General features: G+C 40.7%; 1 protein-coding gene across 1 annotated transcript; it reads right to left on the bottom strand.

Moving 5' to 3' along the window:
- Positions 1–163,917: 163,917 nt before the first annotated feature.
- LOC136861791 (glutamate receptor 1-like) lies at positions 163,918–536,930 on the bottom strand. Its single transcript, XM_067138845.2, has 18 exons — positions 536,816–536,930; positions 514,181–514,308; positions 451,058–451,187; positions 364,940–365,072; positions 356,345–356,465; positions 348,449–348,613; positions 345,835–346,041; positions 322,585–322,692; positions 318,528–318,635; positions 315,262–315,382; positions 298,025–298,119; positions 288,272–288,660; positions 284,775–284,973; positions 269,047–269,291; positions 246,029–246,137; positions 184,570–184,707; positions 173,642–173,716; positions 163,918–163,992 (listed from the first exon to the last, which is right to left on the bottom strand). The coding sequence occupies exons 1-18, from the start codon at positions 536,913–536,915 to the stop codon at positions 163,918–163,920; spliced, it is 2,646 nt and encodes an 881-aa protein (XP_066994946.2). The 5' UTR covers positions 536,916–536,930.
- Between the last annotated feature and the right edge of the window lie 39,786 nt (positions 536,931–576,716).

Below are 576,716 nucleotides of genomic sequence, written 5' to 3'. Positions count from 1 at the left end.
AGGAAACTCCTTAACTATAATATGTCTGGAAGTAGGAAAGGGGGCCTGCCATTGTAACGAAAACTTCCCAGATCGATTGTGACCACGCATTAGGCAATGGTGTCTGCCATAATAATATAAACTTACCAACTCGATTGCGAATGGCAGTAGGTAAGTGAGCCTGCCGTTATCATCACAACCCACCAACTCACATTTTACATTGGAAACAACGTATGGTGACCTCCTCATGCTGTTTCTCGGATAACGCAAAGAGACATGCAACTTAAAAAAATCTTATTCACTGCATGTACAGTATATCCGTATATAATGTAGAATACCGTAGTGAAGCACGGGTACATTTGCTCGTCTTCTATACGCGTATATGTAAAATCGTAACGACCGTGTGTCTGTACATTGACTATTTTTGCGAAATTTTCGTACAGTTATCCGTTTCAGGTGTAATAATGACCGTCTTTATATTTATTAGCTTTAGTTTCCTGAAAGTCCTCATTTTAACCGCCCTCTACCCAAAGCACGATAGAGGCACAATCTGACAGACGAGCTAGAATGTTAGGATTTGGCAAAATTATTTGTCTTAGCCTGTACCCAAAGGAAAGCGTTCAAGATCTTTAAATATTTCACTTTTTATCCCCGAAATATATCGAAATATTAGGGCAATTTTAATGTCTTTACAGACCTTCGTTTCGAGGTATTTCGAAGCTAAATGGTAATTCTTGTCACACAAATAGAATCATCTCATTCTACACGAACATTGGTCCACCCAGTATTCATATGTGAGCCAAATTCTATGTTTGTAGCTGTATCCAAAAGTAATGCACTGTGAGAAAACCTTACCCAAATTTCACCGTATTCAACGTTTCTAATTCAATCTTACCTATAAATAGATGATATAGGAGAAAATCATAAGAGCCGTTTAGACCGCTAAATGAGGCGTCTTTTAGAATAATCTGTTTGGCGATATGATGCATTGTTTAGCAGCAGTTAATATGCCAAAGAAGGTTTGCAATAAACATGCATATACTTCGTATATCGATCTATATATATTCACTGAAGTCGTTTTCTAGCGATGCAATAAGGATGTGTCAGCCATTATAAGTAACTAGCTGATATACCCGTGCTTCGCTACGGAATTTTATATTGTATACAGAATTCTAGGTTAGGTAGTGTACGCGTTGTGAGCAAGATTGTATTAAATTGCATAGCTCTTAACATTAGCCTAGAAATGTGACGGGGAAGTCACCAAACGTCTTTTCTCACATGAAGACTGAGTTAAAGAATTTTCATTGTAATGGTAGGCCCGCTTGCCTACCATCAGTCACAATAAGGTTGGGGAGTTTTCGTTATAATGGTAGACACTCACTCTCCACTTGCATTTTTCACATCCTTAGAAAGACTGCCTTAGTGGTTTTCCCAACTGAAATGAACATACGTCATTACAATGACGTCAGTAGGAACGGCACGATTAAGTGCATTGCTTTCATATGAAATACTAGATCAAATGAAAAACCACACATTTTCTCATTTAACGAACAGGACTACGCTGCCGATCTAACAGTCCAACCTGGAATGATAAAAGCCGCAAATAGCCGTGATCCGTGAACAGTCTTCGTCTTTTTTCGGCGGGGAGGGCGTCGAATAGTGGAGACTCCCAGGGCAAAAACCATGCCCTTTTACTAATCTGTTTCCCAGGAGTACCCGATGAGTCGGAGAATCTTAGTACACTACACTGGCGGCGGCAAATTTTTCCTCCAAGTCAGAGGTGAAACCCCCTCTTCACTGCTAATTTGGAATAAAATGAATGTAGAATTTTAAAAAAAGTCAAGAGGAAGAAGCTTTTCTGAAGAAACTGCTCTTTTCAGGGTTGAATTTTGAGTTGTTTAGTGAATTGTGGTGCTATAATTTGGAATCGGCCTAAATTGTAATTCTAGACCAGGCCATACTACTACTACTACTACTACTACTACTACTACGTGAGCCTCTGCCTAAGTGTGCACACTGCACATTCAAAACAGCGCGTCAGAGTAGGGATCGAATAGCTGGAATACTATGATGAACCAGGGTGTTACGTACCAGCTGTATCAGAAAATGTATGAACCAGAGGAATGGCATGCTAAAGAAGAAAGGTTTCTAACCCCCCAGCTATTTCCCGCCAGCCCGCCAGTATTCAGTCGGACTGTTATACTCGGTACGCAACAGAAATCCCATCTATCGGAGTTGAGAGACAGCATAAGAGACAAAGAACATCGCAACAAACAATGGTCAATGTAATGTTATTGTTGATCAATGTTATGCGCTTTCGATATTGTAGACCTTCACATTTAGTTTTCTTCCGCCTCTGAAATACCACTCTTACCATAGTCGGTACGGTAAAACTGAATAAAACATAAATGATCGGAAATTGCTTTCTCTATAACTTTTGTTATGTAATACTTTTCGATAAGACCAATAAGATAGGTATTTAAAGACTACATTTTAAGTGCCTTCCCCTAAACTACAATTCCATCCAGGGTGAAAAAAATTGTTTCTAGTTTAGACTGTTGTTTCTTATTCCCCGACCCTGTATACCGATTTTCATTAAATTCTGTTAACCCATTTTCTCGTGACTCGACGTTGATATGGACTTAGCAACAAAATTACAAATTCATCAATATCCGTGTTATCATAGCCGGTACGGTAAAAATGAATAAGACATAAATGGTCGGAAATTTAATTCTATATAACATTGGTTATGCAGTATTTATCGATACGACCACTAATAATATAAATATTTGAGAATTAAATTTAAGGCCTTCCCCTAAACTGCCATTTTGCTTAGGGTGAATACAATTATTTATAGCCTAGATTGTAGTGGTTCATTCTCCGACTGTGCATACCAATTTTCATTGAGATAGGACCAGTAATAACGTAAATATTTAATTAAATTTTTGTCTTTCCCCTAAACTACCATCTCACTCAGCGCGAATAAAATTATTTATAGCTTATATTATGGCGAGATATTCACCGATTTTGCATACCATTTTTCATTAAGATAGGACCGCTAATAAGATAAATATTTGAAAATTTAAGTTTTAGGCCTTCCCCTAAACTACCATTTTTACTAGCGTGAATAAAATTATTTATGGCCTAGATTGTAGCTAATTATTCCCCGACTTTGCATACTGATTTTCATTAAATTCTCTTTAGCCGTTTTCTAGTGATGCGTGTACAGACAGACAGACAGACAGACAGACAGACAGACAGACAGACAGACAGACAGACAGAAATTACGGAAAAGTAAACAGTGCATTTCCTTGTTACTGGGGACTTGACCGATACAGAAATACCATTCTTTTTAAATTCTGCGCAATGTACAGACAAAACTCTTATTTTATATATATATTTTACAAATCTATTGTGAGTCTCAGCAGAAGGGCCTCTGATATTGTAAACATTACTCTCCACATCGACTTTGGCTGGTAGTAGGAATGGGATCCTTCCCTAACTCCTGTGTAAACTGCATTAGTAAGAAAGGACTGCCATTGTAATGAATACTTCCCTTCACGATTTGACTGGCAGAAGTGAAGGAAGCATACAATTTTTTTCAAGACTCCCCTAACCGATTTTGTTTGGCTGTAGGCAAGTGTGCCCTCCATTATGAACAAATTTACCCATCTAAAATGTGACTGGCATTAGTTATACTATAGTGGCCTGCTATTATGACCGAAATTCACCAACTCGGTGTGACTGACATTAGGAAAAGGTGCCTGTCATTTTAATGATAACAGCACAACTCAATTTTGACTGGCAGTGGGGAAGGTGCCTGCCATTGTAACGGAAACTTCCCAAATAGTTTGTGGCCGCGCAGTAGGTAATGTGTCCTGGCATTATAATGGAAACTTCCCTACTTCATAGTGAATGGCAGTACGCATTTGAGTCTATCGTTATCATCACAACTCCGCAACTCGCACTTTAATTGGAAACAATGTATGGGAACCACCCCTGCTGTCTCTGGTTAACGCAAAGAGACATGCAATGTTAAAAAAATCTTATTCACTGCATGTGTAGTAATTTACTTCGATATACAATGTAGAATACTGTAGCGAAGCACGGGTGCATTTGCTAGTCATGTAATAAAATGGGTGATGCGTTGTTCCCTAGCAACAGTACCTTGGAAGCTGCGCAAGCGGTAGACCTGTATGGCATGATCATCACATCAAAGCCTGCACGGTTGCTGGCTAACATCGTGTCAGACATTTTATTGACAGAAGACAGTATTTATCATAAATTTCGCTTTAGAAAAGTCAAATTTATAAATTTTTAAAACCTTTGTACTCTTTATTTATACCTTTATTATGAGTATAGCTCAAAGTCAAACCACCACGGCTTCATCATCACCACAATCCCCAACAAGCTGATCAAGAAGGATGATGATAATAATAATAATAATAATAATAATAATAATAATAATAATAATAATAATAATAATAATAATAATAATGTTATTTGCTTTACGTCCCACTAACTACTTTTTAAGGTCTTCGGAGACGCCGAGGTGCCGGAATCTAGTCCCGCAGGAGTTCTTTTTCGTGCCAGTAAATCTACCGACACGGGGCTGTCGTATTTGAGCACCTTCAAATACCACCGGACTGAGCCAGGATCGAATCTGCCAAGTTGGGGTTAGAAGGCCAGCGCCTTAACCGTCTGAGCCACTCAGCCCGGTGATGATAATAATAAGGTGGTGATGATCTACTTTATTTCAAACAAGTTAGCCTATTCAATTCTTCAAAGATAATTTAATCATTGTAACACTTGAAATTAACCAGCTGTAAGTTGTCAACATATTCAGGAAGAGACAGGACTACTTCTTCTTCTTCTACTACCCATCCCTGTGGCATCGTGGGTGCGAACTGTGTCACAAATAACAAATAGGTCCTGTTTTACGGCCGGATGCCCTTCCTGACTTGAACCCTATATGGAGGTACAGTATGTAATCACTATTGAGTGTTTCTGTGTTGGCTTGTAGTGTAGTGTAGTGTGTGGTCTGAATGTGAAGATGAAAGTGTTGGAATTCCCTTTACTTCTGATACGTATCCGACTGTGTTATAGCTCTCATGTAAGTGAGGGATATATGGGCAGTAGATGGCTCATGGCTCCCTTTTTATCTTTTAATCACCAATGCCTGCTCCGAGTTGACCCCAAAGCGTATGGTGGGGTCCAACAGGAGACATTTCATTTCTTTTCTTTGTTGTTGATAGCAATAATATCCGCTTGCCTGGTCAATCCATATTCTGAAAAGCAGTGCACCCCCCGTAAACCTCCCACTTTGCCTTCCTCAGAGTCGTCGCAATGAATGAACTGACCTTGTGATGGCGCATGTTCCCCTGTAAATCTCCTTTGAAGCAGTAACCCAACACATGGCCCAGGGTCTCAGTTTCTTCACATCCTGGGTGGCGACATCGAGTGGTATCAATCAGTCATCAATGATCTGCATTTAGGGCTGTGGCCCAGCTGGCAGATTCCCTTTCAGTTATTTACCTAGCTTTTCCTTAAATATTTTCAAAGAACTTAGGCATTTATCGAACATTTCCCTTGATAATATTTTCGAATTCCATGCTCCTCGTCCTATAACTCAATATTTTCCCCAATTTGTCCTCTTGAATTCCATCTTTATCTTCATATTATGATCCTTCCTACTCCGCCGAGACTTTCACGTTTGTCCACTCTGACGATGAAAGCTATTCCCATCACTCATCCACGGTGTGTTCTCGATAAAGAAGATGACACCAATTTTCAAACGATAGCTGAGAAGCTCATTCCGGGTAGTCTGACTGAAAGAGCTCAATCTTTTATTTTAAATTCCTATGTCTCATTAAAGTAGGCCCCACGGTGTAGGGGTAGCATGCCTGCCTTTTACCCGGAGGACCCGGGTTCGAGTCTCGGCCAGATCCGGGAATTTTACCTGCATCTGAGGGCTGGTTTGGGGTCCACTCATCCTACGTGATTACAGTTGAGGAGCTATCTGACGGTGAGATGGCCGCCCCGGTCTAGAAAGCCAAGAATAACGGCCGAGAGGATTCGTCGTGCCGACCACACGACACGTCGTAATCTGCAGATCTTCGGGCTGAGCAGAGGTCGCTTGGTATGACATGGCCCTTCGGGGCTGTTGCGCCATGGGGTTTGGTTGGTTTGGTATGTCTCATTAAACATAATATGGTTTGAAATCATTGTAGACCGAGCTTGACAGCTGCAGTCGCTTAAGTGCGGCCAGTATCCAGTAATCGGGAGATAGTGGGTTCGAGCCCCACTGTCGGCAGCCCTGAAGATGGTTTTCCGTGGTTTCCCGTTTTCACACCAGGCAAATGCCGGGGCTGTACCTTAATTAAGGCCACAGCCACTTCCTTCCACTTCCTAGGCCTTTCCTCTCCCATCGTCGCAGTAAGACTTATCTGTGTCGGTGCGACGTAAAGCAAGTAGCAAAAAAAAAAAAAAAAAAAATCTTTGTAGCTAAGAATATGGTATTTTATGTTGGCGCATGAAAAAAGATTCATTGTAATTAATTAATTAAATTAATTCAAATTCAAAATTTATGTTCTCTCTTTCAGCGCACAATTTGTAACATTCATGATATCTTAACTGAGACCTATACTGTATTTCTTCCACTACTTTTTATCCCTCTGTCCGCAAAGTACTGGGTTTGAATCTGACTGGTGTTACCGAATTTGAGGGAGTTCAAGTGCGACTACTGCGTCGTTTTCCTCACGTAAACAATCACTTTGTCCGCCTGTATGGTGTAATGGTCAGTGTGTTTATCTGCCACCCCCGCAGATCCGGTTTCGATTCCCAGCTCTACCACGACATATCAAAAGTGGTACAAGGACTGGAACGAGGTTCACTCAGCCTTGGGAAGCCAAGTGAGTATAAGGGGGTTCGATTCTTACCTCATCCATCCTCGAAGTGACTTTTCGCGGTTTCTGTCTTTTACTCCAGGAAAATGTCGGGATGCTATCTAATTTAAAGTCACGCCCAGTTCCTTTCCTCTTCCTTGTTTATCCCTTCCGACCTTTTCATCCCAGCACAAGGCCCCTGTTCAGCATAGCAGGTGAGGCCATCTGGGCGAGATATTTGTTCTCCTCCACATTAGTATCCCCGACCCATAAGCCTCACGCTCCAGAACACTGTCCCTGAGGCGGTTGGGATGGGATCTCTCGCTGATTCCAAGAGAAAAACCAACCCTGGAGGGTAAAGGGATTAATAAGGAAAAAAATAAAAAAAAAAGAATCATTGTGGGCCAAAATTATTACGTCTTTTAAAATCTGCAGGAATTGAAAGGATGAAAAAAATTAAATTATTAGCAAATCCAAAGCGAGGTGAACCACAAGTTGTCTCTGCCTTCCACTTCCTAGGCCTTTCCTCTCCCATCGTCGCAGTAAGACTTATCTGTGTCGGTGCGACGTAAAGCAAGTAGCATAAAAAAAAAAAAATCATTGTAGCTAAGAATATGGTATTTTATGTTGGCGCATGAAAAAAGATTCATTGTAATTAATTAATTAAATTAATTAATTCAAATTCAAAATTTATGTTCTCTCTTTCAGCGCACAATTTGTAACATTCATGATATCTTAACTGAGACCTATACTGTATTTCTTCCACTACTTTTTATCCCTCTGTCCGCAAAGTACTGGGTTTGAATCTGACTGGTGTTACCGAATTTGAGGGAGTTCAAGTGCGACTACTGCGTCGTTTTCCTCACGTAAACAATCACTTTGTCCGCCTGTATGGTGTAATGGTCAGTGTGTTTATCTGCCACCCCCGCAGATCCGGTTTCGATTCCCAGCTCTACCACGACATTTCAAAAGTGGTACAAGGACTGGAACGAGGTTCACTCAGCCTTGGGAAGCCAAGTGAGTATAAGGGGGTTCGATTCTTACCTCATCCATCCTCGAAGTGACTTTTCGCGGTTTCTGTCTTTTACTCCAGGAAAATGTCGGGATGCTATCTAATTTAAAGTCACGCCCAGTTCCTTTCCTCTTCCTTGTTTATCCCTTCCGACCTTTTCATCCCAGCACAAGGCCCCTGTTCAGCATAGCAGGTGAGGCCATCTGGGCGAGATATTTGTTCTCCTCCACATTAGTATCCCCGACCCATAAGCCTCACGCTCCAGAACACTGTCCCTGAGGCGGTTGGGATGGGATCTCTCGCTGATTCCAAGAGAAAAACCAACCCTGGAGGGTAAAGGGATTAATAAGGAAATAAATAAAAAAAAGAATCATTGTGGGCCAAAATTATTACGTCTTTTAAAATCTGCAGGAATTGAAAGGATGAAAAAAATTAAATTATTAGCAAATCCAAAGCGATGTGAACCACAAGTTGTCTCTGCGTTGGTATTATATTAAACTACCACTAAAGAGAACTGAAGTGGTTGTAGCGACTCCAGGTATTACTACGATTTATTCCTCCTCGTAATAGCCACTGGAAAGTCAAGTTTGCCTTAGATTGGGTTTTTCATTGACATTCGAAGTGTTCATTACCTACGTTCCTTATCACTATTTATTATCTTCGGTGCAGACTTAATCTTAGGTGTCCGACCATTTCGAGATAGACTTTTATAGCTTTTATAGTGCTCTGGAATAAGTCGTACTGCTCCTACGAAACAGTATTTCCATATCATTACGAGCACTGAAACGTTTTATGGTGCCGTCTATTTAGTTTTATACGCTAAGCACCGTTCTACTTATCCCAAGGCTATGACATGATATAGCGACTTTCTAGCATGTTCAGTTGGTAGACGAAGGTGGTTGTATTACAGGGAACATGAATTTCATATTAACCTGCATATAGCTGCACAGCGAAATGTGGTTGTATAGTTTGTGTCACAGTTCAGGTCAAGAATAGTTAAACTAGAACAATTCGCTGATATATCGATATGAAAATCTGTCCTTCATTCGCACTACGGGAGTTGTCCGTCTCTATGACTAAATGATCAGCGTGCTGGCCTTTGGTCACAAGGGTCCCGGGTGCGATTCCCGGCAGGGTCGGGAATTTTAAGCATAATTGGTTAATTCCGTTGGCACGGGGGCTGAGTGTTTGTGTCGTCTTCATCATCATTTCATACTCATTACGACGCGCAGGTCGCCTCCGGTCAACTCAAAAGACCTGCCTGTGGCGAGTCGAACTTGTCCTCGGACACTCCCGGCACTAAAAGCCATGCGTCATTTTTTATTGTTTTACTACGGGAGATTTGGTATAAGAACCGTGTACTAATTTGTAAAGTTTACTTTAGAAATATGTAACTTTGATATTTATCAATCAGTGCATAACAAGTTCTTCCTTCTGTACTTTTTGAATAGCAACCTTGTAGGCTATTTGCTTTTAATAGAGACTGCCTGGCCGAGGCAGTAACGGTGTGTTCGGTTCACCTGAAAGAACGTGGGTTCGATTCCCCGTCAGGAAGTCGAACAATTTAAGAAACGAGATTTCTAATTCCGGAGATTCATATGGCCCTGAGGTTCACTCAGCCTACACCATAAATGAGCACCAGATTAAATCGTGTGGGCAAATGCGGCCGGGTATAGAGCTGACCAATCTACCCCATGAAATCCCGAGGTTACGGATGGTGGAAGCCTATACCTTCCACCCCTACAAGGGTCTTCATGATCTGTACGGAGACTGCTTTGCTCACTTGGTTGTAATACCATACAGAGCAAACCGTCGTTGTCGGGACAAAACCTCCTATGTGATAATATTTTTGGAGATATACTGACCCGCAGCACTTACATGATGAAGAGCGAGAATGCCTTGACATTGTTCACACAATATTGCACCTTAGATGACAGAACCTTACCGGTCAAATTTCTAAGCTAAATTATTTCACATAGGAGGTTTTGTCCCGAGCCGGCCCCGTGATGTAGGGGTAGCGTGCCTGCCTCTCCCCCGGAGGCCCCGGGTTCGATTCCCAGCCAGATCAGGGATTTTTACCTGGACCTGAGGGTTGGTTCGAGGTCCACTCAGCCTACGTGATTAGAATTGAGGATTTATCTGACCGTGAGATAGTGGCCCCGGTCTAGAAAGCCAAGAATAACGGCCGAGAGGATTCGTTGTGCTGACCACACGACACCTCGTAAACTGCAGGCCTTCCGGCTGAGCAGTGGTCGCTTGGTAGGCCAAGGCCCTTCAAGAGATGTAGTGCCATGGGGTTAGGTTTGGTTAGGTTTTGTCTCGGCAGCGACGAAATACGGTAACAGCCGTTTTGATGTTGGGTTCACTTTAATTTTTTCCTGTTTGTATATCTGTTTATTTGTTTGTTCCTTTGTTTAACACATTAAAGGTTTTCGCCGTCTTAGGGGTGGAAAAGTGGTAGGATTGGAAAGATAACTGCCATGGCCTTAATTAAGCAACAACCATGCACCTGTCTGGTGTGAAATTTGGAAACAACGGACAATCATATCCAGTGCCCTTGACGAATCATCCAATCCAATCACCACTGATCTACAGTCGTCCAGGGGGCAGATTACCTATGAGTTGTTTCCCTAGTCTTTTCTTAAATAGTTTCAAAGAATTTGGATATTTATCGAACATTTCCCTTGGTAAATTATTCCAATCCCTTACTTCCGGTTAGCGTCACACATCTGTGAGTTTGCATTCGGGGGATGGTGGGTTCGAATCCCTGGCACTTAATATGAAGGAAATATGATTTATATATTAATTTTATTCCAGTGTTAATATGAAACAACACAAGTGTAACTTCCCATTTAAAGTACCTTCTTGACACAAAATATACAGTATGGCAAAAGGTTTTTAAAATGCGCGAACTGCTTAAAATACAAAAATGTCACAATTTTATTGAATAACGTTTTTTGTCCGCCTATGTGGTGTTGCGGCTAGTGTGATTAGCTTCCAGCCCCGGGTTCGATTTCCGGTTCTGCCACTAAATTTGAAAAGTGGTACGAGGACTGGAAAGGGGTCCACTCAGCCCCCGGAAGTTAACTCAGTATAGGAGGGTTCGATTTCTGCCTCAGCTATTCTCGAAGTGGTTTTCCATGGTTTCCCACTACTTCTTAAGGCAAATGCCGGGATGGTACCTAAATTACGTCCATGGCCGCTTCCTTCCCTCTTCCTTGCTTATGCCTTCCAATCTTCCTATTCCCCACAAGGCCCCTGCTGAGCATAGAAGGTGAGGTCACCTGGGCGAGATACTGGTCCTTCTTCCCGGTGTATCCCTGACCCAATACCTCTCGTTCCACGACGCTATCCTTGAAGCACTAAAGGTGGGATCCCTCGCTGAATCCGAGGGAAAAACCAACCCAGGAGGTTTTTTCTAGTTGCTTTACGTCGCACCGACACAGATAGGTCTTATGGCGACGATGGAACAGGGAAGCCTAGGAATGGGAAGGAAGCGGCCGTGGCCTTAATTAAGGTACAGCCCCAGCATTTGCCTGGTGTAAAAATGGGAAACACGGAAAACCATCTTCAGGGCTGCCGACAGTGGGATTAGAACCCACTATCTCCCGGATGCGAGCTCACAGCTGCACGCTCCTAACCACACGGCCAACCCGCCCGGTAATTTATTTAAATTAAAATGATAGAAAGAAAGAGAGAAAAGGAAAACAAAAATCTAAATAAACTTCTAGAGAAGATGGAATATTTGTCTTATAATTTGCGAACAGAAGTCATTAGAACCTTACTGAATATGACATAGTTGCCGCCAACGGTTAATGCTATTAGCTGCCGTCCGCGGTTGTCTGGGTTCGATTACCGGTACTGCCAGAAATTTAAGAATGGCTGGTATACGGTCAGACTGGTAGCTCGCCTCCATTGGGCATGTGCCTGAAAAAAGCGGTGCACCATCTCAGTATGAGGACACGAGTTTATTTTACGTCACATATATAGATAAAGAGAAAAAATGTTATCATTGGAAAAGTAATGCTGTCCGTGTATCACTTGTCACCACGTATGTCGTCGGGTATAAACGTATTCTACGCTAAAAATCTTCCAGTCAGTCACGTTATGCACTTACAAGCTTGACAATGGAGGTAAACCCATTACTTCAAAATTATTCTGTAGGAGGAAAACTGTCTTGTGCTGTATTATCTTGCACCGTGTGACCTTTCAAGTCATTGTACTGTGCTAACAATTACATCTATAAAGTGTTCTATTCTTGGTACAAGATTTGTGAGAGCGATTAGAGAGGAACATATTGTTATTGCATTAAGAGGAGAGTTCCTCCCAGTAGTAGTCATGTTCGCGTACCGCAGTGCAGTACAAACACTCGGGGGAATTCGCAGATTAATTACTCAAAACTGAGTTCAGAAACACTGGCCCCTTCTTTACTTGCTAGTAATAAGCTAAGCTGTAAGATAATAAACATAAACGATCGTCGCCATAAGACCTATCTGTGTCGGTGCGACGTAAAGCCCCTAGCAAAAAAAAAAAAAAAAAAAAAAAAACATAAACGTAGTCTAAATAAGTTTTTCTTTATTATTACCGGTATTCTAATTTATTAATCGTCTCTTCCCATCATACATTTTTCAATACTGACCTGAGAATAGGACAATAAATCAGAGACTAGATGTTTTGAATGTTAAAATAATTTCTTAGCACACGTGGTAGGGGTCCTTATACTACGAAAAAAAGTAAAATTAAGCAAGTTCCACAATTGTACCGAAAGTTGAAGGGCTAAAGGGCCAGGGAGGTTTCAAAATGTGAGTCTTGGATAGCTCTATTGAACTAAGAAAACAATTTTCGAAAATCCTTCCCGCCTAAGTTCAGTTCTGGAAAAGCAGTCTAAAATCGCTTGATTCTTCAATCATTTTTTTTTCAAATCCTATCCAAATTAACATTTACATAAATCTTTCTGAAATATATTCCTCGGTTAAATGTCCTCAGGCATTTTTAATTTATTTTGAAAGATGTCCACACTTCAAATGGCTTAAGCGAAACTATGTATTGACTCACATTAGCGCTCATAGTGGTGCTTAAGTGAAACAATGCATTGACTCTCATTAGCGCTTGTTGTGGTAGAAAAAAGGCAAACTGCTAATCTATTCGACAGGATAACGATGACTAAGAAAAGGATTTTAATTTTTAGGAATAAATAAAGAATATATTCTCATGCTTTATTATATTTTATTTTCCTAAAATTCTTAGTTCATAAAGCTAGGATTTCAACATTGGGTTTTCTGCCTGAAGGGCTAGAACACTGTGTTTTCTTAATTCTTTTGAGGGCTATTTTCCAGGTAAATAGGTCATTCTCAACTGCGCAACTTGTCGGGGATTTGTATCATCTTTTGTGTTATCTTGTTAACGCTTATTCCACTTTGCTTAGGCAGTCGCCACTTTTGTCGATCAAGAGCCTCAGGGGACAGACATTGCGTGTCGCATGGCTTCCTTCAGTCGTTCAAGCCACAGGTCTCCCACAGGGCCTATGTCCATCTGGGTTAAAACACAGGGTATTATTCTTGTTGAAAGATTGCCCGTCACTGAGTACAAAATGACCATACTAGCGTAAACAATTCTCCCATTCTCCGTAATGGGCTCCAGAAATCGCTCGGACATTACAGTTCAAGTCGCGAAAGCCGAACGCGCATCCAAAAATGTGCATCACCATGACGCGTACAACTCATTTGTGTTCGACAGATGCTAGACAGCATTTTGTGAGGCCGAGTGGGCGCACGATGCTTTTTTTATACCTTGGCTTTCAGGTCAGGGGCTGCCTGGGTGAGGCGGTGAAGGCGTGCTCGGTTCACGCGGAATGACGTTGGTTCGATTCCCCGTTCGGAATTCGAAAATTGGAGAAACGAGACTTCCACTTTCGGAGGCGCACATGACCCTGAGATTCACTCAATCTGCAACAACAATGAGTACTAGGTTAATTCCTGGGAGCAGTGGCGGCCAGATGAAGACCTAAACACTCTACCCCATCCCAAAGATAGTGGAAGCCTTTACGTTCCACACCACCCAGGGCCTTCATAACCTGTAAAGAGAGCGCTTTGCTTTGTTATTGGCTTTCAGGCGAATGGGAATCTGCTGATTGCGCTGACACGAGCGTAGGCATCAGGTAATGTGCCATCACGTGGACAGATCAGGGGCACAAGGTATCTAGTTACTGAAGTTTCTTACCCACATGGATAGTCACAGGTGTTTACGGTTATACCCTCTGTATTCGGTGTTCGTGGTGTTCCCGGTCTTAACCTTAGTCCAGCATGGTGCTCCACTCCTCCACGTTCTCTTTAAGAGTATGAGGTTTTTCTGCGGCCAAAAGGACATAACCAACATCTAGGAGTGTCCGTGGATGTGGAATATGAATACCAGCAGTCGTCGTACCTATACACAGTATGAAGGGCAGGGGCGAGAGGGCAGAACATTGGAGGACACTGACACGATTAGGGAAAGAAGTTGGGATCTCTGCAGGACATCGCGGCACGCGCTACATACAACAGCTGCATCGAAGAGAAGTAAAGATAAGAACACCATGCGATCAGAGGTTCATACCATATCAGTTCGTGAGGAACTCGATCAAACACTTTCTTCAACTGTAAGGAGGCCACGGTGCCTTTCTGTGAGCATTCTGGTGCTTTGTACGACATATGCTGTCCCACGTCTCTCCACAAAGTCACACTGATTGAATATGATCTCGACAATTTTGCGGAGTTGACTGTCAAAAATACGTTCAAATATTTTGAAAGTCTTGCCGCGCACACTCGCTAACCAAACACTTCCCTTTCTATATGGCAACTGTAGTTCTGATGGTCCAGCTCGCTTCCTTTCAAAATGCGATTGAACATACGGGTGCATATCAAAAGTTCAGTGCCACACTGGCCAAGCATCTTCCACATTTCGTGTGGTATGTCATCAGGAGCAGATTCCTTGATGAGTGGAGCTGGTTCATGGAGACTTCAAACTGGTGGCTGGGGGAAATCTGTGTTGCTGATCTTTGAGACGCATATTTTCCTCGATTCAATATTGCGACGGGATCTCGGAAGGCTTAGTGATATTCATTTTTTAAATACTCATGACATGCGCACTGCCTGGAAATGGGGAGACGGATTGTCGTGTTTGCTCTCTCGTGCTTGTCCAGTTGTTCATATTACTAATACAGTTCCGCGTAGGGCTGGACCTGGGTTAATACAAATGCTCGTTAAGCTGCTGACTTGAGAGTCTTGTGTTGCTGCTTGTTGCTGATTGTCCTCTGCGGATTCTCATTCCATCACCAGATACTTTTGCCGATGCTTTTCCTCCTAGACTTGGTTTTCCTCACAGTTTCAACAACAGCGGCAAAAAAACGTATCCAAGTGTTGGAATCTTTCCTTACATCAACACGCAGGTCTTACAGTAATCCCCATGAGAAACGTTCACACCAACAACGCCATAATTAAAACTGAGGGAACGTTTCTTCTTTGTAAATGTTAAAACCCGACGTTTTACCCCGTTTACCATCATACCAGTGCCTGATGTCCATCTCACATTCTCGAGGTCGTTTAAGGCCGCTCACAATTCTTCTTCTTCTACCGCCTTTTCCTACACTCTTGAGGTCGTGGTTGCAAACGATGTCAAACATGAGAATTCGGCCGTGTTTTAGGGTCAGATCTATGGTAATCACCCCAAGGACTTTACCAATGTTAGTGGTGATTGACTGATCACTGACCCACATATAACACCATAAGATGGCGTAAAGTCCGCCTCTGTGGTGTGGTGGTTAGTGTGATTAGCTGTCACCCCCAGAGGTCCGGGTTCGATTCCCGGCTCTGCCATGAAATTTGAAAAATGGTACGAGAACTGGAACGATGTCCACTCAGCCTCTGGAAGTCAACTGAGTAGAGGGAGGTTCGATTCTCACCTCAGTCATCCCACTTCTTCTCCAGGCAAATGCCACGATGGTACCTAAATTAAGGCCACGGCCGCTTCTGCCCCTTTTCCTTGTTTATCCTTTCCATTCTTTCCATCCCTCACGAGGCCTCTGTTCACCATAGCAGGTGAGGCCATCTGGGCGAGGTACTGGTTCTTCTTCGAAGTTTATCCCTCCGACCCAAAGTCTCAAATTCCAGGACACTGCCTTTCAGGCGGTAGAGGTGGTAACCCTCGCTGTGTCCGAGGAGAAACAAACCCTGGAGGGTAAACGGATTAAGAAGGAAATAAGAAGAAACAAGATGGCATACAATGATCTAAGTCCCTTAAATTTATGAACACTATGCTCATTGACTATTATTGTTACTTTAATGTGATTTGTCTCTCTAGCAGATACTCATCTCTAATAGATGGCATTCCTGTTAAAGTTACACAGTAGAGGGAGTTCGATTCTTATCTCAGCCAACCTCGAATTGGTTTCCCGTGGTTTCTCACTTCTCCTCCAGGAAAATGTTGCGATGGTACCTTACTTAAGGTTCTTCAACGGCAGATACGAGAGTTTGTTTCTCCATAAGAAAATAATGGCATCTCCCTGTCGTTCTGACATCATGTTTAAACCAATCGGTGGAATTTCATGACCATTTGCACAGAAATTCTCCAACGGAACACTCATGTGGCTAGGATATAGACTATTTCAAAATGTTGATATACAATTTATATTAATTTTGAAATGATTATTTAAAATAAAATTGCCTAATAAATTAAAATGAGTTGGTATCAAATTTTTATCACTTAAACTACTGGATCAATTTCTCAGGAATTTGGTTATCAGATATATTCACGCAAAATAATTCGTGTCTTCGACCCGAGGTGGTGCAGTTCCTTTCAGGCACACCCCCAATGGAGGAAACCTGTACGTACCACTTCAACACACACAGTACTTGCCGCCCTTGGTTGGTTTGGTTTGGTTTGGTTTGGTTTGGTTTGGTTTGGTTTGGTTTGGTTTGGTTTGTTTGTTATCAGCAACAGCATAACGCCGATATTACAATGATCCGAGCTATGTGCAATATATATTAATCTAAAGTGAAAGGTATATAAATATTTACAAAGGACTCAAATATACACAATAAAACTGTACAATAATATATAATACATATTTACATAAACAAAGGCATTAACAAAAGAAAATATATTAACAGTAAATGCAGGAGCAGTACAAGAAAGAACACGAAGGAAAATTAAGGTATATGAGAAATATCATGACGGAAGGAAGGACACGTTACGAAGATGTCTAAGTTCTTGTTGATAGATAATGTATTAAACATTGCTGGAATACGTGGGTTAGAGAAAGCGGGAGTAAGGAATATGGAATAGGATCTTCATTCTGGTACTACGGGCTGGGACGTGGAGGGGGAATAAGGAAACTAAATCTGGAGACCTAAATAGACCATTAACTGCTTTGTATAGCAGCTTTAGGTCGGCTACTTTCCTCCGAGCAGACAGTCTTGAGTTTCAGTTTCCCAAGCACTTGGATAGTGCTTTAGTTGCGACATGCAGGGATCCTGGCTCTGACGATAACACAGAAGAAAGATTGTACACGGTCAAGGTGGCTGAGATTAGAAGAAGCAGAAATGAACCAGACTGGAGAGGCGTATTCAACAATAGGTAAGATACAGGAAATGTAGATTCCTTTGAGGGCAATTACATCTGTGATGTCAGAAAACCTGTAAAGTAAACCAGGGAGTGACATAGCTCGTGAGGTGACCCTGTTTATGTGCGAGACAAATTGACGCCATTAATATGTATTTACAATGTTTGGATGTGTTTTACCTGCTAAAATAAAAATACTAGGCAAATGGTTCATCCTATCACAAACTGGTAAAAAATCCAAAGAAAAGCAGCTCGATTTGTTCTGGGTGATTTCTGACAAAAGAGTAGCGTTACAAATTTGTTGCAAAGTTAGGGCTCGAAAGACTTCTGAGAAAGGAGACGAGCAGTTCGACTAAGCAGTATGTTCCAAACTGTCAGCGGAGAGATGGCGTGGAACGACTTTAGTAGACGAATAAGTTTGAGTGGTGTCTTTAAAAGTAGGAAAGATCACAATACGAAGATAAAGCTGGAATTAAAGAGGACAAATTGGGGAAGATATTCGTTTATAGGAAGGGGGATCATGGATTGGAATAACTTACAAAGGGAGATGTTCAATAAATTTCAAATTTCTTTGAAATCATTTAAGAAAAGTCTAGGAAAACAACAATTAGGGAATCTGCCACCTGGGCGACTGCCCTAAATGCAGATCAGTAGTGATTTGATTTTGATTCAGATTTGAAAATGAATTTCTGCATGTGGGCTTAAAATTCAATTTTATTAAAAACACTTTAAATGCAGAGTTTTACCGGGAAATTACACTTTTACATGTTAAACCACACGTTTACGTTAGATGGCACTGTCGCTGCATGTGCTCAAAAACTAACTTGTCAAAGTACGTTAGTTATGAATAAAATTGATGTTTGTACATACATTCGATTCCTTACATAACCTTGGTATAATCGTTTACTTATTCTTTCATGTATTTGATATATAATACAGTAAAGACAATTTTCCGAATTAGAATCGTTCATAACATCGCACTTAAATGTTTTTCTTAACGCCATCTTCCGCTTCTGAGTTACGAAAGAGCCTAAACAGTCGGTTGGATAGATACTTTGAACTACTTCGTCAACGAAAATGCTATCTGTAGAATCTTCAGATCTTGTTTGTGTTTCAAAATAAGTCTGTCATCACTTTTACTATAAAATGCAAATCCACAGCCTGTTTACAGTCATTCGACCGGGTCAGGAATGGAATGAATGAAGCCCCCATCTATTGGAGAGAGGAATTGTGCCGGCTGCCGAAGCCTGTCGCACTCCTGTGGGGCGATGATTAATGAATGACAGATGAAATGAAATGATATTGGAGAGTGTTGCTGAAGTGAAATATGACAGGGGTACCGGAGTATCCGAAGAAAAATCTGTCCCTCCTCTGCTTTGTCCAGCACAAATCTCACATGGAGCGACCGGGATTTGAAGCACGGAACCCAGTGGTGAGAGGCCGGCGCGCTGCCGCCTGAACCACGGAGGCTCTCGCCTTTATTAGAGACTAGCAAATGTACCCGTGCTTCGCTACGGTATTCTACATTGTATGCGGATATCGACGTAAATACTGTGCGTGCAGCAAATGAGATTGTTTTAAAATTGCATGTCTCTTAGCCTTATCCGAGAAATAGCATGGGGAGGTCCACATACGTTGTTTCCAATGTAAAGTGAGGGTTGCGGAGTTGTGATGATAACGCCAGGCTCACTTGCCTACTGCCATTCACAATCGAGTTGGCAAGTTTACATTATAATTGCAGGCCCCAATGCCTACTGCGCGGTCACAATCGATTTGGGGAGTTTTAGTTACAATGGCAGACCCATTTCCTACTTTCAGACAGGTTACAGTTGAGGAGTTTTTATTATAATACCAGGCAACTTCCCTACCACCAGTCAAAATTGAGTTGTGCAGTTATCATTATAATGACAGTCCCTTTTTACTGCTGCTAGCCAGCTTACTGCCAGTCACACAGAATTAGTGAGTTTCCATGAAAATAGCAGGCCACAATGCCTAATGCTAGTCAAATTTTAGATTGGAACATTTGTTTATAATGGCGGGCACCCTGGCCTAGAGCCAAACACAATAGAGTAGGGGACTTTCGAACAAAACTGCATGATCCCTTGCCTTCTGCAAGACAAATCGAAAAGTGAATTATTCATTAAAATGGTAGGCCCTCCTTACTAATGCCAGTTACACCGGAGTTGGAGAAGGACCCCATTCCTACTGCCAGCAGTCAAAGTCGGTGTAGGGAGTACTGATTACAATAGCAGACACATCTATGAATATATATACAGATGGACATACGAAAGTATATGAATGTTTACAATATTGCAGACCTTCATTTACAGATTAACTGCTGCTAAACGGTACGTCATATCGACAAAGGATTGTACCGTAAGGCGCAGTATTTAGCGATCTAAATGGCTGGTCCTATGATATTTTCTCGCATCTAATCTATTCATGGGTCAGATTGAATCAAAAACGTTGAATAGGTTGAAATTTGTGTAAGAATATCTTACATTTCCATTACTTTTCGGATAATTATGTGGCATAGCATTTGGCTCACATATGGGTACTGGGTGGGCCAATGTTCGTGTAGAGTTTGATCATACTATCTTTCCTGTAAGTGATTGAAATTATGCACATGAGAAGAAAAGGTTTAGAAATTAATTTCCATTAAGGCAGGTAGATTTCCATAAAGTTTGGTTGTGTGTATTTAGAGGGAGTGCAAAATCACGGTTTCGGTTTCGTATAAACCCCCAATTAGTTCAGGGATTTAGAAACAATATTTGCCCTAAAACCTCCCCAAAGGACAGGTGGATTCTAAATATGAAGTTTGGTGGAAATATATCCAGTAGTTTTCAAGTTAGAGAAAGACAAACAGACCAACAAACAAAGAAACAAACAAACAAACTAACTAACTAACTAACTAACAGACACCAAGGAAACCTACCCCTGGACAGATGGATGCTATATATAAAATTTGGTTCAAATATCTTGTTAGTTTTCAAGTTGTAAGAAGTACGCTTTACACGCACCCGCTGGGATTTGTACCGAAAAACGGTCCGTTAATGATATATCCCTTACTAAATCCTGTTATCGAAATGATGCACATGAGAAAAAAAGGTTTAGAAATGCATTTTCATTAAGGCAGGTTGATTTCCATTAAGTTCGGTTGTGTATACTTTGAGGGAGTGCAAAATCACGGTTTCGGTTTCGTAAAAATCCCCACTCAGTTCAGGGATTTAGAAACGATATTTGAGCTAAAACCTACCCAAGGAGAGGTGGATTCTAAATATGAAGTTTGGTGGAAACATATCCAGTAGTTTTCAAGTTATAGAAGGACAGACAAACAGACAAACAGACAAACAGACAAACAGACAGACACCAAAGATAAAAATGATGCAGATGGTCATTATTACACCTGAAACGGATAACTGTACGGAAATTTCGCCAAAATCAATGTACAGACACACGGTCGTTACGCTTTTATTTTTTGCGCTAAAACCTACCCAAGGACAGGTGGATTCTAAATATGAAGTTTGGTGGAAATATATCCAGTAGTTTTCAAGTTATAGAAGGACAGACAAACAGACAAACAGACAAACAAACAGACAAACGGACACCAAAGCTAAAAATGATGCAGATGGTCATAATTACAGGTGAAACGGATAACTGTACGGAAATTTCGCCAAAATAATCAATATACAGACACACGGTCGTTACGATTTAATTTATATAGATGACGGATAAGCATGAGCACGTTGAAAAGTGCAGACTTCCACTTCGAGATTCATATCTCCTAAACGGTTTATGATATTAAGAAACGGTTTGCGCCATCAGACGCCTCATTTATCGCTCTACATGTTTGTTTCTAAACCATTTCCTCGTATCTCCCATATTAAGGGGGTAAATTGAGATCAAATTTTGAATAGGGTGAAATTTGGGTGCATTTTTAACATTTTACATTACTTTTTGCCTACTTATGTATAAGCTAGAATCATGAAATTTGGTACACATATGTCCCTTAATCGTGCCAATGTGCGCACACAACGTGATGATCCTATCATTCTTATAAGTGTGTCAACCAATGAAATATACTTGTAAAAATCACCAAATTTACGAACAATCCAGAAATACGGCCAAATTTAACGTATAAGGGAGAGAGATACGACAAAATGTCACAGGACCAAAGATGTAGATCACTCCGAATTGAAGCAACATTGTGCCATCCGTTTTGTGATACGACTTACCGTTTAGCCAAAAAATAGCTCAAAAGGAATGTCTGCACAGTCATTAAAATTGCCTATATATTTCGATATCTTAGGGGGGTAAAAAGTGAAAAATTTGAACATCTTGGAATTTTCCCGTCGGTTAGGGACCAAAAGCTATAATTTCACCAAATTTCAATTGTCCACTTCGTCTGGCAGGTTGTGCCGCCATTTTGATTTGGGGGGATAGGGGATAAAAATGAGGAAATTCTCGAAAATTTTTAAGCCCACGAAACCTATAGGTTATCGTTTTGGATATACTATACGACTGTGTTCTTATGCTGAGCCCAAAATTTGAGCCCCCCAGCGTGCCCCCTTCAGGGAATTTTGAGAATTTCCGATTTTTCTAGGGATCCTGGGGTCATAAGTTTCCTCCGTACCAAGTTTCAAATTTCCGAGATTTCTGCAAGTGCCTCATTAATTCACGTCTTTTTTCATTTTTAAATATTTATATATACATCGCTCCAGCCCGACTTGCTTTTATATATATAGATAGATGACAGATAAGCATGAGCACGTTGAAAAGTGCAGACTTCCACTTCGAGATTCATATCTCCTAAACGGTTTATGATATTAAGAAACGGTTTGCGCCATCAGACGCCTCATTTATCGCTCTACATGTTTGTTTCTAAACCATTTAATTGTATCTCCCATATTAAGGGGGTAAATTGAGATCAAATTTTGAATAGGGTGAAATTTGGGTGCATTTTTAACATTTTACATTACTTTTTGCCTACTTATGTATAAGCTAGAATCATGAAATTTGGTACACATATGTCCCTTAATCGTGCCAATGTGCGCACACAACGTGATGATCCTATCATTCTTATAAGTGTGTCAAACAATGAAATATACTTGTAAAAATCACCAAATTTACGAACAATCCAGAAATACGGCCAAATTTAACGTATTAGGGTGAGAGATACGACAAAATGTCACAGGACCAAAGTTGTAGATCACTCCGAATTGAAGGGACATTGTGCCATCCGTTTTGTGATACGACTTACCGTTTAGCCAAAAAATAGCTCAAAAGGAATGTCTGCACAGTCATTAAAATTGCCTCCATATTTCGATATCTTAGGGGGGTAAAAAGTGAAAAATTTGAACATCTTGGAATTTTCCCATCGGTTAGGGACCAAAAGCTATAATTTCACCAAATTTCAATTGTCTACTTCGTCTGGCAGGTTGTGCCGCCATTTTGATTTGGGGGGATAGGGGATAAAAATGAGGAAATTCTCGAAAATTTTTAAGCCCACGAAACCTATAGGTTATCGGTTTGGATATACTATACGACTGTGTTCTTATGCTGAGCCCAAAATTTGAGCCCCCCCAGCGTGCCCCCTTCAGGGAATTTTGAGAATTTCCGATTTTTCTAGGGATCCTGGGGTCATCAGTTTCCTCCGTACCAAGTTTCAAATTTCTGAGATTTCTGGAAGTGCCTCATTAATTCACGTCTTTTTTCATTTTTAAATATTTATATATACATCGCTCCAGCCCGACTTGCTTTTATATATATAGATGACAGATAAGCATGAGCACGTTGAAAAGTGCAGACTTCCACTTCGAGATTCATATCTCCTAAACGGTTTATGATATTAAGAAACGGTTTGCGCCATCAGACGCCTCATTTATCGCTCTACATGTTTGTTTCTAAACCATTTCCTCGTATCTCCCATATTAAGGGGGTAAATTGAGATCAAATTTTGAATAGGGTGAAATTTGGGTGCATTTTTAACATTTTACATTACTTTTTGCCTACTTATGTATAAGCTAGAATCATGAAATTTGGTACACATATGTCCCTTAATCGTGCCAATGTGCGCACACAACGTGATGATCCTATCATTCTTATAAGTGTGTCAAACAATGAAATATACTTGTAAAAATCACCAAATTTACGAACAATCCAGAAATACGGCCAAATTTAACGTATTAGGGTGAGAGATACGACAAAATGTCACAGGACCAAAGTTGTAGATCACTCCGAATTGAAGGGACATTGTGCCATCCGTTTTGTGATACGACTTACCGTTTAGCCAAAAAATAGCTCAAAAGGAATGTCTGCACAGTCATTAAAATTGCCTCCATATTTCGATATCTTTGGGGGGTAAAAAGTGAAAAATTTGAACATCTTGGAATTTTCCCGTCGGTTAGGGACCAAAAGCTATAATTTCACCAAATTTCAATTGTCTACTTCGTCTGGCAGGTTGTGCCGCCATTTTGATTTGGGGGGATAGGGGATAAAAATGAGGAAATTCTCGAAAATTTTTAAGCCCACGAAACCTATAGGTTATCGTTTTGGATATACTATACGACTGTGTTCTTATGCTGAGCCCAAAATTTGAGCCCCCCCAGCGTGCCCCCTTCAGGGAATTTTGAGAATTTCCGATTTTTCTAGGGATCCTGGGGTCATCAGTTTCCTCCGTACCAAGTTTCAAATTTCTGAGATTTCTGGAAGTGCCTCATTAATTCACGTCTTTTTTCATTTTTAAATATTTATATATACATCGCTCCAGCCCGACTTGCTTTTATATATATAGATGGGAATCATTGATTTTATATTTTGTAATGACATTGCTACATTTCAGTGTCTGTGATTTTTAATTGTGATATGATCATAGTCATTTCAGCCACACAGTACTTGGCGCCCTGCCAATCTTAAATCTCTGGTAGTACCAGGAATCGAACCCGTGCCTCTGAGTATGGCAGCTAATAGCACTAACTGTTACACCGAGCGCGATAGCTGCAGTCGCTTAAGTGCGGCCAGTATCCAGTAATCGGGAGATAGTGGGTTCGAGCCCCATTGTCGGCAGCCCTGAAGATGGTTTTCCGTGGTTTCCCATTTTCACATCAGGCAAATACCGGGACTGTACCTTAATTAAGGCCACGGCCGCTTCCTTCCACTTCCTAGCCCTTTCCTATCCCATCGTCGCCATAAGACCTATCTGTGTCGGTGCGACGTAAAGCAAATAGCAAAAAAAAAAAAAACTGTCACACCAATGAGATTCTTTGAAATACTTCGTCAACGATGGTGCTACCTGGAGCTCCTTCAGATTTTCTATGTGTATAAAAACCAAAAATCTTAATCTAGCTGATTTGGCTTCAATGAAATTTGGTCCCATCACTTCATGTGTTGTTAAGCTATCATCCTCACAATAGAAAAACATTCTTCATGAGAAGAGAACATGATTTTTATCACTTCCAGACGCCCGGTTGGTTGAATACTTTTTTTTCCTATGATTTAATAGTACACTGAATGACAATGGAAATTTACAAGTAACAGTATTTCAGTATTTTCCGTTTTAGGTCTAGTTCTAGTTTTAGTTCTACTATTTCACCTACCATGCCCCGTAGGATACTTTCACTACCTTCGTCCAGCCTGGATTTCGCTGTCCAACCTGGATTTCGATGCAGGAGCCTATCAAACTTTTCCGTTACGGCGTATAACTTTCTCTTAAATTCTCCCACAATCCTGTTCGACTCCACAAGGGGCATGGCACTCCTCTCCACCACAGTGTATCCATATTCCTCTTATGTCCCCGTAGCCACCTTTACAACCACCACCTCCACTTTCATGATACAGCCGGCTGACGAGATGGCCACCATCTCTTGCCAGCCCAAATGTCTTCTCGTGTGGATACGAACTATCAAGTCCACCATCTCCCAGTGTCACTGGCCCAGCAGTGGGAAAGAACAGGAATTGAATACTACACTCACCAGCGGAAGACGCCCAAGTTTTCAGGCGACTGATGGCAGATCCCAACAGATCATCACGCAACAAACACCTTATCCCACAGTATCTGAAAATCTGCATATTCTCACCAACATTCTCACAATCCAACATATTACTGTATCAGGCACACATAATACAATCCAGATACTCCCCGCTCACTTCATCCCATCCCAGTTGGAATTCAAACCATTTTTCTATTAAACCCGTTGCCCGAATTTCGATCCTCTCATTCAAATTAACCGCGTAAGACATTTTCAACATTTGCCGTAAAGAAATTACCACCGTTCGGAAAACATTTGACATCATCATTAAAGTATACGGGAATGCAACAGCTCAGACGTTTATTAATTCCATTAGGTCAGGCCTGTTTGGATTTAACACCTCTTGCCAACTATTTGTCCCATCGCATGATACTATATCACCTCTACCACTCAAACACAACGTATCCATTTGTGTGATCATGGGCTAGACCTGTCCACCACTGAAACCACTATCTTCTCGGAACTAAATGCGGACGGTGTACCAGCTTGAAAAGCCTTCCGCCTCAAGAACTCGACAGGACCTACGGATAGGTACTGGCTAGTAGCGTTGCAATTCACCGATATCGCTATAAACTGGAATCATCACGTCCGCACCCCCCTCATAAAGCAACTGATGTGAGTTGTGTCTCACGTATTATCTTTCGACAACCCTCTGCAAAACTGAGACACTAAAATCTGGCCACTGCGCACAAAGCCACCCTATCACCAATGTGTCCAAACACAAAACAACTACCTCGTTGTAATACCTTCGTGGAGCATTGCCCTATTTACACACGCCGCTGCAAAGCACGCCCCACCCCACCTCCCAGAAAAGCAGATCTTGTGGCACTTGTAAGGGCAATTGATATCTCCAACACTCCAACTCGCTCTCTGTTCCCACCGCCACCGGTGGAGGGTATGATTCGGTTCATTATAATAACGTTATATAACATACAGTAGATCCCTAGAATCGCCCATACGTGTTTGCCCACCTCCAAGCCGCGGCAAATATAACACTCAATTTGCATTTTCTGAAAATAGCACGTGTTAATTTTATCATCATCATCATCATCATCATCATCATCATCATCTGTTTACCCTCCAGGTTCGGCTTTTCCCTCGGACTCAGCGAGGGATCCCACCTCTACCGCCTCAAGGGCAGTGTCCTGGAGCTTCAGACTCTTGGTCGGGGGATACAACTGGGGAGTATGACCAGTACCTCGCCCAGGCGGCCTCACCTGCTATGGCGAACAGGGGCCTTGTAGGGGGATGGGAAGATTGGAAGGGATAGACAAGGAAGAGGGAAGGAAGCGGCCGTGGCCTTAAGTTAGGTACCATCCCGGCATTCGCCTGGAGGTGAAGTGGGAAACCACGGAAAACCACTTCGAGGATGGCTGAGGTGGGAATCGAACCCACCTCTACTCAGTTGACCTCCCGAGGCTGAGTGGACCCCGTTCCAGCCCTCGTACCACTTTTCAAATTTCGTGGCAGAGCCGGGAATCGAACCCGGACCTCCGGGGGTGGGAGCTAATCACGCTAACCACTACACCACAGAGGTGGCTGTTAATTTTATACCCCGTGAAACTTCAGCTTAAATCCGCACATAATCCCACACAACCCCTCCCCATCATTATTACCATCATTATCTTCAAAGCCTCATACATGTAGCCGATTTCCAAATGGTTAACCCGGATGGGTAGGTGAGGAAAACCGTCTACGGGCTTCATCTCAGTTAGTGGAGTGTACGGGTTGCTGAATGGGAGGAATAAAATATCCCTCATACATCCGTCACTCATCATCTAGTTTGATACCGTACCCTCATAGCCCATATCTAACCACTGCACTATATTTTTATATACCGGGTGATTCACCAGCCTCTCATATTTTCGTAGTCAGTGTATGTTACTCCACCGTCTCTGCGACACGGGTGACGGGTGGAACTCAGCGAGTGCGGGCCGAATCTATGGTCGGATAAGTGCATTTCGAGTGTTCGGTTCCAGCGGAGTTGGAACTTTATTATTTTCTTCAAGTGCCATGTTAGGACTAACGCGTATATCATAGTCATCCGAAAAAAACATTAAAACCTCCTTCTATATAGCCTTAGAATACCAATACAGTTAGTATAATGCTCGAGAATCTGGTAGAAATCATAAACGGCAGTGTTTGTTCTATTACTTAAACTATAATGAATGTGGAAAACGATTCCAGCTGCGAATAATACAATCCTACGTTTGGACAGGAAGCGTCTATAAGGACTACAACGTGCGAGCAAGGAACTGTGGCTCGCGGTAGTTAAGGTGGCTAAGCCGCGCATCGCTGCTGATCTATCAGCCAAGCTATGTGGTAGTAGGTTCGAATCACAGGGTGGTAAATTTTTTATTATTTAGATTAACGCCGTTTACAGTGACGGTAATATGGCCGCATATATTCCTGTTCCAAAGAGTGAAGATTTATTTGATCCTGGAAAGGACCGTTTTTATCCGATGTTACGTAACCAGGTTGGACTACGACGTGATGATCTGTAGGTAGGACGTAGAGTACCCTGCATATTTACAGTAACACTTGTTTGAAATGTTTACCACTGTACAGTGTTCATTTTACTCTTTACCATTACGGAGCACGTGGCATACATGTTAATTCGACCGTACTTTCTTTATAAATTAAAAACAGTGCAACGTACCCTTTATAGGAATACATCGTCAGGAAATAAGTAAGTGCTATGATGTGACCTGGTAGGTGCGGATTATAAATGCGGTACGGCCTTAGGGAAGAAATTATAAATCTATATATAAATGGCGGGACGAGTTTGACTGTGGTGAAGCTAGACAATAAAATTGTTCATGCATAAATGGTGATAGGCTCAACTTCAGGAAGACCGCAAGAGATTTGGAAATTTGACGTACCATTAAGCGGAGGCAAATTCCTCTGTAACAAGCAACAACCATTGGGACCTACTTTACAAAACTTTACATAGATTTGGGATGAATATCCCACTCCAATGTTTACCCAAGGACAAGCAAAGCAAAGTCATCTCCGTACAGGTCGTGCAGGCTCCTGGAGGGGTGGAAGGTAAGGGCTTCCACTATCCGTAACCTCGGCACCTGGTGGGCTCTACGCCCGGCCGGCTTTGCCCCCAGGAATTAAACTGGTAGTCATTTTTGTTTACCCATGGCTTATGGAGCAACTCAAGAGTTATTCTTCTCCTTTACATGTTTACCCTCCAGGGTCGGCTTTTGCCTCGGACTCATCGAGGGATACCACCTCTACCACCTCAGGGGCAGTTTGCTGGAGCTTCAGACTCTGGGTCGGGGGATACAACTGGGGAGGAGGACAAGTACTTCGCCCAGGCGGCCTCACCTGCTATACTGAACAGAGGACTTGTGAGAGATGGGAAGATTGAAAGGGATAGAATAGGAAGAGGGAAGGAAGCGGCCGTGGCCTTTCGTTATGTACCATCCCGGCATTTGCCTGGAGGAGAAGTTGGAAATCACGGAAAACCACTTCCAGGATAGCTGAGGTGGGAATCGAACCCACCTCTACTCAGTTGACCTCCCGAAGCTGAGTGGACCCCGTTCCAGCCCTCGTACCACTTTTTAAATTTCGTGGCAGAGCCGGGAATCGAACCCGGGCCTCCGGGTGTGGTAGATAATCACACTAACTACTAAACCACAGAGGCGGACGACCCAGGAGTTCCCAGTTTCATAAAAGTCAAAGTAAAACTCCCACCTGCAACTACATAAAATTTGTTTCATGAGGAAATTTCATAATTCTTGTTACGATTCTAGACAATATTGACAGGTAGGTAAAATGGTACGTGTAACTTTCGTTCATTTCAAATTTCAAATTACTTTTTGCATAGGGTCTAATAATTTTTACTGTCCAAGACAGGCTTACAGTACATACTAGTGACTAAATAAATACGTTGATAACGATGAACAGATCTTCAACAGCACTCCAAAGATTAAATAGTTATATGTGCTACTGATTATTCCTTGTATCTAAAGGACTTTAAAATAAGTTGTCACACAAACTTTGTCGAAGAAAGCACCAGGTTTGCAGCTGTAAGAATGTATTTAATTTATCGACTATGATGTTCTCTACCATAAGGAAATATCTTCATTGAAGTAATCACATAAATGGGATTGTAAATAAAGGGTACAGATCTCTGCACATGGTTATGTGGGTTTTTAGGGGTTTTAGTAAGGATGTAAACGAGAGGGCATATAAGTCTCTGGTAAGACCCCAACTAGAGTATCGTTCCAGTGTATGGGACCGTCACCAGGATTACCTGATTCAAGAACCGGAAAAAATCCAAAGAAATGCAGCTCAATTTGGTCTGCGTGATTTTCGACAAAACAGTAACGTTACAAAAATGTTGCAAAGTTTGGGCTGGAAAGACTTGGAAGAAAGGAGACGAGCTGCTCGATTAAGTGGTATGTTCCGAGCTGTCAGCGGAGAGATGGCGTGGAATGACATTAGTAGACGAATAAGTTTGAGTGGCGTCTTTAAAAGTAGGAAAGATCACAACATGAAGATAAAGTTGGAATTCAAGATGACAAATTGGGGCAAATATTCATTCATAGGAAGGGGAGTTAGGGTTTGGAATAACTTCCCAAGGGAGATATGTTCAATACATTTCCAATTTCTTTGAAATCATTCAAGAAAAGGCTAGGAAAACAACAGATGGGGAATCTGCCACTTAGGCGACTGCCCTAAATGCAGATCAGGATTGATTGATTGATTGATTGATTGATTGATTGATTGATTGATTGATGGATCTGTGAAGAGCACATGCCTCCATTCATTCATGGTCCAGCTTCGATGTTGACGGCTCCACAGTAAACGGGCCCGTCTCTGTGCTGGAGTGAGCGGGGTGCACACCGCTGGACGTCGGGCAAAGAGCCCTGCTGTTCCGAGCCTCCGGTACACAGTTTGCTGGGAAACGGCAACCCCTGTGACGGCTGCAAGTTCCGCCGACAATTATCTTGCAGGTGCACTCCGATTTCGTCGGGCGGTTAAGGCCAGATATCGGTCCTGTTGTGGGGTGGTTATCCTTGGTCGACCTGGTACTGGCCTACAACTAACTTCTCCTGCGTCTCGAAATCGTCTCAAAAGTCTGGAAATGACACTTTGTAGCACATTCAAGGATAAGGTGACTTCAGTCTGTGACTGGCCTTCTTCCAAGCGGCCGAGTATTCTACCCTGCAAAACGGGGTCCAAATGGCGTCGTTTTACCGTTATGTTATCACGTCCACTACGACGCTACACTCCGCACACTATAACGGGGCAAACACGACTGAGGGAATATGGGGCGCAAGCTCTGGCTGTTTACCTTGCGGTTACGCCGCTAGTCAAAGCAGGGAACACTCCTTTCCTATACAGAGCGAACACGTAAGGTTGGTAGGTGCATATGTCGTGCGATTTGCGGTGTGCTTACTCGTAACTTATGCTTAACTTTTGGACACTAGTGTAGCTCTATACATATTTAAATCGTTAGAAACGGAGCCTAACCATCGTCGACTTGGTCTCCCTCTACTTATCTTAGCCTCCATAACAGAGACTTTTATTTTCCTAGGTAACCTACCCTCCTCACATGACTCCACCACCGAAGCCCGTTTATGCGGACAAGTTCATTCCTAACTTAGCCTTTATCTCCTCATTCCGAGTACCCTCCTCCGACAGTTCCCACCTACTTTTACCAGCAATCATTCTCGTTATTTTCAGGTCTGTTACTTCTAACTTATGAATAAAATATCGTGGGTCCACTCAGCTTTCATTCCCGAAAAGCAAAGATGGTCTGAAAATAGAACGACGTAGATATAGTTTCGTCCGGAAGCTGACTTGCTTCCTGCAGAATATTGTTGATCGCAACTGCGAGCTGACTGCATTAGTTTTACTGCACCTTGATTCAATCTCGCTTCGAGCACTACCATCTTGGGAGAACACACAACCTAAATACTTGAAATGATCTACCTATTTCAACTTTGTATCACCAATCTGACATTCAGTTCTCTTGGATTTCTTACCTACTGACATCAACTTAGTCTTAGAAAAGCTAATTTTCATACCATACTCACTGCACCTATTTTCAATTTACAAGATATTAGATGCAGGCTTTCGGCATAATCTGCAATTAAGACCAAGTCGTCAGCATAGACCAGGCTGCTTACTACATTTCCCCTGCCTGAATCCCTCCCTGCCACTTTATACATTTCAGCAGATGATCCATGTAAACTACGAACAGCAAAGGTGAAAGATTACAGCCTTGTCTAACCCCTGTAAGTACCCTGAATCAAGAACTCATTCTACCATCAATTATTCTCACTGCAGCCCAATTGTCAACATAAATGCCTTTGAATGATTTTAGTAACGTACCCTTAATCCCGTAGTCCCCCAGTATGGCGAACCACTTTTTCCTCGGTACCCTGTAATATGCTTTCTCTAGATCCACGAAACATAAACATAGCTGTCGATTCCTCTCGTAGCATTCTTCAATTACCTGGTGCATACTGAAGATCTGATCCTGACAGCACCTCCGTGGCCTGAAACCACACTGGTTTCGTTAATTTCATGTCTGTTATTTCTAACTTATGAATAAGATATCGTGAGTCCACCCACTCAACCACTGATCGCACCCTCCCTTCCAAGATGCCAGCGAATACTTTAACTGGCGTACTAATCAATGATATACCTCGATAATTTTTGCAATCCTTCCAGTTCCCTTGCTTACAGATATGTGAAATTACTGCTTTTGTCCAATTTGAAGGTACCTCATCAACACTCCAGGTTAACAATGTTATTCTATGAAGCCATTTCATCCCTGCCTTCCAAATATACTTCACGATTTCAGGACTAATTTAATCTATTCCTGATATTTTATGACTATGGAGTTTATTCACCATCCTTTCGAATTCCTCAAAAGTAATTTTACCAACCTCATTTTCCTCCTCTCAATGAGCTCCGTTGTTCGCGACCTCACCAGGAAGATTATCTTTTACGTTGAGAAGATTTTCAAAATATTCCTTCCACCTGCCCAGCGATTCCCTGGGATCTATTATGAGTTCACCTGAGTTACCCAGAACACTATTCATTTCGTTCTCCCTTCCCTTCCTAAGATTCTTTTTTATTGTTCAGAAAGGTTTCCCTGGTGCCTGACCTAGCCTTTCCAGGTTATTGCAACATCTTCCAAAGTTGTTTCACTCTGTTTCTTTCATCTTCGTACAATTAACTGCTAGCTTTAGCCCTTGTTTGGAGCCATTTCTGATACGCCTACCTTTTATGTTTACAAGCTTCTCTCACTTCATCATTCCACTAAGATGTTCGCTTTTTCCTATCTTTATATACAGTTGTTCTTAGGCATCCCCTTCCTGTTTCTTATACAGCATCCCTGTATACCACCCATTCACTTTCTATACACTGAACCTGCTTACTGTCCAATGTTTGGAACTTCTCACTAATCATATCCATGTATTTCTGTCTAATTTACTCGTACTGGGAATTTTCTAGACTTATTCGTTTGCAGACAGATTTCATTTTCTCTATCCTAGGCCTAGAGATACTTAGTTTACTACAGATCAGATAGTGATCCCTATCATCGAAAAATCCCCGGAAAACCCGTACAGACTTCTTGAATTCGAAGTCGGTTATGATTTAGTCTATTATGGATCTGGTACCCCTACCCTCCCATGTGTAGTGGTGAATAGCCCTACGCTTAAAGAATGTATTAGTAACTGCAAAATCCATGCTAGCGCACAAGTCCAGCAACGCTTCCATATGTTACCCGCATTTAACAATCACCCTTTCGTATCCTTCAGTTCTATTTCCAAACGCTCGTATTGAAATCGCCCATTAGTACTGTCCGTTCCTTGCTGCTGACCCTTATTACGACGTCACACAATGCTTCATAAAACTTGTCAACTTCAACCTTATCTGCACCCTCACATAGTGAATGCAGTGAGACAATTCTCGTCCTAATTCCTACAACTATCAAATCTACACACATCATTCGCTCATTTACGTGCGTAACAAAACCTATGTTGCACGCAATGGTATTCCTGATAAACAGCCCTACCACATACTCTGTCCTTCCCCTTTTAACGCCCGTCAAGTGCACTTTATAATCTCCTATCTCTTCCTTGTTATCGCCCCTTATCCGAATATCACTTACTCCTACCAAATCCAGATGCATCCTCTTCGCTGACTCAGTTCTACTTTCGTTCTTCCATAAGCCCCATTAATATTTATATCTTCCCATCGAATTCCATTTCATTCTCCAAGTTGTTTTTTAAGGAGTCCCTCGCCTGTCAAATGAGAGTGGGACTCAGTTACTCCCATAGGTCCGACGCTTTAGAGACCACCGGTGGATTATATAGTCGTAGGAGGGACGCGACTCAGGCTATGTCCGAGATGCCCACTCCCATTCCGTAGAAACTTGTATCCCGACTTTCAGGACCACTTACAAGGCCTCTCAGCCATTGCCTATGGTTCAATAACTAAGACGTGACTACAGCAATCCACACCATGAACCATCAAATAAACCATCAAATAGGGATTTGAAGAGGACAAGTGAGAGTAGCTGGTAACCATTTTTCTAAACAAAGAGGATGGCACAACTGCAGAAAAATGCTCATCGTAGTAAAGCGAAGATCCTTTTTTCTGGATCCTGTTGAAGATCGAAGTACGGAATATGAACTATATCCTTCCTTGATCTGTTTTTAAAAAATGGGGGGAAAATAATCTCCTATTTCTCTCTTTTCATCGTTTACATAAACGCGTGTACAGATAAATAAAATGGGCTGATTTTTTTTCTCTTCTGTTTTGAGACCAATGCGATGGAGGCGGCTTTCTCGGTGGCGATAAAAAGTCCCGTTCCCAGGAGAGGCTCTGGAGATGATTGGGTAGACATTGCCCGCCATTTAGACTGTTATTACTACGCCAGTTGTTTTGTTTAAAGCGGTCGAAACGTATCACACGCATTTGGAAAGTTCTAGAAGACACCGGCGGACTATCAGACGAAAGGAACATACCATCGTCCGACGTCGGGCTCCATGGCTAAATGGTTAGCGTTTTGGCCTTTGATCACAGGGGTCCCGGGTTCGATTCCAGGCAGGGTCAGGAATTTTAACCATCATTGGTTAATTTCGCTGGCACTGGGGCCGGGTGTAAGTGTCGTCTTCAATATAATTTCATCCTCATCACGACGCGCAGGTCGCCTACGGGAGTCAAATCAAAAGATCAGAACCTGGCGTGCCAAACCTGTCCTCGGATACTTCCGGCACAAAGAGCCATGCCACGTCCATTTTTTCATCGTCCGACAAACTCTTCCCCATCCAAAGACATGTCAGGTCATCTCGAATGATTTTGTGGCAATTATTACGATACATATGCCAGCCCCGCGGTGTAGGGGTAGCGTGCCTGCCTTTTACCCGGAGTCCTCAGGTTCGATTCACGTCCATGTCAGGGATTTTTACCTATCTGAAGGCTGGTTCTAGGTCCACTCAGTCTAAATGATTAAAATTAAGCCGCTACCTAACGGTGAGACAGCGATCCCGGTCTAGAAAGCCAAGAGGATTCCCCGTACCGATCTCACGACACCTCGTTGTCTGCAGGCCTTCGGGCTAATCTGCGGGGACACGTCGGACAAAGACGAGTGTATTCTTCTCTGACCGAGCTCGATACCTGCAGTCGCTTAAGTGCGACCAGTATCCAGTATTCGGGAGATAGTAGGTTCGAACCTCACTGTCGGCAGCCCTGAAAATGGTTTTCCGTGGTTTCCCGTTTTCACACCAGGCTGTACCTTAATTAAGGCCACGGCCGCTTCCTTCCCACTTCTAGCCCTTTCCTGTCCCATCGTCGCCGTAAGACCTATCTGTGTCGGTGTACCCGACCCTGCCTAATATTAACCTCGTACCATTAGGTTGCATGTGATACACGTTATTATTGTAATTTCACAGTGTGTATATCGAAATTCCCCCTAGTGTTAGTGTGGATTCAACCCACAAACTTCCACGTGCTGGTTATAACGCACCTCTGTACAATGAAGTATAGGTCTAGAAGTTTTGCCTCTATAAGAGATGGGCCATTACTTATTTCTAGTATCGTACACTGAAACACATGTTTTTTCTTGAGGTCTTAATTAGATATTTATGTCCTCATTCCCTATGCCAGTGCCCAGTTTCATTCCGGTTCCTTCATTTTAAACATGTATGCGTATCGGCTTGTTTTATTTTGAGATTGAGGTCACTTCAAAGCCCATACACGGAATATCAAAATTAGATATCTGTAGAGATAGCAGAGAAGTGGAAGTAGAGTAGACGGTAAGCCATGTGAATATAGCAAGCTGCGTGGTGCTGGAAAGGAATGAACGTTGATACTTAATTTTTTTCATTCTTTTCTACTGCGTTCAACTTCAGAAAAATGTTTTCAAACACAGAATTTATATCTGTGTAAGACATTCTGTGCTATAAAGTTTGTACTGTACGCCGTAATCTAACATTATCTATCTATCGACCACATGAGTCGGCTACACGATTTGCGTCACGTACCTGCCAGGTTCCGTTCGAGAGGTAGTGGTTTCAAACCCCACTGCCGACAGCTCTAAAGATGGTTTTTCGCGGTTTCTCATTTTCACACCAGGAAAATGCTGGGATGAACCTCAATTAACGCTACGATCACTTCCTTCCCAGGTAGGTTTGTCTCTCAAATATTAATGTCCTTTGCTGTCATATTTGTTGGTGCATGGGTCAGGTAAGGAGAACTAAAGCTAGCCCAAGGGTTGTTGGGCTCAAATACTTGTCCAATTATTTTCTATGTTGTTATGAAAGGAAGGAAACGAACACGGTTATGTGCCATGTATAATGCTTACACGAATAAGTCAGCTTGGGGAGAGGTGGACAGTCGACTAGAAAAGCTCTGTTACATAAGTAGGACAGATCATCAGCATGAGTAAAAGGTAGACCGCAGAAAACTATGGTAAATATTCATTCATAAATTGGGGAATTGATGTGTTGAATGTATTACCTGCTGCTAAGAGCCTTTTCCCAAAAATGTAAGAATCTCCAAGAATAGGCTCCAGCATTCTGTACATTGAGTGTAAATTCGTGTGTGATGGTGTCGTATTGTAGTATTAAGGCATTTGAATTATTTGAGGTATATGTGAATTTGTATATGACGATGTTGTAATGTTAAGCTAGTTGTAAGCTCAACCTGTAGCATTGTAAGCCACAGTATTAAGCATGGGGAATACTTAAGTTGTATGTGAATGTGTATATGATGATGGATTTAGAATGTTAAACTAGTAGTAGGCCTATTCCTTGTAATATTTTCTTTCCAGGGAATTGCTTGTTGTACTCTTGTTTTTGTTGTTGTTGTTGTTGTTGTTGTTGTTGTTGTTGTTGTGTAATTATTTTTAACTTTACTTTATTACCAAAACAAAGCAAAGCAAAGTCACTTCCGTACAGGCCATGAAGGCCCTTGGAGGAGTGGAAGGTAAAGGCTTCCACCATTGTTAACCTCGGCACATGATGGGGAGAGTGGTTAGCTCTACGCCCGGCCGCATTTGCTCCCAGGAATTAACCTGGTACTCATTTTGTTTTTTTTTGTGTAGGCTGAGTGAACCTCAGGGCCATATGCACCTCCGGAAGTGGAAATCTCGTTACGACTTCCTGACGGGGATTCGAACCCACGTCCTTCCGTGAGAACCGAGCACCCCTTTACTTTATTATCACACTACCGAAAGTGATCATTGCCACTAGCGATGAATTTATTAATGATGTTAATATTATCTAAGTCCGCCTCTGTGGTGTAGTGGTTAGTATGATTAGCTGTCACCCCGGCTCTTCCACGAAATTTGAAAAGTGATACGAGGGCTGGACGGGGTCCACTCAGCCTCGGGAGGTCAACTGAGTAGAGGTGGGTTCGATTCCCACCTCAGCCATCCTGGAAGTGGTTTCCCGTACTTTCCCACTTCTCCTCCAGGCAAATACCGGGATGGTACCTAACTTAAGGCCACGGCCACTTCCTTCCCTCTTCCTTGTCTATCCATTCCAATCTTCCATTCTCCTCCAAGGCCCCTCTTCAGTATAGCAGGTGAGGCCGCCTGGGCGAGGCACTGGTCATCCTCCACAGTTGTATCCTCCCACCCAGTGTCTGAAACTCTACGACACTGCCCTTGAGGCGGTAGAGGTGGGATTCCTCGCTGGGTCCTAGGGAAAAACCGATCCTGGAGTGTAAACAGATAAAGAAGCAGAAAAAAAAATATTATCTAAGAATAAAAACGGCTGTAAGACAGCAATCACATTGCCTGTAACGGTACTAACATTCTTAAAGGAAGGAGTAGTGTTCGACCTACGCGCACACGTTGGAGAAAGACGAGTACATTCACCTCTTTTCTAACTCATTGTAGCCATAAGACCTGTCTGTGTCGGTGCGACGCTAAATAACAAGCGTATATATAATATCTCTATTTATCTATCCACGGTGAAAGAACAACTCACTACCTTACAAACCATCACAGACACAATATGTTGAACAGTTTAATGCATCGTTCTGTACATGGTTGACGTTTGGCCATAAAACTGCGGGATAGTTGGCAGAGAAAGAAATATGTGCCGAGGAAGTTCTAGTTTCGGATCGCACTTGTGTCTGCTTGGCTACTTTATTCCGTACTTAAAATACCTCTTTGATATGCACTGTATGTACTGAATACGACCTAATATGTTGAAAGTATCCTTCTTATTATTAGTTTTCGGTCTTAAACCCCAAAAGAATGACGGCCAAGAGGATTCGTCATGCTCACCACATGACACCTCGGGAATCTGCCACCTGGGCGACTGCCCTAAATGCAGATCAGTATTGATTGATTGATTGATTGATTGATTGATTGATTGATTGATTGATTGATTGATTGATTGATTGATTGGTTGGTTGGGCAGCGATTTCTTGGTAAGCCCTTCGGGGCTGTTGCACCATAGGGATTGGTTGTTATGATTATAATAATAATAATAATAATAATAATAATAATAATAATAATAATAATCGTACGGCCTCAGCTACCGTTTGCAGACATTTCGATTTGACGCCATCTGGCTGTCTGCTCGTCAATTTCGACGTTCCGGCTTACTCTGTCTGCCATCTAGCGGACCTAGAGTAAACCGGATCTCTCTTGGGCGTCTATAGCTGAGATTTAATTAATTTTGTCGGGTAAATACCAAATGTATCACCAGAGATCTTTTACATGCCGACATCGTACGACATGGAGTGTCGAATGGACTTTTTTCCGCCCTTCAAAAATCCGACTACCTCTGTCGGGTTTGAACCCGCTATCTTGGGATCCGGAGGCCGACACTCTACCACGGATCAACATCAAATACATTCAATTCTGGAGATATCCTGGTAAGAATATCTGTTTACAGCCTTAGACCGTCGTATAAAACGGTACACTCCAGCTCACACAACGAGTAACTTCAAAACAATACATTCTATACCTCAAATAAACGGAAATGTAATTTTACAAAAAATCACATAAGATCGAAAAGATACATGGAAACAAACAATGCATGAACAAAAGCAGATTTTTACCATGTTAACGTCAAAATGTTTACTTTTATCAGAAACTGCCGCATCCACTAGTACAACATCCACAACATCCAAATTAGATATACCGAGCTCGATAGCTGCAGTCACTTAAGTGCGGCCAGTATCCAGTATTCGGGAGATAGTAGGTTCGAACCCCACTGTCGGCAGCCCTGAATATGGTTTTCCGTGGTTTCTGATTTTCACACCAGGCGAATGCTCGGGCTGTACCTTAATTAAGGCCACGACCGCTTCCTTCCCACTCCTAGCCCTTTCCTATCCCATCGTCGCCATAAGACCTATCTGTGTTGGTGCGACGTAAAACCACTGGCAATATTCTAGTAAATAAATATTAAACAGAGTGGTTCCTGTCGCATAGCTGTTGTCAGAAACATGAATTTGTTAGTGATTATGAAATCTCGTATATATAGGCAATGATGTGTTCTGTCTTAAATGTTGGAATTATTAGCTCGAGCTTCGGAACGGGTCAAAGTTTATTGAATTGCATTAGGTCTACACGTTTTATTAAACACTCAGCCTGTATTAAAAGGTGATATGGCGCAGATGAAAGTAATTGTGACAACGCAGCGTACTTAGTAGTTATTACTTTCGCCACTCAAATGTCAGACTTCAAATCTCGTGGCCCAACTATAGGTACAGAGATTAATTTCAAAATGCATTCATTTATTCATTTACTTAGTCCAATTCCTTGGCTGACTGATCAACATTGTGGCCTTCGGTTCAGAGGATCCCGGGTTCGATTCCCGGCTGGGTCGGGGATTTTAATCACGTGTGATTAATTCTTATGACTCGGGAACTGGTTGTTTGTGTTTGCCCCAACACTCTCCCCTTCATAGCCACACAACACAACACAACACACAACCAACCCCCACAGTAACACTGAATAATGATTGCATCCCTCCACATGAGGTTGGCGTCAGGAAGGGCATTCAGCCGTAACACAGGGCCAAATCCACATGTACGACAGAGTTCGCACCCACGACTCCAGAAGGTGTGGGAAGAGCGGTAGAAGAAAAAGTGTTTATGTATGTAGGGCCTATGTATGTATGCATTTATTTATTTATTTAATTTATTTATTTAGTTATTAAATACAGCCTATGGAGGGCCATTGTACACTATAATAATAATAATAATAATAATAATAATAATAATAATAATACTGTAAATACGCATAAAAAATAACAATCATTATAAACAAGAATATTAAGTATCAACAGCAAATTACTAACAATAACAATGTGACAACAATGGCGGCGATAACTGGCAAAGGTCGGTTACGGGGTTAAGAAGAATAAAGTTCGTGGGTTTGAAGAGGCCTAGTTGCTTTACGTCGCACCGACACAGATAGGTCTTATGGCGACGATGGGGCAGGAAGGGGCTAGGAGTGGGAAGGAAGCGGCCGTGGCCTCAATTAAGGTACAGCCCCAGCATTTGCCTGCTGTGAAAATGGGAAACCACGGAAAACCATTTTCAGGACTGCCGACAGTGGAGTTCGAACCTACTATCTCCCGAATACTGGATACTGCCCGCACTTAAGTGACTGCAGCTATCGAGCTCGGTGATGGACGGAAGAAAATGGAAGGAGGATCTTTTAATTTAATAATAATAATGTTATTTGTTTTACGTCCCACTAACTACTTTTTAAGGTCTTCGGAGACGCCGAGGTGCCGGAATTTAGTCCCGCAGGAGTTCTTTTACGTGCCAGTAAATCTACCGACACGGGGCTGTCGTATTTGAGCACCTTCAAATACCACCGGACTGAGCCAGGATCGAACCTGCCAAGTTGGGGTTAGAAGGCCAGCGCCTTAACCGTCTGAGCCACTCAGCCCGGCGATCTTTTAATTTACGATACCATGGTCATTGAACAACGCACGAGCATTGGTATTCCTGTTACACATATACTGGTTATACTATACTTCTCCTTATCACATACCTGTTAAAATTACTGTATTTTCTGTCTTAGTTGTCGTTACCCTCTAGAGAATATTCAATCAAACATGCGTTCATTCCCTTTTCTATTTTAGATTTCTATTTCAGTTTCTATGAGTCTCTGCATTGAGATACAATTGCACATGAACACTATCTCGAAATGCAGTGATGAATACACATTAACTAATGAGGATCATAAGTGAAAGGTGCTTAATGAGGAGAAAACAAAAACACATCGAGAAAAACGAACCTTACCACTTCGCCTCGTGTACGCACCTGAGCGGTGATGATGCAGGAACTTCGCACAGAAACAGGATAATTATTTTGACTGAGCCATCACATTATGACGTCAATGTGTGGAATAAAAGTATTATACTCCCTGAAATTTTATTCTTGGGATCTTTTATTACATTGACTCTGCTCGTTACAAAGAGGCACTAGCATCTGGTCTTTAGTATTGAACGTACACAGTTCGAATTTATTGTCTGTTTTAGATAATTTAATGGACCTAAGCCCATTCTCGGTCACTTGCAAGGACTGATATATTTTGCCTTCCCACATAATGATACACCTACAAGGAATGAGATAACCTAATGAAGCGTGGTTTGCACTAATAAAATGAAGCGAAAAGGCACGCTTCTAATTTACTTCGCTGTTCATCTCGTGATTATAGCCATCTGTAGTCCAGTTCCACATGTTTTGTATTAAATCGAAGTATCATAAGTTCAGAATTAGAAAATCTTGGCAGTCCACATAGTCACTGTTGGAATGTTAAAGATCTCAGTGTCACCCGGAAAAATAAAATTAACTCAGCCATAGTGCCGGTTGTAGCGGAATTCCGCTTTTGTTGCTAGATAGCAGCACAATCACAATGTAGAAATTGGTTGACAGAGCCTTAGATGGCGCCATTTCACATGGTCTGCATCACGGTAACTGAAGCCATAATTATAACTGCACAAGCTATTCTTCATGCCGAAACATTATTTAAATATTGAGAATTATAATTTGAGTAATTCTGAGTGGACTAGACTCTTGTACCTCATCATATTTTATGGACTTTAGTAATTTTCTTACTCATTAAGGTACGAAAAAATATAAATTGAGATTTTTGATGTATGTGGTCATTTATAATGTACAGTAGAGGAAACAAATACGTTGGAAACATTTCATTATTAAGAAAAACAAGTATTTAAGGAGACTTAAGTAACGAAGGTGCTCTTTCGAAGGACACTTTTACAGAGTTTTACATTTCAACATATACTCTTACTTTTGAAATTATTAGAGACAGCTATCTGAACTCACTTCCGTTTTACTCAGTAAAGGGAAATCTTTATGCTGGTAATTATGAAAAGTTGTGATATCGTTTGATTGTGTCAACAAAATCTTATTGTTATTGTGGCGTTGTGATGTGTTTTCCTAACATAGAATGGCTCGATTGAAATTAATGAAAATTTCGCCGTGAGCTTAGTTGGGTGAACATGTGAATGATTTAAATGTGATGGAGGTTAGTGTCGCAGAAAACACCAGCACATGTTGAACCTGAGGCAAGTATTGAAGCTACATCAAGTCTTTCAAAGAAAATGTTTAATTCTCAGCAACGCTCTGAATGTATGGGGAAACGTGAGAAATCGAAAATATGTGAAACTCTTAAGTGAACTCATATGGCCCTGAGGTTCACTCAGCCTACACCAAAAATGAGTACCAGGTTAATTCCTGGGTGCAAAGGCGGCCGGGCGTAGAGCTAACCACTCTATCCCATCAAGAGTCGAGGTTACGGATAGTGGAAGCCTTTACCTTCCACCCCTCCAAGGGCCATCATGGCCTGTACGGAGATGACTCTGTTTTGCTTTTGCTTAAGTGAGCTCACCGAGATCTTAAAAACATCAATACATGGAAAAGCTCTGAATACTGACGAATCATCCACAAATGTTCTGTGGCCCAAATTTTAAAAACAAATGCTTGTAGTTCTTCTATACTTCTGATACTGTGGTACCATGACGGTAATGCTGGCAGATCTAGAGTGTTCAGCCAGGATACGATATTGTGAGTACATTGAAAGAATTGGATGGAATTTTCTTGATGAAAGCAGACTTGGTGATGGAAGATGTAACAAACACAGCCAAAAGAAGGAAGAAGAACCTAAAAGTAACCAAGGAAGACAACAAGGAATCCATCATTGAGGCAATGACAAAAGTATTGATATTAGGAGAAACACTACCCAGAGTGCTTCTGGAAGTGACACGAGTACAAAAACTGTTAGTCTGGAAATGTACAAATTAGGCTCCTACTTGTACATTATGAAAAAGATCATCACGAAATCAGCCACAATTACCAGTCAACCAGTTTACCATGATGACTGAACATCATTTACAAGTGAACAATGGTCGCCTTTGATGGATTTGAATGAATGAATACTAACTTTATTACCTGAAATGTTGATGGACTTTTGTAATAAAATATATTTGTTAACATTTCCGCTATCATAGTTTGTACAGAAACAATAACTCAGCCATAAAATACAGAAATTACATTTTCTACATTACTAATGTAGAATTATATAGGGAAGTGGTATTGACAGAGGTATTAAGCTCACCGGACGAAACAATGGTCATCCGTGGAGAAATCATTACAAGCTTAATTTAAAACCATGTAACTCCGTCTCGGGACTTGAAAACCGCCTGGATTCGGTTAGGAAATGAGTCCCGAAGGTTATGCGGGTATGTCGCTTCCGGATTTAACCACTCGCTGAGGACTTGATCGCGCAATTCCACCAAATTACGGTGATGCTAATGTCGGCGTTTTACCCGCTGTTTCAACATGTCCCACAGATTCAAGTCAGGTGATTTTGCAGGCCAATTGAGATGAAGTGTTCATGAAACCCGTCACGCATGCGTCCATCCAGATACATTTTGCTGTTGTCATCCTGAAAAATCTGGGTATCAATAGTATACCGGTACTCATCATGCAGATGTTGACTGAAACGCAACACCTGATCATCCAGAATGTTGAAATAAACATGCTGGTTCATGTTAGCGGCCACGTTCGTGAGTGGACCCAATCCATGATACGAAAAACACCCCGAAAACACCACAGACCGACCTCCGGCTTGAACTTGACCTTACACACACCCAGGATGACACGCTTCATTTGGCACTCGGTGCACTCGACGACGTGCATCATTGGAATACAAACAAAAACGTGATTCGTCAGACCACCAGTCAGGTACTGTCCACGGTCTAGCCCACTGAAGGCGCGATGCTTGATGTACCTGTGTGGGCAATGCCCTCTTGCGAGTTGACCGACTCAAAATGTTTATTGCATGCAATTCCTATCGCAATGTTTCTCGCTAACAGGTTGGAATGGACGGTGATTCACTGACTGCAGCAATTCCTTTCAGGTTTGGAAGCAATTTTGATTCTCAAGCCGTGAAACGTGTCTCTGGTCCTCCTCAGTCAGAATCGTTTTCCGACCAAAATTCTGACATCGTGTTTCCTGGCCTCGTGTAGTACACAACTGCTTTTGGATACGTTGAACATTCCGCTGCGAACCATCAGCAAATGTAGCAACGTCATGGCCATGGGCACAGACCTATTTGCCACTCTGTCAAATCCTTACACTGTCCGCTCGAAACATCAATGTTTCATTGTTCGCTGCTACCTTATGATCGCGTGTTCATCTTTGTCGTGCGATAACAGTGTATAAGACCCATAGTATCCCAAACTACATTATTTCAATACAACTAATATTAACGGAAATATGTCCGACTCGTTGGTTGACTGGTCAGCGTACTGGCCTTCGGTTCAGAGGGTCCCGGGTTCGATTCCCGGCCGGTTCAGGGATTTTAACCCTCATTGGTTAATTCCAATGGCCCGGGGGCTGGGTATTTTTGCTGTCCCCAACATCCCTGCAACTCATACACCACACATAACACTATCCTCCATCACAGTAACACGCAGTTACCTACACATGGCAGATGCCGCCCACCCTCATCGGAGGGTCTGCCTTACAAAGGCTGCACTCGGCTAGAAATAGCCACACGAAATTAAATTAAAATTAAATTAACGGAAATATTTTACAGTTTATATTTTGACACCTCCCCCTTCCCACACCAATTATTGCTACGCCACAACAACGTATCTTGAACAAACAATATGCAGCCTACTTTACAATCCGGTTTTTCCTCAACTTATATACAGAATTTTGAGAGACACTGTCATGCCATTTTCCCATGATATCTTAACAAGCAAACAAACAAGTAAGCATTAAGTAATAAACGAACACACGAACAAATAAGGGAACAAACAAGCGGATAGACAAAAATTTAGTCGGACTTCAGACAAAAGTGTAAAGAGTTAAGAACATCTGAGGCCAAGGGAATTCTTCATTATTCCTACCCTCGTCCTTTAATATCCTCCTTCCCTACTTTTTAATGAACCTTTCTCTCTCATTCTTCAAATAATCAGTCTTTCACATTTTTCCTCACGTTTCGATAGTCATTTTCATTAGCTTCCTAATCAAGGGTTTTATCATAGCACATATAGTCTAACTATAATATGACTGTCTGACTCCTTGAATGAATAGGCAATGTAGCGGCCTCCTTTTAGAGGGCTCCGGCTTCGATTAAAGGCCGGGTCGTGGATTTTAATCTTGATTGGTTAATTTCCATGGTTTAGTATCCGGGTATTTGTGCTATCCCTAGCATCCCAGCACCTTATACGCCACACAAAACACCATCTTTCACAACAATAACAGTAGATGCCACCCTCAGTCGTGCTGCACCGGGCTAACAATAGCCACACGAAATTATTATAACATGATTCTAAAGATTTGCTATCGAATTAAAAAAATATTTTACTGAATCACGATACGTTGCTCGTATTGACGAAAATTGTGTGTCATTGTGATTTTATTTTCATTACAATTTATCACCTCAATCTACTGTTGTGCGTTGAATTGATTGCCTGTATAGCTCACTCTGTCGATCAGTGGTGGTGTCTCGATCTCCGCATCTCAAGTTATCGGGTTCAAACCCGGCTGAGGTAGTCGTATTTCTTAGGGGCGGAAATAAAAAGCAATTCGACACTCCACGTTGTACGATGTCGGCATGCAAAAGATAATATTTGTTTGGTATTTAAGGGGACAAATTTAATAAATATTCAGCCAGAGACAACCGAAAGCAAATTCGGTCCACTCTGCCATCTAGTAGGCCTAGAGTAAAACGGAGCGTTGAGATTGACGAGCAAGGAACTAGATACCGTCAAATTAATATGTTTACAGACGGTAGGTGAGGCCATATAATTTTTATTATCTTTCTTTCTTTCTTAATCTGTTTACCTGCTGCCGCTTCAGGGGCTGTGTACTGAAGCGTGAAACTTTAGGTCAGGGGATACAATTGGGAAGGAGGACCAGTACCTTGTCTAGTTTTTCTCACCTGCTATGATGAACAGTGGCCTAGTGGGTGTGGGATGATCGCAAGGGACACACAAGGAAAAGGGAACGGAGCGGCCATGGCGTCTAGTTAGGTACAATCCCGGCATTTGCCTGGAGGAGAAATTTGAAACCACGGAAAACCACTTCGAGGATGGCTGAGGTGGGAAACGAACGCCCCTCTACTCATTTGACCTCGCGAGGGTGAGTGGACCCCATTCCTTCCCTCGTACCACTTTTCAAATTTCGTGGCGGAATCGTGAATCGAACTCGGGTCTCCGGGAGGTGATAGCTAGTCACACTAACCACTACACCACAGAGGTGTGCATTATTATTATCATTATCATTATTATCATTATTATTATTATTATTAATCTGTTTACCCTCCAGGGTTGGCTTTTCCCTCGAATTCAGCGAGGGATCCCACCTCTACCGCCTCAAGAGCAGTGTACTGGAGCGTGAGGCATTGTGTCGGGGATACAACTGGGGAGGATGACCAGTACCTCGCCCGAGTGGCCTCACCTGCTATGCTGAACAGGGGCCTTGGTGGTGGATGGGAGGTTTTGGAAGGGACAGGCAAGGAAGTGGGAAGGAATCGGCCGTGGCCTTAAGTTAGGTTGCATCCCGGCATTTTCCTGGTGGAGAAGTGGGAAACCACGGAAAACCACTTCCAGGATGGCTGAGGTGGGAATCTGCTACTTGTTGTTTTAAGGGGCCTAACATCGAATATCATCGGCCCTACAAGGTGGGAATCGAACCCACCTCTACTCAGTTGACCTTCCGAGGCTGAGTGCACCCCGTTCCAACCCTCATACCACTTTTCGAATTTCGTGGCAGAGCCGGGAATCGAACACCGGGTCTCCGGGTGGCAGCTAATCACACTAACCACTACACCACAGAGGCGGACCTTATTATTCTTATCATCCTAGAAAAAATTTTCAACACTTTCAGTCAGTCCGACGTACTGTTGGATAGTAGTCCTGTTCATGTCATGAGTTCCAGCACTAGTAGCGCCGAGGTGCTGAATTGGGAAGAACGTGGTTTCAAATCTTATTTGCATTCGGTAGATGGTGCGTTCGAACTTTTAGCAGTCCTGAAGATAGGTTTGCGTTGTTTCGCAATTTCACACCATGTAAATGCTGCGGATGAACCTTAATTTAAGCAAAGGCCGATTACTTCCCACTCCTAGCCCTTTCCTATCCAGTTGTCGCTATAAGACATACCTGTGTCTGTGCAACTTGAAGTAAATTGTAAAAAAGGAAAAAAAAAAAGAAGTGTACTTTCTTTATAATTATATTGAAGGCAGGCGGGGGGGGGGGGGGTGATTAGCTCAATGGCTTAGCTGTTGGCTTCCCACTCGGAAGGTTTAGGTTCGAATCTCGGTCGATTCTAGGATGAGATTTTTACCTCAAAACTCACGTGGGGTCAGGAGGGGCATACGGGCCCAAACCTCCGGCCAAAATCAAAACGAGCCGGAGTGGCTCCAGGGATGCCAGAAATAACTGGGAGAAGGTGAAGATGTCCGCCTCTGTGGTGTAGTGGTTAGTGTGATTAGCTGCCACCGGCGGAGGCCCGGGTTCGATTCCCGGCTCTACCACGAAAATTTGAAAAGTGGTACGAGGGTTAGAGTGGGGACCACTCAGCCTCGGGAGTTCAACTGAGTAGAGGGGGGTTCGATTCCCACATCAGCCATCCTCGAAGTGGTTTTCCACTTCTCCTCCAGGCAAATGCCGGAATGGTACCTAAGTTAAGGCCACGGCCACTTCCTTCTCTCTTCCTTGTCTATCCATTTCAAACTTCCCATCCTCCCACAAGGTCCCTGTTCAGCATAGCAGGCGAGGCCGCCTGGGCGACGTACTGGTCATCCTCCCCAGTTATATCCCCCGACCCAGAGTCTGAAGTTCCAGGACACTGCCCTTGAGGCGGTAGAGGTGGGATCTCTCGCTGAGTCCAAGGGAAAAACCAATCCTGGAGGGTAAATAGATTAAGAAGAAGAAGAAGGAAAAGGTGAAAAAAGTAAAATTATTACATTTATAGGAAATTGTTCAAACCAGCATCATTAGGTCAATGAGTCCTAGAAGTCTTTCTTCTTCTTCTTGACTTTTGGATCTCCTTCCTGTCGTTTAATAATAATAATAATAATAATAATAATAATAATAATAATAATAATAATAATAATAATAATGGCGTTAGTCCCTCTAACCATTTTTGCGGTTTTCGGAGAGAATGAGGTGCCAGAATTTAGTCCCGCAAGAGTTCTTTAACGTGCCAGTAAATCTACCGACACGGGGCTGCCGTGTTTGAGCACCTTCAAATACCATCTGAGTGAGCCAGAATCGAACCTGCCAACTTGGAGTCAGAAGGCCAGCGCCTCAAACGTCTGAGCCACTGAGCCCGGCCTTCCTGACTTTTCGTACGTAATTTAATTCTTTAAGGGATCGGCAGTTCCCAAGTTAATGACACGAGGTGCTAATAATAACGTTGTTTTATCGCTTAACATTTCTCCCTGTGGGTTAGTAATGGAGTGTTGGCCTGGATAGCTGATCGAGGGTTCAAACCTAACCGAAGAAGTCAGATTTTTGAAGGGTGACGTAGCTGTGAGCTTGCATTTGGGAGGTGGTGGATTCGAATCCCATCATCGGCAGCTCCGAATGCGGTTTACCGTGATTTCCAAATTTCACACCATCTAAATGCTGGAGCAGTACCTTAATTTAGGAACGGTCAGTACCTTCCCAATCGTAGCCCTTCCCATCCTTGCGTTCGATTTAACCATGATGTAGTGCATGGTTGAATTTTTGCGATCTAGCTCGATAGTCGCTTAAGGGCGGCCAGTATCCAGTATTCGGGAGATAGTGGGTTCGAACCTCACTGTCGACTGCCCTGAAGATGGTTTTCCGTGGTTTCCGCATTTTCACACCAGGCGAATGCTGGGGCTGTACCTTAATTAAGGCCACGGACGCTTCCTTCCCACTCCTATCCCATCGTCGCCTTAAGACCAATCTGTGTTGATGCAACGTAAAGCAGCTTGCAAAAAGATGTATTTTTGCGAAAAACTAGAGACCCCATGGTCATGATCACACCAAGAGCTACGTGAAACTACAAGATTGTTTGCTTCCATATTCAGAAAGTTCGTATTATTAACGAGAAACTTGGCCTCATTGACTACAGTTCGTTGTTTATGAATTGTCTTATATATTACATTCTTAATGCGCAGTCATTTTTCCTTCATGCTTGGGAGCGAAAAGGTCGTCACGTAGGAAACGGACAGTTAACTATCAGCCCATCATTCTCATACCAAACTTCTCATTTAATTTCCTTTTATAGTAATTGAAATGCAAATTTTATATATTGTGATGATACTGTGAGAAAACGACGTGAGTGAGTGTGTGAGGTGAGTGAGTGAATGAGTGAGTGATCTGCTACCCAACTCGATAGCTGCAGTCGCTTAAGTGCGGCCAGTATCCAGTAATCGAGAGATAGTGGTTTCGAGCCACACTGTCGGCAGCCTTGAAGATGGTTTTCCGTGGTTTCCTATTTTCACACCAGGCAAATGCCGGGGCTGTACCTTAATTTATGCCACGGCCGTTTCCTTCCAATTCCTAAGCCTTTCCTATCACATCGTCGCCGTAAGACATATCTGTGTCGGTGCGACGTAAAGCAAATAGCAAAAAAAAAAAAAAAAAATGGATCTGCTACAAGTGGCTTACATCCGGTGGCAGCATAAATGCACAATACAAAAAGTACACAATGAATTGAATGAAGTACACTCTACTGATCCTGGATGTCAAGCGAAGATAAAAGTAATAATGTTGATGACCCCTTATATGATGCCGTGCTGAGTGGTTCAGACGGTTTGGGACGCTGGCCTTCTGACCCCAACTTATCAGGTTTGATCCTGACTCAGTCCGGTGGTACTTGAAGGTGCGCAAGTACGTCAAATTTGTGTCGGAAGATTTACTGGTGCATAAAAGAACTCTTGGAGGACTAAAGTGCGGCACCACGGCATCTCCGTAAACCGTAAAATTACTTAGTGGGACGTAAAGCAAATAACAATAAATCTTATATGAAACTGATATTAAAAATATTTCGAATAATACTTTTGCTAACGACAGATATATACATCAATATAAACCTATTAACCTGAGAAGGAAGGGAAGGGCAAGGAACGGGGAAAGAAACGGCTGTGGCCTTAAGCCTGGTATCACCCCGCAAACTCGTGAGCAATATGGTTCTCCAAACTCCAGCAAACTTCTTTCGTCAACTCCTGTACGCCGACGGTATCAGACTTGTAAAGCCTAGGGAGTCTTTCATTTTCATGCCCTTCGTGGCTATTCCCGTTCTTTTTTCCGAATTCTTCCAAGTGTCGGACCTCTTCCATGTTAATAGAGGATGGTCCGGTTGTACTTCGTGTTAAAACAATAATCATCTCCACCACAACAATCCTCAGAATTTGCTTGTTGTCTAATTGGGAAATGACTGGAAGCCATCTTAGAGACTGCCAACACTGAGGTTAGAAACTTACAACCTTTGAATGAAACTCATAGCTACGTGTCCCAAAACCATGTAGCCACTTCGCTCAGTACCGTACTCGAATTTGGCTGAGGACGTCATTATTCTGATCCAATCCATTGTCATGAGGCCATTTAATTGGACAACTGTCGCCGTGGCAGGTCAAATCCATTAATGGGCTGTATATGCCCCAAGAAAATCTTCGTTAACTATTAAAGAACAAATATTTCAACTCCGATTTTAAAGTAGGCTTCTGTTAAATATAATTTTAATCTACAGGTTATATCCGTGAGGATGTTACAGACTATCAGCGTTGATGGGGGACGGCAAATGGATCTATTTGACACAAGGAACCATATTCTGGAAACGATCATTCAAAAGTTAAGCAAAATTCTACTCATTTAAGTCCGTTTACCTGCACAAGTTTCACAAGCTGCTTCATTTACAACAAATATTATAAATGGCATCCCCCCGCATCAATGCAGACATGCCATCGTCGCACAAAGATCTGTCGTACCTGTTCGAATATCCCCGGTGTCGTTAGAACAGCGTCGCAGGCAGCGAGAATTCTTGCTAAGAGATCTTCTTCAGCATCGACAAGGGTTTAAACCTGGCTCCACAAGAAAATATCAAGTGGGGTGAGATCAGGTGAACGAGCGGGCCACGAAAAAGGACCTCCTCTTCCAATCAACTTTGCAGTGAAGTTAACGGGTTGAAACCCGACTGAGGTCGGTGGCTTTTAAGAGTGTCTAAATGTAACAACTACATGTTGTTGGCTTCGGGCGGGTTATAGAACTACAGCGGGACGAAATTCCATCACCCCGACGTCTGTTGAGAACGCACGGACGTTAAACAACTTGGATTATCAATAATTTTTGATTCGAACGTTTCCGGACTACGGTTGCTTATTTCAAATTGATCTATTTGCCGTCCTCTATCATCGCTGAACGTTTACAACATCATCACGGATACATCCTGTATGATAATAAAAGGAAATGTTTGTCTGTCTTTGTTTGTACGTATGCGTGATGCCGAGCCAAACCTACAGCACGAAGAGATCTGAAACTTTTAACATAGGTGAATGGAAGGGGGTCCAAATACACCTCGAAGCCGGATTTTACATTTTCGAGTTCGTTGGGGGATATGAACGAAAACCCGGCGAAAAACATATGAGATATGACAACCCAGTGTGCTGGCATCGGGGTGAAATGTATAGATTCACTGTCGCTAAGCAACGTACATAAGATAGGTAATACAAGTCAAGGAAGTGTTTGCCTGTGTGAATGTTTGCGATTCCCAGCCAAATCAATGGCGTATAGATATCTCAACATTTTAACATACGTGGGCACAACATTTTATTTTTGCTAGGGGCTTTACGTCGCACCGACACAGATAGGTCTTATGGCGACGATGGGATAGGTCTAGGAGTTGGAAGGAAGCGGTCGTGGTCTTAATTAAGGTACAGCCCCAGCATTTGCCTGGTGTGAAAATGGGAAACCACGGAAAACCATTTTCAGGGCTGCCGATAGTGGGATTCGAACCTACTATCTCCCGGATGCAAGCTCACAGCCGCGCGGCTCTACACGCACGGCCAACTCGCCCGGTGCACAACATTTCACCGATCATCCATGACTGTGAATAAGAGCATTTCTTTCCCCCTAGAAATGAAGCTGTAAGCTGTTCGTGAGTTGTTCATGAGCTGAAAAGAAAAAGCACCAAACATCTTAGCTCCAGATGGAAGGATACTAAACAGGAGGTCCTGTTTCGTGGCCCGCTCGTTCACTTGATCTCACCCCACTTGATTTTTTCTTGTGGAGCCATGTTTAAACCCTTGTCGAAGGTGTGTAAGAAAAAAATAAGTAAGTAAGTAAGATCCTCTGGGGCAATGATTAATGGATGACAGATGAAGTGAAATGATATTGGAGTGTGTTGCTGGAATGAAAAATGACAGAGAAATCCCGAGTGCCTCGAGAGACACCTATCCCTCCTCCGTTTCTCCAGCACAAATCTCACACGGAATGACCGGGGTTTGAACAGCGGAACGCAACGGTGAGAGGCCGGCACGCTGCTCCCTGAGCCACGGAGGCTTTTATGTTGTTATACTGTAATACTTGTACTATCCAACAATATAACTGTCCGACTCCATGGCTAAGTGGTTAGCGTGCTGGCCTTTGGTCACAGGAGTCCCGGATTCGTTTCCCGGCAGAGTCGGGGACTCGAATCGTAATTGGTTAATTTCCCTGGCACGGGGGCTGGGTGTATGTGTCGTCTTCATCATCATTTCATCCTCATCATGATGCGCAGGTCGCTTACGATCGACCAGTGAAAAGACCTGCACCTGGTGAGCCAAACATGTCCTCGGACACTCCCGGCACTAAACGCCATACGTAATTTTTTAACGACATAAAAAAATAAAATAATACAATTTATGAAATCTTTGTAAAAACGATGTGTGTTAATAAAAATTAATGTTCTGTTCTTTGCTTTAAACAAATGGTTTAAAAGCATATAATGGTTGAATTAATAAACGCGGGCGAAGTCGCAGGTACATACCAATCGTTCTAATAAAACCATTGAAACAGACTGTTCTTAATTATTATTCTACTTAATATACCAGGCGACTTGGCCGTGCGGTTAGGAGCTTGCATCCGGGAGATACTGGGGTTGAATCCCACTGTTGGCAGCCCTGAAGATGGTTTTCCGTGGTTTCCCATTTTCACACCAGGCAAATGCTGCGGCTGTACCTTAATTAAGGCCACGGCCGCTTCCTTCCATCTCCTAGCCCTTTACTATCCCGTCGTCGCCATAAGACCTATCTGTGTCGGTGCGACGTAAAACCACTGGGAATATTCTAGTTAATAAATATTAAACAGATTGGTTCCTGTCGCATAGCTGTGAGATTCGAATCGAGAGACAGTGGTTTCGAATTCCTCCATCAGTAGCCCTAAATAAGGTTAGCTCTACGTCACCGAAAACCTTCGATGTATTATTTCAACGTTGAAACTGGACCACGATAAATAGCAAATATATAAATAGAAACTGTAATGTTATTTCGGTAATACTACTACTACTATTGGAAATAAAGGAAAGAGATTCATAGGAAGCAACCGAAATGTGGATTTGGAGGGAAATGACGAGGGCATGCTGGACTGAAAAGAAGACGAATTGAGATATTCTAAAGGAAATCAACGGAGACTGATACAGGATATGGAAAAAAAGGAAGATAAAACTTGACGGTCATATCCTGAGACATGACTTCCTATTAAACGTCTTTGAAGGAAAATTACTAAGAAAAGAAAAGAAGAGAAAGACCGACGAAGACATTCTGCGAGGATGTGAGGAAAATGAAAGGATTTAAAAACTGCAAGGAATTGAAGAGAACAGCAGGAGTGAGAGGAGAATGGTTGCAGCCTTTAGTGTATGATGGTGATGATGATGAAACATTAAGCTTGCCACCACAGGTATATTACAGTACTTACCAATATCGTAATACATAGAGTGGTGAACAAATTCTATACCCCACAATAATCCGACTAAATCTACCGAGATTTGAAACCGCGATCTTGTGGTGTGGAGTCAGACATTCTCCTCCTGATCCGCTGACGGATCAGTTATGAGTAAATATTATCCTTAACAAAATTATTCTATTTTTTAAATATAAACTGAATGCTAAATTATTAAAACAGGCTATTACTGTTTATTTTTTAAATTATTCTAAAAATACAGTAATTCATAAATAATATTGTTCTTATTACATGCAAATAAAAATTCACAGCCTGTTTTCAGTCATTCGACAGGGTAAGAAATTGAATGGATGATGCCCCCATCTAGCGGCGAGAATAGGAACTGTGTTGGCTGCCGAAGCCTGCCGCAATATTTTATAGCAATGATTATTAACTGACGGATAAAGTGCAATAATATTGGAGAGTGCTGCTTGAATGTAAAAGGACAGAGAAAAACCTATTGCCCCGAGAAAAACCTGTCCCGCCTCCGTTTGTCCAGCACAAATCTCACCTGAAGTGACCGGGGTTTGAACCACAGAACGCAGCGGTGAGAGGCCGGCACACTGCCGCCTGAGTCACGAAGGCTCTTTCTGTTCTTAGTCTAATAATTGTTTCGTTTCTCACCGACATGAACCAAAAGGACTCACTTTTCTTGGATTCGTTGTTGGGCAATGTAAGTTTAACCCGCTACTTTATATTCCATTTCGCATTGTGTTTTGTTTGGTCGTTATTTTGTCTTATTTGACAATAGGACGGATCTATTTTATAAGAAGGGTCTCGTGCTGTTGTAGTAGAAGCTGAAGATGTGTGTAGTTGCAGGTGGCAGGGCGTGCCGCTCAGGGTCAGCTGCAGTTGACTATAGCTTCACCTCACTCATTATATTCTCGCACTTGGCTGCGCCGCGTCACTGCCGACGTCACAGGAATCAATGCGCCCTGAGCCGAGCGTCCTCGTGACCTTTTAGAGCGCGCCGTGCGCCCAAGCGGCCCATACAACAATGCGAATTAGGAAAACCAAATGATAACGTACCAGCCTGGTCATTCCTTATTCTACCTTTATTGGGTACGGAAATAAGCACCCACTGCGCAACACGAGTATTCGCCTGGTGATGCTGCACACCTGCTATACAGCTGAGGCAGAGAAGTTGCCGAGATTACCGCAATGAAGAGTACAACAGAGTCAGCTGTTCACACCGCTTATGCAATATATTTATAACGTACGCTCATCCTTTCGCTGTTTTCAAGTAACTCCTTCAGTCGTTCAACGTCAGTACGTATAGGTCTTTCGATAAGGGACTAATCTTAAAAAATCACACCTCTAGCCCTTCAGGCAAGCAACTCAATGTTTAAAACATGCTAGGGATATGAGCTACGAATTTTAGGTAAATAAAATATAATAAAGTATGAGAATATATTCCTAAAATTTACAATCTTTTTCTTAAGCATTTTTACCCGGTCAGTTAGATTTGCAGTTTGCCTTTTCTTATCACTACGAGCGCTAATGTGAGTCAATGCATTGTTTCACTTAAGTCCTTATAACTACATTTCGGTGTGGGCATTTCTCAAAAAAGAACGCCTGAGGGTATTGAACCAAGGAACGCATTACAGGTAGTTTAAGTAAATAAGTTAATTTGGCTAGGATTTGAATGAAAAGAAAACGAGTAAAGAAACAAGCGACCTTTTTTTGCTGGTTGCTTTACGTCGCACCGACATAGATAGGTCTTATGGCGACGGTGGGACAGGAAAGGCTTAGGAATGGGAAGGAAGCGGCCGTGGCCTTAAGGTACAGCCCCAGCATTTGACTGGTGTAAAAATGGGAGAGCACGGAAGACCATCTTTAGGGCTGCCGACTGTGGGATTCGAGCCCACTATATCCCGGATTCACGCTCCTAACCGCACGGCCAACTCGCCCGCTCCAAGCAATTTTAGGCTTTTTTCTGGAACTGAATTTAGGCCGGAAGTGATATTCGAAATGTGTTTTTTTTAAATTTTGATAGAGCTATCCAATACTCGTAATTTGAAACCTTTCAGGGCCATTTAGCCCTTCAACTTCGAGCCCATTTGATGAAATTGATTAATTTTATGTTTTTTCATAACATGGGGACCTCTAATTTGTCTGTGAAGAAGTGTTTTCAACACTAAAATATTTCCGCACCAAAATCTTACAAACCATTCCTGGAATGTTCGATCAGTTACAGCATCTTCTCCATAAAGTGCACAGATCTTCTTCTGAGTTTCTACAGCGATAGTAAAATAGTATACGCTTCGTAACCTGCTCTTTTAATCTTTTCACATTGACACACATTAAACTAGCCAGAGTACATTAGATGATTGAGGTATCTCAGTTATAAACCGAAGGAACAACCGACTCCGTTACTGTACCGTTGGTTGTTTTGATCTCGGTAACGTATCTGCCACTTCTATATAGCGGGCTTGCACCTTCATCAGATGAATATTCCGGGTTGTGCGGAATGAACGTATTTTCCCAGCCAATAGTTGTTAATTTTTTAATAATTTGCTCCGCTGAACGCACAATCAAAGTTGTGCAGTTGAGACATTGTAAGTAAATCCATTTCAAGGGCTACAATAGACGTTCTTTCCTGGTATAGAAATTGTGGATAATTTATATCATGAACTACGTATGTTTATCATATTTTCAAATGTTTTTATTTATTTAAACCACATGTTCGGACAGAATGCTTCGAAATTTAGATAAAATACTGCCCCACTACAAAATATATTAGTATCATCCGTTGATTACTCGCTTGATAGGAATTTAATATCCAGTGCTTGCCTATTGGAATAGATCGAAATAAATGTGTGCAATTATCAGTTCTCGTAAATCAAATTTTAATTGCCCTAGTTAACCTCTTCAGTCCGTATGTAGAATATGCTCTACATGTGGTTTTTTCTACTTACAATAAAACAAAGTAATTTAAGGAAAAAATTAATAATGGTAGGAAAGTCAACTCTGAGTCCTGATGTAGCATATATGCTACACGAATAAAACAACTTAGTGAAACACACTGATTTTCTATGGTGAATATTTTAAAATTATTTGAGCAAAATATAACACATCGAATGCATCAACAGGCCCGGGACTGAAGAGGATAATTAGAACAATGGTAACCCAACAGGCAGGTCAGAAACTTACTATGAAATGGACCAGGGAAAAGTCTAGTTTAAGATACGACTTGAAAGTTGTCCTTCCAGGTGAATTTGAATAGATTTAGCCAACTGCTAGAATGAACAGCGGAGGCATTTCATCTGTGGATAGGATATCTATGGCAAATAGAATGATATAGGTTTATTGCCGGTCCCACTGCCCACTGCAGAAGTCGAAAATGGAGGAAACTATGGTCTTTACATACACAGAAATTATTAAATTTTGAATGTACCAGGTACATTATTTTAGACGTGAAGCTTCCACGGTGTGAAGAATTATTTGGTTTATTTTCCGTGTTGAACCGTGTTGTTGTTGTTGTCTGAACATCATGTACAGTTTTCCGAAGTTTCGAATACATTGCAGTATTCTTTGTCAAGGCGACTGAAATACCCATACTCGATACGAGGTAATCAGTCTCCCAGGCAGAAGTCAGATACATTATTATTGTTTATTGGGTCATCAGTCCGTATACTGATTCGATGCAGTCCTCCATCTCCATATGTAGTAAATTCATCATCTCTACGAAACTATCGCATACTACGTCCGGCTCCATGGCTAAATGATTAGCGTGCTGGTCTTTGGTCACAGGGGTCCCGGGTTCGATTCCCGGCAGGGTCGGGAATTTTAACTTTAATTGGTTAATTTCGCCGGCACGGGGCTGGGTGTATGTGTCGTCTTCATCATCATTTCATCCTCATCATGACGCGCAGGTCGCCTACGGGTGTCAAATCAAAAGACCTGCCCCTGGAGAGCCGAACTTGTCCTCGGACACTCCCGGCACTAAAAGCCATACGCCATTTCATTTTTTTTCATCGCATACTACATCAATCCCTTCATCATACATTAAAGTGTTTGTCTCCTCAAAACCCCACTATAAATGTATGGTTCTCAATGTATGCCTGCTTGTAGTTTTTTCAGATCGCTATAGTTTCACCACAGTCATATGTCACTTTCTCCCTCTCCTTTCTTTTCTTTTTTGCTGGTAGTTTAACGCCACACTAACTGAGAGAGGTTTACTGCGATAATGGCATAGGGAAAGGTAGCAGTCGTGGTCTTAAATTAATTTCCATTCTGGGTATTTTCTTGGTGTGAAAATCACGGAAAACCACTTTCAGAGCTGTCAATGGTGGGGTCCGAACCAACCATTTCCCAAACGAAGCTCACAGCCACACTGTCCATACAACACAGGCAGCTCGTTCAGTTAAGTCTCTCGCCATCTGTGAGCCAATCTACCATCTCAACCTCAACATTATTCTCTGGCAAGGCATTTCAATGCCTTTCTCTTTACAAGTTGCCTTGCATCGCACCGACACAGGTCTTATGGCGACGATGGGACAGGAAAAGGCTAGGAGTGGGAAGAAAGCGACCGTGGCTTTCCGACAGCCTCAGCATTTGCCTGGTGTGAAAATGGGAAACGACGGAAAACCATCTTTAGGGCCGCCGATACTGGGGTTCGAACCCACTATCTCCCGAATATTGGATACTGTTGAGCTCGATTCGTTTCTATTTCACTCTGTATCCACTATTGTTCAGGTTTCGCTATTACACAGCGCCGTACGAATTTCTTCATAAACATCTTCCAAATATGCATATTACTATGTTTGAGGCTAGGAAATTCCTTTCATTAATATTTTACTTTAAATAATAAACTAGAGTATCAGTATGTACTGGTTATGTGTGAGACAGAGACGATAATTGTTCCTAACTTTCACAGGTAAAGTAAAGTAAATGCATTGGACAGAATTTGAATTACGGATGCGTTGGTGAGAATTTAAATGAATAGAGAAGATGATATCACGCATGTGAATCTATAGGACCTACGGAGCTTCCCTCTTCCTTCTTATAACTCGTTCTTTTGAATAATAGCGCATATGCAGTACTTTCACCAAACGTACGTGACAAAAGACAATTAGGAAGACCTGTAACTCTTCTCAATATTGTTAACCCTTGATACTAACTGTTACCGAGGTTTGGTGGATCGGCAGAGGTGAAAGAAGGTGCCGGGGTGAATGGGTCTAACTACAAAGCCGACATATGAATTAAAATTGCATTAAAGGTTATATTTTCTAAAATAGCAAAATTTAACAATTCTCACAAAGACTTTCAAAATTTAACAAATGACAACAAGTGAACAAATAACCGACAATCAGGTACAAGACCAGTAAAGCCAAGATTTAGGGACAAATTAACAATCTGGGCTTCAAGCCCCACTTTTTACAATTTCTGAGCTCTCCGCTCAACTTTACCAAGGCATATTTTCGTTCAAAGGGCAGAAAACCCCTTCATTCACGGAGCCTTTGCTCCAAAAACCATATCAGGCCTCCTAGAGGCACTTTTACCACATATAAAAGAGCTGAACCGCTCTCAATTTTCTGGGCCTATCAAAGGCCACAACAGCCTTTACCATTAACTGTCCTCAAGGCACATTTACAAAGAAACAGGGGTATCTTGTACCCAACCTACTGGGCCTTAGTAGAAAAATGACAGGTTAAATTAATGGCCCAAAATGCAAAATGAATGGAGGCGTGAATTTGCACTCCTACATGAAACTTCTTAAAACCTAAGAGGCACTCGGCCGGTGAAACAGGGGTTATTCCCAAACTAGGGAGGTAACTCGTATACAGAATAAATTTAACACATTAAGGAACTAGAAGAATATCGGTTAAAAAATGTAGTCACCTCAAAACAAAATGAAGGGGAGCTCGAGAGGGTAAAGCACTCTCTATCCCCGATTTACTGTTAAAGATAAATGAAGTTTTTACATAAACAAGAAGAAATTTACATTTTTAAGAGATAGGTTACATGGTAAAAGTTTCGGACCTTCCTCGCGGGTTAAACTGCTGAGCTAGCAAGAAATAATGATGTTAAGCGGCTATTACCTTACTGAAGAACTGCTGCCTGAAGAAAGAGGCGCTTCCTGCCTTCTGCTACATGTCCATACACTAAGTTAAATGTTGATGATGTGGCCGAGACAAGAAAATCATCAGTTTTTATACCCTCGGGGAAGATTAGAGACCTTTCATGAATAATTAAGACACACCCACAGGCGTTTATTGGCTAAAGTACACAGTCACACACAAAATCGAAGAAAAAAGACACGATTGGTCAAAAATTAATTACAGAAATAATTGATTGGCTAACTTCAAATTGGCGGAAAGAAAAGATCAATATTGCCAACCCACAAATGAAAGAACGAAATTTAGTAAAGAGAAAACTTATGAATACAAAATTTCTTCAAAAAAGTTCCTTCACTTCGCACCAGGGTGCATGATCATAGTTTTTTTTGGTAGAGACATCTATAAGAGAATGTCCACACTTCTTGATCAAATGGAAAGCAAAACAAGTTGAAATCCACACAGTATTGACAACTTCGTAATCACAAAATTTACGGTAGTGACATCTTCTGAGAAACTTATGTGTTGATCCAGTTTTTAAATTTCAGAGTTTCTCCTGTAGAGGAGGACTTTAAGGCGGAAAATTCAAATGTGTGGCGTAGAGGTGTACCAGCCGGTACACTAACTTCATACACCCTTAAGATATCACGGCCATGGAGTTCAGAAACCGATGATCCTAGATGTTCCGACAGTGTTGCATTTATTTGTCGCCTGAGATTTACGTTGACATTGAACTACGAATCAACATTCCGCAACCCCTTGTTTTTCTAAACTTCACGTAGCCTTCATCAATGCAGTGTTTAGAGTTCTTCATTTATACTTATTTTTCTTCGTTAACATCGTTATCATTATTATTGAATCGTAATGTACATTTAGGATACAGGAATATGATAAAATGAAATGGCGTATGACTTTTGGTGCCGGGAGTGTCCGACGACAGTGGTGTGGAAATTTATTACTGGAGCAGAAGTAACAGGAAACCAGAGATTTCTTAGGTTACTCAACACCAATTTATGCATAGAATATTTTACATGCATTCATGGAGATTTGAATGCAAGGTAAAGGGTGAAGAATCATTTAGAGCAAAGAGACATCTATCACTCCCATTTCACGTATGTGCAAGGGCATTTGGGATACCCTGTGGTACTAATTCTCAGTACTGAATCTCTGCAATTGCATCTACGATTTTCATGAGATTAGATCTATAGCAATGTTGAAGGTCACAGATGAGATGAGGTAAGATGCGCCAGATATTTCTGACAACGTCAATGATTTTAATCAAGTCGACAGTGTGTTATAGCGGTTTACACATTCGCCTGATATGAGCAGTTGCGGGATTGATGCCGAGTGCGTCAAATGGCATTTAAAAGGCTGCGTAAATGTGAAATATATTTATCACTGGATAGAATAGAAAGCTGCAACACAAATGTTCTATCGAACTATTCTCTGTACTCTTCGTATCATAAGAACAGGCTTATTTAGAATAAATATTGAGTGTAAATACTAATTATTTATTATTAATATTATTCAGGCTTTCTTGTGTTTCCTTTCTTTTCAATTGCATTAAACGTGATAACTATTCAAACTTAGTGAGACACTATTGATCTTCTGATTTTTTCATTAATAGGTTCTTTATATTCAAATTTGGTACTTTCCTCATAATTCTGCAGGTTTGTAAAACCACTATCTTTTTCATCTCATTGTATATATTGTGGTAAGCTTTGATCTGGTGAAGTGCAACGTACAGAAATTTTACCTGCTGGTATTACGACGACACTATTCTTTTGACAAATCTCTCATATTTCATTGGGCAAAGGCAGGTACTTGTGGATGATTTACATGGCCTTCTCTTGGATGCTCTCAGGAGCTGAGATTGACACGCAGAACAGGTATGGGACTTTTGTGGCCTTGCTTGCCAATGCAATATCTAGTTAGTTGCGACTCTCTGTTCTGTCTGTCTGTGCATTCCTATTCCAGTATATTTTTCACTCTAGATTCTCGTAAACCACTTTGTGAATGAGGTCTAAAGTAGGGTGTGTGATCGTGGTAAGACCATTGTCCAAATTAATCCACTGACAACTTTGGCAACGTTACCATGTTGTGGGAATGGTATTATTGGGGGTTAGCTCAGCTAATGGTTTGTGACGTAGCATAAGATTCAAGTAGGCAGAATTCAGATATCTTATTATCTTGGTACGATATTTTATAATAGTGGTAAAATAAGCAATAATAATAATAAAAAGAAAAATAACCAAGAATCAGAATCCGGCAAGGGAGTAAAAACCCAAAGGATTCAAAATTAGGATGAACTACTACTACTACTACTACTACTACTACTACTACTACTACTAATACTTAAATGTTTTAATTTCTCCCCTGAAGGGGGAGGCGGGCCTCTTAGACGGTAACGCGGTCTCTCAGACCGGGAGTTTTGTTACGGCGAATGAGATGCGCGAAGGGGGTTGGCGGCCGTGGTCTATACTAGGAACTTTCCCGTTATTTGCTTTAGTTCAGGATAATGGAAAACCACGGAAAACCTTTCTCGGGACAGCCGACGGATGGGACCAGCCATGAGGTCCAGCCCTGTCCCGTCTCCCGAATGCAGAGGCGTAGAGCCACGATAGAGACGTGGCCACTCCTCTTCTGCTCGGTCGGCCGGTCAGAGTGCAGAGCTGTTGGACCACGGACCACCCGTGGCTACTTGTGGGCCGAGCCCCGCTCTGCATCTACCGACAAGGATGTGAAAAGAATCGATAACAAGATCAATGGCAAACAACAAGGAAGAGGACCGATGTACTAGCATAGCGATAAGAACCTCCATTAAGATTTGAATTAGCCACAAAACATTGATTACAATATAGACAAAAATGAGATACCCAAGTACAATTGCACAATGTAAGGCACCTAGAGAGAAGAACCCTATACTGGGGAAGGAAAACGGAATCACAGTCAGGGATGGGAAACGGGACCTCGCCGAGCAAAGTAAAAATACCGAATATTTGGAAAAGTATCACTACATAAAGAAAGAGTCTGTGAGGCATTGGCGGAGAATATTGCACTTACTGTAATGTTGCAACAGTCAGACATCGTGATGCTTCAATTCCAAAACTAGCTATATGAACTAATCAAGCATAGCACTCGCACCGAATGCACAAAGTTACTAGAATATATGATGGCTTGAATAGAGGCGAGAAGCGCCAGATCCAGAAAGGAAAATGAATCCCAATAAATATTAAAATTTATTTGCTCACCAAGTGTCTTCAAATAAAAAGTCGTGACTAGCACGCGGCACGGCAAGATGATGGGCCTTCTACACACACACCACAGTCAAGAATGGACTGAGGAAGGGGCGAAAAGTCTAATATATATAGAGTTTTTGGAAGGTTCTCGAGCCATACAAAAGTATTCGAGAAAGTTGGCAGAAAATGACGCATCGTGACACGACGATGACACGTTGAGCGAAGAGACAGAGTCATGCGGCGTTCAGTAGTATTACAAGCAGCGGTGTGAGGCATTGGTAGTATGGCGGCGATGCAGAAGTCGACGACAAAGGTAAATTAAGTAGCATGTAGACTCTTGGGGGAATGATTTTTTTTAATTTGCTTTACGTCGCACCGACACAGATATGTCTTATGGCGACGATGGGATGGGAAAGGCCTAGGAAGTGGAAGGAAGCGGCCGTGGCCTTAATTAAGGTACAGCCCCGGCATTTGCCTGGTGTGAAAATGGGAAACCACGGAAAACCATCTTCAGGGCTGCCGACAGTGGGGCTCGAACCAACGATCTCCCGATTACTGGATACTGGCCGCACTTAAGCGACTGCAGCTATCGAGTTCGGTGGGGGGAATGTTACAATATCGCCGGGTGTATTCAACAGGGTCTGGTATCGATCAACCACTTACAATATGGTCTATATTTTCTCTGCCCACATTACATATTCTAAAGGGTTCGTTTGGTAAATACTGGTCTTTGAGATACTTTCGGCAGTACTTTGTGGCTACAACATGGTCTTGTATGACCAACATGAATCCTTCTCTTTCACAAAAATGTTACTCACAGGTAACGATTTGAAAGCTAGAAGTAAACATCTACCTCGTTTAAGGAGGCCTGGATCTGTTTACTTCCCTACCTTTTCTGTAGTGCAGTGCCGTCGTCCATCTTCTTAATAATAATAATAATAATAATAATAATAATAATAATAATAATAATAGTGGGGATTTACCAGTTACCTCCATCGGGCGCGTCCCATTGGAATTGGGGAAGCTCGCTGGCTCTGCGGCCAGCAGAGTCATAGGGTAGTAGGGAAATAAAATACCACCGTGAAAAATCTGGTCCCTTGCCAGGGTTACGGCGAAGACTGGTAAATGACCAGAAGCCAGAAAACATCTTGAGGCAACCTCTAGGGCTAACAACTCTAGTTGTAAAAGGATGGGTACCCCTCCAAAACAAAGTCAAGTCAAGAAGCATGATGGCACAACATTTCAAGAAATATACCCCAGGGGGTAAGTCTTCGGATAAATCCCTCGTCGTGAACGCCACGGCGCACGAGTCTCGTTCGGATTCTGGGGGAGACTCGACATCATGCTACAGACGAGTCAGAGCGTCTCGGTGTACACCAAAGTGTCAAAAACTCAGGCCATAATCCAAAACCTTTCTAGCAATTTTCAATATAAATTCACTTATACAAACTGGCAAGCGGAAAACCCTCACCAAATCTCTTCACGAAAATCAGATATCCATAATGGCCCTACAGGAAACAAGGTACCCAGATGAAAAGATTTTTGAATCTGAAGGCTACAGATTTTTCAAGAGCAAAGCGCAAAAAGGAATCCTCAATGGAGCTGTGATGCTTGGAACTGCGATTGCTGTTAGAACCAAGATTCTTAAATCGGTTGCAAATTTCTAACCTGTGAATGACAGATTGTCTATACCAACAATTAAATGCGCGAACAAAACCTACGCCCTAGTTAACGCACATGCTCCTCCAAACGATAAGAACAAGTCTGATCCAGACGAAGTAGATAATTTCTGGGACCTACTGGATGAAAAATTAAACGAAATTCCCAAACACCATGTCAAGCTTCCTTTGGGTGACTTAAATGCGCAACTAGGTCGCGAACAGAAGTACAAAAAAGTGTAGGAAATTACACTGCTCACAAAAGAACCATTTGCGAAAATCACAACCTGCAGTTCATGTCAACCCACTTTCGCCATCTACTCAGAAAACAAATGACTTGGCGTTCTCCCGTTCAAACTCTCGGAGAGTTCCAAATTGAACAAGCGGCAATCTCCAGGAGAAACAGCCCTGAGATTATGAATGTCAAAGTAAAGAAAAGCATCAGTGTGGCCTCAGATCACTATATATTTCTGATCAAATTCAAACCAATTCCTGCAAACACAAGGAAGACAACCAAACAGATCACACGATTCGACAACGATACACTTCGGAAAGGGGTCGAAGAGTTCCAGGAGAAGGCTAGACCAAATGACTGTGACTTTAACAACACCAAAAGTCTCCTTTTTGAGGCCGCCAAAGACATTGCAGAAATCAAGAGAAGCAAAAAGCATGTCTGGTGGAACAGTACCTGCGAATCAGTCCTCCAAGAAAGACTCAATGCGTAGAAACAGTACTACTCTACGAAATCAGAAACTGATTGGGAATCCTACAAAACCCAACGTGCCCAAGCAGCTAGGGTGTTCAGAACTGAGAAACGTAAATACGAAAAATCTCTCATTGATAAGACAGAACAAAACTTTAGGAAGAATGAAAGCAGAGTGTATTACAGAGCCTTCAAACGCAAGCACACTGGCTATGAACCACCATCTCTATGAATTGAGCGAAAGGACGACACACTGGCGACGTCAGATGTAGAAAATAGTAGCATTCTGACAGACTACTTCAAGAATTTACTCAATTGCCCTAAACCGCAAAGCGCCATTGAGACCAAGGAACCCTTACTCAGGTACCCAGATTCCAGACCACACGAAAAAGATGAATTCAAGCGCCACATTGCCCTTCTCAAAAATAACAAAGCGCCGCGGGAGGACTCAGTAGTAGCAGAACTATTGAAATATGCCCCAGAGGAATCACTTGATATCTTGCAAAAGGAAATAGAACTAATTTGAAGCAAGGAATCCCAACCCGGAGATTGGAAAATAGCTTTGATCCATCCATTACACATGAAAGGCAGCATGAATAACATCAACAGCTGCAGTGGAATATCCTTGCCATCCGTTACTTACAAAATTCTATCACTTGCCATCCTGGATCGTTTGGAAGCACAAGTCGAACATCAAATAGGTGAATACCAAGGAGGGTTCAGAAAAAGTCGCTCAATAGCCGAACAGATCCTAAATCTCAAAACGATCATCAGATATTGTACACTAAGTTTCAAGTTGTATGTGTCTGTCTTTGTGGACTTCAAGAAAGCGTAGGACTCCATTGACCGGGAAGTCCTGCTAAACATCTTAAATTAATTTGGAGTTGATTTGAAACTGTTGTCATTAATTAGAGCCACCCTGACCGATACAAAATCCAAGGTGACGTTCCACGGATATATCTCGCATTCCTCTGACATCAAAACAGGAGTCCGACAAAGTGATGGGCTATCCCCGATACTCTTCAACTGCGTTCTTGAAAAGATCATCAGAACCTGGCGGGCGAGATTACAGGAAACCAACTACAGTCCACTAAGAATAGAAACCAAATCCAAGGGGATCACAACAGACTGCTTAGCATTTGCCGATGATAATGCCGTTCTCTCAAACGACGTAGAAACCGCTAGAGCTGAAGTTGTTAAGGAAATTGCCGAACAAACTGGTGTGCAGATATCGTTTGAAAAAACAGAAATAATGACTAACATCAAACAGGCCCCACCAAAACTTCATACAAAATACGAGAACATCACCCGAGTAGACAAATTCAAATACCTGGGTGAGATCATCATGAAAAATGGACTGGACAAAGAAGCACATCAGGAGCGAGTACGCAAACTGGAAATAGCCTACCAAACATCCCGCGCAATCTACAACAAAAATGCCTTTCCCAAAACACCAAGATACGTCACTATGAAACAGTTCTGAGCCAGTAGTTTTATATGCAGCCGAAACCCTGTCTCTAAATGCTAACAAAAGACTCCTTGAAGTCCTGGAGAAAAAAGAGCGCAAAATTATGAGAGGAATGTTGGGATCAAAGTACAGAAATGGAATCCATCAAAAGAGATCCAACGAAGAAGTCTAGAGCAAAATAGAGAAAATTACTGACACAATCCGAAAAAGGCGGGCACGATTTTACGGTCATCTGAAAAGAATGGGCGGAAGAAAGTTAACTAAAGAGATCTTTCTCTTTTTTTATTCAAATCCCAAAACCACAATTCCCTGGTTTAGAAATACCAAAGAAGATCTGCAAATGCTACATATCTCAGCAGAAGAAGCCCTTAACAGAGATCGCTTCCGCAAGAAAATATTGACGAACGGGCTAACCCAAGACGAGCAACCGAAGAGAGGACACGGTGCCCCTTGGACAGAGGAGCGTAAGCGGGCCCACTCACAAAGAATGAGGGAAATTTGGGCTCTAAAGAAGGCCAAGTTCAGTGTCAAATGCAAGAAGACTTAACGTGGTCCTTGATGGCCCCAGCGAATTATACAATAATAATAATAATAATAATAATAATAATAATAATAATAATAATAATAATAATAATAAATGTTACTGGGGTACCCGTGGAATGCAGAGGTGAAAGAAGGTGCGGACTGGAATGGGCCTAACTACAAAGTTGAGATATGAATTAAAATTGCATTAAAGGTTATATTTTCGAAAATAGCAAAACTTAACAATTTTCACATAAAATTTCAAACTTTAACACATAACAACAAGTCAAATCCGGTACAAGACCAGGAAAGCCACGATTTAGAGATAATTTAACAATCCGGGCTTGAAGCCCCAATTTTTACAATTTCTGAGCTCTCAGCTCAAAACCACCTATTTACCAAAGGACAGAAAACCCCTAATAACATGTAGCGCTTGCTCGAATCTTTGAATACTAAGCCTCTTTGAGGCACTTTTACCACATGTAAAAGAGCTGACACGCTCTCAATTTTCTGAGCCTATCAAAGGCCACAACAGACTTTACCATTAACTGCCCTCAAAGCACACTTACAAAGAAACAGGGCTATCTTGTAGCCAACCTACTGGGCCTTAGTAGAAAAATAACAGGTTAAGTTAATGGCCCAAAATGCAAAATGAATGGAGGCGTGAATTTGCACTCCAATATGAAACTTCTTAAAACCTAAGAAGCACTCGGCCGATGAAACTTGGGCTATTCCCAAACTATGGAGGTGACTCGTATACAGAATAAATTTAACACATTAAGGACTAAAAGAAAATCGGTTACAAAAACGTAGTCACCTCAAATCAAAATGAATGGGAGCTCGAGGGGGTAAAGCACTCTCTATCCCCGATTTACAGTTAAAGATATATGAAGTTTTTACATAAACAAGAAGAAATTTACATTTTTAAGAGATAGGTTACATGGTAAAAGTTTCGGACCTTCCCCGCGGGTTAAATGCTGAGCTAGCAAGAAATAAAGATATTAAGCGGCAATTAACTTGTTGAAGAGCAGCTGCCTGATGAAAAGGGGCGCTTCCCGCCTCCTACTACATGTCCATACACTAAGCTAAATGTTGATGATGTGGCCGAGAGACAAGAAAATCAGCAGTTTTTATACCCTCGAGGAAAATTCGAAACCTTTCATGAATAAAACCGCCACACCCACAGGCTTTTATTGGCTGGCTAAAAGTTACACATCAAAATTGAAGAAGAGAGGCACGATTGGTCAAAAATTAATTACAGAAATAATTGATTGGCTAACTTCAAAACTGGCGGAAATAAAATATTAATATTGCCAACCCACAAATGAAAGAACGAAATTTAGTTATAGGAAAACTTATGGGTACAAAATATCTTCAAGAAAAGTTCCTTCACTTCCCACCAGGGAGCATGATCATAGTTTTCTTTTTTTTTAGTAGAGACATCTATAAGAGAATGTCCACACTTCTTGATCAATGGAAAACAAAACAAGTTGAAATCCACACAGTATTGACAACTTCGTAATCACAAAATTTACGCGTGGTTTCCCATTTTCACACCAGGCAAATGCCGGGGCTGTACCTTAATTAAGGCCACGGCCGCTTCTTTCCACTTCCTAGGCCTTTCCCATCCCATCGTCGCCATAAGACATATCTGTGTCGGTGCGACGTAAAACAAATAGCAAAAAAAAAAAAAAAAAAAAAAATTACGGTAGTGACATCTTCTGAGAAACTAATGAGTTGATACAGTTTTTAAAGTTCAGAGTTTCTCCTGTAGAGGAGTACTTTAAGGCGGATAATTCAAATGTGCGGCGTAGAGGTGTACCAGCCGGTACAATAATAATAATAATAATAATAATAATAATAATAATAATAATAATAATAATAATAATAATAATAATAATAATAATAATATATTATATTATATTATATTATATTATATTATATTATATTATATTAATAATATGTTATTATTATTATTATTATTATTATTATTATTATTATTATTATTATTATTATTATCATAGCGTAGTAGTATCATTATTATATTGTAATTGTTGAAAATATATGTAAGATACTTGGGGAAATTATGATCAACAGCCTAGTACTCTTTATATTATGTGGAATATGCTGGCTATCGTATAGTTGTGACGTCAGAACTGGTGGTTGTAATCAATTGGCGATATCATTTGTAATCAAGCGGCTATTGGCAATACATTAGGTACTATAAATTAGGTACTACCGTGGCATTCCCTAAATATTGAAAACGAACTTCACTTCTTGATGACAATGTAACGAGACGTACTAGGCAGGATGAGGAGTGGAGTAGTTTGTCGTCGCTTTCCTTGATGGGGCAGAACGTGCTATTGTAGTACATCTAAACCCTACGAGCGTTCAAACTCACCAGACGTGCTCTGGTCGGCATGGTACCACTCACACCTCAGCAGCTACCATACTGCTATAATTATATATCAGACTGAGATTTCTATGGACGCCATATTTTGTTATAATCTGCATCTATCAAGAAATACACAGTGCTTGTGGTTAAAGGTTAAATAAAAGAACAAAATCATCGAAGGAGCGATGATAAATCCATAACTTGTTTCTAGTCATTCGATCGGGTCAGGAATGGAATGAATGAAGCCCCCGTCTAGCGGCGAGGATAGGAATTGCGCTGGCTCCCCAAGCCTGTCGCACTCCTCTGGGGGAATGATTATTGACTGACAGTTGAAATGAAATGATGTTGCAGAGTGTTGCTTGAATGAAAGATAAGCCTACAGGGAATACCAGAGTACCCGGAGACAAACCTGTCCTGCTTCTGCTTTATCCATTACAAATCCCGCATGGAGTGATCGAGATTTGAACCACGGAACCCAGCGGAGAGAGGTTGGTGCGCTGCAACCTGAGCTACGGAGGCTCTTCGAATCAACAATACAAACTCATTTGTCCCCGGGGTATCAGTAGCCCGATGGTCTGTTCATAAACTCATCGGTCTTTACTGATCAGTAAGACGACTGCAATGGTCTAATATTGTCAGATCTAAAACAACATGCCTGTGTGCCAAATATCTAAGTCGTAAAGCATCCTAGTGTAAATAGTATGCTAATGTCCTTCTCAATTCGTACTCGTCACGCAATGCTTCGTGCAGATAAAGTGAAAGTTAATGTATAACCTTGACTTAAAAGGAATTTCGATTCAAGTTCGGACCACGACTTCTAGTAAGGCTTGAAATGTTTTAACTCATTCTATTTGTGTTCACCTGTCCTTGGCTGTGTAGTACTCCATAAACTCATTCGTATTTTCTCAAATAATATACTTGTTACAGTTCACACAATTTCAATCCTTTTGTTTATATTTATACCGCAAGGAATGAACCTATTTTTCTAAATTTTATCTTCTGAAATTACTCAAATTTTGTTGTATATTCTTTGTTGTTCTCATTTTCTTAGATGTAGAAATATTGCGATGACAATGATACCATGTTCTGTTCCTCTCTGCAGAGGTAAAAAAATGCAATTATTGATATATTGGCTTTATATCTGATGATCTGGCTAGATAGAAGGAAGGATCTAATGGGTTCAATATGCAGGTATATTTTGCTGGTTGTTCAGCGTCGTATTAACACGTCGAAGGTTTTCGGCGACGCAAGGAAGAGAAAGGGCTAGAATTTGGAGAGTAGCGGTCATGGCCCTAATTAATGTACATCCCCAGCACTTGACTGGTTTGAAAATGGTAAACTATGGAAAACCGTCTTCAGGGCTGCCTACGATGGGATTCGAACCCACCTCCTCCCAAATGCAAGCTCACAGGTAAGTGACCCTGATCGCCCGGCCGTCTTACTCGGTGTGGATTCAATCTAGGTAGGAAAACAAAAAATCAAAGAATATTTCTGCACAGGACATGAAGGCCGCTGTAGGGACAGAGTGGTTAGCTTTACGGTCGGTCGCCTTTGCCATGGTACTGAGTATCTCAGGGCCACGTGCACCTTTGGAGGTGGACATCTCGTTTATTACATTATTCGGTTTCCTGACAGTGATTCGAACCTACGCTCTTCCAAGTGAGACGAGTGTGCCTTTAGCATCTACACCTGGCAGCCGCTTGAATCTAATCAAGATACATTAAACAGTTTGATCTAACAGTCCAAAGTTGACATCTTAAATACCCCTTCAGATCTCATTTTGTCACCAATAGTTTATTTCCTAAATAAATATAAGTGCCCTGATGTTTCTTCAAGTATGACCTCCTGTAGGATTTTTTTGTTAGTGGCTTTACGTCGCACCGACACAGATGGGTCTTATGGCGACGATGGGATAAAAAAATCCCAGGAGTTGGAAGGAAGCGGCCGTGACCTTAATTAAGATACAGTCCCAGCATTTGCCTGGTGTGAAAATAAGAAATCACGGAAAGCCATCTTCAGGGCTGCCGACAGTGGAATTCGAACCCACTATCTCCCGGATGCATGTTCACAGCCGCGCGCCCCTAACCGCACGGCCAACGTAGGATGGTTTGTTGGTCATTGTGATATTATAAATAATTTAACTCCAAGATTTCCTGTAACTGACTTGCTGGTTCAGATCATGCATTGTTCTTCCACTGGATTATCCACATTGTTGGGACTATTTCTCGTGGCCTGCATCCCTTATTCTTGGACTGGATAATCAGATTTCTACATTATCTGTTCCTCTCCTAATTACATGGCCAGTGAAAGTTGACGGAGCAGAATCTGGCCCGAGAGCCTCCTTTCAGTTCTAAATTATTTTTGGGGTGTTTGGTTCATGGAACTCTGAACATCCTTTTGCAGAAACGTCCTCTGGATTTCCTTCATACAGCGATACAATATTTGTACATCATAAAAAATGGTTATTACCTTCACTGCTAAAAGGCACCTTGTTCACAGTGCTGATGGTTTATTGAACAGTACACAGTCTATAACAGCACAGTTTATAAAATATTCAAACAGTAAGTGACTTTCGAAATCCTTGTTCCATCCTCGGTGAATATTAAGATTACTTTAAAAAACGTACAATTCACATGATTGTGTCCTACAAATATTAAAACTTAATGACTTGAAGTTGAGACTTGCGCAAATGATCCTTCTTCAACTGCCACCTGCTTACCTGCTTCCATAAGTGACATCACCAGTTTTTAATATATGGATGACACAATCATGCGGATTTTAGGTTCTTAATCACGCCTCTAACGAAAAAAATATTGTAGAGAGCAAACTCTAAAAGAGAACTGCTGATGAACATCAAGTGCAGGGAAATTGCATACTTTGTATTAGTATTTGCATTTATTATTGAACATAACAGGCGTTCAGCCCCAAATACATGTTCACAATAAAGAAACCACTTACAAAAACAGGAAAAAGGAGCAAACAAAAACAACAACACGAGACTCTTAGGGCATGTCATGAGGTCCATCAGATATTCAGGAAACGTGACCCTCCCTAGGTAGGATCGCCACAGCAGTCATCCTCAGTCCCTACATGCCACGTACATCAACCCCGCTGGATATAAAATAAATAAAATAAATAAACAAATAGCCAAAAAATTAAAACTATCGTTCTACTACTACTGCTTTCCGGCCATGTCATCATCCCTGGTGAGAAAAAGACCGCCCTCCCAATGATGACACGACCAGCCCTATCCTGGGCCCGTAAGACGCCTCGAACCATCCCTACCAGATGACAGCGCAGATTTCTCACCATTACATTAGCGGTCGACCTTGTGAGGCTCTAACCGCTCTCCTACTGTACCCCGCCACTCTCCTCCTCATTCAGCATATATCTCTCTTTTATTTCTAAGGGGTGGGCCCGTCCTACCCCCCTCCTCTTTCGGGAATGTCCTGCTCTCCGTTGCCAACTACTCCTTACTATCACTTACTGTACATAAATCGTGAGAAAACTAAATTGCGTACTTGATGCATGAGTAACGTGGTGAAAGATATGCATTATTACACCTCATATTAAAGGGCAAAATCGAAGGACAGCGAGGAGTAGACAGAAAAAGAACGTCATGTCTAAAAACATTCAAGACTGGACTGGAATACGAACCGTCGCACAACTCTACCGCGCTGCTGGAGATCGAGGAACACTATCCATACTGATCATCAACGTCCGAGAGACTGGGCAAGGCATACAGAAGGAGGAGTCACTTTAACATCCAATGTGAATTGAACAAAGGTTCTGAAAGCCTGTCATAGATTAATTATATTTTGTTAAACTGACATAGACTCTGAAGTGTTCAATAAATTGTTTTCAGGTTAAGTCGAGGACCAATACTGATTACAATCACCCTGTCTGGTACATTGACAGAACTAGATATTAATTCGTTTAAGAGATACGATGATAACTTCTTTGCTGAGTGGGTAAAAGCTTCAGAGGTCCATAAAGTCAGTTATATTATTTCAGTGTGTACAGTGCTATCAGTATAAAGAATTATTTGAATTCTTATTTTCCCTAGAATTTTTGGCGCTGGTACTTTGTAATTTTAGCCAAGTTTTATGACCAGGTGATTTACCTGATGCCAACCCTTCATGGAGGGGTATAACGTGTGATTTTATACGCTGTATCCATGGTGTTAGGGTAGCGTGCCTGCCCCTTACCCGGAGGACCTGGGATCGATTCCCGGCCAGGTCAGGGATATTTATCTGGATATGAATGTGGGGTCAAGATTCGAGGTCCACTCATCCAACGTGATTAGGCTACAATTGACAAGTCATCTGAATGTGAGATAGAGAGCCCGGTTTAAAAAGCCAAAAATAACGGCCGATATGATTCGTCGTGTCGACCACACGACACTTTATAATCTGCAGGACTTCGGGCTGAGCAGCGGCCACTTGGTAGGCCAAGGCCCTCCGGGTCTTTTGTGCCATGGGATTTGGTTTTTGTGTTTCTGTGGTGATGTTTACTGTGATCTTGTATGCATTTATAGTATTAAGACGAACGAAAACCGCCCACGTCCGAGTTAGAGGAATTAGCCAGACGCGGTTAAAATCCCCGACCTGGCCGGGAATCAAACCCGTACCCTCTAAAAAGAAGCCCACTACACTGATCATTAAGCCAAGGATAAAGAGTTATTTGTATGTCAATGTGTAAATTGACTAACCAGGTGATGATACATTTGCCTATTTCTATGTAATCTATGTATCGCGTGCTGCAAACTACCCCAAATTATCCAGGAATTATCTTCATTATTGCAATACAAGTGTACTTCTGTCCACAATCAACTTACAGTTTTTGAAGCCACAGGTACAACAAAACAAAAACAAACCGATATTTTCGATCAAATAATTGTCTACATGAAAAAATACTACGGCAGAGTTTAATGCTCATGGCAATAGTTATCATTAAAACCCAAAATAGTATATAAGATTATAATGAAACAGTTTTGAAAGTAGTAGTAGTAGTAGTAGTTGTGTGGATCATCAGTCGAAAGACTGGTTTGATGCAGCCCTCCATGTCACCCTATCCCATGTTAACTTTTGATTTCTACGTAAGTATTATATCCTATATCTACTCTAATCTGTTTTTCATATTCATATATTTTTCAACCCCTGCCTTTTTTACTGCCTACACTTCCCTCAGACTGCATGAGTTGGCCGTGCGGTTAGAGGCGCGCGGCTGTGAACTTGCTTCCGGGAGATAATGGGTTCGAATCCCACTGTCGGTGGCGCTGAAGATGGTTTTCCGTGGTTTCCCATTTTCACACCAGGCAAATCCTGGGTCTGTACCTTAATTAAGGCCACGGCCGGTTCCTTCCAACTCCTAGGCCTTTCCTCTCCTAACGTCGCCATAAGACCTATCTGTGTCGGTGCGACGTAAAGCCACTAGCAAAAATAAATTCCCTCAGAGACAAATTGAACAATTTCTGGGTGCCCTATCATTATATCGCTTCTTCTGGTCAAATTTCGCCAAATCGTTCTCCTGTCACCAATTCAATTGAGTATCTCTTGATTTGATCTACCCAACTCGCATTCAGCATTATTCTGTAACACCACATTTCAAAAGCTTCTACTCTCTTTCCTCCTGAGATAGTCATCGTCCAAGTTTCACTGCCATACAATGCCACGCACCAGACGAATGTTTTCAAAAATACCAGGCGACTTACGAGTGCCATACTTTCTACTTATAAATGTCCCTCATGCACAAATGATGAATGGGATGTCTACTAATTGACTTTCACAGGGGCACTACTACCATCAGGCAGGTCACGTTAGAATATGAAGAGATAACAACCGGACAGTCGCTCGCAGCATGTTCCGCGGCGCTACCCGTCTAATGAAACACTTTGGATTAGTAAACCTCGTTTACGGCCGCATAGTACTAGGCTGGCGTCCGTACTAATGTACAGCAGCACTACATTTGCTGTCTGCATAACGAGAAACGACTAGTGTGTTCAGCAACAACGAATACACAGACATCATTTTAATCTGTGGAGAATCTGCTGAGAATGCAGCCGAAGCTCCAAATAGACATCTGCCTTCTACACATGTATTTCGCCAAACAGTATTAGTTTTTGTTTCATAGAATGTCTACATGTGTATAAATTAATGAATATCCACAGCCTGTTTCCAATCATTCGACCGGGCCAGGAATGGAATGAATGAAGCCGCCATCTATCGGCGAGGATAGGAAATGTGCCGGCTGCCGAAGCCTGTCGCACTCCTTCGCGGCAATGATAAATGACTGATAGATGAAATGAAATGTTAATGGAGAGTGTTGCTGGAATGAAATATGACAGGGAAAACCGGAGTACCCGGAGAAAAAATGTCTTGCCTCCGCTTTGTCCAGCACAAATCTGACATGAAATGACCGGGATTTGAACCACTGTATCCAGCGGTGAGAGGCCAGCGCGCTGCTGCCTGAGCCACAGAGGCTTCTTGTATAAATTAACAAGTTATTAATTTTTCTTTTCTGCACCTTCGGCGTGTTTACAAATGAAACCTGTTATGGAACGTGTGCAGTAAAATGACTTCTATTCACAACATCCACAATACAGCACGTTGTAGTACTCCTTCGAAAACAAGTTATTAGGCATCCCACGCATCACTAGTGCATGCGGGACACTTGTAAGTAGAAAGTACGGCGCTCGCGAACCGCCTGGTATATTTCCAATTCCTATATCAATGTTCGAACTGAGTAAATTTCATTGCTTAGAAAAGGCTCATGCTAGTCTGCATGGTATGTCCTCCTAACTTCCGCATCATTAGTTATGTAAGTACCCAAGTAACAATATACACCTACTTCGTTGAAGGCTTCATTCCTAATCTAATATTTCCTGCATCACCTGAGTTCATTCCAGTGCACTCCATTATTTTTGTTTTGGATTTCTTTACTTTCACCTTGTACTCCTTCTTCAATAATGTACCCAGACCACTCAGCAATTTATCCAGATCTGCTCCCGATTTAAAAAAGTACAATTTACATTACGTCGCACATGGTGACGATGGTATGGGAAAGTGTTAGGAGCGGGAAGGAAGCGGCCGTAGTCTTAAATAAGGCACAGCTCCAGCATTTGCTTGTTGTGAAAACAGGGGATTTCGGAAAATTATATTCAGGGCTCCTAACAGTGGGGTTCGAACGCGGTATATTCGAATACAAGTTTCGTTACGCTAACCGCGCAGCCGCTTGTTATTTATTTATTCATTTAAGTGATGATTTGCTATAGACGGTTTATATGCTGAGGTACATACTTTGTATGATGTAGTGCGAAGCTTCACAAATGCTGGAAGTTGCACGTGTGCAAACCGCCGCGTAACGGTGCAATGCGCAGCACATCAGGGCTCCACCCGGTACGGAGTACAGCTGTCACGCTGCCTGGCGCTGTCGGCTCGATACGGTGTGTCTCTTGAATGGATCATTCATAAAAAAAAAAAAAAAAAAAAAAGAACGAAGGTAAGCTGATGTTACATTTAAAAATGAATAGAATCTTATGTATTTTTGTAGTGCACGGCACTAACACAATATGTTAAATTAGAAAAAGCATGATCAAGTGCATAAGAAAGTCTTGCGGGGCTGAGTGGCTGAGACGGCTGAGGCTCTGGCCTTCTGACCACAACTTGGCAAGTTTGATCCTGAATCAGTCCCGTGGTATTTAAAGGTGCTCAAATACGTCAGCCTTGCGTCAGTAGATTTAATTGCACGTAAAAGAACTCCTGCGGGATTGAATTTCCGGCATCTCGGCGTCTCCGATATCCGTAAAAAAGTAGTTAGTGGGACGTAAAGCCAATATCATTATTAAGAGAGTCTTCAATCAAAAATATAATATATACCGGGCGAGTTGGCCCTGCGGATAGGGGTGCACAGCTGTGAGTTTGCATCTGGGAGATAGTGGGTTTGAACCCCACTGCCGGCGAATGGTTTTCCGTGGTTTCCCATTTTCACACCAGGAAAATACTTGGGCTGTATCTTAACTGAGGCCACGGCCGCTCCCTCTCCTAGGTCTTTCTTATCTCATCGTCACCATAAGACCTAGGACTATGTGTATCGGTGCAACGTAAAGCCAATTTAAATAAAAGTATATAAATATTAAAATACATTTCACAAGGAACACTAAAAGACTCAAATAGAAAACGACAGGGCAGCAAAATTAAATGGAATTAAACTGGCGAGAGCGTGAGATGAAAGAGATAAGCATCGCTAGTGCGCCTGAGGATAAATCAATCAATCAATCAATCAATCAATCAATCAATCAATCAATCAATCAATCAATCAATCAATCAATCAATCAATCAATCAATCAATCAATCAATCAATCAATCAATCAATCAATCAATCAATCAATCAATCCTGATCTGCATTTAGGGCAGTTGCCCAGGTGGTAGATTCTCTATCTGTTGATTTCCTAGCCTTTTCTTAAATGATTATTTGCCCAAATTTGTGCTCTTGAATTCCAACATTACCTTCATATTGTGATCTTTCCTACTTTTAAAGACGCCACCCAAACTTATTCGTCTACTAATGTCATTCTACGCCATTTCTCCGCTGACAGCTCGGAACATACCACTTAGTCGAGCAGCTCATCTTCTTTCTCCCAGTTCTTGCCAGCCCAAACTTTGCAACAAATCGAGCTGCTTTGGGTCAACCTCACTATAGTTTTCTTATGCACTTGTAAGGTGCATCTAATGGCACAACGCTTCCTGTGAAGCTCTACTGTGGGGCTATTAGTGCACTCTGTCTTCTGGAATGGGCTAGATCATGTTTATTACTTTCATTTATCTGTCTCTACGTCATCTCTAGCTTTGACAATCTTTAAGTAAAGCTAGTAACGCTATTCTGCAGTCACTGTTTGTGCTGTATAGTGTGACGGTATCACTCACAGGGTGTCCGGACATCTGCGGTCATTGAGATATACTTGTGGCTACTCACAGAAATTCACCAACAGTCAGAGGAGATTTTCGCTCAGTGCATCAGGGGCGGGCCCCATTAAATTAATCTCGGGATATCCCCGATAACCTGCCTGGGGTCCTGCTCGCTGGCTTTGAACACAAAATTTTTCTATCGGGCACACTATTTAGAGACTGATTACCTTCAGCCATCATTTTTCACATGACGATGGTTATATATAAAGTAATATATAGGGAGAATCAACATGGAATCGTCATCTGGGTGTGTCTGAACGACAAGAACAAGTCATCTCATGATTTTGGAAACATACAATTCTGCAATTTATAAACAAAGTATAAAGCATCCCAATGTATGTTGTGTTGAAAGTTGGATTAGCTCAATGACGGATGTTTGAGTAACAATATTTTAAAACTGACGCATGGTTGAAAGACATTCAAAAATGCATACCTTTTGCGCTCCACCTGCGATAAACGATATTAATAAAATTACAAATTGAAGGGAGAAAAATAACGTCATTCGATTTATGTAGGCCTATTGGTTATTTAATGAACAACCTCCAAACCCGAGTACATATAATAATTTGGTCGACAGTAAATTATATGTTTTGAAATGCTGATTACCATCACACTTTATCGAGAATGTTGATCTGTAACGATCGAGCAGGAGCCCAGACAGGTTAACGGGGATATCCCAAGATTAAGCTAATGAGGTCCACGCGCTGCTGCAGTGACCGGAAATTTTCTGTGAGTGCTGGGGAATTTCTGTGAGTGGGCACAAGTACATTTCTGTGACCGCAAATGTCCGTGACAGCAAATATCCGAAAACCACTCACAGGGATAGCTGTTGTATGTGGAAGACGGTTAGGTAACATCAACAGCTGGTTGGGTGAGGAAAACAACGGAAAACCACCCCTATCCTCATTTCCCTTGTACGTCTTTTCAGTGGCTCCTAGACAATAAGTTACACATGACGGTTTTTCTGTTAGAGATACAACCAGACTTCATGCTAAAACATACATACTGTAGAGAAGTCAATGAGCTTGACCATGCCAGAAATTAACACGTACCGACCACCTCTGGAACTGTCCTCATTTCATACAAAATGAGGACAGCAAGTCTGCCGTGGTGTGGTCGCGTGGTTACAAAATACGCTAAAACTGTTGCCAGACGGGCACTCCTACTCAGATGAGATGGAAGAATACCTCTAATATCGAACGATGAAGCAGAGCATCGACTACTTACGAAGAAGACGTGTGGGCAGTAAACATTTTCTTCTTATGGTGTAGATCAGAGGAAGTGGTGGGTGGGGGGTAGAAAAGAATAAGGTGTATCTTGATGCGCACAACGTCAGAAAGATGATGATGGTGGTGGCTAGTACATCGTGATTACAAAGATCAAGTGAATATAAAATAGGCTACTATATTAAAAGATAGTGCTCATGCGTAAAGGAACCTGAAGAGAAAATAATAGATTCCGAGAAAAGCGCGTTCAAAATAGTTTTTTTACAATTAGCCTTGCCTCGCACCGACACAGATAGGCCTTATGGCGACGATGAGAGAGGAAAGGGCTGGTGAGAAGGAAGCGGCGAGGTCTTAATTGAGGTACAGTGCCAACATGTTTCTGGTGTGAAAATGAGAAACCACAGAAAACCAGGGCTCGAAAGAGTGGGGTTTGAACCCACTATCTTCCGAATGCAAGCTCATAGCTGCGTGCCCGTAACCGCACGGCTAACTCGCTCGGTCAAAGTAGATCAACCTGGAACTTCCAATTTTCTAGTAGTCACTCAGAAGATCAATAAAAATAACACAACCTGTGGGCGATATAAACCATCAAAGCACACCGTACGTCCATGTAAATAAAAACATTAGTTCAACGTGTGTACTTGATAAGAGTCAGTTGAAACTGAGATGCGTGATAAAATAATTAATATAAAGTGAATGTTCACTATAATAATGTTCTGTTTAGACCAAAATAAATTTGAAAGTGCAGCTATTGTAAATCACCATAAAACCCGTTTCCTATACAATTTTCGCGTGAATACTAACAAATACATAAATGTAAGAGTGCATACTGTATGTTTCAGTATAATGTCGAAATCGCAAACCATTTTGACTTCCTCATCAGCTGCAATCAGAAAATTAAACTTGCGGTGTCTTCTCACTGTAGACCTTTGCATTACAGACCAACCTGTTTGCCTGTCAGCTTCACCGGCCGCTTTTTGGTGACGGCAATTTGTTCCACTTGAGGGAGGAGTCTGTACACCTGCCGTGGTTAGTGCATATGCTGTCAAGATCGAAAGTAAACGGTTTATTCATGGCGCAGTGTCTACTTCTGTAATTAAAAGGCAGGTGTCTTACCAGGTATGGGGTGGGTTCCATTGAAGCCTGCCCCTATTAACTCTCCAACGTCCATTACCAGTGGATGACTAGATAGCAGTCAGCTTCTTCCCATATCGCTGTGTTGGGGAAGTTAAGGACTGTCTGCTATTTATTTGTAATTCTTTAGGAAATCTGGAGTTGTTTCCTGAAACTTTTCAACAGCAGTCATCTCTGGGGATTTACAAAATATCCATTATTTAGGAGCAATTTCCATATGGACACTCGCAGTTTTAGTCCAGGAATAAGCAATGTTCGATCTACAGTATAAAATTAAGTTCAATAGTAGGCCTAATGTGGTAATAAAACAAACGGTGTAGTGTATTTAAATATGTAGAATGAACTGAAACTATATTTTAAAAAGGTAGGACAGTTTTCTCTTTACTTTTAAAGAAAAATGGTTCCAAAGTATTGTGAAGCACATTGAAATTTATATCCAAATATATTGTAAGTCCTACTGTAGCCTCTGTAGATCGGGCAGCAGAGCGCCGGCCTCAATAGTTCAAATTCTGGTCACTCCATGTGAGATTTCCCTGTTATCTATCCATCAATCAATCAATGCTGATCTGCATTTAGGGCAGTCAGCCAGGTGGCAGATTCTCTATCTGTTGTTTTCTAGCCTTTTAGTAATTGACATCCCCCTTGGTACGTTATTCCAATCTCTAATTCCCCTTCCTATGAACGAATATTTAACCAAATTTGTCCTCTTGAATTCCAACTATATCTTCATACTGTAATCTTTCCTACCATTAAAGACACAACTCAAACTTATTCGTCTATTAATGTCATTCCACGCCATCTCTCCACTGACAGCTCGGAACATACCACTTAGTCGAGCAACTCGGCTCCTTTCTCCAAAGACTTCCAAGCCCAAACGTCGCAAACTTTAGCCTATGTAACGCTACTCTTTTGTCGGAAATCACCCAGAACAAATCGAGCTGCTTTCCTGTGGATTTTTTCCATTTCATGAATCAAGTAATCCTGGTGATGGTCCTATACACAGAAACCATACTCTAGTTGGGGTCTTACCAGAGACTTATATGCCCTCTCTTTTACATCCTTACTCCAACCCCTAAACACCCTCATAACCATGTGCAAAGATCTGTACCCTTTATTTACAATCCAATTTAAGTGCTTACCGCAATAAAGATCTTTCCTTATATTAACACCTAGATACATACAGTGATCCCCATAAGGAACTTTCACCCAATCAACGCAGCAATTAAAACTGAGAGGACTTTTCCTATTTGTGTAACTCGCAACCTGACTTTTAACCATGTTTATCATCATACCATTGCCTGCTGTCCATCTCACAACATTATCGAAGTGTTTTTGCAGTTGCTCACAATCTTCTAACTTATTTATTACTCCATAGAGAATAACATCTTCCGCAAAATGCCTTATCTCTGATTCCAATGTTTTACTCATATCATTTATACATGCATACATACATACATACATACATACATACATACATACATACATACATACATACATACATTATCATTATAGACTGTTATGTCTTTCAGCGTTCAGTCTGCAAGCCTCTCTGAATTTACTAAACGACGCCACATTCCTCGACTTGCAACTAGTGTTGTGGCCTCATTTAGTTCCATACCTCTTATCTTTAAATCGTTAGAAACTGAATCTAACCATCGTCGTCTTGGTCTCCCTCTACTTCTCTTACCCTCCATAACAAAGTCCATTATTCTCCTAGGTAACCTATCCTCCTCCATTCGCCTCACATGACCCCACCACCGAAGCCGGTTTATGCATACAGCTTCATCCATCGAGTTCATTCCTAAGTTAGCCTTCATCTCCTCATTCCGAGTGCCTTCCTGCCATTGTTCCCACCTGTTTGTACCAGTAATCATTCTTGCTACTTTCATGACTGTTACTTCTAACTTATGAATAAGATATCCTGAGTCCACCCAGCTTTCGCTCCCATAAAGCAAAGTTGGTCTGTAAACAGACCGATGTAAATATAGTTTCGTCTGGGACCTGACTTCCTTCTTACAGAATACTGTTGATCGCAACTGCGAGCTCACTGCATTAGCTTTACGGTACCTTGATTCAATCTCAGTTACTATATTACCATCCTGGGAGAACCCACAACCTAAATACTTGGAATTATCGACCTGTTCTAGTTTTGTATCACCCGCTATAATAAAATATAAAGGTCCAATAATACTGCCTTGAAGAATTCCCCTCTTAATGAGTACATTGTCAGATAAAGCCTCGCCTACTCTACTTCTCTGAGATCTATTTTCTAGAAATATAGCAACCCAATCAATCACTCTTTTCACTAGTCCAATTGCACTCATTTTTGCCAGTAGTCTTATATGATCCACCCTATCAAATTCCTTAGGCAGGTCAATCGCGATACAGTCCATTTGACCTCCTGAATCCATGACAGCTGCTATATCTTGCTGGAATCCTACAAGTTGAGCCCAAACTGCCTTCTATCGAACCAGTTATTAATTTCCTAAACTTGTCTAATATAATGAGAAAGAATGCCTTCCCAAAGCTTACATGCAAAGCATGTCAAACTTACTGGTATGTAATTTTCAGCTTTATGTTTATCACCTTTTCCTTTATACACAGGGACTACTATAGAAACTCTCCATTCATTTGGTACAGCTCGTTCATGCAAACAATAATCAATTAAGTACTTCAGATATGGTACTATATCCCAACCCATTGTCTTTAGTATATCCCCAGAAATTTTATCAATTCCAGCTGATTTTCTAGTTTTAAACTTTTGTATCTTATTGTAATTGTCATTGTTATCATAATGTAAATTTTAATACTTATATAGCATTAGTCACCTCCTCTATTTGGACATTATCCTTGCAACCAACAATCTTTACATACTACTGACTGAGTACTTCTGCCTTTTGAAGGTCCTCACATATACAATACCCTTGTTCATTAATGATTCCTGGAATTTGCTTCTTGGAACCTTTTTCTGCCTTGAAGTACCTACACATACCCCTCCTTTTTTCACTAACATTTGTATGATCGCCCATTATGCTTGCCATCATTTTATCCTTAGCTGACTTCTTTGCTAAATTCTGTTTCCTAGTAATTTCCTTCAATTTCTCCTTACTTCCACAGCCATTTCTAACTCTATTTCTTTCCAATCTGCACCTCCTTCTTAGTCTCTTTATTTCTCTATTGTAATAAGGTGGTGTTTACCATTCCTTACCACCTTTAAAGGTACAAAACTATTTTCATATTCCTTAACAATTGCTTTTAAACCATCCTGGAGTCTTTTTACATTTTTATTTACCGTTTTCCACCGAACATAGTTACTTTTTAAAATCTCCCTCATGCCTGTTTGATCAGCCATATGGGACTGCCTAATAGTCCTACTTTTAAGGCCTTTCTTTCTATCACATTCATTTTAACTAGGACAAAAACAGCTTCATGGTCACTAATACCATCTATTAATTTGGTTTCTCTATAGAGCTCATCTGGTTTTTCCAGCACCACATCCAAAATATTCTTCCCTCTAGTTGGTTCCATCACGTTCTGAATCAGCTTTCCTTCCAATATTAACTTATTTTCCATTTGTTGGTCATGTTTCATGTCGTTCGCATTACATTTTGCAGTTGATATTTGGTAAATTCAGATTTCCCACTTCAGATCTCCGTAATATTGAAAACATTATTTAATTTGTGTAGTTGTGTAGTCATCCGTTATGTCCCCGCTATTGCAGACGAAATGTTTCCATGTATTTCTGTCAAGGAATTAATTATTACCCGTTATTTGGAAGCTTTTGGAAATATCTGCAATTCAGAGGTGTCCGCTAGGAGCCCTTTCACTCTTTATGGCTTAGGAAAGACAGCAAATAGGTGGGAGTTGCTATAATACCTCTACGTAGTGGCGTTTCACATCATAATGGCCAGCTACATGTTTTTTCTCGTATGCACGCTTTTCAGTCACAGAGGAATAAGGTAGGGGGTTTATATTTCGTTCTCTGGGTAGATTTTGAATTGCAGAAATTCAGCAATATACTATTATGGACATGGCTAGGAAATGATTATATATATATATATATGGATATGTTCCCCACTTACGGGCAAGTTACAATGAAACAGTTAAAACGTAAGGCAGTCAATATTTGACATCAACATAAAAACTACAATAATTAACTACAAAAATGTGTCCGTAATTTCGTCCCCCAACCAAATTTATTAACAGTGTAAATAATTGTAATATGTTTTTTTTTCTATCCTTACCAAACGCTTTCCCTATAACGAATTATTCTTTTTAACATAGATTTTCATCTTTGCGCGTGGGATGTTAAACGCTTACTTGCACGTTTGTAACCCACTATCTTGTCTCTCACTGCCTTATAGCCTTTTTCATAGCATTCTTATCCCACTGCGTTTACCCATCTGAAAATAATAAACCTCACAAATAACAAATAAAATGAAGGGAGACGAAATTACAAATTTTCTCTGATTTATTATAACGTGCGCTACAGTAACTCATGCCACCGTGCAAGTTGACCGTGCAGTTAGGGCCGCGCAGCTGTGAGGTTGCATCAGGGAGATAGTAAGTTCGGACCTCAGTGTCAGCAGCCCTGAAAATGGTTTTCTGTGGTTTCCTATTTTCACTCCAAGCAAATGCTGGACTGTACCTTAATTAAGGCTACCGCCGCTTCCTTCCCACTCCTAGGCCTTTCCTATCTCATCGTCGCCATAAGACCTATCTGTGTCGGTGCGACGTAAAACAAATTGTAAAATAAAATAAAAAAAGTAACTCATGCCAACCATCTCACTGCAGCGCCATGAACTACACTACACGACTGAAATGCAGTCCAGTATTTCATACACATATCAGTGCTCACTCTTAATTTGAATGCTGCACTAACTCAGCTCAGTACGAAAAATATATTCTCCTTGTATACAGAAACTAAACTTGGTACACATAACAAACTCTCACAACAAGACAGCGGGAAGGGGATACGCGTGTGCGCGTGGCTAAACAATAGCTACCAATCATTCGAACTGAAATTCCCTAGGGGGAAGAAATTTGTTCTGGGGACGGAATTTGGCCCCCCTGCTGTTCTACGCACTATTCCAAGCAATGAAACGCGCATTGTGTCGGTGGAGGAGCTCCACATTGAGTCACATAACTTATGAAAGTTATTTCTTGCCCTTAGTTTCGCCGCAGTATTTTCAATGAGCCTTTGTTGTTTTTGTCGGAGAACGTCCTAATCTAAGGTATTTCTGATAGTTGTTATACTTTGGTTGATAACCTTCGAAATAAACGGAAGTTGAAAGTGGAAGTGTTGGCCTTGAATTCACGGTAATTCCAATCCGTTCCTGATTTGCAACTAAACTTGGACGATTTCACTTCTATCTACTCAGTGAACTGACTACGCGGCAGGAGTGGCTTATAATTTTCAAAAAAATGTGTAAACTATGACAAAAAGAAAGCATAGCCTGTAGTAGCAGAATTATAACCGAAAAAACCTTGTGTTGCGTCAGAGTCATCAGTCCATAGACTGGTTTGATGCAGATCTCCATGCCACCCTATCCTGTGCTAACCTATTAATTTCTACGTAACTACTACATCCTGCATCTGCTATAAGCTGCTTGTCATATTCATACCTTGGTCTGCCTCTACCGTTCTTACCACCCACACTTCCCTCAAACTCTAACTGAACAATTCCTGGGTATCTTAAGATTTGTCCTATCATTCTATCTCTTTTTCGGGTCAAACTTAGCCGAATCGATCTCTTCTCATCAATTTGATTCAATATCTCTTCATTCGTGATCCGATCTATCCATCCCACCTTCACCATTCTTCTGTAACATCACATTTCGAAAGCTTGTATTCTCCTTCTTTCTGAAATAGTTATCGCGCATGTTTAACTTCCTTACCGTGCTACGCTCTAGACCAGGGCCTCTCAAACGCCCAAAATCTCACGCGTGCAGATCGAGGCGCAAGAGCTCCGTGCACAGTGCATCGGTGCCGCTCGACTTGGCTTGGACCAACGCTTCGCCTATGGGCTACTCGGCTAAGCTCGGCTCTACTCGGCTTAACTCGGCTCGGCTACGGAGCAAGAGCGTGAGAGGGAGACAGGAGGAGCGAGCGAGACAGGCGTGAGGAAAGAGCGAGTAAGCGCTATTGCTCCAAATCGAGGAGTGGGGGTTCTGCACTCTGTTCAACCAAGCGAAGTCGTCCTTTGCACCGTGCACAGTGCATGCACCACGCGCATGTGCCCTGAGAGGCCCTGCTCTAGACGAAAGTCCGCAAAAATAACTTTCTAATTTCTACACGACGTATTTCCCAGCCAGCACCCAGACGAGGCTGTGACGTCAGCCCGCCTGGTGTATATAGTCATATTAAGATTGTAAAATGATATAACCTTCTGCTGGAATTCTCTCATTATCAACTTAGGCAGTCAATTATAGGGATATTGAATTGCATTGTGTTCTGGCAACGAGAAACGTATTCTACACTTTGGGTTAGATTCGTATATGTGTATTATTTTTCCAAGAAATGCTCAAGCTTATTCAGTTTACGGATTTAATGTACATTCAGCAGTAGTAGAATTTAGACAAAATTTTATTTTGTAGAGAGTAAAAACGATTCAACAATAAGCATTTTATATGTGTTGTACAAATCTGCTTCTTTGTATACAACACCTTTGTATTATTCTTTAGCCAATAACATCCTGCTGATGTGATGAAGTACTCCAGGATTGCAAGTAGAACAACAGAGGGAAGATGAGGAACAGGGAACGTTTGCTAAAAAGTGCGGAAGTAGGAGGAAGGAAAAAGGTAGGAAAGGGAAATGTAGAGTACAGGATAGGAAAAGACAGGTGGAACAGGGTCATAGGAGGGACAAAAGGGAGGAGAAAGTAGCTTCCGCAGCTATCAGGAAAGATAGTGCTGACCTGGAGGGGAGGGGATCAAATGAGGTGGGTAGGGTAGAGGCTCTGGTCATGGGGCATACCATTGTTAGACATGTGGGTAAAGTGTGTGGAGGAAAAGGAACCAGGGTAGAGTGTTATCCAGGAATTAGGTTGAGCCAGATGTTGAGTAAAGTAGAAGAGAAGGTGGAGGGAAAAGAGACAGTGGTAGTCTTTCACGTTGGTAACAACAACGTAAGGCAAGCATGTATAAGTACCAAAATAGTTGGGTATGTATGGGATCTGGTAAATGCAGCACGGGTGGAGTTTAAAGAAATGGAGATTGTTATCGGCCGAATAGTGTGCAGGAGTGGTACTGACTGGAAGAAGATTGGGGATTTAAATGAGGCTGTGGAGTGGGTATGTGGGAAACTGGAAGTGAGATTTCTACATCCTAATGGGTGGGTAGGAGATAGGAATCTGCGCTCAGATGGCCTGCACTTAAACCGCAGTAGTACGTATAAGTTAGGAAATTTATTTAGAAGGGTTATAGGGAGGTACATTCAGGGAAACGAGGTGGTCGAAGGAGCGGTGATAAAGGTTCAGGGATCTGGAAGTCAAATAGGGATGACATAAAAATGTTAGTGTAGAACTGTAGAAGTATTGTAAAGAAAGGAATAGAATTAAGTAATTTAACACACACACACATATATATACTTACCAGATACTGTAATAGGAATTGAATCATAGCTGAGAAATGACATAATGGACGCAGAAATTTTCTCACGGAACTGTAGTGTGTATCGTAGAGATAAGATAGAAATGGTAGGAGGGGGAATATTCATTCCGGTGAAAGAAGAATTTATAATCTACAAAAAAGTTAAACATGACAAACATGAAATTCTAGGTTTAAGGCTCATTTCTAAAGATAATAGGTAACCTGATATCTTTGGAGCGTACAGACCGGAAAAGGGTAGCGCTAACGCTGATTCAGAATTATTTGATAAGATAAACATTTTTTTTCAAGTTGCTTTAAGTCGCACCGACACAGGTAAGTCTTATGGTGATGATTGGACAGGAAAGCGGTAAGAATGGGAGAGAAGTGGCCGTGGCCTTAGTTATGGTACAGCCCCAACATTTGCTTGGTGTGAAAATGGGAAACCGCGGAAATCCATCTTCAGGTCTGCCGACAGTGGGGTTCGAACCCACTATCTCCCGAATACTGGATACTGGCCGCACTTAAGCGACTGAAGCTGTCGAGCTCGGTGGTAAGATAATCAGCTATGTGGGAAACGACATAGAAAGGAATGTGATTGTAGCGGAAGAACTCAGTTTACCAAATGCCAGTTGGGAAGGTAATGCGAACGACCGGAAGCATGACCAATAAATGGAAAATAAGTTAATACGGGAAAGACAGCTGATTCAGAAAGTGATGGAACCAAGTAGAGAGAAGAATAATCTGTATGTTGTGCTGCTAAAACTAGATAAGCTCTATAGAGAAACCGAAGTAATAGATGGTATTAGTGATCAGGAAGCTGTTTTTGTCGTAGTTAAAAATAAATGTGATAGAATATTAAACAGTACTAAATGACTGATTAAGCAGACATGAGGAAGTTTAAAGAAAGTAACTATGATCGATGAAAACGGTAAATAAAAATGTAAAAGAACTCTGGGATAGGTCTAAAGCTATTGTTGAGGAAAACAGTTTTTTACCATCAAAGGTGGGAAGGAATGCTAAAGACCCTCTTTATTATAACAGAGATATAAAGAGGCAATGAAGAAGATGCAGACTGGCTGTAGAAATAAGGGAAAATTGAAGGAAATTAATAGGAAATTGAATCTAGCAAAGAATTCAGCTAAGGATAACATGATGGCAAGCATAATTGGGAATAATACACATTTTAGTGAAAAATGGAAGGTAGAAAGGGGTTCCAAGAAGGACATTTCAAGAAGCATTAATGAACAAGGGGAGTGTGTATGTGAGGATCTTCAAAAGGCAGAACTGTTCAGTCATCAGTATGTAAAGATTGTTGGTTACAATGATAATGTGCAGATAGAGGAGGTGGTTAACGCTAAAGAATTATTAAAATTTACCTATGATAATAATGACATTTACAATAATATACAAAATTTGAAAACTAGAAAAGCGGATGGAATTGGTAAGATTTCTGGGTATATACTAAAGATAATGGGTTGAGATACATGGCCTAGTATCATATCTGAAGTACTTATTAGATTATTTTTGTATGAACGAGCTATACCAAATGAATGGAGAGTTGCTATAGTAGCCCCTGTGTATAAAGGAACGGGTGAAAGACACAAAGATAAAAATTATAGACCAGTAAGTTTGACATGCATTGCATGTACTCTTTGGGAAGGCATTCTTTCTGAATATATTACTGTAGATATGTTTTCCAAATTAATAACTGTTTCGATAGAAGGCAGTTCGGGCCTAGGAAAGGTTGTTCCACTGAAGCTCAACTTGTAGGATTCCAGCAAGATATATCAGATATCTTGGATTCAGGAGCTCAAATGGACTGTATCGTGATTGACCTGTCTAAGGAATTTGATTCGGTGGATCATGGAAGACTACTGGCAAAAATTAATATAATTTGACTAGATAAAAGTGTGACTGAATGGGTGGCTATATTTTTAGAAAACGGAAGTCAGAGAATTAGAGTGGGAGAAGCTTTATCTGACCACGTAATAACTGAGAAGGGAATTCGTCAAGGCAGTATTATTGGACCTTTATATTTTCTTATGTAAGTTATATAAATGATATGATTAAAGATGTGGAATCAGAGATAAGGCTTTTCGCGGATGATGTTATTCTGTATAGAGTAATAAATAAGTTACAAGATTGTGAGCAACTGGAAAATGACCTCGATAATGTTGTGAGATGGACAGCAGGCAATGGTGTGTTGATAAATGTGGTTAAAAGTCAGGTTGTGAGTTTCACAAATTGGAAAAATCCTCTCAATTTTAATTACTGCGTTGATGGGGTGAAAGTTCCTTATGGGAATCATTATAAGTACCTAGGTGTTTAAATAAGTAAAGATCTTCATTGCGATAATCACATAAATGAGATTGTAAATAAATGGTACAGATCTCTGCACATGGTTATGATGGTGTTTAAGGGTTGTAGTAAGGATGTAAAGGAAAAGTCATACAAGTCTCCGGTAAGGCCCCAAAGAGAGAATGGTTCCAGTATATGGGACTCTCACCAGGATTAATTGAATCAAGAACTAGAAAAAATCCAAAGAAACAGAGCTGGATTTGTTCTGAGTGATTTCTGACAGAAGAGTAGCGTTACAAAAATGTTACACAGCGTGGGGTGGGAAGACTTGGGTGAAAGGAGATGAACTGCTCGACTAAGTGGTATGTTGCGATCTGTCAGTGGAGAGATGGTGTGGAATGTCATTAGTAGACGAATATGTTTGAGTGATGTCTTTAAAAGTAAGAAAGATCACAATATGAAGATAAAGTTGGAATTCAAGAGGTCAAATTGGGGAAAATATTCGTTTATAGAAAGGGGAGTTAGGAATTAGAATAACTTACAAAGGGATATGTTCAATACATTTTCAATTTCTTTGAAAAGGCTAGGAAAAGAACAGGTAGGGAATCTGCTACACGGCGAATGCGCTAAATGCAGATTAGTAGTATTTATTTATTTATTTATTTATTTATTTATTTATTTATTTATTTATTTATTTATTTATTTATTTATTTATTTATTTATTTATTTATTTATTTATTTATTTATTTATTTATTCTCATTTGAGTGTCATGATTTCTAGTGCTACTAGATGCGTCAGTACTCTTAGGAAACAATTTAAATTACAGGGAACTGTGTTGAGTAGCTCAGGCGGTAGAGCGCTGGCCTTCTCGGACCAACTTGGTACGTTCGATCCTGGTTCAGTCCAGTAGTATTTGAAGGGGCTCAAATACGTCAGCTTCTTGTCGGCAGATTTAATGACACGTAAAAGAACTCCTGCGGGGCAAATTTTCGGCATACTGGCGTCTCCGAAAATCATAATTACGTTGTTAGTGGGACATAAAACCAATAACATTTTAATTATTAAATTACAGGGTGTACGTCCGTCTACATAGCTAAATGGTTAGCTTGCTGTCCTGTGGTCACAGGGCTCCCGGGTTCTATTCTCAGCAGGTTCGGGAATTTTAATCTTCATTGGTTAATTCCACTGGCCTAGTGGCTTGTTTTATGTGTAGTCTTCATCACCATTTCATCTTCGTCACGACGCGCAGGTTGCCTACGGGTGTCAAATCAAACGACCTTCACCTGCGGAGCCGAACATGTCCTCGGACACTCCCGGCTCTAAAAGCCATACGCCATTTCATTACAGGGAGAAAATTTGACAGTAAATGTTTTCATACGAACGCAAACACCAAGCCGCAGAACTAGAGGATTTAAGCAGACGTGGTTATGATCCCAGGCTCAGCTGAGAATCGAACCAGGGACCCCTCAACCGAAGACAATTACGCTGATCAAGGAGCCAGACTTACGCGAGCGAATATATATATTATTTTCTAGTTGTTTTACGTCGCACCGACGCAGATAGGTCTTACGGTGACGCTGGGTACAGCTTTTGCCTTGTGTGAAAATGGAAAACCACGGAAAACTATCTTCATAGCTGCCGACAGCGCGGTTCGAACCACTATCTGCCAAATACTGGATACTGGCCGCACTTAAGCAATTACAGCTATCGAACTCGGTCTCGAACGAATCTAACCAGCAAAAATATGTAGCTCTACAGGTGATATTCAAGCAAATCCCACTAAGCACTTCGACGACCTTAGACCGATAACTTAGATGTCACATCCCTTATAGTACTGTAATTGTGATCATCATCATAAGTTACCTGAATACCCGGAGATATTCAGTGCGTACGCTACACTTCAGACTAATCGCTGAATAGCTCCTAATAGTTCAATGTGAATCTATCATGACAATATGTTCAACATGGCTAATTGACCATTTGTCTAGCTACAGTACATGACTCACGAGGCTAATACACTGTACATGTAGTCGCTGAACCCCTCTATCAAGTCAAGGTAATTCATTATTTAATTTAAATTCTTGATTGTAAGTGTTAACAGCTGATGGTAATGTATGTGACTTGGCGTCACCTGGGTGTATTGCACGACTTTCAGGTCAGACAATTGTATCCAAATTATTGTTTTCGTTGCTGCATGTGCGTGGTTTACAATATACAGTCAATTCTATCTGCGTGACTACGGCGTCTTCACGGAAGTGTATTTGTAATTATTTGTGACTAGGTCTGGACTTTGACTCCATATATCAGACATGAAGAATTTGATCGAATCAGGAAATTAATAACCTTTCCAACCATAATAATCATAGTAATAATAAGAATAATAATGATAATAATGTGTATCAGGGTTGACATTCTTCGTTACGTTCGGAAATCCTCGAGGATGGATGCTTAAGTTCTCTGTGCTGTCCACGGAATGCCAAGCATACATCGCTAGAACCACACCTCAAATATCTCAATGCGGTGACGGTCAGTGGTACTTAAAGCCTGTGTCTCTGATTCGTAGAACACAACAGGAAACACAAGGATGCTGACAAGACTGATTTTTGTTACATGGGTTATCGAAATATCCCGCCATACTTTTGTCAGCTGCATCATAGCATTGCAAGAATGGATTTTAGTGTCATAGTTGATTGCATCGTGGTTGATAGTGTGCTAATCATACAGCCAAGAATGAGGAAATTCTCACTTAACAATTATGACTTACACGAGTCACAAATGGGACAAAATGTTTGAGAAGAATAATTCTTATAAAGCTTCTTCATCAATCAATCAATCAATCAATCAATCAATCAATCAATCAATCAATCAATCAATCAATCTATCTATCTATCTATCTATCTATCTATCTATCTATCTATCTATCTATCTATCTATCTATCTATCTATCTATCTATCTATCTATCTATCTATCTATCTATCGTAATTGATCTGTACTTAGGGCTGTCACCCGGGTGTCATTTTCCTTGTCAAATGTTCATGTAATATTTTCTTTACTTTGTTTAATGATTTCAAAGAAGATGGTAACTTCTTCTCCTTCTTCTTCTTCTTCTTCTTCTTTATCTGTTTACCCCGCAGGGTCGGTTTTTCCCTCGGACTCAGCGAGGAATCCCACCTCTACCGCCTCAAGGGCAGTGTCCTGGAGCTTCAGACTCTGGATCGGGATACAACTGGGGAGGATGACCAGTACCTCGCCCAAGCGGCCTCACCTGCTATGTTGAACAGGGGCTTGCTGGGGGATGGGAAGATTGGAAGGGATAGACAAGGAAGAGGGAAGGAAGCGGCCGTGGCCTTAAGTTAGGTACCATCCAGGCATTTGCCTGGAGGAGAAGTGGGGAAACCACGGAAAACCACTTCCAGGATGGCTGAGGTGGGAATCGAAACCACCTCTACTCAGTTGACCTCTCAAGGCTGAGTGGACCCCGTTCCAGCCCTCGTACCACTTTTCAAATTTGGTGGCAGAGCCAGGAATCGAACCCGGGCCTCCGGAGATGGCAGCTGCTCACACTAACCAGTACCACAGAGGCGGACCAAGTTGGTAACTTATCCCATAAAAAATTATACCACTCGCTAATTCTTCTTCCTGTAAATGAAGGTTTGATCCAATTTGTGTTCTTGAGTTCAACTTTATCTTTATTTTTTTTTATATATCTACCTTTAAGAACTCCACTCAAGCACATTCTTCAACTAGTATCATTTCACGCCATGTCTCCGCTGACAGCTCGGAAAATACCTTCAGTAGATCGACTCGTTTCTTTAGTTCCAAGTACTCACAGTACGAAATTTGCAATTTTTAGTAACAATACTCTTTTGTCGAGAATCATCTAGAACAAATCGTGCTGTTTTCCTTTGGACCTTTTCCAGTCAAATATTCCTAATTTGTGTCCCATACTCTGGAACCATAATCTAACTGGGGTCTAACCAGAGACTTAAACGCCTTCTTCTTTACATCCTTGCTACAACCCCTAAATGTCCTCATAGACATGTGAAGAGATCTGCACATTTTTTGTTACAACCTCGTTAATGTGATTTCCCGAATGATCATTCCTTATATCAACACCTAAGTCCCGTATTCACAACGACAATTACTTTTGCTTAGATTTCTGAAACTCGGATAATGTCATTATTTCCGTTAACGCTCACTTCTTTATTCACCACTAAGTTTTAGTGTCACTCTGAATTTGAAACTTAAATTTTTTATACTGATTCATGAATATTAAAAATAAAATAATAATAATAATAATCATAATAATAAAAATAATAATAATAACAACAACAACAATTGCATGGCCTAAGCTACCGTGTGCAGACTTTTCGATCTGACGACATATGACTGCCTGCTCATCAATTTCGACGTTCTGTTCTACTCTAGGCCCACTAGATGGCAGACCGAGTAAACCGAAACTCTCTTGGGCGTCTACGGCTGAGATTTAATAAATTTTCTCGGTTAAACACCAAAAGTATCACCAGAGATCTGTTACATGCCGACATGGTACGACATGTCCGGCTCCATGGCTAAATGGTTAGCGTGCTGGCCATTGGTCGCAGGGGTCCCGGGTTCGATTCCCGGCAGAGTCGGGAATTTTAACCGTACTTGGTTAATTTCGCTGGCACGGGAGCTGGGTGTATATGTCGTCTTCATCATCATTTCATCCTCATCACGAAGCGCAGGTCGCCTACGGATGTCAAATCAAAAAGACCTGCATCTGGCTAGCCGAAATTGTCCTAGGACATTCCCGACACTGAAAGCCATACGCCATTTCATTTCATTTCATCATATGTCATGGAGTGTAGAATGGACTTTTTTCCGCCCTTCAAGTATCCGACTACCTCTGCCGGGTTTGAACCCGCTATCTTGGGATCCGGAGGCTGACACTCCACCAGTGATCCGGGGAGGCAGCATGATGCATCCAAAACAAATGCCTACGTGCTGGCACCATTATTGAAAAGTAAGCAAGTTTTAATTATATTCTGTGTTTTGGACTTAATTTGTGATAAATTACGTCCGCTATTGACTAGAATCGAAGAAAGAAACTTAATATTACACTGAATGAAATCGTGCATAATTTGTTACGATACACTACCCGTGAACCTTTTTTTTTTGCTAGTTGCTTTACGACGCACCGACACAGATAGATGTCTTATGGCGACCGTGAATATTTTAGAAACAGGGTGAGTTGACCGTGCGGTTAAGGGCGCGCAGCGTGAGCTTGCATCCGGGAGATAGTGGGTTCGAGCTCTACTATCGACAGCCTTGAAGATGGTTTTCTGTGGCCTCCCATTTTCACGCCAAGAAAATGCAGGGGCTGTACCTTAATTAAGGCCACGGCCACTTCCTTCCTACTCCTAGGCCTTTCCCATCCCATCGACATCATAAGACCTATCTGTGTCGGCGGGACGTAAAACAAATGGCGAAAGAAATAAAACATTTTTCACTAATCTGTTCGTGAGAATTTGCGGGCACTGTCATAACAAACACTCAGATAATTCTGACTCTGGACCAGGCTGATTTTAGCTGCTGAGTGAACATTGTGTCGTACCTTGTACTCAGTTCCTGAAAATTGACTTTTTCCACACGTCTGGCCCGTTATCTCTTGAAGTATACAAGCTAAGGCGATCATTTTTTTTTTTTCAGAGAGTTCTTTTTTGCCTTTATGCAGCTCGTTCGTTCGTTCGTAATCTGTTTACTCTCCAGGGTTGGTTTTTCCCTCGGACTCAGCGAGGGCTCCTACCTCTACCGCCTCAAGGGCAGTGACCTGGAGCGTCAGACTCTGGGTCGGGGGATACAATTGGGGAGGATGACCATTACCTCGCCCAGGCGGCCTCACGTACTATGCTGAACAAGGGCCTTGTGGGGGGGATGGCAAGTTTGGAAGGGATAGACAAGGAAGAGGGAAGGAAGCGGCCGTGGCCTTAAGTTAAGTACTATCCCGGCCTTTGCCTGGAGGAGAAGTGGGAAACCACGGAAAACCACTTCCAGGATGGCTGAAGAGGGAATCAAACCCCCTCTACTCAGTTGACCTCCCTAGGCTGTGTGGACCCCGTTCCAGCCCTCGTACCACTTTTCAAATTTCGTGGCAGAGTCGGGAATCGAACCCGGGCCTCTGGGGGTGGCAGCTAATCACACTAACCACTACACCACAGAGGCGGACCTTAATGCAGCTACTGAAGTATAAACAAGTAGTTGTCTTAATTGGTTTCTATCTTGGAGCAATTTTTAAATAACTTTTTGCTAAAATATGGATTATTAAAAAATTAATAAATGTACAGCTGTTTCTCAATCCACTTCACTCTAGGATGATTTTGTAATTATCAGTAGTAAAAATTTCAAAACTTTAACCTTAATAGTTCCTCCGAGATTGGGATATCTTTTCTGTCCAATCAACATTGTCAAGATAGCGCGTTTCTACTCCCGTTAACATAATAGAGGATAATAATACAAACTATGGCCTACACATTGTATATTTCACTAAAAAATTGCAATATCATATTCCTTTAACATATCATACCCAATCGTGTAGCATACAAGATCAAGGGCGCCCATGCCCGGGGGCAAGGGGGGGGGCCCGAGGCCCCCCTCTAGGTCTCAGATAAGGAAAAAATCTAATGTAATCAGGTGTTTCTTGTTTCAAGAAAATGATTTAGAAGTCGGTATTACTAGAAGTGGTAGTACCGCCCCCACCAATAGGCAGGGAATACCGCCTACTGCGGAATACAAGTCACCATTCGTCTTCCAAAATATTAAAAATCCTACATACCCCCAGGTCTAGGCCCCTCCCTACAGACTGTCATATCAATCAATCAATCAATCAATACTGATCTGCATTTAGGGCAGTCGCCCAGGTGGCAGATTCCCTATCTGTTGCTTTCCTAGCCTTTTCCGAAATGATTTCAAAGAAATTGGAAATTTATTGAACATCTCCCTTGGTAAGTTATTCCAATCCCTAACTCCCCTTCCTATAAATGAATATTTGCCCCAGTTTGTCCTCTTGAATTCCAACTTTATCTTCATATTGTGATCTTTCCTACTTTTATAGACGCCATTCAAACCTATTCGTCTACTAATGTCATTCCACGCCATCTCTCCGCTGACAGCTCGGAACATACCACGTAGTCGAGCAGCTCGTCTTCTTTCTCTCAATTCTTCCCAACCCAAACATTGCAACATTTTTGTAACGCTACTCTTTTGTCGGAAATCACCCAGAACAAATCGAGCTGCTTTTCTTTGGATTTTTTCCAGTTCTTGAATCAGGTAATCCTGGTGAGGGTCCCATACACTGGAACCATACTCTAGTTGGGGTCTTACCAGAGACTTATATGCACTCTCCTTTACATCCTTACTACAACCCCTAAACACCCTCATAACCATGTGCAGAGATCGGTACCCTTTATTTACAATCCCATTTATGTGATTACCCCAGTGAAGATCTTTCCTTATATTAACACCTAGGTACTTACAATGATCCCCGAAAGGAACTTTCACCCCATCAACGCAGTAATTAAAAATGAGAGGACTTTTCCTATTTGTGAAACTCACAACCTGACTTTTAGCCCCGTTTATCAACATACCATTGTCTGCTGTCCATCTCACAATATTTTCGAGGTCACGTTGCAGTTGCTCACAATCTTGTAACTTATTTATCACTCTATAGAGAATAACATCATCCGCAAAAAGCCTTACATCCGATTCCACTCCTTTACTCATATCATTTATATATATAAGAAAACATAAAGGTCCGATAACACTGCCCTGAGGAACTCCCCTCTCAACTATTACAGGGTCAGACAAAGCTTCACCTACTCTAACTCTCTGAGATCTATTTTCTAGAAATATAGCAACCCATTCAGTCACTCTTTTGTCTAGTCCAATTGCACTCATTTTTGCCAGTAGTCTCCCATGATCCACCCTATCAAATGCTTTAGACATGTCAATCGCGATACAGTCCATTTGACCTCCTGAATCCAAGATATCTGCTATATCTTGCTGGAATCCTACAAGTTGAGCTTCAGTGGAATAACCTTTCCTAAAACCGAATTGCCTTCTATCGAACCAGTTATTAATTTCACAAACATGTCTAATATAATCAGAAAGAATGCCTTCCCAAAGCTTACATACAATGCATGTCAAACTTACTGGCCTGTAATTTTCAGCTTTATGTCTATCACCCTTTCCTTTATACACAGGGGCTACTATAGCAACTCTCCATTCATCTGGCATAGCTCCTTCGGCCAAACAATAATCAAATAAGTACTTCAGATATGGTACTATATCCCAACCCATTGTCTTTAGTATATCCCCAGAAATCTGATCAATTCCAGCCGCTTTTCTAGTTTTTAACTTCTGTATCTTATTGTAAATGTCATTGTTATCATACGTAAATTTTATTACTTCTTTGGCCTTAGGGGGGCGCCCATGTACAAGATATAAGCTATAACCGAGAATTCACCTTGGTCTTACGTGTGTTGGGATTTCCAGATTATGTTCGATCATCGTGGACACTGACGGTGCCGAAGCTTTAGTTAACCTAAAATGTATGCCAAACCCAGTATCATCGTAGTCCTCAAAGTATATAGCGCATTCTTTTTGTCCACCTAGGACATTTTATTTCACAATCTTGGTCTTATTCTTCGTCGCGGTGATTTTCTATTTCAGTTATATATTCCAGTCATCTACGAGCTATTATTTCAGATTTCCTACTTTACCGGCCAAGTTCTTCGATAAAATTTTAAAATGAGATAATACCTATTACAGTTTGCTTTACGTCGCACCGACACAGATAGGTCTATGACGACTATGGGATAGGAAAAGCCCATGAATGGGAAGGAAGCGGACGTGGCCTTAATTAAGGTGCAGACCCAGCATTAGCTAGTGTGAAAATGGGTAACCACAGAAAACCATTTTCAGCACTGACGACAGTGGGGTTCGAACGCACTATCTCCCGGATGTAAGTTCACAGCTGCGCCCCCTAACCGCACGTCCAACTCACTTGGTTTTTAAAATGTTCACAGGTAGTGTATCATAACAAATTAAGCACCATTTCATTCAGTAGAGAACTTGTCTTCGGACACTCCCGGAAACTAAAAGCCACACGCCATTTCATTATTTTCATTCAAAATGTTATTGATAAGTAATACAAACGTATTCAAAACTTAAACCATGGAACTATAACAACCGATTGTTGAGTGACTACCACATTGTTGCGGACACTTTCGGGATTTGAGCAATAATACGCTATATCAACATTTTTATGGTAACTGTATGAAAGGGAAGTATTGATCTCATTTTAAGAGGACACTTCATTTGTTCAAAAAAGGAGCAGTAAAGTCTTTATGTCTCAAGGGAGATACGATATTAAAATTCTCACATTTTTTGGATATTCTTAATTTTTTCCTTTTTTCCCACGGTTCCATAACCACGTCCATTTTTCCCTCTTTCGTGGGAAATTTCCCTCAATTTGGCAACACTGTTACCATCATACTATTGTCTGCTGTCCATCTCGCAACATTGTCAAAGTATTTCTGTAGTTCCTCACAATCGTGCAATTTATTTACTACCGGTACTGTATATAAAATCATCCGCTGAAACCCATTTCTGTGATTCCATTTCTTTACTCGTATCATGTATATATTATGGCAACCTCTTCCCTATGTCATCAGGGAGATAGTGGGTTCGAATTCCACTGTCGGCAGCCCTGAAGATGGTTTTCCGTGGTTTTCCATTTTCACATCAGGCAAATGCTGTGGCTGTACCTTAATTAAGACCACGGCCGCTTTCTTCCAACTCCTAGGCCTTTCCTATCCCATCGTCGCCATAAGATCTAACTGTGTCGGTGCGACGTAAAGCAACTAGCTAGCTTCCCTATGTTGAGGATAAGCTGTTTATAACAGAATTTATAAGCTATATTATTACTATTATGTACTTATCGTTTCACGGCTAATAAAATCATTAACATAAAGTAGGTAGCTGACGGGAGATGGCGCCGATAAGAGCGCTCTCAAGTGAAGAGCTCTCACTAACTCTTCAAACTTCGCTCACCCTATACAGATGTTTATCACCTCGCTAGATCTTGGATTGATAATACGCGCTGCTGAATATAAGGGTGGAAGTCTGAGAAAAATCGTTCTTCCTTAAGTACGAAGCCTACCCAAGCGAAAATATTTAAGATTCCTTATTCCATTTCGTTAGTCGATTTGTATCTGCGAGAACGGGAACTTCTTTGATGGAACATATCTCAAAGAGAGCTTCTATTGCGAATGCTGGACGTAACATATACTTCTCTATTGTAAAAGAACCTCTCGTAGCGTTCACTGCTTTAACTCAGTACAGTTTGTAGCGGTCTTTTTAACTAAAGGGGGTGATAATTTACACTCACTCTAGCCTTTTGGCTACACTTTTCTGTGACATATCTTACTTTTTTTTTTTTTTACAAGATGCTTTACGTCGCACCGACACAGATGGGTCTTATGGCGACGATGCGACAGGAAAAGGCTGGTAGTGGGAAGGAAGCGTCCGTGGCCTTAATAAGGTACAGCCCCAGCATTTGCCTGGGGTTCCAACCCGCTATCTCCCGAATACTGGATACTGGCCGCACTCAAGCGGCTGCAGCTATCGAGCTCCATTCATATCTTACTAAAAAAAATGAAATGGCGTATGGCTTTTAGTGCCGGGAGTGTCCGAGGACAAGTTCGACTCGCCAGTTGCAGGTCTTTTGATTTGACTCCCGTAGGCGACCTGCGCGTCGTGATGAGGATGGAATGATGATGAAGACGACACATACACCCAGTCCCTGTGCCAGGGGAATTAACCAATTATGGTTAAAATTCCCGACCCTGCCGGGAATCGAACCCGGGTCCCCTGTGACCAAAGGCCAGCACGCTAACCATTTAGCCATGGAGCCGGACTCATATCTCACTAATACAAGTAGTGTCTATCCAGATTACCACTGTCTGATTCCAGCCTGTTTTGTCTGTATGTTCTGTCACCGTGGTTAACCGGTTCGAGTCCCGTTGGTCGAGAAAAAGTTTCACCATCAGAATGTCGACCGGCAGGGTAGGAGAGGTGGTGTACAATTTCTAATACCGGGAGAGTTGGCCGTGCGGTTAGAGGCGCGCAGCCGTGAGCTTGTATCCGGGAGACAGTGGGTTCGAATCCCACTGCCGACATCCCTGAAGATGGTTTTCCGTGGTTTCCCATTTTCACACCGAGCTCGGTAGCTGCAGTCGCTTAAGTGCGGCCAGTATCCAGTATTCGGGAGATAGTGGGTTCGAATCCCATTGTCGACAGCCCTCAAGATGGTTTTCCGTGGTTTCCCATTTTCACACCAGGCTGTACCTTAATTAAAGCCACAGCCGCTTCCTTTCCTCTCTTAGCCCTTTTCTATCCTATCCTGGCCATAAGACCTATCTGTGTCGTTGCGATGTAAAGCTAATAAAATAATTATAAAATATACAATTTATAATCACTAGATTGCGTTTCAAACGCCTGGATTCAATTCTAAACCTCTCCACAGTGTTCATATGGAGTGAGGGCATATGGCGCTGTTGATGATAAAAAAATAATGTCGTATGGCTTATACTGCCGGGATATCCCAGGACGGTTTCGGCTCGCCAGGTGCAGGTCTTTCAATTTGACGCCTGTAGGCGACCTGCGTGTCGTGATGAGGATGAAATGTTGATGAAGACAACACATACACCCAGCCCCCGGGTCATTGAAATTAACCAATTATGGTTAAAATCCCCGACCCGACCGGGTATCGAACCCGGGGCCCTGTGAACCGAAGGCCAGTACGCTGACCGTTCAGCCAACGAGTCGGACGCTGTTGATGATGATTCGTCCGTTTGCAGTTTGCAACATTTTCGTAACACTACCCTTTTGTCGGGGAAATCACCCAGAACAAATCGTGCTGCTGCTTTCCTTTGGATCTTTTCCAGTCCTCTTACAAACCCTATTGCTAGTAAGAAACCAAGAGTGAATCTGGACGAGATACCGAAGGCCCGTGAGGGAAGTCGCTGACTGATTGTTCGCTTCTCTCTCGGTATTTCTCTTCTCCAGGTTAATATATTGAGCTACAAATAAGGGTAAGGATTTTTTTATGTCTCTTCCTTAATAATGACAAATTTCATGAAAAACAGAATTGTAGTGTTGCGTTTTTGCAATCCAAATCGAATGACACGCAGAAAATATTTGAAGGATAATGGATATCGCCAGTGTATTCTGTATACTGCCCGGCTCCTTAGCTGAATGGTCAGCGCATTGGCCTTTGGTTCCGAGAACCCTGGATTCGATTCCCGGCAGACACGAGGATTTTAGCCACGTACGGTTAATACTTGTCTCGGGGACTGGGTTTCTATGGTGTCCCCAACATTCATGCAACATTATCCTCCATCACAACAACACACAGTTTCTTATGCAGACGCCGCCCACCCCATATTGGAGGCTCCTCCACATGCTCAACACGCGAAGGTTTGTCTGGGCGCTTTAACTCATGCACAACAGTAAATTCGTAAGGATACAGATGCAGGTCCTTTGTGATAATGTTTAGACACGACGATCTCTTCATTCCCACTTGAACAGATAAACGGCGCTGAGATTTCGTCGGGCTTTCCTTCACTCGAAAACATGTTTTCTGGTGTTCGAACACTTTTCGGACAGTTGCGGTTTATATTCGCAACGGAGTCCGTTTCGCACCATTTTCCCACTACGTCTTACATTGCAGACTTTATTGGAGGTTGTATCAAAACACTTCCAGTCTTAAACTCTTGCGCAAACAGTTCCGCAATGGTTGTCCACGAATCGTGCCGCCTTCCATAACACTCGACAATGAACACGCGCTGTTTTATCGTGAGCATCATTTTGAGTTCATTCAACTGGTCATTAAGCACGTCTGCTCCTCTCACTCCCTCACACGTAATTTCACAACGACGTAGACATGTGACAGCAACTGTTTGCTGCATCGAAATCACGGTCTCCAGCATTTCCTGTCATGGGCAGTTCATTAACAAGGGCCAATTAAGCGTCAGTCTCGTGAATTATTTCCGGACCAGCTTCATTTTTCTCATACCGTATATAGAAAAAGAGAATAGAGTATGAAAACATGCGTCCTCAAGTGCATAATTAAGGAGTTATCCCACCGTTCGTGTAATCCATCACTCACCGTACTGTTCACCTATCAGATGAAATGTTTAAAGTGACTTCCTCCTGCCTGTGCCGATCACGATCAGAAACTCCTGGTGTAGTGCATATTGTCCGACAGGCACGCACGGAGGGTTGGTTCATCATCAACAGCAGTTGAATACACAACAGACTTCAAGTGTCCCCAAAGATAAAAGTCCAAGTCTGGAGAGTGAGGTGGCCAAGCATTAGGCCCGAAAACTCTGCAGTTAGGCATTTGCGAACCTATTTTGCTGTTTTTCTATTTGTATAAAGAATCCCTTCCTGAAATTTTGCCGTCGAGTTTGGCACACCTTGGCCCTGAAAATTAATTTCTACGCATGTGAAACCACTGTCAAAAACTAGTATTGAATAAGAACATACGGTATTGTTCATAGGGTATTGGGTTCAAAATCTTGGCCGGGTCGAGAATTTCAGCTGCGTCTGGCTAATTTCCCTGGCTTGGTAAGTGGGTGTTTGTGTTTGTCTTAATACACATCCCTTCATCTGCACACAACACACGGTACAATGAACCACAACAGAAGCACGCAATAGTGAGTACATTCCTCCATATAGCGTTGGCGTCAAGAAGATCGTCCAGCCATAGAACAGGACAAAGTTCGCATGTGTGATATACTATGTACCCGCGATCCTGCCGGTCTGCACGAAAAGAGGAAGAGGGAGAAGAAGAAGAAGAAGAAGAAAAAGAAGATTTTTTCTAGTGGCTTTACGTCGCACCGACACAGATAGGTTTTATTGCGACGATGGGATAGGAAAGGCCTAGGAGTTGGAAGGAAGTGGCTTTGGACTGAATTAAGATACAGCCCCAGCATTTGCCTGGTGTGAAAATGGGAAGCCACGGAAAGCCATCGTCAGGGCTGTCGACAGTAGGACTCGAACCCACTATCTCCCGGATACAAGGTCACAGCCGCGCACCCGTAACCGCACGGCCAACTCACCCGGTAAGAAGAAATATATAAGTTAACATTATTGTAAATGCGAAGAAAACAACGAACTTATTGTTGACGTTCCAGAAATATAGGGGATACCTAGTCGACGTACTAGGTTCTCTCTTGATGACGTGGTTCGATTTCCAATCAGGAAGCTGAAAATTTAGGAACGATATTTCCACTTCTGGTGAAACGAACCAGCCATGAAGATGGTTTTCCGTACTTTCATATTCCAACACTTTCAAATCGTAGGGCTTTATCATAATGAACGTCTTGTTCGCTGCTTTCCCAGTCCTAGCCCTTTCCTATCCATTGCGTTCCCTAAAACTTCCTATGTGCTAGTGCGGCGTTAAACCACTAGCAAAAACAACAACATCAACAACAACAACAAAATCTTAGTTACGGCCCTGAGATCCACTCATCGTATATCAGAAATGAATTGTAGGTCGATTCCCAGTGACGAAGGAAGCCATGCAAACAACTGATATTTTACATTCTTCTCTCAATGCCTTGGGTTTTGTTTATTACTACTACTACTGTAAATAAATTTGCACAGACAGAATGAAACTTAAAATAAAATGTTTAGTCAACCTCAGCGGCATTACGCAACAGACTTCATGTATCTCCAAAGATAAAAGTCCAAGTCTGGAGAGTGAGGTGGCCAAGCAATAGGCCCGATAACTCTGCAATTATGTATTTGGGAACCCATGTTCCTTTTTTCTCTCTGTATGAAGAATCCTTTCACGAAGTTCCAAAGGTAGCATGTTCGATCCCAGCTGAGATCAAAAGAATTTGACCATACATCAATACAGCTCTCCACCTTTGTCTTTCTGCACGTGGAAGAACTCCTTTCTGAAAGAAATCTGTACATTTTGTTGTTCACAGCCGACCACACGGCACCTCGTAATCTCCAGGCGTTCGGATTGAGCAACGGTCACATGGTAGGCCATGGTCCTTCGTGGCTGTTGCACCATGGGGTTTTGGTTATATACCCGTCACACGTAAAGCCGATTTTTTGGTTTTGGCTTGCAAAGACACCTGCTGCCCACACAGATGGCATGACGATATTGGAATATCATTTTTTCAGCCTGTTGGCATTCTCAGCATATTACTAGGCTATGATGACCTAGTACACTGTCTCGCTTGTCAGACAGCCTCTCGTATGGTCTCTAGATGCCGACTGAACCCTGTTCCAGCCATTAGTTCTGAATTACAACACGTGAATTGCTCGGTAATCCAACCCGGGGTTTTCTAAGTAAGAGGCAGACGCCTATCTTTATACTTTTAGTTTAACAACAAGTTCTAGTGTGTATACAAGGAGTTCTACAGTTCTTTGGATACATTATGGTTCATGGGAAAGGGAACATTCCTGGGGAAGTAGCATGATAAAGGACGCACTGCAATATTATTATGAATATAACTGTGTTGAACCTCTTTGGAGCACCACATCTGGCCGAGGACAACAACAGGTGGGAAAACTGAACAGTTTTCTGCTCGGAGATCACGATCCTGAGAACTGACAGAATATCAGGATAGAGGGAGCATGTCCGGCTCCCTAGCTGAATGATCAGCATATCGACGTTCGGTTCACACGTCCCCGGATTCCATTCCTGGCCAGGACGAGGATTATAACTGGATTAGGAACTGGGTGCTTACGTTCGTGTTAATACACTTCTTTTCTTATACGCACGACATACCACAACTCCTACCACCAGAGAAACGCTCAATAGTGAATACATACATAAGGTTGGCGTCAGGAAGGGCATCCGGCCGTGAAAATCGACTGAAGCTACGTCAAGTGCCAGCCCAAATAAATTTAGCAAAAGGACAGGAAGAAGAATATGGGGTAGGGAAACACGTAATATTAAGTAAATAAAACAACAGGCCACTGTCACTATGCATAGTGTGAAATATTGTTCATCATTGCAATCTACCTTTGTTGTCTTTCTCCCCGGATAAATGGCCAGCGTAGTGGTCTTCGGTTAACAGGGACCTAAGTTCGATTCCCGGACGGGTCGTGGATTTTAACTTCGTGTTGTTCATTCCTTTAACTCGGGGACTGGGAATTTGTATTTGTCTTAATACACATTTTCATCTACACACAACAGAATACACTATTAATAACCACAGAAACAACCCCCCTGTGGGTGGAGGCGGTGGAATAACACCCACGGTAACCCCTGCCTGTCGTAAGAGGCGACTAAAAGGGGTCCCAGGGGCTCTGAACTTTGGAGCGTGAGTTGGCGACCACGGGGTCCTCAGCTGGGTCCTGGCATTGCTTCCACTTACTTGTGCCAGGCTCCTCACTTTCATCTATCCTATCCGACCTCCCTTGGTCAACTCTTGTTCTTTTCCGACCCCGAAGCTATTAGGTTTGCGAGAGCTAGGGAGTCTTTCATTTTCACGCCCATCGTGGCCCTTGTCTTTCTGTACCGATATCTTTAGTTTTTGAAGTGTCGGATCCCTTCCACTTTTCCCTCTGATTTGTGTTATATAGAGGATGGTTGCCTAGTTGTACTTCCTCTTAAAACAATAATCACCACCACCACCACCACCACCACAGAAACAAGCAATAGTAAATACAACAGATCCCTTGACATAGGGTTAGTGTCAAGAAGGGATTCCGGACTTAAAACTAGGCCATAATCACACAAAATACCGACCTCTAGAAATTGGGAAAAACGACAAGAAGAAAAAATGATAAAAGTACCTTTGTTATCCCATGACTTGCGTTGTGGAGGTGATTATTGAAAACCATCCCCTGGTGTCCGTATTGATGTAATATCTTTATTTTAGGCATGGAATTATGAAGTATTTATTGTGGATAGAGAGAAAAGCATAAAATATTAAACCACACACAACGATTTATACCAACTCCAACGGAGAGTTCAATCTCTCTATCAATGCTAATCTTTCAGAAACGTCGTATGAAATTGTACATACCACTCTGAAGTGCTCTGTCGTTTTTCAACTAATGTTTGACCAAGTGAAGTGATATTCTCATTGGACTTCTTCAATAAACACTCGTCGTACCAGAATGGGTAATGTAGGAAATTAAACCAAAGCACAAAAACCTATTTGTATGTCTTGTTGAATATGAGACAGGTGTATTCTGATACTACATCACTGTCACTGACAGATGACGTTGACTCACACACTGGTGCAGGGTGGGGAGCTATTCTGTCAAGAATTAGATAGCAAACTCATCGTAGGGAAGGGAATGAAACATCAAATAACGTTTAGGAAACGCTGATGGAATTCGTGGGAACAAGTCAGTCGCATCGCATTCTTGCATATTTCACTATGCAGTTCATAGTGTGTAGCGCACCAAATAGATTTACATTTAAGATTCTATAAAACTCAGTGTGGTGCTTTTTTAAAGTACTCTGAGACTTCTAGATTACAGAAAATACAATGTGGTGGTGGTGGTTATTGTTTTAAGAGGAAGTACAAATGAGCAAACATCCTCCATGGTTGTATAGTTAACAGCAAATCGGGTAGTATGGTACACAGTTAAACAATTTTTTTAAATAATATTATACAGAAACACATGTAACATAAATCTCAACTGGACAGAGGCCATTATTATTCTGCAATAATTTTGTCATATATGATAAATAATATGATAACAAATTTCCCCAGAGGAGTGCGACAGGTATCGGCAGCCGGCACAATCCATATCCTCGCCGCAAGTTGGGGCTTCATTCATCCCATCGCTGACCCGGTCATTGAATGGAAAACAGGTTGTACGTTTTCAATATGATAATAAATATTTTCTGGCGAAAAATATCGGTAACTGATGATGTTCACGCAACTGTTACTCGGTGATTTTTAAATTTCTGACGACGATGATTGACGATTGTTGTTTTAAGAGATCTACGTCTGTTCATCGGCCCTTTAATTTCTGATGGTGTAGAATGTCTAAATTACCACCATGTGCTGTTGAAAGTATCGCATTGCAGATTTTACATTGAATTTCAGAATTTTTTTTGTTCCTTCTGAAGAAAAGGAAAACTTTCCTCTTAAGGAACCTTGCAATAGCAGCCTTGTAATTAGACGCGTTTTGTTAGACGTTTATGGCCGTAAGAGACCTCAATAAACAACATTTACACATTTTTAGAAGCTTTCATTGCACCGCAGTATCATTGCATTCTCTCTCTCTGGCAGCCTGTGCCCTTTCTGATTTCCACCCGCTGTTCTCCTGCTCTTCTTCACGAAAGCCCTTAAAGTTATTGACCTGGAGTCGGTACTTGGTTCAGTTAACAATGTCTTCACGATTTAGTCCACATTTTTTAGATCCTTCCAGACCTCGCTGAACCACTTAACCCTCTTCAGGACTACCGACGGTCGGGTTCGAACCCATTATCTCTCGAATGCAATCTCGCAGCTGCGCGAACCTAAACGCACGGCCACTTGGTCAGTGCGGAATTATTTGATAAGTTCATCAGTAATATGGGAAAGTCCAAATCAAAAGTTATGTAGTGGAGTCGAACGAAGTTAGGTGATGCAGATAATATTAGAATATTAAATGAAGCCTTAAAGAAAGTAGATGAATGTATTTACTTGGGTAGTAGCATAAATAATGGTGACAGAAGTAAGGAGGACATAAAATGCAGACTGAAACAAGCAAGGAAGGCCTTTATTAAGAAAAGAAATGTGCTTACTTCCAGCATTGACATAGCAATTAGAAAGATGTTTTGAAGACCTTCGTCTGGAGCGTGGCACTGTATGGAAGTGAAATATGGACGATAAATAACTCAGAAAGAAAGAGAATATAAGCCTTAGACATGTGGGGTTAAAGAATAATGGTGATGGTGAGATGGACAGATCGAAGCACGAATGAAGAGATACTGAATCGAATTGGTGAGAGGAGATCGATTTCACTAAATTTGACCAGAAGAACAGTTAGAATGATAGGATACATCTTAAGTCACCCAGGACTTGCACAGAAGGTTTTTGAGGGAAGTTTAGGTGGTATGAACTGCAGGGTCAGGCCAAGGTACGAATGTGACAAGCAGATTAGAGCAGATGTAGAATGTGGTAGTTATGAAGAAATGAAAAGATTAGCACAGGAAAGAGTGTTATGGAGAACTGGATCAAACCAGTCTATGAACTGATGACTTAAACAACAATATGGGAAGTGACACAGAATGGAACGTGATTTTAGCAGTTGATCACATTTTGCCTAATGTTAAGACGGAAAGTAATGCGAATGATGGAAAACACGACCAACAAATGGGAAAGAAGGTAATCGGACAAGGACAACAGAATCAGAAACTGATGGAACGAACTAAACGGTAGAATATTCCAGACGGGGTGCCAATAAAACTATACGAACTGTACAGTTTTTTACACGAAACTGTTTTAGTAGTTAAAAGTAAGTGTGACAGAAAGGAACTTCTAAGCACTGCCGCATGACTCATAAACAAGGAATGATGGATCGCTTAAAAAGCAGTTATTATCAGAGGAAAATGGTAAATAAAAATGTAAACAGCCTACGGGATGGGTTTAAAGTAATTGTGGTGGAATGTGGAAACAGGTGTGTATAGTTGGGGACAAAACAAGACGGCCTCAGTTCCTAGAAGCGAGCTGGAAGCTAGTAGTCAATCACACCCTGCACCCTGCTAAGTTAACGAGTTCTAAGTGATCCTTGTTTGTTTTTGAGAGGTTGCCAAACCACTTTCTTCCTTACTATCTGTAGTATTTACCCTTTCTTCGTGTAGAGTGCAGTAGCCGATTTGGCAACTCTGGCTGCAGTAGAGGTAGTAAATCCTACAAGTCGCTAATAGACACCGAGCTGTCGCTGAAAAGTAGTGGTGTGAGGCGAGGTCCTCATGATTTGTTCCGAACTATAATACACCCATGTACATAAAAACCGGGACACCTTGAAAGACTAGAGATAGGAAGCTCATATTCACAGAACATACGCATTAGTACGTTCTGAAGAAATGATTAGCATTTGGACCATGTCGGCCCTCAGGTTCAAGGTCCACATTGATATCGCGGCGCACCACCAGCGACTGGTAAAATGTGCCTGCTGCTCTCGTTGTCGCTAAAAACCGAACGGAACAGATCAATGTGACTTGAGCAGACGTACAGGATGCCTCGCAGACGTATGCGAGAACTGTACCGTCAAATGAGTGAGTTTGAAAGAGAGCACATTATTGGCATGAAAGAATGTGATGAATCCATCTGGAAAATTGCTGCTCGTGTGGGACGAAGTGTGTTGGTTGTACAACGAGTGTGTACAGAAAAGTTCACAGAAGGCCGTAGAACACGACGTGATGGGACTGGTCGCACCACCCAGACTACCACCCGAGAAGATCGATACCTCACCCGAATGGAATTGCAGGAGAGATCTGCGTCCTCCTGGGATCTGGCGCAACGGTGGAACAGCGCAACATCAGGAGTGACAGTCTATCACCGTTTATTATGGACTGGGTTACCGTCACGTCGTCCACTTCTCCGCCTGCCTTTGACTCATGTGCATGAACATACTAGACCGCAATGGTGTATGGAACGACGTCACTGGGGACCGGAATGGCAGCAGACTGTTTCCGGACGAATCCATGTTCTGTTCGTTTGAAAATAATGGCCATATTTTCGTTCGCCGCAGACAGGGGGAGAAGCAGGACACTGACTGCATTCGCACAAGACATACAGTGCCAACTCAAGGTTGTATGGTGTTGGATGCTATTGGGTACAACCACAAATCATAGCTGGTGCTTGTCCGGGGCACTGTGACCAATTTGACCTACGTGAATGACATCCTGCGACCCGTAGCCAGACCCTTTCTGCACGAAACCCCAGACGCCATATTTCAGCGGGACAATGCGCGACCACATGTTGCTGCACGAAACGTGCCTCCTTGTTGTAACAGGATGTTAGATTGTTGTCCTGTCACGCCCGATCACCGGGCTTGTCGCCAATCGAAAATGTATGGATATGGTGAAACGACGGGTGCAGCGCTGTGACCCAGTGCCAACCACGAAATATGAACTATGGAACAAGGTGAATACAGCATGGATGGCTATACACCAGAACGACATTCGCGTCGATGACATCACACATGGAACAAGTTATCTATGTCCATGCAGAACTCAGTGCCTAGTAGGCAACAGGACACATGCTGAATCCAGGTGACTGAAATGCTAATCGATGTTGCAGAACATACTAATGAACATGTCCTCTGAACATGAAATTCCTATCTCGAGTCTTTCAAGGTGTTCTGTTTTTAATGAACATGAGTGTACATTTTCTTCCCCTACGTGTGAGAAGTGTGTCCCGAAAATTTGCCTGGACCTTATTGTTAGGCCTTGTATCTATATAAATAAAATCGTAACGACCGTGTGTCTGTACATTGACTATTTTGGAAAAATTTCCATACAGTCATCCGTTTCAGGTGTAACAATGACCAACTGCATATTTTTTAGCTTTGGCGTCTGTTTGTTTTTGTTTGTTTGTTTGTTTGTTTGTTTGTCTGTTTGTCTGTCTTTCTATAACTTGAAAACTACTGGATATATTTCCACCAAACTTCATATTTAGAATCCACCTGTCCTTGGGTAGGTTTTAGGGCAAATATTGTTTCTAAATCCCTGAACTGACTGGGGGTTTATACGAAACCGAAACCATGATTTTGCACTGCCTCAAAATATACACAGCCAAACTTAATGAAAATGTACCTGCCTTCATGGAAATTAATTTCTTAACCTTTTTCCTCATGTGCACCATTTCCATACCAGGCTTAATAAGGGAGATATTAACGGACCGTTTTTCGATACAAGTCCCACCGGACTTAACTCAAGGGCGGGTGCGTGTAAAGCTTATTTCTTACAACTTGAAAACTACTGAAGATATTTGAATCAAACTTTATATTTAGCATCCACCTGTCCAAGGGTAGGTTTTAAGGTCAATACCATTTCAAATTCCAGGAATGGACTGGGGTTTTCGACAGGGAGATTAATAAGGGAAATATCATGAAAGGTCGGTTTCTCAGTCCAGCGGACATAACCCAAAAGGTGTTGTACGTGGAGCAGATTCCTTATCTATCTATATAAATCAAATCGTAACGATCGTGTGCTTGTGCATTGACTATTTTTGCGAAATTTCCGTACAGCTTTCCGTTTAAGGGGTAATAATGATCATCTACATATTTTTAGCTATAGTTTCCTAAAATTCCTAAATTTTACCCCCTCGCCCAAAATCGAGATTGCCTCACAATCTACCACATGAGCTGGAAAATTGAAATTATGCAAAACTGTACATTTTAGCCGGTAACCAACGGAAAACTTCCAAGATATTTAAATTTTTCATTTTATATGCCGAAGAATATCGAAATATGGAGTCAATTTAATGACGGTACAGAACTTACTTTCGAGGTATTTCGCGGCAAAAATTTTTCTAACCCAAAAAGGATGGCACAATCTCAGTTCAATTTGGAGTGATCTACAACTTTGACCCTGTGACATTTTGTCGTCTCTCTTTCTCCCTTATAGCGTATATTTCGATTGTTCGTAAATTTTTGTGCTTTTGACACGTATTTTACATAGTTTGACACACTTAAAAGAAAGATAAAGTCATCGAAACTGGCACGCACATTGACACGACCAATGGGTATATGCGAACCAAATATCATGATTAAGTATGTGAAGAATAATGTAAAATGTTAAAAATGGACCCACATTTTACCCCATTCAAATATCGTAACTCAATCGAACCCATAAATATGGGAGATACGAGAAAGTGTTTTAGTACCAAACATGTAGAGCGATAAAAGGGACGTCTGAGGGTGCAAACCGTTTGTCGAGATGATCTACCGTTTGAGTGCAGTAAATCTCGAAATGAAGGTTTGCACTTACAAACGTGCCCATATATATCTATCATCTATATAAATGTAATCGTAACGACCGTGTGTCTGTTCATTGACTATTTTGGCAAAATTTCCGTACAGTTATCCGTTTCAGGTGTAATAATGACCATCTGCATATTTCTTAGCTTTGGTGTCTGTTTGTCTGCTTGATTGTATGAGTTCTTATAACTTGAAAACCACTGAATATATTTCTACCATACTTGATATTTACAAACCACCTGTCCTTGAGTAGGTTTTAGGGCCAATATTATTTCTGAATACCTAAATTTACTTGGGGTTATCCACAACCGAAACCATGATTTTGCACTCCCTCAAAATATGCACATCACAAATTAATTGAATCTACAATCCTTAATGGAAATCCATTCCTAAAACTATTTTTTCTCATGTGCATTGTTTCGACAGGAGGATTAATAAGTGAGATATCATGAACGGTCGGTTTTGCAGGTTAAGTCCAGCGGACATAGCCATAAAGGTGTTGTACGTGGAGCAGATTTCTTATCTATTTATATAAATAAAATCGTAACGACTGTGTGTGTCTGTATATTGACTATTTTGTTGAATTTTTTGTACAGCTACCAGTTTAAGGGATAATAATGACCATTTACATATTTTTTGGTTTAGATTCCTGAAAGTCCTAATTTTTACACTCCTCACCCAAAATCCAGATGGCGGCATACTCTGCCAGACGAGTAAGAAAATGGAAATTTAGCAAAATATACGATTTAGCCTGTAACGGACGGATAATTTCCAAGATATGTAAATTTTTCAGTTTTTATCCCCGAAGAATATCGGAATATGGAGGCAATTTTTATGATGGTGCAGACAATAGTTTTGAGGTATTTTGTGGTAAAAATGGGAACTCCTATCACATAACGGATGGCGCAATCACCGTTCAATCTGGAGTGATTTTCAACCTTGGTCTTATGCCTTTTTGTCGTATCTGTATCCATTATACGTTAGATTTGTCTCTATTTCCCGAGTTTAAGTAAATTTGGACTTTTTACATGCATAATTCATGCATTCAATCACTTACAAGAAAGATAGAATCATCAAACTCTACACGAACAATGGCTCACTCAGTACCCACACGTAAGCCAAATGCTATGTTACATAATTATCTGAAAAGTAATGCAATGTAAGATAATCTTACACAAATGTCACCCTATTCGACGTTTATAACTCAATCTGACCAATAATTATATGATATGTGAGAAAATGTCATAGGACCAGCCATTTAGGCCGCTATATACTGCGTCTTATGGTACAATCCTTTGTCGATATGACGTGCCGTTTAGCAGCAGTTAATATGTAATTGGAGGTCTGCAATATTGTAAACATGCATATACTTTCTTGTATGTCGATCTATATATATTCATTGGTGTCGATTTGTAGCGATCGAGAAAGGGTGTGTCTGCTATTGTAACCAGTACTCCCCACACCGACTTTGAATGGCTGTAGGAATGGGGTCCTTCTCCAACTCTTGTGTAACTGGCATTAGTAAGGAGGGCCTACCCTTGTAATGAATAATTCCTTTCTCGATTTGACTTGCAGAAGGAAAGGGAGCATGCAATTTTGTTCAAAACTCCCCTACCCGATTTTATTTGGCTGTAGGCCAGGGTGCCCGCCAATATAAACAAATGTACCCATCTAAAATGTGACTAGTATTAGGCATAATGGCCTGCTATTTTCACAGAAACTCACCAACTCTGTGTAACTGGCTGTAAGCGAGCTGGCAGCAGGAAAAAGGGCTTGTCATTATTATGATAACTGCACAACTTAATTTTGTCTGGTAGTAGGGAATTTGCCTACCAGTATAATAAAAACTCAACTGTAATCTGTCTGGAAGTAGAAAAGGGGGCCTGCCATTGTAACGAAAACTCCTCAAATCGATTGTGACTACGCAGTAAGCAATGGGGCCTGCAATTATAATGTAAACTTCCCAACTCGATTGTGAATGGCAGTAGGCAAGTGAGCCTGTCGATATCATCATAACTCCCCAACCCGCACTTTACATTGGAAACAACGTATGGGGACCTCCCCAGGCTATTTCTCGGATAACGCTTAGAGACATGCTATTTTAAAGCAATCTTATTTACTGCACGTACAGTATTTACTTCGATATCCGTATACAATGTAGAATACCGTAGCGAGGCACGGGTACATTTGCTAGTATGTATTAAAATTGTTGTGAAAGGAAAATCACCAATTTCCTTTACTTGAAATACTAACCAACACCCGTTCCCTCCCCCCCCCCCTCTCATGACACTACAGACCCTGTTGTTCGACATAGAACTTCGCAGGGGAAGCAGCAATCTTTCTCAACGACGATATCCTGTAAACTTAAATGGTCATTCGAACACACTGATTCCTTGAACAGGGCTGTTCTCAAAGCACGTGTGTCAAGACTGGTCTGATTTTTTCTTGGAACCACGTGGTCTTTCTGTTCCCAGTATAGGCTTCATTGATGTTCACTTTGGCTACTGCCATGCGCTGCACTTCAAACGTCGTTCCGCTAGTGAAAACCGCATTGTGACAATATCGTCGGTGAAATACTTACCCGCAACACATATATCATTAAGAAAGATAATTTTGTTTATATCAGTTGCACGGGGTTGAATCGTAGGTGACAGCACCGTACCAGGCTAAGTTCTAAGCTGATATATTTTATGTTGTGGTTTTCGCATATGCAACGACGGAATGCTTTGAGGTTGTTGTCTAATTGAAAAGTTACAATTTATTTTATTCAGACTTAAGGCACGAATCTTTGTGTAATTGTTCAGCTATTTAGTTCTACTTTTACTGACGAGAGAGTTAGCTGAACGGTTCGTACTATGTACAGTAGCTGTGGGCTTGAATTCGGGAAATCGTGGCTTCCAACTCCATTGTCGGCACCCCTGCAGATAGGGTCTCGTGGTTTCCCATTTTTATACAAGCCAAATGCTGGGGATCTAAATTAAGGCCTTCGTCGAATTATATCCATTCTTTAGCCCTGTCCTGTCCCATCGTCGGTATAAAATTGCCGGAGTCATCGCGATGTAAAAAAAAGAGAAGAAAAAAAAAACATATTTATTTAGTTACGTAGTGACAGCTAAGTGGACGGAAAATATATTTAGAAAAATTATCACTACTCGCAATAGAAAATCACTAAACCTTTGATTACTAGCTGAAATTCAGTAGGAAGATAGTAAAGAATAATATTTTTTCAGGAATGTGTGAGAATAATTAAACATGTGATAATAATAATAATAATAATAATAATAATAATAATAATAATAATAATAATAATAATAATAATAATAATAATAATAATAATATTTCAAGTGACATCTATCTTAAAAACACTTGTGGATGCCAAAATTTTGCACAAGAAATAAATACCTAACGAGCCAGGAATTCTTCTGACACGAATGATGATCTGAATCAGTGAGCCGATTTACCTGTTCTAAATTTGAATACCATTTATCGGATGAACATGTAAAGAGGTTTAAATATAGTGTTGCGAACTCTGTTTGAAGTGCAATATACTCTGGAATACCAAACGACTGTATTGCGAAAAGACTGTGAAAACCTTGAGCACAGAAGACGAATGGCTAACCGACTGCACTACCATGCTGTCCAAGAAATGATTTATGAACTGAAGCATGGATCGTAAAATAATTAGAATAATCTCAGAGAAAATATATATTATAAGAACCTGACAATCAGTTTAACAAAATTCAACATTTACTACGTTGTATATAATTTGTATATGAGATAAATTAATTAAATTCAGTATACTCATTCTTAAGTTCTCGTATTAAAATATTAATCATGTAAGTTTTTTTTTCAAAATATATTTCTTGGTTTATGAACATTTAATTTCAGAATGTCTGAGAAGTGAGGTGACAAGAATCACTCAATTGTATTGTGACGCAAGTAATGTGTAATCACGATGTATCCTTTGAATCTAAACCATGTTTATCTTCAGTGAATACGAGTATATGTCGAATTATTGGACTGATTTAGATACACTAAATGTTCATACCATTGATATTTATTTCGTATTAAGCATATCTGATATTTGTTTAGGTTTTATGCTACTTATAAGAGAATTAAATAACATTCCTGTAAATTATTCATGACGAGAATTGTCTTAAAGTTCCTTGAAGTAGGAGCTTTGAATCTTGCCAACTCTAGTGCTGACCACAAAGAGCTGTTTCTATGGCTACTACTGTACTCGGCATTCGAATGATGATCTGAATCAGTGAGCCGATTTACCTGTTCTAAATTTGAATACCATTTATCGGATGAACATGTAAAGAGGTTTAAATATAGTGTTGCGAACTCTGTTTGAAGTGCAACTTTCGTTTGAATGCGCACATCCTGGCGTACAGTTCATGACAAAAGTTCGATAAACACCTCTTCACTGGAAGGGAGAGGAAGTTAGATAAACTTTCATATTCAACAGTGCAGCGTCCCACATGTTTCGTTTCTGACCTCGGAAACACATTAAACAGGAAAAGATGCTATATTTTTCACAACTCCACCGTACTTCAGTGTCTCAATAGGCTGTTTGAGGGATGATTTATGTATGCCATGATACTTTGTTCTTTGTTTCTTTCTTGTAAACAGATTACATGGATAATCATATTTTAAATTCATTGGAAAATTCTTTAAAATATCCTTCCGAATTTAAAGTTTTAGATTGCAAATATTGAATGTTTTAATAAGATGCACGTGTTACCCGTGAATAATGGAAGTTTGATGGGAATATGATAAATTTGTGGTAGTTTAAAGCAAACCAAAGCAAAGTCACCTCCGTACAGACCATGAAGGCCTTTGGAGGAGTGGAAGGTAAAGGCTTCCACCATTGTTAACCTCGGCACGTGATGGGCTAGAGTGGTTAGCTCTACGCCCGGCCGCCTTTGCCCCCATGAATTAACCCGGTGCTCATTTTTGGTGTAGGCTGAGTGAACCTCAGGACCATATGCACCTCCGGAAGTGGAAATCTCGTTTCTTAAATTTTACGATTTCCTGACGGGGATTCGAACCCACGTCCTTCTGGGCGGATCGAGCACGCCTTTACCGTCTCGGCCAGGCAGCCCCTGGTAGTGTAATATCCGAAATTATTCAATTGAAACAGGAGTTGCCATAGTAGGTACAGCACAGTGTGCTATATAGATATTTCTCAGTTTTGTATGTATATGGTAGTTTTGAATACATTTTTAACATTGATAATAATGCCACCTGTTGCTTTTTTTTCTACGCGTGTAGTATTTTTGCATCAGTATCGTACAAGTCATAGCGAAACATAGCTTCTGCCGAAATCTCAGTCTCATTTACGATTAAATTAAGGTCACGGCCGCTTCCTTCCCATTCCTAAGCCTTTCCTATCCCATCGTCGCCATAAGATCTATCTGTGTCGGTGCGACGTAAAGTGTAGTATTTACAATTGCCAGTTTGGAAGCTGCTGAAGTGCTGAGTGTTGCACCTGAGCGCTGTAAAACATGCCACTCCTAGGGTCACTTGTGCTGATGTGACACTTTCTGACTCACTGAGGAAGTAATGTTAAACTACCTCACTCCTCATTTTCGCACCGACATTGGTTTTAATGGTTTCCTTTTAACTGCTTCACCTTTAGTGATGCTATATCTGGCCGAGCTGAGTGGCTCAGACAGTAGAGGCGCTGGCCTTTTGAACCTTCTGATGACCTTAGATGTTAGGCCTCTTTAAACAACAACCATCATCATCATCATCAACAACAACAACGAGAACAACTTGGCAGGTTCTTCCTGGCTCAGCCCGATGGTAATTGAAGGTGCTCATATACGTCAGCCTCGTGTCGGCAGATTTCCTGGCATGTAAAAGAACTCCTGTTGGACTAAATTCCGGCACCTCGGCGTCTCCGAAAACCGTAAAAGTAGTCAGTGGGACGTAAAGCCAATAACATTATTATTAGTGATGCTGTATGTGGATCCAAACATCCTACAGACTGATATCTTGACAGACAGACAGATAATAATAATAATAATAATAATAATAATAATAATAATAATAATAATAATAATAATAATAATAATAATAAATTGACCTTACGATGAAGACCCTGCGATGAAGATGGGTGTTTTCTGCTGTCTGTAAGAAATTACGTATTAATATCAATTTTTGGTTCCTAGGGATTTACCTTCACTCTAACAGCTGCAACGTGTTCGACGAGGTTAGGATTGGGATGGAAGAGGCCATAGCCATTTAGGTAAAGCCTCAGAATTTGCCTGGTGTGAAAATGGGAAACCACGGAAAATCTCCTTTAGGGCTGTCTCCTGAATGCATTATGACAGCTACATGACTAGAACTACGCAGCCAAGTTTATCAGTGGTGAAGGATAGGTTTACGCGTTGTGTGTGAGTTGCAAGAATTTTAGAGGGAACAAAAAAATACCGGCCCTGACCGAATGACCGACGTGAAATTGGGAGGTTGTTGGTTCGGACACCAACTGGTGACCAGTTCGCCATTTTTGTTCTGTTCTTATCATCTCTTCAACACGTATTATATGTACGGAACACGACCTCATAGGTTGAGAGTTTATTTGGATCCTTGAGTGTTCTTTCCTCATGTAATCCTACTTTTGGCTACATATTTTTGTTAAACTTCGTCTCGCAAGCCAACCATGGAATGAAGAAATCATTGAGATAATAAAAGGAAAAAGTCACATGTGCAGAAATATTTTCGATTAGTTCCTGAGCCACTACAAGCTATATACTTCCGTAAAACATCTGGACGAAATGTTTAATAAATTGAGCAAATATGGTTCCAGGAGATCTGGTGACTCATATTGCTTTCTGGGTGGATAGATCACATGATCCAAATAATATTTGGACACAACATTTGTTTTCCATTCAATCAGCCAGTACAATGGAATGTGTGCCAACGTTTCAAGATAACATTAAATCACTGAAACTCATTCACCTAGAATGATAAAACTTCATTGCGCGGCGTTAGTGTCAAAATAATCCACGAGCATTAACGTTCTATTATTTGTTTCTGGCATATTTGTATGGGCATTTTATTATTTTAATTCCGTTTTAATTCAATTAATTTAGAGTTATTACGAGGATATTAAATAAAATATCCCATATGCGATACTGTTGAATTATTTAATAATAAGTTGATGCATACGTCCGTAGCTTATTTTCGTAAGTTTATTAAACACATCTTTCTTTCTTTCTTTCTTTCTTTCTTTCTTTCTTTCTTTCTTTCTTTCTTTCTTAATATGTTTACTTTCCAGGGTTGTTTCTTTTTCTTCGGAATCAGAGAGGGATCTCACCTTTACCACGTCAAGGGCAGTGTCCTGGAGCGTAAGACTTTGAATCTGGGTATACGACTGGAGAGGAGAACCAGTACGTCACCCAGGCGGCCACACCTGCTATGCTGAACAGGGGCCTCGTAGGGGGATTGGGAAGATTAGAAGAGACAGATAAAGAAGAGGGAAGGAAACTGCCGTGATCTTAAGTTAGGCACCGTCCCGGCATTTGCCTCGAGGAGAGGTGGGAAACCACGGAAAACCACTTCGACGATGGCTGAGATGCGAGTCGAACCCACCTCTAATTAGTTGACCTCCGAAGGCTGTGTGTACCCCGTTCCAGCCCTCGTATCACTTTTCAAATTCCGTGGCAGAACCGGGAAGCGAACCCGGGCCTCCGGTGGGGGGCAGCTACTCACGCTAACCACTACACCACAGAGACGGACTTATTAAACACATAATATATATATATAAAATATAAGTTAATCATCACCAGTGCATTCTCCTTCACTATCTACAATAGTCTGCCAATGTTGGAATAGTTTTTCAATTCCACGCCTGTAGAAATCTTGTGGTTTTGAGTTTTTAAAAGTCGTCAAGCCATGCACGGTGAGCACTTTCATTCGGAAAGAAAGTTAATTTAACGGTTGTTCGATAGAGAACGGAAAAGATTAAAATCTGAGAGTGCAAGGTCAGGTGAATAAGGTGGGTGTGAAATTACTTCCGAACCCAAATCCTGGATAGTGTTTTTTATCAGGTTAGCATAGTGTGGGCGAGCGTTATCGTGTAATATCATCAGTTCACGGGGTCTCGTTGGTCGTTCGTCTTTGGTTATGTCTGCAAGACGTCTCAGTTGGCAGCAATAAATGTCGGGAATGATGGTTACACCTCGAGAAAGTAATTCGTAGTACAGCACACACTCTTTGTCCCACCGGGTGCATACAATTGTATTTTGTGTGTGCGCATTGGCCTTTGTGAAAGGAGTTGTTTTTCTAGGGCTCAGCTATTCCTCTTAAACGTAGCCTGACGTTCCTCGAAAACATTCATTCATTCATTCATTCATTCATTCATTCATTCATTCATTCATTCATTCATTCATTCATTCATTCATTCATTATTTATTTATTTACCGTAAACCTTTACAGTATCTATGCAAGACCAGGGGAAAATGACAAGCCCTCCTACACGTAGTGCCCCCTGACATGGAAACAAATTAAGATACTTTTAGGCCGAAATTATTTAACTTAAGATTGTGTTTACTGCCTCAGAAGTTTTTCATTATATTGTCCACTCCGTGGCTAAATGGTTAGCTTGCTGGTCTTTGGTCACAGGTGTATCGGGTTCGATTCCCGGCAGGGTCGGGAATTTTGACGATCAATGGTTAATTTCGCTGGCACGAGGACAGGGTGTATGTGTCGTCTTCATCATTTCATCCTCATCACGACACGCAGGTCGCCTACGGACGTCAAATAAAAAACCTGCACCTGACGAGCCGAACATGTCCTTGGACACTCCCGGCACTAAAAGCCATACGCCATTCATTCATTCATTCATTCATTCATTCATTATACTGTATCTTTCTTTCTTAATCTGTTTTTCCTCCAGGGTTGGTTTTTCCCTCGAGGAATCCCACCTCTACCGTCTCAAGGTCAGTGTTCCGGAGCGTGAGACATTGGGTCGGGGATGAAACTGGGGAGAATGACCAGTACCTCACCCAGGCGGCCTCACCTGCTATGCTGAACAGGGGCCTTGGTGGGGAATGGGAAGACTGGAAGGGATAGAGAAGGAAGAGTAAGGGAAGCGGCAGTGGCCTTAAGTTAGGTACTATCCCGGTATTTGCCTGGAGGAGAAGTGGAAAACCACGGAAAACCACTTCCAGGATGGCTGAGGTGGAAATCGAACCCACCTCTACTCAGTTGACATTCCGAGGCTGAGAGGACCCCGTTCCAGCCCTCGTACAACTTTTCAAATTTCGTGGCGGAGCCGGGAATCGAACGCAGACCTCCGGGGGTGGCAGCTAATCACACTAACCACTACACCACAGAGGCGGATCATTCATTATATTAATACTTGTAAATTTATTTTTTGTCATTACTGGTTAATATTTCATTAATCTCTCTTTCACTGACAAGTTTACTCAACGAAAACAATATTTTACATGTATAAGCACCGGGCGAGTTGGCCGTGCGCGTAGAGGCGCGCGGCTGTGAGCTTGCATCCGTGAGATAGTAGGTTCGAGTCCCGCTATCGGCAGCCCTGAAAATGGTTTTCCGTGGTTTCCCATTTTCACACCAGGCAAATGCTGGGGCTGTACCTTAATTAAGGCCACGGCCGCTTCCTTCCAACTCCTAGGCCTTTCCTATCCCATCGTCGCCATAAGACCTATCTGTGTCGGTGCGACGTAAAGCCCCTAGCAAAAAAAAATGTATAAGCATGTTTTAAGTGATTTGATAGAATCTGAGGATGTCCTTGTAGAACAAAACGTGTCATTCTTTGTATAATAGTGTGTATTTTACAGGTATGTTTATAGTGATATGATTTATATTGTAATTGGAGTGTGTCTGACAGACAAAAAATATTTTGTTACATTTAATGAAGTCGTCACTGAAAAGTATGGCTTCATTCCTAACAAATCAATTGACAGAGCAAAGAGGTGGCTTCCTTTTGCAAAACAAGATTGAAAATCCAAAACGTAGTGCTCATGAAATGACGCTTCAAATCATAGCAAAATTTGTGGTAAAGTATGCGACGTCACACGCATTCTCTGTTACAAGATGGCGCTATGTTGATTCGCGCACTGATTTGGAGGTTGGTTTGCTCTAACATCACTTTAATTTGAATGTTGTGCCAAGCAACTATCCCAGAACATTAGAGAAATTCATTTATTGATCTTACTTTTATTCGTATACTCCGGAACTCTTAAATTATGTCTCTCATTTCTCACAGCACAGACCCGTAATACACCGAGTTATTACCCACATTCCAAGCACCACGTTCTCCTGAAACAAACGTATTATCCACATAATATTTGTCTTTTATTTCTGATAAGTACGTCTACAAAACATTCAAAACCTCGCGGTCGTTACAATGAAATGAAATGTCGTATGGCTTTTAGTGCCGGGATATCCCAGGACGGGTTCGGCTCGCCAGGTGCAGGTCTTCCTATGTGACTCCCGTAGGCGACCTGCGCGTCGTGATGAGGTTGAAATGATGATGAAACAACACATACACTCAGCCCCCGTGCCATTGGAATTAACCAATTAAGGTTAAAATCCCCGACCCGGCCGGGAATCGAACCTGGGACCCTCTGAACCGAAGGCCAGTACACCGACCGTTCAGCCAACGAGTCGGACATCGTTACAATAATGACAGCCTACCACCACCTTGTTTCTCTTAGGTTACAATAAAGCCACCATTTCTTGTCACCAGTAACGATATTGGATAGGACGGATCGACATTGTTCACGAGCCAATCGATGACGCACATATGGCACCCGCTGATTTTTGTGGTTTTGGTTTAGTGCCTGCTCTACATACACCTGATTTTTGAATCTTGTCCATTGAATTAAAACTTCCCACCATGATCAAATAGTCACAGTTCATCACATATGCCAATTCTCGACTACACCGACATGGATCATTGTGGATTAACGTTTTCAAATGGTCTTTATCAAACCGCGAAAATCTTCCCAACGTAGAGTGTCACTCATGTCTAGGGCCCGTATATTTACGATATGTCATAATTTTTCTTTGTATTCTTTCCCTGGAAAATACAATATTGTCTACGGTGGCTAAATTTGTGAAATTATCATGGGTCATACCAGGTGTATGCGTAAGTTTTTGCCGGTTTCTGTGGTAAATAAAACACGTAATTTCCAAGGGAAATTCATTTGTTGTTTATTCAAAATACGTATTGACCATCGGCTTCTACACACTTCGTTCAACTTTCAGGTAAGTTATGAACACCAATGCCAGGAAAACTGCTTGCCTTTTGTGGCAAACCATTCGTCAAGCTATTTTCGAACATCCTGGAAATTTCTGCAGTGCTGCTCTGCGAGCGCGTGCCCCATTGATGTGAAGAAGTGATAGTCGGCGCCAGGTTGGGGCAGTTCGGTGGGTGCGGAAAGTTGTCCCATCCAAGCGATTCAAGGTGTGTTGCATTGGTTTTGCTGTGTGAGACGGCGCATTGTCGTGTAACAAAATCACTTTGCCATGTCCTTTGTCCCATTCCGGTCGTCTTTTGATCAATGTGCAACCACACGCTCTTGGAATTCCCTTCCGGCTGTAATTAGAGACATACATAGTAGAAATGTATTAAAAAAAACATGTTATAAATGGTACATAGACTTAAGAAATTAGTATTTTTTTAAGTGACTCTCAGAAATTTACCTTTTGTTTATAACTACTATTTAAGTTTATAATTAATTATATGTAACTTATTATATGTAACTAATTATATGTAACTAGAAATCCTCTGTAGTTTGTACAATGTAGTACATATGAGATGGTTTGGCATAACAGCAGGCTTCATAACCTGAGCCACGCCACAAGTCAATAAATAAATAAATAAATAAATAAATAAATAAATAAATAAATAAATAAATAAAATAAATAAATAAATTAATAATTTGTTGGCGATAGCGTTGTGCATTAGCGGTCATCATCCAGTAACGTCTGCAAATTGCTCGTCTTCGCACTTTTGTAGTCTAGCTGGGCGCGCACTGCCTTTCACATTGAAATCATCACGTTTAAATTGTCGAAATCATGTATCACATGTTCTCATCGTTGGAGAGTGTTCACCATATGTTTCCATCAGCAAACGATGAATTTCCAAAGCCTTTTTCTTTTGATTAAATAAGAAAAGCCATGCGTGCCGCAAATGTTCCTTTTCAGGCACAAACGTCGACACGATCACTGAACGATACAACACAGACGCTAGTATTTGGTGGACTCAACTTGTGTGTGATGGTAGGTTAATGTCAGACAAACTAACTGACGTATATGTCAAATTCATACGCTGCGTACTGTGCGCTGGCGCAGTCTCTTACTGAAACCGGGCACGTCGTGAATGCTCGTATTTTTGTCATGTTTTTATCGTTTTTACTCCATTCTCGCATACCTGCTAGCTGTTGTCTCAAAGACGGATTTTTCACATCTCCTAATTTTTGTCTGTAATTTCGTACAATTATCTTTCTTAGAAATACATATTTATGTGAATCAGGAGAGTAAACTGTACAGAAAGAGACGGATGCGTAGAAAGGGACGTCTAATGATTTGACGTATTGTAAATATCCCCAAGAAAAGTCCACATTAAAAGTCAATGTACCGAGCTCGATAGCTGCAATCGCTTAAGTGCGGCCAGTATCCAGTATTCGGGAGATAGTAAGTTCGAACCCCACTGTCGGCAGCCCTGAAAATGGTTTTCCGTAGTTTCCCATTTTCACACCAGGCAAATGCTGGGGCTGTACCTTAATTAAGGCCACGGCCGCCTCCTTCCCACTCCTAGCCCTTTCCTGTCCCATCATCGCCATAAGACCTATCTGTGTTGGTGCGACGTAAAGCAACTAGCAAAAAAAAAAAAAAAAAAAGTCAATGTAGCGTGAAAATAGAAGGTCGTTCCTATTTGGAAACTTTAAAATGTATGTAATTTGCTATCGTAATTCTTTCTGACCGCCCATCAAAATGTGACATTTATTTCATTCTCTGCAGAGTCGAGTTTTACCTCTGGATTGATTAATTAAATACATTCAAAATACCGGAAAATAATAATTAATATTGGAGCCTCCGTGGCTCAGACGGCAACGCGTCGGCCTCTCACCGCTGGATACCGTGGTTCAAATCCCGGTCACTCTATGTGAGATTTGTGCTGGACAAAGCGGAGGCGGGACAGGTTTTTCTCCGGTTTTCCCTGTCATGTTTCATTCCAGCAACACTCTCCATTCTCATTTCATAGCATCTATCAGTCATTAATATGCATCACTTTGAGAGTGGCGACCCCATCGTACTAAAAGCCTATATATGAATCATTCATTACATCCCTGACCCGGTCTAAGACTGGAAAACAGGTTGTAGGTTTTCATTTCATTCAATAATTAATATTATTACTTAGTCCTGTTTAATATTATTGAATGTGTTAGATTTTGAAAGTAAAATTTCAATGTAATGTTAATTTAAACGGCGGATAGATTTTGAAGATTTCAAAAATGTTACCAAAATTTTTTGAATTCACATTTATTGACATATTTTAATACTTTTTAGATGTCATGTTTAGGTCATAAACATGCCGTCCCCTCATATCAAAGCGATCCTCTTTAAAACGAGAAAAACTTTTTCTTGCCTTGCACTTTCCAATGGCATTACCCCATACACAGCACAAATTTTTCTCGTCGCCCCCACTGCCTTCTCCTCTCTGAACTCAAAGATTGTTCCACTTTATCCACTGGACTCTCCATTTTCTAACGTGCACAGTAACACTCACTGTCTGCAAAAATGAAAAATTCAATACGTAACCTGAAGCAGAACACTTTCACTTCTAAACACAAATAACAATCGATAAATAAACCCATAGCAACTGGAGTACCAACACTCAAAACAAATACACTACGGGCTTATGCATCAACCTGCATCCAACCAGAAGATTTTATGACAAATCGTTAATATCCATTGCTCTCTCTATTTCTTTCAAAATGATCTATTAACCTGAAGGTATTTAGATATTTTCTCCCATTCATAAACTTCGTTATTCCAGATTCATTGGAGAAGAACACTGTGCTGAAAATTTGGAATGTAATATCTTGCAGCCTGAGAGGAGGTACAACGGGTATAATTTGAAAATTTGAATTCCTAAGACTCAAGCGATGTTCATCGTTATGTATTATAGGGAGAGCCATGTCCTCCCTGCTCATCTCTACACTTCCTTATGGTCCTTGTACTTCATCTTCAGATGATTCAGCAGGGAAAAACCTTACAGAATTGCGTATAAGCCAGGAAGTACTGTAAAAATCCGGAAAGATAAAGCATTTCGAGCATTTTGGACGTACGTTGTTCCATAGTGGTAGTACTGTATAGTAAAATGCAGCAAAATTAATTCAGTGGACTCGTTGTTGCGGTGTCAACGGTATTGTGTACGAAATAAATCAGTTCTCGGACGGAACTATATCTGTACGGAAGTGAAAACTGGGTTGACTCACGATATCTAATTCATGAGTTAGAAGTTACAGACATGAAATTAGCGAAAATGATTGCTAATAAAAGTATGTAAGAACAATGGTAGGAGTATACAAGGAATGAGGGGATAAAGTCTAAGTTAGGAATAAAATCGATGGATGTACACATAAATCGACTTCGGTGGTGGTGTCATATGAGACGAATGGAGGAAGTTAGGTTATCTGGGGGAAAAATGAACTTGGTCATAGAGGGTAAGAGAAACAGAGGGAGATAAAGGTGACGATGGTTAGACTCAATTTTATTTAATTTAATTTTTCGAAGTGTGAAACAAAACGAGCCAACGGAGGTTGCTGCAAATAAAGAAATGAGACGATGCGTAGTAAATTCACTGAGGGTTGCAGACTAATCACTGAAATACATTAGAGATGAAGAAAGGCTCTGTCTCACACCTTAACTTTCAGTGTCTTCTTGTTGTAGTTGCTCAATAGCCTTAGGGTTTTACGATATCTTGAATCATCACCGCTGCTAAGTTGTGTGTGTCGAAAAGTATCGTATACCTCACAACATTGTAGTGGCTGTAGTGCCAGTATGCACTAGGAACAGGATTTGGTAAGGTTTCCTAGGATTTGTAATAATGTACTATCCCAGAATTATCCCGAAAAGTGTCAAATACCCTTGGAGAAAACCGTGCTTAGTATATCCAACATTATGAAATATTGTTTATCATCATCATCATCATCATCATCATCTGTTTACCCTCCAGGTTCGGCTTTTTCCTCGGACTCAGCGAGGGATCCCACCTCTACCGCCTCAAGGGCAGTGTCCTGGAGCTTCAGACTCTTGGTCGGGGGATACAACTGGGGAGTATGACCAGTACCTCGCCCAGGCGGCCTCACCTGCTATGATGAACAGGGGCCTTGTAGGGGGATGGGAAGATTGGATGGGACAGGCAAGGAAGAGGGAAGGAAGCGGCCGTGGCCTTAAGTTAGGTACCATCCCGGCATTTGCCTGGAGGAGAAGTGGGAAACCACGGAAAACCACTTCCAGGATGGCTGAGGTGGGAATCGAACCCACCTCTACTCAGTTGACCTCCCGAGGCTGAGTGGACCCCGTTCCAGCCCTCGTACCACTTTTCAAATTTCGTGGCAGAGCCGGGAATCGAACCCGGACCTCCGGGGGTGGCAGCTAATCACGCTAACCACTACACCACAGAGGAATATTGTTTATTCCGTGTTATATCGATTTTATATTTTCATGTTCTTTAAAATATTGTGGAAATTGGAATTTTACAATGGTGTAGTTTCTTATGGCAATCAACTTCAACCAATAATAATAATAATAATAATAATTGTACCGGGCGGTACACCTCTACACCGTTTATTTAAAAGTTGCGCCAGTTGAAACTCCTCTTCTGGAGGAAGGTTGAACTTTATCTATTCTATTAATTCTCTACTTTCTCAGAAGATGTCACCACGTGGAAAATTTTGAGTTTTGAACTGTGTCACTTTTGATGTGTTTTTGTCTCGCTTGAAGTAAGAAGTGTGAACTTTCTCTTCTAGAGGACACTACTGAAGAATTACAATAGTGCAACCTAGTGCGGAGTCAAAGAACTATTTTGTTGGAGAAAATTTAATTTCAGGAGTTTGTTCTTTGTTAAATTTCTTTCTATCATTGTTTAAGTTGGCAATATTTACCCCTTTCTTCCCCTTGCTTTGAATGTATCCAATCACGAATTTCTTCAATGAATTTCTGGCCAATCAGGGGTATCTTCCCCCAACTTGTATCTGTTGCGGGGTCCTACCCAATAAAATTTTTGTGGGAGGGTGTTTTATTTCCCCTAACGCCTAGAATCTTCCGCGAGAGGATATAAACTGCTGATTTTGGGGTCTCCGGGCCACTTCTGTTCCATCTTTCAGTGTATTAAGTACATAGCAGGAGGCGGGAAGCGCCTCTTTCTTCTTCAGCCGTTCAACACCAGGTAATGGCCTACTAATAACTTCTTTTCTTGCTAGGTCGGCAGTTTAACACTCGCGGCGGGTTCGAAGCATTTCCATCATGTAACCTTTTCCTAAAATGTAATTACTCTTTTCATCTTTTTCTTGTAAAGCTACATATTGGGATAGAGAGTGCTAACCCTCTCGAGCTCCCACTCACATTTGTTTTGAGGTGAACTTATTTTCTCAAACTATTCCTCGTTTATGTAATGTAAAGTGTTCTTCTCTAAGTCACCTCTGTAGTATGGGATTAGCCCTTGCGTTAGCGGCCCAGAGCCAGATTAGGTTTTAAAAACAAAGTGTATCAGGAGTGCGGTTAGCCTCCTCTCAAATTGTTATTTTAGAGGTCATGTAATCAACTTTCTTTTTCATTCAATAGACCTCAGTAGGTTGGGTATTTTACCCCTGTGAATACGTCCTTAGAGGACAGCTTGAAGGTAGAGTTTGGTGTGGCCTTTGAGAGGCTTAAATTTTGAGAGCGGATCGCTCTTTTGAAATTGAGTGTCATATGCCTCGTGGAGGCTTTTCTGTGTAATTCGGAGCCAGGGGCTCCTAGGGATGAATGGGGCTTTCTGCCCCTCTGTTAAAACTCGTGTTTGTGGTAAAACTGAGCTGATCGCTGAAGTCAGGGCGTGAAGCCCAAAACCTGTAAATTTTGTAACTCACCTTGTTTTGCTACATTGTACCTGCCATGTCTGTTATTGCTTTGTTTTTGAAAAGGAAATATAACCTTGTTAAATTTTAAATTGATTTTACATGCACTATAATTTCGTAGCTTGAAACCCATTCACGCCCGCACCTTCTTACGCCTCTACCTACCACGGATATCTCCGTAACAAGTGGTAGCAGAGCGTGGTTGAATGGGTCTCAATTTAGCCCCTTTTGACGGCTAAACATTGCTTGAATTCGAACTCTAACAATTTTCTCAGTTGCTGGAATTTTTTGAGTTTTTCAAAATTGTTCTGTCATCATGCCCGGCCCTCGCGATGTTCTCCTCCTTAACTACTTGCGCAAAGAGGAGTTGATATATGAGTTAACTATCAGAAACGTTCAATCTGGAGGCACGGTTGCAATAGATACTAACAAGCTTAGAGAGTCCCTTGATTTGCCCATTTCCATCCCCAATTTGGGAGAGAAAGAAATTGATGACTCTCTTTCCACGATTGTCGAGAATATTACTGGGCTAGCATCGGTAGTCAGCTTTTTTGATGAAAACGATCCATCTCCTAATCAAATTAAGCGTGTGCAAGGCAGGCTATATCACTTTTCAAATAGAGTTAATGATCTGTTGTCTCTGAAGGTGAATGACGTTCAGAGGAAGGAAGCTAATACGCTCCTTGAAACTATTTCTGAATTGTCTAGTAAAGTCACTCAATTGTTAACTGGGGAAATTCCTCCCAAATCTGATCAACCCACCGTAGTGAATGTAGGTAGTGAGGAAGAGTCTCCTAAGGGAGAAGTAAATAGGAAAACCCCCACTGCTCAAACTATCTCTGCCCCATTGGACAACGAGTCTGTACGCCGTGCATCGTTGGGTAACATCCGTTCTGAATTAACTTCTTTGCCATTGAAACCTTTACCTACTATGTCACCAGGGTTTAGTAGCTTGCCTCATCCATTGGCAATGTTGCTAAGAGGTATCTCTAAGTTTTCTGTCAACACCACCAGTGAAGTAATTTCATTTTTAAGATTTCTAGTGGAATTTCAGGATCACGCCCTTGTGTTTTCTCTTTCCCCTTGTCAGATTTTGCAAATTATCTATCCGTATGCTATTGGTGTTCTCTCAGATAAAATAGTAAGAGCCATTGCTGAACAGTCATCTATTGAAGATTTTCACGCACACTTGCTTGCAAATTTCATTCCTGCCCGCGCGAGGTCATCTCTGATTCAGAAATACTATTATCGAGTACAGAGGTTGGATGAAAACTTGGCTGATTTCATACAGGACATTAAGTTTTATACTAGGGTGTTTGCCCTTCATTTTCCTGAAGATCAGATTGTACAGGCTATTGTAGAGGGAATTTCACCTCCCTATAGGTCATATTTGTGTTTCGCGGCGTGCCCGCAAACTTTCTCTGAACTTGAAGCATTGGCCGTTTCAGCGGAAGGAGTTAGATACGCCGATTCTTTGCGTGTCGCGAAAGAACCCCCGCCTTCCTTTAGTAACACTCGGCCTCCACCTCGCCGACCAGTCAATCCCCGTAAATGTTATGCTTGCGGGTCGCCTGACCATCTGCGGAATAAGTGTCCTCTGATTAAGTCAAGTGGGACAAGGAATGGAGCAGGGTCATCGCAAGGCTGTTTTAAGTGTGGGGGCTTCTCACATATCGCCAAGAATTGCCCAAACTCAAATAGCACCCCCTCCTGCTCAACTTCTGGTGCAAATTCCAGCTATGCTAATAATAAAAAGTGACTAGTGGCTTCGGCTGAGTCGACTAATCCATCTTCCCGAGACTCAGCCCCTAGTAAACATGTTGTAAATGCAGAGAACGATCAGCCTTCAAATTCATCTATTGAATGCCCTAAAGAATGTCTTAGGATTGCGGCGGATACCCCCGCACCTGTTCCTTTTCTTAAGATTGAGTTAAATAACGAGCCTATAACAGCTCTATTAGATTCAGGCAGTGTTTGTTCCATTATTTCGGCTGTATGGTACTCGAAATTGAAATCTGTTTGTAAACTACCTGTCTATGACTCTTCTCGTATTCAATATGTTTCGGCTAATTCATCTCCATTAGAAATTCTAGGTTCCGTACTGGTCAAAATTCGTGTTTTTAAGTTTACATGGAAAGTTAAATTGTTTGTGGCCAAGCAATTGTCTTGCCCCATTATCTTGGGAGCTGACTTTATTTCTCACACTGGTCTTGTGCTCGATCTCCAGTCTAGGTCGTGCACATTCAAATTTGCTTCTAGTTGTAAAATACCACTATTAAAGTGTAATTCTGTGTCATGTTCTTCTATTTCGCCTACCCAGGATGAGATGTTGTTAGACCTTAGACATCTACCTGAGGAGCAGGCTGATAGTATTCGCAAACTGTGTCAGTCGTTTCCCGAGGTGTTCTCTGATTCTCTTGGTGTTACTGACCTTATTGAATACAAAATTGAGGTCACGGATTCGATTCCTGTTCGTTTTCCACCGTATAGGCTATCTCCACCTAAAATGAAGGCTCTGAAAGAAATTATCGATCAGATGTTGAAGGATGGTATTATTAGGCCCTCTAAATCGGCGTATTCATCGCCTATTTTTCTAGTCCCGAAACCCCAAGGAGGCTTCAGGCCTGTCATTGATTACAGGGCTCTCAATCGGAAGGTGGTGTTGCAATCTGTGCCCCTTCCCGACCTTCATTCTTGCTTTTCATGGTTTCGTAAGGCCAAGTTCTTCACTATCTTGGACTTGAATCAGGCCTATAATCAAATTCCCCTTGCCGAAGAGTCTAAACACCTTACAGCGTTTGCCACGGACTGGAATTTATATGAATACAACCGCGTGCCGTTCGGGCTCCCCACGGGAGCAGCTGTACTCACTAGGCTACTAGATAGGGTCTTCTCCGACATCAAATTTGAGTACTTATATCACTACTTGGATGATGTCGTCGTATTTTCAGAGACTTTTGAAGAACATCTAGATCATCTGCGAGAAGTTCTGAATCGCCTTCGTAAGGCTGGGTTAACTGTCAAGTTGTCCAAGGTCGCTTTTGCTAAGCCCTCTATGTCATTCCTAGGGCATATTGTGTCACCTGACGGTGTAGCAGTCGATCATTCTAGAACACAGGCCATCCGTGATTTTAAACCTCCCAAGGACATTAAAGGTATCGCCAGGTTCATTGGTATGGTGAATTTCTTCAGAAAGTTCATTCCTAACTTTGCTAATAGAGCGGCGCCATTGAACCTTCTTCGTAGGAAAGGCATCAAATTCGAGTGGGGACCTTCTCAACAAGCCGCTTTTGAAGATCTGAAATTAGCTCTCTGTAATGCCCCTGTCCTTGCTATGCCTGATTTCTCAAAGAAATTCATCGTCCAAACGGACGCGTCGTCGTCGGCGGTAGCGGCAGTCCTTCTTCAAGAGACTGAACTAGGGAGGCGACCCATCGCCTATGCATCTAGGACTCTATCGGCTCAAGAAGCCAAGTATTCCATCTATGAGCTCGAAGGTTTGGCAGTCTTATTTGCCTTAGAAAAGTTCCGTCTCTATCTGGAACATGTCAAATTCGACCTGGAGACAGATAATCAAGCATTAAGCTGGGTCTTAGGTAGGCCGCGTCGTACTGGTCGTATAGCCCGTTGGGCCATCCGTATTTCTGCCTTCCAATTCAATGTCAGGCATATCCGAGGTACCGAAAATGTTGTCGCTGATGGACTCAGCCGTATGTTTTCAGACGACGTTGAGAACCATGAACAGGTCGACAGTCCATCACCTCCCGAGTCCATGCTATCTGAGGTTAATGCCATCCTAACAGATGTTCCCATGCTGTTTAGGGATATCCAGAAATACCAACGTGAAGATCCGACGCTGGCTCCGATAATGGAAACCCTTTCTTCTGGGGAACATGTTGTCCCTTATGTTCTGAGGAATGGAGTTCTATGTTGCCCTTCGAGGCATGATAAGATGATGAAAGTTGTTGTTCCAGCGGTTCTTGTACCTATGATCTTCAAGTATTATCATGAGACCCCATTAGGAGGGCATCTTGGTATCTTTAAAACTCGTGAAAAGATTCGTGATATGTTCATCTGGAAAGGTATGGACGGTGAAATCCGTGAATTAGTAAAGGCATGTAAATCCTGTTTGCTTAGTAAACCAACCATGTCCACTAAGGTAGGCCTTTTGTCTTCTCATCAAGCATCGCGCCCCATGGAACGCCTGTATATTGATTATGTAGGACCCTTCCCCCAGTCGAAGGGAAATGCCAACAAATTTATCTTTGTATGTGTAGATGGTTTTACTAGATTTTCCTGGTTATTTCCGACTAAGCTGGCTACCGCTCAGTCCACCATTACCTGCTTAAATTCTATTTTTGCTTCTTTTGGTCCGTGTCAATATATTGTATCTGATAATGCTAAGGCTTTTACATCTAATTTATTTCGTAAATTCTGTTTTGACTTATCAATATCTCATGTAACTACTTCTGCTTATTACCCGCAACCATCTCTGGCTGAACGGGTTAACCGTAATCTCAGGTCCGCACTCATTGCCTATCATCATGAAGATCCTTCCAGGTGGGACACGTCCCTGCATTGGATAGCTTTTGCTTTGAATTCGGCGGTTCATGAATCTCACAAGTTTACTCCAGCTTCCTTGATGTTCAAGTTTGTTCCCAACTCGCCGCTCTCTAACCTCTGGTCTTTGAATGACATTCTACCCGAGACAATAGATCCGGATAACATTAAAGATCTTTGGAAGAAGGCTAAAGCCAATCTTAAAGTGTCTCATGAAAAGGTTAGGGAAAGGTATGATCGTGGACGGAGACCCACCACTTTGAAGGTAGGTGACCAGGTTATGGTCAAAAATTTTGTTCCCGCGGGCAAGCTTGCCCCCAGATTTCATGGACCGTGTATCATTCTCGATTTTCTTACGCCGGTTACCTTATTGCTAAGTAATCCAGCCACCGAGAGGATATTTAGAGTTCACCTGTCCCAGGTGAAACCGGTGTAATTTCTGTGTTAACTTGCTTCATAGTATTTTGAAAGGATATGAAGGTTATATTTTTTTTTGAGTTTCACTTTTAAGGCATTCTGCCCCTTCGGTAATATTTTGGTTTTAGATGTAAGCCTGCCCCGACCCGTTAAACTGCCATCCTGTTCTCGCCACGGCCATTACCACGCTCCCGTCTCCTGCTCCACCTTACACTGTGGCTTCATAATAGTAAATGCCATGGATATCTACACGCCGCTGGCCCCTCAACCTCTCCACAAGCCTGTACCCTCAAAGAAGATGATTGTCCAACACAATTCTGCCGCCTAGCTTTAATGTTTCAGCGCCCCCGCAGCCGCGCAGCGCCGTGCAGCGACTGGGGAGGGGGATGGGCCCCCTCCTCTCCAGCGAGGACGACATGTGCACGGCGAGCCGGAACTCTCCTCCCGGCCAAGGCTGATGTGCGGCGCACGACCTGCTACATGCCCGCAGCCTGTATCTGTTCACCGCGGGCGCGGCGTACTTCAACACCTCTGCTCCCCTCATAGTGCGGGCGAGCGGTATCTCAGGGTACTTGAGGGGTCCGAGCGGCATCCGTTGGACGCAAGCTGCAACGGCCGGTCCGGCCATTCGACTCAATCTACATCAACTACATGGACAGTCACCATAAGCAATAACTACACTCGGGAATTCAACAACAATAATTGGTGGACATTGCCAAAGTTTTCATCACTTTCAAGTATTAAAAGTTTATCTTCAGAAATTCAAATTCTACAAACATAAAGACTTTCATTCACCTGCAACAACAATATTTTGAAACTGAATTAAGAAATCTTGTAAATGCTTCTGCTATCTATCTTCGTATCAACATCATTACTTGGACTTTGTTTCAAACTGATTTCATGTGTCACCCCTGGAGGAACTTTTGGGGGGGGAGGTCTGTACCGGGCGGTACACCTCTACACCGTTTATTTAAAAGTTGCGCCAGTTGAAACTCCTCTTCTGGAGGAAGGTTGAACTTTATCTATTCTATTAATTCTCTACTTTCTCAGAAGATGTCACCACGTGGAAAATTTTGAGTTTTGAACTGTGTCACTTTTGATGTGTTTTTGTCTCGCTTGAAGTAAGAAGTGTGAACTTTCTCTTCTAGAGGACACTACTGAAGAATTACAATAGTGCAACCTAGTGCGGAGTCAAAGAACTATTTTGTTGGAGAAAATTTAATTTCAGGAGTTTGTTCTTTGTTAAATTTCTTTCTATCATTGTTTAAGTTGGCAATATTTACCCCTTTCTTCCCCTTGCTTTGAATGTATCCAATCACGAATTTCTTCAATGAATTTCTGGCCAATCAGGGGTATCTTCCCCCAACTTGTATCTGTTGCGGGGTCCTACCCAATAAAATTTTTGTGGGAGGGTGTTTTATTTCCCCTAACGCCTAGAATCTTCCGCGAGAGGATATAAACTGCTGATTTTGGGGTCTCCGGGCCACTTCTGTTCCATCTTTCAGTGTATTAAGTACATAGCAGGAGGCGGGAAGCGCCTCTTTCTTCTTCAGCCGTTCAACACCAGGTAATGGCCTACTAATAACTTCTTTTCTTGCTAGGTCGGCAGTTTAACACTCGCGGCGGGTTCGAAGCATTTCCATCATGTAACCTTTTCCTAAAATGTAATTACTCTTTTCATCTTTTTCTTGTAAAGCTACATATTGGGATAGAGAGTGCTAACCCTCTCGAGCTCCCACTCACGTTTGTTTTGAGGTGAACTTATTTTCTCAAACTATTCCTCGTTTATGTAATGTAAAGTGTTCTTCTCTAAGTCACCTCTGTAGTATGGGATTAGCCCTTGCGTTAGCGGCCCAGAGCCAGATTAGGTTTTAAAAACAAAGTGTATCAGGAGTGCGGTTAGCCTCCTCTCAAATTGTTATTTTAGAGGTCATGTAATCAACTTTCTTTTTCATTCAATAGACCTCAGTAGGTTGGGTATTTTACCCCTGTGAATACGTCCTTAGAGGACAGCTTGAAGGTAGAGTTTGGTGTGGCCTTTGAGAGGCTTAAATTTTGAGAGCGGATCGCTCTTTTGAAATTGAGTGTCATATGCCTCGTGGAGGCTTTTCTGTGTAATTCGGAGCCAGGGGCTCCTAGGGATGAATGGGGCTTTCTGCCCCTCTGTTAAAACTCGTGTTTGTGGTAAAACTGAGCTGATCGCTGAAGTCAGGGCGTGAAGCCCAAAACCTGTAAATTTTGTAACTCACCTTGTTTTGCTACATTGTACCTGCCATGTCTGTTATTGCTTTGTTTTTGAAAAGGAAATATAACCTTGTTAAATTTTAAATTGATTTTACATGCACTATAATTTCGTAGCTTGAAACCCATTCACGCCCGCACCTTCTTACGCCTCTACCTACCACGGATATCTCCGTAACAATAATAATAATAATAATAATAATAATAATAATAATAATGTGAGAGGGAGATTGTCCACCGGATAGCCGTCCCTGTTCGCGAATCGAAAGATCGGCCTAGTAATCAGTTCATTTGAACAATATTTGTTTTAAATGATGTTTGGATTAGCAGGGCTTGAGTCACAATCTCAAGATTAAAATTGCCAATCATCATGGGAATTATCTCTTTCAGATATTATTTGAAAAAGAAAATACAATACATGGTACTTCGAGTCAGGGAGTACAGATGGTGTCTAACAATCGCAAATGAATTTTTCAACGCAGAATCCGCTATGATCTGAATAATGGTATCCGAGATTTTGTTTATTCCTAAGAAGTTCAGCGTCTCCTTAGGAATGTCCCTCTTGCGCCAATCATAAGGCCAAACTTCCCTTTTTTAAATTCAGTTTTTGAGATCTTAAGTGCGTGGTTCATATGTGGCCTTTTCCTCCTCACACACTAATCGAGGCTACTGTTCATGTTCCTTGAATCTTACAGTGGGGTCAGTCACCATACCCGTACCTTTCGCCCAGTCGATATCTACAATATCAGCTCGTCTTGTAGATCCTTTTCTTAGGGAATATAATAATAATAATAATAATAATAATAATAATAATAATAATAATAATAATAATAATAATGCCCGCCTCTGTGATGTAGTGGTTAGTGTGATTGGCTGCCACGCCAGGAGACCCGGGCTCGTTTCCCGGCTCTATCACGAAATTTCAAAAGTGGTACGAGGGCTGGAACGGGGTCCACTCAGCCTCGGGAGGTCAATTGAGTAGGGTGGGGTTCTGTTCCCTCCTCAGCCATCCTCAAAGTGGTTTTCCGTGGTTTCCCACTTCTCCTCCAAGCAAATGCCAGAATGGTACCCAACTTAAGGCCACGGCCGCTTCTTCCCCTCTTCCTTTTATAACCCTTCCGATCTTCCCATCCCCTCACAAGACTCCTGTTCAGAATAGCAGGTGTGGCCACCTGGGCGAGGTACTGGCCCTCCTCTCCAGTTGTATCCCCCGACCCAAAGTCTTCCGCTTCAGGACACTGCCCTTGAAGCGGTAGATGTGGGATCCTTCGCTGAGTCCGAGGGAAAAACCAACCCTGGAGGGTGAATGGCTTAAGAAAGAAAGGAAGAAATAAATTAATAATATTAATAATAATTACAATAATAATAATCGCATTGCCTCAGTTATCGTGTGCACCTTTTTTTGATTTGATACTATCTAGGCTGCCTGCGTTTCATTTTGAAGTTCCAGTGTACTCTACCAGATGATGCAGTGATCTCTCTTGTTATTTCTATGGCTGAGTTACAATTAGTTGTGTTGGGTAAATTTCAAATGTCACCAGAGATATTTCACATACCGACATCGTACAACATCGAGTGCTGAATGGAATTTTCCTTCCCTTGAAAAATCCGATTACGACTGCCGGGTTTGAATTCACTGTCTTGACATCCCAAGATCGATACTGCACCACTGATCTACCAGAACTATTCCACAATATAAATACTCATGCTTCATGTTTTTTTGCTATTTGCTACACGTCGCACCGACACAGATAGGTCTTATGGCGACGATGGGACAGGAAAGGCCTAGGAATGGGAAGGAAGCAGCCGTGGCCTTAATTAAGGTACAGCCCCAGAATTTGCATCGTGTGAAAATGGGAAACCACGCAAAACCATCTTCAGGTTTGCCGACAGTGGGATTCGAACCCACTATATCCCGGATGCAAGCTCACAGCTGTGCGCCCCTAACTTCAAGGCCAACTCGCCCGGTCATAGCGTTTTTATTTTTTTTATTTTTGCTAGTTGCTTTACGTCGCACCGACCCAGATAGGTCTTATGGCGACGATGGGACGGGAAAGGGCTAGGAGTTGGAAGGAAGCGGCCGTGGCCTTAATTAAGGTACAGCCCCAGCATTTGCCTGGTATGAAAATGGGAAACCACGGAAAACCATTTTCAGGGCTGCCGACAGTGGGGTTCGAACCTACTATCTCCCGAATACTGGATACTGGCCGCACTTAAGCGACTGCAGCTCTCGAGCTTGGTCATAGCGGTTTTAGCAGCCGCTTTGACGATATTCATTATTCTATAAAGACTAATTACAAAATAAAAGCACGAAATGAGATCGAACTTGCCTTACTGTAATTTCAGAATGTCTAATAAATCATAATATTTCGAAGATGTATAAAAACAGGCAAGTCGACATAAGACCTATCTGTGTCGGTGCGACGTGTCTGTTGTCTGTTGGGTATTCAGCCCGAAGGCTGGTTTGATCCTCCACAGTTCCACCGAAAGCTATCAATAGATAGTCTAGGCGTCACTGAAGAGGCGTACTAGGGAAATGAGGAGTGAGGTAGCTTCCCGTTGCTTTCCTCACCGAGCCAGTAGTTGTTATTGCATATCAGCCTGATACCTCGGTCACTTCCATATTGTCAAAGCCAAGGATGAGACTGAGACAGGTCAATGAAAGTAACAAATTGCTCTAGTCCATACCTGAAGACACAGTGTACTGTAAGCACTACATCTCTCGAGCAGGCGTAAAGCCAGCAACAGAAAAAAAACCATGCATTTAATTTTGAGCATTACGGATATATTAGGTCATATAGTATTAACCTTAGGGAGCCTCCGTGGCTCAGACGGCAGCGCGTCGGCCTCTCACCTCTGGATACCATGGTTCAAATCCCAGTCGCTCAATGTGAGATTTGTTCTGAACAAAGCGGAGGCGGGACAGGTTTTTCTCCGGGTACTCCGGTTTTCCCTGTCATCTTTCATTCCAGCAACAATCTGCATTCTCATTTCTTAGCATCTATCAGTCATTAATAAATCACTTTGGGAGTGGTGACCCCATCGTACTAATAGCCTGTATCTGCTTCATTCATTACACCCGGTCAATGACTGGAAAACAGGTTGTAGGTTTTCATTTCTAGTATTATCCTCGATTAAGGACTAAGCCATTCTACGGAGAATTGATATGGGGTTGATTAAAATCACTTTACTCTCCGTGAAAATAAAGAAACCGTCTCTGTTGTGGCTAGCGTGATTAGCTGGCAACCCTGGAGGACCGGGTTCGATTCCAGGCTCTGCCACGAAATTTGAAAAGATACGAGGGCTGGAACGAGGTCCACCCAGCTTCGAGAGGTCAATTGAGTAGACGTGGTTTCGATTCCCACCTCAGCCATCCTCGAAGTGGTTTTTCAGTCGTTTCCCACTTCTCCAGGCGAATGTTGGGATGGTACATAACTTCGGGCCAAGGACGCTTACTTCCTTCTTCTTGGTCTATACCTTCGAATCTTCCATCCCCAGCACAAGACCCCTGTTAAGTATAGAAAGTAAGGCCGTCTCGTCCTCTTCTCCAGTTATATCGTCCAACCCAATATCTCACGCTCCAGGACACTGTCCTTGAGGCGATAGAGGCGGGATTCCTCAATGAGTCCGAGGGAGAAACCAATCCTGAAGGGTAAACCGGTTACAAAAGAAAGAAAGGAAGAAAATAACAAATATCCGAATAGGAAATCAGTCATAAATCTTCTCTTCCGGAGCTGTCGTCATCAAACCTTTAACTGATTACATCATGATATGGAGAATAAAATATAGACTATGTATTAAAATAGGTAGGTGTAGGCTGTAGGTGTGTCCAAGTTGTGCGTTGTTGTTTGAATTACCGTTCTCAATATTCTCCTCTGAAGCTTTTAGCTAATTCATTGGGCAATTAAAACCAAAATCAGTATGAAAATCGCCATGTTATCGCAACCGTTTTTAAAAGTTTCAGAATATTATAGTTTCTATCTCGTATCTGAATTGCAAAACTAAGCTAACAAAAAGCAGAGTTTGTAGAGAAAATGGGGAAACTTATTAAATGATCACTGTTGTGCCACGGAAGTTCGAAATTTTGCACAGTAGCTGAAATCACTGCCCTGAAGCAGTGTTTGATGTACAGTTCTCTATGGATGACTACCCGTAAAGTTTTGTCATCTATCTGTTCGATACACTGCGTTGATAATTCCTTGTATCCTTTCCACTGGTGATTCGAATTTCCTTTTGCAATGAAATTATTGCATCTACAAATCAGATTATTAACCCGGCACTGGACATACATACGATGGACGTTATGCAGGGTCACGGGGAATCACCGTGGTCCGAATTTTTATATTTAATGTATTTTGTTAAGGTTATACATTTTTGAAACCATGTGGACGAATGAGTTACCACTGCAAGCCATAGGATAAGCCATGATTCTATTTGTTCATTTTACAGAATTAAAAATATTGTTATTCTGCATAAGTTACAAGATTGTGAGCAACCGCAAAATTATCTCGATAATGTTGTGAGATGGACAGTAGGAAATTGTATGATGACAAACGGGCTTAATAGTCAGGTTGCGAATTTCACAGATAGGAAAAGTCATCTCATTAATCACTGCGTTGTTGGGCTGAAAGGTCCTCATGGAGATCATTGCGAGTACCTGGGTAGGTATAAGGAAAGATCTTCATTGGGGTAATCGCATAAATGGGATTGTAAATAAAGGGTACAGATCATTTACATGATTATGAGGGTATTTAGGGGTTGTAGTAAGGATATAAAGGAGACGATATATTAATCTCTGGTAAGACCCCAAGTAGAGTATGGTTCCAGTGTATGGGGCCCTCACCAGGATTATCTGATTCAAGAAGTGGAAAACTCCGAAGAAGAGCTCGATTTGTTCTGGGTGATTTCCAACCAAAGAGTAGCGTTACAAAAATGTTGCCATGCTTGGGCTGGCAAGACTTAGGAGAAAGGAGACGAGCTGCTTGACTAAGTGGTATGTTCCGAACTGTCAGTGGAGAGACGGCGTGGAATGGCATTAGAAGACGTATAAGTTTGAGTGATGTCTTTAAAAGTAGGAAAGATGTAGATAAAGTTGGAATTCAAGAGGAGAAATTGGGACAAATATTCGTTTATAGGAAGGGGAGTTAGGGATTGGAATAACTTACCAAGGGAGATGTTCAATAAATTTCCTATTTCTTTGCAATCGTTTAAGAAAAGGCTAGGAAAACTACAGATAAGGAATCTGCCACCTGGGTGACTGCCCTAAATTCACATCACTAGTGATTGATTGATTGATTGATTGATTGATTGATTAATTGATTGATTGATTGATTGATTGATTGATTGATTGATTGATTGATTGATTGATTGATTGATTGATTGATTGATTGATTGATTGATTGATTGATTGATTGATTGATTGATTGATTGATTGATTGATTGATTGATTGATTGATTGATTGAGTGGTACAAAATGGCACCTAATTACGTTAAAGAAGTTGAAAATTTCTCTTAGACTAATAGAAGAAGTTAACATTTCTAATTGGCCTAAATAACATACAGAGAACCTTGAATGTCACTTTTGAAGGGGCATGATCTCTCGGTGTAGGAAAAATGTAAACAGCCAACATGGATTAATAGTAGGCCTACCATCTTTACATATTAGTGACCTGTATAATGGAGAGGGGTATAATCACCTGAAGTAGAATCATCTTTTGATTGTTCACCAAGGTTGGTTACTTCATCATCAATGTCGTCACACCGTTCAGTATCAGTGTGATTGCCGATATTTCTCGTGTGTCGACATCAGCACCTCTATCAGTTTCATCACAAAAATTCACTGTCTGCCTCTGCAGGAAATGACTCATTTAGCATAGCACGAAAGTGGTCTGGTTGCTTCTCGTACATTTCATTAAAAGAAGAAAAACTAAAAGTGATCTTGGAATATTTACCTTAAGGCGTATGATCGCTGTGGGTCATGATGACCCGTACACTACTGTCCCGGATAATTGCTGAACACCAGTTGAGTTGTGACTGTGGTGTTATGCAGCAGAGGGAAACTTACGGAGGTATTGGGTGAAGTGAATGAACATGTAATATCACCTTTTATAAAGTTTTATTAAACTCAGGGCGACCAACTGGTACGTAAATAAATTCAATTCAATGGCAACAATAACATCTAAGAAGTCTCAGGGAAAATATACGTATAGGCAACTTTAAAACTGGACTAAAAATTATCAAAGAGATTATTCAAATAAGAATATATCAGTGGAAAGGGAGCTGATCTGCTGCTACCGATGGAATGAATTATAATATGAGCTTGTGTTCATGGTGACCCACAGCGACATCAGTTTTCCCAACAATTTGAATTTGATGACCCTTTCCGGGATAATCTCTTAACGGCTGATCCATTTTCAACATTCCGTGCGACCAAATAATTAAAGTTGGGAATAATGCACTTCTGCACTAACTTCAGTGTGTACGTTATACTTCATTATAAGACAATTGTGATATATGATTGATCAGGGAAGCAAATTAATGTAAGTCTCTCTTTTCCTGGTGACCGTGAAGCTTAACATGTATTTATTAAGACCGCTATCGCCTTTAGTGTGGTAGGATATGGCCAGAAACATGTTTTAATCATTATTATAGCTGTTTACCTCACCTGATGTGAGCCTAATCCAGCGGTACTCTCAGTTATTTGCTATACTTCCGTTCTAAAGATAGGCTAGTAGATTCAATTTTGATTGAGGTTTGTGATATTTGAGGTTTCTGAAAGGTGAACTGTCTGTGTCATTGGTTTTCAGCACGTGAAATAACACCTGCAGAACGAAATTCCATCGGCTCGGCGTGTCCTAAAAATCTATGAAAACCACTGATTTCTATTCCATTTGATGCGACCATGTATTACATCATTTACGTTCCTTCAACTTCTTGCTTTTATATTACCTGTTCAGGATTTATAATGTTTAGCCAATGAATACAACTCTTAGGTGTATTATTTTCAGGAATAGGATTATAATGGAAAATATTTACACTTTATTATCTCCGTGCACATGATATCATGTACACGCTATATAACCCAAAAACATACAAAGAAAAAATAAAGAAGTAACAGCTCACGCTTCACAGCCTCCTAGATCATTTCCGACAGTCTTCGACCTTTTGCATTGTCCAATGTCATACGCCTACATGGCAAAACATTTTTCTTAAATCTCCTGGAATAGAAGAAACACATACAGAAATACAGAACATTTATGTATAGTATCTTCTTTTTACAAGTCGAGACGATGTGGCACTTTAACACTTCGACCACTTTTCGTTTTGATTTTCTTTTCCGAAGACCTTACACCCTTCGTATTGAAGTTCCCAGAATCTGCATTGTTCTCCATAGACTTTTCCTCCTTGGCATTGAGGTTTTCAGACTCTTCATTCCTCTCCAGGACCATTTCATGATGAGTAACTATTTCTGCGAGTTTATTTCCAGTAGCTCTGTTAAGCTCAAGTGGATACAGCCTTTGCGCTGGATGAGTGACCTTTCATTTTGAAGTTTCCAAACGCGCTACTCTTGTTACATAGTTCGGACTCTGAAATACCGTTACTGCTAATCCTAGGGGCCAACTAATCCTCCTTGCATTGTCACAGTGTATGGTACGAACATCACCAACATTCAGGTTTCTAGTTTTCCTTTGTTCCCTGTTGAAGATCATTCCCAAATATTCTTGCCTGAACCTCTCTCTCAGTTTTTCCTCACTTGTTGTAAGTAACGCCACCTTTTATTCATATTATTCACGTGAACAACATCAAAATTAGCAACCGTATGACTAGTAGGAAGGTCGAAGGACAGATCTCCTGGTTCTTCACTGACATATGTGAATGTCATCGAGTTGATTACTGCTTCACATTCAGTGAGTATTGTGTAAGATTCTAATCTTCCTCTCCCAAGATTGCGCCTGAAAAGAGTTTTTACTGCACCTACGAGACACTCCCACCTTCTACACCAGGCTGGAGAAATGATCTTCCATGTGATCTCTTCCAACGAGGTCTCCCTTTTAACTTCTTCCCAATCAATGGGTATTATTAGTAAGAAGTTCCGAAGAGGGGGCAGTAAGCAGGATCAGGATATATAAAGAGAATGGGTGGCATACAGGGATGCTGTAGTGGAAACAGCAAGGTAATGCCTAGGAATAACTGTGTTTAAGGATGGAACAAAGCGAACATCTTGGTGGAACGATGAAGTGAGAGCAGCTTGTGAACGTAAAGAGAAGGCTTATCAGAAATGGCTCTAAACAAGGGCTGATGCATACAGGGAATTGTACATATATGAAACAACAGAACGAAACAAATAGTTGTTGAATCCAAAAAGAAGTCGTAAGAAGATTTTGTAAAAACCTTGAAAGGTTAGGTCAAGCAGCAGGTAAACTTTTCTGGATAGTAATGAAGAATCAAGTAAGGGAGGAAAAAAGGAAATGAACAGTGTTTTGGGTAATTCAGATTAACTCATAATAGATCCCAGGGAATCACTGGACAGATGGAGGGAATATTTTGAAAATCTTCTCAACGTTAAAGGAAATCTTCATGATGGCGTCGCGAAAACCGAGCTCATGCGGAGGTGACATTTTTTTGGAAATAATGGTATTCGAGTACCTGAAGGCCATCTTGCAGGGGAAGTCAGGGCAAGGCCTTTAACGGGTTTTTTATACCACGAGTTCGTTCAATCATTGGCAGGTTTGGAAGTTATGCAGAGATCCTCTCCTCGAACACACAAAACTCACTCACCTTTCGTGTGTATGTAATATCTCCGCCACTATTTCTGTAATTACATCGACGTGTGTAGGAACACAGGCTTTCCAGATATTTTTGTGATCATATGACAGTTTGAGAAGGAGAAACTGTAACAGCCTTTGATGTGGTACTCGTATATGGCAATATTGTGTGCAGGTCCAAATCATTTCCGCTTGTTATAGTAGAGGGCAGCACGCACCTTTTCAAACTGCTTTTATGTTTTAAAAATAGTTCCTCGAAATGGATTTTCTGAACCCCATTTTAGTTCTGCAAAAATTTAAACTGAAAATAAATATTACTTATACTCGTAGAGAATCACACCCTGAACAGAGAGAGAGAGAGAGAGATTTATTAAATAAATAAATCATCCGTCCTCCAATGAGGGTGACCATTTGGATCCGGAATACAGTTGCAATTTCAATGGAGTTTAAAAATATCAAGAAAATAACATTTAATCGTTGAAGCTGTTATCTTCTATTTTCCCAGGGTTAGTGGGGGAGAAATGTCGATCACGTTCTCAGGTACAGATGGAAGTCAATGATTTGCAGAGAGTCCCTCAGTATCTGTATTACTATTTTTTTCAAACTCGCAGAATGGAACTTTCAATTTTTGTAGGAAGTTCGATGTCTGACTAGGGAGGGCGCCTCTTATAACACAGATACAGCACGAGGACTCCTATCTATCATTTAAGAAAATATAAGGGAATATAATAATTGCCAAAAATATTAATTTATAAGAACTGCAATTAATGAAGAATTTTATTATACTTCTCCACTTTCGTCTTATTTCTCATTCGCTCTACCCTCTGTGTTATAAATTTTTTTCGCGGTATGACCTCCGGAGAGGCCTGGTGTAGGTCTTTATGGATGATGCACATGGGTGACCTGTGCGCCTGTGAGAAAGGGCCCTATCTAAGGAGAAACGGCAGAACCATAGCAAATAACCAATAATGATTAAAATCCCCTACTCAGTCAGAAATTGAAACTAGATGTGTAGATAACACATGGGACCTTTTCTTGAGCACACTAAATTCATACGACTTTCATGTCTTTGTATTGGTTCGGTCGCTATCATTTACACCAAAGTGTTTATGTACACAGGATTCATGTGACCATCCCAGAGGGAGTAATTGTAACAGCCTGTTACAAGTTATCCGTATATGGTAATAATTGCCATACATTGAACTGTCAAATTCAACAAATCCTTCCTTTGCAATGCATTATGGTAATAATTTTGATATCCATCGATTTAGGAATTCTACCAACACCACGTACTATATTTCAGAACCCACTCAACGACCTACTTCCTAGATTAATACAGGAATCGGACTCTCTCTATTTATGTATAGTCGTTCAAAAATGAATGGACACATAGTATTGTGTGGTCTATTTAATATTTTATCAGACGGTTTTAATAATTTTCAAAATATATAATTCACCTCCTACGTAGATAAAAACCCTATGGATATGCATTACATATATTAGATCTATAGATTCAATCATTTCTGAGAAAAGGCATCCGAAAGGACATCATGTCGTAGAACTGCGCCAAATTCACACCAAGTGCCGATCGTAATGCATTGGGAATTGTGTACCTTCGAGGAGGTTATAAAATACCGTGCGTTCATTCCAAGTTTTTTATTTCTTTTGCCGAGTTGGGTGGCTCAGACGGTTAAGGCGTTGGTCTGCTGACCCCAACTTAGCAGATTGCATCCTGGTTTAGTCCCGTGTTATTTGAAGGTGCACAAATACGTCAGCCTCTTGTCGGTAGATTTACTGGCACATAAATAAATCCTGCGAAACTAGATTCTGGTACCTCGGCGTCTCCGGAAACTGTGAAATTAGTTAGTGGGACGTAAAGGAAATATTATTATTATTATTATTATTATTATTATTATTATTATTATTATTATTGTTGTTGTTGTTGTTGTTGTTGTTGTTGTTGTTGTTGTTCCCGGGGTATTTGTGGATCGCAGAGGTGAAGGAAGGTGCCGGGATGAAAGGGTCTAACTACAATGTCAAGAATAGAATTTAAAACTTAAAGTGAAGGTTATGTTTTCGGGAACTTCACACATGACAAGATTTTATGACAATATTGCAGGTACAAGTTGCAATCATTGAACAATATTTAAAAAATCCACGATTCAGAACCTTAACACCTTGGGCCTTAAGCGCCTAACTTTATATTTCCTGAGCTATAAGCTCAAAATTACAAAGAGCACAAATTTTACTCAAGAACACTTGCTCCCATAATACAATATCTAGCCTTCCAGAGGCACTCGTTACAATCCCAAAATAGAAAAAAAAACTAACAGGCTCTCAGTTTTCCAAGCCTACTCAAGGCAACATTGCATGAAAATATAAAAATCTCTGGCCTTACAAGGCACTCTTTACATAGAAATCACATTACACAGAGGTAGCTAGTACCCAGCCTACAGGGCCTTAGTGAAAAAGAACAGGTTAAATAAACGGCCCGCTTACAATATGAATGGAGTTGAAGACTGCGCTCCAAAAAAAAAAAAAAATTAAAACTTATTGGACGCTGGGCCGCCGAAACAGGGGCTATTCCCAAACTACTGAGGTAGCACGAATGGAAATAACTTTAATACATTGCAGAAACAAAACGTGGCACCTCAAACCAAGATGAACGGGAGCTCGAGAGGGTACATCACTCTCTATCCCCAATTTACAGTTGAAGATTTTATGAAATTATTACATTTGCCGGCAGAAGGTTACATATTTATAACAGAAGGTTACATGGTTAACGATTTCGGACCTTTCGCTCGGGTTAAACTGCGGAGCTTGCAACAAATAAAGATGTTAAGTGGCCGTTACCTTATAGAAGTTCTAGCAGCTGACGAAGAGGCCTCCCGCCTCCTGTTTGACACACACACACTCAATAAGATGACGATCAATTGGCCAAGAGACGTGAAAATCTGCAGTGTATAAACCCTCGGGGAAAGTTCGAGACCTTTCACGAATAAACCAGCCACACCCTCACAATTTATTGGTTAATTTAAAAGTTACACTCAAAACCGAAGAAGAAGAAGACTGTGATTGGTAGAAAATTAATTACAGAAGTTAGGGATTGGCTGGATTCAAAACTGGCGGAAAATAAAGATAAATATTGCCAACCCAAAAATAAATGAACATCAATTAGTAAAGAAAACTTATGAATACAAAACTTCTTTAAATAAAAAGTTCTTTCACTTCGCACCATGGTGCATGATCATAGTTTTTTGTAGTGACATCTATGGAAGAATGTCCAAACTTCTTGATGAATGGCGAACAAAATAAGTAGAAGTACAGTCAGTTCAGGAAACTTCACAATAACAAAATTATATCATATTTTAGTGGTGACATTTTCTGAGTAAATTTATTAGTTGGTCTAGTTTCAGTTTCACTGTTTCACCAGTAGAGGAGTTCTTATATGCGCTAGATTTTAATGCGCGGCGTTGGGGTGTACCTCCCGGTACAATTATTATTATTATTATTATTATTATTATTATTATTATTATTATTATTATTATTATCATTATTATTATCATTATTATTATTATTACTATTATTATTATTATTAATCCTTTCTTTGAGTGAATGTACAACTGCAGTACCTAAAATTTCGAGAACCTATGCAGCTCTTAATTCCGATAGTTAAACTAAATTTGTTGTATACTGTTATCTCGTGGTTATCTCTGTAACCACTTCTGATTAATGAACACCTTCCATCACATACACAGATTCTATACCTACTTCAGACTGCCATACATTTTGCTGTTAAATTCATCAAGACCTACCTTTGCACTGCATCACGGCTTTTTAATAATGTTGATCGTCGCCGATTTACGAATTCACCTATCACCATGTATTTCAAAACCCACTTAACAATCTGCTTCCTGGATAAATACATGAGTTCCTAGTAAGCAAATGTATTAACTGAGAATTGTATGATTTAATCCATGGCACTGAATAATTTTGTGTATCTTACATTCACTTCAGCATCTAAGAAACAATGTTTTAAAATAAAATATTAATAGTTCATTTTTCTTGGACATATATATTATTTCTCACCTTTAGCAGTTGATAAGAAACTCAAACCAATTGCTCCTTGCCCACTTGCAATTTATTTCTTTATTGGGAACAATTTAACACTGTCAACACTACCATATTTTAATAATAATTGTACCGGTTGGTACACCTATACGCCGCAGACTTGAATTTTCCGCCCTATATTAACCCTCTACAGCTGAAACTCTGAACTTTAACAACTGAATTAATTCAACAGTTCCTCAGAAGATGCCACTGTGTGTATTTCGATTTGTTTTTGTTTTTTGGTTGATCAAGAACTGTGGACCTTCTCTGACAGATGCCTCTACTAAAAAACTATGATCATGCACCCTGGTGTGAAGGGAAGGAACTTTTTGAAGAAATTTTGTATTTGAAAGTTTGTCTTTACTAAATTTTGTTTTTTCATTTTTTGGTTGGCAATATTAATCTTTCTTTCCGCCAGTTTTGAATTCAGCCAATCCCGAATTTCTTTAATTAATTTTTTGATCAATAGTGTCTTTCTTCTTCGATGTTGATGTATAACTTTTAGCTACCCAATAAAGTTGAGGGGGGTGTCTTAATCATTCATGAAAGGTCTCGAAGCTTCCACTGCTGATTTTCTCGGCTCTTGGCCACTTCAACAACATCTTGCTTAGTGTATAGAAGTATAGCAGGGGGCGGGTAGCGCCTCTTCCTTCGGGCAGCAGCTCTTCAATAAGGTAATGGCGGTTTAACATCTTTCTTGTCTCTTTGCTAGCTCAGTAGTTTAACCCGCGGGGCACGTCCGAAACCTTTAAGATGTAACCTTTAAACATGTAAATCTTTTCCCTACATTGTAAAACTTCATACATCTTTAAATGTAATTCGGGGATAGAGAGTGCTTTACCCTCTCGAACTCCCCTTCATTTTGAATTTGAGCTGACTAGGTTTTCGTAACCGTTTTTCTCTTCCTTCTTAATGTGTTAAGCTCTTAGGTTTTAAAATGTGTATTTAGGAGTGCTAATTCACGCCTCCATTCCTTTTGTGTTTTGGGCCATATGAAATTAACCTGGTTTCTGTCCACTAAGGCCTGGTAGAATGGGTACAAGATACCCCTGTTTCTTTGTAAGTGTGCCTTGAGGGCAGTTTGTAGTAAAGTCCGTTTATGGCCTTTTAATAGGCTTGAAAGATTGAGAGCGGGTCAGCTCTTTCTGGTATTTTGAAAGGTGCCTCGGGGAGGCGTGACATTTTGATTGCTGGGAGCAAGTGCTCCATTGTAGTAAGGGAATTTCTGCCCTTTTCTAAAATATGTAGTTGTGAGCTGAGAGTTCGGGAATTGTAACTTGGGGCTCGAAGCCCAGGATTTGTAAAGAACTCTTAACTTGTGCTTTCGTTTGTAAAATTATACCTTGTACCTGATTAGTGGATAGCTGTTGATCATTCTTGTTAAAAATTTGTTTTGAATCCTATATAAACATTGTTAAGTTTTGAAAAAATAACCTTTATTGAATGTTTAATTCATCTTTCGGATTTGTAGTTAGACCCATTCCAGCCCGCACCTTATTTCACCTCTGCTGATCCACCAAAACACTGTAATAATAATAATAATAATAATAATAATAATAATAATAATAATAATAATAATAATAATAATAATAATAATAATAATAATAATAATAATGTTATTTGTTTTATGTCCCACTAACTACTCTTTTACGGTTTTCGGTGACGCCGAGGTGCCAGAATTTAGTCCCGCAGGAGTTCTTTTACGCGCCAGTAAATCTACCGACACGAGGCTGACGTATTTGAGCAGCTTCAAATACCACCGGACTGAGTCAGGATCGAACCTGCCAATTTGGGGTCAGAAGGCCAGCGCCTTAACCGTCTGAGCCACTCAGCCCGGCCTGCCATATTTTAACATGGACTCTGGCAGTGAACTGGGTCCTTTTCCTGAATTTTAATACATTACTACACAACGGCGAAACATAGTACATACCAGATGTTTTATCCTATGAAGGTATCAGCCATACAAAACGTAGATGTTAATCGGGAAATACATACTGTATCTAAAGTATTTTAGTTATACTAGTCTTATGAAAAACAGGAAAAATATACAAGAACAATTTTTTTGCATTCAAATTTTACCAACAAGCCTGCTCAAACAATAAAAATGAATAATTTAATCTGGCTACTTCAGCCGCAAATAAACACAATTACATTTGAATTACAAAATTCACCTATTTAATAACAGTTTGTTTTGGAATAGTAGCCCTGAAAACATTGGGGCTATGCTCAGTCCAACCTTGCATTCCTTGAACCACCATCTACTTTCTTTTCGTGGTACAAGTGAATCATCCGCGTGCGTCTCTTCGTCTAAACGAAAAAATAAGCCCAAATTTCTGGAGAGGTGAAGTATTCCTATCGCGTGTATACAGAGTAAACCAATACAGCTAAAAAACTTGCAATCGAAAGTGATTTAACAAATAAAAATCTTCCCCGAACTATCAGTTGATATGTTATCTGGTTCGTAAGCAGAGTATTCATCATTGTCATCTATTTCTGAACCCGCTTCTCCTGATAAAATATCTAAAATATCACTATCATAAAGCCGGCGGGAGGACATGTTTGTATATGAATACAGCTGACACCGCGACAGATTTGGAACGCACAGCATCCAGTACTTCGTGTGCTTTGGTTGAAGTCACGGCAAGGACAACCTACCCCTTTTATTGTTTAGGTTTGAACTTCCCGACAGCTGCTGCATTCCATTGGACACTATATTAAACTACTACCTCAAAGCAAGGCACGGGGACCGTATGGGATATGTGAAGCTGCCTTTAAACACTCACAAATATCACGCCCGTATTGGATACGGGCGCTGTCCACAAACAGGAAAGCAGCGCGCCCGTATCCCGTACGTGTTAATTATTTAAGTCTCCGTAAATGGTGTAGTACTTGAGATTAAGCACCTGTAAATTATTTTATAATTATGTATTTTTGTATACTTCTTCAAGAAAGAAATGAGCGCATGGCATTGTGTAAGTTCCTCACAAATATACTTTTTCACAAACAATTGAATCTAAAGATATGATGTTTTATGTTGCGGGTAACCACAGGGTATTTATCTACAAGGCAGGTGAATTATATTTTCATAATTATTAATATGAATTTTGTTTCTTGGGTAGCAGAATAACTAAGTATGATGTAAGTAAGGAGGACATGAAATGCCGAATATCACAAGAACGGAAGTCTTTTCTTAATAAATTTGCTTTCTTCGAAAATTGATGTATGTATGTATGTTCAGTCCGTCTGCGATGCCGCTGGTGGGATCCTCAACACTGCCATCACCTGTCATAGATGCCTAGGCATCACTGAAGAGGCGTACTAGGGAAATATAGGAATTTAAAAAATCTTTTAGTACACTTTCCTCTGAAGCTTGGCTTTGTATAGAAGTGAATCGTGGACAATAAATACTTTGTTCAATATCATACACTTTTTATGCTAGATGATAATATATTTATACAGAGTGTCCATGGAGAAATGGTCAATATTCAGGGATATGGCAGCGATGATCATTTGAAGCATAAACCTTCATATGGACATAAGCCTTATCCCGAATAGTTTCAGAGACAGAACACATTTAATGTACACTTTTTTCTGGGCTAGTGGTGCGCACGTATGCGTCTTTCCCATCCAACCTGTTTGATGTTTTGAACTGGGTACAAGATTTCCGCATGTAATGCTCGCCATACACATGTTCATGGGACACTGATACGTGCAGAAATTCGCCGTGTCCTGGTAGTAGGACTACGCTGCACCATTTCAACAATGTGTTGCTGTTTCTGCACAGGTTGTTGAACTACACGTTCAGACGAAAAATGAAAACTTGGAAGAACACCTGTTTCAAGCAATGTGCTGAAAGCTCTGCTAGATCAGGACTTCGGAGTGTCAGAAAGCGCCGACGGTATTCCTCGACAGCAGCAGGAGCACTACCATCGCAGAAGCTGTAAACATACATCTAATCTGCATATTAGTGTAAATGTGTGGGAATTTAGCCAGAGAGAGTACAAACACAGTCGATGCTTCCCTCTGATAGACTCTCAATCCCTCGCACCACTTCACTCACAATACACCATGGACAACTGTGAGTTCAACGGGCTACTTTAATTACAGGAAGACATTCCGAGCAAGGAGGTTGAAAGCAACGAGTTACCTTCAGCTAGAATAAAACTTCAAAGAGGTTGGGTGGGTAAGACACATACAAGTGCGCGCCACTAGCTCCAAAGAAAATGTACATTAAATGTGTTCTATCCGGGAAACCATTCGGAAAAGGGCATATGTCCATATGAAGATTTTTGCTTCAAATGATCGCTCCTGTCATATCCAGGAATATTGACCATTCCTCCTGGGACACACTGTGTATTGTACTGTATTTGCTCCTTCTGTTATTTACCATGTCTTGTCTTTGATTTTTAATCACCTACCTGAAATATACTGAAATGTGGAAATAGAGTTCAGTATCGAGGAATGTAGAAGAAATTTTCTTATTTTGTAGGCCGTGGTTCACATGACTTCTCTGACAATCCTGATTGTGTTCCTCAAGTTGATTACTAGCCTTCGGACCCTTTAAAATACCGAAAACAACTTCCGGTGAAACATTGGAGGCTAGAAATTCAATTACCAGTCAACTGGCTTTCTATCATTTCAAACAGGATACTTGAATATGTTGTGAGGATCATGTTTAGCATCTTCGTCTCATCTAGGAATACAATACATGAACAATAAAGTTGGGAGATACCAATAGAAACAACACTACAGTTTTGTAACAGATTTATTTTTCGATATTACTTCTGTACAAATGACGTTCATGAATTACTGTTATGGTTGATGAAACAATGGTGACTATCGTGTTGGGGGACCGAACAAGAGAAAAGCATTTCATATTCATCACGTTCAACAAATGTAATGCAATATACATAGTATAATTCCAATTTATCATTTAAAACAAAACAAAACAAAAATGTTTTGATTTTTGCCTTCGAGAGAATTATATTCTATCAATGTTTCTGTTAAGATTTAAGATAACAAATACGTTTCGGTCTTTGTTCAATCAATCAATCAATCAATCAATCAATCAATCAATCAATCAATCAATCAATCAATCAATCAATCAATCAATCAATCAATCAATCAATCAATCAGGTGGCAGATTCCCTATCTGTTGTTTTCTTAGCCTTTTCTTAAATGATTGCAAAGAAATTGGAAATTTATTGAGCATCTCCCTTGGTAAGTTATTCCAATCCCTAACTTTTTTTTTTCCTATAAACGAACATTTTCCTCAATTTGTCCTCTTTAATTCCAACTTTATCTTCATATTGCGATCTTTCCACTCAATCTTATTCGTCTACTAATGGTATTCCACGCCATCTCTCCACTGACAGCATGGAACACACCACTTAGTCGAGCAGCTCGTCTCCTTTCTCTCATGTCTTGCCAGCCCAGACTTTGCAACATATTCGTAACGCTACCTTCTTTGTCTGAAATCACCCAGAACTAATCGAGCTGCTTTTATTTGTTAACCAAATACTAATCTCAGTAATATGAATTATAATATTTATTTCACCGAGTGGGAGTGGCTGCTCGAATTAACACGTTACGGCTAAGAATCCAAGCTCTGCATTCGAAAGACGAGTGGTATACAAACCACCTTGAGCTGTCCTGAATTTGGTATTCTGCAGTTTCACATTTTCAATTCCAGGCAAATGCCGGGATGATGCCTATTCATTGGCCTCAGCCGATTCACTCCGTACCCAATTTCATTCACAATAATTCATTTCATCTTCATTAGATTGTCAAATGAAGTTGATGACAGGAAGGGCATCCAGTCGTATAAACATGCCATATAATTTCATCTCATCTAATCCCCGAGCTCGTATCGCGAAACAGGACTAATTGGAAAACATGTATTAATTCTTACTTACCAACAGATGAAGTAATACTTAGGGATGGAATATCAAGGTTTACTAAGTACTTGATCCATTGCCCACATATCACTCACATAGGTACCTACTAATATGATACTTAGAATTCGGCCAATTGTCTACTATTCGCATGAAATGCTGTAAACATATATATATATATGACTCCTTGAGATTTCAATAACCCTTACAGACCTAAAACGAAAATAACTAAAAAATTTACATTAATTTCGTGATTTGTTGTTACACCATGTAAATGACATAGTATCTGGTTATCCTGAACAAATTTTTACACAATTTCGCAGAAAATATACCCTTACATTTGTGAGTGTTAGGGCCATACTCCTGAGGGGGAAAATGTTCACTTTTGTGAGGGTGCATCAGTCTTTTTTCAGTGCATGAAACTTAGTGAAGCAGTTAGAGTCTCTATTTAAACACAAACAGACACTGCACTTCTGGCATCTCACTCTTGACCGACTTGAACAACTCTTAACACAGCGGGGCTTTCAAATTGTCAACTGCAGGCTGGTGGTTGCACCCATCCAATCGTTTATCGACGCTGGGTATTGCTGCTGGTCCATTCACTCTTTTTGACAGTGAAAATTTTGGATCAGATTTGCTCGTGAATTTAGCAAATTTATGCATTTTGGCTATATAAATTATTAAAATCATCACTTTAGAACAAAATTCAACAACATACGTGAACAAATATCTTCTGTAAAAATCTACAGCCTGTTTCCAGTCATTCGACCGGGTCAGGAATGTAATTGAATGAAGCCCCCATCTAGCGGCGAGGATAGAAATTGTGCCGGCTGCCGAAGCCTGTCGCACTCCGCTGGGTCAATGTTTAAAGAATGATAGATGAAATGAAATGATATTGGAGAGTGTTGCTTGAATGAAATATGTCAGGGAAAACCGGAGTACCCGGAGAAAAACCTGTCCTACCTCCGCTTTGTCCGGCACAAATCTCACATGGACTGGCCGGGATTTGAACCACGGAACCTAGCGTTGAGAGGCCAGCGCGCTGCCGCCTGAGCCATGGAGGCTCTAAATATCTTCCGTATTTCAAACAAAACAGAAATTGTTGTGATGCGGCGTGAGACAATCAACAAGTGCTCACCGCCATTATCAAAACTCGTGCTACCACCCTGACGATCTGAAATTTATCCAGGAATTCACTTCTCCTCGAATTGTAGGATGCTGGCCTTTGATCACATGGGTCCCGGTTTAGATCCCCGGCAGGGTCGGGAATTTCAACCATAATCGGTTAATTCCCCTGGCACGGGGACTGGGTGTATGTGTCGTGTTCATCATCATTTCATCCTCACCACAACGCGCAGGTCGCCTACGGGAGTCAAATCAAAAACCTGCACCAGGCCTCTCCGGAGGCTACATGCTATTATTATTACCTAGAAAGTTCAATGAATTAATATGCTTGCAACTCTCTTTACCATACATTGATATGGCAAACAAATGGGTTCTAACTCTATCGTTCATCATCTTGAATTTCATTTTCCCTCGATACGGCTACCCCCCTATCAGCCTCAGCCATTATTTCCTACATTTCAGGTTCAAATTACTGGTACACACACACCATTACAGACACCATAATAACACAGATTGTCCGACAGCTGTCTCTCTCAATTGAAGGTGTAACAGTAAATGCTTAATGGTGTCTCTCAACTATCAATGAAGTGACGTAAATGATTTCATTAAAAGTAATTGTTTGTGAGAAATACATGTTATATCTCCTGTTAAGTCGGTCGATCAGCTAAACCTTCCAAAAATATTTGTATTTCTTCGATTACTGACTGTTGCATTGCTTAATTACATTCATTTTCCACAAAATTAAAGGTTTCAAGCCTTAATGAGTCACACATAATCTGCTGATATTTCTAACGCCATCTGGTGTGTATCCAATAAGAAAAAGGTACCAACTTCTGAATGGATCCGTGCGCTAAATATATCTAGTAACATCTCACAAGTGCATGGAAAGCTATGCAGTTGTTGCATTATACCCCACTGTCTGTTCTCATAATTCAGTGAGATTGAAACTTTAGGACATGTTTTGTGACAATACCCAAGAGTCGAGCTGCTTATCAACCTAAGACACCATAAATTTAAGGAAGAAATGATTACGGACCAGCATTCTTCGAACTTAAATGCTTATGAGTCCAGTGCTTTGCATCCAGTGTCTCTTCCATCGTCAGTCAGGAAGAACAATGGTCTTAAACCTAACTGATATGTTTGAAAGTGATGTAAATCTGGCTGAACCAGTTTAAACAAGAAATAAAAGCTCACATAGGAACGGCGTGCATGCCTCGAAACGTTACATTGTCCGACCACACCAATTTCCAGAAGTGTGTCTACTATTTGGACGTCTTGTCGCCTTTAATAAATTACTGTGGAACCATCTGAATACTTTGAGAATCTACCAAACATCGTTGAGCATTACTTTCATAGGAATTTCCATATTATACCCTATCAAATTTATTCCAAGTGCATGCTCCCACTCTCACGGAATTAGATGTATTTGCATTTATTTCTATGTAATTTAAATTGTATCCTGTTTTATGCAACAGTAAATTAATTAGCATTACAAACTAAAACATGGTAGATAAAACTGTGCTGGTGGATAACGATTATAATTTGACATTTAAAATTGCATATATTCTGCATGATGTCTATCTAAGTCATTAGAGACACTTCTGGTGAATCTTTGTCCATAGTTTAGCGTGGACTGGTATGGATCAAAGTCACTTTTTCTGGGCAGGATAATTTAATTTTAACTGTAATTTAATGAAAATTACAAATTATATTTAATATGTTATTGTAAATAAATTATTAAACATATAATTACTGTGCAAGTCAGCAACAATGCGATCTTGTTCGATTTTAACAGAAAAGGGAAATCAAAATTTATGAATCACGCCTGGAATGAGATATTAATTCTATTTTTTATTTACTTTTCTCTTGTTCAGTAACCCCCACCAGTATCATAGGACAAGTATGATTGTGATGTCGCAATGATATTTTCTTGGAAATGAAATCAGCACTGTTTACTTTAGATGATATCTGATTGTAGGGTGGATTCTTTCTTTTCCACAATATTTCAGCATTGAGAATGAATCTTCAAAAACTCAAACTTCTACTGTTTTAAACAATGAAGGCTACCCCACGGATACTCCTACACCGACACTAAGGGAAACACTAAAACATAATGGTTTAAAATTTATTACCATTTGATATTTGAGACGCGATATGGTTACCAGTAAGAAAACACATATAACAAAATGTTTCCTTTACCTTATCATATACTTGATTGATTTAAATGTACACTTTCAGCACAGTCTTAATGACACGTCGGCTCGGTAAGCTTAAAAGTCGTTCTCAGAGAAGTGTTGTCGTTTCTCTGCATGCCAAATTCATCATAATTTTCGGAAAATAAATCGTGTATCCGAAACAGATTACTTCGTCAATTCCATATAATTCATTAAATTATCGTCAGTATTAAAAGTTGGGAATCATAAAATTCAATTAAATCAGACTGAAAATCGTCGAATGATAAACTTAATTTATCGCTATAAACTGATAAAGATAATAAGAATACTTTTGAAAATACGATAAGTGTAAGAGCAAGTCATTATCAATAATTTAGTAACATATCACGTGCAATATCGTGACATTATTAGAATGTAAAGGCAGTGGTGCAGGCTGTGTTAGATGATATTTAATTTTTTACGTAACCTGTATTATGATGCGAACCGGAGCGGACAAAATTCTTGTGTCAATAACTTCGCCAGTATGGCATATATGTTTCTAGCGTAACTACGTACCTCAGAGCTTGACTACAATTGAAGATCATTGTTTGAACTGAGACAGAAAACAATCTAACTGAAAGGATTGGATTTCCCATTGGGACCAGACATCGTTGTATTTAACGAGAAGCTCTGTATGACACAAGTAGAAATCAAATTATAAAAAAAGTACATGTAGAAATTATAGCTGGTCGAGAGTAAAGAATCCATTTGAAACAGAGACGGTAAAAAAAACTCACATGTGTCAAATTGAATAAAAAAATTACCGATATTCTTGCATTTTGTTATAAATTTGTGCTTATGTAAGGATATATAGTCGTTATTACAGAAGACAGCAGCTATGACAACTGCCAGGAGCGTTAGATAACTTATGGGAGTTTTAAGTAGAAAAATAATTCATGTATATCCTGTAGTGCACGTAACATAATAATGTAGCAGATAACCTCCTAATGATTAGATACTAGTACTACAACTAATAGTAACAATAATAACAATAATAATGACACCATTACAATTTTAAAAAGTATATGAGCGTAAAATGCTAACTCAGCGATACATCAGAACAAAAGTTGATATGTAGATGGCATACTTAGAAATTACATCACCGATTGTAGTTCAGACGGCCTGGATTGTATTTACCTCGAGCCATGTAGTGTTACTGAATAGTTATCAAATTGACTACAACAACTTAGTGTTCTGTTACTGTTCCTTGAATTTAAAATAAAATAGTGGTATTGGACAAAAGGAGGGAGATATTTTGATATGGAAAGTAAATTACTAATAGGCCTAATCCATTTTACCTCCTGTATCAACAAGCGTTACATTCCCCACACCCCAAAATTCATCCTTATTTTCCATGCTTGTTTGTAGAGATTTTGTTCCTAATATTATATTTATGTAAATATCTCAGTGTGGTAGTTCCCAAGATATATTACAGATTTTTTAAACTTCAGAACTAAATAATTACAATATTTAAAACTATTTGCCCGTTTCTCTTAAGCATGGGTATTCACTTTTCGAGTAGAAAATTACATGTATCGAGTGACTTGTACCAAAGCTTCATAACTTTGTATTTCACTGTACAAACCAATAGTGTCCCAATAAAGGATATTGGAATGGAAAGTTAAGTCAATATTTTACAGAAGTATTTACTTCGTCATTTTCATCAAATAATTAAAAACTTTTGGTAGCTTTGAATGTGTTTCTGTTGTAATAGACATCAAGTTTTGTTAAGTATCCTTATCCTTCATTTCTCTAAAGAAGCATTGTCGATTGGTTTGTTTCGAGCTGTTGGCAGAAGCAGTGTCCATTACGATCTATTTCATTGGAGTAGGATCAGAGATTACTGTAACAGTCGTTCATGATTTCTATCCATTTACAACTGGAGATTCCATCGAAGTGTTACAATTTCATACCCATATAAATGAAAGTACTCAAACTTTGAATAACCCATCACTGAGACTCTTCAGATGCGTGACTAACATCTTATACTAGTCTCTCATCCTGGCGGAATTCCGCTCAATATTAATGAGATTTAATAAATTTAAATCCTGTACCGGTGTTCGGATACCACGTAAATGGGTAGGTTCCCCGTTTGTGAGCTAATATTAATAGTTACGAAAGGCGCCAAATTTGCCTCTTTTGACTTAAAATATATAGGGTACTACAGGAAATTTATCCTATTTTGTTCAACCATCTGTTATAATTTATGACTATAAAGTTGTCCTTGCTGTTATTAGACAGGAGTAAGCTATGTGCCGACACCGGGATTTACCCCCTCCCTATCCCATTATCATAACCTCACACCCATATGCGCAAGTCGCCCATGGGTGTCAAATAGAAATGTTAGCACCAGGCGAGCCGAACATGTCCTCAGACACTGCCGGCACAAAAAGCCATGCAATAACTAAATAAATAAATAAATAAAATAAATAAATAAATAAATAAATAAATAAATAAATAAATAAATAAATAAATAAATAAATAAATAAATAAATAAATAAATAATATAAGGACGTTTAACGTAAGCAGTAACAGGAACAATTTTCGATGGATATTCAGTTTGATAACAGATCATTAACAAATTCAGTAAGCTGAATATGTGGACAGCTCCTCAAAAGTCATTCGGATATCTTCAACCGTTTGGCACTGACATTCAATGTTTTGAGAAAATGTCACGAGTGTTAACTCAATATTTAAGCAACTTTTCTTTCATCGATGTTCGGCACCGAACGCCTGGAACACTGTTACGTCCTGGTAGAAGTCTCCAGGGGCACCATCAGACCTGTGTATGCGTATTGCTGTGAACCGGGTCACCCTCCACACTGTTGATTTGGTTAGCTGGGGTATAATACTGAAAGAAAAGGAAACACAACTATTATTTTCTTCCTTAATAGTTACAGATTACAGACATCGACTTACGAGATGTGTGCGCTTGGACTTAGTGGATAGTGCAGCATAAAGAATGAAACTAAAGTTCAGAACACAGAATTTCCAGGCACAATAAATAGAAAAGGAACCTAACATCAGTTCTCAATTTGCAAATTACACAGTTCAACTATTACTGAAATGTAATACTTTTCCCTATTACCACCTGCATATAACAAGGTTATCGCTGAAGATCTGTAACACTCTTCAAGAATACGTGTCCCGAGGTTTTATTTCATTACTATTTTCCCGGTAGCTTATTACGGAAAATGAATAATACCCCTAAATTTCCTCTCAATGGTTTTATTGTATTTTTATAAATATATTATACTTAAAACCCTATCTACTGTAAAATTAAGAGTATTTCATTATTCACCGTTGAAAATATACCGAAGTGTGGAATAACGTTGAAAGTCTCTCAAGAACCTATTCACATTTGAATGAAAAATTTACAATTATACCTTGAGATATTAGGAAGATATTCATGTTAAGAATTCGCTACTAGAATAATTTTAATACCAACATTCAAACTACCTTTATGACCATCTAAGGCTGCAAAATTTGCCGAATATAATCAAATACTGTAAGATGTGTAAATAAAATTATATCACAAACAATCTCAAGCGAATTTAAATGTTATTTGGTAGAAAGTATATATTATGTGTATAAACAGGATATTAGTATATGCAATTAAGAATAAGTATGTTGCATTCAGAATATTATATTCCTTACCTAATTTAATTATGATGTTTTCTATTATTTTACCCTCGCGTTATATGAATACGTCATCCTTCTAAAATCTTTTTTTTTCTTTTTTTGCTAGTTGCTTTACGTCGTGCCGACACAGATAGGTCATATGATGACGATGGGACAGAGAAGGGCTGGAAGTGGGAAGGAAGCGGCCGTGTCCTTAATTAAGGTACAGCCCCATCATTTGCCTGGTGTGAAAATGGGAAACCACGGAAAACCATTTTCAGGGCTGCCGACAGTGGGGTTCGAACCTACTATTTCCCGATTACTGGATACTGGCCGCACTTAAGCGACTGCAGCTATCGAGCTCGGTCCTTCTTAAATCAACTTAGACTTTGGCGTACAGAAAAGTCATTTATATTTCATTTTCAAGCTTTCTTTTACGAATTGTTTCGTATTTATTCCACTATTTGTTTGCCGTTAGTGTATGTAATTATAACCAATGAATAGACTGACCTAAAATTTTCTGAGCATGTTGTACTTGTTTATTTATCTACACAGATGCATTTCAATAAATACATCCCTATGTCATGTCACTTAATTAACGTTAGTGACATTTCTAGTTTCGTTCCTTGAATGCTATTATAGTCACATAAATTCCACATAAAATATATTCTTTTAGTCGTTTTGATTTTATATATTGAAAGAAATAAAATTATGGTTGATGAATAAAACAAAGTATTCATATATATTCATTCATATATATTCATATATATCAGATCCATTAACAAATTCAGTAAGCTGAAGATATAGCCAGCTCCTCACAAGTCATTCGGATATCTTCAATCTATATATATAAAGTAGCTTGTCCTGACTGACTGACTGATTCATCATCGCCGAGCCAAAACTACTGGACATAAAGTAATGAAATTTTGGGGATATATTCATATTAAGATGTAGGTGCTCGCTAAGAGAGGATTTTCGGATATTCCGTCGCTAAGGGGATGAAAAGGGGGGTGAAATTTTAAAATGAGTGTATCTATATCTCAAAACTTTAAAAGTTTACAGATGTAAAAAATTCGTATTTAGAATCTTCTTTAAAAATAAGGAAACACGTATTTTTTTATTTTCAGAAAATCCCAATAGGAGGGGTGAAATAGGGTGAAAATGGGGGGAAATGGGTCGAATGCCTTTAATCAGGATACCGGTACTTATATCTCAGAAACTGAAGATATTACAGACCTGAACATTGGTACTTTGGATCTCTTTTAAAAATAAAGAAACACGTATTTTTTGTTTTTGGAAAATCCAGTTAATGGGAGGGTGAAAAAGGGGTGAATTTTTAAAATGAGTGAATCTATATCTCCAAACTTTTAAAGCTTGCAGATGTAAAAATTGGTATTTAGAATCTTCATTAAAAATAAAGAAACACGTATTTTTTTGCTTTCGGAAAATCACAATAGGAGGAGTGAAAAGGGGTGAAAAAGGGGTTGAATACCTTTAATGAGACTACTTATATATCAGAAACTAAAGATATTACAGACCTGAAAATTGGTGTTTGGGATCTCCTTTAAAAATAAAGAAACACGTATTTTTTGTTTCTGGAAAACCCAATTAAGGGGGGTGAAAAGGGGGTAATATTTTAAAATGAGTGTATCTATATCTCAAAACTTTTAAAGGTTGTAGATGTAAAAATTGGTATTTAGAATCTCCTTTTAAAATAAAGAAACACGTATATTTTGTTTTCGGAAAATCCTAATAGGAATGGTGGAAAAGGTTGAAAAAGGGGTCGAATGCATTTCATGAGTCTACTTATATTTCAGAACCTGAAGATATTACAGACCTGAAAATTGGTGTTTGGGATCTCCTTTAAAAATAAAGAAACACGTATTTTTTTGTTTGTGGAAATCCAATTAATGGGGGGGGTGAAAAGGGGGTGATTTTTTAAAATGGGTGTATCTATATCTCAAAACATTTAAAGTTTATAGATGTAAAAATTGGTATTTAGAATTTCCTTTAAAAATAAAGAAACACGTATTCTTTTGTTTTCGGAAAATTCCAATAGGAAGGGTGTAAAAGGGTTAATAATGGGTTGAATGCCTTTAATGAGGCTACTTATATTTCAGAACCTGAAGATATTACAGACCTGAAAATTGGTATTTTGGATCTACTTTAAAAGTAAAGAAACACGTATTTTTTCGTTTTTGGAAAATCAAAATATTGGGGGTGAAAAGGGGGGTGAATTTTTTAAAATGAGTGTGTCTACATCTTAAAACTTTAAAATTTACTAATGTAAAAATTGGTAGTTAGAATCTCCTCTAAAAATAAAGGAACACGTATTTTTTAGTTTCCTGTAAATCCTAATAGGAGGGGTGTAAAAGGGTGAAAAATGAGTTGAATGCCTTTAATGAGGATACATATATCTCAGAAACAAAAGATATTACAGAACTGAACATTTGTATATGGGATCTCCTTTAAAAGTAAAGGAACGCGTATTTTTTAGTTTTTGGAAAATCCAATTAATGGCGGTTAAACAGGAGTGACAATTTGGGGTGAATTTCTTGAAAGACTATATCTACAGAATATCTGAGAAACGTAAAATGTTGCAGTCGTAAAAAGTGGGTGTTTGGAGTCTCCTGTAAATGTAAAGAAACATAGGTGATTTGTTTTTGGAAACTCCACTTAAGGGGAACTCAAAAGGGGTAACATTTTAAAATGAGAAGTTTTACAGTATATCTAAAAAACTTAACATGTTACAGAAGTGAAAAATGGTATTTTTTTATCTCTATTAAACATAAAGAAACGTGTATTTTTAGTTTTTGGAAATACCACTTGGGCGGGGGGGGGGGGGGAGGGCGGTAAAAGTGACTGAAAATGGTGTTGGTTTCTTTTAATTAGGCTACTGATATCTCAAAAATGAAGATGTTACAGACGTGAAATTTGATATTTGCAATCTGCTTTAAAAGTAAAGAAACACGTATTCTCGGAAAATCCAATGAAGGGGGAGGGAGGAGGTGAAAGAATTGAAAAATTAATTGACTTAATTGTATGAGAATACATACATCTAATAAAAGCTAAAGTTGTTACAGACGTGAAAATTCGTTTTTGGATCTCCTAAAAACAAAGAAAAACGCGTTTTGGTGGGGAAACCATCTTGGAGGGCGGGAGTGTAAAGGAGTTGAATTCCTTTCATGAGGACACATAAATCAAAAACTGAAGAAGTTAGAGTCGTGATAATTGGTATTTAGAAGATCCTTTACTATTAAAGAAACAAGTATGTTTTGCGGGAAAATTCACTTAGGGGGGGGGGTATTGTGAAATGAAGTGAAAAAAGTAAATTATTTTTATGGGGATACTTATATCTCGAAACTGAAGGTAATAGACGTGAACATTGGTGTTTGGAATCTCCCTTAAACATAAAGAAACAAGCATTCTTTTAATTTTTTGGTGCGGGGGGGGGGGGTGGCGGTAAATTAACTTAACGGCGGTGGGGTGTAGAAGGAGGTGAGACCAATTGATTTTACTGTTATTAATGTACTTATAAGGATCCTCTGTTGCTCAGGCGGCAGCGCGCCGGCCTCTCACAGCTGGGTTCCGTGGTTCAAATCCCGATCACTCCATGTGACATTCGTGCTGAACAAATCGGAGGCGGGACAGTTTTTTCACCAGATACTCCGGTTTTCCCTGTCATCAGCCATTCCAACAACACATAATAACCGTCGTCAAATGTGCGGACCGCGCTGGAAACGGCTCCTGGACGGGTAATGACTAAGAATGCAGTCCGGCCGCGGGTTCAGTGCCGCCAAGGCACCCAATATGACACCACGCCGTATCTCCTGAAGGATTTTATCCATATTAAAAATGATTATAGGGAAAGATGGCAAAGATTTACGGACCCAACTGACCGGGAGGAATACCTGAGCCTAGCCCGGGAAGTACGAAATCGATTGCTGGAAAGGAAGATTGAAAAATGGGAGGAAACGTGCCGTAATCTAATAGAAAACGAGTCAGATCGGGGATTTTGGTGGATTTTCGCAGAAAATGAGTCAGATCGCGAATTTCGGCGGATTATATACTAAAACAATAAGCATTAAATTATAAATGTCAGTATAATACCGTAGCGAAGCACGGGTATCTTGCTAGTATATATATATATATAGTTGTATTTCCTCAAAATGTATTTAAGTAAAAAATCCCTATATAAACTAAAGGAATTTATTCAAATTCACGTGATTATTTGCTAAGAATATATAAAGGCCATATATTATGCATTCAAATAGTCACTGAAAATTCTTGTGCGTACATTAAGAGCACTGATTAACATTGTTCTATAGTATATATTTTCAGAAATATTTGTATTATAAAAGATTTGCATGTTATATGTCATATACATTTGCTTTAACGAATCAAAATGTCATATATTATGTGGATTAATCATAGGGAGAGTTCTGAATTAAAATAATTTACAGATATAATAGTTTCCACTTTTGAAGTCCGAATTTACTCTCTAAAACGAATAGTGTACTTTTATTCTGGCTTATTGTATGGAGATCTCACACACATAGATCACTACTACTATTGAAAACGGCTTTATAAAGTAGTATCTGAACGGTTGAAGCTATTATCTGCCGTCCTCGGGAGCTCGGGTTCGATTCCCTGTGCTGACAGATATTTAAGAATAGTAGGAGGGCTGGTATGCGGTTAAAAGTGTACATGCAGCTCATCTCTGCAGTGTGTAAGCATTTAAAAAGTTGCACCACCTCGGAACGAGGAATCGAGTTTAACTTTTCTTATTCCCTGAATTCTGAGGGAAGAGAATTTCGAGGGGGCTATTCTACAATTGCCTGCATCCTTTGCAATCCTCAACCAGACGTCTTGCAACGAAGAGGTCCAATCCAGTTACACCTGTGATAATGTTAGACCAGTGAGTGGGCATTCGCACACGATCTCTCTTCCCAGAAATGCTTCCAAGGATAGTCATTTTTCCACGGAGTCTTTCCCACGTTGCACACTATTTCCAAAGATTAATTGTAAAATTCTTTGTTTACACATTGATGAAAATATCTAAGTATACTCACTAAAAGAAATGATGTGTAACAGCTATAGAAAATCATAATCAAATACTGGGATAGAAACTGTGATACTCTACTTACAGGTTTCCATAAATTATCTCCTACTTATTATGTACATATTTTTCATCAATGTTCCAAATTTTTCCAATCAGCAAATTGTATTCAACATATGCTAATTAGAAATATTGAAAGATGTGTACTGGTTTAGCTAAATTAACCATGAGAATTATTCTAAAAACTTGAATCTAAAATTCTGGAATAGCCACGGTTAAATTATAATTCTAAATCTTCTCCAACATACAGCTTGTGTTGCAAACGTAAGTCGATTGACTTGGTGCCAAAAACAAGAGGCAATTTCTGGAGTTTGAATATTTGGTATGCTATGAACAGTAATCAGAAAAAAATTATTTTCAATTACGAAGGTAATCCGTTGATTAACAACAATTTGGTTTAGGTTCCTTTTCTGTAATAGGTTTAAACATCCAAAAGCTCATTCGTTTGGTGATAGGAGCGTAACATGTCAAGGGCTTTCGTTTTACTGAAAAATATATCACAAATAAAACACATACAGCCATATTAAAGTATCTTAATGTGTGTGAATATCTCAAAGAAAGTGGCATACAAAACAAAAATGCAAAAGAAATATAATTAACTAAAGAAAAAGTGCCATAGAAACTGATAAGAAGACTGAAATATTTTAACAGATTCAGATGGAAGTATATATAGGCTTACCGATAACGCAATATTACAAGAGAAAGTCAATAGGAATTTTTCCAACAATCAAATGGGAGAAAAATATAATCTAGAAGAGTTACCGCACATTCATTTAACGCATGAACAGAATTCGTATGATGTATATTTTGAAATTCGTGTGAAGTAAATTTTATAATGATGTAAAGGGGCAAAAGAGTAATAACGGAATATTGATCAACAGGAATGTGGTCGATTTGGAATTCAGTATGTAGAGCAAACTTCAAATTATGGTTCTATAGCAATACATCTAGACATATTAGATGTATGCCGTGAAAACAACTCAGAAGTATTAACAAGTTTGACATATAAGGTAAACTCCGAAATAAAAAGTTCAAATCCCGTTAATGTTTGATTATTGATGTTATTAAATATTCTCAAATTCATTAAAATTAACTACTAGAAAGCAGAAGCACATTGGTGGATGACGAAAATTAATATGCTATTTCCAAACACGGATGGAAAAGTGTTTAGAAATCTTTCGCCAGTAGAATCAAAAAGCAACAAGCCATAGCGAAAATAAATTTTGATTCTCCCTTTCGATAGTTTTACATTGAAAACACAAAGGTTCTTTGCAACAATGCATAATTAGTAAAAGGAACAAGAATGTGTATTTGCCATGCGAGGACTTTGATTGGGGAGAACATGGTATACCCCAAAGAAAGGTTTACAAGCTTTTCGTGAACCAGAGTCCATATACTCACGCGACGGTTTGCGGGCAAACAGATGACGAGCGGATTCCGTGACTTCCAATTTATGTCGCCCTCCCGAACAACTAAACATAAAATGAAGAAACGTCCGAAAACAAAACTCATGAATTGAAGAAGAACACAGAAGTAATGAAAAGTAACGTTGAAACACAATACAACAAAACAAATTATCCATATGGCCACAAAATGAATTGCACAAAAATGTATACCTGACTAGTCATAGAAACATTTATATGCTAACGTTGAACACAAGATATTTAAACTATATTAGACATCATTAGCAAATATTTGAATTTCTATTTATCATGCCTGCCAATAAAGTGAAGGATTTAATACAAACCTTATAAATATGTAAACTGTTTATATTATATAAATTATAAAATCTAACCACTTACATCAATCTGTTTATATAAAAATACCTATTTCTGTTCGTCTTCCACTGCGACAGATTTGACAGTTGCAATAGCCAAAAGATATAGCTTATTTCCTTTCCTCTACAAGATAACTACAATGAACCTCTCACGATCATGATATTTTAACATTTTAACGACAAATACGTTTCCTTCAGCGAAGTGATTGAATCATTTTCGCCGTGTTGAGATGGATAGTTCTTCACATCCATCAGAATGAGTTTAAACTACGAATTTCTGAGCAGGGCCAACTAGAACTACACTGAGCTAATTGGCATAAAGTATTAATTTGGACATGCTCTGAGTGTTGTTGCTTTCAACGGCGATAGTTAGAAAATTAGGAGGTTCAAGGGACTGAAATTTTCACCAGACATAGATTACTCTATTCGGCTTCAAGCTCTTTCTGGATTATTATGCTGCTTTCAGTTAATTTCTTATAAATATATTTTTGTGAAAGCATCTGATCAGTTTGATAAACATTTGCAGCTAAATTGCATTAAACTTACCTGACGTAGTATAATTAGCCCTGTGAACTTCATACGAATATTTTCAAAATTCTCGTTTACTTATTTCTTAGTGTCCAACAGACAAGACCCGCCATGTTTCTTAAAGAAGAGGCTGGCCCTGACCAAAAAGATTCCAAACATGTTCGTCTTTATGATCAAGAATTCAAGTATATTTATGCTGTTTGTAAACATAGAGATGAGAGGGAGGTTAGCGTTTCCGCATGCCACTCATAATTACTATACATATAGTTCCTCAGAAGCTAAATTTAACCATTTAAATCCTACAATCCCTCTATGTTCATAAATATGTTATCCAATCAGAACTACGTTCAGAACGGTACAAATTTGGCTGTTATAGTGCCTCAAACTACAGCCGTAATATCCACTACTTTTATATGTGTTGAATCATATTTTCTTTGTAATATGGAATTGCGGGTTCGTGGATGCAAAATATTCTTTATGAATATTTCTTGACCGGATTTCAGAATGCTCAGTTCTAACTCTACCGTACGGTCATATCTATCCACTTTGAGGATCCATGGAACGGAACGTCTCGCACTTCCTCGTATAATCCATGTTAACAATCCCTCAAATCGCCAGTGATAATGGTTCGAATACATTGATAGTGGGCATTTCTAGGAACTTCACCATGTTCTTAGGCAGCCAAGAAGCATGTAGGAGTTTCTGTCTCACTATCGCAACGCTAAGAGTAGTTTCCATATTTGTTTGAGATATTTCTAACATACTATATCCATTACCGTTGAGTTCTACAATTAAGTAAACATGGACATTATTTTCTTATATCTGGAAATTTACTTTATAATTCAGGTATGGAGAAAGAGATACAAATTATAAGGTATGAAGTTGAGGTTAGAATTTGCACATCCTTAATCTTATATCTTGCCAGGTTTCTTGCTAATTGACACCTACATTCATTATTTCAATTAGTCACCATATGCAAACTTAGACCTGTACCTAGAATAATTATACCGTAAATCCTGCACCTCCTTCTTGTTTCATGCTTTCTTAAATAAAATCTCGAATCAAAACTTGAAGTTATAAAATGAAATCATAAGACATAATTGATAGACCACTATATCAGCTCATCAATATGCTTACGGCATAGTGCTCCTTTACAAATCATCTGACGTCGGGCGTACTTTTTGTGTCATCGAAGCTTCCCTGGATTATTTTTCGATAGTGACATCTTACCCATATTTAAAATATGCATACGCTTTAAAAACATGACGGATCCAGTACATTTTCTCCATAAAAATTCAGTTTCTTACTCCTTCAAATCCCATGCACTATACATGAATTTTTATTCGTACTATGATTCATAATGGTGGCTCTCGAATATTTTTTGTCCTTCACTTAGAGTAACTATTTTTCTCTCTAAAGTATATGTATTAAATTTCTTACGAGAAAGCTACTTACCCTCCCGTTGTCGAAGTCTTTTCCGCCACCAATGGTGAGACGTGCTTTGGCCTTCATTGCATCCGCTAATGGAATCTGTGGACCAGATATCAGTCAGATGAAGGAGTGAATGTAAGAACGACGGGACTTCCCAGACAGCTTGCAAAGTGACAGAGAAATAAATACATATCATAAACTGCTGGGGGAAGCATCTACAACCTACTTTCAAGAATGTTAAAAATAATAAATAATAATAAAGGATAGACAACTACATTCACTGTATTCATTTCGAAGTAATATTAACCTCAGTGGATGAACATTCTATAAGGAATTTTTACATATTTCGATTTCCCCTGAAGATGTACTATGTTTATACATCATTCAAGGATTCTGTACGAATTTTAACGATTAAGCATATTATTGCATTTGTATCATTGACATTGGTGTTATGGGTATTGCTCCCACTCCAGTGAAAGTTATATGAGGATGCTATAAACGCTATCTACAGTATTCGTTTCTTTTATAAAAATTGCCCAGATCTTTCTAAGACATGTTGTGATTTAATGAGCAGGAAATAGGGAATCTTCTAGACCCCTAATTTATTATTTATAGCATCTATCACGAAGCTATTAGAACAAACAGCCATTATATTAATATAATCAATTATCATTATGTATGAATTCCAAGAGGCTCCTGATATCTTATGGATAATGTCTCAAACTCCATATGCTCGTAAAATGGTCATCCACGGAGGCTGCTTATTGTTAACAAATAATACTTGTCTGTTGGTAATCACAAAAGTTATTAAATAAGGGGTAGCAATTATAAAAATACGATAATAATACCTATTCGAAAATTAACAAGAATCTCTGTAGGTTCTATCGGAAAGTGGGGAAACAACCATAGAAGCATTTCGACGAATACTTGAATCATAAATCTCTCTCCTTTTCAAACAGGATGCTCTTAACCCTCCAACTATCGGTCTACGTTTTCTCTTCAGATAAAGGTACAGTACTTTTGAATGACTAAGTGTAACACAATCCTTAAAATTACATAAATGTGAACTCACTCTATGAATCTGATTCACAGGTATAAAGATTGTAGACATGGATTCCTTAAAATTAAATACACTTTACGGATTCTCAGTTCCTCATTTTTGATAAATGTCATGAACTTGAATTGTTTAAGGAAAGTTGTCTTGCACAGCTCAACACCTAGTGGAGTTGCGAAGTATTTTCTCGTATAAATTAGAAGTTATTGAACGTCGTCCTTTTGTCAGACAACACGATTTCAGTTACAGTGTCTAGTTATCAAGACGCTCGGAGAATGCTTCTCTCACGAGGCCCATTAATTTAAAATATACGCAGGAATACAGGTATGTTTGTCGTCTCTCTGTTAAATCATCCGGAGGCTGACTGGACCTCAACTCACCAAAATCTATGCACTTGTAAGGAAACCGCAGAGCTACAATAAGGCGTACATAACATCCAGGCGTACTAGTCGTGATTCAAATGTCGTTACTCAGCACCATCCATACCTCAGTACACTGTCACAGTCATAAATGGGACTGAAACATCTATGGAAACTGTATTTTATTCTGTCCAGTGCCAAAGTGCAGATCCATAAATACAGCACTCCTTCAAGAAATTGCAACAGACGATAGAGGTATGGCGGTCGCATAAATTTTCAGACCCTTTAAGACTCTGCTTAGCAGTGGCTGACTGACTGGGTCGCCCGCCATGTTTGCAAATAGGGATTGCTAACCCAATAAAGGAGAAGTGAATTCTCCGTTACCAAAAATAATTCTATACTCAGCATGGAGATACAATTAAATGTACAGTTATTTGGAGGTTGTTGAAATATTAAAACGATTTGTTTTATGGTGTAGCAAGTGAAATAAGGGTGGTTAGGTTCTATTGATGTGTTCTGACTACTCTAATGGCTCCTAAGCTAAGGTACAAGCTCAAAGATGAGCTTCTTTTTCTTTGTCTTTTCACATTCATGCGGGGTCGACGTTTCTGACAATCGTTTCCATTTTCCTAAGTCCCAAACGGCATTTTCTCATAAATTCCTTCCCCTGAGATTCTCCCGCACACAATCCATCCATCTTCTTCTGTATCTTCCACTCTCCCTGCTACCTTCCACCTCCATTTCAAACAGTCTCCTTCCCAAAAATTTGTATCCCTGAGTTTAATGTGGCCATACTGGGGCAATCGTCTTTCTTAGACCTTTCTAGATATTTCAGTCTCTCTAACTTGCCTCGTATAAAGATGTTCTTGATATGGTCTTTGCAGGGCTGAGTGGCTCAGACGGTTGAGGCGCTGGCCTTCTGAGCCCAACTTGGCAGGTTCGATCCTGGCTCAGTCCGGTGGTATTTGAAAGTGCTCAAATACGTCAGCCTCGTGTCGGTAGATTTACTGGCACGTAAAAGAACTCCTGCGGGACAAAATTCCTGCACATCGGCGTCTCCGAAAACCGTTAATGTAGTTAGTGGGACGTAAAGCAAATAACATTATTATTTATTATTATTGATATGGTCTTTCCTCGAAGCTCAGTGATAAACTACGAAGCGGATTTTCGAACCTACAGAGGCACAAGTACAACGTCCCCCTGTGGGTGGGGGCGGTAGAATAACACCCACGGTATCCCCTGCCTGTCGTAAGAGGCGACTAAAAGGGGTCCCAGGGGTTCTGAACTTTGGAGCGTGGGTTGGCGGCCACGGGGCCCTCAGCTGAGTCCTGGCATTGCTTCCACTTACTTGTGCCAGGCTCCTCACTTTCATCTATCCTATCCGACCTTCCTTGGTCACCTCTCGTTCTTTTCCGACCCCGACGCTATTACGCTTGCGAGGGCTAGAGAGTCTTTCATTTTCACGCCCTTCGTGGCCCTTGTCTTCCTTTGGCCGATACCTTCATTTTTCGAAGTGTCAGACCCCTTCCATTTTTTCTCTCTGATTAGTGTTATATAGAGAATGGTTGCCTAGTTGTACTTCCTCTTAAAACAATAATCACCACCACCACCACCACAAGTACAACGACAATGAAACAGCTGAATGGTTAGGGTATAATCCAGTGTTTCCGGTTGCTTATGGGGGACGGAAAGGTATTGAGATTATTTGAAACCTCAACTGCTTAAACTGGCTCTTCAATCCGTTTTGATTCCGGAAGAAGTGCCCTTTTAACCTTACAGCCACTGTTACGATCTATCAGCGAGTGACGGTAAGGTTCGTAGTTGAAAGTCTTGTAAGCTGGAAATCGTTCGAGATCAGTTAACAAAAAAAGTCGAATTTTATTTTGGAAAAATCAAATGATCATAAATATATCTATCTTTCAATAAATGAAGGTTAAATTGATAACTATTAAGTTTTTTGCATCTAACGAGTCGTTTTCAAGAGACGTAGTATGGAATTTGGAGTCGGCATGTGTTGGTTTCAGTACATCGAAAGCGAGAAACTGGCTCGGCGCCTAAGGAACTACCAGTTTGCCGAACTGAGTGTCTCAGGTGGTTGAGGCATTGGCCTTCTGACCCCAACTTGGCAGATTCGATCCTGGCTGAGTCTGGTGGTATTAGAAGGTGCTCAAATACGTCAGCTTCGTGTCGCTAGATTTACTGGTACGGAAAATAACTCCTACGGTACAAAATTCTGGCACCTCGGTGGCTCCGGAAACCGTACAGTAGTTACTGGGACGTAAAGAAAATAACGTTAATAATCCGTTTTCTAAAGTATGGGTTGAGGCCTCTTTCATAAAAGAGCATTCTATATCGATGCCCATCCATCAATTATTCACATCACAGCCTGAAAAATCGCATGAACCCTCGGTACTCCAAGACCTCTCTTTGATAATCTCTGTCATGGCCATCCACCAGAACTTCACATCACAGACTGCACGGTTGCTAGGTAACATCGCATCAGACATTTATGTAAAAAAAAATCTTGGAAATTTAAATTTAAAATCAGATGCCGGATACTAATTATTTATAATTATATACACATGGTTTTAGGCATAGCTTTCTTTTTGATGTAATGTTTCTATGTTTCCTATTTTGACATTTTAACACAGCAACGCTATTTTACACACTTAGTACTCAGAGATAACGACCGCGATGTGACCAGTCCTTTAAATTCGACCACGAGAAAAGCAAGCCATGTTATTGGCTACTTGTGGTGTCTGCGAGAGAGCACTATTTATGTGAAAGATCAAGTCAACATTTAGTAATAAGAGATGCCACACGGCGGCTGCTTATACCGCGCCATAACACTGATTGAATTAATAATCACACGAAGTGACATGGAGCTCCCGCTACTCATCTTCCGTCATCATGATTTCCCCGAGGAGTCACCTTATCTTCATCAATATTGTTTCAGTTACATCAATCAACTTCCATAACTACTTCAAGACATACAGTCTCTATAATATGTACTTAACCTTTCAGCGATTTCATGACTAACTTCTTGCACTAGCATAAGTTTGTACCACCATCATCTGAGTTTTTATAAAAGCGAACATTTTCTTAACTATGCTTGCTCTCTTCTGCTTACTTCGGTCTCTCAGTTAAAGTTTTGCGACTGTAAAACATATCCAGAGTAGGCGGGAAGTCCCTTTAAACTACGCCATAATAAAAAGTAATGTGTAGACTTTTTTACATTTTTACAACAATGTTCTTGAGTAAAATCAGCTTCCATTATCATTTCATTATTCCCGTTCGGTTTAGTCGGGAATGTAACGCGATGGCTGATACAAGTGATCTCAGTGTTGTGGAGCGTTCTGTGGAAGAATTTTCCATGCATTTTAGGAAACTGTCGCCATAGTGGCAAGCATTATTGGTATGAGGAAAGAAAGCCTTTGCGACGGGAAGTCTTTGTAATGCGCTATGTAAAGGTGCGTCCACACTTGTATCAGATCAGCGTATCTGTATCAGGAAATGTTACGCGACCATGATACAGTCGTCTTTTGACAAGACCGCCCGATCTATATCCAATATCTGTATCATATATGCGTACCTCTGAGATTTCCATACATCGGTCTTGTATCATCGGTTGAGTGTTCGCTCTCCTGCTACAATTGACTGCTGCCAGCTCTTCTACGAGCAACGATCAGATACACTTTCTTGCACAGTACGATAGGTTTTCAATGTATTTTCGCGATTTCCTACAATGCGTCATTCATTTTAACCGATTACAATGGTGCGGATCCTTTGGGTCTCACAAAGTGGTATCTTGTTGATAATGACTCATCAACTGTTGAACTTTTTCCATAGACCACTCCGAATCAATTTTTCTTCAACGCTCTGTCCGCAATGTTCGTATCTGTATCACGCATCTTTCCTTTGATGCGACGGCAAAAGACCGACTTTCGGTGAGAACATTCCCGATCTGATCACTGTATCATTTTTGATACACGATCTTGATCCAGACCTCTGGATTCACAAGACCGAACATGATACAGATACGGTGATCTGATACAAGTGTGGACGCACCTTAATGGAAGATCAAGTCCTACTGTCCAGATCTGTGTCGCTGTGGCAGAATCAATTGAACAACCGCCGATGAAGGCAACTCGTAAACGTTGTGCGGTGCTAGGCATCCCACGATCAACTATGCGACACCACATTCGGAAGGCCTAAAAGGTTCTTACTGGTTCCTCGAAATGGTACAATAGATACCACAGGTACGGATATCATTCGTCATAATCATTATTCCAATCAATCCTTATGATGTGGCCTCTTACAATCGGTGAACAAGGTAATTACGAAATAATTCTTTCCAGCCGGGACTGCCCTTAGAATTTTTTGCCAATAAACTCCGGTAGTTCTCCGTATGTCCTCTTCCCATCGTTCCAGTGGTCTTCCTAACTAAACAAGACTAAAGATCTATAATAGTTACAAATAGGGAACTGTAAAGGCGTTTAGATTATTTACAGACATTTGCAAACTGAACGTTTTCTGAGATAGTGCATCGAACCCCACTGTCAGCAGCCCTGAAAATGACTTTCCGTGGTTTCCCATTTACACACCACGGAAACGCTGGGACTATACCTTAATCAATGTTACGGACAATTACTTCCTACTCCTAGCTTTCATGTCCCATCGTCCGCATAAGACCCATCTACACTAGTGTCCAAACGTTAAGCATAATCCCTAAACGAGGCCATACCGCCTGATAGGAATGTCAGACGGATTGCTGAACAAAGGGTAGCTGACTCACACACCATATGTCACACAATTTGTCCAAGAAAACAGTGTCAGAAAGGTTCTGATAGCTAAGGTACACCACTGACAACAACGGCCACACATGCTTCGCAGCGTCGTGGCATACTCTCTATCAGATGGTCCAAGAACTCTTGTGGCAGTCGATCCCATTCGTCCTAAAGGGCAATGCAAAGGTCTTGGAGGGTCCTCGGTGGAGACTCACGGGATGAAATTCGCCTCCCCAATGCATCCCAGGCATGTTCTATAGGATTCAGATTCGCAGACCTCGCTGGCCAGTCCATGCGATGAATGCCTTCCCCAGCCGGAAATTCATCCACCAGAGCAGTGCGGTGCGGTCGGGCATTATCGTCTATTAAGAAGAAGAAGTCTGTACCAACCGCACCTCTGAAGAGTCGAACATTTGGTCTCAGTACCTCATCCCTGTATCTCCGAGCGTTAACAGTGTTCCTCGGACCACCCATAAAGATATGCAGGTCCGTACCGCCAGTCAACATGATGCCGCCCGACACCATGACGCCACCACCACCACACTGGTCCCGTTCCACGATGTTCCTGTGGTGGTATCGGGTAGCAGGTTCTATCCAGATTAATGTGCGACGGCAATCGTTCTGCAAACTGAAGCGGGATTCATCTGTGAAGAGCACATGCCTCCATTCATTCATGGTCCAGTGTCGATGTTGACGGCTCCACAGTAAGCGCGCCCCCCTGTATGCTGGAGTGACCGGGACGCACACCGCTGGAGGTCGGGCAAACAGCGTTGCTGTTCTGAGTCTCCGGTACATAGTTTGCTGGGAAACGGCAACCCCCTGAGACGGCTGCAAGCTCCGCCGACAATTGTCTTGCAGGTGCACTCCGATTTCGTCGGGCGGTTAAGGCCAAATATCGGTCCTGCTGTGGGGTGGTTACCCTTGGTCGACCTGGTACTGGCCTACGACTAACATCTCCTGTGCCTCGAAATCGTCTCCAAAGCCTGGAAATGACACTTTGTGGCACATTCAAAGATACGGTAACTTCGATCGTGTCTGGCCTGCTTCCAGGCGGCCGCGTATTCTACCCTGCAAAACGAGGTCCAAATGGCGTCGTTGTGCCATTATGTTGTCAGGTTCACTACGACGCTACACTCCGCACACCATAACAGGGCAAACACGACTGAGGGAATATGGGGCGTAGGCATTGGCTGTGTTTACCTTGCGGTTATGCCGCTAGTCAAAGTAGGGAACACTCCTTTCCTATACAGTGCGAACACGTAAAGTTGGCAGGTGCATATGTCGTGCGATTTGCGGTCTATTTTCTGTCGCCCTGCTTACTCGTAACTTATGTTCAACTTTTTGACACTAGTGTATGTCGGCGAGTCGTAAAGCAAATTGTAAAAGAAAAGAAAAACACCCTGAACACTTAAGGCATGAGAGTCCATATTAAAGGTGCATGTCTGTATATTTGCATAATAATAGAACACAATACACAATACGAATTATAAATGCACGTTCAGAGAATGTTTTACTGACAGAGTGGATACGCAAGACTAGTGAAAAACATATAATTCACTATTGGAGCATGATTCACTGTTCGTGAAATATTAATGAGATTCAACATAAATTTACAACATTCTTAAGTCCTAGAAGAATGTCTTGTTGTATTTCATTGTTTACTGAAGAAAAACGTTTTCATGTCATTTGCATAGCAATTTCTTTCACTGAGAGAACATTCAGAAAACGCTCATGGTATGCAAAGTGAATTTCCTTTATAATTATGACGAGTAAAGGAAGCCATTACAATTGAACAGTAAAAGAAATTGATTTCACTTATTTGCATCGTAAGTCGATTGTGGGATAAAGAACGAACTGTGGAAATACTACTACTAAAATATGCGTATGAAAACATGGAATGTAAGTGGGAAAGAAGTATATGAGTGGAAGTGCAGTATGGTTAATGAATGAATACATGTTTTATTAATACTACAGGAGTGAAAACGAATGGCTATATGGGAGTAAGACTGCATGAAAGTTTCGTCAGCAGGTATGGGGTAAAATTGCACTCAATTATTTATTTACGAACGGTAGATTTATACAATAAGTCTAGAAGTTTAAACACCTAGCACAATCAGAAGAGAAAGTGTAATATGATCCAGCAGAGTTCACCATCACCATTACCATCACACCTGAAATGCAAGCTCTTTGCTTGGAGTTTGGAGTTCGAACCCTAGTGCAGGTAACAGCTATTCTACAATCTCACATCCACGATTATTTTCAGAGGGTGTCTATCCACTTAAAAGTAAATTATGACAATAAATAATGGAGAGGGCTGGTGCAGGTCTTTTTCTAATAGACTGCCTATAGGTGACCTAAATGTCTGTGAGGATGTGCCCCTACCTAAGATGATTTCTAATGACGAAGACGGCACACACACGCACACACACACACATCTCCCGAGACAGACTAATTATCCAATTATTAACATCACTGACCCGGCCGGGATTCGAATCCAGTACCTCTTGGACCAAAAGTCATGTAGCTATGGATCTGGGCAACGTTATGATGATCATTGCTAGTGGCTTTACGTCGCACCGGCACAGACAGGTCTTATGGTGACGATGGGGTAGAAAAGTCCTAGGAGTTGGAAGGAAGCGGCCGTGGCCTTAATTAAGGTGCAGTCCCAGCATTTTCTTGGTGTGAAAATGGGAAACCACGGAAAACCATCCTCAGGGTTGGCGACAGTGGGATTCGAACCTACTATCTCCCGGATTTAAGCTCATAGCCGCGCGCTCCTAACCGCATGGCCAACTCGCCCGGTTAATGATGATCAAAAATGATTCGAAGTTCTAAAATGCATCAAAACCTACAATAATGACTTCTTTGAGTAGACGTACTTTTATGCTTTTATTTTTCTGTTTCAGTTTGAATAAATGAGGATTATCGTTATACTGCCTTATTTTGTCCGAAACAAAAGTGAGTAGGCTATAACCAAACAAGGCAAGCAATCACGAAGCTGTGAAAGTGTAGTTGTTCCATGTTATACATGTACCAAATGACAACGGAAAATAAAATAATTTCAGAATTGGGCTTTACTGAAATCGGAAGAAAATAGTTTCGGTCTTAATCATCTTACCATCCTGCTACCCGGTCTGCTTTCGAAGAGGATTCAAAACTTCGAAGACTGACTTGAATTTATTTATCAGACCTTCCTGGCTTTTGGGTGAAAATGTTACCCCTTATTGAACTGATAGATATGCAGTGCATCACCCGGTTCAAGGATAGTAATATCCTCGTGTGTACTGACAAGTTGCTGAAGTTCTTTCAATGTTCGCTTCGAGCTGTTGTGAGTGTACTTCTTTCTGTTATAAAATTGACCAAGTTTTGGCAACTTAAGGGTTTAATGGACTTAACCTGAGCAACTGCGCGTGGTGGGCTAAATTTTGTTCCTGAGAACACAATAATAATAATAATAATAGTAATAATAATAATAATAATAATATAGCAATATTTAGTCCAAACGTAGATAAACCACCAAACGTTCTGTCTCAGAGGGTTTTTTTTTTTTTTTTTTTTTTTTTTTTGCCGAAAACGGTGAATAGACCTACATTCGCCCGCATGTAGAATTTTGCTGTTGCAAAGTACAGGATGTCCAAGAAATCCATTAACACTTGACGAGGCAATATTTCACGGAGTATTGGAGGGAGAGAGAGTTCATAATTGATGCTCATGATTGACATGACGTGGGGTTTTATTTACACCATAATAAAGTAAATAAAGCTTTACTAACAATGCCTTTTCTCGTAATGTCAACATACCGTGATTGTAGGCGCATCTGATGCCCTCTCTCTTTTTTATGCTGTTTTCATTACCCTCCCTGAAGGAGAGGGGTGGGCCCACCTTGAAGGTTACGCCTTCACCCTAGCCAGGAGTTTCGACGCTTTGGGGAAGGAGTAATAGTGTAAGGAGGAATGCCCTCTCTTGCGACGGCTCCTTTTTTACCGTGCACGGGCCTCGTGCTGCTTCACTGATGTGTTGCTGTCCAGCGCCATCTGTTGACATGTTTGTTTGTGCACTCCTTGTTGGTGTAAGCTAAACCCATGTCATGCCAGTCAGGTGTGTTAATTATTACCTCTCCACCTCCAATATTCCATGAAGTCTTGCCTCGTCAATTGTTAACCGGATTTTTGGGTCATCATTTACATAATTGCATTACGAAGGCTGCGGACGTGGATTTTGCTCCATCAATCCGATTTCACCACAAAAATACCTTTAGCTAACCGTGTCTGCAATGACTGTCAGCACGCATCCGTCACTTTCAAATATTTTCACCGAATATCCCAGTGGTTGGGGATAGCTGGAGCGCCATCCATGTGTGGTTGCGTTCCTAGAGCACGCTTGTGCGAGAGGCGCGCAAGGTTTGGCTACCTCTGGTCTGCCCCAACACATATTTCATGATACCACACATTGCAGTCGTGGCATTGAACCCATGGTCCATTCAATAATCTGGGTAAAATATTTATAAGTTATGTTAATACGCTAAAGCAATCCATAATATAAGTTGTGTTAAACAACGACGCTGGGTGCGGTCGCCCATGTGTGATAAGAAAGCTCAGCTTGTGTTGGACTTGAAAACTGAGTTTGTGGAGGAGAATTAGAACAAGATGAAGTGAAAAGAATCCGTTCTAACATGCTAGTATAACTAACAGAATTAACTTATATAAAAACTCAGATAGTGTGGTACCAGCGCTAAGAATCGAGTTCACTGACCTTGGCACGAGAAGCCTCGGTGTGGGACTTGTAGCAGAACTCGAGCAGTGCCACTGCCATGGCGAGGATGAGTCCACCGATCAGGATGTAGAAGATGCCTGCCACATTACTCAGCGACAACTCGTTGCGAGACGCATCCTGAAAAAGAAAAAAAGAAACAATTATTGAATGGGGATTATTTTCCATTCTTATAAGTATAAGTGTATGTTGTGTTATTTGATTCATCCGTCCATACACTGGTTAAACGCAGCCAGCTGAGTGACCCTCTTTGGTTCTTAACTGGACGTAGGGTAAGTTGGTACATTTTCGATCAAAATTTAATTAATCGTGCCCTCAAACTTCATTTGCAGTACTATCAACATTCTTTTACATAGTCAATGAAGTAGCCACATTAAACAAGGGCACACATTATTAACAATAGTACTTGAATAAATCCTCGTTGTAAAAATTGTACGAAACCGAAGAGCCTGCCTTGGATCGCAATTGTACCGCTGGTGGTACAATTCTGTAGGTACAATTTGGATCACACACATTTTCCATACACAAAACATATCTTTCCTTTTGTCCCAACACATATTTTATGATACCATGCATTGAAGTCATGGCATTGAATCCATGGTCCTTTTATCACGTAATTCTGAAAAAATAATCCAGATGACAAATTCCACAGTGGTTGTCTTTCGAATGCTTTCATGGAAATGTGTCTTATTTAAGATTTGTTGTGTTTGACATACAGGTTATCTTTCGATTTTTGTTTGCGCCATTGCCATTCTAAAAAAATAGATTTTTTGAACTTAACAATCTGAAAATGCTGACCTGATATTATATGGGATGAAGATATTATTTTTATTACCCTTCACATTTTTTGCGTGGATTTCTCTTCAGGTGATGGTAAGATATTTTTAATAGATTCATCGGGTGATACACTGCTTGTAACATTGAAAGTTGACGTTGAAGTATTTTCCATAATGTTGAATTATATGGTGGTGAATTATTACTGACCTGCAGTAATTCATTACATTCGGCGACAGGATGATGATTCATTTTGGATTGACTGTTTGAAGGAGTCTCAAGAATTTCAGGGAAGGGTATTGTTTCTTCGATAACCAACTGACTAAAGATCAATGAACGTGCATAATTGATCATTTCATATAAACGTTCTTCTCTGATCTTCCGTGCGGCATCTGCAGTGATCGAAATTGTACCTTCCATCTGATCTAAAATATACCGCATGTACTTCAACAATGGATCCATCAACTACAGTGCGTTCGCTTACGGGTGGGGCCGGGAGAAACCTCGCTTGCCTGGCACGAGCCAATTGCGGGCTTGAGACGCGCCAGTCAAGGTCGAAGCATCGCTTGTCTATGCAGTACTGTGATGTACTCTGTTGCCAAACTGTTCTGACAGAGTTTAATTCACCAATTTTGTCCTTTGTCAATATTCTCCGTTTTCGCTTAGGAATTGAAGCAGTTAGCGATACTCTTCTCCTGAGTTTGTTCGTCGTCTACCAGTTTCTCTACCCGGAATTGGAGCGTATGGATATTTCATTGCAAATTGTCTGTGCACCTCTCTGGATGACTCTGTTTTTACATATGTATCGTACATAAAATCTCTTCGTTCAAAGTGGGCATTAAGCGTGTTGCATTATTTCTAACCACTGCGTTACACACGGGCTGCACAGGTGGCTGGCTTACAACTCCCACCTTGTCGACCTTGACTGGGGCTTCTCAAGCCCACCCGTGGCTAGTGAGGTTTCTCCCGGCCCCAGCCGTAAGCAAACGCACAGCAGTTACAGTGAAATAAAAGGGATAGTGCGGCTGGCTTACAACTCCCACCTTGTCGACCTTGACTGGGGCTTCTCAAGCCCACCCGTGGCTAGTGAGGTTTCTCCCGGCCCCAGCCGTAAGCAAACGCACAGCAGTTACAGTGAAATAAAAGGGATAGTGCATGCAGTATCATAATCCCGTCTTGAGATTCTTAGAGATATAGCGTTAGTTTGAATAGCACTTTACACTTCAAGAAAAGGAAGCTTGAATTTGTAACAACGTGAAATGAAATGAAGCATCGCTCAATTTGCAATGTAAAATCGGCAGTTTCTTGTAAACTAATAGAAACAGATGTATTGTTTTTACCATTCACAAACGAGCTGCTTCACTCTTCCCATAGCCGGTCACATGTAAGTGGTACTAACACTGACGAATGAAATACAGCGGTTTTTCGAAGGTTGATCGGAATTGTACTTATATCGAAATTGTACCACTCTACTAGTACTTTTGCAGTCTGTATCCATCTGTACAGTACAGTATTTGTTCATGATATAATGTGGTTACCCTCCTACCACGCGTATTTCCCTCTACATATGATTAGGCTCTCATGTATATCTCAGGAACTGAACCGGATTCTCGTTCTTATCAAGTCTTTAAATTTTCCACCGAATTTACCTGGTGCTGATCCTACTAGAGAAGTAACTGTGCATATCATGATGATGGTGATAGTAATAATAATAATAATAATAATAATAATAATAATAATAATAATAATAATAATAATAATAATTTATTTAGCGTATGTCATTTATACAGCATAAACTGTAGCCCTACATAATAAAAATCAAGGTAAATAAGCAAGCATTAAAAATGTTCATAGGTGGATATCTGTTTCACAGGTCACTTGATTCCTTCGGGGAATCCATGATAACGAGTGCGAGCCCGCAGTCGGTATCCACTTGTAACAAGCTCAATTGTGTGACCAAGGGCTCCGCAATCACACTCCTTTTGAAATACATTTTCCTACTAAGGTCAGATCAGACCCCACATTTTTCAAAAACATCGAATTTCTTTTTTTGGGTCTATATAAATAATGCAGGGTACGATGCGCAAAGGTATCACTGAGATATCACTATAAAATTTGTCACAAATGGAACATAGCAATTGCTTTTACACATATCAAGTGAAAAATTCCTGGCACATTAAGAAATATTTCATTTTTGGAGTATATTATGTATGCGTACTTTACCACTTTACAAGTACATTTGGTGTTACGCTCACAGTGACACACGTATGTCTTTTGTCTCACACGTTGAACAATTTCGTGTGTAATGTCTTTGTTCACTGAAGTTCTTTGATCACGACGAGTTGTGGACTTGTGCCCTAACTGATTCATTAAGTTCTTTATTGGTCCAGGGATCATGCTACTTCGGCAATAGCTTAAGGTCTTGTAATTTAACAATAACCTGTTCATTTGCCTCATCGAAAAATGAATACTGTTCACCTCCATTTTGCTTTTTGAACTAGCCGCTCTACTCATAATGGACAAAGATAATGAGAATCCACAGACATAGCACTCGCATTCTTCGGTGCTAGCCCTGGACCTCAAGAAAAGAACAAAAGACGGCATCAGCAGCGGAATACGACATAAACCAGTCCTGTCTACAAGCCTTAAGTATGTTTTCATATTTCTCAAATAACGACGGTATTTCCTAATGTGCCAGGAATTTTTCACTTGATATGTGTAAAAGCAATTGTTATGTTCCATTTGTGACAAATTTTATAGTGATATCTCGGTGATACCTTTGCGCATCATACCCATAATTCAATTTACCTGAACCTTTTGATGTATCATTTTTGTAATGAATACGTGTATGTGTATTTTTAATTTAATTTTTAATTTTACTTCACATATCAAAATGTCTGCATCAACGTCTTTTTTTTTTTTTTTTTTTTTTTTTGCTAGTTGCTTTACGTCGCACCGACACAGATAGGTCTTATGGCGACGATGGGACGGGAAAGGGCTAGGAGTGGGGAGGAAGCGGCCGTGGCCTTAATTAAGGTACAGCCCCAGCATTTGCCTAGTGTGAAAATGGGAAACCACGGAAAACCATTTTCAGGGCTGCCGACAGTGGGGTTCGAACCTACTATCTCCCGAATACTGGATACTGGCCGCACTGCAGCTATCGAGCTCAGTGCATCAACGTCTGCATCTTTTCAGATTTATATTCATATTTCAGAGACTATATGATCTAGAAGGCTGTGGTTTTGCTGCCTTCTCTTTGGATTTGTTTATTACTGATTGGCTGCACTGATTGTGATTATTCTTTGCTTATATGCCATTAAAACATAAAGAAAGCAAAATATTTTGGTATTTGGTAGCTTACTATGTTTATAGTGAAATTACTGTGTGTTATACCTCTCATTTTACTATGACCAAACCCTAAGGTATCTTCAAGAGATGTCAAAACAAATAAGTATTATAGAAATTCACCAGTTGTGGTTAATAGAGAAATAGTGCAATGTGGAAGTTGTAGTGGTGAGAAGACTGTTGACACTTCTCCTAGTGCATCAAGAAGAAAATTGCTATCTCAGTGTGTAAGAGATACACTGACTGACAGAGCAAATGCAACACCAAGAAGGAGTGGTCAGAACTTTATGCCAATTGCAGGGTAGACTGACGTCACTAAGGTATGCTCATGATGTGAAATGCGCCGCTGTGCTGCGCACGTAGCGAACGATAAATGGGACACGGCGTTGGCGAATGGCCCACTTCGTACCGTGATTTCTCAGCCGACAGTCATTGTAGAACGTGTTGTCGTGTGCCACAGGACACGTGTATAGCTAAGAATGCCAGGCCGCCGTCAACGGAGGCATTTGCAGCAGACAGACGACTTTACGAGGGGTATGGTGATCGGGCTGAGAAGGGCAGGTTGGTCGCTTCGTCAAATCGCAGCCGATACCCATAGGGATGTGTCCACGGTGCAGCGCCTGTGGCAAAGATGGTTGGCGCAGGGACATGTGGCACGTGCGATTGGTCCAGGCGCAGCCCGAGTGACGTCAGCACGCGAGGATCGGCGCATCCGCCGCCAAGCGGTGGCAGCCCCGCACGCCACGTCAACTGCCATTCTTCAGCATGTGCAAGACACCCTGGCTGTTCCAATATCGACCAGAACAATTTCCCGTCGATTGGTTGAAGGAGGCCTGCACTCCCGGCTTCCGCTCAGAAGACTACCATTGACTCCACAGCATAGACGTGCACGCCTGGCATGGTGCCGGGCTAGAGCGACTTGGATGAGGGAATGGCGGAACGTCGTGTTCTCCGATGAGTCACGCTTCTGTTCTGTCAGTGATAGTCACCACAGACGAGTGTGGCGTCGGCGTGGAGAAAGGTCAAATCCGGCAGTAACTGTGGAGCGCCCTACCGCTAGACAACGCGGCATCATGGTTTGGGGCGCTATTGCGTATGATTCCACGTCACCTCTAGTGCGTATTCAAGGCACGTTAAATGCCCACCGCTACGTGCAGCATGTGCTGCGGCCGGTGGCACTCCCGTACCTTCAGGGGCTGCCCAATGCTCTGTTTCAGCAGGATAATGCCCGCCCACACACTGCTTGCATCTCCCAACAGGCTCTACGAGGTGTACAGATGCTTCTGTGGCCAGCGTACTCTCCGGATCTCTCACCAATCGAACACGTGTGGGATCTCATTGGACGCCGTTTGCAAACTCTGCCCCAGCCTCGTACGGACGACCAACTGTGGCAAATGGTTGACAGAGAATGGAGAACCATCCCTCAGGACACCATCCGCACTCTTATTGACTCTGTACCTCGACGTGTTTCTGCGTGCATCGCCGCTCGCGGTGGTCCTACATCCTACTGAGTCGATGCCGTGCGCATTGTGTAGCCTGCATATCGGTTTGAAATAAACATCAATTATTCGTCCGTGCCGTCTCTGTTTTTTCCCCAACTTTCATCCCTTTCGAACCACTCCTTCTTGGTGTTGCATTTGCTCTGTCAGTCAGTGTACATTATCTATCCATGAAGGCAGTGGTGTAAATATAATTACTGGTACATATTTTAATATCAGTGTTGAAGGAGACTGTAGCATGCTGGTTATGTGGTGGAGATATTGTGCTTTCGGAAGATATAAATGCTAGGAATGGACTAGTCTGTAAACTGGAAGTTGTGTGCAACAAACTCTTATGTTAATAGGCCATTTTAACTTCTGACAGCTGCTCTAATAATGAACTGTATGAAACCAATGTGAAGTTATTGTATGGACTTACGTGTATTGGGAAAGGTAGTAGTGGTGGTAAACTACTTTGTGCTCCTTTAACTCTACCAAAACCCACCCTCACAATATGAGAAGTACACTGAATTTATTGGCAAACGCTTAGACTTTGTAGCAACAGAATGTATGAAAACTGCAGCTGTAGGAGCATTAAATTAGAATAGTGGTGTAAAATGCATTAATGTAGCATTTAATGGATCATGACTGAAAAGGGGCCACACTCCCAAAAATGGATTTGCTACTGCAACAAGTGTTGACACTGGTAAAGTGTTAGATTTTGAAAAATTTACCAAGTACTGCCAGGGATGCACCATAGTAGGTGATAATGAAGAGAAAAGGAGTCTCCATGGGCCTTTACGTGCAAAGAACTATGAAGGCTCAAGTGGCGGTATGGAGGTTGCAGCTGCTATGGCTATTTTTCATCGCTCACAGTCAAAGTGAAGAGCTCGATATATGAAATATCTGGGAGATGGGGACTGTAAATCCTTCAACACTGTTTTAGAAAGTAAACCCTATGATGAACCTATTACAAAGCTTGAATGCGTAGGCCATGTAAAGAAGAGGATGGGAGCCCGCCTTCGCCAGCTGAAAAAAGAAACAGGGTGACACCAAATTATCAGATCATAAACATATGAAATATTCTGGAAGGCTTACTGATAACGTTATTGATGAATTTCAAGAACACTATGGCAAAGCCGTAGGGGAAAACACACATGATTTGGAATACATGAGAAGAGCAGTGCGGGCAACATACTTTCACAGGCTGTCCACAGATACTAAACCTCTACATTACCTGTGCCCACCTGCACCAAATACATGGTGGAAATATAGAGAAGCAGAGGCAGCTGGCACACTAGATACATTCAAACATAAACACTCAATACCTGAAGCAGTAATGGAAGCCATTAGGCCTACATTCAGAGTACTTAGCACGTCCAGACTTGCTAAACAATTGCGTTCATGGGAAAACGAAAAATGTGAGCGAGACGTTTAACTTTAATGTGTGGACTCGGATTCCAAAAAATGCCTTTGTAGTCATAAAAACTTTAAGATTGGATGTGTGTGATGCAGTGAACTCTTTCAATGATGGGAATTATAGAAGAATGAAAGTCTTTAATCAGCTGGGAATTAATGTAGGACAGAATATAGCAGGTACCTTGAAAACTCTTGACCGACTATGACTGCGGAAGGCTGAAATTTCTAGTCAGCAAATGACCAAGGAGGCAATAAAGAAGAGAAGAAGGAAGAAGTTATGCCTTAAAGATGAAGAGGAAGGATCAGGCTATGAATCAGGATGTTTTTAACCAGTGCTTCAGGAAGGAAGATCTGTGTTTTTAAATAATTACTGTTTAACTTGAATTACCTTAAAACTGGACATTCTCTGACAAAAGCCCCATATTCTCAGGAACTAATAGAGATATAAGCATAAAATTTGTGGGAATAATTCATATAGTAGAGGTGATTGTATGGATCTACAACGAGTGTTTTGAGAATAATACAATTGATGCTGTATTGTATTTTTTTAAAGAGGGCATATGTTTAAAAAATTGTATCTCAGTTTCCAAATTGTATACCTTTCCCATTCTAGATCAGTGAACTAAATGCATCCAGACTTACAACAAAATTGGTAAACATTTGGTAGTGATATCTTCATCAGTTTCAGAGATATTGGGTCAAACAATAACACAATTCAGCATTGTCGGTATAGGGGACCTGATCTCACCTACCAAATACAGTAGTTATGTTGTCGAAATTGGAAATTGTTACTGTGAGCCTCTCGTATGGGTGGATGTCGATATTACAATCTGTTATTGCTCATTGATGGTTGTTTGATGGATTTTGAACTAAGGATCCCTATAGATCTTTCTGTGTAATAATAATAATAATAATGATAATAATAATAATAATAATAATAATACGAGGGAGGTGAATAGACACATTGACATAACAAAATGGTTTTATCACTAAAATTTAGTAGTTTCATACTTACCCATTTTTTCCACATAATCGCCAATAATCGGCTTTCCGATGCCTTCTGCAAAGTAGTCTGCCGCCAGTGAGGTAATGCGCGTCTCGAGAGCCTCCTGAAGTTATTCACTTGTTCGCCACAAATGAAGGTTTACGATCAGTGAACTTTCTACAGCAATCTCAGACATTTCAAGGTGTTCTCTGTACACAAATGTTAAGCAACACTTAGGATACCGGAAACTTTGTTCACGTCGGGTCCCATCAATTTTGAGTGACATCACAAAACTGAACGAATGGCGTCAGCCGTAATGTTTCTTACACGTTACCATAGTTAGGGGGAAGAGTTTTTAAAGTCTATCGTTACTAGCGACGAAACTTGGGTCCTGTATGACACTCAAAAAACCAAAGAACAGTCTAAGTAGTGGATTTATCCTTCTTCTCCAAACAAGCCAGTAAAACAATGGCTATCGTTTTTCGGGACAATAAAGGTGTCTTGTTGGTGGACATAATGGAGCAGGAGGCTGTCCAGACGCACGTTTTCTCAGTAGCAGTAGATTTCTTTGCAGAAGACATCGGAAAGCAGGTGTCACGATACGACAAATGCCAAAATCATTTTGGTGATTATGTGGAAAAACAAGTATAAAATAACTAAACTTTTAGTGATAAAATCATGTTGTTATGTCAATGTCTTTTTATAGCCCATTGGAGGTTGAAAAAACCAGCCTTCGTAATAATAATAATAATAATAATAATAATAATAATAATAATAATAATAATAATAATAATAATAATAATGAAAATCCACAGTCTGTTTCCAGTCATTCGACCGGGTCAGGGATGGGACGAATGGAGCCCCATCTAGCGGCGAGGATAGGAATTTTGCCGGCTGCCGAAGCCTGTCGCACTCATCTGGGGCATTGATTAATGACTGACAGATGAAATGAAATGATACTGGAGAGCGTTTCTTGAATGGAATATGATAGGGAAAACGGGAGTACCCGGAGAAAAACCTGTCCCGCCTCCGCTTTGTCCAGCACAAATCTCACATGGAGTGACCTGGATTTGAACCACGGGACCCAGAGGTGAGAGGCCGGTGCGCTGCCGCCTGAGCCACGGGGGCTCCTGATGATGATGATAATAATAATAATAATAATAATAATAATAATAATAATAATAATAATAATAATCTATATATATAAAATAAGAGTTTTGTCTGTACATTGCTCAGAATTTGAAAATAATGGTATTTCTGTATCGGTCATGTCCATAGTAACAAGAAAATGCACTTTTTACTTTTCCGTAATTTCTGTCTGTCTGTCTGTCTGTCTGTCTGTCTGTCTGTCTGTCTGTCTGTCTGTCTGTCTGTCTGTCTGTCTGTCTGTCTATCTGTCTGTCTGTCTGTCTGTCTGTCTGTCTGTCTGTCTGTCTGTCTGTCTGTCTGTCTGTCTGTCTGTCTGTCTGTCTGTCTGTCTGTCTGTCTGTCTGTACACGCATCACGAGAAAACGGTTGAAGATAATTTAATGAAAATCGGTATGTGAAGTCAGGGGATGAGCCTCTACAATCTAGGCTATAAATCATTTTACTCACGCTGAGTGAAATGGTAGTTTAGGGGAAGGCCTAAATTGAATTCTCAACTATTTATGTTATTAGTGGTCTAATGAAAATCGCTATGTGAAGTCGGGGGATGAGCCTCTACAATCTAGGCTATCAATAATTGTATTCACGCTGAGCGAAATGGTAGTTTAGGGGAGCCCTAAAATATAATTCTCATATATTGTTGTTATTAGTAGTCCTATCTTGATGAAAATCTGTATGCAAAGTCAGGAAATAAGTCGCTATAGTCCAGGCTGTAAATTATTTTATTCACGCTGAGTGAAATGGTAGTTTAGGGGAAGGCCTAAAATATAATTCTCAAATATTGTTGTTATTAGTAGTCCTATCTTGATGAAAATCGGTATGCAAAGTCAGGAAATAAGTCGCTATAGTCTAGGTTGTAAATTATTTTATTCACGCTGAGTGAAATGGTAGTGTTGGGGAAACCCTAAAATGTAATTCTCAAATATTTCTTATTAGAGGTGTAATCGATGAATGCTACATAACTAGGGTTATATAGTATTAATTTCCTATTATTCATGTCTTATACATTGTTACCGTACTGGCTATGATCACAAAGATATTCATGATTTTGTATTTTTGTTACTAAGTCCATATCAGCGCCGAGTAACCAGAAATGGGTAAACAGTATTTAATGAAAATCGGTATGTTAAGTCGGAGAATAAGAAACTACAGTTTATGGTATAAAATATTTTATAAATCACAGAGTCGAAAGAAACTAAATGTGAAGGCCTACAATATAGAAAGCTCATAACATTGATCAACAATAACATTACATTGACCATTGTTTGTCGTGATGTGCTTTGTGTCATCTGTTGCCCTTCATCTCCGGTAGATAGGATTACTGCTGCGTACAGAGTATTTTTATTTGATTTACGTCGCACCGACATAGATAGGTTTTATGGCGACGATGGGATAGGAAAGGGCTAGGAGTGCTTTCGGCCTTAATTAAGGTACAGGCCCAGCATTTGACTGATGTGAAAGTGGGAAACCACGGAATACCATCATCAGCGCTGCCGACAATGGGGTTCGAATCTACTATCTCTCGGATGCAAGCTCACAGCTGCGCACCGCTAACCACACGGTCAACTCGCTCAGTGGTACAGAGTGTAACAGCCTGCCTGAATATTGATGGGAAGTAGCTGGGGAGTTAGATAACTTTCTTCTTTAGCATTCGATTCCCCTGGTTTATAAATTTTCTGATACTACTGGTGCGTAACACACTGGATCATCATAGCATTCGGGCTATTCAATCCCTATTCTGAGGCACTGATTGGAACGAACAGTGTGCATATTTAGCGGAATAATGGCAGATGAGTGTTCATGGCAATCTGCGGCCTGGTCATCCCAGCTCTGGAACTTTGGACTATTAGATTGGCACCGCAATCTAACCGCAGCACTGTTCGTTAAAAGTGATAAAACGTGCGGCTTTCCATTTGATCGAGTATTTTATATGATAGCATTGCTTTTAATCGCCACATTCATACCTACGTTTTTGTAATGACCTATGTTGATTTCAAGTTAAGAAAACCACAAAGTCAGTCTTTCTGCGAATCCCGTAGCGAAGCACGGGTACATCAGCTAGTAATAATAATAATAATAATAATAATAATAATAATAATAATAATAATAATAATAATAATATGACTAATACGTCATGAGTAATGTTCTACTGTAAAATTAGACACCAACTACTTTTATGGTTCTGGTCCCACCGAGGTGCCAATAATTGTCTTCTGTAGAAATTATTTTAGTACTGGTAAATCTACCGACATGAGACTTCCGCATTTTAGTACATTCATATTCCACCGAAATACAACTGGTCAACTTGAGTTAAGAACTCTTAAACTCTGCTCAGTACATAGACTGATGAAAGGTCTCTACCACACTATCAACATTTTTTAATTTTTTGGCTCCTCTGCCCGATACGTTGTCGAACATGATCGCAAAGATCCATTGCGTGATTAATCATTAAAGACGACGTTATACCATTTCATGGACTTATGTGATATTTACTGACACCAAGGTGCGAAAAAAGTCAATGGAAGGAAAACATGTTGTTACATTTCCCTTTGGGAATATCAAATTATTATAAACTAGCAAATGTGACCCGTACTTCTCTACGGTATTCTACCATGTACACGGCTTTCTACGTAAATTACTGTAGGCGCAATGAATAAGATAACTTATACTAAACTTCATGTCTTTTAGGTCTATCCGAGAAACGAAACAGGGAGGACGCCATACGTTGCTTACGACGTAAAATGGGCATTGGGGAAGTTTTGATGATAATGGCAGGCCACATTTCCTATTTCCATTCACAATCAAGTTCGGGTGTTCCTACTATAACGGCAGGCCAACTTGCCAACTGCCATTCACAATAGAGATGGAGAGTTTTCATTAAAATAAAGGACCTTTTCATAACGACAGTCACAATCTATTTGAAGAGCTTTGATTATAATCGAGAAATTCAGCGCTATCTAACGTATAAATAATCGAGATATCTAGGCCCAAAGTTGAAGACCTGTAAAACTTGAGCGGTAATCTGTTCTGTGATACGACTTACCGTTTAGCCAACAGTTGCACTGAAATGGAGGTCTGCAATAGTCCCTCCATATTACATATTTCCCGGAGCCAAAACGTTATAGCCTACATTTGAATAGCCTGGAATTTTTCCTCAAAGGAAAGAGTATCCATGTTTCGGGATTATCACTCTCATGCGTATGGAGTAATTAAGTCAAGAAAGTTGAAAATAATACAAAATAGGATTATAACTGAGGACAGCTGAATAGGACAAATATGTAAATCCGAAGTGGATGTATTGGAAAATGGAATGTCCGTCACTAAATTGTGAAGATATGAGTTACGGATATGAGAAGGCGGTAACAGAGAATAAATTTAGGCGCAGGAATTCTTAGGTAAGCAGATAAGAATATGACTTATGGTGTTATTACTTACGCCTAAAGAGGAAAGGCAGAGGCAAGAAATTAAAGTGGATAATAGAAGTAGAAGAGAAATTCGTAAAAATTATAACAAATGCCAGAAAACACCGTACGGTGTGAAATAATGGGCTACACTCCCCGGGGCTCTGCAAACATTAACAGACCCCTTTAGTACTATTCGAGGACGATTGTAATCTCCAAAGGTATTCCGAAAATATCCTGCAGCTTGACGTCTGCCTCGCTTTCTACCCAAGGAACAACCACGAATTTGCAGGAATGATGATGAAAATGGAATTATTCACTTCCCTGCTGGCAAGCAGCCATAGACGTTGCCATGGTAACGGTCTGTCGGTTTGCCGGTCACTCAGTGGCAGTGCATTACAGCAGCAGAAAATAGTAATACTCTCCCTTATTTGGAGAGTAAGCGAAATTATATACAAAATTTGTTTAAAGTGAAGAGACGATTCACATATAATCCACGTAGTTTATAGAAAACCAATAGTATAAGAGGAAACTGAAGAAAACTGTTCTGGTTTTCCTATAAAATCCCAGTATGTTCAATGATTTAATCATATGCATATCTTTTTTTTTGCTAGGGGCTTTACATCGCACCGACACAGATAGGTCTTATGGCGACGATGGGATAGGAAAGGCCTAGGAGTTGGAAGGAAGTGGCCGTGGCCTTAATTAAGGTACAGCCCCAGCATTTGCCTGGTGTGAAAATTGGAAACCACGGAAAACCATTTTCATGGCTGCCGATAGTGGGATTCGAACCTACTATCTCCCGGATGCAAGCTCACAGCCGCGCGCCTCTACACACACGGCCAACTCGCCCGGTATATGCATATCTAAACCTTCCTCTGGATGAATATACTCTAAATATGAAATTTGTCCGAGATCTATCCAACCATTTCGCCGTGATGGTGGAACAAACAGACAAACATTCACAAAAATAAAAACCACTGATACGGTCTTGAGTTGACCTAAAACAGATAAATGGGCCTATCGTTTAATCGACAATAAGGCCTTTGGTATCTTTATTTCTGATATTACCTTCGCTGAAAGACATTGACTGCTGAATTAGACGACCTTATAATTACATAGCATTATTGTAATTTCTCCAAAATTGCTCATTTTTCGTTCACTCTGGAATATTTAGAATTTTTGAAGCTTGCGATTAGTCCATGTTTGTGCAGGAAATCCATTTGGGTACCAAGTAGGTATGACTTGTCCTTGATGGCATTTTCTGGCGATATGTTTGTATTAATGTCTTGCGGCTACTCCACCTAGTGCAACATAACCCTACATATGTCCTCTTGTTGTTATCTTTCTAGTGTTTCTACGTCTTGGAGAGGTGTAGGAATCAAATAGACAAGCTCACTGCCGCATTGGGGCAAGGTGTTGGAATGTTGTAGACTGAGAAGCCTTTACACTTTCAGTTTTATTAATTCCTAGTATTTATCAATAAATGAGATTTATGACTGTTCTATTTATAACTGCCTCGGTCTCCCCTGACAAACCTGTCATAATCTAGGCTATATATTTGTTTATAAAATTAATTATGCCTGTAATTCATAGCGATACTTTTTTTAATTTCGTGTGGCTATTTCTAGCCGAGTGCAGCCCTTGTAAGGCAGACCCTACGATGAAGGTGGGCGGCATCTGCCATGTGTAGGTAACTGCGTGTTATTATGGTGGAGGATAGTGTTATGTGAGTTGCAGGGAATATGGGGACAACACAAACACCCAGCCCCGAACCATTGGAATTAACCAATGAAGGTTAAAATCCCCGATCCGGCCGGGAATCGAATCCGGGACCCTCTGAAGCGAAAGCCAGTATGCTGACCAGCCAACGAGTCGGAAAGAGCGATACTGAGAAAACGAGAGGGTTTCAACAACTGAAATTGGTACCAGTTATAGATATATATGTCTTCTTTTCAAAAACAATGCAATGAAAATCTGACAACCACAAATTTGTCAATTTTAAAAGAAAATTACGTGGCTGATGCCTCATTGTAGGTGATTGCCAACGACCACAGAACAGCGTAGAGATGGCGACTCATTCCTTAATGCATTCGCTCTCTGAGACGAAAATTTATTCCCGTAGCCATATTAACAAAACCGTCTGTGCCGCCCAACGAGATACAATAGAGCAGCTCACCAATGTGCAGCCAGAACTGCAGCCAACGGACACGCGTGACTGCCATATTGTTTTAGCTACAATATAGACTGGTTTCTGTCTGTTATCGATCAAGTTACTAAAATTAAATACAAGGATTCAGCGTTATTATATAATTGAGATGTCGAAAGGAGTTGCAACAAAAGTGAAGGTACGGACTTAGGAAAAAGGTCTACATATAAATGGCGGGACGAGTTTGACTGTGGCAAAAGCTAGATAAAAGTATTGTTCATACAGAAATTCTGATGGGCTCAAGTTCAGGAAGTACGTGTTCTAAGCCATGAATAGCTTTGGAAATTTTTACATACCATTGATTCTTAAGCGGAGGCAATTTCCTATAAATTTAGCCTTCTCTATGACAGGAAACAAGCCTCAGGGACAAACTTCACCGAACTTTACATAGATTTGGGAAGATTCTCTCCACTCCAGTGTTTACCCAAGGATAATTATACGCCTATGTACTGTTGATTTCTCAACAGTACCCAGATCATAAACTCTCAAGTACAACTCCGATCTACACCACCACTCAGTATGGTTCATGACGAAATGTCATAATTCCTGTTACGACTCTATACAATTGACATGTATGTAACATGGGAAGTTAAACTCTTATTTCTAAGATACATTAACTTACTCATTTCAAATTATATTTAACACACTAAAATTTACTGCCGAAGACAGGTTTACATACATGGCTTAGAGCTGGAATCATAAAAAAAAATGGTAACGAAATGTGTGACGCGATGTTACATAGCACAAACACCTTGAGAGCTGCACAGGCCAAGGACCTGTACGCCATGACCATCCATCAATATTTCACATCACAGCCTGCACGGTTGCTAGGTAACATGGCGTCACATATTTTATTGAAAGACATATTTATCATCACTTGTTTTTTTCCAAATGAAATTGAATTTTTTTAAATTTCCATTTATTGATTTTCACTTATTGTTTATGACGCTACTTACGTTTATTGATACGTTAAAGAAATAACCGACAAAAGAAACTGGGTTTAATGAACTGGTTCTCTGAATTGCTTTACATTACTCAATCAATCCTGAAGAGAGACGAGACAAGTTAATTCTAGACTCAATTCACTCCCCACGCAAATGCACGACGGGTGACTTCCTGCTCCCTGCAGAGTCTGAAGTGCAACTAGCAAGAGGATTCAGCACTACTGGCTGTTGTTAGGGAGATAGTGATGGAAGTTTAGAAATGTGTCGGACGGGAAGTGTTGAGAAGAGCAGTTAGCTGAGCATTTTTCTAATTCAGCTGAGTATGAGTGAATATTTAGTTTATTTGTCTAATATTCGTACCCCCTCTAGCAAACTAACGAATGTGCAAACTGTCAAAAAATTAGGAGAGCTGAAAGAATTTGTGATTACTCATGTCAAATCAATTTTTATATTTAACGATTGGTTTAACGTATTATCCATACAGAATGAGCTGCAGATGTGAGACTTTGTCAGAGGGTAGACATTGTATAACCCTCCGGTTGGCGCGCCTTGAGAAATTACACGGACGGGCGCGCGTCACATGTAGTGTGGCCCCTACAATATATAACTGAAATGCACATCTTTGGGGAAAATGTGAGTCTATTTCCATGAAGATACGTTCTCAACTCATAGTTGTCGGTGGTAACATTTCGTTTCGAATTTTGTATCGTAACAGTCAATCACTTTTTAATCTCAAATTGTTTATTGGACGCCACGAAATTATCTGGTTTCCTAATTCCGCAATAGGCTCAAAATTAGATGTGTAATACGCTTTGCTGTCAAACAGGGCATATATTTGATGCCGTCTTTGGTTGGTTAATTTGGCATATCCGGCACGAAAACCCAGCGCCCTCGAAATCCTACGAGCTAGAGAATAATTCAATTGACAATTATTATTGAGGAAGTTTGTATGCTATTCCCTAATAGTTTCTAACTTATCACATTGTTGTCGTTCTTAACGAGTGTGCTCATTAACAAATCGAAGTGTTCGCATCAATAAAACGAAACGGTTTGAGATTGAATACAGCTCTTAGGATAGGCATACCAGTGCTCTGTACTTCCCATAGTTATTCAGCGTTAGTGTATCCTTTTTTCACTCCGATCAGGAATAAAACCTCATAAAGAGCTATTAATTTGTTCTCGTTTTACCACTGCAGTCTCTCTCTCAAATTCGGTGGGGGAGCGCAATTTGTCAATAAAAATATTAGTGCATGAAGCGATATTGTCAATAATAACGTAATCAAATTGTACCGGGAGGTACACCTCTACGCCGCACAATTAAATCTTGCGCCAAAAAACCTCCCCTACAGGAGAAACACTGAACTTGAAACTAGACCTATTTAAACCTTTTCTTAGAAGATGTCACTACCGTAATTTTGGTTATTGTGAAGTTTCCAGTACTGTGTAAATTTCAACTTGTTTTGTTTTCCTTTCATCAAGAAGTTTGGACATTCTCTCATAGATGTCACTGCTAGAAAACTATGATCATGCACCCTGATGCGAAGTGAAAGAAATGTTTTTGAAGAAGATTTGTATTCATAATTGTTTTTTACTAATTGATGTTCATTTATTTTTGGGTTGGCAATATTTATCTTTTCTTTCCGCCAGTTTTGAATCCAGCCAACCCTAATTTAGGTAATTAATTTTCAGCCTATCACAGGCTCCTTCTTCGATTTGGTGTTTAACTTTAAGGTAGCCAACAAAATTGAGCGGGTGTGGCTAATTTATTCATGAAAGGTCTCGAACCTTCCCCGAGGGTTTATAAACTGCACCTTTTCTACTCTCTTGGCCATTTGATCAACATCTAACTTAGTGTGTGTGTCCATCAGGAGGCGGGAGGCACCTCTTTCATCAGGCAGCAGGTCTTCAGCAAGGTAATGGCCAGTTAACATCTTCATTTCTTGCTAGCTCCGCAGTTTAACCTGAGGGAAAGGTCCGAAACTTTAACCATGTAACCTTTTCTACAAATGTAATTTTCTGCCGGCTTATGTAAAAACTTCCTAAAATCTTTAACTGTAAATCGGGGATAGAGAGTGACCTACCCTCTCGAGCTCCCTTTCACTTTGGTTTGAGGTGACTACATTTTGTAACTGATTTTCTTCCTTTCCGTAATGTCTTAAAATTTCTTTATTATACGAGTCACCTCCATAGTTTGGGAATAGCCCCTGTTTTCATCGGCCTAGTGACCTTTAGGTTTCAAGTGTTCATATCGAGGAGCTCAAATATTTGCCTCCTTTCATTTGGTGTTCGGGCCATTTAATTAACTGTTATTGCTTTTACACGAAGGCCCTATAGGTTGGGCATGATATATCCCTGTTTCAATTTGTAAGTTGGGCCATGGAAGGCCAAAAGGGTGTAAGATATTTTTGGTGTCGCCCTGTATAGGCGTGGAAAACTGAGAGCACGTCAACTCTTTTCTTGTGTTGTAAGAGTGCCTCTGGGAGGCTTGATATTATGAGTACGGAGCTAGTGCTCCATTGCAGTGAGAGATTTCTGCCCTTGTCTAAATTTGTGTCTTTGTAAATTTTGAACTGTGTGCTCACGAATTGTGAAGCGAGGGGCTGGAAGCCCGGGTTACTAAACAGTCACTAAATTTCGGATGTTCTTACCTTGTATAGGGGCTGTCTGGCCGAGGCGGTAAAGGCGTGCTCGGTTCGCTCGGAAGGACGTGGGTTCGAATCCCCGTCAGGAAGTCGTAAAATTTAACAAACGAGATTTCCACTTCCGGAGGTGCATATGGCCCTGAGGTTCACTCAGCCTACATCAAAAATGAGTACCAGGTTCATTCCTGGGGGCAAAGGCGGCCGGGCGTACAGCTAACCACTCTACCCCATCACGTGTCGAGGTTAACACTGGTGGAAGCCTTTACCTTCCACTCCTCCAAGGGCCTTCATGGCCTGTACGGAGGTGACTTTGCTTTTGTTGCTTTTACCTTATATAAACTTTGTCATGGTACCTGAAATGTCATTATTATTTCAGTAAGTGAAAAGTTGTTAAAATTTTGTTGTTGATTTTTGAAATTCCAAAGATATAACCTTTGTTAAAGTTTTAAATCCATTCATGAATTTGTAGTTAGACCTGCTCACCCCGGCACTTTCTTTCACCTCTGCTGGTCCACGGGTAACCCCGTAAGACAAATAATTTTAGAAAAGCATCAAGTTCAGTTCTAGTATCCCTTGCAACTTATTTTGAACCGCAACAGTTTTTATTATACTCACATTTCTCGAACTAGTTTTGCCTGGTTCAATAACGCATACATCAGATTGTGTCTAAGTCTTTACCAACTGAAATCTGAAAAAATCTCCGTCGCTGTCAGTTTCACCTGCTCCCGAATCCAATGACTGATCTGTCTCACTATCCTCTTCTTCCTCCACCACACCTATGTGTCCGTGAACGTCATCCTCGTCTGAAGACCTGGATCATCATCGGAAAGCTCTAGAAGGAATGCCCTGCACGGTTGCTAACTTTACAACCCTTTCAAAAGATATAGATAAGTAATCTTTTTAACTTTTCTGTAGAGCAAGAAACAATTCTCGAACAACACAAAAGGAATCTCCTATATTTACGGTAATTAAATCGATCTGAAACATGCCGATGCGAAAAATAATATTGGAACGTTCACAGCGAGAAGAATCATACAAATAGTATTTACATCTCAAAAGAAGAGCTCCACCAACGATAAAAGCGCTCACGGAGCGAACGTCCTACACCAAGTGCGAAACAAAACGTTACGGGAGTGTGCGCGCGCTTCAATCAGTGTGGCGTCACGGTACCCGTCAATTTCCACAGCCTTTGGACAACTGACAACAGGCAGATAAGCGATCAGTTGTGTTGAAACCTACTTCTTCTTCTCCTCCTTTTCTTTCCCTTTGTGCCGTTAGGCGTCGGGACATCCCAGCCATTCACTAAAGATTCCTCTGTCGTGCGCCATTCTCTGAACCTCACCCAGTGTCTTCCCTCGCTTCCTGATCAGTCCCAAGATGTACTCCTCTCATCCAATCCGTGTCCTCCCTCCTGTTCTTCTTCCTGTTGGTCTGGCTCGCCACACCTGCTTCGCTTTCCTTTCATCTTCCATTCTTTCTAGGTGACCAATCAAGCCCAATCCTCAACTCTCAATGACATCCATTATTGGCTCCTGCTGAAGCTCATCTCTCACTGTGGTGTTTCTAATATGGTCTCTTCGAGTTTTCCCGGCAACTTTCCGCAAATATCTCATCTCAGCGGCAACCAAACGGCTCTCCAGTTTGTTATGCACTGTCCAACTCTCTGCACCATACAGGAGGGTTGGCAGGTACACGGCATGATATACCCGCATTTTTGTGTTTCTAATAATTTCTTTCTTCCTTATAATGGTTTTGTTTATACCATAGCAAAACTTGATTAGCTTTTCTAATTATGTGTTTATTTCTGCCTCTAATTTTCCATCCTCTCTGAAAATGGTACCCAGATACTCAATTTGTTCTACTTGCTCAATATCCTCATCGTTCCACTTGATCTGATGCTGTACTTTTTCTCCTTTGGTGAACTGTATGAACTTGATTTATCTCGCATTCACTTCCATCCCATTCTATAAGAGCTCGTTCGGTATCCTCCTCTTTCCCAGCCAAAATCAGAATGTCGTCTGCATAGACCAAGAACTGGACATACTCGTATATTGGTCTCATGTTCCAGTTGCCAACCTTCTTTCAGTTCTTCTTTTACACTGCTAAATGACTTGTTTCATGCAGATCACAAAGAGAAGAGGGCTCAAGCTGTCACCCTACTTTACTCCGTTCACCATTTCAAATTCCCTATAGCATTCACCAGCTATTCTCACCACTCCTTGGACTCTATTGTACATGCTCCTAATGCGGCATAAGAGAGTCTTGGTTACCTTTTCGTCTTCAAGGGCTGCCCAAAGTTGTTCCCTGGGGACCGAGTCAAATGCGGCCTTCAGGTCGACAAATGCAGCTAGAACATCCTTCCCTCGGCTAAGTCGTTTCTCTATAGCGGTTCTTAGTGTGTATATATGGTCGCGTGTTTGTCGACTTTTCTTCTTCCAACTTATCCTCTACTTCTTGCCTCAGCCTCCTCGCCAGTATGCGAGAGTATATCCTTCCGGCCACACTGGAAAGACAACTTGTTCGATAGTTTGCACAGTCCAGAGTGCTGCCATTCTTATGAATAGGAATAATAGTGTTCTTCTCAAAATCCTTTGGAATATTCTGAATGCTCCATGCTTGTTGGCATACCCTTATCATTCATTTCACCACAGCCTCTCCTCCATACTTCATCAATTCCGGTGAAATTCCATCCCAACCAGCTGCCTTGCCTACCTTCATTTCAGCGACAGCCTCTCTTACTTCACTCTGCATAATTGTCTCCCCTTCTTCTAGTTCTTCTTCTGCCTCGTTACCGGCATCGTCTTGCGAATTCTGGTATTCGCGGAACACATTCTCATAGTACGTGCTCAATGTATCAAAGATGTCCCGTGGCCTCGTTTGGATCTTCTGGTTCCTGCCTTTAATGTTTCTGATTATCTTTCCAGTTTTACCTTGGAGGGATCTTAGTATCTCCCAAAATTTCTTTTGATTATTTCTGTATTCTGATTCCATTTCCTCACCAAATTCCTGATAGTTCCTTTCTTTTGCATCTTGTACTTGACGCTTAGCTTCATTACGTGCTTCAACATAATTCATCCAGTTCTCTACGCTTCTTGTTCTCATGTACTCCTTCCAAGCTACCCATTTCCTCCCTACACCTTCCTTGATTTCCTCAGTCCACCAGTTTGTTCATTTCCTTCGCGTGTTTACTGTAGTTTTCCCACAGACCTCTTCTTCTACTTTGATAATATTCGTCTTAAATTCCCTCCATCTCTCTTCTAAGTTCCAACCTCTCTCAGGTTCTTCTCCTTCTGTTTGCTGAAATTTTCCCCCAACTTCTGAACATAATTCTGCCTTCCCTCTTCCTCTCTAAATGCAGAAATTCTTATTTTCTCAAATGGAAAATGGAAAGGTGTGGGTGTAACCTTGAACCTTGTTTTCATAACCAGAAGCCGATGTTCTGTACTCATTTCTCCACTGTGGAAGACCCTTACATCTAGTGCTGCATAAGTCACGTTCTTAGTGTAACAAAAGTAGTCAATGCAACTCTTTGCTCCTCAGCCTACCGCCTCAAAAGTTACTTTTTGGATGCTTTTATGGGGGAAAAAGGTGTTGCCAATCCTTAGCTCATTATCAATACGGAATTCCAGTATTCTTTCCCCATTGGCATTGATGGTTCGTTCTGCTCCATACATCCATGTCCTCGACTAATCTATTTCCAATCCTAGCATTCCAGTACCCCATCACAATAACATGTCTACTTCTTTCCCTGGCTTTGTCTATAGCATTTTGCATTTGAACATAAAATTGCTCCTTATCTACTTCTTGCATATCTTCAGTGGGGACATATATCTGCACTAGCGTAATACTTTCTTCTAGTTCCACATCCACTGTGATAAGCCTGGAGTTAATAGGTTTCCATCCTGTCACTTTGTTTTCCACTGCTTCGGACATAATGATGGCCACTCCTTCTTTTGCCCGTTCATTCCTGCTGACTCCTGAGTATCTCATTACATGTCCTTTATCCAAATTTATTAGGCCATTACCTTTTCTCTTGGTTTCACTGACTCCAAGTATGGCAAGCTTGTACTTTTCTATTTCTTCGACTATTTCCACCTCCTTCCCTGACAGCGAGGTCACATTCCAAGTACCAATTCTCGTATACCTTTTCGCGCCAGGTTATTCCCTTGTTATCCGTCCGGCTAATCTCATGTTTCTCTGAATAGTTAATTTCGCTCCACGTGGGTTGTTATCCCAACGGAAGCTAGCATGATGAGGGGGCTGCCCTCTTAGTTGTCATGCCAGCCGTTTTCTGTCAGGGTATCTTCCCTTAGCCTTTGGGGTCCACTCCCTATCTGCAAGGAAGCAGTTTGTGTTTTGCAGTTCCTCTGTCTACTCCGCCGTTGAGGTGTTTACATGGATCCTTCTTCCGCCTTCGTAACAATTGACTGCTAACTTCTGATGAACTTATGTGACATTTCCTGCCCAAAGGTTTCATCTGGCCTCCAAAAGGGGAACTCCTCCGCCCGTAGCCGTTGGTCCCCCTTCTGGTAGTCAGGTTTGGCAATGGCCGCCTGACCCTCGGCCAGTCAGTCTCAGGTTGTACCGTCTACTGTCACATACGGTAGCACGATATTCCTGACCTGACCGGAATGTTGAAACCTAGTGGTCATATAATGTACATAGCATACCTTGGCTCCCAAGAGTTTCACTTATCGAAATATATATTTGGTGATAATGTTGCTTGTTGTTTAAAGGGACCTAAAATCTAAGGCCATCGTCCCCAAAGATATATTTATGATCATTTGATTACCCTAAAGAAAAGTTTGACACTATTATTTTGACTTCTTCATAGGGGGTCGAAACCAAATCCTTCCAGGTGAACCAAGCATGCCTGTAACGTTCCTCGGCTAGGCAGTTTCTAATCTAACAAGTGTATGGTGATGTTACGTTTTGATGGTGTGAACTGTTGTCCTAAGAGAATGGCTTCGTCATTCTCTGTCCAACGAGTAGCCAGTCGTTCATCCAACGTTTTGCACATTTCTCTCTTGGATTTCTACCACTGATATCACCGTACGTGATTATTTACCTTAGGCCAGTTTATCTTCTGGAAATGTGTACAAAATTCTCTGAGACAGAGAGTTTGCGATATTCAATTTATTTTCTATCGCGGCTATATAAGAATCCACCCCGTAATGTAAATAAAGAATTTACAAGCAATGACAGGGTATTTAGGGGTTGTAGTAAGGATGTAAAGGAGAGTGCATATAAGTCTGGTAAGACCCCATCTAGAGTATGGTTCCAGTGTATGGGACCCTCACTTGACCCTTACTTGATACAATAACTGGAAAAAATACAAAGAAAAGCAGCTCGATTTTTTTCTGCGTGATTTCCGACAAAAGAGTAGCGTTACAAAAATGTTGCCATGTCGATGTGACGTAAAGCAAATTTTTAAAAGAAAAGCAGGAAGTGTTCACGCTATCGCTTACAGACTAACATAAATCACACTCACTCTTCCACAATTGTTCTCGCCGTCAGTATCGCAGGCCCTCAGTTCACACCCCATGTGCACAGCAGTCTCACCATCCTGTATGACGTATATTGTCTCTTCATTCCCAAGAGTCTTAGTTCACTGTCCTGTCCGTTGCCGATCCCATGTCGAACTATCCCACGCTGCACCAGACACGACGCTCAATTCGCAGCAGCTGGACTGAGCGACTTAAATACTCGACGACAGACAGACGTCACGAACGCTCAGTTCCACGGACTGAACACACACAGACACTGACACACAGACTGCCTCCTGAACTCTGGCTGTGCCTCAGTTCTAAAAGTTACTGTCCACAGCGGCACTCGCTCTTAGGCTGAACTGCCTGCAGGCCCGCCTTAAATAGGGAGGCCAGTAGTTTTAGAAAAGTGATGAAGCTAGATACACCGAGAAACCTCTTGGCTCTCCATCTTCTCAAGGTTTCTGCTTATCGCTAACGGTTCCCAGAGAGACACCAGAGGAAGACTTCACATCCCACTACAAGGCCCACCTTCCTGAGTGAACGTGCTGGCAGCGACCAAATTTCCAGCTGTGACGTCGCTTTCTCGTGGGTAGGGCCAGACCAGCTCGCTTCATTCGGCTCGGACTTAGCATGGCAAACACCGTCGCAATATTATTTTAAGGTAGATTAGATATTCTTGAAATGTAGTACTGGGGTAGAATGCCAGGTACCTCTTCAACATGTAGAAGAGCAATCGGACCTATTTTGAATTAAAGTTTATTTGTTAATGACTTTCAGAAATTGAATACTTACATTACTTTACACAAGTCAAGTGACGCTATGGAAACAGTCTGCACAGATTTGTTGTCCAAAGGAAGGTGAAAGATAGATAGAATGGCAGTGAATATCTGGACCATATATGATACCTCACCGAAAAAACTTTAGAAATAACTTTGAAAAATTCCGGAAACCTGCTCAAACGTAGGCGTATACTGAATAATGAGAACAACGAGGTAAATGAAATCTTAACGTTAAAATGTCCTGATAATTAGGATTAAGCCGACCAGTGTAGCTCAGGGCGTTACGTTAAGGTGATTGGTAGAGCGTACTGGACAAGGAACGCCACAATCGATCATTCTTCAAAGCTTTTCCCGTAGCTTTCAACTACACTGAATGAACTGTCGACTCTTTTCTGTAATATCACGACCAACTGTCTCCAAATTATTTGCCTAATTCATCCCTATTCACTTCTGCTTTGCAGGTAAGGATGATTTATGCGATCGCTTTAAGTTCCCTCTATGAATCAAAATGGTATAATTCCCACTTCTAGATCAGCAGATTGCGTGTTTAAGCACGTCGAACGTCGTAGGACTTTTGAGGCATGGAAGACAGCCCATTCTGCAAGCCACATTGTTCTACACGCAAAAGATTTCTGGGGACACGTTTGGTGTTTGATTCACAACTCTTTTTCTGTTTTACTCAGCCATATGCCACCCCGAGATATTTTTTCTCTGCCATCTGGTAGATTAAAAAGGAGCGTCATAATTGACATGAAGGCAAAGTAAACGACGTCAATCAAAATGCATGCACATGGTAGCTGAGGTCGCACTATTATTTATTTATTTATTTATTTATTTATTTATTTATTTATTTATTTATTTATTTATTTATTTATTTATTTATTTATTTATTTCTCAACTTTACAGTTGGTAATACCGCTCGTATTTCGATATTTTACATATAATAAATAGAACGTAATCATAATTTTCATAAATTTGCAACGTATGGCTTCATTATTCACTATTCATTATTGTATTATAAGAAGACGCTACATAAAGGGGCTTTTCAGCCTCAGTGGCATGTAAATCATGATCAATAAATTCAATTCAATTCAATTCAATTCGGTATAAAGGTTTCAGCCTTTTCTATTTATGATCCGTATTGAGCATTCAGGAATGTTCTGACGATGGTGAAGGTCTTCAAAATTCCAATCTTTTGTGCCACGTTGTGAGAGTAGAGTGAGCTGTAGTACTTTTAAGTTTTTGAGTATGATTTTGGCCTGAAACTGCCGCTTTAGTGGTATCAACGATACTAACGAAATTCGTAAGCAAATTCACATTCTGAGCCACTTAAGTGGCAAATCCAGTGCATTAATCCCGTCTATTTAGATTATTATTATTATTATTATTGTTATTATTATTATTATTATTATTATTATTATTATTATTATTATTATTATTATTATTATTATTATTATTATTATTATTATTATTATTATTATTATTATTATTATTATTATTATTATTATTATTATTATTATTATTATTATTGGTCGCTTTAGACAAGCAGTCGATCCTGTGTAATCTAGACTCGCCTTGACTCTCATACTTACCACACTTCAAAGATTGTGGGGAATATTAACCTGAGATAGATATATCAAGGAGGAGGAAGACATATGTTCAAGTAATACGTAGCCTCCAGTACACGTCAACCGAAGTATATAATGTGTGTATGTGTGTACGTGTGCTCAAAAGTCGCGGGAATAGTGATGCGAGTTTTTATGTAATCGGAGTTATTCTTTCACGTTTATGTAAATATAACTCTAGAATTTCACTTTTCTGAAATTGAATTGTTTCCATTTCTATACAGTTCATACCTTTTGGGTTAATTTGTCTATATATCTGTATGTTTATTTGTTGAATTGTTATGTGTTTCTAAAAAGTTGAACTTACCAGAATTCATATTCAGGCTAGAATTACTTAAGCCAAAACTAAATATTACTGGACATATAGTTTAAATATCCCGAGATAGACTTGGTTTTTGTATGAAGAAATAAACGCTTATTGTATGTTTGCTCAGTTTATCGCAGACTTGCTACAGATCTGTCTCTATGTATATAATGCTACAATTTTACTTGTTTTGAAAATTGTTCTTTCTTGTGTGAATTGTTCCCATTTTTCTTCAATTTACACATTTTTGTTATTTCTTCTGGATTAATTTTTTCATTTCTAAATACCTGTACATACGTCTGTCAAAATCACCAAAACCAAGACAAGGTATTAGTGCACATCTACTTTAAAAATCCCGAAAAATATCAAATTACTACATTAAGATGTTAGAAGAATAAATTTAAATGCAATAAAATATATATCAACTGCTTAAGGCAAACCCCCATAAAGAGAAATGCACAACTCTCTCTCCATTACAAGCAGAATTCCAGTAAGTGAATTAATTTATGCTCTAAAGTTCAATTGAATTTTTAATTGCGTGTCGAAACTTTCGAGCCTCCATGCTGTGAAGCCTAGCGAATGATCATCCAGCGCATATTGACGTCAAAAGAGACCAAGGGTGTTGTAGTAATATATTCAGCTCAGTTACCTGCCTGAGCTGGGAGGAAAGGTCAGGTGGTCTGGTGGCTACTCCAGCTCCGAGCCTCCAATTAACACCTGCATGCAGCAAGCTCATCAGCAGACTTGAAGGAGCACTCGGCAACTCTCTCGCCAAACAATACACAATGTTGCGTCATATGCTACACCATGTACCTGCCGGCTTCCTCATCTATATTACCGACCCCCTCAGACAAGGGGCTTCATAATGAACAGGGTATAAATTGCATAAAGGTTCTATTTTTGTCCATTCTGTCTTTCCTTGCAGTAATTTTACTTTGTAGTCATCTAGAAGCGAGATTCATTTGAATTAGGAATGGATCTAATATAAAATTTGATCTTAACAGTTCTACAGGGATTCATTCTGGAATAAAAGCTCTAAACTGCCTCGGAAACCTTACCATTTATTTATGTACTTGTTTATTATTTATTTTATATTTTTTGTGCTAGTGGTTCAGTGACGAAGGGATGAGAAGGCTAGGATTTTGAAGGTAGCGGCCGTGGCCTTAATTAAGGTACAGACGCAGAATTTGCCTGGTGTGAAAATAGAAAATCACGGAAAATTATCTTCAGGGCTGCCGACGTTGGGATTCAAACCCATCATTTCATGAATGCAGCTCATAGCTACGCAACACTAATCGCACGGCCATCTCTCTCGGTTTACCAAAAAAAACCATTTTATTTATTCACAATTTTTAAAATTAATCGTGGTACTAAATCCAAAAGTGACTATCGACATCGTCATCATGAGAAACTGAAAAATAACCTATATAATGTTGTGAAATGGACAGTCGGCAATGGTATGATTATAAACGGGGTTAAAAGTCAGGTTGTGAGTTTCGCAAATAGGAAACGTCCTCTCAGTTTTAGTTGCTGCGTTGATAGGGTGAAAGTTCATTTTGAGGATCATTGTAAGTACCTACAGGAGTGGTATATGATTGAATTTTTCGTATTTTGAGCCCAAAACTTGGCTTTTATTTTTATTAATACAAAAATAGCCCAATTCTTCCTCTTTCAGAAAATGAATTTATTTTGGTCATTCCGGCTTTTTTAAAGCTTGGAGAAGCCATCTAATATGATACCGCAGGACTTTAAAAAGCCCAGAACATCCACACATCGTCTAATGCAGTGAAAAAAGACATTGGAAGAGATCCATGGAGAATGGTCTCCGCTACAAATTAATGTTGTCAGATGGGGGATGCCAAGACCTAGGTCCATTTGAATGAGACTGAAGTGTATGGTCCAGAACAAACGATTGAGAAGGAGGAATGCACAAGTCATATTTCTAAGCGCCTTGATACTGCTCTTCTCAACACTCTAAAGGAATGGAGTGCGAAGCGTGTAACACTGGGTGGGCGAAAACAGGGCAGTGTGAAAGAGAACACTATAACTGAATTGACCCATTATAATAGTCATGTCATAGTCAATAATATTCCATATGTAGGTAAAATAAAGAGTGCAGTTTTTGCAACTCTTAGACACTGTAAACTTATGTCAACTGACAGCAAATCTCAGTATTTGACTTTTTCTAAAGGTGCCGACTCCTGGTGTTTCTACAACCGACAACAGGCAGAAGGAAAACCAACTGACAGCCACAGTAGAAAGAGTTGTAAGCTAAGTTCTTCTGCTGTAGAGAAGATAGCACCTTCGTATTTACGACTGACCTCAGATCGGATACTGCAACGTTGTACAGCGGGGAAGACTCAGAATGCTAACGTGTCCCTGCATAATATAGTGTGGAGTAACTGCCCTAAAGAGATGTTTATTTCCAAGGCAAAATTTGAACTTGGTATCCTCAGGGCTGTCTCAGAATTCAATACGGGGCAGGGCATTACAAAACTCTGTAAAAAACCTTTCGCTCTATCAGAAATTCAACCATCCCTATGACCTCAGTTTCTCTATGCAAGACACAAGATGTGCGACGTACTGCTCGGGCACAGAAGACTCAGGAGAAAATGACTAGGAGACATATAAAATTGCACAAGATAGCTAAAGAATAAACCGGAAGGAGATATGAGAGGGAAACATATGGAACAGGACAGTTCTGTGAGTAAATATTAACTTACCTTTCTCTCGCATTGCTCTTGTTAATGTTTTGCTGTGTACAAAATGCTCCTGGCGATGCAGTACTTATCAGATGTTCTTGTAACATGGTGAGGTTGTTGCTACGGGTACAGTTATGTAAATTTATAATTGGTTTTCAACTGCTTCGATTTTTAATATGTATTTTGGTAGGTAGATTCAAACTTTTAATCCTGAATTTTTAAATACTTAAAATTTCCGAAGAAAACCCAGCACTTATCTAACAGCAAAACCAATTACAATTATTGTTCTATACATCTTAAGTATATGTGTTTTAAAATCAGGTTGATCAAACAAAAACTTTGTCTCAAGGGACTTTTTTACGCCACCAATTTTTAAATACAAGCGGTAGAGGTGAGACCTCTTGCTGACTGCGAGGGAAAACCAACCCTAGAGGGTAAACGGATTAAGAAAAGCAGAAGGATAGAAAGAAAGAAAGAAAGAAAGAAAGAAAGAAAGAAATAATTCATGTCATCCTCACCTCCTGTTACGAAGATTCATATTTTCGTACTAAACGTTTGGGCGTGTAAAAATCTATTTTGAAGAAATCCTTTTATTTAGGCAGATATAATTTACATAAAATCTCCCTTCTATTTTCTCTCTACTGGTAACACTGCCGTTACTTTCACGACGTAGTTGATTACCTTTGCCATGGCACAATTTCAATTGTGAGGAAATTCGAAGTAATCTTATGAATGATTTCTTACTCACCCATCAAATGTATATACGGTGGTCAATTTAGAATTACGAACATCTAAGGTATTGTATTGGACGCTATATTCTAATCGAGATTTATGGAATATATGAGTCATGAGGGTACTATTCCTGAACACTATGGTCTGAGTTTTTAAATGTTTAATATGGGCTGAGGTGGTAGGGTTATGTCTAAAATATCCAGCTGGTGCAGACAGCTTGTTGCGGTTCCCTCGGCTCGGCAAGGGAATGGATGTCACAACAAAAATAGCCGTCAGTGCATGCCCTACATTCTATATATGTGATAGTCGCCACGTATCGAATCAATTCCCATGAATTCAAATGGAACTAGAAATATCATCCTTACAGACGGGACCTTACCATATATTCCCAATTCTAACTAGAAGAAGAAAGAAAAATACGGATACCACGTGGTCTCTCTGCCATACTCATTCGAAGAGTAAAATAGGGGTAAGTAAAGATCATACAGTATTTAATATCGCAATAAGAAATTTACATTAAATAGAGAAATCTATACTTGCTGCACTATGGTTTCAATTTATTTATATTCCTCCAAAACAATATAATTAATATCTTTGAATTTCTTCCGGCCATTTAACAAAACGAAATATCAGAGTTTGGATCACCGAGGGAGTTGGCTATGCAGTTAAATCCATGTAGCTGTGAGCTTGAATTATGGAGATTTTGGGTTCGAACCACACAGTCGGTAGTTCTAAATACTGTTTTCCATGGTTTCTTATTCCATACCAAGCAAATGCTGGCTGGGCCACGGTCATTTCCTTTCCAGTCCTAGCTCTGTCCTATCCTATCGTCGCCCAATAACCTAACTCAGTCAGTGCGACGTTAAAGAAACCTGCAGGAAGGGAGTTTGGACTTTACTTTAGCTAGAAAAAGTTTTATGGAGGACGAAATGCATTTATTTTTCTTGCCCCATTTCGAGGCTGCCAAAAGGACAAATCTTACATGAAAAGTGCAGATGACAACAACAAAGGTAGTGTAAAATATATTGTCTATATAGGATTAGTATACCATATTTTTCCCTTTACTTAGTAAAAATTGTATCAATCAATATTTTGAAATTCATGATGAACTCTTTACGGGACGAAGATATAGCTAAGACTGACTACAAGATTGTACATGATTTCTGAGTATTGTTGACGAGCCTTTCAGGACCGCTATCCAAATGTCCTTAATAAATTGGTTATCCAAATTAAATTTCCTATGAAATTTATGAAATATGTGAGGAAAGCAATGGAAAACTACCTAACTCCTCATTTCCCTAGTGTACCGAGCTCGATAGCTGCAGTCGCTTAAGTGAGACCAGTATCCAGTATTCAGGAAATAGTGGGTTCGAATCCCACTGTCGGCAGCCCTGAAGATGGTTTTCCGTGGTTTCCCATTTTCACACCAGGAAAATGCTGGGGCTGTACCTTAATTAAGGCCACGGACGCTTCCTTCCCACTCCTAGCCCTTTCATGTCCATCGTCGCCGTAAGACCTATCAGTGTCGGTGCGACGTAAAGCAACTTGCAAAAAAAAAAGAATCCCTAATACGCCTCTTCAGTGATGCCTAGGTCATCTATGACAGCTGATGGCGGAGCTGTTGAGGATCCAATCTGCATTCGGTCTGATGACTAAACATACATACATGCGAGAGATGGTGTCTCTTGCTCCGATCATCTAATCCTAATACCTTTATGACCGATCTGGATAGCTGCAGTCGCTTAAGTGCGGCCAGTATCCAGTATTCGGGAGATAGTGGGTTCGGACCCCACTGTCGGCAGCCCTGAAAATGGTTTTCCGCGGTTTCCCATTTCACACCAGGCAAATACTGGGGTTGTGCCTTAATTAAGGCCACAGACGCTTCCTTCCCAGTCCTAGCCCTTTCCTGTCCCATCGTCGCCATAAGACTTATCTGTGTCGGTGCGCCGTAAACCCAATAGCAAAAAAAACCTTTATGGCGTCCAGATATTTCTCAGCGTAATATAGAATTGTAAGTTCATACAGAAGTATATGTCACATTTTTCCTTGCATAGATCGATCATGTCGTTGAGTAGATTATGCCTAGGTTATAATTCTGGGGTCTATTATATACCCATTACTTGAGCCTCGTGGTATGTCTATCATGTTAATGTGACGACCTGACCCAGCCTGAGACAATCCATGTACCTCCTCGCACACTGTGCATTGCGTCAGGACATCAGCAATCATATATTTTATACGATGATGTCGTGAATTCCGTAGTATGTCATCAAATGGACAGGAAGCTAAGACGTGACCAAGTGATACAGTCTCACTGAGGCAACGCCGGCAGTGGTTTTTGACTTGGGACCTGCCAGGTAATGCACCAACTGGAACTATATTTGCTGTCAGTTTTATGACATTTCTCCATTCACTGCTGGTTAGACCTTCGGTTTTTCTTACCCAGTGATTGGCTGGTGTGTATTCAGTCTTTTCCTTAAAAGCACTTCATATGAATGAAAACCTACAACCTGTTTTCCAGTCAATGACCGGGTCAGGGATGGGAAGAATGAAGCCCCCATCTTGCGGCGAGGATAGGAATAATTCCGGCTGCCGAGGCCGGTCGCGCTACTCTGGGGCTATGATTAATGACTGACACATGGAATAAAATGATATTGGAGAGTGTTGCTGGAATGAAAGACGACAGGAAACACCGGAGTACCCGGAGAAAAACCTGTCCCGCCTCCGCATTGTCAAGCACAAATAATACCACATGGAGTGACGGGGATTTGAACCACGGTATCCAGCGAAGAGAGCCCGGCGCGCTGCCGCCTGAGCCACGGAGGCTTTAAAAGTAGTTCATATGCGTAAATTAAATCATATTCGTCACTTAATGTCCACAGAACGATTTTGATCATAATTCGAGCCTTAAATGAATCAACAAAATTTATCTTTTCGTTTAATATTCAGACCACCACAAAAATGAATCAGTCAAACGTTTTCGAATAGTGATAGTCTCTGCCTGTTCCATTATTTCATAGCGTTTCACGACTATCATTCTGCAGTAATCTTTCATAGTAATCGGGTACCATTAGGGACATCGATAGGTCTAGAAATGTACGCGGTTTTAAGATGCAGACAAATAACCCAAGAGTGATTTTCCTTCGAGTTCTTTCATTTTCTTCTTCTTCTTGTACTCTCTCTTCACAGACGCTTTCATGACCATCATGGAGTAATTTTTCCTGTTTTCTGTTTTCACTATCAAAGTAATCTGATCATGTATGTCGAATCGCGGTCGGAGGTTCCACGTCCAGAATAATCTTCTCCGCCATCTGGAATTATTATATTTTTACCACACATTTTAACATATTAAGCTCATTTCAGACAAACAAAACAAGTTAAATAGAAGCCAGCTAAAATGTGTTGAATATGAAGAAAATTATATTGTGCCAGATTCCACCATTTTGTTTGGAAGGCCTTATTGGAGCGACCAGATTGGTCCCCATTCGCGAGTGACGTCACCTAGCAGAGCCCACCCACTCACTTCAGCTGACAACCAATCAGGGACGAGACCAGCACGGATTAACCAGCCATCTGCTATTTTCATCATTACGTTACTGAAGGGCTCACGGCAATGTAAAAAGAGGGCTCGAGGTGTAACAAGAGCATTCGATCTTCAGCGATTTCCAGCGGCTTCTCCTCTTCCAAAGTGTCTGGGAAGGCCAGTCACCCCTATAAAAAAAATCCGAGCAAGCTTGGGCGGTCAAGTTTGTGAGGAAGAGAGAGCCCACGCTCTAAGAAACATACAGGCAAAAATCACACATGGCTGGCCCATTGAACAATGCCCGCACTCTAACTTTGTACTTTGTTATCATAGTTATCTTTGGATGTACTGTATATTTGTGTACTGAAATGAAATGGCGGATGGCTTTTAGTGCCGGAAGTGACCGGGGAAAAGTTTGGCTCGCCAAATGCAGGTCTTTTGATTTGACTTCCGTAGGCAACCTGCGCGTCGCGATGAGTATGAGATGATGATGATGATGACGACACATACACCCAGCCACTATACCAGCGGAATTAACCAATTGTGGTTAAAATTCCCGGGACCCCTGTGACCAAACGCGCAGCACGCTAACCATTTAACCATTGAGCTGGACGTTTGTGTGTTTATATTCTAGAATAGAAGTGAAATGAGTGACTACCACCGCAACGCCGAGGTATCCAAGGGAAGAAGTAAAAGAAGACGATGAAGAAGATGATAGCCCTATTACACCGCTATGATATCTTATCACCACATCTGGCCTAGTAGCATTCAGAGCATGGAAACAGTCAAATACTTCCTTTAGTATCACTTACTCTCAATCTTCCCCGCTACCTCTTTATCTTATTATAATTAACAGCATGTCCGAAGCGATGTAGATTGTGCTGATCACCACGCGGAAGAGAGGCTAATGAGGGCCTTCCGAAGAAAAAACAAGTTTCGGCGGAAGCGTTGGAGGGCTGTTGTGAGTGAACTGATGACGAATGCGGATTGTGCATCTAAGCAGTGGGGTAGAACAGTACAGTGGAGCGATGTGGGATTTCGGTAGAAGAGTGCGGTGCGTGTGAACCTGGTACCACGTCCAGACTTATGAGAGTGTTTGCGCGCGCATAAACTCTGAAAGTATGCGGCTGCGAACATTGTACATTGAGTTGATAGTGAACTGGCCTAGAGTACAAGTGAGTTACAGGAGTAGGTGTGTAGTGTAATTGGTTTAGTTCGTGTGGTAGTCTGACTGAACTGTGAGAACAGAGAAAGAGCGCTAAATAGACTAATTGGGCGACTGTGTAATTGTATAGCAATTAGTTATCTTACTATATATAAAAATGGATGTATGTATGTGTGTAAATGACACACCTCCTCCTAAACCACTGGAGCAATTTCAACCAAACTTGGTACACTTATCACTTACTATCTGGAGACGAGAACTTTGGGGGTAAGACATCCGTAGCTCTCTTAGGGGTGGGGGTCGGGGGTGCAAGGTATAAAAATAATCGAAAAAATTGTCGAATTCACAGTTTTCGGGGTCACTGAAATGAATAGTGACACTCCCGATTTTTTTAAGTCAAAGTTCAGCTCCCTATATGGTGGGGGGCGAGGGGGGAGTGATATATAAAATTAAACAAAAATAGTGTTGAATACATAGTTTTCGGGGTCGCCGAGGTGAATTGTACACTCTGGATTTTTAGTATCATGTGACAAACCACGTGGGGGTAAGACAGTCCAGGAACCCTTAGGGGCGGGGGGCGAGAGGGCTGAGATATACAAATTAACGAAAATAGTGTCGAATCCATGCTTTTCGGGGTCTCTGAGATGAATAGTGACACACCGGACTGTTTCAAAGTCCATGTTCAGCCTCCTTTGGTGTGGGGGGCGAGGGGGGATTGATATATAAACTTAAACGAAAATAGTGTCGAATACATCGGGTTCGTCGAGGTGGATTGTACACTACAGATTTTTAGTATCAGGAGACAAAGCACGTGGGGGTAAGATAGCCCAGGAATACTTAAGGGCGGCGGTGCGTGGGGTGTGATATATTAAAATCATCGAAAGTAGTGACGAATCCATACTTTTCGGGCTCGCTGAAGTGAATAGTGGGGATGAGTGGGGGATGAGGGGGAGTGATATATAAAAATAATCGATAGTAGCGTCGAATCCATTGATTTCGGGGTCGTTGAGATGAATAGTAACACTCCGAAAAATTTTATACTTCAGCCCGCTTTGGAGTGGGGGTGATATATGACAATAATCCAAAATAGTGACGAATCTATAGATTTCGCGGTCGCTGAGGTGAATAGTGACATTCCGGAATTTTTAAGTCCAACCACAGCCCCCTTTGGGGTGCGGGGCGAGGTGTTAGTGATATATGAAAATAATCGAAAATAGGGTCGAATCCATACTGTTCGGGGTTGCTGAGATGAATAGTGTCACCCAGGTTATTTTTAAAGCACAAGTTTGGCCCGCTTTGGGGTGGGAGGCGCAGAAATATTACCTACTATCTGAGAAATATACCGTAGGGCAAGACGCCCCTAGAACCCCTAGGGAAGGGGGTTAAATATAACCTTTATTAATAAATGGAAGTCGGTTTGGAACGATCTTATACGTAGTACACTGTACTGTATACATAAGTTAAGGTATAAAAATTAAAATAGACGTGAATTAATGAGGCACTTCCAGGCATCCTAGAAATTTAAAACGTATCGTACTGAAGTTGCTTAGAAAACGAAGTTAAAGAAGGAAAAAATTTCAAAATACCCTGCGGGGACTCGCCGGGAGTCTCAAATTTGGGGCTCAGCATAAGAACGCAGTCGGATATATTTATCCTAAACGATAACCTATAGGTTTCATGGGCTTAAAAGTTTCCTGAAAGTCCTAATTTTTAGTCCCCTATCCCATATCAAGATGGCGGCATAATCTGCCAGATCAACTAGAAAATTGGAATTTAGCAAAATTATAGTTTTTAGCCTGTAACCGACGGAAAAATTACGAGATGTTTAATATGTTTATTTTTTACCCCCAAAAAATATCGAAATATCGAGGCAATTTTAAAGACAGTGCAGACCTTACTTTTGAGGTATTTGGTGCCTAAATGGCAAGTCGTATCACAAAACGGATGGCACATTCTCCGTTCAATTTGGAGTGATCTACAACTTTGGTCCTATGACTTTTTGTTGTATACCGTTATACATGGCATTTTATCGTAGACCTACAGTCCTTTTGTCGATATCATGTGCCTTTCAGAGCAGTTAATCTTCAAATGAAGGTAAAAATGCATATACTTTCGTATGTCGAACTTTATTTATTCATTGAAGTCGATCTGTAGCGATCCAGAATGGGTGTTCGTGCCTTTGTAATTAATACTTTACAAATCTATAATGACTCTCAGCAGGGAGGCGTCTGCCATTGTAATAAGTGCCCCCCACATCGACTTTAACTGGCAGTATGAATGGGGTCTTTCTCCAAATCCTGTGTACCATTATAATGAATATTTTCCTTCTCGATATACCGGCAGACTGCTAGGGATCATGCAATTTTTTCAAAACATTTTTACTCGATTGTGTTTGGTAGTAGGCTAGCGTGCTCGCCATTATAAACAAATTTACCCATCTAAAATGTGCTTGGCGTTAGGCACAGTGGCTTGCTATTATAATGGAAACTCACCAACTCAGTATGAATGGCAGTAAGCTGACGGGCATTAGGAAAAGGGGCCTGTCATTATATTGATAACAGCACAACTCAATTTTCACTGGCTGTAGGAAAGGTGCCTGACATTATAATAAAAATTCCTCGATTGTTATGTATCTAGAAGTAGGAAATGGAAACTCTCATTGCAACGAAAACTCCCCAAATATACTGTGACCGCGCAGCAGGCAATGGAGCCCGCCATTATAATGAAAATTCCCAGATCGATTGCGAATGGCAGTAGGAAAGTGGACCTGGCGTTATCGTCACAACTCCGCAACTCGCTCTTTAAAGTAGAAGCAACACATGTGGACCTTCCTATGCTGTTTCTCGGATAACGCTCAGAGATATGGAATTTAAAAAATCTTATTCACTGCATGTACTGTGATTTATTTAGATATCCGCATACAATATAGAATACCGTAGGGAAGCACGGGTACATTTGCTAGTAGTTAATAAATCAGAGTAAGCTCTACCAGTCGTGTATATATTTGCCTACTATCCGTCTACACGACAAATTATTGTGCACTAATATGGATATAGTTTGTTGGAATATGTATCCTTGTATTCATTTCCTGTTAGATGTCCTCTTACCCTATCACAGCTAGTGTAAAAATATCTTATCACACTCTCATTTATAAGAATTTGGAACTGAAACATTAATACACAAGTCATTTGGGAAAACAATACTTAGAATTTCTCCATCTCTTTAACTTATGCATTTCTATTTCGATGTTATTGGTTTCAAATCGCAGTGACTCAGACAAGTCTTGTGGTGACAACAGGAAAGAGTTTAGAAATGGGAAGTAAGTGACCATGGTCTAATTAAGGTACAGCCACAACATTTGTCTGGTGTGGAAATAGGAAAAAACGGAACACCATCTTCACATCTATAACTAGTGGGGTTCGAATCCTCCATGTCCGGAAATCAAGGTAAGAGCTATATGGCCGGAATCTCGCAGCCAACTTGTTTGGCGTTACGAATTTCACTGATGAAAATTTAATGGACATATAGGTCTAAACCAAACCCCATGGCGCAACAGCTCCGAAGGGCCATTGCCTACCAAGCGAACGCTGCTCAGCCCGAAGGCCTGCACAATCTGCTAGGCGAGCCAGATAATTGAAATTAGGCGAAATTATACGATTTAGCTTGTAACCGACGGAAAACTTCCAAGATCCTGAAATTTTTCACATTATAAATCCCCGAAGAATATCGAAATATGGAGTTAATTTTAATGACAGTGCAGACGTTCGTTTCGAGGTATTTTTCGGCCAAACTGTCAGTCCTATCAGAAAACGGATGGCCCAATCTCAGTTCAATTTAGAGTGATCAACTTTGGTCCTATGACGTTTCGTCGTATCTCTATTCCTTATATGTTAGATTTGTTTCAATTTCTCGATTATACCTACATTATGCTCTTTGTACACGTATAATTCGTAATTCGGATCACTTATATGAAAGAGAATCATCTAATTCTACACAAATATTGGCCCATGGAGTATCCAAACGTGAACCAAATTCTATGTTTGCAGCTGCCATATTATTACCCAAAAGTAATGCAGTGTGAGAATACCTTACAAAAATTTCACCCTATTCTACGTTCCTAACTCAGTTTTACCCATGAATATATGAGACAAGAGAAAATATCTTAGTACCCGCCATTTAGACCGCTAAATGAGCCGTCTTATGGTACAATCCGTTTTGTCGATATGGTGTATCGTTTAGCAGCAGTTAATCTGTAAACGAAGGTTTGCAATAAAGTAAACATGCATACACTTCGTATGCCGATCTATATATATATTCATTGAAGTCGATTTGTAGCGACGTACAAAGTTTTTTTTTGCCATTATAATTAATATTTTACATCGATAGTGACTCTCTGCAGGATGGCGTCTGCTATTGTAATCATTACTCTCCACATCGGCTTCGACTGGCAGTAGGAATGGGATCCTTCTACAACACCTTTGTAAGAAGCATTAGTAAGGAGGGACTACCATTGTAATTAATGATTCCCTCCCTGATTTGACTGGCAAAACTCAAGGGAGCATGCAGTTATGTTCAAAACTCCCCTAACCGACTGTGTTTGGGAGTAAGCAAGTGTGCCTGCCATTATAAACAAATTTACCCATCTAAAATGTGAGTGGCAATAGGCATAGTTGCCCTGCTATTGTAATAGAAGCTTACTAACACGGTGTGACTGCCATTAAGAAAAGGGGCCTGTCATTATAATGATAACAGCACAACTTAATTTTGACTGGCAGTAGAGAAGGTGCCTGCTATTATAATAAAAACGCCTCATATGTAATCTGTCTGGAAGTAGAAAAAGACGCATGCCGTTGTAACGAAAACTCCCCAAATCGATTGTGACGGCGCAGTAGGTAATGGAGCCTCCCATTATAATGTAAACTTTTCTACTCGATTGTGAATGGCGGTAGGCAAGTGAGCCAGCCACTATCATTACAACTCCGCAACTCACACCTTACATTGGAAGCAACGTATGGGAATCTCCCCCTGCTGTTTCTGGATAACGCTAAGAGGCATGCAGTTTAGAAAATTCTTATTTACTGCATGTACAGTAATTTACTCCGATAACCGTATACAATGTAGAATACCATGGCGAAGCACGGATACATTTGCTAGTAATCCTAATAAAATAGGCCCTATAATTAACAATGCAGTAATGACTGGTAACGATAGAAGATAACAGAACGTGTTGTTAGGAGTTAAGAGCACAACACACAGAAAATTGTTCCTCCTTCATTGCGGTCTATAATGTCATTGCCATCGATTGTGAGTAAATATTAAACTACCTGTGCGTACTTGCTTTCGAGCAACGTGGTGGAGCATTTATTAGCCTTATACCGAACAAGGCATTCTAACCTTGATTTATTATTAAAATACTGACTATTGTGAACACCATTAAACCCCAGCCCCTGCCTGTAGCGGGACAAGAGTGGAACAGCACAACTAGTATGAAAGTACAAATTTATTTTACGACTTAACTACAAACATTGTTTGATTCGTTATTATTCGGGAGGAACGCACATAAATACATACATACAAACATTCATCATCGAAGCAGGTGTTTCATTCATGTTTTGTCACTTATAACTTACAAAAGACATATCTTTCACTATCATACAACAAAAGGACCGATGAAAAGATAGTTTCGTCCGAGCTCAAGAAATTACTTGCGAAACTAAATAAATAAATAAATAAATAAATAAATAAATAAAGAATTAAATAAATAAATAAAATATATACATAAATAAATACATTTTTAAAAATGAAAGAAGGGAAAGGAAAATTCCGGTAAAAGTTCTAAGAACATCCAGAATTGCGGACGGAACGTTAAAGAAAAGGAAAACTGGGCCCCTTACGAGTACAAAACGCCGAGAAGATTACGGTACATTACAGAAAGGAAGTCTCAAATATTACGTAAAGTTAGTGAGAAAACCGGCTGATGAAAAAATGTTTATTTCGGAAGAATAAATGCAATCACGAACTGGACCTATGCGGTTAAATGCAATTTCGAACCATAGCTGAAAAACAGAAAGGATTTCAGGAGTCCACAAACTCAAATAACTCGAGGTGAGAGAGCTAAAATGTAGGCTGAAACTGATAATATTCACAGAGAATGACAAGAAGGGAACGAATAAATATACTGTATTCTCGGAAGGTGTAAAAATGACTGGCCAGGTGGCCCAAGTGTAATACTGTCCACAGTGAGCCAAAATCGGAAGCAATAAATAAGGAAAGAAGAAAAGAAAGAAAACTGTACCAGTTCCGATGTGGCCTCATAAGGAGTTCAGTTTGCTTCCACGGTGTGTAGAGAACTAGGGATGAAATTTCCATGTGTGGAAAGGCGCATGGCCCTGTACGGATCATACTTAGATTGCAATTCTATATTCAAGCCGCCTTTAATTTCTAGTACAGTGACAAGGTTGTATTTCGTAAACTCGTTTATATAGCTTACAGTATTCGTATGTATTTCCTGAGGATTCTATTTTTTCGATATAGTTTGAGGAATCTTAAGTTGTCCACTAGATTGAACGAAACATACCACGCTATTGCAATACTTTTTTAAATTTACGCTACGTCTTACATTTCCTATGTTATACATTCTGTTCGGTCTCTTAGACATTATTCCCACATTAAAACTAGTAATAATACCGCAAAAGTTAATAAATACTAGTCTCTTGAATTAAGAGGTACCAGGTCATCACTTACACTACATTTACTGTACAATGACAGTGGACTAGTCTGATCGCTGATTCATTTGTAGAAATTAGCATTAATCGTTCCCCAACACACCGTAATTCTCCGAGGGTGAAGGTGGCCTGAAAGTTGTGTATGGAGAGGATAGATTCATAGTTAATCTACTTGAGGAGCTTGAACTAGATCGTACTCTTACATCTGCTTCCCCTAAGCTAGGAGATAACATATCCATGAATTGTTTGTTGGTATTAGAGAGAAATTTACTACCCAAGATCGTTTTTAACATGAAGCAAAGGGAATCGGTTCTAAGGGACGGAAATGAGATACCTGGGCAATGTGGTGGAGAAAATGCGAGCATCCGTAGGAGTTAAACCCCTTAACAACGGCATAAAATGTTCTTAACAGCAATGGCTTCGTAACGTTTCACACACAGAAGAATCAAGATAAACAAAACAAGCTCTATTGGCGCGCTGTGAATGGGAGCGACCTTGTAAAAGAAGAATCTGGCGGGATAATATCTGGTGCAAGTTGCGAGGGAGAGGAATTTTCTCGTCTGTTGCTGTGGTCAAGACGGGAGATCGAACTGCCTGAGAATTAATTGGTTAAAATTCTGCAACGAAAGGCATATGAGGGCATGATTAAGTCTTGAGGCGTTCTGTATTCCGAGGTCAGCTGTTCAAGTTTGACTATGACTTCTCCCTCAGTGAAGGAAAAGAATCCGTATTCAATCACAGTGTAGCAAACGGAGAGGAAATATTGAATGTTACTACAATTGTGAACGGTCTTGACAATCGTTGAATTATAAAGTACCTGAAAGATAGCATCTCAAATCTGAAAGATAGCATCTCAAATCGAACCTAATTTTAAGGAATATACAGTATGTTCCAATGATGATCGATGTTATAATGCGGTATTCCCTACATGTTAATGAAAGCTCTTTAGTGTAAAGATATTGACTGAATACCAGACGAGATGTTCAGGCTTCTCGTTAAGACACAGCGGTTAGAATTACTGACAAAGTGAAATGTCACGTAGTTGTGGCCCACTGTAACTGCGATCATAATAGCAACATTTATAAAAAATTACAAATTTGATTTGCTTTCACTGAATATACCGGTCGTTGGTGCCAAAATGCCGTCCTTGTGACACGAAGTCTTTAATCTCACTATACAATAATTTAAAACAATACATGTGAAGAAGGGACAACATAACTTACATGATCTGACTAAGGATATCCTACTATATCATCCAAATTACCCTTATCTAATTTCTTTCAAAACATGTGAAAAATTACCCAAGGGACAAAATATTCAGTAATAGAGATTATGCAGAAACTGTAACCTGGTTCCTGTCTCTAAGGATCAGGATTTCTTCCGGACTGTACTTGAATAGCCTACCTAACACTGACAAGTGAGTGTACGTTGCTAAACGATCTGTTTGTAATAAATTCTTGTCGTGTGCTACGTTGTATATTTCCTTGTTACTGCCCTTTAAATGGCCAATTGTTTTCGAAAGAACTCGCGTCATAGAAACATCGTTTAGTATACATTCGTATCTCATGGAGGCCTGAGAATACTTGAACTTTGATTTTTATATATTTTCTAGTCCCACTTTCACTTAGGTACTCTTTTGTTATGTTGACGTAAGCAAGTGGATATTTTCCTTAAGGCGACCAGGAGAAATTAATTAGAAAATGGTCTCTTTTAAGATTACCATCTCAAAATACAATTCAAGAATTTCCTCGTTAAATTTATATAGGCCTCTGTTTGTTAAGAGCCTTATCTTAGAATCATGTTATAAACCAATTAAGAGAAGCCATTGAAGAAAGTTCCAGAAAAATAAACAATTAGACAAAATTATATCATATTTTTATTCTTGACATTAATAAGAATAACTAAATAAACATTAATCCATAAATAGAACCAACTCTAATGTAAATTTAAAACATCGGGCTGAGTTTCTCACACGGTTGAGGTGTTGGCCTTCTGACCCCAGCTTGGCAGGTTCGATCCTGGCTGAGTCCGGTGGTATTTGAAGGTGCTCAAATACGTCATCCTCTATTCATTTCTATTGTCTTCATTGATTCATCTGTAGGCTCTGAAACTTTGTGGTTTACCTCATATAAGGGCAGCAATCCATAGTGGATTCTCTCTCCTCATAATATATATTTACATTTCAACAATAAAAACTCTACTTTACAGGTCATATACGAACTTTCACTGCTGAATATTATTAAACTTGATGAATAGTTTATTTTTGGTATCGGAATAAAAGAATACAACTTCAATCTTCCAGAAACAACAATTTGTGAGGACTAAATTTCAAGTTCAATTACAGTTTAACCTCTTTTAGGTATGGTTATGGAAAACACCTAGTGTTTATTGCATCATTTCCATATTTAGCGTGAAGTGATAATTTATTTCATTCGAACAAAAGCGGAACAGACATATGTAAAGTGAATTATATGAGTTACATGTGTGTTTAATACTTACTTTCACTTATTTTTCTTAGAGTTAGCACCCTTATTTCATGGAAAGGAAATTGCGCGCAATTTTTTTTATCGTTCCAGTTAACAATAAACTGATTTGTTATTTACGCCTGATTTCAAAATGGCATTTAATTTCGACTAAACCAAGTGTACGTTGCGTACTCAGCCCGAAGGCTGGTTTGATCCTCACCAACTGCAGGCGTACTTGGGAAATGAGGAGTTAGGTATTTTCCCGTTGCTTTCCTCAATGAGCCGGACGTTGCTATTACATATCAGCCTGCCAAGCCAACTGAAATGCACGTACCAACCGACCCTATCCGTGACATTTTATCACCATTCATAACAGGGACTGGCTATATAAAGAATGGAATTACTAGGATTTCTCACACCTCAGTCACTTTTGTATTGTCGAAGCCAAGCTTGAGACTGAGACAGGTCACTGAAAACAACAAACTTCCCTTGCCCTTGCCCTGAAGGGCCTTGGCTTACCAAGGACCGCTGCTCACCGGAAGGCCTGCAGATTACGAGATTTACAGATGTGAAAAGAATATTTCCGTAGAATGTCTTAATTATGAACAGCAGCATTCCGCTTGTTCAAATCTTATTTTATTAAAGGCATTTCGCATTTCGTACGAATATTTAACTAGACCTGAGCCTAACTACACTCTTACTAGTACCTTAATAACGCACAATGTACCATGTTAGCTTTTTTTCAATAGAATTATTGAATTCAATATAATACTTGCAAATCTCTTCGACACTGCATTAACATTGGATATATTGAATGTTATCAGTGACCTATTACACTGTTTTGCTTCATTCAGAGCGGCTCGTACTGTACCAAATCCTTCAGATCTGGCTTTATGAGCGTTCCACATGACTACGGAAACAGCTTGCCAGGAGAAAGAAATGATGTGCCTTTATCAATGTTTCTGCCATATGTCGTATGTCATTAAATGGGCATGTGGAAATGGAGACAATATTTTAAAGAATCTTGAGAAATATATTGCGTTATATATTATTTTTCTTACGATTTTATTATTTTAGATAACCCAGGATTATAATAGCGAATCTGTTTTCTAAATTTGTAAAGATACTTCCTTTTCTCTTTTTCTTTTCTTTTTTAGTAGACGGTAAATTGCTGACCTTCTGAACCGTCTCTGGTTGAGAGTGGTACTATACATCCAGGGTGTACCTTGCCATTCGTGACAAGCGGCAAAAGAGTTAACACCACGGACTGGCAATTTAAGAGTATGAGTTGGCAAGCACGGGGATTTGAGTTGAATATGGCAATTCTTCCCTTTGTGTTCGCCTCCTGTGTTTAATTTTTTCCATCCGACCTCTCTTGGCCAACTCTTGTTCTCTTCCGAACCTAACTGTGTCAGGTTTGCGAGGCTTAGGACGAATTTCATTTTCGGGTAACTCAGACTCCCTGTCATAAACCAGGTTCTGTCTTCCTCCCAAGAAAAGGGATATTCCTTTTCTCTCCCACACTGGCGTTATTTTTCTTTTAGTGTCATCCAATTTTCTACGTAGCAAATATTCCTTAACGAGGCAGACAATGTTTCGTCATACTTTACACAGTATACGGACTTTTACCCTCGGTGTGTTTATAAGTTGTACGTTTATTGGCCAATCATGCCTATTAATTCTGAGCCCGTATCGTCATTAGTTGACGGTGGTACTATAGGCCTACATCCAACAAGTAGGTCTGAAGCCCATCTTCGGCTGTCTGAGAATGGTTTTCTGTTGTTTTCCCATTTAGAATTCGAGGCAAATGCCAGGTAAGTTCTTATTGCTAAGCCACAGCCATTTCCTTCCACGTCCTTAACCAATTTCATTCACCATTATTCATTTTATCTTCACTAGCTCCTCAACTGGAGTTGGCGTCAGAAAGGGCATCCGGCCGAAAAATAACTTGTACCTCACCTCATATCTGACCGCATATGAAGGAACGGGACTAACAGATAGACATACAATCATGTCTGTTAATAAAAACCGAAGCAGTCTACTTCGCCTTGCACTCCTCTAAGTCGTCCAGTGCAACCAATACGAAACGAAGGTCAAGGTGAATTTGCATAAGATGATGCTGGAGAATATGATGATGCTGGATTTATAATGTTAAACTGGTAACATTCCTTGTAATATTTTCTTTCAAAGGAACTGCTTGTTGTACTTTTGTTATTGTTGGATAATTATGTTTTAACTTTATTATCACACTACTGTAAGTGAATAATAATAATAATAATAATAATAATAATAATAATAATAATAATAATAATAATAATAATAATAATAATAATAATAATAATAATAATAATAATAATAATAATAATAATAATAATAATAATATCTAACGGAATCAGTTTGTATCTTTATTTCCGATTTTTTATTTTGAGTCAACAATATACAGTCGAACCTCAATATCTCGAACCTACATTACTCGAGTCTTTAGTATCTCGAATTAACTTCAATTTCCCAGCCGTTTGACTTATTCCTCACGTGTATTTATTTCTCTATTACTCAAAATTCGGTTACACGAATTTCTCGATTCCTCGAAGCAAACGTTTCCTCCCTTGAAGCAAAAGTAGGCCCTACTCTTTAACTCGAATTTTGTACATTGACTGTGCAATAGAACATTTGTAGTTTGTGAGGAACAGCTAACAAGTAAAGAAAGGGTTACAGTGTGCTGGAAACTCATATGACGGGAGCCGGAAAACCAACTTCTAGTGATCGGAAAATCGGCGAATCCTCGTTGTTTTCTGGGTGTAAATTCATTGACTTAGGGATTGGAAAAACTTACCAAAGTAGATGTTCATTAAATATCCAATTTCCTTGAAATCATTTAAGAAAAGGCTAGGAAAACAACAGACAGGTAATCTGCCACCTGGGCGACAGTCCTAAATACAGATCAGGATTGATTGATTGATTGATTGATTGATTGATTGATTGATTGATTGATTGATTGATTGATTGATTGATTGATTGATTGATTGATTGATTGATTGATTGATTGATTGATTGATTGATTGATTGATTGATTGATTGATTGATTGATTGATTGATTGATTGATTGATTGATTGATTGATTGATTGATTGATTGATTGATTGATTGATTGATTGATTGATTGATTGATTGATTGATTGATTGATTGATTGATTGATTGATTGATTGATTGATTGATTGATTGATTGATTGATTGATTGATTGATTGATTGATTGATTGATTGATTGATTGATTGATTGATTGATTGATTGATTGATTGATTGATTGATTGATTGATTGATTGATTGATTGATTGATTGATTGATTGATTGATTGATTGATTGATTGATTGATTGATTGATTGATTGATTGATTGATTGATTGATTGATTGATTGATTGATTGATTGATTGATTGATTGATTGATTGATTGATTGATTGATTGATTGATTGATTGATTGATTGATTGATTGATTGATTGATTGATTGATTGATTGATTGATTGTACTAACAGGTTTCAATTGTCTATTTATACTTCCTCTTAAAACGATGATCATCACCAACACTTTCTCAGCCCAAGTTGATGAATTTGATCCTTGAGCAGTCCATTAGTATTTGAAGGTGCTCACATCGGTCGGTTTATCAGCGCGCAAATGATCTCCTATAGGACAAAATCTTGGCACCACGGCGTTTTCGGAAATCTTGAAACTAGTTAGTGAGACTAAGGATTTAATAAAAATCTGAACCTTTTGCTGCACAGATCACTATGATCTAGGAATGAGAAGAATAGCTCCCCACTTGGCTGATCAGGCTTTAATTCCTGTCTCTACTGGGAATTTTAACCTAGTTTGAAGGTGTAGAAATGTGGATACTCATCCATGGAAACACACCTACGGAGAGAAGTGAGTTAAAATCTTACACTCACCATCCTAAAAGGTTTTTTGCAACTTTCCAGTAAATATACAGCGAAATACTGTAGTGTTATCTAACTCTTCCTGATCAATTCCAGCTCCGTTAATCATACCTTGTAAGATTGTTGTGAACATCGTACTACACGCCATCTGATGCACTGCCCGTTGTCCTCGTACCAGTATTCATCGCTTGATCTGGCACTAGCGAGCATCAACGCCATTTTCGACAGTAAATTTTGCGCTGATACATTGTAAAAGTAGTAAGACAGATTTACACACCGGTACAGTTATTTCATTCACACAGATTACATTTCTATTAAACTAACTTTGTGATGCTGATATTTTGCGGTGACAGCACAAGTGAACGTGAAAGCGAAGCGTTATCTGGAAAATCAGGGCTGTCTTTAAAAGTAGCTAATCAACTTCTTGCCTTTCTACCCGTCCCTTGTCCAAAACAATCAGTCAACTCCACTACACACGTATCTGTGCGAAGTTAGATTCATTCTACTGTACCAGGCTTCACATGTACTAAGTTGATAAACTTAACCATAATAGGTATTTTATTTGACCCTGTATTGACTTGTCTAAATCTGTAAAAGAAACTATTTAAAATAGTTTATGTTGGGTCCGCCTTGTCAATACACTTTTAATGACTGGAAATTATTTATTCTATCATACATGTTTCAGGAACAAAAAGGAACACCAATGTTGCATACAAAACGGATAATAATACTAATAAAATAATTTTCTATTCAGACGTCTGTCCCTATTAGTGAAACTAACAACCTGACTTTTAACACCGTTTACCATCATAACAGCCGTCCTATTCCAGCTACTCACTCAATATTCCGATGCAACAACAACTTCTCGTTCATACTCTGGAGGGACACTAGTGACAGCCAACACCTCTGTCGCCCTCAGCCCGACCACCGAACCTCAACACACCGTATCGAACTACGTTTCCAGCTCTGAGTTCCACAGCGACTCCAGCTCTGGGTCCCATATTGAGTCCCATGCCCCTACAGGCCAGCATGGAGCTTACCCGGTCGGCTGAATCACTAGTCCCTTCCAGGAAGTACCAAAAGGAGCTACCGCAGCGCTGGCAGATATAAGTATGTTAGTTCAACTCATATGAGAAATTTAAATAAGAATTGTATTTTTACGTGGCTGATTTCATGATCATAGCCACAGAACATCCAGTTTTAAATGGAATGCGACCTACAGGGTATGACATTTCATTTTAAAACTTTCTACATGCATTAGTAATTCCAACCGCGGATTTCTTGCTGAGAAACCAATCGCATGACACTCGGCTACCACGCCCCCTATTTAAAAACAACTTAGTATAGCAAAAATAATTATCACAAAATCAAATATATGTTTGCGCTTTAAACCATAATTACATATAACAATAAAAACTGTCGCATATTTATTTTATAATATAATACCTTAGATCCACCCCCGTTGTGTAGAGGTAGCGTGTCTGTCTGTTACATGGTGAATTGGACTCGATCCCCGGTCATTCCATACATTTCAGTTCTTGGACTGAGGACTTGAACATGGTTCACCCAGCGTTATAAGATCAACTGGGGAGCTAATGGTATGGCAGACAGCGGACTCGGTCAAAAAAGCAACGGGAATGATCGAAGAGAACTCGAGAACTTGCAGGTATCTGAATGTTAAGCATCCGTCTTAGCAAGCCAAGTTCTTAATGAACTGTTTGTTTAATATAATTTCTTTTTGCGTATCTACATACACGTATATAGAGACAAAATGTTAGGCTCCTTCGCTGAATGGTCAACGTAATGGTCTCGGGTTCAGAGGGTCCGAGTTTCATTCCCAGCTGAGTCGACGACTTTAGTTGCGAATGATAAATTCTTCTGGCGCGGTGACTTAGTGTTTGCGTTCGTGTTAATATATATCTATTAATTCAAACACTACACATTTAACCACCATAGAAACACGCAATACTGTAATGAATGCATTCCTCCGCTTAGGGTTGACCTCAGGAAGGGTATCTGACCACAAAACTGCGCCATATCTATATCATGTGCCGATCGCTACCCCCCAAAAGAATAGATGAAGGCCAAAAAGCAGAAGAAAAAGAGGAAGAAGAAGAGACAGGTATTACAATTGTGTTGCTGTTTCTTGAACCACTATTAGGCTCTAAATATTTCAGTTGTTACCTGGAAGTTGGAGAGAAACGTAGTTCACTGCAAGAACTGGATTTTCTTCTTTTACACTGTCTTCTTTCACACTCCCACGCCACTACTTGTCAGTACCAATAAGGATACGCGAAGGTTAAGTCCACTTTTCTATCAAAACCTTCACAGACCAAACGTCGAACAACATTCAGTCATCATCAGTGTTCCTATAAGTTGCGATTTATGTTGTCTGTCCCTCATTTGCAAGATTGTATGTACTCTGGAACCCCGTGATCTAGCTAAAATAGGCAAACATCATTACAGCTCTGCTGTGCGGTGCTGCATAACGGACCCCATAGTCAATACTTCACACTCCGACATTGGAGGATCATCGGCTGTACCTAGATGATGATGATGGCGGTAATTTTCGCTAGCGGCTTTACGTCGCACCGACACAGATAGGTCTTATGGCGACGATGATGGCGGTAATAATAATAATAATAATAATAATAATAATAATAATAATAATAATAATAATGTCCGCCTCTGTGATTAGTGTGATTAGCTGCCACCCCCGGAGGCCCGGGTTCGTTTCCCGGCTCTGCCACGACATTTGAAAAGTGGTACGAGGGCTGAAACGGGGTCCACTCAGCCTCGGGAGGTCAAATGAGTAGAGGTGGGTTCGATTCCCTCCTCATCCATCCTGGAAGTTGTTTTCCGTGGTTTCCCACTTCTCCTCCAGGCAAATGCCGGGATGGAACCTAACTGAAGGCCACAGCCACTTCCTTCCCTCTTCCTTGTATACCCCTTCCACTCCTCCCATCCCCCCGCAAGTCCACTGTACAGCATAGCAGGTGAGACCGCCTGGGTTAGGTACTGGTCATCCTCCCCAGTTGTATCCCCGACCCAATGTCTCACGCTCCAGGACACTGCCCTTGGGCGGTAGAGGTGGAATCCCTCGCTGAGTCCGCGGGAAAAACCAAACCTGAAGGGTAAGCGGATTAAGAAATAATAATAACAATAATAATAATAATAATAATAATAATAATAATAATAATAACATGAAGTGGATCGCCGAAGTTAGAGAAGACTTGAAGCATCCTGACATCACAGACTCGTACATAGACGACAGACGGATATTCAGACAAAAAGTGCAAAAGTGAAAAGTGGGCCGAGTCTGAAGAAAAAAAAAAGCACACAGCGAGAAGATGAAAGAAGTGTGGCGTCTTACGAAACCTCACATCAAGTAGACGCTTTACGTTGCCCATTAGTGGCTTATACGAATAAATGAACTTGAGGTACGCAGACCGAAATAGGTAGTAGATTCTAGAATTAAATAAAAATTAATAACGAGTTGTTTTAATCTAGCCTACAGTCACCTTGATTATCCCTTTATGCATGCATTTTCAGCAGGGTTTAACGCTTTGGTTTTTGACTATCATCTACGCCCAGAATTCAGTATATTGAGGTAAAGTTTGAAGATACTGGAATTTGGAACAATGTTATTGATAGAATTGAAAATTTGCTTAGATATTACAGTGCATAGTTTTATTTCAGATAAAAGCTAAAGAATAGCACAATTATTAGTGTGGTACGGTTCTTACAGCGAAGAATATATTTCACAAGGAAACAATCTCCATAAAACTGTTCCATTAGTTCGAAGTCTGGATTGTTATCTTCAATAGCGACTTCGCCTTCGGGCTCACAATCACACATATGTTCTTGTAAAGCATCATCAGTGTCTGTTTTGCTGATAAACTACATGATGATATTATCGTTACTTACAAATTATCAAAGATGAAGAGGAACTTGGAAGAATCACCTTGACCTCAAACATTACTCGGCCCATTCACCTGTCTGCTCTACCCTCGCTGTTTTAGAGAAGAAACTGTATAACGCAGTACAATACAAAACGAAGGCACTAACTGCATTTTTGGCAGGATAAGAGCTATCTGAAATTGCGTTCAACATTTCAGTTATATTTTGAAGTACACAAAGTACACAGCAAATATGCAATACAATTTAGCAAAGAAGAAATGATATAATATCTGAAGAATTGAACGCATGCCTAATATACGCCACTGCAGTCTGACTTATACTTCGACTCGGGATACACACTTCCCTCCAAGAATGAAAGAATGGAAAAACTTATATCTCAGAATAAGGACTTGTAAATCTATACTAGAGAATATTTACTGGTTGGATCCTCAAAAAACCACCAAAAAGTTATGTGGTTATAGGAAACCGGAAAAGCCTATGACCACGTCTTAAAGGGCATACGAGTAAAGAGGAGTAGTGAGATAGTTTTCCATTGATTACTCGAGAAGAATTTAATAAAAATCAAGGTTTTTTAAATCACTTATCTCATGATAGACCTATATTTGGAGCAAATTCGGAAAGAAACAATTTATGATAACTTTTCGGAAAGGTTGTCTTAAAGGAGAGTAGATAATTATTATGCTATGTTCAGCTTGACCATAATGATATGATTTGTTTAAGGCCCCATCAACTTCTATATGTCTACGAAGAGACGCCAAAGAATTGGATTTTTTCTGAAGGATTTCTTTAACGTGCTGATAGCTAATTATACAGAAATATCATTGAAATGCTCTCAGATAATACCGTACCTAATCGGGATCGAAGCCGCAATCTTTAATATCCGAGTGATTCAATAAGATCTATCTGACTTCTATGACGATAGCTTGTAGGTTTAACTTAGCCTTAACACATAAAAGATTAAAAGTTTAGATTCAGCCAATGACTTTCATTGTCGCGTAGAAAGTAGCATTAACTATTTGACCAAGTGACTTTGTATAGACAATTCCTTCCTGATAAAAAATCATGAGATTGGTGTTTTCTTTGACTTGAGGTCCTTTCCTTTTCCAGAGGTGACCGTGAACTTTTCCATTGACTAAACTGTCGTTTGGTTTCCGGGCCGTAGGCGTAAACCCGGGAAAGAAAGGTGTGGTAATTAGCAGAGTGTTCCTTAAGGTCCTAGCAAACGTTAAGTCCTTGTTGATTTTTGACATTACTTAGGAGTCTGGGAAAGAAATTTGATGCGGCACGCCACATGAACTAGTATATGTGTACGCCCTCATACATGCATAAACGTTTTCTAGAGTTTCGGGCTGAGTAGCTCAGACAATACAATGCTTGTCTCCTGAGTCCAACCTGGCGAGATCGATTTCAGTACATGCCGATGGTATTTGAAGATGTCCAGATACACCAGGCTCGTATCGATAGATTCATCGTTACGTAAAATAAATCCTACGGAAAAATAATCCTGTACCTTGGCGTCTCCCAGAACTGTAAAGATAAGTTAGGATGATGCTTGTTGTTTTAAGGGGCCTAACATCGAAGGTATTCGGCCCAAAAATAAGTTAGTGGTACGAAAAGTTAATAACATTATTGTATTGTTTTTAGAGTCAAATTTCGTTATTGCGTTTTTGAGCCCTTGAAGAATATTAGGTTCACTCACACCAATCGTCTCATCTATAGTTTACGGAAATATTGAAAGCAAACAATTAAATTCAATTCAATTCTCTAGTATGGTGAAATGCTTCTTTGTGTCGTTACTTCATCATTATTATTCTCATAGATCTCATTAAACATGCAACGAAATTATATATTTCATGGTACTGATATATAGTAAGGGCCGATGACCTTATATCTTAGGCCCCTTCAAAAAACAAGCGTCACGATTATACAGTAAGGTAAGGTAAGGGTGTATTCTGCCCGAAGGCAGGTCCGAACCTCCGCAGAGGAGTGCCTGAGCGGAGTTCACGTACGGTAGCGTGGCCAGTTCCTTTCCGCTCCTCAATTCCCTTAACCCCACGAACAGCGCGTGGCAACCCATCCAAATCTTGACCACGCCCAATGTTGCTTAACTTCGGAGATCTCATGGGATCCGGTGTTTCAACATGGCTACGGCCGTTGGCGATATACAGTAAGTGATCACTTTATATTCAAATTTTGAAGTAAAATTTGAATAAGTTCTTTCTTGAGAAATAACCCGGAAAAATGCATTTGAAATAGTACTCCCCGAATATCAAAACAGTGACTTAATTCAGGTATACATAGAATAGCATCGCTTTCTCCCATATAGGGGTCGTAATAGGACTCCTCATCTTTGTCGTGATGAAACCGCCTGAGTAATAGCTCATCATTTTATGATTACTGTTATAAACAAAATTTGTTTCCAGCAAGATTGAAAGAGTTCCAGTGAACGACTGATATTTCCCTAGAAGCAGTTATTAGAAGTCCAATTATAGCGGTAAATTAGAATTTCGTTCTTTACAACAGGCTTGCCATTTAAGCTACAGTGGAGTGATCATATCGATTCCTTAATAATTCATACATGTTCTCCTTTTATACATGCTTTCAAAAGAACAACGATTTCTTAATGGCTATTGCTTTATTAAATGTAATTAGATCATCATTGATTGGTTATAATGATATTATCCCTTAATTTACATACGAATTTAGTTGTTTGTGTTTTCAACTGGTAGTCCTCTCATTACAATACATTCGTACGAATATCACTACACAAGTATTACATTAATGTCCACATGGAGATTGGTGTAGGACGATATTTCCTTGAAAATGAGATCTTTAATTTATTTCCTGACCTCTTAATGTAACGTAGATATGTAATATTATATGATACTTAAACGAAAGGATGTAAGGAAAGAAGGAAATAATAAAGAAAGGAAGGAAGGAAGGAAGGAAGGAAGGAAGGAAGGAAGGAAGGAAGGAAGGAAGGAAGGAAAGGAAGGCAAGAAGGACCCACGGTCGGCAGCCCTGAAGATGGTTTTCCGTGCATTTCCCCATTTTCACATCAGGCAAATGCTGGGGATGTACCTTAATTAAGACCACGGTCTATTCCTTCCCATTCCTAGGCCTTTCCTATCCCATCGTCACCATTAGGCCTAACCGTGTCGGTGCGACATAAAGCAAATTGTAAGGAAAAGAAAGGAAGCAAGGGTAAAGGTACCTACTATCTGATACCTGCAGTACGTACATTTGGTATGAAACATTCATAGTGGTAATTTCGAATTGCTGAGCCAATTTTAACTCGCCGTCCTTGTGTTCAGATCTGACCAACTATACGAGCATTAAATACTAATTAAGTCTGAGCACAATGGAAGGAAAATTAATTTTAATAAAACCATGGAAATATATCTTAGCTCCATATATTTGGACCCCGAATATCATCATCTAGAGTATATATAGGTTCATAATGATTAATAATTTTGTCACGTAAACTGAAGCATTATTTACTTAATTTTGTGTCCTATACTCTTTGTTTTATCTTACTGTCTCAATGATACTTTACCCTCTGGGTAATTGATTCTAACCACTATGTTTCAGGTATTTAAGTTAAATCATTTCTACACCTTGACTATGCTTAGAAAAGTCAACTAACTCACTTCACATTACACTGCTAACAAAGTATTCTAAATGTTTTCATGAAGTTTGCATTGAATACTCCTAATATTAAAAACATCAACATGTATCGTTTGTTCAGCAAGTTTAAATAGAATTTGTCTTTCCTTCTGACTGAAGTTAATCCCACAAGGTACTGAAAACTGAAATACTTCTACAATCAAATACTATCGGAAAATAATTAATTCAGTATGTAAGGTGTGACTCTTAATTCCAATTGCTATTTTGTTAAAATTAATGCTTAGGTTGTTGGAGTCTCCAACCTCATAACAGTGTATATTATCTAATTAACAGTTGTTACTGCATTATCGTTAGTATAAAGATTAAACCACAGTATTTGCCTCAAAACACGGCTACTACCCTGAAAATTGTACCAGCTACAATACCATCAATACCAGTAGTGACTGAGGAAAACTCATGAGTAGGTGTAACTGATCACGGTACCTGAAAATTGCCGCACAACAGACTTCAGCCACAAAATAATTGTCATCTCAATTCCACTACAAGACTTTCCCTGTTATTAGCCACACAAAGAATGTTAGGTGGATATTTACTTTCCAGAAAAAAAGATAGATTGTTGAATACTGTACCATTGTTGTGGTGTATTTGAAAATAATAAAGGGCCGATGACCTTCGATGTTAGGCCCCTTTAAACTACAAGCATCACAAGCAAGAAAATAAGAAAAAGGGAATGGACTTATGATTTCAGATATCTTAGTGAGGTGCACTGGTTGATACTTTATGGTCTAGACACTTTATTTATTAATTTATTTATTTGTTTATTTATTATTTATTATTTATTTATTCGACTTCAAAGACAATAATGGATCTAGTAGGGAATTAAGAATAAAAAACAACATGTAAGATAAGTACTGTAACGACAGTGGTTAATGGATTGTTTTTAATTACACGCATATCATACCTAATTAGGATCCAGTTTGAAGGAGCACGAAATAAATTTGATAATGAGCTGCAGCTAGAGAAGAATATATAGCCCCAAATTTTAATGATAAGGTAGCCTTATGATATAGTCTTGAAAACAGAGTAATGGTGAAATTATCGAAATTCAAGAAGTTTATGCAAAGTTGTCGAACGTGGTCAAGGTAGTCAGCAAGTATTAGACTGATGAATGACACCTCAGAGAACATGAATTTGAAAATTTCGGTAGTAATGTAACCAGTTTGGCAGTAGTAAAGATGACACCAATCTTCAGCTAATAAACGAAAACATTGAATAATGAAACGTACTACCCTTCACAAGTGTATACGTTGAAAGAAGTTCGTGAGCGTATCTGAGATTAGTATAGCATTATATTAATGTAAATTATTGACGATAACTCACAAAGAAAAGAAAATAATGTCTTTGAACCATGCTTTTGCAGAATAATCTTAAAAGTTAAATATGTTAGAGAAAAATGAATCATATGTGATGTGAGCAAATTGTCGAAGTGATAAGGAAAAATGATGGAAAACCTTGTGTGACATCCAAGATTAGTTTCTTTAGATTTCCACGGGAAAAGTGGTGTCATGTTTTCCTGTGGGAAAATCAAATAATCATAAATATGTCTTTCAATAATGAAACTCAATTGATAAAGATAAATTCATTTGCCTGTAACGAATCGTTTTCGAGAGAATGTTTGTTTGTTTGTCCAACCCTTGTCCCGTTTCTCTGCGAGGTCGGGTATGAGGTGAAAGGAATATGTAGTGGCGGGATTTTTATGACCGGATGCCCTTCCTGACGTCAACCTCATCAGAGGAGTTAATGAGCTGAAATGAATCAATAAATCAATACTGATCTGCATTTAGGGCAGTCACCCAGGTGGAAGATTCCCCATTTTTTCCTAGCCTTTTCTTAAATGATTTCAAAGAAATTGGAAATCTATTGAACATCTCCCTTGGTAAGTTATTCCAATCCCTAACTCCCCTTGCTATAAATGAATATTTCCCCAATTTTTCCTCCTGAATTCCAACTTTATCTTCATATTGTGATCTTTCCTACCTTTAAAGACGCCACTCAAACTCATTCGTATACTAATGTCACTCCACGCCATCTCTCCGCTGACAGCTCGGAACATACCACTTAGTCGAGCAGCTCGTCTTCCTTCTCCCAATTTTTGTAACGCTACTCTTTTGTCGGAAATCACCCAGAACAAATCGAGCTGCTCTTCTTTGGATCTTTTCCAGTTCTTGAGTCAAGTAATCCTGGTGAGGGTCACATACACCGGAACCATAGTAGGAAGGGAGAGGATGAAACCCGGTTCCGGCACGTAGTCTACTCCTATCGAATAGCACCAAGGGGTCTGCTCAAACCTTTAACGTATCCATCCGACGAACGAATCACCAACAGAGACATATGCCCTCATCCTTATGAGCTGTGCGGAGAGGTTTGGAATTTAATCCAGAATTTTGGCACACAATCTAGTAATTAGAAATAGTATACCACCTCCTCCCCTACCCTGCCGCCCAACATTCTGATGGTGAAACTTTTTCGGCCAATGGGACTTGAACCGACTAACCACGGTGTCAGACCGTCTGTATTTCAACGCCTTAACGATCATGGCCACCAGGCGGGCTAAACATGGCATACTGTTAATCCCTAAATTAGACTAGTCCTATAACTGAGTTATAAGTTACAAATAATGTTTCATTTAACGGAATGTAGTCTTGCTCTTCAACAATTGCATTTCCATGTCTTTCAGTAAACACCTGGGTCGATTAAAATAACAGCAAAATTTCTGATTTTTTAAATGGAATGCAAATGTAAAGGGGTAGATTTCGACAGACACCTGTATAAAATTTTGAGTTTACAATAAGTAGGATTCAATGCAACGAAAAGGAAAAGCTAATTCAGCACCTATGAAGCTACCACTAATGAAATAATCAGTCCTCTAGAGTATGTGGAGATGAAGCCTCTTTGACAAAAGAGCGTTCTGTATGTGTCTCAGTCTCACATCACAGCCTGCACAGTTGCTAGGTAACATCGCGTCACATATTTTCTGTCGTCACTTTCAGATGACTCTCAGCAAAAAGACATATTTACATCAAATAAGGAATTGTATGTTTAGGAGAAAGTCAAAGGAGGGCTATGGAGAGATGGAGCCTACAATTAAGGCGTAAATGTTTATACATTAACTGAGAGTCATGAAATCAGTTTTCAGAGAGATTTAAAAAAAATGTGTGGCTATTTCTAGTCGAGTGCAGCCCTTGTAAGGCAGACCCACCGATGAGGGTGGGCAGCATCTGCCATGTTTACGTAACTGCGTGTTATTGTAGTGGAGGATAGTGTTATGTGTGGTGTATGAGTTGCAGAGATGTTGGGGACAGGACAAACACCCAGCTCCGGGCAATTGGAATTAAACAATGAAGGTTAAAATCCCCGACGCGGCCGGAAATCGAACCCGAGACTCCCTGAACCGAAGGCCAGTACGCTGACCATTCATCCAATGAGTCGGAATAAAGAGATGAAGCAAGAAAAATGCAGCAAGGACGAAGGGTGAGATACGTGCCTAAGAAACAATGTACCGCTAAAACATATAATATCCAATAATACAAGTTAATATTCAGTAGACGGACACATTCATGGCATTATGTCTTTAGATATTCCTTCTTAATGGTTTAACGTCGCTATAACATACATAAATTTTTCGGAAATGCAAGGATGGGGAAGGACTTGGACTGTGAATGTAGCCTATATGAAGTTATATCTTCAGACGTGCCTTGTGTGAAATGGGAAACCACGGAACTATCCCACCGACAAGTGGGATTCGAACCTAAGAGACAATACAGGCTCACACGTACGTGATCCGAACCGCGTATCCTTATCACTCTGAATATGGATTTACAGAACCTTTCTGATGCTTAATAATCAAGTCGTAGGAATTTCCTACTATTATAACAATGGAAGGTCTATGGCACACATCCAGTAGAAGTTTTGACAATAGCAAAATGTATTTACGAGGGCAAGTCAATAAATATTTGAAATTTTGCTCTAATTGTCTTTAGGTTGGCTTTACGGCGTTGTGTGCTCACCAGCCGCTACATGGCAATGTTGTCTATGTCTGTGGTAGGTTTCAGTGTTATCAGAAAAGTACAGCTTACGCTGTTGCGACGTAAAGATGGTCACGCTACTCTCTGTTGGCACTAAGGGATAAAAGCGTTCAGTAATCCGTTTTTGTGATGTACCAGGAGCGGAAATTCATATAAGACTTTCAGTACAATTCGGAGACAATGTTTTGCCACAGCGGATGCTTCTATTCCATGCTCTGACGTTTGCTCTCTGGTTCGAAGTGGTGAACCCATGTTTCATCTCCATTGATGATCGGTTTCAGAAACATTTTATCTTCGTTAGCATGATGGTCCAGTAGGTCTGACAGATCCTCACACGATTGTGCTTCTGCTCTTCATTGAGTTGTACTGGAACCCATCACGAACAGACGTTGTGAAAGTTAAGCCTGTTATGTATGATTTCATATGCAGAACCATGGCTAATGTGAAAATGGTTTGCCACGTCATCAACTCTCACTCGTCCATTATTCAGATGGACGCCCGGATCTTTCTTCAACATTCACGCTCGTGCGACCCCTTTTGAACTCTTCAGTCCACTGGTAAACACTTCGTATATTTTCTTTCTTGATCAGTAAATGCCTGATATAATAAGAAAAATCATGTTTTAGTTGTCAGAAAAGATCCTCAGCTAGTTGGTATCAATACCAACACAGGTAGGCCTCATGGCGACGATTGGAAAGAAAATGTCTTGAAGTGCGAAACAAGCGCCCGTGGCCTTAACTAAGATACAGACCCAGACTTTGCCTGGTGCGAAAGTGGGAAACCATATTCAGGGCTGCCGACAGTGGGTTTCGAACCCATTATCTCCCGAATACTGGATACTGGGCCGCACTTAAGCGACTACAGCAATCGAGCTCGGTCGTATGAAAATCAAGTTTGCGAACAGGAAGATAGAACAGGTCAAGAAATATACCTATCTTGGAAGTATTATTACGCAAGACAACAGATGTCCCACGGAGATCGAAGGGGGAATAGCACTGGCCAAACAAGCGTTCATCGGCAAAATAAATTTACTGGCAAATAAACACCTGGATATCCAAGTCAGACAGAGCTTTGGAAAATCTCGTGTCTAGAGCGAGTTGTTATATGGTTGTGAATCCTGGCCATTAACTAAACAAGACAGGAAACAGAAGCTTTTGAAATGTGCATCTGTAGATGAATGCTGAGTATTAGCTGTACTGAAAACAGATCAAATGAAAGCGCCCTGAATGAAATCAAAAGCAAGAAAGAACTACTCACCATGAGGAGGAAAAGGACGGCCAAATTCTTTGGGCACACCCTGAGACAAAACAATTTTGTGACCAAAATTATTGAGGGAAAATGTCTGGGAAAGAAAGGGCGAGTAAGACGAAGGACCAAGTACATTTACGATCTGATACTAAATATAGCACCTATCATGAGATAAAACATGAACCTGAGGACAGGGGATTATGGTTGCATCGACAAGGGATCCTCTTTAATAAATAATAATAACAACAAGAATATAAGATTAGCCCGCCTGGTGGCCATGATCGTTAAGGCGCTGAAATCTAAATGGTCTGACACCGAGGTCAGCCGGTTCGAGTCCCGTTGGTCGAAAAAATTTCACCATCAGAATGTTGCCCGGCAGGGTAGGGGAGGTGCTGGTATACAATTTCTTATCACTAGATTGCGTGCCAAAAGCCTGGATTAAATTCCAAACCTCTCCGCAGTACTCATATGGAGTGAGGGCATATAACGCTGTTGATGGTGATTCGTCCGTCGGATGGGGATGTTAAGCCTTGGTGCTATTCGACAGGAGTAGGCTATGTGCTGGTTGACGTAAGAAAGGCATCCGATCATAAATACCCACCACGACAGATTCATCTCACCTCATACCCGACCCCGTAGTAAAACGGGACAAAGGTTGGAAAAACAATAAGAATATAAGTTTAACTGAGACTAACAAGATAATTGTTACAAAGCATGGATCTACATACCTAATACTCGGAACCTTACCAAAATTTGTAGATCTTGCACGTTTACTCACCTGTTTGTCACTATGCTTACACTCCGTTCGGTCGTACCACCATCTGTTCTTGAGTTTTGTTAGTTCTCCATTCTCGATCAACTTCAGTACAGCCAGATTGATGCCATCTCTGTAACACATTAAAGAATAATTTATTTGTATTACTGTATTATTCCTTTAATGTTAAATATTACAGAGAAATCATTTTGAATAATAATTTCCAATCGAACACTTCTCTATATCTAACACACTCAACTCAATGCAAACTTTGGACTTCGTCTTCATTTCGCTGATTTTAAACTTCAAACAAGGGACACTTGCTAGGCGTGTCTATAACGTATCAGACCTAATGTGTTGTTAAATTGTAAATGTTGATATTAATCTTTCTCTGTTGCAATTACTTTTGGGAACTTTTCTTTGATATTGTTACCGGATTATTAATACTCCGCATCAACACAGGCAAATAGTGCACATAGGACTTAATTAGCGACAGGGTCACGAAGACAAGAAGCAAGGGAACATTCCATTTGCATTTAACATCTACATAACAGCTACTTATCGTCACAAGATAACATAATTTCAACCTACCAACTGTCTACTTTAACTCTGCAGATGGCAGTCTCAAGACTTAAAATCCCCGCATGTATACCATAATACGTGTCAACGTGATAATCTCAAGACCATGCGAACTCCAAATATGAACCATTACAGTTCAATTTGACCAAAAACAAAAATTATAGAGCTCCCCGTATTTTTAACAACGTCTCACTTCACATGACAACCAACAAATCGCCATTTATTAAGAAATTAAAAATGTTTAGCCACAAGGGCCACGCATGATTTTAATATAAATTTGTTCAAATGACTGAATACATATTTTTTAAAATGTATCTTCCATAACAAAGAGGACAATTCACATTGTTCTTAAAAATGAAACAATTTTAGTGGAATATCAATATTTTAATTAGTTCATACGTATTAGTTTGTAAGTGTGTTTGTCAAATGCTTCTTATAATTCATGTATTTTGAAACTAGGTAGTCATCAATACGGAAATGAAAATCATTAACTATGATTTCGAAATTTGTCATAATATATGGTGCGATATATCGTTACCTTTATGTATGTTTTCTCTTAATTCTCTGTACAACTGATGCATTCTCCAAGCCCATTTAACGAGCTATGACGAGTGCGTCAAACATTTCAAACATTGGCCAGTTGTAATTTATGATCGAGTTTCTCTTTTCCGCTTGTCCCTACCTAGCACATTACTGATTTAGCTCTAAATCATTACAGCACTTACATCTGCTGTGCTCACTGGGAGTACCGAAAGAGCGGATAACTTCTTTTATCGCCACCAGAGTTTTTCTCCTAGAGTAGGCCGTGGCGGTTTACCTACTTCTTCTTTTCTCCAGTCTAGATCTAGGATATCGTGAATAGCCTACATTCCTCTACCGCAGGGCTGCGACTAGCATATTTTCTTCACCATTATTGCATCAATACCCCGTGCGTCTTTTTTATGTGCCTGCGTGTGAGTGTAGACATTGTGGTGTTCTGTCAAGTTTTTCTTGTTTCATGATGGACCCAACCAAGCAGTAGGCATCAACAGATCAAATTAGCAGAGTTCTTACGCCATAGTTATTCGCAGCTGAGTCGGGCTCTTTGGATGAATGATCAACGTATTGGCCTTCGGTTCGAAGGGCCCAGGTTTCGATTCCCGTTCGGGTCGGGGATTTTAATTTTAAAAGTTAATTCCCCTGGGAGAAAATAAAATTTGGTATTTGTGCTGTCACCAATATCACTGTAACTCATACACCACCTTTCCGTACAATAACACACAGTTTCTTACCCACGACAGATGCCACCCACCCTCGTGGCAGGGTCTGTTTTACAAGGTCTGTACCAGGCTAGCGACAGCCACACGAAATTATTGTTACCACAGCTAAAATATATTACGAGTAGACACCCCACAATAAATGGTAACGCCATGCAAAGTGTAAGAGTGCCCACCACCATTATCTAGTACAACCCATACATCCCAGCTGCCAAATGAATGCAGAGAGAAAACGAGCCTAAGCCGATACAAATGGTACCAATAGCGAGACAAATTAAAAGGGGCCATTCATCTCACTTCACCTTCGAGTGATTTCTTCATGTTTTCCTTCTCATATCGATGGTCGTCTTCATCACCCTCCTGATCGATAGAGGCCGAAGACTGCCATACAATTTTATTATTTTATTTATTGAGATATTTTATATGGCGTGACTACGTAGCCTGCCGTTATGTAAAACCATCGTATAAGTGCTACATTGTACAAAATTCACAGTCTTCAGTTTCCTAATACCCCCCATGGCACAACAGCCCCGAAGGGCCATGGCCTACAAAACGACAGTTGCTCATCCCTAAGGCCTGCAGATTATGAGGTGTCGTGTGGTCAGCACGGTGAATCCTCTTGGCCGTTATTCTTGGCTTCCTAGACCAGGGCCTCCATCTCACCGTCAGATGGATCCTCAATTGTAGTCACGTAGGCTGAGTGGACCTCAGATCCAGGTAAAAATCTCTGACTTGGCCAAAAATCGAACTCGGAGCCTCCAGGTAAGAGACAGGCACGCTTCCCCTACATCACGGGGCCAACAATGTTCCTAATTACATATAATTAATTAAGAAATTAAACTTTAATAGTCGTTATAAACGAAAGATAAATTTCTGATCGTTACTATAAAGAAACATCGTATTATATACAGGAGCCAAAGAAATCAAAGAGGAATTTGGATGAGAAATCACAATCCAAGGGGAGGAAATTAAAATTCTGAGATTTTCCGATGATGTTGTTATATTATCTGAGTCGGCAGATGATCTGGAGGAATTGCTGAGTGATAGCAATCTTGCAGAAGGAGTACAATGTGAAGATAAATATATCCAAACTAATAAAGTGCTGTCGAACAAAGGCAAGAAATGCAGGAAATATTAGATTAGAAAATGTAGTCTTAAAGGAAGTAGATGAATATTGTTACTTGGGTAGAAGAACAACTAATGAGGACAGAAGGAGGGCATAACATGCAGACGGACACAAGCACGAAAGGCCTTCCTTAAGAAAAGAAATTTGCTCATTTCGAACATTCATGTAGGAATTAAAAATATGTTTTTGAAGCATTTTGTCTCGTACGGAAGAGAAATATAGATGATAACTAGCTCAGAAAGAAAGAGAAAAGAAGCTTTTGAAATGTGGTGTTACAGATGAATGCTGAATGTGAGATGGATAGGTCGCATTACGAATGAAGAGGTAAAAAATCGTATTGGTGAGGAGAGAACGATTTTGGGTAAATTTGACCAAAAAAAGACATATAATGATAGAAAACACCTTACGACACCCACAACTTGTTTAGATTGTTTCTGAGGGAAGTGTAGGTGGTAAAAACGGTAGAGGTAGACAAAGGTATGAATGTGACAAACAGATTAGAGTGCATGTAAGATGTAGTAGTTACGTAGGAATGAAAAGTTTAGCACAGAATAGGGTGGGATGGAGAACTGCACCAAACCAGTTTATGGACTTATGACCCAAACACCTCACTTATTATCAAAAATAAATTATTCGTAATGGCAATTTTCACAACTTTTAGCTAACAGTAACGAAGAATTGTGCTCTTTCTAGCTTTGGCTCCCTTAATATTACTAAGCCACTATTCTGAGGTACAACTGTACACGTTGACAGTCCTGCAAGGCAATGTTCTGGGTAAATGATTCGTGCAGATTCATCGCAGGTTGCCTCAGACCAACACGAAGTGGCAAGGTACAACAAATGGCTGTTATAGCTCCACCTTTGATTAGAGGGGAAATTGCTGCGCTCCAAGATAAAACTAAGACCATTGCAATATGTAAATTACTCTCCTCATATACGAGATTAAAACCTGGAAGGATTTTACTTCCAAATACTCCAGTTTTCAACGAAAGTTCAAAATGAAACAAAATAGAACTTTGGGGGTACCCAAACTACAGAACAGTTTGCATGGTTACTACCGGAAGGAGAACATTCTCAAAGTCATGAGTACGATCCGAAAACCTGGAAAACCCTAAACATACTTCGAACGGCATTGGGAAGACTCAGAGGAAATTTTACAGAAATGGGTGATTACGATACTGCGTTATTTGCATGTAGCGAAGCGCAAACTGTGAGCTACCTTATGGCTCCTGTAGTCTGCACACAGGAAGGTTTAATGTATGGTACTGACGTGCCTTGGCAAGCAGCGCAGTGGTCGGCAAACGTAGTATAATTCAGAGTTTGACTGTTAGATTGATATTATACTTTATACTTATTCTATACAATCAAGTATGATCCTTCTCTACGTTTTCATGTTGCAGTGTACTGATACGAATAGACTAAGAATTGCTCCACTGTGTATTAACAATAGCCGCACGATGTGCACTCCGAGAAACAGGCTATTTATGTTCCAGGATCCAATTACATCATGTAGAAATACCACGTAAACTCTATCACCGTTTATGGTTTATTAGTAGGTGCAAGAGGTGCCATACTGGCGATGATGGCTGAGTTGTGGGACAGATATGGCATCAAGGAATATTACCTAGCTACGATTTCCGAGGTGGCTGTGCGTGGATTCGTACTTCTTTTAACGAAACTCTTATACTCCCTAAATAGATAACATGACAATACTGTGTTTTATGGCAAACCTTTAAGAGTTACTTTCCTGAATGATGGATTATATGTGTGTATATAAAGACTGACTCTCCCTGAGCTTAGGTATGAGCTTCATTAAAGTCCGTTTAATTATTTTACCGTGACATCACAACAACAAAAAACAGTAAAAACTGAACTGAAACTATTTTAGAATTTTACAAACCTATTTCAGTCCGCCTCTGTGGTGTAGTGGTTAGCGTGATTAGCTGCCACCCCCGGAGGCCGGGTTCGATTCCCGGCTCTGCCACGAAATTTGAAAAGTGGTATGAGGGCTGGAACGGGGTCCACTCAGCCTCGGGAGGTCAACTGAGTAGAGGTGGGTTCGATTCCCACCTCAGCCATCCTGGAAGTGGTTTTCTGTGGTTTCCCACTTCTCCTCCAGGCGAATGCCGGGATGGTACCTAACATAAGGCGACGGCCGCTTCCTTCCCTCTTCCTTGCCTATCCCTTCCAATCTTCTCATCCCTCCACAAGGCCCCTGTTCAGCATAGCAGGTGAGGCCGCCTGGGCGAGGTACTGGCCATCCTCCCCAGTTGTATCCCCCGACTAAGAGTCTGAAGCTCCAGGACACTGCCCTTGTGGCGGTAGAGGTGGGATCCCTCGCTAAGTCCGAGGGAAAAACCGAACCTGGAGGGTAAACAGATGATGATGATGATGATAAACTTATTTCGCGATAAACGGGAAGTATAGGTCACGAATTTTAATTGTACAGACTAAATTGAAAATTGTATTTGTGTAGATGTTGATAACTCGGACAGAATTGCAACTCAGTGTGAGGACATCCATCGTGTAAATAAATATAAATACCTGGGAGAAATTCTCACTTCCATTAGAAATGAAACGGAGGCATTAAAAGAGAATGTGGGGAAGGATGGATATGACATTCAGACTGTGCCATGACAGCTGCAATTCAAAGTCCATCTCCATGCAAGCCAAATTAAAACATTACTGCAGAGTGATGATAACGGAGTGCTTTTATGGGTGGCAGATTCGGACCTTATAAAATAGAAAGAATATCCCTTCCAAAAATCTTGGGTCCAGAAAAGTAGCAAAAGAAAAACATACTTTCCGGTTGAGTTCGAACTAGGAACTCTTATAAAAACCATCGAAAAAATTACGACGGCGATGAGGAAAAGGAGACTTAATTTAATGGACACATTAAAAGGATAAATCAAGAGAGGCTGGCCAATAGAATACTTATTCTGAAAGAAAAGTGGAAAACACAGCCAGAGCGGCTTGCGCAGGTGCACAAGGAAGTATCAGAATTGGGTGCCAAGGAGAAAGAGATACAGAAGGGAACAACGTTTAGATTGAATGTTGCTGGAATGAAGTATGTACCCGAAAAGTCACTGGCCTAGTCACGGAACATCTCGGGTGGAAGAACGAGAAATGAGAAGCCAAAGACCTAAAGATCTTTGACGAAAGTGCAGAGAGAAGAGCGTTATTCTGCTTGACAGAAGGGCAGGTATATTGTGTAAACGTCGCCCACAGATGGCCGTATCGATAAATGAATGATATAGAAAAACCCAGTACTTTTTCAGATATTATTTTCCTTCTCATTAATAGTATATTCTTCTCATTCTTCATTCCCATTCTGATGTGATTTTAATTTATATCCGTGACTGTTTTACGTTTTATGCGTTAAGAATTTTCTGTATTGCCAATACACTAAAACGATGCATGTTAATAAATAGTTTGCGGTATACTTACAGATATGCGTATAAATAATTATACCAGGCGGCTCGTGCGCACCGTACTTTCTACTTATAAATGTCGCGCATGTACAAGTGATGAATGGGATGTTTACTAACTGATTTTTCACTGGGGCATTCATTTTCAGAATATAAAGAGATAACAACCGGACGGTCGCTCGCAGCATGTTCCTCAGTGCTACTCGTCTAAATCTCGTTTTCGACCGCACAGTACTAGGCTGGTGTATAGTACAGAAGCACTGCATTTGCTGTCTGCTTATCGGCAATGGCTAGTGTGTTCAGCAACGACAAACACACAGACATCATTTTAATCTGTGGAGAATCTGGTCGGAATTCAGACGAAGCTCCGAACAAACGTCTGCTTTCTACACACGTATTTCGCCGAACAGTAGGCCTATTACTTTTTTTTTGTTTCATAAAAACAACTCTTTTATAGAGTGGAATGTCTACACGTGTTATAAATTAATAAGTTATGCAATTTTATTTTCGGCATCTTTGGCGTATTTATAAGTGCAACCTGTTATGGAACGTGTGCAGTAAAATGACTGCTATTTATTTCACAACATCCACAATACAGCACGTTATAGCGCTCCTTTAGAAACAAGTGATTAGGCATCCCACGCATCAATAGTGCGTGCGGGACAATTGTAAATAGAAAGTACGTCGCTCGCGGGCCGCCTGGTATAAATAATTTAACAATAACACACCTTTTATTGATGCAATTTAGACAAAACATGCTTTGTAACATACGGAGAAATACCTCAGATTTTCTTGTTAGTTGCATTGTGCATAAGTTAGGAATACTTTGATTATAACACAAGCGAACTGTTCAGGTTCAATATTTTTTGCCGTTTGAATATCTGAACAACTGATTACGATAGTTATTTGGAAAGAACTAAAACATTAGTATTGAATACTGCATGTCAAGTAAACGGCCAGTAAATTTCCCTTGCTTATGCTATTGCAGGGTATCTACAGAGAGAAACACAACTACACAATTACTTCAACCTCATTTCCGTTTCTATTTACAATTCAGATAAATAGCTCTCGTTAAATAGTTTCTATTAAAATTCTCACAGCAGGAGATCTTAGGAATAGATACGAGGCTACTATTTAAATCAAGCTTGATCTAAAGAGAACTCTCACAATTCTTCTCGCTTGATAAATGACCACATATTCACGCTTCGTACAGCAGAGAGAACAAAAAGCTATTTGACGTACTGAGTAGAAAGATTCCGGTCTATAAGGTATAGAGAAAAAGAACATTAACACAATGGTGTCGTATTGATACAATGAATATTGATTAGTTTAGGTAGGTAAGAAACAGAATATCTGTTTTTCAATACTACATACTTTTCTTTGACAGGCAAATAGTATACAAAATTATTACCCATTTCATTTGGAATCTTGAGGTAATGCAGAAATTCTTGTTCCAAATGGTGCCATTTCTATTAATAAAAATGCATTTCTCGTTTAATTGAACAACTTATGCTGATCAAAATAGTAATAATAATAATAATACGTTTAATTTACATTCGTTCTGCCATCTCCGGAGGAAGTAGCCGTTTTAAAGCAGACCAGCAAAGCCTGGGAGGTGTCTGCCATATAAGGAAATCTGCGTATTAGTGTGGTGAAAGATAGTGTCGTATGTGGTGTGCAAATTGCAGGAATGTCGGCGACAGCAAAAATAACCAGTCTCCGAGCAAAGATAATTAATCTTTCACGATTAGATAACTCTACCTTGTCGGGAATCGAAGCCAGGGACGCATGGCCCGAAAGTTAAAATGTTGACCACTCAGTCATGGAACCAGATTAATAATAATAATAATAATAATAATAATAATAATAATAATAATAATAATAATAATACTTCAATTTGATGCGGCTACCACAGATTGTAAGGGTGATTTTCGACAAAAGAGTAGTGTTTCGAAAATTTTGTAAACTTTAGGCTAGAAAGACTTCGGAGAAAGGAGACGAAGTGCTCGAATAAGCAGAATGTTCAGAGCTGTCAGTGGAGTATGACGTGGAATGACAACAGTGGACAAATGATAATTTATTGGAAACACCTTAAATCAAATTTTAACAGAATTCAGTTTATTACAAACTGTCTTCGAAAGTCTAAATTACTAAGTTATGTGTTAAATAATTTGAAATATGTAATGAACATGTCAATGCATCTTGTGAATAAAACACTAGATCAACTGTCTTAATTACTAAGAAGTAACTGGAAAATGTTAATAGATTGTTAATATATCTTGTGAATAAAAGTTACACTTATCTTATTACATATACGGTACTTGAAAGGGATCAGAAAAGGTATTAGAGTATTTTCTTACAAACCATAATCGTGTGTAGTTGTAGATGGAAGTTTTAATAATATGTTATTAGCTTAACGTCCCACTAACTAGTTCTATGGCTTTCGGAGACGCCGAAGTGCAAGAATTTAGTCCCGCAGGAGTTCTCTTACGTGCCAGTAAATCTACCGACACGAGGCCGACGTATTTGAGTACCTTCAAATGCAACCGGACTGAGCCAGGATCGAATGTGCCAAGTGGAGGTCAGAAGGCCAGCGCCTCAACCGTCTGAGCCACTCAGCTCGGCAGATGGAAGTTTTTTTTGACGTCTATAGATCTGTGTACCCATGAGAAAGTTACATATAGCTATTCATGACTTAACACCGGAGTGGAGAGATTTATCCTAAATTTCTGCAAACTTGTTCTTGTGACGTATTCCTTGCGATAGCGAAGGCTAAATTTAGAGAAAATCCTCTCCACTTAAGAACGAAAGACAAACAAGGATTAGTAGGTGCTAAATACATCCTTGAAATAAAGTACCTTCGTCGTGAAGGTTTTTCCGTTATAATTTCTGAGTGAACTATATTGCCCAGCTTCAGTACAGTCAATCTTGTTCCGTTGGATAGACCAGCTTTATTAATTTCATTGCTGTAGCACTTTACGGAGCCTGTGATGTACATTATTTGGTCATCTATTGAACCCGTTGGTTGATGACATTAACGCGTTCGTTTTTTGAGCACAAAATTGCTACTTCTTAAAACGTGAACTCTCATTTGAATGAAAAGATGAACTAAATAAATCCTGTACAATATTTTTTTTGAAATATGGTTTTATGTAACCTCGATAATGCAATTTTGACCTAGTTTTTCCTTGCCGAGATTTAGGAGCCATTCACTGAAATTGGCTCTGCTGCACTTAATTTAATTCCATATAATTTAAATATATGAATTTGGGGTTATAGTAAATAATATGTTAAACTTGACTGGACAAGAGCTGCTCTGTAACTGTGAGGAGTAACTGGAACTGTCAGATGTCTTCGTCTAGCAAGATCACTTTTCATTTTTCAGCAGCTGATCTACTGCTGTCTTATATCCTCTGCACCTTCTGGTATAATTCTCGTGTGAAACGAAGCAGTATGCAAGTTGCTTTAAGTCGTACCGACACAGATAGGTCTTATGGTGACGATGGGACAGAAAAGGGCTAGGAATGGGAAGGAAGCAGCCGTGGCCTTAATTAGGATACAGCCGCAGAATTTGCCTGGCGTGAAATGGGAAACCACGGAAAACCATCTTCAGGGCTGCCGATAGTGGGGTTCGAACCCACTATCTCCCAAATACTGGATACTGGCCGTACTTAAGCGACAGCAGCTATCGAGCTCGGTGGAAGCAGTATGCAAAATTAGAATATTACTCTCTCCTTCCTCCGACTTAACTTAATTCAGTCCATCTGTCTCCAAACATATATTTTTAGCTTCAGTGTTTTCTCCCTGTATTGCATATTTCTTTCTAAGTTAGTCACTTTCACCTTTATTTATTAATTTTGGTCTTCTTCATAGAGTTTTAGTACGTGGATGGTCAGATGATTTAAAATTTGTCTATTTAGCCCCGGAAATTCACACAACCTGTGACGATCGAATATTCCTTTCATGGATCTAATGTTTTTTCCGACGGATTTCTGTCCAAGATGACATATTTGACAAAAGCGATGGCATTTACTCTACAGTAGTGTTAGGCTAACGATCCTGAAAAACATTACGATAGGAATCAGGAATAACCGAGATTAAAAATCCTGATGTTGTGGCAACAAAGTATTAGTGATTAAGCTACCGTAATTGTTTATATTGAATCCATCATAATAAACACATATTCAGTGTGTGATATCATGAGTGTTTTATACATTTCTGTTCATTATAAGTAGGGTATGTGTGGTCGAATAGCCGGCCAAGTGAAGTCCAGAGCTCCAATGGGAATAAAACAGTTTGTTGGACATAATACCGTGGATCAAATAATTAACATGACCTCCCCATAAATAATCACCAAATTTTAATTCACTCGTTAAATCAGTCATTGTAATACGAGTAAAAGGAGATGATGTATACTACACAGTAACTTAAATGCTCGGAACACAAATATATTGAATGATTGGCACGTGCTAATATCGCTCACTATAATGCGAACACTTTAAAGCAGGCAGCAGAAGAAGATTCAGTCCGCTGCCAGTAAATGAGTTAATGTGCTACTTACTCCAAAATGACAACTCACTTCAATGTGGAGAATTAATTATTTTCTTTTGTCAGTCATCACTTTCAGTACGTAAAAATTTCAAACCACGCACTAGGACTTGGTTCACTCTTAGGCTAATAGATGACGTTAAGGTTATTACGTGCAAAAAAAATGACAACCTCACCCAATTGAATCAAAGGCACTTTATTGACAACCAAACATCTCACCCTAATCCTATCACTACCCGTGAAACACCTACAACGGAGCATCCACGATCAATATGTGATAGATGCCACTTCCCAAACTCAGTGAAAGGATTTCTATCGCGTTGTTATGGATGGAGATAACTTGGTTGCATATGCCAGAATGGTGAAAACAACGAGCTAGAATTCTAGCTCGATTGAGTGAAAATGATCTATTCACTTCACGAAAAGATAGCATTTGTTACTTAACAGTTCAAGTATTATGGTCGTGATTGCATAGTTTTTGTAATCAATATCTGGTACCATTTTCACTCCTTCAAATGTTCCCCTATTCCCAGTATCTCTGTTCACTGCCTGCTCTGTGGAAGGCAATAGAAGTAGTTTGAACTCCTGCCGATAGATATAACTGTCATCATAATGAATATGAGACATTCGCTGAAAGAAACGTATTTTTCTTTAAAAAGTACAGAAGTCGTCGTCATCGTGAGAGGCTCATTGAATTTTTTTGTGAAGAAGAAATTACAATATACAACTGGAACACATTTCACCGGTTGAAACGTTGTCATTTTTCAATATACCGAGCGAGTTGGCCGTGCGGTTAGAGTCGCGTAGCTGTGAGCTTGCATCCGGGAGATAGTGGCTTCCAATCCCGCTGTTGGGAGCCCTGAAGATGGTTTTTCGTGGTTTCCCATTTTCACACAAGGCAAATGCTGGAGCTGTACCTTAAATAAGGCCACGGCCGCTTTCTTCCCACTCCTAGGCCTTCGCTATGCCATCGTCGCCATAAGACCTATCTGTGTCTGTGTGACGTAAAGCACATAGCATACATTTCTGATCTATAGAGGGATCAGCGGCTGCAGAGTGGGATTCGGCTGGTCCGACAGTTCTGCTCTCCGACCGACCAACCGAGCAGAGGAGAGGTGGCCACGGCTCTGTGGTGGCTCTACGCCTCTGCTTTCGGGAGACGAAGAAGGGCTGGTCCTCACTGTCGGCTGTCCTGAGAATGCTCTTTCGTGGTTTTCCATTTTCTTTCACAAAGGCGAATTCTGGGACAGTTCTTAGTATAGACCAAAGCTGCCAACCCTCTCACCTTCTCCGCACATCTCCTTCACCGAAACAAATCTCCTAGCCTGAGAGACGGCGTAACCGTCTAAGTGGCCCGCCTCCCCCTTTAGGGGAGACATTAAAGCATTGAATAGTAGTAGTAGACCCTATAGGGATAGATAAACCGTTCTGTATAAGAATGCCACAAAGCAAGTGGTATTCCTATTGTAACAAGTGTGCCAGAAAATTATGTTTTGCTGAGAAGACATAGGTATAAGTCAGTGACTGATGCGATTTCTCAACAGCAATGCGTATAGAAGATATGCGTAAGCTGTTTGAAAGATAACTTAATAGCAATAGACAGCTATATACTGTTAGACTCAAGCAGTCAGCAAAATTTCAGTGTTATAGTCCCCAGCATATATTATGTTGAAGCTTATAAGCGATGCTAACCGAAGTTCTTTAAGACTAACACTTTGTATTAGAAATGTGGAGGAAACGTTCTCAAGGACCAGAGATCGTCATTAAAACTCGCCAAGTCCATGCATTTCACGTAGATTACAGTTCCGAGAAACCTGGAATTAAAGTAGGAAGAGACTTCAAGATGGACTGCTGTTCCAACAGTTTCCTCTCCAAATTGGTCAAACAGTCCTTCTCTTCTAACTACAAAGGCATCCGCAGAAGGTTGTGTTCTATTCACATAGCCAACGGTAGTCACGGCTGATACAGAATTAACAAAACTATAGCCTAAGCTGTTGTGTTTGGTAAATGAATTTGTCTCTGAATTTTGGATTTCTTAGAATAATGCTCTTGTCTCTTGTGTAGTGCAATATTGTATGCATAGTACGTTAGTTCATGGGTATTGTGCCCAAGGATAGTTCCTGGTTGACAGGGTACTCCACAACGTTGTTTAGCAATGGAAATTATAAATATTACCTCTTGTGCGTGAACTGTTGTGGAAAAGAACACTGGAAAATTCAGTTTTTATCCTGATAGCGACCATGCTTTCAGCTCTTTTGCACACAAAAAATAGATCCATAGATTAAAATACCGTAACGAATTTCCTCACTCCAAGAGGAAGATGATACATGTACTACACAAAGTAACTGACACTAGACCATTTGACTTTCCTTTGTACGGAAGTTACGCTAAGCCAGATTTGAACTTACGAACATCTAATTCAAAGTCTAATGTTGAAACCTCCGAAACCACTCAATTGAGAAATCAAGTAATGCTAATGAAGATGACGAAGACATGTTATAAAGATTTTTTTTGCTATTTGCTTTACGTCGCACCGACACAGATAGGTCTTATGGCGACGATGGGACAGGAAAGGCCTAGAAATTGAGAGGATGCGGCCGTGGCCTTAATTAAGGTACAGCACCAGCGTTTGCCTGGTGTGAAATGGGAAACCACGGAAAACCATCTTCAGGGCTGCCGACAGTGGGGTTCGAACCCACTATCTTCCAGATGCGAGCTCACAGCTGTGCGCCCCTAACCGCACGGCCAACTTGCCCAGTAAAGTTATAAAGTAAGGAATAGTCGACTAAAATGCACAGCTATCGCTCACAAATCGAAAAATAATCTCTAAATTATGAGGCAGAACCTTTAAACTATGCTGATTTCGATAGATGTGTGTGCACGGAAACATCGCTTGCAACAATCCGAGTTGGTTTTAAGTCGTGCGATGAATAGTACCATCCAGGATTAGTATGAGGAACAAGAGCGTATTTAGAAAAACTGTTTCCACCCTTCACGATGAGAATATTATTGAATTATTTCCTTCTCGCGAAGTCTAACCATATTCCACCTTTATTAGCAAACAAGTGAATGGACCCTTCTTAATCGTGGCTGTAATCCTTGGCGTTCTGCATACCTTGAAATGTGAAATGCTAGTTACGAGCCCAGCCTTCATTTCAACGTCTGCGAACTTTATCCCAAAACATTGCCATGGTCCCCACACCATCAGGAATAAAACTGAAAGAAGCGCTCAGTGTCGAACTTCCTCGGATCAGGAAAGTATTCAGGGTACATCCGTAATGCTTGCAGTGGATCAAGTACAGCTATCGTCTTCTCCAAAATGAATGATTCTCCGTTGGGAAGTTAGAGGGAATAAAAGCGATAATATTAACGGAGACAAAAAGACACATGGAAAAATTAAATGACATCATCTATACAAATAGAACGACCCTCAGTCCCCCTGGCACAGAGCAAGGAAAGGGAACATCACACAACCAGGAACTCTCCACAATAATAGCTAAAGAGCGAATCCCATTGAAGAAAGCAGGGTGAAGAAGAAACTCCAAAAGACAACCAGAAAGTAGCAGTCACAGATTCGATTTATCGATGACAAATAGCGAAGAGGAAGGGAAGTAATGTAAGAACGAGAACTCACAGACTACCAATTAGAAAACGAGAATAACTGGAATATATAGGGTGACGCGAAATTTCGTTAACATTTCACGAGACAATACTTCACGGAATATTTGAGGTACAGAGGTAATAATTGGCAAACATGATTGGCATGACATGGAATCTCATTGACAACAAAACAAAGTACACAAAATGTCCAACAGATGGCGCTGGACAGCAATACGTCAGGTAGAAACGGCCACACATGCTTGACATACGCCGATATGTTACAGAATGGCATCATCCCTAGCATGGCCGAGAAACACCTGTTGGCAGGTACGACGTTTATGAAGGATGGGACTCCACCCCCAAATTGATACACGTGTGAAAGATCTCTTGCGCGCATCATTTGGTGAGGATCGCGTACTGAGCCATAACTTCCATCATGCTTGGCCTTCCAGGTCCCCCGACCTCAATCCATGTATATATTGGTTGTGGGGTTACCGGAAGTCGCAAGTCTACCGGGATCGTCCGACCTCATTAGGGATGCTAAATAACAACATCCGACAGCAGTTTCTCACTACACCTACCGACATGCTGCACAGTGCTATTCACAACATTGTCCCTCGACTACAGGCATTGTTGAGACGGCCGACATGTTGAGCATGTTTTATAAAGAGCACCGTGTTTGCTAAACCTCGATAGTTGCGCTAATTATTGCTTGTGTAGCGTATGAAACGCCATCTGTTGGCCAGTTTGTGTACTTTATTTTGGTGTCCGTCAATAACAACCCATGTCATGCCAATTATGTGTGTCACATATTACCTCTCTGCCTCGTCAAATGTTAACGGACGTTTGGGTCACCCTGTGTAGAAGCAGAAAGGGAGAAATGAAAGAGGATTTAGGAAAACTGGCAATATTCATGATCCAGCCACCGAGAGAAACAGACCAATAATAGGAACGAGAAAGTGTGAAAGCAAGATAAGGGCAACAGAAATAAATTCATGGACATATAATAATTATATGAGGAATGGAACCTAATATAACCAAGGAAGGCATCTGCGATTACCTCTAGGAAAACGACACAGAGGGCAAGGTATTTTGTGATATACTTAGCAAAGGACCAAACGGTACACTTTTAAAATTGGAATTCCATTCATTTTCGAGTATAAGTGCTACCAGTGTTAACTTACGGACTTGAGATCATAAGAGAATTTCTGAGTGGTAAAGCAATTAGAAGATCTGGAAAAGATAAAATCTATTTGTTTTACGTCGCACCGACACAGATGGGTCTTATGGCAACGATGGCAGAGGAAAGGCCTAGGAATGGGAAGGAAATGGCCGTGGCCTTAATTAAGGTAGAGCCCCAGCATTTGCCAGGTGTGGAAATGGGAAACCACGGAAAATAATCTTCAGGGCTGCCGACAGTGGGGTTCGAACCCACTATATCCCGCATGCGAGCTCACAGCTCGCGCTCCTAACCGCATGGCCAACTCACCCGGTAATATAAAATCTAGATACCTATACCGAGTCCTGAATGTATCAAAGACGACAAGATCTCGACTTGTTTACGAGCTTGCGAGGGAAGCTTTCCTGAGTGAGGCTCTCAGATACAATCTTACTTTACTAGGAGGTGTTGTATACGATAAACTGATGACTAATCTAAGAGGAAAAGAAAGAGGGACATTTGGGACGACTTCCATTTGACGCTGGCCATGACGGATTGGAAATGGTTGGAAACGGGCTCAACATATAATCACAAAATTGGCTATTCACGGTTTTCATTTCAAAATGTGTAACAACAAGGTAGGCCTATTTCATGAATCAAAGATAAATTCTGTATGTATGCTATGTGACCTAGTATGTAAAATATACCATATCCAGAAGTGTTCCTCGAGGATCAAGGAAGAAAGTAAGCAGTAATTAAATTACAGCCGAAGCATTTGCCTGGTGTGAAAATGGGAATCCCCTGAAATCCATGTTTAGGGATGAGGACTGTGACGTTCGAACCCACGATCTCCCGAATGCAAGCTCACAGCTGCGCGACCCTAATCTTCGAGGTCAACTCAGCCTACGTGATTACAATTGAGTAGCTATCTGATCCCCGTCTAGAAATCCAAGAATAACGGTCTAGAGGATTCGTCATGCTGACCACACGACACCTCATAATCTGCAGGCCTTCGAGCTGACCAGTGGTCGTTAGTAGGCCATGGCCCTTCGTGACTATTGTGCCATGGGGTTTGGTTTTGGTTTGGTTTAGTTACCTGTGGGCCTTGCGTGACCTACTTGGAAACTACACAATAAAACCTTTATACTTTAATTTAGAGAACAGACAGTTGTTTTTATTTCCAGTGCCGTGGCGCAAACACGGACTTAAGTATCAAAAATACAACAAGTGAGTTGACATCGATGCTCTGTTTAAAGTCATTATCATTTAATTCTCTACGGAATTCGCTACAACTATAAAACTAATCGATAGGAAAGGGAAGAAGATTAACAGCCTTTGGCTCATTGAGTTCTGAAACTAGGATAGATTGTTGTTCCGCAGCAAGCCTAGCGATCGATTTCAACAAGGTCAGCTTGCGAACATTCCCTGCTACGTTACATAAATCAAGATTTGTTCTTTGTTCATTTTGTCCCGCTCTGCATGCATTGGTTGTTCGTGCCATGTGACAGGTTAGAGAGTGGGGTTTTACGATCGTTTCTGCTTCACTTACGAGAAGCGTATCATTGAGAATACAGCAGAATTTAGATATCCTACATTTATACCGGAATATGTTTTAAATATACATTACACATTACTTCTCTACTTTGATCTTCATACCCATATAATTAAATTCCGAGATTTTCTTCAATTCTTACCTAAATGAAAACTAGAATTATAGTGTAATGGCGACGGGGGTTACATTCCCCGAATGTGTTCCATAATCATTTAGGGCACACAAGTAAACACGGAATAAGCTGCCACGAAAGTAAACTAGAATTATAGTATCCTTGTGTCATCTACTAAAATGTAGACGTATAAAATCAATAAACATTGGCGGCAGCGAATCTTTGTGTTTCGACTTTGAATCAGACGACTGTTACTCACCACAGTCCAATTCTTGAGTAACGCCTCTCAAAACGTCTTGAATAATTTTATCAAGGCTACATTTTTATTGACCGGGCGAGTTGGCCGTGCTGTTAGAGACGCGCGGCTGTGAGCTTGCATCCGGGAGATAGAGGGTTCGAATCCCACTGTCGGTAGCCCTGAAGATGGTTTTCCGTGGTTTCCAATTTTCACACCAGGCAAATGCTGGGTCTGTACTTTAATTAAGGCCACGGCCGCATCCTTCCAAGTCCTAGGCCTTTCCTATTCCATCATCGCCATAAGCCACTAGAAAAAAATATTTTTATTCAGTGCTGGCGCCGCGGTTTGGAAGTGGCATAACTGTCTCTTACCTGGAAGCCCCGTGTTAGATTCTCGGCCAGTTCAGGGATTTTTATGTGGATTTGAGGGCTGGTTCGAGGTCCACTCAGTCTAGGTGATTACAATTGAAGAAGTATCTGACGGTGTGATAACCAGAAATAATGGTCGAGAAGAGTCGTTGTTCTGATCACACGTCGCCTCGTAATTTGTAGGCCTTCAGGCTGAGCAGCAGTCGCTTGGCAGGCCATGGACCTTCGGGCTGTTGCGCCATGGGGTTTGGTTTTTATATTTTTATTGAAAAGTATCCCACGGCACAAATGCCACAGTTACATTATGAAGGGTAAAAATGAAAATCCACGGGCTGTTTCCAGTCATCCGACCGGGTCAGAAATGGAATGAAGCCTCCATTTAGTGGCGGCTGCCGAAGCCTGTCGCACTCCTCTGGGGCAATGAATAATGACCGACGGATTAAATGAAATGATTATTGGAGAGTGTTGTTGGAATGAAAGATGACAGGTAAAACCGAGTACCCGGAGAAAAGTCTGTTCCACCTCCGCTTTGTCCAGCACAAATTTCACATGGACTGACCGGGATTTGGACCACGGAATCCAGCGGTGAGAGGCCAGCGCTCTGCCGCTTGAGCCATAGAGGCTAATGTACGAGGTGAATAAGAACAAAGTTATTTGTTGCGTTCTTGTTCTTTCGCACAACTGTAATGTAATTTGTTTATAGATATATTTGGTGTGCCTTCATTTTTCTTCTGTGGCATTCGACGAAGCGGTTGAGTTTTTTAGCTTTTCTGTCTATGTGCATTGATTCGTTCTTAACTTTATTGCATTCTTATTTGCCAGACCGAAGCTTTATATTCTGAATTTTTGCGTATAGATGTTAGAAATGTTAGACTGTGACACGGTCTACCCGATACGTTCCGGTCTACTACTGTTGACATTTCTACGTAAACTACGTCACAGATGTGGTGCACCCACGTAGAAGCAAGCGTCTTGTATACATGTTGGACTGCACATTCTTGCTGTTATTTCAACGTTATTGAGGGTGTTCGTTAGTGTTATAATTACATATTACTACGAAAAATTCACCAGGAAAACTTCCTGTAGTAAAATGATTCTGACTACTATAATATTGTATTTTGTGCGGTTTAATGTTAAAGCAAGCCACTGCTAGGTTAAAATAATTAACCCGCTGAACTTTTATGACTTGTCTAACAAATTTAGTATTTTATTATTACAAAGAATGACTGCATAGGTGGGACAATTAGGTGGGGGGTGGGGGTCGGGGGGTGCCGATCAGCAGTAAGATATGGAAATCAAGGCTAAGGTGGTATAAACATGTAGAAAGTCAGAAAACTGGGAATTCTGAAGTATAAAGGAAGAGCGAAAATTAGACGGAAATAAAGGTGGAAGAAGATATCTGAAATAAAGTTTTGGGGGTAGAAAATCGTCCAAGATAGAAAGGAATGGTGTAGAAGAACCAAAGAAAGAAACATCGATGTAATGGAGAAGTGGGAACTGTTTAAAAAGGAGATTATAATTAGTAAGTGTAATATAGTATAAAAGGTAGTGTATGTGTGATGCGTGCACGTCTAGTTAGCTCCGAAATAACGAAGGACCATTTGATTTCGTTATGAGTTCTGGGGTACTAAGCTGTTAGCTTGCATTCGTGGGATGCTAGACTTGGCAGCCCTGAAAGTGGTATTCCGTGGTTTTTCTTTTTCTCATCATTAATTAGGTCCATGAATGTTTCCTTCCTAATTTTAGCCCTTTACGATACTATAAAGAAGGGTTATTTCAATAAGCTATTTGCGTCCCTTAATGATGAAGTCAAACACAACAAATTAATTACAGCTATGTTCCAAGTTGATTCTGAGCCCGCTAAATATGCTTGTGTCTGTATTAGATATTTTTCTGAAAATGATATAATTCGTGCAGAGACCAGATGCTTCTGTTTTACCTGTCCTCAGGAGAACACTAAAATGAACTTATTTCGTATGAAGATATTAGAACTTCCACAGTCATGACAAAGTTAGAATGTACATGATTTTTTAAATCAGATAAATGAACCTAGGTCACATTTTCCTCATTAAGGGTTTCATCAGAAACTCGCCTTAACTTGATTGGCTGTACATTTGGCCACTTGGTTTGGGTCACGTAGCTATCAGTTTGTAGTCGGGAGATATTGGGTTCGAACTGCACTGTCGGTAGACCTGAAGATGTTTTCCGTGGTTCCCCATTTTCACACCAGAGAAATGCTGGGATTGTACGTTAATTAAGGTCATGTTTTCTTCCTTCCGACTCCTAGCCCTTTCTTCTCCCATCGTCTCCATAATACCTATCTGTGTCGGTGCGACGTAAAGCTAATTGTAAAATTGAAACTTTTGAAGGCTGAGGCACCTGAAGCCAGATTTCGTCGATATAGACAAATGTTGTGGCTCCTGTAATAATAAAGGTATTGATTTTACTTCCCAGTGACTACATTCACGGATTTTGAAGTCGCCGTGGTGCAGGAAGTTACCGCAGTGGTTCTGCCAGTAAATCTACCGACACGAGGGTGGCGAATGTGAGCACCTTAAAATAGAATCCGACTGATCCGGGATCGAACCCGTCAATATGAGTTCAGAAGACCAGTGCTATACCGTCTGAGTTACTCAGTCCGGTGGACTTAGAAATCGATTGCGATTTTACATCAGTATTATAATATTCAAGCTCTTTAGACTTTTTCAATGATGACATTAAGGCCACGGTTGCTTCCTTCCCACTCCCAGCCCTTTCCTATCCCATCCTCACCATAACAACTATCCCTGTCGGTGCGACGTAAATGGGAAACCACGGAAAAAATCTTCAGGTCTACCGGCAGTGGAATTCGAACCCAGTATCTCCCTAATGCAAGCCGATAGCTACGTAACCCAAACCATATGGCCAAAATGTACAGTCATTCAAACTAAGTGTACTTTCTGTTGAAATCTCTAATCGATTAAATTAAAGTGTTGTTTCTTTCCGTGAACTTCTGTTTTGATACATCAGTGTGTTTTTATACCGTAGCAAAAACTTAAAAGGATGTATTGATTGTAAAACACGCATTGGACAAGGAACTATCAATAAGAAGTCTGAACGATTAAACAAATTCATATTTGCTAAGTCTGTGTAGATGTAGGCTGAAACAATAATTGGACATTTCCATTATGAGTGTACGATGTAGAGTTAACGACTCTTATGTCTAAAATTTTTTAAAAAAATATGTTGGGAGATATTTTTGTAATAATTATTCAAAAATAATGAATATCAATACCTTTTACTCCAATAAGTGCAAAATAAATGTCTATAAAACAATATTGGTAATTAGCCTGTTGACCATCGTACAATCCAGGCGAACATGACTATTTTGAATGTTTATACCTGGAATGCATACATTGTTGTATGTAATTTACTTTGATAGCTTTTCCTCAATTGTGTGTATTTGCAGTTTTATAATTGCATTCCTTTTCCATATAATGATTAAAATTTCTTGTTTGTAATACGGGACTTGTACACGGCGAGTGTTAGCTGTGGCTCTGGACATGGCACCACCGTTGTGTCGACACAGTTCTCGGTGGAAGGCCTCTATATATAGATGAGTATTAATGTGGCGATTTTGTGATTTTTTCTTCACTTCACAAAGTTTTCCTCCTCTGTTTCGTTGTCTGGTCGGTCCTCTATTGTAAATAAAAAAGTATTCAACTTACGATTTTTTTGTTTTTGAAATTGGCTTTACCTCACACCGACACAGATATATCTTACGGCGACAAAGGGATAGGAAAGGCTCAGGATTGGGAAGGAAGCTTCCGTGGCCTTAATTAAGGTACAGCCCCAGCATTTTTCTGATGTGAAAATGGGAAACCACTTAAAATCATCTTTAGGGCTGCCGACAGTGGGGTTCGAACCCAATATCTCCCGGATGCAAGCTCACAGCCGCGCGCCCCTAATCGCATGGCCAACTCGCCCGGTACGATTATGTTTAATGTCTGAAGTAACAGATAATTAAACGTAGCGCTTCAAGTAAGGAAAATGTGTGTTAAATGTGTGACGTTAGACGTCTACTCTTGTTATAAGACGGCGCTGTGTTGATTCGCGCACTCATTTGGAGGTTAGCCGTCGTTGTAAATACATCGTGGTCAGTTGTATAGAATACAAATTTAATATTGAAAAAGAAATATTGACGTCTTAAATTATGTTTCTTATTTCTCATATCAGAGACCCAAAGTACAAAGAGTTATTACCCTCATTCCAAGTGTACCACATTCTACTGAATAAAATGTATTATCCACATAATATTTTTTTTCCTTTATTTCTAATGAGTCTACGAAACCCTCAAAATCCTGCGGCTCTTACAATATCAACATCCTACCGCCAATTTTTTAAGGATAAAAATCGATTATCAAAATCTATTATTAAATTTGTGTGTTTTACGTTGACAACAGAGCGCGCTCAAAGATTGATCGCAGCCTTCCTAAATGCGACAGCATCGAGGAATACGAATAAGTAAGATGCCTTTCCGCAGGTGGTTCAACAAGGAGAGTTGATAATGTCATCATCGATCGAGCAAAATAGTTTGGTCCTGTTATCGACTCCATAATTTGCTTCGAGATCAATGACGATCTGCCGCGCGAAGTACCCCAAGTGAAGCGACCAATTTACCAAATATGTTGTCAAGATCCAGGGGGGGGGGGGGGAAGTATGACATAAATCTTTGGGAAGTTGTCAGGCTGATGTTTGGTGCGAGAGGCACTATTTCTCACGAAACGCTGGAGTTTCTTAAAAGACAGAATATCCCCCGAGAACATGATCGATGCAATTGCATTTTCTATACTCAGCTCCTCCTTTAATATTATAAATCACCTCTTTTACTCTATGTGATGAATCAAAAAATGTTCATGCCGATAGCTATATATCAAACAAATTTAAAGATATAATCTCGAGTACTTTCAATAACCATTGTTCTGATGAACATATTAGGAGTCCAATCCTTGAGAGTTCCTGATTGGGGAATCTATCAGTAATATAGTAGTAACGGTAGTAGTTACCTTGAATACTTCCTTATTTTTGTTTATTTACCTGAGTGGGGATCCGAGAGGAGTAGCGACACCGAAGCCCTTGGCGTCGAGATTCCGTCCAACCTTCATGGTATCGCAGGGCTCCTGCTCATTGGTGTAGTCATTCTTGGGAGACTCAATCAGCAGGGCGTACTTTCCCTTGGACGTACGAACGCGGCGTATTCCCTCGTCATACGTGCGTACAAACACGTGTTTCCGGGAATTCATGAACTCCCACATCTTGCTGTAAAGTGTGATCTGCGATCTCTGAAAATTTTAAATCATCGTATAAATCCCTTCAGTTTTTTATACAGTTATATTCACACAAAGAATTAACACTTTACCCCCAACAGTCATTCTTTATATTTGAAAAGAGCAGGCAAAACGAAAGTATGATCTAAGCCGGTTAACCTGTTTCCCCCTAAATACAGTATGCAGAAGAACAAACAGAACTTAAATTGCAAAAGAAAAAAAAAATTGCTCTGAACACAAAGATACATCATTATAACATGCAAGGTGGCGAGAGCAGTACCTACTGTATATAACTGCGTTGGCACAGAATGGCGCCTCCTCTGTGGTGTAGTGGTTAGTGTGATTAGCTGCCACCCCTGGAGGTCCGGGTTCGATTCCCGGCTCTGCCACGAAAATTTGAAAAGTGGTACGAGGGCTGGAACGGGGTCCACTCAGCCTCGGGAGGTCAACTGAGTAGAGGTGGGTTCGATTCCCACCTCAGCCATCCTCGAAGTGGTTTTCCGTGGTTTCCCACTTCTCCTCCAGGCGAATGCCGGGATGGTACCTAACTTAAGGCCACGGCCGCTTCCTTCCCTCTTCCTTGTCTATCCCTTCCAATCTTCCCATCCCTCCACAAGGCCCCTGTTCAGCATAGCAGGTGAGGCCGCCTGGGCGAGGTACTGGTCATTCTCCCCAGTTGTATCCCCCGACCAAGAGTCTGAAGCTCCAGGACACTGCCCTTGAGGCGGTAGAGGTGGGATCCCTCGCTGAGTCCGAGGGAAAAGCCGAACCTGGAGGGTAAACAGATGATGATGATGATGATGGTACAGAATGTGTTCAAAATGTTCAGCTTTACCTGCCACGCATTGTTCAAAATGGCCCAGTAGATTGTCCAACATGTTGATGAACACAAGTTTCTGCAATCACAAGAAATTGCTGTATTTTCTTTTGTACTTTAGGAACATTCCTAGGTGGTCCATCTGACTGGAAAAATAATTCTTTCAGCACGCCAATATATAGGCATGTGGGAATGTGAGATTCGGGGAGTGGCAAGGGTATACGAATTCCGTTTCATGGGAAACCAAGCGGCTTCCTAAGTGTTGTTGTAGGAGATCAAGTGACCCCCTTGTGGTGTGGGCTGTACATCAATCTTGCTGTAACCTTTGTCCTTCTTTATATTCTGTTTCTGGTGTCATTTGCTCTGAACACAAAGATACATCATTATAACATGCAAGGTGGCGAGAGCAGTACGTACTGTATATAACTGCGTTGGTACAGCATGTGTTTACCTGCCACGCATTGTTCAAAATGGCCCAGTAGATTGTCCAACATGTTGATGAACACAAGTTTCTGCAATCACAAGAAATTGCTGTATTTTCTTTTGTACTTTAGGAACATTCCTAGGTGGTCCATCTGACTGGAAAAATAATTCTTTCAGCACGCCAATATATAGGCATGTGGGAATGTGAGATTCGGGGAGTGGCAAGGGTATACGAATTCCGTTTCATGGGAAACCAAGCGGCTTCCTAAGTGTTGTTGTAGGAGATCAAGTGACCCCCTTGTGGTGTGGGCTGTACATCAATCTTGCTGTAACCTTTGTCCTTCTTTATATTCTGTTTCTGGTGTCATTCAGTACTGTTCGATGTTCAGAACATGCTTGTAATTTCAGTTTTGATTGTTTGGCCACATATTTATCTGGAATTGTTACGCACCTTTCTTAAAAACTACATTCTTGTCTGGAAACTATGAGGTTAGAGGGACAATTCCTAAGGAGACACTGGACTACTTAGGAATTAAAAAATACCGGACATCATCACCATTGGCGATTGTTAGACACCATTTGTACTCCCTGATCTGAAGTACCATGCACTGGATTTTCTTTTTCCACCAAAATAAGAAATAGAAAATCCGCTTGATGGTTGAAAAATGTCAATTTTGCATCTTACCAACAGATTTTTTTCAAGTTGTTTTACGTCGCACCGATACAGATAGGTCTTATCGTGACGATGGGACAGGAAAGGGCTAGGAGTGGACAGGAAGCGGCCGTAGCCCTACAGCCCCAGCATTTGCCTGGTATGAAAATGGGAAACCACGGAAAACCATCCTCAGGGCTGCCGACAGGGGAGTTCGAACCCAATATCTTCCGAATACTGGATACTGGTCACACTTAAGTGACTGCAGCTATCGAGCTTGGTAACAACAAATTAAAGTAGTTAATATTCATACGAAGTGTTTAGGAGGTCGATCACCTTTTTCCTAATAGGGGCGGCTAATTGATGGATTACCTCTCCCATACTTAATTTCTACTTACTGTTGCTATAATATAATTGATTTAATGTTTTTGTATAGACCTTTTAATCAAGCTTATAGTGTAATAAAGCACCTAATGATGTCTCTCTGTGTCTAATGATAGCTGTGACAGTACGAAATTTGCTAAAATATGGGAGGGGGTTCTAGGTAATGACATTCAGAGCACAACCAGTATATCTTGATGCTATTAAAGGTGCCACAAGAGCACTTTCTGGCTATGGGATAAACGTTATGCCAAACTAACTCAGGCGCCATCCTGCCTAATACTGTATACATTAGCATACTGTAGATATCCTCGACTTTCGCGGTATCCATCTAACTGCATGCCTTTTGTAGTGCTACTTGAGGATCCGGGATGATGACTTAGCAGACTGATTTCTTTCCATTCAAAGGTTAGGCAAAGATTACTAGAAAATATTTCAGGTAGCAATATGTGTTAACACCTGATATAATTTTAGCAAACTCAATATTTAATTGAAAGGAGGACACTCTTTGTCGAAAATAACTCAGAACAAATCAAGCTGCTTTTCTTTGGACTTTTTCCAGTTCTCGAATGAAGTAATCCTGGTGAGGGTCCCATAGACTTGTAAAATGTTCTAATTGTGGCCACCAGAGACTTATATCCCTCTCCTTTACATCCTTACTATAACTCAAAATGCCTCCTAACCATGTGAGAAATATCTAAACTTTAATTATAATCCCGTTTATGTGATTACAGCAATGAAGATCTTTCTTTATATTAACATGTAGGTACTTATAGTGATCCCCAATAGGAACTTTCACCCCTTCAACGTAATATTTTAAAACAAGACGATTTTTCTCTTTTATCTTATTTATTACATGAACCGTATAAATCCTCATCCAAAATTCCAGTTATTTGTTCATATTCCTTACTTTGCTTGAATCCTGGAGTGAAATAATAACAATTTTTACCATTAGGCTTTAGGTGTAACTTCGCTTCGCAGCGCAGATAGAAATCGTAATGAAATACAGTACATTATACATCATTGTGACAAGTGACCCTGAATTTTTTGTGTACAACGTATTATTATTATTATTATTATTATTATTATTATTATTATTATTATTATTATTATTATTATTATTATTATTTCCATTTCCATTGATATATCCTTGTGGCAAAGTCTGATTGCAATAGTTTAGAAAGTGAATAAAGAGGCAATATGAATAATATACATAATTACAGTCAATTATTTAAAACGAGAGATTTTATAACGACAGAAGGAGAATAAAATATATTCATGATAACGAGAAATGAAATTCATATGAAAATTAAAATTAAATTTGTATACCGTAATATAATAATGATTATATAAATATTCTTATAGTAATTCTATGCAAATATATACAAAAACTTAACGTATTCTCTTACAAGTGTCATAGTAGTTGAACGACACAATGCACATTTACATCAACATCATACATGAATTTACATAAAATTTATAATATATTGGAGATTTCTCTAGAAGCGTCAGATAAATCTTCTTGTTTAAGTTAATGCATTCCAATTAACAATTTGCCGAATTGTATACGAATATTTACTATGGTTCTTTCTGTCGTTACCCTTTCATTTCACTTTATATTACCTTTGAATTTTCACGGTAAGAGCCTTATAACATCACTTAATCTGAATACAGTTACAAAATCCGAAGTTTCTATTCATGTTTATCTTATACAGTATATTAGCTGAAATCCTAATGTCACATATCCTGTTCATTCTCAAATAATGTTTGTTCACAAGATTACTGCTGGGATAGAATTGTCCGTTTAGAATTGCTAATGTGTCATTCACAAGCATAGGTCTCTTCAACAGACCAAATAGAATGCTAAACCATGTCATGTTTCCTACTTGTATCTAGTACATATGCAGCGTCGACAGGTAAACATTGTTTCATGGACTCCTGTTTGAAAATGGTTGGCAATGCTGTCTGTGGTACACATTCTGATGTACATTTAACATTCCAAATGTTCTTCCTCCCAGAATACTAAACGTTGCTCCAGTCAATAAGGTACTAATATCATGTCAGTTTTCTGCCACAATTCCTTTGAGTTTTATTTATAAATGTATAAACGCATATAAACTTAATTCTTCAAGAAATGAAATCAAGGGAACTTTGGAAATTGTGCAAATTGAAGAAAAAATACACCAGAGGCGTAGAATCTGGTAACATTCCCAAAATGATAAATGTTCATTAATTATCTCTTCCATTAAGCTCACATTGTTGACAAACAATCGAAATTTAGCGGTAATAACAAAGATAATAATGTTATACGTTTTACGTCCCACTAACTACTTTGTTTTCGGAGACGCCGAGGTGCCGGAATTTAGTACCACAGGAGTTCTTTTACGTGCCAATAAATCTACCGACACGAGGCTGACGTATTTAAGCACCTTCAAATACCACCGGACTGAGCCAGGATCGAACCTGCTAAATTGAGGTCAGAAAGCCAGCACCTCAACATTATGAGTCACTCAGCAGGGCAAATTTAGCAGTGAAAAAATGAAAACCTACAACCTGTTTTCCAGTCATTGACCAGGTTAGCGATGGAATGAATGAAGCCCCATCTTGCGGCGAGGATAGGAATTGTGCCGGCTGCCGAGGCCTGTCGCACTCCCCTGGGGCAATGATAAATGACTGACAGATGAAATGAAATGGCATTGAGTGTTGCTGGAATGAATGATGGCAGGGAAAACCGGAGTATCCGGAGAAAAACCTGTCCCGCCTCCGCTTTGTCCAGCACAAATCTCACATGGAGTGACCGGGATTTGAACCACGGAATCCAGCGGTGAGAGGTTGACGCGCTGCTCCCTGAGACACGGACGCTCAAATTTAGCAGTGACATGGTTATTTTCTATAGAAAGGTTTACATTCTTTTGCAACACATTCATGTGACAGGTCGAATATTTCTTATAACGTATCAGAAGAAGTGAAATGAGTAATGGTCAATCGCAGTCCGTAGCATGTTTTGCCTAGAAAACTCAGCGGGCAAAGAGCGCAGACTTAAACTGGTTCATAATTCTCCTTAGTGTAGCAGTCTGAGTAGGGTTTATAGTAGTTATAATAATATAGATTTATTAAACACATTGTGTACATACATCTTATGGGAGAATTAAAATGTACACCTCTGGGTGCCCAAAGAATCAAAGAGGTGTTGATAGAGAATCGGGTCTCCACCTCCAGCAGGGTCAAGAAATGGGGTATTTAAGTTTCGGTCAGTGAATAGCAATTGAATTAGATTAGATTTCTTTTTACATGGTACATTTTAAAATTTTTACATTTTATCAGTCCTTAGCAAATGAGATAATGGGTCGTGTTCTTTTCGTACAGTGCATTGGGTGATATCTAAATCAGGCCATGCCACAGAGGCGACAGACACATCCTTCACCCGGAACTTGGAATCTGGTGTTTAGACATATCATTCCTTGGAATCCAAATCTTGCGAGGACGTGGCTTAGCTTGTAGTGTAGCGACGTCCCCTTCATTCGTTGTGATCGCGTGCAGAAGACAAATACACTACATTGCTACCCTCTGAAATGAATGTAGACTGATCTCTTACGTCACTCACGCATGTCAGGAGCCTGTATGAGGCCGTGAGGGTTCGGTATAAATGTTTACATGCTGCAGTAGTCAAATGGGCGTACGACCAGGTCTCAATAAGAGTTAATGGGGCATGTTATGAGTGCCCACCAATTCGGTCATTCCATCCGTGAGATTTCTGGCAAGATCTATATCCCACGTTCGGCACTGTGTGATGTAGTAGAGAAACGGAATCGCCAGATAGTTATAAAGACGTGTGCTATAGTCAAATAGGTAAGCATCGGCAGAAACCGCGGACAGAGACTTTCGATTGAAATCTGGAAGTGATGCCAGAACTCGTAAAATTCTCGGGAAATATTTGCTCTTGAATTTTATAGGCGAGCTGTGGCATGTTAATCAGGGATCACAAAACGGGTAATTCAAAATTGACAGAATAATAGAATTAAAATGTATTTCATTAGTTTTGTCTTGTGGATGATTATGCTGATTATGTTGATTTTGTACTTGAATAGCTCGCCGCTGTAACGGTTCAAATCCCGTTACAAGATGATATCTGTATTTTTATTATTGTATGATTTTATCTGTATTTTATTATTATTATTATTATTATGTCAGTATTATTATTATGTTATCTGTGATATTGTACTATTATTGTAATTATCCGTTTTATTCAATTTTGCAATTGCCTGTTGCTTGCAAGATTGCACTTAGATGTATACATATATACGTATGTGTAGTATAACACTCAATACCTGTACAGTGAGAATTGTTGTATATATCAGAGATTGGAAGTGACGTTGTTATATTGCGACACCACTGGCGATTCTGCCAAGTCATCGCCGCGCCTTGGCTACGTCATCGTATTTATTTAGCAATGAGCGCACGGACTCGTCGCCGCGGGGCTATTTCACCACTGGATGTAATATCTGTCGCGTAGGTGGGAGTATGTCATTGTTATTTCTGGAGATTACGTAGTTGTGTCAACCAACGTCTATATAAGGTGGATGCACATTGTAGCGTCAGTCATTACTTATACGGATGCAGTACAGTGAAGTAGTCTACTAGATCAAGAGGCCTTAGGTGGTCGGCCAACGAGTGTGAACGAGAGATGGAGAAGACTCAGTGAGCCATTAATTATTGGTCATTGAGAGAGTGAGACCAAATGGTTGGTCCGTCACTTAGTGGAAGACGCGGACGCAAGGCTTACCAAGGAGTCAGAGAGGGCAACCCTGGACCTGCCAAGAGGTCATACCATATTGACTTACAAAGAAGTCAGATGATATGGAGAAGAAGCAGTCGCAAGGATGTATCACCACGTTAGGCGTGACACATCTACAGTAAACACCAGAGCAATGGATTACGTCGTAATTACACTCAAAGTGTTGAAGGTACAGTCAAGTGAATCAGTGAGGGAAATATTTCGTATAAATTGTTAAATGTCCGGTCAAGAAGAATTCAAATTCATGCATAGTTTCTTTCAGTTGCAATGTCATAATTTCATATTCTCATCTGTTTTATCGCAACAAGACTCACTATTTTTTTATATATTATTTAAAGAATATATATTGTTCTATCAAACGAATTCATAGTTTCATTTCATTGACAGTAAAATATCTTAACCTCAAAATTAATGGGGAAACCGAACGCCAATCTCCTTTTCCCAGAACTTATATGGTATGTTGTCAAAAGTAAGTTTATTACCCCACACCCTAGAGATAGTCAAGAGTCTCATTCTATTATTGCTGTACTGAGTGACAGCTGGCGCCCTTCAAATAACGTATGTGTAAGTAAGCAGGTAACTAGTAAGTGTGAGTACAAGGTTCGACGAGTGTGTATTTTATTTAATGAATGTTAATCTCTATAATTTCCATTTTAAATGCAGATATTCAGATTTTTCAAGTTAAATGCAGAGTTTTATATATATGTGTGTAAATTCAGTCAGCGACTCAGGAACATCTCTCAATGTGTCGACGCAACGTGGGGCTCGAATAAATTCAGAATTTGGTCTGAATGACAGCATATCATAGGTTCATTTTGGGAGAGTATGCGCATTTAAGCGAACGGAAATTATTACCGGTAAATTTCAGGAGTGTAATTTTGTGATATATATTTGTATTTTGGGGACATGTCAAGGGATTTGAAGAGGGAAATTAATTTGAGATCGCGTACTATCACTAGTGAACCAAAGATGGACAAGAAAGACAATAACAAGTCATGTGACGACGAGGTCATTGCTTCTGCGGACATCCAAGGTGAAATTCAGAGTAGGGAGCAGGTGAATACGATGGAAAATTCTGAGGAAATTCAGGAAAGTGCAGAAATTGAGAAGCACACTGAAACTCAAAAGGAAATCGTGGGGGGGATGAACCAAGATATTCTAAATTTGCTGTTGGCCCAAATGACCGGGCTCAAGGAACAAATAAATACAAGTAGTGAAAATAATAAGAAAGAGATGAAAGAATTTTTTAGTAGTAGTAGTAGTGAAAATAATAAAGAGATAAAAGAATTAATTAGTAATAATAATGAAAATTGTAAGAAACTGATTGAAAATAGTAAGGAAGAGATGAAAGAATTATTTAGTAGTAGTAGTGAAAATTATAAGAAAGAGATGAAAGAGATGAAAGAATTATTTAGTAGTAGTAGTGAAAATAATAAGAAAGAGATAAAAGAATTAATTAGTACTAATAATGAAAATTGTAATAAACAGATTAATTCTCTAAGTAGTAAAATCGAAGAATTGATTAATGGTAACAGTGTGATTAATGATAAAATAGATGGGCTAAGTGAATCACTAAATTCTAAAATAGATACTAAGATAGTAGAGGTAACTAGTCAAATATCTTAGAAGATAAGTTAAACAAAGAGTGTGTTGACCGTAAAGAAGGTGAAATGAAGTTGAATCGGAGCAGTCTTCATATTCAGACCGAGCAAGTCAAAGAAATATGTACAGAGGACAGTAACAAGATCGTACCGGTAATTATTAAGTTGTCAGAAAGGTCTAGTAATCGGGAAGAAATTCATGAGGTAGTCGAGAAAATATTGGACAAGATTTGCAATGTAATTGGGGAAGAGATGGGGGAACAGATTAGTAGAAATGAGCAAATTGAAAGCAAACTTGTGGAGGTCACTGAACTACGGAACGAACAGGAAATGCTATCACAGCAGGTGAGAGAGAGAGAGGAAGAATTGCAGGAAGACGTGAGAATAGTGGAAGAGAATTCTGAGAGAGCAGCGGAAGCAGAAGAAGAAGAAGAAATTTTGAGTTGCCAGGAAGTGATACGGCAAGAAGGTACAGGTGAGATGGCGAGAGAAGTGGTAATAGCGAGTGGTTTGTTCAGTAGGGATCGTGATTTAACCAAGTTTTCTGGAGAACAGTTCAGTTCTGTAGAATTTGTAAAAGTAGTTGAGAAAAGATTTGCAAGTAAGTTGAGGAATAATATTATTGAATGGGAATATGTGTTGGAGAGTTTGTCTAATGTTTTTGTCGGTGAAAGTAGAATATGGTTTCGAGTATACTGGAATAATATGTCTAATTTAGGAGAGTTTAAAGTTTTCATTGATAGGCTTTGGGAGGAATGTGTGCAAGGGCGCGCGCGCGAGAGAGAACGCATTATGTCTGGGGAAAGTAATATTGTAGAGAGAAGGGGGAAAATGTTAGCCGTGTATCAGAGGAGAGGGGGTGATCATGATCCGCAGAGGATTAATAGTTGTGTTGATGGTGATAGTGGTCAGAAGAGTACCGAGAGAGAATCGGAAGATGGGAGGCGTATGAATTTGAGTTGTGAGAGAGAGTATCAGAGGAGTAATCAGAGAGAATCGGAAGATGGGAGTTGTATGTATTTGAGTTATGAGAGAGAAGGTCAGAAGAGTAATCAGAGAGAATCTGAAGATGGGAGGCGTATGTATTTGAGTTATGAGAGAGAAGGTCAGAAGAGTAATCAGAGAGAATCTGAAGATGGGAGGCGTATGTATTTGAGTTATGAGAGAGAAGGTCAGAGGAGTAATCAGAGAGAATCGGAAGATGGGAGGCATACGGGTTTGAGTTATCAGAGAGACTATGATAGTCTTAATATGAATTTTATCCAGGTGTCGTTATCGAGTCAGAGTATTTCAGATTCACAGGGAATCGGGTAAGTTCTGTGGACAGGCTGAAGGTAGTAGATGAACAGGTATTTAGTATAAGTAGTTATGTAGTGAAAGTAGATTTAAGAGTAGTGTGATTGTGACCTAAGTAATGTTAAGTGAGATATTTAAGTAAGGACGTAGTCGTAGATAATGAAGTAATTAATAGTAGTAGTAAGCTAGACGTAAGAAGTATTCTGTTAAGTAATGTAAGTACTTGTAATGCCGAGAATGTGATGTAAGTAGTGAGGTAGTAACTCCAATGATGGAAATTGTGATGTGAAGAAGGTACTATTTTATAACAGCCGTTGGGTAAGTCAAAGTGAGTAAATAAGATGATAGCGGTACCAATCATAATTGAAGATAATTTTAAGTTTCAGCCATGCCTTGTTGTACCAAAACTTGTGTATTCAGTTATTTTAGGAGCTGACTTGGTTGCAAATCATGGAAGTAGAGTAGACTTTAATTTAGGTAGTGTGTGTTTGTTCTGGGAGTAATCTAGCAAAGAAGTACGTGTTAATTATGATGGTCTGAGGTAAGTGTGTTGGTGACGTGTGTTCTTGGAAATATATGAGAGGTAAGTGAAGTTGTTCCTAGTGGGAGGAAATGTTTTGTCAGGTGTCTATAACGACCAGTATCCGAGGGATAGTCGGTATGAGGCAGTGACGTGAGGTAATTTGAGTGAATTACAGGAGGAGTAATTGTGTTCGATGTTAGGTAAGCATCGAGAGGTATTTAGTGGTAAGTGAGGAAGAACACGTATATGAACATAAATTTGTAGTACATGACCATTGATCGTTTGTGGGAGGTAAGTACCCCATTCAACTTAAAAATGCTAGTGACGTCTAAGAACAAATAAACATTATGCTGGATTACGGAATAATTGAACCATCTTGTAGCCATAGTATTGATTCTTTAATTATTGTTGCCAAGGAGGATGTGATCTATTGAGATATGTAAGTTAATGAGGGCAAAATTGATTCAGTTTGGCTGACAGAGTGCTACTCAGAGCTCCATTTCATCATCTGCAGAGGCGAGAAATATGTTGAAGTTATTTTTTTATCAGGGGTATTTCACTATTGTGAACCGTATCGGGGAGTGTGCATATTCTTATAAAGATCAGGAAGGGGATATTGTCGGTATTTGTAGTATTATATATGTAAAGAAGTATTTCACGTGAGATTTGTTGAAATAAGAGTAAGATGATTAAATTTTTGTGAGAAACTGGCAAAATAAAACTAACATGTGCGAATTTGCGTGTGAACCAAGTGTCGTATTGGTGTATTGGAAGAATAAGTGCTACATTGTCATGTACTGTGTGACAAAAAAAAACGGAGAACAGGACATTGGACAGTTATCTGCGATAACAATATGCGAGAACAGTTCTCATATAAGTGATATTTCACAAAAAGTTTTGATATGTTAAAAAAAAAGAAGAATGTTGTATATTGATTGAAAATTATTTGTGTGTGTTAAATTAAGAGCTATGCTCTTGTGTATTGTATGAGAATGGGACACTGAACAGTTATCTACGATGGCAATGTGCGAGAAAAATTCTCATATGTGATGTATTATAAAATGTATGGATGCTGAAAAAGAAAATTATTGTTGTATACTTATTTAAAGTGTTTATATGTGTCAGTGTTATATATATATAATTTTGTTCATAAATCAATCGATTCTTTGTTCTTCGATTTATTTATGAGGGAGGCGAATTGTAACGGTTCAAATCCCGTTACAAGATGATATCTGTATTTTTATTATTGTATGATTTTATCTGTATTTTATTATTATTATTATTATTATGTCAGTATTATTATTATGTTATCTGTGATATTGTACTATTATTGTAATTATCCGTTTTATTCAATTTTGCAATTGCCTGTTGCTTGCAAGATTGCACTTAGATGTATACATATATACGTATGTGTAGTATAACACTCAATACCTGTACAGTGAGAATTGTTGTATATATCAGAGATTGGAAGTGACGTTGTTATATTGCGACACCACTGGCGATTCTGCCAAGTCATCGCCGCGCCTTGGCTACGTCATCGTATTTATTTAGCAATGAGCGCACGGACTCGTCGCCGCGGGGCTATTACACCACTGGATGTAATATCTGTCGCGTAGGTGGGAGTATGTCATTGTTATTTCTGGAGATTACGTAGTTGTGTCAACCAACGTCTATATAAGGTGGATGCACATTGTAGCGTCAGTCATTACTTATACGGATGCAGTACAGTGAAGTAGTCTACTAGATCAAGAGGCCTTAGGTGGTCGGCCAACGAGTGTGAACGAGAGATGGAGAAGGCTCAGTGAGCCATTAATTATTGGTCATTGAGAGAGTGAGACCAAATGGTTGGTCCGTCACTTAGTGGAAGACGCGGACGCAAGGCTTACCAAGGAGTCAGAGAGGGCAACCCTGGACCTGCCAAGAGGTCATACCATATTGACTTACAAAGAAGTCAGATGATATGGAGAAGAAGCAGTCGCAAGGATGTATCACCACGTTAGGCGTGACACATCTACAGTAAACACCAGAGCAATGGATTACGTCGTAATTACACTCAAAGTGTTGAAGGTACAGTCAAGTGAATCAGTGAGGGAAATATTTCGTATAAATTGTTAAATGTCCGGTCAAGAAGAATTCAAATTCATGCCTAGTTTCTTTCAGTTGCAATGTGATAATTTCATATTCTCATCTGTTTTATCGCAACAAGACTCACTATTTTTTGATATATTATTTAAAGAATATATATTGTTCTATCAAACGAATTCATAGTTTCATTTCATTGACAGTAAAATATCTTAACCTCAAAATTAATGGGGAAACCGAACGCCAATCTCCTTTTCCCAGAACTTATATGGTATGTTGTCAAAAGTAAGCTTATTACCCCACACCCTAGAGATAGTCAAGAGTCTCATTCTATTATTGCTGTACTGAGTGACAGCTGGCGCCCTTCAAATAACGTATGTGTAAGTAAGCAGGTAACTAGTAAGTGTGAGTACAAGGTTCGACGAGTGTGTATTTTATTTAATGAATGTTAATCTCTATAATTTCCATTTTAAATGCAGATATTCAGATTTTTCAAGTTAAATGCAGAGTTTTATATATATGTGTGTAAATTCAGTCAGACAGTTAGGAAGTTCTCACCGCCAATTACAGTAGCGCAAACAAGTCACCTGTGGACTATACAACAGTGGCGAATCATCATGACCATCATGTGACTGTCCCTTGATTAAATAACGATGTAAATATTCTACAGAAGGTTTTTAACAGCATTGTCAAGAATACATTATTATGTCTTCCTCGGTTTCTTGAATGGAGCATTGAGTTGTAACATTTCCCAAACAATTATCTTTTCTTTATTTTTGACCGGAAGACAGGTAATTAATTGGCTCTATCAAAATGTTTACCCCTAATGTCATTAAAATATACTAATAATAATCATATATTAAGATTATACTGACTACTTTTATGGCTTTCGGAGGCGCCAATTTCCGGAACTTAAGGAGTTCTTTTACGTCCAGGTAAATATTCCGATTCGAGGTTGACGTATTTGAGCACCTTCATATACCACCGGACTGACTGGTATCGAACCCACCGACTTGCCCACCGCTTTACCATCTAAGCTATTCAGTCCTGAAAATAAAAGATCTGTTCGCAATAAATAGCATTATACATCAGTAAGGTAATTTTTTTCTTGCTAGGGGCTTTACGTCGCACCGACACGGATAGGTCTTATGGCGACGATGGGATAGGAAAGGCCTAGGCTTTGGAAGGAAGCGACCGTGGCCTTAATTAAGGTACAGCTCCAGCATTTGCCTGGTGTGAAAATGGGAAACCACGGAAAACCATCTTCAGGGCTGCCGATAGTGGGATTCGAACCTACTATCTCCCGGATGCAAGCTCACAGCCGTACGCCTCTACGCGCACGGCCAACTCGCCCGGTCAGTAAGGTTCTTTGCAGCCCGAGACCAAAATACAAGGTGGACAAAATAAAACTCGCCCGGAAAATATTTACAGTAGGACTGACGTGGGATTTACTCTTGTTAATGAACATCACAAAAGTGCTAAAACGGCTCCATCAGAATAAATAAAAAACAGTTTTTCCAAAAGCGCTGACTCCACTTCACTCAGAAACCGCTGGTAGAACTCTACACGCGGAAGTTCGTCTGGACACTTTAACTTATGTACAACAGTAAATTTTTGTAAGGATACATATGCAGGTCGTCTTTTTTTTTTTAAATAATGTTTCGACACGACGACCTCTTAATTCTCACTTGCACAGAAAAACGGCGTTGAGATTTCATCGGTATTCGTTCCAGGCTTTTCTTCACTCGAGCAATGTTTTCTGGTGTTTGAAAACTTTTTCGGGTAGTTACGGTTTTTATTCGCTACAGAAGCCGTTTCCTGCCATTTTGCCAGTAAGTTCTGCGCTGCAGGTTTTGTTGGAGGTTTTGTAAGAACACTTCCAGTCTTAAACTTTTGCGCAAACAGTTCCTCACAGGTTTCCCACGAATCTCGCTTCGAATAACACTCGACAAGGAACACCCGCTGTTTTATCGTGAGCAGTAATTTGTGTTGCATTCAGCTGGTCACTAAAGCACGTCTGTTCCTCTCACTCACATGTAATGACACAGTGACGTGCTCGGGAAATGCGGTATGCGCACGCGCAGACACGTTACAAGTAGCCGATTGGTGCATCGAAATCAGGGTTTCCAGTTTTTCCTGTGATGGGCAATTCTCCTGTTCATTAAAAAGTGTCTATTCCGCATCAGTCTTATAAATATTTATTTACGGGTCAGTTATATTTTGACATCCTGTATACAAATATCAAGTATCGAAACATGTGAACGACATAATATGCTTAAAACAGATATTTATTTTGCCATTGATGCTTTTACGGCTCGTATTTATAGACATGATACTGTATAGGCTTATGGGCTATAAGAAAATAAGGTGACATTTTTTACGTTTCGGAGAGAACTGTGCTCTGCGTCATCAGAAGAAAATCTCGACTGTCCACGAGAAAGGATTCTTAAACAATGACTTTTTGAAATCTAGACGTTATAATAGAAGTGGAAATGGTTCGTTCATACGTCACCAGATGGCTCCCCGGACGTGGCACAGCGCTAGCGCTCGAAGCGGAACCTGACCAAACCATCAGAATCAGTCTAAGAGGGTGACATAACATGTGTACGTAACATATGACATTGACAGATGTATGACATTGACACAAGCCTGGAATGAAACATTTGGCGATGAGGAACGTACGAATTTGGAAAACACCGGGACGAAATAACAATAGTGAAGGGACAGGAAAGGGAACTACCTACGTAAATCCTTAATCTTGCTGATTTCATTTAGTGCATTATATCTCGGAAGAGATATTAAGTGAAAAACGAAAACTGTCTCTTTAAAATTAAAAAGTGATTTTCTCTATGTGAGCAAATACCACTTTTCTATGCTAATAGTTTATGAACATTACTGAACACTGCAGGAAAAATGCCATCTACTTACTCTAAAAAAGTCCCATGTGGATCCATGATAGAGTGTTCCGTACTGCACCTCGGTCTGGGAAGCGAGGTCCTCCGGAGAGTTGATCGGAGCCACCATGCGCTCAACAGTGAGGAAGGCTGCCAGGTTGGCTGTGTACGATGAGATGAGAATTAGGGTGAAGAACCACCACACACTTCCCACTATGCGTCCAGATATTGATCTGTCAACAGTACACTGAAGCTTATAAACTTGACCAAAGTTAACACAAACATGTACGATATAACTCGATTTGATTACATAATTACAGTATTTAATGCGATATAACCAAAACGTTCCACGAAGAGCTGGAATAGCATTTCAACTTAGACTATAAAATTCTAACCTAGCTGACAATAACCACATGAAATTCTTTGAAGCTACTGTATTTAATTTCATTGAAGACTTTTAAATTCTAAAAAAAAAAAAAAAAAAAAAAAAAACATGGCGCAACAGCCCCGAAGGGTCATGCTCAGCATGACGAATCCTCGCGGCTGTTATTCTTGGCTTTCTAGACCGGGGTCGCTATCTCCTTGTCAGATAACTCTTCAATTGTAATCACGTAAGCTGAGTGGACCTAGAACCAGCCCTCAGATCCAGACAAAAATCCCTGACCTGGCCGGTAATTGAACTTGAGGCCTCCGGCTAACAGGCAGGCACGCTTCCCTTACCCCGAGAGGCCTGTCCTTTTAATTTCTACGATCTGTAATATTTTTATTACATAATTTGGCCAGTTGTAGACCACTTAGAACTCAAGACTATGGTAGAGTATCTTCCATTTCTTTTTTCTTTTCAAAACTTCTTTATACGACGGCTGATCACCCGCCTCCGTTCCTCCGATAATAATCTCTGAGACTGACGTCGAATTTGCAAAACCGAAAACTCCGCAGAAGTAAACTGTCGCTAGAAGACCACCCTGCTAGTTATGATGTCTGTGATCTTTTAGTCTTTGTACCAACCAACAGATGGTGTGCTTTAATTTGGAGATGTAATCAAAAATCTTTTCAGTTACCCTGCCGTTGTGAATTCTGTGAAGGTGACCATAAAATTGTAATAATAATAATAATAATAATAATAATAATAATAATAATAATAATAATAATAATAATAATAATAATAATACATCATTTAAAAGGCGAGTTGGCCGTACGGTCAGGGACGCGCAGCTGTGAGCTTGCATTCACGAGATAGTGGGCTCGAACCCCACTGTCGGCAGCCCTGAAAAATGGTTTTCCGTGGTTTCCCATTTTCACACCAGGCAAATGCTAGGGATGTACCTTAATTAAGGCCACGGCCGCCTCCTTCTCACTCCTAGCTCTTTCCTATCCCATCGTCAGCATAAGACCTATCTGTACCGATGCGACCTAAAACACAAATATAAAAAATTATTGGTAATTTTGTCACACATAAGACCGCGGGCTTGGATAAGGATGGTGGCTATGTTCAACGGTAATGCGTATCACATCCCTACTACTGTGCTTCCCTATGTCTGCCTGTAAATCACAGTGTCTCCATACGAGCCCTTGGTATCTTATATTTTAAATCCACCTTAGAAATTCATACGAGCAAATTTTGGTATAGAAAATAGAAGTTAGGAGGTAGTTTAAAATTTCTTATTTCAATCTAGCTCTATCAGAGAGCTAAATTAAAGGTTTACATAGGCTATATTAGCATGTTCCTGTGCGAAATAGCATAAGCAAAGGGATCAAAAGCCGCACGTGAAATTCCAACTACTGCGCTTTAAATTTCTAGGCTAAAAATCCTCAGAGATATTTTTGGGATCAAACGACTGCCCTTGTGAAAATAATCTAGTAACAATGACTCTAAGCTTTCATACCACTATACTTTACTAAAGAGCCGATATGCAAAGGCTAAAGTAAAATTTTAATTGAGTCTGTCTTTTAACGAACAAAAAAAGCACAAAAAATTACTGCTTCAAAATGATTGTATTCCTAAACTCGGGTACCATTCTGATTGAACTAGACTTGTCGATTATTTGACTTTTCGGAACATTCATTCAAGATATAATAAGAATTATCATGTTCTTTCGGTGTCTCCAATACACTTATTTAACATTTAGAACAGTATCAGTATACGAATATTTAAGTTAATTTGTAAAGAACAGAAGTTAAACTCAATCGTTGGTTGTGTTATGAGGGTATCATTTCAGAGAGTATAGTTACTAGATGTCAACACAAAGTGGGAATGAATCTCATGTGTTTCTGCTGAGCTCCACCCAATTTCTATAGTTCCCAGAAAATTATCGTGGAATATTCATAATCAAAGCACACATGGTTAGAAGTGCTTACTTTAGAGTAGGTAAAGGATGCTCAATTTCTGATGATATATATGGTCAACGTACAATTTCTGAATTTTCAAGCAACTATCAGGTGACTGGAGGGATGACATGAAAGGAAGAAATAAGAAATTCCGATATTATAGTAGGTCTCGTTCTCTATAAGTTCATGTTGTGATTAGCAATAAATCTGATAGTCTTAACAAAGAAACTGTCGAAATTAAACTTGTACCAAACTACAGTGGAACCTAAATGTATTTTATCTTAGGTGGAGCTTTTCATTTCTTGGTCGTGTGAATTCTACAAATATCTAACAGAGGTGACAAAGGAACTGGGAAGCCACAACTGATTCACAAAATTTCCTCTCAAGAGTAATACAGTACGTTGGAGTATGGGACATCAGGAGAGACCCATGAGCCAATATTTATCAGCCTTAGAACAAAAAGTTGTCAGCAGATGTAAAAGTGTCTCCGTCATTTAAAAATAGGTCAAATGATGTATTCTTAGATAACATTGAAGATTCAAGCCGATAAGGACAGTTTCTAATCAGGAAGAACCTAGAAAGACATTACGAATGACCCCATAAGTTCTAAGGAAAGGTATAAATCATATTGATCCTAAAAAATTAGATGCCATAAATGTCTTTAATGATAATAAATTATAAGACAAAGCAAACTTAGAAATCTCGTATCCTAATCAACCCCCCAATACTCTTACAATCAGTGCTAACAATTTTAAAGTAGCCGGTAAACAAATTATAGAAGGTGATGGAAATATAACCCAACTTAATAGTGTATGTTACCAAAAACCTATAAAAATATACAGGTGAACTGCCTATCAATTTCGACATTAAAACTGTACTCCTATTTAGTGACGAAAGCGGTATTTTACTATGGACAAGTTCATTCTTATTGTATTTCCTTCAGAACTCGTTCGTTTGTTAGCTCGGAATAAATAACAGCTATAGAGATAAAATTTGTCAGTTGGTTTTTATCATCGGCAATTTAGAAATACAACTTTATTGAACTGATCATCTAACGTGCCAGACATTGTAACTACAACCATACTTGGGTCGCAAGATGTTCTCATGAAACCCCAGCGATACAGTCTCTATCTGATCCCATCACTTAAATAAAATTTCACCTTTAATAACAACAATACTTACTAAAACACATGGTTTGTTTACCTGGGCGATATATCACAACCTTGCTGCATGAAAGCCCCGAGTGCGAACCAGAGGCTGTTCAGGATGCTGAAGTCATTGGCTACAGTACTGGCGCCTCCCCCTTGCTGGTGATGGTGACCGGAATCTTCACCACAATGGAGCAAGCGCCATTCGTAAGGCGAGAACCGTGACACGATAAACAACACTATGCTGACACCCACATAGGAGAATATAACACACACCCAAATCTCCTTGGACAGAGGATTCAAGAAGCTGAACACTCCAGGCTTCTGTTTCACGGGCTTCTTGATCATAATGCTGATACCCAGAGACATAAAGGGCTTGCTAAAGTCGATCACTCGCTCCCGTTCACTTGTAATTGTCATCGGGGCGATGGCAATGTCAGCTTCCTGCAATAAAAACATTACAAAATTGATCACAATTGTGATTCATTTCACAACCGTCCGTTAAAGAGTCACATCATTAACTACTGGTGATAGAGAGAAACATTAATTCGAAGTGACTAAAAAATTAGCTCCACTCCATCACTACAGAGTCTTTGCATGCAAAATTATTTTCAGTTAATCTGTATGCCAGACTGCTTTGATTTAATCATTAATCAAATAAATTAACAGTTGAGAAGTGTAACAGGGCAAAGAAATGACTGGCTCTAAATCCGCGAATAGTAAGTAGTATTGGAATCGACTTAACTGTTGGTTTATAAATGATAAATCCGTACACGTTCTCCGTTATCATCCCGTTATTTATAATACGAAACAGGTACAGCACATTCTAAGTCAGGGATGCAAATGACAGATGAACCCCACTTTCCACTTTGGATGCGTAATTAACACCTCTATGTACTACATATCTACAAATGTGTACAAGGTATAATAAATCAGACTTAAACTTGTAATAAATGAACTAACTTTTAAGTAATACTGACTAACCTTGCATATAAGTTGAATATTGTACAGTTTAGGCTTATCTGTCTATTGTTTATTTATTGCGCTATCTAATAATTTTCTCTCTAAGTATACAACATAATATGGTAAAATTTACACCATGCCGCACATTAGAACAGCATTTGGCAGACGGCCATCTTTTCAAAACATAATGTAGAGGACTTTGGGAAAGAGATTTTGATGATCGTATTTTTATTTTATTCGTTTACTGAAAATTATCAAGGTTTTTATCATCGGCAGTTTGGAAATTAAACTGTATTGAACTGACCATCTAACGTGGCTGTCAATGTCGCAAGATGTTCCCCATGAAATCCCAGCGGTAGAGTCTCTATCTCATACCATCAGATACCAACGGTTAGCATTCTTAAATCAAATCCTCATTGAATTAGAAGTCTTCCACGCGGGCAGTCGAGAAACGTAAAGTGTTTCACCTTGTTTTCTTGATACGGCATAAGCCCATCAAGCCTATATCATACCTACAAGTGCGGGCCGTGAAAGCATCAATGTTTGTCCGCCATTTTATTTTCTAACACCTTGCCAGGATCTACTGAGAGGTGAGCTAGCTTGGCTTTCTTTGAACAGTCGACGTCACTACGTAGGTATTGGCCTGCTCCGCTTGCCCGTGCAGGCTACCAGTCACGAAGAGCGCTAGGTCAGTCCTTCACTGTCATCACTCTTTCCTCCCACTGGAGACCTCCCGGCGGCACGAAAAGGACCCGGAAGGTAAACCAGATCATTTAAAATCGAGAGGACTGTAGAAACTTCTTCTTTCGGGAAGTATCCCGAGGAGCCACCCTTACTATTTAAGGCGGACTTGACGAGCTCAGTTAGATCAGTCAGTCATTTCGGTTAGTGGACACCGTCAGTCGAGTGCGTCAGTTGAGTGAGTGCAGTTAGTGCCGCGAAGTGAGTGCTCCGTACTTGGAGATGAGTCTGTCGTTTTGTTCTGTCTATCACGAGGAGTTGAGTCTTTCGTGTCCAGCTGCTGTGAAGTGAACCTTGAGTCTGTGGCTTATTTCGACGAGAGTTTGGCAAGAAACAGTGAACGAAGGCTGTAGCGAGTGTACGACCAATGGGTGAGTTTCAGTGGCCCTTGTGACGGACAGTGTACGACGTACGGAATTGAGAAGTTGTATAAAGCTCAAGTATAAGTGACAGTAATAGAACAGTGTGTAATGTGCACCGTGTAACAAGTGAGTTTGTGTTAACTTGTAAGTGAACAACCGGGCGACTGAGTTAGTATGAGTTGGGAGAGCGCGAGCTATGAATTTGTGTTTAAAGAATTAGTAACTAATAAATTTCAGCCTTAGAATTAAACGCTACCAGTTGTGTGTTTATTTCCTACCTGCCGTGGTTTTTACGTCCCACAAACTATTTTCAAGGTTTTCAAATTTTATTCCGGAGATGCCCGTTTTCGTGCCGGGAAGTCTACCGACAAGAGGTTAGCGCATTTGAGCATCTTAAAATATACGCCGTCTTGGGCTCGGAAGAACAGGCTTCTTCCGTCTGAGTCACTAAGCCGAGCAAGGTAGAATGAGTTCGTGTTTCGAAGTAGTTACAGGGGTTAGACAAAGCCATAATATTCACCTTATTGTTCATACTGTAGATTACGAGCATTATTTACTGAAAGATACCATATGGCAAGAAGTTATTTAGCTCGGTGGAAATTTAGTAAAATTCTGATCCGCGTGAAATGTTTGATCTTAATGGTATACTGTGAAGACATCTTCCTATGTAATATTTGAAAAGTATTGCATCTAGTGTGACATGAAAATGTGTTTACATAAGCTATGGGGGACAGAATTCGTGCTTTTAAGGTGGACGTTTCATTGCTCGAAAATCGATAATAGAAGAAATATTTTCAAGATTTTTCATCTTTGAAACCATGCAACTTGTCTGATTGTTAACAGTGATAGTTACTGACAATCCCTTAAACAATTCGGCAATGCTTTAGAAATTTCGAAGGAACAAAATTTCGTCTGAGTTAAACATTTTTATGATGCCCATGTCTGTAAATTTCGAGCGGCGTCAGTCAAATTTCAAAAATAACTAACTGATAAGGGTTGAATAAAACCCAATTTTGAGATAGATATTTCAATATTTCTGACAGCCTCGTTGCATTTCATAACAATTTGGAACAAAACAAATATGTTTCCAAGTATCCATGTATTGGCATGGAAATTAGTTAATATGTTTGTTCTGCATTGTCCAACGTTGCATTGGAAGCAGGGTTTCGCATTCATTATGCACAAGCAATTTTTCCTGATATCACTGAGTTAGTGAGATCAAAGAAGTGAATCAAAGATGAATCCCTAAATGCGGAAAAGGGACAGATTTATTTTAAACATTCTTCATAATTCTTGATTATTTCTGTGTCACAATAGATGCCGTCATATACCTCACTCCCCTCCGTCTCTTCACGAATCGCTAGCTATCCTTTGCGGTTCGCTCTTAGCCCTGAGAGCACGGGGGCTACCCACTTAGAATCGTCTGCCGAATGGACCTTTTCTGATATAAAATCTGATTACCCCGGCCAAGTTTCAAACCGCGATCTTGAGATCGGGAGGTCGAAACTCTACCACTGACTTCCACTAGTTGTAGGTAATCATGTTTATTTAAATCAAGAATCGAATTAATAATCGTCGAGTTGAAGTTCATCTACTAATGTCATTATGTTCTCAGATCCGGCTCCTTGGCTGAATCGTCAGCGTAGTCGCCTTAGGTTTAGAGGGCCTCGTGTTCGATTCCCCGTGAACTCGAAGATTTAAATCTTAAATGGTTAATTCCATTGACTCGGGGACTCGGTGTTTGTGTTGCCACCAAACATTGCTGTATCTCATACACCACACACAATACTATGCTCTACCACAATAATATGCCGTTTACCACATGGGTGATACCACCCACTCTGGTTGGAGGATCTGCCTTACAAAGGCTGCACCAGGCTAACAATAGCCATACGAAATTTAAAAATAAACAATAAAAAACGTTTCCAGAGACAACATGAAATGTAAGAAATAAATTGGAGTCCTTTCACTCACTATTTACTTCACTCTTATAAACCTTTGTAATATCAAAGCCACAGTAATTTAAAATGCACTTTGGTCAAATTTAATTGTCCTAAAATCGGGTATAGTTTCTCTCCGCTCTACTTCCCGATCAATAACCTCTACCTGTGTTACACTTAATTGCATTACCAACATGTAATGCGCGTCCAGGCTGCATTAAGTACCTCATGCTTCTACGAGCCATTTTTTTAAAATGCTATTTGTTTCGGGCGTCGACCTATAGAGATCCTGTGCCCCTTTCTAAGGCCATACAGTCAAATAAAATCCCTCTATAGTAAATGACGTCGGGGAATTCTTTTCAACACCCCTGTGCACTAAATTTATCATTTATGACTGTCCCGTAATCTGAGTGTTTGTGTGACCACTACTAATTTATGAGTAGACAAAGTTGTGAAGGAATACATATTAGAAATAGTGAAAATAGAGGCCGGAATAATTAGGTCTCAGCCTATGTTTTCCTTGCATATTAATTCGAAACATTCAACATACTTTTTGTATTTATGCCCATACGATTATAATGTGACAGTATTATTGAACCGGAAAAGGGATAAATATTTAAGGCCTAAAAGAGGCTAAAACGTAAGACTGCACATGCCACATGAAGGCTGCAGGACTTAGCAGAATCTTCTTGTGGGCTGGTGACAGAATACAAGGGAAAGGAATGCATTCGTCGAAAAAATAAAGGGTTAAAGTAGGGCATTATCCTTGCTTCTACCAGCAAATTCACTCTTGGAGACTGGCTAGCTTTTAAATTTTCGTCACATTTCTGTCACTACTGAGAATACATTGAAGTTGTATTGTGAGACTGTGTGCCCTATTCAGTTAATTCTGTCATCCAGTAAGTGTTGTGTTTATAGCGATATATTCGACTTATCAAAATGTAAGTCTTCAAAACCGAGTCTGATATGGCAGACGATTTGAAAAGACGCCAATTTCGCTACTGATGGAAAAATATTTCGACACAAATATGTCTTATGCCTGGGGGGGAGGGGGGCATATGAAAATTTGTGTTATGAAATTACCGTCACAAAACGTGTGACACACCGGGCGAATTGGCCGTCCGCGTAGAGGCGCGCGGCTGTGAGCTTGCATCCGAGAGATAGTAGGTTCGAATCCCACTATCGGCAGCCCTGAAAATGGTTTTCCGTGGTTTCCCATCTTCACACCAGGCAAATGCTGGGGCTGTACCTTAATTAAGGCCACGGCCGCTTCCTTACAACTCCTAGGCTTTTCCTATCCCATCGTCGCCATAAGACCTATCTGTGTTGGTGCGACGTAAAGCCCATAGCAAAAACAAAAAAAAAAACGTGTGACAATGTTACCTGGCAACCGTGCAGGCGTCTGAAATTAATTGACGGTCACGACCGAGAGATAGGCTATATTAATGATGATATGATTTTCGCAAAGGGGAAAGTGGCTTAATATTTAATGTTGTAAATATTGTCTTAGTAGACAAAGTAGGGGTCCTCATACTATGAAAAAAGTAAAATTAAGCTATTTCCTCGATTGTGCCTAAATTTGAAGGGCTAAAAGAGCCGGAAAGGTTTCAAATTGTGAGTTCTTGACTAGCTCTAACAAAATAAAACATATCAGATTTCGAAAAATCACTTCCGACTTAAATGCAGTTCCGCAAAAACAACCTAAAATCGCTTGTTTCTTTACTCGATTTCTTTTGATTCAAATTAACTTACTAATTATTTCTGTAATTTGTTACTTGGTTCCATACCCTCAGGCGTTTTCCGTTTTTTTTCAAATATGTCCACACCGAATGTAGTGTCAAGGGCTTACGTGAAACTCTGCATTGGTTCTCTTTAGCGCTCGTATTGGTGCTTAAGTGAAACAATGCATTGACTCACATTAGCTCTCGTAGTGGCAGAAAAAGGCAAACTGCCAATCTAATCGACCGGATAACGATGATTAAGAAAAGGATTGTATTTTTAGGAATAAATAAAGAATATATTATCGTACTTTATTATATTTTATTCACCTAAAATTCGTAACCCATATCCCTAAGATATTATGAACAATGAGTTGCTTGCCTGAAGGACTAGAACTGTGGAATTTTTCCTGGTAAAAAGGGTACGTAAATCTAAAGAAATAAGTTAGAGAATTGCCCCTAGTACTTTATTTGCTAATGAACGTCAGCAGGGTTAATATATCTATATAATTATCTACATACAGCTTATAAAATGCTACAAACATACAGTTCTCCCTAATTCCTTTTTTTACATGCGCCTCATCTGTATATTTGTTAAACATTCTATTAAATGCAAAAGTCACTTTTACAGACCTATTAATCTGTGAAAATATAAGAATAAAACTGCTTTCATAAAATTTAAAAAATCTGGGCCCTATTTAATAAGAAATGTCTTCTGGTATTCTCCCAAATGCAAGGTGATAACTAGGTGACTCAAACCGCACAGCCTCTTACTCGATACTGGGGAAGAGTGACAATAAAATCTGAACCCATTTAACACAAAGAAATCTTGGATAGAGATAATCAGAAGTAGAAGAAGAAATAGGACAGAGAAACACAGGAGGGTTATAAAGTAGGGAGCATTGAGTGGCAGCCACAGCACCCATGGCTGAGTCTAATTTTGCATCTGCTCGCTTACGTTAGGCTATCACTTTCGTCTGTTACCTCATGATAATATTTCATTACCTAAATACTCTTTCATTTTCACATTGTTCGTAACTCCTCCTGTGAATCAGTAGAAAAACCCCTGGCACATACCAGAGAAAATAAAACCGTCAATAATAATTCATTTTTTATCGCAGATCCTGGTAAGTTTTCTCATGGCAACTCACCCTAAGTTGATTCTTCTTCTACTGGGCGAGTTGGCCGTGCGGTTTGGAGCGCGCAGCTGTGAGCTCGCATCCAGGAGATAGTGGGTTCGAACCCCACTGTCGGCAGCCCTGAAGATGGTTTTCCGTGGTTTCCCGTTTTCACACCAGGCAAATGCTGGGGCTGTACCTTAATGAAGGCCACGGCCGCTTCCTTCCCACTCCCAGCACTTTCCTGTCCCATCGTCGCCGTAAGACCTATCTGTGTCGGTGCGACGTAAAGCAAATAGCAAAAAAAAAAAGGAAAAGATTCTTCTCCTCATATTAGCAAGAAACGGAGAGTGCTGAATAACAGTTATATGAAAATAACCTTGTAGCAATATTATACATCGTCGAATCAAGAGGAACCAGAGAGGCGTACTAACAGTGACTCTGTCAGGTACTGATAGGTCTCCACGGGTACACGCTGTCTGCAATGCATTCCACAACTGTTGAAGGGTGCGTGGTGTAGGAGATCGACGTCAAATACAACGACTGGGATGGTCGTACAGATGTTCAACTATACTCAGATCGGAGCTGTCTGGGAATCAGGGAAGAACTTTGAAATTTTAATCACGCTCTTCCAGCCAGGTGTGGACACTTCTGGCCGTATGTCAAGGCGCATTATCGTGCTGGAAGGTCACATACTCCCGAGGAAAGATAATCATCATGTACGGGAGGATGTGACTGCCAAGCATGGTTTATAACCATCGAGAGTGTCTTCCACACGGATGACGGGACCTGAGTAATACCACGAAAACATCCCAACGCTTTGTATTCATCCAGCAATGGTTGGATGGTGTTAGTTCTCCGACATTTCTTGATGGACACGCGGGCGTCTATCTCTTCTATGCAGCTGAAAACGTGACCCCAAGGAGCTTATCCGTCGCCCAATCAGCAGCGCTTGAGTCGCGATACTGTCGAGCAAATTCTATTCGTTTTCATTGATGCACCTGTGTTGGCATGGCTGCAGTCACTCTCCGTCTACTACGGAACCCCATTCGCAGAAGGGTTTGATACAGTAGAAACGTGGCTGGATGCTCACTGGCTCATTTGGATAATGATCTGTTTCACTGTAGCTCGTCGGTTGGCCTTCAGACAACGTCGTAGTCGACAGTCACCTCGGAGATTAATGGCGAGTGGAGTTGTGCAGTTTCCACGACGACTTTTCCCAATTGTGCCATTCGTCCACTCACGATTCACCCTCACCGTACAGTACGCGAACACATCACGTACGTCCCTGTTACCGTGCCAGTTGGCCGTGCGTTTAGGGGCGTACAGCTGTGAGCATGCATTCGGGAGATAGTGGGTTGGGTGCCCTGCTATTTTCACACCAGAGAAATTAAGATCACGGCCGTTCCCTTCCGCTCCTAGCCTTTTCCTCTCCCACTGTCGTCATAAGACCTATTGTATATATGTTGGTGCGATGTAAAGCCAGTTGTAAAAAATAAAGACCCTGATTACAAAATGCTCCCCTTTGGCCCGAGCCGACGATCATCCCGTTTTGCAACTCGGTCAAATCGCTTACCTTAACCACGCCAGCAGGAAATGCAATGCGTAGAGCCAGCCTGTCGGCCGCATTACATACCCGCTTCACCAGTACACGTCACGGGCCGTGCGTCATAGGCTACACGTAGATGTCCTTTCTAGCATGAGTTCATAATACAGTGATTCGACTGGGTATGTAATTATATTCGATCTTCAACGGCTGATACTTTGCGCCGGAAAGGTTACGGCGTGTGCGAATAAGTTCATGGCATGGCAGTCAAAAGTGACACTAGTAGAATTCATGAAATCGCTTTTAAACTTGGTGACAAAGGGATTTATACTCGATCCGACCATCTAATTCGGGACACACCAGAAACACCGTAAGAATTTGACGCGTAAAAAGACACCTCTACAGTTCCATACTACCTAGATAAATACAAATAAACAGAAATAGAAATCACTGGCCGGCCTGAGTGGCTCAGACGGTTGAGGCGCCGGCCTTCCGACCCCAACCTGGCAGGTTCGATCCTGGCTCAGTCTGGTGGTATTTGAAGGTGCTCAAATACGTCAGCCTCGTGTCGGTAGATTTACTGGCTCGTAAAAGAACTCCTGAGGGCCTAAATTCCGGCACATCGGCGTCTCTTAAAACCGTACAAGTAGTTAGTGGGACGTAAAGCAAATAGCATTGTTATTTATTATTACAGAAATCACTGGACACGCTGGGTGCGAGGGGAACATTCCCTAGAAACTGGTGAGCACCATGAGATATTCCCATGTAACAAACGAAACAGTCGTCGGCTGGGGAGTACGCACGCTAAAGGGATTCATATCCATCTAAGATACCACCCCTACGCTTCTTGTAGCTTTTTGGATAAGCACATGATGTAAACTGCAGTACCGACTGATCATTTCATTGCGTTCGCTTTGTTTTCCTTTGAATGCGTTATAACATTAATACACATATTTTATTTTAAAGTGAATGCTTTCTTGCCGGCCCCATGATGTAGGGGTAGTGAGCCTGCCCCTTACCCGGAGGTCTCGGCCAGGTCAGGGATTTTTACCTGGACCTGAGGGCTGGTTCGAAGTCCACTCAGCCTACGTGATTAGGATTGAGGGGCTATCTGACGGTGAGATAGCGGACCCGGTCTAGAAAGCCAAGAATAACGGCCGAGAGGATTCGTCGTGCTGACCACACAACAACTCGTAATCTGCAGGCCTTCGGGCTGAGCAGCGGTCGCTTGGTAGGCCAAGGCCCTTCAAGGTCTGTAGTGTTTTTTGAATGCTTTTTTTATTATGTTCCTTGTTATACCTGACAGCTTACTGGTTTGGGGAAGAGTAAAGTGATATTATTATTATTATTATTATTATTATTATTATTATTATTATTATTATTATTATTATTATTATTATTATTATTATTATTATTATACCTTCCTGACGAGTTCGCCCACCATGCCGTCCCAACCACCTTTCACGTCTGGGTTCTCGGCACCGTAGCCTCCATCCTTCACAATCCTCAGCTCGTCTGTAACAGGGAAGGGACCCAATGCCATTAGAATATTATTTGTTAATTGTATGATTTTAATCACTTATTATTTAATTACTTCACTATTTATTCTCCTTATACTAAAATAACATATTATTGTAATGTCTGAGGTTTCAGATTCTAATCATCGAAAATGGACCCTGTTTACAACCGCAAATATTTCCTACTTCAGAAGTTCTGCAGCAAAAATTGTGAAAACATACCAAATCTGTGAAGTTTTTTAGTTCCTACATAGCCGAGCTTACTAGAAAATATTCTGCTATAGAATTCGGAGGCCACAGTTGTGACTGTCGATTCTCGGCTACGGATTCTTACCTTGAGCATGGCATCTCCAATGGATTTTACATAATATCTCTAGAAGATTATTTACGGTACGTATCTCATTCTATGTTCTGAAAAAATATTAATAGAATTTTCTACAGATACAACCTGATAATCCTGAATTGTTTTGTAACAAAAAGACTGCCGTATATCTCATATCTCAGCTTCCACTGATGGTGGGTTTCGTTCTAGAGCATACGCTCCTATTCGAAAATCATTGTACCTCATCCCCCCACCCACCTATAGGCGCAAACGTTTGAACCATCCGGTATGATTATGGATTGCGAATTAATAACCGTACAGTAACGAAATTTAACACTAGCCGCAAAAATTTTTAAGTGACCGCCAGCATGGTATTCGATGGTGCAAAGTACCTTATTGCAATTTACGAAATAGCATACCAGAAATGTGTAAATATCACTATTTCAGTATCCTAACTATAATATATATAGTAAGTTATCCTGTTCATTTATTAATTGCCACGATCATAATGCAAATATTTAGAAGACTTTTATATAGATATTGCAGTAGTAGTACAGTTAGATCAGTGGTTTATTTTACCTGGCAAAATTACGAACGCATGCCCTTGCCTTACATTTCACTGGTTGTAATGTTAATTCGCAACTCTATTATACATCTAGACCACAGTTTAAATATATATGTTAGGTCTTCAATTTAATAGCAATAAAATAATGTCTTGATAATACAAAAGCCGGTCCCGCGGCGTAGGGATAGCGTGCCTGCCTCTTACCCGGATGCTCCGGGTTCGATTACTGGCCAGGTCAGGGATATTTACCTGCATCTGAGGGATGGTTACAATTGAGGAGCTATCTGACGGTGAGATAGCGGTCCCGGTCTAGAAATCCAAGAATAACGGCCGAGAGGATCCGTCGTGCTGACCACACGATACCTCGTAATCTGCAGGCCTTCGGGCTGAGCAGCGGTCGCTTGGTAGGCCTTCGCCCTTCGGGGTGTTGCGCCATGGTGTTTGGTTTGAATAATAAAAATCAGCTTATAGCAAGATTTTCTGGAATCACTGAAACCATCATGGAATGTTTTCAGTTTGGTGAAGGGATCAAGGCTAGGTGCTTTCTTTGACGTCATAATCAACAGGTCCGTCTACCTGAGGAGGTGAGTTTCAATATCTACCACGTGATCGTTTTTACATTTTAATAAAAATGAGAAACTTATATACTATTATACTTACAAATTTCAAATTTGGTGAATTAATTGCCATTTGTGATCTCTATAAGTATACAGAATATTCAAATATCTGAAGCCATTGTTGCCAAGAATTGTGTGTATTTTATTTGCACGTTGTCAGTTTTGAAAATCAAATTGAAGGGAACAGTGAAAAACTGTGTTATAGGATTTTTTTAGAGCAAGTGCAATTTTCATTAATAACATTCTGCTTTATTCTATCTTCACAACTAACAACGTGAAAACGTAAGTGGTTATTCAAGTTTAAACATTTAGCTGTCAAGACACTCAGTACTCGCAAGTGGTGGTGGTGATTATTGTTTTAAGAGGAAGTACAACTAGGCAACCATCCTCTATGTAACACTAATCAGAGGGAAAAATGGAAGGGGTCCGACACTTCGAAAAATGAAGATATCGGCCAAAGGAAGGCAAGGGCCACGAAGGGCGTGAAAATGAAAGACTCCCTAGCCCTCGCAATCCTAATAGCGTCGGGGTCGGAAAAGAACAAGAGTTGACCAAGGGAGGTCGGATAGGATAGATGAAAGTGAGGAGCCTGGCACAAGTAAGTGGAAGCAATGCCAGGACTCAGTTGAGGGCCCCGTGGTCGCCAACCCACGCTCCAAAGTTCAGAGCCCCTGGGGCTCAGTACTCGCAACTACAGCTCACAAAAACTAACTAATGTTTGCTCTAACACCCTGAAAGCAAGACAGCGATACTGCCTTGGCGAGTTGCGAAGCATTATGATTGGTGCATACACGTTGCAGGTTTTGAAAAGGAAAAAATGAAATCGTTCTGTTCACGTTGCAGGATTTGAACTCACCCAAATATTCAAAGCCTTATATTACAGCATATGGTTGACTTATGCAAGATTAATTTTCAGCACAGGGTAGAGTTCGATATTGACAACCGGATGGCATGCATAACTCAATTTGACCGAAAAAGTCACGTGGCAGCTTTTGAAACTCACCACCTCACTCATAGTGTGGTGGCAGCATTGGTCAATTTGGGAATTTAGACCACTCATTTACTCAGTTATTATCTACCGAAAGTCAACTCCTTTTCAGTCGTAAATTCGTGTCAGAGCCGTTAATCGGAAACGAGACAGCTGGATAAATAGAGATAATTTATTTGAATGGGAGAAGTTAGTAACACTTGTCCCCGTCTTCCACTTAACCATGATGTTAAGTCACAGTGTAAATCCATATATTCACAGCAATAGAAGATAGGTATATAAAAGACCGACCAGGCGAAAGGGAAGTCGAAAATTTCTCCCTAGTATCTTATGTTCGAGAAAGCACTTTATTTCGAAGACGTTCTCCGTTGAAGATCATTTGTTAGTTCTTTGCAGTAAGTTTACAGTAGACAATTGGTATGGCCTGTCATTTTTCCAGTTTAAGAAACAATCCACATTGCGAAGGACAGTACCTTACGGCTTAAAAATTCGTATTCATCCTTTTATATTATTAGACATGATATTTCCTTTTGGAGTTTTACCGTGTGAAAGAGCCAAACCACGGGGAGTAATTACGTTTCACGACGACTTTGCTCCATGCCCTCAGACGATAAACTCGACCGACAATGACTGAGTAAATAAGATATGTACAATGTGACAGTTGTTACGACAAACCGTTGATGTAAAATGAAAATAACACAGGAGTCAGAGCTGATCCTTGTGGAATGCGTACTCTTGAATATCGATGTTGAAAAGAAAGGTAGAATTAGGTTGTGTCTGGGTTTTGACGCAGAATGCTAGATATTGTCGAAATAAAGTATTTAGGCCTAATACAGTAAGCACGAGTTTGAAATTATATTTATGACAGTTTATTTCTTAATTATTCTAAACAAATTTACACATTTTGAATCAGATGACGATGATCGGCATCCAAATCCATGAGTTTCAAATTATTTTCCATCACTGGGCAGTAGGTATGCTTGATTGAGGTTTCAGTACTCTCGGTCACTTTAATTCTGAGACACATCTGATAAACCTTTTGACACTCGACATTGGGAATTTTCGAATTATGCAAGCCGATTTATCCTCTCGAATTAATTGTTGATCATTTTGAACCCTTTTATTGTCCATGTATCCGTCAAGTCATCAGCCGTACACTTGAAGAAATCACGGAGAAGAATCAGCAGACTTCTCACACTAAGTACTACCATGCCGGAGTGCAGAGTATTACTGACAGTCGCGCGGCACGGCGATATTATTTTCTTAAGATGGCAGTGCTATTGCGTTACTAGATGGTTTCCTGCAAAGGTCAGACTTTTGTTACTAAATACATTGATCCCTATTCTTTACAGTGAGAAATCAAAAGTGATACGTGTTGCCTAAAAGCATTTCGATTATAAAACGATTGCTCCCGTGCGAAACTATCTTTACACCGGTCTGTTTTCAGACCAACTTCACTTTACGTGATTGAAAGCTGGGTGGACGCTAGATATCTTATTCATAAACTAGAAGTATCAGTCATGAAAGAAGCGAGAATTATCACTAATTCAAACAGGCGGGAACAATGGTAGGAGTGTACTTGAAATGACGAGATAAAGGCCGACTTAGGAATGAACTCCTTTGATGAAGCTGTACGCATAAACTGGCTTCAGTGGTGGTATCATCTGAGGTGAATGGAGGAGAATAGCTTACATAGGAGAATAATGGACTAGTTCATGGAGAAGTAGAGGGAGACCAAGGCGATAATGGTTAGACTCATTTTTATAATGATTTAAAGATAAGAGGTATAGAACTATACAAGTCCGACTAATTGACTGAATGGTCAGCGTTGAAGCCTTCCGTTCAGAGCGTCCCGGGTTCGTTTCCCGGCTGGGTCGGGAATTTAAATCGTGACCGATTAATTCTTCTGATCGGGGACTTGGTATTTTTGTTTTTCCCTACACTTTCCTTTTCATACTCACACAACTCACTACACCACCAACCGCCACAGAAACACGCAATAGTGATTACATACCTCCGTTTTGGATAGGCGTCGGGAAGGGCATCCGGCCGTAAAACATAGTCAAATCCCTATGTGCGACACAGTTCCCACATGCAACCTTACAAATATGGAAAAAGGGGTAGAAGAAGAAGAAGTTAGGTATGAAGCTGTACGAGGCCACAGAACTTGTTACAAATACTGTAGAGTATTGTAGCCGCATTTAGTAAATGCACAGAGGCTTGCAGACTGAACGATGAAAGGCATAGCAGTCTAAAGTGTTTAAAACTTTAATTTTTTGGGAATTCTCAATGGCCCGCGTACAGTTCCGAAACAATGGACGTATTGTATGACAAAACTCAATGTTGCCTCCCGTATAAATTAGCTCGTATGTAACTCGAATGTTGACGGAGAAACTTAGTCAATAACGTCCACACAGGGAAAGTTCGTAACCTAGTTAAGTATTTTTCTTAAGTTCAATAGCACCAATATTGTCGCATATTGCGTGGCCATAGGCTGTCTCATGGTCAGTAAGGTTGAGCTTGTACTGTTATTGCGTTAAAAAGTAGGACGTGTATACCTCGTAGTTAGGATAGACTGTAATTTGATTATATTCTGTGTGCTGGAGTCAATTACGCTATTCATGTTTTAATGTTAATTAGACTGCAATCACTGTTCAGTCTCAGAGATTTTCTCTTCGTCAAGGGATTTACCAGGGCTATTTCCCAGAGAGTGCTAATTACACTATTCTCAAGGGAGAAATTTTATATGAATATTAGTGCCAGAATATAACGTCAGTAATAATATTCTATTTAGTATTATTATACCTTATTATCTATCTTCCTAGCTTTAGGTTTTATTCGTAAATTAGCGTCTGCAACATGTAGTGGTGAAACACCACAGTATAATGTACATTTTCTTTACCTATATTTGCTTCCGAGGATTTCAATTCGTGAAGTTCTCCGGGACATTTTGGTTTTTACTAATTATTTCAAATTAATTAATTTCGTGTGGCTATTTCTAGCCGAGTGCAGCCCTTGTAAGGCAGACCCTCCGATGAGGGTGGGCGGCATCTGCAATTTGTAGGTAACTGCGTGTTATTGTGGTGGAGGATAGTGTTATGTGTGGTGTGTGAGTTGCAGGGATGCTGGGGACAGCACAAACACCCAGCCCCCTGGCCAGTGGAATTAACCAATTAAGGTTAAATTCCCCGACCCGCTCGGGAATCGAACCCGGGACCCTCTGAACCGAAGGCCAGTACGCTGACCATTCAGCCAACGAGTCGGACTATTTCAAATTAATGGACTGATATTCGTGGAGTACTGCCTCATGCCTGTTCTATAAGTTTTTACACGGAGTATAAGAGAGTGTTTTCTACTATCAGAATTATTTTATTAAGAAGTCGTTAGTTGTAGTTTTTATTAGGTAGTTCTTATAACTCCTATGAACTGTATCGTACCAAGTCATTAGGACACTGATGAAGATATTGCGCAATGAAGGCAACTTCCTTTGAGACACAACACGTCTATAGTACCTAATTCTATGTCATTGAAACTGGGGACCTCATTAACGTATACCTTACATGTGAACTCATACCACGCCGTCAGTACATTTTAGTTGACAGTACATCTATATTATCTGAAGCACGTGGTTTTCTGTTTCAGTTTAGAGCACAGCAAATTATATGTCATAAATAAAAAGCTTTTATATGACAGTCCAAAAACCGACGTCTGTCCATGATGTTATTATCTGAGAAAGCGGTTGCTCACCCCAACAGACTGTGTGAAGTGTTAGTGCTCTCTGTGTGTGTGTGTGTGTGTGTGTGTGTGTGTGTGTGTGTGTGTGTGTGTGTGTGTGTGTGTGTGTGTGTGTGTGTAGTTTAGTTGAAGGATCGTTATCTGTCACTCCCGGAACGTATTCAGTAGATGGATGATCTTGGATGAATCGGAATATCTGGAATTTGTATTGATTTTTGCCACCAGTATCAGTTTTTTAATACAACAGTAACTCTCCGACAGGGTCTGTCTTACAGATATTTAGACGGCTTGCAATTGGCAGTGTGTATGCGGTTCTGAAGGCATCCACGGAGGAGATACGGTATGTTCTCAGGTCCCCCCCAATACCGTTGAGGTGAGTAAATTTTTAACTTAGTAGAGGCAAATAATAGTAGTAGTAGTAGCCTAGTAGTAGTAGTAGTAGCCTAGGAGTAGTATTAGTAGCATTAGTAGTAGTAGTTACGTAGGAATGGTCGCAGAAGCAGACGGAGAAGAATAATTTCGTAAGACTTTAAACCGGTACTTTATAAATTCATCTGGTTCACTATGTAGCGAGCGAGTAGCTGCGTGGTGTAAGTCAAGTAGCTGTCAGCTTGCATTCGGGGAAAGTAGGTTCGAACCCCACTGTTAGCATCACATTGGATGATTTTCCGTGATTTCCCATTGTACACTAGGCAAATGCTGGAGTTGAACCATAATCAAGGCCACGGACGCTTCCTTCCTACTCATAGCCCTTTCCTATCCCATAGTCACCAAAAGACCTGTGTATGTCTGCGCGACGTAGAGCAGAATTGTAAAGAGACACTATGCCGCAAGCACTTTGGTTCTGAACTGAATATATTGAACTGGTATATTTTAGGTTCAAAAATACTCAAAATTGGTCAGTTTTCGATTAATGTGTAGTCAAGTATTATACAGAACTAACTTTCTTGTGTTCGTGCACTGTGTTTACTTCTTTGCTCTTCCTAGGAGCAAAAATCAGGTAAAGCGGAGATTGCGGTCCTGATATCAAAAGACGGAAGAATCGCTGTGATGACTACGTCCCCGATCTTGGAGAGCAGAGATATCATTTTGGCTACGATGTACAGATTAGTCAATGCGATTATATTCCCACTGTGCATTTATGGATGTGAGAGCTGGATGCTGAAACAGGCAAACAAAAGGAAGATCGACGTTTTTGAGTTCTGATGTCGGCGAAGAATCTTACGAATACCATGGACTGCATAAATCACCAATAAGGCAGTTTTAGAACGCATCAAGCCCCGTATGTCATTGGTTGGTAAGATTATGAAGCTGAGACAAGCATACTGTGGCCACATTATGCGATCAGATGCTTTGGAAAAAGCAATCATGTTAAGAATGATTAGTGGTACAAGAAGACGAGGTCGCCAGAGGACTCGTTGGTTAGACACAACTGAAACAGACACCACCCTCACCCTGGAACAACTAAAAGAGGCAGTGTGGAACAGGACAACTTGGAGAGCGCTAATTCATAGAATCGCCAATGGTCGGATTCGACGGAACGGATGACATCATCGAAGGCCCCGGTTTCGATTCGGGATGGAATTGGGGTCATTAAGCCTCGTAAAACTAACTTTGCGTTATGAAAGGCGTGGACGTGATAAAGAGTGCTAAACAATATTGCTGAATGTGCAGTTACGGGGACCACGTGTCACTTTAGGTCATATGAATAGCCAGCCCTCAATGCGTTGTAAGTACCAAAAAGTTCATAGACACAAATATAAGAGGACAACTTAGGATCTTTAACACCCTTTACATTTAGGTTCGCCTTTATGAAGTTACACAGTGGCACTGCACCATAGTATTGAATAAATATCCGGCTCCATGGCTAAATGGTTAGCGCGGTGGTCTTTATTCCAGTGAATCCCGGATTCGATTCCAGGCCGGGCCGGGGATTTTAACTTTCATTGATTAATTTCGATGGCTTGAGGACTAGGCGTGTGTGTCGTTTTCATCATAGACGTATATTCGAAAGGCCTGCACCACGCCTCTTGGCAGGCCACACGCCATTATTATTATTATTATTATTATTATTATTATTATTATTATTATTATTATTATTATTATTATTATTATTATTATTATTATTATTATTATTATTATTATTTGTATCAATTTAGGAAGGCTCGGCTTGTGCCGGTAACATAATGGGCTGACTCGGCCTATGCAAGGAGTCACCCTCTTGATTATGAAACTACAGGTACATATATGTACAAATATTTACAATAGAAATAATTACAACATATACATTTATACAATAAATACAAACAACTTCAGACTTCTTATGTCCCCGTTTCGGGAATCTGTTCTTCAGTATTACTGGAACTGCGGCCTGGATCTTCATGCTGTTTGGTGTGAGTCAGAAGAAAAGTCGTTCCTAGGAACTTCCTCACAATGTGGCAAGTGCTCAGGAGGGTGGCTTTCTGTAGTTCTACGTATGTGTGATGATGCAGGTTTAATGCGGCCAGAGAGCTGTGCAAGCATTTTGGAATAACACCGGTACATGATATTACTATTGGAACTGTGGTGACTGATTCTAGTTTCCACAGGCGTTGTATTTCTATTGCCAGTTCTGTGTATTTTGATATCTTTGTGGCTATTGTTGTTTGCAGATTGGAGGTATTTGGACAAGCAATTTCTATAAGGGACGCGGATCTTTTTGATTTATCGATTAGAATAATATCTGGCCTATTGTTGCTGAGCGTGACATCAGTTATGACTTCTCGGTCCCATAGTAGTTTATATGAAGAGTTTTCGAGAATGGGTGGAGGTGTATATTTCCAATATGCAGTTGATGACTGAAGAAATCCCATTTTACAGAAAGTTTCAGGTGAATGATTTTTGCTACCTGATCATGTCGGTGCTTATAATCGGTGTTGGCCAAGTGTGGGCAACCAGAGATGATATGCTGTATGCTCTCTGTAGTTCTGGAACAGCGGCGGCAGTTGTCTGAGACAACTGTTGGATCCTTCATGATAAATCTACGGTAGTTCCGTGTAGCAATTACTTGATCTTGGATGGCCAGAACAAATCCTTCTGTTTCTGGGAAAAGACCGGAGTAGGTCAGCCAAGCGTGCGACGCAGGTTTGTCGATATGAGGCTGATCCAATTCATGGGGGTATTTCCCGTGAAGAGGTTTTTGCTTCCACATGGCCATATTCATTTCTTTTGTAGGTGGGGTAGAAACAGGCATTTCTGGTGACGACAGATTGAGAGGTGTATAGTTTATATCAGCTCTGCAAACAGCATGATGAAGACACGATGTATCAGCTCTCGAGTGGAAATATTCTCTTAGACTTGATATCAGATTGCTATGTAAATTGACAATGGATAAGAAGCCCCTACCACCTTCTGATCTCGGGAGTGTAAGACGTTCGGTTGCAGATTTAGGATGGTGCATATGGTACCGGGTGAGTGAAACTGCTGTTTTCGTTTGTAACTGCTGGAGTTCTGTTTGGGTCCATTTTATGATACCAAAGGAGTAAGTGAGCAGTGGTACGGCGTACGTATTGACTGCTTTGGTAAGATGTTTAGCTGTCAGTTTTGATGATAGTACCTTGTTGAGACGTGTTATATATTGCTGCGTGACATTTCTCTTGATGTCGGCATGTTTCATACGAGTGCTCTGATGAAAACCGAGGTATTTGTACATTTCTTCTTCCTCCAGCTGTTGTATGGATTCGTCGCTTAAACTCGAAGGTGTCCCTTGTGCTGAGTAGGATCCTCTGATGACAGTTTGGGTTCTGCATTTGTCCAATCCAAACCGCATGCCTATATCTGAAGAAAACGTCTTGGTAATTGAGAAGAGATGTTGGAGATGGGGTTTGGTAGAGGCATACAGCTTAATGTCATCCATATAGAGTAGGTGGCTGATTTTGAATAGCTCTTCTCGCTTATTCTTAATGCTAAATCCATACCCACTTGTGTTCAGTAGGTAGGATAGTGGATTTAATGCCATGCAGAACCATAATGGACTCAGTGAGTCCCCTTGGAAGATCCCTCGTCGTATTGGTATGGGTCTTGTTGCAACACTGCAGTTTCTTAGAGAAACGTGAAGTGAGGTGTTCCAGTCTGCCATTACCGTCTTCAGGAAGTGAATGATTGAGGGGTCAACTTTATATAGTTCCAGAACATGTATGAGCCAAGTGTGTGGTACTGAATCAAAGGCCTTTTGGTAGTCAATGAAGCACGTGTATAGGTTCCTGGATTTATGGTGTGCTTGTTCCAGGACCACAGTGTCGATAATCAGTTGCTCCTTGCACCCCTTGGTATTCTTCTTGCAACTCTTTTGCTCCTCGGCAATGATACGGTTTTCCTCGCAGTGTTTCAGAATTCTGTTGGCTATTATAGATGTAAATATCTTATATAGAGTAGATAGACATGTTATAGGCCGATACTTCGCTGGATTTTGCAGATTTTCATCCTTTGGTTTCAGATATGTGATGCCAGTGCACAGGAAAGCTGGGAATGTTGCCGGGTTGTCTAAAAATTTCTGGAAATGTTGAGTCAGAAGGAAATGAGTACATGTAAATTTCTTGTAGTAATAATTGTGTATACGGTCAATGCCTGGGGCCTTCCAGTTCTGCAGTTTCTTGATGCTCTGTTGTATTTCTCCGATCTCAACAGCCTTGGTTGCCATATGCTTCACTTCATTAGTTCTATCTTGCAGTTCACTGATCCAATGGGCTTCCGCATTGTGCTCTATTGGGTTCGACCATACTCCCGACCAATAGCTGTGAATTTTTTCTTCGCTGGGCGTATTTCCATCTTGTGCTGCATCTTGTGTTCTCTCGTTCAGATTGTTGTAGAACTGTTTCTCATTTCTTTCGAACATTGCGTTCTGTGATTTTCTCTCTGTGGTGTTTTGGTACCTTTTGAGGCGCTTGGATAATGCGGCCAACTTTTGTTTCATGGTTTCGAGGGTTTCTTGTAGTACTGTGCTTCCAGGTTCCTCCAGACTCTGCCTTGAATTGATTTTCAGAATTCGAATAATTTTGTTATTTAGGCGTTTCCCTCTTACTCCATTCTTGTATTGCTGCAGGCGATTCACGTCCTGGCGGATTTGGATGATGCGTTCTTTCAGGCGTTTTGCCCAAGGTGGTTCTCTCAATTTTTTCTTGACAGACTTATTGTTAGGCAAAAATGGCTTTCCATTGTTCAGTCGTACTGCGGCAAGTGCTGCACAGTATATAGCAGTATGTACTTCAGGGAACGTCTGATGCTCTTTCAGATATTCTGGCAAGACTTTCGAATTAAGATCTTCAATGATTTTTCCAAACTTTTTGGATGATTGCTGCCTTGGCAGTATGGGTCGTTGTGTAGGATCGGTACCAGAATATTCTAGAAGGGCCTTGTAGAATTCAACATGTGTCTTGTCATGGAGGTTAGAGTTATCTGAAAGTATCACTTCAGGATTACTTTTATGTACTGTTATATCAGTATCAGGTGGACTGTTAACCGTTGAGTCAGACTCGGTACTTTCAAGATGTGGAAAGAGTTCTTGTGTTACTTCTTGTCTGATTCTACTAAGAACAGGACCCGGGATCAAATTGTTCTTGATGATTGATCTTCGTTGATCTGCAATGCGCTGTTCAGTAACTTTCATTGTTGGGTACTGATTTGTAAAGGCTGTGTGTAATTGTTGCCTATATCCTGCAGTTTCAGTTTCAAGACGAGTTATTCGAAGATATGCCCGCATGATAAATTCATTCATATCATTGTTCCATTTAATGCGTTTTTTGGGCTTACTGATACGAGAGGTCGTACTTGGCACAAAAGCACTCGCACCAGGTGCGGTATGATAATCAGGTTCTTGTGTTCCGCCATGATCGTCTTGAGCTACTGTAGCTTGTTCGGGTGACCCGATGGGAGGCCAGCAGCTTACGCTCCCACCACCACCGGCTCGCATGCTGTCATCTCTAGCGGTGGCTCCAGAGATGCCCTGGCGTACCCCAGGCAGCGGCATTTTCCGAGGCACAGTTTTAGAACTCTTCATAGTTGATTTTTGCTTTTTATAACCTACAGCCAGGTGATGTGATGTTCAGCCGCTTCATTGGAGACAGACGCTGACCACTTTGCCGCTTGCTGCAAGTCAGATGCAAAGTGGATTTGGGTCGGTTCTTCCGCCTTCTCTGCCATTGGGATATGTCCTCTTCAGCCGTTGAAGCCGTTGACCATTTTTCCTGACACCTCAGTTGATCCGCGGGTGCTTATTTGGCGAAGCCTTATTCGCACCTGTCCTGCATATCTACAGGAGCTTCCCCTATCAGCCATTGGGACGCGCCGTGTCGGGGTTGAGGGCCCCCACCCCAGTGTCTTGCGCAGGGTTATGCCTAGCTCTTACTAAATTCAGAGCTAAACCCCCATGCCTCCATCTAGTGTCAAGAGGACAGATTAGGTTTGTGAACAGTGAAATATGATTGTGGTTTTCTGCCCCTTTTTCTAGCTGAGTCTGGCATTGTTTCCACTTACTAGTGTCAGATCTTCTCTACGATCTTTCTCTTCTAACTCCCTTCTTTCAAGCGTCGTTCTACGCTCTGTGGGTAGAAGATAAGAGAGATGTAGGATATCTCCGGCCTGAAGTAAGAGGTGTCTAACAGGAGTACGCCAGGGTCTCTCAACTAGAGAGCGTGGGGTGGCGTTCATGGGGTCTTAGGCATTGCTGCTACTTAATTGTGCCTGGTTCCGAGACTTTAATCTATATTACCTGACTTTCCTTGTTAAACTCTTGTTCTATACCCATCCCGACAGTATTACATTTTTGAAGCTTTGAGTGTCCTTGATTTCCGCGCTCTTCCTGGCCCTTCATTTCTGTTACTGATACCTTCATCATTCGAAGGATCGGACCACTTCCTTTTCGCCTTCTGATTAATTTAAAGAGAGGATGGTAGCCTTGTTATATAGCCTCTTAAAATCATAATCACCACACTACCATAATCAATTCTTGTTCCTTTCTGGCCCCACTAATGTTAGATTTGTGACACAGACACAAGGTCATGTTTTTACTCGCACAATAGCTATTCTCTCCCTTTACACAATTAAATGACAATCACCACCACATGTATATAGCACTCAAAATGGCCCCCTAGCAACAACACGCGTTGTCTACTTCGTCTGTTGTCTAAGGATTGTTTTTTAAAAGCTATATGTTCGGGGCGTCGACCTACAAAGATCTTTTGCCCCTTCTGGCACCATATGTTATGAACCTGCGTGTAGAGTGTTGAATGTGAGGAAAGGAACGTTAAGGACGACACAAACACCCAGTCCCCAGGCCAGGTATATTAAACATTTAGAATTAAAAACCCCTGAACCAGCCGGGAATCGAACCCAGGGCCACTGGCTGACAGGCGTTCCTCCAACACCGCGGGGCCAAATCATTATTTTACAAATTAAATCCTTATTCTCATTTATGTTTATTTTTACGTAATTAAATCTCACAAGATTTACAGGATTTATCAATTTACCTCGGACGTGTGAGTATTTGCGATTTCTCTCTGTCCTATATAATTTATGTAACAGTATACTGTATATTGAATATGTTCGATTTATAAATTTGGGACAAGTTTCTCAGTTAAGATATTCATTATTGATCTATAATTTATTATAATTAGTAATTGTTATTCATGGAAATATGAATGACAACCTAACTAAAGGACTCGTGCTACTCCGGAGCATTTCTTATAAATAGGTGAGATAGCGTGTCTTGATATAAAATTGATCCATGCGCTTCCCGGGTACTTTTTTGAATGTTTACTTTTAGGATTTGTATTGCCTCCTAATTATGACAAGTGAAATTTTGTATATTTCTTTATTGTGACTTTGACTTATATCATACGAACTATTTTGTAGCTGTAAGGTTATTGTTGTGTGTTTAATTAATTTTATATTGTTTTGTTTCGCGTGGAACGTCCTCCTTGTTGCAGCCAATATTGCCTAGGAAGTAGTTGATTCTTTCAAAAATAATAAAAATAAGTGAAAACTCTATGTCAGGGCCTCTCAAACGCCCAAAATCTCACGCGTGCAAACAGCGGCGCAGAGTTCCTGTGCACGGTGCATCGGTCCCGCTCGGCTCGGCTCGGACCAACGCTTCGTCTCTGGGCTACTCGGCTAAGCTCGCCTCAACTCGGCTCGGATTTGGAAAGCTATGGAGCAAGTGAGGAAGAGGGAGACAGGGGCAGCGAGCGAGACAGGCGTGGCGAAAGAGAGAAACAGCGCTATTGCTCCAAATCGAGGAGTGGGGGTCTGCACTCCGGTCAACCAAGCGAAGTCGTATTTTGTACCGCGCACAGTGCATGCACTAGGCGCATGCACTCTGAGAGGCCCTGCTCTATGTATTTACGCGTTGCGCTAAAGATATAATGTACACGATTCTAGCTGTCACTGGGACAGTCATCAATCAGCCTAGCGAACCCTAAAAGTAGGGATTCAACACTAATCTCGGTCATTTTGGACATTTTCTTTTTCACCCCTTCTGACCCCCATGCCGATAGAGGCTGAACTATGACTTAAACGGCATCTATTGTGTCACAATTGATTTCAGTGACCCCTAATTCGACACTAATATTGGTAGTTTTGGACAAATTTTGTATGTCTCTCCCTCCCTACTACCAACCGTACGAGCGCTAGGAGTGTCTTACCCTCACAGTATTTTCCTTCAGATAGTAAGTCGTATGTGTACCAAGTTTTCTTCAGAAGTATGCTGGAACATGCGCACATACATATACTGTATACTCTCGGACATACCGGGCATTTTCTTTTTTACCCTTTCTCATTTCCCATGGCGATGGAGGCTGAAGTTGGACGTGAATGTCATTGAGAGTGTCACTGTTCATCTCATCGACCCCGAAAATTGTGTATTCAATACCAATATAGGTCGTTTTCGATGATTTTTATACACTGACTGACAGAGCAAATGCAACACCAACAAGGAGTGGTCAGAACTTTATGCCAATTGCAGGGTAGACTGATGTCACTGAGGTATGCTCATGATGTGAAATGCGCCGTTGTGCTGCGCACGTAGCGAACGATAAATGGGACACGGCGTTGGCGAATGGCCCACTTCGTACCGTGATTTCTCAGCCGACAGTCATTGTAGAACGTGTTGTCGTGTGCCACAGGACACGTGTATAGCTAAGAATGCCAGGCCGCCGTCAACGGAGGCATTTCCAGCAGACAGACGACTTTACGAGGGGTATGGTGATCGGGCTGAGAAGGGCAGGTTGGTCGCTTCGTCAAATCGCAGCCGATACCCATAGGGATGTGTCCACGGTGCGGCGCCTGTGGCGAAGATGGTTGGCGCAGGGACATGTGGCACGTGCGAGGGGTCCAGGCGCAGCCCGAGTGACGTCAGCACGCGAGAATCGGCGCATCCGCCGCCAAGCGGTGGCAGCCCCGCACGCCACGTCAACCGCCATTCTTCAGCATGTGCAAGACACCCTGGCTGTTCCAATATCGACCAGAACAATTTCCCGTCGATTGGTTGAAGGAGGCCTGCACTCCCGGCGTCCGCTCAGAAGACTACCATTGACTCCACAGCATAGACGTGCACGCCTGGCATGGTGCCGGGCTAGAGCGACTTGGATGAGGGAATGGCGGAACGTCGTGTTCTCCGATGAGTCACGCTTCTGTTCTGTCAGTGATAGTCACCGCAGACGAGTGTGGCGTCGGCGTGGAGAAAGGTCAAATCCGGCAGTAACTGTGGAGCACCCTACCGCTAGACAACGCGGCATCATGGTTTGGGGCGCTATTGCGTATGATTCCACGTCACCTCTAGTGCGTATTCAAGGCACGTTAAATGCCCACCGCTACGTGCAGCATGTGCTGCGGCCGGTGGCACTCCCATACCTTCAGGGGCTGCCCAATGCTCTGTTTCAGCAGGATAATGCCCGCCCACACACTGCTCGCATCTCCCAACAGGCTCTACGAGGTGTACAGATGCTTCCGTGGCCAGCGTACTCTCCGGATCTCTCACCAATCGAACACGTGTGGGATCTCATTGGACGCCGTTTGCAAACTCTGCCCCAGCCTCGTACGGACGACCAACTGTGGCAAATGGTTGACAGAGAATGGAGAACCATCCCTCAGTACACCATCCGCACTCTTATTGACTCTGTACCTCGACGTGTTTCTGCGTGCATCGCCGCTCGCGGTGGTCCTACATCCTACTGAGTCGATGCCGTGCGCATTGTGTAACCTGCATATCGGTTTGAAATAAACATCAATTATTCGTCCGTGCCATCTCTGTTTTTTCCCCAACTTTCATCCCTTTCGAACCACTCCTTCTTGGTGTTGCATTTGCTGTGTCAGTCAATGTATATCAATCCCTCCCTACTAAACCTAGTGGTGCTAGTTGTACCTTAGTCCCACTGTATTTCTCTTCGGTTTGTATTAAGTAATATGTGTACTAAGTTTAGTTGAAATTGCAGGTTCGCCGTCATTTTTTATCCTTTAGCTTCGCCGATATCTTTACGTAAAGATATTGCTCCTTAAGTGACTGCAACCCGCTAAGTACAGAATGTATTGCGGGCTTGTAAATGAACTCGCCTGCAATGGTTGGAGTGGTCACTTAGTGATTTGATTTTAGGATTACTCAAAGTTGAATGAACTTACTGACATATCAATGCCCGATAATTAACCGGCAGGTAATTCGGGAGAGAATGAAATAAAAATTAAGTAAATTGGTCCAGTAGAACGGATAGATGGACTGGACAAACCTGCTTTTAGTAAACATTTTTAATATATGAATTAGATTAACCTTTGACTAATCATATTTAGGATACTGCCCCTCATCAAAGACATTATCAGTGCTTAGTCTGTATGGACACTATGTCCAAGATAGAGTACACTAAAATAAATACATTGACATGATTACGTACAGTTGATTCCAAGCCTCTGTGCGATCAGATCCGCAAGGTCCTTACAATATCCCTCGAAGCGATCATTTCCCGTGAGGTTTTCTCCAGGCTCTGGAGTGCGCAGCATGATGTAAGGTTCCTCCTGAAACAAATTCCATATGTTTTAAGTACAGTATACGGTACATTGTAAATACAAGACTGAATAAGTATATGCTTCCTATCATTCTTTAATCATTCCTACCTTTTTAATCGTTAATAATACTTTTCTACATTTTAGATTTTTATCCCGCGAAACAATTTGGAATGTCTTCATTAATTTGTTGAAATATTTGTTAATTAACTTGTTCTAGAGACAATAATTTGATTCAAGAAAATATTCAGTGATTTAATATCGCAAATTATCAGAAATTTCGTTGACAGAATGAATAACGTGCTTGAACATCCTGGACCAAAAATCAGTTGCGAGTTTTAATTGTAAGCTCCCGAAATCGAGGCTGGAAATATCGCGTAAACCGCAGCTTTCGGGCTGAAATGGACATCCCTATCAGCTTGGTGACTGGTGACGGTGCGGTGAAGGGAATTATTAGTTGTCAGGTGAGGGTCTCTTGTTCACTGTCCGTTGTTTCTTTGGGGGTGAGAGGACAAAGAGATGAGGAATACGGTGATCCACGCAGCTTGTCAGTCATGTGTGCGTAATCCGGTCCTTACAGGGGCTGCTCAAACCGTTTCACTTGCATCTTTTGATGTAGATTTTGAAGATTTCTAGTTAAAACTCGCAGCGAATTGTCAGTAAATTATATCAGCGAAATTCCAGCTAAGTTACTATGCAAACTCACTGAAAATTCCCTCGTAAGTTACATAATTTTCACTTGCTTCTTTTAGAACCCCTGCATTTTGAAACTAAATGGCATAGAACGCTGTATTTCTACAAATTTTTAAAACGTATTGCTTATTACATTGCTAATATTTTCATAGTTGTATGCCTGCTTGAAATTTGGTATTTGCTTTAAAATTAAGTGTTTTATTGAGTTGAATATCAAAATTAGTTACTATGAATTCGGTTCCTGGTATCTACATCTCACTACTGAGTGGATAATATTATAATATCCATCAATAATATAGGAAAACTGAACTAAGCAACTAAACTGAAATCCTTGCTAAATAATTGTTATTACCTAAACTAGACTAATATTTACACTATGTACGTTCTCAAAAAATGCTGCGTGATAAAGGGATTTTTTTTAATTCTCTACAAAGGAGACATCCGGCCACAATTGCAGGTCGCCGCAAGGATCCGGAGTATAATACAACTTTTTAAACTGATATGCAATATAATGAGTCATTATTATCTAATGACAAGAATATAAATGGTGGTTTAATATTGTCAACTAATCCTTCAAAATATTTGTTGAAAGATGATGTTCACCTGTCAACGTAAGGACCAGCTTCTTGAGATAGGAACTCGTGTCCTTAAACGAAGTCCCTCTGACTCCGAGGTGAAGTCCCCTTACTTGCCCTGCGTAACCAATTGTGTTGTAGCTCTCACGTAAGTGAGGAACGCATGGGCAGTAGGTGGCTCTCTTTTCTTCAATCACCACCAATGCCTATTCCGAGTTCACCTCACATAAATCTCGTTCAGTGAACTTGCAGTAGATGATAAGTACAGATAAAATCATTTCAAAGATCTTTCTAGAGGGCTGTGAGGAATATAGAGACAGAAATTTGCAGTTTTATAATTGCATGTTAGAATACTCAAGCTCATCTTCCACTCATGTTTGCACAAATTTGAAACAATGAGAATCAGCTGTTGCAGGGTGGGCTTCGGCTGGTCCGACAGCTCTACGACTCTGCATTCGGGAGACGGAGAGGGGTTGATCGCCACCGCCGGTTGTCCTGAGAATGGCTTACCGTGGTTTTCCATTCTCCTGCACTAGGGCGAATGCCGGGACATTTCCTAGTATATACCATGGCCGCCAATCCTCTCACCTTCACCGCACATCTCCTTCACCGGAACAAAACTCCTGGCCTAAGAGACGTCACCGTCAAAGAGGCCCGCCTCCTCCTTCAGGGAAGGAATGAAAACATTTTAGCAGTACTAAGGTTAGCACTTGAGAAATCCGAGACGATTTACTGAATTCTGTAGTATATTAAGAGATTTTCTTTTTCCGGCCTCTTTTCCAATGACCTGGGTTTGTCATTTTGTATAGGTTACCCTCCTGCGTTTTTGAAAACATTCAACAGGGCCTAATTATTCATTAATGCGAATTGCTATTTTATTTAAAGTATAGAACATGTTCGTACTCAACGTGAGAACTAAAGTGATGTGTACGTATTAGTAGATCCATCATCATCATCATCATCATCGTCGTCGACGTCGTCGTCATTTTTAAGCATTGATAGAGTAGAATGCAAACTTATTTAAGCGATTAGCAAGTATCTTCTCACCCGCGCAACGAATCTGTAGTGATATTTATATACATATTCGTATCAGAATAGAATTAGAATTCCTAAAGTTTATGCAACTCATCCACGTAACTGTACGCGGCCTAGACGCCAGTTGCTACTTGCGAAATAAGTGGGCATTCCGGTGTACGAGTGTTTAAAAATTCAGGCTCTGAACAATTTATCATAGGTGGCGCTATCAGTCTGTAAAACTTATGGCCTATCTCACTAATCGTTGCCATTTCACTCTGTTTAATGCTAGATCCTGTCATCCGTGCTGCAAGCCAATTTTATCGAGGTCCTCCTTCACTTGGTCCCTCCATTTCCTTCGAGTTGTTCCAAGAGAGTCGGAGTTGGTATTGGTTTTACCCAGAACCCTCTTCATTGCACGATGCCTCATGAACTCAACTGCCACAAATCTCTTGCGTTACACGTGGTTTCCCATATGGTCTGTCTGAATATCTCAATATTCTTCCGAATCCTCCATCCTCTATTAATTAGGATGAGAACAAAGATCTCATAAAGTATTATATTTTCTCAGAATTTTAGTATATTGGCAGATTGCGCGAGGAAAGCGAGACAGGCTGAAACTTGGAAAAAAAAAGTATCTGTGTTTGTTTGTCCATACTTACCTAAATTTATCGACATAACCGAAAGATGTACACACCAATAAATATTTAATCAAGCATCCTTTCTTTTTCTGTCAGTTGTAACTCAACGAGTGATACAATGGTAATTAACTATTGAAATTAACTGCATTATTAAAATATCACTCTAATTTATATGTCCAAAAGAAAATCATACTACACCTATCATAAAACACATCGATAGGAATCGATAATCACCACAATTGTAGTTACGATGTATGTTCTGTTCTTTTCTATCTCATGCTGCAATCTCACGTACTTGGCTGCTACTGGGTTGAAGCCTGTCTCATCCGACCACTCAGCTACCTGAAAGTACGGATAGTGTTATTAATGGATGATAATTAATTAATTTTTCTTTGAAGAACATACTAATATTTTCTATTTTAGACCTTTCCTATGAAAAGCTGTTTCTATGAGCAAATTCTATCATTGAACTACCTGATTGAAATGATTAAATACACTATTGGACACAGGAATACACGAAATTACTCCAGAGTTTGTAAATAAGAAGAAGGAAGCAGTATGTGTTCCATGCAACATCCATAACATTAAATACAACACCTACAGCACACACTTTGATAAGGAGTCTCACCACCTAGCGATTCTGGCATGTAACCTGACGTACGAATTCTGAATGCCTCTCCGGTGTACGGTATCTCACATTCGCTGTACTTTTTGGCGTAGAAGGTTAACGGTCGTTGGACCAGGGTAGTATGTGTACGCCGTATAAAGCACGCTGGGTTGCCCTAGGGATATTATGATGCGCGTAATCGTGCTGGAGGTTTGGTTCTTGCAATGTGTTGAGACGGTTAATTTTGTGTGGCTAGTTCTAGCCGAGTGCAGCCCTTGTAAGGCACATCATCCGATGAGGGTGGGCGGCATCTGCCATGTGTAGGTTGTTGTTGTTGTTTGAGTCATCAGTCCATAGACTGGTTTGATGCAGCCCTCCATGCCACCCTATCCTGTGCTAACATTTTCATTTCTACATAACTATTGCATCCTACATCTGCTCTAATCTGCTTGTAATATTCATACCTTGGTCTACCCCTACCGTTCTTACCACCTACGCTTCCTTCATAAACCAACTGAACAAGTCCTGGGTGTCTTAAGATGTGTCCTATCATTCTATCTCTTTTTCTCGTCAAATTTAGCCAAATCGATCTCCTCTCACCAATTCGATTCAGTATCTCTTCATTTGTGATTCGATCTATCCATCTCACCTTCTGCATTCTTCAGTAACACCACATTTCAAAATCTTCTGTTCTCTTTCTGAGCTAGTTATCGTCCATGTTTCACTTCCATACAATGCCACGCTCCACACGAAAGTCTTCAAAAACATCTTCCTAATTCCGATATCAATGTTTGAAGTGAGCAAATTTCTTTTCTTAAGAAAGCTCTTCCTTGCTTGTGCTAGTCTGCATTTTATGTCCTCCTTACTTCTGCCATCGTTAGTTATTTTACTACTGAAGTAACAATATTCATCTACTTCCTTTAAGACTTCATTTCCTAATCTAATATTTTCTACATCACCTGCCTTCATTCGACTGCATTCCATTACCTTTATTTTGGACTTATTTATTTTCATCTTGTACTCCTTACCCAAGACTTCATCGATACCATTCAGCAACTTCTCGAGATCTTCTGCAGTCTCAGGTAACTGCGTGTTATTGTGGTGGAGAATAGCGTTATGTGTGGTGTGTGAGTTGCAGGGATGTTGGGGACAGCACAAACATCCAGGCCTCGGGCCACTGGAATTAACCAATGAAGGTTAAAATCCCCGACCCGACCGGAAATCGAACCCGGGACCCTCTGAACTGAAGGCCAGTACGCTGACATGTGTTGAGATGTTAATGTTAGTATTATTTATTTACTACGATTCTGTTCAGAAATGTGGAAGTCCTAGAGAAAAAGGGTGAGCCACCATTTAAAAATGAAATGTTCCCTACGCCTGTCTTAAGGTGAGATATTATTTACAGGATTTGCACAGTTTACAAAATGCATAAATAGTACTGTGCAAGATACACAGTACACATATACCTACTTTCTTACTGCTCGTTCGTTCTGTCTATCGATAATTAGCTAATCACTCATTCATTCAATTATTCCTGTGCTCGCTTACTTCCTTTCACTCTACCAGTCTGCCGTTCACTCATTTCTTTTCTTACATACTTGCTTTAAATCTACCAATCTGTAATTCACTCATTCACTCACAGACACATGCAGCAGTTCCATTAAATTATATTTTTACTTATATACATCTGAAATTTTGGAAGTGGCAAGTTCCCGACATCCCCTGACAGCGAATTCAATAGCTTTGCGGAACGCCAATAAAAACCCTTCTGAAAAGCAGAGGTACGGGCGAAAGGCGGACAAGGGTAACTCCGCCTCTCTGAGTTGAGCGATATACAAGTGATAGACGTTGGAAGGGATCAATTTATGTAGAGGCAGAGAAGGATTTCCGGAGAAAGATTAGGTCAGTTTGATTGGCTATTGTCTCCATGGAAGGTAACCTTATGGTCGGCGGATCGGACCGGCTATGTTACGGATTTACGACGCATTCGTCATGCTTCCCTGAATGAATTCTAGAGGATCGGGATGTGTAACTGACAGCCCCCATCCTTTAATTGGGGATGTGAGTCGTTTATGGCGATTGTGAATACACGATGGTTGTTGTGCTCACCCGCACGTCTGAGAATGCGAAAACGACTACCAATTTCTTCAAGATAGAAACGACTTTCATCACTGTTCTGCATTCGCCTCTCCAACACACCCTCTTCCGATACACTGAAGACACTTCCGACTACCTCTAACATCGGATTGTTTATCCTTCGTGCGGATACATTGGATGAGCACGTGCAAGGATAATTTAATACTGCCCCTATCAGTGAGAATCCGGTGGAGCGGCAGTTGAGTTAGTACAGGCACGCGCACTGTCGAGATAAAGATAATCCCGTACAGAGATCTCTTAACATCGAGGAACCAAGGAGAAGACGAGGACGTCCTAGAGAAACGTCGTGGCGAACAGCCGAAAAGTCTTTGAAGAGAAATGGCATTCCAGTGGCGCAGACATCAAACCGAAGGGAATACTCTCTGCGGACCAGAAGAGCCGAGCCTCAGAAATACTGGAGAGTACCCTTTACGGACACATGGACGGCCAGGAAAGAAGAAGATACGTTGGATTTGAATGGTGGTGGTAGAGGGGGTGGCTGTGGCGACACAGAGGCTCTGACTGTACATGTGTTGGTATTCTGTCAGTCAGGGTGGCACGAATTGTTCTTTTGTCCAGTCGCTCATCAATACGGCGAGCTGTCACTGGTGGGACTAGACGGCTGTGAGAATCCTGTCTCCCATCTTTTCCACCACAGATAGACTACTGACGCGTCACGTCCCAAATGAGTGGCAAGTCTACGGAACGTCGAGCCACCTTCTCGGAGTCCCACGATAGAGCCACACTCAAAGTCACTCAATTGTTCAGTTGACTCCGTGATACACACGCAGTGGAATTGCAGAACCCACTACCTTTGTGTTGTCAGACGACCTGCGATGAGGCGCTTGGTCTAATGTTTGTACACACTTGAAATGAGTAATGCCCTTCCGCGTACAATCAGAGTTCCCTCTATATATCAACAGTTTGTGTTGTAAACCCCGTTTGGATTGCTATGTTTGGTAGGTGTTCTTCAATGTATTTCCTCTAGTATGTATATTTGTAGACCGTTGTGCCTTTCAGCGTTCAGTCAGGAAGCCTCTGTATATTATCTAAGCGCCTCAACAAACCTCCATTTGCTGCTAATACTGTGAAATCGGAAAATAGTGGGTGCGTTGGTATTCGACTGGCCATTTTTCAATGGTTTATTTTCAAAATCTTCCTCCACTTAGAGGCTGCCTAAGACAAAGAAAATACTAAAAAACATTCATTGAAAATTAAATAAATGAAACGGAAATTATAAGTTCATGATCTCAGTCCGGAGAACGCAAGTTGTGTCTGAGTATCCGAAGAGAACTCCTGAACTTAACATCTCATCGGACTGGACTATTTATGCACACTCAAAACGACCAATTATTTAAAATTGAAGCATGTATTCAATCTGTTTGCAATAAATATTTTCAACAGGTAATGATCCTTATTGGCTGATTACATTTATGTTAAGGTAAGTCGTTTGTACTGACCTCTCCTAATTTCAGATACGCTGTTCTGTCTCTGATTATCTCTTCCATCGTTTCAGAATTCCTTCAGCACAAAATATCATATACTCACCTTGACCATGGCACTGTTTACCGTCATCTCCACGACGTGCAGAGTGTAGTTTTGTCTTCGGCCGTCGTCATTGAAGCGCACTTCTCCAGTCAATCCTTCCAACTCTACCTGGGAATACAGAAACAGTGTTTTGATAAGTATGTGTATCTCAATATATAGAACATCACAGTATTTTTAGTAATTCCACATGGAAACAAAAAGCTTAGGTTTTTGATACGGTATATGGTGTGCTAACTTTGGAGAGTTACATGGTAGGATATATGAGAATATTCGTTAAATCCGAGCTAGGATTAGGACAAGGTCTTTCATGATGTTAGTATAACTGACGATTTAGTATGTGTCAAGATAAATCAACGAAAGTAAACATAGATCACTGTTTCTTTCAAGTGAATACAATTACTAATTTAATGTGGAAATATAACTCATTTGCATGTTTTGTATTTGTGTGTGTGTGTGTGTGTGTGTGTGTGTGTGTGTGTTACTTTACTCAGTTTCTTACTTATGATGTGTTCGTATATTTTATTATGCAATTCAATAGACCTAACTGTGGGAAAATTTATTTTAAAATATTTATCGGCTATGAAAGAACAAAAACCGCTAATAATGACATTTAAATTTTCTACCTTTTGAAGTTATGATTATTGATTTTCTGTGTACTAGCTGGTTATATTCAATATAATTATTAATTCAAGGTTAGTATATATGAGTTGGTACAGCGAAAGGTTGCAAAATTCCTGCTGAATGATTTCAATTGTAGAAGTAGTGTGACGAGTAAATAGCAACACTTGGGTGGAAGGCGCTGGGGACTAGACGGAAACGAACGCGGTGTTCCATGTATAATGCTTATACGAATAAGCCAGTTTGGGGAGAGATGAACAGTTAACTATAAAAGCCCTGTTACATAAGTAGGACAGTTCATCAGCATAAAGTAAAAGGTAGATCGCAGAAAACTAAGTATGATAAATATTCGTTCATAAATCGGAAAATTGATGACTGGAATTCATTACCTGCGGCTGTCTTAGAGCCATTTCCCAAAAATGTAAGATTCTTCAACAATAGACTTCAGAGTTCTGTAAATTTTGTGCAAATTTCTATGTGATGGTGTCATATTTTTGTAACGCTCAATTCACTAAATCGTACTATTACGGTATAAAGGCATCTGAATTATTTAAGGTTTGTGTGAATTTGTATATAACGGAGTTGTAATGTCATTATCATACTACTTTAAGTGAGCATTGCCGCTGGTATATTTCCCAATTGTGATGTATCTGTTAATAATAATATATTTCGACAGTTCTGTGCAATCCCTTAAGACTGCCTATTTGAAAAATCAATTCTAATGTTTTTTTTTATTTTAAAACTAAATGCGTGATCCAAACAACCCAGTACCTCCACAAAGGAGACAGAAACACAATCAGCACACTGCCGACCTTAATAATAATAATAATAATAATAATAATATAAAATTATGTCTCTCCACGTTAAGATTAAACATTACAATACTGTAATCAAACCTGAGGCTTTATATGCAGGGGAAACTTTAACGCTTCATAGAAAGGGCGAGCTGGAAAATATCCGAAAAGAAGAGCGAAAAATCATGAGGAAAATTTTAGGACCAAGACATACGGAAGAAGGGTACCGCCTCCATACCCGGAAATCCACAGAAAAATTATCTAATATTGCGGCAGACCTCAGAAAAAGAAGTCTATAATTTTATGGTCATGTTAAGAGGCTTCCAGAAACCAGACTAACCCACCAAGTTTTTGAAAGACTTGATAAACTGAAGAATTTTCCTTGGACACAACAAACAAAAGCGGACATTAAGAACGAACAAATTCAACCTAAAGAAATTTTGAATCGAAATATATATAGAAAGAAGATTGACAAGTGGGAAGTTACTCCAGAGAATGAAGTACCAAAAAGAGCAGGTACCAAGTGGACGGAAGAAAGGAAGAGGATCTTTAGTCAACAGATGAACGCATCCTGGATCCTCCGCAAACGAAATCATAAATAAAGCTTCGTGTGTTCCGAAAGGGACCATTCACGCATAATAATAGGCCCTAAATATATTAATAATAATAATAATAATAATAATAATAATAATAATAATAATAATGATAATAATAATATAAGGTCACCATAGTGCCTCTTTATTGTCCTTATTGGATTTATTAACATGACTAAATCTACGGGTATGAGAATCGCATTTTGCACACCCTTAACTATCCTGACTATATCAGCTTTCCATATAGTGGCCTTGGGATGAGAATGTGAGGTCCTAATTAACATTTCTTGAGGGTAGTGTTGTAAAATATTTAGGAACCATTTTTAGTTTATGTACTAAGGCAAACTTAGGTACATTCTGTATACAACCCTCATGTGAATAACCCCAAGGAGACCGGCCGTGCGACTTGTCCACTGAGGCCATCAAGCGGGTAAACATGGAACTCTTAGGGAAGGCGAACATCACGTGGGTCATGTGACGTCAGTGCCACTTATCGACCGTCCTTTGTGCTCTCTGATGCTCTCTAGACACTACCCATAATAACAACTTACTCCCGGATGTATTGCAGCCTCCTCACCTTTCCGCTATAAAATATCATAAAGAATGTCAAACACCAGCAAACATTTTAAAAGAGCCATAAAATTTGCATTTCACGAAATATTGCATCGGAAATGAGTTTTCTATTAGCACTTTTAAACTAACTTTTTTCCTTCTTGACCCTCTTTCAGCGCCTCCGACATGAGAAATTTTCACGCTCCTTTGTATCCATTAAAGAAGATCAATTTCCTACATCCCACTTTTTCTGCTTCAATGGAGACTTAAATTGTGATGGGCTCGTTACGTAAGTGGACTATCTTAAAAAGCAATACCTTCCGACTAGATCTTCACTGAAAAGTTCTACGCCCCTTCTGTCGGTGCTGCATTTTATCTCGAGATGAAGATGTCACTCTCCATGCGAACTTTTATATATAGCTAGCACATCCGTAAAATGTCTATGAAGGACCAAGTTCGAAACTCCGACATGTAAGTTAAACTATTTTGATTCGACAAATATGACCAAAAAATTACAAAACTGGCTGATGTACCAGTGCTTCGCCATGGAATTCTGTATTGTACACAGAATTTTTGATGAGGTAGTGTTCGCGTTGTGAGTAAGATTTTATTAAATTACTTAGTTCTTAGCGTTACCCCAGAAAAACGACAGCGATATCGCCGTACGTCGTTTCCCATGTTAACACCGGGTTAGGGAGTTGTCATTGTAATGGCAGGCCCCTTTGACTACTGCCAGTCACAATCAACTTCGGAGTTTTCATTATGATGGCAGGCTCCTTTTACTACTGCCAGTCACACTTGAGTTGAGCAGCTTTCATAATATTGGTAAACACTCGCTTTCCAGCTGCCTATTTACAGCCTCATAAAGACTGTCTCTGTGGTTTTTCCAAGGATCCGACAATGGACGGAAATCAAAGATGACAGCAAATTGAACGCAATAAAAAGGTTTCTTAATACAGAGGTGTGAACATTATTAGACTTAAAGGAAATATTACAAAATAAAAGAGCCTTAGTTTTAGTTTCATCGGTCGGTTGTTTTTCCAATTCGTGCCATAGAACTTCCTGCCTTTCATTAAAATATTAATTCGACTAGAAATGATTTGTGAACTACAATATTACTCGTATTTTTTAAATCTTTCTATTTGGTCAGTTGACAGTTCTTTAATACCCGTTTCCGTGAGTTTTTGTACAAGAGGAAATAGCACAGTGAATTATACCAATGCTCAACTAAAACATAATATCACAGAACCAGTTCGTATGATTGTTTTATCTACTGTATTTATACTCAAAAGAGAAGTTAAAAATCACCAACAATGGACTTATATATACGTCTAAATTAGCTGCATTGACATCACTGATGTCATTTAAAGAAAATATGCCGGGCTGAGTGGCTCAGACGGTTAAGGCGCTGGCCTTCTGACTCCAACTTGGCAGGTTCGATCCTGGCTCAGTCCGGTGGGATTTGAAGGTGCTCAAATACGTCAGCCTCGTGTCGATAGATTTACTGGCACGCTAAAGAACTCCTGCGGGACTAAATTCCGGCACCTCGGCGTCTCAGAAAACAGTAAAAGAGTAGTTAGTGGGACGTAAAACAAATAGCATTATTATTATTATTATTATTATTATTATTATTATTATTATTATTATTATTATTATTATTATTATTATTATTATTATTATTAAAGAAAATATAACTTGTGTTGTATAATTTACTTTAAACAGACAAGTGACTCATCGAAGAGTTCCAATGCAACAGAGAGAGTTTTTTTACGGTCATATGTATGGGTAGTGAGTAAAAATTAAGATAACGGAAATAATCAAAACTGGTGTTGAATCTAAGAAGTTTTATACCGCTGTACTTGTCCGCGTGACTACAAATTCAAAGGACAAGTTATTAATGATAAATATTCATGTCTTATTATCGGAATATCTATGGTATAATTGGCCTGCGTATGGATATCGTGTAAAACGGTTCCGTAAAGAACAGTAGCCTATGCTTCCGAGACATATCGCTAAAATTTGTCATAACAACTTGGATAATGTTAAGAATGAGAAAGGCTGCGACTCAGAGAGTTAAAACGATCTGCGTTATATTATGATATGATTAGCGCAGTCTTACAGTGAACCTTCATGCCATAATAGCTGACCAAGTGTATTTCTGATTTTGTTTCGTCTTCTTTCTTAATCTGTTTACCCTCCAGGGTTGGTTTTTCCCTCAGACTCTGCAAGGGCAGTGTCCTGGAGTGTGCGACATTTGGTTGGGAAATACAACTGGGAAGGATGACCAGTGCCTCTCCAAGGTGGCCTCACCTGCTTTGCTGAATAGGGGCCTTGTCGGGGGATGGGAAGATTGGAAGGGATAGACAAGGAAGAGGGAAGGAAGCGGCCGTGACCTTAAGTACCATCCCGGTATTTGCCTGGAGGAGAAATGGGGAACCACGGAAAACCACTTCGAGGACGGCTGAGGAGGGAATCGAACACCCCTCTACTCAGTTGACCTCCCGAGGCTGAGTGGACCCCGTTCCAGCCGTCGTACCACTTTTCAAATTTCGTGGCAGAACCAGGAATCGAACCCGGGCCTCCGGGGGTGGCAGTTAATCACGTGGAGGAAACCGAGGTAAGGATACGAAGGATAAAGAATGCGCTAAAACACAGCAAAATTCATTTTATCGGAACATAACTGGAGATACCAAGAAAATTCGTATCAACTTCCTTCTGGGAACGGAAATTGAATTTCTGGTACAGTTTAAGTGCTCTATTTTTCAATAGGACTAACCGTTTAGGTAGCGTATTCAATTTTAAGGGTCCCAAGTGTACGTTTTCTTCTGATTTGATTCCCATTTTCTTCCGCTACATAGCCCACTTAAAAGGTAGCGTGATATCAATTAGTCTGTGTGTTAACCAAAAGCAGCTATGTGCTTGCCAAATTTGAGGCCAATCAGTCAAGTACACACACCGGCAAACATACAAACTTTTATATCTATTATTGAAGCTATTTTTCCTTAAACCTCGGTTCTCGCTGGAACCATTTGATAGCCTGTGATATTCGGAATGATTTTCAAATGATGAAAAAGAAAATCAAAATCGATCCAGTAGTTTCTGAGATTACCCATTACATGTAAACAAACTAATAGTTCTCCTAATATATTAGTATAGATTTGTAAGGGTATCAGTTAAACCAGGGGTTCCCAACCTGGGGGGCGCGCCCCCCTAGGGGGGCGTGGGGCTTTATCAGGGGGGGCGTGAAGTGATTTCCGAATTAATTTTTTTAACTCGAATATTACAATTTTGTTAATAAACATTTTTCGAATCTCTCCAAGTGATTGTCGCGCCAAGTCAATCGTTCCAAAGCACTGGTAATTGCCAACTGTCGGCATAAACCTCAGCGGAGCAGCAAGTTTGGAGGTGAAATTAGGAATTTGCTGTGTTCTGAGGAACAAAATGAAGCCTGAGAGCAGGTGCGGGACCAAGACCACTCAACGCACGTTTAATTGCACACTTTGCGGACCTACTTGCGTGAAAGTAAACTATGACCATACGTGACATGTTTCAACTCTTCAACGATGTCGTAGTTGCTTTCATTTTCCAGTATTACTGTCACATACTGTACAAGGTTTTTCTCATAAACAAAATATATTACATGAAGGAGTTACTCGTATAAATGTCGGTATTATATCAAGCTGATCTAGTAGCGAGAACAGGAGATAAGGCAATAATAGTAGGCTAAATTATAATAATTTATTTAATATAAGATGTTAGGCTTTCACGACTAGCGTGAAATTCTATGTAGGCCTATTGGCATTTTGGGCTACAACTAATTAATGTTTAACCACAGCAATTAATGAAACAGTGACATTTTCTCACCAAAGATCTTAACTGGCAATAAGTTACTACAGTCAAGAGTCGACATTAACTCTGAAGAACAAAGAATATCGGAGTTTCAGAAGCAACAAATGAAGTGGAAGTTCCTCCTTCCCTCTCACTCTGCGGCATATAGACTCGTTTTGTGGGTAGCTCGTCCTTGAATGCTCTATTCCCACCCCTACACATTCTTATTCTTCTCTTGCAGTCAAATTGGCGAGAGCTACATAGTACAACTGTCCCATCAGAGATGCGCAGTAATGGCCATGACAACACGTCGCCGATAGACCATCAGTAGCCAGGCCCTTCGACTGTTGATTCTGTGCCTCGTATACTTTTGCAGTGGACTTGTCTGTCAAGTTGTTTATTGTGAGTGTTGTGTATGCTTCACTGTAACAGTGCGACTGTGTGAATTGTGTTATTTAATATTGTGACTTTTTAAAAATTGGTAACGATATCCAAGAAGAGACTGTACTATGATGACTACATTAAATATGGCTTCACAGTTGTTGAACGGAATACAACAGCCTCAATGCGTAATCTGCCACTGTGTTCTGAGTAACGATACGATGAGGTCTGTGCATTTGAAGATATATTTAAACACGAATCATTCAGGCTTCAAAGGCAAACCCACAAAATTTGTTACAACTAAACTCACTAAAACGTATGAAAGGAGATTCATCGGGTACCTTTAACCAAGAAAATGAGAACGCAGTGGAAGTATCATATGAACCAGCTCTTCCGATTACCAAAGACAAAAAAGCCCACACAATTGGGGAAACATTAGTAAAGCCATGTATGTTATTAGCCGCAAATATAGTTTTGGGTGAAGGGAGTAGGTAGAAATTGTCTAAAATTCCTCTTTCTGATAACACAGTGAAGTGCAGACTTCGAGAACTGTCTGAAGACATTAAAATGCAAACTTTGGAGAAGGAGAAAGCATCTCCAGTGTTTTCAATTCAGTGTGATGAAACAACCGATGTGTCCCATTGTTGTCAACTAATTGTATATTGTCGATTTGTCGACAGTGGAATTTTAAGAGAAGAAATGTTGTTCTCCCAATGTTCTTTACAGACAAGATTGTTTGAAGCCCTTTGTGTTGACCTTCAAGCCGATCACAGAAAGCTCTCTTTTCCACACAGGTTCGCTGGCTATCGAAAGGGAATATGCTGGCTCGGCTGTTTGAATTAAAGTCAGAAGTTGAATTTTTTCTTGTGTATTTAGTGTTTACTGATGCCAATCTTATCGTCTCATTGGCATATCTTTGCGATATTTTTGAAGATTTTAATAGTCTGAACTTTAGGTTCCAAGGCAAAAACTCCAATATTATGCTTACTTATGATGCCATCAGAGCTTTCCTGGAAAAAGTACAGTTATGGAAACGCGGGCTTCACTTGAACAACTTCTCATCCTTTCACCGCCTTAATGAAATTTTGCCGGAAAATGAACGTGACCGTAATAAACTTAACGTGCAAATTCATTCACATTTGGATTCCCTGGAATAAGAATTCAATTTCTACTTTCCTGATATCTCGTCAGGTGAATGGTCCTGGATGTTAACAAGAAATCCGTTTGCCATTGACATTGAAGCACTGCCAGCACAACTTCACGAAGAAGGCATAGATTTGAAGTGTGATTCAAAGCTAAACGATCACAAAATATTAGGACTGGGCGACTTTTGGGTAAACTGTCTTGCAGTGTATCCTGAAATAGCCAAAGTAGCATTGCGTGTTATTGTCCCATTTTCAACGACATATTTATGCGAGTCAGGATTTTCAACGCTGAGTGTCATAAAAACAAAGCAGCGATGTCGGCTTGATGTTGCAAGTGATCCCCGCTGTGCTCTGTCAAATATCAAACCAAACATACCGAAAATTACCAAGAGAAAACAGTGTCACTGACATTTGTTCACTAATTTAAGGATTTATTGTAAAAGTGTGTTCTTGGTATTGTGCTAAAATTAAGTTAGTACTGCACCCATTATGCAAGTGAAAAGGGCCCAGTATGTCATAGATATAAAGCGCGTACTTCATAATATTTTTTCACAAATAATTGAATAATGGAATAATTCATTATGTAGTGTCATTAGGTTAGATCTATACCCTCCACGTCAGTTTATCGGAGAGGTTATAGAAGCGACGGGGGGAGGGGGCGCGATGACCACCCGTATCCGAAAAGGGGGGCGTCAGCTGGAAAAGGTTGGGAACCACTGAGTTAAACTATGAAGTTTTTCACCCGACTCCCAGGTCGAACGGTCAGTCTAGCATTTACTGGTTCGTTTGATGGCCGGGTCCGGAATTTTAGAACTGTTTTATTAATTAATCCGGCTCGGAGACTGTTTTGTTTTGTTTTATTTTATTTTATTTTATTTTATTTTATTTTATTTTATTTTATTTTATTTTATTTTATTTTATTTTGTTTGTTTTGTTTTGTTTTGTTTTGTTTTGTTTTGTTTTGTTTTGTTTTGTTTTGTTTTGTTTTGTTTTGTTTTGTTTTGTTTTGTTTTGTTTTGTTTTGTTTTGTTTTGTTTTGTTTTGTTTTGTTTTGTTTTGTTTTGTTTTGTTTTGTTTTGTTTTGTTTTGTTTTGTTTTGTTTTGTTTTGTTTTGTTTTGTTTTGTTTTGTTTTGTTTTGTTTTGTTTTGTTTTGTTTTGTTTTGTTTTGTTTTGTTTTGTTTTGTTTTGTTTTGTTTTGTTTTGTTTTGTTTTGTTTTGTTTTGTTTTGTTTTGTTTTGTTTTGTTTTGTTTTGTTTTGTTTTGTTTTTTCCTAGTCGTTTGACGTCGCCCTCACAGATCGAAGGTTTTCGTGATGGAAGGGTGGGAAACGGCTAGGAATGTGGAAGCGGCGTTCGTAGTCGTAATTTAGGCACGGCCCAGGAGGGAATTTTTTGAACTGGCCGGGAATCGAACCCAGGGCTACAAGGTGAGGTCAGACACTCGGCATCTACAGAATGGGGCCAATTATAAGGGCATAATTAAAGGTGTCATCCGCCCCGAAAGTAGGAGTCAGTAGCAAGATCTTATAATTGCCACATTGAGTTCTTCAATATACGATTCAGTACTTCACGTCTTGTCTTACCAAAACGACCGCTGGCCAGCCAGATGGCCTAGATATATTGAAGTGACATCGAAATCCTCATCCTAGTCTACAAGTTGGTTTTCGTGTGTAGCTACGCTCCTCTTACGGTTTTCGGAGACGCCGAGGTGCCAGAATTCAGTCCCGCAGGATTTCCTTGATATTCCAGTAAATCTACCGACACGAGGCTGACTTATTTGAGCACATTCAAATACCACCGAACTGAGCCAGGATCGAACCTGCTAAGTTGGGATCAGAAGGCAAACGCCTAAACCATCTGAGCCAGTCAACCCAACGATTATTGTTGTAAGGGAAAATACAACTAGACAGCTAAATATAATGTTCAGTTTCTTTATTTCTGTTATCTAACACCATAATAGTAAGAGAAGATGATTTAAATATTATTGCAGTAATACGTTTACCAATGAGCAGGTAGCAGGTGGGGATCCTCTTCGGTGGAGGCCCTGCCCAAGCAGTGGCACCCCAGCTTATGTGAGTCCCTGAGCACACTGATCCGGTGTGTAGCATCTCGTGAGGGTCCCATCTCAGGGTTACGAGTCAAGAACTCAACGGCATCTACAGCGGGGAAGGTGGACTTCAATACGGTGGGGATGGCGGAGGAGGCAGCCCTTTACTCAGCGATTAATAAGACTACAACTTTCTATTAGATAGCGTCTGTTCTCCATGTTAGGGGCGGATGTTGAAGTCGTCTGTACCCCAAGTTAGGGGCGGCCCCATTTAATCCTGTCAGTAAGTATAAAATGCCCCCAACGACAGGTTAAGCGACTTCCTCGCATCTATAGCTATGTCTTCTCGAAATTCGGAACATGCTAGAGCGTTCCCCCAAAGCGATGTGCCTCACTTGCGCCCAAGTGACTTGAGAAATGTGCAAGGGTTACCTTCCTATGGACGGGATAGGTTAAAAAAGTTAATCCGACAAGAGCAATTAAAAGTAAGATTTGCTACACTGAATGTTGGAACGTTGACTGGCCGCCATCGTGAGCTAGCAGAAATGTTGAAGAACAGACATGTTGATATTGCCTGCATACAGGAGACCAATTGGAGAGGTTCCAAAGCGAAAGAAATTAGAGATGGCTACAAACTCATCTATCATGGCACCAGCACAACATCGAATGGTGTGGCAATAGTGGTTGGCCTACGCTACCGCAACAGCATCACAAGTGTCATCAGAGTGCTGGGTAGGCTCCCATCTGTCAAGATTGATTTAGCATCAATAACTGCTCATATCCTGCTCTGCACCTCAAAATTGGATGCACGGAAGGTGAGAAGGATGAGTTCTGAAACAGTCTTGATGCCCATCTTGGAACAATTCCTCCAGATGAGTTCATTTTCCTTGGGGGTGACTTAAATAGACATGTTGCATCTCAACGGGTTGGATATGCGCGATGTCATGGAGGATATGGTCTTGCCACGCAAAACGATGAGGGATGTCGTTTACTTGATTGCGCAGAGGCTCATGACCTAGTTGTGATCAACACTATTTCAAGAGAAGGATAAGACATCTAGCTACATATACCAGAGGAGGTCATGCTACTCAGACCGATTACTGGATGGTTCGACAACAAGATCTGAAGGTGGTAATGCATACCAAAGTGATCCCATATAACAATATTTTCCCCAACACCGCTCCGCTTTCTTGTTCTAGATATCCGGAAAACTGTCAAGCGATTAAGACACTTAAAATTGGACCTGAGCGCATCAAGTGTTGGAAAATGAATGTTCACAAGAAAGAAATGAAGACAGCTTTAACCAACTTCTTAGTGAATCCTGACTAATCAGTTGAGGAAATGTGGGAAGATGTTGCAAAAGAGATATATCAGGCAGCAACAGTAACTCTGGGAAAAGCGAAACTCGGACGAAAAATACATTGATAAATAGACCTGGTGGTGGAATGATGAAGGTCAACAAGCTGTCAAGGAGAAAAATGTATTCTTTAAGGCTTGGTGAATGACACGCCTGGATACTGACCTTCAGAAATATAAAGTGTTGAAATAAGCAGCGAAAAGAGCAGTGGTTGCTGCAAAAGATCATTGTTTCCAGAATCTGTTCGACCAGCTTGACACACTAGAAGAAGGAAATATCATATCACCTAGAGAAGTCCCGTAACCGTTCAACCAAGGACATTGGATATGTCATTCATATCAAGGGAGCTGACAACAAATTACTACAAGACCTACAAGCTATCCTTCAACGATGGTCAGACTATTTTGCAGATATCAGCAACATAGAATTTGATCATCCACCGATTGCAAGTCATTGGACCCGTGCCTTTGATTATGGCAGAGGAAGTAATGATTGCCATAAATAAGATGATGAATGGAAAATCAACTGGTCCAGATTATATACCAGCAGAAATCTGGAAAATGCTTGGCAAGCCAGCTGCATAACTTCTTATCACAGTCTTCAACCAGATCATCATCGAGAATAAACTTCCCCGTGCATGCACAACTAGCACGACAGTTCCGATCTGGAAGGGTAAAGGAGACATGAGCGACTGTTCAACGTACCGTTCTATTCGACTCCTCCGCTATAAACTGAATATATTCGAACAAATGCTGGACAGCAGGCTCAGGAACAATGTCACAGTAACATCCAACCAGTGTGGATTTGATAAGGGCTGCAGCACCATCGATGCCATCCATGCCACACGTCCATTGGTGGAAATACATAGGCATAGGCAGAAGAGTGTACACATGTCACTTCTGGACTAAGAAAAAGCATTCGACCGAGTCCCACATCACCTCATCTGGCAAGTTCTTCGTAGTCATGAAGTCCCGGAAGCCTACGCAAGCTGGGTACAATTTATATATCACAATGCAACTAGTGTGGTGCGGATCCCAGCTGCGATCTCCCCGCTTTTCGATATCACCGTGGGTGTACATCAGGGCTCAGCTTTATCACGATTATTAATCATCCTCTGCTTGGATACAGCAACGGCTGACATACAGACATCGCATCCCTGGACCCTTCTTTATGAGGATGGCGTGGTACTTGCCCAACAAACACGCCTTGGACTCCAACGCCAGGCACAAACTTGGAGCGACAAATTAGCTGAGAATGGTCTGCGCCTCAACATCCATAAATCCGAATACCTAAAATGCCCCCCCCCCCAAACTAGTGGGACCATAAGTATCAATAATCAAACTATGTATTTTAAATGCCTAGCGTCAGTGTCACTTAGAACTGTGATGCAAAGTTTGATACCCTAGCGCGAGTAAATGCAGTTTGACCCAAGTTGAGGCAAGTCACCGGAGTCCTCTGCGATAAAAAAAAGATGCCTCACCATCCAAAGTCAAAAATTTACAAGACCGGGGTGAGCCCAGCAGCTACTTACGGGGCAAAATATCGTCCAATTATAAAATGAAGAGCATGAATAGGCTCTTTATAAAATGGAAATGAAGATGCATCGATGGACTCTTGGACTGACTCGAGGTGACCACGTAAGAAATACAGATGTTCGAAAAGGCTTGGCGTTGCTGCAACTGTGGAGAAAGTGAGGGAAGCGCGTCTCCGCTGGTACGGTCACATTGTGAGAAGGCAGGACGGCTCAGTTGCTAAATCAGCTCTCCAAGTTGATCCGGGAGGAACACGACAATATCAAGACCGACATGCACGATTGGTTTAAGACCTGAAGATGTCAGCAATAGGACGAAATGGAGGAGATGCAGCAAAACAGCGGACCCCATACTTTGGGTTAAACGATATGAAAGAGACAGAGACGCTTACCAATGACGGGCTTAAAAATTTATATGGATTATTTAAATCTGATACAAATATCTGCATACAAAGAGGACCAATTTTTTTCACAGAGAGTTGAACCGGCCTCCAGCCGACAGAAAATCGGTTTTCTTTAATTATTTTGGTCACATCTTAGTTGGATAAATACATCCGTGAAATAGTAGGTTCGAACCCCACTGCCGGCAGCCCTGAAGATGTTTTTCCGTGATTTCCCATTTTCGCATCAGGCAAATGCTCGGGCTGTACATTAAATAAGGCCACGGTCGCTTCCTTCCCACTACCAGGCCTTTCTTCTCCCATCGTCGCTAGAAGACCAATCTGTGTCGATGCGACATAAAGCAAAATTGTACGAATGTAATCGTTGGATAAATCAAACCAAACCAAACCAAACACCATGTCACATCATCCCGAAGGGCCTTAGCCTACCAAGCGACCGCTGTTCACCGCGAAGGCCTGCAGATTACGAGGTGCTATGTGGTCAGAGCAACGAATCCTCACGGCTGGTATTCTTAGATCTCTAGACCGGGGCCACCGTCAGATAGCACCTCAATTATAATTACCTAGGTTGAGTGGACCTCGAACCAGCCCTTAGATCCATGTAAAAATCCCTAACCTGGCCGGGAATGGAACCCGGGGCCTCCGGCTAAGAGGCAGGCACGCTACCTCTACACCGCGGGGCCGGCAATTGGATAAATCACTGAACAAAGAATTGAAAACGAAAAGGCAAGTGACCCGACGCCTTTGGTTGCTCCAGTTTCTTCTATTCGTATTTTACCTGACTTGACGTTTACAACTCCCTCCGGTTATTTGAGGCTTTGGTGTTGTTGAGTTGACTTCTGTGGCGTGTCGCTAGTTGGCCGGGAGTTCATTCTTGTGATGAGGGCTCTTTTCACCAAGAACATCTCCCTTGCTCTGAGTGGATTCTATTCTTATTTTGGGGGGGGGGGGTAATAACGGAAAATGTGGCCTGTTTTTGCTGGTTCCGTCAAGACTTAACAATTGTGAATCGCCACATGTTTGGTTGGCGTGAAAACCTCGTAGCCCATTCTATGCCTTCGGGTATATATGCCGTAAGTCATCCCATTTATTTTTGTTTCCTTGTTTGTTTTGTATGGTTGCTGAACTGCAGGAAAATTGCAGAGAGCAACAGCAGCCTCTGTATTTAGTTTTTATGATCTTAAAAAAGCCTTCTACTCAGTACCAATATCTGCTATGTGGAAACCATTGAGACATTTTGGATGTCCTGAACGTTATGTGGAATTTGCTCAAGCTCTTCACGATGGCATGTTTGGACAGGTTTTTCATGGTAATTCAGAATCAGATTCGTTCCCATTCACTCATGGATTGAAACAATACTGTATGCTTGCTCCTACACTCTTTGCACTGTACATGCCTGCCATGCTGCATGAATCATCTGCAAACAACTTAGGCATGGAGATTAAATTTCGTTTTGATGGAGGTCTTTTCAATCTGGCAAGACTTCGCTCACAAATATGTATGTTAATTATGTATTTCTCTGGTTAAGTGTAAGACAAGGACACGTGTCCCTAACTTTGGCAGTTAAAATAAATCATATCTATCTATCTATCTATCTATCTATCTATCTATCTATCTACTCTGGTTACCCGCGTGATAGAACTGCAGTATGACGATGACACCGCATCTCCTGCTCTAACACTTGCAGAACTGCTATAGTCAGTGAACTGCTTTAAAACTGCATGTGATCGCTTTGGTCTTGCCATTAATGCGGGAAATAAACGAAGGTACTTGCACAACCTGCTCCAGGATTAACTCTTCCTGAGTTGAGGAGGATGATCACTTTTCATATTTTGGAAGCATCTTGACTAAACGGTGTACCTGCGAACAAGATGTTGATAAAAGAATTGGGGATGCTCATGCAGCGTTCGGACGGTTAATGCACAGAGTCTTCATGAATAACGATCTAAAACTCCATGCCAAACTCATGGTATACAAAGCTGTTGTCATTTTGACTCTACTGTATGGCTGTAACTTCGACACTCCATTGCCGTGATATCAAAAATATTGAGCGCTTCCATCAACAATAAATGAGATACATCTTAAATATCAAATGGGAGGACTTTGTGACCAACACTGCAGTTCTCGACAAAGCGCACCTAAACAGCATTGAATCAACAATAATCGCTCATTAACTGAGATGTTTAGGCCATGTTCACCGCATGAGTGATACTAGGCTTCCCCGCCAATTTTTTTGCTCCGGCAGTTGACCTCATGGAGACCCTCTTACGCGTTTTAAGTCCATGGAGACAACTGGTATAAATATACAGACGTGTGCTGTGAACCGTTCACTGTGGCGGAACACTACATCCACCACTGTCAACTTGTTTGAATGAGAACGCCGCTGACATCAAGAGGCCAAACGACAAGCAAACTTCGTCAATTACAACCCCGCCCTCCTGCATCCATTCACTGTGAGTTGTGTGTGCATATGTTTTATGCCATGTTTAGTCATCGCAAACATATCCATAAACTGAATTGAACTGCTCACTTTATGCAAGAAGAAGTTATATATACTCGGTTCGAGTTACAGCCGTCAACGACGATGGTCGGCGAATGCAGAGTGGATCTTGGTCCACAAGTGGCCACGCCTGCTGTGTGGTCCAACAGCCCTGCACTCCGGCCGGCCAACCGATTAGAGGAAGGGTGTCCACGGCTCTACCGTGGGTCTATGCCTCTGAATACGGGAGACGGAAAGGGGCTGGTCCCCACCGTCTGTTGTCCTGAGAATGGTTGTCCGTTCTTTTGCACTAAGACGAATGCCGGAACAGTTCCTAGTATACGCCACGGCCGCCTACACTTTCACCTCCGCACATCTCCTTCACCGTAACAAATCTCCCGGCCTAAGAGAAGGTGTCACTGTCTAAGAGGCACACCTCCCCCTTCAGGGGAGGAATGAGAACATTTTAGTAGTAGTGGTGGTTTCCTGTGATGTTTTCTGATAGTATGTGCTTATCGCGACTGACTTGGATTCTAATGCCATGTTTAGGTTTGTCTTAATGCATTTTTACCTCCATTTTGGACAAGGTTTTTATTATTATTATTATTATTATTATTATTATTATTATTATTATTATTATTATTATATTTAATTTTAACTACGTGTGTGGCTGTATTTACTTCAGAATGACATGTCATATTATGTCCATGTGTTAATTTCTGAATGACGTGAGGTACTCAGTGAGTGGTTAGCATGTGTGATGTTGCTCGGTCTGTGACTATTGCCGTTTCATATGAATTATACTTCTCTCTGATACTGGGATGATTGAGGATCACACAGTTAAGCGTGGCTGTACTGGATTATTTGCTGGTGCTGATGATGTGAATGTTCCTTGTTAAATTCACTCATGTCAGGCAAAGGAAATGTCAGATATTGGTTGCGTTGAGAAGAAGGTAAGTGGAACCTCGAGTTGTGAAGGTTATTTTTCGTTTGTGTTTGAAGTCCGCTGAGGGATTTTAGTGGATAGAAAACTGCGATTAAACTGCGTAGATCCATACCCTGATTCGCTGAGTTGAAGTTTATGACACTTAGGTGAGTGCTGGTGTACTCCACATTATTACTACTACTAAACGTTTTCATTCCTCCCCTGAAGGGGGAGGCGGGCCTCTAAGACGGTGACGCCGTCGCTCAGGCCGGGAGATTTGTTTCGGTGAAGGGGATGTGCGGAGAAGGTGAGGGGGGTAGGCGGCCGTGGCCTATACTACGAACTGTCCCGGCATTCGCCTTAGTGCAGGAGAATGGAAAACCACGGAAAACCATTCTCAGGACAGCCGACGGGCGAGGCCAAGCGAGAACTGCAGCACTGTGCCCCAGGCCCGTCTCCCGCATGCTGAGGCGTAGAGCCACGGTAGAGCCGTGACCACCTCTCCTCTGCTCGGTTGGCCGGTCAGAGTACAGAGTATATGGGACAACAACCCGCTCTGCATCTACCGACTCCACATTATTACTAACCGCAATGTATGAATGAGCGCTGTTTGTGATTTGGCTATAAGTATTTCACGTCATGTTCTTACAATTTAGTTTCATTTGTGTCTTTACATCCGTTTCTTTTTGGCATTAGCATAAATATAGTATTTATTTCACGTAATCTCTGACGTCAGACCTTCCAGAGAGGGCAGTGTATCTTTTATTCTTTCTCTCCTCCATTTTTATTTCATCTGGCAGGGCTTTCTTGAACCCTTTCCTTTTGGAGCTCTGCGGTAGAATTCTTTTCTTTATGGGGTAATTTACTGGTGGTGGTGGGGGTACTCTTTATCCGGGAACAAAGGCTAGTCCTAGAGGTGTGAAATGATAATAGGTGGAACACGTTCGGTTTTGTGATTACCATTGAGTGTTTCAATTAAGCTTTTACTCATAACGGAAGAGTTCTACTCAGGCTCCTTTGGTTGTGGAATCTATTTCTTTTTAATCCAAAATAAAATGATCAATTGTAACAAAAGTGATGGTGGTGGTGATTATTGTTTTAAGAAGAAGTACAACTAGGCAACCATCCTCTATATAACACTAAATCAGAGAGAAGAAACGGAAGGGATCCGACACTTAGAAAAATCAAGGTGTTGGCCAAAGAAAGACAAGGGCGTGAAAATGGAAGACACCCTATGCCTCGGGTGCCCAAACACCGTCGGAACCAAAGAAGAACAAGTGTTGACCAAGGGAGATCGTATAGGATAGATGGAAATGAGGAGCACAAGTAAGAGGAAGCAGCCAGGGCTAAGCTAAGGGCCTTGTGGTCGCCAACCCACGCTCCCAAGTTAAGAGTCCCTGGGGCCCTTGTAGTCGCCTTTTACGACAGGCAGGGGATACCGTGGGTATCATTCTACCGCCCCACCCACAGGGGGGTGTAACAAAATACTCTGTTTCACCCACGTAGAATCATCCGGCTATGAATGTTTACCGGCCTCTGCATCTTGCAAAGTCAAGTAAGTCATAAAAGTTTGTTTATTTCCATTTTATTTGCATATTGCGTTTGCTCCGCGGGTAAAAAGACTATAATTCTATTCGAATCTGTTGGATATGTTAAAGTGACTCTATCTTTTATCGGCGCATGAGGCTTGGTTTCGCCGGGCGAGTTGGCCGTGCGGTTAGGGGCGCGGAGCTGTAAGCTTACATCCGGGAGATAGTGGGTTCGAACCCCACTGCCAGCAGATCTGAAAATCGTTTTCCGTGGTTTCCCGTTTTCACACCAAGCAAATGCTGGGGCTGTATCGTAATGAAGGCCACGGCCGCTTCCTTCCCATTCTTAGGCCTTTCCTATCCCATCGTCGCCATAAGACCTATCTGTGTCGGTGCGACGTAAAGCAAATAGCAAAAAAACAAAAAAGGCTTCGTTTCCGCTCGCGCCTATGTTCCTTGTTGCCATAGCAACCATTATTTATGTGAATTAATGTTTCCCTGTGTCCCATTCGTGGTGTGTTTTCTACTCTTCCTTTGATATAATAAACCTGATGTTATATATTTATACATATTATTTGTAGTTTAGCATAGATCCTTCCCGAGCAGTATGACGAGTCTGAATTCAGGCTGTTTTCTCTGCCTGCCTCAGCTGAACGATCCCAAATTCGGCTCTCTTCCTTTTTGCGATTGCCTCTCTGCCCCTTCATTATTTATCTTTACGTGTACCTTCAATCTAAGTGTATTAGTAGTATTGTTTCTTTTGGGTCTGCTTGCTATTGGCTTTCGAACGTACCTGAATCGGTCCGTGTGTAGTGTCCTGTTAGTGGGAAGAGCTTTATCTTGGTATCTCATGGTAGTAGAGCACTGGTTCGGTGCAAAGTGCGGTGGGGTATTGCCGCGCACAGTTAATCAAGCTAGTTACTTCATGGGATTATTGTTATCCTGATTATAACCATGCGATCTTCTTTAGTACGCGTATACCGAACACCCAGACTAGACTAGTAGCCTGCTGGATTGTTTGGGAGATACGAATACCGGATGCCTTGACAAGTCACCCCTTAATAATGTTCAACGTCTCAGTGGCTCTGAGACAACAGAACTACGAAACACTCTGAGGAAGAATGAATCTGAGACCTGGGCATTAAACAAAGAGGTAACGGAGTAGAGGATTTCGCAGGTTGCGACTCAATTGTGGAGTAAGCAATAGGGAAGACCTTTCTTTCATCATCGGAATGGTCAAACAACCCAAATATGTCCTGCGATGTTGTAGCTGACAGAACAGTTTGAGTTGTTGATGAAACGTCTAACAGCCCCAACATCTCCAGTGTCAACCTCCTTTCCTTCCCTTTCCTTTCCTTTCCTTTCCTTTCCTTTCCTTTCCTTTCCTTTCCTTTCCTTTCCTTTCTTTTCCTGCAGGGCTGAGTGGCTCAGACGGTTAACTTGGCAGATTCAATCCTGGCTCTGTCCGGTGGTATTTGAAGGTACTCAAATATGTCGGCCTCGTGCCGGTAGATTTACTGGCTCGTAAAAGAAATCCTGCGAGACTAAATTCAGGCACCTCGACGTCTCCGAAAACCGTAAAAGTATTTAGTGGGGTGTAAAAGTAGCAACAGCCCCGAAGGGTCATGGCCTACCAGACGACCGCTACTCAGCTCGAAGGCCTGCAGATTACGAGGTGTCGTGTGGACGGCACGAGGAATCCTCTCGGCCGTTAATTCTTGACAAGTTACTTACCTCCCGTGATAACATGAAAGGAGGGTAAACTTACCCGCTTCCCCTTATTTACTCCAGTCATAGAAAATACTCTTAAGGAAGGCTGTTTCTGAGCCACTTTTCATTTGACTTCGAATGTGACTTCGTTCATTGGTTCATGTTTATTTTTCTGAATTTACATCAAGCCAGTAATAGAGAGAATAAATAAGGACTTTCGGGGGAGGAGTTCGATCAAGTGTCTAAATTCAGACATTTGGGAAGCATAATCAGAAGAGATCTTTATTGCTTGGACGAAGTGAAGCCTAGAATTGCAATGGCCAAGGAAGCATTTTTTTACGTCGCACCGACACAGATATGTCTTATGGCGACGATGGGATAGGAAAGGCCTAGGAATTGGAAGGAAGCGGCCGTGGCCTTAATTAAGGTACAGCCCCGGCATTTGCCTGGTGTGAAAATGGGAGACCACGGAAAACCATCTTCAGGGCTGCCGACAGTGGGGCTCGAACCCACTATCACCCGATTACTGGATACTGGCCGCACTTAAGCGACTGCAGCTATCGAGCTCGGTAAGAAAGCATTTCTGAAACAAGAGTGGGCCTCTAAATAGGGACCTTAAGAAGAGGTTAGTGAAGTGTTTTATGTGGAATGTGGCGCTTTATGGGTCTGAGACTTGGACGTTGAGAAAAGAGCAAGAAAGAAGACTAGAAGCATTTGAAATGTGGATCTGGCGGAAGATGGAGAAAATCAGTTGGCATGAAAAAGAAAGGAATGATTAAGTATTAAAAAGAGTGCGTGAAGGAAGGAGAGCGATATTGGAATGCATTCAAAGACGGAAGAGAAATTTGTTAGGCCATTGCTTGCGACGAAATTGTTTAGTAACCGAAGCATTGGAAGGGAAGAAACAAGGGAAATTGAAGAGAGGAAGGAAAAGGTATCAGTTAGTGGACAGTGTAAAGGTGAATAGAAGCTATTGGAAGAGAAAGAGAATGGCTGAAGACAGAACAGCGTGGAGAATTCGTGTGAAGACCTGCCGATAGGCAGACCACCAGTGATGATGATGATGATGGGTAAAGTCAGGTTTTAGTTAGGTAAATTCTTACAGAAGAAGAAACAATACTGCAATCTGTTGGTATAGAATACTTCGTCTTCCTATCCTTCACTAGCATTTCCTTTATAAGGTAGGAGGTCAGGACTCTTCCTCACTGTACTGCACCCATCATGTGAGAAGGGTGCAGTACCTCGATTATTGATAAGAAGGGAGGATTAATAATCCCATTTTCCACCTAAAACGGCCGTGATGACCACGTTGTTGCAATATATTGATACTTTCTCAGCAACCAACACTTTAAGCAAACCTCCGACCTGGAGGTGAAACGAAGACCCACTCCACAAGAAAGGGATTACTGTGGAAGATATGTGTATCAACTTATCATCGTTGCAGCTTTGAAAACCGTTATGTGACGATGCTTCCTGAGAATTACTCTTCTGCAGCATATACATCATTAAGAACGAGAACTCTTTTATACAACACTGAACGTAAGGTGGTGGAACCTTCCCGGCCAGAGTTGTAAGCTGAAATATTTCACGCTGCAAATGTTATCAGGCTCAACTTCGATATCATGGAACAACATTTTTTATAAAAAGTCCCTACAATAGCAACTGCTCCACATTAACATTCTCATGGCTGAAAAATAAGCGTACATAAATTGATGAATGATTGTAAAAGTGACCAAAGTACTATACTTGATACACACACACGCAGGAGATTTCGTGGAGCATGTTTAATGATAATAACGTTATTGGCTTTACGTCCAACTAACTACTTATACGGTTTAAGAAGATGCTGAGGTGCCGGAATTTAGTCCCGCACTATTTCATTACCGTGCCAGTAAATCTACCGACACGAGGCTGACGTATTTGAGCACCTTCAAATACCACCGGACTGAGCCACTCAGCTCGGCGCATGTTTAATGATTACTGTAGAACTTTCGTAGGTTGTATCAGCCTTCCAAAGTTATTACAATTTCTTATTCAGCATATTATGAAATTAAAAGAAAATGCGATAATAAAATTCATCGTCTAGTACGAGAGGTAAATTTAAACTCTCCTGTTTACCGCTTCCTTCATTTAGAAAATTTTAACATTACTTTGAAATCAAGAAGTTAGTAAAATAACCACCTAATCGATACTTTATTATTACCTCAGGCAAAATTGAATATAAATAAGCTGATTTGATTATATTCATCGATACGGTCATGAAATAGACAACTTGTAATATTACTTTGAAATGCCATTTATACGGTAATTCTGAACATCTGAGCAAAGACATGAGCGTAAAATAATAACATTCTATTTTAGACTGGATATAACTTTTGTTTCAGTTAATGTTAAGCATACTGATAGGGCTGTGTTTTATATTGATATTTCTCTCACGTTTAGGGTACTTTTCAAAAAAAAATAGAGATAATGCATGTTAACTATGGAGCAACAACAGCAATAGCGGATCTATCGAGATCAAACCCATTATTACAAACTTGTGACTTGCATCAGTTGAATTCTTGATTAAGCATTTAGTCGACCAAGGTGAGACTACTTGGAATTTATTAATTTTAAGTGGTTCGAAACTGGTAGTTTCCATTTCTGAGTAGTTCACTGTGTTTGATTGGTATCGTAAATATGTACCACAAACCGTGAAATAAAGATAACAGGTTTGTATTTTAAGATGAGATACTCTTGTGGTCATGACCATGGAGACATGACATGTAGAGACAGGGCGATGAGTGAGTGAATGATACTTCGCATTTGCCGTAGGTACGTTCAGATACAGTAGTTATTAAACAAACACAAATATCCTGTTATAAGATGTATATTTTAATTGACGCCTGAATAACGGAATTCATTTCGGAAAAGGGATTCCTTAACGTGCCAGTAAATCTATTGACACGTACCTCTCGCTCTCTTAAACAGAATAGTCAGCTCCCACCAACCTCGATCATAGAAGACAAGACTTTATTTTTTTCACAAGTTGCTTTACGTCGCACCGACATAGATACGTCTTATGGCGACGATGGGATAGGAAATGGCTAAGAGTGGGAAAGAAGCGGCCATGGCGATGATTAATGTACAGTTCCAGCATTTGCCTAGTGTGAAACTGGAAACCGCGGAAAAGCATTTTCAAGGCTGTCGAAAGTGGGGTTCAAACCCACTATCTCCTGAATGCAAGCTGACAGTTGCGTAACCCAAGCCAAGCGGCCTCTTGCTCGGTAGAACGTAAATCAAATTTGCTACCAGTTGTTTCCTTACTTCATTGTGCTATTTTTTAGACTAAACTGAGAAGAAAAAGAATAGTGGGAGAACCTTTCGCAGGAAGCGTGAGATCTTGTCGCCGTGCTCCCAGGGCGTGACCATCCCTCGGCTCGTGTTACAGTCGATACCCCTGCTGCCGTTGTTGAAGATCTGTCCTCGCCGGAAATTACCTCGGAATAGGTCGGGCTTCTTGCGCAGCAACTTGTTGAATGCTTCGACGAGGATGAATACAGCGTCGTACATGAGTGCAGCTTGCGCCTGGAACAGAGAACAGTTTACAGAATTGGGAAGACTGATGGGTCGTATAATGAGATGTGGAGATGAGGATTCTATGTTCTACCTCTCTCCCTCTCATTCTGTATGTGCGTATGTGTGTTACAGAGAGAGAAATGGAGATATAACATTTGAATGGTAGTGACGAGCTCGCCAATCGCTGAATTACGACTCTGCAATACAGGAAACGTAATCCTTCCAATAAAGATAGTAAGCTACTGCCAAATGAAAATGTTATTTACTTCATCTTGTGGTGAGAACGTACCTGAGGTTTCATAAAACAAAATAGATTCCAACAATTTCATGTTGTAATAAACAAATCCCGTCAGAAATTGAGTATGAGGAATATATTTGATATCATGTGCTGTGAAAGTATTGTAAGAATAATTATTGGATCTGTGAAAGATTCTGAAAAGCAAAATGTTGGACGACGAGGAAGAGAGGAAACGATGTGGAAGGCAGAGAAGGAAATTAAGGCATTGAGGAATGATAGAAGATAAAAAAGAAGGATGAAGAATTTATTTTTAAAGCCATCACTGTCAGGTGTTCTAATTAAGTGTTAGTAGCCTTTCTACAGTATGTAAACTCGTTTTAAGATTGAATTTGTCGGAGCTTTGAGAGACTTAAATAGGAACCAGGCATCTGGAATTGATGACATTCTCTATGAATTACTGACTACCTTAGGGAAGACCAGCATGGCGAGGTTATTCCATTTAGTCTGTAAGATGTATGAGACAGGAGAAGTACCATCCGATTTTCGGCAGAATATTGTTATACCTATTCCAAAGAAAGCTGAGTTAGTTTAGTATCCCAAGATTGCAAACTTTTAACACGTTATTTACACAAAAATGGAAAGACTAGTGGAAACTGTATTGCGAGGAAATCTGTTTGGCTTCAGAAGAAATGTAGGCAGACGTGAAGCAATAGTGACTTTACGTTTGATCTTAGAGGACCAAATTAAGAAATGGCGTTCGTAGATCTAGAAAAGATATTTTATAACGTTGATTGGACCAAGCTATTTGAGATTCTGGAGGTGATCAAGAACAGATACCGAGAACGAAGAATTATCCACAATCTATATAAAATTCAGTCTGCAGGATGAGAATCGAGGTTTTATTAATGCCGCAGAAATCCAGAAGGAAGTGAGGCAAGGTTGCAGTTTGTGCCCCTACCTTTCAATGTTTATTAGAACAGCAGTAAAGGAAATCAAAGAGGAATTTGGGAAGGGAATCACACTCCAAGGAGAGAAAATCAAAACCCTGAGATTTTCGGATGATATTGTTAGTTTATCTGATACTGAAAAAGATCTGGAGAAATTGCTGAAAGGTAATGACGGAGTCTTGGGTAAGGAGTACAAAATGAAAATAAATACGTATAAGTCCAAAACAAAAGTAATGAAGTGCAGTCGAACGAAGTCAGGTGATGCAGGAAGTATTAGATTAGAAAATGAAGTAAAAGAAGTAGTTGAATATACTTACTTGGGTATTAAAATAACTAACGATAGCAGAAGTAAGGAGGACATAAAATACAGACTAGCGCAAGCAAGGAAGGCCTGTCTTAAGAAAAGAAATTTTGCTTACTTCGAACATTGATATAGTAATTAGCAAAAATGTTTTTGAAGACTTTCGTTTAGAGCAAGGCAATGTATGGAAGTGAAACATGGACGATAACGCGCTCAGAAAGAAGGGAATAGAAGCTTTTGAAATGTGGTGTTACGGAGGAATGCTGATGGTGAGATGGATAGATCGAAACACCAATGAAGAGATCCTGAATCGAATTGGTGAGATGAGATCGTTGTGTGTAAATTTGACGAGAAGAAGAGATAGAATGATAGGACACATCTTGAGACACCCAGGACTTGTTCAGTTGGTTTTTGATGCAAGTGTATTCGGTAAGAACGGTAGGGGTATACCAAGATATGAAAATGACAAGCAGATTAGAACAGATGTAGGATACAACAGTTACGTAGGAATAAAATTTAGCATATGATAGGGTGGCATGTAGGGCTGCATTCAATCAGTCTATGGACATATTACCCCAACGACAACAACAACAAGTGCTAAATATTCGAAAGTAGTGATGGTCGTAGGGTAAATTTGTGGATTAGAACGAATAAACATACATATATGAATTAATAACTCTTGGCGAGGATCTAAATCAGCCCTACGTTGTCCACTATATTATCCATATGGTAATATCTGCTCTGTGTAGCAATGCAAGCCTTATGACCATATTGGTTTTATCAAATCGCTCAGTGGTAGTTCTAGTACCAATGTCCTCACAGCAGAATAGTTTATTTGCTAGACGAAGACCTAATAAACGTATGTAGTCTCATCTGATACTCACCAACAGACCAAGACTTGTCTGTAGATATATAAGTTTTATAACTTACCGAAATTGATTCCCGACCAGCTCCTTGAGACGTTGCTGGATCTAGTCGCTTCCAGCCCTCAAGAAAATCTCTCACGTAGCGTCTGGACGAGTCCACAATACGGAAACCTGTTATGTTGATGGCTCCAAATTCGATCACTTCACTCTCCCACCGATCATCCATGATCTGAAAAAATTAACATAGGAATAAATATTGTCGATTGCAGTGTAGTTTTCAGTACTCAAAACTCTGAAGAAAGCGAAGTATGGGATTTGAAACAGTCCGATAATGGCACTGCGTTCGAGCATTAGATGACAAGAGTTATTTATTCGGGAATTGTTTATCCAGAAGCACTATTTGAGAGAATAATTATGAAGTGTTTCAGTGACTTTGAATGCTTGAAAACCCCGAAGAATTACCTGAGTCATGTACATTCAGGAAGTTTTCTTTTGTGAGAAGGAAAAATCAATGTATTTCTCTTCCACACACTCCAACCATTACATCAGTCTCACCTTCAAAGATGACACTTTGGTGTTTGTATTAAAATCTTCGGCAGATTTTTCTTGCAATGACACATTCGTTTCCTTTATTTTGCTAAAATTATTGGCCGAATGGGCCAGGTTGTACACCCAGCCTTTATCATTTAAAACCGTCATTACCGGAGCGTTATGGTTCATTAAAAATACTGCTATCCTTGCACATAGTCCCATCAAACGTATCAACGCTTTTACGCGAGACCTTTAGTGCAGAGCAGGAGGGGGTCATGGTGGCTTCCCTCACCTTTACACATTAGTGTAAATGGCCTGCTTTAAAGAGGTGGCGATTTATTATTTTCATGGCATCATTCAACAATATCATAAAATAAAAAATCTATATTTCCCGAGGCTAGCGCATGTCTATGAAGAACGCAAGGGTTGCTGCTACATTTCTTTGCCTTCTCTTTAGTTTTGGCAATGTCCAGTATTGCGACACATCATTGCCTTTGTCCGGCTCCATGGCTAAATGGTTAGCGTGCTGGCCTTTGGTCACAGGGGTCCCGGGTTCGATTCCCGGCAGAGTCGGGAATTTTAACCACATTAGTTAATTTCCCTGGCACGGGGGCTGGGTGTATGTGTTGTCTTCATCATCATTTCATTCTCATCCCGACGCGCAGGTCGCCTGCGGGAGTCAAATCAAAAGACCTGCACCTGGAGAGCCGAACCCGTCCTGGGATCTCCCGGCACTAAAAGCCATACGCCATTTCATTTCATTGCCTTTGAACTATCTCTACATATATCTGCAAAACACGGTATTTAATTTAATAAGAAGAATGCACTGAAAATATTAAATATTTCACTCACTGATGTGTTGCTTGGTAGTGCTATGCAAAAAAATAAAAATAAAAAAGAAGGTCCTTCTGATATCTTTGTAGGTAAATGTAACCTGCATACACCGCTAAAAGCACCAACTTCATGGCGTCTTGTCTTGTTAGTATTATTGTCTGGATGTAGTCCGAAGATATTATACACGTACACCTTAGACCATTTATTACTTTAAATGTCTACATTGACACTATTAACAACTCACCTTTCTCCTAAAAAAGAGTAACAGACTTGTTGCTATGTATGTACATGTTACCAACTTCAACAAACTAAAAGGTCCCACCTTAATCCTTCCTCTCCCCGCACCCCCTTCCCCAACCACTCTCCTTCCTTTTCATTTGAATCTCACAACAGTTAGTCTGAAGCACTCTCAACAACATACCACACACCTCATGCTGTATTGAGAGGTAAGTCTCCTATAACCTATGCCATCTAACTAACACATTCTCTCATTCAATTCATTAATTTAATTTTATGTAATTTATCAGGTTAACTTCATGGGCACCGCAATGAATTGCAAAAAAAAAATTATACCAGACACAATGTATCTGTGTTAACCACATCTTCATGTGCTATCCTGACAATATCCAACAACATTTCAGCAAGATTTAACAAGCACCATGAGAGCATCTCATTTATTACTTTGATTGAGGATGAAACAACATCTAACAGTTCCCCGTCAGTGGTGGTTATTTACAGCGGTGTCTAATGGATTACATATATTCTTAGCTAAGACCACACAAATACATTTGGTGATGAACTATGGGATCAACATTTACCAGTTCTCATTTACTATTGAAATATTAATGATCAGCAGTATTAGAACTAACAGTTCTGTGTATATAAATGAATACTTGAAATTATTCTCAATGATGAACATACTCAAGATGTTAGAACCAAGTTCATTTTCAAATTTATTCATAATTCCATCCCAGTTTTTAATGTCACTTTGTATAGATTGTCAATTGTGTGCAGGTACATTTGTTTAGTTATTAGGTGTTTTACATTAAGGCTGAAGATGGCCAGACCCGGCCGAAACTAGTCCCTAATTAATGTAATTTAGAATATTACATATTATAGCATTGAAAGGTGGACCATTACTACATTAATTTAATAATTATATTGAACCCCAAAACCAAGCCAAACACCATGGCGCAACAGCCCCGAAGGACCATGGTCTACCAAGCGACCACTGCTCAGCCCGAAGGCCTGCAGATTACGAGGTGTCGTGTGGTCAGCACTGAAGCCCAGTTCTCCCAAATAAGTCACCAATGCACTAAACACACCTTCCGCAGTGACATCTCCCAATTCGATAATTCCCAGAAAATATTGTTTGGTTGATCAATATCTAGAAGTGTTGTCCTCAGGTACACTAATAGTGATGACAGCTGACTGAGTGTGGTATTTTCATCTATAACGAAGGTAATTGTACTATTCCCATACACTATCCTCTTTGCTACCTTATCTTTCATTTCTTTTGCGATATGAGAAACAATATTTATGCACGCATTAGTTGAATGAAGAATGCGGCCCATATTAACGGCATTCAACTCCTTCACGTCAATTTCAGTTTCGAAATCGCGGAAAGCTTGTTTTTTATTAACTAATTTATATGCTGTTCGAAATACATTTGCAGTTATATCATCTTTTTTTTTCGAAAGCTTTAACGCATGCAGTTTCCAGAGTTTTCAGATTTGCCATTTTTTTATACTTTAACTGCACCCTGATGAGCTCTCTTTATGTTTAAATATTTTCTTGTAGAAAGAAAGCATTTGCTGGCATTTATTTTCAGTTCCACCAGTTGCACAAATAGAAACTGAAACCCATTGCTGTGAAATGTTCATCCTTTGTGATGTGCTTTCAGTCAACAAGTCGCCAACTTCTTTGCAAATTTTGCAACCAAGTTTCTTATTTTTTACGATCAACGATTCGTACTTACTGAAAATTTCCAAGTTTTCTCTCCAATACCTTCCGTCCTACTGCTACACGCGGCTCAACGCGCTTTGTTGTCATCTTCTTTCGCATCACCACGTGATACTGGTGGGCATTTCCCTGTCATTGTTTACGTTCGAATCATTAACTTTCAGCTTTTGCGATGCATAGGTGGATGTAAAATAGTTCCTTACATCCTTCATCCTTCAAAACTACCCATATACACAAAATAACTACTTAACTCGCCACCAAACACTAGCTTACATGCTTAAAGAACGAAACAGCCTTTTTAACGATTGTTAGAGTAGGTACCGTCACATCGTTTCTGTTCGGGAGTTCAGAATAAAAACACAGTCTAATACTTTCTTTGACTTCTTTGAAGTTACACACGCCGTTAAGCAATTCAAAATCTAATCCCGAAGGACACGCCTCTTTTCAATTCAAACTACACAACAAATCACCTACTCAAGAAAATTGAGTACCGGTTTCACTTCAGGAAAAAACTAACGATCGTAAGTATTTACATTAACTGTACAGACATCATACGGCACTCAAATACTTATTTTTGCCTAAACGAGTAAAATTTCTTCCAATAAGGCAGCAATTACGAAGCTTTAGTCGACCTAATTTTTCGATTCTGCTGCTTAGTGCCGAGTTATAGACCAAGAGAAACTGATTCGATAGGTCGATTTAAATAGAAGATTACTCGAAATCTTTTCCGGCTGTTGTGAACAGTGAGATGACGCCAGCTGATCGATGAACTTTCAAACTGGAAGTTATATTTGCCGGACTGTACAGAAATGCACCAAAGATTTTCCTTAAACAGTCTTCAAATGTTTAAAGGGTACACGTACTCCCATGTTCGCCCTGAAAAAAGCCCTGGACAAATTAATGCTGGAGACTTTGTCAGTTCTTTCTTCAAGCAAATTCTTGACAATATCTATCATACAATGTTTAATAAGATATTCTGCAAACATATGACCTTCATCAGCTCGAACTGTATGACACATTAGGCAGGAAGTTTCCAGTAATTTTTCATTATTGGTTTGAGCAAGCGTTATCGTAGTTTTCCGTGAAACCAAAATATCACTGCAGTTCCTCTTGAGAGAATCAGATGGTTTATCTTTTAACTCGGGGCGATGTCCCTAGAAATAACGCCTGAGTTTAGCCGGACATGTGGAAGTGTTGGTCAACATATTTTAACAAATCACACAGAGAGGCTGAACATCATCTGCTTCAATGAATCTCACATTCAAGCAATCTTCTCTACATCCTCGTTTTTTGGCGGTCTTTCTGCCAGTGCCTCACTACTGTCGCGCTTTGGAAATAATGATTGAGTTGAGGCCACAGATAGTTTCTCTTGCGGAAGCTCTTCTGCAAACAAAGGATAAAGTGGATTACTTTTTTACAATCATTACTTTGTATTTAGCTCACTGGCGAAATAACTGAAATTTTTCTCCTTTCCAAATGCCTAAAAGTGAACAATGCAGGAATATGAGAATAAATGCAAAATTGAGTAAATTAAAATATTATAACAATATATCAGAACATAAATACGCGAAAACAATTTTTTTTCTAGTTGCTTTACGTCACACCGACACAGATAGGTCTTATGGCGACGATGGGACGGGAAAGGGCTAGGAGTGTAAAGGAAGCGGCCGTGGCCTTAATTAAGGTACAGCCCCAGCATTTGCCTGGTGTGAAAATGGGGAAACCTCGGAAAACCATTTTCAGGGCTGCCGACAGTGGGGTTCGAACCTACAATCTCCCGAATACTGGATACTGGCCGCACTTAAGCGACTGCAGCTATCGAGCTCGGTCGAAAACCAATTAGATGCATTTAATTCATTCAGTGGTGTAATGTTCTTCTACCTGAAAAATATCACGGTCTTTCGGGGTTCTGACGAACGAGTAGAATAAAATACAGCACTTTATTGAACACCTACAAACTACACATCTGAACCTCACAAAGAGGTCAAACGCACAGAAAGCTCGCAGAAAAATCGCCAATAAATCACAACGTTAACATCGTTGAAATTTGCAGTGAAGTAACTCTGAATTGACTAGCCAGCCTCTATTTGTATAAGGCCAAACTATCCAATCGCCCAAGTCACCATGGATGATGGAAGTGAACGAAGATCTGCAGAAACTGGGAGGAACAGAAAGAGAATTAAAAGACTGGACATATTTCAGGAGGATGCTTAAGGGACACTGGGACTGAAATTTGTAATTCCTGTAAATATTAAGATACTATCTTAATATTTTGTTGGCTAAAGCATGTGGCAGTATGAATATCTGTACCAATTTTAAACGATGTAGCTTTACCAGTTTCATAGATTTTAATTATTTTCCAATATTCATATGCAAATTATCAAAATATTCTAAATGTCAAGGGTGCCAAACCAATCCGGACAGCACATTTTTTAATAATTAGCTACTACCTCATTCTTATATGAAAATGAAACGGTGCTTTATTTTTGAGATTGAATTATTTACTATGAAGATAGAATTGTTTTACCCTACTGAAGTTTACTTTCTGTAAAATTCTTGAAATTTTAAGGTCCGAAAATTTTTTACAGGCAAACTAGAACTGCAATTCTAAAAGTACTATGCATGTTTATGGATAAAATACTAAGGAATATGCGTGTGAATTTATAAGACAAAAGCATCAGATCTTTAGCACGTAGTACATTTTATACGTGTGAAAATGTGAAACTGAGAAAATGGAATTTTTCTAAAATCATGCATATTTTTTAATACTGCCACTTTCCCTTCTTTCATTTTTTGCTTTCGCATTTCGGATTATGCCACTGATAAGATACTGAATGCATTTTGCAATCACTAAGTAATACTATCACTGAAACAACACAAATTGCAAGAAACATCACAACGACAATATATTACAAAAAAAAAAAAAAAGAGAAATATAGGCTACAACTCCCTCTTGAATACTTGTTCGTAAAGAGAAGGAACCATGAAGCATGGTAATCTGTAGTCGTCATAAATATTACATAAATAGAATTAGTTCACCTACAGGTACGTTATAGGCAACTAGCACGAGTCATGAAATACAAAAGTAGAACCTAAATGCAAAATTTCCTCATTCATTTTCAAGTCTTTGAAGTATTTGTAAATTTCATGGAGTAATTGTGACTATATCCAACGTTACATAGTAACACAATGCTTGGTCAGAAGTACAGAGGGTATTTTAAGTTCATGTTTCCTAATTATCCGATGAAAAATGCATAAATGCGTGTACAGGATAATGTTCTGCGTAGAACGGACAAAAAACGCGTTTAAATGGCTGTGCAGCAGGCGTTTAAATTTCTCGCTGCGCCTTTGAAAACGGTGGTACATGGAAAATCATACCGCTAATTCATCCGCAATGGTCAGGGGTACAGTGATATGTCAAAATCGAAGCATCGAAATATTTGATCAAATATGCCTAAAACGCAGTCCCAGTGTTCTTTAAACAAAAGGGGTTCCAGGACAAACCACCAAGAAGGAAGACATAGCCCCTTGACAAAGGAGAAAAAGGAACAACACAACCAGAGAATGCACAATTACTGGGAAAACATCAAAACCCACCCCAAACGCAACAGTTGAACATCGTGGTCCTCAATTGGCCTATGCGAAATAATAATAATAATAATAATATTAATAATAATAATAATAATAATAATAATAATAATAATAATAATAATAATAATAATAATAATAATAATAATGAATTACAAAATTTTAAAAAATACAAAATAGTCTGGAGTAAATACAACAAAAAATCTGTAACTGAAAACGCAAAATTACGACACTACAACATAGTTGTCAAACCAGAAGCCCTTTATGCATCAGAAACTCTGTTAATTAGTGGAAGATCACAAATAACAAATATCGGAAAAATAAGAGAGGAAAATTCTCAGGAAAATTCTAGGAACTAAATGCGAAAATGGCATTTGGATGAAAAGAAAGTCACAGGAAATCTATCAAGTAACAGAAAAATCACAGAAACCAGTAGAAAAAGAAGATTAAAATTCTATGCTCACCTGACCAAGCTAGATAACAATAGGCTAACAAAGAAAATACTAAATCTCGCAGTATCTCTAAAAAGTCACAACTGGCTTACAGAAATAAACAAAGATCTTCAGAAAATTGGTATAAATGAAGAAATCATGCAAGAGAGAAAAAAATCAGAAATTGCATAAACAAACACAAATTTGTTGATCAACAAAAAGACAAGCTACAGGGTGGACGGAAGAACGCAAAAAGAAGCACAGCGAAAGGATGAAGAGATTTTGGGAAAACAAGAAGAAAGGTTAAGTTTACACGCGCTCCTTAGTTGGGCATAACGAATAAAGTAATAATAATAATAATAATAATAATAATAATAATAATAATAATAATAATAATAATAATAATAATAATAATAATAATAATCGAACGCGATACGTACTTAAATCACTTTTAAATTGATTGTTTATTTAATCCAGTTACATGGACAGAAGGACCACTGGAATTAGTTGAAATACGCAACGGGATATTGCAAAGGCTTTTCTATTAACCAATCATACAACTTACTAGCAACTAAGTAATACTAGAGTTCTTAAAATAATCTCTGTTGACTTACCAGCCCACTTAGAAGATAGTGATACGTTCTCTTGCCCAGTGTGACGTCCCGGACGTGGCTGATGACAATTTCCTTGGCCATCTCAGTTGGGCAGTCCAAAACCACATATTTGTTGCTCCATCTGCAAGAACAAGGTGTGTTACGGTAGTGAATCTCAATGATACATTATAATCGATATTTACGTGTTGGGCTTATTTCTCAAAGAATTATTATTTCGATTTAGTGCATGTTATACAAACCGCAAAGAACTATTAAATGATCTTTCTCAGTGATAGTATTCTAGTACAGTTACATTAATTGCAAACATATGAATTTTACGCTTTATAACTGTTGAGAGTCAGTTGTATAACAAATAAAATGGAAGTATGCCTATTAAAATTCAACTCTGCTCGAGTTTCAATAGCAGTTTAAGAACTGTGCCAAGTGAACCTGACTTTGGAGAGGTTGCTTTAAACTACACTTGTTCTGCAATCCGAAGCCAATAGGACGTATCTCAAGCTCTTCAAACTTGTTTAAAACGAGTAATTAAACTTTAATGTTTCTATTGTATATATTGATGCTAATTCCACTTCTTTAACTATAAACAACAGTATTCATTTAGCAGAAAGAAAATTATATTTAAAAATGAAATACCCTATTTCGTGTAACACATTTACTCTTGACTGTTGATACTGTATAAAACTGGTTTTTACTTCAATGCTAGTAAACGTTTCGAGCATTTGGACTGAATTAACAAACGCAGTTAAATAAAACTCTCACCATAACGAGCAGGGCTCTCACTGTTGTGGTTTTGAATAGAATACGGGGATTGATAATTTAAAAAATCCGCTTAGGATTATAACAAAAGTAATTTTTTTGAAATGTCAGTATTTTAGTTCGGAAGCAAGTGAATTGGCCATACGGTTAGGGTCGCGTAGTTGTGAGCTTGTATTCTGGGTATGGTGAGTTCGTATCCCACCGTTGGCATCCCTGAAGATTATTTTCCGTGCTTTTTCATTTCCACACCAGGAAAATGCTGGTATGTACCTTAAATAATTCCATGGCTGATTCCTTCCCAAACCTAGTCCGGTTCGCCGAAATCCTTCGATGAAATGTCGTATGGCTTTTAGTGCCGGGAAATCCCAGGACGGGTTTGGCTCGCCAGGTGCAGATCTTTCTATTTGACTCCCGTAGGCGACCTGCGCGTCGTGATGAGGATGAAATGATGATGAAGACAACACATACATCCTGCCCCCGTGTCGTTGGAATTAACCAATTAAGGTTAAAATCCCCGACCCGGCCGGGAATCGAACCCGGGACCCTCTGACCGTTCAGCCAACGAGTCAGACAAATCCTTCGATGTGCCAGTGCGACCAAAAAAATTGCTGGACTTCTGTGCTAGTATGGGTTTAGCAGTTACGAATACATTCTTCAAGCATAAGTACAGATTAAAAGTGACTTGACATTAATTCACTGTAAATTCGTAAAGGGCTAGTGTATGAACAAAACATAAATAAATCAATTTACCTTTTAACAGTAGCAGTTCAAATTTTTGAAATATCAGGGTGTGTTTAATTTTCATATGAAACTGGAAGTTTCCCTAAATTGGAATCTCCTTCTAAGCAATAAAGATTTTTTAAATTATTTTCTTTCTCTTCAACCGGCACATATTTTACTTCTCAATCTGCTAACCCTCCAGGGTTGGTTTTTCCCTCGAACTCAGCGAAGGATCCCACCTCTACCGCCTCAAGGGCAGTGTCCTGGAGCGTGAGACATTGGGTCAGGGGATACAACTCGGTAGGATGACCAGTACCTCGCCCAAGCGGCCTCACCTGCTATACTGAACAGGGGCCTTGGTGGGGAATGTGAAGATTGGAAGGGATAGACAAGAAAGAGGGAAGGAAGCGACCGTGGCCTTAAGTTAGGTACCATCGCGGCATTTGCCTGGAGGAGAAGTGGGAAACCACGGAAAACCACTTCCAGGATGGCTGAGGTGGGAATCGAACCCACCTCTACTCAATTGACCTCCCGAGGCTGAGTGGACCCTGTTCCAGCCCTCGTACCACTTTTCAAATTTCGTGGCAGAGCCCGGAATCGAACCCGGGCCTCCGGGGGTGGCAGCAAATCACACTAACCACTACACCACAGAGGCGGACACATATTTTACTTCCGTTTCTTTTTTGTTTTGTTTTCAGAATTTGCTTTACGTCGCACCGACACGGATAGGTCTTATGGCGACGATGGGATAGGAAAGGCCTAGTAGTGCGAAGGAAGCGACCCTGGCCTTCATTAAGGTACAGCCCCAGCATTTGCCTTGTGTGAAAATGGGAAACCAAGGAAAAACATCTTGAGCTGCCGACAGTGGGGTTCGAACCCACTATCCCCCGGATGCAAGCTCACAGCTGTGTACCCATAACCGCACGACCAACTCGCCCGGTTTCGTTTGTTTTCTTGGCTCTGGAAATACTTATGTTTTGCTGATTTTTGAGGTCAGGAAGTTCACTTTTATATGGTCTCCTAAGTTCAAATAACTTTTGGTTTCATTAACTGATTTCATATGTTGAACTCCACTTCACTCCACTGCAAGTAACGATATGTGAGGTGATAGATGCTTCACAGCTTCAACAAAATCAGAAATATCGTGTAGATTTTTGCCCACGGTTTGCATTGATAGGTAAAATAAGAAACGGCGGCCATAAATGCATGACCTGGCTCAAAATAATTTGAGTGATAAATATTTCATCCGATTATATCACATAGAAGAAAAAAAGAAGAATTAGCAAGCAACATGGTTACTAGTTTGGTATTCCTTGCGAACTGATGCGAAATTCCAATTCTAAAACCGAATTAACAAGTGCCCTTTCAATAAATGTTGGTTCTGTGACAATCACTTTGGGAACCAATGTATTATTAAACTACTATCGTGAAATGGTAACAAAGTAATATTTAATTGATAAAGTGCATTTCATTTTCCAGATTCCTTAAACTACTTTAAGCTACATTTATAATTTTCCTCGTTATTTTGGCGAGGATCTCCGTCCATATTTGCCCATTGACGTTCGTTGCGCGTAGCACTATAACAACAAAATGCCTTGACATCTGCCGTGATTTCGAGTTCTCCAGCACCGTGAGAAAAATCTTTAGCACGACTGCATTTAAAGGACCGCTATCTCTTGGAGCTACCTCTAGTATAAATTCTAGTGTGTCACTTTCCCTGTCTTGATGCGGTTCTGTGTACCTCCAAGCACTTATTTTCGGTAAATGTTGTCTCGCAAGGCAGCCTCTGATTGAATCAAGGAAGCAAATAAGTACATAAATTACTATTTTTGAGAGAATTTATACTACAGTAACTTATACAATAGACAAGGTCTATACAAATGAAATTGTGAAAATATAAATTCACGGTCCTTATTTTTTTTGTAAGTAACTTGACGTCGCACCGACACAGATAGGTCTTATTGCGATGATTGGACAGGAAGAAGGCGGCCGTGGCCTTAATTAAGGAACAGCCCCAGCATTCGCTTGGTGTGAAAGTGGGAAACCACGGAAAACTAGCTTTAGGGTTGCCGACAGTGTGGTTCGAACCTACTATCTCCCGAATACTGGGCACTGGCCGCATTTAAGCGACTGAAGCCACCGAGCTCGGTCACGGTCCTTATAACGTATTAGACGTTTAATTGTAGGTCCCATGAATACGCTGTGTATTAACATTGTTAAATTACCTTATTGATCACTACTTTAATGAGATAAGTGTTGAATCCCCAGGTAAAATAATATAAATAATCCACAGTAATTTGATATCGATCGGCTTTACTATAGATAATAATAATAATAATAATAATAATAATAATAATAATAATAATAATAATTTAATAATTTCGTGTGGCTATTTCTAGCCGAGTGCAGCCTTTGGGAGGCAGACCCTCCGATGAGGGTGGGCGGCATCTGCCATACGTAGGTTGCGTCTTATTGTGGTGGAGGATAGTGTTATGTGTGGTGTGCGAGTTGCAGGGATGTTGGGGACAGCACAAACACCCAGCCCCCGAGCCATTGGAATTAACCAATGAAGGTCAAAATCCCCGACCCGGCTGGGAATCGAACCCGGGACCCTCTGAACCGAAGGCCAGTACGCTGACCATTCAGCCAACGACTCGGACATAATAATAATGTCCGGTGCATTTGTTTAAAGTTCAGCATACTGGCTTTCAACTGAGGGATCCTGCAAAACGCATATTTTGCTATAGATACTTATATTCATGTCCACTGTAGCCTACAAGATACATTTGAAGACCGATTATTGAATATCTTGCTTGGAGGATATAAATAATTTTTGAAGATCTTCTTAGCCTCCTTTCCCCTAGATATCTCAATATTAACTGTGCGTGATTTCATATCCCATATCTTTTTTCCAGTCGTTGCCCAATGATAATAAAATTAACACTCATTATCATTTCGCCAGTTGAAATCAACAATACAATAACCATTCACAAATAAAGATCTAATGAGGGCAACTCCAAATGCGCTTGTCGTGGCCAATTTTTGGTCAACCAATGTTTAAAATTTCCTTGTTTAATTTTTGTCTCTCTTACTTTGTACTTCTGACACGATAAATAAATAAATAAATACCATTCACAAAAAGGTTATACTGCAAATAATTGTAAATAATAATGTGATGAGTGATCTCATTACTTACCCTCAAATTAATTGTCCGTGGATCTGATGATGATTGTGTGAAACATGTTACTCTCTCACTTTCCTTGAACATAATGTTACAATGCATATCATCTAATGTATGCGTTTCTATTTCAAGAGAAATCTTTGCAAATTTGAAACTGAATTTAGATTTGGGTAAAGTACTAGGAGAGTGGTTAGGGAAATCATTCATCTCTCTGCCTCATGATTGCCCCAAATTTAGGTTGTGATCCAATGAATTTCGACTAATGAAAGATGGCTGGGAGTGTTACGTTCAGTACTGCATGATGTGTAAAATGATGGCCCAGTCTGAAGCCGCACTCCTTCATCTAGTACGAAATTTGGAAACTGGGGATCAAAAAGCATTCTTAATATTGAGTGTTTCCACCAGACACGGATGACTGGTCGTCAATTATGAGACACCCTGAGGAACAAAGAGCTTGAGACCTGGGCAAAGGATGTAAAGGAGTAGAGATATTCACCGATTGTCCTAAACTCAATAGGTGGGTAAATAACAGAAACGGCTTTTCACTACAACAATGATCAAAGACCCCAAAGGTGATATAAACTTTCGGGCTTTTCCCGTGTCAATAAAACAAAGTGAAATTCTTTTAAAGCATTCTTAAATTCAAACCTTCATTATTGGAGATGTCTTCCTCGTGAACAGACGAGATTTTCTTCTGTAGACGCGGAATAAGTTCTCCGCGGAACGTAAAGAATTTCACCTTGTTTTCTTGGCACGGCGAGAGCTCAAAAGATTATAACATGTCTACAATTACGGACCGTGAAAACATCAGTCTAAACCATAAAGATGTCCTTCAACGTTGTAGCTTTCCGAGGAGTTCAGGTACAGGAATGAACACAAGCCGTTGTCGCCACAAAGGCTGTAGCACGACATAAACTTTAACTAATGTATTCGGCTTCTGCGCGAATGGTGAACCAGTGTTTCCAGTTCAAGAAGTAATATTTGTAAGATAGGGCTCGAAAATATCTGAAGATTTAGTCAAAATTTCGAAAGAAATATGATAAATTTTTATTATTTTGATGGAAATTAAATGATCATTGGGCGATAATTGTCAGTGACTCAAGAGGATCTTCCTCTTTCTTAATAACGATGATCGATAGATTGATAGATAGATAGATAGATAGATAGATAGATAGATAGATAGATAGATAGATGTCTGTATTGGGGTAGTTAAGGCCATTGGGCCTTCTCTTACACTAAACCAATATTAGTACACATTAAAGTCATAATTAATACTACCGTAATTAATACAGATAAGACACAATTTTTTTTGCTAGTTGCTTTACGTCGCACCGACACAGATAGGTCGTATTGCGACGATGGGAAAGGAAAGGGCTAGGAGTGGAAAGGAAGCGGCCGTGGCCTTAATTAAGGTACAGCCCCAGCATTTGCCTGGTGTGAAAGTGGGAAACCACGGAAAACCATTTTCAGGGCTGCCGACAGGGGGATTTGAACCTACTATCTCCCGAATACAAGATACTGGCCGCACTTAAGCGACTGCAACTATCGAGCTCGGTAAGACACAATTTAAACACAATCAAAATATAACTGAAATAAAATTCCACCACAGTGAGACATATATACAACAGCAATAATAATAATAATAATAATAATAATAATAATAATAATAATAATAATGGCTAGTAATTATGCTGTAGTAGCACGATCAATGAAAGGCCATAAATACACAGTTTACTCGTATCCTGCTGTACCTCTCAGCGCTCTTTTAAATGACACTGTAGTTGGTATTCCTCTGACGTCGTCCGGTAAACGATTCCATTCTCGTGCGGCAAACACACAGAATGAGCTGTTATATGCGGCAGTTCGATGGTGAGGGATGATGAGCAGGTTGGATGTTTTGAGCCCTTGTATGCTTGTCATGAACATTTGAGAAGTAATGTAAACGCGAAGAAAGATAAAATGGGGAAGATATAGTAAGATTATTGTTAAAATGAGCCTAACACTAGGTCATCGCCCGCCCCCTCCTTTCTTTTTCTCCTTGCCCTCCTAGATTTGGTTCTTTGTCAGATGCTGAAAGACCGTACCAGTTCGTAATACTAACAGAATTTTACTCTTCGACTGTCCTTAGGAGTTATATGTTATTCATGTATTGAAATCCCGGCTCAGCCGGTTGCCATATTAGGATAGGTATAAGCCGACAAACTCGCAGCATTCTTACATTAAAGGAACTCATCTTCGTACCCCAAATGATTTTGAAACTGATAGTATATGAAGAGAAGTTAAACACGTAATACTGTATTGATGTGCAGCCGTGCCAAATGCTTATTCTGGGGCCGATGACCTCGATGTTAGGCCCCTTTAAACAACAATCATCATCATCATCAATGCTTATTCTGGTAACTTGTGACTACAAACAGACAGTGGAAATCATCAGAAGATTTTCATCTAATTTCGTATTTTCTGGAGAATGTTTAAATATCGGAAGTTTTTCCGAAATGTTGAAGGATGTGATAACGCTGAGGTGAACTGCAAAGGAACACACGACGTCACAGAGTATGGGCTGCACTAAACTGCTTCCTGCGTTCGAACAAGTGGCATGTGTTCGAGGTAGTGCACTAAATTTCATAAACTGGCTCAAACAGAAGAACTGGTTTTATTGCAATCAATCAGTATCACTCTACATCCTACGTATCAGACCCGACGGTCCGGCATTAAACGAACATAGACCTGGCAAGAACGGATGAATAGGAGAAAAGGGAGATATATGAACTCAGTCTGCCATACCTTAGCCTACTCTACAAAATCCCATTAAACTAATGGAAAGTTCACGTCCTATTCTTCGGAAACAGAGGTGACATAAATAATTTCGTCCAGAATATACTGATGGAACTAGGTTTCTCTGTCAATGTCTTCAGGAGCATTGACTTTAGATGTGATAAATGATTTTTAAATGTTCAACATCCATACTCCTAGCTCTCACTCGGTCAACCAGTTTGCCATCAAAGAGGTTTGGTCTCAAAAATAGTTATGAACTCGAAGATTATCTCATTCCAATTAGCAGCCATTCTTTTTTTTTTTTTTTTTTTTTTGCTAGTGGCTTTACGTCTCACCGATACAGATAGGTCTTATGGCGACGATGGGAGAAGAAAGGCCTAGGAGTCGGAAGGAAGCGGCCATGGGAAACCACGGAAAATCATCTTCAGGGCTGCCAACAGTGGGATTCGAACACACTATCTCCCGGATGCAAGCTCAAAGCCGTGCGTCCCTAACCGAATGGCCAACTCGCCCGGTAGCAGCCATTCTATATTGTATCAACCTGATTCAATACATACAAGTAATTTAGTATTGTAAATCCTAGTGTGGACTCTAATGGTCAGGGATGAAAAGAAAATCCAGGTCTTTGAAATGTGGTGCTAGCACTGCACGCTAAAATTTTCCTATACCAGTAGGGTTAGCAATGAAGAAGTGCTGAAAATTTTTAATAACCCACTGATAAAACGATTACAAAGTAGAAGGAATAGATTCACAGGTCACCTGATAAGACATTCAAACTGGTGAACCAAACTGATGGAGTGGAGGCCAAAAGGAGAAGAAGAAGATCAAGAAAATAATTTATAACAAACATCAATAATGGACGACCGTACGCTACAGTAAAGAACTTACCACTGAAGAGAATACCTCTGTCGTGAGGGGGACAATGCTGCCCACCAGCTATCTAAGGTTGGGAGATAAAGAAGAAGAAATCCTTATGCAATCCCATGAAGACGAAAATAAACTTACATTTTTCTTCAATTGTACTTCTACATTTTAAAAACATTGATTCATAACTTTATTACCCATGAGTGTGATATAAAGAATCGATTACCCGCCCAAATCCCTAACATCCTGGCTTACACTACCTTTATAGTCTCTCATAAAAGAAGGTATTACATATTAACCTGCTGAGTTCCTCTAGACTGTGTAAAAAGTCGATTGCTTCGGACATGTTTTGGATTCTCTTGACTGACTCCACTTGGAAGCTCTCTTTGCCTGGCTTCAGACTCTGGTAAATCTGCTGCAGCCTCAACAAACCTGGAATCAGACAATACATCAAAACAAATAATTATGTTCACAGGATGGTTCACAATGGAGTACAGTAGACATTTTTTATGTTTACAAATAACATGAAAATATTTACATATATTTATTGTTATCCAGTTAAGTGCCATTATGATGAACGTATTTCAAAACATTTTATGTTGTATTTATTCACAGAGGACATTCTTACAGAATACCGTAAATCACGACTTTAAGTCAATTGCATTAACATTGCTAAACCTTGAATAATTTCACGAACTATACTGCTATCCTGGGAGAATACACCCTAAGTACAGTATTTAAAACAAACCACTTGTTCCAGTTTTCTAATCAACATCTGACGTAGAATACTTTTAGGTTTCTTTCCCATTGACGTCAATTTAGTCTTGAAAATACTAACTGTATATATTTTCAGAACGATCTTAATTCTTCAGCGGTGTGATGTGAGTAATCTGAAGATGTTCACTTGATTGTACAAAATATGTCACTTTGTGCTAAACTGTATCTTTTTCATTAGTTTTTGGGTCTTAATTCGTATGAAAGTATACAAGTATTTCATTATAACGATTCATCATTTCCTCCAGTATACTAGAGGGCTCATCAGTTGGAACAGCAAACCTTCCCAGGACATCGGTTAGTACGCCGTTGACTCACCGCTGCAGGTTCCTATTCGACCACAGTGAAGTGATACTATACTTCTTCTAAATCTGTTTACTCTCCAGAGTTGGTTTCTACCTCGGACTCAGCGAGAGATCCCACCTCTACCGCCTCAAGGGCAGTGTCCTGGAGCTTCAGACTCTGGGTTGGGGGATAAAACTGGGAAGGATGACCAGTACCTCGCCCAGGCGGCCTCACCTGCTATGCTGAACAAGGGCCTTGCGGGGGACGGGAAGATTGGAAGGGATAGACAAGGAAGAGGGAAGGAATCGGCCGTGGCCTTAAGTGGGAAGTGAAAAACCACGGAAAACCACTTCCAGGGTGGCTGAGGTGGGAATCGAACCCACCTCTACTCAGTTGACCTCCCGAGGCTGAGTGGACCCCGTTCCAGCCCTCGAACCACTTTTCAAATTTCTTGGCAGAGCCGGGAACCGAACCCGGGCCTCCGGGGGTGGCAGCTAATTACACTAACCACTATACCACAGAGGCGGACTAGTGATACTATACTACTGTGTACTTATTTATTTATTTATTTATTTATTTATTTATTTATTTATTTATTTATTTATTTATTTATTTATTTATTTATTTATTTATTTATTTATTTATTTATTTATTTATTTGTTTATTTATTTATTTACCGTATGCTTAATCTCAAAACGCAGTCCATACAGTACAAAAATTTGACAGAAACTTACAATAACGTAACATAATAATAATAATAATAGTAATGTAAGGAGCATACGATTTAACACAACGTACTACTTTATAAGTTGGGCTGTATATTATTGATATTGTACCGGGCGGTACACCTCTACACCGTTTATTTAAAAGTTGCGCCAGTTGAAACTCCTCTTCTGGAGGAAGGTTGAACTTTATCTATTCTATTAATTCTCTACTTTCTCAGAAGATGTCACCACGTGGAAAATTTTGAGTTTTTGAACTGTGTCACTTTTGATGTGTTTTTGTTTCGCTTGAAGTAAGAAGTGTGAACTTTCTCTTCTAGAGGACACTACTGAAGAATTACAATAGTGCAACCTAGTGCGAAATCAAAGAACTATTTTGTTGGAGAAATTTTTATTTCAAGAGTTTGTTCTTTGTTAAATTTCTTTCTGTCATGGTTTAAGTTGGCTGTATACCCCTCTTTTTCCCCTTATTTTGGATCTAGCCAATCCCGAATTTCTTTAATTAATTTTCCACCAATAATGTGTTTCTTCTTCCTCTATGTAGGGGTTTCTTTTCCCTAGCCAATAAAAACTTTGAGGGAGGGTGTTTTATTTCCCCTAACGCCTAGAATCTTCCGCGAGAGGATATAAACTGCTGATTTTGGGGTCTCCGGGCCACTTCTGTTCCATCTTTCAGTGTATTAAGTACATAGCAGGAGGCGGGAAGCGCCTCTTTCTTCTTCAGCCGTTCAACACCAGGTAATGGCCTATTAATAACTTCTTTTCTTGCTAGGTCGGCAGTTTAACACTCGCGGCGGGTTCGAAGCATTTCCATCATGTAACCTTTTCCTAAAATGTAATTACTCTTTTCATCTTTTTCTTGTAAAGCTACATATTGGGATAGAGAGTGCTAACCCTCTCGAGCTCCCACTCACATTTGTTTTGAGGTGAACTTATTTTCTCAAACTATTCTTCGTTTATGTAATGTAAAGTGTTCTTCTCTAAGTCACCTCTGTAGTATGGGATTAGCCCTTGCGTTAGCGGCCCAGAGCCAGATTAGGTTTTAAAAAACAAAGTGTATTAGGAGTGCAAGTTCGCCTCCTCTCAAATTGTTATTTTAGAGGTCATGTAATCAACCTTCTTTTCATGTAATAGACCTCCGTAGTTTGGGTATTTTACCCCTGTAAATACGTCCTTAGAGGACAGCTTGAAGGTAGAGTTTGATGTGGCCTTGTGATAGGCTTACAATTTTGAGAGCGGATCGCTCTTTGAAATTTGTTTCTGTATGCCTCGTGCAGGCTTTATGTGTAATGTTTGGAGCCAGTGCTCCTGGGCATGAATGGGGTTTTCTGCCCCTCTGTTAAAACTTGTGTTTGTGGTAAAACTGAGCTGATCGCAGAAGTCAGGGCGTGAAGCCCAAAACCTGTAAATATTGTATCTCCCCTTGTTTTGCTACATTGTACCTGCCATGTCTGTTATTGCTTTGTTTTTGAAAAGAAAATATAACCTACTTAAATTTTAAATTACTTTTACATTAACTTTGATTCCGTAGTTTGAAACCCATTCACGCCCGCACCTTCTTACGCCTCTACCTACCGCTAAAACACGGTAACAAGTGGTAGCAGAGCGTGGTTGAATGGGTCTCAATTTAGCCCCTTTTGACGGCTAAACATTGCTTTGATTCGAACTCTAACAATTTTCTCAGTTGCTGGAATTTTTTGAGTTTTTCAAAATTGTTCTGTCATCATGCCCGGCCCTCGCGATGTTCTCCTCCTTAACTACTTGCGCAAAGAGGAGTTGATATATGAGTTAACTATCAGAAATGTGCAATCTGGAGGCACGGTTGCAATCGACACCAACAAGCTTAGAGAGTCCCTTGATTTGCCCATTTCCATCCCCAATTTGGGAGAGAAAGAAATTGATGACTCTCTTTCCACGATTGTCGAGAATATTACTGGGCTAGCATCTGTAGTCAGCTTTTTTGATGAAAACGATCCGTCTCCTAATCAAATTAAGCGTGTGCAAGGCAGGCTGTATCACTTTGCAAATAGAGTTAATGATCTGTTGTCTCTAAAGGTGAATGACGTTCAGAGGAAGCAAGCTAATACGCTCCTTGAAACTATTTCTGAATTGTCTAATAAGGTCACTCAATTGCTAACCGGCGAAGCTCCTCCCAAAACTGATCAACCCGCCACGGTGAATGTAGGTAACGAGGAAGAGCCTCCTCAGGGAGAAGTCAATAGGATAACCGTTGCTGCTCAAACTATCTCTGCCCCATCGAACAACGAATCTGAACGCCGTGCGTCATTGAGTAACATCCGCTCTGAATTAACTTCTTTGCCATTGAAACCTTTAACGACTATGTCACCTGGGTTCAGCAGCTTGCCTCATCCTTTGGCAATGTTGCTTAGAGGTATCTCTAAGTTTTCCGTCAACACCACCAGTGACGTAATTTCATTTTTAAGATTTCTAGTGGAATTTCAGGATCATGCCCTTGTGTTTTCTCTTTCCCCATGTCAAATTTTGCAAATTATCTATCCTTATGCTATTGGTGTTCTATCTGACAAAATAGTTAGAGCCATCGCTGAGCAATCTTCTATTGAGGATTTCCATGCCCATTTGCTAGCTAACTTCATCCCGGCTAGGGCCAGGTCCTCCCTTATTCAGAAATACTATTATCGGGTACAGCGCTTGGATGAAAACTTGGCTGATTTCATACAGGACATTAAGTTTTATACTAGGGTGTTTGCTCTTCACTTCCCTGAGGATCAAATTGTACAAGCTATTGTGGAAGGTATTTCACCACCCTACAGGTCATATTTGTGTTTCGCAGCGTGCCCGCAAACCTTCTCTGAACTGGAAGCATTAGCCGTCTCTGCGGAAGGAGTTAGGTATGCCGATTCCTTGCGTGTGGCGAAAGAACCCCCGCCTTCCTTTAGTAACACTCGGCCTCCACCTCGCCGACCAGTCAATCCCCGTAAATGTTATGCTTGTGGGTCGCCTGACCATCTGCGGAATAAGTGTCCTCTGATCAAGTCAAGTGGGACACGGAATGGAGCAGGGTCATCACAAGGCTGTTTTAAGTGTGGGGCCTTCTCACATATCGCCAAGAATTGCCCAAACTCAAATAGCACCCCCTCCTGCTCAACTTCTGGTGCAAATTCCAGCTATGCCAATAATAAAAAGTGACTAGTGGCGTCGGCTGAGCCGACTAATCCATCTTCCCGAGACTCAGCCCCTAGTAAACAGGTTGTAAATGCAGAGAACGACCAGCCTTCAAATTCATCGTTTGAATGCCCTAAAGAGTGTCTTAGGATTGCGGCGGATACCCCCGCACCTGTTCCTTTTCTTAAGATTGAGTTAAATAACGAGCCTATAACAGCTCTCTTAGATTCAGGCAGTGTTTGTTCCATTATTTCGGCTGATTGGTATTCTAAATTGAAATCTGTTTGTAAACTCCCTGACTATGTCTCTTCTCCTGTTCAATACGTTTCGGCTAATTCATCTCCATTAGAAATTCTAGGTTCCTTACTGGTCAAAATTCGTGTTTTTAAGTTTACATGGAAAGTTAAATTGTTTGTGGCCAAGCAATTGTCTTGCCCCATTATATTGGGAGCTGACTTTATTTCTCACACTGGTCTTGTGCTCGATCTCCAGAGTAGGTCGTGCACATTCAAATTTGCATCCAATTGTAGAATTCCCTTGTTAAAGTGTAATTCTGTATCCTGTTCATCTATTTCGCCTACCCAGGATGAGATGTTGTTAGACCTTAGACATCTACCTGAGGAGCAGGCTGATAGTATTCGCAAACTGTGTCAGTCGTTTCCCGAGGTGTTCTCTGATACTCTTGGTGTTACTGACCTTATTGAATACAAAATTGAGGTCACGGATTCGATTCCTGTCCGTTTTCCACCGTATAGGCTATCTCCACCTAAAATGAAGGCTCTGAAAGAAATCATCGATCAGATGTTGAAGGATGGTATTATTAGGCCCTCTAAGTCAGCGTATTCTTCGCCTATTTTTCTAGTCCCGAAACCCCAAGGAGGCTTCAGGCCTGTCATTGATTACAGGGCTCTCAATCGGAAGGTGGTGTTGCAATCTGTGCCCCTTCCCGACCTTCATTCTTGTTTTTCATGGTTTCGTAAGGCCAAGTTCTTCACCATCTTGGACTTAAATCAGGCCTATAATCAAATTCCCCTAGCCGAAGAGTCTAAACATCTTACAGCGTTTGCCACGGACTGGAATTTATATGAATACAACCGCGTGCCTTTCGGGCTCCCTACGGGAGCAGCTGTACTCACTAGGCTGCTAGATAGGGTCTTCTCCGACATCAAATTCGAGTACTTATATCACTACTTAGATGATGTCGTCGTATTTTCCGAAACCTTTGAAGAACATCTAGATCATCTGCGAGAAGTTCTGAATCGCCTTCGTAAGGCTGGGTTAACTGTCAAGTTGTCCAAGGTTGCCTTTGCTAAGCCCTCTATGTCATTCCTAGGGCATATTGTGTCACCTGATGGTGTAGCAGTCGATCATTCTAGAACACAGGCCATCCGTGATTTTAAACCTCCCAAGGACATTAAAGGTATCGCCAGGTTCATTGGTATGGTGAATTTCTTCAGGAAGTTTATTCCTAACTTCGCTAATAGAGCGGCGCCCTTAAACCTTCTTCGTAGGAAAGGCATCAAATTCGAGTGGGGACCTTCTCAACAAGCCGCTTTCGAAGACCTTAAATTAGCTCTCTGTAATGCCCCTGTACTTGCTATGCCGGATTTCTCGAAGAAATTCATCGTCCAAACCGACGCGTCGTCGTCGGCGGTAGCTGCAGTCCTTCTTCAAGAGACTGAACTAGGGAGGCGCCCCATCGCCTATGCGTCTAGGACATTGTCAGCTCAAGAAGCAAAGTACTCCATATATGAGCTTGAAGGTTTGGCAGTCTTATTCGCCTTAGAAAAGTTCCGTCTCTATCTGGAACACGTCAAATTCGACTTGGAGACAGATAATCAAGCCTTAAGCTGGGTCTTAGGTAGGCCGCGTCGTACAGGTCGTATAGCCCGTTGGGCCATCCGTATTTCTGCCTTCCAATTCGATGTACGGCATATCAGAGGTACTGAAAATGTTGTTGCCGATGGACTCAGCCGTATGTTTCATAACGACGTAGAGACCCACGAACCGGTCGACAGTTCATCACCTTCCGAGTCCATACTATCTGGTGTTAATGCCATCTTAACAGATGCTCCCATGCTCTTTAGAGATATTGAGAAGTACCAACGTGAAGATCCGACGCTGGCTCCGATAATGGAAACCCTTTCTTCTGGGGAACATGTTGTCCCTTATGTTCTGAGGAATGGTGTTTTATGTTGCCCTTCGAGGCATGACAAGATGATGAAAGTTGTTGTTCCAGCGGTTCTTGTACCTATGATCTTCAAATACTATCATGAGACCCCATTGGGGGGGCATCTTGGAATCTTTAAAACTCGTGAAAAGATTCGTGAAATGTTCATATGGAAAGGTATGGACGGTGAAATCCGTGAACTTGTAAAAGCTTGTAAATCTTGTTTGCTCAGTAAACCCACCATGTCCACTAAAGTAGGCCTTTTGTCTTCTCATCAAGCGTCGCGCCCCATGGAACGCCTGTATATTGATTATGTGGGACCCTTCCCCCAGTCAAAGGGCAATGCCAACAAGTTCATCTTTGTGTGTGTAGATGGTTTTACAAGATTTTCCTGGTTATTTCCGACTAAGCTGGCTACCGCTCAGTCAACCATTACTTGCTTAAATTCTATTTTTGCTTCTTTTGGTCCGTGTCAATATATTGTATCTGATAATGCTAAGGCGTTCACATCAAATTTATTTCGTAAATTCTGTTTTGACTTGTCCATCTCTCATGTAACTACTTCTGCTTATTACCCTCAACCTTCTCTGGCTGAACGGGTTAACCGTAATCTCAGGTCCGCACTCATTGCCTATCATCATGAAGATCCTTCCAGGTGGGACACGTCCCTGCATTGGATAGCTTTTGCTTTGAATTCGGCGGTTCACGAATCTCACAAGTTTACTCCAGCTTCCTTGATGTTCAAGTTTGTTCCCAACTCGCCGCTCTCTAACCTCTGGTCTTTGAATGACATTCTACCCGAGACAATAGATCCGGATAACATTAAAGATCTTTGGAAGAAGGCTAAAGCCAATCTTAAAGTGTCTCATGAAAAGGTTAGGGAAAGGTATGATCGTGGACGGAGACCAACCCCTTTGAAGGTAGGTGACCAGGTTATGGTCAAAAATTTTGTTCCCGCGGGCAAGCTTGCCCCCAGATTTCATGGGCCTTGTATCATTCTCGATTTTCTTACGCCGGTTACCTTATTGCTAAGTAATCCAGCCACCGAGAGGATATTTAGAGTTCACCTGTCCCAGGTGAAACCGGTGTAATTTCTGTGTTAACTTGCTTCATATTATTTTGAAAGGATATGAAGGTTATATTTTTTTTTTGAGTTTCACTTTTAAGGCATTCTGCCCCTTCTATAGGATTTTGTTTCTTATGTAAGCATGTTTGTGAAACCTGCCCCGACCCATTAAACTGCCATCCTGTCTTTGCCACGGCCATTACCACGCTCCCGTCTCCTGCTCCACTCTACACAGTGGCTTAATGAATACTATGAATATCTGCACGCCGCTGGCCCCTCACTCTCTCTACAAGCCTGTACCCTCAAAGAAAATGATTGTCCAACACAATTCTGCCGCCTAGCTTTAATGTTTCAGCGCCCCCGCAGCCGCGCAGCACCGTGCAGTGACTGGGGAGGGGGATGGGCCCCCTCCTCTCCAGCGAGGACGACATGTGCACGGCGAGCCGGAGCTCATCTCCCGGCCAAGGCTGATGTGCGGCGCACGACCTGCTACATGCCCGCAGCCTGTATCTGTTCACCGCGGGCGCGGCGTACTTCAACACCTCTGCTCCCCTCATAGTGCGGGCGAGCGGTATCTCAGGGTACTTGAGGGGTCCGAGCGGCCTCCGTTGGACGCAAGCTGCAACGGCCGGTCCGGCCATTCGACTCAATCTACATCAACTACATGGACAGTCACCATAAGCAATAACTACACTTGGGAATTCAACTACAATATTTGGTGGACATTGCAAAATTTTTCTTCACCTTTAAGTATTAAAAGTTTATCTTCAGAAATTCAAATTCTACAAACATAAAGACTTTCATTCACCTGCAACAACAACATTTTGAAACTGAATTAAGAAATCTTGTAAATGCTTCTGCTATCTATCTACGTATCAACATCATTACTTGGACTTTGTTTCAAACTGATTTCATGTGTCACCCCTGGAGGAACTTTTGGGGGGGGAGGTCTGTACCGGGCGGTACACCTCTACACCGTTTATTTAAAAGTTGCGCCAGTTGAAACTCCTCTTCTGGAGGAAGGTTGAACTTTATCTATTCTATTAATTCTCTACTTTCTCAGAAGATGTCACCACGTGGAAAATTTTGAGTTTTTGAACTGTGTCACTTTTGATGTGTTTTTGTTTCGCTTGAAGTAAGAAGTGTGAACTTTCTCTTCTAGAGGACACTACTGAAGAATTACAATAGTGCAACCTAGTGCGAAATCAAAGAACTATTTTGTTGGAGAAATTTTTATTTCAAGAGTTTGTTCTTTGTTAAATTTCTTTCTGTCATGGTTTAAGTTGGCTGTATACCCCTCTTTTTCCCCTTATTTTGGATCTAGCCAATCCCGAATTTCTTTAATTAATTTTCCACCAATAATGTGTTTCTTCTTCCTCTATGTAGGGGTTTCTTTTCCCTAGCCAATAAAAACTTTGAGGGAGGGTGTTTTATTTCCCCTAACGCCTAGAATCTTCCGCGAGAGGATATAAACTGCTGATTTTGGGGTCTCCGGGCCACTTCTGTTCCATCTTTCAGTGTATTAAGTACATAGCAGGAGGCGGGAAGCGCCTCTTTCTTCTTCAGCCGTTCAACACCAGGTAATGGCCTATTAATAACTTCTTTTCTTGCTAGGTCGGCAGTTTAACACTCGCGGCGGGTTCGAAGCATTTCCATCATGTAACCTTTTCCTAAAATGTAATTACTCTTTTCATCTTTTTCTTGTAAAGCTACATATTGGGATAGAGAGTGCTAACCCTCTCGAGCTCCCACTCACATTTGTTTTGAGGTGAACTTATTTTCTCAAACTATTCTTCGTTTATGTAATGTAAAGTGTTCTTCTCTAAGTCACCTCTGTAGTATGGGATTAGCCCTTGCGTTAGCGGCCCAGAGCCAGATTAGGTTTTAAAAAACAAAGTGTATTAGGAGTGCAAGTTCGCCTCCTCTCAAATTGTTATTTTAGAGGTCATGTAATCAACCTTCTTTTCATGTAATAGACCTCCGTAGTTTGGGTATTTTACCCCTGTAAATACGTCCTTAGAGGACAGCTTGAAGGTAGAGTTTGATGTGGCCTTGTGATAGGCTTACAATTTTGAGAGCGGATCGCTCTTTGAAATTTGTTTCTGTATGCCTCGTGCAGGCTTTATGTGTAATGTTTGGAGCCAGTGCTCCTGGGCATGAATGGGGTTTTCTGCCCCTCTGTTAAAACTTGTGTTTGTGGTAAAACTGAGCTGATCGCAGAAGTCAGGGCGTGAAGCCCAAAACCTGTAAATATTGTATCTCCCCTTGTTTTGCTACATTGTACCTGCCATGTCTGTTATTGCTTTGTTTTTGAAAAGAAAATATAACCTACTTAAATTTTAAATTACTTTTACATTAACTTTGATTCCGTAGTTTGAAACCCATTCACGCCCGCACCTTCTTACGCCTCTACCTACCGCTAAAACACGGTAACAGATATATTGGATCGCGGCTGATGTTACAACCAGGAAATATTCCGAGTTTCTCTTGAATCCAGTCAGAATACATTCTTCCACAATATGCTGGATATTTTGTTTAGGCCACCACATTTACATTGAGGGGAAGAAAATTAATCTCATTTGCGGTGGAGATCAACACATTTGCCATGGTGAGATTTATCATGATCAGCTTTCCGACTCGTTGGCTGAATGGTCAGCGAACTGGTCTTCGGTTCAGAGGGTCCCGGGTTCGATTCCCGTCCGGGTCGGGGATTTTAACCTTCATTGGTTAATTCCAATCGCTCGGGTGCTGCGGTTGTGTGCTTTCCCCAACTTCCCTGCAACAACTCACACACCACACATAACACTATCCTCCACCACAATAAAACGCAGTTACCTACACATGACAGATGCCTTCCACCCACATCGGAGGGTCTGCCTTACAAGGGCTGCACCCGGCTAGAAATAGCCACACGAAATTATTATTATTATTATCCCAAGTCTTGCAAGATAGGTCAAACCCCCTTGGTTTCTGTTATACAGAATAACCTACGACATCCGAAGAGGGGATTTAAAATTCTTGTGCCGTGTCTGAAGGTGATTTAAGTTACCAGCTATCAATTTCTTGGAAGTCTTGCTTGCTTGTTGTTTTAAGGGGCCTAACATCGAAGGTCATCGGCCCTCTTGGAAGTCTGAATAGATGATTGTATAGATCTGAGTCTGTAGTTAGAAAGCCTAGACGTATATTAATTTGCTTTATTATACTCACGAATCAGTATCAGTGTTAGTATATCGTCGCTGCTGTTCCAAAACCGCGAATGTGACAATGCTGTTCCTGTACATCGTTTCCTGTAAGACTCGACACGCCTCCCAGCCAAATATTGATATGCAGTCCGTCCGTCAGAATAGTTTTCGTTGAGTTCATTTTCCTATGAATGTGTGTAAAGGGAAATAAACCTTACTGTACCGTACTGCAGGAATGTATGTTTGCATGGCATATTTACCCACTCCTAGAGTAAGATGTGTTTAAGGTTGATTTTCCTTTACACACACGCATAGGTACGAAAATCGTTCCTATGGACTGTAAGCTAAATCATTATGTGGTTGGGAGGCATGACCTGTCTTAAGGGAAATAATGGATAGGAAGAGCATTCTCACATTTGCGGTTTTAGCACAGCATAGACGATATTTTATATATATATATATATTTACAATTGGCTTAACGTCGCACCGACACAGATTGGTTTTATGGCAACGCTGGGATTGTAAATGGCTAGGAGTGGGAAGGAAGTGACCGTGGCCTTAATGAAGATGCAGTCCCAGAATTTGCCGGGTGTAAAAAAGGAAAACCACGGAAAACTATCTTCAGGGCTGCCGACAGTGGGATTCGAACTCACTATCTCCCGGATGCAAACTCACAGCTGCGCGCCTGCAACTGCATGGCCAACTCGCCCGGTGATAATTATCTCGTCGCTGAATATGCCTATAGAAGAAATTAAAATTGATGTTCCCATGAGGAATCTAACATTTGCTTTTCATTCATATAATTCCTACTGGCGAGCTAACTGGCACATTGGTTTGAAACACTGTTTTTCCGAATGAGAACTCAGTATTCCTTAATGTTGATATCGTCAATCGGGGAAAAAGAAATGTTGGTTTCTTTTCAGGAACTTAACGTTTGACGTGTATATCCATATTCATAAATTGTTTTCAGTCGAGTGAAATGCTCTTACATTATCATATTCTAGTCGGGGAATTGTTGTGTAACGCCCATATCATAAACCGAAGTAATTACACATGCACACATTTCTGTATACTTTACACTGACATGGAGTACGAAATGTTTGGGAATATGTATGAATCTGTTTATCACATATTAGTCAAATTATTATTATTATTATTATTATTATTATTATTATTATTATTATTATTATTATTATTATTATTATCATCTCTTCTTCTTCTTCTTCTCATTCATAGCATTTATACCGCTAATTTGCAGGATCTGCTGTTGTGCACTTTCTTTTCCACTTGATGCGGTCTTGTGCATCTTCAGGAGAGACTTTCGCCACATGTATGTCCTCCCGCAGTGTCGAGTCAGCGCTTCTTTGGTCGCCCTCGCAGTCTACGGTCCTCAGGACTTAAGTGTAATCCTCTTCTCCCAACTGAAGAACCGTTCCTGCGTAGTACGTGGTCATTGGCCATACCATCGCAAACGATTCTCTCGCAATTTTTCAGGGAATGGTATCACACCAATAATGCCATCCGAACATCCTCATTTCTGATGTGATCCAGTCTAGTGAGTCCACTGACCAGCGAAGCATCTCCATGACATACAGCTGTTGTTCGTGTCTCCTTGTAATTGGCCAACACTTTATTATAATTACTCAACTGAGGAGTAGCTTTCCCAACAGGATTATATTTCCAAAAGTTTCCTAGAATTTCGCTGGTAACTTTATTTTTACAGAATGGTTGTTAAGTCTATTAGTAACACTAGTAAACTGAAAATCAGACCTCAGTACTGGACGAGGAACCAGGGAAATAAAGGTAGCCAATATAGCAAGTATTACGTCTGACAATGGTCATAATCACTCCAGATTTCTTCAAGTGTACCGGGAGCTAATATGGAATTGTTACTCCATTTCCCAGTCCTAGTTCCAAATAATAAAAATAATAATGTGTAGGTTCAAGTACTAATCATTGTGTCATCTGTCGTGATTTACCTCCACTAAACGTACCATGACCGAGCTCGATAGCTGCAGTCGCTTAAGCGCGGCCAGTATCCAGTATTCGGGAGATAGTAGGTTCGAACCCCACTGTCGGCAGCCCTGAAAATGGTCTTCCGTGGTTTCCCATTTTCACACCAGGAAAATGCTGGGACTGTACCTTAATTAAGGCCACGGCCGCTTCCTTCCCACTCCTAGCACTTCCCTGTCCCATCGTCGCCGCAAGACCTATCTGTGTCGGTGAGACGTAAAACAATTAGCAAAAAAAAAAAAAACCTACCATGGTTGTAACCACAATATTCCTAGATGCTAGAGTGATACATATAACGATCAAGAGGACAGATTTAATCATTTAATTTAACATAACATTTTAAACTAGGTTCATTATCAACAAAGGTGATATCTAAGGTACAATATGTAAAGGACTTACCATATTATTGAAAATGATTAAATACAAGTTATGAATTTGAATTAACAAATCAAAATTGAAATCCCCGAGGAGAAACCAACATTTCAATTTTAGCGATCGAATTGACAATAGTCTTGGTATTAAAAGATTGAAATGATGTAGTCTGTGTCAGGAATGTTACTTTATACAAACATTACCACACAACTAAAACATTCCCCTGTGTGGAGCTCAAATCTAGGACATATATGTGCCGTTCATAAAATGCTGTCATGTGCGTAATGTAGGGGGCCAGATGTAACACTGCTTACGTACTAACTACTCTGAATTTGATGCTCTTCTGCTCTCTCTAGCTTCGAGGAATGATGTTTTCGGAAATGGGAAGGGCCACGAACGGCGTGGAAATTATAGACATCAGGATCGGAAGAACAAGAGTTTACTAAGGAATTCGAATAGGAACGATGAAGCTGGGAAGCCTGACAGAAGTAAATGGAAGCAATGGCAGACTCACTAGCCCACGCTTCCAACCTGAGAGCCTTATGACAAGCAACAGATACTATTGACGCATTTCATAACTCCAACCCGTAGGGCACTCTTCCACCCCCACCCCCTAACTGATTAGAGTTAGGGTGTATGGTTGCACAGTTGTACTTTCTCTTACAACAAAAATCAACCACCACACGCTTTCTTTTCCGCCCTCTTTCTCTGAGTAACTATTCTATATTATTATCCATTTAAGAAGCTGCCTCTGTGGATCAATGGTAGAGTGTCGGCCTCCGGATCCCAAGATAGCGGGTTCGAACCCAGCGGAGGTAGTCAGATATTTGAAGGGCGGAAGAAAAGGTCCATTTGACACTCCATGTCGTATGATGTCGGCATGTACAAGATCTCTGGTGATACATTTGGTGTTTACCCGACAAAATTCATTAAATCTCAGCCATAGACGCCCAAGAGAGTTTCAGTTTACTCCGTCTGCCATCTAGTGGGCCTAGAGTAAAACGGAACGTTGAAATTGACGAGCAGACAGCCAGATAGGATCAAATTGAAATGTCTGTACACGGTAGCTGAGGCCATACGATTATTATTATTATCCATCTAAGGCACAAATTAGTGAATAATACTTGTGTTATGTACTCTTGAGTAGTAAACGAGCCTGACAACATGGAAATTCTACGTACCTATAATTTCCTTGAAAACTAATTCCATAATCAGTACAAGAAACCACCTGATCCTTGTGCATAATCACCATGGATCATAGTTATTTACAGCCAGCTAGTTATCCCATTTGAGTTCTCTAAGAGTCGGCACCCGGATCCCAAATTTGTGGGTTAAAGCATCGCAGAAATAGAAAGGAGTTTTTATTAAGGGCCGAAATATATATTTATGCCGCAGCCAAGGAAATTAGGTACCTTACGAGTAAGATGTTTACGTCCAAGTCACAGGCAAGGACGGAATTTGGAAATGACTAAACTTATCATTTTAATTGCTGTTGCATACAATATTTTATTACATACAATCACAAATTTCCATATTCTAAATTAAATATTTTATTATGAATTATGTTGACACGTTGCCGCCCAAATCAAGCATGATCGAGGCGGCTATGACCAACAAAATCGATACAACAAAACGTGAACAAATGAAAAATATGAAGCGGCCAAATGATAAAAATGAAATGAAGTTCTCAAGAGGAAATTTGAAACAATCGGAGAAGTTGTTGGTAAGCCAACCGGAGATCAACCAATCAAGAACGCTTTTTGAATCCTAGAGGTGTACGGAAAGATGCTAATGAAGCGTAAGGTGTCCATTTCCGTACTCATTTGCGTGAGGAAACAAGTCAAATTCGTCATTCCATGCCGCAGGTTGTCTTGTGACATGTTCGGTATTTGGCTGATATCATTAACTAAATCTCAGAAAAAGTTAGAACGATGAATTTCCGGTTTCTCTTCCATCTGGTAAAGCAAAAAAAAAAAAAAAAAAAACGTCAAAATTGACATACATGTGGCCTAAGTGGCATCTAATCATACTGTGGTCATATGGTTATTACGTATTATTTTATTACTGTAATAATTGAAATACAACCGTTATTTTTTTTGTATGTTGATTTCATCCTACTATCATCCAACCGCTTAGCTAAATGATTAGCGTGCTGGCCTTTGATCACAGGGGTCCCGGGTTAATTGGTTAATTCCGCTGGCACGGGAGCTGGGTGTATGTGTTGTCTTCACCATCATTTCATCCTCATCACGACGCGCAGGTCTCCTGAGGGTGTCAAATCAAAAGACCTGCATCTGGCGAGCCGAACCTGTCCTCAGACACTCCCGGCACTAAAAGCCGTGTGCTACTTCTATCCTGTTATACAACACTAAGTTTGTGTTATAACCATATTTTATTATTTTATTTTTCTCTTCTTCTCCTTCTTCATCTGTTTATCCTCCAGGGTCGGTTACTCCCTCGGACTCAGCGAGCGATCCCACCTCTACCGCCTCAAGGGCAGTGTCCAGAAGCTTCACACACCGGGTCGGAGAATAAAACTGGGGAGCATAACCAGTAGCTCGCCCAGGCGGCCTCACGTGCTATGCTGAAGAGGGGCCTTGCGGGGGGGGTGGGAAGATTGGAAGGGATAGACAAGGAAGAGGGAAGGAAGCGGCCGTGGCCTTAAGTTATTTACCAACCCGGCATTTGCCTGGAGGAGAAGTGGGAAACCATGGAAAACCACTTCGAAGATGGCTGAGGTGGGAATCGAACCCACCTCAACTCAGTTGACTTCCTGAGGCTGAGCGGAACCCGTTCCAGCCCTCGTACTACTTTTCAAATTTCCTGGCAGAGCCGGGAATCGAAACCGGACCTCTGGGGGTGGCAGCTAATAACACTAACCACTACACCACAGAGGCGGACTTATTCTTTTCTCTTTGATAAAATATATTTGATTTGGTAACTAGTTGATATTTCAATTGTGTTTTTCTCTTTTAAAACACTGTATACTGTATCCAGTGTATGCGCTAAGAGCCCTATTCACGCCTCACTAGCAAAATGTAACTAGTAAATTAAAATTCTCTCCCTCTTGTTATCAGCAGATGATGGACTTCCTCGTCCCAAAGGAAAAGTCCCAGGTAAATTAAGTTAACTCACAATGTAATGTAATTTTACGATCGAACACAGTTGACTGCACGTTGTCACCCAGCTCACAGCGAGGAAACATCGCAGATACGAAGAGGCTCTCAGCCATTTACTTTAGATCATAAACCTAGATGACAACATTGTTCGGAGGAAGATCTGCCAACGCAATTCTAGTTCACATATCATTCTTGGTTAACTTCGGGAACCGAACTACATAATTAAAAGTCTGTAGTCGACAATGCTCAAAACTGGGTAACGGTTACTGAAAAACACAACTGTAATAACTCATTACAAAATCTCAGCTGAAACGATTTCGAGAAATGGCAATGAAATACCAGCGTCCCTTTCCAAATATACGTTGATGAAATTTCACAGCCTGTTTCCAATCAAATAATGGAATGAATAAAGGACCCATCTTGCGGCGAGGATAGGAAATGTGCTGGCTACCGAAGCCTGTCGCACTGTCTGGGGCAATGATTCATGACTGACAGTTGAAATGAAATGATATTGGAGAGTGTTCCTGGAATGAAAGATGACATGGAAAACCGGAGAAATACCTGCCCCGCCTCTGCTTTGTCCAGCACAAATCTCACGTGGAGTGACCGGGATTTGAACCAAGGAACCCAGCGATTAGAGGCCGGTGCGCTATCGACTGATCCACGGAGGCTACTTTTCCAAATACTCATTGATATTCACAGTTACTTTTTTCTGTTAGCACAAGCAAATCATTTGATCACTCAGATAAATAAGAAAGAAATGCAATAGAGGTGACCGAACACGTTCAGTGCATATAGCTGTAAGCGTGAATTCGGGAGGTGGGGAGTTAGAACCCCATCGCTGATTAATCCACCAGGAATATTTAATAGGACAAAACATTGACATGGAGTGCCAAAATATTTGACCTTCCTTCGAATCTAGACCAACTCAGCCGAACAGAACCTGAGAAATTAGTATCACGTGTCAATCACTCTACCGCTAATCCACCGTGGCAGTTCTCAAACTGTGACCGTTCCTAATACCGGGCTCTTCTCCGTCATCGGAGCATATATATAGCAGATCGCATCACTTCACAGACTACTGAGCATATTGTAGTTTGGTTCGTATGTGTCCAATCACGTGGAAAATGATGGATTAACAAATAAGTTGACCCGAAGGCGTAACTAAGTACCACCATTTCATGTCTCCGAATTTATTTTTATTTTATTTATTGTATGGCTCTTAGTGCCGGGAGTGTTCGTGGATATGTTCGGCTTGCCTGGTGCAAGTCTTTCTATTTGACCGCCATGGGTGACCGGCCCGTCCGGATGTGGTGGATGATGATGATGATGATGATGTAAGGAGAGGGTAAGATCCGATATCGCCACATAACCTACTCCTGTCGAATAACACCGAAGGTTCTGCTCAAGGCTTAATGTCTCCATCCGACAGGCGAATCATCATCATCACCATCAACATGAACAAAATCATCATACGACCTCACTCCATATGAATACCACGGAGAGATTGTAATTGAATCTAGGCTATTGTTACGCAATGTAGTGATTAGAAATTGCATAATCACAACTACTGATGTCATTCCACGCCATATCTCCACTGAGAGCTCGGAACATACCAATTAGTCGAGCAGCTCGTCTTCTTTCTTCCAAGTCTTCCCAGCCCAAACTTTGCAACATTTCTGTAACGCTACTCTTTTGTCGGAAATCACCCAGAACAAATCGAGCTGCTTTACCTTGGATTTTTTCCAGTTCTTGAATCAAGTAATCCTGGTGAGGGTCCCATACACTGGAAGCATACTCAAGTTGGGGTCTTGCCAGAGACTTATATGCCCTCTTCTCTGCATCCTTACTACAAGCCCTAAATACCCTCGTAACCATGTGCAGAGATCTGTACCCTTTATTAACAATCATATCTATGTGATTACCCCAATGAAGATCTTTCCTTATACAGTACTAATACATAGGTACTTACAATGACCCCCAAAAGGAAATTTCAACCCATCAATGCAGTGTTTAAAACTGAGAGGACTTTTCCTATTTGTGAAACTCACAACCTAACTTTTAACCCCGATTTTCATCATACCCATTGCCTACTGTCATCTCACAACATTACCAAGGTCATTTTGCAGTTGCTCACAATCTTGTAACTAATGTATTACTCTATATAGAATAACATCTTCTGCAAAAGCCTTATCGCTGATTTCAGTTGTTTACTGATACAGTATATATAAAAAAGGCCCAATAATACTCCCTTGAGGAATTCCCGTCTTAATTATTACAGGGTCAGATAAACCTTCGCCTATTCTAATTCTCTGAGTTCTATTTTCTAGAAACATTGTCTCTCTTTTGTCAAGTCCAATTGGACTCATTTTTGCCAGTAGTCTCCTATGATCTACCCTATCAAATGCCTTAGATAGGTCAATCGAGATACAGTCCATTTGACCTCCTGAATCCAGGATATCTGCTATATCTTGTTGGAATCCTACAAGTTGAGCTTCCGCGGAATAACCTTTCCTAAAACCGAACTGCCTTCTATCGAACGAGGTATTAATTTCACAAACGTGTCTAATATAATTATATTATATTTCAGCGGAGTCTGCCACCAGGCGAGACAAACGCTAAAGAAGAAGAGAAGAAGAAGAAGTCTAATATAATCAGAACGAATGCTTTCAATGTATTTCAATAGATAAAGTGCCACATATTTTATATTTAAACTATATTAGAATTAATTCCACTGCAAGAATATTAAATTCCTATCTAACATCAGGTTAAAATATTCAATTTTGATTTACATAACAACAACATACATCGAATATACATTCTCGTACAATCAAAACATATGCATTCTAAATTCATTGTACAACGGAAATAGCTCCATCGTATTTTAGGGCTATTAAACGCATGACATGTAAAAAGATGTTAACATAATTTGACAAACTTTGTAACTGGAGAATCAAATTTTTATTAATAGACTGGACATTAAATCTTGATTTTTTGCCGTTGAACGAAACTTATTTATTCTCTTCAGTTCTCGTACCGGGAATGTTTTAAATGCCTTATGTTTTCTTCTCAGAAGTGATTCATTGAATAAGACTTAAAACAAGAATGTCTTGCATGAAGGGTCCTTTGCGTTGTAGTTTCAGTCGATTGCACTAAACATAATGCCGTAATTCGTGTCCTCGCACCGAGGTGATCGATTGTTCTGAACATAATGCCGTAATTCGTGTCTTCGCACCGAGGTGGTCGATTGTTCTGAACATAATGCCGTAATTCGTGTCCTCGCACTTAGGTGGTCGATTGTTCTGAACATAATGCCGTAATTCGTGTCCTCGCACTTAGGTGGTCGATTGTTCTGAACATAATGCCGTAATTCGTGTCTTCGCACCGAGGTGGTCGATTGTTCTGAACATAATGCCGTAATTCGTGTCTTCGCACCGAGGTGGTCGATTGTTCTGAACGTAATGCCGTAATTCGTGTCCTCGCACTTAGGTGGTTGATTGTTCTGAACGTAATGCCGTAATTCGTGTCCTCGCACTTAGGTGGTCGATTGTTCTGAACATAATGCCGTAATTCGTGTCCTCGCACTTAGGTGGTTGATTGTATTGAACACAATGCCGAGTAATGGCGGACAGAGCATAGACGCAGAATTCGAGGCTTGTGGCGAACGTGAATTTAGCAGGTGAATTTTCGTAGTGTGGCAGCTCAGAGTTTATTACACTATCTCTACCAGTGCAGTAGTTCCGTGTGAGTGTTAGTGAAGTGATTGGTGAAAGCGTAAGGCAAAAATTCAACAAATTAATAATGCCACGCAAGGTGAAGCAAGTGCCAATGGAAGCCATAGTTAAGCAGGCTGTACAAGAAGCTCTGAGCAGCAAGGAGACACTTGGCACGCTTTCCAACCTTATCCAGGACCAGGTAACAAAGTCAGTTGTTGATCAATTAAAGGAGACTATTAATTTTAATACGAGTGTAATTGAAGAACATGGGAGGGTCCTGGAGGAGCGGGACAAAACAATCAGTGATCTAAAAACTGAACTGCAGGATAAAACTGACTGTTTGGAACAATATCAAAGAAGGCAGTGCCTACGTGTGTTCGGTGTATCGGAAACTGCGGACGAGAACACTGACAACTTAGTTCTAGACATTGCGAAGGAAATCGGGGTCAGTCTTTCCGTGGATGATATTGATAGGTCTCACAGGGTTGGGAAAATCCAGAACGGGCGTCCGCGACCTATAATTGTCAAGTTTGTATCATACCGTAAGAGAAGCGCTATGTTCACGAACAAAAATAAACTTAAGGGCTCGAATAAAACCATCCGCGATTACCTTACTCCAGCAAGACTCCGGCTTCTTCAGGACGCAGTCGCAAAATTTATCGTCCAAAACGTATGGTCTAGAGATGGGATGATATACTGTATGTAAAACATGGGAACCGAAAAATAGCCATTACTAATCGTTCAGATTTGAACAGTATTCACTAGCCATGAGCAGACTCTCTGCAATACAAGGACCGCCATAGTTGTTTTAATTCACTTAAGTTAATTTTCCACATAGTTGTAGTGTTAATTTAGGTGCTAATCTTATAGTTGTAGTAGGTACTTCTTACCATCAGTTGTCATAACGTTCAAGTTGGCAGCATTAAGCAACCAGAAAACAAATGTCTCTAATTTCAGCCTCCTTTCACCACTGTCCCAGGCAGGTCATTACCCCGTCGTGCCAGCCCCCTCGAAGAATACCGTTAAACGTCTCAAAGACATTCTTGCGCCCTACCCTACTTCTCTACAAATAGCACATGTCAATGCACAGAGCATTGTCCAACATTTCTCAGAATTCTCCGAAATATTTTCAACCTGTAATCTGCATGCTATAATGATTTAAGAATCATGGCTGCGTCAGTCTATCCCTTCAGCACTGGTTAAAATGAGTGGATACACTTTAATTAGGAACGATAGAGAAGGAAAGCCTGGAGGCGGAGTCGGAATGTTCATACGTGACGATTTGAAATACAAGGTAATATTCAAATCGCCAAGTGAATACTCTCACAGACCGGAGTTCTTGTTCGTAGACATTGAAATTCGTGGCACGAAGTGTTTACTCGCTGTAGTGTATCGCCCACCGAAGACCGGAAACACAACGGATCTAGAGGAAGCCCTACAGGATTTAATATCCAGGTATGAACACATGGTTTTAATGGGAGATTTTAACACTGATCTGACAAATGCAACTACTGAAACTAGGTGACTAACATGCATGTTTGAATCCATTAATATGACAATTCTGCCCTTACAGCCCACACACCATGTTGCAACCTCGCACACACTCCTTGACCTAATCGTTGTAAACAATACAGACCGTATATTGTCACATGGACAGATGCCTGTGCCAGGCCTTTCCCGTCATGATATGAATTACGCAGCATACTCTTTGAAGTGTCCAAAATACAAGCCTAAGATAATCACATACAGAGATTTCAAAAATTTGAACGAAGAAGCCCTCATTGAGGACGCTCTGAGCGCACCATGGCACACAGTTCAGTACATAAAGGACATTGACGACAAAGTACCTCATTTTAACGAACTTCTCCTAACGTTATATGACAGACATGCCCCATTACGTACTGCTCGAGTAAAGCGACCATCTAACCCTTGGCTCAATCAAGAAATTCGTGATCAAATGAAAGACAGAGACGTAGCCTATAGCTACTATGTGAAATATCCAACACAGGACAATTTTGAGAAATATAAAAGACTCCGAAATAAAACAACGCAGATGATAAGAAACGCTAAAATACGCTACTCGTACGAAGTTTTAAATACACATAACTCTGCAGCTGTATGGAAAACTCTCCGCGATATGGGTCAAAATAAAACAAAGACAAAGGATAGTAACTGCAATGTACCTTTGGACAATCTGAATATTATTTTAGCTCAAGAAACGTCCAGACGAACGGAAATACCAAGAAAGCCACTATTGACAAAATATCTTCAAAGAGAAAGCATGGTGGAGAAACATTTTACTTCTCTTATGTGACTCCAGGTGATGTAAAGAGCGCCCTCAATGACAAAATCAGGGTCTACCGGACACGACGAAATAAACCTGTCCCTTTTAAGAAAAATTCTAGACATCATTCTTCCTACAATAACGCACATTATTAACACCTCTCTTATGACGGGAATCTTTCCTGAGAACAGGAAAAATGCCATCATCAGACCCTTGCCGAAAAATAGTACCCCTATAACCTTTGACGATTACCGGCCTGTTAGTATCCTCCCTGTACTAGGAAAAGTACTGGAAAAACTAGTACACAAACAAATGACGGACTATCTCTTACATCATAACTTACTCGACAGATATCAATCAAGGTTCAGATCGAATTACAGTACCAACACAGCATTGGTAAAATTAACTAACGACATTCAGCTAGCAATGGATAACAGACAAATGGCAATTCTAATTCTTCTCGACATTACAAAAGCATTTGACTGCGTAGACAAAGACATTTTACTAGCCAAATTAGAAGCGATGAAATTTTCTAATAATGTATTATGCTGGGTACGTTCCTATCTCAGTGGACGTAAACAATGTGTGTCAGTGGGAGACAATATGTCTGGATGGCTAAATATTGAGATGGGGGTAGCACAGGGTGGGGTGTTATCACCGCTTCTGTTCTCCCTATACATGAATGACCTATCAGAACAACTGACGAACTGTAAATATCACTTATATGCTGACGATATCCAATTGTATATTCATACCAAGCCGAATGACATACAAGAAGCAACCATGAAACTAAAAGAAGACCTATTTAACATTAACGAATGGACTAGTAGCCACTGCCTGAAGGTAAACCCATTAAAGTCGCAATCCATCATAACAGGATCTAAAACAGCGCATGCCAAGTTAGAAAGTATCAATATACCGTTTATCAAGATCAATGAAACACCCATAACACTGAAAGACTCCGTTAAGAACCTTGGAATAATTTTTGATAAGTATTTAAGTTGGTCAGAGCAAGTAACAAAAATTTGTCAACGTGTATTCGGCTCATTACACTCACTGCACAAACTGAGGGACTTTCTTCCTGTCGAAACCAGGAAACTGCTCGTTCAAGGACTAATTCTACCAATATTTGATTATGGTGACGTAGTCTATAATAACATACGTTATTCACTTGGTTTCAAACTTCAACGGGCACATAATGCATGCATTCGATTCATTCTAAATGTTCCGCTCCATTCCCACATCAGCCCATTCCTCCATCAGCTGTCCTGGTTAAGATTATGCGATAGACGCAAGCACCATGCTGTTTCTCTTCTGCACAAAATACTGCGGACAGGTAAACCAGACTACCTGAGAATAGATTTCAGCTATCTCTCTCCCTCAGGCAGAACACCCGCAAGGTCATCAACACGATCCCTGTTGTCCATCCCCATTCACCACAGTAGGATGTATAACAACTCATTTGTACGGAGGACCATACGTTCCTGGAATTTCCTCCCAGCTGAAATTGGAGACATAAGCAACCTAAAGGTATTCAAAAGAATGTGCTGGAACTTGTATGTACAATCAGAATAATTTACTCCAACAAGTACCCTCAAAGGTTAGATTAAGTCAAATGAATAAAATGTAAATGTAAGATTAGTAACATTGACAATTTTCGAGGTATAGTTTTAATAATAGTAAATACTATAAATTCAATTTAAAATGTTAAAAACAAATTATGATACTTTACATTTTCAGTTAAATTACATTTCATGTTAATTCTAAATTATATTAAACTTATTTTTAATTTTAAGTAGTTATAATGTTCTGTTTTTACACAGGTGTACAATTATATGGTTTGGCATAATAGCAGGCTTCATAGCCTGAGCCCCGTCATGTACAGAAAGACATAAATAAATAAATAAATAAATAAATAAATAAATAAATAAATAAATAAATAAATAAATAAATAAATAAATAAATAAATAATCCGTGTTCTCGCACCGAGGTGGTCGATTGTTCTGAACATAATTCCGTAATTCGTGTCTTCGCACCGCGGTGGTCGATTGTTCTGAACATAATGCCGTAATTCGTGTTCTCGCACCGAGGTGGTCGATTGTTCTGAACATAATGCCGTAATTCGTGTTCTCGCACCGAGGTGGTCGATTGTTCTGAACATAATGCCCTAATTCGTGTCCTCGCACCGCGGTGGTCGATTGTTCTGAACATAATGCCGTAATTTGTGTCTTCGCACAGAGGTGGTCGATTGTTCTGAACATAATGCCCTAATTCGTGTCCTCGCACCGAGGTGGTCGATTGTTCTGAACATAATGCCGTAATTTGTGTCTTCGCACAGAGGTGGTCGATTGTTCTGAACATAATTCCGTAATTCGTGTCTTCGCACCGCGGTGGTCGATTGTTCTGAACATAATGCCGTAATTCGTGTTCTCGCACCGAGGTGGTCGATTGTTCTGAACATAATGCCGTAATTCGTGTCCTCGCACCGAGGTGGTCGATTGTTCTGAACATAATGCCGTAATTCGTGTTCTCGCACCGAGGTGGTCGATTGTTCTGAACATAATGCCCTAATTCGTGTCCTCGCACCGCGGTGGTCGATTGTTCTGAACATAATGCCGTAATTTGTGTCTTCGCACAGAGGTGATCGATTGTTCTGAACATAATGCCGTAATTCGTGTCCTCGCACCTACTGTAGGTGGTCGATTGTTCTGAACATAATGCCGTAATTCGTGTCTTCGCACTTAGGTGGTCGATTGTTCTGAACATAATGCCGTAATTCGTGTCCTCGCACCGAGGTGGTCGATTGTTCTGAACATAATGCCGTAATTTGTGTCCTCGCATGGAGGTGGTCTATTGTTCTGAACATAATGCCGTAATTCGTGTCGTCGCACTTAGGTGGTCGATTGTCGTAAACATAATGCCGTAATTCGTGTTTTCGCACCGAGGGGGTCGATTGTTCTGAACATAATGCCGTAATTCGTGTCCTCGCACCGAGGTGATCGATTGTACCGAACATAATGCCGTAATTCGTGTCCTCGCACCGAGGTGATCGATTGTACCGAACATAATGCCGTAATTCGTGTCCTCGCACTTAGGTGGTCTATTGTTGTGAACATGATGCCGTAATTTGTGTCCTCGCACCGAGGTGGTCGATTGTACTGAACATAATGCCGTAATTCGTGTCCTAACACCGAGGTGGTCGATTGTTCTGAACATAATGCCGTAATTCGTGTCCTCGCACTTAGGTGGTCTATTGTTGTGAACATGATGCCGTAATTCGTGTCATCGCACCGAGTTGGTCAATTGTTCTGAACATAATGCCGTAATTCGTGTCCTCGCACTTAGGTGGTCGATTGTTCTGAACACAATGCCGTAATTCGTGTCTTCGCACCGAGTTGGTCAATTGTTCTGAACATAATGCCGTAATTCGTGTCCTCGCACTTAGGTGGTCGATTGCTCTGAACATAATGCCGTAATTCGTGTCCTCGCGCTTAGGTGGTCGATTGTCGTAAACATAATGCCGTAATTCGTGTTTTCGCACCGAGGGGGTCGATTGTTCTGAACATAATGCCGTAATTCGTGTCCTCACACCGAGGTGGTCGATTGTTCTGAACATAATGCCGTAATTCGTGTCTTCGCACCGAGGTGATCGATTGTTCTGAACACAATGCCGTAATTCGTGTCCTCGCACCTAGGTGGTCGATTGTACCGAACATAATGCCGTAATTCGTGTCTTCGCACCGAGGTGATCGATTGTTCTGAACATAATGCCGTAATTCGTGTCTTCGCACAGAGGTGATCGATTGTTCTGAACATAATGCCGTAATTCGTGTCTTCGCACCGAGGTGGTCGATTGTTCTGAACATAATGCCGTAATTCGTGTCTTCGCACCGAGGTGGTCGATTGTTCTGAACATAATGCCGTAATTCGTGTCTTCGCACCGAGGTGATCGATTGTTCTGAACATAATGCCGTAATTCGTGTCCTCGCACCGAGGTGGTCGATTGTACCGAACATAATGCCGTAATTAGTGTCCTCGCACTTAGGTGGTCGATTGTTCTGAACATAATGCCGTAATTCGTGTCGTCGCACTTAGGTGGTCGATTGTCGTAAACATAATGCCGTAATTCGTGTTTTCGCACCGAGGGGGTCGATTGTTCTGAACATAATGCCGTAACTCACGTCCTCGCACCGAGGTGGTCGATTGTACCGAACATAATGCCGTAATTCGTGTCCTCGCACCTAGGTGATGTAGCTTGTTTGAGGCAATTGAGCTGAGCCCCATGTAGCAGCCCTCCTGCTATTACATCTCTGGCTTTACCGGAAATCGAAGCCAGGCCAACGTAGACGGCAGCTAATAGTGTTTCTTTTACAAGTTGCTTTACGTCGCACCGACGAAGATATTGTGGCGACGATGGGGTAGGAAATGTCTAGGAGTGGTAAGGAAGCAGCCGTGGTCTTAATTTGCCTGGTGTGAAAATAGGAAACCATGGAAAACCATATTCAGGGCTGCCGACAATGGGGTTTGAGCCCATTATCTCCCGAATGCTGCGCGCCCCTAACCGTTTTGCCAACTCGCTCGGGCTAACAGTGTTAACCGTTACACTATGGAGGCGGACAATCCCGTACTGGGAACCTCACTTAGTACGTGAAATTAGTTCGAAAGCCAATGTGTACGGTTATCGTGTTAACAGCTTGTAGTGTTCACGAGCTATAACGCAGATAGGGAACCACAGACGTGTTACTAATCTAGACTTTTCTAAAGCGATTCAGATGTAGAAATATTTTGCCTAGTATCTAAATACTGTGTCCGTCTCTGTGGTGTAGTGATTAGTGTGATTAGCTGCCAACCACGGAGGCACGGGTTCGATTTCCGGCTCTGCCAGGAAATTTGAAAAGTAATACGAGGACTGTAACGGGGTCCACTCAGCCTAGGGAGGTCAAATGAGTAGACGGGGTTCGATTCTCACCTCAGCTATCCTAGAAGTGGCTTTCCGTGGTTTCCCACTCCTCCTCGAGAGAAATGACGGGATGGTACCTAGCTTAAGACCAAGCCAGTTCTTTCCCTCTTCCTTGCCTATCGCTTTCAGACTTCCCATTCCCCACAAGGCCCTTGTTCAGCATAGCAGGTGAGGTTACCGGTGTGAGGTACTGGTCCTCCTCCCAGTTGTAGCCCCTACCCAAGATCTTACGCTCCAGGACACAGTCCTTGACGTGGTAAAGGTGGGATCCCTCACTGAGCCCGAGGGAAAAACAACCCTGGACGGCAAACGGATTAAGAAAGAAAGATCTAAATACTGTTAATCTTTGTCGCCATATTGCACAGTTGATTCTAGATGACGTTCGGCTCTTTTGTTCTATATGAGAGCCTCTCAGGGTGCATGCACCAGTGCACGGTACTAAAGACGACTTCGGTTGGTTGACCAGAGTGCAGAACCCCACTCCTCGATTTGGAGCAATAGCGCTGTCTCTTTCTTTCCCCAGGCCTGTCTCGCTCGCTCCGCCTGTCTTCCTCTTCCTCACTTGTTCCGTAGCGCTCCAAATCCGAGCAGAACTGAGCCGAATTTAGCCGAGTAGTCCAGAGACGAAGCGTTTATCCGAGACGAGTGGGACCGATGCACTGTGCACAGGAACTCTGCGCCACACTTTGCACGCATGAGATTTTGGGCGTTTGAGAGGCCCTGTTCTACATACAAGTTTTATGTTCTCTTTTATCAAACGTTAGCGGAACTAAAGAAATACTACACTCATAATCATCTAGGAGAACTTTTGTCTCCTTGCAAGACTGGTCAGCGGCACATTCTTCAATTCAGAGGGCTGATATGAGGAATTAACTGCGTTTATTTAGTTGACCTCGTTCGATTCGTCTTAATACACAAATCTTTATCCATTTGGAACACACTACAAATCACTATAAAAACGCGAAATAATGAATATATCCCTCCACTTCGTGAAGGACATCCGGCCTTAAAACTGGGCCAACCCTCACTAAGTGCCGACTGCAAGAAATTGGGGAAAAAGTCATGAATAAGGAGCGAACATACATGAAACTGCAGTAGGACTGTAAGTAGCAGTGTTGAATGCCATGACGAGCTCTAAGGACAGTGTCAAAATCTGATGGCAGTGAACGTATCCTAACCCTACAATGCATAATGATTCATATATGAATCGTACGATTTTCAAGCTAGCTGCTGCTTTAACCTATTACTGTAATTTTACCGCACCCATGGTACAGCTTCAACTGTACAGCCAATCCAACACATATACCAGTGATGGCTTGTTTTCTTTTCACACAACAGACGACAAAACAGCCCTACACCCAAAGGTACTCCTTCCACCTCGTCAACATCCACGCGTACCAACCACCGTTTATTTTACGTGGACCCTCCCCATCACATCACCACAGGCTTCAGTAGAACCTCTGACTCAGCCTCAAAGACATTACCGACCTACGTCTGGTTAATTCTACTCGGTCGGGAACTGAGTGCTTAAGTTTGTCCTTCATACAAATACAACGCAGTACACTACCAATCACTACAGAAACACATAATAGTTAATTGTATTGCTGCAAAAGGGGTTGCTATCAGAAAGAGCAACTGGCCATAAAAATAGGTCGAGTGATACCGCCATTGGTTGCTGACCAAGGTGGCCTGAGTTCGAATATCATGCATTGCTTGGGGGATATTTGAAATGGAAATTTACGTCTCTAGATCATAATGTCAGGTAAATTTGTAACAGACATGTAAAATGAAATGTTGACTGATGGCAGTTAATACTTCACTGCAGATGTATACTTCTATATGACGAAAATCCATCGGCTAAAAGACGGCTCGAATCTAGTCAAGGACCGCGTCGTTCTGAATGGCGAGGAATCAGTAAATTGCAATGCAACGCAGCTCATGGGAGGAGTCAGGATCACACCCATTGCAGACACTAAAACAAGACTGAAACAAGACTGAAACTTTAGCACATGTCCTTGGTTTCTGCCAACACGCAGAGCTCCTTTGGAATACAAGGCACCACCTAATCAGAAACAAAATAGTGTCAGCCCTGGCTGAGAACAACTAAGAAGTGTATGAGGAAGTCCACTGAGTTTCAAATCAAGGTATACGCAGAATTGTCCTCATAGCGATCGACAGGAAAAGTAGATTAAATGGAATGTATTATTGCTCCCACAGTACGGTTTGAATCACAAAAATATCAGCCGATCAATAAAAAAAGATATCTGTAAGCCAACATCGAAGACATTTTTACGACCTCAACAGTGTCATGAATACTGAACTGCTGGTAGGATATAGACGCAACATTCAAAAACTTTTCCCCAACGTTTGCATAAATTTCTATCTGAAGAAACAGTTAAGTCAGGAGGTTTTCTTATTGGTTCTAAAAGGCTCTCTAAATATTTTGCACCGAGCTCGATAGCTGCAGTCGCTTAAGTGCGGCCAGTATCCAGTAATCGGGAGACAGTGGGTTCGAGCCCCACTGTCGGCAGCCCTGAAGATGGTTTTCCGTGGTTTCCTATTTTCATACCAGGCAAATGCCAGGGCTGTACCTTAAGGCCACGGCCGCTTCCTTCCAATTCCTAGGCCTTTCCCATCCCATCGTCGCCGTAAGACATATCTGTCGGTGCGACGTAAAGCAAATAGCAAAAAAAAAATATTGCTAAATCTCTTCTATGATTCCCATTAATGTATTTTGTTTGTAGATCAATCTTAATGTGACATTTCGTTTAATAGTTAAAATTATGCACAGTACTACGGACGCAAAGAGTTGAACGGTGTGCTTTGCCATAATGGTAATCCAGAAATTGGAAAGCTTTTGTATTTTTTTAAACAATTAAGTTTACGTAGCACAGACAACACAGGCAGGTCTTAGAGTACCGATGGGACAGGAAAGGGATAATAGTAGGAAGGAAGCGTCTAAGGTTTTGATTAACGTTGCCTGATTTATTTTCCTGGAGTGAAAAGGGGAAACTATCTTCAAGGATGCCGACAGTGTGGTTCGAGCCCACTGTCTGCCGAATAAGCAATGAAATTAAACAGATTGTTCTTATATTATTCGAATGGGCGTAGAAGTACAGTATTATTGTTAAGGTCTAGTAATGAGCAGCAACAGGCGAGTTTAAGTGTGACTCAGTTTGGGTTAATTTTAATGTGTTACTAGAACATAGACCTGACGTTCGGACTGTCGTGTTAAATAAACGAGCCCAGAACAGCATACTTGACTGAAATATATTACATCCGTAAAGCTAATTCGTTCCCTTCAGTCCTACAAAAGCTGTGGTATCGCCTTTTCGCTGCAACAGCCGGATTATAGCTGACATTTGCTAAGCTTGCATGAATAATGATATTTTTATTCTGCAATTAAAACAGTAGTACAACGACAAGCGGCAGAAAGCCGGCGACCATATTTATTTCTCATTACTTAGTTAGGAATGCAGGTCAGTGCGTGCGCCACAGCCAGGCTAGGACAATTAATAAGCGCGCTGCTCACATGACAATTAGTAATACTGTAATTACATAGCAGCAAGATACAGTCACGGAGTCCTGAGCCCAGGCATAGAACAGTGCAATGCATTATCTCGGTATTATTCATTCGTTCATTCATTCATTCATTCGTTCGTTCATCATTAATCGATTCGGCCATCTGAGGACCAATTTTACATAATCTGTCTTCCCTTCTGTCAAGCAGAGTAACGTCCTTCTCGTCCGGCCCCACGGTGTAGGGGGCATCGCGTCCGCCTGTCACCCGGTGGCCACGGGTTCGATTCCCGGCCGAGTGAAGGGTTTTTTAATTGTAAATGATTAATATCCCTGGCCTGGGGACTGGGTCTTGCCTCACATTCAACACTTTACACTTCCGCAATTTCGAAATACGCGCAAGTTCCTAACATATGGTGCAAGTAGGGGCAAGAGATATTTCTAGGTCGACGCCCCGAACAAATAGCATTTTTTCAAAACCGCCCTTCTCTTTGCATTCCTGTTCTTCCACCAAGATGTTCCGTAGCTTGGTCGGTGACTTTTCTGCATTCCTGTATTTTTCTTTAAAAAATGCTATTTGTTCAGGGCGTCGACCTCTAAAGATCTTTTGCCACTACTTGCACCACATACTATGGACCTGGGTGTAATTTTAAGTGCGGAAGTGTAAAGTGTTGAATGTGAGGAAACACCCAGTCCCCAGGCCAGGGATATTAATCATTTGCAATTAAAAACCCCTGACCCAGCCGGGAATCGAACCCGGTGCCGCCGGGTGACAGGCAGACTCATTGCCCCCTACACCGCGGGGCCGGACTGTATTCCCGTAACTTCCTTCCTGAATGTTGTTCTATATCTCCTCCTCTTTGACGCCCACTACTGCTAGGTCCTTCTGCAACTGTGTAAGCCACTCATGATGTGTTTTCCAGTTGTCTTGTGAAAAAGAGTATTCTGTTAGCTAACCTTTCTCGATTCATTCTTTTGTTTTCTTCTTCTTCTACCACTTTTCCCACGCCTTGTGGAGTCGCAGACGCGAACTGTATATCACACGTGGATTTGGCCCTGTTTTACGGTCGGATGCCCTTCCTGACGCCAACTCTTTGTGCAGGGATGTACCCACTATTGTGTGTTTCATTCCAGCAACACTCTCCAATCTCATTTCATTTCATCTGTCAGTTATTAATCACTGCCCCAGAGGAGTGCGACAGGCTTCGCCAGTCGGCACAATTCCTATCCTCGGCACTGGATGGCGGCTTCATTAGTTCCATTCCTGACCCGGTCGAATAACTGGAAATAGGCTGAGGATTTTTACAAGGCCCAACGAGTCTACCCAAATATATTTCGAGACCAGACAGCGCAATAGAGAAAGGAGCGCTCATCCATCACTTAAATAATAATAATAATAATAATAATAATAATAATAATAATAATAATAATAATAATAATAATAATAATAATAATAATAATAATAACAATAATAATGTTATTGGCTTTACATCCCACTAACTACCTTTTTCGGTTTTCGGAGACGCCGAGGTGCCGCAATTTTGACCCGCCGAAGTTCTTTTACGTGCCAGTAAATCTACCGACACGGGGCTCTCGTATTTGAGCACCTTCAAATACCACCGGATTGAGCCAGGGTCGAAGAAGCACTCAGCTTGGCATCCGTCACTTTGTGGTGGAACTGATTTGGGGTCATGCGATAAAATCAACGTAATTCGCGACCACGACGTGATGGCACGTATCGCAAATTGACATTCGTTTCGTCTATGTGAAATATATCGATATCTGTAACAATAATTGTGAGAAAATGTGAGTAGGTATGAGAAAAATTATGAAATATTTGAGAAATGTTCCGAAATGTCTCAGTATCTTCATTTCAACAAGGCCCTAGCCTACCGCAAAATGAAACAAAGTGAATCGAAAAAGTCCAACGTGTCCAATACTGAGTGGAAAAGGGACTGCCTATGCACATTGTTACACCATATTACTTACTTTGCGTCCGACCCGTTGGCTGAACGATCAGCGTCCTAGCCTTCGGTTCAGAGGGTCCCGGGTTCGATTCCTGGCCGGGCCGGGTATTTTAACCTTAATTGGTTAATTCCAATGGTACGGGGGCTGGGTATATGTGTTGTCTTCATCGTCATTTCATCCTCATCACGACGCGTAGGTCGCCTACTGGTGTCAAATAGAAAGACCTGCAGCTGGCGAGCCGAACCCGTCCTGGGATATCCCGGCACTAAAAACCATACGACATTTCATTACCTACTTTACTATTTGGGGCATATATGATATGGCACATTATGGAGGTATGGAGGTAGATAATCCCGTGTACACCAAGAAGATGTAGGCCTAACTGAATCGATAGGGTTTGAAAATAATCTAATTTCACAACAATCTCAAGAGGAGAGAGTCAAGTCAGAAAAATAAATATCTCTAAATCGTAATTCTGCGCGTTCATTTTTTTTAACAACACTCTCGCGACGGACGCTACGCCCAAGAGACCTATGGCTGTCGCTTCGATAAATCCCTCACACATTCTTCTTCTTTTCTTCTTCCTGTTATGGTTATTACTACCGGTACCTTGGTCTCGGGATAGCGAGCCTACCTCTTACCCGGAGGCCTCGCCTTCGATTCACGACCAGGTCAAGGATTTATACTTAGATGTTAGGGCTGGCTTGAGGTCAACTCATTCTACGTGAGACTATTGAGAAACTGTCTGACAGTGAGATAGCGGTCCCTGTCTAGAAAGCCAACAATGGAGGCCGAGAGGATACGTCGCACTGACCACGCATCACCTCATTATCGCAGGCCTTTAGGCTAAACACTGTTTGCCTCATAGGTCAAGGTCCATCAGGGCTCCAGGACCATGGGGTTTGGTGCATTATTATTATTATTATTATTAGTAGTAGTAGTAGTAGTAGTAGTATATGCGAATAAGTCCATTAGAGCTACTCAAAGTACTTACAGCCATGCATTTTTCCTTCCTTTCTGCCCATATGTCTTTCATTCTTTTACTGTGTCTTCAGACGAGGTTGTTCCAGTCTTCTTCTTTGATCTTTCCTCGCGGTCAACTTGCCATTTGTGAATTTTGGATCTGAAGATTATCCTGTTTTGGACATTTGCTGGTATAATTCTTGTCTCCTTCAAATCGGTTTTGATTTCGTCTGTGAGTTTCATTGTGTCTGATTTGTCTTTAGTCGCGTTTTCGTAGAATTCGACTATTTGTTAGGTAAGTCTATCTGGATGCATTCGTTGAATATGTCCATAAAATCTTAATTTGCGTTTTCTAATGTCACTGTGAATACTTGTGTATTGCTTTATTTTCTGTCTGTCTCTGAGTCGGTATTGTCCGTTGCCAAGTTTTTGGCCTAGAATTTTTCTTCTGATTTTGCGCTCCTTTTTGATGATGATGATGATGATTATTATTATTATTATTATTATTATTATTATTATTATTATTATTATTATTATTATTATTATTATTATTATTATTATTATTAATGTTTAGAATCTGTTTTACGTCGCACCCACCCAGATAGGTCTTATGATGACGATGGGGTCAGAAAGGGCTAGGAGTGGGAAGGAAGTGACCGTAGCCATAATTAAGGTACAGCATGGTGTGAAAAGGGGAAACAACGGAAAACCATCTTCAGGGCTGTCTACAGTGCGGTTCGAACCCACCATCTCCGAATGCAAGCTGAAAGCTACGTGACCTAAACCGCACAGCCAATTGCTCGGTATTATTACTATTATTATTATTATTATTATTATTATTATTATTATTATTATTATTATTATTATTATTATTATTATTATTATTATCATAATTATTATTATATAATTCGCTGGGGCCATCAAGGACCACGTTAAGTCTTGTTGCATTTGACAATGAACTTGGCCTTCTTTAGAGCCCAAATGTCCCCCATTCTTTGTGAGTGGGCCTGTTTGCGCTCCTCTGTCCAAGGGGCACCGTGTCTTCTCTTCGGTTGCTCGTCTCTCTTTAGCCCGTTCGTCAATATTTTCTTGCGGAAGAGATCTCTGTTAAGGGCGTCTTTAGCTGAGATATGTAGCATTTGCAGGTCTTCTTTGGTATTTCTAAACCAGGGAATTGTGGTTTTGCGGTTTGAATCAAAAAAGTGAAAGATTTCTTTAGTTAACTTTCTTCCGTCCATTCTTTTCAGATGACCGTAAAATCGTGCCCGTCTTTTTCTGATTGAGTCGTAATTTTCTCTATTTTGCTGTAGACTTCCTCGTTGGATCTCTTTTGATGGATTCCATTTCTGTACTTTGATTCCAAGATTCCTCTCACAATTTTGCGTTCTTTATTTCTCCAGTTCTTCAAGGAGTCCTTTGTTGGCATTTAGAGACAGGGTTTCGGCTGCATAAGGAACTACTGGCTTCAGAACTGTTTCATAGTGACGTATCTTGGTGTTTTGGGAAAGGCATTTTTTGTTGTAGATTGTGAGGGATGTTTGGTAGACTATTTCCAGTTTGCGTACTCGCTCCTGAAGTGTTTCTTTGTCCAGTCCATTTTTCATGATGATCTCACCCAGGTATTTGAATTTGTCTACTCGGGTGATGTCCCCGTATTTCGTATGGCGTTTTGGTGGAGCCTCTTTGATGTTAGTCATTACTTCCGTTTTCTCAAACGATATCTGCAAACCAGTTTGTTCGGCAATTTCCTTTAAAATTTCAACTTGGGCTCTAGCGGTTTCTATGTCGTTTGAGAGAACAGCAATATCATCGGCAAATGCTAAGCAGTCTGTTGCGATCCCCTTGGATTTGGTTCCTATTCTCAATGCAATGTAGTTGGTTTCCTGTAATCTCACCCGCCAGGTTCTGATGATCTTTTCAAGAACACAGTTGAAGAGTATCGGGGATAGCCCATCACCCTGTCGGACTCCTGTTTTGATGTCAAAAGAATGGGAGAGACATCCGTGGAACTTCACCTCAGATTTTGTATCGGTCAGGGTGGCTCTAATTAAAGCCAGCAGTTTCAAATCAACTCCAAATTCATTTAAGATGTTTACCAGGACTTCCCGGTCAATGGAGTCGTACGCTTTCTTAAAGTCCACAAAGACAGACACATACTGCTTGGACCTTAGTGTACAATATCTGATGATCGTTTTGAGATTTTGGATCTGTTCAGCTGTTGAGCGACCTTTTCTGAACCCTCCTTGGTATTCACCTATTTGATGTTCGACTTGTGCTTCCAAACGCTCCAGGATGGCAAGTGATAGAATTTTGTAAGTCACGGGTAAAAAAGATATTCCTCTGTAGTTGTTGATGTTCTTCATGCTGCCTTTTTTGTGTAATGGATGGACCAAAGCTATTTTCCAATCTTCGGGTAGGGTCTCCTTGTTCCAAATTTCTTCTATTTGCTTTTGCAAGATATCAAGTGATTCCTCTGGGGCATATTTCCATAGTTCTGCTACTACTGAGTCTTCCCCCGGCGCTTTGTTATTTTTGAGACGGGCAATGTGGCGCTTGATTTCATCTCTGTCGGGTGGTCTGGAATCTGGGTACCTGAGTAAGGGTTCCTTGGTCTCAATGGGGCTTTGCGGTTTAGAGCAATTAAGTAAATTCTTGAAGTAGTCTGCCAGAAAGATGCAATTTTCTTCATTTGACGTTGCCAGTGTGCCGTCCTTTCGCTCAAAGCATATAGATGGTGGTTTATAGCCAGTGAGTTTGCGTTTGAAGGCCCTGTAGTACTCTCTGCTTTCATTCTTCCTAAAGTTTTGTTCTATCTTTTCAATGAGAGATTTTTCGTATTTACGTTCTGAACACCCTAGCTGCTCGGGCACGTTGGGTTTTGTAGTTTTCCGAATCATTTTCTGATTTCGTAGAGTAGTACTGTTTCCACGCATTGAGTCTTTCTTGGAGGACTGATTCGCAGGTACCATTCCACCAAGCATGGTTTTTGCTTCTCTTGACTTCTGCAACGTCTTTGGCGGCCTCAACAAGGAGACTTTTGGCGTTGTTAAAGTCACAGTCATTTGGTCTAGCCTTCTCCTGGAACTCCTCGAGCCTTTGCCGAAGTTTATCATTGTCGAAGCGTGTGATCTGTTTGGTTGTCTTCCTTGTGTTTGCGGGAATTGGTTTGAATTTGATAAGAGACATATAGTGATCTGAGGCCACATTGATGCCTTTCTTTACCTTGACATTCATAATCTCAGGGCTGTTTCTCCTGGAGATTGCAACATGATCAATTTGCCATTGGGATTGGTTCTTTTGTGAGCAGGGTAATTTCCTATAACTTTCTTGTACTTCTGTTCACGACCTAGTTTGGCATTGAAGTCACCCAAAAGAAGCTTGACATGGTGTTTGGGGATTTCGTTTAATTTTTCATCCAGTAGGTCCCAGAAATTATCAACTTCTTCTGTATCAGACTCGTTCTTATCGTTTGTAGGAGCATGTGCGTTAACTATGGCGTAGGGTTTGTTCGCGCATTTAATTGTGAGTATAGACAATCTGTCATTCACAGGTTCGAAATTTGCAACCGATTTAAGGATCTTGGTTCTAACAGCAAACGCGGTTCCAAGCATCACAGCTCCATTGAAGGATTCCTCTTTGCGCTTTGCTCTTGAAAAATCGGTAGCCTTCGGATTCAAAAATCTCTTCATCTGGGTACCTTGTTTCCTGTAGGGCCATTATGGATATCTGATTTTCGTGAAGAGCTTTGGTGAGGGTTTTCAGCTTGCCAGTTTGTGTAAGTGAATTTATGTTGAAAGTTGCTGGCGGCAGAGCCAGCGAGCTTCCCCAATTCCAATGGGACGCGCCCGATGGAGGTAACTGGTAAATCCCCACACGGGTATTATTATTATTATTATTATTATTATTATTATTATTATTATTATTATTATTATTATTATTTGGAGAAATTACAACTGACTCTCCCTCTCGCTCCAAACTTATGAAAGGTTGTAGTGGCATCATTCTGTGACCCTGCTGAAAGCCTGCCTCTAGGAGTCTCAAATTTTTGCGTAGTGACTTTCTTGTTAGAGACTCGTCCCGATCAGACTCTTGTTCCAGTCCTTCCATCGTGATGGTGTACGTTCTCTGGGTCCTTGACTGTCAATATTATAGACTAGGGCAAGCCATTCCATTGGCCCTGTTCTACTGGCAATGTTATAAATTTCGACAGTCTAGTTCTTACGCCTAACAGTTTCAAGATTAGATCATTAGCTCGGTGTGCCGTCCAAGGTATTCGTAGTTACCTCCTATAACAGTACATGTGCACAGATAAACCTAAATACCATAAGTTTCAAATACATCGTGAAGAACGGTGATCAGTATATTTCTATATGGTTGCGAGACCCTGACGTTATATTCCTAAGATGCCACAATGAATACTTCAGAATAATCAAAATTTGAAGACATATGACATTTCCAGATTCCTACTATATAAAATTACGGCGAAAATGACCAAGTCTCAGATAAATCTCATCCAGTCTAATGATCAGTATATCTGAATATAACACTAGATTTTAAGTTATTATAAATCCAGTTTTCCCCTTTTCATAATTTGAAATATAATGAAAACTCACCGAAGGAAACAGAAATCCTCGTTAAGACAGGAAATTTCTCCAGTAAATATCGCCATAAATTTAGCGATGAGACGTTTTCTTCTTTGATTTTGAAGGAGGAGCAGCAGAATATTTCATACAATGGTACATCAAAATACCATAATGTGATCCTGAAAATTCTATATATAATATTTCCGTGATTTTACTGAACAGGTCATTCACAGAACGCCAAAATATCAAACGAATATAGAAACCTTATACGATCTCCGCATGGAAGGTTAGCGACAATCATAGAGTAATTTTTCCTGTACCAAGTGAATCAGTTATGCGGTTTGGGTCACATAGCTGCCGGCTTGTATTAGAAAGACAGTGATTTCGAACCCCTCCGAAAAGGGTTTTCTCTGGTTTCTCACGTTTATACCTGGAAAACACAAGGATAGTACCTTAAATAAGGCCCTAACTGTGTCTGTGCGGCTTAACGTAAAGGAAGGCACACACAAAAAATGACTAACATGTTTTGCACTTTCCTTACAATTGTTCCACGCTCAGATTAACATTTTCTACCCATGTTTCCCTGAAATTGTGCAATTTGTGATAAGGTACATCAAGATGTATCTGTCATTTCGTAAGATGGGAGCGGAATAGCCTTCTTTACTGAGTTTTGAGGGTCAAAACTTCGAGTGATTTCCCGGCCCTATGGAATATCCCCTCGCCGGTGACGTGATCTCGTCATGGGATTTATAACATTCTCCAATATACACTGACTGACAGAGCAAATGCAACACCAAGAAGGAGTGGTTCGAAAGGGATGAAAGTTGGGGAAAAAACAGAGACGGCACGGACGAATAATTTATGTTTATTTCAAACCGATATGCAGGTTACACAATGCGCACGACATCGACTCAGTAGGATGTAGGACCACCGCGAGCGGCGATGCACGCAGAAACACGTCGAGGTACAGAGTCAATAAGAGTGCGGATGGTGTCCTGAGGGATGGTTCTCCATTCTCTGTCAACCATTTGCCACAGTTGGTCGTCCGTACGAGGCTGAGGCAGAGTTTGCAAACGGCGTCCAATGAGATCCCACACGTGTTCGATTGGTGAGAGATCCGGAGAGTACGCTGGCCACGGAAGCATCTGTACACCTCGTAGAGCCTGTTGGGAGATGCGAGCAGTGTGTGGGCGGGCATTATCCTGCTGAAACAGAGCACTGGGCAGCCCCTGAAGGTACGGGAGTGCCACCGGCCGCAGCACATGCTGCACGTAGCGGTGGGCATTTAACGTGTCTTGAATACGCAATAGCGGTGACGTGGAATCATACGCAATAGCGCCCCAAACCATGATGCCGCGTTGTCTAGCGGTAGGGCGTTCCACAGTTACTGCCGGATTTGACCTTTCTCCACGCCGACGCCACACTCGTCTGCGGTGACTATCACTGACAGAACAGAAGCGTGACTCATCGGAGAACACGACGTTCCGCCATTCCCTCATCCAAGTCGCTCTAGCCCGGCACCATGCCAGGCGTGCACGTCTATGCTGTGGAGTCAATGGTAGTCTTCTGAGCGGACGCCGGGAGTGCAGGCCTCCTTCAACCAATCGACGGGAAATTGTTCTGGTCGATATTGGAACAGCCAGGGTGTCTTGCACATGCTGAAGAATGGCGGTTGACGTGGCGTGCGGGGCTGCCACCGCTTGGCGGCGGATGCGCCGATCCTCGCGTGCTGACGTCACTCGGGCTGCGCCTGGACCCCTCGCACGTGCCACATGTCCCTGCGCCAACCATCTTCGCCACAGGCGCTGCACCGTGGACACATCCCTATGGGTATCGGCTGCGATTTGACGAAGCGACCAACCTGCCCTTCTCAGCCCGATCACCATACCCCTCGTAAAGTCGTCTGTCTGCTGGAAATGCCTCCGTTGACGGCGGCCTGGCATTCTTAGCTATACACGTGTCCTGTGGCACACGACAACACTTTCTACAATGACTGTCGGCTGAGAAATCACGGTACGAAGAGGGCCATTCGCCAACGCCGTGTCCCATTTATCGTTCGCTACGTGCGCAGCACAGCGGCGCATTTCACATCATGAGCATACCTCTGTGACGTCAGTCTACCCTGCAATTTTCATAAAGTTCTGACCACTCCTTCTTGGTGTTGCATTTGCTCTGTCAGTCAGTGTAATATACGTCGATAATGCAATTAAACGAACGAGAACACCCATATAAAATATTCTTCAACCATTGATTATTTCATAAATTCCTCATTAAATGACTCGACATATCCTTAATGTAATGTGGTGTACAGGTACAGTAGCGTGCCTGCCTCTTACGTGCACGCCCCAGGTTCGACTTCCGGCCATGTCACGCATTTTTACCTGGATCTGAGGGCTGGTTCCAGCTTGGAGGTCCACTCAGCCTACGAGTTTACAATTGAGGCACTATCTGACGGTGAGATGGGGGTCTTGGTCAAGGAAACCGAGAATAACGGTCAAGAGTTCTGTTAATATTGTTATTATTTGAATGTATTATATCATCTGTAATTGGAGAATCAATAACTCTGTTGATAAATAATCAAATCAAATCAAATCAAATCAAATCAAATCAGGATAGAAAATAATTAAGGGGATGGTGTAAAAAACGCCCGAGAAATGAATTACAAAGGTTAAAAAACAAGGTCGTGAGAAAATTGAACGGTTCAGGTTATAACACAATGTGTCTTCAAAGGCATCTGTGTACAGAGTGTCAAGCAGCTCATGCAATTTAACGGTGCGCTCCTCATACATAGCTGGAAAAACAGGGAAGAAACAACTGAAATGCACATTAACATATATCATTTTAATATTCATGAGTACTATAGGTGGAACATGGTCAAAACAAAGTAATCAAAATATCGTACAAATGGGATTTTAGTAATCCTTGTGAAACTTTGTTAAGAATGAAGCCATGTTTTCTAGTGTTGACTTAGTTAAATGTAACAAAGGCTTTTCAGTCTGTCAAACAAATAGCAAAAACACCAACATATAACATTACAAACATGTTAGTGTATATTTTACAGGTATGTTTATAGTCTTACAATTTACATTGTATTTGCTATGTGTTTGACAGACTGAAAAGCCTTTGTTACATTTACCTTGTGGAACTATACAGCATGATGTCTATAATGTTACAAAATGTCGTCAAATATCTAAGGTAAAATAATAAATTCCGCATTTTCACGAGAGAATTAACGTTTTATTAATACTATACGGCGAGTAGGGTAAATGAATCATAAGTTGAAATGACTACTACTTTACTAAGTTCACTATTGTATGACTGCTGGTATCATTATGTTATTATCATTTCTTGTAAAATTTCCACTATTGGCTGCAAAACAAAATTGTATTGCTCCTATTTAGGAGTCTGTAGTTCATCATGTCCCATAATTTACGTGCAAATAAAGACTATTTCCAAAACCCATCAATAACATTTCCATAAATATGGAAGAATTACTAGAGGACAGGTGCTGCTCCGCTATAAATAGGTCAGATAACGTGTCTTGGTCAAAAAAATCCTGCATGCGCTGCCCGCATACTTCTTTGAATGTTTACTTTTTGGATTTGGATTACTTTTTAGTTATGTGTTAAGTGATTTTTTTGTAGATGTCTTTATTGTGACATTGATTGATCTTTTACGATATATTTTTGCAATTTGTTTTACGTTGCACTGACACAGATATTTCTTATGGCGATGATGGGATAGGAAAGGGAAGCGATCGTGGCCTTAATTAAGGTACAGCCCCACTATTTTCCTGGTATGAAAATAGAAAACCACGGAAAACCACTTTCAGAGCTGCCAACCGTAGGTTTCGAACCCATTATCTCCCGAATGCCAGCTGACGGCTACGTGACCCAATCGCGTTGCTACTCGCTCTGTTTTTACGAGCTATGTTGTAGATTTAGAATTATTGTTTGTGTTTAATTTAAAGTTTTGGTTTTCCATAAAAAAATTGCGTGGGTCTCTGTCCTTATGACAGTCCAGATTGTCTGGGAAGTGGTAGTTAATAGTTTCAAATAATTAAAGGATATGATTTTGGTGTAAGGATCTATTTGAAATTAGCATGATCAGCTTGGCGTGGACAGAAAACCTACACCGTGGTAGCCAGTGTTCGTCATCTATCTGCAGTATACTTCGCCATCTTTCGCGTACCATCGTGTGCCAGTAAGTACAAATGGCAGCGTGATTAACAAGTTTCCACTGTCTTTGACTGATGTTTCGTCTTGGTCACAGGAAAGTCCCGAATTGAGGAGAATATTTTTCTCACAATATACATCTTGTGAATATATATAGCCATAAAACTCTATGCTAAATCAGTGACGTACTTCTTGATAGGTGGGGCTATCTTCTGACATGGCATGGGAATGTTGTGCGCTGGGTCAGCTGCCATTTTGTTGGACGTACATCATGACGCTGCATGTTTCTTTCGATTTATCGGAACTCATCTCCCCTGTGGGTGGAGTGAAAGGGTTCATTATCTGTAACCCCTGTATATCATAAGAGGCTGCTAAGAAGGGGACAATCAAACAATCTGTACTGGTTCACTCGTCTTCTAAGCCCAAAAACATATCTATGATTCTATGCTTTCCCATGTAGCGGAGAAATCTACCCTTTTTTTTTTAAATTAGAACAAATCATACTAGTAACATTACGTTCTAATTCAAGATGACAAATTGCCACAAATATTCGCTCATAGAAAGAGGAATTAGGTATTTGGTATAATTTGCCACAGGAGATGTTCGATAAATTTCCAACTTCTTTGAAATAATTTCACAAATGTCTAGGTAATCTGACACTTGGATGACAGTCCGAAATGCATAGCAATGTGATTGATTGATTGATTGATTGATTGATTGATTGATTGATTGATTGATTGATTGATTGATTGATTGATTGATTGATTGATTGATTGATTGATTGATTGATTGATTGATTGATTGATTGATTGATTGATTGATTGATTGATTGATTGATTGATTGATTGATTGATTGATTGATTGATTGATTGATTGATTGATTGATTGATTGATTGATTGATTGATTGATTGATTGATTGATTGATTGATTGATTGATTGATTGATTGATTGATTGATTGATTGATTGATTGATTGATTGATTGATTGATTGATTGATTGATTGATTGATTGATTGATTGATTGATTGATTGATTGATTGATTGATTGATTGATTGATTGATTGATTGATTGATTGATTGATTGATTGATTGATTGATTGATTGATTGATTGATTGATTGATTGATTGATTGATTGATTGATTGATTGATTGATTGATTGATTGATTAGACACTATTCTTTGTATTTCACGTCTCAATAAATAAGTTATAAGCATGATAATGCATGATAGCGGCAACCTATTAAAAATATGATGAACTGCAGGCACTGGCAGTCGTAAGAGGGTACGTCGGAAAATATCTGATTACGAAGATGCTTGGTCGTAATGTGACACCTGTTTATCGTAATAGAGCCCGGCTCCATGGCTAAATGGTTAGCGTGCTGGCCTTTGGTCCTGAAGGTCCCGGGTTAGAATCCCGGCCGGGTCGCGGATTTTAACTTTCATTGGTTAATTCCAATGGCTCGAGGGCTGGGTGTTTGCGCTGTCGCCAACATCCCTGCAACTCATACACCACACATAACACTATTCTCCACAACAATAATAGACTGTTACCAACACATGGCAAATGCCGCCCATCCTCAACGGAGGGTCTGCCTTACAAGGGCTGCACCCGGATAGAACTAGCCACACGAAATTATTATATCGTAATAGCGTAGTAGGATGGGCTAAAGGGAATATCTATAAGTGCTCATCGTTTGTAGGTTGAAGAAAAAATCGTTCATGTTCCTATTATACGAGAGTATTCTGATTTTCAGGTGCCCAATTTTCAGATACACTGGTATTGAAAAACGTGTCGATAACTCAGAGCTGTGTAGCTATGTTAGGAAATTTTTAAAACTATTAAATAAATATTTCTAATTCCAAGTTATGAGAAGTCAGAAATAGAAATGTAACATTAATAATTCGGAAAAGAAACATTCATCCTCCCATATAACGAAACCATCAACCGCATCAACTATAATCATAGTAATCGAAATATAATAAATGGATTCTGCAATGAAAGCTGTTTCCTTGTTGGGTGATTCTGCATCACAACAATTCAAACACTGAATACAAAGAATAAGCGAGTTGCACACGGACAGTTCTGCTGCATCAGGAAGTGTTGTAAGAAGCAATATAAAATTCACCAAATTGTAGCAATTGATTTTGTCCATAACGTTACTCCATGCACAATACATCTGGCAATAAGCAGAACTTTGAATGGTCAGCTACGCCCGTGCAGTATTTGCCAGCTGGTGAGGTATATTCCTTCTTTTTATAACATTTAAGCTGTGAAATTTTAGATACAATGGGTCAATCTGCACAAATTAAAATATGACACCACTGACTGCCATAATTGTATGTATATAATTAACTTTGCAGATCCTGTGTCTATCTGTCTGTCTATGTGACGTTCAGATGCAACAGGTTGGGCAGAAACAGCAGGACAGAGTGAAATGCAATTGGTGCCGCTCTAGCTGAGGTATAAGATAATCACTTCGGCCTATTTAAAGTTCGACATTCTGAATGGTTTCCCAGGAACTCCACTTAGTGGAACCAAACACCACCAAAATAGCGGAAATACGGAATCATGATTCCCATCTACAGAAGTTTAAACCCCACTTCGAAGAAACTGATCACATTGTAAGTACAAATAAAACATTCATTTATACCAACATATCGTAACATTTAATTACCTTAACTACCATATTTTATCAAAATTCGATAGAAACTGAGCGAATTAATTATTAAAAATCATCCGAAACGAAATGCCATTAACGTGTTGGAACCCCTACTTCTCCATAGGAAAGACAGAAACAACATGGCCTCCACCACTTTTCTCCTTCGCGTTTTAAGGGTCGCAACTAAGTGATTGACAACCCCTCATTCCTTCGTACCGAAGTTTTGGAACAGAATTTGTTGATCGATTGGAGTCTGAGTTTGACTGATCTAAACCGCCCTTTATTCAGATCCTCTTTACATCTAATCTGTAATATCTTTTTAAAGGTTCGATGTCTGTTTTAACAGTCTATTTGTCTACAGCCTAGCTTCCTACACAAATAGCAATATACCTCGTACAAATAACATTTCTCCTTTCTTTCTATTCTCCCACAATAATACTGTTGTTTACCCTCCAAACAAGCCAAAAACCCGAATGTCATGAGGGATGATCTTCGTACCGGCAGAGTGTGATAACTACGGACTTGATCTTGGTTTAATTTGATTACAGATCACGATAAGACCTTTCGCAAAAAAGAACACAAAAGACTCAGTTTTCAGAGTCGCTAACAGAATACGAAACTCAAGAACGACTGACAGTGAATCAACTGCTCGAAGCAGTGAGTATGTTAGGCTGGGAGGGTAAGTCCCCGGAATCCAGAAAGGCTGATGAGGGTTGAGAGTTCCAAAGAGGCAGACGAGGCGAATTTGTGGCAGAGGGTCCGAGGAGAAAAATTCAAAGTGATCGGGAGTATATTGCTTGCTATATAGCTCATAAGTCCGAGTCCAACGTAGTCGGGTTATTGAGAGAGAGGAAGCGCCATTAACAGCCTAAGGTAGGGAAGGAGGCCCCATTCGTTTAGGAGTGAGAGTAATAGGCCCTGGTGAAGAACCACGAGAATCTTAAGGACAGAGAGAGAGAGAGAGAGAGAAATAGGCCCTAGTGAAGAAGCGCCAGACTTCAGAGAAAAGATAGAAATAGGTCCTAATGAAGGAGCACTCGACTTCAGAGAAAGGACAGAAACAGGTCCTGATGAATGAGCGCCCAACTTCAGAGAAAGGACAGGAATAGGTCCTGACAAATGAGCGTCCGACTTCAGAGAAAAGACAGAAATAGGTCCTGAAGAGGGAGCGCCAGACTTCAGAAAAAAGACAGAAATAGATCCTAATGAGGGAGTGCCAGACGTCTGAGAAAAGACAGAAACAGGTTCTAATGAGAGAGTGCCAGACTTCACAGAAAAGACAGAAATAAGTCCTAATGAAGGAGCGCCAGACTTCAGAGAAAGGACGGAAATACGTCCTAATGAAGGAGTGTCATACTTCTGAAGAAATATATAAATAGGTCCTAATGAGGGAACGCCAGACGTCTGAGAAAAGACAGAAACAGGTTCTAATGAGGGAGTGCCAGACTTACAGAAAAGACAGAAATAAGTCCTAATGAAGGAGCGCCAGACTTCAGAGAAAGGACGGAAATACGTCCTAATGAAGGAGTGTCATACTTCTGAAGACTTATATAAATAGGTCCTAATGAGGGATCGCCAGACTTCATAGAAAAGACAAAAATAGGTCCTAACCATACTTCATAGAAAATACAGAAATAGGTCCTAATGAGGGAACGCCGGACTTCATAGAAAGGACAGAAATAGGTCCTAATGAGGGAGCGCCGAACTTAATAGAAAAGACAGAAATAGGTCTTAACCATACTTCATAGAAAAGACAGAATTAGGTCTTAACCATACTTCATAGAAAAGACAGAAATAGGTCCTAATGAAGGAGTGCCATACTTCTGAGGAAATATATAAATAGGTCCTAATGAGGGAGCGCCAGACTTCATAGAAAAGACAGAAGTAGGTCCTAATGGGGGAGCGCCAGACTTCATAAAGAAGACTGAAATACGTCCTAATGAGGAAGTGCCAGACACCTGATGAAAGAGGTAAATCGACTGCTCGTCCACTGGAGGAAAACATGTGCGATTACGAAATAACGGGATTGCGTCCATATTAGTGCGTCTGCTCCAACTACAAAGAGTGTAACGGAACAGCGTCCACTGGAAGGACCGTGAGCGATCAGCAACTGGCGACAGATCCTCTCTGAATGGGATTTACCGCTCGTAGTCACCAGTAAGCCTGATTTCCTTTAACTACTTGCTCGACCTCGTCGTAAGGGGCACATTATTATTATTATTATTATTATTATTATTATTATTATTATTATTATTATTATTATTATTATTTTAAAGAGAGAAATGCATTTATTTCTGTTCCCCTCTTTTGGAGGCTGACAAAAAATACAAAGCTTACGTAAAGATTTGATTTACAACTACAGGGATCGTGTAAAATATGTGTATAAATGATTGATGTACCATATTATAGCCTACCTATTGCTTAATAATCGTATAGATCAATAATGTTGAAGCCAGTGAGGAACTTCTTTTGGACAAAGATACAATATTTTCCATGGGCATAGTTGGAGAAAAGTTGATCAGTATGGTTTATGAAAGGTCATCTCTATGGAAAAGATAAACATTATTCTCAAGCTCCAACGCGTATACAGGGCAAGCTATGGAAAACGTTGTAGAGGAAATGGGTATTAATAATAGTAATAATGATTAATAACACCCTAATAAATGATATAATGTATTCATATGCATTTGCAACGTATTTAAAATTTCAATAACATGTTTAGTTCCCGCAGCAATAAAAACTGAATATAACATGAGAAGGAAATAAAGGAAAACATGTGAAAGTAAAAAGTATGCCTGTACATTTTCGAACTATTTGTTTCGTTGTTCACAACTGTCTGTTACACATTTGTCTCTGATAAATAAGCGGTAGTGACGCTCCTTTTTTTCGCCTAGAGAGGCAAAACGGGAGATTCCATCCAAATTTCCGAAAAGTAAACTCCTCAGAATATTTGAGGTTTTCAAACTTTTAACGCCTACTATAGAACTATACGGAGAAGAGAATGTAAAGTGATATTCAAGCAGTGTTTCCTGCAGAGGACGACCTCAGTCGTTCGTAGTCGCATGAATCTAAGTTGGCGTAAGTCGCGTGTAACTTTGTCTCTTTCTGTGGACGAGCAACTATAGCCCATGAGGGAGCACGAGAGTCTTTAGGAAAGGGAGGTCAGGCTTGTGGATTACCTGCAGCGCCATACCCTGGTGAACGAGCTTGAGGTGGGGGAACTCCATGGGTCGGAATGTTTCAGATCTACATGGCCAGCTCGAGGGTCAAGATGGCAAGCAGTCTGTTCGTCCATGCTACAAAAGGACTACCACTGAACGTGGTGTACGGAGAGGCTCTCCAGTGATGGACTCTGTTGTCCCAACAAGTGAGTTCAACAATTGAGCTCTCCTCAATACGATTTTGTCGCTACAGCCTGTCTGTGTGACTCAGCTAAGCCATGATTAGCAAAACCTCCGATATTTTGACTTTCATTGATGGATTTGTAAATCAGTAAGCTAATACTTCTGTAAAACAAATCGCAATCCATCGAAGACGAGTAAACCAGCTGGTATGGGATATTACTGTCATAAGACAGGTGATTAAACATAATGCGAAAAAAGGACATTTCTTTTCTTTTTTTACAAGTTTCTCTGCGTCGCTCCGACACAAATAGATCTAATGGCGACGATGGGACAGGGAAGGGATAGGATTAGGAAGGAAGCGGCCGAGACCTCAATTAAATTACAGCCCCAGAATTTGCCTGATGTGAAAATGGAAAGCCACGGGAAACTATCTTCAGGGCTGCCTAAAGTGGGGTTCGAACCCATTATCTCCCGAATATTGGATACTGGCCACAGTTAAGCGACTGCTGCTACCGGGTTCGGTAAAAGAACATTGTTCACTTCTTTCATTAACGATAGGATTTCTATTTTTTAAAGCATACCAAAGGTAAAGGGAATCATTTTATCATATACTGTACTATTGCTGCTGGAATAAGCCTAAATTCATAAAACCAAGTCAGAGAGGGGAAATTCTCGATAGGGGATTTCGAAGGTGATCATTAGAGTGCGGGTTACTCAGCGCAAATAATGCAATACCTTATATTTGGCTGGTGGGACGGCGTTTCTCCAGTAATGCCGTGCGGGTCCTTCCACACGTTCTCTTCAGACCAACCATCAAGAGTAAGTTATTGTGTAACAGCGATCGGCTGGAGACTGGAGTACGCATGTGTTTTACGTTATTAGGAGGGACTGCAATTAAATCTATGCTGTACTGGATTATTAATTTAAAGTATTAAACTAAGCATGCTGTAATATGCAATGCGTTAGGTTTGAACTGATTTCACATTTAACATCATAAAATATGTACGAATTACCTAGTATAGAGCTTTACGGTGAAATGATAAATCACTGATGAATTAAATTACAGTCTAGAACGATTATGTAGATGTATAAACAAATGGTTGGCTCATTCGCGCTTGTGCTACAAACTAGGGACATTTTTCAGTAGAACTATTCATCAGAGTGTATGGACGGCTTTATGCAAAGAGTACCATGTGCTATTTTTCTAATTGTAGGATACCAAACGAAAGGCTAAACCTCGCTCTTTCTAATTCTTGACAAAAGCATGTTTCATTTTTAACAAACGAGGGTTGGAACTTAAATAGTGGCAACACTGCTGTGGAGACGCTACGCAACGGAATCTAATATTGTCGCTGATAGCACACGTTGGTTACATACCTACCTTACCTCAGAGCAAATGGACACGCCCTTCCCACATCACTTGCGTGCGCACAAGCGAGAGAAACACAGTCACGTGTGAGCTAGCGGTCTAACGTAACGTTGTCACTATGTTTTCCAAACAGGAACAACGGAGTTGGATCAAGACTGAATGTGCCAGAGGTTGCACAGCACGACAGTGTCATCAAGGTCTTCAAGGGGCTTGCGAGGAATCTGCATTGCCTTACAGAATAGTGGCACGTTGTGTAAAAGCCTTCAATGATGGTCGGCAAACTGTGGCGGATATTCATCGGGCAGGCAGGTCGTCCTAGGAGCGTCAGTGAAGACGTGCATACTCTTGGCGCGTTACTGGACAGTGATCGATTTGATTCCAAAGATGAAGGAACCACTTCGTGAACTGTTGTATCGCCGGGCTGGGTGGCTCAGACGGTTAAGGCGCTGGCCTTCTAACCCCAACTTGGCAGGTTCGATCCTGGCTCAGTGGTATTTGAAGGTGCTCAAATACGACAGACTCGTGTCGGTAGATTTACTGGCACGTAAAAGAACTCCTGCGGGACTAAATTCTGGCACCTTGGCGTCTCCGAAGACCGTAAAAGTAGTTAGTAGGACGTAAAGCAAATAACATTATTATTATTAGAACTGTTGTAGAGATTCGACAGCCAGTAGACCGCTCCATTCGCACCATCAACAGAACAGGCTCTGCTAAAGGAATACTACGATTTCCACATCGCTGGCAACGGGTTATACACTACGCTGGTGACTACAATGAAGGAAAGTAAATGTTGCTAACATGTAAATCTTTTGTATCTGTTGTAAATAAATAGCTGTCACTATTTAAGTTCCAACCTTCGTAGCTTTCGTTAAGGATATTTTTGTGACATAAGGTTGGTAGTGTCCACCTCTGTGGTGTAGTGGTTTGTGTAATTAGCTTCCAATCCCGGAGACCCGGGTTGAATTCTCGGCTCGGCCACGAGGACTGGAGTGGGGTCCACTCAGCCTCGGGTGGTCAACTGAGTAGAGGGGGTTTGATTCCCACCTCAGCCATCCTCGAAGTGGTTTTCAATGGTTTCCCCACTTCACCTCCAGGCAAATACCGGGATGGTACCTAACTTATGAACATGGCCTCTTTCCTCTTCCTTGTCTATCCCTTGCAATCTTCAATCCCCCACAAGACCCTGTTTAGCATAGCAGGTGAGGCTGCGTGGGTTGGGTACTGGTCCTCTTTCCCAGTTGTATCGCCCGACTCAATGTCTCACGCTCCAGGACACTGTCTTTGAAGCGGTAGAGGTGGGATCCCTCACTGAGTGCGAGGGAAAACCAACCCTGGAAGATAAACGGATCAAGAAAGAAGAAAGAAAGGTGGATAGTACCATGCTTCACAATTGAAGGTGAGCTATCATACGAAGTAAAATGGCTCTTTCTTATCCTTTTTCCTACGTTGTAGTCAAGTGGAAATATAGTCAGCAGTTTGGCTTATGCCGACGACTTGGTCTTAATGGCACACTGTGCTGAAAGCCTGCAATCTAATATTTTAGAACTTGAAAATAGTTGAGATTGTTATGATATGAAAATTAACCTTCAAAGACTAATTGCACGTTATAAACTTCATATTAGAGCCCGTATTCTCAAAGTATCAACTTGTGAAAATTTGAATTTATAATTCCACCTTTACAATACAGTCATTGTCTTTATTAAAAAGACTACATTAAATTATACTCATGAAACATGTTTCGTCCTCTTATGGGACATGAAATCAATTCTATAGAAGAATATATTTTAGTCTTGGTTTTCGGCATGTATACAGTATTTTCGAGCAATTCATGACGGCATGTGTAAAGCATGTGTTCCGATAGCCGCAGAAGAATATTTAGGTTGCCCAGCATGAACACAGAGTTTGTATTTGGTTGTCTGTGATTGTGGTATATACTGAAATTTTGTAGTGTACCTCTTGGATTATACTGTAGATGAAGGTTTCGCGAGTTGTGGGATTCTTCAAGAATATAACGTGTTATACGTCGTGACAAATATGTTCCCTCGTTTGTCGTTGATGCACGCACACTCATTATGCGAATGAAACTATAAATCTTCAGCGACAGTAAAATACCAGTTAAATTTTGCTGATAAGTTTAGACTAGGCCTTTAAAGTAAAAGAAAATAGTCCCACTCTATTTTTGTGAAAACCCACTATCACGAATCGTCGCCGAATGAACCGTTAGTACATTGTTTAAAGTCTGCTAAAGATTAAGTTATGATGGTGTCGTCACTGCCGTGAATATCAATTCGGAAGCATGTGCGAGCGTGTGGTTGAAAATATTCTTGAAAGATCTTTCTGAGGTAGACCTTTCCACGAAAAATGGTAATGTTGACTTTAGAGAGTGTAGTGGGGCTCCGATTGTTTATATTTAAAAAAACCGTTTTTTCAGCTGGGGTAATGAATATGTTCATCGCACGCCACTGATGTATGTATGTATTGCACACGACAGGGGCATGATCCAAGGACCTTTGGTTAATACTGATCTTTGAAATTATGGACGCAATGCTATTTAAAGAAAGAGAGAGCGAAATTAATATTTATCTGCATCATTAAGACAGATAAATTGAGTCTTTTAAAGTTATTTTACAGGATTTCTTTGTTTGCGACCTATTGCAGCAGCAGAAGGCAAGCCCATCTAGACCCAGGAGGGGCTACGATTGGGGATTCATCGTGATGTAACTCGAGAGCAGACAACCCTTCCTCAAGATTCAGAGAATGAGGGGAAACAAACTTTTTTGAAACAAAAAATGGAAGCCATCTTTAATTCGGACTAGCCAACTTAATTATCTAACGATGTAAATATTAATCAAATTTGAATTCTGGAGTTGTTTCCCGATTTAAAAGAAATAAATATAACTGGGTCATTTATTCAGAGTCTCTGATGTCCTCTTACTTGTTAACTTTCGGAGGGAGAAAGAATGTCATTTCTGCGTGGAAAATTACTGAGGGCCATCTGGTTATCGTCAGTACACATCCTCGACACGGGAGTTCACCCTAGCAGAGAGGGGGAAGCAGGGCAAACATTAATTAATTAAAGGAGATCCAACGAATGATAATTGAATGGATATGTCTCGACCACGTCAGGTGAATACTGGTCACCTGATAGTCGTACTATTACACCTCTAGTGTGCCGTGGATAGGCAATATACAGATTTGGGGAAGGGGGAATCGCCTCCTTGTAAAAACCACTGCAGTAAGGGAAGCTTTTTCTTTCGGGATTCTCAGCTTGCCAATGGCGGAGCTATGTTTAGCTAAGCTCCCATTATTTCTTTTTTAAGGACTTTAAGCTCAAATTTTAAGTGAAATAGTGGATTTCATACAAATACTATAATTTCTTCCATAGACGTGTTGCCAGCGATTAACTTTTGAGACTGTGACGTGTAGCGAACATTCGGTGCGAATTGTATTATTATTATTATTATTATTATTATTATTATTATTATTATTATTATTATTATTATTATTATTATTATTATTATTACAGCAAGACTGTGTTTGGTAGTCACGAAAGTATTGCGGCTGAGAGGCGCACAGAGTTCGATACAGAACCGCGGACCACGAAGTAGTATCCGAAACCGTGGCGGGACGTTCACGCTGAACGCAATTAATCGGATTGTGAAATAAATAAGTGCCGTGTTGTGTTGTGTGCACAGGACTACTGCTAGCGGCTTCATCAACCAGGAACAATGGATTTCCATCCTGAAGGTGGAATGGGACAACCAATGATCATCTGGGTGCCAATGGATCAGCAGTAAAACCAGGAGGAACTTCCCGACCTGACAAAGGTGTCATCACGTGAGAGAGATGAGTATTTAATCATTGATCATAACCTGACGCTATAATGTTAAAGACTGTAACTTCATTTAATGTAGATGTACTCTCATGATGCACGTAGCTTCTATTTCTTATTTTATTTAATTAATAACAGGTCTGAGTGATTAATTGTAAATAAAAGTATACTCCGATAAGTTTGCATGCAATAGTAGATTGACTTATTCATTTTACTTGGGGAAACTTGTGATCAATTGATGCGTCAGGAGACCAATTTTTAGTAATCTAGGGTAATTCAAGATAGTTTGTAGTTAGTCCAGCGTTGATATGCATGGCTGGTAAGTAGTGTGATTTTACTTGGCGAGGACCCAGAACTACGAGATACGACTATGGAACTGACACCGCAGGCCTCCATTGAAATATTTAGATAGGGATTGTTACAATTTAAGTTGGCAGGTTTATCACAATTTAAGTGCAACTTGAGGATGAGGTAATTATCGTGTGGATAATTAATCGTGTATATTTAATGGAGTAATTATCGTGTGAATAATTAATTGAGTTGATTACTGTGTGAATATTTAATTCATAATCGTGTTATTGTGTGATGAATCAATTGGAAATTATGTGTTAATCAGAAATTAATTAGGGTTCGATTATAAAATTAATTGCCGTTTGGATATTTAATTACCTTATAATTATGGGGAAGGTCCGTGTGACGATTCAGTATGATCTAATTACCAGGTAAATAACATAGGAAGACAGGGTAAAGATGGAAGAAATAATAATCATAATAATAATAATAGTGGCAATCATGCAGATATTAGTATCAAGAAACCGGTGTTGTGCTATCAGATAGGTGTGATGTTTGAAGTCATGGGTTGGCCATGAGAAATATTTGTGGAATTAAGGTAATTGATTGGAAGCCGGTGCGATGTTATTAATGAGGAATAGGCCTCACTTTACGTACGTCGGAACTGGGTCCATTTAAAGAAATGATTTGTTATGCTTGTCAAGGGCAAGGCCGTTCACCGCCCGCGTTAAGAGGGTGGAGACGTTTGACCTGGTTTTTTGTATGTGACTTGCCTCTAGTGAGGGAGCACTTTGTTGAGAAAGTAAGGTCCTGAATGAGTCGGCTAATGAGTAGAAATATTCCACACACCAGAATGATGTACTCGATGATAATTGACACGGTGCCTGATACTGGTATTTGCAGATTATTACTGTACTTACTTGAGTATAATGTAGCTAGGGATTTCAGTACCCTCTTCCAATCCCAGGGGTCGTCAGTTCGATTCTACACGCAGGCATTGTATCTCACAATGCTAACATGAAGAATGGGGTGCCTCGCGTATTCAGTGTATATAATGTGTGGTTCTTTGAGTTGTTTTATGTGACATGTTGTGTATAATTAGCGTAGGCGATGGTTCTGTTCCATCGGCACGGCAACTAGTATCGTAGTGAGGGTCGGTTCGAACCCGGGTGTTCGTTCCGCATTATTATAATTTCTTTTTTGATATTTCGTAGGGCAATTATTGTGTACATTAGAATAGGGATCGCTCGGACTTGTGGAATGAATGATGATTTTATTTGTTAATAATGTGATATAGCCTCAGTGTCTACGATAAAAATTTCCACTCGCGTCACGTCATGATACATCGCTTCGCGATAAATCTACTCATCCCTATTACTAAGGACCATAAGTCAAGGAATAATCCACAACGATGATTGTCAATAATTAATGTAATTCATTTGTGAATATAGATGCGTCATTCCCATCATCATCAAGGTTGAATAAACCGGTTGTATAAGTTCAAACTTTAATCCGAATATGTTCTCATTGTAATTAGGTATGACCGTTTCTCCTACCCTGTGTGCCTTTGGAAACTCCAGTTAAGCGCCTATTTTTAATTCTTTCACCCGTGAACGACCCTGCTGATCTCAAGCCGGAGCCTTTATGTGTAGGGGGCGGGTGCAGTATGTATGTATGTAAGTTCGTACGTTGTATCAAATGGAGCGTAATATTAATCCAAGAAAGCTGAAGGATCTCAAAAGTCTACTAAATTACGTCCCACCTGTCCAACACTCCTTTTATGAGGGACTGAAATCAGCATCAGAAAGAAGTGAATTTTAGACAGGAAACGATGCCCACGCTAAGGCAGATTAACCCAAGGTTCAGTGACGCAAAATTTGAATTACAATGTTCAGTGGCATTACAGTCAGGGTTGACAGATTTCTCAGATCGAAATAAATGTCTAGAACAATAAATCCAAATTGTCAAAAATCCGCATTCAGAACATTTAATATACAAACTAAAACCGTACATTCACTTGGATTTCCAATTAATGTCCTAAAAATTCAGAATTCGATTTGCCGTACCTAAATAAAACACAAACCTGAATTCCTTTCCAACATGCAAACAATCAACATTTATGAAACTTGCAGCACTCAAAGTTTAATCAAACCGTTACAGCTACATTAATTTGCTTATCACATCACATCACTTCACCATTTTTACTGATCTGCATTATGGCTGTTGTCCAGTTTTACCTAGCCTTGAAAACTGGGTATTTTTATCATTTACAAATTTCTTATTTACACTTTTAAAACAATCATGCATTTTTATTGTTTTAAAAAGTAATTGTTCAAAGTTGCAGTACACCTGTCGTGATATCCCACTTCGCGAAGTCGCAACTATGCATGTCATTATGCGATACGATAATTCTTTTTAATCGAATGCTTCAGGTATGTAAATAAAGACATTTTTTTTATCCTGACAGAATTTGAGATGAAATAAAAGGTTTATTCAGTTATGAAAATACCGAAAATTTTTGCGTTCCGTAAAGGGTTTATAAGGACGCGGGTCATTTTCCTAGAGGTCGCGGGTCAGACCATGTTCATCCAGTCCACTCTTGCGCAGTAACTTCAATTACGGACGATTTATTTCAGACTGGTCTTTAGCACCGCACACAGTCTGTCGTGGTTTTCTTTTTATGATGGATCCCGAAGAAGAGGATAGAATTAGGACGCTCTTAGAGAGTGCAGAGAAAGCAAATTCCACAGTTCTAGCCCTCAGGGAAAGCAGCTCAATGTTGAAAATACCCTAGGAATATGAGCTACGAATTTTAGGTAAGTAAAATATAATAACGTATAAGACTATGTTCTTTATTTATTCTTAAAAATTACAATCCTTTCCTTAATCATCGTTATCCGGTCGATTAGATTAGCAGTTTGCGTGTTTCTACCACTACGAGCGCTAATGTGAGTCAATGCAGTTTCACGAAAACCATTATAACTACATTCCGTGTGGACATATTTTTAAATTAAAAAAGCTTGAGGGTATTTATCAAGAAACATATCAAATAAGGGATTATGTAAATAATTAAATTTGGCTAGGATTTAAATAAAAAAGAAAACGAGTAATGAAACAAGCGATTTTAGGCTGTTTATCCGGAACTGCATTTAGACCTGAAGTGATTTTCGAAATGTCTTTTTTTTATTTTGATAGAGCAATCGAAGACTCACATTTTGTAAGCTTTCAATTTTCTGCACAATTGAGGAAATGGCTTAATTTTATGTTTTTCGTATACTTTTTCTGCTAAGAATTGTTTTCAACGTCAAAAACGCAACAAAAAGCAAGTGCTTAGAGCTGAACCAAACATAAAGCGAGACAATATGTACTGCTTATCCAAGGAGATACGGATAAGCATACGAAGCACCCTAAAGAACTCAGTGAACAGGGGGCCATCTAGGACAACTCGCCTAAACTCGGCTCAGCTCTGTTCGGGTGGTAGAGCACTACAGAGCAAGTGAGGGAGGGGTGAGATATGCGGAGCGAGCGAGACAGGCGTAGAGAAAGAGAGATACAGCACTATTGCTCAAACTCGAGGAGTGGGAGGTCTGTACTCTGGTCAACCTAGTGAAGTTATCTTTTGCACATTGCGCCGTGCAATGCACTGGTGTATGAACCCTGAGAGGTCCTGGATTAGACTGAGGCTAGTCAATGAAAGTAACAAATTTATTCTAGCCCATATCAGAAGACAAAGTGCAGTTTAAGGTCTTGCCAGAAAATATGGATATCTCTAAAAATGCGGGACAGAATTCAGTAATACATTCAACTGAGGTTTCTTTCTCGAAATAAGTTTTCAAATTATTAGTCGTGTTCAGTACAAACATTGCAAATCGAAGGAGATGTTAGGTACAGAACTAAACATCTTTGGTTTGTTTGACTGGTCGCCAAGGCGCAACCCTGCGCATCGCCAGACATTCTCGATTGAGATCGCTAATTCCAGAAGCTCTGAGGAAGAATAACTACCCCTTATATGAAGAGGTCCATGGTTCCTCCGAAAATGGCTGCACTATGTGAATATAATAGCCTTCCGAGAGAACAGCATGGAGTGGATAATCGACCCTACAATAACAATCGAGACCCAAGCTTAATAACCAGCTGCAGTCAAGAACGTTAAATTCAGCATCTACAACGCTACTATAGTACCAACTGTCAGATATTTCGGTGAACGACCTCATGGTAGTGTCTAGAGGAACTACCTCTCATCATTTTCGTCCAATTCTGCCAACAGTTTGACCTAGATGAAATGAAATGTCGTATGGCTTTTAGTGACGGGATATCCCAGGACGGGTTCGGCTCGCAAGGTGCAGGTCTTTCTACTTGACGCCTGTAGCCGCCCTGCGTGTTATGATGGGCATGAAACGATGATGAAGACAACACATACACCCAGCCCTCGTGCCATTGGAGTTAACCAATTAAGGTTAAAATCCCCGACCCGGCCGGGAATCGAACCTGGGACCCTCTGAACCGAAGGCCAGTACGCTGACCGTTCAGCCAACGAGTCGGACTTGACCTAGATAACAGCATAAAAAAGACGTTGCAATCAACACCCTGCAGGATTTCATAACCATCCTCAGAAACCACTTGTACGGATTAGGAGTCCCATAATGAGCCTAATGCATTTATTATACAACTATTTTGAAACAAATTTAATAGGAAACTTAATAGGGATGGACATTTTTGTAATAAGGCATTATATAAAGCTTTCTTTTTTACTTATTTATACAAATATTTTAGTACACTCTGGCTATCTGGACAGTCGCAGTACTTGTAGGAGTCTTGTAAATAAATAAATAAATAAATAAATAAATAAATAAATAAATAAATAAATAAATAAATAAATAAATAAATAAATAAATAAATAAATAAATAAATAAATAAATAAATAAATAAATAAATAAATAGTCATTAAATTAAATGGGAGTAATCGCTCTGCAGTTATGTGGTACGCCATATCGTTACCTTCTAGTATAAAATTCTTGACGTCTAGTTGTATTTATCTTTGGTAGTCTATTACCTTTCTCTTGTTCAACAATCAAGTTTCTGCTGAAAGAATAACTTGCCTTTGTTCGGCAAAACAACTCGTAAACAAACTTGGAGGATAACGTTCATATTGCCCAAGGTCCAAACATATTAAGTGTAATAACAAGCATATAAATTGGCAAAACAAACAAAACCATTGGGGTAATTCAAAGATTTTCTCAGATATCAAACATTCTCTTCCTCCCAGGAGTTTCAGTTTGAATAGAAACTCCAGTAGTATCCGTTGTATTGGCTCGAGCATGGCTAGTATTTGCGCAGCGTTAATTAATAAGTTACTGCAGACGCCAGACGTACATTTAGAAATTAATATCTATTGTTAGGTCTAACGACCTTAATCGGTGGAGGCCCTGGAGTCACATGCGTCATCCAACAGCCAGCACAATGGGGACCCACTACACCAACTGCCTGGCGAGGTATTTCATGTCCCTATTAATATTATGGTTATCACTGCATGAAGAGATATCGTAGCAATCTTTTGGATACCAAAATTACTAGAATATTTTGTAGCGAACGGTTGTTGTTCATTATTAGAAGAGATGATATCAAAGCGAAGACGAAAATTTCAACAAACATGGGATACGAATCATAATAAAATGTAGAGTTATGTATATTGATAATTATGATATTGATAGGTCAGTTACTGCTGCTGTTACTATTACTATGATTACTACTAGTACTACTGCTGCTGCTGCAAACTGTACTAACCCAATATCACTGGCACATTCAGTTAGTCATCGTCTTTCTGCTTCCAACGCAGCAAGTTCGATCCCATTTGTTAACAATAATAATAAGAAGAAGAAGAAGAATACGATGTTCTTGGTTTTACGCCATCTGGTAGAGGAAAATGGAATAACGACCATCTCTCAAACGTCGACTGCCTGAGGCGGAACTGAACCAGCAATAATTTGATCATTAGTCACAAACTCTAAATGTTCGGACATGTGATGAGACACACATCTTCACTGAATATTTCTGCCAACGTTTTTTACAATTTGCTTCTACGTCGCACCGGCACAGATAGGTCTTATGGCGACGATTGGATAGAAGAGGGCCCGGACTCGGTAGGAAGCAACCTTGGCTTTAATTAAGGTGCAGCCCCAGCATTTGTTTGTGTGAAAATGAGACCTTCTTCTCAAGCCGTCGTCTCCAACGGAGGTAGACGATCCACACGGCCAGCTCCGATCTTGACGTTGCAGCCATGCCATGTGGATTTATTGGAATTTCTCTCAGGATCTTTAATGCAGTGGTTTCCCGTTGCCTTCTGCATCCTAATGCCGTTGACCAAACTGGTTCCTCCACCTTTGGGAACAATTTCTTGTCCCCAGCACAATGGAGTGCCCTTACCCATATCCGCTCATCCACTCTCAAAGAGACTGTTGGCACTTGGTATAGGGGATCTCCTTATACCGGGAGATAATCGGTCCCTTCATTCGTTAGCCGCCTGCATATAAAGTATTATTTTTATATGTAGTCGTTGCCCCCTCTCTACCGCGGGGAGGTGAATCTCAGGATTTCACTGTCACTGAAACAAGGACCAAATGGCATTTCCTTGTTTCTCTGGCTTTTAGAGAGGGAAAATGAGACCACTTGAGGGTTACTGATACTGGAGATCGAACCCACCACCTCTCGAATGTAAAAAACGACCCGAAACAATCAATAAACGCACTTCCATAATCACCACAAAATAATAACTCTAATACGGAGTCTTCTTCTTCTTCTTCTTCGTCATCATCATCATGATCATGATCATCATCATCATCATCTTCCTTCTTTGATCTTAGCCAGAAACTTTAGAATTTTCTTCCTCTCCTTGCCTTCCTGTCTTTCCAGCATTTATTCACACTTTCACTACAGTCCTTCCTTCTTTCCTCAATCTAAACATATTTCCTTTACTTCGTTTCCTTAACCCGGAATCCCCAAACTTCTTTAGTGATATCTTCTGAAAATGGCTGTACTTTAACATTTTGTTTCTTATGACATACACATTATTATTATTATTATTATTATTATTATTATTATTATTATTATTATTATTATTATTATTATGATTATTATTATTATTATTATTATTATTATTATTATTATTATTATTATTATTATTATTATCATTATTATTATTATTTTACCGGGAGGTACACGTCTACGCCGCACATTTAAATCTTGCGCCTAAAAGAACTCCTCTACTGGAGTAATCGAGAACTTGAAACTAGTCCTACTTCAACCTTTACTCAAAAGATGTTACTACAGTAATTGGACGTAATTTTCTTATTGTGAAGTTTCATGTACTGTATGAAATTCTACGCGTTTTGTTTACCAGTCATCAAGAAGTTTGGATCTTTTTCAACAGATGTCAGTGCTAATGAACTATGATCATGCACCCTGGTGCGAAGTAGAAGAACCCTTTTAGAAGAAGAAGTTTTGTATTCATAATTTTTTTCTTTTACTAAATTGTGTTCATTCATTTTTGGGTAGGCAATATTGATCTTCTCTTTCCGCCAGTTTTGAATCTAGCCAATCATGAATTTCTGTAATTAATTTTCAGCCTATCACAGGCTTCTTCCTCGATTCTGAGTGTCACTTTTGATGTCAACCTAAAAAGTGAGAGAGTGTGGCTGGTTTATTCATGAAAAGTCTCGAACTTTCCCCAAGGGTTTATAAACTGCGGATTTTCACGTCTCTTGGCCATTTGATCAACATCTAAGTGTGTGTGTGAATCAGGAGGCGGGAGGTGCCTCTTTCATCAGGCAGCAGTTTTTCAGCAAGGTAATGGCCTATTAACATCTTTATTTCTTGCTAGCTCTGCGATTTAACCCCAGAGGGAGTTCCGAAATTTTAACTATGTAACCTACCTTTCTGAAAATGTAATATCTGCCGGCTTCTGTAAAAACTTCATAATATCTTTAACTGTAAATCGGGGATAGAGAGTGAGGTACACTCTCGAGCTCCCCTTCATACTGGTTTGAGGTGACTACGTTTTGTAACTGGTTTTCTTCCTCACCGTAATGTTTTAAATTTCTTTCTTATACGAGTCATCTCCATAGTTTGGGAACAGCCCCTGTTGCATCGGCCTAGTACCCCGTAGATTTCTAGAATGCATTTTTAGGAGTGCAAATACTCGCCTCCATTCAATTTGTTTTTCGGGCCATTTACTTAACCTGTTTCTTTCCGCAACAGCAAGTGATTGTAATTTTCTGATAACGCCTTGCATAGGTTTTCAAAAACTGAGAGCACGTCTGCTCTTTTCTAATGTTTTAAAAGTGCCTCTGGGAGGCTTGATATTGTGTGTTTCCCATTTGTACATTTATGCCCTTCTGTAAAATTTGAGCTGGAAGCTCAAAAATTGTAAAATTAGGGGCTTGTAGCCCAAGTGTGTTAAAGTTTTGAAATCTTGGATTTTTCTAAGTCTTGTTCCTAAATTGCTATCCCAATTTTATCTCACTAATTTGTGCCTCTTTCATCAGGCAGCAGTTTTTCAGTAAGGTAATGGCCTATTAACATCTTTATATCTTGCTAGCTTTGCGGTTTAACCCGAGAGGGAGTTCCGAAACTTTAACTATGTAACCTACCTTTCTGAAAATGTAATTTCTGCCGGCTTATGGCTCGGATGGCCTTCATTTAAACCGCAGTGGTACGTATAAGTTAGGAAATTTGTTTGGAAGGGTAATAGGGAGGTACATTCAGGGAAACGGAATGGCCTAAGGAGCGGTGGTAAGGGAACAGGGAACTGGAAATCAAGTAGGGATGACGTAAAATTGTTAGTGTTGAACTGTAGAAGTATTGTAAATAAAGGAATAGAATTAAGTAATTTAATAGATATATATTTACCAGATATTGTAATAGGAGTTGAATCATGGCTGAGAAATGATATAATGGATGCAGAAATTTTCTCACGGCATTGGAGTGTGTATCGTAGAGATAGGATAGGAAAGGTGGGAGGGGGAGTGTTCATTCTGGTGAAAGAAGAATTTGTAAGCTACGAAAAAGTTAAAGATGAGACACATGAAATTCTAGGTATAAGGCTCATTTCTAAAGAGAATAGGCAAATTGATATATTTGGAGTGTACAGTTCGGGAAAGGGTAGCACTGACGCGGATTCAGAATTATTTGATAGGATAGTCAGCTATGTGGGAAACGACATGGAAAGAAATGTGATTGTAGCGGGAGATCTGAATTTCCCAGATGTCAATTGGGAAAGAAATGCGAACGACAGGAAGCATGACCAACAAATGGCAAATAAGTTAATATGGGAAGGACAGCTGATTCAGAAAGTGATGAAACCAACCAGAGGGGAAAATATCCTGGATGTCGTGCTGATCAAACCAGATGAGCTCTATAGGGAAACTGAAGTAATAGATGGTATTAGTGATCATGAAGCTGTTTTGTGGTAGTTAAAAATGAATGTGATAGAAAGGAAGGTCCTAAAAGTAGGACTGTTAGGCAGTACCATATGGCTGATAAAGCAGGCATGAGGCAGTTTCTAAAAAGTAACTATGATCGGTGGAAAACGGTAAATAATAATGTAAACAGACTCCGGGATGGGTTTAAAGAAATTGTTGAGAAATGCGAAAACAGGTTTGTACCTTTAAGGTGGTAAGGAATGGTAAAGACCCACCTTCTTATAATAGAGAAATAAAGAGTCTAAGAAGGAGGTGCAGACTGGAAAGAAATAGAGTTAGAAATGGCTGTGGAAGTAAGGAGAAACTGAAGAAACTTACTAGAAAATTGAATCTAGCAAAGTAGGCAGCAAAGGATAACATGATGGCAAGCATAATTGGCAGTCATACAAATTTTAGTGAAAAATGGAAGGGTATGTATAGGTATTTTAAGGCAGAAACAGGTTCCAAGAAGGACATTCCAGGAATAATTAATGAACAAGGGGAGTGTGTATGTGAGGATCTTCAAAAGACAGAAGTCTTCAGTCAGAAGTATGTAAAGATTGTTGGTTACGAGGATAATGTCGAGATAGAGGAGGAGACTAAGGCCAAAGAAGTAATAAAATTTACATATGATAACAATGACATTTACAATAAGATACAAAAGTTGAAAACTAGAAAAGCGGCTGGAATTGATAAGATTTCTGGAGGTATATTAAAGACAATGGGTTGGGATATAGTACCATATCTGAAGTACTTATTTGATTATTGTTTGGTCGGAGGAGCTATACCAGATGAATGGAGAGTTGCTATAGTAGCCCCTGTGTATAAAGGAAAGGGGTGATAGACATAAAGCTGAAAATTACAGGCCAGTATGTTTGACATTCATTGTATGTAAGCTTTGGGAAGGAATTCTTTCTGATTATATTAGACATGTTTGTGAAATTAATAACTGGTTCGATTGAAGGCATTCGGTTTTAGGAAAGGTTATTCCACAGAAGCTCAACTTGTGGGATTCCAGCAAGATATAGCAGATATCTTGGATTCTAGAGGTCAAATGGACTGTATCGCGATTGACCTGTCTAAAGCATTTGATAGGGTGGATCATGGGAGACTACTGGCAAAAATGAGTGCAATTGGACTAGACAAATGAGTGACTGAATGGGTTGCTATATTTCTAGAAAATAGATCTCAGAGAATTAGAGTAGGTGAAGCTTTATCTGACACTGTAATAATTAAGAGGGGAATTCCTCAAGGCAGTATTATCGGACCTTTACGTTTTCTTAGATATATAAATGATATGAGTAAAGGAGTGGAATCGGAGGTAAGGCTTTTTGCGGATGATGTTATTCTCTATAAAGTGATAAATAAGTTACAAGATTGTGAGCAACTGCAACGTGACCTCGAAAATGTTGTGAGATGTACAGCAGGCAATGGTATGTTGATAAACGGGGTTAAAAGTCAGGTTGTGAGTTTCACAAATAGGAAAAGTCCTCTCAGATTTAATCACTGCGTTGATGGGGTGAAAGTTCCTTTTGGGGATCATTGTAAGTATCTAGGTGTTAATATAAGGAAAGATCTTCATTGGGGTAATCACATAAATGGTATTGTAAATAAAGGGTACAGATCTCTGCACATGGTTATGAGGGTGTTTAGGGATTGTAGTAAGGATGTAAAGGAGAGTGCATATAAGTCTCTGGTAAGACCCCAACATGGTTCCAGTGTATGGGACCCTCACCAGGATAACCTGATACAAGAATTGGAAAAAAATCCAAAGAAAAGCAGCTCGATTTGTTCTGCGTGATTTCCGACAAAAAAGTAGCGTTACGAAAATGTTGCAAAGTTTGGGTTGGGAAGAATTGTGAGAAAGAAGAAGATCTGCTCGACTAAGTGGTATGTTCCGAGCTGTCAGCGGGGAGATGGCGTGGAATGACATTAGTAGACGAATAAGTTTGAATGGCGTTTATAAAAGTAGGAAAGATCACAATATGAAGATAAAGTTGGAATTCAAGAGGACAAACTGGTGCAAATATTCATTTATAGGAAGGGGAGTTAGGGATTGGAATAACTTACCAAGGGAGATGTTCAATAAATTTCCAATTCCTTTGAAATCATTTAGGAATAGGCTAGGAATGCAACAGATAGGGAATCTGCCACCTGGACGACTGCCCTAAATGCATATCAGTATTGATTGACTGATTGATTGATTGATTGATTGATTGATTGATTGATTGATTGATTGATTGATTGATTGATTGATTGATTGATTGATTGATTGATTGATTGATTGATTGATTGATTGATTGATTGATTGATTGATTGATTGATTGATTGATTGATTGATTGATTGATTGATTGATTGATTGATTGATTGATTGATTGATTGATTGATTGATTGATTGATTGATTGATTGATTGATTGATTGATTGATTGATTGATTGATTGATTGATTGATTGATTGATTGATTGATTGATTGATTGATTGATTGTTAACTTGCTGTGTTTTCAAAATATAACCTTCCATTTCAGTTTAAATTATATCTTGACATAGTAGTTAGACCCATTCATCCCGGCACCTTGTTTCACCTCTGCTGGTCCACGGGTAACCCCGTACAATTATTATTATTATTATTATTATTATTATTATTATTATTATTATTATTATTATTATTATTATTATTATTATTATTATCGTATGGCTATTGCTAGACCTCCGACAAGTATTGGCGGCATCTGCCGCGTGAAGTAAATTGCGTCTTATTGTTGTAAAGGATAGTGTTATATGTTTGGTGGATGAGTTGCTGTGATGTTAAGGACAGTACAAATATCCATTCTCCGATCAAGCGAATTAATCACATTTAAGATTAAAATCCCCGACCCGATCGGCAATCGAACCCTGGGTCCTGTAAACCAAAGGTCACTATTCTGACCATTGAGATAAGGCACCGAACTGTTGTAAATGATGCAAAGTATTTAAGAGAGAGAGATTTATTAAAGAAATAAATCATCCGTCCTCAAATGAGGGTGACCATTTGGGTCCGGAATACAGTTTCAATTCAATGAAGTTTAAAAATATCAAGAAATGAAAATTTAATCGTTGAAGCTGTTATCTTCTATTTTCCAAGGGTTAGTGGGGGAGAAATGTCAATCACGTTCTCAGGTACAGATGGAAGTGAATGATATGCAGAGAGTCCCTCAGTATTTGTAGTACTAATTTTTTCTAACTCGCAGAATGGAACTTTCAAGTTTTGTAGGAAGTTCGATGTCTGACTAGGGAGGGCGCCTCTTGCTCCGAATAGCAGGTCTCTGACAATCCACCGATCGATAGGTATTTTATACTTAGATGAAAGGTAAGGCAAGCATGGAACATAAATAGCTTGCTTTCCTAGGTCCACATCCCGAGCCTGATCCAGGTACCTTTCAAAGCGAATCGTGGGATCTAAGACCATCGCTTTAATGACTTCTCTGTTGATGACTACGATGTCCGCCCTCCGATTAGAGTCATCGGTAGAGACGCAGTGAACCTCCTCGTGCACCTCCCATCCACGCTGTCTCAAGCCTTTAGCAGTCGACGATCTTACACGGTGGTGGCGGTGGTTGCGCATTAGTTCAGTGCTCCGGCAGAATCCCAACACATGTCCAAGGGTTTCTCTCTCGTTTAGCCGTTTTGGCGGCAACGGGTTGTGTTGAATTTCCTACCCGGTACCGACCTGACTGCGGTGAGGTTGCATGTCATCTTCACTGCATTTATGTATTCGGAGGAGGACAGAGGTGATTTATGAGTCATCCAGGAGTTTGCTTTCGGGCAGCATTTATAGCATTTATAGCATTTATCAATGACATGAAACTCTACCACTATAAAATAATAATAATAATAATAATAATAATAATAATAATAATAATAATAATAATAATAATAATAATAATAATAATAATAATAATAATAATAAATTATTATTATTGTACCGGAGTACCGGAGATACAACCGCCCCGTGCATTCAAATAAGCGCCTTGGATAAGGCCATCTGCAAAATAAACTTTGAAACTACTAGTACAAGAAGTTTGGACATTTTTCGACAGATGTCTCTACTATCGACTTATGTTGTGCCCTCTGGGGTGAAGATGAACAGTTAATTTCTAAAGTAATTTGGTATGTCAAGGTTTCCTAAACCGGAATGTTTAGTGTTTGTTTTTGATGTTCAAAAGTTATCAACACTTATATCTCTTCCCGCCAACTTAAGGCGTTGGCCAATCAAAAATTGTGTATATTTACTTATTCACCAATGATAAAATTCTGATTATTATTTGATTATCCAATAAGGATTGGGGGTTTGTCAGGGCCTTGGCTCACAGTTTTCTGGCACATTTTCGGACCAGGCTCTCTTAGGGATCGCTCCAGTCTAGAGTGTGTACGTAATGGAGGTAGGTGGAAAAGCTCCCTCGTCCATCCTCGGGAGGTCCACCAGCTCAAGGCAATGGCAGTTTTGGCTTAACTATGTGATAGTTTTTGAAATCTACCTCGAGGGGAATGTTTAAAACATTTAGTAATGTAACTTTTATTTTCTTAAATGTAAATTTCAAACTTTAAATGTAAATTTCAGTCTAGTCGAAGGAACTTAACCAAATTTGGGGAATAGAGAGAGAGGTACCCTCTTGTATTCTCTCTCAACTTGTTCTTGAGGTGACTATCATTTTGTAACCTTTAAAACCTATCTTGTAATTTCTGTCACTTAAATATTTTTCTCCATCTAGTCACCTCTGTAGCATAGGCTTAGCCTCTGTAATGTCGGGCTACAAGACCAAATAGGATTTTAAGTGGTTCATGTAAATTTGAAGGAGCGCGAGTGTTCGCCTCCTTGCCATTTTGATTTGCGGCCAGTATCTTTTAGTTTTACTAAAGACCATGTAGAATTGGTACTTGTTACCCCTGTTAAACTCTTTTTCATTTATTTCATGTTAAAGATATCAGACTGTAGAGCATATAAGACAGTGAATACCGTTCAATTCTGTTAAATGTAGGTTGTGCCTTGATAGGCCTGGAAAGTGTGAATTTTCGAAAATAGTCTCCTAAAGTGTAAACTTGTAGAGCAATGATGCTCTTCCTTCTGATGTAAGAATTGGGAGACCGTCTCCTTGACTAGGGGCTGCCTGGCCGAGGCGGTAAAGGCGTGCTCGGAAGGACGTGGGTTCGAATCCCCGTCAGGGAGTCGTAAAATTTCAGAAGCGAAATTTCCACTTCCGGGGGTGCGTATGGCCCTGAGGTTCACTCAGCCTACATTAAAAATGAGTACCAGGTTAATTCCTGCGGGCAAAGGCGGCCGGGCGTAGAGCTAACCACTCTACCCATCACGTGCCGCGGTTAACAATGGTGGAAGCCTTTACCTTCCACTCCTCCAAGGGCCTTCATGGCCTCAACGGAGGTGACTTTGTCTTTTTTTGTCTTTGTCGTCTCGTTGACTGTTGGTTTAAGGGAGCCGTAGCGCTCATGTAAAATATGTAATTAGGGAGCTTCAAACTAAAGCTTGCTAACTGGTTAATAGTTGATTGTTCTGTTTTTCTAAAATTGTTACCCTAGCTTATGAGCTAATTTTTTGTACCTGAATTTAAAGTCTAACTTTTGGAAAGAAACCCAAAAGATATAAGGAAGAAATATAGCTTCAATTTTTTTAAAGTTTTAAATTAATCTTTTGACTTCTCCATATCCACCCATTCATGCCCGCACCTTCTTTCACCTCTGCGTTCCACAGAATCCCCGGAACAATAACAATACTAATTCTTTTCTTTCTTCCTTTCTTAACCCATTTATCTTCCAGGGTAGATTTTTCCCTTGGACTCAGCGAGGGATCGCACTTCTATCGCCTCAAGGGCAGTGTCCCGGAGCGGGCGTCTTTGGGTCGGTGGAGTACAACTGGTGAGGATGACCAGTACTTCGCCCAGGGGGCCTCACCTGCTAAGCTGAACAGAGGCCTTGTGGGGAATGGGAATATTGGAGGGGATGAACAAGGGAGGAGAAAAGAAGCGGCTGTGGTCTTAAGTACCATCTTGGCATTTGCCTGGAGGAGAAGTGGGAAACCGCGGAAAAACACTTCAAGGATGGCTGAGGTGGAAATCGAACCCCCTCTACTCAGTTGACCTCCCGAGGCTGACTGGACCGCGTTCCAGCCCTCGAACCACTTTTCAAATTTTGTGGCAGAGCCGGGAATCGAAACCGGACCTCCGAAGGCGGCAGCTAATCACACTAACCACTACACCACAGAGGCAGAATAATAATAATGAAGGTGTATGGCTTCCGGAGAGGCTCCATGCAGATCTCCTGAGTTGACGCCCATGGACTACATGCGTGCCTATGGGAATGAAAACTTTCCTTAGATGAAATCTAATGTTAATGATGGTATAACTTAAGTATACTAACTAAAAAGACTGCCTTTCCAAGGGTGTGAAGGCGTGCTCTGTTCATTAAGAAAAGCCGTGGGTTCGATTCCCCATCAAGAAGTCAAAAATTAATTGAGATACCACTTCTGGAGTGGCACATGGCCCTGAGGTTCACTCAGCCTACGCCAAATGTGAACCAGTCGGATTCCTGGGGGCAAAGGCGGCAGGGCATAGGGTTGACCATCTTATCCCAATTAATACCGTGGTTACGTGATAGTGGAAGCCTTTACCTTCCACTCCTTCAAGGGCTACCGTGGCCTATACGGAGGTAGCTTTGAATTTTTATACTTCAATGATGGTTGCAGGTCGTGATTAGCGTGGTAGTTTAGCTTCTGGCTTTCCATCTAGAACCGGGCGAGTTGACGGTGCGGTTAGGGGCGCGCAGCTGTCGAGGTTGCATCCGAGAGATAGTGGATTCGAACCCAGCTGTCGGCAGCCCTTTTGATGGTTTTCCGTGGCTTCCCATGTTGACACCAAGGAAATGCTGGGGTTGTGCCTTATATAAAGCCACGGCCCTTCCTTCCCACTCCTAACCCTTTCCTATCCCATTCTCGCCATAAGACCTATCTGTGTCAGTGCGACGTAAAACAAATTGTAAAAAAAAAAAAAAAAAAAGGTCCACCTGTATGGCTGCGAAGTTTGAATCCCTGCCGATTCTAGGCGCATCGACACAGATAGGTTTTATGGCAACGATGGAACAGGAAAAAGGGCTAGGAGTGGGAAGGAAGCGACCGTGGCCTTAATTAGGGTACAGCCCGAGCATTTGCCTGGTGTGAAAATGGGAAAGCACGAAAAACCATCTCCAGGGCTGCCGACAGTGGAGTTTGAACCCCCTATCTGCCAAATACTGGATACTGGCAGCAGATTAGCGACTACAGCTATCGAGCTCGGTACACCTGGAGTCAGGAAGGGCATTGGCCCTAAATACTGGGTCCAAATTCAAATGAATCTGGGTGGATCCAGCGACCCCAGAAATACCTGGAATAGGCTGAAGAAAGTTTTACTCAGTATAATTATGTTTCCTGCAGTTAACGTTACTTTGCTGTGTTTTTATGTCATTAAAACGCATACCCACAGTGAATGAATCAAGAATTCACATTCCTATGTTTTGATTCTAGATCATGTATTTATCACCTGCTAGATATATTGCGTGCTCTAAGGGGAATTCTCAACTCACTCGCAGCAAATAATACTTCGCTAAGTTTCAGTTCGCCCTCACAATATTTCCAGTTACATATTTACTGACATCGCTTGAAACAGGTTATAAAATTATTCTCACATACCAGGGTAAAAGAGCTGTGACGACGAAATCTTCAGTTCTGAAAACGAAAAAATCTTATCTGACCAAACCGCACTTCCTCACGTTGAGGTAGGACGTGTAAGGCCATGTACTGGAATATTTATGTCGAGAGACTCTGGCTGGTATTAAACATAAAATATTCACAGTTTGAAGAGCGCTACATAGCACTCACTTTATTCTGGTGAACTATCAAGAAGACAAATGCTACTTAGGCCATCAGCAAAGCCCTACTTCTATCTTTATGTTGTTTCTTCGGTTTGGAAGCTAAGTAAATCATTTTCACAGAGATCAGTGTGCGCAATGTGTCTTATTCTGTTCTTTGTTGTAGTTTCTTGAAAACTGTACCATATATCTCTCTGATTACTTGAACTTTGAATTTGAAAGTGATCCTTTTTTTTTCAATTTGCTTTACGCTGCACCGACACAGATAGGTCTTATGACGACGATGGAATAGGAAAGTCCAAGGAGTGGGAAGGAAGCAACCCGGTCTTATAGTGATTAAGAGACAGACCCAGCATTTGCCTTATGTGGAAATGGCAAACCACGGAAAACAATCGACAGGACTGCCGACAGTGGGGTTCAGTCCCAATATATCCCGAATGCAACATGATAGCTAAGCGACCCAAACCGCGTGGTGATATGCTGGATAAGTGATCCTAGTCTAAAGTGACACTCCCTGTGTATGCCTAAATAAAAACAGAATGTATCAAAACGATTCTGGAGTACATATCTAGTGAATATTTGTCTATTAATGTACTGGTATGTGGCCTGCCACTGACGCTAACGATAATCCACGAACGGACTTCTGAAGCTAGACATATTATACACTGGCGAAAAAATATATATAAACACCAAGAAGGTGTTTTGCCTGATTAACGAACATTGGTAGGCGTGTTTGTACTTTTGAAAAATGACGTTGATTCAAATCGCATTAAAGTGGCGCTAGTATTGGCCCCATGACGTTGCACATCAGATTTTATTTAAATACGGGCTGAACTGTGCGAGAGCGTTAGTTACGTGTGAGATTGGACGAAGTGACTGTGAGTGGATCAAGAATTCCTTTACGACAACTAAGAGGCCAGTAGCAACAGCTCACTGCGGTTGAACGAGGCCGTATAAAATAGGACTACGCGAAGGTTGATTTTCCTTCCGCACTATTTCAGAATGACTTGGTAGGAATGTCTCTACTGTTCATGCGTGCTGGCAGCAGTGGTCACGAAGGTACCCTAGCAAGAAGACCGGGCTCCGGACGTCCCAGGGACACTACCGAGAGGGAGGACCACCGTATTCGGCGTATGGCTGTGGCGCAGCGGACTGCGTCTGCAGCAGCAATTCGAGCGGCAGTTGGCACCACATGATGCAATGAACTGTTCGAAATCGGTCACTTAACTCCGAGCCAGACGCCCTGCAACGTACATTCCACTTACCCCAAAACACCGCCGTCTGCGACTCCAGTTCTGTCAAGCGAGAGATCACTGGAGGATGGAGTGGAGGTCTGTTGTGTTTGCCGACGAAAGCCGGTTCTGCCTTGGTACCAGTGATAGCCGTGTGTTGGTTAGGAGGCCAGGTGAGCACCTGCATTCCACCTGTCTGCGGCGTCGACACACTGGACCGAAACCGAGAGTTTTGGTCTGGGGAGCAATTTCCTATGACAACAGGAACACTCTCGTGATTATCGCACGTACCCTGACTGCAGATGTATAGGTCTGTCTGACGATTCGACCCGTTGTGCTGCCATCCATGAACAGCATCCCCGGGGATGTTTTCCAACAGGATAATGCACGCCCCCATGCCCCTGTTGTAACCCAACGTGCTCTACAGAGTGTCGACATGTTGCCTTGGCTTGCTCGATCCCCGACCTGTCCCCAGTCGAGCACGTATGGGAAATCATTGGACGAAAACTCCAGCGTTATCCACAACCGTCATTAACGGTCCCTGTCTTGATCGACCAAGTGCAACAGGCATGGAACTCCATCCTACAAGCTGACATCCGGCACTGTACGACACAATGCATGCACGTTTTTTATGCCTGCATTCAACAGTCAGGCGATTACACCGGTTATTAATGGCCAGCATGGCACATTTGCGATGGCTTTTCTCGCGCGGATTTAATCAATTAAATATGTTACCTCGACAAATATATTGGCAAAATTTCCGTTATTCTACGTTCCTTATTCCATGGTATTTGGATACTTTTTCCGCCGATGTATATGCTAAATATTCATGCAGTTGGGGTATACTATGACCATGTTACTTGTATATTGATATTTGCCCTTTGGTTCCGGTATGCACTACCTACAACAGTGAAATATTTTTTGAAAGTTCTTTATTATTTACTAGTAATTTGAGTGAACATACAAAGAGTCAGCTAAAAATCTCTTTGTTTCGAATTCATTCTATTTTGTATAAAAACAAGACATATCTAAATTCTAAAAACAAACTGAAAAATCAATAAACAATACTGTTAGAGAACATTGATACCATCATATGAAAATAAACTTACTTGAGTTTGAAGAAAATTAAAACCTCTGTATATCTCTTTTGTATTGAACATGTTCGTTTCCGTTTTCGTTATGTGAAATTCGATTCAATTCAACTTTAGATTGATGCTTTTATGCATCGTAATTCTAGACATGAAAATAGGCTCTTGGGCTTTTTTCGTTTCAAGAAAACAAAGTGAAATTCTTTACTTCCGCTAAGAACTTTGCTCCACGTCTTCAGAAGAAAATCTCGTCTCTTAACAAGAAACACTTTTCCAATAATTAATCTGACTCGCGGACTGGGTGTCTGTGTTGTCCCCAGCATTACTGCAACCTACACGACACACACAACACTATCCTCAAATACAAAAACACTCTGTTCACATACACGGCAGATGCCCCCCACCCACGTTGTTGGGTTTTCCTTACAGTGGCTCTTACCAGGCGAGCCGAACATATTCTCGGACACTCCCAGTACTAAAAGCCAAACGGCAAATAATTTATTGTCTGTTTACCGCAGGGCCTCTCACACGCCCAAAATCTCTGGCGTGCAAACTGAGGCACAGAGGTTCTGGGCACCGTGCATCGGTCCGACTTGGCTGGGTTCGGTCCAGCGTTCTGTCTCGGGTTACTCGGCTACGCTCGGCTCAACTCTGCTCGGATGGTCGAGCGCTATAGAGCAAGTGAGGAAAGGGGAGACAGGTGGAGCGAGCGAGACTGGCGTAGGAAAAAGTGAGAGACAGCGCTATGGCTTAAAATCCAGGAGTGGGTGTCTGCACTCTCGTCAACCTAGCGAACTCGTATTTTGCACCTTGCGCCGCGCAATGCACCGGTGCATGCACCCAGAGAGGCTCTGCTTTACCATCCACAAATTCCAGTGAGTCCACAACATTTTCTGTATTGTTTAACTGTCCAACTATAATGTTAACTGTCGTACCATATGATAAGGTCATTGAGTACTTCGAATGATTTCATTGTGGTTTTTATGCAGATTGGTAATGAAACAAAAGAAATTAATACGATGTATTTCATATAAACTGTAAATACAGTTATAAATTACCAAGGATTACAGAAAATTAAGATCAAATAGAACATAAATAGACCATAAATATGATAATAATCACGTATGAAATACTTTCACTCATTCTAATTTCAAGAACTGTCCACCGTCCAATCCACTCTCCAAATGGAAAGACAGTTATTTCGGTTACATTCTTTCAGCTAATTTCAGGACGTATCAGCGACAAGCACTGGTGGCTTCTGTTAATAACTACTGCAGTGAATGAATACAGGGCAATGTTGAGACATGACGAGCTGATAGTTCCCTTGTGAGTAAGTATTTCTTATCAAACTTGATTTAACATCTTCCTACCCATTGCACCATTATAACTGCAAAATTTTCAATTTTTTTCAAAATACCCACCCCTTATAATAACCAATATTATTGACTAGTAGATTTAACATTTTCTACATAGCACGTATGATTCTGATATTTTTCTTGTAGTTCCATATCATATTTGATATTTTATATATTATTGATATACAATCAGTCAATGATTACCAAATTTAATGCGGTGGGTTGCTCTACCGTCTGAGCTACTCAGCCTGGCAAAAGCAAACAAACAGCAGCACTCTATCTCTCCGTCCCGCTTTCTTATCTCCCACAGTCCCTTTCACCAGCTCGTCACCCACATTCTTAACTATGTTTAGACAATTTTTGCATTGACCGAATTACACTCCCAGAACTAATACTTCAAAATTATTATTTATAAAAGGCGTAGCTACGTAGCTCTGTGTATTCATAGATGTCCAAGACACTGGGATCCGACCTTATAAAATATAATGACGAACGATTGTCACACACACTGTTCATATGCTGCCGGAATGAGGGATAAGAAAATATTCCTTTTATCAGGCAAAAGGTAAGCAGTAAAATAATAACAATAATCGTATGGCCTCAGCTACCGTTTGCAGACATTTCGATTTGACGCCATCTGGCTGTTTGCTCGTCAATTTCGACGTTCCGTTTTACTCTAGGTCCGCTAGATGGCAGACAGAGTAAACCGGATCACTCTTGGGCGTCTATGGCTGATATTTAATTAATTTGGTCGGGGAAATACCAAATGTATCACCAGAGATCTTTTACATGCCGACATCGTACGACATGGAGTGTCGAATGGACATTTTTCCGCCCTTTTTCCGACTCCCTCTGCCGGGTTTGAACCCGCTACCATGGGATCCGGAGGCCGACACTCTACCACGGATCCACAGAGGCAGCTAGGTAAGCAATAATTTTTTCCAACTTGTTGTGTATGTCCCATCGACAGACTGATCATATGGGGACAATGCAACAGGGCAGGACTAGGAAGGAATCGGCCTTAACTAAGGAAAAGGCCCAGCACATGCTTGGTTTGAAACAGCCGAAAACCATCTTCAAGGCAGCCAACAGTGGGGTTAGAACCCACCTCTCCTGAATACAAGCTAACAGGTGTGTTACCCAAAACTCGTAGCCAATTCGCTAGGTAAATCCAGTATGAAATGCTCTAAAAGTTTTTGCCGTATAAAAAGATTTTTAAAAGCTTATGCTTTAAACAACTGTGTAAGTGGTTTGTCCAACTTATTTTTCCTTGTATTACTCCTTTTATTTTGTACTGGTAAAGATTAATGATAGCAGCTGTTGCTTCAATGCCCCACCTGCCCTACAGGGTGCAGTAAATGACAAAGTTTCAGGAGCGACAGATACATGTGATGGCATTTGCGATGGCTTTTCAGGAACCTGATATTTGAGTACCATGCACACTATCAGAACTACATGAACCGGTAGACTTTTCAGATATTTTAATATTTCCTTCTATTATTATTATTATTATTATTATTATTATTATTATTATTATTATTATTATTATTATTATTATTATTATTATTATTATTTACCTTCTTTCAATGCGTTTCTTCAAATTAGAAACCGTTTCCCTGTAAATGAGTTCTTGTCCACATAAATCGTATTGGGCCTTTTGCACATTGTCCACAACATGACGTGAAGCACGAGACGCTTTGTAAGAATGTATTTAATAATAATGATAATAATCACCATCATAATGACAATAGGTCCCAGGGATCGACTGAGAGGAGTCCTGTTGACTCTGGCAAACGGGAGTGAAATGCGTCACTCCTAACCATCTGTAGTATTAACATATTGGGTTCAGCAAGAGAATCTAAGGATCCTTTTTCACTCCAACTTCAGCACATAACCTACACGTAGTGACCCTGATAAGCCGAGCAAACCAGTGGGATATTGGGTAATCAATCCCAGCGGGAAGCTGTGTCGGTGAGCCTATTCGTGCTGAGGGCTTCAAGGCTTACATCCTTGATAGTTAAATCTTCGTTATGTTTTAGGTAACCACCCCTCTACAAATCTCGTAGAACTCGAAGCATGGAGAAAAAAATCTGTCAGGAAATATACCTCAGATGATAAACAATCCACCCGCACTCAGGATGGGGCAAGCAGGTCATCGGATTCTGGGAAACCTGCAACTTCATGCATTTCATCATTACAAACTCCACACCAACAAAAGAAGAACAAGAAAAACTTTGCCTGCCTAACTACTGCAAACATCAACTCCCTTCTTAAAGAGGGTAAGCCAAAACAGACACTTGACGTGCTAGACACAGATTGCAACATCAAGAGAGCAGCACTCCAAGAGACCCGGTTTCCAGACTTAGAAGCCATTGAGTCAGAAGTTAATAGGATCTACAGGAGCAAATCAGGAAAAAGAGTGCTGAGTACATCCCACACCAAGGCACAGGTTTTACAGTACATAGCAGCACCGTCAATCACATTTTAGATTTCACTTCACCTAATGGAAGAACTTCGTCACTGACATTCTGATCTCGTAACAGAGCGTACACCACAGTGACCTTTCACGCATCCACACATGACACCAAGCGGAAAGACCTGGAAATAGTTTAGCACTTCTTGGACTCCCTAGAAGTAATGCTAGATAAGACTCCATCTCATCATTCCACCATACTCATAAGTGACTAATGCGCAAGTTGGCATGGAACGAAAATACCGCAGTAGGCCTTTATCCAGTGCATAAGATAACAAAAATGAATGGAGAGCGTCTCATATAACTGTGTGATTAGTACAAATTGATCTCAAAATCATTAGCCTTCAAATGCCTCCCTAGGAAGATCGAGAGCTGGAAGGTCCCAAACCAAATGCTAAGTGAATTTCAGATTGATCAAATGACTATAGACCGACAATATACCGTAACTGTGAGGAGCAAACATAGACTCCGATCATTACCTTTCACTTTTCAAAACTCATTCTCAACCCTTCAGAAGAACAGTAAAACTCCCAAGGAGCTCTAGAATACCTAGGGTCAACACCCTACAAAAATGCGCCTTTCAGAATACACTTACGAAAAATACACAGAATAAAGCTTGGCTAACACTACAGAAAGCTCTTCTGGATGTCGTCCACGAAATTATCCCCACTGCGTCCAACAAAGACAAGTACCCTTAGTGGACAACAGAGCGCAACCAGGCCATAGAGGAAAGGCGTAGAGCCTGGACCAACTGGAACCAGCATAAGAATGAAAGCAACCATATCTGGATGTCGTCCACAAAATTATCCCCACTGCGTCCAACAAAGACAAGCACCCTTACTGGACAACAGAGCGCGACCAGGCCATAGAGGAAAGGCGTAGAGACTGGACCAGCTGGAACCAGCATAAGAATGAAAGCAACCATAAGACTTTCATCACGCAAAGAAAGCCAACAGCAAACACCGCACGCAGAAACACGAGGAATTACCTACGAACCCTGCTGCAACAAGCAGAAGAAGACTTCCAGAGAAACAACTCTAGAGACCTATGCAAGGGCCTCAACAAACAGGCAACCCAGCAAACTGCCCCTACCTTACTTCTTAGTGTGCAGGACTGGTATAATTAACTGAACAACAGAGACTGCGCCTTTATTCTTCCAGATTATTTCTAGAAGCTTCCCAATGCAGAAGCACCTAGCGAAAGACTAACCTTCCATGAGCCTTTAACCAAGAACCCTGATTCTCAACCTCCCGACAGGAAAGAATTAGAAGAAATAATCATGAACTTAAAGAATAAAAGGAACTCAGGTGAAGATGTATAGTGGAAGATATGTGGATGATAAAATCAAGAGCCTAAAGAATAAAAGGGACTCTGGTGAAGATCTATAGTGGAAGATATGTGGAAATGCGCAGACGAAAAGTCCCTAAAGAGCACCCACCACATATTACAAGTTATGTGGACCACAGAGACCTTATCGGAAGGACGGACGTCAGCTGTGATACACCAAGTCCACAAGAAGGGAAGCAAGACAGACCTCAATCATTGTAGAGGTATCTCCATATCACAGCTCACATACAAGATTCTTTCTGCGGCCGTCATAGCTAAAGTCACCGGCCAACTAGACTCTCAATTAGTGAGTATCAGTCTGGCTTCCGGCTCAATAGACCTTACCCAGAATAGATGCAAAATATCAAGACCATCCTCACCTATAAGAGTCAAAAGGGACACACCTGGGTAGTTGTGTTAATAGATTTCCAGAAAGCATACGACTCGGTGGACAGAATGACCCTTTTCTTCACTCAGTGAGGACTTGGCCTTGATGAGGAGACCTTAAAATTAGTCCAGGCCACCTTCAAGTACACCATATCTAAGGCAGAGTTCAGAGGTGAACACTCTGAGAGCTTCTCCATCAGGACAGGAGTCAGACAGGGTGATATACTCTCTTGCATTCTCTTCAGCTGCATCCTCGAGAAGATCGTATGGGAATGGATGGCAACATTACCACCAGGAGCAGGACTGAAGCTAGGGGGCAAGAAATACAACCAAAGAACATAATTGTAGACAAATAAACTAACAAAGAAGCCCCACAGCACGGCAACTCTGACTCTCATTGGCCTATTAAGTGACCGCTGCCCAGCGCGAAAACCTGAAGATGGCGTGATGACGCATGGTCAGCACGACGAATCACCTTGACCTTTATTATTGGCTTTCTAGAACAAAGCCACGATCAAACCGTCAGATAGGTCTTCAATTATTTTCACCTAGGCTGAGCTGGCCTCGAACCAACCCTCAGATCCCGGTAAAAATCCCCGATCTAGTCGGGAATCGAACCCGGGGCAAACGTTAGACTCACTAAACCTAGACCGCGGGGTCGGCATATAATCTTAAACAGAATCAAAATTTTACTTGAGATTTTTCTTACATTTTCCACTGCACATAATTTGCTGAACTACTCAAGGTGTCATGAACGAATTCGTATAAGAGCGCTGACCATTCAGGACGAGACCTCCAGTGAAGGAGCGTTGTCCCGACAGTACTGCCTGTCCTTCCATAATAGCCTCGCCATCCTTAATGTATTGGTAATCAGAATAAATGTATTCCAGTGGCTATACGGCTCTGCGTAGCTATTGTGGTGATCATTTATTCTCAAGAAATATGGCACTGTCATTGTTCGGAGTAGCCTGGAGTTCTGTTCTTCAACATTCATTTCTAGACGGGAATTTAAAACGCTTTGTAACTTTTAAGAAAAAAATATCTTTTTTCTTTTGGACACAACTATAGTCATATTCAGGATTTGTTAAAATAGAGTCAGGCGGATCCGGGAACAAACAGAGTGTTATTAAGAATGATGGAAATGAAAGAAAGCTTGATTTGTGATGAAAACAAAGATTTTTTTTAATTAACAGTAGGATTTGAGATTATTATTGCAGAGAATGAAGTCGAAAGGAGTTTCAGAAAGGCAACCGTAATGCGATGCTGCCTTATTGCCATTGTCAGAGTAGGGTGTGTATTTGGACTGGACAAGACATTATTACCGCAGGCTTACCAGATATATGGACAAACAGCATGGGTATTTTTTCAAATAGTGGGAAAATTTTCTAGTCTTAAAGGTTTCCTGAAAGTCCAAATCAAGTTTTAAATCAAACATCGAGGAAATGCCAGGAGAATTTTTCGAGATATCAAGCAAGTAATCTATATACAAAAAACGAAAGTCGAAATGTAGTGATGTATTAAGGTAGGTATATAAATAAATTAAAAATCCCTTCCAGGCATCGTAAAAATCTAAACATGGTACCAGAGAAACTGACGTACGTTCCCAAAGTCCCCAGAGAAATCAAAAACTCCCAAACTCTCCGAAAAGGCTGAGAGGGAGCTCAGAAGTAAACCTACATCAGTGCGTCAATAAAAGCATTATTTAACCCAGTGGAATTTCTTTTCGAAAGATTTAAAGTAGATTTGGATAGGAGAAAAACCCAAAACAGTCAAGTCAAGAAAAAAGTCATCTCCGTACAGGCCATGAAGGCCGTTGGAGGGGTGGAAGGTAAAGGCTTCCACTATCCGTAACCCCGGCACTTGATGGGGAAAAGTGGTTAGCTCTACGCCCGGCCGCCTTTGCACCCAGGAATAAACCTGGTATTCATTTTTTGTGTAGGCTGCGTGGACCTCAGGGCCATGTGCACCTCCGGTAGTGGAAATCTCGTTTCTTAAATTTTACAACTTCCTGACGGGGATACGAACCCAAAACAGTAATATATTATATTCTGTTTTACGTCCCAGTAACTATTTCTTACGGATGTTGGAGACACCAAGATACCGGTACCGAAATGTTTGTTCTACGTAAGTTCTATTACGTGCTTTTAAATCTATCGATACAAGGATGACGTATTCCACTTTCAAACACCATCCAGTTCGTTAACTTTGGAAGGAAGTGACCTGTTACAAGAATGGATAAATAATGTTAGAATTAGCTTAGAACTCTGTGCTCACCATCTTGAGTGAATTCCAAAGGAGTTTGAGAAAGGCGGTTATAATGAGATGCTGCCTGGTTGTCATAGCGGGGTGTGCATTTGGACTGGAAAATACATTATTACCGCAGGAAAAATAAACAACGAGAACATAAATTAATAGAATCCCTTTCAGGATCCTCGATACAAGTCTAATACAAGATATAACGTTATACACATGATCATAGAATCTACATGTATGTAAGTTATAATACATACATTTAGTAACACCTAGTCGGTCTAATGAGGATTTCATGATGACTTTTTCTGAAATTCAAAACCCAATGATAAATATGATAATTATTCATAACTATTTTTGTAATAGATTATTAATTTAATATGCTCCTAAGATACTTCCTCTTTTAATGTATTCAAATGATTGTAAGTGTGTTCTGCTTTAAGTAGAATGTAAAATGTTAACGACTTTTAAGAAGTTAACCATAAATGCATCCATACTGGTATGCACGATCTTCTCAAATATAGTAGTAGATAAGAAATAATGCATTTAGAAGATACGTTCTTCTAAAAGGAAACAAAGAGAAATTCATCTTCAGTCCCTGAAGACACGCATCCTGTATATCATTTCAAAGTTTATATTTAGGACACTCCAAAATTCTTTTCTTATTTCCTGTGGGAAATAACATGATGTTCTCAACGCATGACATCATGGAGAGTTGATCCAATTATGAATGAAGTTGTGAAACTCAGAAAAAGTTGTCCAGCGGATTGCGACTGCCGTTGTCAAATCAGTTCTTCTAAATATATAAGATCCACCTTGAAATCTCTCGTTACGTCAGTTCCGTGATAAAATTGGCAACTTGCACCCTTTTAAGTTAAGAGCTTCGAATCCGAGAGGTGGCAATGGCTATGTTGCGTCACTTTCTCCCACAAAATCCACGAAATTTGATGGAATGGAATCTCTTTCAAGACACTGGATACCAAACCTGACATAAGGCTATACGTTAGAGAATCTACACCGAGCGCTTTGGTCGCGCGGTTATGGTCGCACAGTTGTGACCTTGCAATAGGGAGATACTGGGTTCGAACCCCACTGTCGGCAGCTCTGAATATAGTTTTCTGTGGTATTCCATTTTCACACCAGGCAAATACTGGGGCTGCTTCCTACATACTCCTAGCCATTTCCTATCCCACCGTCACCGTAAAACGTATCTGTGTCGGTGTGACTAAAGTCAATTGTTAAAAGAAAAAGAGAGAATGTGAGAATCTACAGTTAGGTAAGTTAGAATATGCACGTTCAGGGACACATATTAATTGCAAACATTCAGCACAACAACTTCTATTGACATTGATAGTACTTGTGAGTTTATAGCGTCATTATCTATTCGTAGGAAAATGCCTGATGTCGTAACAGTGTTCATAATAGCCAACTCGCGATACTATAAGACTGTCAGATTACAGACAAACGCAACTTTCGGTTGAAGAAACTCTTATTCCTAAATTATCAGCCCAATTGTTTATTCCTTTGCCGGAATGAAATTCTTTAGAAATGTATCCCGTGGGAGGGAGGATGTCATGGATCTTTTGTTGACCAGTTAATGTTTTGTCTAAACCTGACACTAGCAGTGCTGTCCAAGATTTACTAGCAGGTGTTAGGACACATAAATCATCATTGAATTATCATTGCAGTATTATTATAATTATTAATTTGTTGTTAATGATTTAAAAGTAACTTCTTGTTCATCTACTAATACTATTTCTTGATTGTGTATAAAGACTACTATTAAATTTGGCAGCGCGGTACTATTTCCATCCATACAAGATTTTTTTTGTGATAGTACTGCCGTGATTCCTACCCACGTCAGTAACAAAGCAATAAAAACACATTTCAGTCCCAACCCAGCTCATTCTAGGCTGCCAATGGAAGTTCAAACAAGATTTTTAAATTGGTGTATAATTTATACCGTCGCTTAAGAAACAATACCGCCTCTCTTACAATGCATTTCCTATCCATTATTTCCCTTAAGACTGCTCACGCCTCCCAACCCTATATGGATATGCAGGCAGTCCATCAGAACAATTTTCGTTGTGTTCATTTTCGTATGCTTCTGTATAAAAGAAAATGAAGCTTATATACAGTATACTGTAGGAGTGCGTAAATACGTCATGCAAACATACATTCCTAAAGTACGGTACGGTAAGATTCATTTTCCTTTACACGTAACTATAGGAAAATAAACAAAACGAAAATAGTTCTGATAGACTGAATATACTTATGTGGCTGGGGCTGAGGTATGGTTCCAGTGTATGGGACACACACTAGGATTACTTTATTCGAGAACTGGACATAATCTTAAGAAAAGCAGTACAATTTGTTCTGGGTGATTTCCGACAAAATAGTAGCTTTACAGAAATGTTGCAGAGTATGGGCTGGGAAGATTTGTAAGAAATAAAGGAGACGAGCTACTCGACTAAGTGGTATGTTCCGAACTGTCAGTGAAAAACTCTATCGTCTTGCAGGGATAGCACCACCCGGTGTGCGAAGAGAAGTACCTGCAAATAAGGAAAGGACAAAGGTTAAGCACGAAAGTACTCATCTACTGCATGGACATAAGCTTCCAGTACAGAGACTGAAATCTAGGAAGAGCTTCCTACGAACATCTCAGGAACTTATAGTACCAGCTGAGAAGGCAAGGATACAGCTATGAAAGACGAAGTTCCCCCAAGGCTCTGAGCAGATGGCGGTTGAGGAACGTTTGCCACCCGGTTGCAATGAGAGCTGGACAATCTGGAAATCTCTCAATAGGTTGAGATCAGGAGTGGGAGGGTCCAAAGTTAATTTGGCAAGATGGGGCTTCATCAATGGCGACAACACCAAGTGTGACTGCGGAGAAGATCAAACCATCCAGCATATGCTTCAGTGTCCGCTGTGTCCATCTTTGTGCACGCAAGATGACCTGCATCGAGCTACGAAGAGAGGACTCGAAGTAGCGTTGTATTGGTCCAAGATTATTTAAATGTTACTTGAAATTATTGTAACTGTTTTCTTTTTTTGATGTATCTGACACGAGAATAATAATAGTGGAGTGATGGCGTGGAATGACATTAGTAGACGAATAAGTTTGAGTAGTACTTTTAAACGTAGGAAGATCACAATATGAAGACAAAGTTGGAATTCAAAAGTTAGGAATTGAAATAATTTACCAAGGGGGATGTTCAATAAATTTTCAAATTATTTGCAATCATTTAAAATAAGGTTAGTGAAACGACAGATAGGGAATCTGTCACCTGGGCGACTGCCCTAAATGCAGATCAGTGTTGATGGCCTTGTTTTTTCTGGGGTTTTTTGTTGTTTTTTGTTTTTTGCGTGACCTGCCTTAGGAAAATAATGGATAGGGAGAACATTGTCAGATAGGCAATATTGTTTCTAAAGCGACGATCGTTCTTTATTATATATCATTACATGATGATAAAGACAGGGCCAGTTATAATGGAAGCTGATCATCTAATGACTTTAGCTTTCAAAGTCAAGTATTCGTAAACAAATCAAACTTTCAAACAGGCAGGTGAACTTTTGGGGGTCTGGATCTCTGGAACCATCTGTAAACGTGTCCTTGATATTCAACAAGTATTCCATAATGTATGTATGTTCAATCATTAGAGCTAAGGCTGGTGGGATCCTCAACAGTTCTGCCATCAGATGTCATATATGGCCTAGGCATCACTGAAGAGGAGTACTGGGGAAATGAGGAGTGAGGTAGCTTCCCGTTGCTTTCCTCACCGAGCCAGAAGTTGCTATTACATATCAGTCTGCCAAGCTCACTGAAATGCATGCAACAGCCGACACTATGAGCAACATTTTGACACCATTTATAACAGGGACTGGCTGCAGAAGGAATGGCATTACTTATCGCTTATACCTCCGCCACTTTCATATTGTCAAAGCCAAGGATAAGACAGAGAGAGATCAATGAAAGTAACAAAATAGCTCTAGCCTATACCAGAAGACATAGTGCACTGTAAACACTAGGTCCTGCCAGCAAAGGCATAGCATATAGTATACTTAAATTAATAAGAAATTTAAGGAGATATTCAGAAGTCCTTGTGTGAATTAGAACATAATATTTTTACATTTCTAAATTTAGTGTAATTTGACAGAATCTGATGATGTTATTTCAATAACAAAACATTTCATTCTATAATTTTGTTTCTTTTTTCACGTATATTTCTGTTATCATTTTTTCATGTAGTTTATACATTTATTTACTTATTCATTTCAACAGACCGAAGAATCTAACAGCTATATAAAAATACGAACAAAATATCGTGATCAATAACAACAACGTCGAGCGTTGCTGAGTTGTTGAACCGACAATAATTGGTTTTTCTACTTCACGTGACGACAACAAAAAGTATTAACATGCAGGAGTAAATAAAGAATATTCTTACCGTCATGAGAATCATAGAGGTAGATGATCTTTTTCCAAGAGTAATAACGTACCACATCAATGATGGCTTGATGGTAATCTGGTCGCATGCTTATCGCATAGTCCAGGAAGCCCGACGATGGTGCCAGTACCTAAGAGAGCAAACCAGTAAAAAGGAACCTTTGAACACACATTAGGCCAAACAGCTTTCAACAATAAAATAATCAGTACGTAGCAATTATGTTCATATTTTATAGGAAACTACACCCAAGTTCATAAAAAACAGAACACCTTGAAAGATTAGAGATAAGAAGTTCATATTCACATGGCATTTGTATTAGCAGGCTTTGAAGAAATGATTAGCATTTGATCCATGTCAGCCCTCGGGTTCAAGGTCCACATTCATATCTCGGCGCTCCACAACCGATGTGCCTGTAGCTCTCGTTGTCGCTATAAACCGAAGTTAATGGATCAGTGTGACTTGAGCAGACGTGCAGAATACCTCGAAGAGGTATGTGAGAACCGTACCGTCAAATGAGTGAGTTTGAAAGAGGGCGCATTATTGGCATGAGAGAATGTGATGCATCCGATCCGGGGAATTGACGAATTGTGTCGGCATTGCAACGGGTGTATACAGAATGGTTCACAGAAGGCCGTAGAACACGACGAGCTGGGTCTGGTCGCAACACCCAGACAACCCCACGAGAAGATCGACACCTCATCCGAATGGCAATTCAGGACAGATCTGCGTCCTCCTCGGCTATGGTGGAACAGTGTAACCATCGTACACTATCAAGAGTTACAGTCCGTCCGCGTTTTTTATGGTCTGGGTTGCCGGCGCGTCGTCAACTTCCCCGCCGACCTTTGACCTATGTGCATAAACATGCTCGACTGCAATGGTGTAGTGAACGACGTCACCAGGGACAGGAATGGCAGTAGATAGTGTTTTCGGACGAATCCAGGTTCTGTTCGTTTGGAAATGATGGCCGCATTTTGGTTCGCCGCAGACAGGGGGAGAGGCATCACATTGACTTCATTCGCACAAGACATACAGGGCCAACTCAAAGTCTTATGGTGTGGGCTGTTATTGGATACAACCACAAATCGCAGTTGGTACGTTTCCAGGGCAGTTTGACTACGAGAATGACAACCTGCGACCCGTAGCCATTCCCTTTCTGCACGACACCTCAGACGCCATATTTCAGCAGGACAATGCGCGACCACATGTTGCTGCACGAACACGTGCCTTCCTATTGTCACAGGATGTCAGACAGTTGCCCTGGCTCGCCCGATCACCGGACTTGTCGCCAATCGAAAATGTGTGGGATATGGTAAACGGCGGGTACGGTACTGCGACCCAATGCCAAACACCAAAGATGAACTGTAGAACCAGGTGAATGCAGCATGGATGGCTATAGCCCAGGACGCCATTCGCGACTTATACGCATCGATGCCATCACGCATAGAACAATTTATCAGTGCCCAAGGAGGACGCAGTGCCTACTAGGCAACAGGACACACGCTGAACCTAAATGACTGCAATGGTAATCGTTTCTGCAGAACATACCAGTTAACATATCACGTGAATATGAATTTGCTATCTCTGGTATTTCTGTTTTTTAAGGACATGAGTGTATAATGTTACGTGAGGAGAGCATGTTGCACTGAATTCCATTATTAAATATTTATATCCTACTTCGTGTAGTATTACTAGATGAAGACAGTTCCGTACTTAGTTGCCGACTAGTAATAATTATAAATAAAGAAAAAGACGAATAATAATAATAATAATAATAATAATAATAATAATAATAATAATACAGTAATAACTGTGTTTTGACGCCATTTTATTACAATTACTTGGCAGCGACACAGATAGGTCTCATGGCGGCAATGCGATAGGAAAGGACTAGGAGTGGGAAAGAAGCGACCATGACCTTAATTAAGGTACAACACCAGCATTTGCCTGGTGTGAAAATGGGAAGCCGCAGAAAGACATATTTAGGGCTGCCGACATTGGGGTTCGAACCCACTATCTCCTGAATGGAAGCTGATAGATACGTGAACCAAACCGCACAGTCACTTCCTCGGTGTCAACGCCTTCAATTCTACAAAACAATTGTAACCTTTCGTAACAGTTTGTTATATTTTAAGCCTTGAAAGTTCCTCCAAATTATGTAATCATTTCACTTCATAAACTCTAAATGTAATACGCGTGCGGCCAAGAACACACTGTTTTAACAAAAGACTACCAAGCAGTTAATGCCAAAACCATGTAGGAATGTACTCCCTCATAACTTGGCAGTAGCTGTCCCATACGTTCCAACGCTAATTTGAATCATTGTAAGAATCCTAAAACAGAATTCCTCACCGATGAAGTCTATTTAAATGTTTTGAATTTCAAATACTACTGCCAAATATCTTACACACATTTTTAATGATGATTTATGATTTAGATGATCTTTCTATGAAACGTTATTGGTTAAATATTCACTAATAGAGTGAATACTGTGCATTTTTTCTGGAGATGGCGCCGCACGATCCTGTGCCACGAAAATAATGGTGCTCATAATGGCCTTCTATGTGCGTAAACATCGATCCTGATGACAGTGAATCCATCAAATACCTTATCTATTGGACTTTATTGTGCTATCGCATAGAGTGTGTGGCTGACAAGATATTTAGACTATCATGTAACTTTATTAGAATTAGAGAAACTTGCTTTCTGATTTACCCTTTAACGTATATTACAGATCTGAAAACACTTTTGCATATGTAGCTTTAAGCAGCCTAAATAGGCACTAAATGTTAAACAGGCATTAAAACAGGCACAATGATAGTTTATATTAACTATTTAAAATATACTGTAAGTATTTACGTGAATTTTCCTTTCCTTATGTCGCTCTTCTTTGTATATAATAACAGTTTTGTCTGTTTCAAAATTTAAAAAGAATTGCATTTTTGCATCGCTTTGTCCGCAGTAAAAACTACATGCACTTTTTAATTTTCCATCATTTCTGTATGTATGTACGGACATCGCGAGAAAACGATTAAAGAGAATTTAATGAAAATCGGTACGTAAAGTCGGAGAATGAGTCACTACAATCTAAGCTATAAATAATTTTATTCATGCTGAGTGAAATGGTATGTTATTAGTGGCCCTATCGATAAATACTACATAACTAAAATTATGTAGAATTTCATTTCCGATCATTTATGCCTTATATATATATTTAGAATTTTGTTGCTAAGTCCAAATGAATGCCGAGCCACTAGAAAATGGGTGGAGGGAATTTAATGTAATCGGTATGTTAAGTTTGGAATAACGCACTACATTCTAAGCTATAAATCATTTAATATACGCTGGATGAAATGGCTGTTTAGGAGAAGGGACCTAATATTTAATTTTTAAATACCTATATCATTGGTCCTATCTAGGAGTACTACTTAAGAAAAGTTATAGAGACCGAGCTCGATAGCTGAAGTAGCTTAAGTGCGACCAGTATTCGAGAGACAGTGGGTTCGAACCCCATTGTCGACACCCCTGAAGATGTTTTTCCATTGTTTCCCATTTTCACACCAGGCAAATGCTAGGGCTGTACCTTAATTAAGGCCACGGTTGCTTCCTTCCCACTCCTAGCCCTTTCCTGTCCCATCGTCATCATAAGAACTATCTGTGTCGGTGCGACGTAAAGCAACTTGCGTAAAGAAAAGTTATAGAGAATAGAATTTCCGATTATTTATGTCTTAATACGGTTTTACCGTACTGAACAGAATTCATGAATTTAGACTTTCGTTGCTTCGCATTGCTAACATATAAATATTGTTCAATCGTGTTAATGGTTTTTTCGATGATTGTCTCAAGTGCACACGCGCATGGTCATTGATCCATATCTACAAGGAACATTATTAAGATGTTTTTAAAAAATGATAAAAAGTCGTAAGGAAACGATCCCATGAAAAATAACATTGCTTATTGAATAAGATAAGAGGGAGTATGAAAGAAGGAAGAAATCTCTTTACATTACATGCCCTAATATCACAAAGTCGGAAAAAACTAAGTATGAAGGCCTACAATATCGAAAGCTCATAAAATGGATCAATAATAACATTACATGGACCATTGTTTGTTGTGATGTGCTTTGACTCTTCTGCTGCCAGTTATCTGCGATAAATAGGATTACTGCTGCGTCCCGAGTAAAACAGCCTGCCTGAATATTGATGGAAAGTCCGAGTAGCTGGGGAGTTCGATTATATTTTTAGCCTACCATTCCTCTGGTTCACACATTTTCTGATAACCATTGGTACGCAACACATTGGTTCATCATAATATTCCAGCTATTCGATCCCTACTCCGAGGCGCTGATTGGAATGAGCAGTTTGCAACTTAACAGAATACGGCAGTGGCTGTCTGCGGTCTGGTCATTCCGTAGCTAAGCACGGACACATCAGCTAGCTGTGTAAAATGTTCCGTTCTGGTTGATGTCGGGTCACCATGGTCTTTCATGTTCAGAATGGCCGAAAGCAATCAGGATGACATCCAATTTTGGCGCTATTCGCTACTTTACCGGGCATCACACTCTGTCGGCATTGCCACAGAGAGTACGAAATATTTGCCCAAGCTGGATGCTTGTCCGTTCGGAAATGCTTTAAGGTACTGTATAGTCGGCACAGGCCGGAGTAAAGTGTAGCTTCCACCGAAGTCCCAGTCAACATCCATGGCTGTGACAATATGGAAGTTGCTGGGGTGTGGGTAGTGCTGAATAATGACATTCAGAGCACGACTAGTGCATCTGAGTGTTATGAAAGGTGCTGCTCATAGGGTCAGTCGTGCTGCAATAATACTTTGTGACCCAGTGAGGAAAGCAATGGCAAACTACCTCACTCTTCATCTTGCCTAGTACGCCTCATTGTGGTGCTGCCATTGGTTTTTTGGGTTTCCTTATAACTGCATAACATTTGGTGGTGCTATTTGAGGATCCAACCAGCCTCTGGGCTGATGACGTAATAGACATAGTCGACACCGCAAAACTCGACGCATGATGGCCGGTGCCCTCTAAGAACTAGGCTATATGGTCTACGAGGAAGTGTCTGTATTGGCTGTAAATGGAAGCATTAGGCGAATATATATCATAGCCTTTGAACCAGTAAGCAAGAATGGAATGATCATTGACCTAACTTTGCAATTTGAATCGCATTCTGGCCAACCGGAAGAAGTGGATTTAGAAAAGAATATTTGCAAACCTATAGTTTCGTATTCTAAAGAAAAATATATCAGTCACAGGGTTAATGGTGGGACCCCGGGGGACAATTCCTAAATTCCCATTCCTGTTTTGGACTTCATTAGACACTGTTGACAAACACTGAGGTAGCCGCCCTCCGCAGTTCAATATTAGCTTTCAGAAACCATCTATACAGTCAGTAGTATTGTGTGCTGCATACTATTTGCTTTCTAATTCCTTTTTTGTATTTAATTTGAAATATTTTTTTCATATTCCATGTTAATATTATTTTATCATAATTATCTAAAGGCTTTGCCTTGTCGCTGCAACCATTGGTCTCTTCTCTCTGCGATCCTTTTTATCTCTCCATAACCTCGGCATCCCATTATCTCAATACCTCTTCAACGATCTTCTTCCGTAGTTTCCCCCTGCCTTTCTTTCCCATCATCTTGCCTTCGAACAAGTTCTTTATGAAGTCATTATGCCGGAGAATGTGACCAAAAACTGATGCTTTTCTCCTTTTTATCGTTGTTATTAAATGTCACTGGGTGTTTATTTCTCCAAGCACAACTGCTTCATTAATTTTCTTATCAATCCAGCTAGTTCTTGTCATCTTCCTCCATAGCCACATTTCGACTGCCTCTAGTCGTTTCACGTCCTCTTCAAGAGAGTCCATCCTTTACAGCCATATAGCAGCACACTCCAAATGAATGTTTTGATAAACAATTTATTTTGTTCACTATCTAAGGATTTATAAATTAATACCTGCTTCTTCTCCTCAAAGGCTTTCTTACACAGGGAAATTCTTTTTATTTCCACAGTGCATCTGTTGTCATCGGTAATAACTGATCCCAAGTAGCAGAACTTGTGCACCTGTTTTATTAAATTTTTTCCAATTCTCAGATGTGCCTCTGGCTTCATTTTAGATTTGCTTACAACCATAACATTAGTTTCATTTACATTAATTATACATACATACACACATACATTATCATTATAGACTGTTATGCCTTTCAGCGTTCAGTCTGCAAGCCTCTGTGAATTTACTAAACGTCGCCACAATCCTCGATTTGCAACTAGTGTTGTGGCCTCATTTAGTTCTATACCTCTTATCTTTAAATCGTTAGAGACAGAGTCTAACCATCGTCGTCTTGGTCTCCCTCTACTTCTCTTACCCTCCATAGTAGAGTCCACTATTCTCCTAGGTAAACTATCATCCTCCATTCGCCTCACATGACCCCACCACCGAAGCCGGTTTATGCATACAGCTTCATCCATCGAGTTCATTCCTAAATTAGCCTTTATCTCCTCATTCCGAGTACCCTCCTGCCATTGTTCCCACGTGCTTGTACCAGCAATCATTCTTGCTACTTTCATGTCTGTTACTTCTAACTTATGAATAAGATATCCTGAGTCCACCCAGCTTTCGCTCCCGTAAAACAAAGTTGGTCTGAAAACAGACCAATGTAAAGATAGTTTCGTCTGGGAGCTGACTTCCTTCTTACAGAATACTGCTGATCGCAACTGCGAGCTCACTGCGTTAGCTTTACGACACCTTGATTCAATCTCAGTTACTACTGTAACTATTCCTGGGGAACATACAACCTAAATACTTGAAATTATCAACCTGTTCTAGCTTTGCATCACCAATCTGACATTCGATTCTGTTGAATTTCTTACCTACTAACATCAATTTAGTCTTCGAGAGGCTAATTTTCAAACCATACTCATTGCACCTATTTTCAAGTTCCAAGATATTAGACTGCAGGCTTTCGGCACAGTCTGCCATTAAGACCAAGTCGTCAGCATAGGCCAAACTGCTTACTACATTTCCACCTAACTGAATCCCTCCCTGCCATTTTATACCTTTCAGCAGATGATCCATGTAAACTACAAACAGCAAAGGCGAAAGATTACAGCCTTGTCTAACCCCTGTATTAATTAATATATCATTATATTAATTAATAAAATTTATTAGCTAGTATTTTTATTAACTGTTAAACAGTGTGGGTAGGTTGTGTATTCTCAAATGAAGTATACTTGTCCTAGTGGCAATCCTACAAATAGGTACGTTATGAAATTAAAAATAAAAAGTTGTTTCCTTTGTAAATGTTTGTATACTTTATTTCCCATTTTGGATTCACTGTTGTAACTATTGTAAATACGATATTTATTGCAGATCGTCGTAATTCGCTGCAATGGTGTTTCTGATTTCCAATTAATAAATGAGAAAAAATTAACTATATTTCTGTTTACCCTGTATATAGCTTTACGAACCGTTTGATCAGTTTGGAAACGCTTATCCATTAACACATTCTTCAACGGAACAAGGGCGTAATATTCGGAATGGATGTTCCATAAGACCTCAGCGAAAACGATGCTGTGTTATCAGTGTTTCGTTGGCGGCGTGTGGGCATACATCGTGACAGTCTTTTTCTGATGGACCTTGGAAGTTTTTGTAAAATATCTCTGTAATGTTGAGCGTTGTCGTGCCACTCCAACAGCAACAGAACGTCACCTAAATTATCTTGCTAGTCGTAGCATATGTTTTGGTTTTGTTGATGTCGGAATTTATCGATTTTGACTCACTTCCTTCGTTTTCGATTTGAAATGTTGGTGCTATGTTTCGTCACCGTCAAAAATTGCTCCGAGAAACATCTTTCGCCCGTGTGGTATCGGCTGAGATGTTCCAGGTACATCCCCAACCGCACGGATTTCTGTTCATCGGTGAAGTGCCTTAAGTACAATTCCGGACATATTTTCCGAAAATCCCCTTCCCTGCGCGAGCCTGTGTGCGGACCACATGCTGAGGTTGACAGCGGTTGACAGCTCATGCATAGTAATACGGCAATAGCCCTTCACCATCATGTCCATAGCGCGAATCGCTCCCTGCATCAGTACAGGCGTCCGTGCAGATAGTGAAAGTTCGCCCGTGCATTAGAGGTTAACAGGCCACCTAGAAACTCAGCACACCATTTGAACACGGAGCTTCGTTTGAAACATATGTCCCCGATCCCCGCTGGCATTCGACGAAGGACATCCCTTTCTGAAGCACATTCCTTGTACAAGAATTGAAATTATACTTTGGTCAGACGTATCAAATACACATCACTCTTGCTTCAACTGTCTGTTCCACTCAGTGGACATGTGATTCGGATGGACCTCATTCTTGCTGTTACATTAAACACTCAGCAATAAGTGTGGTCACCTCTTCGTGACTGCTCCTTCTACGTTTCATTTGAATAACAATTTACACTGACTGACAGAGCAAATGCAACACCAAGAAGGAGTGGTTCGAAAGGGATGAAAGTTGGGGAAAAAACAGAGACGGCACGGACGAATAATTGATGTTTATTTCAAACCGATATGCAGGTTACACAATGCGCACGGCATCGACTCAGTAGGATGTAGGACCACCGCGAGCGGCGATGCACGCAGAAACACGTCGAGGTACAGAGTCAATAAGAGTGCGGATGGTGTCCTGAGGGATGGTTCTCCATTCTCTGTCAACCATTTGCCACAGTTGGTCGTCCGTACGAGGCTGGGGCAGAGTTTGCAAACGGCGTCCAATGAGATCCCACACGTGTTCGATTGGTGAGAGATCCGGAGAGTACGCTGGCCACGGAAGCATCTGTACACCTCGTAGAGCCTGTTGGGAGATGCGAGCAGTGTGTGGGCGGGCATTATCCAGCTGAAACAGGGCATTGGGCAGCCCCTGAAGGTACGGGAGTGCCACCGGCCGCAGCACATGCTGCACGTAGCGGTGGGCATTTAACGTGCCTTGAATACGCACTAGAGGTGACGTGGAATCATACGCAATAGCGCCCCAAACCATGATGCCGCGTTGTCTAGCGGTAGGGCACTCCACAGTTACTGCCGGATTTGACCTTTCTCTACGCCGACGCCACACTCGTCTGCGGTGACTATCACTGACAGAACAGAAGCGTGACTCATCGGAGAACACGACGTTCCGCCATTCCCTCATCCAAGTCGCTCTAGCCCGGCACCATGCCAGGCGTGCACGTCTATGCTGTGGAGTCAATGGTAGTCTTCTGAGCGGACGCCGGGAGTGCAGGCCTCCTTCAACCAATCGACGGGAAATTGTTCTGGTCGTTATTGGAACAGCCAGGGTGTCTCGCACATGCTGAAGTATGGCGGTTGACGTGGCGTGCGGGGCTGCCACCGCTTGGCGGCGGATGCGCCGATCCTCGCGTGCTGACGTCACTCGGGCTGCGCCTGGACCCCTCGCACGTGCCACATGTCCCTGCGCCAGCCATCTTCGCCACAGGCGCTGCACCGTGGACACATCCCTATGGGTATCGGCTGCGATTTGACGAAGCGACCAACCTGCCCTTCTCAGCCCGATCACCACACCCCTCGTAAAGTCGTCTGTCTGCTGGAAATGCCTCCGTTGACGGCGGCCTGGCATTCTTAGCTATACACGTGTCCTGTGGCACACGACAACACGTTCTACAATGACTGTCGGCTGAGAAATCACGGTACGAAGTGGGCCATTCGCCAACGCCGTGTCCCATTTATCGTTCGCTACGTGCGCAGCACAGCGGCGCATTTCACATCATGAGCATACCTCAGTGACGTCAGTCTACCCTGCAATTGGCATAAAGTTCTGACCACTCCTTCTTGGTGTTGCATTTGCTCTGTCAGTCAGTGTATGTCAGAAGACGATTGTAGTGTAGGAACATATCCGACTTACAAGTGCGAAGGGTTATTTAACGCAAATTGCACTCCACTACATTTTTAATCTGATTATTCAAGAGAAGAGTCAGGCGAGAGTTTCAGGAAGTCATAGATAATGATTAAATATATTGCACCGGCGAATTAGCATCCAAGTAAATCATTTAGAACAATCCCGTTTAAGTTGTGCATAAACTGGTTCAGACTCGATTCGACTTCGACTGGCCAATCAACATCACGCCGACAGTTGTACTTGGACAAATATTTCATAACGGACATGAGTTCACCGTCACTATAGAAACAATACAGCCAAACGCGGTGATTCAATGTCATGTAACTATCATGGACTACTTGATATTATTTATCAAGTGGAGGGTATCTGTCGACCGAGCTAGTTGGCCGCACGGTTAGGGTCGCGCAGTTGCGAGCTTGAATTCCGGAGATAGTGGGCTCGAATCCCACTGTCAGCAAACCTGAAGATGATTTTCCGTTGTTTTCCATTTTCTTTTTTTCTGTTGTAATTTGTTTTACGTCACACCGACACAGGTAGGTCTTATGGCGACGATGGGATAGGAAAGGGCTAGGGGTGGGAAGGAAGCGGCCGTACCCTTACTTAAGGAAGTCCTAGCATTTGCCTTGTGTGAAAATGGGGAACGGAAAACCCACTTCACGGCTGCCAACAGTGGGGTTCGAACCCACTATCTCCCGGATGCAATATGAGAGCTGTGCGCCCCTAACCGCAAGGACATATCGCCAGGTGTCTGTATTTTAATTAAGGCTACGGCCACATTCGTCCCACTCCTAGGCCTTTCCTATCCCATCGTCGTCATAAGACCTATCTCGTGTCGGTGCGACGTAAGGCAAAATTGTAAAAATTTGCTGTCTGCCAATACCAGATTTCCCACTTTCCCTACCTCGTGATCATCTTACACCCAGATGCCTAAGACCTAAACCAGGAAATCCGAACATGTTTCTGGCACTCCCGGAACTAAAAGCCATCCGCTAAATGAGTTGCCAAGATGCAAGGAGCCTTAAGTACACAAAAATGAAAATTGAGTTAAGTCAAACAACTACCTCTTTTCATCATTTAGCATTGACCAACACTACCGTAAAGCTTCAAAATGCCTTCTATGTTGCTTATGTTATAGGTTAAAAATTATGGACTGCTGCAGAGACCCGTATGTCGAGTGCCAAGCTTGCTGCATAGACCCTTATGTCCAATCACTAAAGAGAGATGCTAGTACCATTATGTCCGCATCCATAAGCCTCTATACAGGTGTGCCAAAACTCGACGGCAAAAATTTAAGAATGGATTCCTTGCATAGAGAGAAGAAAAAGAGGTTATGACAACATGGGTTCGGAAACGTATACTTACAGATTTATTCAAACTTTGTGACACAAATTAATTTTAGTAATAATTTACATGTCCTCTCATCAACAGAGGTTCGCCATTAACATCTGGGCAGGCATTGTTGCTGATTCCTTGTTGGAACTCTACGTTCTTCCGAATAGGCTTACTGGACAGAACTACACGAATTTCTTGCGTACTGCATTGCCTGATTTACTTGGAAGACATGCCACTTGCATCCCGTCGACAAATGTTTTTCATGCAAGATAATGCGCCCGCACATTTCACTCTGCTGCCTGCAGGTACCTGAATACCCATTTTCCTGAGCGCTGGATAGGTAGAGGAGGACCGATTGCTTGGCCACCACCACGCTCTCCTGACTTGAACCCCCTGGACTTTTACCTGTGGGGACACGTTAAGTCTCTCGTGTATGCGACTCCTGTTCCTGATGAAGCAACATTATGTGGGCGCATTGTGACAACCTGTCAGGCAGTACGCACTACACCAGGCATTTTTGATCGCGACTCCATGCGAGGACAAGCGGAGGCTTGTATTCAAGCTGAGGGTCGCCACTTTGAACATTTCCTCTAATACGTGCTCAAAGTGTTTCAGCTGCCGTTACAGACGTACGGTGTAAATGTACAAAAGTTTGAATAAATCTCTAAGTATATATCTCCGGACCCGTGTTGTCAAAAAAAAGTTATTCTCTCCATGTGAAGAATCCATTCCTAAATTTTTGCCGTCGAGTTTTGGTACACCCTATATACTAGTGAAAATGCAGCAAAAACCATTATGTCCACGAAAGTTATTTTTGCTCCGGTTCTTGAAATTAATGATGAAATCAATAGAAAGCAAACAAAAATGTAAAATAAATAATAGCAGATATTACATACTTAAATGAAGATCAATAATACATCGAAATTTGGCAATACTGTCAGCTTCGCTACACTGATTGTCAGCTGTAATGTGGCATTTTCAACTAAAGCCTAGCAAGCGGATAATAATCGCAAGATCACATACGGGAAACATTATTATGCATGGAGAAGTTCTTTACAATACAGATTATTCTGTAGCTAAGTCGATTTTGAAAAGAGGAAAGAACTAGAACTTAGTTCAACCTCAGTTTGACCTTGAGGGATTTAAGTTTAAAAAAAGAAAAAAATGAAAGATATGAGATGTCTGCTTGAAACACACTTCACAGAAAACTGGAAAAAGTTGGAAGACCTGAAATTTTTAAAGGATACACTGACTAGACAGGAAGAACGGTTTGGTGGACAAAGTTCCACATCTAGAAGAAGATGTAGATGATGACTTATTAGAAATTCCTTTAGGAGATGAAGTAATGGCCATTTAAAGCAATTGGATTATTAATGTAGTGTCCGACTCGTTGGCTGAATGGTCCGCGTACTGGTCTTCGGTTCAGAGGGTCCCGGGTTCGATTCCCGGCCGGGTCGGGAATTTTAACCTTCATTGGTTAATTCCAGTGGCCCGAGGGCTGGGTGTTTGTGCTGTCCCCAACATCCCTGAAACTCACACACCACACATAACACTATCCTCCACCACAATAACACGCAGTTACCTACAAATGGCAGATGCCGCCCACCCTCATCGGAGGGTCTGCCTTACCAGGGCTGCACCCGGCTAGAAATAGCCACACGAATTTTTTATTGCTGTAGTACTTTTAAAGTATTTCTTTGGCAAGTGAAGTGACTTAGTAGATATCACTTCCATCTTCTGTTGTTCTTTATTTAAGACAATGTTTGAGCCATCATTTCATACAGCCTGAAGAACGACAACTAGATTAGCTGAAACTCGACCGTTCAAATTAATGTAAAGAACCTGCTGCCCTTTCTGACCTAGTTTTAAGTTAATATTTTGTGAAATATTGTTTTGGTTTTCTCTCACAAAATAAGGGAATTGTAAGCAGAGTAAAACAAATGGAAATAATATATAGTAATTAAATGATTTTTGAGTTTTTTCCTTCCTCCAGTCCACGTAAGTTTATGTTCCCAGTACTGCAGCATATGTCATTAATTACATTAAGCTGTTTACTGTTGCAAATAGCATTATGTACAATGAAATGCAGCAAAATGCCTTATGTCCAAACTAAACACTTAAATATCTCTAGTATCATAGAAATTTCATTTCTCTGGCACATGAATTTAAAATCAAATATTTTTCTTCTAATTTTATGCTAAAAGAATTGCGATCCTACCTCCTGCACATAAAAATGACACGTTTCACTTTGTTTGTGAAAAAAATTATAATGGACTTTAGGCTCTTTGCATCTTGGCAACTCAAATAAAGAAATCCTTGTGTTTTAAAATGTAAATTATTTCCTCCCGTAGTACTGTTTCTTAAGCGATGACATAAATTGCGACCATAGGCATTTGTGATTCGTAGACCTACCTCGTAACGGTAAGAGTAATGTTATAACCAGGGGATCTATTATTTTTGTAAATGATAATGTATTTCTTTATATTTTCGCTGTATTTTCACTGTGTTAAAAGTAATTGTGTTAATGACTGGTGTAGATTAATTGAAACAAATTATTTTCTCATTCATAATAGCAATTAAAGCAGAAGAACACCACATTGTACGGCTATGTTGTTATTAGTGGTGGTGGTGGTGGTGGTGGTGGTACAATGCTACAGCAAAGAAGGGAACTGGTACATTTCTAGGACGGGAGCACAGGTGAGTGCAGCCGGAGGGTCGGCGCAGGGTGATGTTCATTTTTTGTTAGCTCACGAGAGTGCTCATAGGAGCGTTGTTAGTTTACCAGATTAGCGAGCTCGATACCTGTAGTCGCTTAAGTGTGGCCAGAATCCAGTAATCGGGAGATGATGGGTTCGAATCCCTCTGTCGGCAATCCTGAAGGTGGTTTTCCGTGGTCTCCCATTTTCACGCCAGCAAATGCTGGGGCTGTACCTCATTAAGGCCACGGCCGCTTCTTTCCCACTCCTAACCCTTTCCTATCCCATCGTCGCCATGAGACCTACCTGAGCCGGTGCGACGTAAAGGAACTTTTTTTAGGATTAAGTTTACCAGATTTTCAGAGTGCCAATATGGTGAGTCGTTAGGTGCTACCAACTGCTAAAGGAAATTTACGTTTGTTGTTTCCTTCATTGGTGTGCGCTCGTCCTAGCTAATGACGAAACATTATTGGTCTAACACGTCAAGAGTGTTTAGCATACAAACCTCTCGAAAGCCTCGTGTTAGCCCACACTGTTGGCGCACACGACTCATTTGAGGTTACAAATGTTTTCTTAGGAATTATCAGCGACGCCACCGAGCAGAATAGGGTTCGGCTTAACAGTGGCTTCGTCTAGGGCTGGTGTCACCATCTGGGGTCCTATTAATTGTTTTCTATTCTCTATTCTATTCTATACCAGGAGAGTTCCTTTTATAGGCCGCGACCGACCCTTCCGCTGCCCCCCCTCCCACCTCATTTTATTCACATCTCATTTCTTTCAATCATTCTCATTACTGCTCTGCCCAGATGGCACATTACCTATCTGTTGTTTTCATAGTATTTTCTTAAATGACTGCAAAGAAATTGGAAATTTATTGAACGTCTCCCTTTGTAAGTTATTCCAAACCCTAACTCCCCTTCCTGTAAACGAATATTTGCCCCAATTTGTCCTATTGAATTTCAGCTTTATCTTCAACCTACTTTTAAAGACACCACTCAAACTTACTTGTCTACTGATGTTAGTCCACGCCATCTCTCCACTGACAGCTCGGAACATAACACTTAGTCGAGCAGCTCGTCTCCTTTCTCCTAAGTCTTCCCAGCAACACGTCCCCTGATCACCCTCTAGGCGGCTGGCCATACCCCATACGGGCACGGAATAATGACATTTCGATAGCAGTAGTTAGCGACGCGAAGTTGGCCATTGCGTAAGTATAACTACGTTGAAACACACTGATTAACAAGCGGTAAATCTCTGACCTGATGTTTACTGTTTCCAGTGCAGTTTTCCATGCTGATTTCAAATCCGAAAACCGTTTTGCTCTATCACATCAGGATTTGAGCATATTGCTAAAGTTTTATTTTTCATAAATAGCGTCCATCCAGAATTGTTTTCATTGTTTTTCGTTATATTTCGTACAAAGCCACCATTATTTTTTGCTTCTTTTTCATTGTCAATGAAAGTGGACATCATGGCGTCCAGAGGTTGCATAAAATCACCAAATTTGTTTTACTACATGTAACACTATGTAATAAAAAATTCCAATATGTGCCATGTGGTGCATTTGTACTAATCTTAGCTAAAGCCATGTTCATTAGTGCTCCATGTAGCAAACAATGCTCCAGTGAAACTTCTGTCTGTGAGTTGTTTTCCTTGATGCAGTGTTAAACGTAAGTATGATATCGTATATCTGAATAACTGGGGGTGATAAAGACAAATGGTTTAAATATTTTGTATCAACATGTTCCAGTTGTCTTAGAACGCGTGTTGGATACCAAGATGCCGCACAAAGTCATTTTTTGGTGATTAGTGCTACGGGACCGGCGCCATGTTTATAAGACGCATCGAATGGTAGTGAGTGTTCAGCGTACGTTTGTGGGTAATGGCGGAAGATGTTTCTGTGTTTGGTTATAAAAATAAGCTACTTCTGCGGGGATGGAGGGGGCTGGGCGGTGAGTTTCTATTAATGACGATTAACACACCTCACGTCTACAAGAATTTTGATATAGAGCTGGTGGTCATCCAAAAATGTCATCGAGCAACAGTACCTTGAGAGCTGAACAGGCCATGGATCCGTATGTCATGGCCATCTGTCAATACTTCACATCACAGACTGCACGCTTACTAAGTAACATCGCATCTCACATTTTACTGAAAGACATATTATACCAGGCAAAGTATTCACCAGCATCTTGGAAGGGAGGGTGAGATCAGTAGTTGAAAGGAAATTGGACGAAATCCAGTGCGGTTTCAGACACAGAGGGGCTGTCAGGATCAGATTTTCAGTATGCGCCAGGTAAGTGAAAACTCCTACGAGAGGAATAGACAGTTGTGTTTATGTTTCATAGATCTAGAGAAAGCATATGTCAGGGTACCTAGGGAAAAGATGTTCACCATACTTGGGGACTATGGGATCAAGGGTAGATTATTAAAATCAATCAAAGGCATTTATGTTGACAATTGGGCTGCAGTGAGAATTGATGGCAGAATGAGTTCTTGGTTCAGCGTACTTACAGGGGTTAGACAAGGCTGTAATATTTCAGCTTTGTTGTTCGTAATTTACATGTATCATCTACTGAAAGGTATAAAGTGACAGAGCGGGATTCAGTTAGGTGCAAATGTAGTAAGCAGTCTGCCCTATGCTGACGACTTGGTTTTAGTGGCAGATTGTGCCAAAAACCTGCAGTCTAATATCTTGCAACTTGAAGAAAGGTGCAATGAGTATGGTATGAAAATTAGCCTTTCGAAGAATAAATTGATGTCAGTAGGTAAGAAATTCAACAGAATTGAATGTCAGATTTGTGATACAAAACTGGAACAGGTAGAAAATTTCAAGTATTTAGGATGTGCGTTCTCCCAGGATGGTAGTATACAGTAGTAACTGAGATTGAATCAAGGTGTAGTAAAGCTAATGCAGTGAGCTCGAAGTTGCGATCAACAGTATTCTGTAAGAAGGAAGTCAGCTCCTGAACGAAGCTATCTTTACATTGGTCTGTTTTCAGACCAACTTTGCCTTAAGGGAGCGAAAGCTGAGTGGAGTCAGGATATCTTATTCATAAGTTAGAAGTCAGTCAATCAATCAATCAATCAATCAATCAATCAATCAATCAATCAATCAATCAATCAATCAATACTGATCTGCATTTATGGCAGTCGCCCAGGTGGCAGATTCCCTATCTGTTGTTTTCCTAGCCTTTTCCTGAATGATTCCAAAGAAACTGGAAATTTATTGAACATCTCCCTTGGTAAGTTATTCCAATCCAGAACTCCCCTTCTATAAATGAATATTTTCCCCAGTTTGTCCTCTTGAATTTCAACTTTATCTTCATATTGTGGTCTTTCCTACTTTTATAAACGCCACTCAAACGTATTCGTCTACTAATATCATTCCACGCCATCTCTCCGCTGACAGCCCGGAACATACCACTTAGTCCAGCAGCTATCCTTCTTTCTCTCAATTCTTCCCAGCCCAAACTTTGCAATATTTTTCTAAAATCTTATTTTCAGCTTTTGGGTAGATGAAGATAGTTTTGTCAATATTGAAATGCAGAAGAATTAGTTAAAACCTCCCTTGAAATTTGGAGCACTTTTATAGATTCCAAGAAAACTAAATAAAGATCATTCCTTATATTAACACCTAGATGCTTACAATGATCCCCAAAAGGAAAAATTCACCCCCCATCAACGCAGTAATTAAAACTAATAGGACTTTTCCTATTTGTGAAACTCACAACCTGACTTTTAACCCCGTTTATCAACATACCATTGCCTGCTGTTCATCTCACAACATTTTCGAGGTCACGTTGCAGTTGCTCACAATCTTGTAACTTATTTATTACTCTATACATAATAACATCATCCGCAAAAAGCCTTTCCTCTGATTTCACTCCTTTACTCATATCATTTATATATATATAAGAACACATAAAGGTCCGATAACACTACCTTGAGGAATACCCCTCTTAATTATTACAGGGTCAGATAAAGCTTCACCTACTCTAATTCTCTGAGATCTATTTTCTAGAAATATAGCAACCCATTCAGTCACTCTTTTGTCTAGTCCAACTGCACTCATTTTTGCCAGTAGTCTCCCATAATCCACCCTATTAAATGCTTTAGACAGGTCAATCGCGATACAGTCCATTTGACCTCCTGAATCCAGGATATCTGCTGTATCTTGCTGGAATCCTAGAAGTTGAGTTTCAGTGGAATAAACTTTCCTAAAACCGAACTGCCTTCTATCGAACCAGTTATTAATTTCACAAACATGTCTAATATAATCAGAAAGAATGCCTTCCCAGAGCTTACATACAATGCATGTCAAATTTACTGGCCTGTAATTTTCAGCTTTATGTCTATCATCCTTTCCTTTATACACAGGGGCTGCTATAGCAACTCTCCATTCATCTGGTATAGCTCCTCCGACAAAACAATAATCAAATAAGTACTTCAGATATGGTACTATATCCCAACCCATTGTCTTTAGTATATCCCCAGAAATCTTATCAATTCTAGCCGCTTTTCTAGTTTTCAACTTTTCTATCTTATTGTAAATGTCATTGTTATCAGATGTAAATTTTAATACTTCTTTAGCCTTAGTCTCCTCCTCTATCTGGTCATTATCCTTGTAACCAACAATATTTACATACTGCTGACTGAATACTTCTGCCTTTTGAAGATACTCACATACACACTCCCCTTGTTCATTAATTATTCCTGGAATGTCCTTCTTGGAACCTGTTTCTGCCTTAAAATACCTATACATACCCTTCAATTTTTCACTAAAATTTGTTTGACTGCCTATTATGCTTGCCATCGTGTTATCCTTAGCTACCTTCTTTGCCAGATTCAATTTTCTAGTAAGTTACTTCAATTTCTCCTTACTTCCACAGCCATTTCTAACTCTATTTCTTTCCAGTCTGCACCTCCTTCTTAGTCTCTTTATTTCTCTATTATAATAAGGTGGGTCTTTACCATTCCTTACCTCCCTTAAAGGTATAAACCTGTTTTCGCATTCCTCAACAATTTCTTTAAACCCATCCCAGAGTCTATTTACATTTTTATTTACCGTTGTCCACCGATCATGCAGACATGAAAGTAGCGAGAATGATTGCTGGTACAAACAGGTGGTAACAAGTGCAGGAGGGTACTCGGAATGAGAAGATAAAGGCTAATTTAGGAATGAACTCGATGGATGAAGCTGTACGCATAAACCGGCTTCGGTGGTGGGGTCATATGAGACGAATGAAGGACGATAGGTCACCTAGGAAAATAATGGACTCTGTTATGGAGGGTAAGAGAAGTAGAGGAAGACAACGACGACGATGGTTAGACTAAGGTTCTAACGATTTAAATATAAGAGGTATAGAACAAAATGAGGCCACAGCATTGGTTGCAAATAGATGATTGTGGCGACATTTTGTAAATTCACAGAGGCATACAGACTGAAGGATGAAAGGCACAACGGTCTATAATGACGATGTATGTACGTGTACATATCATTTACTTTTCCAAGTGGGAAGTTTCATATCGTTTTAGGTAACTTGTAGGCCTATATATTTGATCTCCCAAGTAATATTTCATATGCCCGTGCTCCCGTCCTAGAACGTTACCTGAAGGGACACATTTCATGGAGACACCAATGACTGAACATGAACAGATTAGCCGGATGTTTCATACCCATCTGTAGTATACAATATTGCTTCATAAAATAGTTTGGTAGTTTGCCGATAGTCTGGCATCAGATTATTTCATTGAATCTATAGTATTCATACTAGGTCGTCAGTACTGTAAAATTGTTGAGTACATTCTATGCTATGAAGCTCCTCTGGCTAGACATAGTCATTTATTTTTTATCTAGGAGGCTTTGTGGGTATTTCTGTGTGATAAGCTTGACATTACAGCTCCGATGCTAAACTTTGAACGGAGCATTGAAACGGCCATCTGATTACAAAATGATGCCACGCATCAGCATGTTAATCTATCTAATGATAAACTAATACACCATGTGATGTGACTATCTGATGCTAACATGCATATGTTGGTCAGCGTTATCCCAGAATAGCAAAACATTACCATGTGGGTAGAATGATCATAGTCTCGTAGTTTATTTGTTCAACTCTACACTTTGTATCCAGCTCAGGGTAACAGGGAAGTATATTCATAAAATATTGATAACAAACAAGAAAGAGAGTTTTAAAATCTAGTTCAGCATGTAACAATATAAATTACTTGATCGAGGCGCTCTTAATGAGAAATACTTTTTTTTTTTTTTTTTTTTTTTTTTTTTGCAAAATGAATATGAGCTTGTTAATCTCGTAGAGTGTCATTCTGTGTGACAAGTAAACACGGCGTTCAGTGAACGTTGAACACAGAATGAAATGACATGGAGAATATGTTTGCAAACTAACTGTGATACAAACTGTATGTAACTAGTAATCAACGCATGTGCCCAGTAAGTGTGAAATATTAAGTCCGCCAGGGAAATAAATTGGATGCCTATTTAATCAAATAATTGTGATCAAACAAAGCTAAACTTAATTACCAGTACTCTGAAAGAGCTCTCTTGGTATTGGTCTGGGTGATGAGTGTCGAGCAATGGCATGTTTTGTAAACACAATCTCATTAATATGCTTACGAAGCGTATATAAAATTAAGGTTACACTTGTAACGGATTCCTCACGTCACCGGCACCTATTGCTATGAAAAACGCCATGCACATGACCTTTTTTTCTATTATTAATATGGACTTACCCTCATCTTGATATAAACCGTACTTTTTCTGCAACTGGACTTACATACTTCAGTGAATTTCGACACATCATACTTTGCATGAACTCTGCTCTATCCATCTCTACGATCTACGATAAACTGACTTTCTTCTCGCCATCTGACGTCATACGACATCGCCTGGTTTGTCGCGCATGCTCCAGTAACCTCTGGAATCTTCCAGACATATTTTTTTCTCATTATTTCCCCTCTACTCCACTGTATAAATACCTGGCCTCTCTCTGGATATTTTGAGATGGACTTTGACCTGTGTGGAGGGAGGAACATCTAATGTCGTCTTCGTCCTTTGGGATATGTGCCCAGGATTCTCCATTTTCGGGCAGTACCACCTGTTTCATGATGAGGTATGACAAACGCTTTGTTTCTTTTCTGTAAATACTTCTACTTGCATAGGGAGCTACTTTCCTCTGAATTTATCACAGGGAGCATGGCATTTCCAGGTCGAGATTTCACTCGTCTTTTTAATATTTAAAATCTCTATTGTAGAACCTAGTGTCAACTTTGTTTCTAACTGTGCGTGTGGTATATTTGCAACTCCGCGACTTCTACACACACTCGTATTTAATCAGTGCTTCGTCATTTGTGCTTCTGAATGTCTTGAAACTGCTTCATTTGAACTATATAGTGATTTCTGCCTGCATGACAACGTTACTTAGTGTCAATTCGAGTGGTAACTGATGTGTTATGACTTGCATATTACTTTCGAACTTTCGAAGATTTCCTGCTAGTATACTCTGATTTTGTAACTGTGAATATCTTTTTTCTATTCCTGTTGTTATTCTGGGTTTCTCTTCTTATAGTCGTGATTATCCTTTCCTTGTTTGTCCTTTTCCATTCCTGCTTTATTCTCTCTTATTTGCTTTCTTTCTCGTGGATATCTTATTTTTGTGTAATAGATTTGTATTTTGTATATGTGGTTGGCAAAATTCCATATTTATATATTCTTCTTTTCGTGTAAATATCTAGAGTTTCGATTTAATTATTTCAATATATCTGTTTCCAAATCTTATCATGGTTTCTCATCTATTTTCATCCGTCATCTCCCTTATTCCTCCTCACACTCTCCTTTAATTTTCTAATGTTATTAAAGACTGTTTCCGCTGCGCTATGTGTTGTTACTCTGGAATGCTTGTTGGAGATTTTGATTACCACGGCCTCTATTCTCAAGTCCGCATTTACTTTACGGCGTGAATATTACTACCTACTGATTTGAAACTATTTGGTGTTATCAATACTTTGTCATCTTCCCTTGGCACTATCATATATATATATATATATATGCTTATAACCCCCATGACGGGTTACACATGGTAGCAGAGTACAAAATCGCAGCCAATATACGACTTGTGCAGTTCACTACCACTCTAAATCTTAACCCTGTTACTGCCTTAGTTGCCTTATTTCTTTCTTGTGAGGTTTAGTATTTCACCTCGCTAGACTTTGCTTTTCTCTTTGTCATCTCTTTCAACATGGCTTATTTTTCTGACAATTCTTCTCCTTACATTTCCGACACTTCTGACATTTCGTTTGATCGTCATTTCAATTTTTCTGATCCAAATCCTTTTACTAATATGTCTTATAATCCTTTTGTTACTTGTAATTCTGATCTTACTTCCACATCTCGTACTATCTCTTCTAGTGCATGCTCTGAACCTTTACCACCCCCACGTCAACCTAACACCCCTCTCTGTCCTGATCTTTCTATTTTTACTGCTGAATCTAAACTTCCACTTAATCAGGCACCTCTGCATTCTGTCAATAAAACTCAGTCAGCACAGAACTACACTCCCGATTTGCGAACTCCACCACCATCCCCTTCTCAGCAATATTTTTATGAATCTCCATATCATCACACCCCTTCTTCACATCAACCACTTAATTTCCATATTTTGATTAAATGTCTTGATCAGGTACCCCTCATTCAGTCTACAGATCCTGATACTTTGACACAATGGCTTTTTTTAGTTCGCAAATTTCTACAAACTGACTTGGCTCCATTTTCCCAATTGCTTTCGTTGCTTTACCCAAAAACATCTGGTCATCTTAGTAACTTTTGGCTCCAATATATGAAGTCTTCTCATGATTGGGCTCATTTTCGCTCAGTTTTACACACTTATTTCGCCTTATGAAATTCGACAACAACTGAGTAACAAATATATTAGACGTCATCAACGTCCAGATAAATCAGCTTATAATTATCTTGACTCCATTATCGGCTATTCTGACGTGTTAGCTATTGCTCAACATCCCCAGGAAATTATTTCTCTTATTCGATTTTATGCCTCTCCAGCCTTCCGTCAAATCATCAATCCTTTACGCCACCCACTACTATTCCTCAGCTTTACAACATTGCTCAACTAGATATTCTAAATACCCATAGTAATTTTTCTTATTATTCTTCCACTCCACCTCCCCAGTTTAACACTTCAACAACTCGCACGCTTTCTACCACTCGTCCACCTTTTCAGAGTAATATTTCTCGGCTCCGCTGTTATCGGTGTCAGGCTATGGGGCACTTAGCACGAAATTGTACCAATTCTACTTTGGGAAACTCAATTCCCGTCGTCAGTAGGCAGCTTACGACCTCATGGGCAAAATCTGCCTTATGTTTCGTCAACATTCTCTTCTGCTACTAAATCACACTCATATACTCTTGGACAGTTACATAACACTCCCTCCTTAGCCTTATTAGATTCAGGTTCTGCAATTACCCTAATCAGTTTCTCCTTTTTTCAGCAACTTTTACTAACGCATCCGCATCTCCAATTACGCCCTTCTACCCTCAGAAGTCTTTCCATATCTCAACACTCTCTTGAAATCGTGGGTCAAATAAAACTTAATGTTACAATTTCCAAATTTTCTTGGCCATTTGAATTTCAAGTGGTTAATAATTGCTCACTTCCTGTTATAATGGAGTATGATTTTTTGCTCATACTGGTCTTATTTATAATACTGCTATGGCCTCTATCTCCTTTTTTTCAATCCACACGTTCAAATTCCGTTGGTAGACCCCCTCGATTTCCCTATGAACCACGTCTTCAGTCATCAGCATATTTATGCCACTGCTCCCCAACTAGATGCAATTGAGGCCTTGAAATCTGAATTTGCCGATGTTATCACAGATACTCTAGGCTCTGTTGTTAATTATCAGGCTCACATTGATTTACTTGATGAAACACCTGTTCGTTCGCCTCCTTACCATCTTAGCCCTCCTCGGATGGCCAAAATGGATGACATTATTCACAAAATGCTTCTGGATGGTACCATTGTCCCGTCTTCTTCCAATTACGCATCTCCGGCATTTTAGTCGACAAGCCTGATAGTTCTTCGCGCCTGGTCATTGATTATAGAAAATTGAACTCCAAAATTCTCTACGATTCTTACCCTATTCCTAAAATGCAAAACGCCTTTCACTTTTTTCTAAAGCTAAATATTTTTCTCTCTTGGATCTTAATTCTGCTTACTACCAAATCCCCTTGGACTCTCGTAGCAGCAGGCTTACTGCATTTATCACCCCAAACGGCCTTTTTCAGTTCACAAACGTTCCTTTTGGATTGAACTTGGGCTCACAAATTATGCAGAGATTAGTCGATTCTCTATTTTCAGGTCTTAAGTATATCGATGATCTGTTAATATTTACCCCAGATTTTGAGTCTCACATGTCTCATCTACACAAAGTTCTTTCTAGATTGCGTTCTATTGGTCTGACAGTTAACCCCTCTAAAATTTCCCTAGCTCAAACTTCCATAAAGTTCTTAGGTCACATTGTGTCATCTCAGGGAGTAGCTGTCGATCCCGAACGTACTTCTGCTATTTCTAACATTCCACCTCCCAAAAAACTCAAGCAAACGCGCACCTTTTTAGGCGTGGTTTCTTTCTATAACCGGTTCATTCCTAACTTTTCTCACATTGCTGAGCCTCTCAATTATCTGAAACGTAAAAATATTCCTTTCACTTGGACTCAATCTCAACCGGATGCCTTTCTTCAGCTTAAATCTCTTTTGAGGCATGCTCCCATTCTTCAATTTACTGATTTCTCCCTACCCCTTGAAATACATACTGATGCTTCTAATCTTGCTGTTGCTGGTGTTCTAACTCAGGTTGTTAATGATGTTCCTCTACCTATCGCCTATTTCAGTCGACTTCTTTCTCCTAGTGAGAGAAAATATTCTATCTTTGAGCGTGAAGCCCTGGCCTTATTAAATACCATTGGACATTTTGCTGAATATTTGGAGCATAAAGAATTCCTTGTAAAGACAGATAATCAGGCTCTCTCATGGTTGTTACACAATGCACCTAAGATTGGTAGGACTGGCCGATGGTTCATGCGATTGTCCAGATTCAAGTTTTCCCTTAAGTTCATTTCTAGCACTGAGAATTCTGTAGCTGACGCTCTTAGTCGCTTATTTGAAACTTCCTCCCAGTCAAGTACAACTGACGATTAACCCCCGGATGTCTCTATGATGCCTTCATCTTCCTCCATTAATGCTGTTTTTTCGTTAACAGACTTTCCTCTTTCATTTCAATCTTGTCAGTCGCATCAGCTCACCGATCAGTTCTGCATCCAACTCAAACAATCCATCTCTGACCCGTCTTATCAGGGTCCCTTTACAATTTTTAAAGATCTCTTGGTCTACAAACCCACTAAGAAAGCTTCTCCTAAAGTGGTGCTTCCACAGGCTCATCAACCCATGATCCTGCAATATTATCATTCCTCCCCTGTGGGTGGGCATGTAGGCATCACTAAAACGTACAACCGTATAGCCTCTCTTTTCTTTTGGCCTCAAATGCGTAAGTCTATTCGCAACTTTGTTCAAACTTGTGAATTGTGTCAAAAATCTAAACCTTTAAACATAAAGTCTGCTGGTCTTCATTCTGCCCTTCCACCCACTCACCCTGCCCAAACCTTTTTCATTGATCTAGTTGGACCCATAGTTTGTTCTTCTCGTGGCAACTTGAATATTTTCACCTTGTTGGATGCCTTTTCTAAATTTCTAGTCCTTTGGCTCCACCGGAAAATTTCTACTAAGATCATCATCAATTTACTCACTGAACAAATCTTTCCTATTACCGGTTCGCCTGCTAATATTGTTTCTGATAATGCATCTATTTTTACTTCAAGTGTTTTTAATATGTGCTTTCAACTGGGTATCAAACGTATTTTGACTTCTCCCTACCACCCGCAGTCCAACACCGTGGAAAGGTATCACCGTAATCTCAAAGTTGCTTTATCTATATTTCATAGTTCTTTCCAGAAAGACTGGGATTCTCATCTTTCCTCTTTGGCGTTAGCCTTTAATTCCAGTATCAATAGTTCTACTGCTCAAACTCCGGCTAAGCTCTTTCTTGGTCGTGATCTCCAAACTCCTCTTTCCCTAAATTGGGATCTGCACAACATCTTTGAATCTTCTGATCAGCCATCCTCTTCATCACTCTGGAAAGACGCCTTTGATCAATTGTTAAAAGCTCAACAGGTGCACAAAAAAGCTTATAATACCCGTCATAAGCCATCCAACTTCAAAATTGGCGATTTAGTCCTCGTTGCTAATCATCCGCATAGCTCGACAATTAATGCTACCTCTGCTAAACTTGCTCTTCGATGGCTCGGACCATATCGTATTTTGTCTTTTCCCACCCCTGTCCGTGTCTTTTTGCAATCTACTACTGATTTGTATGACACTAAGAAACTTCTTCTGAATCAGCTCAAGCGATTTCATCCTTAAACTTTTACATCTTGATTTCTTTTGTCCTGTGTTTTCTTTTTCTTGTTATTACCTCCTCTTCAATTTTTTTCTCTTCTGCATCTAGTCTGGAAATGTCTAATGCTTCCGATGTTATTTATTTTTCTTCGGTTTTTTCTTTCCCTTTGCTTCTCTACCTCATCTTCCTTTTTCTTCTCTCCCTTTATGGAATTTTTTTCTTTTCATTCTCCCCCTCCACACAGGTCTCGCCAGTCTCCCTCATAGCCCAGTTGGCACAGATTGTAATGGGAGTGTAAATATACCTTCCCAACCATTTTCTTTTTTTCTTTCTTTAATTGTTCTTATTTTTTATTGTCGTTTTTTATATTTATACATATTTGTGTCAATTTGTAACTACCCTTCTTTCCTTACCTTTTCCCTTTGCTAACGCGTTAGCCCTTTTATTTTTTCCCTTCCTCCCCTACTTTTTGTATTTCCTATTTGGATACTTAGGCATGTTTATCGTGTTTGGATATTTTTTGGCGCCTTTTGTTTTGTCTTGCAGTATTCTTGCTCCTTGCTTCACCGTTGCGGCTGCTCCCCACCCCCCGCTCCAGCTCTTGGAAGGGCACTCCATCGCTGTTCCTGGGGCCGTCTCGCCGTCGCCACTCAACTGTATCTTCTGTTTTCGTCTCTTACCAGCAGTCTTAATTCTTCTATGACACCAACTACTTCAACTACAACAAAAACAACGACAAAAAAATCCTGTGGATTTTTTTCTGGTGCCCGGCGGATAGTGTAACGGACTCCTCACGTCACCGTCACCTATTACTATGAAAATCACCATGCACATAACTTTTTTTCTACTACTGATATGGAATTACCCTCATCTTGATATAAACCGTACTTTTTCTGCAACTGGACTTACATACTTCAGTGATTTTCGACACATCATACTTTGGATGAACTCTGCTCTATCCATCTCTACGATCTACGATAAACTGACTTCCTTCTCGCCATCTGACGTCATACGACATCGCCTGGTTTGTCGCGCTTGCTCCAGTAACCTCTGGAATCTTCCAGACATACTTTTTCTCATTATTTCCCCTCTACTCCACTGTATAAATACCTGGCCTCTCTCTGGATATTTTGAGATGGACTTTGGCCTGTGTGGAGGGAGGAACATCTAACGTCGTCTCCGTACTTTGGGACATGTGCCCAGGATTCTCCATTTTCGGGCAGTACCACCTGTTTCATGATGAGGTATGACAAACGCTTTATTTATTTTCTGTAAATACTTCTACTTGCATCGGGAGCTACTTTCCTCTGAATTTATCACAGGGAGAATGGCATTTCCAGGTCGAGATTTCACTCGTCTTTTTAATATTTAAAATCTCTATTGTAGAACCTAGTGTCAACTTTGTTTCTAACTGTGCGTGTGGTATATTTGCAACTCCGCGACTTCTACACACACTCGTATTTAATCAGTGCTTCGTCATTTGTGCTTCTGAATGTCTTGAAACTGCTTCATTTGAACTATATAGTGATTTCTGCCTGCATGACAACGTTACTTAGTGTCAATTCGAGTGGTAACTGATGTGTTATGACTTGCATATTACTTTCGAACTTTCGAAGATTTCCTGCTAGTATACTCTGATTTTGTAACTGTGAATATCTTTTTTCTATTCCTGTTGTTATTCTGGGTTTCTCTTCTTATAGTCGTGATTATCCTTTCCTTGTTTGTCCTTTTCCATTCCTGCTTTATTCTCTCTTATTTGCTTTCTTTCTCGTGGATATCTTATTTTTGTGTAATAGATTTGTATTTTGTATATGTGGTTGGCAAAATTCCATATTTATATATTCTTCTTTTCGTGTAAATATCTAGAGTTTCGATTTAATTATTTCAATATATCTGTTTCCAAATCTTATCATGGTTTCTCATCTATTTTCATCTGTCACGTCCCTTATTCCTCCTCACACTCTCCTTTAATTTTCTAATGTTATTAAGCACTATTTCCGCAGCGCTATGTGTTGTTACTCTGGAATGCTTGTTGGTGATTTTGATTACCACGGCCTCTATTTTCAAGTCCGCATTTACTTCACGGCGTAAATATTACTACCCACTGATTTGAAACTATTTGGTGTTATCAATACTTTGTGATCTTCCCTTGGCACTATCATATATATATATAATATATGCATATAATCCCCATGACGGGTTACACACTTTGAAGACGCTTGTATTATTCGAAATTAAATAATGAGCACAAATTAATGATATACCCGTAAATTCAAGCGAGCAATTTTCTTGACTGGTGATGTCTTAAAGGTGCTGCCTGGGAGGCTGCTTGGCCGAGGCGGTAAAGGCGTGCTCGGTTCGCCCGGAAGGACGTGGGTTCGAATCCCCGTCAGGAAGTCGTAACACTTAAGAAACGAGATTTTTACTTCGTGGGGTGCATATGGCCCTGAGGTTCACTCAGCCTAAACCAAAAATGAGTACAAGGTTAATTCCTGGGGGAAAAGGCGGCCGGGCGTAGAGCTAACCACTCTACCCCCATCACGTGCCGTTGTTAACAATGGTGGAAGCCTTTACCTTCCACTCCTCCAAGGGCCGTCATGGCCTCTACGGAGGTGACTTTGCTTTGCTTTGTTTTGGTGATGTCTTGAATATAGTAAGGGGACTCTCAGCTTAATGTGAAATCCAAACTACAGGATTCTAGCTCTTCATTTCAAACATTCCACATGCATTGGTCGGGATTCAAACCACGACCGTCTTGGTGAGAAGTCTACTACTATGCCCCTCGGCTATCACGTCCCAAGTAAGCTTGCTTTTTGTGTTATGAAACAGTTTATATCGTAACCACAGTCACAGGACCTTCAGGTTTACATAGAGCTCGAATGTATTCTAAAATATTCCACATCCATTAACATACAGGGTCCCTCATATAAACTAAGACTGAACTCACCGTGTTTGCACTCTGCGCTACGGCAGCTACCTCAGCCGAACTACGTCGCGCGCCGCCGCCCTGCTCTAAGCGTGTGTACATTCTTATATGAAATCTTACCTCATGAGAGATACTGGAAGTGTCGTCCTTCCTGGGTTATACAGGCATTGTATGTGGTAACTATATTCTGGCTGACGTAAGTGAGTTCTGCCGCTGTAATATTTCTGATTTCATTCGTAATATTTTCCTTCAGTTTCTCCAATGTATGAGTATTTTTCAGTTTACCCCACAAGCAAACATAACACACTGTTATATTTGGAGAACGAGGGGGAAATAGACCAGCACTGATCACTCTGTCTGCAATCACTTGCGAGATTGCAAGGAGGGAATGTTCTGCTGTTTGAGCAGGGGCTGAATCTTGTTGAGACCACCCACACGATTTTAATTTTTCCGTTCACTGATGGAAAAAAGGGCGTCAAAATGTAATCTTGGTACTTCTCAGCACTTACTATAATCTCGAAAAAATTAGGCCCAATTATTCGTCTTGTACTAACAGCACACAAAACGCCAATCCTCGTATCATAATGAGGGACTTTATAAACACCATTAGGATTTTCTGCACATTAATAGTGAGAGTTATGACTGTTCACACGACCATTAAAATGAAACCAGAACTTTTACATACGAAAATATGGTGTTGCAGTGATAACTGTCTCAACTTGTTAACAACTGAGATTCAGACTGGCGACTCATGCTTGCCAGGTCGAACACGTGCATGCTGCTTGCATGGTCAACAACTATGCGCGCGCCTCCCATACTGCAGCTTACGGATCGGAGAGCTAAACCGCCGCTTCGAAGGTCTTCGTAGTTGCTCAACAACAACAATTTATCGTTGTTATTATTAATTCTTTTCTCGATTGTGCTCATTTTAGGAACTCATAAAATAACCCATTGCATTCATTCCGGTTTGTTTCCTGCATCCTTTATTGCTTTCCGATAGCTCTTCATTATTTCACTGTTATCTATCCTCCTCTCTTCTATCCAGATATTATTCCGTTCATTCTTTCCACTGAAAAACCGTTGAAATTTTGTATCAGTCTTCTAAAAAATGTTCTGTCCTGTATTATATCTGCTGTTATTCTCATCTCTGCTATATCTTTCCTTATACTTTGCGTTCACTGATTGTCATTCTTACTCTTGTTAACATGTTCAAAAATTTATTTTCTGAGTGGCATTATCCAAATAGCTTAACTGTCCTCTTCCTTATTATATCAGATATTCTTTCAGTTTCTTTACTTTTGTAGAAATATTCATTCTTCCTGTATCTGAACTCCCCGTTTTCAGTATTTAATGGTCGCCCAGACTTTTCTTAGAATTTTTCCATTTTTCTCTAGCTCTTCTATTTCTCCCGTGTTCTTGGAGAACATACACTCTGTAGCAAAGAGACATTCTGATTTAATTATCGTGTTTTAGTGCCTGATTTTAGTTTGATTAGTTTGCTCTTGATTTATTTGTTTCTTTGTCTAGACCATTAATTTGAATTAATTCTCTCGATTAATTAAAATCCCGTGGACTTTTCCATAATCTATTATTAACACTGTAGGCGAATTTGCAATATTAGTCATAAACTTGGTCTTTTCAAAAGATATCTGGAATCCAGATTACTCTGCAATTTTTCAAGAGTTTTACCTGGATAAGTGCTGTTTGTATATTATTATTATTATTATTATTATTATTATTATTATTATTATTAGACTGGTATTCCGGTTATGGCTACCTTATTCACTATCTGTAAAGTGAAGTGAGTAATTCGATACCAGTCTACGGAGACTTTCAAGTGTATCCTGAGTACAACTACCTGCTGTCCACCTCTGTAACGTAACGGTTAGTGTTATTAGCTGCCGTCCTCGGAGTCCTGGGTTTCAATTCCCGGTACTGCAAGAAATTTAAGGATGGCAGGAGGGCTGGTATGTGGTTGAAAAGGTACATGTAGCTCACCTCCAATGGGAGTGTGCCTGAAAAGAGCTGCACCACCTCAGGATGAGGACACGAGTTTGCATATTTGCAACTACATGCTATCTTCAATTTCATTTAAGACATTTTTGCCTAACTTGATTTGCACACCTGGTTTTTCTTATTTTGCAAGGGCCTCACCCATTGGGAGATGTTTGTAGCAATCACTAAGCCAAAGTTGAGTTCAGCATTGCTTCGGCTTACCTGTACCATGCCCTTCTGCTTTCCAGCTCCTGTCTGACCACACTTGATCAACATCAATTCTCCTCTGCCACCGAAGAGTAAGAGATTAAAGGTTCAACGTCACTTTTATTTCCCTTCCTTTCGTTCCCCTTCTATTTTTGTTCTTCATGGTACTTATCCTACTTCTAGTATTATTATGATTGTCTGATACTCCAGCAACCTTCCCGATATTCTCATTTTTGAGCGGTAAAGTCTCTTCTTTTCTATCTTTTCATATGAATGTTATGAGCGAGTGACACCTTCATAGTTTTTTTGCCTTGATAGCAATAACTACCAGCATCAACCTATATTTGCTGAAGTCGTGTTTCTGTGTGTATTTTTTTTTATTTTTGGTACTTGGCCTACGTTAAGTATATTTGTTAGAGGAACGTGAAGAGACACAGTATCCAACCAGACATTTGTCTGGTATGAGTAGGAGAATACAAGGGGCAAACCACCCTCAGAAAATGGTATCTTTCTAAAACATGTACACTGACTGACAGAGCAAATGCAACACCAAGAAGGAGTGGTCAGAACTTTATGCCAATTGCAGGGTAGACTGACGTCACTGAGGTATGCTCATAATGTGAAATGCGCCGCTGTGCTGCGCACGTAGCGAACGATAAATGGGACAAGGCGTTGGCGAATGGCCCACTTCGTACCGTGATTTCTCAGCCGACAGTCAGTGTAGAACGTGTTGTCGTGTGCCACAGGACACGTGTATAGCTAAGAATGCCAGGCCGCCGTCAACGGAGGCATTTCCAGCAGACAGACGACTTTACGAGGGGTATGGTGATCGGGCTGAGAAGGGCAGGTTGGTCGCTTCGTCAAATCGCAGCCGATACCCATAGGGATGTGTCCACGGTGCAGCGCCTGTGGCGAAGATGGCTGGCGCAGGGACATGTGGCACGTGCGAGGGGTCCAGGCGCAGCCCGAGTGACGTCAGCACGCGAGGATCGGCGCATCCGCCGCCAAGCGGTGGCAGCCCCGCACGCCATGTCAACCGCCATTCTTCAGCATGTGCAAGACACCCTGGCTGTTCCAATATCGACCAGAACAATTTCCCATCGATTGGTTGAAGGAGGCCTGCACTCCCGGCGTCCGCTCAGAAGACTACCATTGACTCCACAGCATAGACGTGCACGCCTGGCATGGTGCCGGGCTAGAGCGACTTAGATGAGGGAATGGCGGAACGTCGTGTTCTCCGATGAGTCACGCTTCTGTTCTGTCAGTGATAGTCACCGCAGACGAGTGTGGCGTCGGCGTGGAGAAAGGTCAAATCCGCCAGTAACTGTGGAGCGCCCTACCGCTAGACAACGCGGCATCATGGTTTGGGGCGCTATTGCGTATGATTCCACATCACCTCTAGTGCGTATTCAAGGCACGTTAAATGCCCACCGCTACGTGCAGCATGTGCTGCGGCCGGTGGCACTCCCGTACCTTCAGGGGCTGCCCAATGCTCTGTTTCAGCAGGATAATGCCCGCCCACACACTGCTCGCATCTCCCAACAGGCTCTACGAGGTGTACAGATGCTTCCGTGGCCATCGTACTCTCCGGATCTCTCACCAATCGAACACGTGTGGGATCTCATTGGACGCCGTTTGCAAACTCTGCCCCAACCTCGTACGGACGACCAACTGTGGCAAATGGTTGACAGAGAATGGAGAACCATCCCTCAGGACACCATCCGCACTCTTATTGACTCTGTACCTCGACGTGTTTCTGCGTGCATCGCCGCTCGCGGTGGTCCTACATCGTACTGAGTCGATGCCGTGCGCATTGTGTAACCTGCATATCGGTTTGAAATAAACATCAATTATTCATCCGTGCCGTCTCTGTTTTTTCCCCAACTTTCATCCCTTTCGAACCACTCCTTCTTGGTGTTGCATTTGCTCTGTCAGTCAGTGTACATTCTTAGATTTATATTCCTCAATGCAACTGCAAGGTTGGCACTGAACATGCGACATCAAGTGTTCCTGTGCTGGGAGTGAAATGCTGATTACAGCCGTACCGGTGCCCAAATGGTTGAAAGCGCTCCATCGCCGTCCAAGTCGATAAAATTCAATATTAATTCTCAGTCTTTGTCACCCTTGTCTTCATTTAGGTTTACTGTGACATTCTCACTTGCCGATGAAAATGTCGTGAACCTAGTATTAAAATCTCATATCTGCCTCCCAGTGAATTTTACAAGGGAAGAAGCAAACATTTTTCAATCGTTTGAAATAATATTCTCCATAAACGGAATCTCTCTTTGAATATTGAAGTTTCTATATACATTTCAAATTGTCATATAAAACCATTGATGTATGTTCCGAGCTGTCAGTGGAGAGATGGCGTGGAATGATATTAGTAGAAGAATAAGTATGAGTGGTGTTTCTAAAATTAGGAAAGACCATAATGAAGATAAAGTTGGAATTCAAAAGGACAAATTGGGGAAAATATTCGTTTATAGTAAGTGGAGTTAGGGATTGGAATAATTTACCATGGGACCTGTTCAAATAAGTTCCAAATTCTCTGTAATTACATATTTAGGAAAAGATTAAGAAAACAACAGACAGGGAATCTGCCACTTGGAGACTGCCCCAAATGCAGATCGATGGTGATTGACTGATGAACTATACTTAAGAGAAATGAAAATCTATAGCCTGGTTCCAGTCATTCGAACGGGTCAGGAATGGAATGAATGAAGCCCCATCTAGCGGCAAGGATATGAATTGTGCTGGCTGCCGAAACCCCTCGCACTTATCTGGGGCAATGATTAATGACTGACAGATGAAATGAAATGACATTGGAGAGTGTTGGTGGAATGAAAGTTGACAGGGAAAACCGGAGTACCCGGAGGAAAACCCGTCCCGCGTCCGCTTTGTCCAGCACAAATCTCACATGGAGTGACCGAGATTTGAACCACGGAACCCAGCGGTGAGAGGCCGGCACACTGCCACCTGAGCCACGGAGCCGGCGTTAAAGGAGCTGTTTGGTTTTCCACTTTGCCGACAGGGTCGGTAGATTCAAACTCACCACTTAAGACGAATGTCGACTGTAAAATAAAATGTAGGTAGGTGAACTTATTTATAATTAGGGTCGGTTTTCGTCTCCGTCAGCCTTACTTTAATTACGCTTTGTCCTCAACAGCACTCAGATTCTGGCCCTTCTCAATTATACGAAGGTTATGCCAAAGAAATGTTTCATCAGTTTTCCATCTGAAAACATCATATCCCAGGGATAGAAAATAATACGAGGGCTATTAAAAAAGACACGCTGAGATAACAAAATTATTTTATCACTAAAAGGTTATTAGTTCCACATAATGGCCAAAACGATTTAGGCATTTCTCGTATCGTGACACCAGCCTTCCGACGCCCTCTGCAAAACATTCTGTCGCCAGTGAGGTAATGTGTTATCGGGACAGTCTTCTGCTCCATAAATAAATTCTACGAACAAGACAACTTATGATCCCAAGAAAGGGCAGCCATTGTTTTCCTGTTGGTCAGTCTTAGTTTAAACGTGTTTGGTTTGTTTGGAGAAGAAGGATGCATCCACTGCTTAGACCATTTTTTTGGTTTCTGGAGTGTCATTCAGGACCCAAGTTCTAACGCCTGTAACGATAGACTTTATAAACTCTTCCCTCTCACTATGGCAGTGCCTCTCAAACGCCCAAAATCTCACGCGTGCAAATCGAGGCGCAGAGACTCCGTGCACTGTGCATCGGTCCGACTCGTTTCAGCTCGGCTTAAGTCAGATGGTGTAGTGTACTGAGAGCGACGTAGCGTTCTGTGGTATACGGATTTTTTTTCAGTGAAACCGATAAGTGTAAGACAACAACATAATAATGGAGCAACCTGTTCGGAAGAAAGCAAAGACTTCCGAAAGTCCATTTCAGTCGAACTGGGAACTTTCGTATTTAGCTAAGTGGTGACGATAAAGCCAAATGCTTAATCGGTGGGACACAATAATTACGTGATCATCAAAGAGATCTATTTTTCAATACAAAGGATTTGTTCGAATTCTACGGGAATTTATCGAAGGAAGAATTTCATAAACTGCATCGAGAAGCAGCTAAGTTTAATTTTATGTTTCGTTCCACATGCACAGGTTAAAGGTTTCTTCTATTTTGACTTGTACGAAACTTAGATTGCGTGCGAGTATTTCTGATTGTAATTTAAAGAGTACTCTCAGAATTGCTGTCAGCCGATCCCTTATTCCAGACACTACCGGTGTAATTGCAAAGAAATAGGTAAAGAAAGGCTAGAGAAGATAAATTGTCTGCTCAAAGCAAACTGAAAGAAGTTTCTTAACCCTTTATCAGTCAGTACTCAATAAAACACTTTCTTTTCTAACTAACTTTATTTGCTGGCTTTATAAGTGCTAAATAATACAATTTAACAGAAAACAAAGACAGTCCAGTGCTCAGGAGGTCATTAATAAGATGGGAATTTACTTCCCACTGCCTGCTATCTGCCATTCAGAAGTGGGAACATATTTCCCATGGCCCACCTACGGACACAATTTCAGTTAATTCACATTTTATCTAGCAGAAATATTTCGGACACCTATGTGGGCTATGGGAAGCATATTCCCACATACAATATGAAAGAAATGTATATCTCAGAACTCCTCAATTGGTAAAAGGAAGTAAATAATCTCAGAACAAATGAGAAAAATGTACAGTAAACAAAGAAAATTAATGTAAATAGTATATAGACTTATAAAATGGTGATTTCTTACCCTATTTTCACTTCATAAATCTTGTTTACAACAGGCATTGCGCTGGCACAGTATCACTATTGAGATGTTTTCCAAAGAAGCTAAAGATTCTAAGGTGATCACAGTAGTTCCACAGATATTCCCAAGAGTGCAGCACACATCAATACATGGGAAATAAACTCCCAGCGCCCAGAAATGACAAAAAAAACCGAGGTGGCAAAATAATTCCCACCGCCTTATAAAGTGTTAACACCGGTAATATTGTCCCATACAACAGAGTGTCTTCACTCACCGTACATAAACATTTCGCTGTGGAGAACGTGAAGAAAGCGGAGACAAGCCGAACGAGTGAGACAGATATAGGGAAAGAGGAGTAGGGGGGGGGGGTTGCATTCACCATTCACCACCACCCACCATTTTCACCATTCCATCACCCCAGCGCCTGACCTGAGCAGACGTCACTCCGAGCTAGCACCCTGCCAACCGCCAGCTCACCGTCGTCGCCCGCCAAGAGCCAGCCCAGCCCACTCGCTCTCGTCATCGCCACGAGCCCTTGCCCGCACTCTCTGCCAGGCAATCATCGTCGAGCCTGCCAAGTTCTCAGCGCGGTCCGTCTTCCCAGATATACTCTGGGACCAGTCTTTCCGCGGTCTGCCATTTCACCACCGGCTCTTCGTGCAGCTACTGGTCCAGCTCAGCACGGTGAAGATCTCTTCAAGAAAAAGAGCAATTTGTCTGCACTGTTCGTGCCTTGTCCCGGCGCGATCCGTTAAAACTACACCTGGTGCGACTGGTGCCCGCCGAGTGCCCCTACGCTGGTCCTCCTAGGAGTTTGACCGTTTAGTGCTTTCCCCCCCCCCCCTCCAATACACCCTACCTCCACCGGGACCACCTTGGTGGATTGAGTAGCCAAGACCCCGGTACTCCCAGCTATGGCCTCCGACTCTGACTCCTCCTTCAACTCCTACTCTGAACTTCTTCTTCCGGACTCCCCACATCACCAACCACTACTATTTCAAACCTACCTACCCGACTCCGAATACTTGCCTTTCATCCTACCATACATCAGTGAACCCAACCAGAATACACTCCAGCAACTTCAGGCTCTCCACGCACACCGCTACGTCATTTCCACTGCCACCTCCCCAGTCCTGGACCACATCCAACTCATGCAGGAAATCAACAACGGCTATGTCCTCATCTTCGCTCATAACCAAGAGAGATTTTTCAAAACAGAGAACAGCTCATCAAGCACAATATTTCCTACCAATGTTGTGCTAATGATGCTGCTACCGTCGACACCTCCTGCCAAACCACTCCTTCCGCCAACCATCTCACAATTCACTCCCAACCTGCCGTCAACTACACTCCGCCACCCACCAAGTCCAAACATAAACTAACTCAAACCATGCGACCTCTTCCTACCATTTCCAGACCAAACCAAACCGATATCACCCTCTCCAGAGTCTGTCACCACCCTCACTCCATCACCTACCTCTTCACAAGACACACAAACCACCTCACCCCCCCCCCCCCTTACATGCTAATACCGAACCCGGAAGCGAGACTCCCTTAATCTCGCAACCGAGTAAGGTCACTCGCTCCAAGTACACCCAGACGCGGAGTAGGCGTAGAAAACCTGCTCCGCAGTCTCCCACCACAACACCACCTCACACTCCCAGTACAGAGACTCGGACCCGTCCCCCTACCCGCCCTGCCCTAGTGACTCAGTGCTACAACTGCCTTCAGCTGTATCATTCAGCGGCTTCCTGCCCTAATGATACACGCTGCAACAGATGTGGGGGTGCACACCGCCACACTGTCTGCACTGTGCCAAAGGCCCAGGCGAGGTGCGCGAACTGCGAAGGCAGTCACGCAGCCTCTTACCCTGGTTGCCCTTTTCTGAAGAAGGCTATTCGAGCTCACTACAGGCAAGCACGACATTTGCACACTGCTCCTCCACGAGCCCTCCAAGTCTCTCCTCCACCAAGCCAAGATAACTCTACACTACTCAACCTGCTCCTCATCAGACTTCTCACGTCCCTCAACCCTCCCTCCATGCCAACCAGACAACTCCTCGTCAATTAACCCCGTCAAGATCGCCAACTGCACCAAGCTCACTCCTCATGATCCTCCTCACCACTCCTGAAGCACTAAACTCTTGCGTAGGAAGTGAAGTACAGCAGCAACATCGGCCGTGGTCAACGAGTGGATGGGTGACCGCCATCCACCTGCCTTGCCCACCTACCTAACATCCCCTCCTAAGAACATCTCCTCTCACTTCGTCCTGACAACATTTCTTTCTTCCTCCTCTTCTTCTCTTTCTCACAATTGCCCCTCGGGGCCCAGGGCATATCCTCTCCAGTCATGAAGATGGAAAGAAGATAGCCGCCACCACCAACACGCCAAGCAGCAGGAAGATATACGTACACCAAGAAAAAGCACTCAAGACCTGAAATAGTGGTCGATGGGCTAAAATCCTCACGGAGCAGGCCCTGTCTGCTCCAATGAGATGGCTCTGTGTGGGGGGGTTGCACTCTGGTCAACCTAGTGAAGTCGTCTCCTGCACCTTGGGCCGTGCAGTGGACTTGCGCATGCACCCTGCGAGGCCCTTCACTATGATAACGCGTGAGAAACATTACAGCTGACGGCATTCGCTGAGTTTTACGATCCTCAGTGAACATTGTTGGGAACCAAGGTGAATAAAGATTCCTGTATCTTAAGTTTTGAGTCACGATTGTGTACAGACCATGAAATTTCTGGGATTGCTGCAGAAAGTTCACTGATCGTAAACCTCCATTTGTGGTGGACAAACAAAGAACTTTAAGAGGCTGTCCAGACGCACATTACCTCACAAGCGGCAGATATCTTTGCAGAAGGAATCGGAAGGCTGGTGCCACGATACGACAAGTGCCTAAGTAATTTTGGCAATTTTGTGGAAAAATAAATATGAAATAACTAAACTTTTAGTGATAAAATCATTTTATGTCAACGTGTCTTTTTTGTAGTCTGTGTCTTTTTTATAGTTTTAAGAACTCCAGCGCATAAGATTGGACATCCTGTTTACCGGTGAAATGGAGAATGGCGTTTCCAATTAAATCGCTGAGGAAACATGCTTCCTAGTATCCTCTGAAAGTTGAAACAAAGTTACTGGGCCCCAAATCAGGCCTGTAATGAACACAGAGTGGTCTGGGCATTCCAGACTGAAGGCGATATAGTTGAGTAATTAACATGTCACACACCTGAAATCAGAAGGCCAGGCCTCAAATTAGTAAGGCACTGTTCAGCTATTCTCCTCTCCTAATATGTATTACTTAACCCATGAACATACCATTCAATAGTTGGTTGGTCACAGCTGCTGCAGTAGAGCAATATCGAACTCTTAAATCTTGGGGTCGTAGCGGGAATATTTCGGTCACGATCTTAACCAAACGATGAGGTTCAGAAGAGAGCCTAATTACTTGAAATGAAGAGCAAATATGTGCTTACTAACTTTTATTGAATTATCAATATGTAAAAAATACACTGTGTTATAAAATTATTCATCAAGGATTTTTACTTTTAACGTTTTAATGCAGTCAAATTGCATTGCGTGATTTTTATCAGTTACATTTATCGAAGAACTTTCTTTGGAGGAAATTAAAAAATGTCACAAATTAGTGGACAGCGAAACCTCGAGAAACTACAATAAAACCAGAAAATCGGGCAGCTATTGATCCAAACGATAACTGAGAATTAATCCACACGATCCGTGGAAAATCTGACCTTCAACAAATAGAGTTCCAGATTTACATTTAAGGTTATCCACCAGTCAAATATCCTGTCGGATATGGGAACACCCGCCGAATGAACCCTTAATCGAACCAAATTGACTATCAGTTGCTTTGGATAGGTTGCGAAATACTACTGGAAAGCGTGGTGTTCACTACAAGTTAACAACAGCAGCCATAATTAAAAATAAAATTCCACCATGTATTGTCATCTCTTGACACCCTTAAGTTATGGAATGATCCCGATGCTGAAACGTGCATCACCCAAACAGCTTTTGAGAAGGAACCAACAACAATTCGATCCGGGAGGATCTTACGTTACGTCGTTCTGAAGGAACAAAACTGCGAAATGCAGGAAACACTTATTCATCATGCATTTAGAAGAAATGCTAAAACACTGAAGTTAAAGAAAAGGTGGTAAATCACTTGAAAACTATTATTATAAAACCAACTTTCAGATTATAAACGGTTACGTTAAGTTTAATAAACTTACAAGTCCAGATGATTAAAAAAAATCAAAAATACCAAAACATTCTACGGACGTCTTTCCATATTACAAATGATGCCTACCATTACAGATCCATCTACTTATTGTTTGTCCTAACAAACTAACTACTAAGTTATTGATCGACCACAATCAACTATTATAAAAATGAAAGTACGAAAAATTGAAAATAAAATGAATCGAACCCGCATTCGTAACTCAAGTCTCACATAAATAAGCTAAGTGTCAACACACACACTAACAAAGCAATCGGACGTATGAACGACAAAACAATTAAGTCCGTAAATAAATTAAAATACTAAAGTTCAATGAACTCAAACGCGCGTGGCAAACAGCAGTAATACTCAATCAAAATTAGCTAAGTATCCAATGTTGGACAACCCTCACGTTCAGGCCACTAGTGGTTCCATATTCGTATGTAACCCCCTTCGAGCTCGTGAGGGTTTTGCCGAAACATGGCCTCAATATTACTTAGCTAACACTCTTCGCATTGCATACACTACTGCAGGCACTACCATCGTTCAAGTCACTTCGCAAAATCACCTTTTTTAGCTAGGGGCTTTACGTCACACCGACACAGATAGGTCTTATGGCGACGATGGGATAGGAAAGGCCTAGGAGTTGGAAGGAAGCGGCCGTGGCCTTAATTAAGGTACAGCCCCAGCATTTGCCTGGTGTGAAAATGGGAAACCACGGAAAACCATCTTCATGGCTGCCGATAGTGGGATTCGAACCTACTATCTCCCGGATGCAAGCTCACAGCCGCGCGCCTCTACGCGCACGGCCAACTCGCCCGGTGCAAAATCACCTAACCTAAGACTTGAGTATATACAGACGACATCCTAAGTCTATCGTCAAGCCTACATAATGTCTACACACCCTAATACTAATATCTATGTACACACACACCTTCCTAAACCTATCGTCGAGCGTAAACTGGTACGTCTGCTCATCAGTATACTCCTATGATACGCGTAACATCCTAAATCTATCGTCGAGCGGAAACTGGGTTGTCTACGCATCCCCTAGAATGTCAGGCGAAATCGTAACTTCAAACACACTCTTTGATATTTAGCTGAAAACCTTGTCGAAACTATAGCACACAATTAAACGAATCTTTCCACAGAATGAACGCAAGTCAGGAAATGCAACCAAGTCCGTATCTTGCCAATAAACCGTGAAATTGAAAATAAATAACGCGTGGCAAACAATCCACAGCTCAAACACGATCTCGACATACGCAATGAGGTTTGGAAAAACAATAATGAATTTCAGCACACGTCTAACATTCCGTGAATATCGCAAAAGCAGTAATCATCACCACCGCAAAAATCCACACTGTAATTCTAGGGTAAGGCCCAAAATCGCCTACCATCTCACTATTCCAAGCATTCATATCCATAAACTATTCAGTGCAGCGAAATTCAATGAATCTACATAGCCAAACCATCACATTAATAACGTCCAGTATCTCATCCCACAATGTTTCCGAATTAATGATAATTTATCGTCTCGTAATATATGAAATTTTACCGAATGGAAATTTGTTATAACAGTCAAATAACACCAACCGTGTATTCAGAACGCTCTTCTATCCTTGAGATCGCGTATTATAATATTCATTATGCTGACTTTACATAAATCGTCATTTGGACTTAACTGCCAAAGCTACAATTTTCTACAGAAATTGTTTTTCGCTGGGAGTTCTTGATTTGAAATCATAATGTGCGTCACAAAGCACTCATTTCGAACCAATCTTTACCCCGTCAGCTGTTCCGGATTGTTAGCGGAATCTCAATACAGCCTGCCTCAGAAATATCACATTTAATATACAGCCTGTCTCAAAAAAAATCGCCATCGACAAATATAGCCTGTCTCAAAAATTAACCTTCATCGCCTATCACGGCGGCATCACTCATGAAATACAGGCTTCCTATGCCTTCAACATCTACACAACTATTCTCTCAACATACCATTCCGGCACCAACCATTTCTTCCTCCTGTTTCAATTCTTTTCACCTCAATACTCCCATGACGAACAATTTTATAAGAATCCTTTTCATTCATTTTTACTGCAACTTTCGGAACTCAACATTACAATAACACACCGTGATTTCCTATATCACCGACATACACGATGTCACAAAAATTAACTTCCAACGAATAAACATAACATTATCAGACTTCACTGGATTTCGAGACGAACGCAACTCTTACTCAATATATCTGTTAAATATACTTTTAACATAGAAATTTTATCCTGTTGTAAATATTATTATTATTATTATTATTATTATTATTATTATTATTATTATTATTATTATTATTATTGTTACGGAGATATCCGTGGTAGGTAGAGGTGAAAGAAGGTGCGGGTGTGAATGGGTTTCAAGCTACGAAATTAACGTGCAATGTAAAATTAATTTAAAATTTAACTAGGTTATATTTTCTTTTCAAAGACAAGGGATAACAATCATAACAGGTACAGAGTAGCAAAAATGTAGGTACAATATTACTGGGTTCGGGCTCAGTGCCCTTACTTCATAACTCTTGGGCAATCAGCCCCGCCTTACTCCCAAAGAAAATTTTAGCCAAGGGGCAGAAAACCCCATTCATGCCCAGGAGCACTGGCTCCAAACATTACACATAAAGCCTGCACGAGGCATTCAGAGACAAATTTCAAAGAGCGATCCGCTCTCAAAATTGTAAGCCTATCACAAGGCCACACCAAACTCTACCTTCAAGCTGTCCTCTAAGGACGTATTTACAGGGGTAAAATACCCAAACTACGGAGGTCTATTACATGAAAAGAAGGTTGATTACATGACCTCTAAAATAACAATTTGAGAGGAGGCGAACTTGCACTCCTAATACACTTTGTTTTTAAAACCTAATCTGGCTCTGGGCCACTAACGCAAGGGCTAATCCCATACTACAGAGGTGACTTAGAGAAGAACACTTTACATTACATAAACGAAGAATAGTTTGAGAAAATAAGTTCACCTCAAAACAAATGTGAGTGGGAGCTCGAGAGGGTTAGCACTCTCTATCCCAATATGTAGCTTTACAAGAAAAAGATGAAAAGAGTAATTACATTTTAGGAAAAGGTTACATGATGGAAATGCTTCGAACCCGCCGCGAGTGTTAAACTGCCGACCTAGCAAGAAAAGAAGTTATTAATAGGCCATTACCTGGTGTTGAACGGCTGAAGAAGAAAGAGGCGCTTCCCGCCTCCTGCTATGTACTTAATACACTGAAAGATGGAACAGAAGTGGCCCGGAGACCCCAAAATCAGCAGTTTATATCCTCTCGCGGAAGATTCTAGGCGTTAGGGGAAAGAAAACACCCTCCCACAAAATCTTTATTGGTTCGGGAAAAGAAACCCCTACATAGAGGAAAAAGAAACACATTATTGGTGGAAAATTAATTAAAGAAATTCGGGATTGGCTAGATCCAAACTAAGGGGAAAAAGAGGGGTATACAGCCAACTTAAACAATGACAGAAGGAAATTTAACAAAGAACAAACTCTTGAAATAAAAATTTCTCCAACAAAATAGTTCTTTGACTCCGCACTAGGTCGCACTATTGTTGATCTTCAGTAGTGTCCTCTAGAAAAGAAAGTTCACACTTCTTACTTCAAGCGAAACAAAAACACATCAAAAGTGACACAGTTCAAAAACTCAAAATTTTCCACGTGGTGACATCTTCTGAGAAAGTAGAGAATTAATAGAATAGATAAAGTTCAACCTTCCTCCAGAAGAGGAGTTTCAACTGGCGCAACTTTTAAATAAACGGTGTAGAGGTGTACCGCCCGGTACAGACCTCCCCCCCCAAAAGTTCCTCCAAGGGGTAACACAGAAGAACATAAGCTTTGTTTCCAAAATAAGGTCCAAGTTTTGATGTTGATATTAAGATTAATTGCGGAAGCATTTATAAGATTTTAGTAATTTGGTTGGTTGCAATTTCAAAATTTTGTTGTTGCAGGTGCAGTAAAGTTTTTCTGTTGTAGTAGTTGAATTTCTGAAGATAAACCTTTAATGCTTAAAAGTGAAGAAAAGTTTTGCAATGTCCACCAAATATTGTTGTTGAATTCCCAAGTGTAATTATTGCTTATGGTGACTGTCCATGTAGTTGATGTAGATTGAGTCGGATGGCCAGACCGGCCGTTGCAGCTTGCTTCCAACGGAGGCCGCTCGGACCCCTCAAGTACCCTGAGATACCGCTCGCCCGCACTATGAGGGGAGCAGAGGTGTTGAAGTACGCCGCGCCCGCGGTGAACAGATACAGGCTGCGGGCATGTAGTAGGTCGTGCGCCGCACATCAGCCTTGGCCGGGAGGAGAGCTCCGGCTCGCCGTGCACATGTCGTCCTCGCTGGAGAGGAGGGGGCCCATCCCCCTCCCCAGTCGCTGCACGGTGCTGCGCGGCTGCGGGGGCGCTGAAACATTAAAGCTAGGCGGCAGAATTGTGTTGGACTATCATCTTCTTTGAGGGTACAGGCTTGTGGAGAGGTTGAGGGGCCAGCGGCGTGTAGATATCCATGGCATTTACTATTATGAAGCCACAGTGTAAGGTGGAGCAGGAGACGGGAGCGTGGTAATGGCCGTGGCAAGAACAGGATGGCAGTTTAACGGGTCGGGGCAGGTTTTACACAAGGCTTACATCTAAAACCAAAATATTACAGAAGGGGCAGAAAGCCTTAAAAGTGAAACTCAAAAAAAAATATAACCTTCATATCCTTTCAAAATAATATGGAGCAAGTTAACACAGAAATTACACCGGTTTCACCTGGGACAGGTGAACTCTAAATATCCTCTCGGTGGCTGGATTACTTAGCAATAAGGTAACCGGCGTAAGAAAATCGAGAATGATACAAGGCCCATGAAATCTGGGGGCAAGCTTGCCCGCGGGAACAAAATTTTTGACCATAACCTGGTCACCTACCTTCAAAGTGGTGGGTCTCCGTCCACGATCATACCTTTCCCTAACCTTTTCATGAGACACTTTAAGATTGGCTTTAGCCTTCTTCCAAAGATCTTTAATGTTATCCGGATCTATTGTCTCGGGTAGAATGTCATTCAAAGACCAGAGGTTAGAGAGCGGCGAGTTGGGAACAAACTTGAACATCAAGGAAGCTGGAGTAAACTTGTGAGATTCATGAACCGCCGAATTCAAAGCAAAAGCTATCCAATGCAGGGACGTGTCCCACCTGGAAGGATCTTCATGATGATAGGCAATGAGTGCGGACCTGAGATTACGGTTAACCCGTTCAGCCAGAGATGGTTGAGGATAATAAGCAGATGTAGTTACATGAGAGATGGACAAGTCAAAACAGAATTTACGAAATAAATTAGATGTAAAAGCCTTAGCATTATCAGATACAATATATTGACACGGACCAAAAGAAGCAAAAATAGAATTTAAGCAAGTAATTGTAGACTGAGCGGTAGCCAGCTTAGTCGGAAATAACCAGGAAAATCTTGTAAAACCATCTACACACACAAAGATGAACTTGTTGGCATTCCCCTTTGACTGGGGGAAGGGTCCTACATAATCAATATACAGGCGTTCCATGGGGCGCGATGCTTGATGCGAAGACAAGAGGCCTACCTTGGTGGACATGGTTGGTTTACTGAGCAAACAAGATTTACAAGCTTTTACAAGTTCACGGATTTCACCGTCCATACCTTTCCAGATGAACATTTCACGAATCTTTTCACGAGTTTTAAAGATACCCAGATGCCCTCCTAATGGGGTCTCATGATAATACTTGAAGATCATAGGTACAAGAACCGCTGGAACAACAACTTTCATCAACTTATCATGCCTCGAAGGGCAACATAGAACACCATTCCTCAGAACATAAGGGACAGCATGTTCCCCAGAAGAAAGGGTTTCCATTATAGGAGCCAGCGTCGGATCTTCACGTTGGTATTTCTCAATATCCCTAAAAAGCATGGGAGCATCTGTTAAGATGGCATTAACACCAGATAGTATGGACTCGGAAGGTGATGAACTATCGACCGGTTCGTGGGTTTCGACGTCGTTATGAAACATACGGCTGAGTCCATCAGCAACAGCATTTTCGGTACCTCTGATATGTCGTACATCAAATTGGAAGGCAGAAATACGGATGGCCCAACGGGCTATACGACCAGTACGACGCGGCCTACCTAAGACCCAGCTTAAGGCTTGATTATCTGTCTCCAGGTCGAATTTGACATGTTCCAGATAGAGACGGAACTTTTCTAAGGCGAATAAGACTGCCAACCCTTCGAGCTCATAGATGGAATACTTGGCTTCTTGAGCCGATAGAGTCCTAGATGCATAGGCGATGGGACGCCTCCCTAGTTCAGTCTCTTGAAGAAGGACTGCAGCTACAGCTGACGACGACGCGTCCGTTTGGACGATGAATTTCTTCGAGAAATCAGGCATAGCAAGTACAGGGGCATTACAGAGAGCTAATTTAAGATCTTCGAAAGCGGCTTGTTGAGAAGGTCCCCACTCGAATTTGATGCCTTTCCTACGAAGAAGGTTTAAGGGCGCCGCTCAATTAGCGAAGTTAGGAATAAACTTCCTGAAGAAATTCACCATACCAATGAATCTAGCGATACCTTTGATGTCCTTAGGAGGTTTAAAATCACGGATGGCCTGTGTTCTAGAATGATCGACAGCTACCCCATCGGGTGACACAATATGCCCCAGGAATGACATTGAGGGCTTAGCAAAGGCAACCTTGGACAACTTAACAGTTAACCCAGCCTTACGAAGGCGATCGAGAACTTCTCGCAGATGATCTAGATGTTCTTCAAAAGTCTCGGAAAATACGACGACATCATCCAAGTAGTGATATAAGTACTCAAATTTGATGTCGGAAAAGACCCTATCTAGTAGTCTAGTGAGCACAGCTGCCCCCGTGGGGAGCCCGAAAGGCACGCGGTTGTATTCGTATAAATTCCAGTCCGTGGCAAACGCTGTAAGATGTTTAGACTCCTCGGCAAGGGGAATTTGATTATAGGCCTGATTCAAGTCCAAGATGGTGAAGAACTTGGCCTTACGAAACCATGAAAAGCAAGAATGAAGGTCGGGAAGGGGCACAGATTGCAACACCACCTTCCGATTGAGAGCCCTGTAATCAATGACAGGCCTGAAGCCTCCTTGGGGTTTCGGGACTAGAAAAATAGGCGAAGAATACGCTGACTTAGAGGGCCTAATAATACCATCCTTCAACATCTGATCGATGATTTCTTTCAGAGCCTTCATTTTAGGTGGAGATAGCCTATACGGTGGAAAACGGACAGGAATCGAATCCGTAACCTCAATTTTGTATTCAATAAGGTCAGTAACACCAAGAGTATCAGAGAACACCTCGGGAAACGACTGACACAGTTTGCGAATACTATCAGCCTGCTCCTCAGGTAGATGTCTAAGGTCTAACAACATCTCATCCTGGGTAGGCGAAATAGATGAACAGGATACAGAATTACACTTTAACAAGGGAATTCTACAATTGGACGCAAATTTGAATGTGCACGACCTACTCTGGAGATCGAGCACAAGACCAGTGTGAGAAATAAAGTCAGCTCCCAATATAATGGGGCAAGACAATTGCTTGGCCACAAACAATTTAACTTTCCATGTAAACTTAAAAACACGAATTTTGACCAGTAAGGAACCTAGAATTTCTAATGGAGATGAATTAGCCGAAACGTATTGAACAGGAGAAGAGACATAGTCAGGGAGTTTACAAACAGATTTCAATTTAGAATACCAATCAGCCGAAATAATGGAACAAACACTGCCTGAATCTAAGAGAGCTGTTATAGGCTCGTTATTTAACTCAATCTTAAGAAAAGGAACAGGTGCGGGGGTATCCGCCGCAATCCTAAGACACTCTTTAGGGCATTCAAAAGATGAATTTGAAGGCTGGTCGTTCTCTGCATTTACAACCTGTTTACTAGGGGCTGAGTCTCGGGAAGATGGATTAGTCGGCTCAGCCGACGCCACTAGTCACTTTTTATTATTGGCATAGCTGGAATTTGCACCAGAAGTTGAGCAGGAGGGGGTGCTATTTGAGTTTGGGCAATTCTTGGCGATATGTGAGAAGGCCCCACACTTAAAACAGCCTTGTGATGACCCTGCTCCATTCCTTGTCCCACTTGACTTGATCAGAGGACACTTATTCCGCAGATGGTCAGGCGATCCGCAAGCATAACATTTACGGGGATTGACTGGTCGGCGAGGTGGAGGCCGAGTGTTACTAAAGGAAGGCGGGGGTTCTTTCGCCACACGCAAAGAATCGGCGTATCTAACTCCTTCCGCTGAGACTGCCAATGCTTCAAGTTCCGAGAACGTTTGCGGGCACGCCGCGAAACACAAATATGACCTATAGGATGGTGAAATACCTTCCACAATAGCTTGTACAATTTGATCCTCAGGGAAGTGAAGAGCAAACACCCTAGTATAAAACTTAATATCTTGGATGAAGTCTGCCAGGTTTTCATCCAAGCGCTGTACCCGATAATAGTATTTCTGAATAAGGGAGGACCTGGCCCTAGCCGGGATGAAGTTAGCTAGCAAATGGGCATGGAAATCCTCAATAGAAGATTGCTCAGCGATGGCTCTAACTATTTTGTCAGATAGAACACCAATAGCATAAGGATAGATAATTTGCAAAATTTGACATGGGGAAAGAGAAAACACAAGGGCATGATCCTGAAATTCCACTAGAAATCTTAAAAATGAAATTACGTCACTGGTGGTGTTGACGGAAAACTTAGAGATACCTCTAAGCAACATTGCCAATGGATGAGGCAAGCTGCTGAACCCAGGTGACATAGTCGTTAAAGGTTTCAATGGCAAAGAAGTTAATTCAGAGCGGATGTTACTCAATGACGCACGGCGTTCAGATTCGTTGTTCGATGGGGCAGAGATAGTTTGAGCAGCAACGGTTATCCTATTGACTTCTCCCTGAGGAGGCTCTTCCTCGTTACCTACATTCACCGTGGCGGGTTGATCAGTTTTGGGAGGAGCTTCGCCGGTTAGCAATTGAGTGACCTTATTAGACAATTCAGAAATAGTTTCAAGGAGCGTATTAGCTTGCTTCCTCTGAACGTCATTCACCTTTAGAGACAATGGATCATTAACTCTATTTGCAAAGTGATACAGCCTGCCTTGCACACGCTTAATTTGATTAGGAGATGGATCGTTTTCATCAAAAAAGCTGACTACCGATGCTAGCCCAGTAATATTCTCGACAATCGTGGAAAGAGAGTCATCAATTTCTTTCTCTCCCAAATTGGGGATGGAAATGGGCAAATCAAGGGACTCTCTAAGCTTGTTAGTGTCTATTGCAACCGTGCCTCCAGATTGAACGTTTCTGATAGTTAACTCATATATCAACTCCTCTTTGCGCAAGTAGTTAAGGAGGAGAACATCGCGAGGGCCGGGCATGATGACAGAACAATTTTGAAAAACTCAAAAAATTCCAGCAACTGAGAAAATTGTTAGAGTTCGAATTAAAGCAATGTTTAGCCGTCAAAAGGGGCTAAATTGAGACCCATTCAACCACGCTCTGCTACCACTTGTTACGGAGATATCCGTGGTAGGTAGAGGTGAAAGAAGGTGCGGGTGTGAATGGGTTTCAAGCTACGAAATTAACGTGCAATGTAAAATTAATTTAAAATTTAACTAGGTTATATTTTCTTTTCAAAGACAAGGGATAACAATCATAACAGGTACAGAGTAGCAAAAATGTAGGTACAATATTACTGGGTTCGGGCTCAGTGCCCTTACTTCATAACTCTTGGGCAATCAGCCCCGCCTTACTCCCAAAGAAAATTTTAGCCAAGGGGCAGAAAACCCCATTCATGCCCAGGAGCACTGGCTCCAAACATTACACATAAAGCCTGCACGAGGCATTCAGAGACAAATTTCAAAGAGCGATCCGCTCTCAAAATTGTAAGCCTATCACAAGGCCACACCAAACTCTACCTTCAAGCTGTCCTCTAAGGACGTATTTACAGGGGTAAAATACCCAAACTACGGAGGTCTATTACATGAAAAGAAGGTTGATTACATGACCTCTAAAATAACAATTTGAGAGGAGCCGAACTTGCACTCCTAATACACTTTGTTTTTAAAACCTAATCTGGCTCTGGGCCACTAACGCAAGGGCTAATCCCATACTACAGAGGTGACTTAGAGAAGAACACTTTACATTACATAAACGAAGAATAGTTTGAGAAAATAAGTTCACCTCAAAACAAATGTGAGTGGGAGCTCGAGAGGGTTAGCACTCTCTATCCCAATATGTAGCTTTACAAGAAAAAGATGAAAAGAGTAATTACATTTTAGGAAAAGGTTACATGATGGAAATGCTTCGAACCCGCCGCGAGTGTTAAACTGCCGACCTAGCAAGAAAAGAAGTTATTAATAGGCCATTACCTGGTGTTGAACGGCTGAAGAAGAAAGAGGCGCTTCCCGCCTCCTGCTATGTACTTAATACACTGAAAGATGGAACAGAAGTGGCCCGGAGACCCCAAAATCAGCAGTTTATATCCTCTCGCGGAAGATTCTAGGCGTTAGGGGAAAGAAAACACCCTCCCACAAAATCTTTATTGGTTCGGGAAAAGAAACCCCTACATAGAGGAAAAAGAAACACATTATTGGTGGAAAATTAATTAAAGAAATTCGGGATTGGCTAGATCCAAACTAAGGGGAAAAAGAGGGGTATACAGCCAACTTAAACAATGACAGAAGGAAATTTAACAAAGAACAAACTCTTGAAATAAAAATTTCTCCAACAAAATAGTTCTTTGACTCCGCACTAGGTCGCACTATTGTTGATCTTCAGTAGTGTCCTCTAGAAGAGAAAGTTCACACTTCTTACTTCAAGCGAAACAAAAACACATCAAAAGTGACACAGTTCAAAAACTCAAAATTTTCCACGTGGTGACATCTTCTGAGAAAGTAGAGAATTAATAGAATAGATAAAGTTCAACCTTCCTCCAGAAGAGGAGTTTCAACTGGCGCAACTTTTAAATAAACGGTGTAGAGGTGTACCGCCCGGTACAATTATTATTATTATTATTGTCATCATTATTGTTATTATTATTATTTCTACACAAATTTTCTGAACTCATAGGATATTCGAAATTATTGCATTCACCACGGCTACATCATCGTTATCACCTTCCTAACTTTACTCAGTTTGAACAATATCTCAAAGAATGTTAACACATTATTTAAACTTCGCATTTTACAGTTTCTCGACGTGAGTTTTACTGCCCTGAAGAATTTCACACGACGACCAGAAAAATAACACATTCGCCTGATCATTATTAAATATTAACTCGACACACGCACTGAAAATGTTATTGGGACAAACAAATTATATTGTACAACATTAATACAAATATAGACACAGACCTGTAACAGTAGTCATCCTGGAGATTACGGCCACATTTAGCCAGCTGCCCTCGTGTTTAGCCGTTCATGGCTACAATAGACATCATCTTATATATATATATATAATTTAAAATACACAGATTTTACACTCGCTATCGATTAATACCGCAAATGACTCACTTTCTTCGCGTTTTAACATGCGATGAGCATCCTCCTCTACTTGCAACTGCGACTGTTTTCCCAGCACTCTGCTTTAGTTCACCCTAATACTGGCCAGGTGTTTCAATAGATAACAAAAATCAGACCTCACTGGCTAGCCTCCAGACTTCCCTTTGACAATATCAAACACACACAATATAATACCGAGGGAAATTCAGCTACGTATATTAAACAGATATCTATGCCTTCATAGTTTTTGTCGGCGGAAGCTCAGGAAAATTTCTATCACCTCCCATTTAATACTCTACTTGAACCATTGACATGAATAGATAACAAGTTATTTTGAGAAATAAACCCCGCACTTTCTTGCAGACGAGCGACGTGGGTTCCACCATCCAGACCTTCAGGTAAAATGAGTAGAAGTAGGTGGAGGGTATATCTTTTATACCCTCTGAGAGGACGCCACCCTCACCATGAAGCTTGGTGGAGCAATCTGCTAATTCTACATCAACTGAACCAATTTCCATGAAATTTATTCCACAAATTCAGACAAAATTATAATTCATTATGGCGTTAATTTTATATTTTTCCCATACTTGCAACGGGCGTAATGAATTTATTTCTGCCATGTAATTTCGCGGTCTTTCTTCAGAAATGACCTCGACACGTGTCGCAAATCCGCGAGTAGGACGCCAACTTTACTCCAGGCTTAACTGCATTTATATTTACCCTGGGGATTTTATCTTCACGTAAGGTTTATTAATAATTTAGATTCATTATTCCTGGATTTACCATGTCGCCAAAGTCTCTTGTTATGAACGATTTTCCGAAATTGATAAATTATTCAGTACTCGATATCAACCGAAGTATCCTGGCATTTCACGAGACGGCGGCTCGCTTGTCACGGAGAGTTCGGTTCCCACGAGAGAGCGAGACTCTTGAAATAAAGCATGGCTACTCTCAAAAAAGTTATTTGTAGCTGAAATAAATATCTGGAATTATTTTTCATCGTAGAATTATGGGTTCATATTACGTCGGCGTCAGATTTGCGGTTAGTGAAGCGAAGTTTATCGATACGTATCAAAAGAATTTACTTTACCTAAAATTCTGCTCTACAAAATAATGTATGTTGGGTATTCAGCCCGAAGGCTGGTCTGATCCTCTGCAGCTCCGCCAACAGCTGTCATAAATAGCCTAGGCGTCACTGAAGAGGCGTACTAGGGAAATGAGGAGTGAGGTAGTTTCACGTTGCTTTCCTCACCGAGCCAGCCGTTGCTATTACATATCAATCTGCCAAGCCCACTGAAATGTATGCACCAACCGACCCTATGAGCGATATTTTCACACCATTCATAACAGGGACTTGCTGCATAAGGAATGGTATTACTAGCATCACTCATACCTCAGTCACTTTCATATTGTCAAAGCCAAGGATGAGACAGAGACAGGTCAATGAAAGTAACAAATTTGATATAGCCCATACCAGAAGACATAGTGCACTGTAAACACTACATCTCGCCAGCAAAGACATTACAAAATAATGCAGTAACGAAATGGAATAATGGTTTCTTTGTCATGTCATGTCATGTCATGTCATGTCCACGGCATTCTGTACCAGATACCAGCTTACTGTAACAGCTTAAAATATGTGACAATGGCTCCCTCTATGTCTTTACTCCTGGAGTAAGGGTGTTAGAACAAGAATATCTAAAAGCTAGGAATCACGTAAACATACTTGTTGCATCGGAAATCAAATCTTGGTGTCAAGAAATTCATGGAAACTTATTGATTTACTTCATTGATCAAAATTCCCGGACATCGTGGTTGAAATTTAGAAAAAGAATGTGGGCTCAAAACGATCCTAGTAAACTGGCTCTTTTGAGTAAATCCATTACAAGTATAGTTCAACTGTTCTGTTCAGAAAATTAAATAGCCCTGCAGTGGAAACATTGTTGAAGTAATTCACTATTTTCCCATCGAAAAATGCATCAGACAATAGTGACTGGCACAGCGGCGAAGCATAGTCATTAAAACAATTTGTAATTCATTGAATAATATTTCAAGTATTTGTATTACTTTGGGTGCACACAACAGACAAATTTAATTTGCATCAATTAGAGGTGTAACAGATGGAGCATGTCTCGTTTATGACAGCGTCCAGAACGCGTTGTTACGTACTTGTATTTATTTAACCAGAATAATAGAAGAAGTGCATCATTTCTAAAACAAACTTCAACATTGTGGAAGTGCGTTGTGCGTTTACAATACTTCGGTGTTCTTTCACTTGCACCAAACCCCTATATGACTTATCACGGTCGATAGCAGAGTGTTGGATTTACTTGGAGTACAGTCAGTGACAGGTGTAAGGAGAACGCGATGTCCTTAAAGGTGTTTTCAAGTCAGTTTTACGCTCAACCTTCCACCCAAAATGAGTGAAGATATGCCAGAGCAGAGAGGTAATGCACAGGGAAATTAACGAATATATGTTATTCGCCACCAGTGACAATCGTTCCCAGCTTAAATTATGTGACAATGGCTCTCAGTCCATTAGTTGTTTATACTTGTGCGTGACTCAGTGTTTGACTCCCTCCCCTGAGACAATGACCGCTGGAATAACCAAGGGAAAAACCACGGGACTGTCTACTTGATTTGGAAGTTTCAACGAACATGGAAGAAACATAGCGCTCTACTTTTTTCGGAATGAAAAAAAGGCGAATCTGCCACAATGGGTATCTACATCTGATGTTTGTGAGAGAAAATTTGAACAGTGTATCGGACATCCAGAACATCGCTGACGTGCATTCAGCAGTGGACGGATGTAGTATCTGTCTGTTAAGTCTCCAGCCCGGAGTCTAGTTGGATCCTCAAAAAACAGCACCAAAGTGTATGCATTTATACGGTAAACGTAGTAACGGATAGTGGTACACGCACGCACATTAATGGTGTCCCGACATAAACAATCAACACTGCCCCACTCCTGTACTGAAAAGGAGGGGAGAGAGTAAAGGAATGGTGTTGAAGGCCACTCCAGTACTGAAAAGGAGGGGAAGGGAGTGAACAGGTAGTGCTGAATACACAGTGTGTGTATTCCGGCGTTATACTGTAACATTGTGTAATACGATGGCTCCTATACTATCACAGGTGAATCGAGGCCGTATTATTGGCATGTGGGAGGCTCACATTGTCCCCCAAGCAATAGCACAAGCAATACCATGCAGTCTTTTTTTTTTTGCTAGGGGCTTTACGTCGCGCCGACACAGATAGGTCTTATGGCGACGATGGGATAGGAAAGGCCTAGGAGTTGGAAGGAAGCGGCCGTGGCCTTAATTAAGGTACAGCCCCAGCATTTGCCTGGTGTGAAAATGGGAAACCACGGAAAACCATTTTCAGGGCTGCCGATAGTGGGATTCGAACCTACTATCTCCCGGATGCAAGCTCACAGCCGCGCGCCTCTACGCGCACGGCCAACTCGCCCGGTCCATGCAGTCTTAAGACAGTTTGGAGATGGATAGAAATATGGCAAGAACGAGGTGAAGAAGGATTGGTAGACCCGATATAACGCAGCTACAAAATATTCCTAACTGGTATAAAATACTTTTCGGTTAAAAACCTCCTTTACCTCTTAATACTGTAATTAACAGAGTAGGCTACTTTTTAATTTTTTAATATTAAAATGCTATTTGTTCGGGGCACAGTATATGAACCTGCATGTAATTGGAATTGCGGAAGTGTTGAGTGTTGAATGTGAGGAATGTTAAGGACGACACTAACACGCAGTCCCCAGACCAGGGATATAATCATTTACAATTAAAACCCCCTGACCCGGCCGGGAATCGAACCCGGGGCGGCCGGACGCGTTGCCCCGTACACCGCGGGGCCGGACGAGTAGGTAACCTAATGCTGTACTTCAATACATCCGCCACTGTGCCCATTTCGATCACAACGAAGTCTTGTAGCAGGCTGTCTGCGTGCAGTACATGCAGCAATGCGTTAAGCGAGAAGGTGAGTCATTGTGCCTTCGACACTACCCTTTCACTCCCTTCCCCTATGTTTTGTACTGGATTGGCCTTCAACACTACCCCTTCGCACTCTCCTCTTCTCTTCAGTACTGGAGTGGGGCAGTGTTGATTGTTTATGTCGGGACACCATTAATGTGCACGTATGTACCATAATGAGGCATAGAGGACAAGATGAAGAGTGAGATAGTTTGCCGTTGTTTTCCTCACTACTCCAGAAAGTGCCATTGCAATGTTACTGAGTATTACGTTTCATACGCACTATAGTTCCGTTTCTATGAGTTACGACTTGACAGTTAAACTGCAAGGCAGACATTGGTGCGAAATTGTTACGAGTACAAACAGCTGGTTCCCAAGACACAACACGAACGGAAATGTATATTCTCGAATATAACTACAGACTCAATTATTCTTTGTAGAAAAATGCATAACTCACATAAGATGAACAATAACACGTAACATATTTAGGATAAGGCTATAAGATAAGAAAGATCTCTGCTCGAACAGATAAAACCCGAGAAAATGATATTCAATATCTACTCACTATTTACAGTAGAGCAGCTCGCGTTGCTGATAGATTCATATCCTCTTAAGGAAGGAAGAAACACTACAAGGGGAATATACCACTCATTTCTGAGTCACTATCGGCATTGTCATCGTCTGTTGAGTTTTTTCACTCTCCTAGCTATTTCATCAAGCACATAAACTAGGTACTAGGGCTTTTTGTTTCACAAGGTTCACGAGTTCCCCCCTTCTTTACGTCATCGCGAACCGAAATTAACTCATTATTTCTAGCCGCCAGTGTTGGTACTTAGTCAAGAATGACCGAGTGAACTGACAAAGACAGCGGAAAGAACTGAGCCCAATACAGTACACAGTTGATAGCACGTGGTTACGAAAAAAACAACAGACTGACAACACTGGTAACCGAAACTAGAGACTAACGCTCTCTATCGGAGCGATCATCTGCCTATGATAGGCTGTGTATTAATTCACTTAGCTTCCACCAAATGGCAGCGCTCAAAAGTCAAGTCGAAAGTTATAAGAACTGAACTATAGTTGTGTTCTGAACGCCATAGTCAGCACCACTATACCTCTAATAACTAAAGATGAGTTCTGACAGGTAGGCCTGGAAGGAGGAGCATTGCACGTGCCATTTCAAGACGTTGCAACATTTCAGCATTTCTTTCTCTTACCCCTCGCTTCCGACTCACTTGTTCCCTTGTTCATTCTGACCGCTGTGATCTGTTGCAGACTACCTGGCCAGACTGTGACTGACTTGGTCTCATGATCCGATATCTTTAACAGTGACCGAGCTGATAAGCTCAGACAGTAGAGAGCTGGCCTTCAGATCCCAACTTAGTAGGTTCAATGCTGGCTCAGTCCTGCGGTATTTCAAAGTGCTACAGGATGTAAAATCAATAACATTATTATTCTTTAACAGGGGTAGTACCTATAGTCTGACAAATCCTTCAACATACCCTTTGTCCTATACTTTGTCCCTCTACACTTTATTGGCATAAATGTAGGACGTAAAACAATTTCTCTTCCTTGGTGATTAATTGTCACACCGCGGCCGGCGGTATCTCTTTTTTCACGAGGTGGACGAGTCCTGGGCCTCCCTCTCCCTCGAAGAGTATTCGTCGTACTCGAAATATATATTGAAATACAATGATTGTACGGAATTAGTATTTAAAATACCGTTAGATACTTACTAACGGCCACAAAACAGAAACAGAATTAGAATGCCACTCACACTGAACTGCTTGCGACAAGACCGAACTCAGAAGTGAGAGATTTGGCAACTCCAAGCAACACGAGCTGGCCAGAAGATTTATCTCCATGGCAACCGCAGTCGCCCCAACCTCGTTTCCATGGCAACAATACCCCCGACTCCCTTTATCACGCCCCGGCAGGCAGTAAACGGACCTCCGTCTAAGAAATGCCAGAATTCGACTTTAGATATTAGAGGTAAAGTACCTGTGTAGTTACTATACTGCCACAGTCATAAATTAGACTAAAACTTCATGTGATTTACAAGGAATTACTCAATCATTGGAGCTGTTCTCTAATGAGCACGTGTGAGGTTAGATTGAGCGTTATCTGCTCCGGTCTGTGACAACCTACTGAACCGTATGCCTAACTGCGCCGTCAATAACGGTGAGCGTGAAACTACGACTGAGACCTACACTACAGTTAGACGAGAAGTAGTGGTGATTAGGAGGGGGCGAGGGGCAGTAACCCCCCCCCCCATTTTGTGGAGAGAAAAAGAAGTAAATATTTATTCCATTTTAGCCACCTAAAACTAGGATTTTTTTTGTTATACAAGCCCTGTTGTCTATCATCTAATTATTTCCTCTAATTTCTTTAGCATAAATACGCACAAAATGTCATTCGACGCAGCTAATCGATTCGTACAGTGCCACAGCAAGTAGTGGAGACTCGCGCAGCAGCGATTACTAGTCAATGGCACAAAATCTTAATTGCGAGTCTATGTGCTGCAGCGTGAGGAATGTTCACTTCGATGTGTTCACATCGGCTTCTGGCGACTACGTTAGGGTGACAAGGCTTCATTTCGCTCCAAATAACTCAGTAATTGTTACCCCTCCATTGCTTTCTTTCCCCTACTTCCCCCTGTAAGCTCCAGGCTTCGCGCAGGTTTGTGCCATCAGATAGCAATCGCGCTTTCAGCACATGCCGTGAGGAAGGGAAACAAGGGTATATTTTGATGAAAGTAATGGAAAATGAGATAAGATTCAGCCGCTTGCCACGGGCAGTCTCGAACAGTCAATGTGTCTGTCTAGCTCTATCTAGTGTATGTTACTTTCTTACTGCATCGTAAAATACTAAATGGCTTTTTATCGTGTAATAATACCGTTTTTCTACTTAATTCTTTTGGTGAAAGTTTTTTTGTATATTGAATCAAAATGTCGAAAAAACTATTACCACCGCACCATAAACTGTCAACCCTTACCTCTCCGTCGAAACTCACTCAAAGAGCATCTATTATTTTTAACTTTTTGGTCTGCACCCCCATCCCCCCACTTCTTGTTCTTCTTCTCCCACCGCCTTTCCCACATCTGTTGGATCGCGGATGCGAACTGTGTCGTACATATGGATTTGGAGCTGTTTTATGGCCGGATGCCCTTCTTGGCGCCAACCTTTTATGGAGGGATGTAATTATTATTGCGTGTTTCTGTGCTGGTTGGTAGTGTAGTGTGTTCTCTGAATATGAAGAGGAAAGTGTTGAAACAAACACAAACACCCAGTCCCCGGACGAGGATAATTAATCAGACGCGATTAAAATTCCCGACCCGGCCGAGAATCGAACCGGGGAATCTTTGAACCGAAGGCCCCAACCATGACCATTAAGCCAATGAGTTGGACATACCCCCATGCCCCCACTAACCCCCACTATAGCCTGCAGAATCCTGGTACTTTTTGTTATCTATACATTCTTCTGCTCCCACACTTCTAATTCCCAAACGCCGCTACTGTAGAAGAGGGTAAAGTGAGAATACTGAAATTTTACTTTGACACACCCCCCACCCCACCCCCCACCCCACACACACACAAATGTAGCCTCGTACAAATTACTGTGTACAGAATAGTACGTGTAAATATCATATCCTAGGGTCGGGGATTTATAGCGTTCCCTCTTCTGTCTTTGTATATACTGACAAAGGACGAAACATGTGTGAATTATAGTGAATAGCACAGAGCGTATAAACCATAGGAATATCATAATTATAAGCTCCCGAAAAGTTAATATACTGGATGAATTTCGGGGAAAATGCAGTGTATTTTTATTACATTGTTATGACCATAATGCATGTATAAATATTTAAATTGTATTGCTTTCACGGACGTGTACATATTTTCCCCCTAGGGACAAAGGAACACTGCAGGTGATATACCCACGTGATTACAAGGACCTAATATCTTCCTGAAGATGATAGGGATCAGATACCGAGAACGAAGAATTATCTACAATCTGTATAAAAATAAGTCTGCAGTGATAAGAATCGAAGGCTTTGAAAAAGAAGTAACAATCCAGGAAGGAGTGAGGCAAGGCTGCAGTTTGTCCCCTCTCCTTTTCAATGTTTACATAGAACAGGCAGTAAAGGAAATCAAAGAGAAATTTGGAAAGGGAATCACAGTCCAAGAAGAGGAAATCAAAACTTGAGATTTGCCGATGCTATTCTTATTTTATCTGAGACTGCAGAAGATCTCGAGAAGTTGCTGAATAGTATGGATGAAGTCTTGGGTAAGGAGTAAAAAACGAAAATAAATAAGTCCAAAACAAAAGTAATGGAGTGCAGTCGAACGAAGGCAGCAGATGTAGGAAATATTAGATTAGGAAATGAAGTCTTAAAGGAAGTAGATGAATATTGTTACTTGGGTAGTAAAATAACTAACGATGGCAGAAGTAGGGAGGACATAAAATGCAGACTAGCACAAGCAAAGAAGAGCTTTCTTAAGAAAAGAAATTTGCTCACTTCAAACACTGATATCGGAATTAGAAAGATGTTTTTGAAGACTTTCGTGTGGAGCGTGGCATTGTATGGAAGTGAAACATGGACGATAACTAGCTCAGAAAGAAAGAGAATAGAAGCTTTTGAAATGTGGTGTTAGATAAGAATGCTGAAGGTGAAATGGATAGATCGAATCACGAATGAAGAGATACTGAATCGAATTGGTGAGAGGAGATCGATTTGGCTAAATTTGACGAGAAGAAGAGATAGAATGATAGGACACATCTTAAGACACACAGGACTTGTTCAGCTGGTTTTTAAAGGAAGTGTAGGTGGTAAGAACGGTAGGGGTAGACCAAGCTATGAATATGTCAAGCAGATTAGAGCAGATGTAGGATGCAATATTTACGTAGAAATGAAAAGGTTAGCACAGGATAGGGTGGCATGGACGGCTGCATCAAACCAGTCTATGGACTGATGACTCAAACAACAACAAAATCTTCCTGGTGAAGTTCACGATAATAGAGTGTAATATTATTCGTAACAGTGGATCTTACTAGTACGTAAGTCTTGTTGTTTGAGTAATCAGTCCATAGACTGGTTTAATGCAGGCCTCCATGGCACCCTATCCTGTGCTAACTCTCATTTCTACGTAACTACTACATCCTGCATCTACAGTATTCCAATCTGTTTCTGATATTCATGTCTTGGTCTATCCCTGCTCTACTTACCGCCTACATTTCCCACAAAACTAACTGAAAAAGTCCAGGATGTCTCGGGATATGTCCTACCATTCTATCTCTTCTTTTGGTCAAATTTCACCAAATCGCTCTTCTTTCAAACTCGACTCAGTGTCAGTACATTTGTGATCCTATTCTGCCACTTCACCTTCAGCATTCTTCTGTAACACCATTATTCAAACGTTTCTGAGCCAATTATTACTCCCTATGTTTCGCATCCTAATTTGTGCATCAATGTTTGAAGTGAGCCGACTTATTCCTTCTTTCTTTCTTTCTTTCTTTCTTTCTTTCTTTCTTTCAATGGTTTCATTCTTAGAAGTGTCGGTTTTCTTCGTTTTTCTCCTTCTTCTTTCTTAATCTGTTTACCCTCCAGGGTTGGTTTTTCCCTCGGACTCAGCGAGGGATTCCACCTCTACCGCCTCAAGGGCAGTGTCCTCGAGCTTCAGACGCAGGGTCGGGGGATAAAACTGGGGAGGATGACCAGTACCTCGCCCAGGCAGCCTCACCTGCTATGCTGAACAGGGGCCATGCAGGGGTGATGGGAAGATTGGAAGGGACAGACAAGGAAGAGGGAAGGAAGTGGCCGTGGCCTTAAGTTAGGTACCAACCCGGTATTTGCCTGGAGGAGAAGTGGGAAACCACGGAAAACCACTTCCAGGATGGTTGAGGTGGGATTCGAATCCACCTCTACTCAGTTGACCTCCCGAGGCTGAGTGGACCCTGTTCCAGCCCTCGTACCACTTTTCAAATTTCGTGGCAGTGCCGAGAATCAAACGCGGGCTTCCGGGAGTGGCAGCTAATCACACTAACCACTACACCACAGAGGTCGACTTCGTTTTTCTCTTCCGGTTATTGTATGTTACAATTAAGTACGGTAGTGTTTTCGAATGCCTGAGAAAATTTGATTTTTTTAAATGCTATTTGTTCTGGGTGTCGACCTATAGAGATATTTTACCCCTACTTGCACCATGTGATATGAACCTGTGTGTGATTGGAATGGAGGAAGTGTTGAATGTGAGGAAAGGAACGTTAAGGACGACACAAACACCCAGTGCACAGGCCAGGGATATTAATCATTTACAAATAAAAACCCATGACACAGCCGGGAATCGAACCCAGGGCCACCGATTGACAGACGGACGCGTTGCCCCCTACACCGCGGGGCCGGACAAATCTGAAGTTACATTACTTGTACTTCCTCTTTAAAAAAATCTCCATCAATGTGGGTGATATGCTACTGTCTGATGTTTTATTCTACGCATAACACGTCGTAAGTGACGCGAACGTAGTTGAGTGACTTAAAACCACCGTTTGGTGTAATGCAGGAGCTTGTGTTCTAATATAAATGCATAGAACATTCATGGAACATTCTTATCGACTTCAACGTCCGGCTCCATCGCTAAATGGTTAGCGTGCTGACCTCGGTCACAGGGGTGCCAGGTTCGATTCCCGAGAGGGTCGGGAAATTTAATCATAACTGGTTAATTTCTCTGACATGGGGCCTGGGCGTATGTGTCGTCTTTATCATCATTTCATCCTCATCACGACACGCAGGTCGCCTACAGGAGTCAAATCGAAAGACCCGCATCTAGCGAGCCGAACTTGTCCTCGAACATTGCCGGCACTAGAATCCATACGCCATTTCCATTTCATCGATGTCTATTAGTTTCATTTGTTTCAATTGATTCATTAATGGAATTTAGTTTGTTTTATCGTACCTCCTTACAACAGATTTATTAGGGGATAGAATTCGTCTTACCTTTTCTGGAAACCACGGAGTTACGAAAGGCATCTGAAAGGTATTGCTATAAGAGTGAAGTGTGTCGAAGGAGTCTGGACTGACTGCTCCGAGCATGGAGAACACACCACGGGAAAACTGGTTACAGACTGTGAAAAAGAAAAATCAGTGTCAGTACTAATCTATGAAATAACTGCCGCAAGTTCAATTAAATGGAAGTAAAGGAAATATATAGACATTTTTCCATAAAAATATTCATATTAAACTGCCTTTTATTTCCTAAAGCTGTTTCAGGATTTAACAACATGATTAGTATAGTAAAAATAGGACTGGTCAAGTGAGAATTTACCCAGAAAATTCATCTCTGTACACAGTCAAAAGTAAATCTCACTTCTTGATAAGTAATGGGAAAAGACTATTGTGTACGAGAGAAATTCTTGGGTAATTAAGTAGATCTCAATCACTACTGATCTGCATTTAGGACAGTCGCCCAGGTGGCAGATACCCTATCTGTTGTCTTCCTAGCCTTTTCTTAAATGATTGCAAAGAAATTGGAAATATATTGTACATCTCCCTTGGTAAGTTATTCCAATCCTTAACTCCCCTTCCTATAAATGAATATTTTTCCCAATTTGTACTCTTGAATTCCAACTTTATCTTCATATTGTGATCTTTCCTACTTTTAAAGACACCACTCAAACGTATTCGTCTACTGATGACCTCCCACGCCATTTCTCCACCGACAGCTGGGAATATACCACTTAGTCGAGCATCTCGTCTCCTTTCTCCCAATTCTTCCCAGCCCAAACTTTGCAACAGTTTTGTAACGCTATTCTTTTGTCGGAAATGACCCACAAAAAATCGAGCAGCTTTTCTTTGGATTTTATCCAGTTCTTGCATCAAGTAATCCTGGTGAGGGTCCCATACACTGAAACCATACTCTAGATGGGGTCTTACCAGAGACTTATATGCCCTCTCCTTTACATCCTGAATACAACCCCTGAATACCCTCATAACCATGTGCAGAGATTTGTACCTTTTATTTACAATCATATTTATGTGATTACCCCAATGAAGATCTTTCCTTATATTAAGACCTAGGTATTTACAATGATCCCCAAAGGGAACTTTCACCCATCAACGCAGTAATTAAAACTGAGAGGACTTTTCCTATTTGTGAAACTCACAACCTGACTTTTAATCCCGTTTATCGCCATACCATTGAATACTGTCCATCTCGCATCATTACCGAGGTCATTTTGCAGTTGCTCACAATCTTGTAACTTATTACTCTATAGAGAATAACATCATCCGTAGAAATCCTTACCTCTGATTTCACTCCTTTACTCATATCATTTATATGTATAAGAAAACATAAAGGTCCAATAATACTGCCTTGAGGAATTCCCCTCTTAATTATTACAGGGTTAGATAAAGCTTCGCCTTCTCTAATACTCTGAGTTCTATTTTCTAGAAACATAGCAACCCATTCAGTCACTCTTTTGTCAAGTGCAACTGCACTATTTTTTGCCAGTAGTCTCCCATTATTTGATTGCGAGGCAAATTTTGAATTATACTGGATCAATATTTTTGTAATAAATTGCGGCAACTCTTCAATATGCTTCCGGCCACATTTCAAAGCAATTTAATCGGGAACAAGTGAATAATTGATGCGCGTTAGGCTACCTTAGGAGTAACCTTCAAAATATTATGAATTTAAATGACACGATATGTCATATCAGTCGCTAACAGATATCATATATGCCTAAATTCTGTATTTAATACAATCGTTGGTAAGTGGCATTTATATGTAATATCTATACAGCGTGGTTGGAAGCAGCGTAAACCGGCTATGTGAGCACTAGAGAGTTGGTCATACTGACAAATAATTTGAAAAAATCGATATCTCGCGCCGTTGTCATTTTATTAGCTGTTGAAGTTGGCCAATCAAATCACTTCCCGGGCGAATTCAAATGGGCTTTGCGAGATAGTGTAGGCAATTCAGCACGTGGCTTAAGGCTGGCTTGAGAGCAAAATGAGTGCAATTGCATTTGACAGAAGAGTGACTGAATGGGTGGCTACGTTTCTAGAAAACAGAACTCAGAGAATTGGAGTAGGCGAAGCTTTATCTGCCCCTCTAATAATTAAGAGAAAAATTCTTCAAGCCACAATTATCCTCGTATAGGATTTAGTTTCTTCCAATTAACTGTCTATTTATTATTAAGTATATTTATTTTACTAACTGCTATCTTAAAATTTTATGGCGAAAATGGGATAGGAAAAGGCTAGGAGTGGAAATGAAGCTGCTGTGGTTTTAATTAATGTGCTGCCCCAGCATTTGCCTGTTGTGAAAAAGGAAAACCACGGAATATCATCTTCAGGGCTGCCGACAGTAGGGTTCGAACCCACTATCTTCCAAATGTAAGCTCACAGTTGCGCGCTTCTAACCGCACCACCAACTCGATTGGTGTTAAGTATGAATTTTACTAACATGTGTTAGTTGTCTACATTAGACAAAAACGAGTTTATCCTACCCTCAAAGTGTGACAACATAAGCCTGACTATCACAATTGTATTATCGGCCTGAAAATTCAACTTTGGTGATGTTGGCATGCCAGATAACATGTCGGCTTCCTTAGACATGTGTTAACATGTTGATCATTGGTACAAGTGGTCCCAGGTTGGATTCCGTGGCCTTTAAACTTCATTGGTTGTTTATTTTGGTTCATGTACTTGGTGTTTCTGCCGTCGTATATATTATATTTCATCCAAGGTCCCATTCCCATAGACGCTCAGGTGAGCCATTGGCGTCAGCTCGAAAGGCCTGCAGCAGGGCCTCTCCAGAGAAGCCACGCGTCATTATGACGTATTTCAAATGTGTACTTGATTTATTTCGAAGTGGTAGTCCAAAAATTCGGACATTCATTTTCCTTCTTTTCATGTTTACAACATAAATTAAGTACCTGTACCACGGTCAGATAAACATGTTCTCCACATTTTCGTGTATTTGTCTAGAAACACTCTTCTCCCAATGAGACGACAGATTTACTGCGCAGTCTCAAAATGTGTCCAATGCACTTTGTCATTATAGTCATTACAACAATATTTTCAGTACTGTGAAGGGATTAAATTAACTTTTATATTTTAAATCCTCGATAACTGGAACTGGAACAATGCTATCATATACCGAGCGATTTGGCCGTGCGGTTAGGGTCACGCAGTCGTGAGCTTGGATTCGGGAGATTGTGGGTTCGAATCCCACCGTAGGTAGCCCGGAAGATGGTTCTTCGTCGTTTTCCACTTTCACACCAAGGAGATGGTGAGCCTGCACTTAATTAAGGCCATAGCCGCTGCCATCCCAATCCTAGCAATTTCCTATCAATCAATCACTACTGATCTGCATTTAGGGCAGTCGCCCAGGTGGCAGATTCCCTATCTGTTGTCTTCCTAGCCTTTTATTAAATGATCGCAAAGAAATTGGAAAATTATTGAACATTTCCCTTGGTAAGTTATTCCAATCCCTAACTCCCCTTCCTATAAACGAATATTTGCCCCAATTTGTCCTCTTGAATTCCAAATTTATCTTAATATTGTGATCTTTCCTACTCTTAAAAACACCACTCAAACTTATTCGTCTACTGATGTCCTCCCATGCCATCTCTCCACTGACAGCTCGGAACATACCACTTAATCGAGCAGCTTGTCTCCTTTCCCCCAAATCTTCCCAGCCCAAACGTTGCAATTGTAACGCTACTTTTTTGTCGAAAATCACCCAGAACAAATCGAGCTGCTTTTCTTTCCTATTCCTCCGTCGCCGAAAATCTTCGAGGTTTAATTGCGATGTTAATCAAGTAGCAGAAAAGGAATGCTATTATACACCAAATAATTGAAAGTAAATATCGTTGCAGTGAATAATTTTGAAAAAATACATATTTTACAAAACTCCGTAAATAAAACTAAAGAAATGGTGTTTGTAAATTTTTAATATTGATTTGATACAATTATACAAAATCGTAAAATCGTTTTCTTTCTAACCCCAGTTAATCTACCTGGAATAGATGTAACAGAATACACTGCTTAAACTTCATTAATTAATATGAAACGCTGCTATCAATGTAAGGTAAGTATTTGGTAATAAAATTTTACCGCGAGAGTTGGCCGTGCAGTTAGGGGCGCGGAGCTGTGAGCTTGCATCCGGGAGATAGTGGCTTCGAACCCCACTGTCGGCAGCCTTGAAGATGGTTTTCCGTGGTTCCCTTTTTCACACCAGGCAAATGCTGGGGCTGTAGCTTCATTAAGGCCACGGGCGCTTCCTTCCAACTCCTAGCCCTTTCCTATCCCATCGTCTACATAATACCTATTTGTGTCGCTGTGATGCAAAGCAAATTATATACATAATACATTTTTACATAAATTAATACAGGAATCTGACGAATGTTTTTATAGCTACTGAAATTTACAATCAAAGAAACCATTTCTTTCTTCATCTCATCATTTCAGTTGATTAATTTTATTATGTTTATTTTGAATACTAAAAATAAGTAACAAAACTCTCATATGAAAATTACTAAAGTGCTTCATTACCCAGAAGTATTCCGTAGTTCTGAATAATGTTTCTTGTCACATTTTTATTGGAAATCATATAATTTAGAAATATTCGTCAATAATCAAAGATTAATATCATTCCTCCATATAGGGTTGGCGTCCGGAAGGGCATCCGGCCGTAAAACATGGCCAAATCCACATGTGCGGCACAGTTCGCACCCGCGAGCCCACAGATGTGGGAAAAGCGGAGGAAGGAAAAGAATAAGAATCATGGATTAATATCATTTTAGCAACAATGCAGGATACAATGTGCTTCTGTTGGCTGCTAAAAAAAGAGATACACGTACGGTAGTTAAAAGATCACATTTGCTTGTTTACCGCTTTGCAGCGCATCATTAGCTTGAAGCCGGGATCATCTGGTATAACTGGTGAAGAGCTGTGATTAACCCTCACATCAATCAATTAATTTATCAGGTTACTCTGTCATATACAGGTGTGTTATGAATGCAGGTAATAATATAGTTAATGGATTTCCAGAAGTATGGCATACAGTTACCATGACATCGCCTGTTGTATAGATATGAAGTATCAAGCACTCCTTTTTCCATAAACATAACGATTGTGGACAGGAGATCGCCATCGATACCAAGTATAAAGGATGAAATTCAAACATTCCTAATTAGAATATTTCTCAATTTAGTGAAGCTGACATTTTAACATTTCGAGCACATAAGAACATAATTTTCTAATATCCTTTTATACACAAACACGTGGTTAAATATTACTTCGCATTATTTTAACGATATACTTTTAATGAATTCCGTATCGATATTCCTAGCATATATTGGTACAAATTCTAAAAGTTCAAGAGATCAAGAAGTCTAAATTTGTCAATGTTAGCAAAAATTCCTTTCTACAGAGATAAATACCAGGTATAGGAAATCGACATAGTGCGTCTAATGATTGAAGCGAGGGGAACAATTCCCGTTTCTGCAGCCAATTTTTGGAAACAGATGTCTCTGCCAGTTACAGCATTAGGGGAAACTGCCATAAATTCATTAAGGGGTTTATCAATAATACTAAGAAATTATTGCTACAATTAGGTTACCATTTTAATGTCTCAAGTGTGTCTATCTATATATATAAAAGCAAGTCGGTCTATAACAATCTACATATAAAGGTATAAAAATGAAAACAGACTTGAATTAATGAGGCACTTCCAGAAAACTCAGAAATTTGAAACTTGGTACCGGAGAAGCCGATGACCCCAGGATTTCTAGAAAAATCGAAAATTCTCCAAATTCCTTAAAAGGGGTACGCTGGGGGAAATCAAATTTTGGGCTCAGCATAAGAACGCAGTCGTATAACTTATCCAAAGCGACAACCTATAGGTTTCGTGGGCTTAAAAACTTTCAGCAATTTCCTAATTTTTATCCCCCTTCCCCCAAGTCAAGATGGCGGCACAATCTGTCAGACGGGCTAGAAAATTTAAATTTGGGGAACTTATAGCTTTTAGCCTGTAAAATTCCAAGATGTTTAAATTAAATACTTTTAACCCCCAAAAAATACCGAAATATGGAGGCAATTTTAATTACTGTGCAAACATTCATTCTGAGGTATCTGTTGGCTAAACGGTAAGTCGTATCACAAAACGGACAGCACAATTTTCGTTCATTTTGGAGTGATCTACAACTTTGGCCCTATTACCTTTCGTCGTATCTCTCTCCCTTAATACGTTAGATTTGGCTGTATTTCTGAATTGTTCGTACATGTTGTGAGTTTGACACTACATTTCATTATTTCTTACACTTATAGGAAGGACAGACACATCAAATTTGGTAAGCACATTGAGACGGTCGATGGCCACATGTGAGCCAAATTTCGTTATTTTATCTTATATATAAGTATCAAAAACATAATGTAAAGTGTTAAAAATGTACCCAAATTTCACTCTATTCAAATTTTCGAACTCAATCTAACCCATAAATATGGGAGATACGAGGAAATGTTTTAGGACCGAACATGTAGAAGGATAAAAGGGGCGCCTGATGGCGTACACCGTGTGTTAATATGACGCATCTGTAAATAAATGTCTGCTATATTATAAACGTGCATATATCTTCGTATATGGATCTGTATTCATTGAAGTCGATTTTTAGCGATCTAGAAAGGGTGTTTCTTTCATAATTATTAATAGGTACATTAGAATTCACACTGACCGCCAGCAGGGGGCGTCTCCTGTTGTAATCAATTCTCCCCGCATCTACTTTAACTGACAGTAGAAACAGGGTCCTTCTGCAACTCCTGTGTAATTGGCATTAGTAACGAGGGACTATTACTTTAATGAATAATTCCCTTCTCTGTTTGACTAGCAGAAGGGAATAGAGCATACAACTTTGTTCAAATCTCCCCAACCCGATTGAGTCTGGTAGTAATCAAGGTTGTCCGCCATTATAAACAAATTTACCTATTAAAATGTGACTGGCGACAGGCAATGTGGTCTTCTATTATAATCGAAACTCACCAACTCGAGTGTGACTGGCAGTAAGCTGACTGCCGTTAGGAAAATGGGCCTGGAATTAAAACGATAACAGCATAACTCAATTTTGACTGCCAATTAATGGAAGCTCATCAACTGGAATGTGTCTGGAAGTAGGAAAGGGGACCTGCTATTGTAAGGCAAACTGCCCAAATCGACTGTGACCAACAGTAGGCAAGGGGGCCTGCCATTATAATGAAACTTTCCAACTCGCTTGTGAATGGCAGTCAGCAAGTGAGCCTGCCGTTATCATCACAACTCTACAAATCGCACCTTACACAATAAAGAACGTATTGGGAACCTCCCCCTGGCGATTCTTCGATAACGCTAAGATACATGTAATTTATTAAAATCGCAATCACCACGTGTACAGTAATTTACGTACAAATCCGTATACAATGTAGAATACCGTAGCGAAGCACGGGCACATTTGCTAGTTTCTTTTCTAAAAATTAATGTAAAAGTATACTTTGTCGCAAGGCAGCCTCTCCATGAGAGGAAGTATTTCATAAAATGATGTAAAATGGCGACTATTTCTATAATAATAATAATAATAATAATAATAATAATAATAATAATAATAATAAGCAAAGTCATCTCCGTACAGGCCATGAAGGCCCTTGGAGGAGTGGAAGGTAAAGGCTTCCACCATTGTTAACCTCGGCACGTGATGGGGTAGAGTGGTTAGCTCTACGCCCGGCCGCCTTTGCGCCCAGGAATTAACCTGGTACTCATTTTTCGTGTAGGCTGACTGAGCCTCAGGGCCATATGCGCCTCCGGAAGTGGAAATCTCGTTTCTTAAATTCTACGACTTCCTGACGGGGATTCGAACCCACGTCCTTCCGGGCGAACCGAGCACGCCTTTACCGCCTCGGCCAGGCAGCCCCTAATATTAATAATAATAATAATAATAGGATTATTATTATTATTATTATAGGAAATGTTAGGATACGACGGTAATAATCAGACAACATATTAAATTATGCATCATTTATTAGGCAAATAGCCACAGCCTGTAAGAATGTGACTTGAAAGGAAGGGAACATAAGACAGTAAATGACTTATCAGGCTTGCGATAACTTGCGATAATAACATTAAAAGAGCTTTCATGCCGTGACTTTTCAGATTTATGTCGATTTCCTAACAAAGTGCAAATAATATCATGTGTCGTAAGAGTATTATTGTCCTATCCTAACGGTTCTTATTACAGAAACTATCGTCTACATTTCACAACCTTTGGGTTAAATCGATGTAGAATTAAACAGGAAGTATGTTCTTAATGGGTCATTAAATTATCACATCATCATCATCATCATCATCATCATCATCATCATCTGTTTACCCTCCAGGTTCGGTTTTTCCCTCGGACTTCGCGAGGGATCTCACCTCTACCGCCCAAAGGCAGTGTCCTGGAGCTTCAGACTCTTGGTCGGGGGATACAACTGGGGAGTATGACCAGTACCTCGCCCAGGCGGCCTCACCTACTATGCTGAACAGGGGCCTTGTGGAGGGATGGGAAGATTGGAAGGGATAGGTAAGGAAGAGGGAAGGAAGCGGCCGTGGCCTTAAGTTAGGTACCATCCCGGCATTCGCCTGGAGGAGAAGTGGGAAACCACGGAAAACCACTTCCAGGATGGCTGAGATGGGAATCGAACCCACCTCTACTCAGTTGACCTCCCGAGGCTGAGTGGACCCCGTTCCAGCCCTCGTACCACTTTTCAAATTTCGTGGCAGAGCCGGGAATCGAACCCGGGCCTCCGGGGGTGGCAGCTAATCACGCTAACCACTACACCACAGAGGCGGCAAATTATCACAACTGAATGAAATAGGTCATTAAAAACGTTATTTTGAAAGTTGTTACATTTTAGCCATTTTAAAAACGGAGTCCTGTAGAAAATGACTTACATTCGGTTCGACTTCGACCGGCCAGCGGACAAAGGTTGTACTCGTCCAAACATTCCTTAGTGGATCGATCTGCCCCTGATTATACCATTGCTTAAGAAAAAACAACTCATAGCCAAAAGAATACGGCCAAACATAGCGGTTTCGTATCGTGTAACTAACATGAACAAATATGTATGATGTTTTTACTCTTACATGCACATTTTTATTTAGTCAGTTTACTATCCAGGTTTGGTTTATACCCCACAATCAGCGAGAGATCCAACCTCTACCGCCTCAAGGGCAGTGTCCAGAAGCGTGAGATATTTAGTCGGGGATACATCTGGGGAGTATGACCAGTACCTCGCCTAGAAGGCCTCACCTACTGTGTTGATGTGGGGGATAAGAAGAATGGAAGGGATAGACAAGGAAGGGGGGAGGAAGTGGCCGTGGTCTTATGTTCCCCAGCATTTGTCCGGGGAAGAAGTGAGAAACAATGGAAAACCAATTCGAGGATGGCTGAGGTGGGAATCGAACCCCATCTACTCGCTTGGCCTCCAGAGGTTGAGTGGTCCCCAATCCAGTCCTCGTACCAGTTCTCAAATTTCGTGGCAGAGCCGGGAATCGAACGCGGGCCTCCGGGGTTGGCAGCTAATCACACTAACCATAACACCACAGTTGTGGACACTTGCGAATTACGTATTTCAAAGAGACCAATTCCTAGTATTTCCGAACTATTTTTACTGCATGGCATGGATTTTCTTTTCCTTCTGGGGTAAAATTTGAATTTAGTACTCACGTGGTAGTTGTTCTTAAGCAACATTCTAGATTTTGCCATAAATATTTGCGATTCGTAGCTCGTGAATGTAAGATTAATGCTATAAACCTGGGATACAGATGATCTATTCTTGTTCTAGGTGATTTAAATAATACATTAGTGTATACTCTTATTGTATTAATAAAAATGTTAAGAACCGATCACTGCACGGCTCCTTAGTTGAATGGTCCGTGTAGGGACCTTTGATACAGAGAGCGCCAGGTTCGATTCCCGGCCGAATAGGGGATATTTAATTTTGCCTGTTTAATTCCCCTAGCTCGGGGTCTGGGAATTTGTATTCGTCTTATTACACATCTTCATTTTCATATCACAAACATATCATACTAAAATTCACTACAGGAACACACTGTAGTGAATACATCGCTCCACATTGGGTTGGCATCAGAAAAGGCATCCCACTGTGAAAAAGGGCTGAATCTATACAAAGTGCCAACATTCAGGTAATTTCTTAACTACCTGAAATTAGGAATGAAAAGAAGGGACCGAACATCAATACGCTCGGCCGCAACATTCATACTCGGTGGTAGAGCACAACACTTTTTCATAAAAATGATTCGTGGTTTGCCTATATAGCAGGGTGTCAGACTATTTCATTTAATGCCTAAGTGGTTAACGTGCTAGCCTTTGGTCACAAGAGACCCGAGTTCGATTCCCGGTAGGGTCAGGAATGTTAATCATCATTGGCTAATTTTGCTGGCACGGGGGCTGGGTGTGGGTGTCGTATTTATCATCATTTCATCCTTATCACGACGCGCAGGTTGCCTACGTGAGTCAAATCAAAAGACCTGCACCTGGCGGGCCGAACATGTCCACGGATACTCCCGGCACTAAAAGCCATACGCCATTTCATTTCAATGCATGGTCTTGGTACTCTGCCGTACATGATTCTAACCGCGCCTGTATAATGTAGACTTTTCCCGCTGGAGCTGCCCTAGCTAGAACTATCTAGCGAAACTCTACGTGTGTACACAGTAGTCAGAGCTCTCTGACAACTCGCGCTCGAAGCTCCAGCTAGAGTCGCCAGAGAGAGCAACCATGTGTAATGTACACAGCGATTCGGTAAGCTAGCTAGACTGATCTCGATCTATTCACGCTATCAAATAGACCTCACGCTCTAGGACCGCAAATGTGACAGTACTTTTAAGTTCGTGTGAGAGAAAAAAAGATAAGATGAGTGGAGTGTGGAGAAATAATATTTATCAGTTGATTGAACTTGTAGAGTCACTTCCTGCATTATAGAATTGTTCATTAAAAGTGTTAATTTAAAAACAAAATTTATATTTATCTAATTTAATGAATTATGTTATCTAATATATCTGTAGCGAGAAATCTCAGTGTCAGAGTGAGTGGCTGTGATGGTGAAACTGCTTTTCTGATACGTGTACTCTGTTTTTTAATTTTTGGAGTAATTAATGATAAATTTTTGCTTTACGTCGTACCGACATAGATAGATATCATGGCGACGATGGGATAGGAAAGGCCTAGAAATGGGAAGGAAGCGGCCTTGGCCTTAATTAAGGTACATCCTCTGCATTTGCCTGGTGTGAAAATGGGAAACCACGGAAAACCATCTTCAGGGCTGCCGACAGTGGGATTCGTACCCACTATCTCCCGCATGCAAGCTTACATCTGCGCGCTCCTAACCGCATGCCAAACTCGCCCGTTGAGTAATTAATGCAAGCAAACACTGGAAATTCTCATTAGACATTCGTGCGAAATTCACATACGAATTCATGTCTTCAGTAGTTAATTCCCTCAGCAAAATGTACATGTAATCCTTCTTCTCTTTTTGCTATCCAGTTCTTCGCCCATATTCTTTGTTCCCTTCTTGAAGTTCGTTTCTTAAGCAACTTCAGTATGATAATAGTTGCAACGATGCGTTTCCTTCACTCTGATATGTCTGCCTGTCACTCTGCACTAACTAGAACTCTGCCTGCCAGTGCCCACAAACAGTAGAGCGGTCTAGCTAGCGCTACTCCAGCGATACTCTACTTCCGCTCTATCGAGAGTAAATTCTCCCTCTGTGTACACGCGCCAGTAGAGAAGCCTAGATAGAGAGAGCCCAGTCTAGCTAGATATTTCTCTACAGTGTGGAGGCGTCTTAGTGTCATGTCGATCAAGCTTGTCTAACTAGTCCATGTCTGTGATTTGATTATATTGATGATTTATATTGGTAAGTTAAAGGTCAACACAAAGAAATTATCGGCCATCTCTTTATATAAAGATGCAAAGGAGTAATTTCAGACACTTGAAAATAGAATTACTGAGGTACTATGAAAGGCAGAAACAAGACGGAATTCGTAGCCCTTGGAAAGCAAATACTCCAAGTTCGGATAGGAGCATGAATCATCGCTTGGGCAACATCAAAATCAGACTATACGAACGATGGAAAATAGCTGGCTTAAAACTTCAAATAACAACCTCTAAAAATTAAAAATTAAATCTACAGAAAGATACCTACTCCAAAACCTCACCAGACATGAACAAGTCTTAACTTCCCGACTAAGGATAGGATACATCCAGATCACCAACAACTACCTCCCATAAAATAAAGAAAAAACCTCCCAGCTGCAGTAAATGTAACTCTTCCCTCACTGTCAAGCATATTCTCTCAGAGTATCAACAGTATCACCATTGGCGCTAACACCACAACATACCTAAGGAAACGGAAGTGACACTGGCTTCCCCAGCAGTGAGTCATCAAATCATCAATTTCCTGAAGGACACTGGCTTGCACGCCAAAACCTACTTACATTGTATAGTTTCCTGACAGTTACAATATTATTATTCTGTAGTCTCGTGTAAGAGTCCCGATAAGACATTTGAGTTGAAGCGATTATAAACAATGTTAATAAAAATAATTAAATAAGAGAATTACAAAACAGAGATGTCTGATATAAGTTACTGGATGCTATGGCGTTACGGATACTGCGGTCATCTCAAGTTTTGAGCCCCTTTCTTTCTTCTTTACAGTGATATTTGTGTTCACTTTATAGTCTACAGCTCCAATTTATTTTTATTGTCTATCCATACCAACCACGAGGGCGAATCAAAAAGTAAGTTACACTTCCAAGTTATGGTAATTTACGAAACCACCTACACATAGGCAACACGGTTATGACAACATACAATGTAAGTTCACTTTTAGACATAGTCCCCAAGAGACTGTAAACATTTCTCGGAACGGTCAACCAACTTTTCGATTCCGGATGCGCAGAAATAACCTCCAGCGCTATGTAACCACCTGGAGACAGGTGCTTTCACCTCCTCATCGTTTTTCAGCTTGCACGATAACGCAACAGCTCACACGGCCCGCCAAACGTCCGAACTGCTGCAGCAATTCAAGTGGTAGGTACGGCAACATCCTCCATACAGTCCAGACTTAGCGCCATGCGATTATCATATGTTACTATCTGACATAACATTATTGATACGGAGGTCGAGTCATAAGTCGTGGCAACTATTTTTTTCTCGCGAACAGGAGACAATACGGAAAATCTAAGATATGCATTCGGAAAAGTACGGTATGTACTTGCGTATGATGCCACTAGATGGTGTATGTAAACAACAGTGTGGGTCTAAGCGTGCCCCAAAGTTCAGTGTGTGAGTGAGAGTGTCACAAAATGGAAGTCAACAAGCAGGAGCAACGATCGTATATTAAAATAACAGTTCTCCGTGGCAGAAATGCACGCCAATGCCATGCAGAGCTGCGGGAAGCATTAGATGTGTGACTATGATCTAATCCCCAAAGTCAAGAAGCCATTACGTGGATAACGGTTTGCTAACAAAGAAGACATCGTAACAGCATTTCGGAGAGAGGTATCACACGTTAGAGATACACATGCAGTGAATGGTATTCAGCGCGTGCCACACCGCTGGCAACGCACAGTGGAAACCTTGGGTGATTATTTCGTAGGTCTGTAACCAGTGGAGACCTGTCCTTTGTACGTAGTCTTGTTTATCTGCTGTATATACCATAATAAAACAATGTTTACCAATGGCCTGTGTTCTTTCACTTTCATACGAGAATCTCCTGAAGTCAGAATTTGTCTTCAGCCACTATGCATAAGTATATGCCCTATATTTCCAAATGAATACCTTAGATTTTCCGTGTGTTCTCCTATTCGCGAGAAAAAAAGTAGTTGCCATGACTTATGAGTCGACCCTTGTATGTGACCAATAATACTGAATACCGGACGATTTGGACATGGGGTTTGGGAAATTCTAGGTCTGAATCCCACAGTCAGTAGTCCCGAACATGGTTTGCAGCGGTTTCTCTTTTTCACACCAAGTAATTGCTGAAGCTGTGCCTTAATGAAAGCCACGATCACTACCTTGTCAATCCTAAACATTCTTCATACTCGCGTCACCGAAAAACCTTCAATGACATTGAATCATTCTTTCCAACTCAGCTTAGGTCTTGCATTTCATCCTCAGAAAGAGATCGTTTTAACAAGACACTCTGCGTCGTAAAAGCAAAGCAAAGCAATGTCATCTCCGTACAGGCCATGAAGGCCCTTGGGGGAGTGGAAGGTAAAGGCTTCCACCATTGTTAACCTCGGCACGTGATGGGGTAGAGTAGTTAGCTCTACGCCCGGCCACCTTCGCCCCCAGGAATTAACGTGGTACTCATTTTTGGTGTAGGCTGAGTGAATCTCTGGGTCATATGCACCTCCGGAAGTGAAAATCTCATTTCTTAAATTTTACGACTTCCTGACGGGGAGTCGAACCCACGTCCTTCCGGGCGAACCGAGCACGCCTTTACCACCTCGGCCAGGTAGTCCCTTTTCAAAAAATTAATAGCAGAGTGAATTTCATAGTTGGGCACCCGGTTGTCCTGAACGTATTAATTCGCAGAAAGGTGAGTCAGTAGGACGCGATTGTCGTAAAATATATCTGTAGTTTATCAATAGATGTATGGACGTAAGTCGTACTCGCACAGTCACATCTACAGTGCTGCAGCGGTAGTATTTACAAATGCATTTTATTTTACATAGAGCTTGTTCATAATTTAATTTAAAATCTCATTTCTCTACCGGTTGAAAATTCGACCTCGAATTATAACTTCAAAATCTAATTGGCATTCTAAACTGTATTTTGCACATAACCATAATAATAATAATAATAATAATAATAATAATAATAATACTGAAAGACGGAGTCTGGTCACTGAATTCGAAAAAAGGAAAATAAAGTTTTACTGGGCGCGTTCTACGGTACAACAAGTTACTTTGCGAAATCACTGAAGGAGAAATTGCCAGTAAATTAGGAGGAGGACAACGCAGAGTGTCTTATTAAAACAATCTCTTTCTGAGGATGAAATGCAAACCTAAGCTGAGTTGGAAAGAATGATTCAATATCTATGGCTGCGGGGACATAGCTTAAGCCTTTTGGACATGATTATGATCATTATAATTGTATGATTTCAGAAATAGTGTACAGACATTTTGATCTCACTTGATTCTTGCTGTCTGTATGTAGTTTTGTCGTTCCATTACACCGTACCAGATAGCAGAGAAAACTGGTCTATATCTATCAATCTACTGTGTTTCTAAGTGTTCAAATAAATAATTTCAGGCAAATAATAAATGCTAAACCAGAGATCATTAACATACCTGCGTCGTACGATATGGAGTACAAATCGGGCCTTCTTCCTCTCTTCAGAATTCTACCTGCCCCGGTTTTGAACCCAAGATCCTGGGTTCCATATGCCGACACTCCACCATCGGTCCACCGAGTGAGCTATACACAATGCTAATGATGTCTGAGGATATATTAGGAACCCTTCTTCAAAGGGCAGCTATTCACAAATTGACTAAACGTAGCTAAACGCATGTCTGTTACAGGTATGCACTGATGGAATACAATGTGATGCAGGAAATAAGTAGTATAAGCGAATATTGACCATGCACATTGCTGATACTCTGTTCCTCTTCTTTCGCCATTAATAGTCTAGTACTGGTACAAAACTTACCACAGCCGCACGCTAAAAATCAAATATTTACTACCCGTTGCTACTGTGAATCATAAAGTGCCAAGACGAAATGATGTTTTTCATTTCATTCACGAGTGGTGAAACGTACAGTACTTCCGACTACAGTGCTTGACTACGTTAGAGAAGTATGGAAAGTTATTTCCGGATTTAATAGGGAAATCCACCTGATGTAATTACTTTCTTTCTGCTTAAACATGCGTGCCTGTAAATAGTTTTATTTACAGTAGGTCTATATGTCAACTTATAGGCGCATACTGATTTTCTTTACAAATGTACATTTTTTATAACTAGAACAATGTTTCCCTTTTACAGGTTTTTTTTGCTATTTTGCTTTACGTCGCACCGGCACAGATGGGTCTTATGGCGACAATAGGACAGAAAAGGCCTAGGAATGGGAAGGAAGCGGCCGTGCCTTAATTAAGGTACAGCCCCAGCATTTGCCTGGTGTGAAAATGGGAAACCACGGAAAACATCTTCAGGGCTGCAGACAGTGGGATTCGAACCCACTATCTCCCGGATGCGAGCTCATAGCTGCGCGCCTCTAACCGCACGGCCAACTCGCCCCGTTTTAAGAGGTTTGAGAACAATGCACTTCCCTAAGTGGTCTTAATATCATCAACAAACTTTGGATCTAATTGTGACTGAAAATATATTAGATCGACTTACCAAACCAAACCCCATGGCACTACAGCCCTTGAAGAGCCTTGGCCTACCAAGCGACCGCAGCTCAGCCCGAAGGCCTGCAGATTACGAGGTGTCGTGTGGTCAGAACAAAGAATCCTCCCGGCCGTTATTATTCGCTTCCTAGACCGGGGCCGCTATCTCACCGTCAGATAGCTCCTCAATTCTAATCACGTAGGCTGAGTGGACCTCAAACCAGCCCTCAGGTCCAGGTAAAAATCCCTGTCCTGGCCGGGAATCGAACCCGGGAACTCCGAGTGAGAGAAAGGCACGCTACCCCTACACCATGGGGCCGTCATTAGATCGACCTGGCATATGAAATTCAAATTTGCAAATATTAGGATTTGTAACAATATCTTATCCGTCTACTTTTCAAGAAACCTCACACAATCTCCTATTTTCTCAACTTATAGTTAAGCATTGTCCTCTCAAATAATTCATTCTTCTGTCTTGACCTCTTGGTGTAGTACAAATAAAGATATCAAACAAAACGTCATAAAGCAGCCAATAACTAACTAACTAACTAACACAAGTTTATAAGAGATTCAAATTCATTCACTTCATTTTTTTTAGTAGTGGCTTACGTTACACCGACACAGACAGGTCTTATGGGGACGAGGTGACAGGAAAGGGAGAGGAGTGGGAATAAAGCGGACGTGGCCTTAATTATGGTACAGCCCCATCATTTGCCTGGTGTTAAAATGGGAAAACACGAAAAACCACCTTCAGGGCTGCCGACAGTGGGGTTCGAAACCACTGTCTCTCAAATACTGAATACTGGCCGCATTTAAGTAACTGCAAGGTTCGATTCCTTTCACTTCTAATACATCACGCCGGGTTATTCTAAATTCCTGCGTTTAATGTACAAAATTACAAATTTTGATTTGTTCGTAGGAATTCAATTTACTTTGGTAGATACACGATTAGTCAAACATATGTTAATAATATGGTTTGTAATTTAATAAACACAAACAGAATTGTCATCATCATCATCATCTGTTTACCCTTCAGGTTCGGCTTTTCCCTCGGACACAGCGAGGGATCCCACCTCTACCGCCTCAAGGGCAGTGTCCTGGAGCTTCAGACTCTTGGTCGGGGGATACAACTGGGGAGTATGACCAGTACCTCGCCCAGGCGGCCTCACCTGCTATGTTGAACAGGGGCCTTGTGGAGGGATGGGAAGATTGGAAGGGAGAGACAAGGAAGAGGGAAGGAAGCGGCCGTGGCCTTAAGTTAGGTACCATCCCGGCATTCGCCTGGAGGAGAAGTGGGAAACCACGGAAAACCACTTCGAGGATGGCTGAGGTGGGAATCGAACCCACCTCTACTCAATTGACCTCCCGAGGCTGAGTGGACCCCGTTCCAGCCCTCGTACCACTTTTCAAATTTTCGTGGCAGAGCCGGGAATCGAACCCGGACCTCCGGGGGTGGCAGCTAATCACGCTAACCACTACACCACAGAGGCGGACACAAACAGAATTGTACACAATGAAAATCTCAATTATAGCTATGCACGTGACTAGCAGCAACTGAGTGGAAGGCACATTCCATGATTTAGACTAGTTGCTGTAGATCGGAGCGAAGAGATGAGTATTCGTCAGACGATTGAAGGTTCAAGTACCTCATGAAAAGATCTGAAGTTGTCCCTAAAAGGAACCATCAGTCGTAATATACAAATAACATACTATCTGACAAGAGAGATCATAGTAAATTGTGTTTTTCTAATAGTTCTTCCGGGCAAAACTGGATGGAACAGACATCGCAACGAGTTTGAAACTCTTTCTCAAATTTTGATTTTTTTTTTTTTTTTTTTTTTTTTTTGAATCGTGAAGAATTTCTAAGGAATTTCTGTCGTCGTTTACTTCGGAAGATTATAGTAAATGGCCTGAAGGAATCTAGTTCCGAAATTCAAGAAGAATCTCGGTGTCATGTTGCAGGAGGTGGAGGGATTGAAATTGACTGAAGAAACTGTTAGATTTATGTATGAAAATTGGAGAAAATTTAATAACACTCCTTTCCTTACGTCCAAGAAGGGTAGGTGGGAATATCGAGGTTAGAAGACTGATGATTGGCACTAGGGAACACTTCAGAAATTATTGAATGGACACTTTCAACATGTACAAGATTAATCCAAATGTAATATCTGACAATGTTATTACCGCTTTCAATCGTTCAGGAATACTTTTTACCATTAAATAAGATTGGAATTATTTCAAAACCACTTTACTAAACACTTCCTTCTTAAATTCTACAACCATACTTGTTCATTTGGCAGCCTCTGATGAGAGGAATTTCAATAAAGTTATCCACTCCTCCCAACCCTCAAACCGCCATAGAGACGTCATTACATATAAATCGCCTGACAAAAAAACTGCAGCAGCCAGGTCAGATGTCAATGTAATTTGAACTCGTAGACATCATCGGCGGGTATCGAAATGACTATAGAGATGCAATTCTCTGTGACAGGTAGAACGTTAGTGTTGGTCATGTTTAGTGTTGTTGTTAACAGGCCTGGTAAGTTATACAAGGGATGTGAATAGCCTCAGATGTTGAGTAATCGCTGTGAAGGATATGCAAATGCCGCGTACTTGTGTGAGACAGCATTGACAGAACCTGCCAGAGTTTGAAAGGGGCCTCTTTATGGGTCTCCATTTGGTCGGCTGGTCGAAACGTGCAATAACCAGATTTGTGGGCCAATCTAATGTGACAGTGGCCCGATGTTAGACTGCATGGGAACTTGAGGGTAGGCATACTCGTCGTCATATTTCTGGTCGACCTCGTCTGACCACCACAAAGGAGGATCGCCGTATTGTGCTCCAAGCACATCGTCACCCATTCACATCTGCGCTTGCCTTCCGAGAACAGGTAATGCCCTCCCTGCAATATTCTGTGTCACTCCGCACTAGAGGCAGCCAGACCAGGGAGTTACCGTCCCATGCGCAGGGTGCCGTTAACACCGCAACAGAAACGGTTGCGTCTGAAGTGGTGCCATGAACGAGAAGCATGAACTGCTGATAAATGGTGTCACATTGTGTTCAGCGATGAATCGTGGTTCTGCACTACCCCTGATGACCATCGTCTGCGAGTATGGTGGCGACCTGGGGAGAGGTTCCATTCTCTCAATGCTTTGGAGAGGCACAGCGTTCTGGCGTCATGATGTGGGGAGCCATCAGGCCACGGCTGGCAGTGACTGAGTGAGGGAACACCGTCGGCACAAGGGTACCTCATGGAAATCGTTCACCCTCATGTGACAAGTATTGTGGTGCCATTTTCAACAGGACAATGCTCGTCCACACACGGCATGTGTCTCCATGAACTGTCTGCGTGATGTTGAGGTACTCCTGTGGCCAGCAACATCCCGGGATCTGTGGGACCAAATCCGACGTCAACTCCGTCCTAGTGCCAGTATCCAGGATATCAAGGACAAGTTACAACAGTTGTGGGACAGCTTGCCTCGGGAGAAGATCCAACTTCTCTATGATACTATTCCCAACCGAATCAGTGCATGCATACAGGCCAGAGGGGGTGCAACGTCATACTGATAAGTGGTCTCGTTCTTTGTAAATTTGATTCGATTTTGTGGTCATAGAAATAACAACACATACCCTCTTAACGCGTGAAGTTTCAGTTCGTTTCCTCTTCTCCTGCTGAGTGCTTAATTTTTTTTTCTCAGGCAATGTACTTAAAAAATCAACATTCGTTCACTCGGGAATGAGAGTTGTATTTTAAATATCAAACTTCCCTTACTAATTTCAGTGAACACATGCGTCAGTAACGATAACGGACCGCCTCTCACCCGGCTGCCCCGGGTTCGATTTTCGGCCGGGTCAGGGGTTTTAATTGTAAATGATTAATATCCCTGGCCTGGGGACTGGGTGTTTGTGTCATCTTTAACGTTCCTTTCCTCGCATTCAACATTTTACACTTCCACAATTTTAAAATACACGCAGGTTCACAACATATGGTGCCAGTAGGGGCAAAGGATATTTCTAGGTCAACGCCCCGAACAAACAGCATTAAAAATCGATAACGGACAGTCATTAACTTTCTAATAATAATTTGCTTCACGTCCCACTAATTACATTTACGGTTTTCGGAGCCTCCGAGGTGCCGGCATTTTTTAGCGCAAGAGTTCTTTTACGTGCCAGTAAATCTACCGACGAGAGGCTGTCGTATTTCGAGTAGATTAGAAAGACCGAAGGTTAATTACCCACCTCTAAATAGAACAGAGATTAACGGTGAGAATTAAAGAAGAATAAAGAGAGGAGACAAAAATATGAAGTTAATGCGAGGGTGTTTTTTGTCTCCCATCCTATTCCATATAATACATATGTAGAAAAGGTGATAGAAGAGGCCTTGGAAAGCATCGGTGAAATAATTGTTGGAGGATAAATAATATTGTAAATACAATCAAGTACACAGACGACTAAGAAGAATTACAAGTTATGGTGGACAGCTTAACCCTGACAGTAACACGTCTATAAATATCGCTTTAGTTACACCACACGTCTCGAAGACGTGCCACTCAAAGCCTATTACTTAAAGTTACATTAAAGTTACCAGACGGAATAGACAAGGAATAGGGGTGGTGGAGGGGATAACTCTCCCCTCCTTATGAGGACTAGATGGCATTCATTCGCACAACACGTCAGAAAATCGTATGGTGTAATTGTCAGGGTTAAAAGAAACTGGAGAACGATACGGACTGAAGATTAGTTTCACTAAGTCAAAAGTTATAAAAATCTCAAAACAACCTAAAAATATCCACATAGAGAGAGGAGGAAGAACGTTTCAACAATTGTTTTTCTTTTTGAATATTTGAAAGTGTTGTGACATGGAATGGAGACCGCACAGAACACAGATCGCATATGGAAAAGGATTCTCACGGCAAGAACTATCACTTTGAGACTATGAAAGAGATTTGCTATATGTTTTGTATAGTGTCTTTCTGTATAGTGCAGAAACGTGGTAGGGGGCTGCCTGGCCGAGGTGGTAAAGGTGTGCTCGGTTCGCCCGGAAGGACGTGGGTTTGAATCCCCGTCAGGAAGTAGTAAAATTTAAGAAACGAGATTTCCACTTCAGGAGGTGCATATGGCCCTGAGGTTCACTCAGCCTACACCAAAAATGAGTACCAGGTTAATTCCTGGGGGCAAAGCCGGCCGGGCGTTGAGCTAACCACTCTACCCCATCACGGGCCGCGGTTAACAATGATGGAAGCCTTTACCTTCCACTCCTCCAAGGGCCTTCACGGCCTGTACGGAGGTGACTTTGTCTTCGTCTTTGTCTTGCAGAAACGTGGCACACTGCTGCTCGCCATCAGACTAGGAGGGCTCAGGTCTGGGTGACATGGAGTAGTGTCGAAACTAAATTCATCGACTGGTGTTTCCCCATAAGTACAAGAACACACCAATGAGTGTTTCCGTTTTGGAGAATTGTTAACACCAACCATGAACTTTCCCAGTCCATTTAGAACGGCCGCCGCTGGTGAAAAATAATATATATAAGACATTGCTGCAAAACCACTATACCGTAGCAGACACCTGTTCACGTGTTCGTTCTAGTGTGAAGGGTGACCGCAAATCAAAAGAGGCACTTTGAAGTATCTTTTAATAGTTCGAACAGGGTCCAATAGAAGAAGACTACTGTGTTTCAATATAACTTTACTCTAGCTCTTACATTGAAATGTGTGCATCAAAATATGGATTTCTAATTTCTCAAACTCAAATTCCCTCTATATGACTCCTTCATTCCAAATTAAGAGTTCGCTGTAACAATGAGGCTTCGGGATTTGTCATGCTTTGATTTAGCGTATCCCCTGTAAAAATGTTTGACTACAGCGCTGCATATAAATTTTAACTAGACAATATTCCTCCAAAGTTGGATAACATGATACATTACCAAAAAGCCTAAAATGAGCTACATGAATATCATGTTTAGCTCAGTAGAGATATTTCATTGATACATTTGTTTAAAAACTTTAAATAAATAAGTTAAATAAATAAATAAATAAATAAATAAATAAATAAATAAATAAATAAATGTAGTCCATATACAAGGAGTTAATCGTCTTACATGGCCAGTTCAGTTCAGAAACAACTGGAAAAGTTCAATAAATTCCAAACACATGCTTTAATTTTAATTTTACCACAGTAGTTTTACTAGAAAAATTCAACTTACTTAGCCTTGAGAGTTTGAAGGCATCTGCCGTATTAATAACGTCCACGTAGGCTTGGAGTTCAAAACGACGTCCCGTGAGATTCAAATTATGTGTGAGCATCGCGAACTTAAATGCAGACTGGACCTCGTCCGTGCCCTGCTCGAAGATGGCACCTGAAACACAACATATTCACATTTGTAGTCATAGAGCCTTACTGATCATAACAGTAATCGGTATCTCCAAAATGTACATCCATAGCTTTATGAAATTTTATATCTTGCTTCCAGCTGACCTCTGTAAAGAAGACCAAAAATCAATCAGACTTGTATTGTTACTTGACAGGACACCAATTTTACAAAGAATTAGAAAGACAAGGACGTTACTTATTTCTTCAAAAATTCCATGTACATTGCCGGGTTTAAAACCGCGAACAACTTAGTGAGAAACCATATTTAGCCTCTAAATCGTATAACAAGAAACAACAGCTGACCAACAGCATATCTCAAGTAATCTGCACTGCTTTGTTTGGATTTCAAAGAAATGTTACGTTATTGTTACGTTCATGTTACTTTGAATGGGTCATGCAGGAATATCGCACACTGTTAAAAAACCCTCGTGTGGAGAATATATCTTGCTGTAATTGCACCTCCTAGCATCTGTTGAGAAGTTACTATTAACCACAAGTGTCTTAAGGGCAATAATAACAAACACCACCCACTTGATGGTCATCAATCTCCTCACTCTAGGCTAAAATTTAGAAGTTTCCTCCATACCGCTGAATCCTTGGAACTTCCGTTTAAAGCAAGACTTCAGTGAAAATCAAATCATCCATATTGGACGGAATCATGCCAACATCTTCCAGTTGGCTACAATGAGAACTAGCTTGTATGACGGTCATGTTACCGTTCAAGAACTGTATTATCAGTTCCAAATTTAATTTTAAACAGTAGGGCTTTATGCGGGAAGACACCAGGTGCATCTGGGGTGAACGATAGACTGTAAATCACATTTGTGTCAGTGCCGCCGTTGTGTCCATCCTGAGCAGGATGTTTACCGGTGACGTGATGTGGCACGCTTCTTGGGCAAAACCCATCTGATTGTTGAATTTTGTCAATGCATTGCATTTATTTATCTCCTAAGTATATTGGGTATATCTGAACACTTTTAATGAATATCAGGACAGTTTTCTTTTAAGAAATAGAAGACAGTTACTGGAATCGGCATGTCTTGGAATTACTCCTTTTCGAAGAAATATGAAGTTGTAAAACTGTTTCGAAACTACTGAAACAGGTGGTGAGAATGACTGTGCCTGTGACCTTAATAGTCACGACAGCGAGCGCATGACCGGTATTGCAAGCGGAGGAGGTCGTAGGGGACGCGTGCACTGACCAAAACAAAATAAGCCTATGCGAAAGATTCTCGTTCTGGCTTACAGACAGAATACCTCAATTCAAAACGTGCAACACGTATAGAATTACGGCAATGTACGGTCACACTGGTTTGACTCTAATTCTTCCCAGTCAGTCGTCATGCAGAGAAGCAGTCACATAACTTGCTGCCACAATATAATCCTCTCAATATTTTCACTATATTCAAGCTCTTATTACAGTTAAAATTTCTCAATTTTTATCGTGCTTTAAGGGAACAGATATGTCTAACTATAACGTAATTTTCTCGGCTATCAGAAATCTCTTCGTACTGGCAGAAAAATTCCGTCCCAATGCTCTTCAGGGATACTCATTCTGGCAATCGTTTAAACTATTTCAGATGTTATAAATATGTATATGTAGTATTTAACGTTTATATACCTTTGCATAATTTTAGTAAGTTTCTGATACGAGTATATAAACTAATTGCACCATTTCCCTTTAGGTAAATATTCATGTACATGTGACCAGCCAGAAGCAATGTGTTTTTCGTAGCGATTTCTTGATCATAAACAACAATATGTTTAATGACTGTGAAGAAAAATGTACACATTATATAAAAAGATTTTGCAGCTGATTTGGTTCAAGTTAACGAAACTTGAAGTTCATATAGCACGAAAGTGTTGAATATCAGGACGATTTTCTTTTCGAAATAGAAGACAGTCAGTGGAAGCGGCATGTCTTCGAAGTACTCCTTTTTTGAAGAAATATGAAGTTGTAAAAGTGTTTCGAAACTACTGAAACAGGTGGTGAGAATGATTCTTCTCCAAACTATTTAAAATGTTAAGGCTCTGTAATTAGGTATCGGTACGACAGAAAAATTAATTCATTGCCTAGCACGTGTAAATTATACCAGACCCTTATGAACGTGTGATAACTATTAATTATGTAGGGCCTATATAATTAATAACGGTTGAAAACTGTACGAAACGTCCTCTCTACTCGTAGTAATTACTTGTAGAACGTATTTTAAAGAACTCTGGGGACAATAACCCTTTAAAATATAATTACATTTTGGTTTGTGATTCATTGTATGATTTATTTATTTATTTATTTATTTATTTATTTATTTATTTATTTATTTATTTATTTATTTATTTATTTATTTATTTATTTATTTATTTATTTTCAGAATGCATGTACTTCATACACAGGCTTCTCCGTAACTAAGGCACAAACATATGCATTTGATATATTATATTAGAGTTTCCAGCTACCCTTCTTTAGCGCTGTGCTTCGTCTATCCCAGATGGATGACCTCCCTTTGTGAGTTACGAGTCTATTTCATTACAGTTCAAGAATAAGACGCTTGCTCAAAGGAACGCTGTAAGGATCCTAAATTTCCACTAAAGGAATGAAACACAGTGCGCCGATAAAGAATTCTGGAATGTCTAGAAAGCATATACTCGAGAAGCTGAAATGGCGATCATCGTCTTCTCTCTTGCAGTTGATCATCTGCTCGTGCATCTCTCTTCTCCCATGTCAGCAGGTCGCCGTATGATTTATAAAGCACATCATGCGCATTGTGCTAGTCACTTATCCCAGCTGGTAATAAAATGGAGTGGAGGTACAGCACAGCTCACGCTGAAGTGCACAGACGATCTTTACTGTTTAATGTGACAGCGACACTTCCTTATATTTAAGTTAAGAGCGAACGTACGAAAATGAAGCGAAGTAACTCCCTTGTGGGATGCTGCTCTCGTGCTGGTGCATGTAAAATACAGCAGTAGGGGAAATCACCGAAGTGCCACACTAATCCTAATGAAAGTTGAGTATATTAAACTGTGGGACACCATCGCAATACAGAGTTAGACAATGCCATAATTTAAAACTACAGTAACAGACATTCAACAGAGGTCTTGGTAATTTATATTGTTTTGTCTAATGTATATTTTTCGACTTCCATCCATTTTATTTGTATAATTCTTTTGTCTTGTTTCTTTCCCCTTCACGAATAATGCCTCTTCCACAATGGATGGCGTGTAAGTTAGTTGACTCATAACACCAAGACTGCGGGTTTGATCCTACCCAGAGTTGGCGATTTTTTAAAAACGGGAAAGAATCTAGACACTCCATCTAGACACACTGAATTAACAAGCTAATAAGCTAATAAGCTGCATATTGTGTGGGCGTGTAACTTAAGCTTAATTAGGAAATAGTATAAGTAGTATAATGACTATAATTAGCAATAGGTAGCCTCAATATTATTTCTTGTATTGTGGTTGAGTGTGTCCGACTCGTTGGCTGAATGGTCAGCGTACTGGCCTTCGGTTCAGAGGGTCCCGGGTTCGATTCCCAGCCGGGTCGGGGATTTTAATCGCTTCTGATTAATTCTTCTGGCTCGGGGCTGGGTGTATATGTCCGTCCCAACACTCTCCTCATCATCTTCAGACAACACACTACACTACCAACCACCACAGAAACACGCAATAGTGCTTACATCCCTCCATAGAGGGTTGGCGTCAGGAAGGGCATCCGGCCGTAAAACAGGGCCAAATCCACATGTGCTACGCAGTTCGCACCCGCGACCCTACAGGTGTGGAAAAAAAGCGGCAGGAAAAGAAGAAAGAAGAAGATTGTGGTTTAGTGTAAGAGAGGGCCGGGTGCCCTAACTTCGCTACATGAAAGAAGCCATAATAAATAAATAAATAAATAAATAAATAAATAACTTCGGGCATGTTAAAGACCTCTTGTGACGCAGTAAAATTAACCGAGTCTTAGAAAGTTCCAGTAGAGTTTCGTATTACTAGTAAATTGCACAAAATAGAATCGTAGAAATTCGTACACAGGTCACATAAGTACCACTTCCAAAAAAAATGTATTCTAGTAGCTAAGACTATACGGTTATAATTGTGTTAGTCACAACCTGCTTTGAGCTATATCTCTCATTCCTTCTTATTACTTCTTTCATCGTGTCACTCCCTTGCGACTAAAGTTATTTGCTTCTAAGTCACAAATATCAAGTGCGTTGTGAGCCAGATTTTTCTTATACTTACTGCGTTAAGTACCCTTAGCGTAAGGATAATCAACATGTTATGATAGCCGGGTGGTTTCGTCATCGCCTGGAGAGTTTTGGACTGTGATCACCAAGTCAAAAACCATGCATAACTAAATCAACCCCCATGGAACTACAGCCGTTATGGGCCTTGGCCTGCTAAGCCCAAAGAGCTGCAAATTACGGGGTGACACGTGGTCAGCGTGATGAATTATTTCGGCTTTCTATGTCAGGTCAACTCTCTCACCGTCTGATCTCTACTCAAACGTTCTCAAGTAGACTGATTGGATCTCGAACAAGCCCTCAGGTCCAGGTAAAAATCCCTAACCAACCTGAGAATCGAACTCGAAGCTTTCGGATAAGAACAAGTCCGTAGGGGTGGCTCCAAGTCACGTTAAACTATAAGCTTACTTTATTTATTTTGCGTGTTGCTTGTTGTTTAAAGGGACCTAACATCTAGGTCATCGGCCCTTTATTTATTTTACAGGAGATGCAAAGAAAGGTAGATTCCTAGTCATGCAGTCAGTTAAGAGTCACAGAGCGCGGATTTTTAAGTACCAATATGTTAGAATGCACGCTTATATAGCAAATACCTAGTGGCGTCTTGACCGCTGTATACTTATTTAGACGAGTTGTACAAATTTTAAGGGTTCTAATACTCTGTATTCTTAATAATTACGCAAATGTCACTTCAGAACCGTTGTGCGGTCTAGCAAACACTTGCTACTTACTTTAATAAGTTTGTTAAATGCTACACTCATTTCGGAAATGTAGTATCACCTCTGTGTATTTGTCTTATCACTCAATCCGTATTTGGGGCTGTCGCCCAGGTGTAGGGGATGCCTGGCCGAGGCGGTAAAGGCGTACTCGGTTCGCCCGGAAGGACGTGGGTTCGAATCCCCGTCAGGAAGTCGTAAAATTTAAGAAACGAGATTTCCACTTCCGGAGGTACATATGGCCCTGAGGTTCACTCAGCCTACACCAAAAATGAGTACCAGGTTAATTCCTGGGAGCAAAGGCGGCCGGGCCTAGAGCTAACCACTCTACCCCATCACGTGCCGTGGTTAGCAATGGTAGAAGCCTTTACCTTCCACTCCTTCAAGGGCCTTCATGGCCTGTACAGAGGTGACTTTTGCCCAGGTGTAACTGAGTACCTATCCATTGATTCCCTGGTACTTTCTTACTTATCAGTACCGGGCGAGTTGGCCGTGCGGTTAGGAGCGCGGAGCTGTGAGCTTGCATCCGGGAGATAGTGGGTTCGAACCCCACTTTTGATACCCCTGGAGATGGCTTTCCGTGGTTTCCCATTTTCACAACAGGAAAATCTTGGTATCCTAATTAAAGTCATGGTTGGTTCCTTCCCAATCCTTGCTCTTTGCGATCCCGCCGTCGCCTTAACACCTGTGTATGTCGGTGCGACGGAAAGCAAAGTGTAAAAAGAAGCAACAACAGATGTTTAACCATTAATAACTAACCATAGCGATTAACATAACTGAATGAAGCGAATGATTACGTGATAATAACCTTGAGGCAAACTCATTAATTCAGAGTTCAAAAGCAGATTTGGAGCTATTGCACTCATGCCAGAAATTATCATGCACATATTTATTAGTTAAATGCTACACTCATTTCGGAAATGTAGTATCATCTCTGTGTATTTGTCTTATCACTCAATCAGTCACCATGATCCGTATTTGGGGATGTCGCCCAGGTGTAACTGAGCACCTATGCATTGATTCCCTGGTACTTTCTTAAATGATTTCAAAGAAGATTGAATTTTTGTCGACCACCTCGCTTAGTAAATTATTCCAATCTCTATTCCTATAAAGAATATTTGACTCAATTTGTCCTCTTGAATTCCAAATTTATCTTCATATTATGATATTTTAAAAGCTCAATTCTAGCTTTTTCGTCTATTAATTTCATTCTACGGCGCGATTTGGACATGCGGTTAGGGTCGCATAGCTGTGAGCTTGTATTCGGGACAGGGTGAGATCGAATACCCCCGTCGGCAGCCCTGAAGATGGATTTCCGTGGTTTTCCATGTTCACACTAGGCAAGTGTTGAGGCTGTACCTTAATTAAGACCACGTCCACAACCTTCCCAGTCTTACCACTTTCCTACCTTCCATCACCGAAAATTTTCGATGTGTTAGTGCGAGTGTTAGCAACAAAAAAAACCGTTCCGCGGCATCTCGCATAGCTTTTGAAACTTTGTCGCTTTCTTGTATCTATTTAATCCTTAAAAAGTTCAGAACTTATACGAGAATAAAGGCATGGCGTTCTTTTAATACTCATGACGCCTGAATACAGTTCTAGTATATTCATTCCTCCCAGATATCTGTTTAAATCTATGATGTATTTTACTTTGAGATTTATAGGTTATGAGAGTCTCAATTCCTCCTTCTATAGAAGAATTTAAGAAGCTTTCTGCTTCTTACAAAAGACTTCATTTCGTTTCATGCATCTCTCAAGTTTCCTTATCTTCGTATTGATTGTATTTGAATAGAAATCATCCACTTGCATTCGCTTTAGATCTATATGTCGTGTTATTAACAAATAGATTCTTGCTTCTAATTGCATTCCATGCAGTGTATTACAGAAGATGAAGTTATAAGGCAATTTAATTACACCAATTGTTCCTACTGCGGTAACGAGACTGAGTCTTATCTCTGCCTGTTGGTGATGGCAGTAGAATACATACACGGTGTCCCCTGTATGCCATAAGTTGCGACTTAACACTCTTAGTGCCTGAGTTGCTGTGAATGATAAAACAATGACAAAGTAAAAAACGCAATTTGCCAGCATCACTCTGAGTGACTCGTTGGTTTCTGAATCATAGCGGGCTTCACCCACAGCATCCCCTGTCCCCTGTCTATCGTAAGAGGCGACTGAAAGGGGACCCAGGGGCTCTCAGTTGGGAGCGTTACTAGGCAACCTCGGGGCCCTTATCTGTTTCCTAGCATTGCTTTCACTTACTTGTGCCAGAATCCTCACTTTAATCTAACCTATCTGACCTCCCTTGGTCAACTCTTATCTTTTTCCGACCCCGACGGTATTAGAGCATTCGAGGAACAGGAACTCTTCATTTTCACGCCATTCGTGGCCCTTGTCTTTCTTTAGCCGATACCTTCATTTTTCGAGGTGTCGGACCTCTTCCATTTTTTCTCTCTGATTAGCGTTATATAGAGGTCGGTTGCCTCGTTGTACTTCCTCTTAAAACAATAACCACCACCACCACCTTATGGACCGAAAATAGCGTTGTGATATCGTAACCATTGACAACGGTTCAAGTAACCAAGATCTGGCGGTTTTCTTTTCGATAAATATCGCATGTACATTGTTGTTTATTCGATGGACTGTTTTCACGTACCGGTGAGATAAATGAGGCATACCAGAGTAGCAAATACTGATTTTTCAACTGGCACCCCTATTATGATTTTTCCAAAGAGTTAACCCTCAAATGCGCAATTTATGATTTCTTACAAATATTATCGTTTTTCATTCCAAAATTAATATATCATCAGAAAAATAGTTTTAAAATATACTTTTTCAAAATAAATATATTCTTAGACATGATACTGTGTGGCTTTTGGGCTCATGCAGTGTTAAGAAAATAAGGTGAGATTACTTACGTTTCGCAGAGAACTGTGCTCTGCGTCCTCAGAAGAAATCTCGACTGTCCACGAGAAAGGCTTCTTAAGCAATGACTCTTTGAATTTGGACGTTATAATAGAAGTGAAAATGGTACGTTCATTTGCCACCAGATGGCCCCCAGGACGTGGCAAAACGCCAGCGTTCGAAGTGGAAGCTGACCAAACCATCAAAATCAGTCTAAGTTGTTCACATAACGTGTGTACGTAATATATGACATGACAGGTGTATTGCATAGACACAAGCCTGGAATGAAACATCTGGCGACGAGGAACGTACGAATTTGGAAAACACTGAGAGGAAATAACAATAGTGAAGGGAGAGGGAAGGGAACTACCTACGTAAAATTTAATGGCTGGCAACCAGGTATTAATTGATAGGCGGTGTCCCTGTTGAAATTGTTAGGATTTTTACGTATTTCCACAGCCTCCCGTATAATCCTGGACCTGTAGTGTCTAGTGTGGGTAAGAGCTCGAGCATCTTGGATATCATGACCCGACGATAGACGAGCTCAAATATTGCCGATTTTTCTGGTTGGTTGAGACGAATATTACGTTCATGTTCTTTGATACGGGTACCACTGGACCGGGATGTTTGGCCGATGTATACCTTATCGCAAGTACAGGGAATTTCGTATACGCCAGGATGTAAAATTGGGGACAATTTGTCCTTGGTTTTACTGAGACTGTGAGCAATTTTAGTGGCGGTGCCAAACACGGTTTTTATATTATGTTTGCGGAGGAGCTTGACAATTCGATCTGTGGTGTTGTGAATGTAAGGCAAGTAGGCAGTTCCCTTCACTTCTTCCTTCTGTGAGATTTGATTGGTCGTTTCTCTGGGATGCAGGGTTCTATGAATCTGCAAATCGCTGTAACCATTATCCTTGAACGCGACTTTGAAGCTAAAAGGAAACTCGTAATGTACAGTAGATATGACAAGTAAGTAAATTCTATTTTGCACATATGCAATGCTGTGCAATTAAGGGTTAATGTATCATATGATTTTTATATAATGTGTTTGCAACTTCCAGTACGCATTTTTATTGTTCCTTTAGCTATCTGATCGCATAATTAGTCAAATTTCATGTTCATGTGAAAGTCTATAAGTACGGGCCATGAAAGCATCAATGGCAAATATATTTTTTTTTATTTGTACCACTCAAAATGTTAAGAGCGTTGATTGTTTTATCCGCCGGTAGGCCCTATATGCAGAGCTGTAAGATTACTGTAGCTACTGCGACAATCAGTCTTAGGGATTTCCTTGCTCACGAATTATCTGAGGAAAACAACATTTTAATTGTTTTACCTTAGCTGTTTAAAGTTTACACCACTCCAGGTGATAAGCAATAAAAACCATAAAATAAAAGAGAGTTCATTTACACTAGCGACACCTAGCGAGTTCGCCTGCAAGGTAGAAGTAAACTCGTAAAGTAGATATGACAAGCAAGTAAATTCTCCTTTACACATATGCAATGCTGTGCAATTAGGGGTTAAATGTGTCATATGGGTTTTATATAATGTGTTTGCAACTTCCAGCACACATTTTTATTTGTGCTTTAGCTATCTGATCGCATAATTAGTCAAATTTCAAATAAAATTAGTTTCGTAATTTCGAATTTTAGAGCGTCCGTGGCTCAGGCGGCAGCGCGCCGGCCTCTCACCGCTGGGTTCCGTGGATCAAATCCCGTTCAATCCATGTGATATTTGTGCTGGACAAAGCGGAGGCGGGGCAGGTTTTTCTCCGGGTTCTCTGGTTTTCCCTGTCATAATTCATTCCAGCAACACTCTCCAATATCAGGCTGTGGATTTTCATTTTCAGTTTCGAATTTTCAAGTAAAAACTTCTTAAATTCAAGAATACATTTTATAGCAAAGCAAAGCAAAGTCACCTCCGTACAGGCCATGAAGGCCCTTGGAGGAGTGGAGGGTAAAGGCTTCCACCATTGTTAACCTCGGCACGTGATGGGGTAGAGTGGTTAGCTCTACGCTCGACCGCCTTTGCCCCAGGAATTAACCTAGTACTCATTTTTGGTGTAGGCTGAGTGAACCTCAGGGCTATATGCACCTCCGGAAGTGGAAATCTCGTTTCTTAAATTTTAAGACTTCCTGACGGGGATTCGAACCCACGTCCTTCCGGGCGAGCCGAGCACGCCTTCACCGCCTCGGCCAGACAGCCCCTAGAATACATTTTATACTGTCGTAAAATAGGTTGTAAGGTTATGGTCTTCACTTTCTGGCAGAGTTTCAGTTTGATAATTCTAAAAGCAGAAGATTTATAACCCTTTTCCCTGAAAGCATGCAATGAAAATCCGTCTGGCACTTTACAGGATCTTCTGATAAACCAAGACCGTACATCGGCGTTTCTACTCTCCGAGATCTAAGCAGCGGTACGGGAGGCGCGCGCATAGTTCTTGACCTTGCAAGGAGCGTGCAGGTGTTCGACCTAGCATCAATAGCCAGTCTGAATCTCAACTGTTAACATGGTGAGGATTGCAACACCGTATTTTCGTGTGAAAGAGATATTTTAAGTACGAGTCGGCTCGGCGGGGATGCGATGCATTTGTTCAGCAATTTTCTGGAGAAGTGCCACCTTCATGAGCAGAGATTCACGTAATTGTAAATAAATTTGAAACTACTGGCTCAGTGTTCAATGAAAAATATGCGCGCACACGAACAGTTTTAACAGAGGGAAAGCTGGATGACATTGGTCCGAATCTTGAACGGTTACCTAATAAATCACTCACACAACCAGAACAACAAGTAGGGGTTTCAGTTCCTTCTGTACACAGAGCTACAAAGCTGTTACACATCAAACCGAGTAGAAATAAATCCCGGGTTATGGACCACTATCCAGATATTTTAATATTTCGTAATTTTGCCGGATCCTGGCCCACTATCAAAATTTATCAATAATTCATAATTTTGCGTTTTTCTCAGAATTTCGTATTTTTCCCCTAAATCACCCATTTTATGGAAAACTATAAAGATTAATATTTCTATAAAATAAAGAGTAAAAAATCATCAAACATTTGAGTAAAAAATAAAAAATACCTACTTTAGTAAAAAAATCACAAAAATTAATATTTCTGGTCAAATAGAAAAGGTGAAGAAATTCAAATATTTGGGTGAGACAATTCAAGAAAATGGTTTAGAAAAATCTGCTATAGAGGAGAGGATACAAAAGATGGAAAGAGCGTACGGTATAACTAAGAATGCTTACAACAAAAAGTGGTTATCAAGAAAACTTAAAGCACTACTACACAGTAGTGAAACCAGAATGCCTTTATGCCAGCGAATGTCTAGCACTGAACTACAAGCTTGATAAATTAGAAATATTACAAAGAAGAATTATAAGGAAAATATTAGGTTCTCTAAGAATTGCAGAGTTTTGGAAATTAAGAAGTAACAATGAAATTTACCAGAACGTAGAAAACATATCAGAAACAATAAGAAAAAGGAGATTGCTATTTCTTGAACGCATTTACAGAATGGATGATAATAGACTAACTAAACGAATCTTCAAGTACCTTTGGGAAAAGAAATCAACTACCACCTGGATTCAAGAAGTCAAGAAAGACCTGGAAAGGAACAACATACGAGAAGAAGAATTATTGGAAAGAAAGATTTTTAGGAAGAAAGTCTTACAAATGGAAGGATTCCAAGGGAGGAAGGAAAAGAAAACAGGCACAAAGTGGTCTGAAGACAGGAAAAAGAAACACAGTGAAACAATGAAAGAATACTGGAAGAAAAGGAAAGAACAACTAAGGAGGAACAATTGAAATTGTAACGTGGTCCTTAGAAGGCCGGAACGCAAGAAGAAGAAGAAGAAGAAGAAGAAGAAGAAATAAAATACAAGTACGTTTTTTTACAAAGGTAGTTGAAACCTTAGTATTTGATAACATAGTGCAGTGCTTTTCTTACCTATATGAAAGCATAGCAAGATGCTTTTTTTTTTTTACCTGTATGAATTAGCTCATATTTATCCATCATTTTCTTTTAAAAGGAGGAGGAGGGGCTATCTTAAAGCAGGAAATGACTCTCAGATAACTTCAACCACAACAATATAATGGCTGTCGGTAATCCGATAGCTACTGCCATCTGCCGAATATTTCAGAAAATAATAGTAGTTGCGGTGCGATCTATTAGCGAAATAAGTAATGTTTTGAACAGAGCCTCTGTTCAGGAGAAAGTAAATAAATCCATTGTTTTAATATTGTTTCTTTTCCTCTCCAATAGCTCAGTTGGTTGAGGCAGGAATCTGTTGGTTTTACGTTCTTTAATATATGAGGCGCCCATATGTTGAAGTCCTAATTACGAAATATTGAAAAATTCGGATGGTGGTCCAGGACCCGGGATTTATACATACCAAACAGTAGAGGTTTACACGGCTCCATTGTTTAAAACCTGAAGATCCAGCCACAAGAGTGAGATATTGTGAGTGGTATCTTGCATCTCTGAATGATTGTTTATTCGACCCACAGCTTGTGTTCTTTTCGGATGAGGCCTTAGTGAACAATCATAACTCTCGCTATTGGTGTGCAGGAAATTCTAATGGTGTTTTATGTATTCCCTCATTATGAAGGATGACACTTCTAGCACATTTTATAAGGTAAGATTTCGTGTAAGATTGTATACACGCTTGAAACAGGGTGGCCGCGTGCGATGTAAGTTGGGCTAAGGCAGCAGTTGTAGCGGAGAGTACAAACACCCTGCGCTTGGTCTGTATTTATAAGAGAGAGCCTATAATTATCGCCTGGCATTAAGAGGGTTAAAGGGGAACCAGGGTCTCCCAACATGAGAGAGTAGTTTGGCAACCACGGTTCCCCAAGCTGAGTCCGACATTACTTCTACTTACGTGTCACAAGCTCCTCAATTTCAACTTTCCTCTCCAACTACAGTTTATCAACACTTGTTCTCTTCCTACTCCGACGGTACTGTGTAGAGATGAGAAGAATGCAAGAATGTGGAATGTGGCCTGCAAGCACGAACTTCCTGTTCTGCCCAGACAGATCGGCTCTTATCTGCTCTTCTCTGTTACACGAAAACATTGACTCTCACTTTGCAGTTTGCTGGATTACAACTGACAAGAGCGAAGAGCTGCCAGTAGAAGATAATATAAAGTCGCCTGGATAGTAGCGGAGTTGCTATGGTAACCATTGCGTCACTGGTTCTGCTGGTGAAAACCCCTTCGCCCCCTGCCTCACCGGGCATGTGCATTCTTCTGATCTCCCAACAATATTAGGCTTGCGAGGCCTGGGGAGTCTTTCCTTTTCACATCCTTCGTGGGTATTCCCCTTCTTTAGCCAGTATCTTCCAAGTGACGGACCTCTCCCTTTTTCCATTCTAATTACGTAGGCAAGTCAATAAGTATCTGCAATTTTGCTCGAATTGTCTTTAGGTTGTCTCTGTGGCATTGTGTGCTCCCCAACCTCTAGATGTCACCGTTGTCTACGTCTGTGGTAGGTTTCAGCGTTATCAGTACAGTACAGCTTGCGCTGTTGCGACGTAACTATGGCCGTGCCACTCTCTGTTTGCACCAAGGAAGAACACCGTTCCTTAATCCGTTTTTTGTGATCTGAGGGTGTACCAGGAACGGAAATTTATAGAAGACTTTCAGCAAAGTACGGGTACAATGTCGTAACTGCAGTCGTAACTGATGCCAGTATTGAACAACTGAGTGATATGATGCTGAATAACAGACGAGTGACTGTTCTATGAATTTTTGCTCCTGGTACACCCTCAGACAACAAGAAAAGGATTATGGAACGCTGTTCGTCCTTGGTGCAAACAGAGAGTTGCGCGGCCATTTTTACATCGCAACAGCGCAAGCTGTACTGATCTGATAACGCTGAAACTTACCACAGACGTAGACAATGGTTCATCTAGTGGCTGGTGAGCAGACAACGCCATAGAGCCAACCTAAAGATAATTAGAGCAAAATTACAGATACTTACTGACTTGCCCTCGTAGTATTAATTGTACTTCACCTTAAAACAATAATCACCACCAGCTTCCTTGGTTGAATGGTCAGCTTAGTGCTCTTCGGTTCAGAAGGCTCCGGGTTCGATTCGCGGCCGGATCGGATATTTTAACCTCAAAATTATTAATTCCATTTGCCTGGGAAGTGGGTGTTTGTACTGTCCCAAACATAAATGAAATTCACACACAACATAGAACATTAACTTCCACTACCATGAAACTCTATATCCTATACACGGCATATGTCTCCCACCCTCGACGGAGGGTCTACCATAAAGAAGATGCACCACCCTACAAATAACCACACGAATTTGAAATTAAAACCACCAACTGCCTTTTACCCCGAGTCCCAGGGTTCGATTTCAGGCATACTTATCTGCATCTGACACTGGTTCAAGATCCACTCAGTGAGAACAATTGAGAGGCTACCTGATGGTGAGATGGCGACCCCGGTCTAGAAAGCCAAGAATAACTGCCGAGAGGATTCGTCGCGCTGACCATGCGTATCCTCATAATCTGCAGGTCTTGAGGCAGAGCAGTGATCACTTGGTAGGGCAAGGTTGGCTTCAGTCGCTACCAGTCGAAACTTGCTGTATTATTCACAGTATTTTAATTGTAATTATTGAATAGATATTTACGTGCCGCGACATTCCTTCAAGTTGTCATAATCCAGCTTTTTTTATTTTTTAGTATAGACTACTATCGTCCATATAGAGACTTCTGTTAAAGAATACGCGGTTAAAATAAGCGTAAAAATGACTTCCTACTGCTATGTTCCAGGTTGTAAATCATTCTGATGAAAGTTGCAAGTGCGGCAGTCTAGATGATTGACGTGGCCTTGTAATAACACTCAAAAAGGCTTAGCTGTGTTGATACTGCTACACGACTGAAAGCAACGGGAAACTACAGCCGTAACTAATTCCCGAGGACATGCAGCTCTCCCTGTATGAATGATGTACTGATGATGGTTTCCTCCTGTGCAAAATATTCCGGAGGTAAAATAGTCCCCCGTTCGGATCTTCGGGTGAGGACTACACTTGAGGGGGCGACCATCAGAAAGAGGGATACTGATTTTATTCTGCGAGTCGGAGCGTGGAATGTTAGAAGTATGAATCCTTATGATAGGGTAGAGAATCTAAAACGGGAGATGGATGGACTAAATTTACATAAAGTTGGTATAAGTGAAGTACGTTGGCAGAATGAAAAGGATTCTTGCTCAGCCGATTATAGAATTATCAACACAAAATCAAACAGGGGAAATACAGTAGTTGGTTTAATAATGAATAAGAGATAGGGTAGAGGGTAAGCTACTACGAAGAGCATAGTGAAAGAATTATTGTCGTCAAGATAGCACCAAACCAATGCCCACCACATTAGTGGAGTCGATTCCCGGCCGGATCAGAGATTTTAACCTTAAAATTGCCTACTAGTTCAGCCGATGATGAGGAGATAGGAATAGTATATGAAAAGGTAGAAAATTTGATACAATATGTAAAAGTGACGAGAATATAATTGTGATGGGAGACTGGAATGCAGTGGTAGGCCAAGAAAGGGAAGGCATTACAGTAGGAGAATTCGGTCTGGGACAAATGAATGAAAGAGGAAATCAGCTGGTTGAATTCTGCACTGATCATAATTTAGTCCTTGCTGGTACTTGGTTCAAACATCACAAACGAAGATTGCATATGTGGACGACACGTGGAGACACTGGAAGGTATATAATAGACTTCATTATGATTAGACAGAGATTCAGAAACCACGTGCTGGATTGCGAAACTTTCCCAGGAGCAGACTGATCACAAATTTTTGGTCATGAAATGTTATCTGAAGTTGAATAATTTGAAGAAAGGAAGGAATCCAAGGAGGTGGGATTTGGACAAATTGAAAGAAAAGAGTGTGGGGGATTGTTTCTAGGAACATGTTGCACAAGGACTAAATGAAAAGGCTGAAGGAAACACAATAGAGGAAGAATGGATAGTCATAAAAAATTAGATCAGTAGGGCTGCTGAAGAAATTTTAGGAAGGAAGTAAAGATCAACTAAGATTCAGTGGATAACTCAGGAGATACTAGACCTGACTGATAAACGACGAAAATACAAGTATGCAAGAAATGAGGAGGACAGAAAAGAATACAGGCGATTAATGAATGAAGTGGATACAAAGTGCTAGATAGCTAAGGAAGAATGGCAGAAGGAGATTTGCAAGGATGTTGAAGATTGTATGGCCTTAGAGAAGGTAGATGCTGCCTACAGGAAAATTAAGGGAACCTTTGAAGAAAGGAAATACAGGTATATGAATATTAAGAGCTCAGATGGAAAGCGACTTCTGGGGAAAGAAGATAAAGCAGAAAGATGGATAGATTGTTTAGTTCTGGAACAATAAGAGGGTGTTGATGCTGATGAGATGGGAGACCCAATTATGAGGTTAGTTTGACAGAGCTGTGAGAGAAAATGGGAACAATGCCTAGAATTGATTACGTTCCTTCTGAATTACTGACTGCCTTAGGAGAAACCAGCGTGGCAAGGCTGTTCCATCTAGTGTGTAAGATGTATGAGACATGAGAAGTGCCATCCGATTTTCGGCAGAATGTTGTTATACCTATACCTATGCTGACAAGTGTGAAAACTACCGCACCATTAGTTCATTATCACATGCCTGCAAAATTTTAAGACGTATGATTTACAGAAGAATGGAAAGACAAGTTGAAGCTGACTTGGGTGAAGATCAATTTGGCTTCATTAGAAATGTAGGAACACTTGAAGCAATCCTAACTTTACGTCTGTTCTTACAGTATAGAATTAAGAAGGACAAGCCCACGTACATGGCATTCGTAGATATAGAAAAGGCATTCGATAATGTTGACTGGACCAAGCTATTTGAGATTCGGAAGGTGATTGGGATCAGATACGGAGAACGAAGAATTATCTGCAATCTGTATAAAAATCAATCTGCAGTGATAGGAATCGGCTTTGAAAAAGAAGCAGCAACCCAGAAAGGAGTGAGGCAAGGCTGCAGTTTATCCCCCTCCTTTTCAATGTTTGCACAGAATAGGCAGTAAAGGAAGTCAAAGAGGAATTTGGAAAGGGAATCACAATCCAAGGATACGAAATCAAAACCTTGATATTTGTCGACGATTTTGTTATTTTATTTGAGACCGAAGAAGATCTAGAGAAGTTGCTGAATGGTATGGACGACGTCTTGGGTAAGGAGTACAAGATGAAAATAAATAAGTCCAAAACAAAAGTAATGGAATGCAGTTGAACGAAGACAGGTGATGCAGGTAATATTAGATTTTAAATGAAGTCATGTAGGAAGTAGATGGATATTGTTACTTGGGTAGTAAAATAACTAACGATGGAAGAAGTAAGGAGAACATAAAATGCAGATTAGCACAGGCAAGGAAGAGCTTTCTTAAGAAGAGAAATTTCCTCATTTCAAACAATGATATAGGAATTAGAAGGATGTTTCTGAAGACTTTCATCTGGAGCGTGGCATTATACGGAAGTGAAATATGGACGATAGCTAGTTCAGAAAGAAAGAGAATAGAAGCTTTTGAAATGTGGTGTTACAGAAGAATGCTGAAGGTGAGACAGATAGATCGAATCACGAATGGAGAGATACAGAATCGAATCGGTCAGAGGAGATCGATTTGGTTAAATTTGACGAGAGCAAGGGATAAAATGATAGGACACATCTTAGGACACGCAGGAATTGTTCAGTTGTGTTTTTCATGGAAGTGTAAGCGGTAATGACGGTAGAGGTATACTAAGGTACGAATTTGACAAGGAGATTAGAGCAGATGTAGGATGTAATAGTTATGTAGAAATGAAAAAATTAGCACAGGAAAGGGTGCCATGGCGAGCTGCACTAAACCCGTCTATAGACGGCAGCAGCAGCACCAAACTATGATGTTTTTTCGAGAATTGGTTGAATACTTGCGTAGCAACACACGTTTTATCTGTAATATTCTTAACGAAGTTAAGGACCTTGTCAGTTGCATTAATGGGGCAGTAATATGCTATGGATTGTAAGAAATGTGTGTTTATGCCACTGGTGATTTAGTTCAATAATGCACGAATATCTAGACTAGTTAATGTTTGCTGTAATACCATAAATTCATCCCAATTCAACCCTATTATCAACATAAATGGCTTTGATTAATTTTATTTTTCCATTCATTATTTTACAAAAATTCACTAATGAGAAGAGGCAAGAGGTAATTCTGCACAAATTGCGTTTTTTAAAATTAAAATTATTGTACACATGTAATTTAAAGCAAAGTTCATTCATTAGATAGAAACACGTTGTAAATTGAATTAAAATAGATTTAAAGAACAATGTTTGCTCTTCCATTTTAATATCGAGGCCTTAATGTATCAATCCATATATTTAATTACATTTTGCTTCCCTTAAATTGATGAGCCATCAAAATATATTCGCCCTGCATGATAAAAATCACAATGAAGTGAGGACATGATTCAATCTAACTCGATTTTTTTGCTGTTTACAAACGAAGGTTATGCAGCACAGCACAAATGGTAATTATTCAGCTACCCTTAAGTGTGTGATGCCACAAGACGGCTGTCGTAAATTCAGTGGGAACTGTTCTATCGTTCAACACTTTAGTGTGTACGGAATACTTTCGAGTTACCTGCGTAAATTACAATAGCTTGTTACACTGTGGGTGAAAAAAGTTTAAAACTAACATTGGATGCTCACAAGACAAATCAAATAAAATTATTAAAAATTAGATTATTGACATGAAAAATATTACTAATGATTATCATCTCAGTGAATAAAAGTGTAAATGTTTGAACGAACGGACAAATGAATGAAAAGAATGCATGAATGAATGGAATAGAATATTCTTCCTTCTCAATCGCGCATGTCCAACAACTGGGGACAGAGTATTGTAAACAAATACATGCCGTTAGTTTTGTTATTTTTTAAGTCCGTTTACCCTCCAGGGTTGGTTTCTTTTGGGACTCAGCGAGAGATCCCACCTCAATCACCTCAAGGGCAGTGTCCAGGAGCATGAGACATTTGGTCGGAGATGAAAACTGCGGTGGAGGACTAGTACCTCGCCCAGTCAGCCGTACCTGCTTTGCTGAACAGGAACCTTGTGGGGGGATGGGACGATTAGAAGGACGTAGCCAGTAAGGTACCATCCCGATATTTGCCTGGAGAAGAAGTGGGAAACCACTTCAAGGATGGCTGAGGTAAGAATCGAGACACCCCACCTTCACTTCCCCTACACATTTGACCTTCCGAGGTTGAGTGGACCCCGTTCCAGTCCTCGTAGCACTTATCAAATTTCATGGCAGAACTGGGAATCGAACCCAGTCCTTCGGGAGTGGCAGCTAATCACACTAATCACTGCACCGCAGAGGTGGAGTTTTGTTAATACTACAATATACTAAAGATGTTAAAAATAAAATAAGTTCACAATAAATAATTCAAATAACATTCAGTAATAGATTTCCCATAAAAACTACTTGGACGTATGTCTCATTGTTACTTAATTTTTTGAGGTATTTCCTAGACGTTGGTAAAGCTATGGTGTCCATCTAAATATCGTTATTACTTGCTGCATATGTCTTCTCTGTTTTCTCTTTCTTTAGATTTCTTTTCCCATATTCCTCTGATAATAATATTTCATCATTTTGCTGTCCTTCGCTGTTTCTTCCATTTTCAATTTAATAATTTAACAGCTTCGGTTGATTTTCATTTTCAGTGTTAAGTTTCACCTACATATTGCCCATCTACACATTTATTCATATTTTTGTTGTTCCTTCTTCTTCTTTATCTACCGCTTTTCCCACACCTGTGTGGTCGCGAGTGTGAACTGCGTCGTACATATGGATTTGGTCCTGTTTTACGGCCAGATGCCCTTCCTGACGCCAACCCATTATGGAGGGATGAAATCACTATTGCGTGTTTCTGCGGTGGTTGGTAGTCTGGTATATTGTCGGAATATGATGAGGAGGGTGTTGAGACGGCCACATACACCCAGTCCCCCAGCCAGAAGAATTAATCAGAAGCGATTAAAATCCCCGACCCGACCGGGAATCGATCCCGGTACCCTCTGAACCGAATCATCATCATATTCTTCTTCATCATCATCTTCATCTTCTTCTTTTTCTCCTTTTTATCTTCCAGGGTCGGTTTTTCCCTCGGACTTAGCGAGGGATCCCACCTGTACCGCCTCAAGGGCAGTGCCCTGGAGCTTCGGACTCTGGGTCGGGGGATACAACTGAGGAGAATGACCACTACCTCGCCCATGTGGCCTCACATGCTAAGCTGAACAGGGGCCTGGTGGAGGGATGGGAAGATTGGAAGGGACAGGCAAGGAAGAGGGAAGGAAGCGGCCGTGACCTTAAGTTAGGTACCATCCCGGCATTTTCCTGGAGGAGGAGTGGGAAACCACGGGAAACCACTTCCAGGATGGCTGAGGTGGAAATCGAACCCACCTCTACTCATTTGGTCTCCCGAGGCTGAGTGGGCTCCGTTCCAGCCCTCGTGCCACTTTTCAAATTTTCGTGGCAGAGCCGGGAATCGAAGCCGAATCTCCGGGGGTGTCAGTTAATCACACTAACCACTACACCACAGAGGACGACATATTATTATTATTATTATTATTATTATTATTATTATTATTATTATTATTATTATTATTATTATTATTATTATTATTATTAGACAGTCCTGTGATGTATAGGTAGGCCCTAAGGTGTCTGTCTTTTATTTCAAGACCCCGTGTTAGCTTTCCGGCCAGTTCAAGGACTAATTCTGAGCTGGGAAGTAGAACGTGGTTCACTTGTTAAGAGATTTTCTCAAGGTCTTAGTTATAGAAAGAAAGCACACAGTGAGAAAAGATGCCCCTACTGACCTAGTATACATAGATGAACATTGGTTTCCATGGTTGCGATACTGTCGAGAAATATGACGCTAATTCCAGACAGACAACACCCCCCCCCCCCCCAGACCGGAAACATATCAATATTAATACAATAAATACTGTTCGAGTTACCATTACATTGTCCGCCTCCGTAGCGTAACAGTTAGTGTTATTAGATGCCATCCTCGGGGTCCCGGGTTCGATTCCCGGTATTGCCAGAAATTTAAGAATGGCAGGAGGGCTGGTATGTGGTTGGAATGGTACATGCAACTCACCTCGAAATGAGGACACGAGTTTCACGGCCCCATTGCATTGACTGGTTTGGTAAACATCTCCTTGTCGTCCTGCTCTTTTTTTTTAACTGTTCATCTCTACATAACCATTACACCCTATGTCTATACCATATATCTACTGCCTTGACCTTCTTTTATCATTCTTACCAGCTTCACTTCTCTTTAGTCCTGATACTGAGCCGTATCCTGCCGGCCCATAATAATAATTAGAGTATTATTTGACCCAATATGTAAAATTTATTCATAAAAGTTACAGTCTAACATGTTAAAGCATCGTATCCCAAGATAGTTGATACCGGATATTGAGCAAGACAGTGAGTCGCTGGACATTGCTTCATATTTCCGTATGACCGTGTGAAAGGGTGGCGTAACCAAGCGCTGGCAAGGATCGACACGTGTATTAGATGTTGACCAAGCAATATATTTCAGCCAATGGAAATTAAGGACTTGGGAAACATGGAGGTCACACCGCGCCAAATCTTAATTCCAGAATGACCAACGTGCTCAGTTGCTAAAGTCAGTTTATGTCGGTAATCGGTTTTCCACAGTTTCAGAAGTCAGATATATTTGGAAAAGTAATATAAAAATTGGTGGAAGTGATTTGCTGTGTTTTGTAAATATATTACAATAAATATTGTGTCATCATATACGACGAATTTTCTGATTGGTGGTTGGTTCAGACACCCGGGAACCCCAGTATTAATATGGCGTCACCGAAGCCTCCTCAGTAACCCAAGCTCTGTAGAGCGTCACTCTGTGTTAAATGCGTGGATAGTGCGGAAGCACAAACTCTGAATTGGTGATCGTGATTCCAGTAACAGTATCTGGTTCTAAATGATATTTTAAATTGTGCAATTGGAAGATTTTACTGTTCTTGAGTAATGGAATAGTATATTTTAGCAGAGTTTACTTTCAATATACAAAGACGGTGCTTAGTCACCGATGTGTAGCAAGTGTAGTGGAGACGTGCATTTGTTTCACTACTTCGCGACGGGCGCGTTTCGCGAGGAACTTCCGTAACGAACCGTGTGCTGCTTCTCAAACTGTATTCTCACCCTTTAAGTGAAGTGTATTATAATTATATCAGTGTGTTTAGCTGATCTTGTAAAGAGAAAGGGTATTTCGGCTCGTAGCATTAAGCAGCGAAGATATTGTCAACCATAGTCTTCTGTGTTCCAGTGGAGTATTTTCCAGCAAGATGATGGCGATGCATGCAGAAGAAAGAAGTGCATTCTCACATGTTAATGCTGTGATTATCATGGAGTAAATCCCTCAATCAGCGGGGATGTAAGCTGCTATCCTGGTATCTCGAGAGTCGTCGTATGGAATTCAGTTAAGACGCATGTGTTATTTGTGGCATGATATGTAAATTATGTTAAGGTACTAGGGCAGTGTAGATAGAATTTTTAATTTTCATGTAAAGTAAGCCTGAAGGCATGTGTTTGTTTGATTTTGTTAATATGATAGATTCGGATACGAGAATAATGCATGTTTATTTTATTTTCATTTTGCTTTATGATTAGATGATTGGGAAAATGAGGGATTGATAGGATTAGTTGTTGTTTATTTACGCATGTTACTTAGTATAGGGTATTCCAAGTTTTCCTTATATTTATATGCTAGAAGGTCTAGATTGACAGGTTCATCTTTATATAACGTTCCATACGTATTAGTTCATTTCATTTCGGTTATTCAGAGAGACAGGTATAGATATTCTGCATGACGCATGATTTTCCGGAAGCTGATTGAAGGAGCTGCAGAACGTCGTTGTTAAAATAAAATCTTTGAGTTAAGTTGGATTCTGTTTACCTGATGGTCTGTAAAGGACACGAACTGAGTCTCATAATGTGGAAGGCCAATGGGATTTATGAGAAATAATGAGATTGCATGCCGAATTATAATGTATTGATGCAGGCTGATTATATGCCTTGTAAAGAGAAAGAATATTGTGCAGATGTGTGTGCCTGCTAAGTGTCTTCTGAGTGTATATTGTGATCAGAATGGACAGTATTAATTCCTGACTATTGAGTCTGATGATATTCAATGGTAAAAGCATGCTAAGAAGGTATGAATATACGTGAGTTTCCGTGTAGCCGGCGAAAGGCGTTATCTCATGGCAAGCTGATTTCTGGCCTGTGTTTATCTGTAGGTGTGAAGGAGACGAAACTTCCTAGTGACAGCCTCGGGAGACAGAATCCAAACTTTAGCATAGTGTTGAGTTCAACATTACTTTTCAGCTCGTAATCTACCCGGAAGTACATGACGGATGACCGCGCAGTTGAGCGCTCAAATGCAGCAGAAGGAGGCAATGTTGCCCATTGCTTTCTTCGTGATATCAAGGGTTATTTATATGTCTTTCCCTTACAGGTTGTTGTGTTAAATTGTTATTTGTGGTTGTATACTTGTCTCGTTGTTTTAAAAAGGGAACAACCCGAGTGCTGAAGTATTGATGGTTTATCTAGTTCTGTCTAGATCTTTTGCAGTGAACCGGGTTTCACATTAGAATCTGTGTAGCATTTAAGACTTTACTCGATATCCGATGTATATAGATGTGTTTCGTTTGATTATTTGGATTGTCGTAAATATAGTGTAGGATATGCCCCTAGTATTTTGCATAACTTACATAGCGTCCATTGCGTTTTAATTATTTTCCTTTTCGTCATAACTTTTCTTTATAATGTAACTTTTATTTAACAGTTGTATTTCGACGACTCTCGGATTTAACTTAAATTTGGAAACCGTATCGTTGTGATGCGATAGTGTGTAACTCCATATGGAAATACCACATGTCAGTGTTTGCGTACACTTGTTGCCAGACAATATAAACAATGGACTATAAGAAGCAGCTCAGTTTTGATGTATATATTCTTTGTTGAACTTGATTTTTTATTTCAAATTTTGTCTTATCATTCCAGTAACGTTTTGATTTCCATTTATTTTCTACATTTTTGAGTTCATTTTGACATATTATTTTTTTCTTTATTTAATTGCTTTCTCGTAATATGATCGGGGATATTTATCAATAAATCCATCTTACCCCCTATGATTGTTTCTCATTCGTGTTATACCTCCATTTCCTGTCATTGATTGATATTTTAGAGTAGAACTTCGACTTTTTATCCTGACCCAACCGACAACCAACCCACACTCTGCCCAACCCTGAGTTAGTCGGATGTTCATACAGGAATGGAGGCATCGTCCTAGAGGGTATTTACCCCTGGGTACGGTACAATTCGGTATAATTATCTCTGGTGAACATTATGTTTACAGTGCGCTAAGTCTTCCACTATGAGCTAGAACAAATGTGTTACTTTTATTAATGTGTCTCAGGCTCTTCCTTGGCTTTAGTAATATAAAAAAGCGACTGAAATACGAACAATACTAGAAACACCATTCCTTATGCATCAGTCTCTGATTGAATAGGGTTGGTTGGAGTGCGCGTTTCACTGTGCTCGGCAGCCTGATATCTAATAACATCCTCAGTAAGCAAATCAACGGGAAATATTTGAATCCTCATTTACTTACTACGCCACTTCATTGACGCCTAGACCATCTACAGCTCAGTTCTTATGAGTTTCGACTTGATATCTGAGCGCTGCCTTTTGGTGGAGAATAAGTGAATTAATAAACAGCCAATCATGGGCAGCTGATCGCCCTGATAGAGCGCGTTAGACTCTAGATCCAGTTACCAATGTTGTCGATCTGTTGTTTTCTGTAACCACGTGCTATCAGCTGCGTATTGTATTGTGCTCAGTTCTTTCTGTGGTCTATGTCAGTTCACTCGGTCATTGCCGACAAAGCACCAACAATGGCGACTAGGAATAATGAATTGATTGAGCGGTTGCTGGAGTACATTATTTCGGTTCGGGGGAGGGAGGGATTCGTGCACCTTCTGAAACAAAAATCCATGGTATCCAGTTTGTGTGGTTGATGAAATAGCCAGGAGAGTGAAACCTCAACAGACGATGACAATGCCGATTGTGACGAGTTGGCCGTGCGGTTAGGGGCGCGTGGCTGTGAGCTTGCATCCAGGAGATAGTGGGTTCGAATCCCACTACCTGCAGCCCTGAAGATGGTTTTCCGAAGCTTCCCATTTTCACACCAGGCAAATGCTGGGGCTGTACCTTAATTAAGGCCACGGCCGCTTCCTTCCAACTCCTAGGCCTTTCCTATCTCATCGTCGCCATAAGACCTATCTGTGTTGGTGTGACATAAAGCCATTAGCAAAAGAAAATGAGTGGTGTATTCCCTTTGTAGGATTTCTTTACTTCCTTAGGAGAAACTGAATCTATCAGCAACGCGAGCTCTTCTAGATGGTGAGTAGAAATTCATTTCATTTTCTGTTCGATCATTGATTTTTCTTTTATCTTATAGCCTTATCCCAAATATGTTAACTTATGCGTTATTGTTAATTGTAAGTGAGTTATGCATTTTGCTACAAATAGTAATTGATTCTGGACTTACATTCGAGTATATACATTTCCGATCGTGTTGTGTGTTGGGAAAGCCTCCGTGGATCAGGCGGCAGCGCGTCGGCCTCACACCGCTGGGTTCCGTGGTTCAAATCCCGGTCACTCCATGTGAGATTTGTGCTGGACAAAGCGGAGGCGGGACAGGTTTTTCTCTGGGTACTCCGGTTTTCCCTGTTATCTTTCATGCCAGCAACACTCTCCATTATCATTTCATTTCATCTGTCAGTCATTAATCATTGCCCCAGAGGAGTGCGACAGGCCTCGGCATCCGGCACAATTCCTCTCCTCACCACAAGATGGGGCTTCATTCATTCCATCCCCGACCCGGTCAATGCATGGAAAACAGGTTGTAGGTTTTCTCTTCTTGTGTGCTGGGAATCAGCTGTTTGTACTCGTAACAATTTGGCACCAATGTCTGACTTCCGGTCAACTGTCAATTCTAGACTCATAAAACAGGACAATAAGACAGCTTATAGCGAATTTGAAGATGATTCAGCCAGCCTTCGGCCTGAGAACTAAACGTACTCTACATACACACGTAACAATTACTTAAACCATGTCTTGAACTTCCTTTACCATTCTTATCGCCTACACTAGATCCCTCTGTGGATCAGTGGTAGAGACGGTCTCCAGATTCCAAGATAGCTGGTTCAAACCCGGCGGAGGTAGTCGAATGTTTAAAGGGCGGAAAAAAGGACCATTCGAAACTCCATGCTATACGACGTCGGCATGTAAAATCTCTGGTATCACATTTGGTGTTTTCCCGACAAAATTCATACTCTGTCATCTGGTAGACTTACAGTAAAATGGAACGAACAAGCAGCCAGATGGCGGAAAATTTAAATGCTTGAACACGGTAGTTGAGGCCATACGAATATTATTACCACCTATACTTTCTTTCTTGGTTTTACTGGCGAGATCTCTTGCTCACATTGTTCTGTACTTCTGGTATGGACTAGATCAATTTTTTTTTACTTTGATTGACCCATCTCAGTCTCATCCTTGACTTTGACGGTTTGAAAGGGACTGAGGTATGAGCGATGCTAGTAATACCATTTCTTATGCAGCCAGTATCTCTTAGAATGTTGTGAAAATGTCATTCATAGGGCCAGACTGGCAGAGTGGCATGTAACAGCAACTTCTGGTTCGATAAGGAAAACAACGGGAAACTACCTCACTCCTCATTTCTCTAGAACGCGTCTTCAGTGACACCTAGTCCATCTATGACAGCTGATGGCAGGAGTTGTATTAGCTAATTCCTCAATTGACATAATTTAACATGACATTATGTTGTTGATCTACTGAGGAACAAACCAGCCTTTGAGATGAATACAAAAAACCTAACGAGCACACATTTCTTTCAAATACCTATTACACAAATACTGGGTGTCTCAAAATCTATATTGTCGTTTCTTCTGGTCAATACTTCTCTTTATTGTTCTCTTTTCCCAAACAGTATTCAGTATCCCTTCATTTGCAATCCAATCTATGCGCCTCATTTTGAACCTCTTTTCTTATCAACAGTTCTCTTTCTTTCTGCACCTATTATTGTTCTCCTTTCACACAAATGTCTTCAGAAAAATCTTTCCAATAGACTTACGTAGTGTATATTAGAACTGTGGAAGTGTTCTTAAGAAAGACCTTCCTTGGTTGCGCTAGTCTACATTTCATGGCTTCCTTACTTCTACCACCATGGGTTATTCTGCAATCCAAGTAACAATATGCACACCAGTCGGAGTGTCTCAGGTGTTAGAGCGTTCAGTATCTGCACTCTTTCTCAAAAAAAATAATAAAAAAAAAAAAAAAACGTTCTTGGTGTTAGTAGGTTCCATCTCGGCTCAGTCCGGTGGCATTTGAAGGTACTCAAACACGCCAGTTTCGTTCCGATGGAATAAGCGGTTTGTAACTGAACCCCTGCGGGACAAATTTAACGGCACCATGACGTCTCCGGAAACCGCAAATGTAGTTAGTAAGGCATGAGAAAACCAATAATAATAATATTAATAATAATAATAATAATAATAATAATAATAATAATAATAATAATAATAATATTAAAATAATTGTACCGGGAGTACACCTTCTCCGTCCCGTTGAACTGCGCACCTTCTAGAAGGCTATCTGTGTGGTGAATCCGGAACTAATGTAACTAAAGATACTTGGACCTTTAACCTTTAGATATCTCTACTATCGGCCTATGTGCCACCTCTGGCGGGATTACGGATAATTACCCTTCAAGGGAATTTTCTATTTTTCAATGTTTGTAAACCTTATGTTTTCAGATTGATTTTTCCATATACTAAGGTTTTCAACACTTCTACGGCTTCCTTCTCTCCTAGTTATTAACCAATCGCGAATTTTGTGTATATTTTTATAGTGAATTAAAATTGGTAGTGTGTGCAGGCATTCTACCTAGCTCAACAGAGTTCTGGAACTCTTCCCTCTGAGATTCTATAAAAGCTAGGCGCTTTTGGACCGTATTGTCATCTTCATCGCTCCGGTCTATTATGTATGCGGCGTAATAGGAGGCAGGGGCTGTAGGCCCGCATTCGGAAGGCCCAACAACTTAAATATTGGCAGTCATCTCTTAACATATAATAGCTCCAGGCAGATAACTTGAGGGGAAGGTTTCAAACTTCTTTGATTAACGTAAAGTCCTAAAGTCTCTGTTTAAATATAAATTTTCAGCAAGTCTAAAGACTCTGTTCAAATACCTGTTGGTAAATACATTTAGGGAACAAAGTCTGTTCACCCTCTGTTAATTCCCATTCAGCTTGATATGGGGTGACTAACGTTTTCTAAATCCGTAAATTCTTCACGCTCCTTTCGTACTTAATATTTAGCATCCAGTCACCCCTTTGTAGTATAGGCTTAGGCTCTGCAACTTCGGGCCATAAGCCCATTTAGCATTTTAAGTGTTTTTCAAATGGAGTGCACGAGTTTCTCCCCCTAGCCCTTTGTTCATGGCCGATCGTCTGAAACCGTTTACTTTTGTATTAGGGCCATTTTATATGGGCACTCATTGTCCCTGTTTAAGGTGTAATTACCGACAGACAAAAGTGTAAATGACTGTTGTGCAGAAGTAACTGTAAACACAGTTTTTGAAGTTTATCTGGTGTAATTTTGTAAGATGCTTGTGCCTCTGAGAGGTTGAACTGTAGTAAATTTTGTAGCTCAGTCTCCTAGAATGTAAGTGATTGGAGTAAACATGCTCTTGTCGTCGCCGTAAGACCTATCTGGGTCGGTGCGACGTAAAACAACTAGAAAAAAAAACATGCTCTTGTAAAATAGTGTACCTTTAGAGCTACAATGCTCATTCCTTGTGAACTATTGTGTCGATAATGTTCTCTATTGTACCCGTTTTCGATTTTAAGTCATTGTTATTGTGGAAGCTGACGAGCTCATCTTTATATTACTTTCATTCATATTTTCTAAATACCTAATTTTAAAATAAAAAAGAAAGGAAATAAAATATCAAAATTTAGTGCCTTATCTTATACTCAGATCATTTCATTGTCCACCTATTCACCCCAGCACTTTCTTACACCTCTCTGGTCCACAAAATAACGGTAATAATAATAATAATAATAATAATAATAATAATAACAATAATAATAACATACATTAACATTATAGACTGTTATGCCTTTCAGCGATCAGTCTGCAAGCCTCTGTGAATTTACTAAACATCGCCACAATCCTCTATTTGCAACTAGTGCTTCGCCCTCGTTATATCTTTACCTCTGATCTTTAAATCGTTAGAAGCTGAGTCTAACCATCGTCGTCTTGGTCTACCTCTACTTCTCCTACCGTCCATAACAGAGTCCATTATTCTCCTAGGTAATCTATCCTCCTCCATTCGCCTCACATGACTCCACCACCAAAGCCGGTTTATGCGTACAGCTTCACCCATCGAGTTCATTTCTAAATTAGCCTTTATCTCCTCATTCCGAGTACCTTCCTGCCATTGTTCCCACTTGTTTGTACCAGCAAACATTCTCGCTACCTTCACGTCTGTTATTTCTAACTTATGAATAAGATATCATGAGTCCACCCAGCTTTCGCTCCCGTAAAGTAAAGTTGGTCTGAAAACAAACCGACGTAAAGATAGTTTCGTCTGGGAGCCGATTTCCTTCTTACATAACACTGTTGATCGCAACTGCGAGCTCACTGCTTTAGATTTGCTACAGCTTGATTAAATCTCACTTACTACATTACCATCCTGGGAGAACACACAACCTAAATGCTTGAAATTATCGACCTGTTCTAGCTTTGTATCACCAATCTGACATTCATTATGTTGAATTTCTTACCTACGGACATCAGTTTAGTCTTAGAAAGGCTAATTTTCTTACCATACTCATTGTACCTATTTTAAAGTTCCAAGATATTAGACTGCAGGCTATCGGCACAATCTGCCATTAAGACCAAGGCGTCAGCATAGGCCAGACTGCTTACTACATTTCCACCTAGCTGAATCCCTCCCTGCCATTTTATACCTCTCAGCAGATGATCCATTTAAACTACGAACAGCAAAGGTGAAAGAGTACAGCCTTGTCTAATACCTGTAAGTACCCCGAACCAACAACTTATTCTAACATCAATTCTCACTGAAGCCCAATTGTCAACATAAATATCTTTGATTGATTTTAATAATCTACCTTTAATTCCATAATAATAATAAGAATAAGAATAATAACCTAATAATTTTTAATATCAAAGCGCTCTTCAGTATTGTTGATTGTAGGAAGTGAATGTGGTATGTCCATGGACTACAAATATGTTTTTCGTTCTATTTTGATTTAATGTTAATTGTTTTAAAGCAAAGGTGTCAATGCAATATCTCGTACTGACAATGCTCTTCCTATCCAATATGCTCCTTAAGACAAGTCACGCCTCCAAGCCACATATGGATATGCAGTCCATCAGTACAATTTTCGTTAGATTAATTTCCCTACTGTTACCCGTAAAGGAAATTGAACCCTACCGTACCACGCGGTAGGAATGTGTGATTGCATGTCGCAATACGTACTCCTACAGTGTATTGTATTGTATTTACCCTAAAGTGTAAAGGAAAATGAACCCACCGAAAATTATTTTACTGATGGACTGCATATCCATATTTGGCTGGGAGGGCGGGAATAATGGATAGAAAGTGCATATGTTAAAAATTAAATAATTGAAAAGGAGGTTCAACCTATTCAATACTTAAAAGAAAGAAATGCAGTAATCACATTCCTATTTAAATGGGACCGGTTTCGACCTTAGTCCAGGTCATCATCAGCCGTAAAAACATGTACAATGTTTATGAATATTGGAGGTCAGTTTCACACTCTGATAGGCACAAAGACACGACACCACATTCTGTCATGTACAAAGTCACAACACTATCAACTAATATACGAAGATCAAAAATAACTTGAAGTCGCAGACGAATAGATTTATAGTAGAAAGCCGCCAGCTCCTGGTGATCAGCGCGGCACATTCAAGGTCATGCGCTGCGGTCGAACGCCAAAGTAGAGTGGATAATGTTTTGAAGGTCCAGAATTTGCTTTACGGGAGCGTAAGCTGGGTGGACTCAGGATATCTTATTCATAAGTTAGAAGTAACAGACATGAAAGTAGCAAGAATGATTGTTGGTACAAACAGGTGGGAACAATGGCAGGAGGGTACTCGGAATGAGGAGATAAAGGCTAATTTAGGAATGAACTCGATGGATGAAGCTGTACGCATAAACCGGCTTCGGTGGTGGGGTCATGTGAGGCAAATGGAGGAGGATAGGTTACCTAAGCGAATAATGGACTCTGCTATGAAGGGTAAGGGAAGTAGAGGGAGACCAAGACGACGATGTTTAGACTCGGTTTCTAACGATTTAAAGATAAGAGCTATAGAACTAAATGAGGCCACAACACTAGTTGCAAATCGAGTATTGTGGCGACGTTTAGTAAATTCTCAGAGGTTTGCAGACTGAACGCTGAAAGGCATAACGGTCTATAGTGATAATGTATGTATGTATGTATGTATGTATGTATGTATGTATGTATGTATGTATGTACAACGTCGCACTAGCATATGGAAGGTTTCCAGCGACGTAAGGACGGGAAATGGCTAGAATTGGAAGACAGTGGGTTCGAGCGCCACTCTCGGCAGCCCCGAAGATGGTTTTTCCTTGTTTTCCCATTTTCACACTAGGCGAATGCTGGGGTTGTACCTTAATTAAGACCATGGTCACTTCTTCTCACTCCTAGGTCTTTCCTTACCCATCACCGCCATTAAGACCTACCTGTGTTGGAGCGACGTAAAGAAAATTGAAAAAAAGAGTCAAATAACGCAGTTTTCGCAAGACTGGCCTAGCCGATCCCCTCTACAAAGACAGTTTTTTATGAATTCTATGAACTCTGTTTCACACAGACTTCAAAAACATAAGAGAAAATTAAATGTCTCGGTTTATGAACTTAGAAAACAAAGCATAGCACACTGGAACAGAAACAGCTGCACATGCTTCAACAAAATTATTATTTAGAATCAATGAAAATCTGAAGGCGTTTTTGCTGAAACCACAAATCAAAGTCTTTGTTGCTGTTATTATTTATTTATTTATTTATTTATTTATTTATTTATTTATTTATTTATTTATTTATTTATCTATTTATTTATTTACCTGTATCCGTGAGCATACGAATTAAGTGATAAATATACAGTATACATATACCGTGTGGTTGACCTGCCCCTTATTTTCTTCGGAGGTAGGTAACCCAACTAACGCGCATATCAGAGTCATCCGAAAAAAATTAGTACCTGCTCCTTTATGACCTTACTACAACTATACCGTTTATATAATACAATCACTTATATAAGTGATTGTGTGAAACGATCACAGCTGCGAATAATACTGATTAACGCCGTTTACAGTGACTGTAATATGGCCACATGTGATCCTGTCCCAAAGAGTGTATTTTTATTTGGTCCTGAAGAGGACCGTTTTTATCCGATGTGACGTAGCCAGGTTGGACTACGACATGATGGTCTGTAGGCAGGAAGTAGCGTACTCTGCATATTCTTGCTATTTGCTTTACGTCACACCGACACAGATATGTCTTATGGCGACGATGGGATGGGAAAGGCCTAGGAAGTGGAAGGAAGCGGCCGTGGCCTTAATTAAGGTACAGCCCCGGCATTTGCCTGGTGTGAAAATGGGAAACCACGGAAAACCACCTTCAGGGCTGCCGACAGTGGGGCTCGAACCCACGATCTCCCGATTACTGGATACTGGCCGCAATTAAGCGACTGCAGCTATCGAGCTCGGTCTCTGCATATTCAGTGTAACATGTGTTCGAAATTTTAACCCTTGGTTTATGCAGATTTCAGCACCACGTTTTAAAGACTTTCTTGCACGTTCTATTATGTCAGGTCAAACAGCTCGGCATGCCTCGGTGATCAGCTGCCGAAGTTGACAAGGATCTTCAGGCTTCTGTGCATACACTGCCTGTTTTAAGTGACCGCACAGGAAGAAGTCAAGTGGCGTTAGATCGGGTGATCTTGGTGGCCAGTGAACGGGTCCGCCCCTTCCTAATCCATTTATTTGAATATGAAGAATGAAAATGGTTCCGGCCGACTACTGATCCGTGAGGTAGAGCCCTGTCCTGTTGAAACCACATTCGTAATCGCTCGCGCAGGTGTGGGAGTTCATTTTCATTTTCTTCATTTTGAAGAAAATGAAGGTACGGTAGCGTGCTCCCATTATATATCCGTCGAAGAAATATGGTCCGATGAGATAGTCACCCAAGATCCCACACCAGATATTTATCCCCCACTGCACTTGAAGTGGGCCCTGTCTTACCCAATGGGGATTATCCGCGCTCCAATAGTGCATATTGTGCCGATTCACGACGCCATTGTTGTAAAATCGTGATTCGTCTGAAAACAGGACTCTTAACAAAAAGGCTGCATGATTGGTCACCCTGTGTGATGCCCATATCTGAGGGTCAAAAATAAGAAAACATACGTAAGGTTAGAATCAAACCACTGCATTACCGATAACCAGACACCTTGTGTCACCGACCCTTAACCGACTCAGCCACAAACACAACATACAAGACGCTAAAGGAGTATGGCCGGACATCGAAAGTTAATATCCGTGTAAAAGTCTTCAATAATGATTTACAGTGTTCATTTAACATTTTACCATTACGGGGCACGTGGCATACATATCAATTCGACCATACCTCCTGCATAAATTGGCAACAACTCAACATACTCTTCATAGAAACATATCGTGAGGAAATGGATAAGTGCTGTGATGTGACCCCTTGAATGTGGATTATTATTTGTGTGCGTTGGACTCGGGAAGTTGTGGATTCAAATCCCATGCTGGCCGTCCTCAAAATGGTTTTCCTCGGTTTCCCATTTTCATCACCAGACAAATTCCGGGATGGTACCTTAGTAAAAGACCAAGGCCGATTTCGTTCCTAATCTTTCCCCCACTCATCCTTAAGAGAAAGTCGCCAAATCAGAGCATATCCTTTAAAATAAATAGGAAAAAAATATTGATTATTATTGCATCCCCGCTAAAACGCAGCGCCTCTGTCGTTCAAAAAATTGGCCTTATGCTGGATTCGAATCACTACGCTCCCGATGCTCACACACATTGTGCTCCAATTCGGCCATGACGTCAACATACACGATATCGCTAGAGGTTCAAAAGTAGTATAATGGGAGAGTTCGGGCGCCTCCTCCTCCTCCCGCCGCCTCCTCCGCCGCCGCCTCCGCCTCCGCCGCCCGCGGGAAATTTGAATTTTGGCGGGAAATTTGAATTTTGGCGCGAGATTTGAATTTGTAAACAAAGCCACGTGCTTTTTGACAGCTGTCATCGACAACAACGCATCCCTAACCTCACTGCTGCCATCTTGACGGGCCTAAACCTCACTAGTACCAACTTAACCTAACTAGCGTGAGGTAAACAAAGCCACGTGTTTTTTGACAGCCACGTGCTTTTTGACAGACAACAACGCATCGCTAACCTCAGTACTGCCATCTTGACGGGTCTAACCTTAGTGGTACCAACTTAACCTCACTAGCATGAGGTAAACAAAGCCATGTGCTTTTTGACAGCCACGTGCTTTTTGACAGATTTGTAAACAAAGCCACGTGCTTTTTGACAGACAACAACGCATCGCTAACCTCAGTACTGCCATCTTGACGGGCCTAAACCTCAGTAGTGCCAACTTAACCTAACTAGTGCGAGATAAACAAATCCACGTGCTTTTTGACAGCCACGTGCTTTTTGACAGATTTGTAAACAAAGCCACGTGCTTTTTGACAGACAACAACGCATCGCTAACCTCAGTACTGCCATCTTGACGGGCCTAAACCTTAGTGGTACCAACTTAACCTAACTAGCGTGTGGTAAACAAAGCCACGTGCTTTTTGACAGCCACGTGCTTTTTTGACAGCTGTCATCCGCCATCTTTGAGCACCGTGCTGCCCTCTTTCATCACCTATCATCGGCAGTGCTGCCATCTTGACAGACCCAAACCTTAGTGCTACCAACTTAACCTCACTAGCTCGAGATAAACAAATCCACGTGCTTTTTGACAGCTACGTGCTTTTTTGATAGCTGTCATCCGCCATCTTTGAGCACAGTGCTGCCCTCTTTAGCTACTTACCTTTGAAATGTGGTGGCGGATAATTTGAAAAATGCTTTTCGACAAGCAGCCATCTTTAATCCAGAGAGAACAGTGCTACCCTCTATGTGGTGGCGGCAAATTGAAAAATTCCACGTGCTCTTGTTTGGAAACAAACTCACGTGCTTTTTCGACAGCTACCATCTGCCATCTTTAATCTATAGAGCACAGTGCTGCCCTCTTTAGCTACTTACCTTTGAAATGTGGTGGCGACAAATTCCACGTGCTCTTGTTTAGTAAACAAACTCACGTGCTTTTTTGTCAGCTGTCATCCGCTATCTTTAATCTATAGAGCACAGTGCTGCCCTCTTTATCGTAGTAGATGTAAATTCGTCACAGCTGTCATCCGCAGTGCTGCCATCTTAACGGGCTTAAACCTTAGTGCTACCAACTTAACCTTACTAGCGCGAGATAAACAAATCCACGTGCTTTTTGACAGCTGTCATCCACCATCTTTAATCTATAGAGCACAGTGGTGCCCTCTTTAGCTACTTACCTTTGAAATGTGGTGGCGGATAATTTGAAAAATGCTTTTTGATAGCAGCCATCTTTGAGCACCGTGCTACCCTCTTTTGTGGTGGCAGGCAATTCCACGTGACAGCAGCCATCTTTAATCATGAGAGCACCGTGCTGCCCTCTATGTGGTGGCGGCAAATTCTACATGCTCTTGTTTGGAAACAAACTCACGTGCTTTTTTCTGACAGCTGTCATCCGCCATCTTGCATCACAAACCTCAGTGCTGCGCTCTTTAGCTAGATACCTTTGAAATGTGGTGGCGGCAATTTGAAAAAATCTATGTGCTCTTGTTTAGTAAACAAAGCCACGTGCTTTTTATGACAGCTATCATCCACCATCTTTAATCAATAGAGCACGGTGCTGCTATCATGCAGGCAATTTCATCACCTGTCATCCGCCATCTTTTAATGAACAGAGCACCGTGCTGCTCTCTGTAGTAGCGGGCAATTTGAAAAGTTCTGTTAGCTGTCATCCGCCATCTTTAATCAAGAGAGCACCGTGCTGCCATCTATGTGGTGGCGGCAAATTCTACGTGCTACGCGCAGCTGTCATCCACCATCTTACATCGCAAACCTCAGTGCTACACTCTATGTGGTGGCGGATAATTTAAAAAGAAAAATTCTACATCAGTCCTCTCTCGACGCTAATTGCACAAGATGGTGACTATAAATGACTCCTTAAAGGTGCTTATGCAAGATGATCGCTATACATAGACGCCCTTGGGATGCTTGCGCAAGATGGCGGTTATACAAGGCTCCTTATGAGGGATGCTTGCGCGAGATGGTGGTTGCTCTTATGAGGCGGCTTAAGGATCCATGACTAGAGACGCCCTAGGGATGCTTGCGCAAGATGGCGGATGCAAGATGGCGGCTATACATAGCTCCTTATGAGACAGCCAGTACTCGATACAACATGTGATCAGAACATTGATTGATGTGTTCAGAACACTGTACTCGATACAACATGTGATTAAAACATTGTGTGGTGTGTTCAGAACACTACATAAGTAGAATCGAACGCTGTATTAGGGGATACCTTTGTTTAGATTGAAACATAACAAGACTAGAATTGAACACTGCACATTGATTGATTGATGTGTTCAGAACACAAAATAAGTAGAATCGAACACTGTACTCGATGTCGTTAACTTCAACATGTGATTAAAACATTGTCTGGTGTGTTCAGAACACTACATAAGTAGAATCGAACGCTGTACAACATGTTAGGGGATACCTTTGTTTAGATTGAAACATAACAAGACTAGAATTGAACACTGCACTCGATGTCGTTACATGCGATCAGAACAATGATTGATGTGTTCAGATCACGAAACAAGTAGAACCGAACACTGTACAACATGTTAGGGGATACCTTTGTTCTAAGAAGATCAGCTTGAAACATAACAAGACTAGAATTGAACACTGCACTCGATACAACATGTAATCAGAACATTGATTGATGCGTTCAGATCACGAAACAAGTAGAACCGAACACTGTACAACATGTTAAGGGATATCTTTGTTTAGATTGAAACTAACAAGACTAACACTTCAAATGATTTGCTTAGTACGAAAATAAAAAAATATATACCGCGTAGCTAACTCGTTCATCACACTGCTAAGACGCTTAGTAATTGTGAATACACTCATACGAAAATCAAGAAAGCACACTGCGTAGCCAACTCGCTCGGCTCACTCGCTTAGTATTTGCAACACACACGGATAAGAATGTTCCGAGATACTTACATGTTTTTTAAGGGAGGGTGAAAGATCATAAATTATATGTACACATGTTGTCTCCTCCAAGTTGTAAGATGAAATAGACGCAGTACTGCGAGTTTCCGCTCTAGCTGGCGAACGGAAGTAGCATGATATCTCAGCAAAAAATAATACGCGTGAGCTTGCAAGTCAGACACAATGATGGATACCGCGATTCAAATCCTGGTAACTTATGCCGTCGGGAAGGGTATCCGGCGAGCATCTAGCTGTAAATCCTCGATTCTCGACAGATTCTTAATCCGAGTTCTTTGACGTCAGGAAGGGCAACTAGTTGAAAACAATTATCGAACACGCATCGCGAAGGCAAGAGTGTGCAGCGATATGCTTGTTTGGACTTGCAGATTACGAAAAGAAACATAACAAGACTTGAGTCTTAAAACAAATTCTTGCGATTTAAAATCTTAGTCAGGAAGGGCATCCAGCAGTAAAACAATAGTTCGTGATTTAAAATCTAGCAGTAAAACCCCCGATTCTCGACAGATTCTTAATCCGAGTTCTTTGACGTCAGGAAGGGCAACCAGTTGAAAACAATTATCGAACACGCATCGCGAAGGCAAGAGTGTGCAGCGATATGCTTGTTTAGACTTGCAGATTACGAAAAGAAACATAACAAGACTTGAGTCTTAAAACAAATTCTTGCGATTTAAAATCTTAGTCAGGAAGGGCATCCAGCAGTAAAACAATAGTTCGTGATTTAAAATCTAGCAGTAAAACCCCCGATTCTCGACAGATTCTTAATCCGAGTTCTTTGACGTCAGGAAGGGCAACCGGTTGAAAACAATTATCGAACACGCATCGCGAAGGCAAGAGTGTGCAGCGATATGCTTGTTTAGACTTGCAGATAACGAAAAGAAACATAACAAGACTTGAGTCTTAAAACAAATTCTTGCGATTTAAAATCTTAGTCAGGAAGGGCATCCAGTAGTAAAACAATAGTTCGTGATTTAAAATCTAGCAGTAAAACCCCCGATTCTCGACAGATTCTTAATCCGAGTTCTTTGACGTCAGGAAGGGCAACCGGTTGAAAACAATTATCGAACACGCATCGCGAAGGCAAGAGTGTGCAGCGATATGCTTGTTTAGACTTGCAGATTACGAAAAGAAACATAACAAGACTTGAGTCTTAAAACAAATTCTTGCGATTTAAAATCTTAGTCAGGAAGGGAATCCAGCAGTAAAACAATAGTTCGTGATTTAAAATCTAGCAGTAAAACCCCCGATTCTCGACAGATTCTTAATCCGAGTTCTTTGACGTCAGGAAGGGCAACCGGTTGAAAACAATTATCGAACACGCATCGCGAAGGCAAGAGTGTGCAGCGATATGCTTGTTTAGACTTGCAGATTACGAAAAGAAACATAACAAGACTTGAGTCTTAAAACAAATTCTTGCGATTTAAAATCTTAGTCAGGAAGGGCATCCAGCAGTAAAACAACAGTTCGTGATTTAAAATCTAGCAGTAAAACCCCCGATTCTCGACAGATTCTTAATCCGAGTTCTTTGACGTCAGGAAGGGCAACTAGTTGAAAACAATTATCGAACACGCATCGCGAAGGCAAGAGTGTGCAAAGGACAACTCAACAAATTCTTGCGATTTAAACACATTTTTATTCCCAAGAGAATCGAACCCGAGACTACCGGGTGAGAGGCATGCATACTGTAGGCTATGGGTTTGTTCTACTGTCCATGAAGTCGTATCAGCGCAGAGCGAGCAGCGGAATGCGTGTGTTAGCTGAAATTGTACACGTATCTTCCGGCTCGGCCTTGAACGAGGACACTGATAAGCGGCTTGTAACTCGCGAACGTCTTCTTAGCTGAGTACCATTCAAGCTCTTAAAACACAGTACTAATTAAGGTTGTAAAATATTCTGAAATAGTCCTCCTCTGTAGTGTAGTAGTTAGCTGCTACCCTCGGAGGTCCGAGTTCGATTCCCGGCTCTGCCACGGAATGTGTAGCATTTAGCCTATGTAAGTTCCTAACGTAAAATATCATGATTGTACGGAGAGGTTAAAACACACACAGTGCCTACTCCTATCGAAAGAACCTGCACGGTACCGGCATGTATGCTTCTCCTGGTGAAGGAGCATGCACATGGTTTAACCCCTCCTATCAACAGCCCTTACTTAATGCTGGCTTTTTTGCACTCCCCGCCTCACACCATAGTTTTACGACCGGCTGCCCTTCCTGACTAGGATTTTAAATCGCAAGAATTTGTTGAGTTGCCCTTCCT

The sequence above is a fragment of the Anabrus simplex genome, chromosome 1 (genome assembly GCF_040414725.1).
Source record: "Anabrus simplex isolate iqAnaSimp1 chromosome 1, ASM4041472v1, whole genome shotgun sequence".
Taxonomy (NCBI): Eukaryota; Metazoa; Arthropoda; class Insecta; order Orthoptera; family Tettigoniidae; genus Anabrus; species Anabrus simplex.
The sequence above is the reverse complement of the archived record's forward strand: the minus strand, read 5'-3'. Positions and strand labels throughout refer to the sequence as shown.

What these genes read in the sequence shown, in the direction of transcription:
- LOC136861791 (XM_067138845.2), bottom strand. Translation starts at nt 536,915, where the DNA reads ATGCTCACACATAATTTGAATCTCACGGGACGTCGTTTTGAACTCCAA. An exon ending in CTGGTCGGGAATCAATTTCG is followed by an intron (nt 346,042 to 348,448) that starts GTAAGTTATAAA and finishes TCTCTGTTCCAG; the next exon opens with GCGCAAGCTGCACTCATGTA. An exon ending in TAAACAGTGCCATGGTCAAG is followed by an intron (nt 318,636 to 322,584) that starts GTGAGTATATGA and finishes CCGTACTTTCAG; the next exon opens with GTAGCTGAGTGGTCGGATGA.